The sequence below is a fragment of the Perognathus longimembris genome, chromosome 23, assembly GCF_023159225.1.
Source record: "Perognathus longimembris pacificus isolate PPM17 chromosome 23, ASM2315922v1, whole genome shotgun sequence".
Classification (NCBI taxonomy): domain Eukaryota; kingdom Metazoa; phylum Chordata; class Mammalia; order Rodentia; family Heteromyidae; genus Perognathus; species Perognathus longimembris.
In genome coordinates, this window is record NC_063183.1 from 246,463 (window position 1) to 766,720 (window position 520,258).

General features: G+C 51.8%; 40 protein-coding genes, 2 long non-coding RNA genes and 1 other non-coding gene across 89 annotated transcripts; 26 read left to right on the forward strand and 17 right to left on the reverse strand.

Annotated features, from left to right (window-relative positions):
• Positions 1-7,584: 7,584 nt before the first annotated feature.
• LOC125340562 (hemoglobin subunit zeta-like) lies at positions 7,585-9,323 on the forward strand. Its single transcript, XM_048332253.1, has 3 exons — positions 7,585-7,679; positions 8,780-8,984; positions 9,118-9,323. The coding sequence occupies exons 1-3, from the start codon at positions 7,585-7,587 to the stop codon at positions 9,244-9,246; spliced, it is 429 nt and encodes a 142-aa protein (XP_048188210.1). The 3' UTR covers positions 9,247-9,323.
• Positions 9,324-13,158: 3,835 nt separating this feature from the next.
• On the reverse strand, positions 13,159-38,866 carry Luc7l (LUC7 like). Of its 5 annotated transcripts, XM_048331866.1 has the most exons (11): positions 38,693-38,830; positions 37,783-37,853; positions 36,697-36,791; positions 34,057-34,155; positions 33,120-33,230; positions 31,211-31,354; positions 27,444-27,620; positions 26,943-27,031; positions 24,222-24,251; positions 23,396-23,569; positions 22,549-22,885 (listed from the first exon to the last, which is right to left on the reverse strand). In XM_048331866.1, exons 4-11 carry the CDS (start codon positions 34,150-34,152, stop codon positions 22,744-22,746), a joined length of 963 nt encoding a protein of 320 aa, XP_048187823.1. In that variant the 5' UTR covers positions 34,153-34,155; positions 36,697-36,791; positions 37,783-37,853; positions 38,693-38,830; the 3' UTR covers positions 22,549-22,743. The 5 variants fall into 5 exon arrangements, 4 of the variants coding, with proteins under 4 accessions (XP_048187823.1, XP_048187820.1, XP_048187821.1 ...); XR_007208752.1 differs by lacking the exons at positions 22,549-22,885; positions 37,783-37,853 and adding an exon at positions 13,159-13,169 and having other exon boundaries at positions 23,225-23,569; positions 38,693-38,866; XM_048331863.1 differs by lacking the exon at positions 37,783-37,853 and having other exon boundaries at positions 38,693-38,866.
• Positions 14,984-15,756, forward strand: LOC125340348 (hemoglobin subunit alpha). The gene is made up of 3 exons (XM_048331868.1): positions 14,984-15,138; positions 15,223-15,427; positions 15,539-15,756. Exons 1-3 carry the CDS (start codon positions 15,044-15,046, stop codon positions 15,665-15,667), a joined length of 429 nt encoding a protein of 142 aa, XP_048187825.1. The 5' UTR covers positions 14,984-15,043; the 3' UTR covers positions 15,668-15,756.
• Positions 19,205-19,769, forward strand: LOC125340349 (hemoglobin subunit theta-1-like). The gene is given in 4 exon segments (XM_048331869.1): positions 19,205-19,296; positions 19,378-19,451; positions 19,454-19,581; positions 19,676-19,769. Coding segments are annotated over 4 exon segments (372 nt in total). The 3' UTR covers positions 19,754-19,769.
• Positions 38,867-42,654: 3,788 nt separating the features above from the next.
• On the forward strand, positions 42,655-75,523 carry Fam234a (family with sequence similarity 234 member A). 3 transcript variants are annotated; one of them, XM_048332539.1, is made up of 13 exons: positions 42,656-42,870; positions 58,814-58,927; positions 61,775-62,066; positions 66,726-66,842; positions 67,108-67,299; positions 68,691-68,821; positions 69,256-69,388; positions 72,458-72,587; positions 72,926-73,066; positions 73,399-73,474; positions 73,678-73,833; positions 74,292-74,394; positions 74,489-75,523. In XM_048332539.1, the coding sequence occupies exons 3-13, from the start codon at positions 61,799-61,801 to the stop codon at positions 74,698-74,700; spliced, it is 1,659 nt and encodes a 552-aa protein (XP_048188496.1). In that variant the 5' UTR covers positions 42,656-42,870; positions 58,814-58,927; positions 61,775-61,798; the 3' UTR covers positions 74,701-75,523. The 3 variants fall into 3 exon arrangements, with proteins under 3 accessions (XP_048188498.1, XP_048188496.1, XP_048188497.1); XM_048332541.1 differs by lacking the exon at positions 61,775-62,066 and having other exon boundaries at positions 42,655-42,870; XM_048332540.1 differs by lacking the exons at positions 42,656-42,870; positions 58,814-58,927 and adding an exon at positions 61,465-61,500.
• Positions 75,524-75,840: 317 nt separating this feature from the next.
• Positions 75,841-84,641, reverse strand: Rgs11 (regulator of G protein signaling 11). 3 transcript variants are annotated; one of them, XM_048333267.1, is made up of 17 exons: positions 84,566-84,641; positions 84,344-84,440; positions 84,074-84,124; positions 83,797-83,903; positions 83,078-83,129; positions 82,921-82,979; positions 82,489-82,565; positions 82,229-82,310; positions 81,663-81,731; positions 80,542-80,571; positions 80,387-80,448; positions 80,176-80,289; positions 79,959-80,074; positions 79,724-79,811; positions 79,507-79,645; positions 77,039-77,121; positions 75,841-76,942 (listed from the first exon to the last, which is right to left on the reverse strand). In XM_048333267.1, exons 1-17 carry the CDS (start codon positions 84,632-84,634, stop codon positions 76,837-76,839), a joined length of 1,401 nt encoding a protein of 466 aa, XP_048189224.1. In that variant the 5' UTR covers positions 84,635-84,641; the 3' UTR covers positions 75,841-76,836. The 3 variants fall into 3 exon arrangements, 2 of the variants coding, with proteins under 2 accessions (XP_048189224.1, XP_048189225.1); XM_048333268.1 differs by lacking the exon at positions 83,797-83,903 and having other exon boundaries at positions 84,566-84,591; XR_007208902.1 differs by lacking the exons at positions 75,841-76,942; positions 77,039-77,121 and adding an exon at positions 78,679-79,174 and having other exon boundaries at positions 79,386-79,645.
• A 2,650-nt stretch (positions 84,642-87,291) lies between these two features.
• Positions 87,292-89,428, forward strand: Arhgdig (Rho GDP dissociation inhibitor gamma). The gene is made up of 6 exons (XM_048333269.1): positions 87,292-87,364; positions 88,060-88,239; positions 88,330-88,413; positions 88,789-88,865; positions 88,946-89,009; positions 89,090-89,428. Exons 1-6 carry the CDS (start codon positions 87,292-87,294, stop codon positions 89,287-89,289), a joined length of 678 nt encoding a protein of 225 aa, XP_048189226.1. The 3' UTR covers positions 89,290-89,428.
• Positions 89,429-89,582: 154 nt separating this feature from the next.
• On the forward strand, positions 89,583-92,999 carry Pdia2 (protein disulfide isomerase family A member 2). The gene is made up of 11 exons (XM_048333266.1): positions 89,583-89,781; positions 90,646-90,852; positions 90,936-91,069; positions 91,143-91,280; positions 91,359-91,475; positions 91,552-91,677; positions 91,756-91,953; positions 92,047-92,167; positions 92,239-92,420; positions 92,530-92,640; positions 92,739-92,999. Exons 1-11 carry the CDS (start codon positions 89,583-89,585, stop codon positions 92,781-92,783), a joined length of 1,578 nt encoding a protein of 525 aa, XP_048189223.1. The 3' UTR covers positions 92,784-92,999.
• Positions 93,000-93,161: 162 nt separating this feature from the next.
• Axin1 (axin 1) lies at positions 93,162-128,072 on the reverse strand. 2 transcript variants are annotated; one of them, XM_048333264.1, is made up of 11 exons: positions 128,015-128,072; positions 122,256-123,213; positions 110,218-110,358; positions 108,079-108,175; positions 106,131-106,268; positions 103,052-103,572; positions 102,239-102,409; positions 98,646-98,891; positions 96,613-96,720; positions 94,757-94,924; positions 93,162-93,949 (listed from the first exon to the last, which is right to left on the reverse strand). In XM_048333264.1, the coding sequence occupies exons 2-11, from the start codon at positions 123,131-123,133 to the stop codon at positions 93,823-93,825; spliced, it is 2,595 nt and encodes an 864-aa protein (XP_048189221.1). In that variant the 5' UTR covers positions 123,134-123,213; positions 128,015-128,072; the 3' UTR covers positions 93,162-93,822. The 2 variants fall into 2 exon arrangements, with proteins under 2 accessions (XP_048189221.1, XP_048189222.1); XM_048333265.1 differs by lacking the exon at positions 96,613-96,720.
• Positions 128,073-143,669: 15,597 nt separating this feature from the next.
• Mrpl28 (mitochondrial ribosomal protein L28) lies at positions 143,670-146,645 on the reverse strand. The gene is made up of 5 exons (XM_048333271.1): positions 146,294-146,645; positions 145,072-145,224; positions 144,655-144,789; positions 144,489-144,575; positions 143,670-144,041 (listed from the first exon to the last, which is right to left on the reverse strand). The coding sequence occupies exons 1-5, from the start codon at positions 146,579-146,581 to the stop codon at positions 143,934-143,936; spliced, it is 771 nt and encodes a 256-aa protein (XP_048189228.1). The 5' UTR covers positions 146,582-146,645; the 3' UTR covers positions 143,670-143,933.
• Positions 146,646-148,179: 1,534 nt separating this feature from the next.
• On the reverse strand, positions 148,180-156,673 carry Pgap6 (post-GPI attachment to proteins 6). The gene is made up of 13 exons (XM_048333270.1): positions 156,523-156,673; positions 153,601-153,778; positions 153,312-153,519; positions 153,032-153,159; positions 152,591-152,859; positions 152,195-152,514; positions 151,779-151,869; positions 151,574-151,697; positions 151,051-151,187; positions 150,219-150,397; positions 149,999-150,145; positions 148,903-149,019; positions 148,180-148,597 (listed from the first exon to the last, which is right to left on the reverse strand). The coding sequence occupies exons 1-13, from the start codon at positions 156,644-156,646 to the stop codon at positions 148,304-148,306; spliced, it is 2,316 nt and encodes a 771-aa protein (XP_048189227.1). The 5' UTR covers positions 156,647-156,673; the 3' UTR covers positions 148,180-148,303.
• Positions 156,674-166,812: 10,139 nt separating this feature from the next.
• LOC125340629 (calcyclin-binding protein-like) lies at positions 166,813-167,895 on the reverse strand. Its single transcript, XM_048332356.1, has 2 exons — positions 167,455-167,895; positions 166,813-167,242 (listed from the first exon to the last, which is right to left on the reverse strand). Exons 1-2 carry the CDS (start codon positions 167,878-167,880, stop codon positions 166,988-166,990), a joined length of 681 nt encoding a protein of 226 aa, XP_048188313.1. The 5' UTR covers positions 167,881-167,895; the 3' UTR covers positions 166,813-166,987.
• Positions 167,896-181,589: 13,694 nt separating this feature from the next.
• Nme4 (NME/NM23 nucleoside diphosphate kinase 4) lies at positions 181,590-184,732 on the forward strand. 2 transcript variants are annotated; one of them, XM_048332554.1, is made up of 5 exons: positions 181,590-181,702; positions 182,828-182,961; positions 183,188-183,289; positions 183,418-183,530; positions 184,325-184,732. In XM_048332554.1, the coding sequence occupies exons 1-5, from the start codon at positions 181,612-181,614 to the stop codon at positions 184,446-184,448; spliced, it is 564 nt and encodes a 187-aa protein (XP_048188511.1). In that variant the 5' UTR covers positions 181,590-181,611; the 3' UTR covers positions 184,449-184,732. The 2 variants fall into 2 exon arrangements, with proteins under 2 accessions (XP_048188511.1, XP_048188510.1); XM_048332553.1 differs by having other exon boundaries at positions 181,600-181,702; positions 182,723-182,961.
• A 546-nt stretch (positions 184,733-185,278) lies between these two features.
• On the forward strand, positions 185,279-193,222 carry Decr2 (2,4-dienoyl-CoA reductase 2). Of its 2 annotated transcripts, none has more exons than XM_048332556.1 (9): positions 185,279-185,431; positions 186,545-186,613; positions 187,430-187,481; positions 188,559-188,694; positions 190,574-190,698; positions 190,795-190,888; positions 191,064-191,168; positions 191,479-191,696; positions 192,957-193,222. In XM_048332556.1, the coding sequence occupies exons 1-8, from the start codon at positions 185,352-185,354 to the stop codon at positions 191,694-191,696; spliced, it is 879 nt and encodes a 292-aa protein (XP_048188513.1). In that variant the 5' UTR covers positions 185,279-185,351; the 3' UTR covers positions 192,957-193,222. The 2 variants fall into 2 exon arrangements, with proteins under 2 accessions (XP_048188513.1, XP_048188512.1); XM_048332555.1 differs by having other exon boundaries at positions 192,960-193,222.
• Positions 193,223-206,881: 13,659 nt separating this feature from the next.
• Rab11fip3 (RAB11 family interacting protein 3) lies at positions 206,882-261,826 on the forward strand. 5 transcript variants are annotated; one of them, XM_048333029.1, is made up of 16 exons: positions 206,882-207,463; positions 207,494-207,992; positions 220,032-220,125; positions 224,713-224,804; positions 235,264-235,475; positions 240,282-240,431; positions 244,046-244,180; positions 247,192-247,227; positions 252,153-252,246; positions 253,420-253,523; positions 256,351-256,491; positions 258,213-258,294; positions 259,214-259,351; positions 259,557-259,712; positions 259,868-260,008; positions 260,110-261,826. In XM_048333029.1, exons 1-16 carry the CDS (start codon positions 207,210-207,212, stop codon positions 260,221-260,223), a joined length of 2,442 nt encoding a protein of 813 aa, XP_048188986.1. In that variant the 5' UTR covers positions 206,882-207,209; the 3' UTR covers positions 260,224-261,826. The 5 variants fall into 5 exon arrangements, with proteins under 5 accessions (XP_048188986.1, XP_048188984.1, XP_048188987.1 ...); XM_048333027.1 differs by having other exon boundaries at positions 206,882-207,992; XM_048333030.1 differs by lacking the exon at positions 244,046-244,180 and having other exon boundaries at positions 206,885-207,992.
• A 1,511-nt stretch (positions 261,827-263,337) lies between these two features.
• Positions 263,338-278,231, reverse strand: LOC125341034. The gene is made up of 3 exons (XR_007208866.1): positions 278,220-278,231; positions 273,928-273,931; positions 263,338-263,479 (listed from the first exon to the last, which is right to left on the reverse strand). It is a non-coding gene; the product is annotated as an uncharacterized LOC125341034 (long non-coding RNA).
• On the forward strand, positions 265,101-291,448 carry Capn15 (calpain 15). 6 transcript variants are annotated; one of them, XM_048333026.1, is made up of 13 exons: positions 265,203-265,559; positions 277,499-277,790; positions 283,721-285,179; positions 285,660-285,868; positions 285,976-286,159; positions 286,227-286,450; positions 287,028-287,153; positions 287,497-287,649; positions 288,924-289,085; positions 289,172-289,404; positions 289,513-289,679; positions 289,781-289,959; positions 290,029-290,170. In XM_048333026.1, the coding sequence occupies exons 2-13, from the start codon at positions 277,612-277,614 to the stop codon at positions 290,036-290,038; spliced, it is 3,285 nt and encodes a 1,094-aa protein (XP_048188983.1). In that variant the 5' UTR covers positions 265,203-265,559; positions 277,499-277,611; the 3' UTR covers positions 290,039-290,170. The 6 variants fall into 6 exon arrangements, with proteins under 6 accessions (XP_048188978.1, XP_048188983.1, XP_048188979.1 ...); XM_048333022.1 differs by having other exon boundaries at positions 265,204-265,559; positions 290,025-291,448; XM_048333021.1 differs by lacking the exon at positions 265,203-265,559 and adding an exon at positions 265,101-265,177 and having other exon boundaries at positions 289,172-289,679; positions 290,025-291,448.
• Positions 291,449-297,879: 6,431 nt separating this feature from the next.
• Positions 297,880-303,244, forward strand: Prr35 (proline rich 35). Its single transcript, XM_048332206.1, has 3 exons — positions 297,880-298,128; positions 300,116-301,217; positions 302,423-303,244. The coding sequence occupies exons 2-3, from the start codon at positions 300,154-300,156 to the stop codon at positions 303,057-303,059; spliced, it is 1,701 nt and encodes a 566-aa protein (XP_048188163.1). The 5' UTR covers positions 297,880-298,128; positions 300,116-300,153; the 3' UTR covers positions 303,060-303,244.
• Positions 303,245-304,643: 1,399 nt separating this feature from the next.
• Positions 304,644-322,146, forward strand: Pigq (phosphatidylinositol glycan anchor biosynthesis class Q). 5 transcript variants are annotated; one of them, XM_048332309.1, is made up of 11 exons: positions 304,644-304,683; positions 312,042-312,740; positions 314,390-314,521; positions 314,671-314,791; positions 316,949-317,075; positions 317,312-317,465; positions 317,575-317,686; positions 318,286-318,366; positions 318,926-319,040; positions 320,106-320,167; positions 320,969-322,146. In XM_048332309.1, exons 2-11 carry the CDS (start codon positions 312,052-312,054, stop codon positions 321,119-321,121), a joined length of 1,746 nt encoding a protein of 581 aa, XP_048188266.1. In that variant the 5' UTR covers positions 304,644-304,683; positions 312,042-312,051; the 3' UTR covers positions 321,122-322,146. The 5 variants fall into 5 exon arrangements, with proteins under 5 accessions (XP_048188266.1, XP_048188265.1, XP_048188264.1 ...); XM_048332308.1 differs by lacking the exon at positions 304,644-304,683 and adding an exon at positions 307,845-307,927; XM_048332307.1 differs by lacking the exon at positions 304,644-304,683 and adding an exon at positions 309,736-309,823.
• Nhlrc4 (NHL repeat containing 4) lies at positions 305,957-307,480 on the forward strand. Its single transcript, XM_048332323.1, has 2 exons — positions 305,957-306,105; positions 306,896-307,480. The coding sequence occupies exons 1-2, from the start codon at positions 305,995-305,997 to the stop codon at positions 307,166-307,168; spliced, it is 384 nt and encodes a 127-aa protein (XP_048188280.1). The 5' UTR covers positions 305,957-305,994; the 3' UTR covers positions 307,169-307,480.
• A 2,190-nt stretch (positions 322,147-324,336) lies between the features above and the next one.
• Rab40c (RAB40C, member RAS oncogene family) lies at positions 324,337-348,263 on the forward strand. Its single transcript, XM_048332315.1, has 6 exons — positions 324,337-324,632; positions 337,097-337,157; positions 337,867-337,927; positions 344,246-344,323; positions 344,583-344,805; positions 346,319-348,263. Exons 1-6 carry the CDS (start codon positions 324,491-324,493, stop codon positions 346,597-346,599), a joined length of 846 nt encoding a protein of 281 aa, XP_048188272.1. The 5' UTR covers positions 324,337-324,490; the 3' UTR covers positions 346,600-348,263.
• A 1,401-nt stretch (positions 348,264-349,664) lies between these two features.
• On the forward strand, positions 349,665-352,882 carry Wfikkn1 (WAP, follistatin/kazal, immunoglobulin, kunitz and netrin domain containing 1). The gene is made up of 2 exons (XM_048332312.1): positions 349,665-350,421; positions 351,147-352,882. Exons 1-2 carry the CDS (start codon positions 350,233-350,235, stop codon positions 352,626-352,628), a joined length of 1,671 nt encoding a protein of 556 aa, XP_048188269.1. The 5' UTR covers positions 349,665-350,232; the 3' UTR covers positions 352,629-352,882.
• Positions 352,883-353,027: 145 nt separating this feature from the next.
• Mettl26 (methyltransferase like 26) lies at positions 353,028-354,698 on the reverse strand. Of its 2 annotated transcripts, none has more exons than XM_048332319.1 (6): positions 354,428-354,698; positions 353,983-354,145; positions 353,801-353,860; positions 353,508-353,575; positions 353,325-353,403; positions 353,028-353,250 (listed from the first exon to the last, which is right to left on the reverse strand). In XM_048332319.1, the coding sequence occupies exons 1-6, from the start codon at positions 354,619-354,621 to the stop codon at positions 353,203-353,205; spliced, it is 612 nt and encodes a 203-aa protein (XP_048188276.1). In that variant the 5' UTR covers positions 354,622-354,698; the 3' UTR covers positions 353,028-353,202. The 2 variants fall into 2 exon arrangements, with proteins under 2 accessions (XP_048188276.1, XP_048188277.1); XM_048332320.1 differs by having other exon boundaries at positions 354,333-354,613.
• A 219-nt stretch (positions 354,699-354,917) lies between these two features.
• Trnag-ccc lies at positions 354,918-354,988 on the reverse strand. Its single transcript has one exon. It is a non-coding gene; the product is annotated as a tRNA-Gly (tRNA).
• Positions 354,989-355,084: 96 nt separating this feature from the next.
• On the forward strand, positions 355,085-357,943 carry LOC125340605. Its single transcript, XR_007208785.1, has 3 exons — positions 355,085-355,147; positions 355,292-355,518; positions 357,287-357,943. It is a non-coding gene; the product is annotated as an uncharacterized LOC125340605 (long non-coding RNA).
• A 356-nt stretch (positions 357,944-358,299) lies between these two features.
• Positions 358,300-363,115, forward strand: Mcrip2 (MAPK regulated corepressor interacting protein 2). 2 transcript variants are annotated; one of them, XM_048332321.1, is made up of 5 exons: positions 358,303-358,439; positions 358,542-358,668; positions 362,085-362,212; positions 362,438-362,539; positions 362,774-363,115. In XM_048332321.1, exons 1-5 carry the CDS (start codon positions 358,388-358,390, stop codon positions 362,842-362,844), a joined length of 480 nt encoding a protein of 159 aa, XP_048188278.1. In that variant the 5' UTR covers positions 358,303-358,387; the 3' UTR covers positions 362,845-363,115. The 2 variants fall into 2 exon arrangements, with proteins under 2 accessions (XP_048188279.1, XP_048188278.1); XM_048332322.1 differs by lacking the exon at positions 362,438-362,539 and having other exon boundaries at positions 358,300-358,439.
• A 575-nt stretch (positions 363,116-363,690) lies between these two features.
• On the forward strand, positions 363,691-382,424 carry Wdr90 (WD repeat domain 90). Of its 5 annotated transcripts, XM_048332298.1 has the most exons (42): positions 363,693-363,844; positions 364,201-364,292; positions 364,388-364,564; positions 364,676-364,784; positions 364,947-365,108; positions 365,374-365,488; positions 365,582-365,646; positions 366,004-366,098; positions 366,169-366,387; positions 367,159-367,227; positions 367,872-367,982; positions 368,059-368,204; positions 368,281-368,338; positions 369,504-369,622; positions 369,703-369,864; positions 369,952-370,082; positions 370,150-370,266; positions 370,653-370,888; positions 371,082-371,221; positions 371,375-371,505; positions 371,937-372,067; positions 372,338-372,499; positions 372,649-372,777; positions 373,034-373,149; positions 373,225-373,265; positions 373,467-373,592; positions 373,821-373,991; positions 374,290-374,387; positions 374,995-375,097; positions 375,288-375,409; positions 375,509-375,668; positions 375,752-375,942; positions 376,289-376,457; positions 376,546-376,657; positions 376,919-377,090; positions 380,273-380,395; positions 380,560-380,734; positions 380,839-380,969; positions 381,055-381,198; positions 381,268-381,387; positions 381,507-381,591; positions 381,940-382,424. In XM_048332298.1, the coding sequence occupies exons 1-42, from the start codon at positions 363,835-363,837 to the stop codon at positions 382,095-382,097; spliced, it is 5,403 nt and encodes a 1,800-aa protein (XP_048188255.1). In that variant the 5' UTR covers positions 363,693-363,834; the 3' UTR covers positions 382,098-382,424. The 5 variants fall into 5 exon arrangements, with proteins under 5 accessions (XP_048188257.1, XP_048188253.1, XP_048188254.1 ...); XM_048332296.1 differs by having other exon boundaries at positions 363,692-363,844; positions 373,034-373,265; XM_048332297.1 differs by having other exon boundaries at positions 363,692-363,844; positions 365,591-365,646; positions 373,034-373,265.
• Positions 382,425-382,699: 275 nt separating this feature from the next.
• On the forward strand, positions 382,700-388,550 carry Rhot2 (ras homolog family member T2). Of its 3 annotated transcripts, XM_048332302.1 has the most exons (19): positions 382,700-382,816; positions 382,911-382,969; positions 383,108-383,189; positions 383,268-383,311; positions 384,053-384,106; positions 384,453-384,505; positions 384,589-384,697; positions 384,845-384,946; positions 385,052-385,150; positions 385,259-385,367; positions 385,454-385,574; positions 385,917-386,001; positions 386,081-386,223; positions 386,301-386,401; positions 386,476-386,606; positions 387,045-387,125; positions 387,259-387,381; positions 387,464-387,666; positions 387,919-388,171. In XM_048332302.1, exons 1-19 carry the CDS (start codon positions 382,780-382,782, stop codon positions 388,043-388,045), a joined length of 1,863 nt encoding a protein of 620 aa, XP_048188259.1. In that variant the 5' UTR covers positions 382,700-382,779; the 3' UTR covers positions 388,046-388,171. The 3 variants fall into 3 exon arrangements, with proteins under 3 accessions (XP_048188259.1, XP_048188260.1, XP_048188261.1); XM_048332303.1 differs by lacking the exons at positions 387,045-387,125; positions 387,259-387,381; positions 387,464-387,666 and having other exon boundaries at positions 382,710-382,816; positions 386,476-386,610; positions 388,037-388,550; XM_048332304.1 differs by lacking the exons at positions 382,700-382,816; positions 382,911-382,969; positions 383,108-383,189; ... (1 more) ...; positions 384,053-384,106; positions 384,453-384,505 and having other exon boundaries at positions 385,255-385,367.
• Positions 388,551-389,904: 1,354 nt separating this feature from the next.
• Rhbdl1 (rhomboid like 1) lies at positions 389,905-392,623 on the forward strand. Its single transcript, XM_048332314.1, has 8 exons — positions 389,905-390,082; positions 390,567-390,728; positions 390,936-391,160; positions 391,238-391,386; positions 391,533-391,645; positions 391,717-391,817; positions 391,896-391,956; positions 392,036-392,623. The coding sequence occupies exons 1-8, from the start codon at positions 390,044-390,046 to the stop codon at positions 392,305-392,307; spliced, it is 1,122 nt and encodes a 373-aa protein (XP_048188271.1). The 5' UTR covers positions 389,905-390,043; the 3' UTR covers positions 392,308-392,623.
• Positions 392,624-394,022: 1,399 nt separating this feature from the next.
• Positions 394,023-396,443, forward strand: Stub1 (STIP1 homology and U-box containing protein 1). Its single transcript, XM_048332316.1, has 7 exons — positions 394,023-394,282; positions 394,634-394,832; positions 394,918-395,083; positions 395,260-395,347; positions 395,522-395,578; positions 395,668-395,784; positions 396,056-396,443. The coding sequence occupies exons 1-7, from the start codon at positions 394,130-394,132 to the stop codon at positions 396,179-396,181; spliced, it is 906 nt and encodes a 301-aa protein (XP_048188273.1). The 5' UTR covers positions 394,023-394,129; the 3' UTR covers positions 396,182-396,443.
• On the reverse strand, positions 396,432-397,953 carry Jmjd8 (jumonji domain containing 8). The gene is made up of 9 exons (XM_048332317.1): positions 397,827-397,953; positions 397,664-397,759; positions 397,524-397,572; positions 397,358-397,454; positions 397,207-397,275; positions 396,998-397,117; positions 396,850-396,917; positions 396,643-396,777; positions 396,432-396,570 (listed from the first exon to the last, which is right to left on the reverse strand). Exons 1-9 carry the CDS (start codon positions 397,916-397,918, stop codon positions 396,490-396,492), a joined length of 807 nt encoding a protein of 268 aa, XP_048188274.1. The 5' UTR covers positions 397,919-397,953; the 3' UTR covers positions 396,432-396,489.
• A 699-nt stretch (positions 397,954-398,652) lies between these two features.
• Wdr24 (WD repeat domain 24) lies at positions 398,653-403,905 on the reverse strand. Its single transcript, XM_048332301.1, has 9 exons — positions 402,786-403,905; positions 401,716-401,893; positions 400,687-401,359; positions 400,094-400,212; positions 399,896-400,017; positions 399,708-399,812; positions 399,240-399,580; positions 398,945-399,129; positions 398,653-398,868 (listed from the first exon to the last, which is right to left on the reverse strand). Exons 1-9 carry the CDS (start codon positions 403,264-403,266, stop codon positions 398,700-398,702), a joined length of 2,373 nt encoding a protein of 790 aa, XP_048188258.1. The 5' UTR covers positions 403,267-403,905; the 3' UTR covers positions 398,653-398,699.
• Positions 403,906-406,667: 2,762 nt separating this feature from the next.
• Positions 406,668-416,569, reverse strand: Fbxl16 (F-box and leucine rich repeat protein 16). The gene is made up of 6 exons (XM_048332313.1): positions 416,406-416,569; positions 409,803-410,404; positions 407,870-408,378; positions 407,499-407,583; positions 407,197-407,260; positions 406,668-406,846 (listed from the first exon to the last, which is right to left on the reverse strand). The coding sequence occupies exons 2-6, from the start codon at positions 410,388-410,390 to the stop codon at positions 406,698-406,700; spliced, it is 1,395 nt and encodes a 464-aa protein (XP_048188270.1). The 5' UTR covers positions 410,391-410,404; positions 416,406-416,569; the 3' UTR covers positions 406,668-406,697.
• Positions 416,570-424,140: 7,571 nt separating this feature from the next.
• Metrn (meteorin, glial cell differentiation regulator) lies at positions 424,141-426,412 on the forward strand. The gene is made up of 4 exons (XM_048332750.1): positions 424,141-424,368; positions 424,551-424,951; positions 425,857-425,916; positions 425,999-426,412. The coding sequence occupies exons 1-4, from the start codon at positions 424,271-424,273 to the stop codon at positions 426,313-426,315; spliced, it is 876 nt and encodes a 291-aa protein (XP_048188707.1). The 5' UTR covers positions 424,141-424,270; the 3' UTR covers positions 426,316-426,412.
• A 2,800-nt stretch (positions 426,413-429,212) lies between these two features.
• On the forward strand, positions 429,213-430,942 carry Antkmt (adenine nucleotide translocase lysine methyltransferase). Its single transcript, XM_048332923.1, has 5 exons — positions 429,213-429,884; positions 430,013-430,117; positions 430,231-430,371; positions 430,468-430,518; positions 430,670-430,942. The coding sequence occupies exons 1-5, from the start codon at positions 429,723-429,725 to the stop codon at positions 430,910-430,912; spliced, it is 702 nt and encodes a 233-aa protein (XP_048188880.1). The 5' UTR covers positions 429,213-429,722; the 3' UTR covers positions 430,913-430,942.
• A 50-nt stretch (positions 430,943-430,992) lies between these two features.
• Positions 430,993-434,884, reverse strand: Ccdc78 (coiled-coil domain containing 78). The gene is made up of 11 exons (XM_048332922.1): positions 434,262-434,884; positions 434,042-434,154; positions 433,872-433,958; positions 433,406-433,735; positions 433,229-433,317; positions 433,036-433,114; positions 432,826-432,951; positions 432,483-432,658; positions 431,396-431,462; positions 431,225-431,325; positions 430,993-431,131 (listed from the first exon to the last, which is right to left on the reverse strand). Exons 1-11 carry the CDS (start codon positions 434,329-434,331, stop codon positions 431,020-431,022), a joined length of 1,350 nt encoding a protein of 449 aa, XP_048188879.1. The 5' UTR covers positions 434,332-434,884; the 3' UTR covers positions 430,993-431,019.
• A 1,362-nt stretch (positions 434,885-436,246) lies between these two features.
• Positions 436,247-438,649, forward strand: Haghl (hydroxyacylglutathione hydrolase like). Of its 10 annotated transcripts, none has more exons than XM_048332466.1 (8): positions 436,247-436,408; positions 436,725-436,789; positions 436,866-436,983; positions 437,060-437,168; positions 437,244-437,347; positions 437,460-437,561; positions 437,800-437,879; positions 438,176-438,649. In XM_048332466.1, the coding sequence occupies exons 1-8, from the start codon at positions 436,304-436,306 to the stop codon at positions 438,615-438,617; spliced, it is 1,125 nt and encodes a 374-aa protein (XP_048188423.1). In that variant the 5' UTR covers positions 436,247-436,303; the 3' UTR covers positions 438,618-438,649. The 10 variants fall into 10 exon arrangements, 8 of the variants coding, with proteins under 8 accessions (XP_048188423.1, XP_048188427.1, XP_048188421.1 ...); XM_048332470.1 differs by having other exon boundaries at positions 438,213-438,522; XR_007208809.1 differs by lacking the exon at positions 436,247-436,408 and adding an exon at positions 436,422-436,591 and having other exon boundaries at positions 436,636-436,789; positions 437,713-437,879; positions 438,213-438,266.
• A 25-nt stretch (positions 438,650-438,674) lies between these two features.
• Ciao3 (cytosolic iron-sulfur assembly component 3) lies at positions 438,675-445,973 on the reverse strand. Of its 2 annotated transcripts, none has more exons than XM_048332462.1 (11): positions 445,856-445,973; positions 444,795-444,890; positions 443,581-443,724; positions 443,159-443,291; positions 441,923-442,057; positions 441,510-441,628; positions 440,938-441,067; positions 440,468-440,540; positions 439,981-440,115; positions 439,484-439,641; positions 438,675-439,369 (listed from the first exon to the last, which is right to left on the reverse strand). In XM_048332462.1, exons 1-11 carry the CDS (start codon positions 445,919-445,921, stop codon positions 439,131-439,133), a joined length of 1,428 nt encoding a protein of 475 aa, XP_048188419.1. In that variant the 5' UTR covers positions 445,922-445,973; the 3' UTR covers positions 438,675-439,130. The 2 variants fall into 2 exon arrangements, with proteins under 2 accessions (XP_048188419.1, XP_048188420.1); XM_048332463.1 differs by having other exon boundaries at positions 439,107-439,304.
• Positions 445,974-464,645: 18,672 nt separating this feature from the next.
• On the forward strand, positions 464,646-470,027 carry Msln (mesothelin). Its single transcript, XM_048332461.1, has 16 exons — positions 464,646-464,736; positions 465,025-465,077; positions 465,435-465,475; positions 465,780-465,897; positions 466,310-466,395; positions 466,543-466,672; positions 466,764-466,957; positions 467,137-467,227; positions 467,312-467,411; positions 467,717-467,892; positions 468,063-468,218; positions 468,306-468,448; positions 468,671-468,798; positions 469,336-469,430; positions 469,568-469,754; positions 469,837-470,027. The coding sequence occupies exons 1-16, from the start codon at positions 464,646-464,648 to the stop codon at positions 469,923-469,925; spliced, it is 1,878 nt and encodes a 625-aa protein (XP_048188418.1). The 3' UTR covers positions 469,926-470,027.
• Positions 470,028-470,536: 509 nt separating this feature from the next.
• LOC125341051 (mesothelin-like protein) lies at positions 470,537-479,898 on the reverse strand. Its single transcript, XM_048333060.1, has 15 exons — positions 479,856-479,898; positions 478,948-479,068; positions 477,871-477,991; positions 474,918-475,003; positions 474,657-474,783; positions 474,265-474,455; positions 473,889-473,979; positions 473,560-473,701; positions 472,818-473,005; positions 472,533-472,688; positions 472,316-472,443; positions 471,632-471,762; positions 471,436-471,530; positions 470,962-471,220; positions 470,537-470,736 (listed from the first exon to the last, which is right to left on the reverse strand). Exons 1-15 carry the CDS (start codon positions 479,896-479,898, stop codon positions 470,537-470,539), a joined length of 2,079 nt encoding a protein of 692 aa, XP_048189017.1.
• A 2,888-nt stretch (positions 479,899-482,786) lies between these two features.
• On the reverse strand, positions 482,787-485,629 carry Rpusd1 (RNA pseudouridine synthase domain containing 1). 3 transcript variants are annotated; one of them, XM_048332962.1, is made up of 6 exons: positions 485,596-485,629; positions 484,970-485,159; positions 484,724-484,847; positions 484,418-484,520; positions 484,184-484,285; positions 482,787-483,884 (listed from the first exon to the last, which is right to left on the reverse strand). In XM_048332962.1, exons 2-6 carry the CDS (start codon positions 485,149-485,151, stop codon positions 483,475-483,477), a joined length of 921 nt encoding a protein of 306 aa, XP_048188919.1. In that variant the 5' UTR covers positions 485,152-485,159; positions 485,596-485,629; the 3' UTR covers positions 482,787-483,474. The 3 variants fall into 3 exon arrangements, with proteins under 3 accessions (XP_048188919.1, XP_048188920.1, XP_048188921.1); XM_048332963.1 differs by having other exon boundaries at positions 484,970-485,183; positions 485,596-485,616; XM_048332964.1 differs by lacking the exons at positions 482,787-483,884; positions 484,418-484,520; positions 485,596-485,629 and having other exon boundaries at positions 484,196-484,285; positions 484,970-485,270.
• Positions 485,630-485,915: 286 nt separating this feature from the next.
• On the forward strand, positions 485,916-495,623 carry Chtf18 (chromosome transmission fidelity factor 18). Its single transcript, XM_048332918.1, is given in 24 exon segments — positions 485,916-486,072; positions 486,160-486,248; positions 486,251-486,310; positions 486,640-486,781; positions 486,966-487,134; positions 487,476-487,568; positions 487,647-487,699; positions 487,830-487,971; positions 489,197-489,406; positions 489,835-489,932; positions 490,138-490,261; positions 490,349-490,500; positions 490,627-490,720; positions 491,204-491,302; positions 491,506-491,520; positions 491,522-491,637; positions 492,070-492,217; positions 493,246-493,470; positions 493,575-493,724; positions 493,812-493,942; positions 494,427-494,571; positions 494,654-494,785; positions 495,349-495,406; positions 495,483-495,623. Coding segments are annotated over 24 exon segments (2,916 nt in total). The 5' UTR covers positions 485,916-485,935; the 3' UTR covers positions 495,617-495,623.
• A 73-nt stretch (positions 495,624-495,696) lies between these two features.
• Gng13 (G protein subunit gamma 13) lies at positions 495,697-499,614 on the reverse strand. Of its 3 annotated transcripts, XM_048332915.1 has the most exons (4): positions 498,889-498,953; positions 497,317-497,439; positions 496,122-496,253; positions 495,697-495,827 (listed from the first exon to the last, which is right to left on the reverse strand). In XM_048332915.1, exons 3-4 carry the CDS (start codon positions 496,217-496,219, stop codon positions 495,722-495,724), a joined length of 204 nt encoding a protein of 67 aa, XP_048188872.1. In that variant the 5' UTR covers positions 496,220-496,253; positions 497,317-497,439; positions 498,889-498,953; the 3' UTR covers positions 495,697-495,721. The 3 variants fall into 3 exon arrangements, with proteins under 3 accessions (XP_048188872.1, XP_048188874.1, XP_048188873.1); XM_048332917.1 differs by lacking the exons at positions 497,317-497,439; positions 498,889-498,953 and adding an exon at positions 499,182-499,614; XM_048332916.1 differs by lacking the exon at positions 497,317-497,439 and having other exon boundaries at positions 498,889-498,939.
• Between the last annotated feature and the right edge of the window lie 20,644 nt (positions 499,615-520,258).

The window sequence follows — 520,258 nt, forward strand, 5'->3', positions numbered from 1 at the left end:
AGCTTACCTGTACCTTGTCAAGAACTGACCAAATACTTGCCAAAATTCTGCAATGACAAAACTCAGTAGATGTGATGAGTTTTAGCACAGATACATGGCTAGATGGACATACTAACAAATGACCTTTACACATACATACACACATGGAACACACATACACACTGTGCACATAGGTTTTACAGCATGCAGAAATGAACTTAAGCAGTAGACTCTTTCGGAATTCCAATAGTAAATGACTTTTTTCCCAATATTTTAAAACCACGTGGTCGGTTAGAATAACAATTTTGCTAGCAAACAACAATTTTCAGATTATAAAATGGAGAAACCATATTTTGATAAACCCCAGTGGGATGCCATGTTGAGGGGGGTGGCAGGAGGACACAAACACACTAACAGAGAACACGTGGCATGGCATAATGGTGCCTGAACTGATGCCTGTTAAACCCAATATTCACCACGTGGTAAATGCTAGAGAAAAAAACTTTTAGATATCTTTGCTGACAGAGCACATTGGTTGTCAAGCCTCAGTTTCGGAGGTCTGTGAAAAGAAGCAGCTTTGTGAGCAAGGCACACAATGATGGTATGACTTGGGAATTTTATAAAGTAAGCAAGTAAGCAGGCAGATGAGAGAGGGAGGGAGAAAAAGGAAGAGAAAGAGAGGAAAAGAGAAAGAGAGCCTGAATATAAGTGACTTCTAACCATTTACCATTGCAGTGGCAAAAACTGTATCTGAGTGAGTATTTCGAGCAGGCCTCATTGCACTGTCAAGAGGCGTGCTAGCAGTTTCCCGGCTTGGGTGTGACTGTGATGCAAAACCCAAAAAGCACGGGAGAGAGGCGCCTGGTGAGTGGATGAGCTTACCCGGCAGAAGCAGCAGGCAGAAGCGGCGGACGGAGCGGCAGAGAACCCGAGCAGCAGCAGTTTCACTCACCAGGGTAGACAAGTGGTGTGGAGGTGGAGGTGGATGTGGAGGCCAGCAATGGTATTAGTGAAAAGTGCCACGTGGCGACTCACAGCAGTTCGGTTCGTGGAAAAGGGCCGTCAGGACTGGGGATACTCCCAGAAAAAGAAAAATAGATGGGAATTCCGCCTGTCCTGACTCTTAAGCCCTTGCCGAGTCACGGCACCATATATGTTACGTTTTTAAAGTAGGTAGCTGGTAAAAGAGAACGCCACGCGGTATTCAGGCAGGAAAGAAAGTTTATTACCGAACTGCTGGCCTGTGGCCAAGATGATCCATGGCCTGAGAGAGGGGAGAGAGAGAGTGACCCCCACCCAGCCCTGCTTTATTTAGGGCAGGGGCACGGGGTGTGGCCAGGTGGATTAGGAGGTGACCTCAGGGAAAGGGGAGGTAACTGCCTCCAGGTCTGCAGGTTACCCAGGTAACTGGGTGGAGACTTAATGAGGTGGGGGCATCTGCATGTAGCCCTCAGGGAGAGGACCTAACACCTATGACCCAGACATACCACTCCTAGGCATCTATCCTAAACAGCAAAACCCAAGATATCAAAAAGACATTTGTACTTCGAAGTTTATCGCGGCACAATTCACAATAGCCAAAATATGGAAACAACCCAGATGCCCCTCCACAGACGAATGGATCCAAAAAATATGGTACTTATACACAATGGAATACTACATAGTGATTAGGAATGGTGAAATATTGTTATTTGCAGGGAAATGGTCAGAACTCGAACAAATAATGTTGAGTGAGACAAGCCTAGAATACAGAAAACAAAGGGGCATGATCTCCCTGATATATGACTGTTAACAAAGGGAGACGGAGAGACAGTAGAGATCAAGTCTGTGAATACTGTATATGTTCTTGATACATTGTATATTGCATATATATCTACTTGACCTAGGCAAGGGATAGAAAAACAGGTCGTAAGATATCACAAGAAATGTACACACTGCCCTACTATGTAACTGCACCCTTTTTGCACAACACCTTGTAAAAAAATTTATGTTCAATAAAAAATTTTAAAAAAAAGAAGGTCAGGGACAGTGCCCAGGCCCTGAGTTCAGCCCCCAGGACTGGCAAAAAATAAGAGTTTAGGGGGAGGGGGAATTAGGGAGGAGGCAATGGGGAAGAAAAATGAGAGAGGAGGTAACAAGTTTGACAAGAAATGTATTCACTACCTTACGTATGTAACAGTAACCCCTCTGTACATCACCTTGACAATAAAATTAAATTAAAAATAATAAAACAGGGCTGGGGATATGGCCTAGTGGCAAGAGAGCTTGCCTCGTATACATGAGGCCCTGGGTTCAATTCCCCAGCACCACATATACAGCAAACGGCCAGAAGTGGTGCTGTGGCTCAAGTGGCAGAGTGCTAGCCTTGAGCAAAAGAAGCCAGGGACAGTGCTCAGACCCTGAGTTCAAGGCCCAGGACTGGCCAATAAATAAATAAATAAATAAATAAATAAAACAAAAGCTTAGAGTTTCCACAGTTGACAGTTGCCCTATTCTAGACCTTGACCCATGGGCTCAAAATGTGCTTAGATCTTGGAATTTTGCCCAGAGACATGCGATTCAGGCTCCTTCTGTGACAGATACCAAGACTGGTATCGAACCCACACCACCAAACGATCAGGCTAATTCCTTCATCCACTAAACTTGTAAACACAAGCTGGGAGTCAGGGACTCATGCATATAATCCTAGCTACTCAGGAGGTGGAGTTCTGAGGGTTGAAGTTTGAAGCCAGCTCTGCCAACAAAGTCCATGACACTCTTTTTCCCAGTTACTCACCAAAAAGCTGGAAGTGGTGCTGTGGCTCAAGTGATAGAGTGCTACCCTTGAGCAAAAAAGCTCAGGACAGCACCCAGGCCCCGAGTTCAAGTTCTCCAACACACACACACACACACACACACACACACACATACACATGCACACACTGGTGTCTCATACCTGTAATCCTAGCTACTTGGGAGGCTGAAATCTGAGGACTGTGGTTCAAAAGGAGTACAGGCAGGAAAATCTGTGCATTTCTTATCTCCAATTAGCTACCAAAAACCAGAAGTAGATCTATGGCTCAAGTGGTGGAACATTAGCCTTATGCAAAAAGCTCAGGGACAGCACCCAAGCTCTGAGTTGAAGCCCCATGATTTAAAGGAAGGAGGGAAGGAGGGAAGAAGGGAGGGAGAGAAAGAGAAAAGAAGGAAAAAAAGAAAAGGAAGGGAAGGAGGGAGAGAAGGAGGAAGATAAATCATGAACACAGTTCATAACCTTCTTGAGCCTCCATTTCCTTATCTTTACAAATCCAATGACAAAAAAGTACAACTTCCCTCACAGAAAAGTCATGAGGGTCAAAGACCCAGCATGAAGAAGCTTGATGCTATGTTCAGAACTTAGAAAACACTTAATCAGTGTTGCTAACCTCACAGCACAAAAATGGCCCAGTATGCACTATTGCCAAATGTACAGTGAAGCAAAAAAATAAGTTGTGGTCCAGAAGTCTCTTTTCATCTTGGCTTCTAGGCACAACATTTTTATGTGTTTGTGCACACCCATGCACCAGTCCTGGGGCTTGAACTCAGGGCCTGAGCACTCTCCCTGGCTTCTTTTGCTCAAGGATAGCACTCTATCACTTGAGCCACAGAGCCACTTCTGGCCTTTTCTGTTTATGTGGTACTAGAGGAATTGAACCCAGGGCGTTATGCATCCTAGGCAAGCCCTCTACCACTAAGCCACCTTCGTAGCTGCCAGTCCTCACATTTTTGTTTGGATTTTTCTGCTAAAAACTGAAAAAAGTGCCCAATAACTTTTTCATACTAAAAATAAGCAGGCCAGGTGTCAGTGGTTCACACTGTAATCCTAGCTACTCAAGAGCCTAAGATTTGAGGATCATGGTTCACAGCCAGCCCAGGAAGGAAAGTCTGTGAAATTCTAATCTCCAATTAACTACTAGAAAACCAGAAGTGGAGCTTCTAGTACCACAATCAAAGCGGTAGAGTACTAGTCTTGAGCAAAGGAACTCAGGGACAGCACCCAAGTCCCAAATTCAAGCCCCACAACTGACCCTCCCCCAAACAATTAAAAATTCTTAGGAAAAGAACACAAAAGTGCAATGCCTATGTGCTTTGGATCATATAAAGTAATATTTATCGGGCTGGGAATATGGCCTAGTGGCAAGAATGCCTGCCTCGTATACATGAAGCCCTGGATTCAATTCCCCAGCACTACGTATATAGAAAATGGCCAGAAGTGGCGCTGTGGTTCCAAGTGGTAGAGTGCTAGCCTTGAGCAAAAAGAAGCCAGGGACAGTGCTCAGGCCTTGAGTTCAAGCCCCAGGACTGGCAAAAAAAATCATAATCATAATCATAATATTTATCAAAATGAATTCCAGGAAATGGAAACTGGTTTTTCCTTTGTTGTTGTTGTTTGTTTTCTTTTCTTTTTGTCTTGTTCATTCATTAATCTGTCTTTGGGAGGGTAAAGGGGAGCACAGAAATGGAGGGACAAAGAGTGAGCAAATGCAACAGTGATACCCACTAGGCACTATGTTGAAAATGAAGTATACAACTTGTGAGTGGGGAGGGGAGGGAAAAATTGGGAGAGAACAAGGGAAGGGGTGACATTGTCCAAAAAGAAATTTACTCTTTACCTAACTTATGTAACTATAATAACTTTATACATCACCTCGATAATAACAATTTAAAAATAAACTTTAAAAAGGAAGATGAAGTGGGGCTGGGAATGTGACTTAGCAGTAGAGTGCTTGCCTAGCATACATGAAACCCTGGGTTTGATTCCTCAGCACCATATAAACAGAAAAGGCCGGAAGTGGTGCTGTGGCTCAAGTGGTAGAGTGCTAGCCTTGAGCAAAAAGAAGCCAAGGACAGTGCTCAGGTCCTGAGTCCAAGCCCCAGCACTGGCCAAAAAAAGAGGAGGAGGAGGAAGAACAAGAACAAGGAGCAGCAGCAGCAGCAGAGGAGAACTGAAGCAGGGCACTGGTGGCTCACACCTATAATTCCAGCTACTCAGGAGGCTGAGATCTGAAGATTGTAGTTCAAAGCCAGCCCAAGCAAGAAAGTCCACCAGACTCTGATCTCCATTAGCCACCAAAACTCTGGAGGTGGAGCTGTGGCTCAAGTGGTAGAGTACTAGCCTTGAGCAAAGAGCTCAGGGACAGCACCCAGGATGGCATAAAACAAAAACCGAAAAAGAAAGAAAGAAAGAAAGAAAGAAAGAAAGAAAGAAAGAAAGAAAGAAAGAAAGAAAGAAAGAAAGAAAGAAGAAAGAAAGAAAGAGAGAGAGAAAGAAAGAGAGAGAGAAAGAAAGAAAGAAAGGGAGAAAGAGAGAAAGAGAGAAGGAAAAAAAGGAGAGAAGGAAAGAAAGAAAGAAAGAAAGAAAAAAAAAAGAAAGAAAGAAAGATTACCAATTAAGAAAATAAAGAATGCTTATCCAGGACTGGTGGCTCATACTTGTAACCCTAGCTACTCAGGAGGCTGACAATCAGAATCAAAATTTGAGGCCAGCCCAGGAAGGAAAGTCTGTGAAACTCCACCTCCAAATGACCAGCAAAACAAACAGGCTGGGGCTGGGAATATGGCCTAGTGGTAAAGTGCTCGCCTCATATACATGAAGCCCTGGGTTCGATTCCTCAGCACCACATATATAGAAAAAGCCAAAAGTGGTGCTGTGGCCCAAGTGGTAGAGTGCTAGCCTTGAGCAAAAAGAAGCCAGGGACAGTGCTCAGGCCTTGAGTTCAAGCCCCAGGACTGGCAAAAAGTAGGCTGGAGGCCTGGCTCAAGTGGTAGAGCACCAGCCAATCAAGCAAACTATTAGTAAGCTCAAGACCCTGAGTTCAAACTTTGGTTCTGGCAAAAAGAGAGCAAGAAGGGAAGCAGGGGGAGGGAGGCAACACAATTTAAAAATGGGAAAAATACTTAACCATACATTTCTCCAAGATATATGAATGGCAAAAAGCACATTCCAAGGGCAGGCTCATGTGGCTCACATCTGTAATCCTGGCTATTGAAGAGGCTGAGCTCTGAGGATTGCAGTTCAAAGCCAACCAGGGTAGGAAAGTCTGTGATACTCTCCAATTAACCATCAGAAAACAGGAACTGGCACTGTGGCTCATGTGGTCAAACTAGTTTTGAGCAAAGAGCTCAGAGACAGCACCCAGGCCCAGAGTTCAAGCTCCATAACTGGAAAAAATAAAAAGCACATGTTAAGTTCCACTTCCTTAATGTCCAGAGAGATGCAGTTTGAGGTAAAAATCCTGTATTATTAAACATCTGCAAAAAGAGCTAAAATGCAAAAATGCTGGCAAAGATGCTGATAGAAATGCAAAATAGTAAAACTACTGAAAAGTAATTTGATAATCCTTATAACAAAGTTAAATGTGCACTTACTTGTGTGTATGTGCACACACATGCATACATTTGTAAAGCTTAAACTCAGGGCCTCTTGTCTCACTTGACTTTTTTGTTCTTTTTTTTTTTTTTTTTTTTTTTGGCGAGTCCTGGGGCTTGGACTCAGGGCCTGAGCATTGTCCATGGCTTCTTTTTGCTCAAGGATAGCACTCTACCACTTGAGCCACAGCGCCACTTCTGGCCCTTTCTATATATGTGTTGCTGAGGAATCGAACCCTGGGCTTCATGTATATGAGGCAAGCACTCTTGCCACTAGGCCATATTCCCAGCCCCTCACTTGACTTTTTCTACCTCAAGGATAGTGCTCTACCATTTGAACCACACCTCCACTTCTGGCTTTTTAGTAGTTAATTGAAGATAAAGAGTCTCATAGACTTTTCTCCCCTGGCTTGCTTTAAACCAGGATCCTAAAATCTCAGCTTCTGGCAGGTGCTAGTGGCTCTCTCCTGTTATCCTGGCTACTCAGGAGGCTGATATCTGAGGATCAAGGTTCAAAGCCATCCTGGGCAATTAACCACTAGAAAACTGGAAGTGGAGCTGTGGCTCAAAGTGGTAGAATGGTAGCCTTAAGTGAAAAAGCTCAGGGACAGCGCCCAGGCCCTGAGTTCTAGCCTCACAACTGACAATATATATATAATAAAATTAAGGGACTATTTGTCTCATAAGACAATGGCTGGAAGGGCTGCTGCACCTCTAACCCTAGTTCAGGGTTGCAATAGCAATCCTAAATTTCTTTGGCTAACCTGCCACCCACTCCTTCTGGTCAAGGTGAACCTAGTGCTGGGTATGCAGGATCCTTGTTGTTTTTTTTTTTGGAAAAAACCCAAGAATCACAGAGTTAGACGAGTGGATGGCACAGGTAGCATGGACAGTGTAGACCTGGACGGTGATGACTTCATAGGATGGCTGGGCCCCTATCTGTCCTGGATTCTGTGTAGGACTACAGACAACGCCCCTCTAAGGTCAGGGAGGGGGCACCAGTGATAGCCTAAGGCCCCCAGCCCCACCAGGCCTAGATTGTTACTGTCTCTAGGTCTGATAACAAGACCCACCCCTGTTGCCCCCTCCCTTCTCCCAGCCAGTGGCCACAACTTGTCTGGGTCTCTGCTCTGTGTATATAAAAGGTCCTAGAAATGAATACCAGTAGGCCAGTCCTGAGTGCACTCAGCTCCAGCACAGCCACTCAACATCACCACGATGTCTCTGATTAAGAGTGAAAGGGCCATTGTCATGTCCATTTGGGACAAGATCTCCTTGCAGACTGATGCCATTGGCACAGAAACTCTGGAGAGGTAAGCACCAAAAACAGGATAGCCTGAGTAACTAGGTAAAAGACCAGGGAAGGGGTTGATTATGTGGATGGTGATGAGAGATGTGGGTGAGGAGGGTCAATCAGAAGGGTGCTATAGGGAGGGATAGTGAGGAAGTGATGAGAAGAGGTCTTATAGAAAAGAGGACAGTAAGAAATGGTAGAGAAAAAGCCTTGAGCCAGGCACCATTGGCTCATGCCTGTAATCCTAGCTACTCAGGAGGCTGAGACCTGAGGATCATAGTTCAAAGCCAGCCGGGGCAGGAAAGTCTCCATGAGACTTTTATCCCCAATTAACTACTCAAAAACTGGGAGTGATACTGTGGCTCAAGTGGCAGAGCGGTAGCCTTGAGCTGAAGCGCTCAGGGACAGCGCCCAGGCCCAAGTTCAAGCCCCACGACTGACAAAAAAAAAAAGCTAAAAGAAGGGGACAGTGAAGATTCATAGAGAGCAAGGAGGACCCCGCAGGAGTCAGTGTGTTTCAGGAGGAAGGGGGCATGAAGGCATGAAGCAAAACTGAGAATATCTCTCACTGTGTTCTTGGAGACAGGCCAGAGGTCTACACAGTTGAGGGGAGGCAAAGCCTTGCCACACTAGCGCTTGGGGTAATAGGAAAACTCAATGTCAATCATGTCTTTATTTAATTTTTATTATGCCAGTGCTGGGCTTGAACTCAAGGCCTTGGTGCTGTCCCTTCGTCTTTTCCTCAAGGCTGGCACTCTACCACTTGAGCCACACCTCCAACTCCTGATTTTTTACTGGCTCATTGGAGATAGTATTATGGATTTTTCTATATGTGCTGAATCAGAACCACGATATTGGGAGCTCAGCCTCCTGAGAAGCGCGGATTACAGGCATGAGCCCCCTGTGGTTGGCTTTCATTTAAAATGTTGTTCAACTTGTTTTGCATTCGTTTTCATTTTTTTAAGTACTGCTAAAGTATCCGTTTCCTGACAGCTGCGTGGGTTTTTTGTTTTTTGTTGGTTTTTTTTTACAGCCTTTATGTCGTCCCCATGTCCGAGTTGCATGCTGTCAGCGGCCACAGCTGACACCCTAACCTCACCGCCCTCTCTCCGCACTCAGGCTCTTCCAAAGCTTCCCGCAAACCAAGACCTACTTCCCCCACTTCGACCTGCACCCGGGGTCGCCGCAGCTGCGCGCGCATGGCGCCAAAGTGGTAGCCGCCGTGGGCGAGGCCGTCAAGAACATCGACCACATGCCGAGCGCCCTGACCAAGCTGAGTGAGCTGCACGCCTACATCCTTCGCGTAGACCCGGTCAACTTCAAGGTGGGCCAGAGGGGCTACGCGGGGGAGGGGCAGGTGGGGCGGGGCCTGGGTCTGGGGCGAGACCCGACGCGAGCCCGGCGGGCGGGAGCGGAGGGTGCGCAGCCCTGCGCTGAGGTCTGGTCTCGGTCCGCAGCTCCTGTCCCACTGCCTTCTGGTTACCCTGGCCGCGCACTTCCCTGCCGACTTCACGGCTGAGGTCCACGCCGCCTGGGACAAGTTCATGTCCATCCTGTCCTCCATCCTGACCGAGAAGTACCGCTGAAGGCCGGCCCGGCCGCTGGACGGGCTGCATCCCCTTCCCGCCCCCGGCAGGACCTTCCCGAATCCCCAATAAATGGTTGAGGAAGGAACAAAGTGGGTCGTGTGTTCTCAGTATTGGGGGAGAGGCCGAAGGGCGCGCTGGGCTGAGGGAACGAACGCCGCCACCCAGGGTCATCCAGAGCCGGGAGGACGCCTCGAGGGTCCTCGGCGGTTCTGCCCAAAACGCCAGGGCCGCGCTCCGAGGGACCGGGGCCTCCCGGGGCCAGCCCGTAGCTGCGGGTCCAGGCGCGCGTTGGTCGTGCCTCACCTTCCCCGCATTTCAAAACACCGCCGCTCTGCTCCGTCAGAGAGGTGTGCGTGTTCAAACCCGCCTCGAGCTTCGTACCACGGCTCCCAACCCGGCCGGCTTCGGGGCCCCGGGGACGGTTCCCGCGTTCCACCTAGGGCAGGCAGCAGCGGGTTCAGGGCCCCTACTTCTCCTGCCCGGCTGCCGGCAGAGCGGGGCTCGCAGAGGCCTGAGGTGACCGATGCCGAGGCCTCCACATCGGGTGGGACCCGCCACCGCCTGTCAGTGAGGCAGGACCCGGTCTCTACCTGTCAGAACACAGGTGTGGGGGCTGGGACTATGGCCTAGTGGTAGAGTGCTTGCCTCGCATACATGAAGCCCTGGGTTCGATTCCTCAGCACCACACATAAAGAAAAAAAGCCAGAAGTGGCGCTGTGGCTCAAGTGGTAGAGTGCTAGCCTTGAGCAAAAAGGAACCCAGGGACAGTGCTTAGGTTCTGAGTGCAAGCCCCAGCACACAGTTGTGGGCTCTGTGGGCTGGCCACGCCCTGGAGCGCATTCACGGGGCACAGATCTAGGATCCAATTGCCCACCACAAGTGCATTTCCACAAGGAGCTGCTGGGGGAAAGGGGTAGTCATGGTCTCCGGAGGCCGAAGCAGGGACGGAGAACGTTGATGGTGCTGGATGGATGGCGCCTAAGTGGCTGCCCAGCTCTCTGAACGTCCTGTTCCACAGGCGCTTCACTGGCAGGCACCCTAACACCAAGATCTATTTCAGGCACCTGGGTGCCTTCCCTGACAAGGGATAGCAGCCCGAGTTATGGACAGCACCAACTTGAGCCCACTAACTGACAAGCACACTGTGCTTTCATGATTCATGAGGAGGACCCTGCCAGTTTATTCAGTGAATCCTTTCCTGCCAGGGCAAAGTTCAGCCAAGGAGCATTCCTGACATAGATCCCTTCTCATCTTCCTTTTCGCAGTTTCTAATCCAGTGTTTCCAGGTGGTACTGGCCTCCCACCTGCAACTTGAGTTCACAGCAAAAATCAGCTGGCATAGAGCAAGTTAATGTGTGTGTGTGTGTGTGTGTGTGTGTGTGTGTGTGTGTGTGTGTACTGGGGCTTGAACTAAGGGCACGGGTGCTGTCCCTGAGCTTTTCTGCTCAAGGCCAACTCACTACCACTTGAGCCACACCTCCATTTCCAGTTTGGTTTTTTTTTTTTTAATGCTTAATTGGAGATAAAAGTTGCATGGTCTTTCCTGCCTGTGCTGACTTTGAACTGCAATCTTCAGATCTCAGTGACCTGAGTAGCTTATAGTCATGAGTCACTGGTGCCCAGCATGCACAAGTTCTTTACTGCTGTGGCTGTAGTGCTGATGGAGTGTAAGGACTAACCTGAGAACCTGAGTGACTAAATATAAGTTTTAGTGTTACAATTATAACAGCTTCTAAACCCTCATGATGACTCCATGCTAGAGGGCTGCACCCCCACCAGTGAGACTAGTTTCTTGTAGTTTAACATTTAAAAATATAGGGAGCCCTTCTTCCCCTTTGTACCTAGGTAGCAACCATGGTAACAGACAGTAAAAAAAAAAAAAAGATCATAGTCATAGACTATAGAAATAACCATAATAGTAGTAGAAATGCCATGGTAACTGTTGGGTTGGTTTACTTATGATTGAGTACTGGATTGTGTTAGCCCGCTCAAGCTTGCTTAGTGGTATTGGGAAAGCATGATGGCAATTGTTAAAATAAAGTTGGTACTAGATCAGCCTGACCGCAGAATTCTGCTTCTGTAAACAGCTTGCTTAAACCATTTGTGACTTGCTCTACCCCCTGCATTAACCCCCTGCATCAGTGCTACGTGACCACCTGTTGTCAGTTCCTGATATCGAGGCCAGTTCCCGTTATCAAAGCCAAAATAGGTTAACTGATAGGGTAGATAGCCAATAGAAATAGGGCAAGACTTGCTTGCTAAATGCCATCCAATCAAGTATCTGCCAAGTGGGAAATACCCTGCCCCTGTTGTAATCACAATAAAAACCCTACCTATCTGAGGGTCGGGGCTCTCAATCCAGATCCGCTGTGTTGGTGAAGGTTGAGAGTCCAGGCTTGAGCTTGCAATAAAGACTCTCATGCGTTCGCATCAGAATTGGCTCCTTGGTAGTCTTTGAGGACTGAAAATCTAGGCATAACAGGAAAAGAACTAGGCTGGGAATATGACCTAGTGGTAAAGTACTCATCTCATATACATGAGGCCCTGGGTTCGATTCCTCAGCTCCACATATATAGAGAAAAAGCTGGAAGTGGCACTGTGGCTCAAGTGGCAGAGTGCTAGCCTTGAGCAAAAAGAAACCAGGGACAGTGCTCAGGCCCTGAGTTCAAGCCCCAGGACTGGCAACAAAAACAAAACCAAACAAAAAGGAGAAGTACTGCTAAGCCCTCATCCCATATAGGTTTTGGTCTGTATGTATCAATAAATAAAAAATAAATAAATAAAAGTGTTTGTGCAATATTTTTGAGAGCCAGCAAGGTGATGTCATTGTTGCCTGGCAGAAAAGCTAAAGATTCTTTAGGAAACCTCATAGAATGCAAAAAAAAATGTCCTCCTGTGAGACAGTAGTGCAAATAAACAGAGGCAGTGTATCTTTGTTTTCAACTATAATCTGCCACCACACCATGCTATACTGTTAGCAAGTTCACATTTGCTCATTCATTTCCCCTCTAGACCCAACTCTGTCATAACCCACAGGCACAAATTCTCCTGCCTATTGTAGACAGGTGCAAAACAGAGACTCAGAAGCCAACTATATGGCCTGAGGCCAAAGTTTAGGGCTCAGGACTCCTCAAGACTCCTGTTCTCCTCTACCTCCTTTCCTCTGTGGGATGTGCTCTCTGCAGCAAAACTTGCCCTGGCCCTGGTTAGCCTCTTCCTCTGAGCCTCTGCACAATGTGGAAAGGGACCCTTGGTCAAGACCACAATTTTGCACACTGTGAGTTTTTAATCCAGTTCACACTAACAAATGGATGACCTTGGGCATGCCTGAGCTCTCTGAGTCTCACCTGTCAGGTAAAAACAAACAAACCACAAGTCAATAGGTCTTTGAATAATTTTTGTGATAATAATATAGGATAGATGACTTGGAGGCTCATGGCCATGTTCATACATCAGCCCCCACGTTTCAAGCTTCACAGGGTTCTGATCCAAAGTATTCTCTTATCTAGACCCTGTCTCCACACTCCCTGGCTGGTTCAGAAGCAAGCATTTCAGGTTCTTATCCTTTATGAACACAGAGAAAGAGAAAGTGGAACCAGGTACTGGTGATGCCCATAATCCTAACTTCTCAACTGCAGGTCAAAGCCACAAAGGCAGAAAAGTCTGTGAGACTCTTATCTCCAGTTAATCAGCAAAATGTTGGACTACAGATATGGGTCAACTGGTAGAGTGTCAGCTGTGAGCAAGAAAGCCAAGAGTGTGAGACCCTGAGTTCAAGTTCATGTACAGCATTAAAAGCAAAAACAAACCTACAACCAAATGAACAAAAAACTGAAATTTACCCATATTTTCACATAAAGCTCTTTTTTTTGTATGTCATCCCAAGTAGGGAGAGAGTCCCTGTGTCCTACTGCTCCACCCTAAAAAAGCCAAAGTGAAGCTTGAGACATTGTCCAGTGGCTTCCATCTGTGCTGAAGAATCATGTGCACATCTTCAATTACCAGTACCACATACTTGTGTTTTATTTAATTCACTTACTTTTGTGACACTAGGGAATGAATCCAGCACCATATCTATGATAGGCTATCATACTCAGTTATATACCTAGATCTTCTTGCACTATTTTTTTTTGTCTTTTCTTTTTTGGTACTGGGAATTGGACCCAGGAGGTTGCACTTGCTAGGCAAGTGCTTTGCCACTGAGCTACATCCCAGCCCTGCATTTTTTTTTTAATGATGGAATCTACTTACACAAACTTGTCTCCAAGTCCTGGGCTCAAGCAATTCTTCTACCTTCATCTCTACATCACCTAGACCTATAGGTGTGTATAATCACAACTAGCTCACAATTCTTCTCCTTACTCATATGTGGGAGCTCTTTACATGTTAAGATGGTAGTCAAGCTTGGAGAAGTTTACCAGCTAGGTCCCAGCTACTCAAAAGGCTGAGGAGAGCCCAGCAGATGGAGAACAACATGGACAATGCAAAAGAAAAGAAAGGGGAGGGGGAAGAAGAGTGTGGGAATAGAAAAGAAACAGAGTGGGATATGTGTGTGTATGTGTGTGTGTATATATATAGAGAGAGAGAGAAAGAGAGAGAGAGAGAGAAGGCATTGATGTAGTTTCCTTAAGACTAAAATTTCTCTTTAAAAGACTAAGGCAGGCACTGTTGGCATATGGATGAGGTAAACGAAGAATCCAGAAGGTGAGGCAGGAGGATCATGAGTCTTGGCCATCCTGGGCTACATGTCTAGACCATGTCTAAAAAATTTAGCTTGGTACCAGTGGCTCATACCTTTAATTAGCTACTTAGGAGGCTGAAATCTGAGGGTCCAATTACAAAGCTAGCCCAGGCTGGAGAGTCCATGTAACTTTTTTTTTTTTGGCCAGTCTTGGGGCATGGACTCAGGGCCTGAGGACTGTCCCTGGCTTCTTTTTGCTCAAGGCTAGCACTCTACCATTTGAGCCACAGTGCCACTTCTGGCTTTTTCTATACATGTGATGCTGAGGAATAGAACCCAGGGCTTCATGTATGCGAGGCAAGCACTCTACCACTAGGCCATATTCCCGGCCCTCCATGAGATTCTTATCTCCAATTAATTGCCAAAAAAGCTGGAAGTGGAGTGTTAGCCTTGAGCAATAAATCTGAAGGACAGTACCCAGTCTTTGAGTTCAAGACCCAGAACTTGTGCCTGCACACACACAGGGCAAATCTTCTCCAGAAAGCCTACTCAGGTTCTCAACATTAACCCAGGGTTCCCCAGCCCCTTCCTCCAAGCTCACTCAGGGCCTTTTCCAAGGTTGACAACTCTATGTGAACCTGTGTGAGCTGAACTTTTCCCACTTCTCAAGCCCAACTGCGGGCTCTAGAAAAACGCTCATGAGCTGTGGTGGAGGAGCCGCAAAGGGCCGACTCCACCGGTGGCTCGGCGTTGGGGGCGATGGTGTCAGGATGAAGGCCGCGGAGAGGGGAACAGGACGCTGCCCGGCGCCAGGTCCCTTTCAGGGTGGACTGGGAGCCCACAGGCACCTGGCAGAGCGGGCAGAGTCGGATGGGGCCGGGCGGGCGGAGCCCGGCAGGCAGAGGCGGACAGAGCCCGGCGCAGCGGCGGAGCCGGGCGCAGCGAGGGAGCCCGGCGGGCGCCCCCTGCAGGTCCCACCGGGCTGGCGCAGGCCGGAGTCGGCCAATCAGGGCGGCCGCGGCGGGCGTTTCCCTAGGAACCGGGGATAAAAGCTGGCGGCCGCGAGGGACCAGCACACTTCTGATTCTGACCTAGACTCAGAAAGGATCCACCATGGTGCTGTCTGCGACCGACAAGGCCAACGTCCATGCCGCCTGGGACAAGGTTGGCGGCCACGGTGCCGAGTACGGCGCGGAGGCCCTGGAGAGGTGAGGACCCCCGGCCGCCCTGCCCCGCCCGCACCGGCCGGCCCCGACTCCCCCCAACCCCTTGGCCCCCTCTTCTTCCGGCAGGATGTTCCTGGGCTTCCCCACAACCAAGACCTACTTCCCTCACTTCGACGTGAGCCACGGCTCTCCCCAAGTCAAGGCCCACGGGAAGAAAGTCGCCGAAGCGCTAGCCAACGCCTCGAGCCACCTGGACGACCTGCCCAACGCTCTGTCCGCCCTCAGCGACCTGCACGCCCACAAGCTGCGCGTGGACCCGGTCAACTTCAAGGTACGTACTCGAGCTGTACCCCGCGGGCCCCGGCGCGGAGTCCTGTCCCTGGTTCCAGGACGGGGACTGCCGCGGTGTCCACCGCCTTGACCGCCCACCTTCTCTCCGCAGCTTCTGAGCCACTGCCTGCTAGTGACCCTGGCCAACCACCACCCGGATGACTTCACCCCTGCGGTCCACGCCTCCCTGGACAAGTTCTTCGCCGCTGTGAGCACTGTGCTGACCTCCAAATACCGTTAAGCTGGAGCCCCGGCGGCCCTCCGGCCGGCCTTATCCCCTCCTCGCAACTTCACCTCTTGGTCTTATGAATAAAGTCTGAGTGGGCGGCAGCCTGTCTGTGTCTGAGTTCTGTGTATTTACGAAGGTGCCTGGCACCTCTGAAAGAAATGCACAAGGTTTCCTCAGCGGGACAAGGCAGGAAAAAGGAAAAGGCAGGCAGAAGGGGAGGAAAGGAAAATGAATCCGTGGCAGGGCTCCAAGCCTCACCTAACCTCCTGATACCACCTAACAATGCCTGGGGTTGATGGGTTCACTCCATCCTTTCAGCCTTTCTAGGACTTCAGAGTTTCAACAGGAATTTCCTGCAGTAGTGAATTCTCCCCAACATTCATGTCATCACACCTGCACACCTGGGAAGAATTGGCTCAGTTCTCCCAGGGCTCTTCCCAGAAATAGTATGAGGAAGCTCCCACTAGAACAGCACTCAATCTTCCCCACTTACCCCTCCTAGTGTTCCTAAAGCCACAAAATGCAGTGTGGCTCAGAGGAGCCTGAGACAGAACAGTGTGATGTCAGACCTCAGACAATTTCCTGAAGGTGCCATCCCCAGATGCCCACTAGTTGCACACTGTGGAGGTCTGACCACTTCACCAGTAGACCCAGCTCAACATTTACTTAGCTGCTGGTTCTTCCTTGGAGCTGGTTCCCTCCGAGTCTTGGGCATCAGAAGAGGCCTAGGGCTCCTGAGCTTGGCAGCAGCACAACCCCAGTCCTTCATAGGCATTGTTCTTCCTCCCATGCCCTGGGACCCAACAGTCATCCTTGGGAAATGACTATGGATAGCTCCCCAAGCTGGGTGTTTGTGGCTCACACCTGTAATCCTAGCTACTCAGAAGGCAGAGATCTAAGTATCATGGTTCAAAGTCAGCCTGAGCTTGAACTCAGAGCCTAGGTGCTGTCCCTGAGCCTTTTTGTTGTTGTTGTTTGTGGTGGTGGTGGTCCTGGGGCTTGAACTCTTGGCCTGGGCGCTGTCCCTGTGCTCTTCAGCTTAAGACTAGTGCTCTAAAACTTGAGTCACAGTGCCATTTCTGGTTTTCTGGTGGTTAATTGGTGATAAGAGTTTCATGGACTTTTTTTTTTTTTCCCCAGTCCTGGGGCTTGAACTTGGGGCCTGGGCTCTGTCCATGAGCCTCTCTGTGCTCAAGGCTAGTGCTCTACCATTTGAGCCATAGCACCACTTGCAGCTTTTTTTGTTTATATGGTACTGAGGAATCGAACACAGGGCTTCATGCTTGCTAGGCAAGCACTCTACCACTAAGCCACATTTCCAGCTCTCTCATAGACTTTCATGCCCAGGCTGGTTTAGAACTACAGTCCTCAATCACTGGGGCCTAGCTCCACAAGACTCTTATCTCTAATAAACCACCAAAATGCCAGAAGTGGAGCTGTGGCTCAAGTGGTAAAGTGCAAGCTTGAATACAAAGGCTTAGGGACAGTGACCATGCCCTGAGTTCAAGCCCCAGGACCAGACTTAAAAAAAAAAAAACACACAAAAAAACAAAGAAGGCTCTATGCAGCTATTTGTAGTACTACTAACACTACCTGAGCTACAGTGTGAGCTCTGGGTTGAGGCAGCCCTTGTTACTCCACTAGGAAGAGAAGGTGATAAAATACCCAGTGTACATCAGTGGGTGACTAGGGAAGACAAAGGGATTCATACACAAAAGGAAATATTATTCAGCCATGAACAGAATGAAGGTTTTCATAAAATATTGCTGGAAGTTGAGACATAACCTGATGGGAAGAAACCAAACACCAAAAGCTCTATTTTGTAGGAACCCACTTATGTGAAAAGAAAGAAGAGTATTGGTTGCCAGGGACTGGAGGAGGTTGGGGACTTCCTGCTAATGGGTTGGAGTCTCTGTATATGATGAAAAAATTCTGGCCTTGTGAATTTTAATATGAATAAAATGGAATTTATGTTAAGTGAATCTCTTAATTTAAAAACTATGTAGGTGATACATGGCAATTAGTGTATACAGATGTTTACTGTGATGTTGGAGATACATATTAGTTGCTCTACAAGTGTTAATTGTCCTGAATGGAATATCTACTGAGCCTGGCACTGAGAATCACAGCTTGAAGCCAGCCCAGATAGGAAAGACTATGAGACTCTTATCTCTACCAAACTACCAAAAGTCCCAAGTTCAAGCCCCAGGACAGACACACACACACACACACACACACACACACACACACACACACACACAATACCAGAAAGCAGAAACATGTTTTTTTTTTAAGAGTGGGGGAGATGATTAAGTGAGAGCTCTACATAGTGTGAGAAAATACAATCATTACATTCAATGTACATATATTATGTAAAAACAGAACTTGAGGGTAAGGATTGGAGGAAAAGTGGGGAGAATGATATTGATCAAGATGCACTGGACTCATAACCTGACATGGAACTGTAACCTTCTTGTATAACTACTAAATAGTAAAATAAATTAAAAATATTTTTCATATTTTTAACTTTATTAAGTAGCTGAACAAAGGGGTTTTCAGTTTATAGTACAATGGATCTTGAAAATGTTTTGATATAGCTTTACATCTTTACATATACACACAGTATATATTATTTTATTATATATAATATATACCTAATTTTGGGGTGGTATTGAGGTTTGAACTCAGGGCCTCAACAACTAGTTGCGAACTGCTAAGGCATGCCTCCAAGATGAATGTTCTTTATTTTTTCTTTTTGTCAATCTTGGGATTTGAACTCAGGGCCTGGGCATTGTCCCTGAGGTTTTTTTTGCTCAAGGCTATCTCTACCTCTTGAGTCACAGCTCCACTTCTGGCTTTTGAAAGGTCTCACAGACTTCCTGCCCAAGCTGGCTTCCAACCGCAATCCTTCTGAATGTAGAAGTGTAGTATCGAGGAAAGTAGGAGTGAGCCAGGGGCACCTGGGTTAGTCTTTTTTTTTGCTTTTGAATGTCCAGGGGATTTGAACTCAAAGCCTGATTTGAACCCCTGCTTGCCAAGCAGATACTACCACTGGAGCCACTCTGCCGGTCCTGATATGTTATATATGTCTTTCCCTACAATAAACTCATTTATGGGCTGGGAATGTGGCCTAGTGGTAGAGTGCTTCCCTCACATACATGAAGCCCTAGGTTCCATTCCTCATCTCCACATATATAGAAAAAGCCAGAAGTGGTGCTGTGGCTCAAGTGGTAGAGTGCTAGCCTTGAGCAAAATGAAGCCAAGGACAGTGCTCAGACCCTGAGTTCAAGCCCCAGTTGGCAAAAATAAAAAGAAACCCATTTATCTTCATTTTAAGCAATCTCTTCATTTAAGCAAATGGACTCAGGTGCCCGCACAGTTCAGGAGGCGGAATACAGTAGCAGTGCTGACATTGGTGACACTGTCTTCCACGAAGCCCGATGGCTGGTGCTCCTGGCTGGGGCGGCACCTGGTGGACAGTGGCCACCGGAGGCCTCTTTGCGCAGCGCGGCCCGGCACCAGGGCAGCAGTTCTCCCCGTGTGGCAGGGATGGCACTGCCCCGGGCAGACCGGGAGATGCTGCATGTGCTGTGGAAGAAGCTGGGTGACATCGGTGTCTATGCGGCCGAAGCCTTGGAAAGGTGAGGACGGCTGGGGAGGGTTGTCAGGTGCCCTTGAGGGCCGGCCACTCAGCTGGCCCTCCATCTTCCTTCCCCCTGCAGGACCTTCCTATCCTTCCCATCCACCAAGACCTACTTCCGGCATTTTGACCTGAGTCGAGGCTCCTTCCAGATTAAGGCCATGGCCGGAAGGTGGGGGATGCCCTCACCCTAGCGGTTCATAACCTGGACAACCTGCCTAACACACTATCTGCCCTGAGCGACCTGCACACGCGCAAGTTGAGCGTGGACCCTGCCTGTTTCCAGGTGAGCGGTGGGGCTCCTTGGGATGGAGTCCCACTAGGACTGAGAGTGGGGCCAGCGATATCATACAAGGTGGGGATTCCAACTCTCCCCTCAGCTCCTGGGCCACTGCCTGCTGGTGACCCTCCCCCGGCACTACCCTGGAGACCAGCCCTGCCCCTGCAGGCCTTGCTAGACAAGTTAACCTCCTGATTCTGGCGTTGGTCTCCAAGTACCACTGAACTGAGGATGGGTCCACGTGGTGGGGATGACTCCCAAGGCCCAGAGTTTGAGTAAAACTTTCTGCTGCAGCACTCTTCTTACCTGTGTCCTAGAGCAGGCCCTGAAGAAGACACCATGCTCCAGACCCACCATGGCTGGTACAGGGCATGCAACTAAAGATTCTGATTTCAGATCCCATGCCCAGGCCTTGTCTTATTGGGACTGGGTTGAGATTTAAGTCACAATTCATGCCACTGGCCTTGGCCATCCTGGGCTCAGAGCTGCTCCTTGGCTGGCTCTTACAGTTGGCCAGGTCTGGTTATACTGAAGTATCACCCTCTGGGATAGATGTGTAGGGGCTGTGGTTCTGGTTGTGTGTCTGTATGTTTGTGCACATGCAACAGCCTGAGACAATCAGGAACTATCCCTTCCCCATGCTGGCTGCCATACTTGCACATGGAAGTACAGTCATTGGAGAACAAGGAGATAGATCAGGACTACAGAAACTTGCCACCCCAAATCTCCAGCATGGGAAAGTATAGCTTCTTTTATTTTTCTGACTAGAACTATGGTCAATATAGAAAATTTAATCACTACTGTACTATCCCTTTCACTGTATCCCAGGATGAGACTGGTCCAGTACACCCATTACTCCTTCAAATCCCTCTTGGTACACAGTAAATTGTCATGTAAACCGAAGCATAGGCTAGATAGAGCACATATAAGGTATACACGCCACACACCGCAGAAGAGTACGGAAGCATTTTTGTACAGCCCTCAGGGTCCTGGTAGGCACATTTGGAGATATTTTGTCTAAGAAATGGAATTACATGGTGGTTGGGAGGGAAAGTTAAGAGGATTATAAATTCAAGGCTCAACTTGAACAAAGTTAGGGCCCTTTCTCAAAAATGAAATACTAAACAGCTGGCAATAGTGGTTAAGTGGTCCAGTTCTTGACTAGCATACAGAACCCCCCCCCCGAGTTCAATTTCCAGTACCAAAGTATCCCTCTCAAAGCAACATAGGAGTGATGTCACTATAGAGGAAAAACCTGGTGTGATGGTCATTTCCATGTGTCAACATGACTGAGCTAAGGGATGTCATGTGGCTGGTAAAGAATTATCTCTGGGATGCATGAGGTGATTTCTAAAGGAGAAACATCATTACTAGTAGACTGTGAGGATCGCCCTGCTTACACGCTGACACCATCTATCTAGAGGGCAGAAAGGTACAAGGACACAATTATTCTGTTTGAGCTAAAATATCCACCTCCTTTGCACTGAGTATTCTGGTTCTTGGGTCTTCAAACTAGAGCTGGGATAATTTCAACACTGAGTCATCTAGATTTGGAGCTTTCACTTTTAGACTAGAACTGTGTTACCAGCTCTCCTGGGTCTCTATTTTGTAGATGGCAGACTCTAAGACTTCATCAGTTGCAGGGCAGATGCCTCATAATATGTGTGTATTATTGGTTACTGTCTCTTTAGAGGACTCTAGTATCAAGAGAAAAATAATACAGCTAGAATGCTTGTAGTTCCAAATGTAGGGCAGTTTGAGCCGTGAAGCTTTCTTGACTTCAGGTATCCTGGCCATCCAGAGCAACATGGGAGACTAAAAAGAAAACATCTTGAATTATACCAAGATTTTTCTGTCTTTTTTTTGGTGCAAGTAGTCGGGGCTTAAACTTGGGGCCTCTTGTTCTTGCTTGGCTTTTTTTTTTTTTTTTTGGCCAGTCCTGGGCCTTGGACTCAGGGCCTGAGCACTGTCCCTGGCTTCTTCCCGCTCAAGGCTAGCACTCTGCCACTTGAGCCACAGCGCCGCTTCTGGCCGTTTTCTGTACATGTGGTGCTGGGGAATCGAACCTAGGGCCTCGTGTATCCGAGGCAGGCACTCTTGCCACTAGGCTATATCCCCAGCCCTTGCTTGGCTTTTTCCCCCTCAAGATTGGGGCTTTATCACTCGAGTCACACCACTACTTTGGCTTTCTAATTATTGGAGATAAGAGTCTCATGGACTTTCCTGTCCTGGCTAGCTTCAAATGGCATCCTCAGATCTCAGCCTTCTGAGAAGCTAAGATTACTGGTGTAAGCCACCACCAGCACCTGGCTCTATACCATGTTTTCTTCTTCTTTTGTCACATGCCAAGTTTCATACCTGGGTCAGGAACTTTAACCACAGCTCCTTTTGTCCTCTTGTACCTGTGCCCTACCAGGACTACCCTACACATACACTGGGTATCCAGTTTCTGTAAGTCAATCATCCCTCAAAGAAGGGGATGATGAGTCCCATATGAGCAGCAGCAGAAGCTAAGTAGGAAACATAATCAGCCCATCTACAACATACAGTCACACAATGTCCCAGGATGTCTGACCCAAAACTGCATCTCCTCTCACAAAGCCAGCCTGAGGGTTGGCTGCGAACATTGTTCACAGGCCTTTCTTTGGCCTCCTTTTATTTCCAAAGGAAGTGGGTGCAGTGTAGCCACCTCCCTTTCAAGCCAGAAAAATCAACCCTGTGCTCTGTATTATAGAGATAAACAGCTGAGATGTGGGGTATGAGCCAGGAGGGACACTAAGGGCCAAACATACCAGGCTCAGTTAAAGGGTATATGTTAGTACTCTGGCATACTGTCATCTGAAATGATGGCTGTCAGCCAGGTCTCTAAGGCAACAGCAAGCAGGTCCTGTAAATTGCCTCACAGAGAAGACAGAGAGAGAGAGAGAGAGAGAGAGAGAGAGAGAGAGACCCTAGTGCAACTGTAAGGAGGCAGCCCATTAGATCTATTTATTCCTATACAATATAACCCCAAAGACAGGAGCAACTCTGTACAACTTGAAGTCACAGCTAGTGCCAAACAATAGAAATTTTAAACTACAAAAGATGAGTTAGTAGTCAGCAAATATAGAGTAATTTTAGGCTGTGTTGAATGTCTTATCAGACTATTTACAGCTCCGGGGCTAGGGTTCAGATCTCGCCAGCCTCCTTCTCCTCTGACTTCTGAGAAGTAGTCTTCCCATTGGAGCTCTCCAGCCTCCAGTCAGAGTACCCTCGCTCACTCCGTCCGCATTCCCAGGACTTCTCTCTTGATGTGTGCTCCCTGGAGAACCTGGGAAAGGGGAACCAGAGGCTAAGAGGAGGATGCTGCCCCCTTCTGGATAGCTGCACAGCAACCAACATGAGGCTAAGAAAGGTCATGCTACCACCAGAGCTTAGGGGCCACTTACTACTTGGAATGGTAGGCAGCCACAGAAAAATGACATGCACAAAGATTTTTAATAAGAAAAAGAGAAAAGGAGAATGCAACAAAATTATGGATGTGGAACATAGAACACTAGGTAAGACTACAATGGGAAAAAAAGGCCAAAATGAACAACAGAGCCTGGTCAGAACACAAAGCCTTGGATTGGATGATCCGTGAACCAAGAGAATCCTGATTCAGTGCAACACCTCCTCCTGTTCCAAGCCCTGGGTGCCAGTTGCTTGAACAGGATCCCCACAAACTCAGCCTGTCCCCACTAGATGTGGCCCAAGGACCCACTGATATCCTCAGAAGACCTGGGAACACAAAGAGGAGCTCACTCCTGGCTGCAGCTACTGAGGGAGTCAGAGTAGTTACTTGTATTTTGCACTCATATCCCTGGAAGCCCGGCGGTGTCCCCGGCTGTGGCTTTGGGAACGGCTGCGATGGCGTCGGTGTCTGTCTCTGGACCGAGACCGGGAAGACTTCCGCCGTTCTCTAGAGGAAGATCTAGACCGTCTCCGACGTCTCTCCCGATCCCGGGAACGTGACCTGGGAAAATCAGAAGGTGATGGGGGCCAACCTCCATTAGAGACAAACACCACTAGGCTAACTCTCCAAGACCCTTCTTGAGCAGTTTCTGTACACAACATCACTAGCACTTCTCCCCTTCCTCTTACAAACTGCCACTATGTTTGTTCCTCTGAATGTTTTCTGAAAGCAGGATCCAGGCACTTCTAGTCAGCCTGCAGGCCTTTGAAGACTTCCCTTTCAAAATGATTGGGGGCCTGGGAATCCTTCTTTTGTGCTAAGCCCCAACCAGCATGTCCTTCACAAGCCAGATCAGATAAAAGTCATAAAGTGTTAAACATCTAGTATTAAGAAAAATGTTGCAGGGCACTGGTGGTTCACACCCATATTATCCTTGCTTTTCAGAAGGCTGAGATCTGAGGATCACAGTTTGAAGCCAGCTGGGACAGAGAAGTTTGTGAGATCTTCTCTCCAATTAAGCAGCAAAGGGCTACAAATGGAGGTATGGATTCAGTTGTAGAGTGCCAGCCACGAGTGAAAGCTAAGTAAGCACTCGGGCTCTGAATTCATGCCCTAGCAGGAGTACCAAAAAAGCAAACCAAAGCCAAATCAAAATAATGCTTTCAGAAAAAAAGACATTCAACTAAACATGGTGATAGATCTAGAAACTCACCTCCTGCGATCTCTGGTTCTTGAGCCAGACCTAAACAGGGGGAAAAAAAGATGAATGACACCCCTAAAGCATTCCAATTCACTGCCAACTTAGAGAGGCCCTAAACATAAGGTGGAGAACACTTAATACTTTCTAGATTCAAATATATTGTAGGAATAGCCAGTGCTCGTGTGAAAAAGGCCTCACTTGCTCTGTGGCTCACTAGCTTGCTCCCTTGCTTAAGCACTCACTCAGTGGTGCCTGAGCAGTCAGGGAAGGGATTAGCACCCAGTCATTAGACACAGCCACAGCTGCTACATGAGTAGGGGATATGTGCACAAGGTTAGATGTGCTGCAACAAACTTAACAAACTCCCATGTAGTAACAGAATACCCAAGGCTAGGTACAAGCCTACAGCCACCAGAGTTCTGAGAAACAGGCATACCACTAGGTATAAGTCAAATGTTTTTTTTTTGTTATACAACCAAACACATGCACACCAGAAAAAGGTCTCATATGATAGTCAACCTAAAAGCACCATACAGCTATCACATGGTCTCCCACAGGCACCTTACGATCCAAATATCAGGGATTGGAGGCATCGCTCAGTTGGTAGAGTACCAGGCCAAGAAGCAAAGTGTCAAGTATTGAGCCCTGTTTTTTTTTTTTTTTTGGGGGGGGGGGAATCTAAACATCAATGACAGGCTCAATCACAATAGCTGCCACCTCTATGCAAAAGTGTCAGCAGCATGTGTGTGTGTGTGTGTGTGTGTGTTTTCCTGGCCAGTCATAGGTTTGAATTCAGGAGCTAGGCACTGTCCCTGAGTTTGTACACTCAAAGCTAGTGCTCAACCACTTTGAACAGCACCATTTCCTGTTTTTTGGTGGCTAATTGGAGGTAGTCTCATGGATTTTCCTGTTGGGCTGGTTTCAAATTGTGATCCTTAGATCTCAGCTTCCTGAACCACCAGCGCCCTGTTTTTTTGTTTTTACAATATTCAAACCTTTGGGGCTGGGAATATGGTCTAGTGGTAGAGTGTTTGCTTCACATACATGAAGCCCTGAGTTTGATTCCCTAGCACCACATACATAGGAAAAGTCAGAAGTGGCACTGTAGCTTCTGGCTTAAAACCTAGAGTGCTAGACTTGAGCAAAAAGAAACCAGGAACACTGCTCAGGCCCTAAGTCCCGAGATCCACGACTGGCAACAACAACAACAAAAAAACCCTTTAACAGAGTCTACTATAATTAAAGTAACAAAGAAAATATGAAGTATGACAAGCCCTTGCCCTTTCTGAATTATGCACTGAGGAAACTCTTCTGGAAAGTACAGGTTTGTGAACTTTCAACTTCTCTACTTGATGCCTCTTAAAATAAAATCGATTATGGACAAAGCTAAATTCTATCCTTCACTGGGCTTCTCCATTCTTCTTGCTCCAGTTAAGTGGCGATTACAGGCCAGAAATGGTAAAGCCAGCTTCTTTCTTTCCTTCACGTACTTCTTTTTTTTTTTATTAATTAAATTTTGTTGACAAGGTGTTGTGCAAAAGAGGTACAACTACATAATAGGGCAGTGAGTACATTTCTTGTGATATCTTACACCCTCGTTTTTCTTTCCCTTTCCTAGATCAGGTAGGCAGATAATATATACAATACCCAGTGTACCAAAATCATATACAGTAGCCACGTGGCATACGCCAAAGAAAATTCACATAGGGGCTGGGAATATGGCCTAGTGGCAAGAGTGCTCGCCTCGCATACATGAAGACCTGGGTTCGATTCCCCAGCACCACATATACAGGGTTCCTCTTTCCCCGCAACCCCTCTAGCATTTGTTGTCGCCTGAGTTCAAAGTATATGCCATTCTAACTGGACTGAGGTGGTATCTCAGGGTTGTTTTTATTTGCATTTCCTTTACTGCCAGGGATGTTGAACATTTCCTCATATGTTTCCTTTGCCATTTTTATCTCTTCTCCTGTGAAGCTCCACATACTTCTTGTGGTCAACAAGCAAATATGATGCTTTACCCTAGACTCCCATGTGCCACTTGCCTGACTCAATTTGCCACCAACTTCGTCTAAATCCTCCCCACCATAACTGAGGTATTGCTGCTCCAACTCAGTGCCCTACACTCTGTTATTTCTGTTCTCAACAGCTACAAGATATCCTGGACTCAAATCCCAGCCCTCCTCTTTAAATGTTCAGTAGTCCCACCATCACAAAGTAAATAAATGTCAGAACCCATATAAAGCCTCTACCTACACAGTTCAAAGCCCTTTCCTGGGCTGAGAATATGGCCTAGTAGCAAGAGTGCTCGCCTTATATACATGAAAACCTGCGTTCGATTCCTCAGTACCACATATATAGAAAAGGCCAGAAGTGGCGCTGTGGCTCAAGTGGTAGAGTGCTAGCCTTGAGCAAAAAGCCAGGGATAGTGCTCAGGCCCTGAGTTCAAGCCCCATGACTGACAAAAAAAAAAAATAAAAAAAATAAAAATAAAAATAAAAAAGAAGACATCGGGTTGGCTGCCAGAAGATCAGTTTCCTTATTTTCCCAGCTGTCAAAGGAGCTGGTTCCTATGGGGAGGCGGAACCTTTCTTTCAGGCTGGCACATACTTAATTTCACTACACTGAATATATTCCAGCACTGCTTCAAGCAACACTGCAGTACATTTTACTGAGCATAAGTTGACTGTGGCCTGAGGACTACTGTTGTTGGCCTACTGACCCAGATGTGCTCACCTTCTGCTCAGCCGTTCCTCTCGTTCTCTCTCCTCTCTCCTCCTCAAGCGATCCTGATTTCTTTTTTCTTGCTTTTCAGCCACAGTTTTCTAAGTACATGAAAAATAAGAAAATAAAAATGAGAGAAGAGCCATGAAATGGTGGTTCATGCCTGTAATCCTAGCTACTCAGGAGGCTGAGATCTGAGAATCTCAGTTCAAAGTCAACCAGGGCAGGAAAGTCTGTAAGGCTCTTATCTCTAATTAACCATCAGGAAACTGGAAGTGGCACTGTGGTTCAAGTGGTAGAGCTTGAGCCAAAGAGCTCAGGGACAGATCCCATACCCAGCCCCACCACTGACCAAAAAAAAAAAAAAAGAACCTTGGAGACTTTTCTGCCCAGGGGGGCTTCAAACCATGATCCTCAGATCTCAGCCTCCTGAGTAGCTAGGTGTGAGTCACTGGCACCAGGACATAAGGCTCTTTATTCAGGCTTCTCCAGAAACAGGATATATTTACATACCCTCAACTGATCAAGCTTCTCTCGGATCTGAATGAATCCTAAATGTAATTTTCCCCCAAAATGGTCTGCTAGACGGCGGTCATTATCATGAAGACCAAGGTAGGCTGAACACACTTCACAGACACGGAGCTTTTGCTGCTGAAAACTGGATGCAGGCATAGAATTTCTGTATTCTTCCTGGAGAAAAGAGATATGAAGGTGAGATATTCAGAATCTACTATATTATTAGTGATGGAGTCCTTGCTTAGCATGCATGAAGTGCTGAGTTTGATTCCTTATACCACATAAACAGAAAAAGCTGAAGTGGTAGAGTGCTAGCCTTGAGCAAAACAAGTTCAGGAACAACGTGCCCAGAGTTCAAGCCCCAAGAATGGCAAAAACAACAACTTTGTTTCTGCTTATTTGAATCTCTCTTCCCCTAAGACAGAAAAAGTATATGAATTGAATGAAGAAATAGGAAAATTCCTGGCTAAAGCTAAACAGCTAGGAGCTGAAGGAAATGTGGATGAATCCCAGAAAATGAAATAATTGGACAACAGAGTGAGTTTTCAAAAAAGTATTTAAAAACTAGGTGCCTGTGGCTCACACTTGTAATCTTAGCTACTCAGGAGAGTGAGATCTGAGATTACAGTTGGAAGGCTGCCTAAGCAGGAAAGTCTGTGAGATACATCTTCAATTAACCATGAAAAGCTGTAAGCAGAGGTGTGACTCAACCAGTAGAGCACCACCAGCCTCAAGTGAAAAAGCTCAGAGACGGCAAGCAAGTGTGAATGAAGCCAGTAACCAAAACCAAAACAAACAAACAAAAAAAACCCCAACTAGACTTAAGGCCAGAAGTGGTGGTGGCACCATGCCTGTAATCCCAGCCCTTCAGAGGCAGAAGCAAGAGTGTCATGAGTTCAAGGCTGGAATTAGCTAGGTGACAAGGTCAATCTGGATTATAAAGTGACATCCTGTCATACAAAGAAAAAATGGATCACCTATTCGTTCCTTTTCTTTTTGTCCCATTCCTGGGGCTTGAACTCAGGGCCTGACCACTGTCCCTGGCTTCTTTTTGCTCAAGGCTAGCATTCTACCTCTTGAGCCACAGCGCCACTTCTGGCTTTTTCTATATATGTGCTGCTGAGGAATCAAACCCAGGGCTTCATATATGTGAGGCAAGCATGCTACCACTAGGCTATATCCCCAGCCCACCTCTGGCTTTTTCTATATATGTGGTGCTGAGGAATTGAACCAAGGGCCTCAGCTTCATGTATGCAAGGCAAGCACTCTACCACTAGGCTATATTCCCAGCCTCACCTATTCTTTCAAATGATAGTCATATAACCAGAAAGCAAGAAGCCTGAGGACTACTGAACACCGTGCCTGTTACTCAGAGCAGAAAGGATTTCTGAAGTGCTACAGTGCTGCAGAAACCCCACTGTTGTTGCATCCACCCACCCAATGACCTCACTTGGCCCACATCATCCAGACTTTGCTCCAGTGGTTTTTAAGAGTACTGCCTCCAAGGCACAGAACCTGGTAAATGGACAGGGAAATAGGACAGGATGATGGTACAGTGCTCTAAGCAGCCACACATCCCACACCCTCCTATTTCCTCAAGCATGCATATCCACAAGGATAAGACCACCATGTACAAATTTAAGCCATCAAAGGCTTGCAGGAGGGCTGGGAATGTGACTTAGTGGTAGAGTACTTGCCTACCATGCATGAAGCCCTGGGGTTAGATTCCTCAGCACCACATAAACAGAAAAAGCCAGAAGGCGCTGTGGCTCAAGTAGTAGAGTGCTAGCCTTGAGTATAAAGAAGCCAGGAACAGTGTTCAGCCCTGAGTGCAAGCCCCAGGGCGGGCAAAAATAAAAAAAAGGGGGGGGAAGGGTTTGCTGGAACATAGAAAGGTCAGAGTTTGGTGTACAGTCTCGTAAACATAACTCTATTATGTAGACTAACATATAGAATTACTGTTGGCAGGATTTAAATATGCACCCATTTCCCCAAAATAGATCTATGTTACAAACAAAAGCTGATCAGCAGCATTACTTACTTTTTAAATAGGATCTTGCATTTTTCCTCAGGTCTGTCTTCAAATTCAGCAGCTTTCTATAGCCTCTGGTTCATCTGAGATCACAAATGCTCGCCACCACACCCAGATTACTGACTGAGAGAGATCCTTACTAACTTTTTGTTAAAGCTAGCCTTGAGGGCTGGGGATATGGCCTTGTGGCAAGAGTGCTTGCCTTGTATACATGAGGCCCTGGGTTCAATTCCCCAGCACCACATATACAGAAAATGGCCAGAAGTGGCACTGTGGCTCAAGTGGCAGAGTGCTAGCCTTGAGCAAAAAGAAGCCAGGGACAGTGGTTTAGGCCCTGAGTCCAAACCTGGCCAAAAAAAAAAAGCTAGCCTTGAACCCTGAAACTCAATCTTCTTGACCTCTGTCTCCTGAGTACCTGGGATGACTGGTGTGAGCCACAATACCCAGACAATATTCGTGGTTTTACAAAGGTGTGATACAAGTGTGCAATCACATCTAAGCATCCATATACAAAAGCACTATATTTGTACACTTGTAAATTAAAGAATTTATAGAGGCGCTATGGCTCAAAGTGGTAGAGCACTACTAGCCTTGAGCTAAAGAGCTCAGGGACAGCGCCCAGGCCCAGAGTCCAAGCCCCATGACTGACCAAAAAAAAAAGAAAAGAAAAATCTAAGAATTTAGATAAAGAATATATTCTATCAGGATGCCACTGAAGTGGGACATTGGTCACTAGGGGTATGAGACACCCAGCTTCAACTTACTGATCTTCATTGCCAACTTCAATTCTAAAACTGCTGGGAAACCATGAATAGAACAGTCCTGAGAATTCTATTTCTCTCCCTGCTTGTGGCTGGTCTCTGTGGGCATGGCACTAATAACATTCACAAGCCCATGGCACCAGAATTAATCAACTGAACACCTACCATGTGTTATGTGTAGAGCCAGAGGCTACTACACCAATAAAACCCAAAACAAACAGGTCTACATCAGCCAGGTACATACAGTACACACATATATATCATCTCCTTTTCTCCAGCTTATCTTCCCACCCCCATTGTTCTAATAATCAACTCAGTCTATGTGTATGTGTGTGTGTGTGTGTGTGTGTAGGGGGGGTGGGGAGTGTCAGCTAAGGGGCTTTCTAGGATCATCCCATTTTACCTAGAGACCACCCCCAACCAAAAGTCACTCACATACTCATAACCCCATCTCTGGTGCATTTACCTTCATGAAATCAATAGTTGTGAAAGAAGGGATCTTAGAGGCAGTGAAACTACTCTGTAACATACTACTCTACAGGGGATGATGATAATAAGGGAGGCTGGATAGGGACAGTCAGAAATCTCTACCTTACTTTTGTTTAGTTCTTGCCAGTCCTGGAGCTTGAACTCAGGGCCCGGGGAACTGTCCCTGAGCTTCTTTGGCTCAAGGATAGCCACAGCACCACTTCCAGCCTTTTTTGTTTATGTGGTATTGGGAAATCAAACCCAGGGCTTCATGCATGTTAGGCAAGCACTCTACCACTAAGCCACATTCCCAGCCTTCTGCCTTACTTGTGTTCAGCAAACTGGTAACTGTTATAATTTTATTCAGAGCCCCAATCTGGCCTCAAGTGTCCCATCATTCTACTGTTCTACTTCAGCCTCCTTCCTGAGTGCTGAGATCACCAACAAGAGTCATGATACTAAGCCACTAACATTTCTCTTTCCTAAGACACTTTTCCACCAACCTCAGCTTCTTTTTTCTTTGCACGAACTTTCTCAACTTCCATAAGAATCTTCTGGGATTCATCCACATTCCCTTCAGCTCCTAGCTGTTCAGCTTTAGCCAGGAGTTTTCCTATTTCTTCATTCAATTCATGTACTTTTTCTGCCTGAGGGGAAGAGAGATTCAAGTAAGAAGAAACAAAGTTGTTGGGGTTTTTTTGGTTTGTTTTTGCCAGTCCTGGGGCTTGAACTATGAGCCTGGGCAGGTTCCTGAACTTCTTTGGCTCGAGGCTAGCACTTTACCACTTGAGCCACAGCGCCACTTCAGCCTTTTCTATGTGGTATTGAGGTATCAAACCCAGGGTTTCATGCATCCTAGGCAAGCACTCCATCACTGAGCCACATTCCCAGCCCCAGAAACCAAGTGTTGAATGCAAAGGAAATAACTATTTCTCTCAACACATTCCTATGGCTCAAATTCAAGGCTATGAGCTCATGGGATGGCTTCGAAACATGATCCTTATTAAGTCATATGTGCATTTTAAAAATCAGGAATTTGTCAGCCACCTGTGGAAATCTAAAAGTTGGAAAGTTTCAACCCAGTTTCAACTTTTATCTTAAATTAACCAGCAAAAAGGCTGTTAGTGCTGGGTAGTTTGTGCCTGTGATCCTAGCTACTCAGGAGGCTGACATCTGAGGATCACGGTTTGAAGCCAGCCTGGGCCAATAAGTCTTGTGAGACTCGTATCTACAATTACCTACTAAAAAGTGGAATTGGTGTTGTGGCTCAAAGTGGTAAAGTGCTAGGCTTGAGTGAAGGAGCTCAGAGACAGTACCCAGGCATGCCCTGAGTTCAAGCCCCATGACTGACAAAAATAAAAAGTGAAGATATAACTCAAATGTTAAGAGTGCCAGCCCTTAGCAAAAAAGACAAACAAGAGCTCACTCTGAGTTCAAGCCCCAGATTTTGGTCTAGGGCAAATGTGCATGCACATACACATGCATACACACACGCACGCATGTACACACACACATCATCCTACTGCCACCAGTCAGACTGACTATAACCTAAATCTATGTTTCAATAAAATCAGTAGCAATCTTGTTACAGCTAAAAAGGTACTAAGGATCCTTTATCACACTGGGTCATTTTTCTGGACAGTCTGTCTATGCCTTCTATAACAGTGCAGTCTCGTCAATGTAAGTAATAAAATGTATAAGTTTAAGTGCACAGACTCATGCTATAAGCTAAATACCTACTTACTGGAATTTACATTCCAGAAAATAGCATCTTTGGTCACATTAAAAACAACAAAAAGCCCAAGAAAAACTTCTTTAATACCAAGAAGAAACACAAGAAGAGCAAGGCAAATGAGCTAAAGCTCAGGAAAGTTTACCAACAGACCTACCTCCTTCATTTCACTTGGTAGATTTGCTATAGCCTGATTAATCTTCCCTACCAATTTTTTGTTTCCTGCTTTATTTAAGGATGTTAAAAGACACTGCCAAAAAAAAAAAATGTGGAAGAAATAGGTATTTTTTTTTAAACGACAGGCATCAACTCCTAGGGGCTGACATCCACTTGAACACAAATCACTTGATGGTAGGATTCTGTCCCCACAGGACTATCCAATAAAGAGAGACTCACACACCCAAAATCACCCTATTAATGCTGGTGGTCACCCAACGGGCAACTCAATATTCAGATAGTGATCTTTTTTTCGTAGCACTAAGAATGGAATTCTGAGTCTTGAGCACAGTTAGTAATCCCTCTACTACTGAGTGACACCACAGTCCTTCCCTCACTTTGTAGCTCAAGCTGGCCTTGAGGTCCCCATCTTTCCATCTTTGCTGTACAAACATTGGAATTATAGGTGTGTACCATGCCTGCCTTTAGATAGTAATATATGCCACCAAAGTTACCAGACATACCTTTGCAGAAACTTCTGCACTGATCTCCTCCTGTGTTTCTGCCAGTCGTTTCTTGGCAAGCTCAGTCCTCCGATCACACTCGGCAATGAAGGATTCCAAATGATCCATTGCCTAGCTCCAGGAAAAGAAAGAGCTATTACTAACAATGTATACAGCCCCAGAACTCTGGACCTGGGTGCTGTCCCTGGGCTCTTCAACTCAAGGCTAGTGTCAGTTTTCTGGTGGTTAATTGGAGAGAAGGGACTCACAGACTCCCCTGCCCAGTCTGGCTTTGAACTCTGATCCTCAGATATCAGCCTCCTGTTTAGCTAGGGTTATAGGTGTGAGCTTCAAGCACAATGTATTTTTTTTTTTTTTTGCCAAACCTGGGGCTTGAACTCAGGGCCTGGGCACTGTCCTTGAGCAGAAGCTCAAGGATAGCACTCTACCACTTGAGCCAGAGCACCACTTCCAGCCTTTTCTGTTTATGTGGTACGGAGAAATTGAATCATGTTGGCAAGCATTCTATCACTAAGCCACATTTCCAGTCCCCCAGCACATTTTTTTTTTAACTAGTCCTAGGGCTTGGACTCAGGGCCTAAGTTATCCTGGCTTCTTTTTTTGCCCAAGGCTAGCACTCTACCTCTTGAGCCACAGTGCCACTTCTGGCTTTTTCTGTTTATGTGGCCTTGAGTTTGGGCCCTAGTACCAGCAGATGAGTACAAATACACAAACATACACACACAAAAATAAAAAATCAAATTCAGGGTAGTATATGTTGAAAAACACGCAGATAAAAGATTTTATTTCTCACAGCCTAGTGCTCAGTCTGAGTGATGGGATTACAAATTTCCATTTTTTTATTTTGCTTTATAATTTATAAGCATTACATTATTCTTAGTAGTTCACTATTAGGTTTTTTTACAATAAGGATAAATCAACACCAAATATAACTTACATCCAACTCAAAAAACAGGTCTCTTTCTTTACTTGCAATTTCATAATCTGCACGGAGGGCCAAATCATGGATTTTGGTACATTCTCCTAAATCCATCCTCTGTGGAAAACAAACAAAAAGTTTACACATGAACTTAACCAATTTACTTTTTTTACTAACACTTTGAAACTGCCCAGGAATGAAGCACTCATGAGGCAGAGGCAGAAACATCTTAAGTTCCAGAGCAATCTGGCTTATATAGACTATCAAAAACTAAACAAGGAAGAAAATAAATTAGACTTTGGCAATCACAACACAGAACTTCGTGTATTAAAGGAAACAAAGCAGAACAGGTGGCTGATTCACAGCCCAATAAACACTCCAACTATCTCTTTACCTGACAATCTTGGACAATAATTGGACCAATTCCACTGACCAATTTGAGAAGGCTCTATTACTAAAAATGACATATTACCAGTAAGCTCTGTTTGAAGTACTGTGTATGTTAGTGTGAACAACAATTTACAACTTTTTCCTCTCCCTATTTTCTAACATATGGTCACATAGCCTCTCCTAGCCTTGAACTTTTTTTTTTTTTGCCAGTCCTGGAGCTTGAACTCAGGGCCTGAGCACTGTCCCTGGCTTCTTTTTTTGTTTTTGTTTTTGTTTTGGCCAGTCCTGGGCCTTGAACTCAGGGCCTGAGCACTGTCGCTGGCTTCTTTTGCTCAAGGCTAGCACTCTGCCACTTGAGCCACACCACCACTTCTGGCCATTTTCTATATATGTGGTGCTAAGGAATTGAACCTAGGACTTCATGTATACAAGACAAGCACTCTTTCCCCTAGGCCATATTCCCAGCCCCCCTGGCTTCTTTTTGCTCAAGGTTAGCACTCTACCACTTGAGCCACAGCGCCACTTCCGGCCTTTTCTATATATGTGGGGCTAAGGAATCAAACCTAGGGCTTCAAGTACACGAGGCAGGCACTCTACCACTAGGCCATATTCCCAGCCCTAACTACCTCTAACTCCCTAGTGCTGATATTATATGATGCACAACCAGGTCCAGATTTCAAGTGTTATATTGTGTGTGTGTGTGTGTGCGCACACATGCATGCATACGTGCGCCAATCCTGGGGCTTGAGCTCAGGGTCTGGGTACTGTCCCTGAAACTTTTTGCTCAAGACTAGCCCTCTACCATTTAAGCCAAAGCTCTACCTCCAGCTTTTTGGTGGCTAATTGGAGATAAAGTCTCACAGACTTTCTTGCCTTGGTTGGCTTCAAACCACCATCCTTGGAACTCAGCCTCCTGAGTAGCTAGGATTATAGATATAAGCCATTGGCAGCTAGCTTGAGTGTTAATGTCGTGAGTCCAAGCATCCACATAGGTACCTCCTGCTCTGGTCAGCTAAATAACATAGGAGCTCATATGCGAAGATTCAGTATCAAGTTACAGTATTAGACAAAAAAAGTGTGTGTCAAGCCAGGCACAGGTGGCTCACAGCTGTAATTGTATAGCTACTCAGGGGTAGGTTCAGACCAGATCAAGGTTTGATCTTCAACTAACCAAGAAAGAGCCAGAAGTGGAGCTGTTGCTCACTGGCATAGCACCAACCTTGAGTAAAAAAGTTAAGAGCCAGTAACAAGGCTTAGTTTAAGCCAGAGTTTGGTATTAAAAAAAAAAATAGGGGCTGGGGATATAGCCTAGTGGCAAGAGTGCCTGCCTCGGATACACGAGGCCCTAGGTTCGATTCCCCAGCACCACATATACAGAAAACGGCCAGAAGTGGCGCTGTGGCTCAAGTGGAAGAGTTGCTAGCCTTGAGCGGGAAGAAGCCAGGGACAGTGCTCAGGCCCTGAGTCCAAGGCCCAGGACTGGCCAAAAAAAAAAAAAAAAAAAAATAGAGCTCATTGTTGGGGAAGGGAGAGGACAGAAAGGAAAGGGGAAAAGAAAGAAGAGGTATGGGGAAGAGAGGAAGGGAAGGGAGTGGAGGGGAAAGGGAAAAGAAAAGAAATGAGAAAGAGAAGCCAAGTGCTTAGCTAGATGAAAAGCATACAATCACCTGAAATTAAACAAACCACCCAAATCTACAAAGGCTGACTTAAAGTACACTTTTCACTACACCAGGCTACCTGCACTACTTAATCATGAAGATCACACTATAAATGACTACCAATCTGATCAGCTTTACAGACTGCGCTTTATGAGTGAAAAAATGTTCTACAGCATAAAATTCTATCAAACTAACAGAATCTTTAATTTGAAAAGTAATAAAAAAAAAATTCTCCTGGCCTATGGGCTGGGAATATGGCCTAGTGGCAAGAGTGCTTGCCTCCCACACATGAAGCTCTCGGTTCGATTCCCCAGCACCACATATATGGAAAACGGCCAGAAGGGGCGCTATGGCTCAGGTGGCAGAGTGCTGGCCTTGAGTGGGAAGAAGCCAGGGACGGTGCTCAGGCCCTGAGTCCAAGGCCCAGGACTGGCCCCCCCCCCAAAAAAGAAAAGTAATAGGAAACTTCTGGTCTGAAGAACTGAGTTCGATCTGAAACACCTTCACTACCACACACAATATCCACACTTCAAGGATCTTATGAGAGCCAGCAAAATGCACCTACTATTCTACACATTGAGTATCCCAAGAGGTCCCCAAACATACTTACCGTCCCAGCCAGTATGTCATGGGGGCAGCAGTCCAGAAGGTGACTCTTGCAGACTCGGTCATCTGTAAACTTGACCCTCTGTCTGGTTTCATCTCCTGAAATTCATTTATGGTTTTAAATAAGACAGTATTATAATGTTAAACAAATTAGACTGCCTGGCACAAAAATTCACCTGGATGATTTGTAGACTATCACTTCTTTGCTCTCCCCATCATCTACGGAAAAGCTGATCTAAAGATAATTTACAACTGCACAGATCTTTTTTTTTTTTAAAGAATAAGTTTATCAAGAAGAACCACATTAATGAGATCTGACTCCATCACTGTGCCAAACAAGTTGAGTCAGAAGTAAAAGAATGAGCAAAAGAAGCCATTAGCCAAAATACACATGTGGGGATTGACATACTAAAACCCATGTAATCATAGTGCTATGAATCACCACATATGACTTATAAGTGGTAATTTACACCAACAAAAGCTACTTATTAATCAAATCTTTGTTACAGACAAATGCACAGGCAATGTCTTGCTCAAAATTACAAAAAGGAAAATGCCTTCAAGCTCTATCACTGACTGTTAAATAACCCATTTTTCCTACTGACCTTTCATCCCCGCCCTTAAAAAAGAAAGTTGGCACCGGAGTCACTTTTAACTAGACAATACAAAAAAAAAAAAAAAGGCAAGAAAGAACTAGGTTAGTCAATACACACTGTGAGCTCCAACACATACTGTACCCATCTGCATTCTTCAAGAACTCAGCTGCAGAATTTTATGCCCGCTGTTGAAAAGTTTTAAAGGAAAAGTTTTCTTGCCCACACCTGCAGTAAGGAAGTCAGGGGGAATGATACATAAAAGTAAAGGCAAAGTGGTATGTGACAAATTTTAAAGCTAATCTGTGTATAGGACACAGAGCTGTGTAATAGTCAAGGAGGGGTATATTTCAGGACTTGCAAGCATCCAGGATTAATGTAGTGTCTTTTTATTGAAAATGTTTCTTTTTTCTTTCTAAACTACACTTTAAAAGTTACTTGTGAAAAAAAGCAAACACTTTTTTGTTATAACAGCTTAGAAATTGGTTGTGACTCACGGCTCGATGAACATGAGGCTTTTCTGCAACTCCCTTGCAGATTGATGTAGGCAGGCAAAGATACACTGAACCTTTATAAATAAAATAGAGGGGCCACAATTGTTCAGTTTGTATGAAATAAAAATAGGGGAAGCAATTCAAAAGCAACTCATATACAAAGAAAGCTAAAAGCACTTATTCACCTACGAAATAAAGTGCAAAGAATCTGCACAGCCCTACGAATGTGCCAGTGTGAAATTACAACTTCATTACTTTAGTAGAAAAGAAAACACAAACCACAGCAGGTATAGTTTTCCAAGGATGCTATGGCTTTCTCCTGAGAAACCATCAGGACCTTGCGTTCCTCCCTGTGGTAACCTACCTAACCACTGCCAAGTGCTGGCTACAGAGGTTCTCCTGCGTGGCTGGGGGACGGGGGCTGGAAAAATGAATACTCGGCGGGAACCCTCGTTAGAGAAGGTCAACGCGCGGCTCCCTAGCAAAGGAACGAGCGCGCCCAGGACGTCGAGGCCCCATCTGCTCCCTCGAGCGTAGCTTCTTCCCTGAGGTCGCTGGGGGAGTTCCCCCACCTGACGGCGAACTGGTGACCCGGAGCCCAGGCCGGCTCCAGCCCTTCACCGTCCCCTTTCGCAGAGGGGCGCGGAGCCCCGGCGCCGACCCGGAGGACGTCGCAGGTGCCACACTGATGGCTTGGACTCCGGGGAAGGAGCCCGCCGTGGCCCTCCGGCCGCGGTGGCCCGGAAGGCGAAGCCGCTCACACAAAGACTCGGCGCCTGAGGGCGGCGGGCGCGGGAGGGCAGCACAGCGGTGCAGGCGCAGGCGCACATGGGCGCAGCCCCTGCCTCAGGCCGCTCGGAGGCCTCGTCTCACTCCCGCCCTTAGCCCCACGCCTGGCCGGCCGCCCACTCACCGTCCCGCGCGGTGCCCATGAGCTGGTCAAGCAGGGCTCTCATTTGCGCCTGGGCAGACATGGTGGCCAGCGGAAACTGCCACAACAGCTCCTCTCAGGTGGGCGACGGCAGCAGCGACGAAGGGAGCCTGGTGGCGTTGCCCCGAGCCCGCTCGGCTTTTTAGCCGTGGAGGGTGCCGGGAGGAAGTACGTGACGCAGACGCAGCGCCTGCCGGGAAATGTAGTTTGGGAGTGGAGCTCTGGCAGGCCGCAAGGTCATAACAAGTTGTCCCTGGAGCAGTTAAAACCCAGCTTTCATTAAAAGAAAAGTCTCGAGGGCTGGGAATATGGCCTAGTGGCAAGAGAGCTTGCCTCATATACATGAAGCCCTGGGCTCAATTCCCCAGTACCACATATGTGGAAAACGGCCAGAAGTGGCGCTGTGGTTCAAGTGGCAGAGCGCTACCCTTGAGCAAAAGGAAGCCAGGGATAGTGCTCAGACCCTGAGTCCAAGGCCCAGGACTGGCAAAAAAAAGAAAAGTCTGGAACTTTTCTTGCTAGCCGTGGAATTATGAGCTTTGTTTCATTTCCCCTGACTGGAGTTTTTGTTTTGTCTTTGTAATGGGGGGGGGGGGGGAATCCCCCATCCCTCCAAGAGTCCACCACTCAGAGACAGTCTCAAGTAAAAAGATGAATTTATTGGGGAAGTTCCGGATGGACCGGTCCCAGGTTTCAGAAACACATATAACGCACAGGAGAGTGGCACAGAGACTTACTTCCGGAGGATTTCCAAGAACCAACAAGCCAATTCAGCTCCAGTGGAGAGCTGAATTGGGACGCCATGGAGAGGACAGACACAAGGCTCAAACATGTGGCATTGCGTAATGGCGCCTGAGTTCGCCTGCCCCTAAATAGGCCAGGGGGCAGGGTCACAGGAAGCTCCCAGTTCCAAGCACTTGACAGACAGGTTCAATAACCTGTAAGTCATGTGCCGCCCCTGTCTCTTGGGGTTCAGCAACTCCCATTACCTGGGGATGGCACTTCCCTGGGGCTTCCCTTCCTATAGGAATCCAGGCATGCTCATCAAGAATTGGCGTTGCGGATTCGGCAGGGGCACTATTGTTTACCCTGAGAGGGAATCTTCCTGGGCCTCTGAACAGATGGGGTTGAGGTGATAGCGGAGTTGTAGTCAGCTTCTGCCCTCTTTCTCTGGACAGATCTGACCTCCATATTACAGTCTTGATTTTGTTAAACATCTGGGGAGATTTTTTTTCTTCTTCATCTTTTTTTTGGGGTGGTGGTGGGGGTGGAGAGTCTTTTCTCAGTTCCGGTTCCCTACGGAAATAGTATAGTGAGAGCAAAAGCAGCCGCCCTGAAGCCCTGTCTCTGCAACTGGAATCTGGAAAGATAAAACTTGGGCTTTTGTGACCTATTTGTTCCAGCTCAACTCACTGGGCCCCACAGCTGATTCTCAATATGCGTGTTTCTGGCTTTTAAGTCCTTTCTATAAATTGTAATGCTGCTGTGAAAAAGGTAGGGACAGACTGAGAAGGTCTCTCTTCCAGTTTTATCAAAAACTGTAAATACATTTTTTCCCATTTTATGTTTTATGCCTTTTTTTTCTTGGAGGCCAAATGGCATGACTCAGAACCAGGGCTTCTTTCCCAGGGGCCCCAATAATAAAATGAGGGTGCTAAAAGTGCCTTTCATGACTTTTGCAAGATCAAATAAAATTAAACTTAGGTCCTATGATTTACTCTCTAAGCTTATGATCTTCCATTTAGATGATAAAAGGAGACATGAAAGCAATTAATATGTTGCAATGGAGCTATGCATGTAAGTTGGGCATATTGCTGTTAATCAACAGAATTGGGTTTGTCTGGTTCTAACTGCACTGTCCACATTACCCTCATCTTTTACCTTAAGACAGGAAAATAAATTCCTAGGTAATCTCCCTACTTTAATTTTCAAGTTTCTCCCCCAAAGATACACACATATTTTCTCCACAATGCAGGACATCTGATCTCTTTAATGTAAACCTAATTGTAAAGTCCATCTCTGGAAGGCTCCATGTAGATGCCCCCACCTCATTAAGTCTCCACCCAGTTACCTGGGTAACCAGCAGACCTGGAGGCAGTTACCTCCCCTTTCCCTGAAGTCACATCCTAATTCACCTGGCCACACCCCCTGCCATGGATCATCTTGGCCACAAGCCCACACAGTTCAGGTCAGTAATAAACTTTCTCTCCTGCTTGAATACCGCATGGCATTCTCTTTTACCAGATACCTACTTTAAAAACCTAACACTAATTACATAATGTCTTTCCATTGTACTTAGAATAAAACTTGAACTCCTTTCTATAGATATTTAGTCTAAGAAACCTGGTTCCTTTGGGTCCATATCGCCTATGGATTTCACTTTGGATAAGGTCATTATATGCTACTTCTGCTATTAAAACATCTTTGTGACATAGAAATGGGAAGTTTAAAAAGAAAGGCATTCTAATACTAGGTGGCTCACGTCTGTAATCATAGCTGCTCCGGAGGATGAGAACAGAGGATCCAGGTTTTGAAGCCAGCATTGGAAGACAAATCCACGAGACTCATCTCCAGCAAAAAGCTGTAGCTCAAGTGGCAAAGCACCAGCCTTGAGCAAAAAAGCCAAGACTTAGCTGGGCACTAGTGTCTCACATCTGTAATCCTAGCCACTCAGTAGATTAAGATCTGAGGATCAAGGTGCAAAGCCAGCCCAGGAAGATAACTCCCAGAAACTCTTATTTACAATTAACCAACAAAATGCCAGAAGTGGAAACATGGCTCAAGTGGCAGAGCACCAAGTTCAAAGCCAGCCCAGACAGGAAAGCCCGTGAGGCTTTTTTTTTCCCTTGGTCGTGGAGCTTGAACTCTGGTCCTGGGCGCTGTCCCTGAGCTTCTTGGTCAAGTCTAGCGCTCTACCACTTGAGCCATAGCTCCATTTCCGGTTTTCTGGTGGTTCATTGGAGATGAGTCTCATGGACTTCGCTGCCTGGGCTGGTTTTGAACTACGATCCTCAGATCTCAGCTAGGAGAGTCACCGTGAGTCACCGGCGCCCGGCCTGTGAGACTCTTATGTCCAATTAATCAAAAAAGCTGGAACTGGAGCTGAGGCTCAAGTGGTAAGCGCTCTACCATTTGAGCTAAAAAAAAAACCTTCAGGGATAGAGCCGACGCTCTGAGTGCAAGCCCTAGAAATGGGGCGGGCGCGCGCGCACGTGTGCACGCACACTCCCACCCCCTTTAAAACACAGACCAACATTCGGAGAAGAGGAAATACTACGGCTAATAAGTGCTTGAAACGAAGCGCAACCTTGCAGTAGAAAATAAAGCCAAAGCGAGGCCAGGCCTATCCCACCGAAGTCGGGCTTCCGAGGTCTCCCAAGGAGGGCAGTCAGCGTTACCGTGCAGGTTTGGGGAAAAAAGGTGCAGCGCCTAAGCCGGAGCAGTGAGAGTGTTCAGACCTCTAAATGCGCAGTACTCTGGCAACTCTGCAAATTGCCTGAGCCGCAACCCCAATTCCAGGCTACCCCAAAACCCAGGCCCGCAGCTGGACTGAACGGCTTTGACAACACAGGCCAGAAGTGACGTAATGAAGGCGGAACCTGAGGACCGAGGAGTCCTTACGCGAGGGCGGGACGCGTTCCGGAGGCGGGGCCTGCGGCAGAGGCGGGGCCTCCTGAGGGGCTTGGCTAACCAGGGAAGGAGGCGAGGCCTGGGCGGAGGCGAGGCCTCCTGAGGGGCTCGGGCTAACGGGGGGCGGGGGAGGAGGCGGGTCATGCGGTGGAGGCGGGGCCTCCTGAGGGGCTCGGCTAACGCGGAGGAGGCGGGGTCACCAGAAGGGCTCGCCTAACCGGTGGGAGGAGGTGGGGCCTGCTAACCTGGAAGGAGGCGGGACCCGAGGTGGTCCCCCCCGAGGGCGTGGTCTGTGGCGGAGGCGGGGCCGTCTAAGGGGCTCGGCTAAGATGGGAGGGGGGCATGGCCTGTAGTGTATACTGCCGCGCCATTGCCGAATCTGCTCTCCAGGTCTCCAGGCCTTGGATCGCTGGCCCCAGGGGCCGCAGCTGAGCCAGCTTCTGTAGTTGACCATTTGATGAGGAGCCCCGAAAGTGCTGCACCCCCACCTGTCTCGCAGACGCGTGAGAGCCCGTCCGGAGCCGGCTGAGGTAATAGCCACACGCTCGGTCTCACCCGCGTGGGCTGGGTTGAGTCCGGCGTGGGGGGCGGGCGTCGTCCTCACGGCCTCGCGCGAGGTCACGGCGCAGTCAGCTGCCCGGGCCTGCGGGTCCTTGCGCCTCCAGGCGCGCTTTGGCCCTCGGACGCCGCGTCGGCTCTGGAGGCGCGGAGACAAGGGCCCAGTAAACCGTACGGCGTGCAGTGGAGGAAGTGCGGGGCCGGGTGGGACTGGGGACCAGCGTGGCCCCGGCTGTGGGTGGACGCCTGCGGGCTGTTGTGACGGTTCCCTGAGCCCAGGGAGCACGATGGGACCGCGGACAAGGATGAGGTCAGGATCTGGAAATGGTGGGGAGTTGTTTTAGTCCTCACCCGCTCATGGTGCTTCTCTACTCTGTGTTGGCTTTTTTTCTCGGGCTCATGCTCCCCTAGGCTCCTTGTATTATAATCTGTTGCTGTCATGAGTAAACACAGTATAATGGACTAAGACCCCTTTTGCTATTCAACAGTTTCTGTGGGTCAGGGCTTCAGTCTAGTTCACCTAGGTATGGGTGGCCCACCGATGCATCTAGCGGGCTTTTCCCTGGAGCCCACTACCCTCACCTGCTGCTGTTGTCCCTCACAGGGAACCTCTGAGAGACTGAAGAGGGCTGCATGCAGGGGTGAGAAACATTGTTCCTTTTATGATCTAGTTTTGGAAGTCCAACATTTGCATCCTCCACATTCTGTTCCTTAGGTTTACTAGATAAAAAAAAAAGGACATCACAGTCTGAAGGGAGACAGAAAGTTTGTGAAAGTATTTTAAACCATCATACCATTTTCTACTGTGGGGGGAAAATGCCTAGTTCCTGTAACTTCCCCTGAAGTTCTAGACCTAATATGTATTTGGGGCCTAATTCCTATGAATCTGATTAATCAACTAGGCCTGGGGAAGGAGCCTTACCCTGAATTCAGGAGCCAGTCACACTAGAACTACACTAAGCATGTGAGAAATCAGATTTCCCCAAAGAAAATCAAGGCGCTCTTAACTAGAGAGAAGGCATGGGTGTCAGGTAGATACAGTTGATCTGTGTACTTTTTTTTGCTAATCAGCAAAAGCTTCTGCAAGCTAGATTTTTTTTAATGGTTAAAGAACACATTAGTAAATGACTTCCAAAAGAAGTCATTCAGAGGACCCTATCAAGAAATTGAACATTTATTCAGACAAGTGAATGTTATGTTTGTTTTCTGCCAGGGTGACTATGGTTAATCCTTAGGGGGGGAAAGGCAGTAAAAAGTGTCTGGCTGGGTGTTGGTGGCTCATGCCTGTAATCATAAGGAAACTGAGATCTGAGGATCAAGGTTCAAAGCCAGCCTGGGCAGGAAAGTCTGGGAGAATCTTTTTTTTGGCCAGTCCTGGGCCTTGAACTCAGGGCCTGAGCACTGTCCCTGGCTTCCTTTTGCTCAAGGCTAGCACTCTGCCACTTGAGCAACAGCGCCACTTCTGACCGTTTTCTGTATATGTGGTGCTGGGGAATCGAACCCAGGGCCTCATGTATACAAGGCAAGCTCTCTTGCCACTAGGCCCTATCCCCAGCCCCAGTCTGGGAGAATCTTATTTCCAATTAACCACCAGAAAACTGGAAGTGGTACTGTGACTCCAAGTGGTAGAGCTCTAGCCTTGATTGTAAAGGCTCAGGGACAGGACCTAGGCTCTGAGTTCAAACCCTACAACCTGCCAAAAAAGAAAAGAAAAGAAGTGTCTGTTCTCAAATTCCTCACAGCCTGGTGGTAAGTCTCGCCAGACTCTGTGTTTCCTAAGCAGTGTGAACAACACATCAGGGAAGGTGTCCATGTGGACATCAGTCATGAGTGGGCTTTGTAGACAAGGAACAAGTAGAGAAAGGACAAGTGAAATGGAGAGTGGAGAACAGCAGTATGATTGGGGGAAGCAGGACTGAGACAAGTGGTAGGCTAGGAACTTGGAGAGAGGGTGACCCTGGAGAGGCAAATAGGATCAAAAGACCCAGAGTTTACCAAGGTGTTGGCTTTGTTCTGAAGTGGGGATGAATCATTCCAGAGTTGTAAACAAGGCAGTAACATGACCAGAAGATATTTCTGGAAGATTTGAGAGGACTTCATAAATCCTAGTAAGAAGGTTTAGCAATATGACTTAAAACAATGGTTATGGAAAGGAGGGGCTGGTTAGAAGAGATAAATGAGTTAGAATCTATAGGTTTCAAATTTATTCAAAATGTGTTTCTATACAAAACTCATAAACTGGGGTGGGAATATGGCCTAGTGGCAAGAGTGCTTGCCTCGTATATATGAAGCCCTAGGTTCGATTCCTCAGCACCACATATATAGAAAACGGCCAGAAGTGGCGCTGTGGCTCAAGTGGCAGAGCACTAGCCTTGAGCAAAAAGAAGTCAGTGCGCAGGCTCTGAGTTCAAGGCCCAGGACTGGCAAAAAAACAAAACAAACAAAACTCATAAACTTAGTATATCTCATTCTCATTCTTTTTTTTCCCCCCCAGTCCCGGGTCTGGGACTCAGGGCCTGAGCACTGTCCCTGAGCTTCTTTTTGCTCAAGGCAAGCGCTCTACCACTTGAGCCACAGCGCCACTTCTGGCCTTTTCTGTTTATGTGGTGCTGAGGAATCGAACCCAGGGCTTCATGCATGCAAGGCAAGCACTCTACCTCAAAGCTATATTCCCAGCCCTTATTCTCATTCTTATTTGTAAAATCCTTCATGAAACTTAGATGATAAAGATATTTTAAAAAGTGGAGATGGGGCTGGGAATGTGGCCTAGTGATAGAGTGCTTGCCTAGCATGCATGAATCCCTGGGTTCGATTCTTCAGTACCGCATAAACAGAAAAAGCCAGAAGTGGGGCTGTGGCTCAAGTGGTGGAGTGCTAGCCTTGAGCATAAAAAAAAAAAAAAAAAAAAGCCAAGGACAGTGCTGAGGCCTTAAATTCAGGACTGGCAAAAAAGGTAGCTTACATGTTAAGGCTCCAGCCATGAGCAACAAAGTCAGCAAGAGCATAAAGCCCTGATTTCAAGCCCATGTACTAGCATAAGAAAGAAAAGAAGAAAATAAAAGGGAAGGAAGGAAGGAAGGAAAGTAAAGGGAGAAGGAGAGCTAAGGAGAGTACTGAATATGTGGCTCAGATTGCTAGATTGCTGCCGGTCTAGTGAGCATAAGGCTTGAGTTGAAATGTCAAACAACACAAAAGCAATTGATGGGCTGGGAATATGGCCTAGTGGCAAGAGTGCTTGCCTTGTATATTTGAAGCCCTGGGTTTGATTCCTCAGCACCACATATATAGAAAAGGCCAGAAGTGGCGCTGTGGCTCAAGTGGCAGACTGCTAGCCTTGAGCAAAAAGAAGCCAGGGACAGTGCTCAGGCCCTGAGTTCGAGCCCAGGACTGCCAAAAAGAAAAAAAAGCAATTGACTTCTAACAAAATAAGAGACTTCACTAAGAAACTTACCACTGTGGTGGAATACTTTTAGGATAATTGCCCAGTTAGAAAGTTGGAGAGTCCATATGAAAAGAAAATGAAGCAACAAGGAGCTAGAGATGTGACTCAAGTGTTAGAGTCCTGAATTCAAATGGTAATATCACTCCCCAAAAAGTGGTCAAGTTAAAGTTATACTTTATCTTCTTAAGAGATTTTGCCTCCTCCCTCTAGTGTGAGGACACAATATGTTAGAATCACAGTAAGTAATATCTACCTTAGATTCAGGAAAGAAACTTATTTTATGGACAAACTTGTAAAATTTGCTTTGGGTAATAGCTGCTTATTTGAGTGCCAATCACTGTTCATCTTCAGCTTGTGTTGAGGAGATACCATCCTTGGTTACTTTAAAAGTTTCAGTTACATAAAGGAAAAGGAACTGTGTTGAGGTTTTTGTGCTGACTATACGTCCTGTGATACTTTTGGCTCTGTCAGGGAGCCATGACCTTAAAATTTGTCCTCATTTGAAAAATTATCATGAGCCTCTTCTTTGTCTTGAGATTATTGTTGGTGAAGGCAAGAAATAGTTATTCACTACAAACAACTGAACACTGTAGCTGTTATTGTCTGACATCTGCTTTGCTCAGCTGAAATATCCAGTGTTCCCTTGTTGGTTATTGTGGATGTCTCAAGTATCTTGTGTTCAATTGTTGTCAGAAGGCATGGACCAGCATTGGCAGTAACCCAGGCCACTTAATATAAAAGACATTCTTTGTGTGTGTGTGTGATGATCCTGGGACTTGAATTCAGGGCCTGGGTTCTATCCATGAGCTTTTTTGCTCTTGGCTAGTGCTCTGCCACTTAAGCCATAGCTCTACTTCCTGCTTTTTGGTAGTTAATTGCAGATAAGCATCTCATGGACGTAACTGACCTAGCTGGCTTTTGAACTGTGATCCTCAGATCTTAGCCTCCTAAGTAACTAGAATTACAGGAGTAAGTCACTATCACCCAGCACATGGTGCTATTTTTGTTAAGTCCACTGATAAAGCCATTTTTCTTTTGCTGATGTAGCTACTTAGTGAGGTTATTCTGTTGTCAGATTTTTCTGTATGTATCCCCACGATAGTTTCTCCATTTAGGAGTCAGTCTTCTTCTGGGGGCATAACTCAAGAGGTTGAGTTAACATGTAGGAGGCCCTGGATTCAATCCCCAATATGTGTTAGATGTGGTTGCTGTCTTTTATTTGTACTGGCCTGTTGATTTAAAATTTCTTTTGTTTTGTTTTGCTTTTTGTCATGGGGCTTGAGCTCCTGGCCTGGGCACTGTCCCTGACCTTCTTTTGTTCAAGGCTAGAGCTCTTTCACTTGAGTCACAATGCCACTTTTGGCTTTTTCTGAGGAGTTTATTGAAGATAAGAGTCTCATGGACTTTCCTGTGTGGACTTGTTTTGAACCAGGATTCCCAGATCTCAGTCTCCTGAGTAGCTAGATTCCAGATGAGAGCTACTAGTACCTGGCTAAACTATTTTTTCCTTTCTCTCTATTAATTTACAGGTTTAATTTTTCCTCTCATTTATTTTAATTTGCAAGTTCCTGTAGTTTGAAACTATATCTATTTTGTAACATCATTCTAGTATACTTCAGTACTATAAAAGGTACATGATTTCAGAGAAAAGTTAAAACTAACCAAAGCTAGTTTTTTGAAATATATAAATTGTGTTTTAGGGGGCTGGGGAGATAGCCTAGTGGCAAGAGTGCCTGCCTCGGATACACGAGGCCCTAGGTTCGATTCCCCAGCACCACATATACAGAAAAACGGCCAGAAGCGGCGCTGTGGCTCAAGTGGCGGAGTGCTAGCCTTGAGCGGGAAGAAGCCAGGGACAGTGCTCAGGCCCTGAGTCCAAGGCCCAGGACTGGCCAAAAAAAAAAAAAAAAAAATTGTGTTTTAGAGCAAAGTGTTGAAAGGTTTATATGGCTGGTCTCCTTTGTTCTTTGTTTGAAAACTCCCCTGAAAGAATATTTGCACAGCCAGACATTGGTGGCTCATGCCTATAATCCTAGCTACTCAAAAGGCTGAGATCTGAGGATCATGGTTCAAAGCCAGCCCATGCAAGAAATACTGTGAGACTCTATGTACTATTAATCAACAAAAAGTGGAAGTGGAGGTCAAGTGGTACAGCACCAGCCTCAAGTGAAAACAATGAGACAAGTCTAGACCCTGAATTCAAGCTCTAGGACCAATGCATGCATGTGCGCGCACACACGGAGAAAAGGAAAGGGGCTGGAATGTAGCAAGTGCAGTGCTCTGGATTTGATCACTAGTTGTCGGGATCTGACGGATCCCTTTCTCCCCGATCTCCCGGGGAAAATGCTTGAACCCCAAAATCTATGAAAGAGCACTCGGCCTTGCCTTCCGCTGGCAGAAGGCCAAGGCATACTCCTATGGAAATACTCTAAATTGAGGAAAGGTTGCTGAAGCCTCCCCTCCCCCCCCATCCCCTCACATGTCACCAGGAACGGAGGCGGAAGAAGGCATCTGGGAGACTCTGTGATGGTTGAATGAGTCTCAAAGGATATAATTTGGGAGGGGGGCTTATATAGCGGTAATGGGAAAGGAAAGGACTTGGGCCATTACCTAAGCCGAGCTGCCCATCAGGTGATGTCATGAAACCCCCTTTGTGGGCCGGACAACCCCACCATGGTGGCACGCACGTGTTCGCCCCCCAGGGGTGGGGGGCTTCTTTTCCCGTTGAGGCCGGAAGGTGGGAGGGGCTCCCTCCCACACTGTCCCAGGGCTGGGGGAAGGGCAGTGTCTGGCTCTTGGTGCCCTTCCCCCACCAAGGCCAAAACTGAGTCCCCAACAACTAGTACCAAAAAAGGAAAGACAAAAAATAAGTACAGTTAAAATAACAACAAAAAAAATCAAAAAGACTAAAAAAAAGCAAGGTCTCATTCACTATGGAGCAAAGATGGCCTTGAACTTCCTATGTAACCCAGGCTGACCTTGAGTTTTGCAAACATATACCACCATTATTAGCTCAAAGGAATGTTATAAATTTTAAGATTTTTGGAATCAAAAAACAAGAATTTAAAAACTGAGCAAGGATTTTCTATTAAAGCAACCTGAAATGATCTTTTCTTCAAAAGTAGTTTTTAGCTAGATGTGGTTGTGTACACCTGTGATCCCAGCACTCAGGAGGCAGAGGCAGGAGGATGGCAAGTTGGAGGACAGTCTGGACTGCATACACAGTGACAGGGTGTGCTCAGTGGTAGAGAGCTTGCCTGAAATGACTTAATCCCCATCACTGCAAAACACAAGTGTTGCTTTCACCAAACTTCTGTAGTTTAGATAAGACCCTCTACTTCCAAGATACCTTTGAAATGACTAGTTATTTGTTCTGACCATTTTCTCTCTGTCCTTCCTGGAGGTTTTATCCTTTTCCTGTAAAACAATTAGAATGAGAATTTTATTTCCTGTTCTCTCTGGCTCAGTAACTATTCTCAGAACCCTTGGAGAAAAGGTGGGTACCTTTTATTGAGATCCATAATTTTGATTGATTTGCACACTTTTATTGTTCTTCTGCATAATCAGTTTTCACTCTGGCACATAGCCTGTGTACTCCCTGAAGGACAGGTGTGCCAGTGCTGGTGGCCTTGAACTAAGTGGTGGCTGAGTGGTTTCCCGAGAGCTCCACAGTACCAGGGATAATCTGTTTGAAAACCGTATATATAGATATCACCCTTTACGTACCATTTTTACCTTAACCAACGTATATCACAGGGCTGGATGTAGCTTGGTGCGAGGCCACCTAAGTGCTCGTGGGGGTGGGTGAGACACCTCCAATGCTCTTGTTTAATTTTTTTTTTTGGCCAGTCCTAGGCCATGAACTCAGGGCCTGAGCACTGTCCCTGGCTTCTTTTTTGCTCAAGGATAGCACTTGGCCACTTGAGCCACAGCGCCACTTCTGGCCATTTTCTGTATATGTGGTGCTGAGGAATCGAACCCAGGGCCTCATGTATACGAGGCAAGCACTCTTGCCACTAGGCTATATTCCCAGCCCCAATGCTCTTGTTTAAATTTGGGTTTTTTGTTTTTTGCAGGGTCTTGCTCTGTCAAACTAAGTAGTTAAGGATGGCCTCAAACTCTTGAGCCTTCTGTCTCTGACTCCACATAGCTGCGTTAGAGGTGTAAAACATAATAAATGAGTTAGATGAGCAAATCTTTAATATTCTCTCTCTCCTTCCATCTTTCTCTCAATTTCTCTCTCTCTCTCTTTCTCTCTTTCTTTCTCTCATATTCTGTCAGTTGTGGGGCTACTCAGGACCTGGGCGCTGTCCCTAGCTCTTTTTTGTTCAAGGCTAGTGCTCTACCACTTTGAGCCACAGCACCACTTCCGGTTTTCTGGTGGTTCATTGGAGATTAGAGTTTCACAGACTTTTCTGCCTGAGCCAGCTTTGAACTGTGTTTCTCAGATCTCTGCCTCCTAAGAGAGCCACAGGGGTGAGCCACTAGCACCCAGCTAAACCCATCTCTAATTGTCCTTATTTGCAAGCTTAGTGAAAGTGAAATGGCTAGCTTTGGCTGTGCTGATCTTGAGACCTCCATTAACAACCCCATATTCTACTAGTTATGTAGAGTTCCTAGGAAGAAAGTCTTACCTATGAGGAGATTTATGATCAGCTATTTAGTTTTCCAAGCCTTTCCTCATTTGAGTTAAGCCGTCATGCACCCCTGTTTTGCAGTGGAGGATGCCTAGCAGTGAGAGTGTTGTCCTTTTAGCATTTAAGTCACCACCATGTGGCCTGGCCTATGTGACCCTTATTCCACCCTGGCATTTGCTTTGTACTCTTCTGGGCACCATAATAAATGAGTTATGCTGTATCTCTCCTCCCCACACACAGTGGAAAGGGAAGTCGTTGCAATGAGTAGTGTTCAGGAAGCCAGTAATTATTTTGAAATAGAGCATTTTAGGGGTCTGACTATTCTTTCAGTATGTCTTCAAGATACTACAAAACTCCACTGTTACTGATTTTCTCCCAAAAATATATAAAACAAGACAAAGAATTCTTCTCTTTGGAACAAGATAGCTTTGAAGAATTGACCAAGACTGCCTATGGGGAGATTGGCTCTTCCTCTTGAACTTGGTGTGAACCTCTAACCTCATTTCCCCTTGTTAAATGTTTTCTGTTTGGGTGCCAGTGGATCATGCCTATAATCCTAGCTACTCAGGAGGCTGAGATCTGAGAATCTCAGTTCAAAGCCAACCAGGGCAGGGAAGTCTGTGAGACTCTTATCTCCAGTTAACCACCAGAAAACTGGAAGTGACACTGTAGCTCAATTGGTAGAGCATTAGCCTTGACCAGAAGAGCTCAGGGACAGTGCCCAGGCCAAGAGTGCAAGCACCACAACCAACAATAACAACAAAAAACATTTTTTCTGTACCATTTTTTTTTAGTTTTAAGTTTTGTCTGGCTGAAAAAGATGTTGCAAAAGTAATAGAGAGCTGTCTTGAAACTTTTCTGCCCCTGCAGACATAATATCTCACATAAGATGCAGTTAACTGGAGGTAGACCTTACTCCTTCCAGTACTCTAGTGTTCACATGCACTTATTTGGGTGTATGTCTCAGTTTCCACCCTTTAGCACAGGTAGTTTCTGTGAGAAGCAGCACCACAGTTAAGTGTAGATATGCCCATGGGATAGAAGCTCTGTGCCACCTGCACAGTACACTCTCACCATTGGACGGAAGGGCTCTGTGCCACCCGTACTGCACACTCTCACCCTGGGTGGCAAAGTTTTTTCTCCGGTCCTGGAGCACACAGGTTCTCACTGCTGTGGCTCAAAGTGGTAGAATGCTAGCTTTGAGCAAAAAGAAGCTAGGGACAGCACTCAGGCACTGAGTTCAAGTTCCAGGATTGCCCCCCCCCCAAAAAAAAAGGTATTTCTGTTTTATTTTACTTTTTGTGGTTCTAGAGATGAAACCAGGGCCCTTGTGCATGGTAGGCAAGTGCTCTACCACTGAGCTACAAGCTACATCCCCAGCCCCTGCAAAGTATCTTTTAATTTTACTAGGACAAAAGTCTTGGAAGGCAGAATGGAACAATACTGACAACATTTTTATTTTACCCCAAATACCTCCTAAGGCTTCCTGTCCATTGGTCCTAATCTGTGGCCTCTGCCATAGGAAGTCCTCCAAACTTTTGAAGACATTACAGGTATAATTTAATATCTACCTTTGTGAATCATTTGTTATTGGTCCCAATATAGAATAACCCTGTAAGGTCAGCCTTTGCTCCCAGATGAGGACTGTGGCCTTTAAGTACAGCCTGCATGCAACCTGGTGAAATCTGGATGCCTGCATGACATATCTGGCAGAACAAGGAAACCCATGTCCGACATTTTCCTGTTTTTCTCCTTTCTGTTGATGGTGGTGTTGAGATGGAACCTGCAGCTGCTATATATTCTACTACTGAGTTGAGCCTCAGGCCCTTTCCTTTGAGTGTTTTCTCAGTTGCTCTGCCATTTGAGCCAATTTTCTAGTGCCTTTTTGGCTTAGTGGTTTTTCCTGGACTGTGGTTCTTCTATATGTGCTTACCCTGTCAACTCAGTGACAGGTGTGCATCACTATGTACAGCCACTGTGCTTTCCAGGTAGCTTGGGATGACAGGTGCATGCTACCATTGGTTAGCCATTGGTTAAAACGTAGGTTTGTGAGGGACACAGATGATAGAAGATCCAAAAGAAGTTGTGAGAAAGTAGTTCAGCCAGATGCTGCTGTTTCATGCTTCGAATCCTAGTTACTCAGGAGGTTGAAATCAGAGGATCATAGCTTGAAGCCAGCCTAGGCAGGAAGGTCCGAGAGGCTCTTATCTCCCAAGAAGCTACAAGTGGAGCTGTGGATTTGGTGGTAGAGCACTAGCCTTGAGCACAAAAGCTCATGGACAATGCCCAGGCCCTAAATTCAAGCCCCAGGACTGACACACAAAAAATAATCAATAAAGGGCTAGGATGTAGCTCAGTGGCAAAGCATTTACCTACTAAGTAAAATGCCCTGGGTTTTGATTCCTAGTACCAAAAAATAAATAAAAGAAAAAAATCATTAATAAAATCTTCTCTAAACCAATCCATAAATTCATATGGAACAGCAAAAAACCTAGAATAGCCAAAGCAATTCTAGGCAAAAAAAAAAAAGCAGTGCAGGAGGTATCACAATACCTCCCCAGCACCACATATACAGAAAACGGCCAGTAGTGGCGCTGTGGCTCAAGTGGCAGAGTGCTAGCCTTGAGCAAAAGGAAGCCAGGGACAGTGCTCAGCCTTGAGTCCAAGGCCCAGGATTGGCCAAAAAAAAAAAAAAAAACTAAGCCCCTCCAAGCCCAATAAACCTATTAGGAAATGGGCAAAAGAGCTAAAGAGAGACTTCACAAGAGAAGATATAAAAATGGCAAAGAAACACATAAGGAAATGTTCAACATCCCTGGTAGTAAAGGAAATGCAAATAAAAACAACCCTGAGATACCACCTCACCCCAGTTAGAATGGCCTATACCTTGAACTCAGGCAACAACAAATGCTGGAGGGGGTGCGGGGAAAGAGGAACCCTTCTGCATTGTTGGTGGGAGTGCAAATTAGTACAACCACTTTGGAGAACAGTATGGAGGTTTCTCAAAAAGCTCAATATAGACCTACCCTATGACCCAGCCATACCACTCCTAGGCATCTATCCTAAACAGCAAGTCCCAAGATATCAAAAAGACATTTGTACTTCCATGTTTATCGCGGCACAATTCACAATAGCCAAAATATGGAAACAACCCAGATGCCCCTCCACAGATGAATGGATCCAAAAAATATGGTACCTTTACACAATGGAATACTACATAGCAATTAGGAATGGTGAAATATTGTTATTTGCAGGGAAATGGTCAGAACTTGAACAATAACGTTGAGCGAGACAAGCCTAGAACACAGAAAACAAAGGGGCATGATCTCCCTGATATATGACTGTTAACAAAGGGAGACGGAGAGACAGTAGAGACCAGGTCTGTGAAACCAAAAACTGCTTGTCAAATAGTATTCCCCACAGGATTGGGGCAGTGACCCAACAGTATGTAACTAAAACCAAACAATTACTCAACATATAAAGGTCAAAAATTGACCTCTCAGGGGAATACAATAGCTCAAAAGCTATGTATGTACGTTCATATAAGACTACTGTCGACATATTGTCTAATATCGACATTACATTTAAAGCCCTAGGCGAACTTTCTTGGGCGTGGCCACGTGGCTACTATATATATTCTTGATACATTGTATATTGTATATATGTCTACCTGACCTAGAGAAGGGATAGAAAAACAGGGCGTAAGATATCACAAGAAATGTACACACTGCCCTACTATGTAACTGTACCCTTTTTGCACAACACCTTGTCAAAAAATTTGTGTTCAATTAATAAATAAATTAAATTAAAAAAAATAAAATCTTCTCTCCAATCAACATAATCTCCAAATAGATTTAAAATCTAAACCTTATTTGTGTGTGTGTGTGTTGTGATACTGAAGACTGAACCAGGGCCTTGTGCTTGCCCAGCAGGTGTTTTGCTACTTGAGCTGTGCTCTTACACCCTGCTCTCTTCTTCTTTCTTCCTTTCTATCTGTCTTTCTTTCTTTCTCTCCTCCTTTTTCACTAACATTAGTTGTGAAAGGGGTTTTTATTTTGACATGTCCATATATGTACACAGTGCTCCTTATTCAGACTCATCTCCTCTATTACTGTCACCCTCCTTTCCCATAATAATATCAAACAGGTTTTTCTTGGTCTATTTCCAAACATGTATATAAAGATGCTGCTTATTTATTTTTATTTTTTGCCAGTCCAGGGTCTTGAACTCAGGACCTGAGCACTGTCCCTGGCTTCTTTTTGCTCAAGGCTAGCACTCTACCACCTGAGCCACAGCGCCACTTCGGCTTTTTCTATATATGTGGTGCTGAGGAATCAAACCCAGGGCTTCATGTATATGCGGCGAGCACTTTGCCATATCCCAGCCATATTCCCAGCCCAAGATGTTCCTTATTTTGTTTGTTTGTTTTTTTAATAGGGTCTCAATATGTTACCCAAACTCAATATGTTACCCAAACTCCTGGGCTCAAGACATTTTCTGGCTTTGCCCACCCCCCCCCCCAGTACTGAGTATATATATATGCATCAACTAGTTGAATTGTTTTTGTTTTTGTTTTTGTTTTGTTTTTTGGTTGGTCATGGGGCTTGAACTCTGGGCCTGGGTTCTGTCTCTGAGCTCTTCAACTCAAGGCTAGTGCTCTACCACTTGAGCCACAGCACCACTTCTAGTTTTCTGGTGGTTAATTTGAGATAAGAGTCTCATGGAGGGCTGGGAATATGGCCTAGTGGCAAGAGTGCTTGCCTCCTACACATGAAGCTCTCGGTTCAATTCCCCAGCACCACATATATGGAAAATGGCCAGAAGGGGCGCTGTGGCTCAGGTGGCAGAGTGCTAGCCTTGAGAAGGAAGAAGCCAAGGACAGTGCTCAGGCCCTGAGTACAAGGCCCAGGACTGGCCAAAAAAAAAAAGAGTCTCATGGACTTTCCTGCTTGGACTGGATTTGAACCACAATCCTCAGATCTTAGCCTCCTGAGTAGTAGTTAGGATTATGGGCGTGAGCCACTGGCACCTGGCTAGTTGAGTTTTTTGTTTTTTATTTTTCCTTCTTAGCATTGTAGAAGCCTTCTCTTATTAGAACCAAAGATAATTTAATTTAAAAAAGCAATTAAATATGAGAATCATAGAAATATATTACTAGCCAAATGTAGTGGTGCATACCAATAGTCCCCCTCTCTCAAAAGGCTGAGGCAAGAGGCTTGTCCCAAAAACCACTAAGCCACATCTTAGCCCTGAACCATCTTTTCTTTTTTTGGCCAGTTCTGGAGCTTGGACCCAGGGCCTGAGCACTGTCCCTAGCTTCTTTTTGCTTAAGGCTAGCACTCTGCCACTTGAGCCACAGCGCCACTTCTGGCCATTTTCTGTGTATGTGGTGCTGGGGAATTGAACCCAGGGCTTCATGTATATGAGGCAAGCACTCTTGCCACTAGGCCATATCCCTAGCCTGAACCATCTTTAAATAGCAAAAAGTGAGTTAAGAAAAGTTTTAATAAAAATAATCATACAGGGGCTGAAAGTGTGGCTTAGTGGTAGAGTGCTTGCCTAGCATGCATGAAGCCCTGGGTTTAATTCTGTCCATTGGTCCTAATCTGTGGCCCCTCCCATAGGAAGTCTTTCAAAGTTTTGTTTGTTTTTTGTTGTTGTGTTTTTTTGCTAGTCCTGGGCCTTAATGTATGTGTGTGTATGTGGTACGTGAGTTTTCCTTGTTCTGCTGTATATGCCATGCATGCAGGCTGTACTTAAAGGCCACAGTCCTCATCTGGGAGCAAAGGCTGACCTTACAGGGTTATTCTATATTGGGACCAATAGTAAATGATTCACAAAGGTAGATATTAAATTATGCCTTTAATGTCTTCAAAAGTTTGAAGGAGGGCTGGGAATATGGCCAAGTGGCAAGAGTGCTTCGATTCCTCAGCACCACATATATAGAAAAGGCCAGAGGTGGCACTGTGGCTCAAGTGGCAGAGTGCTAGCCTTGAGCAAAAGGAAGCCAGGGACAGTGTTCAGACCCTGAGTTCAGGCCCCAAGACTAGCACAAAAAGAGCATACCATCATTTTAAAGATATGGCAACAATCAGTGGTGTGTTAATATAGGCTGGGAAGCAGGTTTTTCACACTCCTGCAGAGGCAGGTGAGGTCTCTCCAAGAATGTGTCCCAATAACTCTGCTGCTCAGGCCAAATGGTCCCAAACTGAACAATCCCAGATTCCAACCCAAACCACTGTCCACTGTCTCCACAGCCAGGGCAGAGTCTCCTTAGGGAACTGCTACAAGTACTACATACTGCCTCCCATCAGACTCATGATAGGGTCTTGCTGTAGTGGCTCATGCCTAGCAATACTCAGGAGACTACGATCTGAAGACAACCAAGGCAAACAAATCCAAGAGACTCTTACCTCCAATTAATCAGCAAAAAGCTGAAAGTGGAGCTGTGGCTCAAGTAGCAGAACACCAGCCTTGAGTGAAAAAGCCAAGGAACAGTGCCCAGGCTTGGAGTTCAAGCCTTTATAGCACTTGGCCACTGTTTTGTTTGTTTGGGTTTTTTTTTTTTTTGCTTTGCTTTTTTGGGGGGGGCTTGTCAGTTGAGGGCCTTGAACTCTAGCCCTGTCCTTTGAGTGGTTTCACTCAAGACTAGGACTGTACCACTTGATTCACAGCTCTTTTTCTGGCCTTTGTTCTTAGCTTTTGGTATCTACATAGTTTAGGGACTAAAAATGAATTCCTTTTAAGAAAAGTAGCAGTTTGCCAGGCATCTGTGGCTCACATCAATAATCCTAGCTACTTAGGAGCTTAAGATCTAAGGATTAAATTTCATAGCTAGCCTGGGCAGAGAAATCCTAGGAACTCTTATCTCAGCTAACCAGCAAAAAGCCAGAACTGGATAGGTGGCTCCAGTGGTAGTGTGAGCAAAAAATACCAAGCACTGTGGCCCTGAGTTCAAATGTAGCAATATTTACTAGCTTGCTGTCTACACTTTATCAGTTAAACTTTCTGGGAATTACCAGGAAGAGAAAACACAGAGTGTATTGTAGACAGCTTGATAAAAGGGGCCTCTGTGCTAGACACCAGGGGTTCACACCTGTAATCCTAGCTATTCAAGAGGCTGAGATCTAAGTTCATGAGACACTTATCTCCAATTAACCACCAAAAAGCTGAAAATAGAGCTGTGGCTCAAGTAGTAGAGCACTAGCCTTGAGCACAAAAGCTCAAGACCCTGAGTTCAAGCCCCAGAACCTACCTACAAAAAAACAAAACAAGTTGGGAGGGGAGTAGTCTGTCCTCCATCCACCCTTTTCTGTGCTTCAGGCTGGCAATGGGTTTTGGAAACCCCACTTCCAAGAGAAATCGAGTCATCCTCTGAAGGCTGATGTGGCATGAAAAGCAAGGGCAGACTCCTGGGCCATGCTTCTCTACCTGCCTGCTCCTGGGAGTCACCAGGAGAACTGTGATAGCTTCTGCTTCAGACCCCCGCAGAAAAGGGCTCTTTAGTTGGTCTGGGGTGTGGACTTGGTCCCAGTGTAGAGCCTAGGCTGAGATACATGGCTGTGGTACATTCACTGGCAGTCTGAGGTATGTTTACCAATGGCTTTCTTTTTCTTTTTTTTGCCAATCCTGGAACTTGAACTCAGGGCATGGGCATTGTCCCTGAGCTGCTTTTGCTCAAAGCTAGCACTCTACCACTTGAGCCACAGCACCACTTCTGACTTTTTCTGTGTATGTGATGCTGAGGAATTGAACCCAGGGCCTCATGCATGCTAGGCAAGCATTCTACCACTAGGCCACATTCCCAGCCCTATTAATGGCTTTCTGATCCCATAGATTCACCTGGGCTTATGAAGACACAGATCCCTTGTCCATGCCTAGTGACCAGTTGTGCCAGCAGCTGGTCAGGAGCTACTGTTGAACACGCTCTGCAAGTGTCTCCACCAGAAGGTAAGCCTAGGAAATGAGCTGAGAGGGTGGGTGGGGGATTTATTTCCCTACTTTGGAGACTTGGGAACAGTGTTCTTGCATGGTGCATGAACTTTAAGGATGGTTGCCTTTCTGCCTGTAAAGATACTCTGAAATTCTGACAGATGGGCATAGCCAAAACTCAGAGACCCTTGAGTAATAGTAACTTACAGATAGCAATGTAGAACATTAGTATTCTAGTTTCTCACTGATGCTTTAACTGTTTCAAGTGTCCTTTCTTTGGGGACATGGTGGCTAGATTTGCTGGTTAAAGAGCTCTCCTGTCCTCCAAGCACTGGCCCTTGCCCCTGAACTTTCATATGTAGTAGCTTCTGGCTTTTCCCCTGGTTACCTGTTCTAGATAGCCTCTGCCACACCTTGCCATTCCCATTTCAGGTGCTTGGGCTTAATGAGGTTCCTGGTATGACTCATTGTTTGATTTTCCTTGTGTTCATTTCATTACCTTGGATAGAAACACCTTTCCCAACCTTCAAGTAATTACAACTCATGCCTTAGCATTAAAGAGAGTTCACAAAGATTTGTTTTTAATTGTGGTAGAAGACATGTACCATGTGAAACATGCCTGTCATCACAACATATATGAGGATTGTGAGTTCTAGACCAGCCTGGGTCACATATGAGACTTTCTTAAAAACAACGAACATATATACATGTGTTTCCTGTTTGATTTTCTCCACCATATCTATCCACAGTCCAGGGGCAGGCAGGGCGTGGGCAAGAAGAGAGCATATTCTCTCCAGAGGACTAGAGGTTATCACATACTATATGTATTCCACATGACTGGTCACCTTCCCTTGCATGTGATGCTGGCTTAAACATGCTTTCTTTTCTTTTTTACCAGTAGTAAGAACAAACTAGTGTTTCAGTATCTTAGATATTGCTGGGTTTTTGGGGTTTTTTTTGCCAGTTGTGGAGGTTGGACTCAGGGCCTGAGCACTGTCCCTGGCTTCTTTTTGCTCAAGGCTAGCATTCTGCCATTTGAGCCACAGTGCCACTTCTGGCTTTTTCCACATATGTGGTGCTGAGGAATCCAGGTCTTCATGTGTATGAGGCAAGCACTCTACCTCTAGGCCATATTCCCAGCCTCTTAGATATTGTTATAAGTACTTCATATGAACACTGATTTATTTATTTTTTTCTTTTTCTTTTCTTTCTTTTTTTTCTTCTTTTTTTTTACCAGTCCTGGGCCTTGGACTCAGGGCCTGAGCACTGTCCCAGGCTTACTTTTGTTAAGTGCTCTGCCACTTTAGCCACAGTGCCACTTCTGGCTGTTTTCTATATATGTGGTGCTGGGGAATTGAACCCAGGGCTTCATGTATATGAGGCAAGCACTCTTGCCACTAGGCCATATTCCCAGCCCCTTGAACACTGATTTAATCCTTAAAAGTAGTCTTGTAGGGCTGGAAATGTGACCTAGTGGTAGAGTCCTTGCCTAGCATGCTTGAAGCCCTGGGTTCGATTCCTCAGCACCACATATACAGAAAAAGCCGGAAGTGGTGTTGTAGTTCAAGTGGTAGAGGGCTGGCCTTGAGCAAAAAGAAGCCAGGGACAGTGCTTAGGCTCTGAGTCCCCCAGGACTGGAAAAAAAAAAAAGTCTTCTAAAGTAGATGTTGTATCCCTTTTACTGATAAGGAAATAGAGGTACAATCAAATCAAATCATGTCCCAGGTCACACATGCTAAGGGTAAGACTGACTCCAGAGCCCATCTTCACTTAAGATTCCTTGATCTTAGAGTCCATGTGTGAGGTTTTTTGTTTTTGCCAGTCCTGGGGCTTGAACTCAGGGCCTCAGCACTGTCTCTGAGCTTCTTTTGCTCAAGGAGAACACTCTACCACTTGAGCCACAGCACCACTTCCAGCTTTTTCTGTTTATGTGGTACTGAGGAATGATACCCAGGGCTTCATACATGCTAGGCAAGCACTACCACTAAGCCACATTCCCAGCCCTACATGTATAAGAATGTTGGTTTTACCAAACTCTTTTTTGGGTATCCCTTTTTTCTTTTTTGCCAGTCCTGGGGCTTGAACTCAGGTCCTGAGCACGATCCCTGACTTCTTTTTGCTCAAGGCTAGCACTCTACCACTTGAGCAACAGCACCACTTCCGGCGTTTTCTATATATGTGGTGCTGAGGAATTGAACCCAGGGCTTCATGTATACGAGGCGAGCACTTTACCACTACGCCATGTTCCCAGCCCTTGGGTATCCTTTTGCTGAGAGGCTGGCCAGATGTGCCCAGCAGATGGCAGGCAGGGCTTAGTTAATGATTAATGTGTGTGTTTTGTTGCAGTCAGCTCCAGCTACTACATACGTGTGTGTGTGTGTGTGTGTGTGTGTGGTGAAGCAGGCAGGAAACCCCAGTATGCTAGGTGTAGAATATTTCCTGCTGGCTCTGTACAACCAATTTGCCTTTCCTTCTGTGTTCCTTGGAGACCTTAAGTAGAATCTGTTGATTCTGCCATCCTACATATTTACATAGTGTTTTATTTTCCTTGTAGTATTTAGTCATTGAGCACAAGTCTTCTCAGTTGTTAGGTAAGCGCTACTGTTTGGACTATATATCTTCAATCTTTTTGTCTTTATTTTGGTTTTGAGGTAAGGTTTTACTAACTTTACCCAGCTTGGCCTCAAACTCACAATCCTTCTTCCAGCACCTGAGTAGCTAGGATTACAGGTGTACACCACCAAGCCCAGCTTATAGATCTTTTATTTGGTGGGCTAATGGTTCGTAGCTGCACTAGAACTTGCTGTGTGCTACAGCTTTTTGCTGTGGGACAGCTGGCCTTAACGTAAACCTCTTGTTTTGCAGTGACCATTAGTTCACCCTTGGAATATGCACAGGATGACAGACAATAAGGATTTAGAAGCTGAGATTCACCCCTTGAAGAATGAAGGCAGAAAATCACAAGAAAATCTGAAAAACCAGTTGAAAAATGATGATCATTTAAAAAGCAAGCCTGTGCAGTCCAGGCTCTCCCGCTGCCGCGCAGTGGCATTTTTTCTTTCATTGTTCATCTGCCTCTTTGTGGTGTTTGTGGTCTCATTCCTTATCCCATGTCCAGACCAACCAGCAACATGGAGGATTGATTACAACGCTGCTGGTGAGCCTAAAAGGGTCTCTCCTCTCTGCCTGCTTCCAGGTGCTCTCCAGAGTCCAGAAGTGGATTTTGACAAGCATTACTTCATCACTCAGTCACTGGCAATTATGTATCCTGGGGTTTATAAAGGGAGCTGTTGATTTGTGGGGTACTGAGCATTACGCCACACACCCCCAGTCCTTAGGGAACTACTGAGCAGCCTGAATACTAGGGAAGCCCTGCTGTGGTTGGGTAAATAAGCAAGAGTGGCCTGTTGGCCACATTTCAAGGAAACAGATCAAATGGCTAAAGACTTAGAGATGGATCTGTAAGATGAAAAATATGCAGCTGATGTGCTCTAGCCAACAAAAAATTACACCAAAGGGCATCTTCCTTTCTCCTCCCCCAAATTGGCCCTTGTAAAAGAAAAGCAACTGAATTTGGCTTAATAGTCTCTTCTTCCTGGGAACAATGTGTTTCCCCAGTCAAGCTGTTGGTGAGTGTGAGAGATGTCAGCCTCAGAATGGATCTTTGTACAGACTTCCCTTCTCCGGTGGGATAAGGAAATTGCTTGTTGAAGCCTCCCTGGTAGTTCTGTTCAGAAGTTGGTGCTTAATTTTGAAGCAGATAGTAATACGTGTTCCTCTATTTCCTTGTGGATTTTCTGTGGTTATGTATTATTTGTTTGTTTAGTTATTTTCAGATAGGGTCACCCTTTTTTGCTTGTGTATGCTATCAAATTTTGATTCTTCTCTCTGTGCCTGCCAGTAGCTAGGGTTACAAGCATATGCCACCATGCCTGACTTATTTATTGAAATGGGATCTTACTACTTTTTTCTCCAGGCTAGCCTTGACTACATTCCTCCCAATTTCTGACCTATCCCTGCCTCAACCAGTAAGCATGGACCATCACACTTGGCTTTTATCCAGACTTTTAGTGTTCATCTTGCTTGATGGTGGTTAGTGTATATCTTGCTCATCTTTTATTTATTTATGTATTTATTTATTTTTTTGCCAGCCCTGGGGCTTGGACTCAGGGTCTGAGTGCTGTCTCTCGCTTCTTTTTGCTCAAGGCTAGCACTCTACCACTTGAGCCACAGCTCCACTTCTGTCTTTTTGTGGTTAATTGGAGATAAGAGTCTAACAGACTTTTCTGCTGGGGTAGGCTTTGAATTGGAATCCTCAGAGTTCAGCCTCCTGAGTAACTGGAATTACAGATATGAGCCACAGCACCTGGCTGGCAAGGTTATGGATCTTTAAATATGATTTCACCTGTAGGGTTTTTCTTTCTTTTTTTGCTAGTCCTGGGGCTTGGACTCAGGGCCTGAGCACTATCCCTGGCTTCTTTTTGCTCAAGGCTAGCACTCTACCACTTGAGCCACAGCGCCACTTCTGGCTTTTTTCTATATATGTGGTACTAAGGAATGGATCCCAGGGCCTCATGTATACAAGCAAGCACTTTACCACTAGGCCATATTCCCAGTCCCACCCATAGGGTTTTTTGTTTTGTTTTTTTTGGCCAGTCCTGGGGCTGAACTCAGGGCCTGAGCACTATCCCTGGCTTCTTTTTGCTAAAGGCTAGCACTCTTCCAACTTGAGCCACAGTGCCACTTCTGGCCTTTTCTATATATGTGATGCTGAGGAATGGAACCTAGGACTTCATGTATACGAGGCAAGCACTCTTGCCACTAGGCCATATTCCCAGGGTTTTTGTAGACACTGTTAGTTCAAAGAGATTTTTCTAATCCTTAAAAGGTATTTGAGGGCTGGGAATATGGCCTAGTGGCAAGAGTGCTTGCCTCACATACACGAAGCCCTGGGTTCGATTCCCCAGCACCACATATATAGAAAACGGCCAGAAGTGGCACTGTGGCTCAAGTGGCAGAGTGCTAGCCTTGAGCAAAAAGAAGCTAGGGACAGTGCTCAGGCCCTGAGTCCAAGCCACAGGACTGGCCCCCCCCCCCCCGCCCTCCCAAAAAGGTATTTGATTTTGTCAGATGCCTTTTTGTATGTCTACAATTATGTGGTATTCTGTTCACATGGCATATTAGTTGATTTCACATTTGTTGAACCAATGCTGGGTTCCTGTGATGAAAACCATTACATCAAGTTTAGAATCTTTTACACAGTACTGGGGATTAAATTTAGGGCCTTGTGCTTGCTGCTACTTGTAGAGCACATGCTGTATTACTTGAGCCAATCCCTTCCCCCCATCTTTTAATTTTACTCATGCTAACTCTTCCCAGGACTGCCTCAGATTGCAGTCCTTACTGCTAGCCTTTGTAGCAGGGATTACAGGCATGTACCTCTATAACCAGCTCATTTTCCCCCCTTACTGGGCTCAAATTCAGGGTCTTGAACTCCAGTTTGTCTTTTTCTGTTCACTGCTCAAAACACACCTCCATTTTCAGCTTTTTGCCAGTGAATTGGACATAAGAGTCTCACTGATTTGTCTGCCTAGTCTAGTTCTCTGATCCCCAGAGCTTAACCTTCTGTATAGCTAGGATTATAAAGCAGAAGCCACTGGTACCCAGCTTCCAGCTGATTTTTGATAGGGTCTTAATAACTTTTGCCTGGCATGACCTCAAACTGTGATCTGGGATTATAAGTATGAGCCACCATATCTAGCTCTGTTGTCCTTTTTCTGAATATTTTAAATCAAAGTTGGTTAAATCTGTGGATGCACACCCTGCAGATACAGAGGACCATCTGCCCCACATTTTCTTCTTCTTTTTTTTTTTTTTTTTTTTTGCCAGTCTTGGGGCTTGAACTCAGGGCCTGAGCACTATCCCTGGCTTCTTTTTACTCAAGACTAACACTCTACCACTTGAGCCACAGTGCCACTTCTGGCTTTTTTCTATATATGTGGTGCTGAGGAATGGAACCCAGGGCTTCATGTATATGAGGCAAGCACTCTTGCCACTAGGCCACATTCCCAGCCCCCACATTTTCTTTATCTATTCATCTACTAATATGCATGGTAATTCCTACTTTGGGGCCATTGTAAATAATGCTGCCATCTATAAGTAACTCTGAATCCTTGCTTTGAATCCTGGCAGATATGAACCTAAGGAGTGGAACTGCTGGAACACATGCTAGAACTCTTCTGAGAAACTGCCAGACATGTTTCACAGTGCTGCACCTTTTTACATTCCCACCATCAATGCACAAAACTTCCCAGACCAATATTTGTTTACTGCTTTTGTGTTTGTTTTCCTAACTAGAGAGTCATAACAGGTCTGAAATGATATCTTAGTATTTTTATTTACATTTCCCTAATTACTAGTGATGATGGACATATATTTGTGTCTTATTGGTCCTTTGCATCTCTTCTTAGGAGAAATAAGAAAATTCTTTATTTTTCAGCTGAATAGCTTATTTTGCTGTTTAGTTAGGAGAGTCTTAAAATATTCTAGGTAGTGATCCCTGACCTACATATGATTTTGTAAATACTTTTTCCTATGTCATGGGTTATCTTCGTAACTCCTTTTTTTTTTCCTTTTTTTCTTTGTCTGCCGTGGGGCTTGAACTCAGAGCCTGGACCCTATCCCTGAGCTCTTTTGCTCAAGGCTAGCACTCTACCACTTTCTAGTTTTTGAGTGGTTAGAGATAAGAGTCTCATGGACTTTTCTTTTGCCCAGGTTGGCTTTGAACCTCTATCCTCAGATCTCAGTCCCCTGAGTAGCTAGGACTACAAGCATGAAGCCACCAATACCACTTCTGAAGGTCAATTTCTTTTTACTTTTTTTTTTGGTGCTGGGGATTGAACCTAGCACCTCACACATGATAAGCAAGTTCTCTACCTCTTGAACTATGGCTCAGCTTTTTTTTTTTTTTTTTTTTTTTTTTTTTTGTGGGGGATGCTATTCCTAGGGCTTTGAACTCAGGGCCTGGGCACTATCGCTGAGCTTTTGTGCCAAAGACTAGTGCTATATCACTTAAGCCACAACTCTACTTGAGCCGTAGCTTCACTTCTGCCTTTTTGATGGTTAGAGATTAGAGTTTCATAGACTTTCCTGCCCACACTGGCTTGGAACCACAATCTTTAGATCTCAACCTCTGAGTACCTAGGTTTATAAGTGTGAGCTATTGGCATCCAGTTCTAACCCCTTTTTTGTTTGTTTGTTTTTTAGTCAAGCTCTTTATCTCTAGCCATACCACCTTGAATATGCCTGATCTTGTCTGCTCTCTGCAGTTGGTCATTTAAGTCCTAGAATGAAAGAAAGCAGAAAGCCCTTAGGGTATGGCTGCCCTACAGTGGCCTAGGACTCATCCCTTAGTAGAAGGTGTACAAAGGACCTTTTCATAGTACCAAAGTATCTGGCTTGTTCCTTGCTTGTTCTTTGGTAGTGTGGAGGTGGAGACATGAGGATCTGAGTTCACAACCAGCTTGGGCTACAGAGCAAGATCCTGTTGTGCACATGCATACCCATGTATACACGTGCGCACGCACACACACACACACACAGATGTCCTATCTTCATGCTCATGAAGAACTGCTGCATTTCTGAAGAGAAACTGTGGGAAACTTCTCTTCCTAGTGAGGTGGCTGCTACTCTTGTTGGGTGACTTCTCAGTGGCAGATTTCAGAGCATACCAAACTCCAGAATGAAAGTGAGTAGTGAATGACCTTCCCATAGATGGCCATGCCCTTTGCCATAGTCTGTGGGTTTCTTTTTTCAGTCCTCTACGACTTTCTGACCATGGAGGACATAAACAGGGACAAGATTCAAGATGTTCTCTTTCTTTATAAAAACACCAACAGCAGTAACAATTTCACCAGATCCTGTGCTGATGAAGGTAATTTTTATTTTATCTGAAAAGGGGACTTTTCATGGCAAAAGAAATCTCTGTTCTGGGTCCCCTCTCACTTCTGTGGTATTTGGGTCTGGCAGAGGCAAGACAGCAGGCTCTGCTCCCTCTCCCCACCCAAGGTCAACACTCCACTCCGTTGGTGAGGGTAAAAGAAATGGGTGCTGGCCTAGGGCGAGGCCAGTGAGGAAGATGTGAGCTGGCAGAGTGTGGCTAGGCTAGCCTGATCAGGCACTGTGGGTTTTCCTTCTAGGCTTTTCTACCCCCTGTGCCTTTGTGGCTGCTGTGTCAGGGGCCAATGGCAGGATGCTCTGGGAGAAGCCTGTGGCCCAAGATGTGGTCCTTGTGGAGTGTACTGTGTTGCAATCATCAGACAATGAGGCATCTTCCACCTGCATCTTTGTGGGAAGACTTGGTTCTCTTGTTGCAATTGACCTATTCACAGGTATGGTGCCAAGGGAAGGGTTCTTGTTGTGGAGGCATCAGCCCTCTTACCCTGGGAGACTTTCTGGGTAGGAGACCTCCAGGTGTGACTCCTGGGAATTTAGCATGTGACACCCATGTCTTACACTGCCCAGTTGGTATCTTTGGCATCTTTTAGTCAGGTAAGGCAATCAGCATCACTCACATGGGGCAACAAGTGAATAGGAGGCACTGCACTGCTAGACTGTCTCTGCTGTGCTTAGCTCTGGGGCCCTAGTCTCTTCCGAGCCTTAACAGGCCACATGTGAGAGCACAGGGGAGAACGGCATAGCAGGAGGTGACCTGGAGACAGACTCTGGCACTTCACCAAAGTCATAGGCGTTCTGTGCCTGGATTTGTACATTTTGGTATTTCCCTTACATGTTGTAAGTTTTTTGTTGTTGCTCTGATAATGTATGTATTAACCTAAGTATGTGTGGTGTTGGGGATCAAACCCAAGACCTTGTCCATGCTAGCAAGTATTCCATGCTAGCAAGTATTCTATCACTGAACTACATATCCAGACCAAAGGCTTAAAGGAAAATAAAGAAGAGGCTGGATGGGGCACCAGTGGCTCATGCCTATAATCCTAGCTACTCAGGAGGCTGAAATTTGAGGATCACGGTTCAAAGCCAGCCCAGTCAGGAAAAGCCATGAGACGCTTATCTCCAATTAACCACTTAAAAACCAGAATTAGAGGGCTGGGAATATGGCCTAGTGACAAGAGTGCTTGCCTCGTATACATGAAGCCCTGGGTTCAGTTCCTCAGCACCACATACATAGAAAACAGCCAGAAGTGGTGCTGTGGCTCAAGTGGCAGAGTGCTAGCCTTTAGCAAAAAGAAGCCAGGGACAGTGCTCAGGCCTTGAGTTCAAGACCCAGGACTGGCAAAAAAAGAGAGAGAGAGAGACTAGCAGCTACCATTTTATTGTGGTCACTCAGTCTCTTTTCACTAGGGCGTGTGGTATATGTCTATCTTTCCTCAATAAGGACCATTAGGCATGATTGATAGAGATCCTATTTCTGAACTGCAGCAGCTCTGGAATCTGGAGGATGCATTTCTGTTGTGGTTTTTTGTTTTGTTTTGTTTTGTTTTGCCAGTCCTGGGCCTTGAACTCAGGGCCTGAGTACTGTCCTTGGCTTCTTTTTGCTCTCAAGACTAGCACTCTACCTTTTGAGCCACAGCGCCACTTCTGGCCTTTTCTATATATGTGGCGCTGAGGAATTGAACCCAGGGCTTCACGTATATGAGGTAAGCACTCTTGTCACTAGGCCATATTCCCAGCCCTGGAGGATGCATTTCTACATGTGAGTCTGCCATGCAATTGCCAAAAGATTTAGGGCCACAAGCAATGATGATGTCCTTGGTTATAGGGGACATCCTGTGGAGCCACCCCAGCAACCTCAGCGAGAACACCTCTGTCCTGAGCCCTCTGCTCCAGGTGCCTGACGTTGATGGCGATGGCACTCCAGACCTACTGCTCCTCACAGAGGAGGGAAAGAAGGTGAGGATTAGCACAGCTCTCCCAAGTTGCCCAGGCCCACTTCCACACAGCCCTTCTCTGCCTCCTCATCTGCTTCCATCCAGAGAGGATTTGTGCCTGACTGCTTGTCAGGAGATTCACCCAGGGCTCTGTGTTCCTGAGGCCCACAGAGGCAGTACACTGAAGTGGCCATCTCTATAGGCAGCTGTGAGCCCTTCCAAATAGTGGCACAGAGGGCTTCCTATCTATGCCACTGTGGGGTTAACCCAGGGCCTCCTTATACCTCCTAAGCAGGGCGAGCTCCACAGATGCCCCCAGTCAGTCACTTATTTCAAGGCATTCTTGCCCCCAAACCAAGAGAATTTAACACATTTTCTTTTGGCAGCTACCTAAAATGTCCCTCTCCCCCCTGTGGATCCAGCTCTGTCTCTTCCTTGCTGCCTTTATCACTGCAGGTCAGTGGGGACATCTATTCACGCAACACCGGGCACCAGATTGGCCACCGAGGTGCTCTTGGTGTGGATGGAGACCACAGTGCCCTTCTCCACATCACCTGGACAGGTGCCCACTACATCCTCCTGCCCTGCGGTACGTTATCTGCCATACACCTGGGATAGACTTTCCTCTCACAACCTTGCTCTTCTTCTTTTATTAATTAAGTAGTTGTACAAAACCATTACAGTTCCTTAAGTTAGGTTATGAGGACAAGCCCTCTTGGTCAGTGTTACCCCTTCCTTCATTCTCCCCCTTTCCATCCTATCCTCAAGTTACATAGTTAATTTTTTATACAATGTATACACATAATGTGCCCCCTCACCCTTTGCCCACCTCCCAAAACGTGTCAGTTTTCTGGTATTTGTTTTGATATATAGGACATTAGTTGTTCAGAGGAGTTATACCTTTGGATACTTCCCCTGAGTATACTCTATCATTTTTTTTTTTGCCAGTCCTGGGGCTTGAACTCAGGGCCTGAGCACTGTCCCTGGCTTCTTTTTGCTCAAGGCTAGCACTCTACCACTTAAGCCACAATGCCACTTCTGGCTTTTTCTATATATGGTGTTGAGGAATTGAACCCAGGGATCATGTATATAAGGCGAGCACTCTACCACTAGGCCATATTCCCAGCCCCTACTCCGTCATTTTGTTTGTGTGTAAATGCACTGAGCTCTGTATCAAATGGTGCTGTTCTTAACTAACAGGCACTTTGGAGAAAGCTGTTTCTGAGGAAAGCTGCAGCTGCTCCCCAGGTTCCACAGCTTTTCTTTCTTTCTTTCTTTCTTTCTTTTTTTTTTTTTTTTGCCAGTCCTGGGGCTTGAACTCAGGGCCTGAGCACTGTCCCTGACTTCTTTTTGCTCAAGGTTAGCACTCTACCACTTGACTACAGCACCACTTCTAGCCATTTCTGTGTATGTGGTGCTGAGGAATCGAACCCAAGGCTTTATACATACTAGGCAAGCACTGTACTGCTAAGCCACATTCCCAGCCCTTCTATTCTTTTTATTTTGTTCATTTATTTAGTGCTCAGGGGCCTTGCACCCTTACTTGGCTTTCCTACTCAAGGCTGGTACTCTACCATAGGAACCACACCTGTACTTCTTCTTCTCCCTCCCACCCCACCCCCCGCCAGTCCTGGGGCTTGGACTCAGAGCCTGAGCACTGTCCCTGGCTTCTTTTTGCTCAAGGCTAGCACTCTGCCACTTGAGCCACAGCGCCACTTCTGGCCGTTTTCTATATATGTGGTGCTGAGGAATCGAACTTAGGCCTTCATGTAATCAAGGCAAGCACTCTTGCCACTAGGCCATATTCCCAGCCCCCCCCCTTTTTTTTTTTTGCCTGGGCTGGCTTTAAATTACAGTCCTCAGATCTCAGCCTCCTGAATAGCTAGGATTACAAGTATGAGTCACCAGCACACAGCCCCTGCTTGTGTTCTTTTTTTTTTTTTTTGCCAGTCCTGAGGCTTGCACTCAGGGCCTGAGCACTGTTCCTGACTTCTTTTTGCTCAAGGTTAGCACTCTACCACTTGAGCAACAGTGCCACTATCAGCTTTTTCTGTTTATATGGTACTGAGGAATTGAACCCAGGGCTTTATGCATGCTAGGCAAGCACTCTACCGCTAAGCCACATTTCCAGCCCCATGCCTTTTTTTTTTTTTTTTTTTTGCCAGTCCTGGGGCTTGAACTCAGGGCTTGAGCACTGTCCCTGGCTTCTTTTTGCTCAAGGCTAGCACTCTGCCATTTAAGCCACAGCGCCACTTCTGGCCTTTTCTATATATGTGCTGCTGAGGAATCGAACCCAGGGCTTCATGTATACAAGGCAAGCATTCTTGCCACCAGGCCATATTCCCTGGCCCCACATTTCTTTTTATTTCTTTTTATTTATTTATTTATTTTTTTTGCCAGTCCTGGGCCTTGGACTCCGGGCCTGAGCACTGTCCCTGGCTTCTTCCCGCTCAAGGCTAGCACTCCGCCACTTGAGCCACAGCGCCGCTTCTGGCCGTTTTCTGTATATGTGGTGCTGGGGAATCGAACCTAGGGCCTCGTGTATCCGAGGCAGGCACTCTTGCCACTAGGCTATATCCCCAGCCCCACATTTCTTTTTAAACAGTGGCTCCCTCTCTCATTTTCTCCTACTTACCTCTCCTACTCCCCTCCCCCCAAGTTGTAGAGTTCATTTCCAACATAGTGTCTATTGAGTATCATTGTTGTATTAGTTCATCCTTTGCTGCTGTATTCTTTTTATTTTTATTTTTATTTTTATTAATTGGACATAAATTTTTTACAAGGTGTTGTGCAAAGAGGGTGCAGTTACATAGTAGGGCAGTGTGTACATTTCTTGTGATATTTTACGACCTGTTTTTCTATCCCTTGTCTAGGTCAGGTTGACATATATGCAATATACAATGTATCAAGAACATATACAGTATTCACAGACTTGGTCTCTACTGTCTCTCCGTCTCCCTTTGTTAACAGTCATATATCAGGGAGATCATGCCCCTTTGTTTTCTGTGTTCTAGGCTTGTCTCACTCAACATTATTTGTTCAAGTTCTGACCATTTCCCTGCGAATAACAGTATTTCACCATTCCTAATCACTATGTAGTATTCCATTGTGTATAAGTACCATATTTTTTGGATCCATTCGTCTGTGGAGGGGCATCTGGGTTGTTTCCATAGTTTGGCTATTGTGAATTGTGCCGCGATAAACATGGAAGTACAAATGCCTTTTTGATATCTTGGATTTTGCTGTTTAGGATAGATGCCTAGGAGTGGTATGGCTGGATCATAGGGTAGGTCTATATTGAGCTTTTTGAGAAACCTCCATACTGGTCTCCAAAGTGGTTGTACTAACTTACACTCCCACCAACAATGGAGAAGGGTTCCTCTTTCCCCACAGCCCCTCCAGCATTTGTTGTTTCCTGAGTTCAGAGTATAGGCCATTCTAACTGGGGTGAGGTGGTATCTCAGGGTTGTTTTTATTTGCATTTCCTTTACTTGCTGCTGTATTCTTGAGAGTCAATTACTCACTGATGATCAGGGAGCCTGCGTGCCCAGAGTGAATGTGGCACTGGGTGTTCCTGAAAGTGGGACAGGTGGATGTGCCCGGTCCCAAGACCCTAGGAACAACTGTGATGACTTTGGCTCTTCTGTGTTTTGAATAGTGAATTCTCTCTGTGGCTGCTCTGTGAAGGGTCTTTATGAGAAGCTGACTGGGAGAGATGGCCCGTTTAAGAATGACCCCCTCTGGGAGAACATGCTCAATGCCTCTACCCACAGGAGGCTTCTGCCCAGGTTGGTCTGACACAAAGAACATCTTTCCTGTAAGCCATGGGCCTCAGTCCGGTATGATCTGTATGGAGCATGGGGCAGCCAGGTAGACTGAGAGGTGCTGGACCTTGCTGAACTCAGACCATCCTACCTCCAGCCATTGGAAAGGGGTAAATGAAAGCCAAGTAAGCTAAGGAGAGAGAGTCCCAGTGGGATTCTCATCCTCATCCCACTGCCAGCCAGGGTCTAGTTTATACTCTCAAGATAGGGAACTGAGGGATGTAGGGACCCACAGGAAGCAGCCCCAGATAGGAGTCTCATCCTAAAGTCCCTGTGCACTTTTCTCCTGGTGCCCTATCCAGCTCTGGAGAAGTCCGCTACCTGATGAACATCCGAGGGAAAGCTGGTCAGGATGTGCTCCTTGTGAACTCCGAGGCCTGTGTTCTGCTGGATGGGCAAGAATTGACCCCCAGGTGGACCCTCAGCTCAGCCCAGGTCCTGAGGTACAGAGCAGTTGTCACAGACCACATGGTGGGTTAGCCCTCTCCAAAATCCCCAGCCTACCTCCCTACTGGCACACTGAATGGCTGGAGAGATCCATGCACCTCTACCTGTGGCATCTCACCTGTCCTTGACACAGTCATACCTGCTGAGAGGCCAAAGAGACTCCTGGTTGGGGTGCTAGCTCCTTGTCCTGGGCTGGATGTGTGCTGCCCAACCCTGTCTAGATGCAGCCACAGAAAACCGAGTGTCCTACCTGTCCCAGGTATTTCCCTTATCTTAGAGCTCCTTACAGAGACCCCTGTGAGCTCTTGTTCTCTAACTCTCTTTCCAGAAAGCCCATCCTCGGCCACTACAAACCAGACACCTTAGCCGTGGTCATTGAAAACGGAACCAGCATCGATAGACAGGTGGGCTGGGCTTCCTCTAGAGTCTAACTTGTCCATGACTAAGGACAAACTGTGTGAAAGAAGACAGGATTCTGGCCCTGGTAGCGCTGCCTTCAGGAGTGGTGAGAAGGTTCTGGCTATCCTCAGAGAACAGCTGCCTGCAGTGTTGATTGCACAAGCTGAGGTTGGGACAAATGACCTTTCAGTGTCTCCTCCTTCCCCAGATGCTGTTTTTGGACCTCAGCACTGGGACTGTCCTATGGAGCCAGGCTCTCCCAAGCTTCCCTGGGGTCCCGCCATCTGCCAGCCTCCCAACCACAGACCACCGCTCAGCCTTCTTCTTCTGGGGCCTCCATGAGCTGATTGGCACCAGTGTAATGGTATGGGGGTACGCTCAACATCATTGCTGAAGCAAGGGGCAGAGCCCCAAGCTAGGGCCCTCCTGGAGGCTGTCAGTGAGTGGGTTACCACAGGCTAGTGTGGTCAGTGCAGGCTGAGAAGGAGTGTCCTGCAGAGGCCTTCTTGGGGCATGTGAGAGGGATCTTGAGAGACTCTGAAGGCCTGTGTTAGGGTAGGCACTGATGGATATCAGGAAGAACCAGATCCAGGTTGGAGGAAGGAGTTGGCAGGTGCATATGGAGTGCAAGGTATCAATTTGTGAGCCCCAGGCTGGACCAAGTAGATACAGAGCTCTTAGCGTGGTCACTCTGATAGCACCATCCATGGGGTGGGTGGCCTGAACATTGCCTAGGATGATGGCCTGAGTCCCAGGTCTGTCTTATTATGGGTACAGCCCAGGAACAGGAGGAATGAGACCTGTTGTTGGTTCCCACCCCAGGAGCCCAGAGACACTCGGCACAGCTTGTACATGTTCCACCCGACCCTGCCCAGTATCCTGCTGGAGCTGGCCAATGTGTCTACCAACATTGTTGCCTTTGATGGTGAGTATAGCCTCAGCCACAGGCCTGGGTCTCTCCCCTACCCCTGCTCTGCTATGTCTGGTACTAAGAGGTGCTCTTCACATGTCCCGCACAGTGGTCCTGTTTGAACCGAATCGCCATGCTGCCTATGTGCTCCTGACAGGCCCTGCAAGCTCAGATGAGCCGGGCCTGGTCTCCGTGACCAAGCACAAGGTTCGAGACCTTGTCCCCAGCAGCAGAGTGGTCCGCCTGGGCAAGGGCGGGTCAGACAGTGACCAGACCATCAAGGACCACTTCTCCAGGCTGCGATACCAAAGTGTGGCCTAGGTGGTGTCAGCTGGAGCACAGGGAAATTGTCCAATTTTCCTGCAGTTGCTCTGCTGACCCCTCACTCCTGATACTCGTGACAGTGTTTTCTGGGGAGCTGTGGCCTTATTAGCTGTATTCAGGGATAGGTGGGGGGTACCCCAGGCCTCCTGCCCAGTGCACCCTGACCTCCCTACAGTCTTGCCAGTAGCCATGTGTCTTGTCAAGGCCAAACTGCCTCCCTGTCTTCTCCCTGGATCACTAGGACAGAACTCATTCTCTGTGCCCTCCTTACCACTAGCCTCTCACCTCACTGGAGAAGCCACTGCTGTAGGACATGCTGCTTCCCCAGGCCTCAGCACGGATTCCCTTCCTCCTATTCCGGCTTAGTTTTCTTAGCTGCACCATCCCCACACCCAATCTCAAAGCTCCAGGGGTGGAGGGCCCTGGAGACATCCTGAGAACAGCAGCAGGAAAGAGAGGCTGTGCAGCCCTTCCCAGAGCAGGGGGAAGGTGTTGGGTGTGGAGGGAAAAGAATGATTGCAGCAATTACCTCTGACAGGTGGGCAGGGGCCTGCACTGGAGTGCACACATGCCATTAGGGGGACCACTGTGCCCTGGGGATAGTGGGCACTTCCCTACTCCACTCCTAGTGCTCACCTGATGCAGGACCCACTTCTGTGCCTTGTTGCTACTGAGGCCCAAGGGCACCTGTGTACCCTATGCAGAGCAGACCCCCCCCCCGACCAGAGCCCAAGCTTTGTAGCCAAAGTTGTCCCATGACTCTAGCCACCACAGAAAACAGCAGAATAAATGATTTGCACTGTCTGAAAAGCCTCAGTAATCAAGTGTGAGTCTGGTGCTTGTCCCCTGCCCTTATGTCCCTGGCAAGCAAAGTAGGTTTGCTGGAGTGATAGCCAGGAGGAGCTGGCCATACTATGGGCTGTGAGGTCACAAGGAAGAGGACCCTGCCTGGACCTGCCCAACAAGCATGGCCTGCTGTACTCACAGGGCCTCGGCAGGGTCTCTAGGATGAGGACTCCTGCCCCATGGGAAAGAGGGAAGCCCTGGAAAAATGGGGCTCCACTTGGGACAGGTGAAGTGCATTTTCTGGAGAGGAGCTGGAGTTAGCTGTGACTGCCACAGGGGCAAGTGGAGCATGTGAAGACTTCATGACAGATACTGGTTCCTTGGCCAGAGACCCTCCCACACAGCTTGGCTTCCCACTGTACCTGCACAGCCCGTTTACTGTGGAGGCAGAGCATAGATCATGCTCCTCAGCTCCCCTAGAGACAAAGTTCCCCAAGTCTGTAGATGGATCTAGCCTGAAAAGGTCCAGTTCCTCCATCAGCCCCATAGCCCAAGACTCCGTGAACCTCCCTGCCCTGGACCCAAGTCATCACCCTTACCTCCCCCACATTACATCACACACAACAGGCATGCGCTACATACATGCTTGCCCCACACGTATGCACACCACAGGCCTGGGATGCACTCAGAATGAATGAGGGTGCAGCAATTTTATTTCTGTGCAGAAGTGGGCGAAGGGGCTAGTGCTCTGGGTGGGATGGCGCTGAAGGGAGCTGGATTGGACCTTATTCTGATGCACAAGAGGAACAGGGGCACTTAACACTGGTGACATGAGTGACAATGGAGGCAGAAAGATTGGGCACCAGCTCTGCCACCCTGGTGGGAGCCTCATGGTTGGGAAAACATGCAGTCACGTGTCTATAGATCTAGTAAGAGAGGCCAGGGCTCTGCTTGGAAAGGATGCCATGTACAACTGGTAAGGGTGGTACTTCAGGAATGATCTGTTGAGAAGCCTCTCAGCCTAGCCTCGGTGGGATTAGGGTCACAGTGGGTGACTCGAGCTGTCCTGGACAGGTGCAAGCACACAGACAGTCATCTTATGATATGTGTTTGTGTGTCACTGGCTGACTTAATATTCTGGACATTGGATGAATACCCAGTGGTGAGCTGAAGGCCACAGGTTGCCAGGGGCTCCAAGGGGCCTCCACCTACCTTCCTTCTAGTGACAGGTCCTGCTCTGAGCTCAGCCTCCCTGGGAGTCACAGTTGGGATGTCTCTTCTGGGCAGAGGAGGGGTTGTTGGCTCAGCAATGATGAGCAGAGTGTGGCCAAAGGTGAGGAGAGCCATCTAGGCCTCCCCATCACCCCTGGAGGCTGCTGTGGACTCCCCAGAGACAGGAAGGAGGGCAGGGCTGAGGCTTGAGTGTCGAGGCTTTCGCATGAATGGGAACATCCTGTGGGTGGGAAGAGGTTGAGGTGGCGGGAGGACCCCACCCCCTACCTTCATGGGCCTTGCTGGCCAGCAGATACAAAGCACTGCCTGAGCTCACCGTCGCCTTGTCTCCGGTGGGATTACAGCGTCTATTAGTAGGTCCTTATACATGTTAGACTTCAGGAATCTTGGGTAGGAATCCTGCAAGAGAAAACACTGGGCTCCCAACATTCTACTCACCCTTCAGCCAGATTTGGCAAAAGCGTTGCTGGATCCTCTCCCTGCCTAGGCCCAGGTGACAGGGTGCTGGAGTTAGCTATCCCAGACTTGTACTACTAGCTACTCAGAAAGGCTGAGATCTGGAGGATCCAGATTGAAGCCAGCCCAGGCAAAGTCCATCAGAGTCCATCTCCCAGATAATCAGCAAGACTGGTTGCTGGTGGCTCACACCTATAATCTTAGCTACCTGGGAGGCTAAGATCTGAGGATCACAATTTGAACCACCAAAAAGTCAGAAGTGAAGCTGTGACTCAAGTAAGAGCACTAGCCTTGAGTACAAAAGCTCAGGAACAATGCTTAGTATCTGAGTTCAAGCCTCAGGACCAAAACATACACGATTCAAAGCCAGTCTGGGCAAACAAATCCTTGAGAGACACTGATCTTGTTAACTGGCAAAAAGCCCAAATAGGCAAAACTCAAGAGGTAGAATGCCAAGTGTGAGTGGGGAAAGCTCAGAACATGACTGATTTCAAGCCCCAGTGACACCCCACACACACGGCCAGAATATACCCCAAGTGGAAGAGCACTTGCTAAAGCAAGCCCTGAGTTAATCTCTTGTAACAATGTACAGCAATTCCCAAGCAGAAAAAGTAAACTGGTAGAGCTGTTCAAGACAAATCCCAAGTTGAATGCATCTAAAAAGAAGTAAATGTTTTCCAGTGGCTGCGATTCAGAGGGTAGTGCTGTGCTGCTCGGTAACAGAAGTTGCATCAGCACTCTCAAAAAACAGGTTTTCAAGCCAGGTACCATCTCTCATGCCTGTAATCCTAGCTACTCAGGAGGCTGAGATCTAAGGATCGAAGTTGGTTGTTTTGTTTTGTTTTCCAGTCCTGGGGCTTGAACTCAGGGCCTGGCTTCTTTTTGCTCAAGGCTAGCACTCTACCACTTGAGCCACAGAGCCACTTCCGGCTTTTTCTATATATGTGGTGCTGAGGAATCAAACCCAAGGCTTCATGTATACAAGGCAAGCACTTTACCACTAGGCCATATTCCCAGCCCCAGGATCAAAGTTTGGAGACAGCCAGGACAGGAAAGGCTGTGAGACCATCTCCAATAAACTACTCAGAAGAAAACAGAAATGACACTGTGGCTCAAGTGGTAGAGCACTAGCCTTGAGCACAAAGAAGCTCAGGGACAATACCCAAGCCCTGAGTCCAAGCCCTGCCCTAGGACCAGCAAAGAAAAAAAAATCAGAATTTCAAAGCTAGGTGCTGGTGGCTTATACCTGTAATCCTAGCTACTCAGGAGGATGAGATCTAAGGATCATGGTTTGAAGCCAGGCCGGGTTGGAAATTCTGAGAGACTCTTATCTCCAATGAACCACCAGAAAACCAAAAGCGGTGCTATAGCTTAAAGTGGTAGAGTACTAGCCTTGAACAAAAGAGCTCAGGCTCAGGGACAGCACCCAGGCCCTGAGTTCAAACCCCATGATTGGCAAAAAAAAAACAATAAAAATAAATAAAATAAATAAATAAATAAATGAAAAAAAGAAAAAAATTCAGCATGGGTGTATGGAAGTCCCAGGTCAAAGAGATTGAGAAAAATTTCTAACCTGAATCTGAATTGGAAATACCTGTGTACACTCTTGATAATCATATTTAGATGGTACTGGTTTGAACTCAGGGCATTCTATCACTTGAGTCATACCTCTGGATATTTTTTCCTGGTACATAGATTTGAAGTCAGGTACCTTGTGCTTGCTTGCCACTTGAGCCATGCCTCCAGCCAAACATTTTGCTGGAGGCTGCCCAGGGCAGCTTTGAATCGTGATCCTCCAGGTCTCAGCCTCCTGCATAGCTAGGTTGAAGGGCATGAACCACTGGTACCACACTGGCTCAAATCCTTGATAGAGGTGAAGGAAGAGATGACCTCTAGCCCCACTGGACAGAGGGCACAGGGGAGTGCAGTATGGAGGATGTCAGCCACAGACAAAGAGGTACAGCTGGAACTTGGACATGCTGCAGTCTGTCAAAACCTGGATTAAGGGGCTGGGAATATGGCCTAGTGGCAAGAGTGCTTGCTTGTACATGAAGCCCTGGGTTCGATTCCTTATCACCATACATAGAAAAGGCCAGAAGTAGCGCTGTGGCTCAAGTGGTAGAGTGCTAACCTTGAGCAAAAAAGAAGCCAGGGACAGTGCTCAGGTCCTGAGTTCAAGCCCCAGGACTGGCAAAAAAAAACCACACCTGGATTAAGTAGATGGCTCCACCCTCTCTGAAGTAAGTGTTCTTGACAAACAGACAAAAATTAAAACGGAAGATACATCTGAAGAGCTCTACCAAGTAGGGACCCAGAGGCTGTCCCCACCTTCTTCATTAGCATGTAGATGTGCAGCTGTGCATCATCCAGGACATAGCGGTGGGGCTGGCACAGCCCCTCCAGGGTCCGCTCCATCGTCCGGCTATCGATGTTGACCCAGCGGGCAGCTCCAGGGGCCAGAAACTGCCTGGGGATAGGATAGCACCAGTGGGTCCAGGCTGGCCATGCCTGACTGGTTACTGAAAAGTGCCCACTCCCCACTCACTGGTACACGGAGTCCACCAGGGCGGGGACCTGGGCTTGTCCTCCAAAACGCAGCTCCTCGCATGCCTCCCAGAAGCTGAGGTTTTCCGCTGGAGGCCAAGCACCAAATCAGGGGCCCACCCTGAGCAGCAGCCAGTCAGAGCCCCTGATGGCTGGGCAGAAGGGGTCATGCACAGGGGGCCATCCCAGGCAGAGTCCTCCCTCTTGGGCCTAGAGTTGAGACGGGGACTTCTTACCACTGAACTCCTTCTGGAGAAAGTCCATGAAGTAGGCCCTGCCCACAGGGTCACACAGGAGCTCCCAGAAGCTGAAGCCCCACCGCTCCACACGGAGTTTCGTGGGTGCAGCCACACTGGTGGAGGTAGAAGCAGGTGGGGACACTGACCCCCTCACTGGCCCCAGGATGGAGGTACTCCTCATTGCTGCCCACCCACCCACCCGCTAGGGGCTCACGTTGGAGCATTCATGGCCCAGTAGTCCACAGTATCTGTGATCCAAGGGTTGCTGGGCAGGCACCCTGACATGATCGGGTCATGTGAAGTGCGCTGGCTGCTGAACTTCAGGTACCTAGGGCATACCAGTGGCTAATGTGGACTGGCTTTGGGAGGCCAGTCTGGAGGAGGCTCCAGAAAGGGTCTGGGTTGAGGGCACCCCACACACTCACGCCTCAAGGCAGATAGAGGACTTCACCCGGGTCCTGCCAAGTGCTTTCCTGGTGCAATGGATCTACAACACCAGATCTGAGTTGAGACCTGGGACCTGGCCTGGCGAGGGTAGACAGAACCCTCTCTGCATGCCACTTCCACCCCTAGAACCTACCTCCCACTTGTAGAAATCCGGGCTCTGGGTCTAGGAAGGCACAGAGAGCCACAGTTACCAGGCAGGTCTGTGGGGACTAGAAATTTCACCCACCCAGCTCCCACAGGACTGAACCCTCACCCCACCAGGATGCACTGAGCATAGTCCCCATCCTTGACCCTCAGTGCCCTCTCCTCTAGGAGACCTCTGGAAGCCTTTAAGACTTTTAGGATGCTACACAAAGCCTTCAGGAGCTCAAGTTGCTTGGAAGTTCCCTAACTGATTAACCTGCTTTTTTTTTTCTTTAGCAATGGAGCTTGAACTTGGGGCCTTGTGCTTTCTAGGCAGGTGCTTTACAGCAGAGCCATACCCCCAGTCCAGATGTATGTATTTCTTTTTTTACATACATGTGAAATCCTACTCCTGGGCTCACACTGGAGAGCCCAGGTTGAACTCAAAACTCTTGAGCTCCTCCAGGCAGCCACTGATGTCTGGGTTGCCAAAGTGGAGAACAGGAGACTGGCTGCCTCAGGTCTCCATCCTCAACAACCAACACTGGGGACAGAGATGAAAATGGAGGCCACTGCTGACTTCCAATTTTCATCCCAGCTCTTTGGATACCTTCTTATGTATAAAAAAAAAGTTAGGATGCTGAAATTAGCAGTAAGAAATATGATCTTTTGTAGAAAGTGAGTTTGGGTAGACATGAAAACAAATGGTTTGGCTGCCATGTCAGCATCTACCTGTCTTGGTCCTTGCTCTGGTTTGAAGACCACCAGAAACCCTGGAGGGAAAGGACTGTGGCCAGGCAACTCAGACCATAGTCCTATTGGTCACCCTTCCATTTCCCTGTACTCTGACATTGTCCAGCCAAGGGAAGACTCCCTCCACCAGCTCCCAGGGCCATTCAACTTACTTGTACCCAGGGCAGCAGGTGGTGGTGAGAACAGTGAAGTGGAGGGCAGGGAGGGCGAGGGACTGAGATCAGGAGTGACTGCATTAGCACTTGCAGGGAGGGTGTCACAATGATGGACAGAAGAGTGGATAGACAGGCAGCTCAAACAGCCAACAGTCCCACAGTGGGTAGAGTGGGGTAAGGGTATGTTTGCTGCAGTGGGCTAGGGTAACTTGGCCATGATTACCATCTGCACATGGCTGGCTGTGCAGGTGCCCCTCTCTGGACCCTGCTCCAGAACACTCTGGGTCCCAGGCTGCAAAAGAAATATGAATGGAGCACTAGGCCCCCATCCAAGGATCCCAACACACTTCATCCTCTGCTGTGGGAAATGACACTCCAAGAAACACAGAAATGAAACCCTAACCTGGTCCTAAACTATCTTCTCGCTGCACTCTACCCTCTGGTGGACAGTAGAAGGCCTCAAGCCACTTGCCAGGACCTCAGCTTCCCAGACAGTGGCCCCTCCAGACCCGGTCTTTCCTGCTACAGCTGAGCCCAGTCCTCTCCCCACCCAGTGGGCCCTCAATTCCACATTGGCTCCCCATAGCCCTCCCTTTCTCCCCCTAGGAGGAAGCTTTCTGCTCTGTGGTCTGAGAGTGCAGTCTTCCCCAAATTGCCTCTAGGTTCTCAACTCAGAAGAAATGTTGACCCTGAAAGGTACTTCCTTCCCTATTGGAGGTTCTGAGACCTTTCTTGGGAAGCTTACTGATAGGGAACCTCCATCCCCTCACCACCACCTAAGGAGCTCACCGGGGGTCTGTTCACCAGCCAGTATGTCTGCTCTTGGCATGCAATGACCAGCCTGTCCCCCTTCCTGCGCTGCTTAGCTGCCCTGGAAGGAATAGGCCACGGTGAGGGAACACTGGAGCTCACCACAACACAAGCCAGGGCCTGAGCAGGCGCAGAGACTGGGAAGTGCTATTCATGATCTGGGGACGGCCAATGCCTAGCTGGGCACTTCTGGGCTTCCCAAGCAGTGCCAGCTGGTCATGGGCAGGGTGAGGTCTCACCGGAGCTGCTCTCGAGCCTGCATCACTACCAGATCCCATGTGTGGTTGAGCTTCTTGTGCAGCTGGTCATACTGCTCCTAGGGGACAGTAAGGCTCCAGTGGGTGCTCGCCCCCCCCCTTTGCATGTCCAGCTCTGGGTCAAAGACCCTCACCTCCCTAGAGTCTGCAGGGAGTGTGTGCTGTGTGTGAATTCTCTTTCCATCTGGAACTGAGGTCAACACACTCCTTGGAGCCCTGTGCAGGGACTGCCTCCCTCCCTGGTTCTAGACACCCTAAATTATCCCCTTACTGTGGGATGGGGGCTCCCCAGTGAGATTATGCAGAGAGTAGTATATGTGTGCATTACTTTGAGGCCTGGACTGTTTGTTCTGGGGCAAGATGGAAGACTTGTGCTCCTCTGGTGGGACTCAGCCTGAAGAGCATCCTACCTACCTTCTCATAGTCAGTTAAGGCCCCCTGTTTTTGGATGTTCTTCTTGGCCAGGTAGATGGCTGGAAGGACAGGGAACAAGCTTCAGAGGGGCAAGCTCTGCCTCTACTCCAGGCTGTCACCCTGGGGTCACCAGTGCCAGATGTTTGTCTTTACTTACCATAGTCCAGCTCAGCAGCTGGCCATACGGTGGTTGTCCAGAAGTATGGTGTCTGGTGTAGAACAGGGAGAAGGGTTTCCAAGACCTCCTGATAATTCCCTACTCAACACTCACAGCTCTCTCTTAAGGATTGGACTGGGTAGGGGTTATCTCCTCTTGGCCCCATCTCAGCTCAACTGACTCACCTCCCCAGGGAACCCGCAGAGAGTAAGTATTACGTGTGAATTATCTCTCCACCTGGAATTGTGGCCTACTCTCCTCTCTGGGCCTTGTGCAGAGGCTGCCTCCCTGATTCTTGGTACCCTAAGACTCCAGAGTGGGATGAGACAAGAATGTAGCCACAGCTTGGGGTGGTCTGGGTCCTGAGGCCATCCACAAAGATAGGAGGGGGTTCCAGTAAATTCATACACACATTGGGGTGCAGGGATCTTGTCCTCATCTGAACACAGGTGCATCCTTCATGGGGGCTCCCAAGGACCCCCAGGGAACCTGCAGAATCCTCCACAGATGCTATTTTTTAAGGGCATCCAATGTACTCCCATGGAAAACAGAAACCCCCACTCCTTAACTCTCCTTTCTCACTTCATGGACGCTTTCGGTCCAGGCCTGCTGGGGATGTTACCAACCCAGAGAGAGACACCACCACATTGGGCTCCAACCCAAACAAGCTACGCCCTCCAGAGTCGGCAGGTAAATCCCCTGCTCCCGCTGTACCTGACCTGGAACCTGTAGGGCGTCTCATCAGGCCGGAGCGCCAAGCTGCGGGCGTCGCGCAGTGGGTATATGTACCCGTGCTGTGCCAGGAGGGTGCCCAAGTGCCGGGCCTCTGCAGGAGACGGTGGGGCCGGTTTGAGAGCTCAGCCTAGCCTGCCCCGCCCCGGGTGCCCAGGTGCGGTGGGGGTGGGGGAGGGCTCTGCGGGAGCTGGGACAGGGCGAGCGCTCAGCCAAGCCTGCGCTCCCCCCTTCCTGCAACTCCTCCGCCACGCAGACCCTCACCCTCCTCGGAGATACAAAACTTCTGGACCAGCCACTCCGCGACATCCCGGCCTGGGAGAAAGACAATCAGAGACAGAGGAGAGAAAGGGCGAGAGAACCCCGCTGAGCGGGGATGGGCTCGGGTGGGCCCCGCCCCTCCCGGCGTTCGCCCTGCGTTCGCCCTGCGTTCGCCCTGCGTTCAGAGTTCGCCACGTCCCACTCGGCGCTAGCCACGCCCACTCAGCGTTCTGGCGCTCGCCCCGCCCTGTCCAGCGCTCGCCCCGTCCTCACCCGCCACGGCGTGGGGGATGACGGTGATGAACAGACGCTGGCTCCGCATCTTCACGCCCTGGTCCGGGTCCTGCATGCTCACGACCACGCGCTCCATCTGAGTAGAGTCGGGCACCCGGCCCAGGTTCTTGGGGCCAACGCGGGATCCACATGGCGCTCACCGCCGCCTCCTGCTCCCCACCCCGCGCGCCGTAGCCCTCGGGCCGGGCGGCCGCAACCCACCTTGCTGAGATCTGGCCTCTGCTCGCGGGGTCGGCCTCCCGGAGGTGTGCAGCAGAAGGCCGTGGCCATGGCGGATGTCCGAGTCGCCCCGCCCACGCCCGCCTGCTGGATTAACCTTGGCGGCCTTGGCAGCCTAGGGGCGGAGTCCACCCCCGCCCCCACAGAGCGGCCAGAGCCTCTGGGCATCTAGAGAAACGCAGCCCAATGAGGGGCTGAGTGGAGGCGGAGCACTGGACTACAGGGAGCTACGAAAGGAATTGCACACCTGCAGCCAGGAGAAGGCCACCATAGGCAAGGTCTCCAGCAAAGGCGGAGATCACAAAGGTTGAGGACTAGAAGGGGGTAGACCTTAGGAAAAGGGACCCAGTGGGCCAGGGGAACAGTGGTTTAGGACTGTGTGGAACCCCCAGGATGTGCAGAGACCAGCAATGATCTGGGCTGTGAGGTCAGGATGAATGCTGACTGCCCTGAGTGTGTCTCTGATCACATGGAGTACCACACATGAGCTGAGTGGTGTCATAGGTTGGTGTGATGCTGGTTACATTCTCCAGCTGGATCCTGGCCACTGCATGCTGTCAGTCCAGCAGTGAGCAAGTGTATGGATTGTTTGTTCACTGGCTCAGTACCAGTTTGGTTTGAAGCTGTTTGAAATGTATAATGTTGTTTGACCTGATGTTCCTGTCTTCTTTGGGCTCTGAGCAGAGGTTCCCTGCTGCTGGGGAGAGCATGGGGATTGGCTCACATCTTGTCAGTTGCATAGGGATCTGGTGGGCCAGAAGAATAGGCAGAGATGCTAGCCCATATGCTCTGGGACTATGGGAAGGGGCTCTGTTTGGGGTTAGTGATCTTAGCACTCCTCCACTCAGACTCACCAGTAGCCTCCAGGCTCAGGGACCCTGCCACAGTTCTTTTTGTCCCTCTGCTAACAGCGTGGTCATACCTACCTTGGTATTTCCCAGTTATCCCAGGGCCTTCAGACTCCAGTAGGAGAGTACTTCCTTTCCTCCTACCCACTCTGGGGTAGCCTTGGACTAAGAGCCTCTAAATATTGGCCCTCTGGTTCCATTCCTATTACTGTCAAGGCCAGGTCCAAGAGGAGCAGGACAGAGGGACTGGGAACTGGGTTCTTTTAAGGGGAGGATAACCTCCCCCTAAATTCCCCATCTCCCATCCCTCCAAGCCAGGTCAGGTGGCTCCACTCAGGAGCCATGACTAAGCATGGATGATAAAGCATCCATGGAGGCCACTGGCGGTGGGAACTTCCCCCACCTTGGGGTCAAGTAGATGACTACCTCTCCTACAGGAAAATGCAAGTACAGGTGGTTCTCCTGGGCACCCTGGACCCCTTTGCAGGGGACGCAGGAAAGATTATGAATAGATAGCAAATGGCACAATGCAGCCATTATGCCTCCTGCTCAGTGATGGGACAAACCATTTGATCTTTCCCTAACACTCAAAGTAGGACATATGTGGAGAAGGAAGAAACTGACCCTTAGGTGTCCCAAGAAATGGGCTTAGAGTATAAGTGTGTGAGAAAGAAGGGCCTCCCAATAGTGCTTTTTTTTTTTTTTTTTGCCAGTCCTGGGGCTTGAACTCAGGGCCTGAACACTGTCTCTGGCTTCTTTTTGCTCAAGGCTAACACTCTACCACTTGTGCCACAGCACCTCTTCCATTTGTTTTTTCTGTTTATGTGGTGCTGAGGAATTGAACCCAGGGCTTCCTGCATTCTATTGCTAAGCCATATTCCCAGCCTTACTTCTTTATTTTTATTTATTTATTTTTGCTGATCCTGGATGCTCCTTTAGCGCTGTACCACTTGAGCCACAGTGCCTCTTTCAGGTTTTTTTTTTCTGTGATTAATTGGAGATAAGCGTCTAGACAACTTTCTTGCACGGGCTAGCTTGGAACTGTGATCCCCAGGTCTCAGCCTCCTGAGTAGATAGGATTACAGGTGGCTACAAGTGCTTCTTTTACTCAGAGCCAGGTCTTAAGTCCAGCCTTCTCTGCCTGTTCATCCTGCTGACCAACACTACCCTCCATTCCCAGCTTCTCTCAGCATATTCTATTTTCTGCAGTTCCCTTCCGGGGCCTTTGGAACTGTTTTCTGTACCACGCCCCTCCACCACATGTTGACACAGGAAGACATCAGTATGCATTAAAGGATTCTTGTAGTCTGCATGGCCGGACTGCACCTCCGTGTTCCTCGGTATTAATGACAATAGATCTCAAAGGTTCTGTCAGCCACCTCCCCACACACGTGCAGCCGGCCCCAGTCGAGCTCTTTGCCCAGACAAGCAGGGGCTGGGTGGAGGGCTGCTAGGCCTCAGGTGTGGCCTGCTGATAATGAGAGCTCGGGGACCTGGGGGCGGCGCACCTGCTTGCACTTGGCGCCCTGGCCCCAAACCGGAACGCCCAGATGGACCCGGGTGGGGGGTGGGGGGTGGGGGGTGGGGGGGAGCAGGACCTTCCCGGCCGGGTAGCGGCGGGACAGCTACCGCAGTCGAGGCGAACGCGCCTGGGCGCGGCTGGGACGACCCGGAGCCGGCGCTGTGCGGGCGACACGCGCGTCTCTGAGGGCTGCGCGGGGTCCGCGGAGCGGCTGGGGGCGCGCGGCGCGGGCGCGGCGCTGGGCGCGGGGGGCGCTCCCGGCCGGGATGAGCTCACCACATTCGCGCTGGGGCTGAGCGGAGCGGGCGGGCGGCGGCTCCGCGGCGTCCTCGGCCACCATGCTGGGCCTGGACGCGTGTGAGCTGGGTGCGCAGCTGCTGGAGCTGCTCAGGCTGGCGCTATGCGCCCGAGGTGAGCGGCTGGGCCGGTCGGTGCCACGTGCGCTGGGGGTGGGGGGTGGCAGGGATGGTTGGGGGGTTTCCCCCCACAACTTTGGGGCCTCACAGGGACAGCGTGGATTCTGCCTGGGTTCTGGTCGTGGGTGGGGGCTTCGTTCAGGTCTACCCTCATGGAGAAAGGAGCCAAGAGTGGAGGAGTGTGGAGCTCAGGAGGCAGGGGTCTCCCTGTAAGTGGGGTTGGAGCTCCTTCAGGTGAGTGGCAGCTAGCTGAGGCAGGAAGGAGGCAGGCAGGGGCTCTGGAGACCCCTAACCCTGAGTTCTGTGGAAGGGGCCCTGGGGGACCTGAGGCCACCCTTTCTTGCTATAGTCCCCGGTTTCCCAGAGTCTCCATTCCTCTACCTTTGGCCTCAGTGTCAGGGAGCAGCCCTGGGTGGATGGCTGACCAAAAGCAAGCTGATGCTCCCAGGATGCCCTTTGGTCTCTTGGGAGCTTTCTGCCAGGGCTTGAGCCCAAAGAGGCCAGGCTTGAGCCACTGTGTGTCCTCCAAGCCCTCAGTGGTCCACTTGGCCACACTCTCCCAACCAGCTGCTTCTTTAGTTCCTTTGAGTAGTGGGAGACACAGCTGGCAAGATTAGAGGTTTCCCCTTGGTACTCAAAAGCCAGGGTCAGCTGTGTGACAGCTTGCTCACCAACTTCCTTGTCTCCCAGTCCTCCTGGCTGACAAGGAGGGTGGACCAACCCTGTCAGATGAGGTGCTGGATGAAGCTGTGCCAGAGTACCAGGCCCCGGGTAAAAAGAGCATGCTGGAGATCTGGGAGCTGGACCCAGAGGATGAAAGCCTGAACAAGTACAAGCAGGCACTGCTGGGGACTCTGCTGCCTGCCATGGGTATGGGCCTAGGTCCTGGGCTTGAAGGGCTGCAACCAGGGAAGTGGGAGGGACAGGACCAGGCACCCTGTAGACATTGTTTCTTCTCAGACTCCAGCCTGCCTAATGTGCAGGTGACCAGGCTGACACTGATCTCTGAGCATGCGCCGGGGCCCATCACCATGGATCTCACAGGTAACCCTTGCAGGTCACAAAACCTCTCCCCCTCCCCCAACAACTCCCCCTCGCCACACACATAGGTCCCGTTTGTGGGGCTTGATCTCTGGGCCTAGGCGCTGTCCCTGAGCTCTTCAGCTCAAGGCTAGTGCTCTACCACTTGAGCCACAGCACCACTTCTAGTTTTCTGGTGGTTCATTGGTGATAAGAGTCTGCCCATGCCGGCTTTAAAACACAATCCTCAGAGCTCCGCCTCCTGAGTAGCTAGGATTACAGGTGTGAGCCACCTGGGGCCTGGCAAAACCATCCTTTGAGTGGAGCCCTCTTGGGGCCCATGGGGTCTCTAGGGGCCCATCTTAGGAGCTCAGACCGTACCTTCTATTTCCCTAATAGGGGACCTGGTGGCACTGAAAAACCAAGTGTTTATCCTGAAGGAAGGTGTTGATTACAAGGTGAAGATCACCTTCAAGGTGAGGGCAGCTGTCAAGGGGGGTGGTCAGTCATGTCTCAGCCTCTTCAAGGAGCCTCTGAAGACTCTCCAATCCTCTAGGTCAATAAGGAGATTGTCAGCGGCCTTAAGTGTCTGCATCATACCTACCGCCGGGGTCTGCAAGGTGAGGGCAGCATGAAGGGCAGCCTAAGAGGGGAAGGGGAAGGGGGCTGCAGCAGCCCCTGACACCCTCCCCTCTTGCAGTGGATAAGACCATCTACATGGTGGGCAGCTATGGCCCCAGGGCCCAAGAATACGAGTTCGTGACACCGGTGGAGGAGGCGCCGAGGGGTGCACTGGTGCGGGGCCCCTATGTCATCAAGTCTCTCTTCACGGATGACGACAGGAAGGACCACTTGTCCTGGGAGTGGGGCCTCCAGATCTGCCAGGACTGGAAGGACTAAGCCCACTTGGGGACCATTAGTCCCCAACTGCTGCACAGGGACCCCCAGCATTCCTTAGTACCCCTGTCAGTGACTAGACTACCCCATACCCTCTGCTCTATTCTGCCCTGCCACCTGGTGCCCCGATAGCCCCATTAAACGTCACCTGCCTCACTGCCCTTGTGTTGCCTTTTTCTGCCTTCCCCCAACCCTTGGGATTTATCTTCCCTGAGACCCAGCCAGGTGCCACGTGGCAGTTGCTGCTTGGTCCCTAGTCTCCTTATCTACCCTAGCCTTCAGGGCCCAGCACCGCCATGGACAACCAGCTCCTGCCCATGCTGCTGCTGCTCCTGCTGGGGGCCTCAGGCTTCTGGGGACAGGGACAGGACTCTGAAGGTCCCTCAAGGGGGCTCTCTGAGGAGGAAGTTCACAAGGAGGATGGGGTCTTGGTTCTGAGCCACCACACCTTGAGCTTGGCCCTACAGGAGCACCCGGCCCTGCTGGTGGAATTCTGTAAGTGCTTGGGCCACAGGGCCTAGGGATTGCAGGGAGCACAGAAGGTGGGAGCACCCGAAGGCTCAAGCCCCCACAGCCTGGACCTGAGGACTGTCCTTATAGTCCCTGTCATCTAGACCCCAGGTTTCCTGGGAGGGCCCTGGAGTTGAGCCTGGCCTGTGAATAGGAGGTCACTTCAGTCTGAGTGGATAGGAGTGGTGATAATGCAGGTGGCACCCAAAGGACATAACCCATATACCCTGGCTCTGCCAGCTACAGCTGAATACTGATGTCACCACCTAGGAGCCACTTCTCCAATGGCTAGTGATGTGTCATTCAGGGTACAGGCTGTGGTATCTATGGCATGTACTTCTGCGGCTCTTTAAAGCAATTGTTAGCTCCACCAGGCAGTCACATGTGGTCTGGAACCCTGGAGAAAGGCTCTTGTCAAATCTCCCAAACCTTGCTATGAACCTTCTTTTTTTTGGGGGGTGTGTGTGTGTGACGGGTGGTGGTGGTCATGGGGCTTAAACTCAGGGCCTGGGCACTGTCCCTGAGCTCTTTTGCTCAATGCTAGTGCTCTACCACTTTGATCCATACTTCCACTTCCAATTTTTAGGTGGTTAATTGGAGCCCAGGCTTAGCTTTGAACTGTGTGATCCTCAGATCTCAGCCTCCTGAGTAGCTAGGATGACAGTAAGCCACAGGCAGCCAGCTAGCCTGGGAATTCTGAGAACTGCTGCTGCTGGCACTTAAGCTCTGTTGTAGTGGAGGCCTAGGAGGAGGGTGTGAAGAGAAAATCCTTCCTCCCCACTGGATGTGGTAGGAGGGGCTGCAGCTGGAACCTCAGAGGCCTGGTGAACTCATGGTCTCGTTCCCCAGATGCTCCATGGTGTGGCCACTGCCAGGCACTGGCCCCTGAATACATCAGAGCAGCTGCTCTTCTAGCAGCCGAGTCAGCCATGGCCACACTGGCCAAGGTGGACGGGCCTGCAGAGCCAGAACTGACCAAGGAGTTTGGTGTGACAGAGTATCCGACACTCAAATTCTTCCGTGATGGGAACCGCACACACCCTGAGGAGTACACAGGTGTGGGGCAAGCATGCATGGGGTGAGGGGAGCAGGGGTGGATGGAGCGGGGGTTGGCGCTGGACTGATGGGACTCTCCACAGGGCCCAGAGAGGCTGAGAGCATTGCTGAGTGGCTGAGACGGCGGGTGGGACCCAGTGCCACACGTCTGGAGGATGAGCAGGGTGCCCAAGCACTGATTGACGCCCAGGATGTGGTTGTAATCGGCTTTTTCCAGGTAAGGTAGGCATGGGGCCAAGTGTGGGAGCAGTTATGGTGGTACCCACCGGCCTCACGGGCTAGGCCCATAGGACTTGCAGGATGAGGATGTGGCCACTTTCCTGGCCTTGGCCCGGGATGCCCTGGACATGACCTTTGGCCTCACTGACCAGCCGAATCTTTTTGAGAAGTTTGGCCTCATCAAGGACACTGTGGTCCTCCTCAAGAAGGTGGGTGGGGACTGCAGTGGGGACTGAGGTGGGGGCTGGGTCAGAGCTGTGGCTCCCACTGATGCTCCTGGTGTCCAGTTCGACGAAGGGAGGGCCGACTTCCCAGTAGACAAGGAGCTTGGCCTGGACCTGGGGGACCTGTCTCGCTTCCTCGTCACACACAGCATGCACCTGGTCACAGAGTTCAACAGCCAGGTGAGGCTGCAGGTACATATGTGCTGGGGGCCTGGGGCGGGGCCCATGGGCTTCATGAGCCCCTCCACTCCTGCAGACATCTCCTAAGATCTTCGCTGCCAGGATCCTCAACCATTTGCTGCTATTTGTGAACCAGACACTGGCTCAGCACCGGGAACTCCTGGCAGGCTTTGGAGAGGCAGCTCCCCACTTCCGGGGACAGGTACTGTGGAGCTGGGAGGGGGGTGTGGGGGGGTGGATGGCAGAGCAGCAGGGCACCAGCTTGGATTCCTGTCTGCAGGTGCTCTTTGTGGTGGTGGATGTGGCTGTAGACAATGACTACGTGCTGCAGTACTTTGGCCTCAAGACTGAGGAGGCCCCGACCCTGCGCTTGGTCAATGTGGAGACTACCAGAAAGTACTCATGGGCAGGCAATGAGCCCATAACCTCAGCGTCTGTGGCTGCCTTCTGCCACGCTGTCCTCCATGGTGAAGTGAAGGTATGTTGGTCTCTGTGCATGCGTGGGGCAGGGATAGGTGGGAGCTGCAGGCCCTGATGCTGCGGACTCCAGCGAAGCCTGTTGCTTCCCCAGCCATACCTTCTAAGCCAGGAGGTGCCTCCTGACTGGGACCAGCAGCCCGTCAAGATCCTAGTGGGCAAGAATTTTGAGCAGGTGGCTTTTGATGAGACCAAGAATGTATTTGTCAAGTTCTGTGAGTGCTGAAGGCGGCAGGGGGAGGTGGGGAGAGGGGTTCCAGCTGACCACACCCTGACACTTCTCTAGATGCTCCATGGTGCAGCCACTGCAAGGAGATGGCCCCAGCCTGGGAGGCACTGGCTGAGAAGTACAAGGACCATGAAGACATCATCATTGCTGAGCTGGACGCTACAGCCAATGAACTGGAGGCTTTCACAGTGCACGGCTTTCCCACGCTCAAATTCTTTCCTGCAGGGCCCGATCAGAAGGTGAGAGGCTGGGCTAGGCAGGCACCGTTGCTCCTCTGGTGATGCTCCAGTCAGGCTGTGGCCTGGGAGTGATGAGGACATGACCTCAGGACCTCCTGTTCCTCCTCAGGTAATTGAATATACAAGCACCAGGGACCTGGAGACCTTTTCCAAGTTCCTAGACAGTGGGGGTGAGCTGCCTGTGGAGGAGCCCATGGAGGAGCCTGCGGCCCCCTTCCCGGTAGGTACTGTGTCCTAGGTTCCAAGCCCCTGGACAGGTCCTTGGCAGGGGAGAGTTGAGGGCAGGGCTCTGAGCTGGGCATCTGTGATCCTGTCTAGGAGCTAATGACCAACTCTACCATGGGGTCCAAGGAAGAGCTGTAGTCATGCCCTCCCACACTGACCGTTGTGCCCAGGGAGAAGTTGGTCTCTCTGGTGCTAGAGGGAGCTGTGTGCTGTGAATAAAGACTTTGTTCAACACTCTTGTGTGATTCCTGAACAAAGGTGGCTGCTGGTCTGTGTAGCCTGGTCCTGGTCCTGGTCCTTACCTGGCCCTCCCTTGGCTCCCTGGGGCCTGTTCCATGCTGACTGAGGTCCGGCCCCCAGGGGGTCAGGAAGGTGGACCATGTGGACGGTACAGTTCAGACTCCATGCTCTGCTCACTGGATGCCAGGATGTCTTGTTTTACCACTAGACCCAAGCATGACATGCCCCAGAGGGCCAGGCCCCAGCAACTGCAGACAAGCACAGCCCATAACCAAGGAAGGTTAAAAAACCTTTATTTCATAATTATCCAAGTACCTTTGAAAAGATAGTTGTACAAGTCATTGCATGAAAAATGGGCTTGAGGCAGCCCCTGCTGGCCCTGGCCTGAGAAATATACATTATTTACATGGACCCTTACATAGGAGGGACCCGACTGACCTGCTGAGCCAGTGGCTAGTGATAGGCAGAGGAAAGCCTATGGCACTCTACTGCCAGATTCACACAGTGGCAGAAAAGAAACAGCTGTGTTAAAGGCACTCAGTGACATGTACAATTTACAGGCCTCACGGGGCCCACTGTGCCCAGGCCTGGGCCCCATCAGGTCTATTAGGTGAGTCCCAGAGGGAAAGGTGGACCTTGCATGTGGGCAAAGGGTGAGGCATTCAGCAGTGGAGGGCTGCAGGGGTCTCTGGGGGCTTTCCTGCTGGGCAGGAAGCTATGATATTGCTATAGGGATGAGCGGCTTCCTCGTCAATGGCCAGAAAAGCCTGTGGGACCTCACTCAGAGGGACCCCAGTCCACCTGGACCTAGAAGACCAAGATGTGGGTAGCACACTTTCCCTGGGACACACCCCAGGCTCCTGAGTACAAGACTGTCCACATGGCTCTGAGGGAGATGCACAGTGATGGCGCACCTTCGGCTGTGGCTGCCTGCTGCTCAGTCCACTTTCTCCACCTTGCCAATAATTTTCTCTTCAAAGATGGGCAGGACAGCTTCATCTTCCCGTACTTCCTCAAACACTACCCCACAGTCAAACTCGTCACTCACTTTCTTGAAGTAGTATCTGGGGACAGAACCATGGGAAGTGGTGAGGGGCATCAATTCCAGAGGAGGGAGGGAGCCTCCCCACATATGCACATTCCTGCTCTTAGAGTAAGGTTTTGTCCGTTTGTGCCAGTGCAGTGACAACACATGGGAGGACACCAGGCCCATCTTGGGGCATGAGTTCATGGTCCACTGGCAAGTGCTACACACCCTGTGAGCCCTCTCCCTGCTGTGGGGTGGAGAGGGCAGCTGTGGGGCTTCCCATGGACTCTGACTTGGCCAGACTAGAGACCCTGTCCACCTCAGCTTTCTTCCAGCAGAAAAAGACTTGGGCCATTTTCGTGGTCTCTGTATAGACTGAAGAAATCACCCACATCCACTCTGGCCTGATTCAGCAGCCTCTGCCAGACTCTCAGGTCCCAACTCAGGACAGGTACTGCTTTCCTACAGTGCACCAGGAGTCCCCGGGGCCCAGCACAAGGGGGGAAAGGAGGTATCAGGGAAGGAGCCTGACTTTGCCAGCAGGTGGAAACTGCTGAGCCAAGACCAGCCCCAGGCGAAATCAGCACATGCAGGTATCGATCTGTTTGGGTATATTTCCCTAGCTCTGAAATGGAGCCTGATCTGGGTCTTTCCAGACCCCAAGCCACCTAGAGGTTTGAGTCCTTCAGGACCTGGGGTTTGAACGAAGCCTGTTTCTCACATGCCCCAGCCAGCCTGGAGCAGCAGACAACCCTGGCTGGGTTAAGAGGCAGATAGGACTGGACCGACAGGAAACTGCCTCCTTCTGCACCGGCATAACTTTGGTAAAGGCCCTTCCTCTCACCTGTAGCTCCCCTTCTTGGTCAGCAGCTCCTTGAACTGGCCGAGGGTGACTGCACGGCCCCTCACCAGGGTCCGGTAGGGAATGGGCTCACCGCAGAAGTAGTAGGCCACAACAATGCTGTCACATGCCTGGGCACTGCCACCACCTGCCTTCCTCTGCGATTTCATCCTGTGGCAGACAGAGTGGTAAACATCAGGCTAAGGCCAAGGTCCCAAAGGGTGCTTCCCATACCATGCCCTGGCTGCCACTACCAACAAAGCAGCCCAAGAGTGAGAACTTCACTCAGGTACATGGTGTCCTCAGGCACTGCCACCCACCATCATGGCTCTGAAGACCCTACTTTACCCAGTTACCAATCTGGTACCCAGTCCCATATAATGCTCACTAGGAAACATAAGTCTGATGTCCCTGGCCTTAGGTCTAGCTGATGAGGTGGGCACTCTCCACTCAGCCACTTCTCAGGAAGTCCAGCTCCTCACAATGGCCACCTCAGAACACTGGGCCCACCACTCTACTTTAGTACCCCATCTGCCTTTACTCTAGTAAAATTTAACCTCCTAAAACTTTTAAACAACTAAAGGGCAGGGAGTGGACAATGCAACTATGCAGGGATCTAGAAACTCAGCCCCACAGGCCAGGCAGGCCAGCCAGATCTCCAGAGTGAGCATGAGAAGCTGGAGCTTAGGGTTCAGCCTAACAATGCATCATGGCTCTGGGTTAGGGTGACACGCAGTGTCTCCTCTGCATCTCCCATCACCCTGGAACTACCCCAGGCTTCTTGGGTCCAGTCTTTGGGTATACTGTTCGTTTCAGAGTGAGCCTAGTACATAGGGGCACCTTCCCCGAGTCTGAGCAGAGCAAGCTGCCTTGGCACACGACTGTCCACTTCACACACTAGGCTCTCAGGTATCTGCTGGCTTGGACCATCCCTTGGAGGACCACCATGGCCACAAAAGAGAAGCACCAATCCGGGAGCTATTTCTTCAACAGACCAGGGGCCACCTGAAGAGCACCTCAGAGTGGAGGCACTGAGCACTTGGTATGCTGCTGGCTCATAGTTGGACCTTATAGACTCTGGACTAGGTGAGCAAGGCCTAAGGCCCAGGGGGATCCCATCCTCCTGCTTGAGCAGAAGCATAAGAAGAGAATGGTCAGCAATGACCACACTGCACATAGGGCCACATCAGGTAGAGGTGACAGAGTTCATTCCTGGCTAAGCAGACCTCATGACAGATCAATGCATCTCAAGCTACTGGCACCACGTCAAGAGAAATGTGCCTCAGGAGAGGCATTAAGTAGGGAAAGATGGGGGAAAACAATGGGAGGGGTGACATTGATCAAGATGCATTGTACTTATAACCTGACTTGTGGAACTGAAACCCCTTTGTACAGCTACTGATTAAATAAATTAAGGCTGGGAGCTGGTGTTTCACAAGCCTGTAATCCTAGCTACTCAGGAGGCTGAGATCTGAGAATTGAAGTTCAAAGTCATCCCAGGAAAATCTATGAAACCCTTATGTTCAATTAACAACCTGAAAACTGATAAAACAAAATAAAAATTTAAGAAAGATAATTCTGTATCAACTGTGGACTTGTGAGTCTATGCTGGCTAGTAAGCTTATAGGGCAGAGGGAAGGTGAAGGACAGGCCTACTGGTCAAACAGCACCACTATGGGCAGTCATCATCTCCTCTGATGGAGACAGGAAGAGAAGCTCAAACTTGGCAGGCCCTTCCCCTGCCTTGGTGCCTCTACAGACACAGTGCCAGTGCTAGAGTCCCAGGACAGCTCCACCTTGGAACCTGCCTCAGGGCCAGGCCAGGTGGTGGGACTGGGAGGACCCTGGGTCACACGTACTCTGTCTCGGAGAGCTCCAAGTCCGACACGGCTGGCACCACACTCAGCACTGGCGTGCACACTGGCCTGACACAGGTGCGTCCCCGCTGCATGACCGCCTGCACATACCTAGGGAACAACCCACGTCAGTGGGGAGGGGGCTGCAACCAGCACTGGGAGATACCAGGTGGCAGGCAAGGAGGGCAGGAACTAAAGTACCCACCCGGGGCTGGGGATATGGCCTAGTGGAGATATGCCTTGTATACATGAAGCCCTGGGTTTGATTCCCCAGCACCACATATACAGAAAACGGCCAGAAGTGGCACTGTGGCTCAAGTGGCAGAGTGCTAGCCTTGAGCAAAAAGAAGCCAGGGACAGTGCTTAGGCCCTGAGTCCAAGGCCCAGGACTGGCAAAAAAAAAAAAGCTAAAGTACCCACCCATCGAGAGCCACCACTGGTGTGAAGTGTGAGACACTTAAGCCTCTTGGAGACCTTATCACATAAGCATGATGTCACTCAGTTCAGGGCCCTGGAACACTCATAGGGGAACTGCTGATCTGGGTGCTGGGAGCTGCCCTTTTGTCCCCTGTTGAACATCTCCACACTGCAGAGCCCTGTCGGTAGCCTCTCCCTGGGGAGGCTCTTCCCATGCAGGTCCATGGTGGCACAAACCTCCCAAGGCCAGTGTGGACCCAGCTGAGGATGACAGCAGTGCTCCATGTGGACATCAGGGGCCTGTGATTGTGACTGAGGCCTGTCTATAGGGACTTCATCCTGCATGTGTTACTCCAAATGGTGTACTCTGACCTGCCTGGGATCAGCTTGATGCTTGTGGGCCCTGCACATCTCCACCCCAGGAGCCTGTAGCTAGCTGCTCATAAAAACTTCTGACATCAGACAAGACAAGCCAGTAACTGATTCCCACACACAGAGAGGCTGGAGGCACCAGCTGAAACCTTGCAGGAACCAGGCCCCCAGATATGGGACTAGAGTGGTTCTTGTAGCTCAGCTAGTATCAATGGCCAGAGGAAGAAAATCCCAACAATATCCATCATGTGGGGTGCAACCCTGCCAGAGCCACAGAATGCCCTGCTCCACAGCTGCAAAGCCTGTCAGGTCACAGGCCCAAGACATGTACCAATCTCAGCAGGAGTGTTTCCTGCACAGAGCAGGCAGAGTAAGAGCACAAGGTGGCATGGCCTTAGGGTTGAGATAGCTGTGACCTATTCTGGCCCCATAGCTGCTGCACACTCAAGAGGCCATGTAAGTCACAAGAACCTCTGATGACCAAGAGACACAAGCACACTTCCTGGGGCTAGAGACAGCCCATAGCAAGACAGACCAGGGATATACAGCTCCATGGGAAGCAACAACTTGGAGAAATGGGTTTGGATTCCAGGCCATACAAGACCAGGCTGGGTAAGAGGAGCCAGCAACTTCTGAGGGAAGAGTGGGAATTCTAGTGGGCCACAAAGTCCAGTGGAATGGCTGCAAGAGTGAGTTTCTCTGACAAAAAGAACAAAGAAACCATATTCTTGACTGGACAAAAAACTGTGCCACCCAAAAGAGGAGGGTCTCCCTGTGGCCTGAGCAATGCAATGTCCTCTTGAGGACAGAACAGGATTCAGCCGAGCAACAATGCAGTGAGTCCAACCACTCATACCCTGAAGGAAAGAGAAGGCAAGGAAGGAGAGGCTGTATTCCAGCGGAGTTCTGCACCTCTATGCCCTTCAGAGCTGCCCAGCGCCCTCTTGTGGCTGTGCTGTATGTGACTATCACTGAAGGAGGCCAAGATGCCTCAGGATGCCAGCCACAGCCCAGGTTGCCCAGCAGCTTTTGGCTATCTGTGTGCATGCCTGTCCCATCCCTGGCATGCTGGGAACTACACAGCTCCCTGGCATGAGCTGACTAAGGGCAGTGAGGACATTCACTGTTGTCCTCCCTCAACCCCTATCAATAGGGCCTTCTCAGTGGTTCTAGGTGGAAGAGGAGCCACCTATGCGGATCTCAGGGCTTGGGGCTACCTGTAAGGTAACCTCCTGCTTCGGACCCACCTCTGCTTGGAGGGCAGCTTGCTGGATCTCTTCTCTTCCTCCTCTAGACGCCTGCGGGCCTCCTCCAGCTGTGTCAGAGGGTTGGGGGCTGGGTTGGGGGGCATTGTGGGGTCTTGAATGAAGAGGTGAGAAGGCTGAACGGAGTTCCGCAGTTGAGCACTCACCCAGGGGTGCACAGCCCCAGGTCGCTCAATGGACAAGGGCCTGGAGCTCTCATGGGCCTGCTGCTTTCTGGTCCCAGAAGACCTTCAGGAGTAGGACAAGGCACAAGTGACCACAAATATCTGAATCTGACCACAGAAGGTGTATGAGCCTCCTCCAACTTCATGCACATGTCTCTTCCTCTTTCTCTATTTTTTGGTTGGTGGTGGGGCTTGAACTCTGGGCCTGGGCACTGTCCCTGAGCTCTTCAGTTCAAGGCTAGCACTCTACCACTTGAGTCACAGTGCCACTTCCGGTTTTCTGGTGGCTAAATGGAGATGAGTCTCACGGGGCTGGGAATGTGGCCTAGTGGCAAGAGTGCTTGCCTCGTATACATGAAGCCCTGGGTTCGATTCCCCAGCACCACATACGTAGAAAATGGCCAGAAGTGGTGTTGTGGCTCAAGTGGCAGAGTGCTAGCCTTAAGCAAAAAGAAGCCAGGGACAGTGCTCAGGCCCTGGGTCCAAGGCCCAGGACTGGCAAAAAAAAAAAAATCCCTGCCCTGGACTGGGATCCTCAGATCTCAGCCTTCTGAGTAGCTAGTATGACAGGCGTGAGCAGGCATGACAGGGTCGCGGCCCCCCCCCCCTTTTTTGGTACCAGTTCTGGGACTTGAATTCAAGGACTGAAGTCAGCAATATACGACCTGGTCAGTTTCAGTTCTGGCTTTTTAGTGATTAACTGAAGATGAGTCTCACAGACTTCCCTATCCAGGCTGGCTTCAAATCATAATTCACAGATCTCAGTCTCCTGAGTAACTAGGATTACAGGTATGAGCCACCTCTTATCTTCCAGGCCCGGCTTTTTGATAAATGTAGAAGAGTCTCAGATTTGTCTGCCCTGGTAACTGAGTTGCAATCCTGAGATCTCAGCTTCCTGAGTAGCTATGACTACAGGCATGGGCCATCAGCCCCTGGCTGTACTAAGGTTTTGGACTCAGGGACCTGAGCTCACTACACAATCTTCTTGAGCTATCATTCACATCCTTTTTTTTTATTGGGGGGGGGAGGGGATTTTTTTTTTTTTTTGCTAGTCCTGGGCCTTGAACTCAGGGCCTGAGCACTGTCCCTGGCTTCTTTCTGCTCAAGGCTAGCACTCTACCACTTGAGCCAAAGCACCACTTCTGGCTTTTCTGTGTATGTGGTGCTGAGGAATCAAACCCAGGGCTTCATGTATACGAGGCAAGCACTTTACCACTAGGCCATATTCCCAGCCCTGGGGGGGAGGGGAATTGAACTCAGGGCCTGAGCACTGTTCATGATTTCATTTTGCTCAGGGCTAGCACTCTACCAATTGAGCCACAGAGCCACTTCTAGATTTTTAAATAAATGTGGTGCTTAGGAATTGAACCCAGAGCTTCATGTATGTAAGGCAAGCACTCTATCATGAGGCCATAAAAGGCCTCACAGCCTTTTTTGCTTTCAATATATTTTGAACAAGGTTTCGTATTTTATACATGGGCCAGCTTCAACTGTGATCCTCTTATTTATTTACCCTTCTCGCATAGCTTAGATGACAGGTATATTTTACTGTGTCCTGTTTATTATTGGTTGAGATGTGATTTTGCAACTTTTTACCCAGGCTAGCTTTGAACCACAAATCTTGATGACTGTGTCCAAAGTAGCTAGGGCCAAGTACTATCTCAAAAATAAATAAATAAATAGATAGATAGATAAATAAATAAATAAAAGGACTTGCCAGTGGCTTACACCTGTAATTACAACTACTCAGGAGACTGAGATTGTAGAATTGTGGTTCAAAGTCAGCCTGGGCAAAAAAGTCCATGAGATTCTTAACTCCAACTAAACAGGAAAAACCTGGAAGTAAAGCTCAAGTGGTAGAGAGTTACCATTAACCTTGAGAACAAAAGCTCAGGGACAGTGCACAGGCTCTGAATCCAAGCCCAAGGAATGGCACTTAAAAACCAAAGTTTTTTAAGATTGATGGTTTTCCTTAATGGTAGAGTGCAAAGGCTCTGGCTCCATCCCCATGCCCAGCACAAGAAGTTAAAAAAACAAAACTGCATGTTCATGGTATAAAATCTAAAATATATAAGAAACTTAAAAATATAAACAATCCGGGGGGGGAAGGGAAAAGGGGAGGGGGGAGGGGGAATGAGGGACGAGGTAACAAACAGTACAAGAAATGTATCCAATGCCTAATGTATGAAACTGTAACCTCTCTGTAATTCAGTTTGATAATAAAAAAATATACATATATATAAATATGAACAAGCCAAAGTATCACAGCATAGAAACAGCCACTCAGTATATTGATATACTTCTTTAGCTGAGTAAAAACAGTTAAGAAAACAAATCATGGAAATACAAGTATACTTTCTTGGCCTTCCCACATAGTATTTCACAGCCTTTCCTGCATTATAAACTCTGAAACATGTCCTCTGCCCAACTTTCAACCTGTGAACGGAGCCAGTGATGACATTGCCCCAGAAGAGTGACAAGGTCAGTGGGCTCTTCTTTCCAGCAACACAAAAGCCCTGGGCCCTCATGGTACAACCCGTCTGAAGGCAGAGCCCCACTGCGATGTCTGTGAACACTCTCCCTCTGTCAATCACTAAACCGTTAGTTTTAGGGAAACAATCCATAGAGATCATTCCCTGAGTAAAATCTGTAACAAAAGCCAATTTGTTAAAACACACCTATGTAATCTCAGCAATTAGGAGGCTGATGCAGGATAGAGTTCAAGGCCAGCCTGGTCTACACAGCAAATTCCAGGTCAGCTTGAGCTAGAACGTATAGCTCTGTCTCACAAAAGGGAAAAGTAGCAGCCAGGCACTGCTGGCTCATGGCTAAATCCTAGCTACTAAGGAGGCTGAGATCTGAGAAGTGAGGTTCAAGGCCAAAAGTCTGTGAGACTCTTTTATCTCCAATTAATCACTTAAACATTGGAAGTAGAGCCTGTGATGCAAAATGGTAGAACACTAGCCTTGAGCAAAAAGAGCTCAGGGACAGCACCCTGAGTTCAACTCTCATGAGGACCGCCCCCCCCCCCCAAAAAAAAAAGGTTCAGGCAAAGGAGGAACATGGAACAGGACAGTTGAGGTGACATCCAGAAAGCCATCTTTTGTAGGTATGACCCTGGGGCCAGTGCTCTATGCCACCAGAGCAGCCACTGCCTCCTCAGGAAAGGGGAAAAGCAGGTATGAGGCAAACCTAAGGTTGGCTTACATAACTTCCAAGTGAAAGGATGCTCAGAAGGAAATACCTGATCCAGAAGCCAGAAATAACCTCCTAAGAGTGTCAGTGCTGAAAGCAAGAGGATGAGGACGAAGGCCTCCCCTGCATGCCCCATGTACTTTTGAGAGGAGCTCGCTGGGGGATGATACGACACTCTCCCACTCTGCAGGGGCAGGTTCTGGACAGAGCACTCACCCATGGCCGGCCTTTCGGTGTCTACTTATCTCCTTCTCCCCCTCGATGATCCACTGCATGATCTTCTGGTTCTTTTCCACATCGTCTGTGGAGCCTGGCACCTCAGAACTGCTGTTTTTCCCCAAGTCTGCCTTCTTGGCACTTCTTTTGGAGGACGCACCTGCCTTCCCACTGCAAGAGCAGGGCCTGGAGGTCATACTGGCCTTCCACACAGTCTCTTGAGCCCTTACAACCCAACAGAAGGGCCCACTGTGAAAGTCACTGCCTCCCAACATTCAAAAATGGGTTTGTTTTGTCCTCAATACATTGGAAGAAGCCAGGCACCAGTAGCTCACACCTGTAGTCCTAGCTTCTCATGAGGCTGAGATATGAGCATCTCAGTTCAAAGCCAGGCATGCAGGAAAGGACAAGAGACTCTTATCTCCAATAAAATAATCAGAAAAAGCCTGAAGTGGTGCTGTGTTAGAGTGTTAGCCTTGAGCAAAAAGAAGCTCAGGTATAGCACCTGGGCTTTCCAGAATTCAAGGCCCAAGAACAGGAAAAAAAAAATTACAAGACAAACCCTTAAAGATAAATATCTAGGCAGAGTTAGTGGCTGGGAACTAGTCTGACTGGGTCCGCTCTTCACCTTCCATCTCCCCAGACCCTGCTGGACACTCCTGGCTCCTGTGACTTTTACAGAAGGTGAAGCCTCCATAGGGACATGGCCTCCTGCTCTGGCCCACCTCCTGGTTGCCCTCATAACCATGGCACTGGCAGGAGGGCTCTGCCACCCCACTCATCAGGTGTGCAACAGAGCAGTAGAGAACTCACCTGAAGGTCAGGTCCCCAGCACTGGGGGTGGCACCTGTAGTCTCTGAGTAGCTGCGGGGCTTGGAGTGGGTGTGTGACTCTGGACCCCACGTGAAATTGCTCTGGACCCTGCGGGTGGCCTCAGCCTCCACCTGGTCCTTAGGCCTGGATGCACTGTGGTGAACATGGTGGTGGATATGCCTGTGGTGGTGCAGGCCAGTAGACTCCAACTTTGTTCCTGACTTGGATGCATGCTTCCCATGCCCTGGGGCCACACTCCCCAGCACTGCCATCTTAGCTGTGTGCCCACTGTCAGGGGAGCGGTGACCTGGCCCAGGAGACTGGCAGCCAGGTGTTCTCATGACTCGCTGCACATGCTCATCCAGAATGCTTTCAGGGTTCTCCTCATGGGCATCTCGCAACCCAGCACAGCCCATGTCCACATAGCGGGGAGGGCAATGGTGCCAGGCTGGAACAGAAGGCAGCTTATGACTTGTTCCTGGGGGCCCAGAAGGCAGCTCACCATCCTCTCCTTCCTCCTCCTGTGGGGACAGAGTGCACTATCAGAATTGGTCCTGTGTGCACACAGAAAACAGGTAGGAAGAGGACTGGTCCAGCAACTGTACTGTGGTCCTGGGGGTCACAGAAGGTATGTTCCTGCCTAGAGTGTGGCTGGACCACAGAAAGCACAGAATACTCCCAGGAGCAGTGGAGGACAGGCACACAGGGGATAGGGGCCTTGTGGCAGCTGTGACCACTGGAAAAGCTCTGTACAGATTTTACTTTGTCTCAGTAAAGTTTACTTTTCTTTCAACAGTTTTCTTTTCTTTTTTTGTGCTGGTCCTGGGTGCTGTTCCTGAACTTTTTGCTTAAGGCTAGCTCTCTACCACTTGAACCACAGTTCCACATGTGGCTTTTTGGTAGTTAATTAGAGGTAAGAGACTCACAGACTTCCCTGCCTGAGCAGGCCTCACACCACTATCCTCAGATAGCCTCCTGAGTAGCTAGGATTATAAGTGTGAGCCACCAGGGCCTGGCTCAGTTGTCTTATTTTAATATAAACATTTTTAAATATTGAATACTAAAATTCCTTGAAAATCCAAAAGTACCTAAATGCAATTAGAACCAGTATACCAGTCTCAGCAGAGTGCACAGACTAAGAACTCGTCTGTTGGTGCCCAGAGTCTGTGTGAGGGACAGAGAGAGGCCCCTCTGAGGGGCCTGTCGGTCACTTGCCCACAGGGCTTGGGGACTTGAAGATAGTTCTTAGTTGGAAGGTCTATGAAAACGTGTAAGTTTTGATGTTATCATCTTGAAGACAGAAATAAGGAAGGAGGAAACTCTAAATCCACAGGGCAACCTTGGGAGAGACATATGTAGGAACTAAATCACAGTATTTGTTCATTTACTTATTTTTAGTGCTAGAGATGGAACCCAGGACCTTGCACATACAAAGCAAGTGTTCTACCATTGAGCTATATCCCCAGCTCCAAGTACAGGGTTTTGAAATGTTTTGTGTCAATCATGTGGCTGATGGCTTTTCACTCTCTTCTTGGTTTTTCATTTCTCTTATTTTATAGTAAGTTAAAGTATGAGGGAGTGGGAATGTGGCTAAGCCATACAGTGCTTGCCTAGCATGCATGAAGCCCTGGGTTTGATTCCTTAGCACCACATAAACAGAAAAAACGGGAAGTGGTGCTGTGGCTCAAGTGATAGAATGCTAGCCTTGAGCAAAATGAAGCCAGGGGCAGTGCTCAGTCCCTGAGAGGGGAAAAAAAAAGTATGGGGTTAGTCCTTTGAAAAGGAGGGACTATAAGCTACCACACACACACACACACACACACACACACACACACACACACAACTACTACTACTACTACTACTACAGAATTGTATGCTGTGACAGCCTGGAGTCACATTGCCAGCTGTCCAGCAGATAATCTGCATCCAGGATGAGGCAGGAAGAGAAGGCCATGGTGAAGCCTGGGCAGCAGGTCCAGAAGCTGTCTCAGACCATCACACATGGATACCCATCTGAGCTGGAGGCCATCTGACCAATGTGAGAGAAATATAAGAGATGTTTCATTTTAACAATTGTGAAGTCAAAGAACACCACTCTCTGAGCCTTGGCACCAGACTCACTCCTGAGAACTGTTGGGCTGTCTCTAGAGACAGCACCAGAACCTGTCACCCTCCTTGCTGCTAGGGACAGAGCCACTCTATCTGGCGACCAGGTCTAGGGCTCAGATACCAGGAAGTCAGTTCTGCCTGTATTTGTCTCACCAAAGCATGAGACACACTACAGGGCAGAGGACACACTTTTAGTGGCCACACCACCCCATGGAATCCTTCCACAGTGGCAGAGGAGCCATGACATCTGAGAACTATGTGAAATTTCAATGAGCAGGGATAACTCTGAGGGAGGAGGTGGCCCAACATGGAACTTAAGAGTGGCGTGTGTGTGTGTGTGTGTGTGTGTGTGTGTGTGTGTGAGAGAGAGAGAGAGAGAGAGAAAGAGAGAGAGAGAGAGAGAGATATGGCTCCAGTGTACCTTAGATCCACTATTCACTCACAGAGGACAAGGCACAAAGATAGTTGCTTTATAAATAACCACACCTTCAAGTGCTGGGAACCTTAGGCCTCCTGGGAGGTAGCCACAGGTGTCTCCTGACCTCTAAGAAGGGGGCTGCTGAGGCAATCACTGGGGCTTAGGTAGCAGGAAAAGGACCAGGCCAGAGCCCAAATCTTAAGGGCAGAGGATGAGAAGTGACCCTGCATTGAGAGATACAGCAAACAACAGAGTGAGGACTTTTTTTTTGCCTGTCTTGGGGCTTGAACTCAGGGCCTAGGCACTGTCCCTGAGCTTCTTTTGGCTCAAGGCTGGCACTCTACCACTTGAGCCACAGCACCACTTTCAGCTTTTTCTGCAGTATATGGTACTGAGGAATTGCACCCAGGGCTTCATGTATGCTAGGTAAGAACTCTACCACTAAGCCACATTCCCAGCCCAAAAGATTTCTTCAAGTCACCCTAAACACAGGATGTTTTAGCCATAGGAAGGTGACAGTGTTGACTCCACCCTGGTGCTTGGCCCACTCACCATCCTAACACGCTTTAGCCGCTCCTCCAGTTTCTCCTCAGCTTCCCGGGTGCGCTGGACAGCCTCTAGGCGATGGATGAGCTCTTCAGCAAATTTCTGTGGCTCCACACGGATTTCCTTTGGCATTCGGTAAGTGCGCTGCAGTGAAGCAGGGATTAACAAGTTCACTCCACATCATGGACCTTGCCCTGCTCTGCTGAGTGTACTACTAGAACACTAAACATGGAGGATTCGTCTTAAAGATGTTTTCTCTTCCTCTGTCACATGGGCACCAGCTTCTCTACCACTCTTCCTCTTCTCCCAGAAGCATCCCAATAGAGATTAGTTTCCTTCTAGCTGATGGTCAGGGCCCAGTAGGCAGGGATATGATGCATACATGTTATGAATCTGAAAATGGGCAGCAGCCAGGGTCTCACCAAATGTGTCCTGCACCAAGGGACTCCCAACTTGTTCACAAAAACTTTTAAAAGAGCACCAAGACTACAGTCAGCATAGCACACATCCTCTTCAGGTTCTGAGGTGGTACAAGCCTACGTCACCTTCAGGACTTCATCCCCTGGCAGCAACCAGAGTGATGCCTCGTCCTGATGATGCCACTACATCCACATGTACGATGCAGAGTGGAGGGGATGGGGAGGTGTTTGGAGTTGGAGGATGTCAGGATAGACTGTTATAGGAATAAAATTGAGTATACAAGAAAAACTCTGAACTGGGCGCTGGTGGCTCACACCTGTAATCCTAGCTACTTAGGAGGCTGAGATCTGAGAATCAGGGTTCAAAGACAGCTCTTATCTCCAACTAACTACCAAAAGCCAGAAGTGGCTCAAGTGGTAAAGTGCTAGCTAGCCTATAGTGAAAAAAGCTAAGGGATAGCACCCAGACCATAACTAAGTTCAAGCCCCAGTACCAGGGCACGCGTGTGCACAAATGCACATGTGTGCTTACACACACACACAAAAGCAAATCAGGTAAACAGGTGCCAGTTGCTCATATCTATAATCCTAACTACTCAAAATGACACACACACACACACACACACAGTATCACTCATTTTGGGTAAGTGGACACCTAAATTAAGCCCTATCTGTGCCAAAGAATGATTGGAAGGTGACACATACTTCTCAGAGATAAGAATAACCAAGCATCCTTTCTTCTCAACTACATATACCACTGTCCCGCTCTGAAATTGTAGGTTCTACCAAAAAGCTAAGAGTCCTTAGTTGGGTGCCAGTGGCTTATACCTGAAATGCTAGCTACTCAAGAAACTAAGGTCTGAGGACTGAAGTTCAAAATCAGCCCTGACAGGAAAGACCAAGAGATTCTTATTTCAGGGGCTGGGGATATGGCCTAGTGGCAACAGTGCTTGCCTCGTATACATGAGGCCCTGGGTTCGATTCCCTAGCACCACATATACAGAAAATGGCCAGAAGTGGCGCTGTGGTTCAAGTGGCAGAGTGCTAGCCTTGAGCTCATATGGTGATAACCACTACTCAGCCACTAAAAGGGTGTTTTGGCCAGGTACTGGTGTTTCACATCTGTACTCCCAGCTACTCAGAAGGCTGAGATCTGAGAATCATAGCTCAAAGCCAGCCCAGGCAGAAAAGTCTGGAGGCACTTATCTCCAATGAACCACTGGAAGTATTGCTATGGCTCGAAAGTGGTAGAGTGCTAGACTTGAGCAAGAGAGCTCAGGGACAGTACCTAGTTCAAGCCCTACAACCGACAAAAAAAACAACAGAGGAATGTGTAGCTCTGTGGTAGCCTGGGGGGCTCTTTTGGACTAACTTCCACTGGCGTTTATCACACCACTCTGCTACTCCAGAATTACCCAGATCACAGGCTATGCCTCACCCACTAGTTGGTACCATGGTGGCCCACTCTGAGTGATGGGACCAATGTGTATTCGCAACAAGACAGTGAGAGGCTGTAGGGTAATACTAATACTCACAGGAATGTGAGGTAGAGGCACCCGCCCATTGACCTGGATGCTCTCCTGCACCTCCCTCCGGTGCTGCTTACGGATCCTGTATGGGGGGATTCCATCCCTGTGCAGAGGAAAGACATCAGGTTAGCTCCAACAGGAAATAAGGTCCAGTGGAGAATCAGAGTGGTTCCCAGCCCCACCATCAGTCAGCTGGTAATGCAGTGCCATAAATGTACATGGATGCACATGCACTTGCACAGCACACACATGCATACAATTCTTATGTGATAGCAAAGAACAGCCATGGAGTGTTTTTGCTACCTAGCATTTTATTGGATATTTTGGTAAAGTTCAGCTGTGCAAGCCTTATGTGTATAACCTAGGGTCAACCAACTGCAATGCAAGGCCTTCTGAAGGCCTGATAGCTAAGAATGAATTCTATATGTTTAAAGAGTGGGAAGGGGGCTGGGAATGTGGCTTCATGGTACAGTGCTTGCTTGCATGAAGCCCTGGGTTCAATTCCTCAGCACCACATATATAGAAAAGCTGAAAGTGGCACTGTGGCTGAAGTGGTAGAGTGCTAGCCTTGAGCAAAAGGAAGCCAGGGACAGTGCTCAGGCCCTGAATTCAAGCCCCAGGACTGGCAAAAAAAAAAGAGTAGGAAGATAGAATGTGTGACAGAGACTGCATGCAGTTGCAATGCCTAGAGTATTTATTTCCAGTTCTTGTGGTAATGCTAAGACCTCACTTTATTGCCAAGGCCAGGGACATAATGTTCAGACCAGAAACATCTATCAGGCTGCAAGAAGAATGGCAAGACAACTCCCAGAGGAGGACTGTACATGTGAGAGGTGACACATGGAACTCCAGTAACTTCAAAAGAGATATTGCCAAAAAAAAGCCAACTCTCCATTCCCATACTCTCAGAGTAGGACACTGCAAGTACAAGAGGCATGTCACAGGGACAGGGAATGGACAGGTCTATTCCCATGCACTTGGACTATATGACACTGGATAAGAATAAGCTCCTACTGCCATGACAGCAGGGGACATGAAGGCTCAATTGTATAGTCAGTGGCTTGGTCACTGAGCTGCAAGTCCTGGGTCATCCTTGAGCTACGAAGAAAACAGATTCAGCTTAGAACAGTCGCTTTAAAATTTGTCTCCTAGGGGCTGGGAATATGGCTTAGTGGCAAGAGTGCTTGCCTGGTATACATGAAGCCCTGGGTTCAATTCCTCAGCACCACATATATAGAAAAGGCCAGAAGTGGTGCTGTGACTCAAGTGGCAGAGTGCTAGCCATGAGCAAAAAGAAGCCAGGGACAGTGCTCAGGCCCTGAGTTCAAGCCCCAGGACTGGCCAACAACAATAAATAAATTAATTAATTAATTAAATTTGTCTCCTGAGTTTCTGGTCCTCCTCATCTGACACAAGATTCTATGCTGTAAAAAGGACAGGTACAGGGCTGGGAATGTGGCTTAGTGGTAGTGCTTGCCTAGCATTCATGAAGCACTGGGATTCATTCCTCAGTATGATTGATATAAACAGAAAAAGCCAAGAATGGTGCTGTGGCTCTAGTGGTAGAACACCAGCCTTGAGCAAAAGCAACTCAGGACAGTGCTCAGGCCCTAGTTCAAGCCCCAGGACTAGCAACAACAAATAAGGACAGGTACAGAATAGCAACCAGTATCCCAAGGGACTTTGCAGCCAAGCAGTCTTTCCAAGTCTGCCTTCCCTGTCCTGCCACCTGAGGCAGATGGCTCATCCAGCTGCTGACCTGTACCTACTATCAAACTGAAGCCCTGGACTATAAAAACTGTGAGGAAATGGAAGCCAGATCTTCTTGCTGGGTGGCTCTAGGGTCTGTCTAAGCTTTGCCCCTAGGTTCTCCTCTCTAAAGGGCTCCAGATAGCCTTGGCCTCAGAAAAACTTCAGTGCCTGGCCTGGGCTGTTGTTTGTGGTTTTGGTACTAGGGGTGGAATCCAATGCCTTACTGAGGTGCATAGCCAGCCTAGTTGAGTTCTGAATGACATAATCCACAGAGCAGCCTGCCTATTCTTCAGGTGCACTTGAGTTACAACCTAGGAGAACCAGAAGACAAAGCCCAGGCAGCGGAGTAGAAGCTGATCATGGAAGCATGTGACCAGGAAGAACAAGACTTACACGCTGCTGTCTGTAAGGGACAAGGTATCAGCATCACTGGACAAGCTCTGCTGCTCACTGTCATTGGTGCTGGTAGCCGGGGCCAGAGCATAACCAGAGTTGACATAGTAGGGGTTGACAGGCTCCCGCCAGGATCCATACCTGTGAACAAGGAAGGCACATGAGTGGCAGCAAAGCAACATCCTCTTGTATTTTGCCAGACCCAGGGCTTGAACTCAGGGCCTGGGTACTGTCCCTGGGCTTCTTTTGCTAAAGGTTAGCACTCTATTGCCTGGGCCACAGCACCATTTCTGTCTTTTTCTTCTTATATGGTACTAAGGAATCAAACCCAGGGCTTCATGCATTCTAGGCAAGCACTCTACCACTAAGCCACATTTGCAGCCCAACATCCTCTTATTTTAATCTGTATTTTTACACTTACCTGGATTTCAACGCAGAGCCATCTGTCTCATTCCCTGTCCCCCTGTCCTACCCAGTGGAATGGTTTAAAGCCCTAGATATATTTCCACATCTACCTTCTGCTGTTTGGAAGACATCTAAGTCTTCTTTTATAGCTATAGATTATCATTTGGGTTTGGTTTTTCCCACAGGTAAATAGAAACAGCTATCTTTCCTTAAAAAGCACCCTTAGAAGCTGTGTGCCAATGGCTCACACCTGTAATCCTAGCTACTCAGGAGGCTAAGATCTAAGGATCATGGTTTAAAGTCAGCCAGGGCAGAAAAGTCCCTGTGAAACTCATCTCCAATTAACCACCCAGAAACTGAAAGTGGTGTTGTGACTCAAGTGGTAGAGCACTAGCCTTGAATACAAAGATATTCATAGACTTGGCTCAGGCCCTGATGAAGCCCCACAACTAAAAAAAAAAAAAAAAAAAAAAAAAGTGAAAGTATGGAGAGGGGCTGGGAATGTGGCCTACTGGTAGAATTCTTGCCTAGCATGCATGAAGCCCTGGATTCGATTCCTCAGCACCACATATACAGAAAAGTCCAGAAGTGGCACTATGGCTCAAGTGGTAGAGTGCTATCCTTGAGCAAAAAGAAGCCAGGGTCAGTACTCAGGCCCTGAGTTCAAGCCCCAATACTGGCAAAAACAAAACAAAGAGATGGGCACATGCTAAATCTCCATCCTTCAGACTGTCAGTAAGCACCCCATGCAGGAGGATAGAGCCTTCCATGAAAACATGTCCATCCTGCCTTCCTTCTCACTCACAGGAAGGTGTGCCTTTCATGTGCATGGCAAAAATCTTCTCCACATGATCTAATGTGAAACAAACTCTACTGTGGACAGAAGTCCCAAGGTCAAAAGAGGAGGGACGAGGACTCACATGAGAGAAAAGAAAGGAGAGGGAAGCCACCATTTGCCTGCTTACCAACTGAACAGAGTCGCTGACTCTGGGGATGTAGTAACCTGAAAAACATACCACTTGACTGTGACAGAAGCATTCTGCCAATGACATGTAAGAGGAATATCAGAAGCTGGGTGCTGGTGGCTCCCACCTGTAATCCTAACTACTCAGGAGGCTGAGAACTGAAGATCACGGTTCAAAACCAACTCAGGCAGAAAAGTCCCTGTGAGACTCTTACCTCCAATTAACCACTCAAAAACCAGAAGTGGAGCTGTGGCTTAAAATGGTAGAGTGCTAGCCTTGAGCAAAAGAGCTCAAGGACAGTGCTCAGGCCCAGAGTTCAAGCCCCAAATGAATGAATGGAAATATGTTGGTATCAAAGGACCTGCTCAAGGGACAAATGAAAACCATCAAGGACCCTATGTGCTGTAGTGCTTCCCTGAGAGCAATGTATGTAGGATGTGCTTCTCCATGTTCCATGTATATGCATGTAAGTATACACAATGAATGCATGTCTGTATATTTAGCGTGTACACACATCTGTGCTGTTCACACAGGAACACAACCACAAAGAGAAATATACAGCATTGTGTGGCTCATTGAATTCCTCTTTCAGAATCTTTGCATTTTCATTTAAAATTTCTAGAAATAAAAAACAAAGGTAGCCAAGCACTGGTGGCTCACGCCTATAAGCCTAGCTACTCAGGAAGTGGAGTTCTGAGGATGGCAGTTCAAAGCCAACCTAGGCAGGGAAGTCCTTGAGACTCTTATCTCCAATTAACCATCAAAAAAGCTGAAAAAAGCTGTAGCTCAAATGGTAGACCACCAGCCTTAAGCAAAAAAGCTCAGGTAGAGGCTGAGAATATGGCCTACTGGTAGAGTGCTTGCCTTATATACATGAAGCTCTGGGTTCGATTCCTCAGCATCACATATATAGAAAAAGCCAGAAGTGGTGCTGTGGGTCAAGTGGTAGAGTGCTAGCCCTGAGCAAAAAGAAGCCAGGGACAGTGCTCAGGCAGAGCTCAGGCCCCAGGACTAGCAAAAAAAAAAGGCTCAGAGACAGCACCCAGGCACAGGGGCGCGGGAGCGCGTGCACGCATGCACACACACACACACACACACACACACACACACACACACACTAGGAGTCCACACAAATATGACCAAACAATTTTTTTTTAATTTTTATTAGCTTACATTAAATGGGGATTTCACTGTTACATGTTTACAATATGTTACAGCCAATCTCACCCACTACTATTCTATTAACTCTCCTATACCCTATTTCCCAAAGCAACTGCAATGGGTTCTATTGTTCTATTTTCACAGATGCAATCTACTTTAACAGTATTTATCCTCTTCCCAAATGGTTTTTGACAAAAGTGCAAAAGCAATTAATTCAATGAGGAAAAGAGACTTTTCAACAAATGGCTGTGAGCACTAAATACTGAATAATCCATAACTTTTATTTTTTATTTTTTGGCAGTCTTGGAGCTTGAACTCAGGGCTTGAGCACTGTCCCTGGCTTCTTTGTGCTCAAGGCTAGCACTCTGCCACTTGAGCCACAGTGCCACTTCTGGCCTTTTCTATATATGTGGTGCTGAGGAATCAAACCCAGGGCTTCATGTATACTAGGCAAGCACTCTTGCCACTAGGCCATATTCCCAGCCCCTAATCCTTAACTTTAAATGCCACTCTTGGCCACATCACGCATGAATTTACCTCTGGGCTCTCTTCTCTTAAGCTGACTGGACTAACCCTAGCTGCTGGCTCTCTATAGGGTGTTGTAGCAGCTTCTCTTCTAAGAATGGCCTGTGCTGTTCCCAGGGGCTGGAACAACTGATCACATGCACAGGCCAAAAAATAAACCTCAATCTATGACTCACACTTTCTATAAAACTGATCTCCACTGTTACTGGGCATTTTCAAACCTTATCTGCCACTAACACCTCCAAGACTCCAAAGCCCCATGCTACTGGGCTAACCAAATGATCTCTGTTCAGCACATATGCCTAGGCAGCCTACTTATGTCACTAGCACCCAGTACTCCTTTCTTCACAACTCCACCATATGCACAGACACCAGCTAGTGCTCATGCCTCTGTGAGAGTCAATGTACCTATAACAGTACACACCACTCACTCATAGTGCTTTAAATCCTCTCTACTCTTCATGTTCACTCCATCTAGGCTACCTGCACCTTGCTCCATTCTTTTCTCTGTTGGACAGTAAGTACTTTGGGTCTTCCCCTGTGATTTCTTCACACAAATCAACAAAAACAGTCATCCTAAAAATATTTGGCAAATTCATTCACACACTATCTTCACACTGTAAAGTTCACATACAGATTGCATACTACAATTTCTATTTACTTTTTTTCTTTTTTCTTTTTGTTAGTTCTGAGTCTTGAACTCAGCCTGGGCGCTGTCCCTGAGCTTCTTTTTACTCAAAGCTAGCACTCCACCACTTGAGCCACAGTGGCACATCCGGCTTTTTCTGGGCTGGCTTCAAACTGTGATTCTCAGATCTTAGCCTCCTCGGTAGCTAGGATTAGAGGTGTGATCCACTAATGCCTGCCTATAATTTTTACTTGTTTGTTTTTTCCAGTCCTAGGGCTTGAATCCAGGGCTAAGGTGCTATCCCTGAGCTTTTGTGCTCAAGGCTAGCGCTATACCACTTGAGCCACAGCTCACGCTCCAGCTTTTTGGTGGTTAATTGAAGATAAGAGTCTCAAGGACATTCCTGTTTGGGCTGGCTTCAAACCACAATCATCAGACCTCAGCATCCCAAGTAGGATTACAGGTGTGAGCCATGAACACCCTGAACATCCAGTAATTAAACACACCTGTAGGGCTGTGGTGTGGCTCAGAGTAGGACCCTAGTGCAGCTAGCTTAAAAGGCAGGAAGTGCAAAGAACATTGAAAGCACTGGGACTGCTGAGGGATTGCTTGATCACATACTTATCTCCTGAGGAGGCCTCCAAATGCAGTAAGCACCCTCTGAGAGCATGGGATCAACAGGAGGGGCTGTCTGGCACTCTAATTTCGGTGTATTGGGAGATGACTGCTTTAAGAAGCAGAGGCTCGGAGCTGGGAATATGGCCTAGTGGTAAAGTGCTTGCCTCGTACACATGAAGCCCTGGGTTCGATTCTCCAGTACCACATATATGGAAAATGACCAGAAGTGGCGCTATGGCTCAAGTGGCAGAGTGCTAGCCTTGAGCAAAAAGAAGCCAGGGTCAGTGCTCAGGCCCTGAGTCCAAGGCCCAGGACTGGCAAAAAAAAAAAAGAAGAAGAAGAAGCAGAGAAAGAAGCCAGGGACAGTGCTCAGGCCCTGAGGCAAGCTCCAAGGAGGGCCAAAAAAAAAAAAATTAAACCCTGCTGGTCCAAGACAGCCTTCAGCTTTCTGCAGTTGAGATGGCAGCAGTGAGTTCAGTGCTTAACTGGAATGAAAGCAACATGCAGAAGAGCCTTGTTGCTAAGAAAGCAGGTAAGCCAGAGGGACTAAGCCATTGCCCGTAGGTCATTGTGTCTGACCCCTTCCTTGAGCCTCACTGTACAGATTAGCTCCTGCCTAAGCATGACCAAATTCAGCTCTTTCCACCTCAAAGAATGAATCTGCATCCTGCCACAAGAACATACCCTGAAGAGAATGAGCACAGCTTCCCTCCCAGGTTCAACACCATCCTTCCCGCAGCCTCCACCATCCCTGAGACCCAAGGGACAGGAGCCCACCCCAACCACACTATACAGTCTTTGTATATATATGTATACAGTTGGGCTCTGCCCCAAGGATTAGGTAAGCAGACTCAGCCACATCTTCAGGTCTTACATTACAGCCTTGGATCCTGACAGACCAAGATAAGAAAACTTCTAAAAGCAGCTTACTAACATCCAATCACACATAGAAAATAGGAATAACAGTGTGTCACCACCATGTTATGTTCATTAAGTGTTCTGATGCTGTTCACTTATGGATGAGTGTCATTGGCATTTTGACACTGTCTACTTGTGAACACACTATCTGTACAAAGCATCATGGACAAAGCACCACCAATGCTCTGATGCTGTCCATTCATGAACAACAGCACTGTGGATGTTCAGACAGTCCACTTGTGGATGACAGTGCCATGGATGTCAGACACTGCTTTCAGTGATGACAGCGCTGTCAATGTCAGACACTGTCCATTTGTGGATGACAGTGCCACGGATGTCAGACACTGTGCTTTTTGTGATGACAGTGCTGTGGATGTCAGGCACTGTGCTTTTAGTGATGACAGTGCCGTGGATGTTAGACGCTGTCCATTTGTGGATGATAGCGCCATGGGTGTCAGACACTGTCCATTTGCAGATAACAGCACTGTGGATGTCAGAAACTGCTTTCAACGACGACAGTGCCGTGGATGTCAGACACTGTCCATTTGTGGTTGACAGTGCCGTGGATGTCAGATACTGTGCTTTCAGCGATGACAGCGCTGTAAATGTCAAACACTGTCCATTTGTGGATGACAGCACCGTTGGTGTCAGACGCTGTCCACTTGTGGATGACAGTGCCGTGGATGTCAGACACTGTGCTTTCAGTGATGATAGCGCAGGAGTACCAGACGCTGTCCATTTGTGGATGACAGCGCAGTAGATGTTAGAAACTGTGCTTCAGTGATGACAGTGCCATGGGTGTCCATTTGTGGATGACAATACCGTGAATATCACACTGTTCATTTGCAGATGACAGTACCGTGGGTGTCATACATTGTCCGCTTGTGGATGGCAGCGATGTGGGTGTCAGACACTGTCCATTTGTGGATGGCAGCGCCGTAGATGTCAGACACTGTGCTTTCAGCAATGACAATGCCGTGGATGTCAGACACTGTCCAGTTGAGGATGACATTGCCCTGGGTGTCAGACACTGTCCATTTGTGGATGACAGCACTGTGGATGTCAGACATTGTGCTTTCAACAATGACAGTGCCGTGGATGTCAGACACTGTCCATTTGTGGATGATAGTGCTATGGATGCACTGAGCCTGTCTACTCGCAGATGACAAAGCTCCTACAGTCAACAGCACACCTATAATTCTAGCTACTCAAAAGGCTGAGATCCAAGGACTATGGTTTGAAGCCAGCTAGGACACAAAAATCTACAAGACTACTACCTCTAATTAACCAGCAAAAATGTTACACTGAAAAAAAGCTGGGTGCTAATGGCTCACACCTGTAATCCTAGCTACTCAGGAGGCTAAGATCTGAAGATCACGGTTCAAAGTCAGCCTGGCAGAAAAGTACATGAGACTCTTATCTCCAATTAGCCACTGCCCTTACAGCTAAGTACTACCCAGTTGAAGTAGCTAGCCCACAATGCCCTTTTTGTATGTGTCGGTGCCAGTTCTAGAGCTTGAACTCAGGGCCTGGGTGCTTTTTAGTGGTTAACTGGAGGTAAGAATTTCATGGAATTTTCTGTCAGAGCAGGCTTTAAACTGCAATCCTCAGATCTCAGCCTACTGAGTAATTAGGATATAGGTGTGAGTCACCAGCACCAGGCTCCACATTCACTTTTAACATGGCAAAGATGGCTTATTACAAACAGAACAAACTAAAAAATAAACAGCAGAGCTGCTATTATGACCAAGAATTGAAAAGTGTGCTGCTGGGCTGACACCAGAGGGTGGGCCCGGCAGCTTTTAGGAGGCAAGCACTCTTGCCACTAGGCCATATCCCCAGTCCCCCCGGCAGCTTTTAGAATTAGAACTGAGCTATTTTTTCCCTGCAGCCAGCCTTCAAATTTAGAGTTTGGTTTTTTTTTTTAATTATTTCAATAGGTATTATTTTATATGATCAGAAACAAAGGCATTATGCCTTCAGATTCCTCTCCTAAGAGTTACAGCTATCTTTTTTTGTTGTATTCATTTATTTACTTATTTATTGCCAGTCCTGGGACTTGAACTCAGGGCCTGAGCACTGTCCCTGAGCTTCTTTTGCTCAAGGCTAGCACTCTACCACTTGAGCCACAGCGCCACTTCCAGTTTTCTGTTTATGTGGTACTAAGGAATTGAACCCAGGGCTTCATGCATGCTAGGCAAGCACTCTACCACTAAGCCACATTCCCAGCCCTTTTGTTTTATTTTTATGAGACGAGGTCTTACCATGAAGCTCAGGCTGGCTTAGAACTTCCTATGTAGCCCAGGCTGGACTTGAATTTGTGATCCTCCTGTCTCTGGCTCCTCCTGAGTGCTAGGATTATAGGCCTGTGCTACCATGCTTGGGCCGGTAGTGTCATCTTTTTATTTACTTTTGTTTTTATTCTTTTGTGTCAGTCCTGGGGCTTGAATTCAGGGTCTGGGTGCTGTCCCTGAGCATTTTTACTAAAAGCTAGCATTCTACCACTTGAGCCATAGCTCTATTTCCAGCTTTTTTGGTGATTAGCTGGAGATAAGAATCTCACAGACTTTCCTGCCCAAGCCGGCTTCAAACCATGATCCTCAAATCTCAGCCTCCTGAGTAGCTATGATTACAGGCATGAGCCACTGGCACCTAGGTATTTGTGAACCAGTACTGGAGCTTGAACTCAGGACCTTGTGCTCTCACTTAGCTCTTTTGTTCAAGGTTAGAACTCTACCACTTGAGCCACCTCTCCATTTCTAGCTTTTTGCTGGTTAATTGCTGATAAGAGCCCCACAGACTTTCTTCCCAAGCTGGCTTTAAACCTCTATCTTCAGATAACAGATCTGAGCTACCAGTGCCCTGCTATAGTATCATCTTTTTTTTTTTTTTTTGCCAGTCCTGGGCTTCAAGTATACCAGGCAAGCGCTCTTGCCACTAGGCCATATCCCCAGCTCCCTATAGTATCATCTTAACAATGTTTCTAACTGGAGCAGGCAAGTAGCTCACTGATAGAGCATTTGGTTACCATCCACAAAGCCCTGAATTCTATGCCCTGTACCACAATAAATAATGTTCCTTATGCTTTTAAGGTTTTTTGTTTTGTTTTGTTGTTGCTTTTTTTAATTTGCTTTGCCAGTCCTGAGGCTTGAACTCAGGGCCAGAGCACTGGTCCTGGCTTCTTTTTGCTCAAGGCTAGCACTCTACCACTTGAGGCACAGCTCCACTTCTGGCTTTTTCTGTTTATGTGGTGCTAGGGAATTGAACCCAGGGCTTCATGCATGCTAGGCAAGCACTCTACAGCTAAGCCACATTCACAGCCCCTTATTTTTTTTTAACAAGTCAAATATTTACTTTTCAAACATCTTCAGAAAGTTCTTCATATACAAACAAGTACAGGAGAGAGGAAAAAGCATTCAAATTCAAGCCAATTTATTTGCCCAGCAGCTCTATGAAACATAGGCGTCAAAATGCCAGAGGTGGCTCGCGCCCTGGCAACCAAGAAGCACAGCTGATATAGTTAGGTAGGGTGGCTGCGGAAAACACTGTGGGATGATAAGACAGCTGGGATCCTAGAGCGGCATGAAAGTAGTGGGCACTGAGAAAGTTATTCCAAAGAGGTCTCAATGTGCCCAAAATGTCCAACTAGGTTAGGTTTTAACCAGGCTTCCTTAACAGGTTTAAGTTTATGGTACATTCTTTCCTAAAAAAACTTGCTACCTAAGGGTGCCAGTAGTTCACCCCCAGGAGGCTGAGATGTGAAGGTTCAAAGCTAGCCCCAGAAAAACCCCAAATGCTTATCTCCAATTAGACAGCAAAACCATGGAAGTGGAGCTGTGTTTCAAGTAGTAGAGCACAAGGCTTGAATGGAAAAAACAAACAAAAGAATGAGGCTCTGAGTTCAAGGAAAAGAAATACATAAATATCATTTGGCCAACTACAATAAGCAAAAGGAACAAAAGATCAGCTCAAAATTGTCCACACTGAACTGTATCATTTAAACTAAATGTTCACTTACTGGTAGCAGAAACTTGAATTAATCCTGTTATGTCTTTTCTTTTTTCCTTGTTATTTATGAGGTAGGATCTTTCTTTATGTCAAGGCGGGAGGAGCTACAATTCTTGTACTTGTGCTTCCCAGTGTTGCTGAGAACAACAGGTGTGCCATCCCTAAGCCCAGCCCCTTTGCTTCCTTCATCTTGGGGATAACAGGTTGATACCACTGTGCCCAGCCACTGAGTGAGTGAGGTAGTCTCAGGAAGTTTTATGCCCTGGCTAGCCTGGAACCATGGAACCCAAACACTGACTCCCAAGTAGCTAGGACTACAGGCTTGAGTCACCATGCCTTGTCCAGCTCCTGATTTTTAATACCACCAGACTAAGCACTTGAGGATACTTTTCAGACAATGCTAAGTGCCCAGTTACAGCTCTAGGGAAATAACTGGAAAATGCAAGCGTTGCCAGGCACTGGTGGCTCATGCCTATCATTCTAGCTACTCAGAAGACTGAGATCCGAGGACTACAGTTCAAAACCAGCCCAGGCAGGAAAGTCCACAAGAGTCTTATTTCCAATTAACCACCAAAAAGCTGGAAGTAGAGCTATAACTCAAGTGTAGAGCATGAACCATGAGCAAAAAAAGCAAAGGGACAGCATCCTGATTCTAAGTTCAAGTTCCAGTACGCTCCACCCCCTAAAAAATAAAAAGAAAATGCAAGCAGGGGCTGGGAATGTGGCTTAGTGCTAGAGTGCTTGCTTACCATGCATGAAGCCATGGGTTTGATTCCTCAGTACCACATAAACAGAAAAAAACAGAAGTGGGGCTGTGACTCAAGTGGTGGAGTGCCATCCTTGAGCGAAAGAAGCTTAGGGACAGTGCCCAGGCCCGGAGTTCAATCCCCAGGACTGGCCAAAAAAAGGAAAAAAAAGAAAGAAAGAAAAGAAAAGTGCAAGCATTCTGCTTACAGTGCCACAGGTGCTAACCCAAAAGCTAAATAAATAGGCCTCCTGTCATCACATGGGATCACAGAGAAGAAAAAAGGAAGAAACAGGTTTCAATGCTGATCCTCCTTCAGCCACTCATAAGAACAAGCAATCCCTGGACTGCTGAGCACTTACTATACCACTAACCCAGTAGCTTGCTGGCGAGAGAAAACCTCAATCCTAGATCTTTAAACACAATCCCTACAATGTTTTTTGAGTGCTTGGACAATTCACCATACAACTACCCAATCACTGTTTCAGCTACCAGGAAGTATCTCCAGAAGACCATTATACAAAACAATCACAATTCTCAAGGCATTTGGATGTCTATTCCGCCTGTTATTAAGCCGAAAGGATTATGTCTCCAGGTAAATCCATCTTCTACGCAAAAAGATATGAATTTTAGTTCTCAAAGATAAAATTTAAACCACATTATGACTTCTAAGTGTGTGTGTGTGTGTGTTTTCTGGGGCTTGAACTCAGGGCTTGAACACTGTCCACTCTACTATTTAAGCCACAGCTCCACTGCTGGCTTTTTGGCAGTTAATTGGAGATAGTCTCATAGACTTCCCTGCTCAGGCTAGATTTGAACCTTGATCCTTAGATCTCAGTCTCTTGAGTAGCTAGGATTATAGGCATGATCCACCAGCACTCACTCAGCTATACTCTTATTTCTTTTTTTTTTTTTTTTTGCCAGTCCTGGGGCTTGAACTCAGGGCCTGGGCACTGACCCTGGCTTCTTTTTGCTCAAGGCTAGCACTCTGCCACCTGAGCCACAGCGCCACTTCTGGCCATTTTCTATATATGTGGTACTGGGGAATCGAACCCAGGGCTTCATGTATACGAGGCAAGCGCTCTTGCCACTAGGCCATATTCCCAGCCCCCTACTCTTATTCTTTTTTTTTTTGGCCAGTCCTGGGGCTTGGACTCAGGGCCTGAGCACTGTCCCTGGCTTCTTTTTGCTCAAGGCTAGCACTCTAGCACTTGAGCCACAGCGCCACTTCTGGCCATTTTCTGTATATGTGGTGCTGGGGAATTGAACCCAGGGCCTCATGTATATGAGGCAAGCACTCTTGCCACTAGGCCATATCCCCAGCCCCGCTACTCTTATTCTTAATGAGTCACAAAGCCACATATTTAGTCCATTCCTCTCCTCATCTGTACTGATCCTTGAACCCAGGGCCTCTCACTTTGTTTTTAGATAGGAACCTGCTAAGTTGCCTAGAGTAGTCTCAAACTTGCAGTCTTCATGCCATAGTCTCTCAAGTACCTGAGATTACAAGCAGGTGCCACAATACCCAACAAGCCTATTCTTGATAAAAGTATTCTCAACATTACAAATGTTGTTTTTTGTTTTTTTTTTGGTTGTTTTTTTTTTTTGCCAGTCCTGGGGCTTGAGACTCAGGGCCTGAGCACTGTCCCTGGCTTCTTTTTGCTCAAGGCTAGCACTCTGCCACTTCAGCCACAGCACCACTTCTGGCCCTTTTCTGTATATGTGGTGCTGGGGAATTGAACCCAGGGCTTCATGTATAAGAGGCAAGCACTCTTGCCACTAGGCCATATCCCCAGCTCCTACAAATGTTTTTTTTAAATCCAGCTGGAGGCATAGCTCTAGTGGTAGAGTTCAACTCCCAGTACCACAAAATAAATAAATAAACTAACATCAAAGGTAAAGTTATCATAAAAAGAAAGCAAAACCATAATCTAACCACAGGAACTTTACAGTACATTCAGTCTAGGTTGAAAGACAAGGCTACCTGTTACCAACACCTTTCCCTTGTTCCTTCTCCAGGTCTCAGAGCTGAGTATAGAAAATGGGACACCTTGTGCCAACTTACCTGAATTCTTTGCCTTCGCTGTACCGTCTACTTGAGGAGGTCCTTGGAGCAGCTGTCTCCAGGAGCAGCTTCTGGGTGAGCCTACTGGGAGGAGCAGAGTCTCTGCCATCGTCCTCATGTGCATCTTGGTCACATTTCCATTCCTCATCTTCATTCAATGTGGGCAGGTATCCAGATATACCCTTCCCTGTCCCTGATCCTGAGCTCTGGTCACTGCAGACCTTCGGGCTCTCTGAGCCTGTCCTTGTGTATTCCAAGTAAATGTCAGACTTGAGGAAGGATGGATAGGTATTCTCCTCCATGGTAGACTGGATTTCTGTCTGGGCCTGGTCAAACATGGCAGGATCAATGTGCTGCTTCATAACACAGTCCTTTATGAAGCTTTTGGTGGCTGGTTTAGCTTGCCGTGAGACGATACCACTACCATCCAGGATATACTTCCGGTAGATGGCTCTGGCCAATTTTAGCCTCTTTTCCTCATTTGCATCACAGGGCTCAAGCTTCCTAAAGCCACTACAGGCAAACCAGAAGTCCAGCAGGTCAGCACAGCCCTCCTGCTTCAGGAAAGTCCTGAATAGGCTGATTCCATCCTGGTCATCGAGTAAGGAGTGCAGTGACTCAGCCCACCTCAAGTACGGTGGGGTAGGGGAGGCGCTACCCTCAGGCTCATACCCCAGATCCAGATCTGAGCGCCTTGGGGTAGCTGTGGAGGTATCACCTTTAATGCTGACACCTTTCCCAGAGCAGAAACTGTGGCTGACAGGCCTCAGGTCTGTGGACACCAAGTCTCCCTCCTCACCAGGCACTGGGGGCCGGGGGGCATCTTCGGTGAAACTTGCTCCGAGGTCCAAGGGGAAACCCTGCTCCTGGATATTCATTTTGGGACTCTGCGTCAATGAACAATGAGCGCTGACCCTAATACATCAGAACTTACAGCTCCAAAGGGAATCAATCTGCCCTGTTGAAACCATTAAGAGGAAAAAGATTAGGAAAAGTGGTCCATGGATGCAACCAGAGGTTCTCTCAAGACACGCAGTGGAGCCCTCCCACTCTCTGCTTAGAGGAGACTCAGTTCAGATTTCCAACAGAGATACATTTTGGCCCCGTGATTTGTCTACATTGACAACTTACGAAAACTTACACAGAAAAACCCTCTCATACTGAGTGCACAGAACATAGTGGACACTTCTCCTTCAACTGTCCTTTGTGAGAACCCCAGAGATGAGGAGGCTAAGGACCACTTACCCTGGACAAATTGCTGAGTGAAATCATAGGGCAAGAAGGCTGGAGGAAGGAAGGGTGCTTCTAGCTCTAACCCCACCTGCCCTGGTGACACTCAAGAGGTGGCAGACAATCATACTACCAAGCACTAGGCAGATGGCTGCCTTCCAATTCCCATGTCTCTAGCTTTTCAGGTTACTGCATCACTTCATAGTTGGTACTCTGCAACAGGTGGGGGTACACAAGCAGGATGGCAGTATAACATTTTTTTCCTGTCCTGGGGCTTGGACTCAAGGCCTGAGCACTGTCCCTGGCTTCTTTTTGCTCAAGGCTAACACTCTACCACTTGAGCCACTCCTGGCTCTTTCTATTTATGTGGTGCTGAGGAATCGAACTCAGTGCTTCATGTATGTAAGGCAAGCACTCTACCACTAAGCCACATTCCCAGCCCTCAGCCAATCATGGGTCACCTCCAACATCAAAGATTCAATAAAAGAAGGACATGGCTCAAATGCACAGGAATTAGTACATCAATGTAGTGTACATGATGTGATTTCTCTACATCAATGTAGACAATCTGGGAAATGCAGAGGGTGTACTTGGCTGCTAACACCTCTTCTTGAAGTTAGATTCCTTTCAGATAGCAAATCGTAACTAAGTACCTAGAAATTCAGGTCAGAGAAATTACAGAAAAATGAAATAAAAATGTAATTATGTCTTTTAGCTAAAGAAGCATACAAGTGGGCTGGGAATGTGGCTTAATGGTAGAGTGCTTGTCTAGCATGCAGGAAGCCCTGGGTTCGACTCCTCAGTACCACATAAATAGAAAAAGCTAGGGGGCTGGGGATATGGCCTAGTGGCAAGAGCACTTGCCTCGTATACATGAAGACCTGGGTTCAATTCCCCAGCACCACATATATAGAAAATGGCCAGAAGTGGCAGAGTGCTACTTGAGCAAAAGGAAGCCAGGGACAGTGCTCAGACCTTGAGTCCAAGCCCCAGGAATGACCAAAAAAAAAAAAAAAAAAAGCCAGAAGTGGCACTGTGGCTCAAGTGGTAGAGCGCTAACCTTGAGCAAAAGAAGCCCAAAGACAGTGCCCAGGCCCTGAGTTTAAGCCCCAGGACTGGCCAAAAAAAAGCATACAATTTACATACTCATTTTAACTGTGAGATGAAAACCAAAACATCTACTCTCTTAGAAGTCAGAAAAGTACAGCTCTGTAAGTGTGCAGTGTTCAAGAGACCACACTGGATCACACTGATACTGTCCATGGCCTTTGTTCCTTCCTATTATAGTCTACATAAGTCCTCAGAGCCCATCAGTTTTGGCTGGGCCTCGCAACCTAGCCAAGTGGGAGACTAGAACACAGCATGCCATGATGCAAGTGGCCCACGCAAAAAGGAAGGGATATATATTATGTATATACAAACATATATTACATATAAGCACACATATATGTCAGGGTCAAACACCTGGAGCACTGAACAAAAGGTACAAAATAATTTCTAAAACCAACACAAATGGTGACCTTTTTTCAGCTATGCTATCAACCTAGGTTGCTGTGCACTGGCCTCCACAAAATCTATACCCAACTATGTTCCTGAACTGCACATACTTAACCTGTCAACAGCTGCTGATGGCTAAAGTGCAGATGCAGAGCAAGTCCACAATTATATCCCCAAATGACATTTCTGCAACTAATGACTTCTTAGGTAGGCTATAATCTCAGGCTCAGCAGGACCAGATTTTTACTTAAGGTCAAGGCCCACTTGGCCCTAGGCCTTCTGCTGCTCACAGACATCACAAGTCTCTTCAACTGCAGTCACTTTCTGGGAACCCTGTCAGCACACAGTGAGCACTTCAGGAGTCTGTAGCTCCACACCAGCAGTCCACCATATTCTTGTTCAGGGTTCCATTATAGGCACTGAAGACTTGACCTTGCCCTTACAGGGCAGTTCATTAGCCTTGAGGAAGAACCAAATCAGGGGCTGGGAATATGCCAAGAGTGCTTGCCTCGTATACATGAAGCCCTAGGTTCGATTCCTCAGCACCATATATATAGAAAAGGCCAGAAGAAGGCGCTATGGCTCAAGCAGCAGAGTGCTATCTTTGAACAAAAAGAAGCCAGGGACAGTGCTCAGGCCCTGAGTCAAAGCGCCAGGACTGGCAAAAAAGAACAAAATCAATGGAAACAGAAAAGCAGCTAAGCAGGCAGCATGTTCAAACAGGAGGCTAGTCATTGTCACTTTCACCCAAGGTGTTCATGTCTTCAATGTGAATTACTGCTGTGGGACCCCCTCAGCACCTCACCCATGGTTCTGAAACAAATGGGCACACAAATATTTAATATACAGACAAAAAAAAAGGTACTTGGGGCTGGGAATATGGCTTCATGGTAGAGTGCTTGCCTAACATGCAGGAAGCCCTGGTTTCAATTCCTCAGTACCACATAAACAGAAAAAGCCAGAAGTGGCACTGTGGCTCAAGTGGTAGAGTGCTAGCCTTGACTGAAGGAAGCTCAGGGACAGTACCCAGGCCTTGAGTTCAAGTCACAGGACTGGCAAAAAAAAAAAAAAAAAAAAAGGCACTTGTCCCATATGCCAAACATGAGCTCTTCACAGATGCCAAATTAACAGCAGTGAATCCAAGCTGCAGCCTTTGATTACAGAACTGCACCTATCTTCAACTCACACTTTAATAAGAGAATCAAGGGTCTGAGAATATGGCCTAGTGGTAAAGTGTTCGCCTTGTATACATGAAGCCCTGGGTTCGATTCCTCAATACCACATATATAGAAAAAGCCAGAAGTGGCACTGTGGCTCAAGTGATAGAGTGCTAGCCTTGAGCAAAAAGAAGCCAGGGACACTGGCCGAGGCCCTGCCCCAGGACTGGCAACAAAAACAAAACCAAACAAAATAAAGAGAATCAAGTCTATCGGATTCATTTTAAACTACTTTTTAGAACCCAGAGGAAATATGTCCTATTACTTACTCAATATCTATTTTTGGCTATCAACTGACAGAAGGGCTTCAGTGTCTGTGGAAGCACATGAACATCTCCACAAACTACTAAAGCACTCCAATTCCCTACATCTCTAGGCTCCCACAAAGAACAATTAGCATTTAGGGCACATACATATACATATCACACACAAAATAGCTACGTTAAGTGGGTGAATCTAATGCCCACAGCATCAATTCTGGCCCATGGCCTATAACCACAACCTATAAAGTGATTCCATAAAGGTATTATACAAGTCTGATACAGTATTTTAAATTGCCTTAGGCATACAGCTCTGAATCCTACGACCACAAGTTTGATGCTATATAGCTATGTGTATGTATTTATTTGGGGCTTCTGATTTACACTGAGTGTGGAGATAACAGCATAACTGACATTTCCCCAACCGTCTGTTGGTTAAGTTATTTAAGAGCCTGGGTTACTGCTTTCACATGTAATCCATATGCCCATCACATACATTTTCAATGACCAATAAAACACTCCCCCCTGCAAACAAGTCCACTAGCTTCTATGAAATCTATGACTAGTCAACATGTGCTGAAAATCAAACAGAAACATGGTTTTATGTATTGTCCCAGTCTTGTCCCTGGATGGAAGTTCTTAAAACTAAAACCAGGTATTGAGACAGGACCTGTAAGCCCAGAGAAGCAGCACCTGAGCAAGAAGGAGGGGTGTACAGAACAGTGAGAACTCTCCCTAAGTTATACTAAAATATGCACTGAGAAGAATCCCCAGAAGATGAGGTATCATCTCTCTGTCTACTGCCCTGCCAAAAGTGTGCACCTCTAGTTTTGTTGAGGGAGAGGGGCTAAATTCAAAATGTGTGTAAGGACAGAATGCAGAAAAGAGGAACCCCAAAAGAGCAGCAAGGGACCAACCTGAAGGGTATAGAAGACACCAGAACAATGGGTGTCCAGCAAGGGGAACCACAGCCTGAACGCAGAAAGAACCTTCCATGGATTCCACTCACTCATTCCAACTTCCAATTTCTAGGGGAGAGAAGGGGGAGAAAGGAGGGCCTCTGTACACACTTTCTGGCCCCAGTAGCTACACTGCGCTCACCTCTATCCTAAACACGTCTCAGACCCACGGACCACAGGAGGCAAACACACACAACCTACTTCTCCCTCGTTCCCATCCCCATTCACGAGCCCCAACGTCAAAGCCTCTGCCAGCCTAAATCCCTCCTATCACCCACTTCCTGGCACACCGGCCCTGAGAGCCCCTCAGCCCATACACCTTGCTAGCACACAACGCGGTCCCCCGGCCTCTCCACACACACTCCCGCGCCCCGCACGCCCCCACCGCGCGCAGCGCGCTCCACACACCTCCCCGAACACACTCCGCCCCACACTCCCCGGGCCAAAACAGCCCTCGCCGACACGCCTCGGGCCCGCAACCCGCGCGCCTGTCTTCCGGGTCCGTTTCCGCCGGCCTACCGCGGCCTACCCCGGCGGCCGCGAGCTGCGGGCCCTCCGCGCCCGAGGAGTGCGCCCGGCGGCCCCGCGCTACTCACCAGCGCGCGACGGCTGCGGGGTCGCGGACCCCGGCCCGGCTGCCGACGCAGCGCGGCCCATGCACTCAGCGGCGGCCGGGCTGGCGGGCCCCGGCGGGGGCGCGGCCCGGGGCGGCCCCCATCCCGGCGGGTGGCTCGGCGGCCGGAGGCCCGGAGGCGGCGCGGAGCAGACCGCAGAGCGCCTCCAAGGCCCGGCCGCCCACTCTCACCTCCCGCCCCACGGGGACGCAGCTCCGGCCCGACTGGAGTGGGCCCCTGCGGCAGAGGTAGCGACGGCCACGGCCGCTTCACCGAGCCCGCAGCCCTAACCCACCCGAGCGCCCCCGCCGGCGCAGCCCGGAAGTGCTGGGGCGGGACCTCGAGCGTGGGGAGGGGCCGCGGGCGGGAGCTCGGAGGACAAGGTAGGGAGCGCCGGGCGGGGCCGGGGGCGGGGCCTCGGGGCGGGGCCACCGCCGGGAGGCCGGCTTCGTTGTTGTGGAGGAGGTGAGCCCTCCGCCAACTAGCGCTGGAAGAGGGCCTGGCGGGAGCCGTAGCGGCCCCCGCCGAGGCTCCGAAAGAGTATCGAGAGGAGCAGCGGGAGAAAGGCACGGCTTGACAGCGATCACGGACTGAGGCCATCAGCCGCCCTAGGCCGGTGTTGTAGGCAGGCGGAGAGCCGGCTGCGCGCACCCTCCGGGTCGCAGTGTTTTTCTGTAGCATACACAACAGGGGACGACCCGGACGTCCGCAGTTCCCGACTCCCGAAGTCGGCGTCCACAGGCCCAGCCTGCGCCCTGCCGGCCTCCCGCCCCGGGCCCCGAAGGACTAGATGCTAGGCTCTCCAGCTGGCAGACGGTGACCCGCAGACTACATCACTTCTTGCCCGGATGTCTCGCGAGTTGTACTATCGGTGGGCACAGCCGGGCTGGTCAGAAGCTGAGCCCTTAACGCCTTCCGGTCCCTGGCCCCTTTACTTCCCCTTTCTTCGTACCCTCAGCTGCCCAGCACCTTCAGAAGGTAGACAAAGGCTCTGCCTTCTATCCCACTAGGCTAGACCAGCCTGAGTAGGATCCATGCTCTTGGGTCTGAGTCTGCAGAACAAAAAGTCCCCTGCAATCGGCACTCTAAGACAAAGGGGATGTACAGCCCTACCTAGCAGCAGCCCCTGCAACACCTGGTCAGCACCACCTGACAAAATCAGTACAGTTTAGGGGCCTTTCCCAGGCCTCAGCCCTGCTTCCATCATTCAGTCACCAAAAAGATGAGTCTACTTTCTGAAGGTGATGGGCAGCTGAGAGTACCAAGAAAGGGGCCAGGGACCGGAAGGCGCTAAGGGCCCATGAGCACCAGGAGCCTGAGGATGCTATCTGCCAATCTCACCGGAGCCAGGAACTTAAGTCTGTGCAGCAGTGTCTTCCTGGGACCTCACAAGTACTCTAGGAAGGCCTCATTTTGCAGACAGGAGGCTGCAGCTTGGGGCCATTTCCACTTACCTAGAGCCCCCAAGAGTTCAGCCAAGCCACACCTTAGCCCACAACCTTACCTGCCATTATGCTTTAAGCTTTCCAGAGCTCCCTAGTGATCACCTCCTTTCAATACTCTTCCTGTTGGTGTCTCATATCACCCTGCCCTGAATATATATGTGCATATATATACTTACCTCTCCATACTGTAATGATCCCCCAAGTCACCTCTGATGTCACTACTATGCCTTCTCTTAGACATTGCCACAGTCAAAGTCCAACCCTTTGTCCTTCATAGCTCCAAAGCATGCACAGAAATCCTGGCTTAGGACTCATGAGCCACCAGGCCACTTTCACCCAGCTGCCCACCAGTGGCACAGGCCTCTAGCCCTGCAGCCTACCTACAGAGACACTGTAAGTGCCTAGTGCCCAGTGTTGCTATGTGAAGGGAAGGTCCAGCATATACAAGGTCTTCTGGGGGATCTCAGCCTACTCAAGGGATCCTCTCAGTCCCATTACAATGCCTTGGATCAGGGAAAGAGCTATGAACAAAGCTGTAAAGCTAAACCAACACAAGGCCCACTGGACCCTGGTAGCAGGTGTCACACACCCACTTCCAGCCAGGACAGCCCCCAAGTCCCACAGGCTAGGCACTGGGGGCCCCTGAAGAACAGTTGGCAACAAATCCAGCATCAAAAGAGACAGTAGGGGGCTGGGGATATAGCCTAGTGGCAAGAGTGCCTGCCTCGGATACACGAGGCCCTAGGTTCGATTCCCCAGCACCACATATACAGAAAAAAACGGCCAGAAGCGGCGCTGTGGCTCAAGTGGCAGAGTGCTAGCCTTGAGCGGGAAGAAGCCAGGGACAGTGCTCAGGCCCTGAGTCCAAGGCCCAGGACTGGCCAAAAAAAAAAAAAAAAAAAGAGACAGTAGGGCTGGGAATATGGCCTAGTGGTAAAGTGCTCGCCTCATATACATGGAGCCCTGGATTCAATTCCTCAGCACCACATATATAGAAAAGGCCAGGAGTGGCGCTGTGGCTCAAGTGATAGAATGCTACCCTTGAGCAAAAAGAAGCCAGGGACAGTGCTCAGGCCCCGAGTTCAAGCCCCAGGACTGGCAAAACAAAACAAAAACAAAAGAGACAGTAGATGACCACTGGGTGGGCAACAGATAGCCCACATGGCAAAGCAGACCTCTATAGCTGGAGGCAGTCCCAGGTGGACTGGAACAACAGCAGGACCCCTAGGGTATTGGCTTTGTGCTACCACCCCACTCCCAAACCCAGACCCCAATGCTTGCCTTGGTTCTGTAGAGCTGCCGCTTCGGTCAAGCCAGGGTCTTGACATTGAATACATGTCCATCTTCCTCCTAGTCCATGGTGGTGTGCATCCCCAAGCCCTGGGACCAGAATAGGTCCCTTGGGCCTCCAGCTCCTCAAAGCCCTTGCCCTGCAGGGACAGAAAGTGAGTCAAAGTCTGGAGAAAATACAGCAGCCCTATTAAGGTGAGTTATGGTGTAGGTGCAGGGGAGGAGAGCCAAAGAGGCAGGATGGAGGGAGGGCCAGAAGAGGGACCTCAGGAGCTCTACTCGGGGCCTTAAGGAAGACTTTAAAGAGAAGCAGGCAGGAAAGGTAGCATTGGGGAACTGAGCGGTTTGCATCCTCTTTGGATACACAAAGACCTTTAAAATGCAAAAACCCTTTGGTGGAAACAGTTTGCCATTACCCCTGGATTCTCAATTCCATGACTTTTTTTTTTTTTTTTTTTTTGCCAGTCCTAAGCTTTGGACTCAGGGCCTGAGCACTGTCCCTTCTTTTTGCTCAAGGCTAGCACTCTGCCACTTGAGCCACAGCGCCACTTCTGGCCATTTTCTATATATGTGGTACTGGGGAATCGAACCCAGGCTTCATGTATGCGAGTCAAGCACTCTTGCCACTAGGCCATATTCCCAGCCTCAATTCCATGACATTTATTCAGGCTCTTTCCACGAGCCAGAGGAGACACTAAAGAAAACTTTTTTTTAATTTTTTTATTTTTTTGCCAGTCCTGGGCTTGAACTCAGGGCCTGAGCACTCTCCCTGCTCAAGGCTAGCACTCTGCCACTTGAGCCACAGCACCACTTCTGGCCTTTTTGTATAAATGTGGTCCTGGGGAATCAAACCTAGGGCTTCATGCATACAAGGCAAGCACTCTACCGCTAAGCCACATTCCCAGCCCTAAAGAAAACTTAAGAAAATGAGACTGGGGATATGGCCTAGTGGCAAGAGCGCTTGCCTCGTATACTTGAAGCCCTGGGTTCGATTCCCCAGCACCACATACACAGAAAATGGCCAGAAGTGGCGCTGTGACTCAAGTGGCAGAGTGCTAGCCTTGAGCAAAAAAAGAAGCCAGGGACGGTGTTCAGGCCCTGAGTCCAAGGCCCAGGACTGGCAAAAAAAAAAAAAAAAAAAGAAAAGAAAACTTAAGAACAGGAATGAAGCTATTTCTTCAAGGCAGGCATAAAAGGGATACTTTGAAATAAAATAAAATTAGGAACCTTAAGTGTGTTCATCTACTTAATGGACAAAGACCATGTTTTTTTTTGTTTGTTTTCTTGTGCACATACTGGGGCTTGAATTCAGAGCCTGGGAGTTGCAAATTTCACCTGTTGTTCAAGACTGGCACTATACCACTTGAGCCACTTCCAGCTTTTTCTGTGTATGTGGTTCTATTGAACCCAGAGCCAGAGCTTCATGCATTCTAGACAAGCACTCTACCACTAAGCCACCTTCCCAGCTCTCTAGAATGACTAATTTCTAGTGACAAAAAAAGAAAAAAAATCCGGGGCTGGGAATATGGCCTAGTGGCTCGTCTTGTATATATGAAGCCTTGGGTTTGATTCCTCAGCACCACATATATAGACAAGGCCAGAGGTGGTGCTGTGGCTCAAGTGGCAGAGTGCTAGCCTTGAGCAAAAAGAAGCCAGGGACAGTGCTCAGGCCCTGAGTCCAAGGACCAGGACGGGCAAAAAAAAAAAAAAAAAAAAAGAAAAGAAATATCCCCAAAACAGGCTAGGAATATGGCCTAGTGGCAAGAGTGCTTGCCTCATATACATGAAGCCCTAGGTTTGATTCCTCAGCACCACATATACAGAAAATGGCCAGAAGTGGCGCTGTGACTCAAGTGGCAGAGTGCTAGCCTTGAACAAAAAGAAGCCAGGGACAGTGCTCACTCAGGCCCTGAGTTCAAGCCCCAGGACTGGCAAAAAAAAAAAAAAATCCCCAAAAGTTGTGGGAGGTGGTGATAGATAGGCAAATGAGGACCCTGTACAAGGAAGGAAGACTTAGAGGTTTTAACTAGCTTATCTGCCAATCAACTTGCCAATAAACTAGGCAACCGTCTGGATCCAAAATGACTCAGAGGAAGGAGCAGGACAAAGGAGTTGGGTGGTCCAGTTCTGACAAATGAAGTCTAGACAGTCCCTACTGCCAGTGAGTTTGGGTTCTAGCCATGAACCTAGCACCAAGTAGCCCTCACCCCTGAGTCTTCTCTCTGTGTGTATATATCATGCTGGGCTTAAATTCAGGGCTTCTTGCTCTCACTTTGCTAGTGCTCTACCACTTCAGCCATACCTCCACTTCCAACTTTTTAGTGGTGTTAATTGGAGTCTCACAGATTTTTCTACCCAGGCTGGTTTCCACTTTCAATCCTCAAATCTCAACCTCCCAAGTAACTAGGATCACAGATGTGAGCCACAAGCCCCCAACCACCTGATTCTTTTTGTTGTTGTTGTTTGTTTGTTTTTTGGCCAGTCCTGGGCCTTGGACTCAGGGCCTGAGCACTGTCCCTGGCTTCTTCTCGCTCAAGGCTAGCACTCTGCCACTTGAGCCACAGCGCCGCTTCTGGCCGTTTTCTGTATATGTGGTGCTGGGGAATCGAACCCAGGGCCTCGTGTATCCGAGGCAGGCACTCTTGCCACTAGGCCATATCCCCAGCCCTGTTTGTTTGTTTTTGTTAGTCATGGGGCTTGAAATCTGGGCTTGGGCACTGTCCCTGAGCTTTTCAGCTCAAGGCTAGTGCTCTACCACTTGAGCCACAATGCCACTTCCAGTTTCCTGGTGGTTAATTAGAGACAAGAGTCTCATGGACTTTCCTGCCTAGGCTGACTTTGAACTGTGATCCTCAGATCTCAGCCTCCTGAGTAGCTAGGATTACATACAGGCTTGAGCCACCAGCACCCAGCCCTGATTCGTCTTTTTCCATCAGCTTTGAACTCAGGAAAGAAGGCAAGAGTTGTCTCTGCCCCATAGAGGACTAAGAGCCATGCATGAGATACAGCACTGAGAAGAAAAGCTAGAGGGCCATAAATGGGTGCCATTTTTTCTTCCCATGGGTCCTTGGTGAAAAGCATAATTATGAGTTCCATTTTCTTTCTTTTTATCTTCGTTGTTGTTGGTGATGGTGGTCATGGGGCTTAAACTTGAGGTCTGGGTGCTGTCCCTGAGCTCTTTTTGCTCAAGGCTGCTGCTCTACCCACTTTGAGCCACAGCTCCACTTCTGGATTTCTGGTGGTTAAATAGAGATAAGAGTTTCACAAGCCAAGGGCCAGTGGCTCACACCTGTAATCCTACTCAGGAAGTTGAGATCTGATGATTGTGGTCCAAAGCCAGCCCAGGCAGGGAAGTCCACAAGACTTGAGCTGAAGAGTGGAGACAGAACCCAGGCCCAGAGTTCAAGCCCCATGACTAACAACAACAAAAAAGTCTCACGGACTTTCCTGCCCAGCTGGCTTTGAACTGTGATCTTCAGATCTCAGCCTCCTGAGTAGCTAGGATTAGAGGTGTGAGCTACCAGCGTCCATCTTTTCTTTTCTTTCTTGTGCTAGTACTAGGACTTAAACTCAGGGCTTCACATTCTCATGCTGCTTTTTGTTGTTGTTGTTGTTGGTTGCGGGGCTTGAACTCAGGATCTAGGTGCTGTCCCTAAACTTTTTTTTTTTTTTTGACATTCCTGGGGCTTGGGACTCAGGGCCTGAGCACTGTCCCTGGCTTCTTTTTGCTTAAGGCTAGCACTCTACCTCTTAAGCAAGCACTCTACCACTAAGCCACATTCCTAGCCCCAGCCCTGAACTTTTATGCTTAAGGATAGCACTCTACCACTTTGAGCCATAGGTTAATTGGAGATAAGAGTCTTATGGACTTTCTTGCCCAGGCTGGCTTTGAACTGTAATCCTCAGATCTCAGCCTCCTGATTAGCTAGGATGAAAAGTGTGAGCTATTGGCGCCCTGCTCATGCTGCTCTTTTGATCATGACTGGCACTCAATCACTTCAGGCATGCTTCCAGTCCAGCTTTTTTTTTGCAGGTTAGTTAGAGATGGAGTCTCAAAGACTTTGCTGCCCAGGCTGGCTTCTAACTGCAACACTTAGATCTCAGCCTCCTAGTTAGGATTATAGGCATGAGCCACTAGCACCTGGCTCCATTTCACTTTTTATACTTCTAAAATGCTTTGCAGCAACATTCCTGTTATGATTACACAGAAGTCAAAGGTCTCTGTTGCAGATGCCATCTTTCCTGTCCACATCAGTGTACATTAACCTGTGAGAGCAAAACATGCAAGCAACAGTAAGGACACTTGGGCCCACCTGCTCCTGTGTTCCCTCTAAGCTTGGGTCTTTCTTGGGCCTGCACTCTGTACTGGCAGCCACCTTATCACTAATGTGCTCCTGGGCAGAGCCACTGTCCTAGTCCCTCTTACTAGGGGGCAGGTGTGTCTGCCAGGCTGGCCTGCTGCAAGACTCACTCTTGCTTTTGGGCTCTTCTGACAGCATGTGGCCATAATTGGCTACAAGCCCAAGTAGAGGGGTTGGGGGACAGGAGCAAGGCTTTGCCTTAAACAACATAGCTCAGTGTGGCTCCAGGGCCAGCTAGTGTTGACACTTGATGAACTGATGTAACTGACACCACAGCAGTGGGTTTGCACTCTTTTCCTAAGTGAGAAGGACTCACCCACAGAGGAATGGAGAGTAAACCAAGCTACTTACCTGGTACTGGCTCTCACACATGGCCCCCATGTGCCAGAGTGGAGGTGTGATTCAAGTGGTAGAGCACCAGCCTTAAGCAAAAATGCCAAAGGAGTTCAAGCCCCAGTGCTGGGGCTTGAACACACACACACACACACACACACACACACACACACACACACACACACACACAGTGGCCATTTCAGTCATTGCTTGTCACTGTTACTCTCTGTCCCGTGCCAGGTTTGTCCTTGCAGTTAGGCTCCAGAAGTACTCATACCCATGTTCTCGACTCATAGTAGACCTCACCGCAACCCCCTATGTCCCTGTTAGCCCCCAGGAGTCAAGAGCCAAAGCCCCCAAACCCAGCAGGAAATCTGTGACAATAGCAGATTGAGGCTGTGCCAGCTTTCTTTCTGGGTGGGCTCCCAGCAGCAAGCTCCCTCTCAGAGATCTCATCCAACTGCAAGGATATCCTCCTTCTATCCTGAGAAAAGTTCTCCACATTGTCTTCTCTTCCTCCCTTTTCCTTTCCTTTCCTTCTTTCCTTCCTTCCTTCCTTCCTTCCTTCCTTCCTTCCTTCCTCCCTTCCTTCCTTCCTTCTTTCCTTTCTCCCTCTCTTCCTCCCTGTCACCAAACCTAAGGCTTGAATTCAGGGCCTGGGTGCTGTCCCTGAGCTTTTTTGCTTAAGGCTAGTGGCTCTGCTACTTGAGTCGTAGCTCCACCTTCACCTTTTTGGTGGTTAATTGGAGATAACAGTCTCATAGACTTTTCTGCCCAGATTGGCTTTGAACCATGATCTCCAGATCACGGACTCCTAAATAGCTAGGATAATAGGCATGAGCTACCAGCACCCAGCCTGTCTTTATGAATTATTTCAATCCCAGAGAAAATGTACAGGGGTACATCTGCCTGCAAGGGCAGGCAGAAACCAGGAGACAGTCAAGTAGAAGCGCCCACAGGCAGATGTGGAAGGTATGAGGTTCAAATCAACACCCCACCCTGGTGGCCTAGGAAGGAGGGAAGAGCAGCCAGCACCAGTCTAGCACCTTCTTTCCTTGGTATCTCAGGGACTTCAGGCAGTGGCTGGGGCTGACCCAACACTAGCCTCCCTGGAGAGACTTGGGCGCCTATTCATATCTGGATGAGCCCTAGGATACTACTTAGAAAAGTTAGCATCCAGCCTCACTGCTTCAGAGGTCCATGTGCAACTCTGCATGGTCAGGCCCAGGTGTCAGGTTAGGGCCTTCTGCTGGCTGTGACCCAGGTTAGGTGTCTCAAAAGTGCCTTTGGAAGGCTTGGAATATAGCTTAGTGGTAGAGTGCTTGCCTTGCATGCATGAAGCCCTGGTTTCGATTCCTCAGTACCACATACACAGAAAAAGCTGGAAGTGGCACTGTGGCTCAGGCAGAGTACTAGCCTTGAGCAAAAGAAGATCAGGACAGTGTCCAGGCCCTGAGTTCAAGCCCCAGGACTGGCCAAAAAAAAAGTGCTACTGGGAGAGGCAAGGGCCTGCTGGTCACCCCACTCCAATCCCTGGGGTTGTGACACCCCAAAGGGTCTCAGAAGAAACAGTTGTGCTTCACTACACACTAGGCTACTTAATTCCAATGTGCACACCTCACAATCTTGGAGTCCTTGTCCTTCTGTTACTTAACCTAAATGGCTTTTCACCCTGGAAGGCTCTGTCCTGCTAAGATCCCAGTACTTCTGTATCATTTTTTCATTCCAACTAACTCAGCCCAGTGATTCTTCAAACCTGCAGTCCTGGTCCACAAGCCAGCAGCTACCACTCAAGCTGGTGGACAGAGGACATCCTGGCTGCCAAGGTATTTCCCAGCTGCCCACTCCCACAACCAACCTAGGCCTCTCCTTCTCCTGTGCCCTCTGCTGCTACCTGCCTTCTACACTGCCATCCCAGATGTCTCAGCTGCCTAGGAGCCCTGTGGTTGCTGTGGCCAAGTTCTAACTATGTGATTATGTATGCTGGGGTCCCTCTGGCCCCTTTGTTGCGGTAGAATCTGTGGTGGCAAACAAAAGTACACTGGATTAGCCACAGTGGATTAAAAGATTTGCCTCTCAGAGTTTCCCTAATAAGCTAACAATTGTATGGACAGCAGCTCTGAACCCCCAGGATGCACTTCCTAGGCCAACTGAAAGCTCAAGGCCTCTGTGGGCAGCAGGGGGCCTTGCAGCAAGGGTGTGCACAGCCCATTCTCATACCCAGCGCTGCCAAGGAAGAAGCATGTCTGCACTTTCAGCTCCCACAAAGCTTCTCTGGGCAGAACTTGAGGGACTAGAAACTAGAAAAAGGCAAAGACCCAAGTAGGGGGGCCTAGGCCTGTGTAGGACAACTTTCCGAAGGGTGTGAATGTTGCAGACCAAGCCTAGCCATCCCAACCCAGCCCAATGCATCTGCGCATGTCACACACAGCAGCAAGGATGTGGGCAACATGGAGGGTGGCCACGATGGGCAAGTGCTATACCAGTCTCCATAGTGCTGCTGTGCTCAATGTGCCCTGCCCACATGCATGCACACACATGAACATGCGCAAGTACACACACACACACACACACACGCGTGCATGTCCCCTTTGATCTCCAAAGGGAACTCCATTGACAACCTCTCAGTCGCAGCTGCCCGTGCGGGCTGCACTCTCAAGTCCCGAGTAATGGGATTTGGTGCTTCTGATCTGTCTGAACTCCCGTTATAGGTAGATTTTAAAATTTTTTCTTTTTTTTCTTTCTCAAAAGAAATGCTCCGCAAACTGTACTGACTTATTACCCAGCCTGGACACCCGGCCACGGGCAATTGGGGGATTGGGAGGGGGAGAAACAGTCTTTGATGGGCCTCTGTGTGAAATCCAATGTAGGAGACCTACCAGGCCAGTTTTCAGATCCTTGGCGCAGTGGGCTTCCTTCAGCCTCATGCTCATTCCTTTGTCTCCTCTCCTGACCCTTCCTTGGGTAATGCAGGGAGTGGGTACAGGGTGTGGGTGCAGGCGGGTGTCAGTATATATGTGATGGGGTGGGCTGAGGGCAGGGCTGTAACCACAAGAACAATGGACTGCAAGGACCACCTAAGTCCACCTGTCCACCTATCTGTCCATCCATCTGTCCACCCACCTGGCTTACCTCACCTGCCTGGCTCCACGTGTCTGCTCGTGCCCCACCGTCCTGCTGTCCGCCATGGTGGGCTTGGCTGTCCGTCCGAGCACTTTCAGCCACTCTAGGAAGCAGGTCCCTGCTCTTGGCCACTGTGTGGCTGGGAGGCAGAAGCGTGACTCTAGGCTGCAGCTCGGGTTCTTGCCGCCGATTGGCTGAGGCAGGGACCAGATGACAGGCCTGGAAACCCTATGGTAGCCATGGCAACCAGCCCCTTTAGACACCGCCACCCCCTAGCCACTCCTGACGGTTGAGGGAGCAGGCAGTGCTGCCAGTGGGCCCATGTCAGGGCCCCCTCAGAGGGGCAATCAGGTATGGATGCCTGGTACTCACTCCCAATCAGTTAAGCATTTTTGTGTATTTCATGCATGTCCAGTGTGAGGGGGTCTCTGTCCCTCTCATGACCTGTCCTAGGCTGTTCCATGCTCTGACTTCCTGACTGAGGGAGTAGCTGTGACCTTTACAGTCCCTGCTGACAGGACTTGAGGTCGGGCTTGCCCCAGGGGATGAAGGCCAGGCCCAGTTGGGTGAAAAATAATGAGTAGGGACAATGGCTGGAAAAGTAGGGAGAACTCTCCACAAGGTGGGTAGAGTCAACTTTTCAACTGACTTCAGATGGAGTCTATAGCTTTATCTCTAAACACACAACACTCTACCACACTTGTATTGGCGACTGCAAGCTGGACACATGGCTCTGCTCCCAGAAGCTCCTCTCCAGAACCTCCTGAGGCTCTGGTCATGGCATTGCTCTTGTGGCCCTTAGATATCTACTGGCAGGACTCTGGGGCCTGGCTCCTAGGTTGGGAGACAAGTTGGCCCTCAGCCACACACCTGACTTTGCACTTGTCCTTCCCCTGATTGCTGTGCCCTCTAGTGTATGGAGAACTCTTGACCCCCATAGCCTTCCAATGTCAGGCTCAGCAAAGCATTTCCAGAGACCAGGGATTCTCAACAGAACCACACATCATTACTCTTTGGACTGACCATCCTTGGCAGTGTAGGGAACTGAGAAGTCTTGGAGTCACAACCATCTCATTTCTGTGATAGCCAAGAAAAGCAGCAGCTGTTCAAGGGCCCTAGAGAGCTCTAGTTGGCTGAACCCTGATGAGGGGTATGGGTGTGGAATGTGGGTCTAGGATCTCCCATATACACTGGGCTAGCCCCAGGGAACCAGCTTTGGAATAGACTTGGCTATAGCTGGTTCAGGACTAGATACAGGTAGACCTGGGATGCTTGGCCAGCTCCCAGACATCTGTACAGACTTCACACTGGCCACATGAACTATCTTTCTTCATTACGGTGAGTACTTTGCCTTGAAGGCCTCCTGGCTATAACACTGGGAGCCACCACAGAGTTTCATCCAGAGGGAGGGTGGAGGAGGCAGCAGCCTGGTTTATCTGCAGCAGTCGGGGAAAAGGGGAACACAGGATGAACCTGGGCAGTTGCACCAGAGGAAGCCAGAATGGTGTGGGGCCTAGGCTGCAATGAGATCAATGAAACCAGGCTTTCAGCTTGAGGGTGACTTAGGAGGCAACGAGGGAGCTAGGGACCCCATACCAAGGGACCCCCTGTGCTAGGACCTCAGGTTCAAGTTGTGTGCAGGCTGTGGAGGTAGCAGAGGGGATTAAAGAACATGAAGCAGAGAGGACCCTGCACAGGTATGCTTGGCATAAAAGTGGGCCTCTGGCAACTCCTGATCTCCCAGCATCAAATGGGGGAAGGGCAGGGGCAAAGGTGTGCCCAGATAACTCCACAGGATTGCCTGCCTTCCCTCTCCCATGCTACAGCAACTGAACACCTGAGTGGGGCTCAGTAGACAGGTGTCATGGTGAGGATCAAGTGCAGAGCTCTGGCCTTGGCCCAGATTATCTTGTATACTCCCCACCACGGTCAAGAGAAGACCTACCCTACCTGGCTTGTCTCACAGCTAGGTACAGTGACAGGGTCACCTTTTCCTGTCCAGCCCCAAGAGATCCATATCCAGTGGCAATGGTTCTCCCTCATCTTTTTTTTTTTTTTGTGCTCCCACTGGGGCTCAAACTCAAGTCTGGGCACTGCCCTTTAGCTTTTTTGCTCAAGGCTGGCATTTTACCACTTGAGCCACAGCTCCACTTCCAACTTTTTTGTGGATAATTGGAGGTCTCACGAACTTTCCTGCCCAGGCTGGTTTTGAACCACAATCCTCAGATCTCAGCCTTATGAATATCTAGGATTATAGGTGTGAGCCACAGCATCCAAGTTCAGCTACAGCCTTCTTTTACCATTGAGACCTACTTCAGACTGTCATCACAATAACATATGGACTCAACAAATCCCTGGGACACAAAGGGGCTTCTCAACCCTGGTGACTCTGAGAGTGCCAGGACTACCCATTAGACCCAGCAAGGGCAGCAATGTTTTTTGTAGGTTTGGCTCAACAGCCCACACATGCTGCAGGTACAACTCCCCAATGCCCCCCAATTCCCCATGTGGTATGAACACATGAACATCCATCCACTTGCTTCCTGTGAGTATATACATTGTATCTCCTCCTCTACCCCAAGCTGACACTCTTCCAGACATCTTCAAGGACAGAACAAATTTGGCAGAAGTAGTGCTGTGAGCCTCTCTGACATGTGGACTACTGTGAGCCCATCATTCACTGAAGATCATCATGTTCTGAGTCGAGTGTGTGAGAAGGTGATAAAGCTGATGCCACCTCCCCTTGGGAAAGGGCTGAGTCTAGAGTCCTGTTGGGGCATGCTCAGGAAGAATGGAACAGTGTCAAGCTTCAAGGGAAGCAATTGACAATGACTTTCTAAGGTCAGTCATATCCTCTCACTGGCAGCCATACCAATGGTAACCCCGGCCACATCTCAATAACCCCAAACCTAGGAGCCAGAACCACAATCCTGAGTAAATGGAACAGGATGTAGATAAGACATTTGCTCAGACCACCAATGCCCACAGAGACAAGAGGCTCTTGTCTACAAACCTAAGAACCTCAGCCCACCTGGCCCCTGCCCTGCTTTTACTACATCTCATCCAAGCCAGGCCTGGACCTTTTAGGTCCCCAAAAAGCTGACACAAGGAACACTACAGGTCCTAGCCAGCCATAGTGGTACATACTTGCAATCACAGCATTTTTGGACGCTGAGACAGGATAGTTTTGATGCCATCCTGGCTGACCCTTTGATTTTTTTTGCCAGTCCTGGGGCTTGGACTCAGGGCCTGAGGACGGTCCCTGGCTTCTTTTTGCTCAAGGCTACCAGTCTGCCACTTGAGCCACAGTGCTACTTCTGGCCTTTTCTATATGTGGTGCTGAGGAATTGAACCCAGGGCTTCATGTATATGAGGCAAGCACTCTTGCCACTAGGTCATATTTCCAGCCCTGATCCTGTGATTTAAAAAAAAAAAAATCTTCCAGCTCCTATTTGACTAGCCTTGGCTTTAAAAAAAAGGTAAGGAGAGGGCTGGGAATGTGGTTTAGTGGTAGACTGCTTACCTAGGATGTGTGAAGCCCTGTGTTTGATTCCTTAGTACCATATAAACAGAAAAAAATGAAAGTGGTACTGTGGCTCAAGTGGTAAAGTGTTAGTCTTGAGCAAAAGAAGCTCAAGGACAGTGCCCAGGTCCTGAGTTCATGCCCTAGGACTGGCCAAAAAGAAAGAAAGGAGAGTCCAGTAAATGAGCTAGGGATATTCTGGATCTAACAGGGATTCAGGCCAAAGGCTGAAAAGATTGGCTTAAATTTAAAAGACTGAATGTGGACTGGGTGTTGGTGGATCACACCTGTAATATAGAAGTGGAACTGAGGATCAAGTAGTGCAGCATCAACCTTGAGCAAAAAAGGGACAGCCACAGGCCCTGAGTTCAAGCCCAAGTACTGGTGGGGGAAAAAATTAGAAGGGGGAATTGTGGGGCAGTCAGAAGACCCCAAATCCACTGGGCAATGGTGGTTCACTCATGTAATCTAGCTACTCAGGAGGCTGAGATCTGAGGATTGCAGTTCAAAGCCAGCCCAGGCAAGAAAGTTGGTGAGTGTCTTATCTCCAATTAAAAATCAGAAAACCAAAGTGGTGCTGTGCCTCAAAGTGATAGAGTGCTATCATTGAGCAACAGTTCAGGAACAGCACCCAGGTCTGGATTTCAAGCCCCACAACTGAAAAAAGAGAACACCCCAAAACTGACTGAAGCCAGAGGCCTAAGAAACACACCAATACTTTAGACAACTAGCAGAGCCCTATGGGCTATCAGAGCCAGACCAAGAGCTGGCTGTTATCTGTTTTGGATACAATTTTACAAGAATTGTTCATGTAGCAGAGGTCACTTGACATGGTATATAGATAGGAAGTACTGAGATCTTTGGGGCTATAAAGCCAACATGGCCTAGTAACTGTAGGTGTTTTCTTGGGCCCTGACTCTTACAAACCTGCTGGGACCTCTTGCCTGGCAGGGCAACCATGTGATCCCTCTGGACTTAGCCTAACCCAGGCTGGAGGCTGCTGCTTCCTCATAAGCTATGACTCTATGGACAGAATCCCCATCACCTCCTCCTCCCCCACATGCAGCTTGTTTTCCTAAGATCAGAATGGGCCCTCCTTCCCTTCCAGGAAAGGGCTGGGATACCAAAGCCAGGGCAAGGAAGGCCCTAGGAGCCTAGCTGGGTTACCAACGCAGGGGCAGGGAAGGCCTTAGGAGCCTGGCTCAGCTCCCCACCGCACAACACAGGTGGCAGGATGCACAGGTACAGTGAAAGGTGGGGGCGTGTGCAGAGGTCAGCAGTTTGAGCCCCTGAAAAAACCACTGGGCCCCCACTTCCCCACAGGTAATGGCTAATAAGGGCTTCTGGTTCTGAAAAGGACGCCACAGGGACCAACCCTTCCTAGGCCCAAGCCAAGCCTCAGCTACCCTTCTTGTTATGAACAACATTCTAGAACATACAGGGACGTATGTGTAATGGGAAGAAATGAGCCCATCCTGCTATACTTCAGATAACTAAATTAGTGGTACCCTTTCCAAGAGAAAAAGTAGAAACACCAAAAGGAGACCCAGGAGAAGTACACACAGAGCTGGGCTTAAGAGTTTACTCACTTCCAGACCCTATAAATGCTGCCAGCATTTGACCCACATAGACTGGGTCACTGCTCAGCTCCAGGCCTTCTGAAGTCCAGGGACAAATGTCTCTCAGGACCTCTGAGAAGACCATCCCAGGAGCTGTGTGGCCAGTACACAAGAACCCTTATAGCCACTCCAGGATATGGCTATAATGCTTAGAGGCCCAGAGAGGAGGCCTGAGCCTGGTGGTCAGGCACAGGTGGGGCTCTGTGGTCACTTCCCACCGGTTCTCTTCTGCACCACTGTGGGTTCCGATAGCACCTGCTGCTGAAGCTGTTCAACCAGCTCCTCCACATAGATCTTGAATAGGGGAACAGGGTCCTGAATAAGAAAGGGTCACAGTGAGGCTCATGCTTCCCTAGGGCACCTGGAGCTCTGGGAAAGGTGGGAACCAGCTGGTTGTTGTTAGAGGATTTGGAGGTTGATGCCCCAAGTCCTGAGCCTCTCAGGCTTAGTTACAGGGTCACATGAGGTTGCTTGTCAAACTGGAAGGCAGAGCCTATTCACAGGTGGCTCTTCTTCCCTTAAGGACACAGGAGTCACAGGCCTGCCTCTGGCTGCCCTGGGATCACACATATACTGAGCAGAGGAAGTGTAGGCAGCCAGATGCCACCAGAGGCCCCAGGCCTTCTAGGGAACAGAAACAAAAGGAAGATCTTGGAGAATGTTAGGTGCCACGTAAACGCTGTGGCCGTCACTGGCCCAGGCTCTTCCCTTCCCACCTGTTTGTCCACTGGCCTGGGAAGGCAGTGGCAGCTCAGTGCTCACCTTCTCCTCCAGGAGCCTCTGCTTCTCCACAGCCTCCTCCAGGGTTAGGCCAACCCACTCAGCCTCCGCCTCTGGGATGACAAAGCCCTGATCAGGCAAATGGAGAGCTCAGTGAGGTCCAGTGTCTAATGGGCATAGCAGCAGGGAGAACAGGGGAGGCCCTCACCTTGTACTTGTTGTAGATAGCTGCCCTTCGTTCAGGGTCATCTGGGTGTAGTTGGGGGTCCTGGCGGGCAAGCCTTAACAGCATTCCTCGCTTTAGATCCATCCCAAATTTGGAGCACAGATCCTCCTTTGGAGTCTGGTAAGAGGTTCACATGAGGCCAGGAGCTATGCCAGTAACCCACCCACCCCACCAACCAGCCCAGCTCTGTCCTAAACCAGACCAGAGCAAGCCAGAGGCAGGGTGGTTGGCTGTGCTCTCAGATCCCTTCTGTGGGCAGAAAAGACCCATTTGGGCTGCCCAGAGGGGCTATAGTTGCAGTTTTATATTGGCTACAGTAAACACCATGTACCCCAGTGTACTGCTGCTGAACCTCTCTTGAATCTGACCACCAGCCCCTGTTGTTTACTGCCCCCTTGCCTTGAGGATATAGAAGTCAAACCCATAGGCTTTGTCGATGAGATCCAAAGTCCGCATGGTCACAGTTACAGGGAACTTCTTGTCCAAGATCTCACTGTAGAGCTCACGCTGAAAGAGCTGGGGTTTCCAAACCTTCTTCACCCTTGTTGAGAGCTGAGGGTGCAATAGAGACCCAGTTAAGTGCTGCATCTCCTTATAGGGTAAATAGACCTGAAAGTACTTTCATGGTGGGGTTGGGCCACTGGATCCTGCTCACCTATGCTTCTCCCACAAGAGGCTCTACCTCACATCCACTGCTGAGATTCTAGGCCTGGGGTTGGACCTGGCTGCTCATCTAGAGGCTGGCTTCTCATTCCTTTGACCCAAGGCTGCTGATATGTGTTCCAGATGCTCAGAAGACTGTAACATAAAGAATCCAAGGGCCAAATGAAAAGAAAGATGAAAACTGGCAGACTTCACTCTCCTCCCACAGGACTTGATCAGGAGCAGAGACCTTGCAAAAGTATCTCTGCCTTCCTTATTTTTAATTCTTTTTTCGTTTGAATACTGGGGCTTGAACTCAGGACTTTGGGATCTTGTCTTTTTCACTCATGGCTGGTGCTCTACCACTTGGCTCACACTTCCACTTCAGGCTTTTTACAAGCTAATTGGAGGTAAGGGTCTCAAGGATGTCTGCCTAGGCTGATCTTCAGACTTGACTTCCAAACAGCTAGGATTATAGTTTCAGCTACCAATGCCCAGCTCCTGGGCTGGCTTCAAACTGTGTTTCTCAGATCTCAAGACTCCTGAGTGGCTAGGATCACAGGTGGTAGCACCCGGCAATCTCAGCCTTCTGAGTAGCTAGTCTGACCACCGGGGCCGGCTCTCCAGCTCATTTTTGCCTCAGCTGTTTTCCAGATAGGGTCTCAAATTTTTGATGGTGCAGGCCTCAAGTTCAATTCCTCTATTCTACCTAAGCATACCTGGATTGCAGTAGCAAACCACTATGCCCTGCTTGTTAGTTGAGATGGTGGCTCGCTAATTTCTCGCCAGGGCTCGCCTAGAACCCCGCATTCCTCCCAATTTCCGCTTCCCAGAGCAGCTGTGACACAAGTGTGCGCTACCACGTCGGCACTGCTCATTGGGCTTTGACTACAGTTTACAGGACCTGAGCTGCTCCAATGCTGGGCACGCCGCTCGGACGAAGCCCTGGGCGACGTTGACCCAAGCCGAGCGCACTCACCTTGTCATTGTTGGCGTATCGGTAGCCCAGGATCCAGCCCTCGCCGCCCCAGAGTCCCCGCTGCGACTCTAGGGGGTAGTGAAGGGGGATGGGTACGTCCTGCACGCGCTCCCGCTGCCCGTTCTTGGGGTTGATCTTGTACTTGGCCCCGTGGGGTCGGTAGTGGACGGCGGTGGGCACCCGCTCCTCCTCCAGGGAGCGCAGGAAGTGGGCGGGCAGGCGGGAACAGATGCCCTCCCGCAGCCGCAGTCGCGGCCACAGGCGGACCGGGAACCTGTGCAGGGGCATCGTGGGTTGCGGGGGCGCAGCCGGCGTTTCCCCAGGGCGGCCGGAAGCCAGCGGACTGCCTCCGCTTCCCGCGAAGGGCGCGGGTAGCCTCCGGAAACGGAAGTTTTCCCGAGAGCCACTTCCGCCCGCAGGCGACTGGCTGCAGCGCCTGTCAGTCAGCCATTAGGAACCTTGAAGAACGCCCCTTAGAGCCCGCAGAGGCTCAAGACACTATGGACAGGGCTGGGAATATGGCCTAGTGGCAAGAGTGCTTGTCTCCTATACATGAAGCCCTGGGTTCGATTCGCCAGCACCACATGTATAGAAAACGGCCAGAAGTGGCGCTATGGCTCAAGTGGCAGAGTGCTACAGCCTTGAGCAAAAAGAAGCCAGGAACAGTACTCAGGCCCTGAGTCCAAAAGGGGTGGGGGCGGGGGGAAAGATACTATGGACAAAGTGCAGCCCAGGCATTGAGCTGCTGGCTGGACCCCACCTCTCTCCCTACCTCAAAGGAGAGGGAGAGGGATTTGTAAAAACTCCTCTGAATGAGGCCGGTGGTCTATAATCCCAGTTACTCCAGAGGCTGATATTTGCAGGACCAAGGCTCGAAGCAGAAAAATCCTGGAGCCTTCATCTCAAATTAACCAGCAAAATGCAGAACTGGAAGCATGATGTGGTGGAGTACCAAAACTGAGCAAGCAAGCTGAAGCAGATTTCAAGCCCCAGTACCAGCACTCAACTCATCTGGCTTGAAAAACTAATGAAGTACATTCACCTATTTCATTAAAAAAAAATGTTAGTATCTTAGAACTTTTTACCCTTTGAAACACCACATATGTGTTTCTCAATTCAGAGGCTAGAAAGTGCTTTGGTGGCCAAGGAAACAAACCAGGACTGGACCTGGAAGACCATTGTGAGTCTCACTGCACCAAGTCCTCAGGAGTCTAGTCCCAGATCACTTCCAAGGACAGCAGTTCCTCAGCTGGCCCTTGGAGAGGAGGGGTGAAATAATGCTCCCATAAACAACCCAGCACTCCCAGGTGGGGTTGGAAAGACTAAGCCAGATCCCCTTGCCAGGCCTCAGGTAGTCAGGGTGAGGGAGAGCTACCATCTTAGCACCTAGGACCAACCAAACTACATTCTGGCCAAATACGGGCCTAGGACCTCTTGGGTGAGCAAGGGTACAGAGGTGGGGCAATGTGAGCCTAGAGTGTGGAACATACCCTCAACAGTTGAGCAGTCCCCTCCCCAGGAGGTTCTTTTTGGGATGTATATGGTTCCCATAAAGGAGAGAGATTGAGAGAGGCAAGGCCCTAAGTCACTCCCATGCCCTGGGCAGGCCAGCATTCAAGGACAACACCATCAGGGATGCCAGCTTCAGTGGGCTCAGCCCTTTCTTGCCCTGTAGGTCTCATGTCACAGCCTCACAAAGAAATAAAGCAAGAGGAGTTTTTCTCTACACCTCCAAGCATCCCCAGGACAACACAGTACAGGGCTCCACCCCATACATATTATTTGTAGCCTCCAGAGGCCAGTGTAGAAACAGCTGAGACCAGCAGAGGACGTCAACAACAGACACAGGGAGCTGGGCAGCTTGGAGAGGGCGGTCCTCTCTGCTGTAGACGGAAGCAGTCTCAGGACAATTTTATTCTGCTGGGAACCAATCTAGGTAGGGCTCCTCTTCCTTGTATTTGCTCCTGGCTAAAGTCCATCAGAGCAGCAGATGTCTCTGAGCTGCCCATGTTATGTCACTGTGTACAGTTCATCTTGATTATTCCTACAGATCTGATAGTGACAGGGGAACTTCTGTGAGCAGGCCCAGGGCTCAACTTGTTCCTCCTGTGGTGGCAGCAGCAAGGCTACACTTCCAGCCAGCAGGATATGCCAGATACTGTGTGTATAGTAATAGTTGTCATTAGTCATCATAGAGGTGTATATGGCGATGCCCATAGAGGCCATGGAGATGCCAGGCAAGAGGTAGAAGACCCAGCGCTGCCAGGTAGGGTAGCATTGGTGCCGATGCCCACAACGGTACACCTGGAGCAAACAGACACACAAGTGTTGGTGTAGGTTGGCTGCAGCTGCAGGTTCCAAATGTCTAGGGCCCCTGGATAGCCAGAACCATGAGGTAGGTTGCTTGCAGGGAGGAGCTCAAGGGCATATGGCCACATGTCCTCAGTCCTCAAACCCTGGCCTCAGGCACATAGCTGACCATAGCAGCCCTTAGCCAATGCCATACACCCCAGCCCTCTCAGCAGGACAAGGAATCTGGCTGGCACAAAGATCCTGACTCTCTTCTCCCAGAATCTGGGCACAAGCATCTATCTTTCTTAGCTCCTTACCCACATGGAGGACATGATCACAAAGGCAAAAAGGCAGGGCCCCATCAAGTTCCAGATGCCCCTGCGGTCCAGCTGTAAGGACATGGCCATGATCAGTGTGCCCAGGACAAACAGGATCTGGGAAAGACATGGTGACAACTGTGGGTCCACAGCTTAAGCCTGGGGTCCACAGACTCAGCAGGAGCAGGTGATCAGGCACCCTGAGCTACCCTTAGTACTTCTGCCTACTCCCTGTGGAGCTGCTGGCTAACTCTGCCCTTCTCTTTGGTGTTTTTTTTGTTTTTTTTTTGCCAGTCCTGGCTTGGACTCAGGGCCTGAGCACTTCTGTCTCTGGCTTCTTTTTGCTCAAGGCTAGCACTCTGCCACTTGAGCCACAGCGCCACTTGTGGCCATTTTCTATATATGTGGTGCTGGGGAATCGAACCCAGGGCTTCATGTATGTGAGGCAAGCACTCTTGCCACTAGGCCATATTCCCAGCCCTGCCCTTCTCTTTGGGCTGGATGAAAAGCCCCTGTATTGTTTATACACGAATACAGCCTTGATGCTTCTGGACCCCAAAGTTCTAGAGCCCTCCCCACACTGTGTCCTAACCAAGGCATGTTCCAGTGGTGGCCTGCAATGCAGAACAGATCCTGCAGAGACAGAGAAAACAGTTCACCAGTACCACAAAGCCATTTCCACTGGCCACCTTAAGTCCCTGTAGTGTTCACGGACCAGGCATCCCAGAGGCATAGCTGGGGTTTCTCAAGGAGACAGGAGAGGGCTCCAGAAAGAGGCTGGAGCCTTATAGAGCCTTACTCACTCTGCCTACCACCATCCTTTCGATATCCTCTTATTGCCAGCCTTATTCCTTCATAGTTACCAGTGGATTCTTCCAATGGCAGCAAGATACCATGTAGATTCTTTTTCCTTCCTTTTGAGGTACTGGGGTTTGAACTGAATTCCTTCAGCTACACTACCAGTCCAGAAGGGCTAGTCATTATATGAGACTCAAGCCTAGTACTCTATCCTCTCTCTCCCTGAAGTCTCATATGCTATATGTGGGGGCTTCTGTGTCCTTGGGGCTTGAGCTCAGAAACATGTGAGGTCACTCACATGTTTCAGAACCGTCTTCAGCCGGGCCATGCAGAGGATGGTGACCCAGGTGGATGCCCCAGAGCCCAGGAAGTCGCAGTATTGCAGCGTGTCATAGTTGAAGATGCAGAGTGTGGCCTCCCCTGGCTGGTCACAGGCATGGTAGAACTGCAAGAGGGGTAGTGAGCAGCAGCCTGCACCTCCCCACCCTAGGGTCCCTGAAGGTGTGGACCAGGCCTACCGTAGAGAAGAACATGGTGTACAAGTAGACGAAGGCTTCCACCAGGAAAGCACGGTGTACTGACACAGCAATGGGAGCCAGGAACATGAGGTTGCTGAGGGTGAGCAGGAGTGCAGCTGCCTTCTGCTGAGCCATAGTCTGTGCTGTGCTGTTATCCGTGCAGCTCCACCCACGCCAGCCTAGAGTCCATGAAATAGCCAGGGTGGTGAGGGGAGCAACTGGGACCAGGCTTGGTGGGGGGTGTGGATTTCTACACTATGGGGCCCTTTTCTCACCCAGAAGCAGACTGGGAAAGAAGTAACAGCTGTGGCACCTTCAGATGTAGACCACTGGAGGCAGACAGGTGTGACAGGTGTGGACAGGTGTGTGGTAGGCATGGGCAGGTGTGTCCAGGTGTGGGCAGGTAGGGACAAGTGTGGGCAGGTGTGTGGTAGGCATGGGCAGGTGTGTCCAGGTGTGGGCAGGTAGGGACAAGTGTGGGCAGGTAGAAACAGGTGTGGGCAGGTATGTAGCCACAGACAGGTGTAAACAGAGGGGGCAAAAGGGGAAAGTGTGAGCAAGTGTGTGTAGGCCTGGGCAGGTGTGGCCAATGTAGGCAGGCATGGGCAGGCAGTGGGCAGGGGAAGCCAACATCGGGGGTACCACTCAGGAGACACCTTGGGTTCCCTGTCTGAGTGGGTGGATTGTGGAGGGCCTGGGAAAGTGGGGGATGGGACAGCATTTGTCCTTGCTTTGCTCGGCAGGAAAACCCTCTCCAGTTCTGGTAGGGCCAGGACAGGACTATCAAAGGCAGCTGAGCTATCCCCTAGATATGCAGGGCAGCAGTACTTACCCGCCTTGCAGCTGCAGCCTGCATACACATAGCTGTGTCTGCGGAGTAGGAGGCACTGGCCATAAGTCCCACAATCATCCAAACAGGGCATCAGGCTCAAGGTGGTCTCCACTCGGGCCGTGGTCTGTTCACAGGCCCTGCAAGGAAAGGGCCACAAGAAGGCTGGCAGCTGGACTGCCATCAGGCTCAAGGTGGTCTCCACTCGGGCCGTGGCCTGTCCACAGTCCCTGCAAGGAAAAGGTCCACAAGAAGGCTGGCAGCTGGACTGCCAGCAGGTTCACACGCAAGACATGCCCCAAACCAAGCTCCCATGGACCTCACCCTTTTCCTCTGCCACCCACAACTGCAGGAGGGGAAGAGGGAGAGAGGGGGAATGACTCCTAACACATGAAAGGCAATGACCTCTTGCTGACACCAGGAGGCTGAGACACTCCCAAGCACCAGTCTCAGGCACCCCATCCATGATTCTGAATGCAAGGACTCACTAGGCTGCTTGGCCCCAGCCAGCCCTAGGTTTACATACCTAGGACTCTCTGGGCACACAAGCTGCAGGGAGAGGTACCAGTTGTCTGTCTCTGGATAGGGGATGGTGAGGCTGGCCGTGGTAGATAAAGTGTTCAGAGACAAAGGGTAGCCCTGGAAGAAGGCTGCATAGAGTAGGAAGGCTTGTCAGAGGTGGCCAGGACGTCTAGCCCTTCTCCCTGCCAGATGCCACCTGCCCATCATACCTGTGGTACAGTTCAGTGAAGCATTGAAACTGAGGAAGGGTGAAGCAGCATTCACACAAGCAGCTATCAGGGTGCTATTTGTAATCTCTGTCTAGAAGGGAGAATGGTGCAAGATTGGGCTCCTTCTACCCCTGAGAGAGGCAGCTCTGCTATTCACCCAGAATACCAGCTCAAGTGCCAGGTGCCATTTTCTGGTGGCTCATGTCTCACCCCAGCATTTCCCTTGATGCCTGCACACTCGCCTCAAACTATCTGCTATCAGGGACAGGGATGCCCCTGACAGACACCATCCATCCTCAGATTGACCCCTATGCTGGCCCACACCCACTGCTGTCACTCTGTTGCCTGAAAGTCCATCCTGCTGTAGACTCTGAGACTAGAGCTACTCATAGACAGGCTTGGTTTCAGGACAGTACCGTGTTAGTTCTCAGGATGATAGTGAGGGACCCTCCATTGTCCATGCCTGTGTCCAGGCGGAGCCGCATTATAGAGGGTGAGTCCGAGTGCAGTAGTACCACCACCCCCTCCAGGGGCTGGAAGCGCACAGACAGCACATTCATGTCCTCCCTCATGAGTGGATAGTTCAGGAGACAGAAGGGGTCACGGCACCCTCTGCCACATCTGCCCAGGTCCTGGTGATAAGGATGTGGGAACAATTGGCCTGCGGAGGTGTCGTTGCTCTGGTTTGCACTGTTTTGCACAAGGCGTTGTAAAGTCATACTCCATGGCCTGCAGGCTATCAAGAGGACAAGGGGCTTAGCTGGAGGAAGGCCTGGGAAGGGCCATTCCACCCATGCTCCCAGGTAGCCCACCTTTGAGTACAGCCTCAGCACTGAAGGCCACAGACAGTTGAGGCCCTGCCAGGCTCTCAGCTACCACTTGCAGCCATCGGCCCCATGGTGGCGAGGGCAACAGTACATGGCAGGAGGGGGTGGGGCCACTGCAGGTCAGCACCTTCTGGAAGTTTCTGGGCAGGGTGGCTGTGCCCAACGTGAGCTGCACAGGGCAGCCTGGGCTGTCTTTGGATGCACATTCCTGAAGTTCCAGCCGAAGTTCCTGGGTGTACTCAGGGATAAAGATCCTGAAGCAAGGAGATGTGGCCTTGTTCAGGTTCTGCACATTTTCCAATCTGATATGTGGCCCCATTTCCCAACAGGACCCCAAGGCTCCAGCCTCCTCACCCACACATTGAAGACAGAGGCCACCCCCTCCAAACCCCAGGGCTCACAGGCCTTCCCTTAATCCCCACTCACTTGAGGTAGGTAGGGCGGGAGAGGAGGGTCTTCAGCAGGGGCACATTGGGCTCCAGGATGGAGACCTCAACCACTCGCATGACCAGCATGTCAGGCTGGAAGATGTAGGCACAGGTGGGAACAAAGTCCTGGGAGAGAGGGTATGGGGGCAGGAGGGTCAGAGAAAATAAAACGAAGGACAATGGAGCTGCACTGACAGTGGGCTGGTGGAACTCAGAGAAAGTTAGTCAGCAGTACATCAGGGGCTCCTACCCCGACCCTTGGAGGAGAGCCCCCTCACCTTCACCTCAATCTTTTGGGAGGAGGGGGGCAAGTGGGCGGCCAAAAACCAATCCCCTGGGGCAGGGTGGGAGATGTTGATGGAAGTATTGCCCAGCAACATGGTGCTAAACAGGGTCCTGATGTGGAAGGACGGCTGCACGGAGGTGGTGTTGGAGAATCTGGTGCCCAGTGGGTTGATGACAGGAGGGGCCCCATAGCGGAAGTGCCTGGGGAAAAAGGACAGGTCAGAGCCAAGTGCAATGCCTCAGCCAAGCACAGGCTGTGGGAATGAAGGGCTAGGCACCTACACGGTAATCTCCATATCTGCACATGTGGGGCCACTCTCCTGGGACACATGTAGCAGCCAGCGCAGCCGAGCAGTGTCTGGGGGCACACGGAAGTGGAAGAGCCTGACGCTGCCATACCAGCTGTAGAAGGACAGCTTCTGTGGCGCCTGTGAGAAGTGCTCGGGTACCAGGCCAGCCTCTGTGGGAAGAAGGTACCATCAGCTTCCAGGATGTAACAGGGAAGAAGGATCCTACCTGCTCCTTCCCAGACTCCCCACAATACTCCACTTGGAGGCCCCACAGGGAAAGGACTCAGCTAAATCCTGGGGGGTTAGGACCCTTCTTGTGCAAACCATGGCCAAGGGTCCAGCTACCGTCTGATCCCTGGAGGCTGTGTAATTTTCCCTTCTGGTGAGGTAGCAATTTCTCTTCCTTCCATCCAGATGGCCATAGCCCACCCCCAGGGACCTGGTTTTCTCATGCCGTGCGCAGCTTTCCAATCAAGCTCCATGCCCCTAGTACCCAATCTTCAAAGAGGCACACAACAGAGCCAACCTGCTCTCCTCCTAGATGGCAGTCAAGCATCGGTTCTGGCCTATGTGAGCCCAGCAAATGCTCCATTTCTCCTCCCCTTCCCTGAGCCCAGCATTATGGCCACAAAGGCAGCCCAGCTGGACAGGTGGGGGCTCAGGCCCAGAGTCTGGCTGACTCTCTAGATTGTGACAATGGGACATAGCTAGATCTCTGCCTAGAAAGAGACCTTGATAGGAGAGAAGATGTCAATTCAGAAGCCTGGCTAGCCAAGGGGATCCCTGTGCTCCAAATGGATGAACCCTCCCACTGTCCCCAGGGCCCTCACCCAAGCATGGTGGTACAAGAACAAAGCAAGGGCCAAAGGAGACAAACTTCCTACCTAGTCATAGCCCCTGGTTTAGGACTCCAGGTATCCCAGGTCCTACAGCAGGTCAGAACCCCCTCCCCATCTCCAGGGACAGCTTAGGTCTTGTATCCTATGTGTCCTTGGATACTCTTCCTCTCTAGGCTTCAGACTCTCGGTGGGTAGGCCAAAGCGGACAACATGTCCCTGTGGAGCGCCTCCCTCCAAGGCTAATAAGTGGGGAAGAGCTTCAAGAGAAAGGACAGACTTTGGTCTCCTCTGTGCTGAGTGCTCTCCACCTAGAAGACTTCCACTGGCCCCCGGAAGAGTGGTGGCCCCAAGAGAGGGAGGGAGCCAGGTGAGCAGCTTGTTCTCCTGCCAGCCTCATGACTCCTCCCTCAGAAGCAACTAGAGAAAATATAGCATTGGGCTGGCAAGGCCAGAGTTGCTCAGAGCAGCCTGGCATTGTGGTGTGTGTGTGTGTGTGGGGGGGGGGTCTACCACAATGTATCCAAGGCTTTCAGGTTATCTTATCTGTTGGCCAGCAGGTCCCACCACCACACCCATTCAGCCTGTGGCCAGAATGTCAGGAGATGCTGTAGCCCCTCAGGATAATATGATAATGAGAGGGAGGGGACTAAAGTCCTAGGCAAGGTAGACCCCTACCACCCTCAGGACTGTGTTGGTCTTAAAGAAATAGCTACACAGATAGACACCCAGCTTCTGAGGGGCTGAACAGGGGAGATTACCCTTCAGTGTGCAGCTTGCTGCTAACAGGAAAGCCCTTCCACCCCCTTCAGTCCCTGAAGAACAGAATGAGGACTTCTGGAACTGTGATGTTTCAACAGGTTCACAAGAGATAAGAGCTACCTAAGACCTGGTACCAAATTTGTAGGGCTACACAGTCCCTACAGACCTCCCCTGAAGCTCTGCAGTCTAACTTCCCTGGCCAAGACTCTACAATCAAGCTGTTAGCATGATGAGCTGGGTCCCTTATGACATCAGGAAGGGTGGGGAGGGCCAGCCACAGAGTCTCCTTGACACACACCCCCTCCCAGAACTGGGGGGGAGGGGAAAATAAAGTTCCCAAGCCCACCCAGAGAACCCATGTGAGGACACACTGTCCCACACTCTCCAAACTCCTACAAACTGTCTATCCACAGGAAGGGCCACCACTGCCCCTGCTGGGGCCACAGAGCCACCTGTCCCGCGGCAGGCTTGGGAGAAGTGAGGGGTTGATCCAATCCACCAGATCCTCCTCTCCCAGGCCAGATATTCCATGAACACAACACCCACCAGTGACACGGAAAATAGGGTGGCAGTATCCAATGGAGCAATTGAACCGTGATGCTCCTCAGGGAAAACTGCCTTTCATTTCAAATAGTGCCAAGCTTGCAAACCACAAAGCACCACCTTCAAAGAAACAAGAACTCAGAGGAGCATCATTTTCGTATTGAGGGAGGGCTGCTCCCGGGAAGTGGGAGGACGTGCTCAGGGGCTACTGGGTGGTTGGGAAATGGGCCCGGAGCTGCAGCTCCAGCTCCGCAGGCTGCGGAGCAGGTCCCTTCCCTGCGCAGAACCAGGAGAATTCTCCCGGGTCTGGCAGGGCAGGCTGTGGACCCTCGGGGAACCATGGAGGCGGTGACTTCCCTTTCGACGGCGGGGCTGCCCTTTCCTCAGGTCCTTCGGGCAGCCGCAAGAAGGCAAGGTGCTGGGCGTGAGCCCCGCGCGGTGGGGCGGTGAGTAACGGCGCCCACAGGCCCCTCCGCCGGGATCTGGGGCGTCCTTCCCCGGCTGTACCTTCCTCCAGGCCCGACCGGAGTCCCGCCGACCCCGCCGCCCAGGTCCTCCGACGCACTTGCGTAACAGCCGGTCCCCTACAGGGCGCCCGGGGACGCGCGGGGAGACTCGGGGACGCGCGGGGTGGCGGGGGAGACGCGGAGACACCCTTCATCCCGCGGGGGGCGCAGCCCGGAGCGAACCGGGGCCCAGGGGAGTCTGAATCCGGCCGCGCCCCGGCGCTCCCCTCCTCCCCCCCGCCCCAGCCCGCTCTGGCTTCCGCTCACCGCTCGTCCAGCCGTCGCCCGCGGCGGCGGGCGGGCGCCGAGCCAGCAGCAACAGCAGTAGCAGCAGCGGCGGCACTGCCGCCGCCGCCGCCCGCGCCGCGCCGCAGGTACCAGCCTGGCCCATGGCTCCGCGCTCCGCCGGCGCTACCCCGCCCGCGTCCCGCGCCGCTCGCCCGTGCCGAGGCCCGCGCGGTCCCGGCGGCCGCAGCCGCTGTCCCGGATTCCCATGGCCCGGCCACTCCGGCCGCCGGTACCCCGGGCACTTCCGCCCGCGAGGCCCCGCCCCTCCGGGAGCCTAGTCTGCGCGCTCGGGTCGGGCGGGCGAGCCGGGTGCCGGCGGCAGCCGAGAGGCGCGCGGGGCCCCGTGTGGGCGGCCGCGGGTGGGGTGGCTGCAGATTTGTCGACGGCGCGGGGTCCGGGCGGCCCGGGGGTGGGGGGCCGCGGGGACTCCTCGGAGAGGGGTGGGACGGGACCGAGGGGTCGGTGGGGTAGACAGGAGACCAGAGGGCTTTCGGGACTCGCGGGCACAGGTCTAGAGCCACAGGTGACGAGGCGTCGAGCGGGGCACGAACGGGAACTGGAGCTCGCAAGGCACGGGGAGTCCTGGCCCCACTCTGCGCCGGAGACCGTGGCCGGGGCGCGTGCGGAGGGGCTCCGGGAGCGGGTCCACAGCCGCCCGCCGAGCCCGCGCGCCCAGCCGAGCCGGAGGCCGAGCCCCTCACTCCACACGGCTGCGTGCTTGCGGAGAGGAGAGTGCAGCTCACTCGCGTGGGAGTTCAGTGCGGGTGGTGGTGGCCCACCCCAGGCTGTGAATGCCAGCGTGATTCCAAATGGCCCAAACCAGAAGCCCTGAGGCCTCAGGGTTGCCACCGAGCCGGCAGAGGAGGCTTTCTCTTAAGTTTGACAACACACGGAGGGCATTGCAGACAAGACTGGGAAATCCTCCTAGGGGAAAAACTTCTGCAAAGCAAAACTGCATTAGTAAAGTGAGAAAGAAAAAAAAATTAGTCCACGAACTGAGGACTGTAGTATTTGCAGCCCATAACTAAAAGGGGTAATCTTTTTTTTTTTTTTTTTTTTTTTTGTCAGTCTTGGGCTTGAACCCCCTGACCTTTTGTGCTCAAGGTTAGCACTCTTCCTTGTTGAGCCACAGCACCACTTCTGGCTTTTGAGTGGTTGACTGGACATTAGAGTCTCATGGAGACTTTTCTGAACTGTCTAGCTTTGAACCACAGTCCTCAGATCTTAGACTCCTGAGTAGCTAGGATTACCGGTATGAGCCACCAGGTGCCCAGCAAAGGGCTATTCTTTAAGAGCCCCTACAAATCAGTACTGCTAACTTTTCTATAGAAAATCCTAGTAGTCTGGATGTTGAGGCAGGACTAAGAGGTCAAGGCTAGCCTGTATTAAAAGGAAAAAGAAACATAAAGTGACTTTTATTATTTTACCTAACAGATCAGTGAAGGTTTTAAAAGCTTGATGCTGGTCACTGGTGGCTCACACCTGTAATCCTAGCTATACTCAAGAAGCTGAGAGGAGCAAAGTTCAAAGCCAGTCTGGGTAGGAAAGTCCATGAAACTTTTATCTCCAGTTAACTATTATATGCCAGTGCCTGCAAACAGGACCTCTGACTCAGATAAACAGGGCATGGAGTTTGTATTAAGCTTTGGTGTCTGCCCTCTTCTATTCCCATAGGAGAGCACAGCACTGAGCCTTTGTTCAGCAGGGTTTTTAAAGGGAATAGCCATATGCAGATGGTGATGTGTGACCATAGACAGGTTTTCAGAAGTAGTGATTACAGATAACAGTCCTCAAGGCTACAAAATAACTACATCATAATTAATTACAAGGCAATAAACAAGTTGTCAAGGTTACATCAAGGCTAATGGCTACAAGACTAATGGCTGTTTACCTTTTGGGCTCTCTCATACCTTATCTGGTTTTTGTTCCTGCCATAAGTCTGTCTGTTTTGAGGACTTAGGTTTTTTGGTTTGTTTTTTTGCCAGTCCTGGGGCTTGAATTCAGGGCCTGAGCACTGTACCTGCCTTCTGTTTTTTTTTTTTTTAATATATTTTTTTTATTATCAAACTGAATTACAGAGAGGTTACAGTTTCATACATTAGGCATTGGATACATTTCTTGTACTGTTTGTTACCTCGTCACTCATTCCCCCTCCCCCCTCCTGCCTTCTTTTTGCTCAAGGCTAGCACTCTACCACTTGAGCCACAGTGCCACTTCCAGCTTTTTCTGTTTATGTGGTACTGAGGAATTGAACCCAGGGCTTCCTGCATGCTAGGCAAGCACTCTACTGCTAAGCTGCATTCCCAGCCACCTTCGAGGACTTACTTCTAAAGGCCTATCTCTGGAATTTTCTTGTAATGACTGGTCTGGAGTTTCCCTCACTAAAGGGTTCTGTCTTTGATATTTTGTCCTATTTCTGATATTCAATATTTTTATCCCGCCTCTGATTTCACATTCCCTACTTCTCCTTTGGTAAATATCAAATCATTGATAGGTTGGTCTTACATCTTTGAATAGAAGGGGTTGGGTGCATAGTGAGAATTGGTGTTTAGCACCATCAATTTGACTGCCTGTATGCACTCTTGACTATATCTTGTTATACAATTTAATATGCAGGGTCATATCAATAAGGCTAGGGACAGCATTATCAGGGGCTCTACCAGCCGGAGAGGATAGGGTAACCACCCATTAAGGGCTGGTAAAAAGAGTTTTGGGGGCCTCTAATTCATTTCTTTTTAGTTCTAATTTATCCTGCAATCCCTACTCCTACTAACAATGGATCCAAAAGGGAGGCAACTCTACAGGTCCTTTTTTTTTTCTTCCATGTTCTGATTAATCCAGCCTCTAGGTTGAAGTGAGCCTGTCCTTTACTGCAACATAGACTTGGGGAACAAGATACACTAGGATGCACATGGCTCCGCCTTTTTGTTTCTCCAGTACATCTGAGGCTATGAATTTTTTTGAGGTTTTGTCCATTGTATATTTGTTTGTTTTGGTGTATCAGGGATTGAACTCAGGGGCTTGTGATTACTGGGTTTGAGTTTGATTGGTCAGCTGACACTGTACCACTTGGTTCATGCTTCCAGTCTTACCTTTTCCTGGTTAATTGGAGATGGAATCTCAGGACCTTTTCTGCCTCAGGCTGACATAGAACCTCTGCCCCAATTCTGCAGATGTCAGCCTTCTGAGTAACTAACAGGTGTGAGTCACTGTGTTCCACTTCATCAGATGTCTTCATGATAGGTTTGGCATTTTTCTGTCATACTTTTGAAGCATCAAGGTGCAAGAGCAAATGACATCTATGTTGGGTACTCATCTCTAAGTCAACCAGTTTAAAGGAATGATTTCAGCTTGTTTCCTCTTTCAGATATTAGGGTACTTCATGACAGAAGGCCCCTGTGGTGTACCTGTGTTCCGGTAGAGGCACTAAAGTGGCTTCTTGCTGGAAAGTTCAGTGAAGCAAGAGAATAACTCCTCGAGATGCTGGAGTGGGTAAGCACATCTGGACATCTCTACACATGATGAGCTTTTCAATATTCATCCTCAAGATTTTAAGTACCTCTCAGAAATTTATAATAACAACAATAGGAATACATTTGTTTTTAATTAATATTCTTTTAAAGTTTTGAACAGAGGTATATTTCCCCAAATATAGTTATAAATTATTGATAGTTTTTTTATACATTTGAATATGGTATCCTTTTAAAAATTGTCTCTAAGTAGTGGTCCCAGTGAGTTGCCTTTGTTTTTTTTTAATTTAATTTATTTATTTGTTGGGATCTGGACGATCCCTTTCTCCCCCCATGGGGAGAATGGTAACCACAAACTCTATGAAAGAGCACTCAGCCTGGCCCTCCGCCAGCGGAAGGCCAAAGGCGTGCTCACATGGGCAAGCGCTAAGTTGAGGACGGGTTGCTGAAGCTTCCCCTCCCCCCAGTCCCCCCACATGTTACCGAGGGCGGAGGCGAAAAGGAAGGCATCAGGGACACGCTGCGGTGGTGGAATGCGTCTCAAAGACTTTAATATGGAAGGGCACTTATATAGAAGTAATGGCGGGAAAGAAAGGGGGCTGGCCAAAGGGTCAGTCATAGGCTAGGGGTCACGTTCATCAAGTGACATCACGAAACTTCCCTTTGTGGGCGGGACAACCCCATCATGGTGGCACGCACGTGTTCACCTCCCAAGGGGTGGAGGCCAGAAGGTGGGAGGGACTTCTATTGTCCCAAGGCTGGTGGAAGGGCAGTCTTTCCCAGGCCATAATAATCCCCAACATTTATTAATTGAACACAAATTTTTTTTGACAAAGTGTTGTGCAAAAAGGGTACAGTTACAGGCTGGGGATATGGCCTAATGGCAAGAGTGCCTGCCTCGTATACATGAGGCCCTGGGTTCGATTCCCCAGCACCACATATACAGAAAATGGCCAGAAGTGGTGCTGTGGCTCAAGTGGTAGAGTGCTAGCCTTGAGCAAGAAGAAGCCAGGGACAGTGCTCAGGCCCTGAGTCCAAGCCCGAGGACTGGCCAAAAAAAAGGGTACAGTTACATAGTAGGGCAGTGTGTACATTTCTTTTTTTTTTTTTTTTTTTTTTTTTTTTTTTGGCCAGTCCTAGGCCGTGAACTCAGGGCCTGAACACTGTCCCTGGCTTACTTTTTTGCTCAAGGCTAGCACTCTGCCACTTGAGCCACAGCGCCACCTCTGGCCATTCTCTGTATATGTGGTGCTGAGGAATCGAACCCAGGGCCTCATGTATACAAGGCAAGCACTCTTGCCACTAGGCCATACTCCCAGCCCCAAGTGTGTACATTTCTTATGATAGCTTACGCCCTGTTTTTCTTTCCCTTCTCTAGGTCAGGTAGACATATATACAATATACAATGTATCAAGAACATATACAGTAGCCACGTGGCCAGGCCCAAGAAAATTTGCCTAGGGCTTTAAATGTAATGTCGTATTAGACAATATGTCGACAGTAGTCTTATATGAACGTACATACATAGCTTTTGAGCTATTGTATTCCACTGAGAGGTCAATTTTTGACCTTTATATGTTGAGTAGTTGTTTGGTTTTAGTTACATACTGTTGGGTCGTTGCCCCAATCCTGTGGGAAATACTATTTGACAAGCAGTTTTTAGTTTCATAGACCTGGTCTCTACTGTCTCTCCATCTCCCTTTGTTAACAGTCATACATCAGGGAGATCATGCCCCTTTGTTTCTGTGTTCTAGGCTTGTCTCGCTCAACATGATTTGTTCAAGTTCTGACCATTTCCCTGCGAATAACAATATTTCACCATTCCTAATCACTATGTAGTATTCCATTGTGTATAAGTACCATATTTTTTGGATCCATTCATCTGTGTAGGGGCATCTGGGTTGTTTCCATATTTTGGCTATTGTGAATTGTGCCGCGATAAACATGGAAGTACAAATGTCTTTTTGATATCTTGGGACTTGCTGTTTAGGATAGATGCCTAGGAGTGGTATGGCTGGGTCATAGGGTAGGTCTATATTGAGCTTTTTGAGAAACCTCCGTACTGTTCTCCAAAGTGGTTGTACTAATTTGCACTCCCACCAACAATGGAGAAGGGTTCCTCTTTCCCCCCACCCCCTCCAGCATTTGTTGTTGCCTGAGTTCAGAGTATAGGCCATTCTAACTGGGGTGAGGTGGTATCTCAGGGTTGTTTTTATTTGCATTTCCTTTACTACCAGGGATGTTGAACATTTCCTCATATGTTTCTTTGCCATTTTTATTTCTTCTCTTGTGAAGTCTCTCTTTAGCTCCTTTGTGAATTTAGTTAAACTTGTTTGTGCAGGCCAGCCATGTAGTTTTGGAGGCCAGATAGTAGTCCCTATCATTTTTTATATCTGTGGTATACTGGGTACTGTTGCAGATGTTTACATAAGGAGATCTTCCAGTTTATATTTGGATGACATCACACAAGTCCCTTGACTTGGCAATACAGATAGACATAGAGAATAGTTCCGCACCAATGCACCAATTCTGACCCTATTTAAATTATAGCCAACTTGATTACATACCAGCTTTACTCATAAGCTCCATTTTAAAGACATTCTCATACCATTTGCTACTCAAGTTTTGTGGGGTTTGCCTTCCTTTCTTTCTTTTTCCATTTTGCAACAAACAAATTAGGACAATCCCTACTTTTCAAATCCTTTCTTAGCCAGGGGAAACCATTTTTTTTTTTTGTTTCCTCAATTTCTTTTCCAAGGCATTCTTTACTAACTTTCCTCATTTTTTACATTTCCTTGAGCTTCACAGCTTGAGTTTAAAACTGTCTGCATTTTTTCTATGGCTTGTAGAACCAGGTTATCTCAGAACTGCCTGGAGATAATTCACTGTGATTCCACCCACAGGCTGGTGGGGAGAGCAAAGACAAGACTGGGGCCAATCTAGTGGGACTGCTGCTCCTAAGCTCACATCCAGAAGTAAACAGGTTACTACATACCAGAGCCAACTATCATGAGGATGTCACTTTTTTTGTTTGTTTGTTTTTGTTGTTGTTGTTGTTTTTGGCCAGTTCTGGGCTTGGACTCAGGGCCTGAGCACTGTCCCTGGCTTCTTTTTGCTCTAGGCTAGCACTCTACCACTTGAGCCACAGCGCCAGCTCTGGCTGTTTTCTATATATGTGGTGCTGAGGAATCGAACCCAGGGCTTCATGTATACAAGGCAAGCACTCTTGCCACTAGGCCATATTCCCAGCCCCAGGATGTCACTTGTTTAGAGTGGATTTCTCCAATTTCCTGTGCCTCCAAGTGCCTAAGGCTGACCGGTGAAGTCCTTTTTATTTGTTTGTTTGTTTGTTTGGCCAGTCCTCAGGCTTGGACTCAGAGCCTGAGCACTGTCCCTGGCTTCTTTTTGCTCAAGGTTAACACTCTACCACTTGAGCCACAGCACCACTTCTGGCTTTCTGTTTATGTGATGCTGAGGAATCAAACCCAGGGCTTCATGCATGCAAGGCAAGCGCTCTACCTCTAAGCCATATTCCCAGCCCAGGTCCAATTTTTTTCAGTCAACCCTGAGGAGTAGGAAGGTTACCACAAAGTGTCCCACAAAAGTCTTAGTTTCAGCAGATCCAAAGCAGCCTTCCACCAGGAAGCAACCACAGGTGATGCAGCCAGGCAGGGTCCCATCAACTTTCTCCTTTCACCTTGAGAAAAGATGGGCCAGATCTGGGCTGGGCTGTAGTGGTATCTCCTAGTTGCTCCCATGGAATGTTCACATCTCCTGCTGAGTGTCCTGTAAACTTCTACTTAGACTGGTTAAAGAAGCTTAACCTAAAGCCTGACTTTAGTGAAGTCTCCTAATATTCTCCTAGTTTTAAGTACACTGGTTTTTACAAGCTGGCATCCCACTGGTTTTCAAGACTGCTTTAGGCAGTGGCGCTTGGATAATTCTGTCAGGGCAATAACTTTTGGTAACCAGATTTATTTATTTATTTATTTATTTATTTTGCCAATCCTGGGGCTTGAACTCAGGGCCTGAGAACTGTCCCTGGCTTCTTTTTGCTCAAGGCTAGCACTCTGCCACTTGAGCCACAGTGCCACTTCTGGCCATTTTCTATATATGTAGTGCGGAGGAATCAAACCCAGGGCTTACTGTATACAGGGCAAGCACTCTTGCCACTAGGCCATATTCCCATTGCCCCTGGTAACCAGATATTTTTAAATAAGGCTAGGATTTTCTAGGTAGATATAGAAGGCTTGGGCCTATAACCATCTATTATAAGTGCAGGCTCCACACTTGCACACTGGTTACCATTAGTTACCGTCCTCTTCCTTTATTCTGCCTCATTTGTCAAAAAATTGTTCTGGTCCCTTGATCTTAAAGGGGGAGTTCATAGGGGAAGATCATCTATCTTCTATAACTTCTTCAAGCTGACCTTACCTGGCCAGGAATCTATAACCTTAGCCTACTTTACCAAGGAGTTGCCAGGAACAGATGTTACTAGCTTTACTCTAAAATAAAATTACATACAACATTTAACTTTTAACAACTGCACAGACTTTTTCTGGGGCTACGTCAGTGTAGCCTTTTTAGGACTTGGTTTGAAAAAGCATTTTCCATACTGCAGGCCTTTAGACAGATCTCAATAAGGACACGATCTCGGGCCCCCAGGCTTCCTTTCCTGAGCACATGTGCCGGTTCAAAATTCATTATCAGGGCTTTGAGCAGATGCAAGGGGTTGGGATTTTTAACTATTCCCCAATTTGAAAACCTTAGTTTTTTTTTTTTTTTAACTACCCACTATCACAGATGACTGGCAAGTTCCTACCTATTTACTTAATAGACAGACATGGGCATTAGGAAGGCATGCTTACAAACAACTTTCTTATGACCTCCAGGCTCTGATTAACTTTTGAAGGGCCAAGTACAAGTGAATCCAGGATCTTACACCATCTCTGTCATCCAAGAAGTTAGATCTCTCACCATTTCTGTCATCCAAGCAGTGTCTTTCAGCTGTCTCCGGATGCTTCATCACTTTTGTCCCAGGAGTAACTTTTCTTTGCTGGGATAAAAGCACCTTTGGCATTTCCCTTAGTCACTGGACTTGAACTCAGGGTCTGAGCACTGTCCCTCAGCTCTCCAGCCTCAAGGCTAGTACTCTGCTGGTGGATCAGAGATGACAGTCCCACAGGACCTTTTTCTGCCCAGGCTGGCCTAGAACCACAGATCAATGAGTCTTTAAAGGCCATTTTACTCCAATTAAAAAGCAACAAGGTGGTCAACCCAGAAGTAGTTTTTAAGCATGGTCTTACCTGGAACTTATTAAGGGCCAAAGTTACATCTGACAAACTTGTAAGAATCATCTGTCCTCCTCTGTGGGCCTACCTGGCAACTGTTTCAAAAAAACCTATAAGGGGGCTGGGGATATAGCCTAGTGGCAAGAGTGCCTGCCTCAGATACACGAGGCCCTAGGTTCGATTCCCCAGCACCACATATGCAGAAAACGGCCAGAAGCGGCGCTGTGGCTCAAGTGGCAGAGTGCTAGCCTTGAGCGGGAAGAAGCCAGGGACAGTGCTCAGGCCCTGAGTCCAAGGCCCAGGACTGGCCAAAAAAAAAAAAAAAACCTATAAGGGGGCTGGGAATATGGCCTAGTGGCAAGAGTGCTTGCCTCGTATACATGAGGCCCTGGGTTCGATTCCTCAGCACCACATATACAGAAAATGGCCAAAAGTGGTGTTGTGGCTCAAGTGGCAGAGTGCTAGACTTAAGCAAAAAAGAAGCCAGGGACAGTGCTCAGGCCCTGAGTTCACGGCCCAGGACTGGCCAAAAAAACAAAACAAAAACAAAACAAAAAAAACATCTATAAGGCAAACTGGATTAGCAATTAATCATTTTGGTAGCCCCGATTTTCCCTTTTTTTTTTTCAATTTGAAACAAACATTTATAATAACTTTATTTCCAATTTTTTTTTTTTTTTTTTTTTTTTTTTTTTTTTTGGCCAGTCCTGGGGCTTGGACTCAGGGCCTGAGCACTGTCCCTGGCTTCTTCTTGCTCAAGGCTAGCACTCTGCCACTTGAGCCACAGCACCACTTCTGGCCATTTTCTTTATATGTGGTGCTGGGGAATCGAACTCAGGGCCTCATGTATACAAGGCAAGCACTCTTGCCACTAGGCCATATCCCCAGCCCTTATTTCCAATTTTTATATCAACAAATCTATTCCTGATTTTTAGTCTTTTACTAACCTCTGTTTTAACACTTTACACTTCAGCTTTTATTTGCATTTGAAGATCCCTTTGGAACCTTGAGGCACTAGGGCACTACCCATTGCCTTGGGGCCCCGCTTGTTTTAAAAGAGCCATTTTTTTTTTGTGTCTGTGTAGCCTGCATTAGCTTTTGGAAAATTTGAACTCCAATGACAGTTTTTCTTAATGTAAGAATTATAAGCACCAGCACTGTACCAAGAATCCAGACTTAGCATCTTTTTTTTTTTTCAAAATACACCCAAATTGGGCTGGGAATATGGCCTAGTGGCAAGAGTGCTTGCCTCCTACACATGAAGCTCTCGGTTCTATTCCCCAGCACCACATATATGGAAAATGGCCAGAAGGGGCGCTGTGGCTCAGGTGGCAGAGTGCTAGCCTTGAGCGGGAAGAAGCCAGGCCCTGAGTCCAAGGCCCAGGACTGGCCAAAAAAAAAAAAACAAAAAAACATCCAAATTGCAAAATAGCATAGAAATCAAATTTCGACATACAGATAAACTTTTTAACCCACTTTTTAAAACTTTTCCAATTTTTTTTTGAAAGCATCTTTGGAGAAGTGTTTAATAAGCTTATTTTATTTAAATCCTCCAGTAAGAAATGGAGAATTCACTGCCTTTAACGCTGTGTAAATATTATCTGCCCAATCTGTAGGTGCCAACATTCCTTTATTGGAAATATTAGTATTCCCTCAACACAGTTCCAAAAGGATTTAAAAGTCTCAGAATTCTGGGTCTCCTTTGGCTTGCTTCTCTCTTGATTCCACCCAGGCTTTATTAATGGTGCGCTTCATGTCATCATCTCCATCTTCATAAATTTTCTTTAGAACATTCATTAATCCCTCACTGGGATCTGCTTCGGTGTCATAAGAAGGCTTTTCCTTTTCTTTGCACTCCTTTTCAACTTGAGTCAAGTAATCCCATCGAACGTTTTCTGCTTTCTTTTTACATAAGATAAGAACTGTATCCGTCTTGACTTTTTTTTTTGGCCAGTCCTGGGGCTTGGACTCAGGGCCTGAGCACTGTCCCTAGCTTCTTTTTGCTCAAGGCTAGCACTCTGCCACTTGAGCCACAGCGCCACTTCTGGCCATTTTCTGTATATGTGGTGCTGGGGAATTGAACCCAGGGCCTCATGTATACGAGGCAAGCGCTCTTGCCACTAGGCCATATACCCAGCCCCCGTCTTGACTTTTCTTGAACTGCCTTCTACAGAGATGGGCTTCAAGAGATTGTTCACTATCATGGAGTTATTCTTCCCGTTTAGATTATTCACCAAAAGATCAAATGACCTGTCCATGAAATGCACCTGCACATTCTCATTGGGAACCTGGTGAACTCCAGTTAAGGTAATGTAGATTTTCACAAACTTATTTGACTGATCCCATCCGTAATTACTGATTTTCACTGTATATCCAGTTGTAATAGGAGCAACAACAGCAGCTGGCTTTTCATTGTCAACTTGTTTTTTCTGTGATTTCTGTTGCATCTTGTTCTTTATTTCTGTCTCAGTCTTAGACTTTTCAGTTGTAAGAGCATCGCGTACTCTTTTCCTAGTAGACTTTTCCAGTAATACTTCTTCTAGGTCTTTCTGCAGCTCCTCCAAAGCTGAAGCCATGGTGCGGGCAGGTCAGGCCAAAGGCCGAAACTGTGGTCGCACACGGGGACTAATGGTAAACGGCGGCCAGAGCGCGACCACCGCAAGCAGAGACCCCAACTGGCGCCAGACGCAGCGCTTGTGCACCTTTCGTACACCCCTTTTCCAATTTCTAATATATCCCAAGGGGCAGGTTGTTGTTTTTTCTTCTTAAATTCTGCTTCTCTTTATTTGCTTTGTTTTTGTTCCCAGTCCTGGAGCATGGACTCAGGGCCTGAGTACTATCCCTGGCTTCTTTTTGCTCAAGGCTAGCACTCTACCTCTTGAGCCACAGTGCTACTTCTGGCTTTTTTCTATATATGTGGTGCTGAGGAATCCAACCCAAGGCTTCATGTATATGAGGTGAACACTTTACCACTAGGCCATATTCCCAGCCCAAGGGGCAGTTTTAGAAATACCATCATCACATCACCTATTTTACTATCAGGTTTTCAGTGTCCATCTGCAAGGAAAAGATTCAGAACAAAGAAAGGCCTCCATTTGGGCATATACCCATCTGACTTCTTAGGGCTAGATGAACTGCTTTTGTGCCAGCTTACTTCTACCATGCATGGACTCCCCTATAGGGCCTGTCCCACCAGCTAAACTGCACCTTTGCTAGATCATACCTCATCCCTGAAGACAGGCACACAGGCCATCCTAAGTTTTTCTGTCCTTTCATCTTGATTTCTGAGAAACCCAAAGCAGCTTTTTAACAGTGATAAACCTTTATATAGAAACCAAATTTCTGACATTTAGTACCAAGTTTTAACAGTGGAGGAAAATTTCAAGTTCCCAATGCCTTTTGACAAGCCCAATAACTTAATTACAGCCTAAACAGTCTTCTCCATAAAGATACCAGATTTCCTGATGTTCAAACTAAAGAATCCTTAGATACCTTTTAACTATAGTTTCTCTTTAAAATAATGCAATAGTCCTTTGAGACTTTTGTTAATGCTCAAACCTTTTTGAAGTTTAAACTTAAACTCATCCATTTTTTACATTATGCTGGCAGTTTTTGATCTTGAACATGTTCCCACTCTCTCTCTCACACACACACACACATGCACTCATGCAAAAAGATCTTAAAGTGCACAAGAATGAACATTGGGCCATACATTTTTCAGTGGCAAGAGATATTTTTGCCAGTCTTACTCTTGCAGATGACCAAGATTTGAGATAAAACTTTTCTAACAAAACACTTTAGCTGGGCCTCACTTTTTCAGGGCTTGCTAGTTCTAGCAAGGCATTTTAGTACACCAAATATTTTTCTGGTGAAGATAACTGGATGGGGGTCCCCTGGAGCTAAACCCAGCCCACCCAGTACTTGACTATAGTCTGTAGCCCAATTTTGACCAGAGCATTTCATATATCAGCTGACCTTTTGAACACCTTCAGTTGGGGGAAGAAGGTGGTTACCTGTTTCTGATCTCTTAGCCCACCAGGTAGCCTGACTGTCTTTTGCCAATTTTAGCCAGGAGCACTTTACAATTTCAATTTACACTGAGACTAAGATTAGCCAACTGTCTGAACCAGGCCCTCAGCTCCCTGCACCCTCCCAACTGTCTTCTTACAGAAGGGGATATAGCAGGTCTGTGACAGGGCCCAGTTAAAGGCTAGAACTTTTGTTTCTCCAGAGATGTCCAGATAAACAACAAAAAATGGGACACCGGATCCACATTTAAAACTGGTACCAATTTTAAAAACAGAGCAAGACAAAACAAGGCAGAGAAACAGAGACTTGATTCCTGAATATTTTTAAGTAACTTCAAAAAGGTTTTCTTTGGATGGCATGTCCTGCATCAATGAGCTGGCTGTCAGAGTAATGGAAAGACCATGGGACCCATGAAAGTCTCAGAAGGATTCTCCCCTGTGAAGATTTCCATCCCTTGGCAGTCAGCCCACCTAGGTCACCATCAGTGGCTTCAAGGAACCCAGATGCCCTACTCAGCACTGGGAAGGATAGAGGCAAACTACTCAAACCAACAGGACAAACAAGAGCCCCCAGATGTATAGACAGAAGTAACTGTAAACAGAACAAGTACACACAAGTGGCCACAACCAGACTCTGTATCTAGACAATTCCTGTTACAGGGGTGTGAGGGATGTCTCCCTACACCATGGACTGGGGAGGTTAAGCCACGTCCAGCCCTCCACTGAGCCCTCCCAAGCCGGCCCCAGACTCACCTTCAGAGGGTTCTAGGGACTCCTGTGCACACTGGCTGCTGGGAGGGAGCCCAAGGAAGCATGCCTACCCTTCTTCAGGGCTGAGGAATGTCTCTCAACAGCCACCCCCTAAAAAGGGTCACCTCTTACTGCATTGGGTGCTCCCCACAGCCAAGGCCTGAGGTTGGAGTGACATCTCGCTGGGGCCTCCAAATATTATATCCCAGTACCTGCAAACAGGACCTCTGACTCAGGTAAACTGGACAAGGAGTTTGTATTAAGCCCTGGCATCTGCACTCATCTATTTCCATAGGAGAGCACAGCACGGAGCCTTTGTTCAGCAGGGTTTTTGAAGGGAACAGCCATATACAGATGGTGTTGTGTTACTACAGACAGATTTACAGAAGTGGCTAGTTAGTGATTACATATAACAGTCTTCAAGGCTGTTGGGGACACCTGTGCCTTTAAGAGGCCACAGCTGGCATTAGCCTGTCCCCTCCCCTTCCACTTTTAACAGGAAGAGAAGCCCCCGCCCCTGGGGGGCGAACACATGCCTGCCATCATGGCGGGGACTTCTACAGAGGCCTAGCCCTTGGAGGGCTGTAGTCCCCACCCATAGAGGAAGTTCGTGACATCACCATGACGGACATGGTCTTTAGCCTATGACTGGCCCTTTGGCCAGTCCCCCTCCTTTCCTGCCATTACTGTTATATAAATCCCCTCCCAATTAAATCCTGTGAGACCCGTTCAACCATCAGGCTGTCTCCCCAGAATTTTCTTCCTGCGTTGGACACGTGAGGGGGCTGACAGGGAAGGGGATTTTGGCATTTCTCCTCAACTCAGCAGAGTCCACAAAGATACGCCTTATTCCTTCTGCCAGTGGGAGGGGTAGGGCTGAGTGTCTTTCATAGTTTGGGTTCAGGCATTTCCCCCGGGAAATAGGGGAAAAGGGGGTCCAGAGCCCCCCCAACAAAGGCTATAAAATAACTACATCATAACTAATTACTACAAGGCAATAATAATAAGTTGTTAAGGTTATATCAAGACTAATGCTGTTTACCTTTTGGGCTCCCCCATACCTTATCTGGTTTTTGTATTCAAGATTCATTCCTATTGACCAACTGGGATTTACTGCTGTTGACCAAACCACATCTCAGATCCTCTCCTGTCAGTCAGTGCCTGCTATGACTCCTAACGGTCCATTTCTGGAGTTTTCTTATAATGGGTAGTCTCGAGTTTCCCTTACTAAGGTAGTCTGTCTTTGATATTTTGTCTTATTTCTGATGTTCAATATTTTTATCCTTCCTCTGATTTCATATTAACCACCCAAAAAGGTGGAAATGGAGCTGTGGCTCAAGAGCTAGCAAACAGTTCAGGGACAGCAGCCAGGTCCTGAGTTCAAGACCCAGGGTTGCGCCCCTGCCAAAAAAATTTTTTTTGCCAGTCCTGGAGCTTGAACTCAGGGCCTGAGCACTGTTCCTGGCTTCTTTTTGCTCAAGTCTAGCACTCTACCACTTGAGCCACAGTGCCCCTTTTGGCAAATATATATATATAGTGCTGAGGAATCTAACCCAGGGCTTCATATGAGGTGAGCACTTTACCACTAGACCATATTCCCAGCCCCCAAAAGAATATTTTTTGACCAAAATAAATACCAATAAAAGTTAAAAGCTTGACTAAAATAAGGTTACTGCTCTCACAGACATCTTGGTGCCTTGCTAGGTGGAGGGAGCTTTTCACCCAGCTCTGAAAAGCAAATTGCAAGTGTAAGGCTGTTTAGCCCCAGGAAAGTTTTGTACAGCTAAAGCTCACTCCAGATTTGTTAGGTCCTCTCCCTGAGGGCTCCATGTAGGTGCCCCCACCTCATTAAGTCTCTACCTAGTTACCTGGGTAACCTGCAGACCTGGAGGCAGTTACCTCCCCTTTCCCTGAGGTCACATCCTAATCCACCTGGCCATACCCCTTGCCCCTGCCCTAGATATAAGGCAGGGCTGGGTGGGGGTCGCTCTCTCTCTCTCCCTTCTCTCCGGCCATGGATCATCTTGGCCACAGGCCAGCAGTTCTGTAATAAACTTTCTCTCTTGCCTGAATACCACTTGGCGTTCTCCTTTACCGGCTACCTACTTTAAAAACCTAACATATATGGTGCCGTGACTCGGATGGGGCTTAAGAGTCAGGACAGGAGGAATTCCCATGTATTTTTCTTCTTTTTCTGGGTGTATCCCCAGTCCTGATGGCCCTTTTTCCACGAACCAAACTGCTGCCAGATGCCACATGGCACTTTTCACTAATATCATTGCTGACCTCCACATTCACATCCACACCACTTGTCTACCCTGGTGAGTGAAACTGCTGCTGCTCGGGTTCCCTGCTGCTGCTTCCGCGGCTTCTGCTGCTTCTGCCCAGTAAGCTCTCATCCACTCACCAGGTGCCTCCCTCCCATGTTTTTTGGGTTTTGCATCACAGTCACATCTGAGCCGGGACACTGCTAGCACGCCTCTTGACAGTGCAATGAGGCCTGCTCGAAATATTCAAACAGATACAGTTTTTGCCACGGCAATGGTAAATGGTCAGAAGTCACTTATATTCAGGCTCTCTTTCTCTTCCTTTTTCTCCCTCTTTCATCTGCCTGCTTACTTGCTTACTTTATAAAAACTCCAAGTCGTACCATCCTGATAACGTGCCTTGCTCACAAAGCTGCCTCTTTTCTTTTCTTTTCTTTTCTTTTTTTTTTTTTTTTTGGCCAGTCCTGGGTCTTGGACTCAGGGCCTGAGCACTGTCCCTGGCTTCTTCTTGCTCAAGGCTAGCACTCTGCCACTTGAGCCACAGCGCCACTTCTGGCCATTTTTGTTTGTTTGTTTGTTTTTTGGCCAGTCCTGGGCCTTGGACTCAGGGCCTGAGCACTGTCCCTGGCTTCTTCCCACTCAAGGCTAGCACTCTGCCACTTGAGCCATAGCGCCGCTTCTGGCCGTTTTCTGTATATGTGGTGCTGGGGAATCGAACCTAGGGCCTCGTGTATCCAAGGCAGGCACTCTTGCCACTAGGCTATATCCCCAGCCCACTTCTGGCCATTTTTTCTGTATATGTGGTGCTGGGGAATTGAACCCAGGGCCTCATGTATACGAGGCAAGCACTCTTGCTGCTAGGCTATATCCCCAGCCCCAAAGCTGCCTCTTTTCACAGACCTCCGATACTGAGGCTTGACCACCAATGTGCTTTGTCAGCAAAGATATCTAAAAGTTCTTTTCTCTAGCATTGACCACGTGGTAGATATTGGGTTTAAAAGGCATCAGCTCAGGCGCCATTATGCCATGCCACGTGTTCTCTATTAGTGTGTTTGTGTTCTCCTGCCACCCCCCTCAACATGGGCATCCCACTGGAGTTTATCAAAATATGATTTCTCCATTTTATAATGTGAAAATTGTTGTTTGCTAGCAAAATTGTTTTTCTAACCGACCACGTGGTTCTAAAGTACTGGACAAAAAATGTCATTTACTATTTGAATTCCGAAAGAGTCTACTGCTTAAATTCATTTTTGCATGCTATAAAACCTATGTGCACAGTGTGTATGTGTGTTCCATGTGTGTATGTATGTGTAAACATTTGTTAGTATGTCCATCTAGCTATATATCTGTGCTAAAACTCATCACATCTACTGAGTTTTGTCATTGCAGAATTTTGGCAAGTATTTGGTCAGTTCTGGAAATCAAAAAGGGCTTTTGTGGCAAATACTCCTTGGATTGCAGTTCGAAGCCAGCCAGGGCTGAAAATCTCTCTCAAACTCCATCTCCCAATTAATCAGCGAAGAGCCAGGCTGGAAGCATGGCTGAAGAGACTTATCTCTGAAGTAGAGTGGGGGTTCGCTACAATGAAACGGGGTCCCCCCCCAAGGGAGAGGATTCCTCGTTCCCCCGAGTCCACCACACAGTCTCCAGCTACAAGGTGACAAAAAGACAGTTTTATTGGGGAAGTAAAAAGTGAACTGACCGGCCTTGGTCGCAGCCCAGACTCGGGAGCTGGGACCGCCCGCACCTGTGCAGCCCAGACTGTGGAGCTGGGACCGCGCATCCGTGTGGCCTTCCAGCCTGGTTATAAGGCAAACATCACAGACAAACTTGTCACACGCAGGTGACAAATGAAGATACAACACTTACAGAGCATGCTAGGCCGCACACAGGTGGCCAATAGAGTTACAGTCTGTCTCATAATATCTATTTGAACTAACCTATCATTCTATGCCTACTCATAGCAGGTTCCCTTGAAGCTCCCAGGCCTCAGGTGGTCAATCTACATAACTTATCATAATAAAGAGGAGGACACAGGTTCTCTCCAAGCTCCCAGGCCTCAGGTAGAAAATCTACATAACTTAACGTAGTAAAGGGGAGCTTCCCTGAATAGGGTGGGGGAGGGCTTAGTGGAGATGGAGTTGGCTTCTGCTCTTATCTGAGCTGGAGTCAACCTGAAGTCCCTCCACAGTTAATGATGGCACTGGGCAGATCTGGCCTCCCTATTACAATCCCTTACCAGCCAAATTCTGGAAGTGGAGCTAAAGTGGTAGAGTACTAGCCTCGAGCAGAAGTGCTCAAGGACAGTTCCCAGGCCCTGAGTTCAAATCCTGTGAATGCCAACGAGGGCAAGCCATCCCAGCAACAAGCACCTAGACCCCTGGGACTCAGCCAGTTCCGGGAACAAGTATCATGGAGTGGATTAAGAGGAAAATGATCGCATTCAAAATGGAGTCACTTTGTCTCACCCTTTCAAGATTAATCAGAGCCGGGGGATCAAGAGATAGTAGCTTGGGGCTGGGGATATGGCCTAGTGGCAAGAGTGCTTGCCTCGTATACATGAGGCCCTGGGTTCGATTCCCCAGCACCACATATACAGAAAATGGCCAGAAGGGGCGCTGTGGCTCAAGTGGCAGAGTGCTATCCTTGAGCAAGAAGCCAGGGACAGTGCTCAGGCCCTAAGTCCAAGCCCCAGGACTGGCCAAAAAAGAAAAACAAGAGATAGTAGCTTGTCCATCTATGTCCATACCTGAGTATAAGAACTAGCCAAGTCATCCAATTTTTAGTTTTGTGCCCTAAACCCTTCCTTTTGCCTTAATATTTTTTTTGTCCAGCCCCTGCCTCATGACACTTCTTCCAGGCTTCATTCAAGGACTGGCATCTACCACCAAGGGACCCTGTTGCTCACCTTCTCCAGGAGAGGCCACATTTCTGCCTTTTACCCCTAATGCCGATGCCCCTTGCCAGCAGGAAGCAGCCAGAGAGAGTCTTCGCCCTTTTTCATAACTATTAAAAGGCTGGAGGGGCTGGGGATATGGCCTAGTGGCAAGAGTGCCTGCCTCATGAGGCCCTGGGTTCAATTCCCCAGCACCACATATACAGAAAATGGCCAGAAGTGGCGCTGTGGCTCAAGTGGCAGAGTGCTAGACTTGAGCAAAAAGAAGCCAGGGACAGTACTCAGGCCTTGATCCAAGCCCAGGACTGGCAAAAAAAAAAAAAGGCTGGAATGTTAGGTCCTCTCCCTGAGGGCTCCATGTAGATGCCCCCACCTCACTAAGTCTCCACCCAGTTACCTGGGTAACCTGCAGACCTGGAGGCAGTTACCTCCCCTTTCCCTGAGGTCACATCCTAATCCACCTGGCCACACCCCTTGCCCCTGCCCTAGATATAAGGCAGGGCTGGGTGGGGGTTGCTCTCTCCCTTCTCTCTGGCCATGGGTCATCTTGGCCACAGGCCAGCAGTTCGGTAATAAACTTTCTCTCCTGCCTGAATACCGTGTGGCATTCTCCTTTACCGGCTACCTACTTTTAAAACCTAACAGATTGTTTCCATACTTGGTTTACCTTGCATAATACTTTTGTTAAGGCTTGGTCTCCACCCCAAACATAGTTTTTGTCTTTAGAAACTTTGTGCAAGTTACATTCTGGGCTGCATGTTTTTGAGACTGGAGTCCACCTGTACTGGCTGGCTCTCCAATAAGGATTCCCAATTCAGCCTCTCAAGATGTGATGTCTGTTTCTTATGATCGAATTCCCATACAACACACCACCCCAAATGATGGGAAATTGAGATATGTGTCCACAGACTCTAGAGATGGGCAGGAGGAAATTAGGATGCCTCAAGTGTGCCTGTGGACTCTCCAAAAATAGCTAGAGCAGGCCTAAATTTTCCCCCTGCTATGTTTGCAGAAATGAGTGCACATACTCGGTATAGATGCCCTGAGATGTTAGTGACTAGCTGACATATCACAATGCAAACAGTGATGTGCTGTGGGTGTAGGACAAACAAGAAGTGCAACATGCTGAATGGGAATGGCCTACCAGATTCAGCAGTATCAGCTGTAAAAAAAAAAAAAAAAAAAAAAAAAAGGATGAGCAGGATTTGGTGTTTCAAAAGCTGGGTTTTTTTGTTTTGTTTTGTTTTGTTTTTAGAAAAGCAAGGCAGGGGCTGGGATGTAGCTCAGTGGCAAAGCGCTTGTTTAGCAAGTGCAGTGTTCTGGGTTCAACCCCCAGTATCAAGAAAGAAAAGATGAAAAAAAATTAAAGTTATAAAAGAAAAGCAAGGGCAAGAGAGTGATGTCACAGAATGTCCTAGAAGGAAGGGCTGGTCTTCAGGTTACACTAGCTGATCCTTGGGGGAGGGGAGCCAGGAGGCTGGAGATGGGGGGTTTTACCTGTTTGTACACTGGTGGATCCTAGGGGAAAGGGAACCAGGTGGTGGGTGAAGGTGGAGGCATATCTATACTCTGTGTGTGTGTGTGTGTGTGTGTGTGTGTGTGTGTTACTGGAATTTGAGCTCAGACTCAAACGCTTATACTTGCTAGGGAGATACTCTACAGCTTGAGCCACATAGGCAGCTCTGCAATTTTGGAAGACTATAATTGGTACAAGGTCACTGAGGGCCAGAGAAGGGCAAGTGGTAGGTGCTGGCCTGGAGGGACAGGAGCCAAGAGGGATCCTTTGTTCCCTGGAATTTGGGCCGGGTTCTCCACTCTGCAGCTGCTGGGCTCCCCAGTGAATCTGTTCAAAGAATTTGCCAACCTCTGTACAGTAAGGTTTATTAAAGTAGGTAGCCAATGACTGAGAACATGTGGTATTGAGGCAGGAGAGAAAAGTTTATTCCTGCACTGCTGGCCTGTGGCTGAGAGGATGCATGGCTGGAGAGAAGGGCTGAACCACTGCCAGGCCCTGCCTTTTCCAGGGCAGGGGCAGCAGGGGTGGCTAGGTGGATTCGGATTTGACCTCAGAAAAGGGTGAGATAACTGCTTCCAGCTGTGCCAGTTACCTAGGTAACTCAGGTACTGGGCCGAGACTTAAACAGGGTGGGGGGAATCTTCATAGAACCCTCCTAGAGGTGGACCTTACAAGTACCACCCTCTTTCCACTGAAGTGACCCTTTGTCATCTAGGGACCAAAGTCATGAACAACTGCACTGAGGATTCTCCCATTTGCTACTTCCAAAACCCCCATCCCCTCCCCACTATCCCTACTCCAACAGCTCTCCCCAGTCTCACTGGTGGAGACTGTTTCTGTGTCACTGGGGTGGAGGTTTTGAAGCCTCAGTCCTTACCAGGTGGGAAAGGAAGCCAAAGAATTCCAGAGCTCATCCCAGGGCTGCACATGTTAGTTAGGCTTGGCCCATGGATTTGGCGGGACTCACATGATAGGTTGGTTCAAAGAGTTGCTATGAGGCAGATTGTAATTCCATTGGCCACCTGCCTGTGACCTGGCATGCTCTGTAAATGGTGTAACCTCATTGGCCACCTGCCATGTGGCAGGCTTGACCATGTGGTGTTTGCCTTTATAACCTGACCCTGAGCGTGCAGTCCCAGTCAGTATACTTTTTTTTTTAACTTTTGTTTTTATTGTTATTATAAAGGTGATCTGCAAAGGGATTACAGTTTCATAAATCAGGTAGTATAAAGGTGATCTGCAGAGGGATTACAGTTTCATAAGTCAGGTAGTCTTTTTGGACAATGACACTGTTAGGTTTTTTAAAGTAGGTAGCCAGTAAAGGAGAACGCCATGCGGTATTCAGGCAGGAGAGAGAGTTTATTACCAAACTGCTGGCCTGTGGCCAAGATGATCCATGGCCAGAGAGAAGGGAGAGAGAGAGGACCCCCACCCAGCCCTGCCTTATATCTAGGGCAGGGGCAAGGGGTGTGGCCAGGTGGATTAGGATGTGACCTCAGGGAAAGGGGAGGTAACTGCCTCCAGGTCTGCAGGTTACCCAGGTAACTGGGTGGAGACTTAGTGAGGTGGGGGCATCTACATGGAGCCCTCAGGGAGAGGACCTAACATTCCATCCTTTTAATAGTTATGAAAAAGGGCGAAGAGGGCTGGGAATATGGCCTAGTGGCAAGAGAGCTGGGTTTGATTCCCCAGCACCACATATATAGAAAAAAATGGCCAGAAGTGGCGCTGTGGCTCAAGTGGCAGAGTGCTAGCCTTGAGCGAAAGGAAGCCAGGGACAGTGCTCAGGCCTTGAGTTCAAGGCCCAGGACTGGCAAAAAAAAAGAAAAGAAAAAGGGCGAAGACTCTCTCTGGCTGCTTCCTGCTGGCAAGGGACATCGGCATTAGGCATTAGGGGTAAAAGGCAGAAATGTGGCCTCTCCTGGAGAAGGCAAGCAGCAGGGTCCCTTGGTGGTAGATGCCAGTCCTTGAATGAAGCCTGGAAGAAGTGTCATGAGGCAGGGGCTGGACAAAAAAAATATTAAGGCAAAAGGAAGGGCTTAGGGCACAAAATTAAAAATTGGGTGACTTGGCTAGTTCTTATACTCAGGTATGGACATTAGATGGACAAGCTACTATCTCTTGATCCCCTGGCTCTGATTAATTTTGAAAGGGTGAGACAAAGTGACTCCATTTTGGATGCGATCATTTTCCTCTTAGTCCACTCCATGATACTTGTTCTTGGAACTGGCTGAGTCCCACTGAGTATACTTCTTACTTCCCCAATAAATCCAACTTTTTACTTGAGACTGTCTCTGAGTAGTGGACTCTTGGAGGGATGGGGGGATCCCCCCACCCTCAGACCCCATTACATTGTGGTCCCCTCCCTTGGGGGACCCCATTACACTAGCCTTAAGGAAAAAAGCTCAAAGACAAGCACCCATAGTCCTAGCTACTCTGTAGTGTGAGATCTGAAGATCTTGGTTTAAAGCCAGCCAGGGTCAGATAAGCCAGCTGGGACAGGAAAGTTTGAGAGACTCTTTTCGACAAGTAATCACCCCAAACCTGAGAAGCGTCATGTTATTCAGTATATTCTATGTGGAAAATCAACTATACAACCTGTGGACAGGGACAGAAGGGCGAAACAGGGAAAGCAAAAGAAGAGGTGATGTCCAAAAAGAATTGTACTTATTACCTGATTTATGAAATAATTACCCTCTGTAAACACCTTAATAATAATAAAATTATAAAGGGTATTTTTTTAAAAGTCAGAAGTAGATCTGTGGATCAAGTGGATCAAGTGGTAGAGCACCTGAGCATGTAGACTCAGCAGCTACTCAAGAGGTTAAGAGGGTGGACTGAACCCAGAAGTTGCAGTCTGGACTATACTGAAAGGAAAATTATCCCAGAAAACCACAGACCATAGACAAAGTCACGTAGTGCAGAAGAGTTTATTGTCAGCAGGGCCAGCAAGGCCAAGTTCCCATAGAGGAGTAAAGGAAAATGGTGCCAAAGCTCTCAGGGGGTCTTTATGCCTTCATGCAACTAAGGTGGGAGGTGCTCCACCTGCCCCTCAAGTATAATCAGCCAAGGGTGGAGTCACATTGCCAAAGGGCAGATCTTACATCTGGGCCGGGGTCATTCTATAAGCTTACATATACAACATAGCAACCTGTCCCCCCCACTTATTTTCTTTGTGTATGATCTCAGCCTCCTGAGTAGCTAGGATGACAGGCATGAGCCACAGGTGACTGGCTCTTGCTTAGCTCTTTTGCTCAAATTTGGCAGTCTGTCACTTAAACCACACCTCTGCTTCCAGCTTTTTTCATTAATTGGAGATAAATCTCTCCAATTTATCTGCTCAGGCTGGCATCATACCTCAGTTCTCAGCTTTATAAGTACTTAGGATTAGGGCTGGGAATATGGCCTAGTGGCAAGAGTGCTTGCCTCATTTGTATACATGAAGCCCTGGGTTCAAGTCTCCAGCACCACATATATGGAAAATGGGGGCTGGGAATATGGCCTAGTGGTAGAGTGCTTGTCTTGTATACATGAAGCCCTGTGTTCGATTCCTCAGCACCACATGCATAGAAAAAAGATGGAAGTGGCGGGCTGGGGATATGGTCTAGTGGCAAGAGTGCTTGCCTCGCATACATGAAGCCCTGGGTTTGATTCCCAAGCACCACATATATAGAAAACAGCCAGAGGTGGCGCTGTGGCTCACGTGGCAGAGTGCTAGCCTTGAGCAAAAAATAAGCCAGGGACAGTGCTCAGGCCCTGAGTTCAAGGCCCAGGACTGGCCAAAAAAAAAAAAAAAGAAAAGATGGAAGTGGCATTGTGGCTCAAGAGGTAGAGTGCTAGCCTTGAGCAAAAAGAAGCCAGGGACAGTGCTCAGGCCCTGAATCCACACCCCATGACTGGCAACAAAAACAAAACAAACATATATAGAAAACATCCATAAGTGGCACTGTGGCTCAAGTGGTAGAATGCTAGCCTTCAGCAAAAAGAAGCCAAGGACAGTGCTCAGGCCCTGAGTCCAAGGCCCAGGACTGGCAAAATAAATATTTAGTGCCTGGCTTTTTCTTTTTCCTTTTTTTTTTTTTTTTGCCTGTCTTGGGTCTGGGACTCAGGGTCTGAGCACTGTCCTAGGCTTTTTTTTGCTCAAGGCTACTACTCTACTTTTTGAGCACTTTAAGCTTTTTCTGTTTATGTGGTGCTGAGGAATCGAACCCAGGGTCTTCATGCATGCTAGGCAATCATTTTACCACTAAGCCGCATTCATTCCCAGCCCCTGCCCTCCCCCACTTTTTAAAATCAGTCATGGGGCTTGAACTGAGGATTTAGGCGCTGTTCCTGAGCTCTTTTTGCTGGTGCTCTACCACTTTGAGCCACAGCACCATTTCTGGTTTTCTGGTGGTTCATTGGAGGTAAGTCTCTCACAGATTTTCCTGCTCCGTGGCTTGGAACCACGGTTCTCGGATTTCAGCCTCTTGGGTAGCTAGGATTACAGGCGTGGGCCACCAGCACCCATCATATTTTTTCATTTTTAAGATGCATATTAATTGTGCGAAAGTTTCACCATGATGACTCACACATGCACACATTACAATTCCATCTATTGCTCTCTTTGTGTTGTGCCCATGCACCAGTCCTGGAGCTTGAACTCTGGGCCTGGGTGTACTGGTACAAAGACCAGTATAATCCACGCTGGGTCCGCTGTTCTTCCGATTCTTAACCCAAGTTGCCTGGAGGGTCGTCCTCAAGAGTTCGGGCGATGCTGGGCTGAGCCAGAGTGAGACGGGCTAGGTCGGGCCGCTGGGCAGCGCTGCCTTCCCCAGTACCCGCGCCAGCGCCCAGACCACGCCCGCGCCATGAAAGGTGTCCTCGGGCGCTCCGCGCTGCGGGGGCTGCTGCCCAGTCTGCGCGTCCCGGACTCGCGCTGGCTCATGCGCCCCAACTCAGGTGAATCGAGCCCGGAGGGAGGCGGGCGGAGGGCCTCCACGCGGCCTTTGCACTTATGCAGCGGCGGCAAGGCCTCCCAAGGCCAAGGGCCCCGAAGCAGAAAAAAAGCCTGGCGTCCCCACCAGAGGACCCGTGGCTCCCTGGTGGAGGACGCACTCCCAGCCTGGCATCCCACCCCAGGAGCCGCTGTCACCAGTGAGTCACTTCCAGGCCAAGCTGGGCCAGAGACCCAGCCCACCCCTCTGCGCCCCTCAACAAGCTGCTTCCAGAAGCCCAGGATTGGTGTTCCTGGCAAGCACCCTGGAGAGGGAAATAGCCTCTTCAAGTCACAAAGAGCTACTGGGCCACAGTGTGGCTCCTGAGAGAACAAGCCAGGAAATGTCTTTTCTCCTGGAGGGAGGCAATGGGAACCCATGTGGCCAATTTTCCCTCCACACCTGGCCTGACTGGATCCTAACTTGAAGTTTCCTTTATCTTCTTGGTGGGACATCTACAGCCTGGGCTCCACTCAAAGCAGATGACTTCTGAGAATAGCCTGGGGCTGCAAGAAGGGGCAGACACCTCTTGCCTTTCAAGAGTGTCCTCTCAGAAGGGGCTGGGTGCTGATTAGAGTCTAGCATGAAACCCCATAGCAGTTATGCTCCTGCCTGGAAGGTAGAAATCCTTCCCTCTTCAACCCCCACTTGGAAAAGGGACACTTCCTCTCCTTTGTTTCCTGATATTCTTTGCACCTCACCCAGATGATGGGCTTTGAGGTCCCCCTAATGCCACAGGTCTGAAGTTTACAGTGTCTGGGGTCCCCTGGAGAAGAGGAGTGGGGGGGGGGGGTGCGGAGGCAGTTTCTTTTCAGTGTGGCCTCTCCAGGCCTGGATGGTCACTTCGCTAGGCTGGCCTCTCGGGGAAAGCCAGCTGCACCTTCAGTAGATTCTGCAATGGCCTAGGAGGGGAGCAGGTCACATCACACAGGGTACAGTGCGAGGCCTAGGGCCTGCTCATGGACATTGCACTTATTCCTTCCAGAGCTGCTCTTCAGAGGCAGATACACAGAAGCAAAGTGTGCCCCATCCCTGCATGGGAACCATGAAAAGAGGACATGTGGCAGTCCTGACCCCTCCTCTTTTAAAGGAGGGTCCTCCTGGACCCAGGAACGAACCCTAGTTGCTCTGAAGCCAGATGGAATACAGCGGAGGCTGGTAGGGGCTGTGATCCAGCGCTTTGAGAGGCGTGGCTTCAAGCTGGTTGAGATGAAGATGCTACAGGTATCAGAGCCCTTGGTCTGTTGTGTCTCTGTTGTGTCTGAGGTTACTTCTTGGCCCTCCTGTCTCCTGGAGTCTCCTGGAGTTGGCACTTGGGGGGAGGGGCAAATGTTCTGTGGCTGGGGTGTCAGCTTGCATGAATGCTGTCTGCAAAAACCCTGAGGCTGGGAGCCTATGGGGGTGGGGTTCACCAGGAAGTCCTCTTGCTCCTACTTCCAATGTTATCCAGGCCCCAGAGAGCATCCTTGCTGAGCACTATCAGGACCTACAGAGGAAGCCCTTTTACCCAGCCCTCATAATCTACATGAGCTCTGGACCCATTGTGGCTATGGTACAGTGGGTTAGGAATGGTGAAGGGGTCATGGATGTGGTCCTCCTCTGAGCAGAGTGAAAAGGCCTGGATTTAGCCCCAGGAGCCTGGGAGTTGTTCATTTCTCAACCTTTAGCAATGTGCTGCAGGTCTGGGAAGGATACAATGTGGTGCAGGCCTCAAGGGCCATGATAGGACACACTGACTCGACTGAGGCTGCCTCTGGGACCATCCGAGGAGACTTCAGTATCCACATAAGCAGGTATGAGGGCCCATTGTGGGGTGATGGGAGCCAGAATTTGGGGTGGCATCCTGTTGCTAAGGCAATCCTGGAGTCCTGGGTGTCTTGCTGGGCTAAAAGTGAAGCCAGAAGAGATGTGATGGTTGAACACCACAGCTAATATTGGCCAGAACAAATTTTTCACAACCCTTTCCCATAAATAGGAGACAATAACACAAACCCTTTGCATTTGTGTGTATGTGTTGTCATTGTGATCAGAATACCATAGCAGAATCTTTGAGTATGGCATGAGACTGGTGGGGAAAGGAGACCCTTACAAGTTGGGATCACTTATGTAACTCCTTTGTACATCACCTTTATGATAAATTTTTGTTGTTGTTGTTGTTGTTTTTGCCAGTCCTGGGGCTTGGACTCAGGGCCTGAGCACGGTCCCTGGCTTCTCTTTGCTCAAGGCTAGCACTCTGCCACTTGAGCCACAGCGCCACTTCTGGCCATTTTCTGTATATGTGGTGCTGGGGAACTGAACCCAGGGCCTCATGTATACGAGGCAAGCACTCTTGCCACTAGGCCAGATCCCCAGCCCCTCACCTTTATAATAAATTTTTTAGAGTCTAGGTTGGCCTGAGGTTGTTGATTAAGAGGCCAAGCCAAGGCCCAGTGCAGTTTTTTAGCCCCCTTCCCCTTATCCTTCCCACTACACAATCGCTTGCTCCCCTAGACAGCTCAGCAGAGCGCAGAGAGCAGCTAGGGGATGGATGGTTATTGGGAATCCATTGCACACAAAGCCTGACACTCTCCTTCCTCATCTGTCATAGGAACATCATCCATGCCAGTAACTCCGTGGAAGGTGCTCAGAGAGAGATCCAGTTATGGTTCCAAAGCAGTGAGCTGGTGAACTGGGCAGAAGAGAGCTCCCACAGCAGCAGCTACCCAGCCTGAGGGTTCATGCTGCCCAGTCTGTTCCAGTGCTCACCAGGACCAACTACCTCTGCTAACCAGAACTCCAGCCCCACACCCTTCCTGTCTCTCCCAAACAATTTCCTTCGGTCCCACCTTAGCCCAGAGTAGTTTGAACCTCAACTTGATGTGCCTTTCTGTATACTAAACCAGAACAAGAGTGGAGCAGATCCTCCTGTATCAAAGTGCCAGATAACTTTCTGGGCATCTTAAAGGTGAACTCCTCCCCCAGGAAGAGATTAAAATTAACTGCTTTCAAGGAGTGAGCTCACCGTTACTAACGCTCCCTGAAACAGCAGCGACGCCTCGATGCAACTTGTCAACGGTAGAACTGAACCTTAGTTTTCCCAACCCAGGGATCCCTGACTCTGGTGACTATACAAACAAGGCAGGAGTCAGGGCCGCATGGAGGGGGGCATGTCCGGGAGGCAGGGACGTGCTCGCAGAACGCTCCAACCGACGCGGCGGGCCTTGCTGCCCTGCGAGCCTGGCCTCATTTCCAGAGCCAGGAGCGAACAGGGGTCTCGAGCGACCACCGCCGCGACCCGCTCAGGGAGAGGAATGAGAGTGCGCCTGCGCAGGGCGCGCGCGCCCCGCCCACCCACGATCCCAGCAGGCCGCGGGCCGCGGTGAGCTGGGCATCCCGGAAGCCTACCGGAAGGGAGCCCGTGGCTGAGGGGAGTGAGGGGAGGGAAGGAGACTCAGAGAAGGGCGGGGCCGGGCTCGGCGCCAGGGAGGGCAGCTCCAGGCGGGGGTGGGGCTTCGTTCCAGGAGGGTGGGCCAGACGCCAGGTAAGGCAGCTCCAGGCAGGGGCGTGGCTTATGTCCAGGAGGAAGGGGCGGGTACCGGGTGAAGTCCTAGTCGCCCTGACGGGCTCCGAGCGTCATGGCCTCGCCGCCACCGGACGTTGGAGCTGACGACTGTCTCCCCGAGTACCGCCATCTCTTTTGCCCGGACCTGCTCCAGTGAGTGCCGGGCGGGAAGCTGGGGCAGGCCGTGGGCAGGGCCTTGAGGCGATGACAGTCTCTCCCCCCCACCCCCCCGCACGTGGGGGCAGTTGCCACAGGTAGACCGGAGCCCTTCGTCGGTTTTTCTTTTTTTGCCGGTCCTGGGGCTTGAACTCTGGGCCTGGGCCCAGGTTCAAGGCTAGCGCTCTACCACCGGAGGCACAGCTCCACTTTGGGCTTTTTTTTGTGGTTAATTGGTGATAAGAGTCTCATTGACTTTCCTGCCCCAGCTGGTGTTCTCAGTTCTCAGCCTCCTGACTAGCTAGGATTACAGTTGTGAGCCACCTATGCTGGTCCTTGACTTAGAGAGTTGTAGGTTGAACTCCTTTTTCCTGAAAAATTAGGAAAAACAGGCTTTTGTTTTCACTTTTACAAAAAACGGCATTTTATTTTCTTACAGAGTCACCCTGGGTTCTGGTGCCCAGTTCAGTAGAACAAAGTCCTTCCTGGGCCACATGCTTGGCATTAGTTAATAGTGACTTTTGTAAATAGCTTTGTTTTTTATTTACTTTTGGCCTGTCCTGGGGCCTGTACTCAAGGCCTGGGCACTATCCCTGAGCTTCCTTTGCTCAAGGCTAGCACTCTACCTCTTGAGCCACAGTGCTACTTCTGGCTCTTTCTTTCTTTCTTTCTTTCTTTCTTTCTTTCTTTCTTTCTTTCTTTCTTTCTTTCTCTCTCTCTCTCTCTCTCTCTTTCTTTCTTTCTTTCTTTCTTTCTTTCTTTCTTTCTCTCTTTCTCTCTCTCTCTCTCTTTCTTTCTTTCTTTCAGTCCTGGGCCTTGAACTCTGGGCCTGAGCATTGTCCCTGGATTCTTTTTGCTCAAGGCTAGCCCTCTGCCACTGGAGCCATAGCGCCACTCCTGGCCATTTTCTACATATGTGGTGCTGAGGAATCGATCCCAGGGCTTCATTTATACGAGGCAAGTACTCTTGCCACTAGCCATATTCCCAGCCCCACTTAAGGCTTTTTCTATTTATGTGGTACCAAGGAATCAAACCCAGGGCTTTGTACATGCAAGGCAAGCACTCTACCACTAAGCCACATTCCTTGCCCCCTTTTTTTCTTGTTCTAGGGACAAAGTGGCCTTTATCACAGGTGGTGGCTCTGGGATTGGGTTCCGTATTGCTGAGATTTTCATGAGGTGAGTACTAGTTGGAAGTCCTTCCTGCCCTTCACCTCTCCTGCTTAAACCTTGCTGGTGCTTGGAGACTGGCCTCACACAGCTGGAGACAGGATGGCCTGTGTCAGAACCTTATACTGTGACTGACAATGTCTCTTGGGACACAAGTTCTGTGGCCAGGTCAGGGACACCAACTTGTCATCCAGTTCAGAGTTCAACTGAGTATGGGAAGAAAAGCCCTTCTCCAGTGCCCCCTCCCCCAGATGAGTCCCACCCACTAGAAGAGACTTTAGGGCTCATCCTGCCAGGTGGACTGGTCTTCTAAGCTGGTGACTTAGGACTTGTTAAGTTCTTAGCATAAGTCCATCTGAGCTCAGGGTCCTTCCACATGTTATATGATATAGCTCCCCTGGAACCTGTTATAATAGGTGGTAACCCCATTGTCACTGTGGGACTAAGTTTCTCAGGAGATGGTATTGGAGCACACCCTGCCTCAGAAATAAGATCTCTGCTAAGACCCACCCCAATGAGGGAGTTTGCAACTAGGGAACCTGCACAGGTGTCTGGACCTGGTGGTAGTGGCCTCTACCATAGGCATGGTATTTGGGGCAAAATATCCCAACTCAGAAACCCAGCAGCAGGCAACCATAACATCCATCTGAGGTCCCTGTAGAACTACTCAGTCCTGTTCAATCCCTATGCCCTCTGCCAGCCATGTTTTAGTAATACTTGATTCATACTTCTGCCTAAGAAACTGTTGGGGAAGTGCTGCAACTTGGAGGAGTGCACCTGTGTTCCTTGCCCTTACCCTCTCTGACCTGCCTTCTGGTTTTGCAGGCATGGCTGCCACACAGTCATCGCCAGCAGGAGCCTCCCAAGAGTGTCCATGGTGAGAGGGCCCCTTCTGTGGACTGTCCACAGGGGACTATGGAGGTCTTGAGCCTGGACTGTTGAGGGGGAGGTGGGGGGTCCTTAGGTTCAGGGAATGGTAACACCAAAACTTGCTCCCTCTCAAATGTGGAGTCTCTGACATGGCCCTCAGAGATACCCTTGGCTTCTCAAACTCCAGTTATTGGGTCCTGTGAGGGCCTCATGTTGGGAGGTAACATGATGACCTCGGGAGAGCTCCTCTGGGCTTACCAGAATGATCAGGGTCATCACCCCGCCCACTCAGGAGGATGACTTGACCTGGGAGGAGTGTCTCACCACACTACCACTGTCTTCAGCAGAGGACAGTGGCCAGCTGAGACTGCTGCTGCCCAGGGATGACAGAATGATGTGAAGGGAGGAAAATGGTGGAGGGCAGATGTCTTACCAAGGTTCATCAGGTGCATGGCCCAGTGACTGACCACTTTTAGGCTTAGTCTTCTCAGAGTGGTATGTAGCAGTAAACCTGGGGTCCCAGAGTAGGCCTTCCCTGGCCTCCAGCTGTTTGAGGCCCCAGGAAGCCCTAAGGCCAAAGCCTCAGACTCACTGATGTCTAGAGCACCACTCAGTCTGCCTTTCCCCAGGGCAGCATTCCTTTGATCTCCAAGTTCCAGAAATGAAGTAGTGCTCACTGAATCAAAGGTGTTTTCTTTTTCTTTCTTTTTCTTTTTTTTTTTCTTTTTTTGGCCAGTCCTAGGCTGTGAACTCAGGGCCTGAGCACTGTCCCTGGCTTCTTTTTTGCTCAAGGCTAGCACTCTGCCACTTGAGCCACAGCGCCACTTCTGGCCATTTTCTGTATATGTGGTGCTGAGGAATCGAACCCAGGGCCTCATGTATACGAGGCAAGCACTCTTGCCAGTAGGCCATATTCCCAGCCCCTCAAAGGTGTTTTCGTTAGTTTTTGGGGGGAGGTACAAGGGATGAACTCAGGGCCTTACAGACTTGCTAGGCAAGTGCTATACAGCTCGAGCAACACCTCCAGTCCCATCAAGTCCTGAAACTTGCTTTCTATGCGCCTCTCTTTCTGTTTGGTGTTTAGGCTGCTGAGAAGCTGGCTGCTGTTACTGGCCAGCAGTGCCTTCCTTTATCAATGGATGTCCGTTCTCCTCCAGCTGTAATGGCTGCTGTGAACCAGGCACTGAAGAAATTTGGCAAAATTGATATCCTCATTAACTGTGAGTCAATGTTGAATGAGGGTATAAACTTTAGAACAAGTTAGTAGTGCTATTTGGAAGCATTGGAACTCATCCTAGGATATGAAGCATATCAGAGAGCCTAGCTGCCTGCCCTGGGTTCAGCTACAACCCCTTCATCTATCTGAAACAAGACTTAGGCTCTAGGCCTCTGACCTGAAACTCATTTCTTTTTTTAGGTAAGGAGTAAGATCAGCTTCAGCTCAAGTAGATGCTCTGTGAACATGACTGACTCCAAATTTAGGAATGTCCATGTGTCCTGGAATTTCCACTTTAAAAAAAAAAGCCGTGGGGCTTGGCCTCAGGGCATGGTTCCTTAGCATTTTACTCAAGGCTGGCACTTTACCATTTAAGCCATACTTACACTTCTGGCTGGTTACTTAGAGATAAGAGTCTCTCATATTTATCTGCCAATGCTGACTTTGAACCATGATCCTCAGGTCTCAGCCTCCTGAGTAACTAGGATTATAGGTATGAGCCACCAGCACTCAGCTTGCACTGATTATTTTTAAGATAGGGTCTTACTTTTTGTCCAGATACATTCCTGGGCCACAATCCAAAACACACACACACACACACACACACCGCCAAGCATACATCAATCACCATGTCCAGCTTCTTTTACTAAGATGGCATGTCCTGGACTTTTCTGCCCAGGCTGTCCTAGAATAACAGTCCTTCCAATCTTAGCCCAAGTAGCTAGAATGACAGATGTGAGCTACTGGTGCCCAGCTCCTCTGCATGTCTTTGATCCTTCCTTCCTTCCTTCCTTCCTTCCTTCCTTCCTTCCTTCCTTCCTTCCTTCCTTCCTTCCTTCCTTCTTTCCTTCCTTCCTTCCTTCCTTCCTTCCTTCTTTCCTTCCTTCCTTCCTTCCTTCCTTCTTTTCTTCCTCTCTTTGCCTCTCCCCTCCCCTCCTCTTCCTTCCTCTCTCCTTCCTTCCCCTCTCCTCCCCTCTTTCCTCCGCTCCTCTCCCCTCCTTCCTTCCTTCCTTCCTTTCTTCAGTGTTGGGGATTGAACTCAGGGGCCTGCTTGTTCCACAAGTGCTCTATTGTAAGCTACTAATGGTCAGCTATAAAGGGTACCAGTCATGCATGGGATTTAGGGCTTATTCTAATTCAGTATGGCCTCATCTTATCTTGATAATATCTGCAAAAACCTATTTCCAAATAAGGTCACATTCATAGATAGCAAAGATTAGACTTCAACTTCTTTTCTTTTTTGGTTGTAGGGCTTGAACTCTGGGCATTGGTGCTGTTCTGAGCTCTTCAGCTCAAGGCTAGTGCTCTACCACTTGAGTCACAGCACCACTGGTCTTCTGGTGGTTGTCTTACAGTGGTTAAAAGTCTCACAGACTTTGCTGCCTGGGCTAGTGTTTGTTTGTTTTTTTTGTCCAGTCCTGGAATTTGAACTCAGAGCCTACGAACTGTCCCTGAGCAGCTTTTGCTCAAGGTTAGCACTCGGCCATTTGAGCCACAGCGCCACTTCCACGTTTTTCTGTGTATGTGGTACTGAGGAATTGAACCCAGGGCTTCATGCATGCTAGGCAAGCACTCTACTGCTAAGCCACATTCCTACCCACCCCCACCCGCCCGTAGCTTTGAACCTCAGCTCTCAGCTTCCTGAGTAGCTAGGGTTATGGGCATGAGCCACTGGCACCCAGCTGACTTCAACTTCTTTAGAGGATAACATAACATTTTGTCTTATTCCTGTCATTCAGGAAGTTGTCCAAGTGCCTCCAACTTGGTATAACCTGAGGGTCCCTACCCACCCAACATCAAGGTCCTCTTCCTCAGGACCTCAGCCCCCCTGGAGTCCCATCTTCCCAGGGCATCAGCACCACCTGCTGTGTCCCACTCTACAGGTGCAGCTGGAAACTTCCTGTGCTCTGCTGGTGCATTGTCCTTCAATGCCTTCAAGACTGTGGTTGACATCGACACCATTGGCACCTTCAATGTGTCCCGAGTACTCTATGAGAAGTTCTTCCGGGTAGGCAACCCTCTGGGTGCTGCCAGGTAGGTGTGTCCTTTTGAAAGTTACCTCTCTTGGGTGTCTGCTTACTGCCCCATCCTTTGCGTGCTGCAGGACCATGGAGGGGTGATTGTAAACATCACAGCAACCCTGTGTCTCCGGGGACAGATGCTGCAGGTTCATGCAGGCACTGCCAAGGCAGCTGTGGGTATGGACACACCCCATTAGCTTGGTCTGTCCTGACCATCCCTGGAGGCTGACAGTCTACTGGAGGCTGAGTCCAGCTGTGGGCAGCAGAAGGGCCTGGCCTTGGCCCTCAGCCCCCACTGGCCACTGAGCCGCCTCAGGAGGCAGAGCCTCCTACCTGTCTGTTTTCCATGTAGATGCTATGACACGGCATTTGGCTGTGGAGTGGGGTCCCAAGAATATCCGTGTCAACAGCCTGGCCCCTGGCCCCATCAGTGGCACAGAAGGACTCCGGAGACTGGGTAACGTTCTCAGGGAGTCCAGCAGCCATACGGGATCTGAAAAGTGCTGTCTTATTTCTGCCATTCAGGATTTTTGGTCTCTTACTCTGTGTGGCTTGGCCCACTTGGAAGGGTTCCTACACTCTTGACTGCCTATGGGGCATCCAGTCCTCTTGTACTGGTTCTCCATACCCAGCCACTGCTATTTGCCTCAATGATGTTAACAGTGCCCCACCATTTTCAGATGTGATTCAGAGAGAGCTGCCTGGGATGGTGGAGGGCCCTGTGGTTCTAGGGCTCACTGGGGCCTGAGCCTTCTGCTGTTTTCCAGGGGGCTCTCAGGGATGGGAGAGCACAAATGGTCTTATGAGCCCACTGCAGAGGCTGGGGAACAAGACGGAGATTGCCCACAGTGTGCTCTACCTGGCAAGTCCTCTGGCTTCCTATGTGACTGGGACTGTCCTCGTGGTTGATGGAGGGAGCTGGTTGACATTTCCAAATGACATCAAGAGGCTGGTGGAGTTTGAATCCTACTCTGCTAAACTCTAGGTGAGGTGGTGTTCCTGCTTTTGGGGGTCAGCCTTGCCAGTATCCTGCCAGTGTGGAACTGCAGGGCAGGTCTCTGCAGGTGTGCCTCTGCCCCATCCCAGTTTGGCCATAGGTGAGATGCTGCCCACTGGGTAGACAAGACAGTTCTCCAGGCTGTATGGTAGGTGGGCATGGTACCCTTGGTCTTTTCTAGTGACCTTGAACTCTGCTGTTGGAGGCAGGTGTTGGAGGAATACAACTCTGTGTGTGTGTGTGTGTGTGTGTGTGTGTGTATGTATGTGTGTGTTGGAATTGGAGCTTGAACTCGGAGCCAGGATGTTCTCTGTTCTCCCTTAGCTTTTTTTTTTGCCAGTCTTGGGCCTTGGACTCAGGGCCTGAGCACTGTCCCTGGCTTCTTTTTGCTCAAGGCTAGCACTCTGCCACTTGAGCCACAGCGCCACTTCTGGCCATTTTCTGTATATGTGGTGCTGGGGAATCAAACCCAGGGCCTCATGTATACGAGGCAAGCTCTCTTGCCACTAGGCCATATCCCCAGCCCTCCCTTAGCTTTTTTGTTCAAGGATGGCATTCTACTACTTGAACCACACCTCCATTTCTAGCTTTTTGCTGGTTTATTGGAGATAAGAGTCTCGTGGACTTTCTTTTTTTTTTTTTTTTGTACTGGGGATCGAACCCAGGATGTTGCACTTGTCTAGGCAAGCGCTTTGCCACTGAGCTACATCCTAGCACCTTCATGGACTTTCTTGTCCACAGTGATCCTCAGATTTTGGTCTCCTGAGTAGTAGGATTATAGATGTGAGTCACTGGTGCCTTGCGCAACTTTTTTTGTTTGTTAGTTTAAACAATGTCTCACTAGGTAGCCTAGGCTGATTTGAATTTGAGATCCTTCTGCTTCAGCCTTCCAAGTGCTGGAATTATAGGTATGAGTTACAACTATACCCGAGGCCTTTTATTTCCCCGTCCTACAGTAGCTACAGCCAAGCCAAGAACACTGAATCTACATTCTGCAACCCCTCAATCTAGCCCTTCTTCAAGGTTCCAAGCTGTTTCCACACTTCCTCTGTCCCATCCCAGGTGGGAGTGATAAAGCAATGAGCCCAGCTTGCAACTGGCCCATTCAGGTGTTTGAACACAGTTCCTAGGGTTTTGCCGGCAAGTGCATTTTTTAAAAAATAACTACTACTATAAAAATACATATGTGTTGGTCTTTGCAAAAGATTTTACAAGGAAGATGATTAAAAAGATTCACTATGTTCCCAGCAGGGCTGTAGACCACTCTCCAGATACTGCATCTGTCTCTGTGGAACCCTCTGATTGCCTAACCAGACCCAGAAATTCTCTGCTTGTTTCTCAAGAAGGCAAGATGAATCCTGCTTGGAGCTACTATGGGGGGGGGTGTCTCTCCCCATTGAATAAATCACAATGGAATTTTTTTCCACAGAAGATTAAAATATAAAATCACTTCTTGACTTATGTTTTGAATTTATGTAAAATATCAACTTCATTAAAAGTTCTAATTCAAATATATGTTTCAAAGAAGCATTCATTTGTAATTCCCTTTCTTATTTTTTGTCCTGAGGCTTGAACTCCGGGCCTAGGCACTGTCCCTGAGTTTCTGTTGCTCAAGGCTAGCACTCTACCATGTGAGCCACAGCACCACTTCCAGCTTTTTCTGTTTATATGGGACTAAGGAATTGATCCCAGGGCTTCAAGCATACTAGGCAAGCACTCTACCACTAAGCCACACTCCCATTTTTGTAATTTTTTTTTTTTTTGCCAGTCTTGGGGCTTGAACTCAGGGCCTGAGCACTGCCTCTGGCTTCTTCTTTTTTCTTTTTCTCTCGGGGCTAGCACTCTACCACTTGAGCCACAGTGCCACTTTTGGCTTTTTCTCTGTGGTACTGAGGAATTGAACACAGGACTTCAGCATGCTAGGCAAGCACTCTACCACTAGGCCACATTCCTAGCCATCACTTTTGTAATTCTTATACTTCATGCATATTTAACTCATGTCAAACACTAACTTCATATATTCAATATTCTCTTTTCTAATATAACACGTCGTTGCCTGTAAACATTTTTAGAGCCAAATAATGAGAGTAAAAGAATTCCTGGAAGATAATATAAGGAAATTTGCTAGAGAATTGCTTGGATTATGCAGTTTCTAAAATTAATAGAACCTTAACTAACAGGTTTTTTGTTTTCTTTTTATTCTTTTTTTTGCGCCAGTCCTGGGCCTTGGACTCAGGGCCTGAGCACTGTCCCTGGCTTCTTTTTGCACAAGACTAGCACTCTGCCAACTTGAGCCACAGCGCCACTTCTGGCCATTTGAACCCAGGTCCTCATGTATAGGCGGCAAGCACTCTTGCCACTAGGCCATATTCCCAGCCCCAACTAATAGGTTTTGAATTGGCTTTCTGTCACAATTGCTACATAATAAATAATATCAACAAAAAAAAGAAGAAAAAAGATTCACTGTGAAGTAGTGACTGTGCTGTGTTTCCTTCCTGTCTCTCAGTTTGGTTACTTTTTGTATCCTTTCTTCCACCTTTGCATGTAAAAGAAGGTAACTAGCACAGCTTCAGGATTTCAGCTTGGAGGTTCATGAGCATAGGGAAGTATGGCCCCTGTTGGAGGAAGCATCCTTTATCCACAGATGCCCCTCAGCCCTGTGGTTACTATAGTCTGTGAAACCCCACCTCCCTGATACTCTAAACCCAGAATGTGCTAAACTCTGCTTTCTTTTTTTTTTGGAAGGTTCATAAGGAGGTTTATTAGTGGGGCCATAGTTCCCACGGGAGGGGGAGCTACATGGCGTCTGCACCTTATCAAGGTGGCAGCTTCTCCTGAACTCTGCTTTCTAAGAAGGAACCAAGATTTGGGGTCTTGATGTAGTTGGAATACAATATTGCCCCCTTTGGCAAACATAGTATTGAGCTTATAGCTACTGAGCTGGCCTTAAGGTTCATTTCAATATGTGGCTCAAAATGTAAAGCAGGAGGAGCTGCAGCCCTCCTGTACAAATGTTACATGTGAGCATACTTACCTTCCAGAAGCAGCTCTGTGACTGATTGCCATCAGCCTTGAACCTGAGCATTTTCCCGGCCATCATTATCAGAACCATGTCCACAGTACACACATGGTGAGTAACTTTGTTCAGTCTCCCTGCACAGTCCAGATGAGGCATCTGAGAGGTCTTGATAAGAAGGTGGTTTCACCTAGATCTTGTCTGTAAGCTACATGGGGCACTGAATCACTGTGTCTCAGTACTCAGGCATGTGAAAGGCTTATGAAGATCTGGACTGTGAGCACATCTTCCTGATGATGGGCCTAGCCTGTGTGCAGTCTGATAAGAGCCATGACCCCTTCAGAGCTCTCAGTCGCTCACATGCCCTGCCTGCTCTTACACCTGAGCTCCACAGTGGCTTCATCAGATGCATTTCTTTGCAGTTTCCCTCCATCACCAGGATAAAAAACAAAACAACAACAAAAAAACAACACCCTAAGTCCCTGGAGCCATGGGTGAGAAGGGGGCTGTGTTAGTCTCTGTTCAGTCCCTCTTCAGGGTATGGGTAACCAGAGGAGGGACCTGAGCAGGAGGTGCCTCTAGTCCCCTAGCAGTGGGTCAAGACTCCTGCATGGTGAACATCTGGGTCTCTAGGAAGATGCTTCTCCTAGAGAAATTCCTTGTTTGCTTTTGGCCAGTTCTTTTCACCATTAGTGCTTGAAGTATTCTGACCTCAAGCCCCAGCAGACCCAAAAGGTCCTCATTCCCTGGGAATGGGAAGCTGCCTCCTTTTTTTTTTTTTTTTTTTTTGGCCAGTCACAGCACCACTTGTGGCTTTTTCTGTATATGTGGTGCTGAGGAATCAAACTTAGGGTTTCATGCATGCTAGACAAGCACTCTACCACTAAGCCACATTCCCAGTCCAAGGAGGCTGCTTTTTACTGCCCTTTGGATTTTGTAGGCATAGGGACTGGTGGTCAGACCCAGGCCCAGTCCAGGTGGGAGGCTACCTGGCAGAGGAAGCCCACCATCCGTTCTTGACTCCATCTGCTATTTACAGGTTCTAGAAGCTAGAATGTGTTGCTGTGAAATCTACCAACAAGGGAGGCAAATAGGGCTTGAGGAGCTTTAAAACACAGTTCCAAGCCAGGCACTAGTGGCTCACGCCTGTAATCCTAGCTAGTCAGGAAGCTGAGATCTGAGGATTGGGGTTCAAAGCCAACCTGGGCATGAAAGTCTTAGAGACTATCATCCAATTAACCACTAGAAAACTAGAAGTGGCTCTGTGCCTCAAAGTAGTAGAGCAGGTCAAGGTAGAGCCTTGAGCAAAAGAACTCAGGGACAGTGCCCAGGCCTACAGCTCAAACCTTATGACAGACAAAAACCAAACAACAACAACAACAAAAAAAAAACCCACCAAAACAAAAACAAAAACAAAAACAAAAAAACAGTTCCAAGCTAGGAGCTGGTGACTCAAGCCTCTAATCCTAGCTATTCAGGAGGCTGAGATTGAGAATCAAGGTTGGAAGCCATCTCAGGCAGGGAAGCTACTGAGACTCTTACCTTTAATAAACTACCAAAAAGCCATTCTCATTTCCTCATCAGAGAAGTCTCTTTGTAAGTCTTTAGCCCACTTGATGAGTGGGCTATTGGTTCTTTGCGGTTTTGTTTTGGAGGAAGGTAATTTTTTTAGTTCTGCATATATTTTAGATATGAGGCCTTTGTTCGTTGAATAGCCGGTAAAGATCTTCTCCCAGTCTGGAAATGGAACTGTGGCTCAAGTGGCAGAGCGCTAGCCTTTAGCGGCAAAGGCCAAGGGACAGCACCCAGGCCATGAATTCAAGCCCCAGTACTGGCACACAACAAAAAAAAGTTCTTAGGCAGATGTGGAGATCTAGAGGAAGAACTGCTCTCCGCCAGCGCCTGCTGTTCCTTACCCTTGGAGAATGACTTCAGGGAGTAGCCTGGGAGGGACAGAGGTGATAGGTTGGCACAATGAACAGGTTCTGCTTTGTTGGAGGCAGAGATGCACAGCTAAGATGGAAACATCATTCAGCAACAGGTCTGGTTAAGTAAAAGGCTCTGGACCCTCTGGTGAGCTGTCCTTCAGGACTCAGCAGTTGGTGGAACGGATATTGTACTGGAAACTCCTCAAAAGAATCTGCTTTTTGGTGAGGGAAGAGAGATAAAAGCTAATTTAGGAACTATACTTACGAAGGGGGTAAGTAGCTGTATATCAGGGAATATCTCCTCGGTGAATGAGAATGGATAATGTACTGGAAACTCCTCAAAAGAATCTGCTTTGTGGTGATAGAAGAGCCATGAGCCACAGCGCCACCTCTGGCCTTCTCTGTGTATGTGGTACTGAGAAATCAAGCCCAGGGCTTAATGCATGCAAGGCAAATACTCTACCACTAAGACATATTCCCAACCCCAAAATATTATTTCTAACAGTGTACTTTACTTGTGTGTGGGTGTATTTCTTATTTATTTATTTATTTATTTATTTACTAATGTATATTATTTTGTCTCTCCACTCTTCCCTTCTTGCTGGGCTCGGGTCGCCTCCCCTGGCACAGGGGGGTCAGGCTCTACTCTACTCTAATCGCTCCCTTTCTCACCCTCTCCCCTGGTCACCCAACCCGCAGGTAAGGCCAGAGTGGAGTGGGGGGGGCTCAGGAAAGACCTCAGGTGCACGCGGCCGTACAAGATTGCTTTTCCTCCTTCCTTACCCTTGAAGAAAGCCAGGCGTACGTGGATCTCGGAGACGCTTCAAGAGCAAATCTGATTTAATAAGGGAGTGGCTAGCAGTTGATATAGTAGGGGGTGACAACAAAAGGGGTGATTGACCAAGAGCTGGCGATAGGCTGGCGAGCTTGTCATAGGACCCCCTCATGAGCTAACGTCACTTGCTTAGCACCACCCCAGGGGCAAAGCCCGCGAGAATGGGGAGCACATGGGCTGGCGAGAAAGTTGGGGGGCTGGTCGCAAAGCCAGTTCTTCTGGTTCCAGACCCAGAGAATTGTGGTCTACTTCTGCATTCCCCCAGGGCTGGGGGAAGGGCGGCGTCTCAGGGGGGCCCTTCCCCCTCAAGGCCAAAACTGAACCCCAACACCTTCTGTTTTGTGTGTATTGCTCAGAATCAAACCAAACCAAGGTCTTTATGCAGGTTTGACAAGTACTACTACTGAGCTGCATCCCCAGCTCTAATGTTCCCTTGTTTTTCTTTCCCTATCTATATACATTAGTTGTATACAAGACGTGGGTTTTTTTTCCACTCATGATTTCTTACTTTTATTTTTCAAATGATTGAATTATAAAACCCATCTAGTATGCAGTAATTCATAATTTTAACATGCATCATCTATAGTAACATGACAGTTCCATACTGTGATGTGACATGTAATACTAGAGCAGACTTGTGTGTTTGGTCTTCATGTAAATAATGTTTTTTTGTTTTTTATTGTTATTTTTTTTGCCAGTCCTGGAGCTTGGACTCAGGGCCAGAGCACTGTCCCTGGCTTCTTTTTGCTCAAGGCTAGCACTCTACCACTTGAGGCACGCGCCACTTCTGGCTATTTTCTGTATATGTGGTGCTGGGGAATTGAACCCAGGGCTTCATGTATACTCATGTATATGAGGCAAGTACTCTTGCCACTAGGCCATATTCCCAGCCCCGTAAATAATGTTTTTAAATTGCCTAAATATCATTTTTTTTATTAAATTTTATTGACAAGGTGATGTATAGAGGGGTACAGTTACATAATAAGGTAGTGAGTACTTTTCTTGTCATATTTGTTACACCCTTATTTTTCTTTCCCTTCCCTGGTTCAGGTAAGCATATATACACTATCCAGTGTACCAAAATCATATATAGTAACCACATGGGGTGTGCCAAAGGAAATTCACCTAGTACATTAAACATAATGACAACAATAAAATCCTCCTGTTTCCTTCTCTTGGAGTTCATTTTGCTTAGCTTCACAAGATGTGTTTCTTTGTGATAATTTTATTCTTGCATACAATGTATTCCACCAACCTCACTCCTATCACCCTCTTTTATTCTTTGTTTTGTTTTTCTGTGCCAGTCCTAGGGCTTGAACTCAGGACCTATGCACTGTCCCTAAAACTCGAGATCCTCAAATCACAGCCTCCTGACTAGCTAGGATTATAGGCATGAGCCACCAGTGCCTGACTCAATTTTTTTTTTTTCAGTTGTGAGGCTTGAACTCCAGACCTAGGCGCTGTCCTTGAGCTCCCTTTGCTCAAACATAGTATTCTACCACTTTGAGCCACAGTGCCACTTCTGATTTTCTAGTGGTTAATTGGAAGGAAGGAAGAATCTGAAGGACTTTCCTGCCTGGTTTGGCTTTGAACCATGATCCTCAGATCTCAGCTTCCTGAGTAGCTAGGATTATAGGGTGTGAGCCACCAGCTCCTGGCCATGGCTCAATTAAAAAAAATACCTTTAAATAGTTGTACAAAGGGGCTTCAATTCAACAAATCAGTCAGCTTGTTTCTTGAGATAGGATTTTTTTGTGGGTGTGTGTAGGGGCTGGGATGGCCTAGAACTACCTTTGTCCCCTCCCTACTTTCTGTGTACCTGAGATTATAGTTATATACCACCCCCACTTGGCCTAGAATGCACATTACATGCTGTACTTATTTAATGAAAAGAGTAAATCCCAACTTATTTACTCTGCTGAGAGCCACACAGGTGATTTTTGAGATGCCACAGACTACAATGAACATCTGGATGTGATAATCTTTGTCTATACAGAAAGCAAAGAAAACCATAAAATTGCACTCCCCTAAAAAAAAAAAAAAACCCCAAAACCCAAAATCCTACAACACTGCAAATTTAGGAGAGTCCCCTTTGGCTGACTTTTGTTGCCATGGCAACCTGGAGCAGCCTGACTCTGGTATGATTGTGCTATCAGTCCTGGTGCCCATGGCCACTTTTTTTTGTTTGTTTTGATTTTTTTAAATTTAATTTATTTATTAATTGAACACAAATTTTTTTAACAACGTGTTGTGCAAAAAGGGTACAGTTACATAGTAGGGCAGTGTGTACATTTCTTGTGATATCTTACGCCCTGTTTTTCTTTCCCTTCTCTAGGTCAGGTAGACATATATACAATATACAATGTATCAAGAACATATACAGTAGCCACATGGCCAAGCCCAAGAAAATTTACCTAGGGCTTTAAATGTAATGTCGATATTAGACAATATGTCGACAGTAGTCTTATATGAACGTACATACATAGCTTTTGAGCTATTGTATTCCACTGAGAGGTCGATTTTTGACCTTTATGTGTTGAGTAGTTGTTTGGTTTTAGTTACATACTGTTGGGTCGCTGCCCCAATCCTGTGGGAAATACCAATGGCCACTTTCTACCTGCCAGAACTTCATTGGGTTTTCCCAGGCTCTGGTGTCCATCTTTCCTTCTCATCTTGGGAGAGCTGTGATACATGCCAGGCCTGGGCCAAGTCATTGACTTACAGGAGTCAGGCTGAGGGTAACCTCACTTGTTCCCCTACCAAGAAGGCACTGTGTGTATCAAGTACAGGGAACTCACAGTGCAGGTGCAGACCCTGAAGGTCAGGGGAGGTTTGCTGAAGTTCATCACCAGTCACAGTTTCCTGTTGTCTACTTGCCAGTGTTCACATGGGCTCAGTGACTGAGCAGAGGCAGGGAGTATGACATCAATCCTGGAGAGCCTGATCAGCTGTGGTATTTTGAGGCCAGCAGATATTCCTCTACTCTCTGTTCCGTACATCATTTTGTCCTTATCCAATGGGACAAGCCAAGCCAGCCGTGCAGCAGTCAAGCCCTGAAATATATGTGTAGGTAGGGGTGAGTGGCATGGCATCTTATATGTCTCTGGCTCTGTGCCAAGGCTCAGCATCCTACAGGTAGGTAGCAACGTCCTTCTGGAGCAGCAGACAGGTGGACTTTAGACTTTAGGTTAGGGATTCTCTGGCTGGGCAGGGCCTCTGGGGCATTTCCCTCAGCTCTGGGACAGAAGTAGCTACTGGGATGTTTCTTTTGTACATATCAGGTAGTTATCTTGGCTGCAGGCAAGAGCCCTGCCCTATAAATCTCTGGGGGAATGTTGGGGAAGACCCTAGGTCCTACACGGCTTGAGTCCTCTGAGCCTACAGAGACACTCTAGCTCTGCTGCTACCTGGGCAAGTGACGTCCTGGCCCTGTAGAGAGATACTGTTCCTTCTTTGGTCTCATGTTCCAATCCCAAGGAGAGATGTGGATTCGTCTTTGGGTCAAGCATCTGGCTCTAGTTCAGTGAACTCAACTTGTCAGGATAATATCTTGTTGATGGAAGATCATTCACTGAAGCTGTGCCTTGGAGAGGGCAGTTTCTGGAAAACTGTTCTCAGATCACCTTCTTTGGACCCTGGCTCATACCAAACAAAGTCACTATAGTAAATACACTTGTGTATGTCTGTCTCCTGGGTTCCTGTCCTCCTCTCTGGTGCTAGGCAACCTGGAACCCAACAAACAATTGGGAGATGTGAGACGGCACCTAAAGAATGAATGAGAGGGGCTGGGGATATGGCCTAGTGGCAAGAGTACTCAACTCATATACATGAAGCCCTCGGTTCAATTCCCCAGCACCACATATACAGAAAATGGCCAGAAGTGGCGCTGTGGCTCCAGTGGCAGAGTGCTAGCCTTGAGCAAAAAGAAGCCAGGGACAGTGCTCAGGCCCAGAGTCCAAGACCCAGGACTGGCCAAAAAAAAAAAAAAAAAAAAAAAAAAAAAACAAAAACAAACAAGAATGAATGAGAAACATTTGTCAGAAATAAAAAGAAATAGGAGGCTGGGGATATGGCCTAGTGGCAAGAGTGCTTGCCTCGTATACATGAGGCCCTGGGTTCGATTCCCCAGCACCACATATACACAAAATGGCCAGAAGTGGCGCTGTGGCTCAAGTGGCAGAGTGCTAGCCTTGAGCAAGAAGAAGCCAGGGACAGTGCTCAGGCCCTGAGTCCAAGCCCCAGGACTGGCCAAAAAAAAAAAAAAAAAAAAAAAAAAGTGAGCTGGAGATTGGATAACAGCCAAAGGAAAAAAGATCCTGCAATGACTTGACCTGCGATGATGGTGAATTTTTCACAGAGGGATTAATAAACTGTATAAATCTTCAAAAAAATATTAAAAAAAAAAAAAAAGAAATAGCTGGGTGCTGGTGACTCATGCCTGTAATCCTAGATACTCAGGAGGCTGAGATCTGAGGATCGAGACTCTAACCTTAAATTGACCAAAAAAAAGCTCAAGTGCTGGGAATGTGGCTTAGTGGTAGAGTGCTTGCCTAGCATGCACAAAGTCCTGAGTTCTTGATTCCTCAGTACCACATACACAGAAAAAGGCAGAAGTAGTGCTGTGGCTCAAGTGGTAGAGCACTAGCCTTGAGCAAAGAGAGGCTCAAGGACTGAGCTGAGAGTCTGAGTTCAAGCCCCGGACTGGCAAAGAGTAAATAAAAAAGCCTGAAGTGGAGCTGTGGCTCAAGTGGTAGAGCACCAGCCTCGAGCAAAAAAACCTTAGGAACAGTGCCCAGGCCCTGAGTTGAAACCCCAGGATTGCTGCCCCCCACAAAAAAATTTTTTTTAACTTATGGGCTGGGAATATGGCCTCGTGGTAGAGTGCTTGCCTTGTAGACATGAAGCCCTGGGTTTGATTCCCTCAGCACCACATATATTTTTATTTTTATTTTTTTATTATTAATTGAACATACATTTTTTACAAGGTGTTGTGCAAAGAGGGTGCAGTTACATAGTAGGGCAGTGTGTACATTTCTTGTGATATCTTACAACCTGTTTTTCCATCCCTTGTCTAGGTCAGGTAGACCCATATGCAATATACAATGTATCAAGCACATATACAGTGTTCACAGACTTGGTCTCTACTGTCTCTCCATCTCCCTTTGTTAACAGTCATATATCAGGGAGATCATGCCCCTTTGTTTTCTGTGTTCTAGGCTTGTCTCACTCAACATTATTTGTTCGAGTTCTGACCATTTCCCTGCGAATAACAATATTTCACCATTCCTAATTTCTATGTAGTATTCCATTGTGTATAAGTACCATATTTTTTGGATCCATTCGTCTGTGGAGGGGCATCTGGGTTGTTTCCATATTTTGGCTATTGTGAATTGTGCCGCGATAAACATGGAAGTACAAATGTCTTTTTTTTTTTTTTTTTGGCCAGTCCTGGGCCTTGGACTCAGGGCCTGAGCACTTTCCCTGGCTTCTTTTTTGCTCAAGGCTAGGACTCTGCCACTTGAGCCACAGCGCCGCTTCTGGCCATTTTCTGTATATGTGGTGCTGGGGAATCGAACCTAGGGCCTCGTGTATACGAGGCAGGCACTCTTGCCACTAGGCTATATCCCCAGCCCCACAAATGTCTTTTTGATATCTTGGGGTTTGCTGTTTAGGATAGATGCCTAGGAGTGGTATGGCTGGGTCATAGGGTAGGTCTATATTGAGCTTTTTGAGAAACCACCATACTGTTCTCCAAAGTGGTTGTACTAATTTGCACTCCCACCAACAATGGAGAAGGGTTCCTCTTTCCCCACAGCCCCTCCAGCATTTGTTGTTTCCTGAGTTCAGAGTATAGGCCATTCTAACTGGGGTGAGGTGGTATCTCAGGGTTGTTTTTATTTTCAGCACCACATATATAAAAAAGGCCAGAAGTGGTGCTGTGGCTCAAGTGGCAGAGTGCTAGCCTTGAGCAAAAAGAAGCCAGGGACAGTGCTCAGGCCCTGAGTTCAAGGCCCAGGACTGGCCAAAAAAAAAAAAAAAAGCCAGAAGTAGTGCTGTGGCCCAAGTGGTAGAATGCTAACCTTGAGCAAAAAGAAGCCAGAGACTGCTCAGGCTCTGAATCCAAGCCCTAGGACTGGCAATCAAACAAAACTTTGAAGCCTTCCACATGTGGTCACATGTGATTTGGACAAAGAAGAGGATGGTGACATGAACTAATGCTAGGACAGAAAGTGTAATACATGCTAAGAAGAGGAGACTCTGTATTGCATTAACATCTCTCCTGGAGGCCCCTGTGCCCATCCCAGGCTGTGTGGGGCCACAGGAGGTGTGGTGAGCGTGGAATGTGGGGTGCTGGAGATGCTCTGTCATTGCAGGGAGATAGGAAGTAGGTGCCAGTTTGCATTCAGTGTGAGATGTTAAAATAAGAAAATCATCAAAACCTGGGGCTGAGTCAGGAAGAATTAACTGTGCCTTACAAATTCATGCTCTATTTTTACTCTGAGAAATGTTCTTTACCAAATTTGAAAGCGAGAAAAAAAAATCCTTCCCACTGAATAAAATATCAGTCAATATGAGAAAATTTCTATGCTCCTGACTACATGAGGCTCCTGGGGTGTGTGATCTGTACTTAAAATTGGCTTCTTGCTCAGTTTACTTGTTGAATACCAAATCTAGTTTTCAAAACTATAAATATAAGTATTTAGTAGGCAGTGTTTGCTTATAGATGAGATAGAACTAATCTATGATAAGCTGTACTCTGTAGATACTTTGATGAGTTCTGACTTATGTCAGGGCCCCTGAATTCTTCACATGGTTAGTCTAATGAATGTACTTGTTACCTGCCAAAGACTTCCTCCTGCCCACCAAATCCCACCCTCTCACCTTCTGAGACACAACGGATCATAGTTTAAAGCCATCTTTGGCACAAAAGTCCATGAGACTCTAGCCCCAAAATAACCAACAAGGGGCTAGGAATATGGCCTAGTGGTAAAGTGCTCGCCTCGTATACATGAAGCCCTGGGTTTGATTCCTCAGCACCACATATATAGAAAAAAGCCAGAAGTGGCGCTGTGGCTCAAGAGGTAGAGTGCTAGCCTTGAGCAAAAAGAAGCCAGGGACAGTGCTCAGGCCCTGAGTCCACGCCCCAGGACTGGCAACAAAAACAAAACAAACAAACAAAATAACCAACAAAAAGCATTGTTGGAGGTGTGGCTCACATGGTAGAGTGAGGTCAAGCTCTGGTACTGTTAAAAAAGCAGGGCTGGGGGTGTGGCTCACGTGTAGAGGACCAGAAGAGCAAGCAAACAGAGTAAGTACAGAACCTTCAGTTTAAATCCAAGTAACAGCAAACAAAACCACCACAGACCATAAAATAAATAAATTGGATCAAACAGCTTCAACTTGGGCTGGGGATATAGCCTAGTGGCAAGAGTGCCTGCCTCGGATACACGAGGCCCTAGGTTTGATTCCCCAGCACCACATATACAGAAAACGGCCAGAAGCGGCGCTGTGGCTCAAGTGGCAGAGTGCTAGCCTTGAGCGGGAAGAAGCCAGGGACAGTGCTCAGGCCCTGAGTCCAAGGTCCAGGACTGGCCAAAAAAAAAAAAAAACAAAAAAAACAAAACAGCTTCAACTTACTGATTAGGTGCTCCCCCTTAGCCTTTTTGCTCAAAGTTGGAGTTCTAGCACTTAAGCTGAAGCTTCATTTCAGGTGTTTTTTTTTTTTTTGGTGGCTAATGGGTGTTAAGAGTCTCACAGACTTTCTTGCCAAGGCTGGTTATATGTGTGTGTTGTGGGGCTTGAACTCAAGCCTTGGGTGCTCTCCCTGTGCTTTTTTGCTCAAGGCTGGTGCTCTACTACTTTGAGCCACAGCGCAGCTTCCAGTTTTCTGGTGGTTAATTGGAAATAAGAGTCTCAAAGACTTTCCTGCCAAAGGTGGCTTTGAACTGCAATCCTTAGATCGCAGCCTTTCAGAGTAGCTAGGATTATAGGCGTGAGCCACCAGTGTCCAGCCAAATAAATTGCCCTTTTGAGCTCTTTGTATACAGACTTTTGAGGGGGCTTTTTTTTCTTTGCCAGTCATTGGGCTTGAACTTGGGGCCTTGGTGTGTCTCTGAGCTCTTTTCCTCAAGGCTAGCACTCTCCCACTTTGAACCACAGTGCCAATTCACCATGGCTGGTTTAGAACCATGATCCTCAGATATCAGCCTCCTAAACAGCTACCATTACAGACTAAAACTACCAGTGCCCTGGGGCAGGCTGGCCAGGAACTAGCGAGTCTCCTGCCCCAGCCTCAAAGTTGGGATTGTAGGTATGTACTATCATGCCTGGCTTTTTGATTTCAATCTTTCATGAATACTACTTTAACCGATTCAATATCAGGCACATACTCTTCACACAGTGGTTTTATTTGGGCACACAAACAGGCAAGAAATAAGTTTCCTAGCATTGGCACATGGCAGGAATACTTGTCCTTAAGAAAGCCAGTCTTGATGGTTGCTGGTGGCTCACACCTCTAACCCTAGCTACTCAGGAGGCTGAGATCGAGGTTCAAAGCCAGCCCAGGCAGAAAAGTCCTCTTGGGACTCTAATTTCCAATTAGCCACTCAAAAATCGGCAAGTGATGTAAAGGCTCAAGTGATACAGTGCTAGCCTTGAGCACAAAGAGGCTCAGGGACAGCACCCAAGTCCAGAGTTCAAGCCCCACAACCGATGAGAAAATAAAGGAAGAAAGAAGGAAAAAAAGCAGAGGTATTTTCATCATGTTCACTTGTCTACTTAGGAAGGTTGACAATGAGCTAGGTGCTGGTGGCTTACACTATAATACTAGCTACTCAGGAGGCTGAGATCTGAGGATAAAGGTTTGGAGCCGCCTTGCATTTGCGTGGAATTCCTCCCATTCCAGGCAAGTGAACGTGGGAAAGGGACTTGTGGATGAGGCCCAGTCCCTGTTTCCCTCAGGCTGACCTCTGCAAGGTTAAAGACTCGCTTTCTATGCTGCAGGGCCTTGCTCCTCTGCACCTACCTGGGATCCAAGCCTGCACACTTCTGGCCCCTTAGGGTTCGTTCTCAGCCATCAGCTTGTGAGAGCATAACATGGTAGACTCGGCAATCCCTCTGTGATATGGGTATGTTGGGTTTCCTGCTCGCTCCTGGCTGCAGTTTACTAGTCCACGTCATGCACGGGCTGAGGACGTGCCCACTCGCCGTATTGCAGGACGCAGAAACTCCCAACGTTCCGGCCAGTGCTGGGAAGGAACCTAGGAAGCAGCCACAGACCTCGGCCACAGCTGGTGCCGGCGCCGGCTATTATAGTAGCCTGGGGGGCGTGGCCTGCACGGCGCGCCGTGGTGACGTCAGACGCGGCGAAGGGCGGGCCCGCGCCTGCGACCCTCGTTCGGTCCCTCTGCACGGCTCCTCGGGTTTCGCCCTCGCCTGCTGGCCCTCGTCCCGCTGCTCGTTCTCCGGCCTTCTCATTCTTCGGGCCGCGCCGCTGCCATGGGCCCGCGCCCGCCACGCCGCCGGCCCGGGGGCCGCTGAAGCGTGGCGCAAAGATGGGCGAGGGCGGAGCAGGGCCCGAGCGCCAGCCCAAACAGTCTGGGCGCTCCGCGCGCGCCCGCCCGCGCCGCCGCGGGGATGCCCGCGCCCGTCGCCGCGCCCTGAGCGCCTTTGTCTGCCGCCCGCGCCGCCCGCGGTTCCCCTAGCTTGGCCGGCGCCGGAGCATGGAGCCGGGCCTGCCGGACTCCCCGTCGGGCCGCAACGAGCCGGCGCCTGGGGCCCAGCCTACGGCCTCAGACCTCGAGACGCTCACAGAGCCGCGCCGCTGGCTGGGGGAGCCCGCGGAGCCCAACGCACCGTCTAGCTGGCCCGAAGAGCGCGAGGAACTGGGCACCTGGCCCCGCGAGCCCACGGAGCCCGAGAAGCACGGGGAGCGCGAGGAGCCGTGCGCCTGGCCTCGAGAATCCCCGGAGCGCGAGGAGCCCGGCGCCTGGCCCCGAGAATCCCGGGAGCGCGAGGAGCCGGGTGCCTGGTCCCGAGATCCTGAGGAGGCCGAGGAGCCGGGCGCCTGGCCCCAAGAGCCCGCGGAGCCCGACGCGCCGTCCAGCTGGCTGGAGGACTCTGTTGAGCTGCGGCGCTGGCCCGAGGAGCCCGACTCACCCTACCCATTGGCCCACTGGCCGGAGCAGCCGAACGCACTGCGCTGTCGTCCGGAGGAATTGGACGCGCGGTGCAGCTGGCCCGAGGAGCCCGAGGACTGCGGGCCTGCGCGTGGCCTGTACTCCGGTGCCTCGGGCGCGATGTGCGTGCGGCTGCAGGCGCGCCGCGGGAGTGCCGGACTGCCCTCGAACGCGAGCCCGGCCTTGCCGCTGTCCAGCGAGCCGCCCGCGGTCCACGAGGACGGCGCTCGCCTCCGCGCGGTGTTTAACGCCTTGGACAGAGATGGGGACGGCTTCGTCCGCATTGAGGATTTCATCCAGTTCGCCACGGTCTACGGGGCAGAACAGGTAACGGGCTAGTTGTGAGTGGTGTGGCAGAGCCGTGTGCACCAGGAAGTCAGGTGTGGCCTTCCCAAAGTGCCACTCCTGCTGCATTTTTTCTTTCTAATTTATTTTGTTTATGTGGAACAGAAGAATTGAACCCAGGGCCTAATGCATACTAGGCAAGCACTCCACCACTAAGCCACATTCCCAGCCCCCTGCTTCATCTTTTCTAGACCAAGGGTGGGCACATCTCTGGTGTCCTGGTGATGGTACTCACCTACCTCAGAGGCCAGACTAGTAGTAGACCCCAGTTTTGAGCAGGGTTACCTTGCAGTGACTGCTTGGCATTTGTACTGCTAGATTTTGTAAGCGCTTCAGACAACCCTAGTAATTAAAAATGTACACTTCTGTACCTTTGATAAGCAAGAGAAGTCTAGCAGAACTCTGTCAGGGCCCCAATCCATAGACAGGCAGCAGAGGCACCCATCCTCTGCCAGCTGCTGGGGAAGCTGGCCCAAAGACCCAGTTCTTCCTATTGCCTTGAGTGAGCACTTACTAATTTAGATGGAGGTGACAGCAGGGCTTTGTGTCACTTCTAGTAACCCAGGAGACATCAGATATGTTTCAATGTCACTTTTAATAATGTACTTAAGATAAATAAAAATAAATTATTTAGCAGTAGGGGATCCCTGAAGTGCTGATCTGCTAATTTTCATTTGCTATTCGTTTCTCACACATACACACATTTGTTAAGTGGGTGTTCAAGTACATATGCATGTTTGAGCCAAGTGGATGTAAGAAAAGAGGTAAAATTAAGCTGGGCAAAGCCTGTGATTCCCAGTACCGAGGAGAATTGCAGGCTTGAGGCCAGCCTGGTCGACATAGGGAGCCCTTTTGTCAAAATAGAAAAAAGAAAGAAGAGAAATGAGGTAAAATGATAGAATGCCAGGACATTAAGAATTTTTACCAGGGACCTATGTGCCCTTTGAGTATTTAACACCACAGAGCAGTTGGGTTCTAAGCACTTAATGCTCCCTGGAATTTACATCCAGGAGGGTGTACGGGAGCTGGCGGCTTCCTAGACTGCAGCATTCAGGTGTGTGTTTGTTTTTGTAGGTCATGAGCTTGAACTGGGGCCTGGGAGCTGTCCCTAAGCTATTTCTCTTCAGGCTAGTGCTCTGTCTCTTTGATCCACATTGCCACTTCCAGTTTGCTGGTGATTAATTGGAGATAAGAATCTCATAGACTTTCTTGCCCAGGCTGGTTTTGAACCTTGTTCCTCAGATCTCAGCCTCTGGAGTAGTATTATAGGCATGAGCCACCAGTGTCCTCTGTTTAGCTTTTTTAGGAACTTCTCTGCCTGCCTTGGAGTTTAAACAACCTGTGCCTGCACACTGTACCTGAGCTATTTTTATTTTTAATTTTTATTTTTTGCCAGTCCTGGGGCCTCAGGACCTGAGCACTGTCCCTGGCTTCGTTTTGCTCAAGGCTAGCTAGCACTCTACCACTTCAGCTACAGCACCACTTCCAGCTTTTTCTATATATGTGGTGCTGAAAAATCGAACCTAGGGCTTCATGTATACAAGGCGACCACTTTACCAGTAGGCCATATTCCCAGTCTTTGCCATTCTGTCTTTTTAGTGGGGGAGTCTCTTGGATTTTTCTGCCCAGCCTGGTTTTGAACTATGATTTTTAGATCTCAGCCTCCTGAGTTGCTAGGATTATAGGCATTAGCCACTGGTGCTTGACTTGAGTGTCCTTGGTAGTCTTTTACTATGTGTTTTCAAACTTGAAAGTGCCTTCTTACCCTAGTCAGACTTGTCAGGCCAGTACTGCATTTGGTTTTCTTTACCATTACCTGATTCTGCTCATTATACTTCCATTGATCATTGCCCCTGTTTATATATAACAGAACTAGTCTCCTTTTATAGTTGAGGAGTTGGAAGCTTGGAAGGTTTTCCAAATGTCTTGCAGGTAGTTCTAAAACAGAAATCTAGGTTCTTGAACCTTCACCTATAGACAACCTGAGTTTAAGCCCAAGACTGCCAAAAAAAAAAATCTTGGGGCTGGGAATGTGGCCTAGTGGTAGAGTGCTTGCCTAGCATACATGAGTACAATTCCTCAACATCACATATAAGGAAAAAGCCAGAGGTGGCGCTGTGGCTCAAGTGATAGAATGCTAGCCTTGAGCTAAAGGAGCCAGGGACAGTGCCCAGGCCCTGAGTTCAAGCCCCAGGATTGCCCCCCCCCCAAAAAAAAGAGAAAAAAAATACATACATATATATATACACACATGTATATGTATATATATACTCACACACGTGTGTGTACATTTTTCATTTGAGAAATATCTTTTGTTATAACTCCAGTTGATTATGGTGGGAAAAACTTTTGGATTGCTATTTGGGCTAAGAGTTCTTGTAATTGCAAAGTAGAAATGGGTTAGACTTCTTTGCTCTTACAGCTTCTGGTGGAATTGCGGAGAAGCCTAGATGACTCAGGGCTTGGTGGGGATAGAGAGTTGGGGGATCTTGCCTGTCCTTTAACAGTTTAGGAAGAAGCTATGTTAGGTACCTGGGCTTGGACTAGCTTTCTGGGACTGTGGAAGAGAGCTTTTGATTTCTTTTGAGCTGTCTTAGTTACTATTTTAGAGTAGGTAATTTAAGGGATAATGAAAGGTTAATTGTTAAGCCAATGTAAGCTTTGGTAGTCTTTAATATGACTCAGGTTTATTGTTTTCCAGTTTCTTGTCAGAATACATATTAGAGGAGTAAAGGTGATAAATATTTGCTGACAGTGGAGTGTTGAGAGAAAAATGAAGCATTCTTCCCATGATAAGTATTTTGAAACTTTGCCAGTATTAGGGCTTGAATTTAGAGTCTCATGCTCTCAGCTTTTTTGCTTAAGTCTGGAGCTCTACTACTTGAGTCACACCTCTAGTTGGCATTTTGCTGGTTAATTAAACATGGAGTTCTGAAAACTTTTCTTCCTGGGTTTGTTTTAAATTTCAGTTCTCCAGATCTCACCTTCCATAGTAGCTAGGATTATAGACCTGAGGTACCAGCACCAGAAATATTTTGTGCTGGTTCTGGGACTTGAACTCAGGGCTTAGGTTTTTTTTTTTTTTTTGCCAGTTCTGGCGCTTGAACTCAGGGCCTGAACACTGTCCCTGGCTTCTTTTTGTTCAAGGCTAGCACTCTACCACTTGAGCCAGTGCCACTTCTGGTTATATATGTGGTACTGAGGAATCGAACCCAGGGATTCATGTATACGAGGCAAGCACTCTACCACTAGGCCATATTTCCAGCCCTGTTTAATTCTTTATTTTTGTGCAGTACTGGGGCTTGAAGTCAGAAGTCAGGGAATGGGCTCTGTCCCTGAACTTTTTCAGCTCAAGGTTAGTGCTGTACTACTTGAATAAATATAGCTTCACTTCCAGCTTTGTAGTGGTTAAATGGAGGTAAGAATTTCCCTTGGGGCTGGGAATGTGGCTTAGTGGTAGAGTGCTTGTCTAGCATGCATGAAGCCCTGGGTTCGATTCCTCAGAACCACATAAACAGAAAAAGCCAAAGTGGGGCTGTGTCTCAAAGTGGGGCTTGCCTTGATAAAGAAGCTCAGAAACAATGCCTAGGCCCTGAGTTTAAAGCCCCAGGACTGGCAAAAAAAAACAAACTCCCTGCCAATTTTGAGCTTTACCAATTAAGCTTCATTCTGGCTTTTTGGTGGTTAATTGGAGGAAAAAGTCTCAAGGACTTTGCTTTGAATCTTGATCCTTAGCTCTCAACCTCTTGAGTAGCTAGGATTACAGGCATAAGTAAGCCACTGCTCAGCTGATTTTTGTCTGATTTTTAAAAGATAGCATGTCTATTGTCTTTTACGTAACCTGTTTGTGAAGGTAGCCTTTTAAATTATTTAAATGGATTATCTGAATTTCTAGTAGGAGCAGCTCCCATTTATAATACAGTGTCCGTTCTTCGACAGTGACAGCATCATGGAGGTATGTGGTTCTAATTACCTTACCTGGTGGCAAATCGGGTGTAGTATAATATATGGCATTGTAATGTTTTCACAGGAATCTGCAGGTGAAAGGAGTGAAGATTTCTGGTCTTATCTTGTATGTATATATGTGTATGTTTGTGTGCCAGTCCTGGGGCTTGAACTCAGGGCCTTCAGTTCTCTCTTAGTTTTTTTTGTTTGTTTGTTTTTACTCAAGTGGTACTCTACCACTTGAGCCACAATTCCATTTCTGGCTTTTTGCTGGTTAATTGGTTAATAAGAGACTATTGGCTTTGTCTGCCCAGGCTGACTTTAAACCTTGATTCTTAGAGCTCAGCCTTCTAGAGTAACTAAAATTACAAGTGTGAGCCCCCAGTGCCTGGCTGGTCTTAGCTTTTTTGTTTTTTTTCCCTGTTGTGGGGCTTGAACTCTGGGCCTGGGTGCTGTCCCTGAGCTCTTCAGCCCAAGGCTAGCATTCTACCACTTTGAGCCACAGTGCCCCTACCGGTTTTCTGGTGGTTAATTGGAGATAAGAGTCTCATGGACTTTCCTGACTGGGCTGCTTTTGAACCGTGATCCTCAGATCTCAGCCTACCAAGTAGCTAGGATTACAGGCATGAACCACTGGTGCCAGGCATTGGTCTTACCTTCTTGAAACAGAAATTTGTAATTAGATATGCCCAGACAGTAGGCATGGACTTTGGGGTGGTTGGTGGTGGTGGTGAAGTTCAAGGTATCAGTGTCTCTAGAGAGTCTTCCTGGATGTGAGGCCTTACTTTAGGAAGACTGAGGCTTTGTAGTCACCACAGATCCATCACCACACAGCGAGAGATTGGAAATAAATTGAGTTTTGAGAAGGATTGGTCTCTTTTTTATTTTGCTTTTGAAAGCAGTCAGTTATAATTATAAGGCATGCCTTCATGTTTTGTTTTTTCAGTCATGTAAGCATTTACCTTGTAGTACCCACTGATCTGGTGCTTTGACTGCTCTCATTTGAGGCCTTTGGTGGGTATTGCCAGTTCTGCACACATCACTGAAGTCTGCTGTGGAAGGGAACACAGATATTTATAAGAATTCTCTGCTTTTCATTACTGCACTCTACTGTGAATTGGCGGTTCCTAGGGATATTGTTAGTCGCTTCTCTGTGTGTGTGCATGTGCACATGCAAGTGCAAGTACGCACGCGCGTACATGTGCTGGTACTGAGACTTGAATTGAGGGTCAAATAGTCTTGTTGGGCCTTTTCATTCATGGCTAGTGCTCTATCACTTGAGCCATGCCTCTAGTTCTGGCTTTTTGATAGTTAATTGTAGATAAGAGTCTTGTGGATTTTTCTGCCCAGGCTGGCTTTGCACTAAGATTGTCAGATCTGGGCATCCTGAGTAGCTAGAGTTATTGCTGTGAGCTGTAGGTGCCTGGCTTGTTTTATAGGTTTCACTGTAGAGGTCTTTCACCTGCTTTACCTAGGTGTTTGTTGTTGTTTTTTTAAATTCTATTGTGAGTGGGATTGTTTTCCTGATTTCTTTTCTTTTTTTTTTTTTTTGGCCAGTCCTGGGCCTTGGACTCACGGCCTGAGCACTGTCCCTCAAGGCTAGCACTCTGCCACTTGAGCCACAGCGCCCCTTCTGGCCATTTTTTTTTCTATATAGGTAGTGCTGGGGAATTGAAACCAGGGCTTCATGTATGCCACTAGGCCACATCCCCTGCCCTGTTTTCCTGATTTCTTTCTGAGCCTTTTCATTGTTGTATGTAGAAAATTTAGGGGCTGGAATATGGCCTAGTGGTAGCATGCTTGCCTTGCCTTGCATACATGAAGCCCTGGGTTTGATTCTTCAGCACCACATATGTAGAAAAAGCCAGAAGTGGCGCTGTGGCTCAAGTGGTAGAGGGCTAGCCTTGAGCAAAGAAGACGAAGACGAAGAAGCAGCAACTGCCAGTCACCAGGGACAGTGCTCAGGCCCTGAGTCCAAGGACTGGCAAAAAAGGGAAAAGAAAATTTACTGTCCCACCCCCACCCCCACCCCTGTCCCAGTCCTGAGGCTTGAACTCAGGGCCTGGGCACTGTTCCTGAGCTTCTTTTGCTCAAGGCTAACACTTTATCACCTGAGTCACAACCACACTTCCAGCTTTTTCTGTTTATGCAGTACTGAGGAGTCAAATTCAGGGCTTCATGCATGGTATGCAAGCAGTCTATCACTAAGCCACATCCTAGCCCCTTTACCATTTCTTTTGAGTAGGGATTTTATATCCTGCTATGTTGCCAAAAGTTTATTTATTTAAAATTTTTGTTTTTATTGGTCATGGGGCTTGTACTGAGGTTCTGGGAGCTATCCCTGAGCTATTTTGCTAGTGCTCTACTACTCTTGAGCCACAGCACCAATTCTGGATTTTTAGTGGTTCATTGGAGATAAGTCTCATGGACTTTCTTGCCAAGGCTGGCTTTTAACCACAGTCCTCAGATCTGACTAGTTAGGATTACAGGTGTGAGCCACCAGTGCCCAGCCAAAATTTTTGGTTTGGTTTGGTTTGGTTTTGTGTGTGTGTGCCGGTATGCCAGTCCTGGGATTTGAACTTAAAGCCTGGGCACTGTCTGTGAGCTTTTGTGCTCAAGGCAAGTATACTACTACGTAAGCCACAGCTCTACTTCTGGCTTTTTCATTGGAAATAAGCATCTCACAGGCTTTTCTGTCCAGGCTGGCTTTGAACCATGATCCTTAGATCTCAGCCTCCAGTGTAGCTAGGATTACAACCATTGGTACCCTGTGGATTGAAGTGTTTATTACATCTAGGGATTTTTTTGTGGAATTTTTGGTTTTCTTTTTAAATTAGAATAGCTGTTCAAAACAGTTTTCATTGTACATTCCAATACATGCATACAATGTATTCCAGGCAAACTCAGCCCCTCTACCACTCTCTCTTGCCTTCTTCCCTCCCTCCCTGTCTTTCCTTTCTTGCTCTCTCTCTCCCTCCCTTTCTCTCTTTTTCTCTTTCTCCCTCTGTCCCTTTGTTTCTTTATCTCTCTCCCTCCCTTCTCTCAATTTCTTCTTGTGCCAGTCCTGGGATTTGCACTTAGGGTCTGAGTGGTACTGTCCCTGAGGTTTTTTGCTCTGGGCTGGTGCTCTACCATTTGAGTTACAACTCTACTTACAGCTTTTTGGTGGTTAATTGGAGATAAGAATCTCATAGACTTTCCTGCCTGGGCTGGCTTTGAACTGGGATTCTCTTAGATCTCAGTCCTCTGAGTAGCTAGGATTATAGGCATGAGCCTCCAGCTCTTAGTGCCTGCTCAGAATTTTGTTTTCTTGGTCGTGGGGGTTGAACTCAGGGCCTGTGTGCTATCTCTGAGCTCTTTTGCTCTAGGCTAGCGCTCTAGCACTTTGAACCAACCACAGCTCTACTTCTGGTTTTCTGGTGGCTAATTGAAGATAAGATGCTTATATCTCAGCCTCTTGAGTAGCTAGGATTACAAATGTGAGCCACCAGCACCTGGCTTGATCAGAATTTCTAATGTCAGTTCATTGACATTCCAGGCAGTGTCCTTGTGGGAGGATAGAATGTGCAGGATGCCCATTTCCTGTATTTAAGACAGTGAGTAGGTAATTCAGTATTGCAGACTGCTACAAATGCTAGGAAGGAAAGAAGAGCCTGTTTTGAGGTTGGGGAATGGAACTTGGCCTACTTAATAAAGTTCCCTTTAGGGAAGCCCTTTTTTTTTCTTCTTTGAGGTGACTTTTGAGCAGACATTCTATAGCTAAGTAGCATTAATAAGGCCTAGGTGAGAAGAGAAGTAACCCTTGGAGGGGAACCTCACCTTTAGCAGACTGTATGGTACAGAAGTCTCCATGGAAGACCTATGGCCATGAGTCTAGAGTAAGCACAGCTGTGCCAGGACTGAGTCTGTTCCCAAAGCAATTGGAGTACACTAGAGTTTAAATAGAGAAGACAGTAAAAAGATTTAAGGTTTGAGGGCTGGGAATGTGGCTTAGTGGTAGAGTGCTTGCTTGGCATGTATGAACCCCTGGGTTTGATTCCTCAATACCACATAGAAAAAAATGGAAGTGGCATGGAGGCTCAAGTGGTAGAGCACTACTAGCCTTGAGCACAGAGAGTCTCTAAGACAGATCCCGGCCCTGAGTTCAAGTCCCAGGAACAGCAGAAAAAAAAAAAGATTTGGGGTTTGGAGAGATTTGGTTTGGACTGGAGGAGACAGAGGAGAAGCAGTAGCAGCAGCAGCATTATTTTGGGAATTTGTTAGTAATTCCAAGAGTGGCCAACGCTGCTGGATGGGAGAGAGTGGGAGGGGAGGCTCAGGGACAATTCCTAGACCTTGAGTTCAAGTGTGTGCACACATACCCACCAACAACAGCACAACATTATCTTTTGATTTTTTTGTTTGTTTTTTGCCAATCCTGGGCTTGGGACTCAGGCCCTGAGCACTGTCCCTGGCTTCTTTTTGTTCAACACTAGCACTCTACCTCTTGAGCCACAGTGTCATTTCTGGCCTTTTCTGTTTATGTGGTGCTGAGGAATCCAACCCAGGGCTTCACGCACACTAGGTAAGTACTCTACCACTAAGCCACACTCCCAGCCCTATCTTCTCTTTTTATAAAGACAGGCATGCTACAGAAACATTATCTGTCACATTCACTTGATTGCATCATTAGTAAATTACCTACTATATGGCCCAGTTAGCTCATAGATTAAGAAGCTGGAAAGTGCTTACAGTGTTTCTTCTGGACCACAGTAAATCTGTGTTTCTTTGTCCCAGAATAGCATTTCAAGATTTTATAGCAGTTTGCAGCAAATCTTTAATAAAAAGACAAACTGCTTTTTACAAACAGTAGGAAGCAGAGGGAGAAGCCTGTTTGCTGTCTTAAGCTCTGACTTCCCACCCAGCACCAGTGGTCTCAAGCCTAGGTGGCAACTTTCTGTTCCCTTTGCCTCTCCCATAGTAAGTGGTGGTGTGATGGGCTCAGCCAGCTGGCATCTTCATTTCCAAAAGAATTTTCTTTGGCTGAAAGAGAAGAGATCCCATTGCTTTGCTGCCTGTTGCCTGCTGTTATCTCTTACATGGTCAAGGGTGTGTCTTTCCTAGAGGAATTCAATAGAAACATATTCTTTAATGGATAGGAAGCTCACTTCCGAGGATGCTGTTTTAGGACTAGAGATTGGCCCGGGCAAGGGTAAAGAGGGTATCACTGTCAAGTCTGGTTGCATAGCTGGCACTGTTGGGTTTGGCATCTCTAATAAATTTGATGTGCCTTTTCATTCAACCTTTCTCCAAAACCAAGAGATAAAAGATCAACCCTGGGTCCATTTTCTTTCAGGTGTGTGTGCATGTGTGCATGCACATGCACCTGTGCACATGTGTACTGATACTGGGGCTTGTGTGTGAGTGGGCTGATACTAGGGCTTGAACTTGGAGCGTGGGCATTGTCTCTTCTTTTTGCTCAAGGCTGGTACTCTACCACTTGATTCACAGCTCCACTTGTGGCTTTTCTGGTGGTTAATTGGAGATAAGAGTCTTATGGAGGGCTGGGAATGTGGCCTTGTGGTAGAGTGCTTGCCCAGCATGCATGAAGCCCTGGGTTTCATTCCTCAGTACCACATGACTAGAAGTGGGGCTGTGGCTCAAGTGGTAGAGTGCTAGCTTGAGCAAAAGACTTTTTTTTTTTTTTTTTGTGGTTTACTCCATTGGGAAATAAGCAAGCACAAAGAGTCAGAGAGAGATGACTGTTTTTCTGTGTTGGTGGCAATGTTTCCCCAAGGTAGAGATGTAATCTGTTGAAGGTATTAGGTATCTGTTTGGGTTTCAGGGAAGGCTTTTGAGTGGCCTCTATGAGTAGGGGCTGGGCTTCACCTGCTGTTCTATCTGGTGGCCTTTAAACAAAGAATAGTCATGGTCGTCTTTTCTTCCCTGTTGTCACTCCCATGAGATTCAGAAGTTATCGCTGCAACTGCTTGTTTTCTTCCTTTACCCATATATTTACCCCTTGTATTTCCTCCTCTTTTTTCCTTCTTCTCCTCCTTTTTTTTTGGCCAGTCGAGGGGCTTGAACTTAGGGCCTGAGCACTGTCTCTGAACCTGTCTGTGCTAAAGGCTGGATGAGTCACAGCACCACTTCTGGCCTTTTCTGTTTATGTGGTACTGAGGAATAAAACCCAGGGCTTCATGCATGCTAGGAAAGCACTCTATTGCTAAGCTACATTCCTAGCCTTCATTTGTTTACAAAAGCCTTCCCCCCACCTTTCCCACCCTATAATGGGGTTTGAGCTAAGGGTCTTGAACTTTTGCTTAGCTTGGTTGCTTGTTTGACACTCTTCTACTGGAGCCACACCCCCAGCTCAGCTTTTTGATAATATTCTTTTTCTTTTGTGGTTGGTTGTGGGGCTTGAACTCAGGGCCTGAGCACTGTCTTTGAGCTCTTTTGCTCAAGGCTAGTGTTCTACCATTTTGAGCGATAGCTCTACTTCTGATTTTTGAGTGGTTAATTGAAGATAAGGGTCTCACGGATTTTCCTGCCTGGTCTGGCTTTGAACCCTGATCCTTAGATCTCAGCCTCCTGAGTAGCTAGAATTACAGACCTGAGCCACCAGCTCCCAGCCTTGGTGACCTTTTCTTATGTTGTACTAGTTGATATACTGGTTTTGAGATATTGACAATATATGATGTTAAACTACATTAAAACTAACTACAGCTGGGTGCTGGTGGCTCATGCCTGTAATCCTAGCTACTCAGGAGGCTGTGATCTGAAGATTGAGGTTCAAAGGCAGCTCAGGCAGGAAAGTCTGCAGGTGAGAGTTTTATCTCCAATTAACTACCACAAAACCTCAGGTGGCACTGTGGTTCAAAGTGGTAGAATGCTAGCCTTGAGCAAAAAAGGTCAGGGACAGGTTGTAGCCCCAGGACCAACAAAAGAGAAAACAAAACAAAAACTTAACTACAGCTTTGCTGCCTCTGCTGAGCAGCTGGCATACAGGACATAGCAGTAAGCCACCAGAATGCCTCATGGAGGCTCTGTCCAGCTTGACCCTATTGCCAGCAAGATGAGGGGAGGACATTAAAGAGACATACAGGTATGAGGCTAGCATGGCTCAAGGCAGTCAGATGGTATCTCGGGAGCAGGGGAAAAAAAGCCACTTTAGCTCAGCTCCTGCTCCCCTGAGTCAGGATTTTATTTCTTCTCCCTCCCCCCTCTTCCTCCTCCCCTCCCCCTCCTCCTCCTCCCCTCCCCCCTCCCCTCCCCCTCTTCCTCTTCCCCTCCCCCTCTTCCTCCTCCCCTCCCCCTCTTCCTCCTCCCCTCCCCTTCCTCCTCCTCCCCTCCCCCTTCCTCCCCTCCCCCCTCTTCCTCCTCCCCTCCCCCTCTTCCTCCTCCCTTCCCCCTCTTCCTTTTCCCCTCCCCTTCCTCCTCCCCTTCTTCCCCTCCCCCTTCCTCCCTCTCCCTCCCCCTCTTCTTTTTGCCAGTCCTGGTGCTTGAACTCAGAGCCTGAGCACTGTCCCTCACTTCTTTTTGCTCAAGGCTAGCACTCTACCACTTGAGCCACAGCACCACTATCGGCTTTTCCGTTTATGTGGTGCTGAGGAATCGAACCCTGAGCTTCATGCATGCTAGGCAAGCACTGTACCGCTAAGCCACATTCCCAGCCCTCAGGATGTTATTTCTGTGGCTCAAAGTCCTTACACTCAACGGCAGTTTCTTGCTGGGGCTCCCCTCTACTTTCTGGGTGAGGAGTGGTGGCAGGAGCTTCTGTGGCTGCCTCTGCCTCCTTGCTCAGAAGAATCAACATTATTTTAGCTTTGCACTATGTGAGCAACTGCGTCTCTTTGGTGAAAAGAGTCAATGCACTATGTTGAAAATGAACTGTACACCTTGTATATATGTAAGGATCAGAGGGAAAAACTGGGAGTGAGGGAAGGGTGACACTGTCTGACTTATATAACTGCAACCCCTCTGCAATTTACCTTTATAATAGCAATATATTTTTTAAAGATTAAAAAAAGTCAATGCAGTGGGTGCGTGTTCCATTGTGGAAAGACTTGGGTAACATATTTTTATTATACATTACAGGTAAAGGACTTAACACAGTACTTGGATCCAAGTGGGCTTGGTGTGATCACTTTCGAAGACTTTCACCAAGGGATCATGGCCATCAGAAATGGAGGTCAGCCATCCTTGTGCCCCATTGCCTCTCCCTGTGTCTGCTGCTCTATAGCCATCTACCTTCCTTCAGTCTCTGTCACTTCTTTTTTTTTTTTTTTTTGGCCAGTTCTGGAGTTTGAACTTAGGGCCTAGGTACTGTCCCTGAGAGTTTTTTGTTGTTGTTATTTGGCACTGTGTTTCTGTAGCAGCAGGAGCATCCCTGGATCTGTGTCTCAGTCTGATGCCATGGTTGAGGGGTGGGACAGCATTATAGGAGTCACCTCTTCCTGGAGTTGTTGTTATTTGGCACTGTGTTTCTGTAGCAGCAGGAGCATCCCTGGATCTGTGTCTCAGTCTGATGCCATGGTTGAGGGGTGGGACAGCATTATAGGAGTCACCTCTTCCTGGAGTTTAACTTGTGTGGAGCAGACTCATGCACTTGAAGGGTGGTCTGCAGTGGACCAGAGAATGGTAGGGGCTGTGGACATGGGGATTGAGAGAGATCTAGCCTGGACAGCAGGTGGTCCAGACCCTTGGGATTCTTGAGTAGGAGGTCTGTGGGGAGGCATCACTGGTGATGAGAACTAGTGGAGACATGTGAGAACTATAGATATGGAAGCTGGACCATGCAAGCTCTGGGGAGAGATCTAGAAGAACAGAATCCCTGCCCTTGGAGGCTGGTCTTCTAGTGGGAGACAGACTATAGTCAATAAGATGGGAGTTGGTGGAGTGCAAAGAAGTGGTAGTGTTCTTGCATGTGTGTGGGAAGCTGGGGGTCAGAAGATAGATGTGTGGATAGTCAAGGCACAGTTGATCTGAAGGTACAGTGAGAGGATTTGGGAGAGAGCAGGTCTGTGAATCTAGCCCAGCAGTGTGCTCTCGGGATGATTGATTGTGTGATAGGGAAGAGCCTAGCCTCAGTGCCAGCCTTCCAGGACCATTGCTCAGAGCCTCTGTTTTCTTTTGAGTAAGGTGCTGATGAACCTGCTGTAGATAGTGTATGTTCTCTTGCTGGTACTGAGGGAAGTGGCTTTACTTTTCTGTTTTTATAATCTTTTTTTTGGCCAGTCCTGGGCCTTGGACTCAGGGCCTGAGCACCATCCCTGGCTTCTTCCCGCTCAAGGCTAGCACTCTGCCACCTAAGCCACAGCGCCCCTTCTGGCTGTTTTCCATATACGTGGGTGCTGGGGAATCAAACCGAGAGCTTCATGTGTAGGAGGCAAGCACTCTTGCCACTAGGCCATATTCCCAGCCCCTGTTTTTATAATCTTGAGATTTTGATTTTGTTTACATTTCATTAAGAAGGAAGAGTGAGAAATAGAATGAAAGAAAGATGATTTTGAAATTATTTCATAGCACTTAGAAGAAAGTAAAGGAAGCATTTTCCTTTTTTGTTTGTTTGTTTGTGCTACTCCTGGGGCTTGAACTCAGGTCCTGGAGGACGTTTGCTATCCATGGGCTTTTTTTGCTCAAGGCTAATGTTCTACCACTTAAGCCTCAGCTCCACTTTCATCTTTTTGGTGGTTAACTGGAGATGAGAGTTTCAAAGACTTCCCTGTTCAGTCTGACTTTGGGCTGCCATCCTCACATCTCAGCCTCCTGAGTATCTAGGATTATAGGCATGAGCCACTAGCGCCCAGCCTGAACTGTATTTTCACTGAATTTTCTTTCAGGTCTCATCTGCAGTGTGCCAATGTAACTGCAAGCAGCCTGTCTTGCTTGTCAGACTTATTTGACATTAAGGAGGGGCATAGTAAGCAGCATAAAGTCTTGACCCAGTTTGCAGGAAAGTGCAAGGAGATTTTTTTTTTTCCTGTCAGGCATAGGCTCTATTTCAGGAATAGAATGAAACAGAGCTGTTACAAATAGGCCATGGCTATAGCTCACAGAGCTGAGGTACTCCTCAACTCTAAAAGGAAAAAATAAATGCACAAAAATTCCATTTAATAGAAAAGTGTTATAGTTCTTACAGAGAAGACTGATAAAGGATTCGTGCTTGCTTATTAGTTCCTATTAGGAATATGAACATACCAGTACGTTCATGTCTTCTCTCTGGGTGCCGTATGGAGCAGTGCTGTTAAATTGTTAGCCACTTTCACAGTCTGAGTAGCATATCTTTCAACACGCTTGACTGTGTTTTACAAGTTTTGGATTGAGCTTGTTTTGGAAACATAAAACCTGTAACATCTGACAGTGGAAAAAACTGATAGAGCAGTCTAGCCCTCTAAAAAACATGGGCTCAGTTTGACCACTCTGGGAAGAGTTCCTCCTTGGCTCCAGAATCCAGTACAAAAGGTCTGTCCATCCATGGCATTGCCTAGCCTCAATTAGAAGAAGCATATCCTAGACCAGACTCCTAAGGCAGGAACTACAGTCTGGGGGTAGAGTGGCAGTGGCACCTCTTCCTGATAGGCTGGCTGAGGCTGGCCTTGAGACTCCTTCACTCCTGGCCACTGTCCAGACCACCCAGATGTTCTGCCATACTCTCAGGAAAACCCCAGTTGTGTGAGAAACTCATGATCCTAATGCCATAGAGAAGAGTGGTATTGAATTATAACATGCATACATTTTTGAGTTTGTGCCCTTGTCAAATCATCCTGTTTAAGTTGAAAGAAATCTAGACATCAATCTAGGTATCATTGTGCCCTGGCTGCCCTGTGAACAAGGGTCTAAGTGTCTTCTCTCCAGTTACTCAGGTCTGGTGGAGAAATCCTTTGGAACCTGGTGTGGCACATGACAGGACAATGTTTTCCCCATGTGGTCCAGATCACAATAAGAATCTTCTCTGGCCTCTCGTGGCCCAGCTAGAGGAAGCCAGTAATGACATTTCCAAAGTGGTTTTCCCAGAAGTGTCTAGGGAAGGTCTCTATTTGACTTAATCTTCAAAAAAGTTGCTACTCTGCAGTTTCTTGTCAAGTTGAACACTTGTCTTACATACAACTTAATTGTTTCATTCTTATTTACCCAAGAGAAATAAAAAGATGTTCACACAAATACTTGTACATAAATCTTCATAGCAGTTTTATTCAAAACAACACTACAATCAACCTTATACCTACAGGAAAATAAACTGGTATATTCATACAATGCAATGTCACTCAAAAACCAAAATGAACTAATGACTCTCTCAAACAGCATGTATTAGCCTCAAGAAATATGGAGCTATACACAAGAATACATAGAAGCACAATCATTACAAATTTTGGCCAGGTGCCAGTGGCTCATGCCTGTAATCCTAGCTACTTAGGAGGCTGAGATTTGAAGATTGCAGTTCAAAGCCAGCTCTGGCAGAAAAGTCCCTGTGAGACTTATCTCCAGTTAACCACTCAAAAACCGGAAGTGGAGCTGTGACTGAAGTGGTAGAGCATTAGTCTTGAGCATGGAGAGGCTCAGGGACAGCACTCGGGCCCTGAGTTCAGGCCCCCTGGCCAACCAAAAAAAAAAAAAATTCTTTGTTAGGACATCCTAACTAATCTATATTGACAGAGGGGTTTAGGAGTTACCTAAACCAGAGGTGATAAAAAGGGTCTGACTGTCAAGGGCACAGGTATCATTGACAGGAGAGCAGTGCTCTGTATCTTGACTAATAGTGACTGCCTGGGTGCTTACCTTTGTCAAAACTCATCAGACTGTACACACAAAAACATATATTAAATTATACTCCAATAAGGTTAATTTTTTTAAGTAAAAAGAAAATTGCTACTCTGCTTTTTTTTAATGTGTGGATGTATCAGTAGTGACAACTTTAAGTCAAGACCACATGATCTCATTTTGCTTTTTTGCTTAAGCCAAATTTCCATTTCTGGATTTTTGCTGGTTTCTGGGAGATAAGACTCAGATTTGTCTGCCTGACCTGGCTATTACTACTTGTACTTTGGGGGCGGGCTGGGGGGAACAGTCCTGGGCCTTGAACTCAAGGCCTGGGCACTGTCCCTGAACTTTGCTGAAGGCTAGCACAGAGCTACTTCCAGCCTTTTCTGTTTATGGGGTACTACTGGGGAATCAAACCCCCGGCTTCATGCATGCTAGGCAAGCCCTCTACCACTAAAGCCACATTCTTAGCCCCCTACACATGCTTTTTAAATTAAGCATTTCATGTTAGATTACTTATGTTTAAGATATTCAATAAATAACTAATTCTGTAAGTAATGTATATTTCAAGTAATTGCATTAATAATGGGCCATTGGAAACACAAAGCCTCACTTGCATGTCACTGTGTGCCCCTTGCCACGTGCTCAAGGCTAGTACTCTGCCAACTTGAGCTACAGCGCCACTTCTGGATTTTTCTATGTAGGTGGTGCTGAGGAGTTGAACCTAGGGCTTCATGTATGTGAGGCAAGCACTCTTGCCACTAGGCCATATTCCCAGCCCCAAAGAAAGGTTTTGCATAATATAGTTACACTAAAAAGATGTTTGGAGACTTAGCTCAGCAATAGAGTGTCTGCCTGGAAGGCGTAAGCAATGGCCAGGCCTTCCCAACTTCTACAGAGACCAGCCTGAAAGTCTTTGTTCTCACCTACATCTACATGTTACACACCTACATCTTCATCTTCAACCTAACTAGGCAGCTCTAGGTAGCCTGCTGAACACTGCATCTTCTCTCTGCAGATCCTGATGGTCAGCTGTACAGTGTGGCGCCTGCCCAGGATGAGGACTCCACTGCCTGTGCTGACGAGTTTGATGACTTCGTCACCTATGAGGCAAGTGCTTTCCCTTAAGTCTGTGCTTCATCTTTTCCTTTTCTTCTGTAAGTCCTGCTTCCTGAGATGCTGTAGTTGAATCCACAAAGACAGTGTAAGGGAAGGATGCTCACCCTTCTGCTTGTGCATGTCACTGAAGGTCTGAGTTACAGGCTCTGGGCGTTGAGATATTTGACTGTGACAGATCAGTGGGTATCTGCTTCTGCTCCACAGGCTACTATTTCTAGAGGCTGGGCTGGGGACAGGGTCTAAGGCTGCTTGCTCATTGTTTTGTTAGGAGTTTTCCCTGGGGCCTGTTGAACAGAGGTTGGTGGACAGTTAGGGCACAGTGGTGATGTTGCTGTCACTGTCTGTCAGGTAAAAACAGACTAGAAGACCGAAGGTTCCCTTTCATGAACTTTTAAACTGTTTTGTCTTGGGGGACATTTGACTAATACTTGCTTCCTCCTCACAGATACAGCCAGAGTTATCATAGTGTGTCTTCTCTAATTTGGTTCCTTGTCACAACAATTAGGAAGAAAGACTCTGACTACACCCAGGAACCACTTGGCCAGATCTGGAATTTTCATTTTTCCCCTTCATGGGGTTTGAACTTGGGGCCTGGGCATTGTCCCTGAACTCTTGCCCATGGCTAGAGTTCTACTACTTTGAGCCACAACCCAGTTGGGGTTTTCTGGTGGTTAGTTGGAGATAAGAGCCTCACAGGCTTTCCTGCCCAGTCTGGCTTTGAACCATGATCATCAGATCTTAACTTCCTGAGTAGCTAGGATTATAGGTGTGAGCCACCAACACCTGGCTGGAATCTTTTCTTGCTCTCTCTCTTCCTTTTGTGCTAGTCCTGGGGCTTGAACTCAGGGCCTGAGCACTATCCTTGAGCTTTCTTTTGCTCAAGGCTAGCATTACTACTTGAGCCACAGTGCCACTTCTAGCCGTTTCTGGTTATGTGTTACTGAGGAATTGAACCCAGTACTTCATGCATGCTAGGCAAGCACTGTACCACTAAGCCACATTCTTAGCCCTCTTTTTTTTTTTTTTTTTGGCCAGTCCTGGGGCTTGAACTCAAGGCCTGGGCACTGTCCCTGAGCTTCTTTTGTTTAAAGTTAGCACTCTGCCACTTGAGCTTAGGAGAAGAGACCATATTACTAAGGAAAGACCCACAGTGCGTGCTAGAGGTTAGTGTAGGGCAGAGGGTGGTTGGTCTTCCTAAAAAAAGGATCCAAAAGCATAAGGCACAAGTGACTAATGTGGAGCTGACCCCAAGACTACCTCATCAAGATAGCGTAAAGATAACTCCATTGGAATTGCTTCAGGTCATGGATTCAATGGGAATGATCCCAGAAACACATTCAGAAGTGATAGCACCACTTCTGGCTTTTTCTGTGTATGTAGTACTGAGGAATTGAACTCAGGGCTTCATGCATGCTAGGCTAGCACTCTACCACTGATCCACATTCCAACCCAATTTTTTTTTCCTTGCCAGTCCTGGGGCTCTAACTCAGGGCCTGAGGACTGTCTCTGGCTTTTTTTGCTCAAGGCTAGCATTCTACTACTTGAGCCACACCACTTCCAGCCTTTTCTGTTTATGTGGTGCTGAGGAATGGAACCCCGGGCTTCATGCATGCTAGGCAAGCACTCTACTGCTAAGCCACATTCCTACCTCCTTTTTGATTTTTTTGACAAAATCCATGGCGCCTATATTGCAGCATTTGAGGCTGACACAAGGTCTCTTGAGCCTAAGAATTCCAGGTCAGCCTAGGCAATATAGTGAGACCTTGTCTCATATAACAAAATACATGGTATTTTACCCCAATCCCTTGAGGTGCTAGAAAAGGTAGAATTAATAGCTCTCAGCCTTGATCAATCCTCTGCTGCATGCTAAGGGTGTGGGGAGTAGAGATGGGCTATGAGCTAGTGGAGCTTTTGATTCCTTACTTAAGTCTTTGGAGCCTAGGCTTCTTTGTCATGTGAAGAGCTATACCTACTAGTGTTCATGTAGCTTCTGAGGCCCAGCATGTTGAAGCTCAAGGTTCCACTGCTATCATTCTTGCTTCATGTCCCTGCTCTTTGTGCCTACCCCAGGTGTTAGTTACTCCTAGTGTAGCCAGATTCACTTCCTGGCTGACAGACTGTCACTTCTGCTCATATAGACCCTAGCCACCTGGCAATGACAGATTATTCCTCAAAGTTCTGTTCCAGATTACCCAGTTGGGCCTTGTCTTGGGGCCTGCTTGGCTATACCTTAATGTACTTATCCTACATGTGACATAAGGGTTTTCAGAATGTGAATATGAGACAGGAATGTTTATCAGATTTTCAGATGTTTTGTGTGTGTGTCTTTTTTTTTTTTTTTTGCCAGTCCTAGGGCTTGGACTCAGGGCCTGAGCACTGTCCCTGGCTTCTTTTTGCTCAAGGCTAGCACTCTGCCACTTCTGGCCATTTTCTGTATATGTGGTGCTGGGGAATTGAACCCAGGGCTTCATGTATACGAGACAAGCACTCTTGCCACTAGGCCATATTTCCAGCCCTTACTTCCAGATTTTTGTGGTTAATTGGAGCTAAAAGTCTCATAGACTTTTCTACCTGGGCTGGCTTTGAACTGTAGTTCTCAGATCTCGGCCTCCTGAGTAGCTTGGGATTATAGGTATAAACCATGTGTTCCTGGCTCTGGTTTTTTTTTTTTTTTTTTTTAGACTAGAGGAAGGGGGCTGGGAATATGACCTAGTGGTAGAGTGCTTGCCTTGGATATATGAAGCCCTGGGTCCGATTCCTCAGCACCACATACACAGAAAAGCCAGACGTGGTGATGTGGCTCAAGTGATAGAGTGCTAGTTCTGAACAAAAGAAGCTCAGACACAGTGCCCAGGTCCTGAGTTCAAGCCCCAGGACTGGCAAAAAAAAAAAAAAATACACACACACACACACACACACACACACACAAACAACCTAGAGGAAGTCAGGTGCTGATGGCTCATGCCTGTAATCCTAACTACTCAGAAGGCTGAGATGTGAGGATTGCTGTTCAAAGTCAGCCCTGGCAGGGAAGTCTGTGAGACTCTTATTTCTAATTAACCACCAGAAAACTGGGAGCTGAAAGTAGTAGAGCAGTAGTCTTGAGTGAAAAGAGCTCAGCAACAATGCCCAGGTCCCGACTTCAAGCCCCACAACCGACCAAAAGAAAAAGAAAAAACATCTGTTTTTATTTATTTTTTTGACAGTCCTGGGGCTCGAACTCAAGGCCTGAACACTGGCCCTGAGCTTCCTTTTGCTCAAGGCTAGCACTCTACCATTTGAGCCACAGCGTTACTTCTGGCTTTTTCTATTTACGTGGTACTGAGGAATTGAACCCAGGGATTCATGCATGCTAGGCAAGCACTCTACCACTAAGCCACATTCCCAGCCCCCCTCTGTTTTTATTTTTGAGGAGAAAAAGACATTTCAAATTAACAAATAATGCCAGAGGGTCACCATATACCCACCATCCTACTTGCCTCCATTATGAGCATTTGTATTTGTAGATATAGGGTACCAACCAGTGACCCACAGTGGTGATACTGAACATTGACTGAAGTCCACAGCTTACTCAGCGAGCCCTCTGATATTGGGCATGTGTGTTCATGATGGCCTGAGAGATCATGATTTTCTGCCCAGGAGGTTCCCTGCACTCTGCCATTCATACTCTGCCTTCTCAGGCGCTCTGGCCTCTGGCCTCTTGCAGTTGATAATCTTTTTTTGAGTTTATGGTTCTGCCTCTCCATGGTGTCATTCTCACAGGATGTGCCTTTTCCAGACCAGCTTTCTTATTCAAATGCATTTGTTTCTTCTCAGTTTTCCATTTTAAGATTTTAGATATTATGTTTAGGGAAGTGGAACTAGATACTGTGGAACTTATAAAGAAATAGCTTTATAAAAAACAAAACAGGGACTGGGAATGTGGCTTAGTGGTAGAGTGCTTGCCTAGCATGCGTGCAGCCCTGGGTTCAGTTCCTCAATACCACATAAACAGAAAAGGCTGGAAGTGGCACTGTGGCTCAAGTGGTAGAGTGCTAGCCTCGAGCAAAAGAAGCTCAGGGACCGTGCCCAGGCCCTGAGTTCAAGCCCCACAACCGACAAAACAAAACAAAAAAACTTTCACATCATGCAATTTTAGAAGGTCTAGCAAGCATTCTTTTTTTTTTTTTTTCTTCTTTTTTGCCAGTCCTGGGGCTTGGACTGAGGGCCTGAGCACTGTCCCTGGCTTCTTTCTGCTCAAGGCTAGCACTCTACCACTTGAGCCACAGTGCCACTTCTGGCCGTTTTCTGTATATGTGGTGCTGGGGAATTGAACCCAGGGCTTCATGTATATGAGGTGAGCACTCTTGCCACTAGGCCATATCCCTAGCTAGGTCTAGCACTCTTATGAGTGGAGACTATCTGTTACATTAAGAAGCTTTTTGGAGCCTTTTCACCAATGATCTTGAGAGATAAATGGCCTTTTATTGTTTTTTTCTGAAATTTGGATCCTGTCACACCTATGTTTTCTAGCTGGGAACGCCAGTGTTTGAACCTCATGTCGTGGCAGGCATGCCTGTCAACAGGTACTGCTGAGCTTTACATCCTGCCAAGCCTCACAGCCAGAATTGTTGGGTTTTCACAGAGGCAAATTGCTAATGTTCCTCAAGTGGGAAGGGGAAGAGTTGAAGAACTGGGTTAATGTTTGCTGCTGGCACTTACAGGAATGATGGGGAGAATAAAGCTCACCATTTATTTAAGAATTCTAAGATTCTGGGCAGATACAGAGGTGATGAGGATAGAGCCTGTTTTTCAGGATTGCTGGGAGGGAGTGGGGAAGTCATAGAATGAACAGGCAGGACCAGAATGATAAGGCAGCTCAGGCTGTACTTTCTATGTGCCTCTGCTTCTCCCACTTCTGGGGTCTAGAGAAAAGACTGTCATAAAATGATGGGAAATGTGTCTTTTGTAACAAATGTTATTGGAGAGATGATAAAATATAAAACAAAGTTGCTCTGTTTGGAGCCCTCTCTGTTAAGGCCAGGAAGGACGCGTCCTGAACTTTGCCTCTCCTTCCCTGGCCACCACCAGCAGGAGGCCTAAGAGAGCATGTCAGGGAGCAAGTTAAATTTTCTCCCAGGCAGTGCTGTACCTTGGGATGGTCACATGGCTTTTACAGAAGCCCAGCATGACCAACAAGTAGGAAGGCAGTTAACAAATAGGAGGTAAGTCAGCCAGGAGAAGCCAGCAAGCTGGTCAGCTCAGAGATATAGGAGGGAGGCCGTCTCTAGCAGCAGAACATGCTTTGTGGAGCCTTTGTGCAGTCGGACCTGTGAGAGCGCTCACTTGGAATCTGAGGGTAAGAGGAGATGTGAGAGCACTTGTGCTTAGAATTGGTATCTCTGGAGGAGAAAGGTTCAGGGAAGAGAGAACTGTCATCTCCTATCTCTGGAGGAGAAAGGTTCAGGGAAGAGAGGACTGTCATCTCCAACAGTGAGGCCATTAGGTAGTGTTGGTCACCCTTGGCTTGAGCATGGGCGTTGTTCATCCATTGGTGATTTAAATGATGTGACCAAGTTTTCTAAAATGAATCTTGATTTTCAAGTGAGTTCATCTGAATGTTAATTAGTAAAGTTTTTTTTTGTTTTTTTTTTTTTTTTAACCAATTGGTAGCATAGATTCAGCTTCTGGGCAAAGCTGGGTTTTGGGTGGCTGGCAAATATAACCTGAAGGGTAAGGCTGAATACTATGTTTGAATCATAATGAGTGGACTATGGGTGAGTACTATGCTCCAAGGTGATTTGTACTTCTCTTGAAAGATCACAGGAAAACAAATTTTACTGACTTGCTGGCATTTATAAAGGATGCTGTGCTCAATAGCAGCCAGCCACAGACCAGCTCAGAAGAGGGGAGGCAGCATACCACTTCAGCCCATACCTTCTTGACAGGTTGGGATTTCTCTAGCAGAGCTTCTTCTGCCTTCTAACCAGTAAGTTATTCACTATGAGTGAACAACATGGAGATTTGTGGTTCTGAGTAGGGATTCTTTACTGCCCTATACTGATCAGGGAGTACCTGAGTGCTTTATAGCAGTGCTAGTGGATAGGACTTCGTGACCCTGTTTGTTTATAGTTTGGAGCAACTAAGGGGTGCAAATTGTATTCACCTCAGTGTGACTTGTGGTACTTAAGTCACTTGGGAGTAGATTAGGAGGGACCATTGGCCATCTTCTTAGAAATGAGGAGTTGAAGGTAGGGCAAACAGCTGTAGTCTGTCCCAGTTAGTCGTGTGGCTCAGATACCCTCCCTATTCCTTTTAGTGGGAGTTATATCAGTTCCACATTTGCCTCTTCTCCTGTTAGTGGAGTGTTAATTCCATCCTGAGTAGCCCTAAGCTCCAGGGCTGTTCCACCCACAAAGACACTACCTTTTACCACAGGTTGAGTGGGAGCTCTATGAGGGAGCAGATGTTATTGTAGAGTTCCTACCCTTCTTGGGAATAGAAGCACTCTGCTGGGCTATGTGAGCTGTGATTGAGGGAATGGAAAAGCTGTTTTTTTACTACAAAAGCCTGAGATGCTGCTGGAAACGCAGAGTCCATACAGCCAAGGGAAAGCAGTGAATGTCTACCAAAAGTAAGGTGGTTGACAATACTTTGGGGTTAAGGGTTTTTTTTGGTAGTGCTAAGTACTGAACTTGGGATCTTGCACATGCTTGGCAAGTGCTTTTCCACTGAGCTAAATCCCCAATATAAGGGGCCAAGTTTTTTGTTACCCTGCTCTGAGAAGACCTCACTGCTCTGCTGGTGAGGGTCTAGTACTTCGGCATTGTCTGCTCCCCTCATTCTAGAATTAAGTGCTGGGAGAGTCTCCCTGTGGCTGTTCTGTGCACTGGGGGCAGTGTTTCTTTTTGTAGGATTTTTTTGGGGGGGTGGGGGGAAGTAGTAGGGTTTGGCAGTATTAGGCAGGTAGGTCCTTGTATTTGTTAGACAAGTATTCTACCATTGAGCAATGCCACCAACCATTTTAGTGGTTTTTTGTTGTTGTTGTTGTTTTGTTTTGTTTTGTTTTTGTTGGTCATGGGGCTTGGACTTCTGGGCTTGGGTGCTGTCAGAGAGCTCTTCAGCTTAAGGCTATCACTCTACCACTTGAGCCTAAGTACCACTTCTGTTTTTTTCCTGGTGGTTAATTGGAGATAACAGTCTCATGGACTTAACCTGCCCGGGTTGGCTTTGAACCTTGTTCCTCAGATCTCAGCCTCCTGAGTAGCTGGGATTACAGGTGTAAGCCAACAGTGCCCAGCTGAATATGTTTTACAGTTATCTCTAGATGGGATTAACTCGAAATCCTCCTGTTAACATTTCTCTTATAGCTGAATGACAACTGCATACAGCTGTACTCAGCGTCTTGTGAGCCTTTGGTCGAGCCTGACCTCAAACCACAGTCCACTCAATCTCCATCTCCCAAGTAGCTAGAGATTACAGTGTGGGCCCCTGGCACTAGCACAAGCTGTATTTTTGCTTTTGAAACAGGGTTTTACTACTTCTGCCCAGGCTGGCCCTGAACTCAAGCTCTCCTTCAAAGGAGCTAAGATTACAAGTGTGTCCCTTCAGAAGTTTTTGGGTAACAACTGTAGAGTTAACTGATATTTTATGTTTATAGTCACTCTTTAGAAGTCTGTGGAGGCTTTTCTTATGCCTGCTGGTTGAGTTTGTAACTGCAACATATCTGTGGGAGTGTGCAGCTCTTGTCAGGGCTGTAAGCAGCCTCCTCTTACATAATATTAGAAGCCCCACATTGAGTATTGTGTCCTGCTCTTGGCTCCATCCTAACCCCACACAGATGCCTGATCTGCCTGTTTTTCTTGTCTTCTCTCTGGCTCAGTCTCCTACAAATAGGCCAGAGCTGGCCCATCTCATTCAGGAGAGAACACTACCCAGAGAGATAAAACTGGATCTGGACTTCTTGTGTTAACTTTCTAATTTCAGATTCTTTTACATTTATTTTTTATAAACAGAATATGTTTATTTTAAAGTGAAAGGAAAACTGTGAAAGAGACTAGTAAGGTTTTTCCATCTAGAGAGGAACCCCAAAGATGGGTCCCTAATTTCAGATTTTAAGTAGACGCTTTCTATGAGTTAGAAATTAGTTCTTATGAGTTTTATAGATTCTAGGGAGGATTTGAGTTTTCATTTGAAAATCTGAGTGACATGATCACATAATTGCAGTCCATGTTATTCCAACTTATCCTGACTTCTGACTTCTTCATGGCTGACAGGGATTTTGCACAGAGTTACATATATCTTGCTATATTGCTCTGAAAAGCACCTGCCTGTGTCATCCCCTCAATTACATGAGGTGGCTCTCTTGGGAGACTGGCCTTTATAGCTTCATTTGCAGATGAGGCTCTAGGATTGAGTCACATATCTTAGGTCATTTGGCTGGTGGGCAAGGATAGAGCTAGTCTCTCTTCAGCTATGCTCCACAGGTCTAAGACTCTTCAGGTGAATCTTGGAGACTCAGTGGGTGCAAGATGTCCTCATAGTCTGCATACCAGACTCAGGACAAAGGGCATATTTTTCCTGCTAGACTTGTGACTTTTCTGAAATCTTATTTGTTTGCAAATTGTTAACCATAGAATTTTATGAACGTGCAATATTGCCCACTTTTCCTAATCCTTAACTTCATTTTAATGAAAACTGAAATTATAAATGTTCTGTTCAATCATTCTTTAGTTCCACAACCTGCAATATTACTGTATAGCCTACAAGTATCTTTCTATGATGATGAACTAGACCCATTGTTAGGTGCTTCGTTCTTACATAAGAGTAAGAACAAAATGTTTGTTAGGAGGTCTGAGAATGTGGCTTAGTGGTAGATTCCTTGCCTAGCATGCATGAAATCCTGGGTTTGATTTCTCAGTACCACATAAACAGAAAAATCCAGAAGTGATGCTGTGACTCAAGTGGTAGAGTGTTAGCCTAGAGCAAAAAGAAGCCAGGGACAATGCTTAGGCCCTGAGTTCAAGCTGGAATTATAGGTGTATGCCACCATGCTCAGCTCCTTTTTTTCCTGGTCATGGATTTGAACTCAGGTCCTGAGTACCCTCCCCGATCTTCTTTTGCTCAAGGCTACTGTTCTATCACTTGAGCCACAGTGCCACTTCTAATCTTTTCTGAGTAGTTTATTGGCAATAAGAGTCTCACAGATTAGGGCTGGGAATATGGCTTAGTGGTAGAGTGCTTGCCTTGCACCACAAAAACAGAAAAAGCCAGGAGTGGCGCTGTAGCTCAGGTGGTAGAGTGCTAGTCTTGAGCAAAAAGAAGCCAGGGACAGTGCTCAGGCCCTGAGTCGAAACCCCAGAACTGGCAAAAAAACAAGTCTCACAGATTATATTGCCCAGGCTGGCTTGGAACTGCAATTCTCAGATCTCAGCCTCTTGAGTAGCTAGGATTACAGGTGTGAGCCACTGGCGCAAGGCTTCCACATGTTTTTGGTTTTGTTTTGTTAGTTTGGTCTTATACGTGTGCTTATTTTTCATTTTAAAATGGCTGGGAGCCATTGGCTCCTTCCTAGCTACTCAGGAGACTAAGATCTGAGGGTTACGGTTCAAAGCCAGCCTGGACAGGAAAGTCTGTGAGACTCTTATCTCCAATTAATGACCCCCAAAAAGCTGGAAGTAGAGCTGTGGCTCAAGTGGCAGAGCACTAGCCTTGAGCAAAAAAGCTCAGAGACAGCACCCAGGCCCTGAGTTCAAGCCCTAGGACTGGTACAAAGAAAAAAAAACAGTCATGAGTAGGGTATAGCTCAGTGAGAGAGCTTGTGTAGCATTCTTTTTTTTTTTTTTTTTGCCAATCCTGGGCCTTGGACTCAGGGCCTGAGCACTGTCCCTGGCTTCTTCCCGCTCAAGGCTAGCACTCTGCCACCTGAGCCACAGCGCCTCTTCTGGCCGTTTTCCATATATGTGGTGCTGGGGAATCGAACCAAGAGCTTCATGTGTTGGAGGCAAGCACTCTTGCCACTAGGCCATATTCCCAGCCCTTGTGTAGCATTCTTGACACTGTGGATTCAGTCTTCAACTCACAAACATAGACATAGACCCATATACACTCATTTTTAATTTATAAGCTCTTATCTCCATTTAGAAATGTAGGTTGAAAAAAATAAAAACAGAGAAAGAAAGTGGAGCTGTTGTGGTAGAGTGCTAGCCTTGAGCAAAAAGGGCAAATGAGAGCACAAGGCCCTGAGTTCAAGCCCTAGTACAAGCACAAAAAATATAATAAAAAAATAGAATTTCCTCTTTTTTTCTGGTGGTACTCAGGTTTTGAACTTGGCCTCACACTTGATGGGCAAGTGCTCTACCACCAGAGCCAGTACTCCCAGTTCCTGTAGTTGAAACTTCTGCTGGTACCATGTCCCCACTATAGTGTGGTCTCTGTGGATGACTGGACTTATTATTGGTGATCTCTCCAGGCCAACGAGGTGACCGATAGCGCATATATGGGCTCTGAGAGCACCTACAGCGAGTGTGAGACCTTTACAGACGAGGACACCAGCACCCTGGTACACCCTGAGCTGCAGCCTGAGGGGGATGCTGACAGTGCTGGCGGCTCAGCTGTGCCCTCTGAGTGCCTGGATACCACAGAGGAGCCTGACCATGGTGCGCTGCTGCTGCTCCCTGGCAGGTCTGTACTTGCAGTCCCTTCCATCCCCCCCCCACCCCCGTCCTGGAGCGATACCATCTGAGGGGTAGTGGGTGGGATCTGGACTACATTATGTCTGTCTTTCTTCTTATCCTCTTGTAGAGTTGTACCTGCGTGCAGAACTGAACCTGCCTGTGTAGTCTCTAGACAGGCACTTCACAAAAGAGAAGCTCAAAGGGAGCCATCAGCTGAGTGTCAGTGGCTCAAGCCTGTATTCCTAGTTCTTCAAGAGGCTAAGGTCTGAGGATTGAAGTTTCAAACTAGCCTGGGCAGGAAAGTCTGTGAGACTCTTATCTCTAACCACCAGAAATCCAGAAGTGGACCTGTGGCTCAAGAGGTAGAGTAGTACCCTTGAGCAAAAAAGGTTCAGGTCATGAGTTCAAGCCCCAGGACCAGCACCAAAAGAAAGAAGGAAAAAAGAAACATGCTGTCAACTAGGAAAAGGCCCTCAATCTTCAGGTACCTGGAAAATGCCAGTGAGAACTACTCTGCACAGAGCTATAGGCCCTGCAGAGAGTAAGCAATGAGGAAGCAGAACACATAAGTAGTTTCTTATCCAGCTGATATCCCCCTAGGAAGTGAATGCTCCTCTGGACATTGGACGACTCAGGTTTTAATGGTGCACTTGGGAAATGCCAGTAGGCATATGGAAATTATAAGACCAACATGAACTCAGTCTTCTGGGTTTTGTCAACATAGTTCTAAAGCTAGGACTAGAGGACATGATAACTCATGTTCATGTCTTTGTTGCACCCTGTCTAGATTACCTCTTGTCTATCTGTTGTGCCCTGGGTGTCTTTCACCCCCTGGTCTAAAGACAACAAGAACCATATTGAGAATAGCATGCTTGCTTCTGCTTTCTCTTATCCAGCTCTGCTGTTGAGATGTAGAAGCAGCACCAGTCTACACATAAGGAACCTGGCTGTGTGTATCAAAAAAACAAAAACAACTGTCTACGAGAGCAGGTTTTGGCAGGATTCACCCTACCCTAGTTTATTGGGTTATGTTAATTACAGATACTTTTCAGTACTCTGTAAGTCTCCTTTTTACTTAGTGGTGTCTATTTTTTTTTTACTTTTCTGTTATGCAGTTTATTTTTTTATTGGTAGTACTTTTGTATTCCATTGGAAAAAATTGTTTACATCTGAATCCCTTTAAAATACTGTTTCAGGCTGGGAAGGTGGCCTAGTGGTAGAGTGCTTGCCTAGCATGCATGAAGCCCTGGGTTTGATTCCTCAGTACCACATAAACAGAAAAGCCCAGAAATAGCAGTGTGGTAGAGTGCTATCCTTGAGCACAGAGACTTAGGGACAGTGCCCAGGCTGGCAAAAGATTAAAAAAAAAAATACTGTTTCAACCTCATTTTCACACAACTGTTTTTTCTGTGTGGTGTGAAATAGAGGCTGTTTTTTCCCACATGGATGTCTAATAGACTTGTTTTCCTGTGTTTGGGTGTCTGTAGGTTATGGTTGGTAGCAGGGGAGGGCCTGTTCTCTAGCCTCTGTCTATTCTTGGGTTCATATCACACTGTTTTTTTTTTTTACTTCAGCATTGCCATAGATCATGCTGGCATAAGTTCTCCAGACTTATTCTTTAAGATGGTATCTTTGGGCCCTGTGCATTTTTTTTCTATGCACATTTAAAGTGTTCTACAGAGGTCTTACTTACCATTTCAAATCAGGTAAGGAGTGGGGCTTAGGCTCAGGGACTGAGCACCGTCCCTGGCTTCTTTTTGCTCGAGGCTAGCACTCTACCACTTGAGCCGCAGCGCCACTTCTGGCTTTTTATATTTATGTGGTGCTGAGGAATCGAACCCAGGGCTTTCATGTATATGAGGAAAGCACTCTTGCCACTAGGCCGTATTCCCAGCCCAGGAGTACATTTCTTTTTAGAGAATGTTACCCCTCCATTTGCTTTTCCTCCCTCCTATCCCTGTACACAAGTTGTTGCATACTTCATTTTTCATGTTTGTTCACCTTTCCTTCCTCCATTTCTGTTCCCCACCCCCAAAAAAAGGGAAAAAAGAAAACATAAAGCAAAAACAACCATCACTGCAAAGAACAGTGACCAAAATAGAGCATGTTTCTATTTCCTGGAATTTTTTTTGCCAGCCCTGGGACTAGAACTCAGGGTTTAGGCACTGTCTCTGAGCTCCTTTTGCTCAAGGCCACAGCACCACTTTTGACCTTTTCTATTTATTACGGTACTGAGGAATCAAACTCTGGGCTTCATGCATGCAAGGCAAGCCATCTACCACTAAACCACATTCCCAGCCCCTGGAATTCATTTTGATAAATAGTATTTTAAATGTTCGGGGGAGTTTTGCCTTTGGGTCCCTCTCCTAAGGGTATCCTCCTGTAATATGAATGCTTAGAGTCCTGTATAAGTTATGTCCAATTGTATTTTAGATCTAGCCTCCATATAGGAGAGAAAACATGTACCCTTTGTCCCTTTGAGCTTGGCTTACCTCACTTAACATGGTTTTTTTCTAAGTCCATACATTTTTCTGCAGATGACATAATCCTTTTCTTTCTCATGGTTAAGTGAAACTCCATTATGTATATGTAGCATATTTTATTGATTCACTCATCTATTGTAGGGCATCTGGGTTGTTTCCATAACTTGACTATTACGAATAGTACAGCAATGAACATGGATATGCAAGTGTCTTTACCATATCTTGACTTGTAATGTTCTAAATAGATGCCCAGGAGTGATATGGCTGTGTTGTAGGGAAGATCTATGTTTAGGGGTTATTTTCATTGGTTGTGGGGATTGAACTCAGAGTCTAGGTGTTATCCCTGAGCTTTTTTGCTCAAGGCTAGGGCTCTACCTCTTTGAACCACAGGCCACATTTAGTTATTTTTTGTTTGTTTGTTTAATTTTTTTGCCAGTCCTGGGGACTTAACTCTGGGCCTGAGCATTGTCCCTGGCTTCTTTTTGCTCAGGGCTACCACTCTACCACTTGAGCCACAGCACCACTTTGGCTTTTTCTATTATGTGGTGCTGAGGAATTGAACCCAGGGCTTCATGTATACGAGGCAAGCACTCTACCACTAGGCCCGTCCCCCCCCCCCCCCACTTTTAGCTTTATTGTAGTTAATTGGAGATAAGAGTCTCACGAATTTTCTTGATTTTCTTGCCCAGGCTGGCTTCCAACTGTGAACCTCAGATCTCAGCCTACTTAGTAGCTAGGATTATAGGTGTGAGCCACCTGCGCCTGTATCTAAATTTAGTTTTTTGAGGAACCTCCAAACTGCTGTCCAGAGTGGTTGTGCTAGTTTACATTCCCTGTAGAGTTCCTTTTCCCCACATCCCAATATTTGTTACTCAAATTCATGATGTTAGCCAGTTTAACTGGGGTGAGATGGGATCTCAGAGTTGTTTTGATTTGCATTTTTTTTAAGGTCAGGGATATTGAGCATTTTCTCATGTTTCTTTGCAGTCCTACCCCTACCCCCCAACTCAGTGTGAGCTTTTGTGCTCAAGGCTAGCGCTCTTCTACTTTGGCATTTTTGTGGGTAATTGAAGAGTATCATGGACTTTTCTTTCCAGGTTGGCTTTGGATTTCTGAGTAGCTAGGATTGTAGGTGTGAGCCACTGGTGCCTAGTTTCTTTGCCATTCTTTATGTTTTTGTCTATCGTTGGGTTTGAACTCAGGGCCTAGGTGCTGTTTCTGAGCTTTTTCTCTCAAGGCTAGTGCTCTACCACTTTGAGCCACAGCAGCACTTCATTTTCTGGTATTTAATTAGAGATGAAAGTCTCATGGACTTTCCTGCCCAGGTTGGCTTTAAACTGTAATCCTCAGATCTCAGCCTCCAGAATAGCTAGGATTATAGGCATGAGCCACCAATGCTGGCTTTCTGTGAGATTTTGTTTTTTGTTGTTGTGGTGTTTTTTTTGTTTGTTTGTTTTTTGGGTTTTTTTTGTCCTAGGGCTTGAACTCAGGGCCTGGGCCCTGTCCCTTAGTCTTTTTGAGCTCAAGGCTAGCAGTCTACGACTTGAGCCACAGTGACACTTCTGGCTTTTTCTGAGTAGTTTATTGCATTGGAGATAAGAGTTTCACAGACTTTCCTGCCCGGCTGTCTTTGAACCATGATCCCTAGATCCCTTAGCCTCCTGAAAGATAGTATTATAGGTGTGAGCTACCAGTGGCCTGGCTTTTTGTGAGATTCTTATTTCTAGTTAACCACCAAAAACCTGAACGTGGAGCTGTGCTTCAAGTGATAGAGTGCTAGCCTTGAACACAAAAGCTTAGGGACAATCCCAGGCCTTGAACTCAAGTCCCATGACAGGCACTAAAAAAAAATGATATTAATTAAATAAATCTTGGACTTTGATTGACCTTGGGTAACTGAAACCACCAGAAAATAATCTTACTAGTATAGAGGAACTACTGTGACAGCAAATGATGTCTCATTTTACTTTTAAGCCAAGTGTTAGAAGATGTGTGTCACCCTAAACCAATAGGAATGGTCTCATGGTATGAAATTGAACTTGCAGCCTTGTTTCACACTGAATGGTCAAAGTGTTCAAACTTTTCTGACCCTGCTGGCTGCTTATTTCATTCCTTGGACCTTCCTTTTCTGAGAGGAATAACACTTTAAAATGGTGCAGTTTCTTGTGTTCAGGGCTAAGTACAATATTTTGTTAAAGTTGATTTCACTTCTTCCTGTTCTTTTTTTTTTTTTTTTTTTTTTAGCATGGCTTCTTGGGAAATAGGACCAAGGCCTGTGACTTGTGGCATAGTTCATACCTGACAAGGTCATTTCTTTGTGTCCTTTGCAGATCTCACGCTTGTGGCCAGGCTGTTGTTATGGTGATTGGCGGAGAAGAGCATTTTGAGGACTATGGCGAGGGCAGTGAGACAGAGCTGTCCCCAGAGACCATGTGCAATGGGGAACTGGACTGCACTGACCCTTCTTTTCTCACCCCCAGGTGACACTCTGCACTGTGCTTGGTCTTTCTCCCACTCTGTAGTTATCAGGAGTTAGCTGAGCTCACAAATTGGTAAGAGGAATCTTGCTTTATTCAATGACATGTAGTTAAACATACCACATTCAGGGATTTAAAGTTCATATGGGGTGAAGGTTAGCTTCAGTCCCTTTCATCCAGTCACATGCCCAGATCATTCCGGACCTCTGTACTTCCACTAAACCATGTAGCTCAGAGCTATGTTTGGAACTCAGTCTGTGGGGTTCTGAATGCTGGTCATGGATTGTTTGATGGTCTACAACTGACTTTGAGGGAGGCTTTAGAATCAGAAGTCAGTCTTCGGATTCATATTCCACACACACACACTCCCCAATCTTGGGGCTTGAACTCAAGGCCTGAGCACTATCCCTGAGCTTCTTTTGCTCAAGGCTAGTACTCTACCACTTGAGTCACAACACAACTTCTGGCTTTTTCTGTTTATTTGGTACCAAGGAATCAAAACAAAGGCTTCATGCATGCAAGGCAAGTATTCTACCACTAAGCCACATCTCCAGTCTCTCTTTTTTTAATTTAATATCTTTATTGTTATTATAAAGGTGATGTACAAAGGGGTTGTAGTTACATAAATCAAGTAAAGATTAGATTTGCTTTTGGACAATGTTACCCTTTACCTCCCTCCCTCCCAGTTTTGGATTCATATTCGTTGTTTTTTTTTTTGGTTGGTCATGGGGCTGTCCCTGAGCTCTTCAGCTCAAGGCTAGTGCTCTACCACTTGAGCCACAGCACCATTTCTGGTTTTCTGGTGGTTAGAGATAAGGGTCTCATGGACTTTCCTGTCTGGGCTGGCTTTGAAACCAATCCTCAGATCTCAACCTCCTGAGTAGCTAGGACTAGAGGCATGAGCCACCAGTGTCAGGCTGTACTCACATTCTTATAACTACCTGATATCTTCAAATTCTCTGGAAAGATCTGGGTTTAAATAGGCTAAATGAGCCGGGTTCTTGTGGCTCATGCCTGTAATCGTAGCTATTTAGGATTGTGATTCAAGCCAGATTTGTTATCTCTAATTAACCACCAAAAAGCCAGAAGTGGAGCTGTGGCTCAAGTGTCAAAATACTAGCTTTGAGTGAAAAAACTCAGGGACAGTTCAAGCGCTAGGGCTGGCACAAAAAATAAAAGTAAATAATATCTAGTCAACAAGACCCTCACTTTCTCTTAGGGATATGCCTGAGGAGATCATAGTAAAGTTCAGAGTCTACTTGGCTTCTATGCGGACTTGGGTGTGCTGTGCTCAAGCACCTGGGTAGCCAGCTGTCTTCAGTGTTCCACCCATTCCTGTCTCTTTGTAGAACCCAGATCTGGGTAAACAGGCCATCTGTGTTGGCCACTTCTCCCTTTTTCTCCTTGGCACTGAAATTCGCCACGTTTTTCAGCAGCAGAGTCTAAATATCGCTAAACCACAAGTTTCTTTGTTGTTTGTTGCCATAGCCTAGACCTATGGAGGCCAGTGTCAGAAAGGCCATCCCCCTGAGCTGAGCCAGGACTCCTCCTCTCACCTAGGTGCCTCCTCAGCGCTGCTGTTGGCCATGGGCCGGGCCCTCTAAGGCATCCCTGCATATTCACCCTTCTGGAGACCTTGGATGTGAAACAGTGGGCTCATCCCCAGAAATCAGCATTTCTGAGTCCATGTCTCTGTCCTGCTTTGGCACTCTTCCTGGTTGTGCAATTTATCTCTGTTTCTTGTCCAGTTTTTTAAATTGTTTTCTATCTAAAGTAGAACTTCTCTGCTATGTATTATGTTTTCCTTTCACCCTTCTTTAACTTCTAGATTAGTTTCCAACGTTCTATGGATCCCACTGCCTTGGGCATGCATTGTCTCTTAGACCTCAGTTTCTTTTTTTTTTTTTTGCCAGTCCTGGGGCTTTAAACCAGGGCCTGGGCACTGTCCCTGAACTTCTTTTGCCCAAGACTAGCACTCTTCCACTTGAGTCACAACACCACTTCTGGCTTTTTCTATTTATGTGGTACTGAGGAATAGAACCCAGGGCTTCATGCATGCTAGCCAAGCACTCTACTACTAAGCCACATTCTCAACCCTCTAGAGGTTGGTTTCTGAGAGCAGAAATATCACTGTCCACTAGTGCTCCCAAGGGCCCACCGGGAAGAAATCACAGGAGATCACTTAGCACCCTCCGAAGATAGAATTCTAAAAAAAAGAAGATAGAATTCTGAGTTGTTTTTTGTTTTTGTTTATCTTGTGTTCTGGGGCTTGAACTGAGGGTGTAGGTGCTGTACCCTAGCTCTTCTTTTTTGCCAGTCCTAAGGTTTGAAGTCAGGGCCTGGGCACTGTGCCTGAGCTTTTTTTGCTCAAGGCCAGCATTCTACCACTTGAGCCACAGCGCCACTTCTGGCCTTTTCTGTTTATGTGGTATTGAGGAATCAAACTCAGGGCTTCCTACATGCTAGGCAAGCACTCTACCACTAAGCCATGTTTCCAGACCAGCTTTTTTTCTTTTTCTTTTTTTGGCCAGTCCTGGGGCTTGGACTCAGGGCCTGAGCACTGTCCCTGGCTTCTTTTTGCTCAAGGCTAGCACTCTGCCACTTGAGCCACAGCGCCACTTCTGGCCGTTTTCTATATATGTGGTGCTGGGGAATCGAACCCAGGGTTTCATGTATAGGAGGTAAGCACTCTTGCCACTAGGCCATATCCCCAGCCCCAGACCAGCTTTTTTTCTTAAGGCTGGTGCTCTACCACTTGGGCTGCCACAGCCATACCTCTAGCTTCTCTAGCTTTTTGGTGGTTAATTGGAGGTAATAGGCATTCCTGCCTAGGTTTGGTTTTCAACTTCAGATCTCAGCCTCCTGAGTGGCCAGGATTGAGCCACCAGCACCCAACTAAATTCTGAGGGTTTTATTTTGTTTTTAACACAGATATGCTGATAATGCACCATCTAGATGTAGTTCTTGTTATTGACAGTTTCTGGGATAGTTATTAAAATACTACAGTAAATGAACGAGTTGTAGCATATACCAACACTTGTCAGGCTGAGGCAAGAGAATCAGGAGTTCAAGGCCAGCCAGAAGGACTAAGTAGTGAGAAGTGTCTCAAAGCAGTAATTTAAAAAAAGCATAGTGGAAGTGGTGTTGTGGCTCAAGTGGTAGAGCATTAGCTTTGAGCTGAAGGGCTCAGGGCCAGCGTTTAGGCCCAGAGTTCAAGCCCCATGACCAATCAAAAAAACAATTCAGAAAGCATAGTGAACTCCCTGGAGACACACTACACACTTTGCTGTTACATGGATATGCTATCACAGAAGAGAATGTGGTGTGCTCTGTTACCTTCTTGTTAAAGAGGTTTTTGTGCCATAGCAAGGCTGTTACATCTAGTGTGGGCATCATCCATGAGGGTACAGGTGTTGCAGAGCCCCTGCCGTGGGAAGTAGATATCACAGTCTCCTTGGAGGGATGTAGACCCCTAGCAGTCCAGAAGGGAGTACAAAAGCCTTCCACAGCTTGTTCTCTTCCAGCTTGCTTTTGTGTAGCACCCGTCCCATCCTCCTCGTGGCACAGATAGCCTGACAAACCCTTTCCTCTTCTGACCTTACGCTTTGTCTTTCTAGTTCTGACCCACTTGCTTCAAAGCTGCGCAACATCCTCACTGATGAGGCCTTTGAGTTTTACTGTAGCCAGTGCCACAAACAAATCAACCGCCTTGAGGACCTTTCTGCCCGCCTGAATGATCTTGAGATGAATAGGTAACCCTAGTGCATGGCCTTGCTTTATTCTAGGAGTGAGGGAGACTCTGGCTGTTGCCGCCTCCATGCTGGTCTGATCCAGGCTGCTCCTGCCCTGGTTGCCCAGATCAGTCTGAACTCCCAACCCAAAGAGGGTCCCAGACAGTGGAACTGTTCCTTCCAAGCCCCTTCCTGCATGACCTGAGCTGTGTTTGCTCCCCCCTACCCCTGCATGTGGTAAGAAGCAATCCAATGTGCAAGAAGATACACCTTGCATCTTAGTAAAATATCTCCTTAACTGAGTCACATGAGGCAGAAGTGGGAAATTTTAAAATTCTTTGAAATAGAATGAATGAAATAGAGTGAACAGCTTTCTGGAATGCTAGACTAATCAGGATTGTGTGTGCTCTGGGAGGCGTATGCTCTGTAAGATGACTGTAAACTGTTCATGGTATAGACCTGGTGTGGCTACTGGGCTCTCATGCTGTGCCTACTACTCCCCTCCTAGGTGCTGTGCCTGCTGTTCCTGCTGGCCAGTTCTTTTCTTTTTCTCTTCTTAATCTGGTACAGTTTGCATATCAGCCCTTTGTTCCCTCTGTCAGTCCCAAACCAGCATTCCAGGGAGCTCCATTTACTGGCTCTTTACAGTTTCACAAATTGGAGGGGTGAGGGTGGGGAGTATCTTTAGGTTGTTTACTTACATTGACCTATCCCAAGCATTTTGTTGGGTTGGTCCTGGTGAGTATGTGGCTGGAGAAGAAATGTGCCACATGTGGAACTTTTTGCAGTAGCTCCAGGTAAGCAGGCTGGTGCTGGGCACAGGTGCTGTGGGCTTCAGGCAGCAGTCCAAGATGGCTTCCCAGAGGAGGCTTTGAGCTAGCAGGCGAGTTTGTGCAGACTGTCCTGATGCAAGTGGGGTCTTGGCAACCACAATGAGAAGCCAGAAACATTCTTAAAGGGGTGTTCCTGGGAGGCTTGAGCAAATCTGGTGTGATTCCAAGGACTTACTTGCTTGCATCTTAAGGAAGCCAGTTTTCCCATTATATGTTCAGGTAGGCGTTTCCTGTGCTGTTCTGGGCAAGTGAGGAGCTATGTGCTCCTTCCATTTTGGAGCACAGCATATTATAAAAGAAAAACATGTCTCATCCCTTGTTCTCTCAAGATTTTTTTTTTTGCCAGTCCTGAGGCTTGGACTCAGGGCCTAAGCACTGTCCCTGGCTTCTTTTTGCCCAAGGCTAGCACTCTACCACTTCTTTTGTTCCAGCTTCTTTTGTTTATGTGGTGCTGAGGCCAGGGCTTCATGCATGCTAGGCAAGCACTCTACTGCTAAGCCACATTCCCAGCCCTCTCTCAAGATTTTGACATGGAAATGATCTCTTGCCATGCTGAGTACCTGCCTCCAGATGAGTCGCCTTGGGTGGTGGATGTGGCTTATTACAGCTAGTAAGCCCATTGGGGCCTTTTCACCCTAACAGGCTCTGCTCAAGTGGGCAGACTTTGAGGCCACATGCTGAGCAGAAGCATGAGTCATGTGTCTTGGTCTCCACAGATTTCACAGTAGCTCCATGGTCACACTGTATGTATGATAAAGGGTCTTAGTCCAGACCACCCCTAGAAGCTTTGGAGTCATGGATAGTGGCTATCTGGTGGGCTATAGGACACTAGATCGCTGTTGTCTTCAGGTACTTTAGAATCTCTGGAAAAAATTAATTTTATAGAAACTGAAGTCTTTTCTACCCAGTGATACACCTATCCAGAGGCTTACTGACATACACTCAACAGTCTGCCCTTACATACTGTTTAGGAAATGTGTTCAATATTAGAATGAATCAGACTTTCATTAAGATGTGTGGTACTCATAAGGATCCAGTCAGGAAGAAAGTCACAGAGTACTTGGACAGAGACAGTGTGGTATGAAGTCCAAGTATGCTGGAGTTGGAGTGCAAGATGTTGACTATGCAATAATGAAAACTCAAAGAAGTAAATAACAGCCACAACCCAAGGGCCAGGATCCAGAGCCCAGATGGAGCCACTGCCCACCCAGGCTCAGTTCTGCATCTGCAGAGCTGGAAAACCATGAGAAATGGAGTGGCAAAGACACCACGCCCTGCTGTGCTCTTTGGAATTGAGGATCTACCATGTAGAACTTGCTAGAAAGTTGTATTCAGGCTGTCGGGAAAGCTGTTCACTGGGAGGGATCCTCACAGTGTTCTTGTCCTAAGCTGATATGGACCAGAAGATCTGAGCCCAGTGGGCTAAAAGGTTGCGTCATCACTCTGATGCCATCTACTGGTAATATGTAACATTACAACAGAGAAAATAAGTCCCTGATGGCAAAGAACTTCCCCATAGCCAAGTAAAGGAGAATTTGACCCAAGCCCATGAGTATTGAACCTATGATTGGTGCAGCCTACACCTCTACAGGTAGAGTTGTCTACATGATCCTCAAAATAGATCAGGAGGCAAGTGAGGCATGGCTCCAGCTGCTACAAGCTGAGTCAAATAGTTCCTGTGTTCAGAGATACGAGTCTTCTTTGGGCCAAGGCTCCCAGTTCAGGGCAATGATACTCTGGGATCCAGAAACCAAGTGCATTTGGCCCTTGTCGCCACTATAGATGTCCAAATCAGGTGGACAGCATGTTTAATTTCCTGGACTGACTTCAGGAAGGGTTTCCTGAATCCCTGTCCAATGGTGTTTTATGAAGTAATAGGGCCCAGGTCAAAATAAGGACATTCTCCTCTCGTAGGCAGGCCTTTCTTTGATGACCAAGTATGGGACAGAATCATTTGTTATATGATAGTGGCTTTGGGCCCAGCCCTGAACTGCAGCTGGCTTGGTTTCATCTGAGAATTTTGGGGGTCGACATGTCCTCACTGTCTTGCTGAGAGTGTGTTCATTCTGTGCATGGAGCTTGCCTGGGACGTGACTGCATGCTTAAATCCCACTATCTTCTCAGCCTAAGCTTCCTGTTTCCTCCTGCTCTTCTTTCTATCCCTGACACGATTTTCCTGTTTGTTTGGTTTTTGCACAGCCCAGCCAAGCGGCTCTCCAGCAGGAAGGTGGCAAGGTAGGCAGAGCCTCGACTTTTTACTGAATGTTCTGGATGATATTGACAGCTATACTTTAAAAACAAAGCAAAACAAACATTTTAGCTGGGCATTGTGCCTCACACCTATAATCCTAGTTACTCAGGAGGCTGAGATCTGAGGATCACAGTTTGAAGCCAGTCTGGGCAGGAAAATCCATATAAGACTCTTTATCTCCAATTAACTGCCAGAAAAAGCCTAGAGAGGAGCTGTGGCTGAAGTGGTAGAGCACTAGCCTTGAGCACAAAAAGCTCAGGGACAACACCCAAGCCCTGAGTTCATGCCACAAAAGATAAGCATTTTAGAAGTATTTTTCTTCCAACTTGTTTTTAAAGCTTTTTTTTTTTTTTTTGCCAGTCCTGGGCCTTGAACTCATGGCCTGAGCACTGTCCCTACGCTTCTTTTGCTCAAGGCCAGCACTGTACCATTTTAGCCACAGTGCCACTTGTGGCCTTTTCTGTTTATGTGGTACTGAGGAATGGAACCCAGGGCTTCCTGCATGCTAAGCAAGCACTCTACCATTAAGCCACATTCCCAGGCCTTTAAAGTTTTTTTTTTAAAAAGTTACTTTTCATGGTTTGGGATAGAAACTAATTTCAGGGATTGGGCTATGGGAGGAATTTCCAGGGCAGTTTTTGGTGCCTCCTAGTGCTATACATTGCCTATGTGGGCTGCATTCCCGTGTCTGCTGTAGGCCAGTTGCACAAGGACCTAGTGAGAAACTGATCCTCTCAGAGCCCAGTCAGTCTTGGTTTCCTGCCCAGCCTGTTCCTGTATTGTCCCCATGCTTCTCCTGCTGAGGTGTAGTGAGGTCCTAAAGCTATTCATTTGAGTTTTGGTTGCTGTCCTGTTATGAAAGGTGAGGGGAACCAGTCTAACCAGTGAGTCTTTGAAGTCAGCATTCAAGACCTCTAAAATGCTGGTATGTTTCCCTAGCCATGGCTACTGCTGGCGTCAGTGATTGTCTTTATCAATTTCCAAGTCCCTATCTTGCCTCTACTGCCTGGCCTCTGTTGAGGTCACAAGATTTCCCCCCAGGAAACATTTTCTCCCATCCCTGCTCACCTCTTTGCAGGTTATCTCCCAACTTTGTGGCCATGGTCTTTGGCATTTCTCCCTAGCACCTGCAAGTCCTTTATATGTTTCAAGGTTGAATCATTGATTATCTGTCTGCCTCCTTTCACTTTTTGCCCTACTTATTCCTTCACATTTTTACCTGTTTTTGCACAGCACATCTTCTGTAGTTTCTTGAGTACAGAGGTGTATTAGGTGATAACTCCGGAGACTCTCTGAGTGTTTTTTTTTTTTTTTGCCAGTCCTGGGGCTTGAACTCAAGGCCTGGGTACTGTCCCTGAGCATGAAGCTCAAGGCTAGCATTCTACCACTTGAGCCATAGTGCCACATCTGGCTTCTGGTTATGTGGTACTAAGGAATCGAACTCTAGGCTTCCTGAATGCTAGCGAGCACTCTACCACTAAGCCACATTCCCAGCCCTCTTTTTTCTTTTTTCTAATGCTGGATTTTTAACTCAGACTCCTATGCTTGCTAATCAGCTAATCAGGTGCTTTACCACTTGGGCCATACTCCTAGCCCTTTTTTGCTTTAGTTACTTTTGGGTAGGTTCTCACATTTTTGCCTAGGTTGGTATTGGAAAATGATTCTCCTACTTCTCCTTCCTTCCTAATACCTAAGATTAGAGGCTGAGGTTTTCTTTTGTTGTTGCGGTGGAGATGTGACTTCTTTTTTTTTTTTCCTTTTCTGGTCCTAGGGCTTGAATCCAGGGCCTGGGCGCTGTCTTTGAGCTCTTTTTGCTCAAGGCTTGATTCCACATCTGGCTTTTGAAGGGTTAATTGGAGATAAGAGTGTGACAGACTTTTCTGCCCGGGACTGGCTTTAAACCTTGATCCTCAGATCTGAGTCTTTTGAGTAGCTAGGATTACAGGGGTGAGCCATTAGTGCCCAGTGGGGATGTCACTTTTTACTGGGCTGGCCTTGAACTTGGTCCTCCTAATCTCTGCCTCTGGCCTCTGAATTATCTGGGATTCTAGATACTCCTTGAATGCCCATCCATTGAGAGGGTTTTGCTTATGTCCTATGGTTGTCATAGAGTTATACTGCATTGCTTGCAGTCTGTGGTCTAGGTTTGTTGCTGTGAGGATGAGTTAGTATGTTCTAATTTTTGTTTCTTTGTGACTTTTTCTTGCTTTAGAAGCTTTTAGAATATTTTCTTTATCACTAAAGACCATAAATATAATCGTAAAGATAATGAGTCTTCTTTTGTCCATTCCTATGGTAAACAAAATGAAAAGTGGGTCTTTCCCCACAGAGCTGGCATCCCTGGTTTTGTTTTGTCCTATCTCCTCTTCATATCCTGCAGCTCCTTATGGCCTCAAGAACTTATATCTAGAGGGAACAGAGACCAGAGTCTTTACTCCATATTTATTCTCTGGTGATTTTTCTCACTCCTTTGAGGAAAGCACTGTGCTCTTAGTAATATGATGAAAGTCAGGTTCAGGATGATTTGACTTACTGTGCTGCTCACTATCATCAAAGCTTTTAGCCTCAAACGTGGTGACAGTTGGAACTGAGAAAGGTGAGAACCCAGCTCAGCCATCTCCTCCCAGCCTCTGTGATCCAGGAAGACCCTATAGCTGGCCATCAGGCTTTGTGTCTAAAGATACACTATGTTAAGGGGAGAGGAATTTCATGGCTCTGAAGATCTGGGTGGTAAAGAGCTTTGTCTTTTGACAAAGAGAGTCTTTTGACTCTCCCAAGAATTTCTTTTTCCCTTTACAGATACCTTTGGTATAAAGGCCCAACCTGTGGATATTCACAGTGAGATTTACAGAGCAGAAGCATATTTTACAGTGTACCTGTAGAAAATAAATGCATATAAATACATGTGCAGATTTTAATCTGCCAAAGGTTTGCCCTTAAGTATCTTCCTAGAATTCTTGGAAAACACAAAATTGCTGTTCCATAATTCACTTTGCACAAGTGTTCAACTCTTCGTATATGCATTGTGGCCAAGATGATGAGTTTGCAGTGCCAGCTGTGTCTCTGACCTACTTGTGTCTTTCCTTGACCTGACTGTTCCTTTACTGTTTGTAGAGATGGAACTGGCTCTTTCCCTGAGGCACCTGACACAGATCAGGTCCAGTTGGACCCCTAGCAAGGATATTGGTCCTACTCCATAGGCAAAAGATGGGTCTTAGGGTTCCAGCACCTCATTAAGCATCTGCTAGCCTTTACCTGCCTCCCACAATCCCTTTTCCTGTTGGCCTCCTTACTAGGGAAGGATAACTGAAGAATCCTCCCTTCCTAGTGGGTTAAAAGAAACAGCACTTATGCCACTCACCATGCTGGGTGCTTGGAGACAATATGCTCTCCCTGTCCCATGGTTGCTGGCATCTGGGGTAGGCAGCTACCTCCCTGAGATTGATTGTCCTGGGAGGTACAGAACAGTGATTGGCCAGAACAGTGTCCATCAGCACCCTTTTGAGAATCTGAGGAATCCAAAGCAGATACAGGGAACACTTGGTGCCCCTACTAAGTATGCATATATGGGTTTGTGGCTATAGGAGTGAAAAGCTCCTCCTTTCATTTTAATTCACTAATAAAATGAAATAGACATTTTCATATAATTATCACTAGCATTTAGTTGGGAAAAATTTTTTTTTGCCAGTGCTGGTGCTTGAACTCAGGGCCTGGGCACTGTCCCTGAGCCTCTTTTGCTCAAGGCTAGCACTTTACCCCTTGAGCCACAGTGCCACTTCTGGCTTTTTCTCCGTATGTGGTGCTGAGGAATTGAACCCAGCACTTCGTGCATGCTAGGCGAGCACTTTACTGCTAAACCACCTTCCCAGGCCGTCTCTGGGCTTTATCCTTAGCAAACTGTATAAACATCTTCTTGTTTAAACCTCATACTTGACAGCAGAAAGTTCCTTATTTTATAGAAGAGGAAGGCTTAGAGAGGGTTTGAGCTTTCTGAAGATTATAAGCTATGGGCATCAGACCATCAGGTTTGGAGCCTGGGTTAATATTGAAGATTCCAGGATATGAAAAGAATGCTGTTGGTCTGTCTACATACGTATATAAGGATTTTTTTCCTACTTACACTAAATTAGAGTTGTGATTGACATCATAACTAAGGGGATTAGTTTGGGCATTTAACCAAGACATGAGCAACTGAGAAGTAGTCCCTACCCAGTGGAGTACTCATAATTATGCAGGACCACAGGGTCAGGAGTCTATCCTGACCTGGGAGGATGAAAATCCTGTCCACTGATATTGTTGCTATAGAGAACACCTGTGTCTGGGCCTTGAGGTTCCACAGCTTCTCTAAGGACCCTTAACTGTCACAGCCACAGGGTGTACTTGTTAACAAAGTGGTTAATGCCTGTAATTCCAGCACTCAGGAAGCTGAGGTAGGAATAAGGTAGGAGCACTGTGAGTTTGAGGCCTCCCTGGGCTATATAACTAGACCCTCACTCAAAAAATTCCTTATAGGTGCCCTGTACAGGAGTCAAAATCCTGAATTCATGTTTGATGGGCCTCCTATCATGATGAGAAATGATGTATTTTATTGCACCCAAATACAAAGCACCTTTGTTCCATTAGCTGACGGGGAGGGAGGTCATTCTATCAGTTCAAAGAACACTGGGAGGACTCTGAGACCAGAGTGCAACCTGCTCACTTCCAGCTCCTTAGTAAAGGTAGCTGGCCTGGAGAACCCCCTTTGTTCAGTGCTCTGATCAGGAAACCCCATCCCCAGCTAGGAATAGAGAAGTGTCTTCCCTGTAATAATGCTAACCACCTTTCTGGGGGATTTGGAAGTACTAGTATTTGAAGAGCTTGTCATTTGGTTTTTCCCATTCTTTCCTCTGCTGTTGACTCTTTTCCATAGGTACTTGCACCAATCAGGGGCTCTGACCATGGAAGCCCTGGAAGACCCTCCCCCAGATCCCATGGAGGGCCTAGAGGAAGACATTGCTGATAAGGTAAGCTATGGGAAATGGAAGCTGAAGACCCTGTATGGTTGGAGTTTTGCTGGCATCTGAGGACCTGTGGTTTCTCTGAGGTGCTTGGCAGCTATTGGGGGCACTTGGCCTTGCCCTGACCCTGAGAAACAGTGTCAGGAAAGCTCAAGTAGCCATGGTATCATCAGTTGCTGGTTAGCTCTTCTGGGTCAGCCCTAGTAATCCTCAGCAAGTTCCATAGTGGGTTCAGTACATGGACAGAGCCAGCCAAAAGAAATGGGACTAAGCAGTAGGATCCATAGAATCTGGTGCCAGATTTCAGGCATGACCTGGGTGCTGGTGTGTACCTGTGAGTCAGTTCAGGGCAGCAGCATCAAGGGGATAATGGAGACTCAGCTGCCCTGGGCCAATGGAGGTGAGACGAGGGTACTTGGGAATTGGAGAACAGACTGTGCCATTTGGCTTGAAGTGGCCACAGAGTGACAACATCAGGAATGGGCTGTTTTCCCAGGGACTTAGCTCAAGTGAATCACAGCAGCCAGGCAGTGAGCCTCATTGTGGTCAGACCATTTCCCAGGGGCAATCTAAGCCTTGGAGAAGGTGGCGGCAGCCAACTTGCTTCCCTGTGTACCCACCACACCTCCTCTGAACTCCACCTTGCTCACGTGGGGCATGTGGGGCACATGTACCTCACCATCTCTCTGCTGCAGGCCCCTTCTCCATGGCATCTAGCACTATAGATTAGAGATAAGTCCTTTCTCTTCTTGCCTTCTTCTTATACAGGTATTTGTCTCTTGTTTTGAGAGTTCCTGAGGGAGGGAAGGACTAAAACTTGAGCTTTTTTGTCTTTTCTGTCCCCTAGGACCTAGGCCTTCTCTCTGTATTTTGCCTTGCAGAGTAGGGCTCTTATTAACGTAGGTGGCAGTGGTAACACACATTGGCCCATGTACCAGTCAGAAGGGTGTTCTTGGTCTCCACCTGCCTCTGAGTGCTATTGGCGTTCACCTTGTGCTGTTAGATGACAGTAACTGCAGTAAGTTTACAGAATAGTTGCTGAGGAATTGGACTCAGCTCAGCTGAGCAGGTGTAACAGTCTCCATTCTGTCTCCCAGATTTTTTTTTGGGGGGGGGGGCATGGATTCTTCTGCCTCTGGCCTCTGTACTTGTTTCTTAAGCCATCATCTCGTTATCGAGGTTGTCTTCTTGGAGAGAAGGGTGTCAGAGCTAGAGAAGGACAGCGTGGCTGCTGGGGAGCAACATGGCCGGTTGAGGCAGGAGAACCTCCAGCTAGTGCACAGGTGAGTAAAAGTCTTAACAGCCTTGCACACATTATGTGATATGCTCTCAAGTGATACCAGCCAAGCAAACAAAAAAAGTGAATGAGAGGCCCTGAGTTTAAACCCCAGTATGGCAAAAAATAGAAAAATAAAATAAAATGGGAAACGTAGGGGTTTGACTTATGTGTGCTGCATGCACCCCAAGTTTAAAACAGACTTGTGACATACATTATTTTTCTCATCATACTGTGAGTGCATCCAGAGCTTCTGTAAGTCAGTTTTCTGAAGTCAATCTTGGTGGACTGGCCTAGGTTCACCAACAACCAGCAGTAAACATTAGAGACCTCTCTGTTTTTGAGACCCCACCCAGAAGAAGCCATGATGCTGCTCCTTGGATGAGGCTTTTTGCTCTGAGACAGTCTCACCTGTACCATCTCACTCACCCTGGGAGTCAGATGCTGTCTCTGTTTAATAGATGAGGAAATGGGCATGGGGAGATCAGGTGAGTCCTTGCCCAGGGCTTCAAACATGACAGGTAGGGACTTTGGGGGAAAGGGCAGAGCCTTGTGTTAGAGAAACAAGTGAAGGTGGTGTTTTCAGGCATACAGCCCACCCTGATTTGCAGGGGTACAGCCTGCCCTGAGTACTTCAGCTTATGGGAGTGGTTTTGTAGCAGAAAACTATGACAATAGGTACAGTCTCATCACTGGGCAGGATCTGAGGAGGGCAAAAAGTACAGGTACTGTGTGTAGGGCTATGGCCCACTCCTGCTGTAGGTTCCTTGAAATGCTGCATCTTGGAGTTCTCACACAAGGCCTACTACATTTGCCCTCATGTTTCTTACTCAGGGAGATAATAGCTAGGTAGAGAGACATTAGGTCTTATGGAGGACCTGGGTACCATAAGGTACCACAGAGCAGGTGGAGGTCCAGGAGGCACTTGTAGAATCCACAGGCGGGATTCTGTCCTCTGAAGCCACATGAGGTCCTGGCTCTTACACTATGTCGCCTCAGGCCAGGATTCTGTCCCTTTGAGTCTCAGCTTCCTCATCCATGACCTTAGCTAGTGATACCAAGGGCTCTGAATGGTGCTGGGCATGGACAGCATGTACTGTTAGGCAGTGGCAGTATTAAGTGCCTGTCCTCAGCCTCAGCTGCCAAATGAGGGGGGCAGCATGTTACTGGAAGACCTTGAGTGTTCCTGTGGCACACTGAGTACATGTACATCTTGAAGAGTGTTGTGTCCTGTGCTGACTAGGTATTCTGATGATCTGATGGGCCTTTCCAGTCATGGTGTGTGTGTGTAAGTTCCATGATGCCACACTTCTTGGACACTGTGCTTGTTATCTTTTCCCTAGTGTTTCCCATTTCTGTACACAAGTCTCAGTTTGAGGCCAGCCTAGATGAAAATTTAGGACCCACTCCCTCATACTCATCTGAACAACAACAAAAAAGGTGGATATTGTGGCACACGTCTGTCATCTTAGCCATGATGGAGGCATAAATAGGAGGATTTTGGTCCAGGCCTGCCTAGCTATAAAAATTGAGATACTGGGGCTGGGGATATGGCCTAGTGGCAAGAGTGCCTGCCTCGGATACACGAGGCCCTGGGTTCGATTCCCCAGCACCACATATACAGAAAACGGCCAGAAGCGGCGCTGTGGCTCAAGTGGCAGAGTGCTAGCCTTGAGCGGGAAGAAGCCAGGGACAGTGCTCAGGCCCTGAGTCCAAGGCCCAGGACTGGCCCAAAAAAAAAAGAAAAAAAAAATTGAGATACTACCTGGGGAAAAAAAGCCAGGCTTAGGGACATGGCTCAAGTGGTAGAGTACCTACCTGCTTCTTAATTTTAGTTTTCTGAATTCAAACCCTAGTACCACAAAAAAGTGATTTTTTTCCCCCCTTTTTTTTATTTTCCTTTATCCTTTCCTCTTCCTCCCTTTCCCTTCCTCCCTCCTTTCTAGAGTTAATCCCTCTGGTCTTGTACATGTTATAAGAGTGCTTTATCCCTGAGCCACACCCATAACCCACAGCCTCCATAGTTTTATTTTTTACTTTTTCTTTTTGCCAGTCCTGGGGCTTGAACTTAGGGCCTGGGCACTGTCCCTGAGCCTGTCTGTACTTAAGGCTAGTGCTCTGCCACTTGAGCAACAGTACCACTTCTGGCTTTTTCTGAGTAGTTTGTTGGAAATAAGAGTCTCACAGACTCTCGTGCCTAGACTGGCTTTGAACCGTGATCATGAGGTTTCAGCCTCCTGAGTAGCTCCCTCATAGTGTTAGTTTTTTAAGATTTTTTTTTTTTTTGCCAGTCCTGGTGCTTGAACTCAGGGCCTGAACACTGTCCCTGGCTTCTTTGTGCTCAAGGCTAGCACTCTACCACTTGAGTCACAGCGCCCCTCTTGGCTGAGGTGCTGAGGAATTTAATCCAGGGCTTCGTGTATACAAGGCGAGCACTTTACCACTAGGCCATATTCCCAGCCCCAAGAATTGTTTTTTGTCTATTTTAGTGTGGTGCTACGGCTTCCCACATGCCTAGCAGCTAGTGCCAAATTCAACCTGGATATGGTATAGAAGCTTTGCCATAACTTTAACCATGCTATTGCTGAGACCAAGACTTGCCTCTGCATGCTGCTAGATAGGTGACTCACTGTCACAGTCATTTCCTGCAGAGTGCTGTGCTCTGTCGACCCCAGTGTTCTCTGGCCCCTTTCTGAGGCAGTATATGTATGGGCAACTCAGCTTATGTGTTGTGTGTGGCACATAGAGCAGCCGCCACTATCAGTGTGCAGGACCTGGGAACAGATACCACGTAGGCCTTGCAGGCATGCTCATATTCCCCACTTTGCCTTTAGAGCCAATGCCCTAGAGGAACAGCTGAAGGAGCAGGAGTTGAGAACCAGTGAGATGGTCCTGGAAGAGGCCCGGAAGCAGAAGGAGCTCTTGTGTAAGATGGAGCGTGAGAAGAGCATTGAGATTGAGAACCTGCAGGCCAGGTGGGTGAGGCTCAAGGCAGGTGAGAGAGGTCTTACACAACATGGAAGGTGGAACCACTAGGAAGAAGCTTAACTGTAGCAAAAGGGGAAACTTATAAAGATGAGAACCTTAATACTTTTCTAAAAGTCCCTGAACTGATGTTTGTCTTTCCATGCACCATATGGACCAGGCAGTAGTTTGTGCCCATAGTCTTAGCTGTTCACCTTATCCCAGGAGCTCAAGACTACCATGGGTAGTATAACTATATGCTAAATTTAAAAAAGAAAAAAAAAGGAATTTACAAAATTCCTTTTGTGTTCCCATGGAATTGATGCTGTGGATGTTTGGTACATTAATTGTCACACTGGAAGGGAAGCCAGATAACTGAAACATATACCTCATATGGGGATGGAGTGGTCAGGAGCAAAACAGGGTGTAAACTCAACAAACAAAGGCCTTAGTAGCATAGATGAGAAGTCAGTGGGTAGATCGGATGAAGGCTCAAGGCTACCTCTCAGAGCAGTTCCAAACAGTATGTACAGACTTTCCTTTAAGGAGTGTCATGGAGTCCTCTCTCGGGGACTGGACTTAACCAGGTGACCTAGGAGTCCTATGGGTGTCAAGTAAGTATGGTGAATAGGCCCTTGCTGTCAGTGAAAGTTCCCCAAACCTACCACCCCAATCTAACCACAAAGAAACCTGGACACTTAGTGTGAGGTACCTTCTTCAGAGTACATGGCCAGGGTACTCAGCACTGTCCAGGTCACAGGAAGGACAGTGGGAAATGCACAGACTGGGGAATAAAGGGGACCTGAGGTTGTTGCTAGATGGAGTATGTACTTTGTTTAATAGTTTTTCCCAGCTGAGTATGGCATATCACAGTGCTAAACAGTGGCAGCACAAGGGGAAGCTAGAACTGGGTAGAGCCTACAGGAACTCTATACTGTCTGCAACTTTCCTATAAACCTAAAGTCATTCCTAAACCCAAAGTGAATTTAAAATCTGTTCAGTATTAACAGAAAAGTTTGGGCCTAGAGCTGGGTGCTGGTGGCTCACACCTGTAATCCTAGCTACTCAAAAGGCTGAGATCTGAAGATTGTGTTTTCTCCACCCCCCCCCCTTTTTTTCTGTTGGTCATGGCACTGTCCCTGAGTTCTTCAGCTCAAGGCTCTCACCACTTGAACCACAGCACCACTTCTGGTTTTCTGATGGGTTATTGGAGATGAGTCTCATGGACTTTCCTGCCCCAACTGGCTTTGAGCTGAGATCCTCAGATCTCAGCCTCTTGATTAGGATTACATGTGTGAGCCATGTTGCCTGGCATTGAAGACTATGGATTGAAGCCAGCTCAGGCAGGAATGTCCATGAGGCTCTTACCTCTAATTAACCAGAAAAGGGCTGGAAGTGGGGCTGAAATGGTAGCCTGTTAGCCTTCAGCAGAAAAAGGCAAATAAGAGCAAGAGGCTCTGAGAGCTCTCTCTCTCCCCCCCTCCCCCCTCTTTCTCTCTTTCCCTCCTTCCTTTCCCCTCCTTCCCTCTCATCCCCACCACCACCACACACACACATACTCACTCAAAGCTTTCTGTAAAGCTTTGGCTTTCCTTGGGTGAGTTAGGGACTGGCCATAGCATATTGAGGTCACAGAGCAGCTGCTTCCAAGGGCTCCCCCAGATCTTGATCTCCCTTGCCCTGTGAGATACATTTTTGGAGATTAGGTCCTAGCCTCCTTCTTGTGCCCCAGGCTACAACAGCTGGATGAGGAGAACAGTGAGCTTCGGTCCTGCACACCCTGTCTGAAGGCCACCATCGAGCGCCTGGAGGAGGTGAGTCACTACCCATTAGCAATGTATTGGGGAAAGGCACCCCTGCTGTGGTGTCAAAGTTGGCAGCAGCTCTGCCAAACAGGAGTTTCTCCGCCCTCTGCTCTAAATTCCAGAGTGGCAGCAAGGATGTGAAGTCAGGCCCTTGAGCAGAACAGTTTGTCTTGCTAGTGGCACTGGGTCCTACTCAGCTTCCAGATTTCCCATAGCTCAGTCCACAGGGTCCAGAGACCTACACTGGGATCAGCTCTAGTTGTCTGAATTCACTAGAACATGCTCTCAACGGGCAGACTAGTGGCCCTGATTCTGGACACTTGCAGGCAAAGGCAGTATTGTGGGCTCCCTGCTCCAGTCATTTTCTGAGAGGTCTCCTCTCTCCATTCCCTTACAAGTGCCTTTTGAGATACCTCAAAACCAGGATGTTCTGAGGCCACCTGGGCTCCAGCTCCCGGGAATTGGAGGAGCCAGGCTAGAACTAACCACAGCTAGCAAGTGGCAGGTCTTGTGCAAAGGACGCTCCTTCTTCCCTTCCTCTGCTTAAAAAATAGTCTTTATGGTTTGGGAGTATGGCTTAGAGGTAGAGTGCTTGCCTTGCATGTATGAAACCCTGGGTTCGATTCCTCAGCACCACATATACAGAAAGAGCGCTATGGCCCAAGTAGTAGAGTGCCCTTGAGCAAAAAGAAGCCAGGGACAGTGCTCAGGCCTTGATTCAAGCCCCATGACTGGCAAAACAAAACAAAAAACAGCCCTTAGGGCCTATGTGTGCCTTGACCACAAGGCAGAACATCCCTGCTATGTTTGAGCCCACCATGTTTGTATCAATAGACTGGAAGATCAAACTCAGGGACAGACCACTGAATCAATCCGCGTACATGCATGAGGCAATGCCATGTGTCCACACTGGTGTCTGTTTTTGCAGGAGAAGCAGAAGTTGCTGGATGAGATTGAAGAATTGACACTACGGCTCAATGAAGAGCAAGAGAACAAGAGGAAGATGGGGGACAGGCTGAGCCATGAGAGGCACCAGTTCCAGAGAGACAAGGAAGCAACACAGGAGGTGAGCAGAGACACCTGCCCCTTTCCATGTCCCTGCCCTGTCAGTGCAGCCTCGTACCTAGGGAAGGCTTGAGGAGCCTTTATTCTTGGACACACAGTAGCTTTTGGCTACTGGGCAAGGTCAGTGGCATTCTGAAATGTGAGGTGATACTCTCCCAGGAGTGGGTGGCTGACTGGCAGATACCTGTCCTCTGGTTGCCTCATAGCTTATTGAGGACCTCCGCAAGCAGCTAGAGCATCTGCAGCTTCTCAGGCTGGAGACAGAGCAAAAACGGGGCCGTAGCAGTAGCCAGGGTCTACAGGAGTACAACAGCCGTGCCCGAGAGAGTGAGCTGGAGCAGGAAGTCCGAAGGCTCAAGCAGGTATGGCTTGACCCCTTGAGCTTACTCCTACAGAAGCTTCCAGACAGCTGGCATGGGAAGGGACCTGAGCTGAGGGTCTCCCTTGGCAGGTCCTTTTCCTAGACCAGCCACTTAGCAAGGATCCCAACCCAGTATGATGATGTTGTGTCCCCCAGGACAACCGCAACCTGAAGGAACAGAATGATGAGCTAAATGGACAGGTCATCACCCTCAGCATCCAGGGTGCCAAGAGCCTCTTCTCCACGGCCTTCTCTGAGTCCCTGGCTGCAGAGATCAGCTCAGTCTCCCGTGACGAGGTAATACACCCTATTGCCTACATCTGAGGTCTGTGCTCTAGGTCTTTGTTCTATTCTCTAACCCTTTGCTTTCCCCAATCTGACTGCTTGCTTTCACACAGCTCATGGAAGCAATCCAGAAGCAGGAAGAGATCAACTTCCGCCTACAGGACTACATTGACAGGATCATCGTGGCCATCATGGAGACCAACCCGTCCATCCTGGAGGTCAAGTAGAACAGCAAAGCCCTGGGCTGGTCCAGGACTCCATGAGTACACTGCACTGGCCCTGCCTCACCACTAGTAGCTAAGGCCACCAGGTCCCATAGCCAGCTGACCCTGGGGTACACCGGGCCCTCACATGGCTGGGCTAGGCAAGTGAAGATGGGCTGCTGAAGGTGGAGGGCGGTGAGAAGGCAGGAAGGGAAGCCCACATAGCAGACAAGGAGTGAGGCTGGGCCTGCTATTGGCTTTGACCTCAAGGGAGCCAGGGCCCCTCACCCTGTCACCCAGTCAACAATCACCTGTGTCTTCTCAGCAGTGATGGTCTCTTGAACCTGTGTGTAGACATGGGGACAGTTTCTCAGGCTGGGGTGAGCCACCCTGTGCCTCCTCTGTGGCAGACCCTCTTCCCACCGTGCAGCCCTATGGGAAGAGTCTGCAGCTTTCTACTCAGGCGTCCTGACAGGTGCCACCCACGCCTGGCATGTGAGCCCTGGAACCTCACGTGGGATGAGACAGTGTGGGTAGGACAGCAGGCAAGGCTGGTATGTGTGAAGTTGGGCTGGCAGCTGCTCAGGCTGTCATCAGGTGGCCTTCAGTTCACCTCTGGACCAGGGCCCCAAAGCCATGCAGTCACTCTGATGGTATAAACCTTGCTGCTGTACCCTCAGGTTCTGCCCCTCCCATGGGGGCGTAGGCCAGGAGACCATCAGGAACCTTTGCTATGAGCAGAGGACTTAAGATGGTATACAAAACTCACTTCCCGGATGGTGGACATACTAACCCCTCTGCCTCTAGTTGCAGGTGCTGCTTCTTTGCAGAGATGTGACTTTCTCTGGTAGCCTAGAGTTTAGTGTCCCCAGATAGTGCATAGTGTCCATCACTGCCCTGGGTGAGGTCCATACTTCTCAGACCAGAATTCAGGCCTCTGGAATCAGGTTTCCTTCTTGGTGTCTGACTTAAAGTCACTAAGGGTGTATTTTGTAGGAGGGCAGGCTGGAATACTGCACACAGACCAGGAACTGAGGAGCCCTTACCACCCTACACCTGCACTGCCCCAGGGCGGCATCACCCACACGCTGCTCAACCTGCCTGAGCCGGGGAACTAACTGGCTAGCAGCCTCTGAGTGCCCTTGGGTGGGCTGGAATTCTGCTGCAAAGACTGTCTGTCCACTGTGTGCGAGTGTGTGCACGCGCGCATGAGTGCACACAAGTGTGAGTGTACGCGTGCTTGTGCCCACACACGCTGCCCTGCATCCCTCTACCTTCCCCTGGCCCACCTTCTACACTACAGTTTAAGATGTTGCCTCGTATTGTACATTTTGGGGAAAGCTTTGGGTGTAAATCAGTGTAAACTTGAAGGAGAGATTTTTCTATCATGTAGAGTAGGTATTTTTTATAGATTGAAGGTTGATCAATTTTTTAATACTTCCCAGAGAGAAAACTATCTGTGTATACACATGAAAAATATATATATGTATATGTATAATATATAAATACCAGAGCCCTGCCTTTCTGTGCCCATGTCCTGGCCCTGTGGCCTGTTCTTGATGACTATCCTGCATTGCTGACCATAAACACAGATCTCCCTCCAGGACATACTGGGAAACACTAACCATTGCACCTTCTTCAGCTCATTGCACCTTCTTCAGCTCCTCAAGAAGGGGTTCTTCCTGCCTGGGAACAGTAGAGTGGGAGGCTAGCAGGGTTTTGTCTGATGTCCCAACCCAGTACCACGGGCCTGTGGCCTATCCCTGCTGATTGTACTATAGTGCTGACCATGAACAGGTCTTGAAGGGGCCCCTGGGGCAGGAGGGTGGGAGGCAGCCACCACACATTAAGGCTGTTACTGCACATGGAGGCCGGCTCCTTCCTCCACAGGGCTGTGAGTAGGATGGGGTGGCCATGAGCCAGCATGTCAGGACAGTGGTCAACGGAGCTTGAACCATAGGAGACAATTGGTTCTGTGGCTTGGTTAGAGTTGGCTCCCATGAGGGTCTCTGTGGGCCAGGCTGGGTCACTCATGGCACTCACTACTCCCTGGACAGGATCTAGATCCTGGAATTGTATGGCTCTGCTAAGGGGCACTCCTAAAGACCAAGCCCCTATTACCTCCCACAGTCCAGGGAGAGCCTCAGTGAACTTGAACTGAGGGCATTGAGGAGTAGCTGGGCAGAGGTATACATTACTATCACGAGGCTCAGGCCTGGTACTGTTGCCCTGTGGTCAGGGATAAAGAGGGTAACGCCATGCATCCTTTAGGAGATGCCAGAACAGAGGATACCACAGTGGTGATTTTAGGGACCTCACCAGATCTGCAAAATGTGCACCTGTGGTTCTCTCATCCTTCTCACACCAAGCTGCCTGCCTTGCTTGTCACTCAGACACATGGGTACACAGGTCCAGGGAGGCCGAGGACTCCCTGCTGCCCACTTGGCCCCAGTAGCTACTGAGAGCTGATGATGAGAGGGACACAGGCTGGCCTGCATCAAGGCCTTGGGAAAGAACAAGCCTTGGGTAGAAGTAAGAAAAATATTTGGGAGCATAGGTAAGACGGCTGTTTCTGCCTGCAGGACCATGATTTGCCCGTCCACCTAATTCAAACTGTCCATCAGCATCTTCTGGCACCTAGGCAAGGAATACTCCACTGTGGCCTAGCAGCTTCTTAGGCAGATTTTGTGTGTGCCAGTCCTGGGGCTTGGACTCAGGTGTCCTGGGTGCTGTCCCTGAGCATTTTCTGCTCAAGGCTAGTGCTTTACCACTTGAGCCACAGCTCTACTTTCAGCCTTTTTTGGTGATTAATTGGAAATAAAGAGTCTGAGACTTTCCTGCCCCAGCTGGCCTCAAACTGTGATCCTCAGATCTCAGCCTCCTGAGTAGCTAGCTAGGATTACAGGCATGAGCCACCAGTGTCTAGTACAGGCAGCTTTATAGTTTCTACACTTAAGTAGGTGATAGTGGTTTGCAGTCCACTGTTCTACCAGCAGAGACTGTTGAGGGTACTATTGGCCCTCTGGAGTCTCCAACCCAAGGAGAACAGTCCTTTGGGACATAGTGAGAGGAGCACATGATGAAAAATTGTTAGCAGAAAAGTTCCAGGAAGGGCTACTGGAGAGCTGCTTGTGAGTAGGCAGAAAAGTGCACCTGGAGGATGTTTCAGAGGAGACCTGCACCATCCAGCAGACCTTTCAGGAGAGGAACCCTTCAGCCTCTGGTGGTATAGTGGTCTGGCCTCAGAGCTTGTAAGTGCTTGACTGTCCTTTGTAGTAAGCTCCTAATGTTGCACAGAACTGGTACAATCTTCCCAGTCTATTCTGACACAAGAGCAATAATAGGGTTCACCTCAGCAAATTGAGCAGGAAGCCCGTGGCTAGATCCTGGGGCAGCATCAGGTTATTCTTTTTGACCCACACACATAGTTCCTATAGCAGGTAACCAAAACGTGGGCTTTGGACCAGATCTGCTGGCCTGTCTGTTATCCGTGCTACTCAGACTCACCTAGCTCAGTGATGGGATCTGGGTGGTGGTGGGTTTTTAAGTCATTATACAAAGGGGTTTCACTTCCACAAGCTAGATTATGAGTACAGTGGATCTTGATCATTGTCACCTCTTCCATCATTTCCTCCCATCTTTCTTTTTCTTTACTGCTGTTTCCCCAAAGCCCAGAAAGAGTGTTGGGCTCCATGGGCTCAATAAAGACTTGGCCACTCAACCACTGTCTCTGCCCCTGCAGGGTTGTGTCCTCAGGCCAGTACTACACTAACACAGAGCAAGGCTTAATGGCCTGGGAACCCGTCAGTTTTGTGGTCAGCCTGGTGTTGTCTCAGAGCATTGGAGATAGTCACAGTGACCAGAAATAACCTGGAAGCCTCTGGAACCTCACCTGTTTCCTCTAGTTCTCTCCTGAGTCAACCACCTCAACAGTTGTGAGACTTCTAGTCTCCCTTCTGAGTGGGTAGGCAGTCTTTCTTCCCCATGACAGGCCTTGCTTCTGGCTTCCTCTTTCCCTGTAGGGTGTGGCTTAGGGAATTGTCTGCTCTGCAGCAGCAGGAACCTCAGTTAGCAATAAACAGGCTCAAATCCAGCAGCTTCTCTGGCTGGAAGGCCATAGGTTCTTGTGCTCCTCTGCTGGCTGGTCTACTGGTCCCTAACCAGGAAGCTACACTAACCTTAATCTCACTGGTTCCCCCAGGAGGCACCCAGGCAAGGCTGGGAGGGAGGAGCACCTGAGGTCATAAGTGCCCTCACTCCATCCTCTCCTGCAGAGGCCACCTTTGGCCAGTGGCTGCACACAGGAGAGTAGTGTTGGTGTGCTTCGTGGCTCCCTGGTGTCCCCTTGGCTGCCCTGTTTGGGGCGGGGGGGGGGGGGGGGGCCTGGAGTAAGCATTGGGAACTAAGTATGAATGATCTCAAGGAAGCAAGGGCCTTGAAGGGATCCTGGGCCCAAGGGCTCTTGGGAACGTTCTGAGGGCCTGGAAGGGTGGCCTCCGGTTCCACAGCAGGTTCGGTGGGGGGGGGGGGGGGGCGGGGGCGGGTAAGAGGGTGGGCTGGAGGCCAGAGAATCCAAGCGCCTGAGTGACAGCCGTGATCCAGGCCCGACCCTTGCTAGTCCAGCGCCACGAAAAAGCGAGACCCGACGTCGCCGAAGACCCTGAGGACAGCAGAGTCCACAAGAGACATCGGCCGGCCGATCCGGTGGGGATAAGCCGACCCCAGACTGCGAACTTCAGGCCCAACCCAATGCAGCTTTTATCTGTGAACAACCAACAGCGCCTGCGCGAACCCGAATCCTTCCTCTCGTCCATGTCAATGAGGATAGAGGCCCTTCCTAGGGCATTCTGGGAACTGTAGTCTAGTCCATCCTTCCCCCCTCCCCCTATTCCCGCATTCCTTTCGTAAACCGGGGTCGGAGATCCGTGCCTGGGTGTCCTTAATAGCTCTAGAGGCGGGATTTCGGAGGAGGGTCTGGGTGAGTAAACGGGTCCAAAACCAGCACCGCCCAGAGACTGCAGCTCCCAGCGTGCTTTGCGTGGCTCAGCGTTCTCCTATGGGATCTGTAGTCTGAGCACCATACCCAGCGCCGCGTGCGCCCCCAACGCGCCTTAGCCGCGGGCCCCAGCTGGGCGCCACGCTACGAAAGCGGCGTAAGGCTGGTTGGGTCGGCGGGGCAGGGCAAGCTGGCAGTACGGAGGAGGCGTAAGACTGCGGGGGGCCGGGCTCTCCGCGGCTGAGGCACGGGAGGCCGTCGGAGCTGCGCGGACGGTCACCCTCCCCGTAGAAGTTGTGGGTCAGCCGACTGAGGGGCCGCGCCCGGCCGCGGGCGCTGAAGTAAGCGCCACCGGCTCGCGGAGGTGAGTCTACCTGGCAGAGGGGCGGCCCAGGACCCTGTCTAGAGGGCAGCGGGCCTGAGCTGCGGGAACTGGCCTCGGGGACAGAGGGCCCGGCTCACGGGACCCGGCCTTGGGGAGCTACTGGCCGTGCCGGCGGGTTCAGGCTGTGCGTGCTTGCGGGGCCTGGCTCTGTGGGCCGCCGGGGCCAGCCCGGGTGCCCCGGCACCAGCGGCCCTCGGCACCTGCCTGTCCTTGAGTGCCCTCCTCTCCCGGGCTATGCGCTGGCCCGCTGCATGAGGGCGTTTGTCGCGGGGGCCACAGTCCCGTAGCCCTGGGGCCGCTGCGGGAGGCGTCCGGCGTGCCGGGCCATCCCACTCTTCCCCCCTCTGGAGCCCCTCCAGCTTCCAGCAGTGCAGAGTTACAGAGTGGGGCCCTGTTTCTGCTGGCTGCAAAGGGTGTCCTCCGGAAGGCCCATCGTGTGGTCAAATGGCTCTGTCAGGGCTAGCTGTCAGGGTTCTCTCAGGATCTACAGCCAGTGCCCAGGGCCCAGAACCTGTAAGACCAGGCCTGAGTATTTGGGGTCCTGCAAGATTGGAGGACAGTGGGGAGAATCCCTACTCAGTTGGGAGCGGTGAGGTCTAAGCTGCTACCGAAGTGTGGGTCACAGGTGTGGAGTGTATCTTGTAGGTGCTACCTGCTCCCTGTCTATAGGATAGGGTAATTTAACCCAAGCAGCTCTGAGTGACTTTCTCTGCTGTGAAGACAAGCCAGAGATGGTGTTTCCCCAGTCCTGCTCCAGCTCGCCCCTGGAGCTAGGGTTCTGTAGTTTGGTTGGGAACCAGATCTTCAGGACAGCTCAGTCTCTTCATAGGGTTGCAGGTTGTGCTTCCTATGAGATCTTCCCTGATAAGGAGTGTCCTTTTTTGTCTCCTTTTCCGGCATCTGAGAGTTCATGGAAGTGCTTAAATGACAGGTGAACAGACAGGTGACCTCAAGCAAGGCGGGTTTAAACCTTGCTGGGACCAAGACTGCACAACTTCATAGGAATGTACCATCAGGACCTCTGCTGACCAGAGCCTCTGAGAGCAGGAAAAGCCTGCTCCCTGACCCTGCATCTGTTGGGAGGTCTCAACCTGCCCTGGAGGGAATCTGAGGTCCCTTTGTTGCTCCATCCAGGGAAGCCAGGATTTTCCTTGATTGTGACATTGCTGATGTTGACTGAAACTTCTGAGAATCAAACCTTAGATCAGTAATCTGGAAATCCTCTTCTTACAGATGAGGAAACTGAAGTTGAGGTACAACAGTTGCTAGCAGGAAAAGGGCAAATGGAGCTGGAGGTCTTTAACTCATAGGCTGCCTTCTGAACTCCTCCACTATCTCATTCATGGTAATTGGAAAGAAGGGTTTTGATGTCTTAAAAACCTTCAGAAACTACATGCTATTCGTGAGCTGGTCAGTGAAGAGCTCGAAGGCAGGCAGAGCAGCCCTTGGTCAAGCTGTGTGGTGCCTTATCTCAATGCACCATGTCGACTAGTGCTGAGAAGGTAAATGATAAGACTAAGTGGACAGAATTTGAGCTCTTTGAAAAACACATCTACAGGGCTGGGAATGTGGCATAGTGGCAGAGTGCTTGCCTAGCATGCATGAAGCCCTGGGTTCGATTCCTCAGTACCACATAAACAGAAAAGGCCAGAAGTGGTGCTGTGGCTCAAGTGGTAGAGCGCTAGCCTTGAGCACAGAGATGCTCAAGGACAGTGCCCAGGCCCTGAGTTCAAGCCCCAGGATTGGCAAAAAAAGAAAAGAAAAACACATCTGCAGAAATGCCACGGGCATTCCTATCCTGCCTGTGTTCATCCTGGATTTTGAGGCTTAAATGGCTTGTGAGACACACCTGGCTTTATTGGTCTCTTCATTGACTATTGAAGCTCCAGACTCAGACCCAGAGCTAGTGCACCAAATGCCCACAGGGCTTCCAAGGGCTTTTCTGTCTTGCCCTCTATACTGGACTACATACCTTCTTGCTGTTCTCTCTCTTGTTCCCACCCCACATCCATTGTGGCACATGAAGTGAGAATGTTCTGAAGGACAGTATGTTCATTTCTCACCTAAAGCTATAACTCCTCTCCTAGAGTGAATATAGGCTCTGCCATCTTCTTTCCCTGCCTAACCTCTTCCCATGGGACTTCAACTGCATAGATCCACTTGAGGCAAGCGCTTTTGCCACTAGGCCATATCCCCAGCCCTGCACAGATCCACTTGATCCCCATGCCTCCTCTGTCCTATAGGCTTAGGATGACTCTGATATGCTGGCTTCTCCTATAGGGTCTGCTAGTAGCACTCAAGCCTACATGACTCCCCTGCTCAAGACATGCAGACATTTGGAAGGCAGGCTGTTTCTCTTTCTCAGAAGGCCCTGATGCCCATCTCCTCCCAGCCCCACACTGAACAGGTTACCAGTGAGTATCTTCAGTTAGCTACTTGCTGCAGGCAGCTCTGGGTCAGTGGGGCTCTGAAATCAGAGAGTAATTCCTCCATTTAGTCTACAAAGGCAATACTGCCTGCCATCTCTGTAGGAACAGGAGACGGCCACACTTGAACTCAGCTTACTTCTGAGTGTGACCATTGAATATAACTGGGAGAAGATAGGAAGCTCTGGGTTGAGGGTGGGCTTAGAAACCTGCTCAGTTACAACCTTTGCCATTTGTGGAACACAGCATGGCTGGATGGAAACCTATGACATTAGCCCAGAGAGGGCTTCTAGGACAGGGCCTGCTGGGCTCTGTGATGTGGTGCTGCCAGGGCAAGCCTGCTGGGCCACTGGGTATGGGAGTGAGAGCTACAGGATACCAAGGTACCCTATCTCAGAACAGAAATCCAAGAGGGACAGGGTGGGACCCTCAAGATGAGCCAGGAGGCCCTGTCAACCCAAATATTCCTTTGCATTCTTCTGTACAAGCTGCTTCATGAGCAATATGGCTGTCTCTTGCACAGTGACTCATCTGGCACTAGATTGGGCTCACTTGAATCTCCATGTCATAAAAACAAGTGGAACAAATTCACTGACCTCACCCCAGGTGTCCTGGCAAATGCACAGTCACAGCTCTATTTAATACCTAATGTCCCCACTTCCCTATGGTGGAAGGCCACCATCCCCACCTTCCTGGCCAGCTAGGCTGGAGAATGTGCCTGGGAAGGACTTTGGACATTAGATAAACAAGTTGATAGCCACTGTGTGAAGTCAGGGTATAGCTGGTTCCTCAGGAAGAAAGGAAACATGCATTGCTGCAGAGGGCACACCCTGCACCTCCTCCACTCTTCTTGAAAAGTTGCCCTTTGGAGTTAAGACCACTCAGGCAGTTGAACCTCTTGGACTGTCTGCCCTTTGCTCAGTCCTGCCCATCTTCATGGGAAAGACTTGGAGCTTTGCAGCTTCTAAAGTGGTGGAGAGGCCCATGCTCAGTGAGCAAGGAAGTGAAGGAGGCCTGTTTTGGAGCCAGCACCCCATTCTTACAACTTCCTCCTTGCCTTTCTCTGGGGCCAGCAGAGGATTTGAGTACTACTATGATTCTTGCTCTTCTTGCAGCAGTCATCAGGCTGCCTAGACCAGAACTCCTCTCCCACCACTGCTTGGCAGACAAGAAAGATGGAAATGCCAAAAATGAAAGTACTTGTCTTATTACTATTTTCTCTGTTAAAAACAATGTTCCAGGGCCTTGCCTCATACACATGAAGCCCTGGATTCGATTCCCCAGCACCACATATATATATATATATAAAACGGAAGTGGCACTGTGGCTCCAGTGGTAGAGTTCTAGCCTTGAGCAATAAGGAAGCCAGGGACAGTACTCAGGCCCTGAGTTCAAGGCCCAGGACTGGCAAAAAAAATAATAAATAAGTTAAAAAAACAAACAAACAATGTTCCATTGAACATTGAACTTCTGAAATAAAAACATATCCTAAGTATGTTCCTATTTTCCTGGCAATAACATTTTGAAAAACAGTTGCCTTTCTGTGATGCATCGTTAAGGTGGTATGCAGTTCCAGAGACACAGGAGCATGGGCAGTGCCACACACACACCCCTTGCCCAGGAAGCAGCAGGACTGCATGGTACAGATCTCCCTCCAGACTTTCCTTGAGCCTATGAGGGCACCTATCTCCTCTCAGCATAGGAAGATACACTCAGTCCAGCTTCAAAGCTGCTATCGTTCCCCTATGAGTTGGTGTGTCTCAGAGCTGCTCTGAACAGGCCATCAGTTGGAACCCCGTTCTATTCTGAGGCCTGGCCTTGACTCCTAATTTCTATCTTTGTTTTTTTTTTTTTTTTGGCCAGTCCTGGGCCTTGGACTCAGGGCCTGAGCACTGTCCCTGGCTTCTTTTTGCTCAAGGCTAGCACTCTACCACTGAGCCACAGCGCCCCTTCTGGCCATTTTCTATATATGTGGTGCTGGGGAATTGAACCCAGGGCTTCATGTATACAAGGCAAGCACTCTTGCCACTAGGCCATATCCCGAGCCCCTTAATTTCTATCTTTGAGTGGTGGCTAAAAGATTGGGATTAAGGTCCTGGGAGTCTGGCTTAGTGGTAGAGTGCTTGCCTTGCATTCATGAAGCCCTCGGTTTGATTCCTCAGTACCTCATACATAGAAAAAGCCAGAAGTGGCACTGTGGCACAGGTGGTAGAGCGCTAGCCTTAAGCAAAAAGAGTTCAGGGACAGTTCCTAGGCCCTGAGTTCAAGCCCAGGACTGGGAGGTGGGGGTGGGGGGATTGGAAAGTGCTTGGCAAAAATGGAGAAATCTAAAATTCAAGACTAAGAGCCACCTTGTGTCTTGTTCTGGTTCCAGCTCCTGCTTGGAAAAAAAAGAGCAAAAGGATCCAGGTAGGGCACACTTCTTCTCAGGGAATTTATTTTTAGCAGAACCTCTGTGGTTTCACCTTACCTCTCCTGTTAGAGGGAAAGTGGTGGCTGCCAGCTGCTGGTAGCTCATACCTCTTAAGAGCCTCTCAGGAGGCTGAGTTCTGAGCAGCTCCACTTGGGGCCAGCACAGACAAATCCACAAGACTCTTGCCTCCAAATTACTAAAAGCCAGAAGTGCAGGTGTGGGCTCAAGGTTCAGAGTGCCATCTTTTTTTTTTTTTTTTTTTTTTTTTTGGCCAGTCTAGCACTCTGCCAATTGAGCCACAGCACCACTTCTGGCTGTTTTCTATATATGTGGTTCTAGGGAATCGAACCCAGGGCTTCTTCTATATGAGGCAAGTGCTCTTGCCACTAGGCCATATTCCCAGCCTCGAGTGCCATCTTTGAGTGAAAAATCCAAACAAGAATGTAAGGCCCTGAGTTCAAGCCCTAGTACCTAGTACTGTCCCCCCCAAAAAAAAAGAAAAAGAAAGAAAAAAAGGGGGGGCGGTGAGGACAGGAGACTTTTGTTTCTTAGATAGCTCCTGATTACCCCCCATGCAAGAGCCTCATGAACTTTCCTGCCTGGTCTGGCTTTGAACTGTGATCCTCAGATCTCAGCCTCCTGAGTAGCTGGGAGTACAAACCTGAGCCACTGGTGCCTGACTGATGCTTACTCTTGAATTTTAGATTTCTCCATTTTTGCCAGGCACTTCCCAATCACAATCTTTTAGCTACCACTTAAAGATGGAAATTAGGAATGAAGGCCAGGCCTCAGAACTGATGTAGTTTTTTTTGTTTTTTGTTTTTTTGGCCAGTCCTGGGCCTTGGACTCAGGGCCTGAGCACTGTCCCTGGCTTCTTCCCGCTCAAGGCTAGCACTCTGCCACTTGAGCCACAGCGCCGCTTCTGGCCGTTTTCTGTATATGTGGTGCTGGGGAATCGAACCTAGGGCCTCGTGTATCCGAGGCAGGCACTCTTGCCACTAGGCTATATCCCCAGCCCCTGATGTAGTTTTTATAGGGAAGGGTCCCTGGGTAACATGTGCTGAGGTGAGACATTGAACCCCACCCCCCAGAGATAGTCTGGTTGTAACCCTGTAGAAGTGAGCAGAGCCTGGCGCAAGTGGCCCATCCAGATTGATGATCAGAGGCCATATTTGGTATTCTTGGGCCAGAGTCTAGACCCTTGCAGGAGAAGTATATTCTCTTGGTGGATGCCATAGTGACCAGCCTGCTTGTAGGCCCCTTTCCAAGGCAATAGCCAAGCAAAGGCAGTTTACCATTTTTGCAGCCTCTGGTAAGCTTGTTACTTAGTGCCCTGGCTTATTTATAGCTTTATTTGGGCTGTAGCAGGGTTGTGGTTCTCTGACAAGAGAAACCCCTCCATCTGGATTGGTACCCCCCCCCCCCAATAGGTCCCTAGTTCACAGCCCTCTAGCCAGGCTGCTCTACTCTGCCAGCCTACTTCCTTTGACATTTCAGTAGCCTCTGAGAAAGCCATGTCACTGTGGTCCTATCCTTCAGGATGTGCTATGAGGGCAGATTTGGTATAGTTTTGCCTCCATAGGTACCCTTCTGCCACATGGGGTGTCTCCCCTGTACCCTACCAATGGCCCCAGATGGTGGTGGGTGCAGAGCTGGTGTGTATATAGTGTGCAGGGTCCCCACCCCCTGACCTGTTGTTAGGCCACAGGAGTCCTGGATGCTGTGGTGTGGGTGCCCCTGCCCTGTCTTCAGGGAATGCTGTTCTGCCAGTTCTTGTGGCAGATGGAGGTTTTGCTGAAGCCCTCCCTTGGGGGTGGGTCCTGGCCTGGTTTCTTGTAAGGGGACAGTGGGGAGGGTTTGCTTCCTGTTCTATGTCCTGCCTCACTCAGCAAAAGCTTCATTCCTCAGCTGTTTCCTCTGGAGAGGGCCTTGAAATCAGTTGTTCACAAGCTGGGATGGTGGACTTGCATCTGGGTTGGTGGCCTCCTGGTCTGATAGGTACAGTTCTGAGGTCTTATGGGTAAGCTATCAATGTCAGGCTGGGCTGAGACAGGACTACCATTGCTTTGCTGTCTTCCCTCATCCCAGTGGGAATGGTCCTGTGTTTGCTGCAGTTACAATGGTGTTGAAATGGCCCTTCATAAAACTGACCAAGAAAGACAGGAGGGAGGTGTTAGTTGGTGTGGGGAACTCTATTCTGTTCTTCCTGTGGGTGTAAGTTCTTTGCCTAGGACACTCCACAGGGAGACCCCAAGAGAACATGGTAGGGCCGTTCTCCTTTTCTGACCTTTGCTGAGCACTGTCTTCTTCCTGGACTATTGCAATGTGGGGTCCTTGGCTAGGGTAAAGGGCAGTCAGACCAAGGTGTCCCCACAGTGGATGCCCAGCCCTTTAATAGGCTCCTTCATTCATGAGCACCACAGTGCCCCTGCCTCCCCCATCTCTAGCCCTGAGTACCCTCTGAGAAGCACCCTGAGCCTGGTGCTGTGCCCCATGTGTGGAGAATCCCTGCTCAGGACAGAATGTTGGACCAGAGCCCAAGCCACACCCAGGATCCTCTGGCTGAGGAGGTGCCAAGGCCAGGTTGTCAGGGCCCCCACCAGGACCTAGTCTCTGACTGAGAGCACACCCTGCCTGGCCCCAGGTGCAAGCTCTGAGCTGGGTTTGTCCTGGGTAGATGCCCCTGATGTGAACAACACTCACTCAGGACATGCCCTATGCCATGGCTGCGGACAGGCCAGTGGCCCTGGTAATTAGCAACTTGTCTTGGCAGATCCCTACCTCTGAGCTTCCCTGAGAGTGGATTTAGGTCACTGCCCCATTTAAAACTGGAACAGTGGGCTGGGAATGTGGCCCAGTTGTAGAGTGCTTGCCTAGCATGCATGAAGCCCTGGGTTTGATTCCTCAGTACCACATACACAGAGGCCATAAGTGGTTCTGTGGCTCAAATAGTAGAGTGCTAACCTTGAGAGGAAAAAAAGAAGAAGAAGCCAGGGACAGTGCTCAAGCCCTGAGTTCAAGCTTCAGGACTGGCAAAAAATAAATAAATAAATAAATAAAATGGAACAGTATTTCCCAAATGAAAGCAAAGCAGGGTCTGGCCAGTGGTCTTGGGATAGAGCAGATACAGCCCCAAGGCTGAACACATGGGAGAATCCACCCAGCTTGCAAAGCATGCAGGCTGTCATGGCTGTGGTGCTCTTTGGCTTTTGTGAGGTGTTTGTCATGAAGCAGTTAGAGTAAGTGTCTGCAGCAGGGCCCTCTGAATGCCATAGGTCACTATATCCAACCCTCTGGAACAGCCTGGCCCAGAGCAGAGAGGAAAGGCATTGGCTGGATGCAGCAGCATGTAAACAAAGGAAGGAGAGGGTTGAGTCCTTCTGCAGGGGAGAATGCCCTCTGAAAAGAGGCCAGGCACCATGCTCTGCTCTGCAAGAGGCCCTCCTGCTCTGTTGGGAGGGCAGACCTGAAAACCTCACTCCTTGCCCAGGTTATTCAGATGTGGGACTGGACTGGAAACCTGGACTGACCCCATCCTGTTACCCCTGCCCTCCCAAGAGAGACTCATTTGTTCCCTGATAGGCCTTGGCTTCCTGTGGCCCCAGAGTCAGTATCTCAGGCCAGACCTAGCACAGGAAAAGGAGGAGGCCAGCTTGGGAGTGAGGGGGTCCTACTGGGCAGGTGGACCCCATCTCCACTCTGGCCTGCTAGAAGGGCAGTTGGGGCTACGGGAGCCATGCCCCCTAGCGGACACTCGGTATCCACCAGGACAGGATTCCTGTTTTCACCTTGAGTTTGGGCAAGGCTGTGTTGGTAGCAGTCCAGCTCAGAACCCCCTCTGCAAGCAGGTTCTGCCTTGAAGGCACTAGGCTTGCTCCCACTCACCCTCACTTGCTCAGGTTTGGCTGTTGGAAAATACTAGGTGAAATAACCATAGGCATGGTACAGTGGCTCATGCCTGCAGTCCTCGCGATTCAGGAGGCTGAGATCTGAGGGTGGTAGTTTGAAGTTGGCCCAGATAGAAAATTCCTTGACTGTATCTAATTAACCAGCAAGATGCAGGAATGGAAATGTGGCTGAAGTGATGGAGCACCAGCTATGAGTAAAAAGGCTGATTGAGAACACAAGGCCCTGAATTCAAGCCCTAGCCCCAGCACACAAAAAAAGAAAAAGAAATGACCTGGTCCATGTCCCATGAGAAGCTCAGCAGTGCCGGAGGTTGTTCTGACTGGTATTCTGGCTGACCCTGGGGACGTGGGACTGACAGCTCAGGGGTGTGCTTGCTGTGCACCAGTCTGGAACTCTCCCAGGGACAGCAACTGTGCACATTGAAGTCCATTGCTGTGCTTGCTTAAATACCACCCAGTACAGAAGCCATCAGCACATGCGGCTGCTGAATCCCACATGAGATGCCATGTCCAGTCCAAAGATCTTACTGGCCTGGTGTGTACTTGTAGAACAGTCAGGAGACTGAGGCAGGAGGATTGAGAGTTTGAGGAGCAATACTCTATCTGAGGGAGGAAAAAAACTGACTCAATATCTCAGTAGTATCCTTTGTGTTGATTTCATACTGACAGAGCAACATTGTAGCTATATTGGGTTACACAAAGTATATCAAAATTCTCTTGTGCTGGGCCTGGAGGCTCATGCCGGTAATCCTAGCCACACAGGAGGCTTAGATCTGTGGACTGCAGTTCAAAGCCAGCCCAAGCAAGAAAGTCCATGAGATTCTTATCTCCAATCAATCATCAGAATACCAGAAGATGTGCTGTGGCTCAAAGTGGTAGAGTGCTAGCCTTGAGCAAAAAGCTCAAGGGATAGTGCCCAGTTCCCAAGTTAAAGCCCCATGACTGACAATAAATATATACATATATATGCATATATACACACATATATATGCATATACGTACACACACACATGCATGCACGCAAGGATGTACCTGTGCCTGGCTTCACCTGTTCTTTTTAGCCACCTTTACCTGGCTTTAGGTAACCTGAATCTGTACCATGTTATCTGGCCTAGGTTCCAGCCCTTCCTTAAAGGACCAAACTAGGAGCCCTTGTAGCTCTCTGGGATGCATGATCTCTGAAAGTAGCCACAAATAAGCATGACCATTTTTTTTTTCTTTTTTGCCAGTTCTGGGGCTTGGACTCAGGGCCTGAGCACTGTCCCTGGCTTCTTTTTGCTCAAGGCTAACACTCTGCCACTTGAGCCACAGCGCCACTTCTGGCCATTTTCTGTTTATGTGGTACTGGGGAATTGAACCCAGGGCTTCATGTATACGAGGTAAGCACTCTTTGCCACTAGGCCATATCCCCAGCCCCATGACTATATTTAAAAAAAAACAAAAAACTTTTTAGGCACTACAATTTTAATTTTAAAATTTTCACCTTTTGATTTTTTTTTCTAGCCATTTAATAATGTAAAAGCTCAGGCTGGAATATGTAGCTCAGTGGTAGAGCACTGCCTACCAGTTTCTGAGTTCGATCGGTAGTACCAAAAGAAAAGAAAAATTACAAAAGCTGTTCTGATTGGCACAAGTTCATGCCTGTAATCCTACTCAGGAGGCTGAGATCTGAGGATCGAGGTTCAAAGCCAGCCCGGGCAGGAAAGTCCATGAGACTCTCTTCTCCAGTTAACCACACACATATGCACAAAAGAAGATGGAAGTGGAATTGTGGCTCAAGAGGTACCATGCTAGCCTTGAGGGAAAGAAAAGGTCAGTGCCCAGGACCAGCACAAGAAAAGTTTTTCTGGCTTGGTTACTGACCTGGCCTTGTCTGTACCCCTCAAGTGGTACTGGTATCCTTGCTGCAAACTGCAGCATGTGGTGGGTGCCCAGAGCAGCCATGGCCTTTCAGAGTTGCTAAGCCAGCTGCAGCCAGTTCCTTGGGAGAAGTCACCCCTCGAACTCTTGAGTAAACAAACCATCCATTAGGTGAATGCACTGTTAGACAGGGCACCTAGCTGGTTCTAACTGGAACCAGGTGGCAAGAAATTACAGCACCCACTGGGCCTTGTGGACTATATGTTGGAGAAAGGCTCAGATTTGTGCTACTGATCCTCTCAGGTATCAGGCACCAACTGTCCAGACTGCTGGGAAGGGAAAGCCCTGCTCCTAGGGCTGTCCCTATGCCTGCCTATGCACCAAGGACACATCTCGTCCCTTTTTCTCGCCTACCTTTCCCAACTCCATCTTGACACCAGTGTTACTGTCCCAGGTATTTATTCACAAGTCAGAGAAAGGGCCGATGGTGTGACACCAGGTGGAGGGCAGCCCAGATGCCCACTTTGGCCCACCGCCCTGTAAGGAAACCCTAGTGACCCAGGAACCCCATCCCTCATTGTCAGGTCCTCCTGAGCCAGAGCTAAGGCCCTCAATACTTGTGTTTTGGTCATTCCTCATAGTCAGCTTTCGTAAAATGGTCTCTTCTGTGACACAAGCAGTCCACCTGCTGTGGACTCCCACAGAGATGATCCAAGCCCTGGAGGGGGACCAGGAGGCATGGCCCTTGTCCTCACCATGGATAGCCTCAGGTTCTTTGTGTGTCCCGGGGTCTGGATCCTGACCAGGGACTGTGTGTGATTCACATGGTCAGCTGTGCTATCCTGAAGGCACAACTTATCCCAAGACACCCTGGTTTTCTTCTCACCTTCTAGGGCTCCAAGTATCTCTGAGCCTGGACCAGACTGACACTTCTCCCTTAATTTTCCTTTCTCTGGCTAAATTCTTCCTTGATCCTTTCTTCTATAACAAGACCAAACTGATATGTAGGGGGTTGATGGACTTTAGGGTCATGGTGGGGCAATGTCCTGAGACCCCAAGCTGCTACAAGCCCAGGGCCTATAGCTACTATGGAGGAGGCTGGCTTTCAGCTTCCAACTTCTACCCCATGGTGGAATCTGTCCCTCGGGTCAGTCTTGGGACCCCACCCCTGACTTGCTCCCTTTGTCCACCCCAGATAGCTTGGCATGCTTGGAGACCGTCCCAGGGCCCCAGAGCGTGGTCTGTGTGAATCACACTGTTTCTTCTCTCTATTCTCTCTCTGTTTATTTTTGTTGTTGTGTCACTGACCAGCCAGCAGCCTGTCTCCAGTGTGGGCACTCCTCTCTCCATGCTCCCGTTGTTGGTGTGCAGTTGGCCAGAGGGGACCAGGCCTGGCTCTCAGCGTGGCCACTGTCCGTGGGGCCATGGGGAGTTCCCCCTCCTCCCTGGCCGCCGAAACCGAGTCGGACCATGGCTTTCCCCGGGGTCCCCCCTACTCGGGGCCCCCAGCAGCAGCTGGCTGGTGTAGGAGTGGCCCCGGGGGGCCTGTCTGGGGAAGTGCCCTGGTCACCAGACAGCACACACGGCCCCCCCGGGCCCGAAGGTAAGAAGGTGGGGAAGGGCTGTGTCAGAGGGGTCATGGGCAGGAGGTCTCTTTTCAGGATATTTGTTCTTGGCAGATGTGCTTGCTCAGAACCCAAATACTGGAATCTCACATCTGTCATGCTAGCTACTGAGGAGGCTGAGAACTGAGGATCACTGTTTGAAGCCAACTTGGGCAGAAAAGTTTGTGAGACTCTTACTTCCAACTAACCACCAAAAAGCTGGAAATGGAGGTGTGCCTCAAATGGTAGAGTGCCAGCCTTGAATGAAAAAGCCAAGGAAGAGTGAGGCCCTGAGTTTGAGCCCCAGTACTGGTGCATGTGTGTGCACATATTGTTTCTCAAGCCACTTTGGCAATTCACTCCTTACCTAAGGTACAGTAGAGCTGGGAAACCGATTGTCTCTACTATTGACTAAGCAAATCCGGGACCCTGTCCTTTTTCTTTGATGCTTTGTATAGCCCACCCTTGGGCAGTGCTTCCCATGGCCTGTGGTGCTCTGTGAAAGCTTTTAGGCCAAGAGCCACCAACCTTGGCCCCTATGGTCAGTACACACCCAAGAGTATTGGTGTGCTTTCCACAGGTCTTCAGGCTGCTGCTCCCTGGCTGTTTCCTCTGCTCTAGCATGGCTGCCTGCAGGCCATCCTGGGGCTGTGTTTCCCCTGCTCCAGCATGGCTGTCTGTAGGGTGTCATGGGGCTATGTTTCCCCTGCTCCAGCATGGCTGTTTGTCTGCAGGGTGTCATGGGGCTGGTTTCCTCTGCTCCACCATGGCTGCCTGCAGGGCATCATGGAGCTACATTTGCTTTGGGGAGCTGCCATGGCAGACCTGTACCTGTCATGTCCCTCCAAACTGTTGTGCAGCCTTAGCTGCCTGCTGGAAAGAGGCCTGGTATTCTCCAGGCCCTCAAGCTTGCGCCTCAAGGCAGATTCTGCAGAGGTAGCTCTACTTTCTGCAGTGCCCAGGCTTGGATTCCACAAGTAACATATCCTCCCTCTTCCCCTCACATGTGGTTCATAGCTGTGACTCCCATAGACAATCCACCCATCCCCTTGCCATCTTCTGGGCTTGGGGAAGGAACAGGCACGGAGGCATCTAGTGGGAGATGGGCCTCCTGGAGGAACTTTAAGCTCCTGGCAGGGAAGGCACTGGAGGAGGTCACAGTCCTTAGGAAAGTTCAGAAACTGAATTACTTCAGTAGACGGGAGCCATTGGGTGTTCACAGCTATGCCAGGGACCCAGGAGAGGCAGCTATTGGTGGAATAGGACACTACATGTGTGAATGTGTATGTGTGTGTGCACGTGCAAGAGAGAATGAGTCAGACAGAAGAGGGAATATTAAAAATTAGTCTTTAGTTATTCTCACTGATACCACAAATCTCCAAGGAATGCCTCTATGTCATGTGTGTGTGTGTGTGTGTGTGTGTGTGTGTGTGTGTGTTACTAGAGTTTGAACTTTGCCTTCCATATATAGGCAAGCACTCTGCCACTGACTCACTCCCAGCCCTTTTTGCTTTTTTATTTGGGGGATAGGTCTTGGGTTTATGCTTGTCTAGCTGGGATGAAAGGCATAAACTGCCACACCCAATTTTTATTGATTGAGATCAAATTTCACAAACTTTTCACTCAGGCTGGCCTTGAGCCATGATCTTAACAATTTTAGCCTCCTGAGTTGCTCAGGTTATAGGCATTAGCCACCTTGCCAAGCTCCATGTCTTTTGTAAACAGCTTTGTTGAGATATGGCTTTATATAATGTTAGACTCACCTCTTATAAGTGCAGTCATTTTCAATTAGTTCCTAACTGTACAAACATCACGAACCAGTTTACAGCATCTCTGCACCCCAAAGAGATTTTATCAGTTTGCTGTGATCCACACCCTCGCCCCAGAATCCTGTAACCTGCTTCTCATCTGTAGGTTTGCGTTCCCTAAAAATTTCTCACAAGAGGAGTCGCAGTGCATAGCCTGTGTGTGGCTTTCACTAGGCATGAACACATGAGATCCTGCTCACTGCCCAGAGCACTGCAGGTGCAGGAGGTGCATCTCCATGGTGGACCGATGAGTGCCAACGTCCTCCAGAGGCACCCATTTACAGCATGTGGATGAAGCTAGGCCACCTTCACTTGTCTCTTCACAGACACTTGTAAATAATTCTTTGAATGTTCATGTTAAATGTTCACTTGGACCTATGTTTTCATTGTCTTATATGGGTCCCTGAACTAGAATTGCTGGGGTTTGTGGTGAGTTACATAACATTCAGAAAAGCTGTCGTACTGCCTTCCCAGCAGCTGTGTCACTTTTAGTTTCACTGACAATGTCAAAGTGGTTCTGTGCCGTCCCAGATGCTGCTTCTAATCACCTGTCTTTCTGTATTCTACTGTCCTAGAGGGTGTGTGGTTTCCCTAATGACTGATAGTGTTGAGTATCTTTCATGTTTTTGTCTACCTATATATGTCTTCTTATTTCCATTCATGTATGTCCTGAGGAAAAATTGTTAGGAGTAGACTTGTTGGCCTAAGCTGTGGCTGACAACAGCCAAGCACTGTCATGTTGGCAGGAGGCACCCAGCAGCAAGCAACGCCTCATGCTTGTCACATGGGTGAATGGTTCTCCCTTTCTTTTTTACTGTGTTCATATGTACAAATGGAACTTGGAGACTTTTAACTCCTGAGCTGTGTCATCAAGTCCTTGAGAGAGAGGCAGTGAGGGAGGGGAAGGCACAGGAACAACCCTCCTCACTCCCCTCTGCCTCATGCCAGGCCACACCCCTGTGCTGATGTAACTGTAGGCTTGGACTTCAGGATACTTACTGCCTGTGCCTGGGCATTGGGCAACCAAGGCAAATTGGAGGTCGGAGAGCATCAATGCAGACTTGGGTATGGCAGGCTGTGGGAAAGCAGGCAATGATGTACTGTGGGAACCCTGCAAGACCGCTCTCCCACATGTGCATGCATACCCCTGTGAGGGCTGTAGGGCACAGGCCCCTCCCTCCCATGACCCCCACATAGGGGTCGCAAACCACCCCACCCAGTCTCAGCTCACTGGGGTCCTCATGACAGGAACCGTGTCTGATGCCCCTGCATCTGGGTGGTTAATTAGTGAGCAGTTGGTTCTCCTACTGACTGCCCAGGGACAGGAAGGAGAACATATCCCACCCAGAAGATATTCCATCCGCTGACCAGGGTGGACTAGGGCCAGCCCAGGAGAGTGGCTTGGTGCCTTCCTTACCCCAAGGTGACCTTGGAGGAAGACATACCCTCCACCAGGAAGAAGACTTAAGGTGTAGTCTGCGGGGGGGGGGGGGGGGAGGGGCAGCTGCTGACCTGAACCCAGCACCCCTCTAGAACTGGTCAGACATGAGGCTACACAGCTGGACAGGAGCATCTGTCTCTTGGTATGCTTGCCAGACTGACTGCTAGAGAAGCCCAGTCTCAGATGAAAGGGCTTCAACCAAGGTCCTGTGGGGGGCACCACTTACCTCACTTGGCTTGTCTTGAGGGGGGAAAATGTCTCCCAAGGCTATTGCAGCACACAGGGACCTCCAGGTCCTCCATAGGTGCTCTGGTGGGCTTTGCTGTGCAGGCCAGGAGCTCATGCCCACCCTGTGAATTGGGGCTGAGTATTTGCACACCAGGATGCAAGGGCAGAGTGATGCTCCCTGCAGACCTCTCTGCAATGCCTTTATTCACTCACAAGCTATGCTTTGTGAGGCAGAATGGATTGCTTCTGTATCCTGCACTGCAGGTGCCTCAGGGCCAAGCCCCTGTGCTTCATGACTTAGGAACATTTTGTGTTAAGAATTGTAAAGAATTTTTACATTTTGTTTCTTTATTTCTAGTACTAGGGATCAAAACCAGTGTATCACACATGCTAGGTGGGCACTCTGCCTGGAACAACACCCTAGCTCTGGTTTGAAAATCTAAAGGTTGATTTGAGCTTTCAGTTCTAGACACAAGCTTTACTTACAGGAGTTGGTGTTATTTTGGCCTTGCCTTCAGATGCATTGGAAATTTCAGGTCTCTGGGTCCTGTCACATCCCCCCACCCCAAACCCCACTGATGTCCCTGAGTCCCTTGCACCTCCAGCAAGGTACAGAAGCCTCTGAGGCTCATGGCTCAAAGCTGGCCAGGCAGATGCTGTCAGAATCCCTGGTACTGACCAGACTCCTCTGGCAGCAGAAAGGCCATCGAGTGCCATCCAGTTTGTCTTATTTATCAGGTACTGTTTTGTTTGAAACCTTCCCACTCCACACAGAATTATTCCAGCTTCCACGCCTGTTGTGCCTTGCCTCCCCTCCTCCCAGGTGCTGGCTGGCACCATGCTTTGGTTCAGCTGGGCCCAGGGGCCACACTAACTAGTTCCTGGGGTGAATAGGGACTTGCGCTCTCTCCTTTCCGGTGGGGTGAGTGTGTCTGTGTGTGTGTTTGTTTGTTTTTGTCAGTCATGGGACTTGAACTTGGGGCCTGGGCGCTGTCCTTGAGCTCTTTTTGCTGAAGGCTAGTGCTCTACCACTTTGAGCCACAAGCGCCACTTCAGGTTTTCTGGTTGTTGACTGGAGATGAGTCCCGCAGACTTTCCTGCCTGGACTGGCTTTGAACTGCAGTCCTCAGCTCTCAGCCTTCTTCTGAGTAGTTCAAATGGCAGGTGTGAACCACCAGCATCTGGCTTTCTTAGTGTCTTTGAAGCTCCTCCTAGGTCTGTGCAAACGAGGTAGTTCATGTCCTGGGAGAGGCTCCTACCTAGGAAACTACCTGGGGCCCAGGTCTGCCCTCTGGAGACTCCTCCTGGAGAGTGGGCTACCCTCTGGGGTGCTCAACTTGGCTGGGCTGCCAAGGAGTCCACTATGGGTGCTCATATGTGTTGGTGGAGGTTTCTGTAGGGCATGGACTATGCTGGGACCTTTGACCAAGAGGGAGTCTCTGTATGGGGGAAGGGAGAAGAGTCTTGGGGCCTTTCTGGGTATAAAACCCCAAGTCAGACCTGACTGCTGGTTCAGGCTCTGAGCCCAGCCTAGGGCAGCTACCAGACTGCTGCTCCAAAGCCCCCTTTGTCTCTTTGGGCCTTCCCCAAGGTAAGAAAGGCTGCCTGCCCTTCCTGTCCACACGCAACCCACACAAGGATGGGAGCACCCACTCAGAGAAACAATTGTGGTACTTGGTTGAATTTTTTTTTCACAGATTCTTCTGAAGAGGCAAGTTTTCTTTCTTCTTGAACCAAAAGGGCTAGAGGCACATGCTTTGTACCTCGATGTAAAAAGCAATTGATTTTTCCACAAAGTAGAGTGGCAGGAGTTGGTTTGAGATGAGGAATTTGGAAATGCCTTGGTGGCTCAGGTCTTTACCCTACTGCTGGCCATAGGCCCACCCCCCCTCTCCATCTACCTGGGCAGCCTGGGCCCAGCCTGAGGCAAGCTTCCTTCCTAGGCCAGGAAGCCCCCACCCACCAGCCCTGAAGACTGCATTCCACATCCAGTTCCAGAGCCTGGGAGGACAGGTGTGGCATGTCCCAGGACGGTACCAGGTGTGAGGCCTTCTGGCCCCAACCCTGGGAAGCCTCCACACAGCTCTCCAATGAGTGCTCTGGGCCAGGAGATGGGGATGCCAAGCCTGTGAGGGACATACCAAGCTCAGGCACTTGTGCCACCCCAGGACTGGGGCCCACGGGCCCTCCCCACCCCATGGACAAAGGTGTCATTGTGCCAGGGAAACTCTCAGAGGCTTTAGACCCTCTGTCTCTGGCAGCAGTGCCCCTGCCCTTCTGAGCTCTAGAACTCAGCCTGACCCAAGTTGGCCACATTCCTCTGGCTCTGCAGCTATGAACAGGTGCTTTCCCCAGGCTAGACTGTCCTCTGGAAGAGTGATGTCCTGTGACTCACAGGACTTGGTAACCATAGGCCTCTTAGCACCCTGCTGACCAGAACCTTTTCTTACAGCCACACACACTCGACTGGGTCTATGGCCACAATCGGGGAATGGTCCTGTGCGCGCTGCACCTTCTTGAACCCAGCTGGCCAGCGCCAATGCTCCATCTGCGAGGCCCCCCGGCACAAGCCTGACCTTGACCAGATCCTTCGGCTCAGCGTAGAGGAACAGAAATGGCCCTGTGCTCGCTGCACATTCCGGAACTTCTTAGGCAAGGAGGCCTGCGAGGTGTGCGGCTTCACCCCAGAACCCATGCCTGGGGCCTCCCTACTGCCCATTATCAATGGGGTCTTACCGAAGCCTCCCACTGTCCTGGTTGAGCCAAAGGGAAGCTGCAAAGAAGAGGCAGACCTGGTACAGACTGTGGGGCTGGTGGCCCTGGAGCCTGCCAGGGAGTGCCTCGAGAACGTGGGGAAAGAGCAGGAGCATGAGGAGGAGGGGTTCGAGCTGAGGAGTGGATGGGCTTGCCAGCGCTGCACCCTGCACAACACACCAGTGGCCAGCTCCTGTTCTGCCTGTGGGGGGCCCCGGAAATTGTCACTACCTCGGATCCCCCCAGAGGCCCTGGTCGTCCCTGAGGTTGTGGCCCCTGCAGGCTTCCATATTGCTCCAGCCCCTCCCCAGGCTGACCTCCCTGGGAGAGGTACAGAGGCTGACCCTCCCTCTACCAGCCAAGGTCCCACTTCCACTGACCAGGAGCCCCCTAAGGTACTATCCTTCAGCCCCTTCTCACCCACCCTGCAGAACAATCCCGTGCCCCGAAGCCGCAGGGAGGTCCCCCCACAGCTGCAGCCCCCTGTGCCTGAGGTTGCTCAGCCCTCGCCCTCTGCCAGCTCCAAGGGGCCCTCCATTACCCAGGGCTCAGGCCGGGTAGTTGCTGGGGCCTCCCGCCTGACAGAGCTGCTGTCAGGCAAGCGGCTGAGTGTGCTTGAAGAAGAGGGCCCAGAGCGTGGCCCTGCCCCCTGTGAGGCCTGCAGTGACATCATTGATCTGGCTGGAGACACAGTGCGCTACACACCAGCCAGCCCCTCCAGCCCTGACTTTACCACCTGGTCATGTGCCAAGTGCACGCTCAGGAACCCCACCGCAGCCCCTAGGTGCTCAGTATGTGGCTGTTCCAAGCTGCATGGCTTCCAGGAGCACGGCGAGCCCCTCACGCACTGCCCGGACTGCGGCTCTGACAAGTCTAGCCCCTGTGGTGGCTGTTGTGGACGCGCCCCACCAGTGCACAAGGCCTCCCGTCTCCTGCCTGAGCGCCAGGGCCAGTGGGTCTGCCCTGCCTGCACCCTGATCAACACGCCCCCGGCCAAGCACTGTGTGGCCTGCCACACCCCCCAGGTCCTGGTGACCCAGCGCAGGGGCACTGCACCCCTGAGACGCAGGGAGAGCATGCATGTGGAGAAGCGGAGGCAGACAGATGAGGGTGAGGCCAAAGCACTCTGGGAGAACATCGTGGCCTTCTGCCGGGAGGTGAGTGGCCTCATCCCCTATTCTGAGAGCTAGACTGGTCCTGAACTTAGGGGTCACACTTAGCCTCCTGACTGCTGATCCCTGCTGGTGAGCAATCTGTATGACATCCACCCCACTGTGTACATTGATCCACATGCCTAAAAGGGGGCCTGGGGGAGATGGGGACATAGTAGGGCATCCTGGGGCAGCACAGAGACCCTGCTAGAGCTGCAGGCCAGGACGCCTTCAGGCTCTGTCTCTTTGAGCCATGGATCCCAGAGGAGCTGGGACAGTGGCCAGCCTGCCACCAGCCCGCAATGTCCTAGTTGGCTGCATCACCCCCCCCCATGCCCACTCAAGACCACCCTCCACATAGGGCCAGGCAGCTGAACACCAGCGGCTGTCCTGGGACTCTCCTGGGAGGGCGAGTCTTGCAGAGTGGGATCGTTCTGAACCTGAGGCCACCCTGCCCAGTCTGAGTGCCTGGCTGTGGTCCTGCAGAACAGCGTGAGCTTTGTGGATGACAGCTTCCCCCCTGGGCCTGCGTCTGTGGGCTTCCCAGTGGGCGACAGTGTCCAGCAGCGTGTGAAGCAGTGGCTGCGGCCCCGTGAGATCAACTGCTCTGTCTTCAGGGACCACAGCACCCCGTGGTCAGTCTTTCACACCCTCCGGCCTTCAGACATCCTCCAGGGCCTGTTAGGGAACTGCTGGTGAGGTTCCATTCTCCTCCCAGGGTTGGGTGGGCTCAGGGGAAGACAGGAGGCCAGGCTAGCAGTCCAGTTGCAGGCACCTGGTAAGGCTGCCTGCCTCCATTCAGGTTCCTGAGTGCACTGGCAGTGCTGGCCGAGCGGCCTGATTTGGTTGAGCGGGTGATGGTCACGCGTAGCCTGTGTGCAGAGGGAGCCTACCAGGTACGCCTATGCAAGGATGGCACGTGGACCACAGTGTTGGTGGACGACATGCTACCATGTGACGAGGCTGGCTTCCTCCTCTTCTCCCAGGTGGGCCAGCCAGGTGTGGGGTGGGGTGTGTGTGTGGGACAGCCTATGACTCTGACCTTCCCTCCAGGCACAGCGGAAGCAGCTGTGGGTGGCTCTCATCGAGAAGGCGCTGGCCAAGCTGCACGGCTCCTACTTTGCCCTCCAGGCAGGGCGCGCCATTGAAGGCCTGGCCACACTCACCGGCGCCCCCTGCGAGAGCCTGGCGCTGCAGGTCAGCTCCACTAACCCCCGCGAGGAGCCCGTTGACACTGACCTCATCTGGGCCAAAATGCTGAGTTCTAAGGAGGCTGGGTAAGAGGGGCGGGCTCTGCCACTGTCTGCGGCATTGGGAGGAAAGGCGAGGCGGAGCGGTGGGAGAAGCGGGGGGCAGCGCCCTCTGACTGCGCCTGTGTCTCACAAAATGCTCCAGTGCAGGCTGGCCATAACCAAGAGGTCTGGCCAGAACTCAGCCCCAATTGGGGCCGAGGCTGTCCCCACCTTAGGAAGGCCACATCCTATCCCAGAGCTCCTGGTCTGATCAAGAAACGGTCAGGATGAGCACGTGCAAGGGCCCTGAGAAGTGGAGGGTGTGTTCTGAAACCTGCCACACCCTGGCCAGCTTAATGTGCCTCCACCTGAGGCCTGTAAGAAAGTCCAGACCCAAGGATGGACTTGAGGCTTGAGAGAAGAGGCCCGGGGTACCAAGACCTCTGCCCTCAGCTGACCCAGGCCCTGAGCCTGTCCCACAGGCTTCCTGGGGTCAGTCTGCCCTGGTCCAGGCCTCCTGAGCTTGGAGAACACATCCTGAGGGCATGTTCCCCACAGACAGGAAGGAGCCTCTCCCATGCTCTCTACCCACCCATCAGCAAGGGTTACTCTGCCTGCACAGGTTCCTCATGGGTGCCTCCTGTGGGGGAGGCAACATGAAGGTGGATGATGCTGCCTATGAGAGTCTGGGCCTGCGCCCTCGCCATGCTTACTCCATCTTGGATGTCCGTGATGTCCAGGGCTCCAGGTAGGGGTCCAGTTGCAGGTAGCCAAGCATGTGGACATGGGTGGGAACTTTGGAGTATACTCGTGGCCCCAGCCCTGTGGTCCTTATGGGTAGGAGCTATGGGGTGCACTTGTGCAGCCCTCAGCCCCATGGTCTGCATGGGTGGGAGCCATGGCGTGCACTCATGGTCCTCTAGCCCCGTGGTCTTCATGGCAGGAGCTGTGGGGTAGAGTCATGGCCCTCCAGCCCCATGGTCTGCATGGGTGGAAGCTGTGGAGTGAAGTTGTGGCCCCCCCCATCCCCATGGTCTGCATAGATGGAAGATGTGGGGTGCAATTGTGGCCCTCAGCCCTGCTGTCCACAGGCTCCTGCGGCTCCGGAACCCCTGGGGCCGTTTCTCCTGGAATGGCAGCTGGTCAGATGAGTGGCCACACTGGCCAGGGCACCTGAGAGCTGAACTCATGCCACATGGCAGCAGTGAGGGTGTCTTCTGGATGGAGTACAGTGATTTCATCAGGTACTAGACACCCTTACCCATTCTTTGACCCTTCTCTCCTGCTTACCTGGTCAGGAAGCAGGCTGGGCTAGCCTCAGAGCCCAGGTCTGCAGAGTAAATGGGGCTTACAACTGTGAGTCCTCTTGGCCCTGTACCTCTTGGTGTTGTACAGGGGGTACATGTTAGTCAGTTTTCCATCCCTTAGAGAAGCAGTTTAAAAGATAACCAGGCTCCCATGGCTCAAACCTACAATCCCAGATATACCAGCAGCTGGATCTGGTGGAGTGGGAGTTAAAGCCAGCTCAGGCAGAAAAGCTCACGAGACACCATAAAAAAAAACAAAAAAGAGGGACTGGGGATATAGCCTAGTGGCAAGAGTGCTTGCCTCATATACATGAAGACCTGGGTTCGATTCCCCAGTACCACATATACCGAGAACAGCCAGAAGTGGCGCTGTGGCTCAAGTGGCAGAGTGCTAGCCTTGAGCAAAAAGAAGCCAGGGACAGTGCTCAGGCCCTGAGTCCAAGGCCCAGGACTGGCAAAAAGAAAAAGAAAGAGGGCTGGGAATATAGCCTAGTGGCAGGAGTGCTTGCCTCGTATACATAAAGCCCTAGGTTTGATTCCTCAGCATATATAGAAAAAGCCAGAAGTAGCACTGTGGCTCAAGTGGCAGAGTGCTGGCCTTGAGCAAAAAGAAGCCAGGGACAGTGCTCAGGCCCTGAGTCCAAGCCCCAAGAATGGCCAAAAAAAAGAAGGAAAAAAAGCAAGGCTGTAGGCCCTGCATTCAAACCTAGAACCACCAAAATAATACATGAATAAAAGGAGAGAAAATTTCTTGGGTTTCAGGAGGTTTGTGGTTTCTCAGTCCATGATTGGCTGCCTCTACTGCTGTGGGCTTATAGTAAAGAAGAAATGACGGCCTTCAGGCCTGGCCAAGCAGAGTTGCCCACTTACAGCATGGAAGCTATGAGGCAGAGACAGGAAAGGACCAGGGCAAGGTATATCCACTCAACATAAACTCATTCATGGGTTAATCCATTGAGAATGCTAACACTCTTATGACCAAGCCATTTCTCAATACTGCCACAAGCAGGAGACAATCCCTGAACACCTGAGCCCTTAGTGGACACTTACACCACAGAAGAGAGGCAGCCAAGTCAGAAGCGCCTTCCCCCCCCCAACATGCTGAGGGCTCCCAGGGAAGGGCATGACCAGAGAGAGGATGGTAGGCAAAGGATCTGCGGTGCCCTGTCCCAAGCTGTGACCCTCCTCAGTGGCCTTGTCCTTGCCCCCAGGTACTTTGATTCCGTGGACATCTGCAAGATACACTCAGACTGGCAGGAGGTGCGGGTGCAGGGAAGCTTCCCCAGCACAGCCAGTGGGCCTGTAGGAGTGACCGCACTCACCGTGCTGGAGCGAGCCTCGCTGGAGTTTGCGCTCTTCCAGGAGGGTAGCAGGTGGGCAGGCAGACAGGTGTTCCCCCAGGCCAGGGGCCCATGGCCATGGCCACACAAAGCCCCCCACCTCTGTCTCTGGCCCACAGGCGCTCAGACACAGTGGACAGCCACCTGCTGGACCTCTGCATCCTGGTATTCCGAGCCACCTTTGGCAGTGGCGGCCGCCTGAGCCTGGGCCGCCTCTTGGCCCACAGCAAACGCGCAGTCAAAAAGTTTGTGAACTGTGACATCATGCTGGAGCCTGGCGAGTATGCCGTAGTGTGCTGTGCCTTCAACCACTGGAGCCCTGCCCCAGCAGGGCCACCCACTGCAGCTCAGGGTAATAGCCCCAGCCAGACCTCAGGTCCCTGCCCACCTCCCCATCCTCAGAGCCCCACGACCCACCTGCAGGAGAGCTGCTGGTCCCTTCATCCACACCCTCCCACAGCCTCTAGTCCTTCGGCAGGAGTGCCCCACGCTGCCCCTGAGCCACCTGGCCACGTGCTCGCCGTGTACAGCTCCAGGCTAGTCATGGTGGAACCAGTAGAAGCACAGCCAACCACACTGGCAGATGCCATCATCCTGCTTACAGAGAGCCGGGGGGAGCGCCATGAGGTAGGTTCAGTTGCCTATAAAGTGGAGGACGGTCCCAGTCCACTGGAGGGCAGCAGGCAGACACCAGTGTTGACCAGGCCGTCTACCCTGTGCCTGTGCAGGGCCGGGAGGGCATGACCTGCTACTACCTGACGCATGGCTGGGCAGGCCTGATTGTGGTGGTGGAGAACCGGCACCCCAAGTCTTACCTGCACGTGCAGTGTGACTGCACAGACAGCTTCAATGTGGTGTCCACGCGTGGCAGCCTGCGCACCCAGGACAGCGTGCCTCCCCTGCACAGGTGGGTGCCCGACCCCGAACCAGCCCCTTGCCTCCCACCTGGTCCCAACCAGCCCTCTCCCCCAGGCAGGTTCTGGTGATACTGTCCCAGCTGGAGGGCAACGCTGGATTCTCCATCACCCACCGCCTGGCACACCGCAAGGCGGCCCAGGCCCTCCTCAGTGACTGGACAGCCTCCAGGGGCACCCACTGCCCCCCCCTCACTCCTGAGGTTGCTGGCCTACATGGGCCCCGGCCGTTGTGACCGCCACATCCTGGGATGGGCTGTGTGCATACCACCCCCTCCCCCCCTCCATGTGCACTTTATGAGGGAGACCCCAAAGGAGGATGCTTGAACCAGAATCTCAGGACCCCACCCAGGGAGCTGATATCTGCAGAGCACAGCTTCCCTGGGCCTTCCCTCCCCCCTTCCTCTCCCCTCCCTCCCCATTCCTCTTATCCCACCCTGGGCATCTCAGTTCCCTGGCCAGGCTTCCCAGCCACCAAGCAGAATACCTCGAGCCAGATGGGCTGCATGCCCTCCCCTTCCACCTTCCAGCCCTGGAGACAGCTTCAGGCATCAGAGCCAGGCTGGGCTGCCCCTCCCTGTGAGCATGGCAGCCAGGATCTCTGTTCACAGAACCAAATCGGGGCCCAAGCTAAGACCTAGCAAGAGCTGAAACTTCCCTTTGTGGGGCTCAAGGTCCATGGCTTCTTGCCTCTGTTTACCCAAGCCCAGCTCCCTGCCCTCACAAGGTGAGCGGGTTCCCTGGAGCCCTGTCACATGAGCAGCACATTCCAGGAGCAGGTACCTGATGGCCATAGGCCAACACTTGGGGACAGAAGGCCTCCTCCAGCTGCCTCTCCTGTGACACTATGCAACTCCTGGAATGCCTGCCAGGACTGAAGCCATGACCAGGTTGGGGGCTGGGGGCCAGGCCCAGCCCTGCTGCCTAGAGAGGTGCTTTGTCCTTAGCGCCTCTGACCATGGTCAAGTGGGCTAAGATTCAGTAGAGCCCTGAGCCAATCCAATCCTATGACCTTGGCCATCCACAGAGAAGGACCCCCCACCCCAGGCACAGCAGGGTCCCAAGGCACAAGCAGGCTCAGCAGCTCCCCTTGCCTATCCCAGCAAGAAGACCAGGAAGCTGAGCTGCCCACCTGCCCAGTGTCCCCCAGCTGCTTGTTGAGGCCAAAGTCCTTGTCTGCCACATGGGCACCTGAGTCCAGCTTCCTGAGCCTCCTGCCCTGCTGTCACTGTCCTGTACCCCCAGCCTGCCCACAGCCCTCCCTATGGGGGCTCGCAGTATTTTTACACCTAGAGAAACTTCCCTTTCCCCACTGGGCCCCCTTTTACTCCGAGCTGTGAATATTTTTAACACTGTAAATACAGCCAGCTCTTCGGACACAGAGACTATTTTATCAGCTGCCAGCCCCTTCCCTGTTCTGATGACTCCATGGGCGGTTTCCACTCAGGCTCCAAGGACCAAATAAAAGCATTTTGTTTTGTAGGGAGTCTCTTGTCTGTCTTCACCCCTCTAGGGCCCGTGAGAAGGTAGCTGTTGCAAGAACCAACAGGAGTCTCCCCAGTAGAGTGTGCTGTGGGGCTGCTACTACTACAGCACAGTGACCCTGTGGTCACTCTTGCCCAAGACCAGCCTCAGATAGCTGGGGGCGGGGGGGGGGGGGGCGGGGGAGGAAAGGTGTGTGCAAGCCGACCCTCTCCAGGAAGAACCAAGTGCTCAGGTCAGGCAGAGACTATGGCCAGACCCTGAAGCTAGACAGAACAGGATGTATGTGTGGCTTCTCCCTGCCTGCATTTGGGGCCCTGTCTGAACCCATCCGTCAGCAGACAGGAGCAGATGGAGCTGGAGTGTGTTGGGGGGGCAGCATGGGACCTCAGTCCCTGCTCTCACTCTGCTTCTCTTGCCTCATCCCCTCCCAGACCCGGTCCAGACTGGACCCCATTTTATGTCACAGGTAATGCTGAGCCACTTGGCCCATCTGGCTGCCAGCCCAGGCCCCTTCAGGGGCTGGAGGGTGCCCCAGGGTGGGCGGAGGCTGGGGGTGCAGGGCCAGCCACAGCATACAGTGGAGGAGGCCTGTCACAGGCCAACCCATCGAATGTGAAAGCAATTAAAGCCACCAGCAGTGTTCGCTCCAGGCGGGCCTCAGGCAGCGGGGCAGCTGCCACAACGTATCTCACCTCAGCGCCCACAGCTCCTGCCCTGCCCCTCTGCGGCTGCGCACCAGGCTGGACCTTCTCTTCTGGGGTGGGGGCTAGGTCCCTTCCCTCTGTGCATTTGGCATGAGCTGGCTCCCTCCACCCCTGGCACTAGGGCAGTTCAGATCCAGCACATATTCCCACCCCACCCCCCACCCCCGTATTCTTTTCTTTGGTCCCTCACCCCACCTCACTCAGCACCCACCTCTTTGGCCTCCACAGCCTCCAATCTCAGGATGTCCCAGACACCCAAGTTCTACCCTTTTGGGCCCACTCCCTTTGGGGCCCAACACAAAGGGGTCTGGGCAAGGGTGCACCCACAGAGGGGCTGGGGACTCACAGGCAAGCCCCAGGCTGGTGCTGGGCAGGAAGCCGGAGCTCCTCAAGTGGCCACTGAGGGCTTGATGCAGGTCCAGATGGGAGCAGCTAGCAGTGTGTAAGGAGGGTGAGGTGGCCAGGCTGGCCTGAGCCCATGGAGTTAACACATCTCTGCATCAGCAGGCTGTGTGGGGCAGCTTGGTCATCACTGGAGTGCAGCTGGGGCCTGACCCAGCTGGCAGGTGAGTGGGCCAGCCTGAGTTGGGGGGGTCCCAAAGCCCAAGTAAGCAATAGATGAGTCCTGGAATGGGAAGTGGCACAGGGTGCAGATGCCTCCCCTTTGGTTGTGTCCCACCTCTAGGGCTCCTCACAGCCTCCTAGCTGCCCACTTCCCATCTCATCTACCAAGAGTTAAAAACCTATCCCTGGCTGTCTCTGAAAAATGGCCCTGTTGACCCCATGCCCCCACAGCCCCCTCTCCTGGCCTCTCACTTGGTGCTTCCAGCTTCATCGGCCTTCCTGAGGCGGGTGGTGGCCTGTTCTCACTTGTGAGGCATCCCTGTCAGAAGTACTTAGTGTACAAATTAGCTGCAGCCCTCCTGCCTCCCTGCACACAGCTCTGGGCACTGGGATGATAGGACTGCAGCTCCTGGGCCCTCTTCTGCCTGCCTGGGGCACAGGGCCATTCAGTATGGACGCCTGGCCACTGCCCATGTCCAAGCAAGAAGGCTCAGCCTTTGCTGGCCTTTGCTGGGGTCTTCCTGGGGCCCCCATGTTGAGATTGACAGGGGTGACCACAATGATGGAGGGGGGGTTATTTCAAGGACCAGCACCTTGGATCTACAAGGTGGCAGTCCAAGTCTGGGGGACAGTGGAGGGCCTGTACCAAGGGGCCAGCTTACAGGCCCCTTCTGCCTCACCCGCCAGCCTCCTGCCACTCAGGCGGTGAAAATTATCTGTGACAGGCTCAGGAAGGCCGGCCCCGGGGGCTGCAGAGCAATGCACACAGCTTCTCTCCCCAACATATGGCTGCTGTCGGCCCCAGGCACTGTTCAACCAGTGCCAGACTCAGAAACTGGGTGGGGGCTCAACTCGCCTGAGCCTCTTATCCCACCCGCCTGGCTGGCTGCTCTCTCTGAATCAAGAGGCCTCTGCTACCATGCTTCCATGATAAGGTGCTTGCCCCCACCATAATACCTTTTGGCCTTTTCTCCATCCCAGTTACCCACTATCCTTAGGGGAAGCCCCACATCCACACCAGGCTGGCTGGTGATTGGGCATGTCCAGGAGGGACCATTCAGACAGATCCCAGGAGGATTTTCTGGGCCCGTGTATGTGGCCCCCCATGGGGGGGGCATACCTTTGCCTAGCCCTCCTGAACCCAAGCTCTCCCTGCCCACTCAGACCCAACCCTGCCACTCCATTCATGTCCTGTCTATACCTGCTATGGTTTCCTAGTGCCATGGGGTCCATAGCATATGGTATGTGCAGGATCCTGAGGCATGGCCCTGCCCCCTCCAGCCAAGCTCTGGGCCTGTCCTCCTCCCTCCAACCTGGAACCTCTGAGGCCACCTTGAATGGGCAAGGAAGCAAAGCTCCAAGGGGGTCCCTGACCTGTGGGGTCAGGATTCTTGTTTGTACTCTGAGCGCTGCCACATATCCTGTGCTGTCAGTGAAGGGTAAACAAGTATAGCCCACTGTTCTGCATGGTACTGACCACCCCAGGAGCCCCAGAGTTTCTGCCACTGCACAGACAGCCCTGCTATGGTCTTCAGGCCCTGCTTAATGTCTCCAACCCCACCCATCCCTCTGCCCACTAGGGTTGGCAGGCCAACTTAGCCCACACTTGTCCCCTGGCTGCAACACTAAGGGGATGAGACAGTGCTGAGACTGGTTCTTCGTCCAGCCTCTGAGCCCACAGTACACACAGCCCCAACACTAATGGAGTTGACAGTCCAACAGCCATGGGCAGATGGAGCAAAACAGGTTAATGGCTGAGAAGAGCCTCTGGCTGGGGGTAAGGCCTGCACCAGGAAATGACATTGGGCCTCTGTCTAGGATCCCACTGGAAATAGGAGCAACCTGAGGCTGGGCTTTCTCCACCACCATTCCTTTTATTCCGTCAATCCCGGGGCTTGAACTCAGGGCCTACATGCTGTCCCTGAGCTTCTTTTGCTCAGGGCTAGCACTCTACCACTTGAGCCACAGCTCCACTTCTGGCTTTTTTATTTTGGGGGAGTTTAGTGGAGATAAAAGTCTGATAGATTTTCCTGCCTGTGCTGGCTTTGAACTACAATCCTCAGAGCTCAGTCTCCTTAGTAGCTAGGATGACAGGCGCCCAGCTTCTCCACTCCTGAGAGGACAGCTCAGTGGCTCAGAGAGCATGAGCTGGGGTCCCATAGCAGGATAGAAGGCCAAGCACCACAGACCTGGGGTCCCATCATTGGTCACCAAGGTCACCCTGTGTGTGAAGAGGGCAGGCCCCAGTGGCAAGAAGGGACGAATGATAGTGAGGGACTGGATATGCCTGGGAGCCCCTCAGGCTACACGAAGACTGTCACCTGGGATGGGCTCACCAGACCCCTCAGGCAAGTCTAGGTAGGGCCCGCTCAGCCCCACCCTGTGCATACCCCTCCTAGAATCACCAAATGTGACCAGGTCATGTCTCCTGGGTCCTTCTTGGGCACTGCCTCTTCCTTCCCGTCACCCAACCTTTTGCAAAGGCCCATCGGTTGTGAGGGTGAGTGGCCCCCAGCTCCTCCTGCTTTTCCCACGTGAGATACTGTGAAGTCCTGGCCTTTTCCTCTTTTCTGTGTCTCCACAGAGGTGGCCTGGGGCAGCAACCCTCCAGCTTCTGGCTATAGACCCCATACCTGAAACACTATATCATACATCTCTAGGTGTCTTCCTCTAACCACGAGCTCCTTACTCACCCAAGGTGTCTTTGAGTTTACATTGTGCATGTTGAGATGAGGGCTTCCTTAGAACCAGGGCTTCTCTGGTGTTTTTGTTTTTGTTTTTCCTGGCCATACAGCTTGGACTCTGGGCCTGGGCACTGTTCCCTGAGCTCTTCAGCTCAAGGCTAGCACTCTACCACTTGAGGCACAGCACCACTTCCTAGGGTTTCTCTGAATGATGGCTATGGTCTTGGGTCTGCCCATCCCCTGTGCTCTCAGATCTAGGATTTCCCAGACTCTTGTGGAGGAGCTAGGGGGAGGGGGATACAGCTGTCCTGAGGCTCAGAAGCCAAAGGCCTAGAGTCTCCAAATCCTATTGTCTCGGGGTAACCTGGGCCCCCAGCTGCTTTGCCAAGAGCCCAGGAAGAGGGCCCTATCGCCTGGTCCCAGTGTTTCATGGGGCTGTTGGCGTGATAGTCGCCCAAGCTGTCTCCCAGCCCTGGGCAGGCTGAATGGTCAGCTGGTCAGCCAGGCCTGGCCAGGCAGGCAGAGAGGAAGCTGGCATGGTGTGAGGACACAGCATACCTCACAAGCCCTGGCTCCACTTGTGGACGATTCCCAGGTTAGAGTGGGATTTTCTGCCAGGGAAAGTGACACTGGAGCAGGAGAGCTAGAACCATGGGACTGTGCCACCACCACCCCAGTAGCCCCTGGGTACAGATAAGGAGACCAGTCTGCCTTTTTCAGGGCCAAAGAAGTGCTGGGCTTTGTGCTCAGTGCTCCCCCTGGCCGCCCTAGCTGAAGCCTGAAATCAAAAGTCACTAGAGGGTCCTCCCTTATTTTACAACACTGCTTCCCACCTGCACTGGGGGGCCCCCTCTCCCAGGCCTGGAGCTGAGCCCACAGGGAGTCTCCAAGGTCAGGTGGTCCTCAGTGCCTCCTCTGATTGTGCAGACCCTAAGTCTGAAATGCCACATGATACATCTCTGGGTTAAAGTGTTGTCCCTTAATCACAGGCCAGTGCTCAGAAGAGACCATTGTCTGGCCCTGCCCCATAAGGCCTGTGTCCACCTCTGGGACTGACCTAACTGGTCAGGTGAATTTCCTCCACACCTGGCTGAGAAAGTGGGGCCTGAGACTTAAGTGTTGGCCATGAGGGGCTGATGGAAGGAGGCTGTGGGGTCTATGGTGTGCCTGGGGACCTAAACCCTTCAGGGCCATCTCATCACCCTGTTTGTCCCCCAAGATGGGCACCGAAACTCTTCAAAAAGTGGGCAGAGGGGGCTGGGAATATGGCCTAGTGGCAAGAGTGCTTGTCTCGTATACATGAAGCCCTGGGTTCGATTCCTCAGCACCATATATATAGAAAAGGCCAGAAGTGATACTGTGGCTCAAGTGCCAGAGTGCTAGCCTTGAGCAAAAAGAAGCCAGGGACAGTGCTGAGTTCAAGGCCCAGGACTGGCAAAAAAAAAAAAAAAAAAAGTGGGCAAAGGTATGGGTGGGGACTGTGGTCCTGAGACACTTCTGGGGAGAGTGGGGCCCACGTGGGTATGACACCGGGATGCAGGGGGTCCCCATGGGGGTGTGACACCTGGATGGGGGAGGCATGGGTGTATGACACAGGGACAGGTGTGGCAGGGGTGTGACACGGGGATGGGGCATTGTGGGGATGTAACACGGGGCCGGAGGGAGCGGGGAGTGTGACACAGGGATGGGGGCCGCGGGGGTGTAACATGGGGATGGGGGCATGGGGGGTGTGACACGGGGATGGGGGGTACGGGGTGTGACATGGGAATGAGGGAGCATGGGGGTGTGACACAGGGACGGGGTCATGGGGTGTGACACGGGGATGGGGTGTCGCAGGGGTTGACACGGGGATGGGGTCGTGGTGATGGGAGTTGTGGGGGGGTGACACGGGGGTGGGGGGCTGCGCCGGTGTGACACAGGGATGGGAGTGCGGGGGTGTGACAAGGGGATGGGGCGTCGCAGGGACTGACACGGAGATAGGGGTCGTGGGGGTGACATGGGGACGGAGGCTGGGGGGGGTGACAGGAGATGGGGGTCGTGGGGGGGTGACACGAGGATGGGAGGGCTGCGGGGTGGAGGAACCACACAGGCGCCCGTGGGTGGGAGGAGCAGTGAGAACGCGGGGCACCGGACTCCCAGCCGCGGCCCGGCTCGGCCCCTCCCGCCGGCGCCCGCGGCCCGGTCTTGGGCGCGCCCCGAGGCCCCGGGCTCGGCCCTGGTGGGCCAGGGCGCTGACGGATGCGCGCGGACGGCGTGCGGCTCTGCAGGGGCCCAGGAGACGCAAACTTCGCGCACCCCGGCGGCAGCCCGCGGGCGCCGGGCGGGGCCGCGCAGGGAGCCCCTCACTCCGAGCACCTGCGCTCCGCGGGCGGCGGCTGGCGGCATCTCCAGCCCGGCGCCTGGCAGCAACCGTCCCAGCGCGTCGGGGAAGCGCGGGAGGCGGCGGGAGGCGACCCCGGCGTCCCGGCTGGGTCGGAGGTCGCGGCGCCCCAGAGCCCGGAGCCCGCGCCGTGGCGCACGCGCGCCTCGCCGTCGACTTCGGTGGGCGCCCGCGAGTCGGCGTCGGGGAACGCGGGCGGCGGCTGGGAGAGGGGCCGCGCGCGCCACCGGTCCCGCGCGCCGCGTCCCCGACTCAGTTTCCCTGGTGGGCTCGGCAGGAAGTTCGCCCCTCCGCGCAGTCGGGCGCAGATTTGGCGGGCGCCGCGGGCTCGGCTCGGCAGACGCGGTAAGGACGAGAGGCGCTTCCTGCAAAGTTGGGGACCGTGCGGAAAGGGCGAGGCCGGGCCCCCTCAGCTCGGGGTTGGGAAGGGCGCTGGGAACCGAGCTGCTGCCCGTCAGTGTGGCGGGACAGGGCGGCGGGACCGGACAGCGGGGCGGCGGGGCAGCGGGGCGGCGGGATGGGAGGACGCGGTCCTGTCCTTCGGAGGCTATCCAGACACCGGACACCGGGTGGCCAGGACTCCCGGCGCGCTTCCAGCCACCGGTCCTCGTCCTCCGCAGCCCGGGGCACGCACCGGGGCGCTCACCGAGGCACCTTTGTGTCGCGTGGCCGGTGTGGGGCCGCTTTGCCTCTGTGTGCGCGGTGCAGAGTAGGTGCCCGGGGCTTCCTGGGGCCAGCGGCAGCAGAGATGGCTTCCAGACAAGCACCCCTGGCCGGGTGCTTGGTCTGCAGGGGGAGCACAGGAAGAGCCCCCTCCCTGAGAGTCTAGGGCCTGAAGCAGCCCCCAGACCCGGCATGGAGGTGGAGGGGGCGGCACTACTTAGCACAGCTGTGTGGCTCCCAGGGCCGGGTGATCAATGGCCCCGGCACAGCCGCCTCTGTCGCCTGAGCACGCTTGCCTATCTGTCATTACACCCTGTGGTGGGGCCGGGCCAGCAGGGAGAAGGGGCTAAGCTGTGCCCCAAGTCCAAACTGGCACTGGCACTGCAGCCCTCTGGGAACCCCAGGGCCTACCGGGCTGTCATTTGCTCACATCACCTCCCAGCCTGGCTTGGCCTTGTGGGCTTTGGAGCAGGCAGCACAGTCCACCCCTCAGCCACTCTCTTCAACAGGGTGTCTTGCCCTGCTCTACCCGTGAAGTGATGGATCCACCCATGGCTGTGTGTGTCCTTGGGTGTGTGTGTGGTATGTCTGTGCACTTGCATACAAACACTGTGGTGTGCTCATGTGAACATGCAGTTTTGTCCACTTTGAGGCAGGGGCAGGTGAGCCCTCTGCACACGGTGGCCCATTCTGTTCTCAGTGGGCTCAGCCATGCAGGGGCTGTTCCTCCAGGCACAGAGCAAGACTACTCAGGAGCCTTGTATGCTTGTGCACACATACCCAAAGCTTGTATGCAGTCACACACACATACCCCACACAGACCGAGTGATAAGGCAGTGGACAGCCCAGGTGGCAGCCCAGATGGAGTGAGGAGCAGCTTCTGAGCCAGTGTGCAAGGCATGGGGAGAAGAGGGTCTTGGCTGAGCGTGGCCACTGCAGGCTCGGTTGCTGACCTGCCTCAAGCCACCCAGATGGAGCTAGGCTGAGCAGGTGGCTGCACCACAGGGCCCTGCTGTGACGTCCATCCCCCCCAGCCTGGCTTGGCCCTGTGTGGCTGACCTCCCTCAGCCACCAGCATGCCCACCTGACACTGTACATACAGGCTCAGAGGTGTGTGTGTGTGTGTGTGTGTGTGTGTGTGTGTGTGTGTGTGTGTGTGTGTACAGAGAGCATTACCAGAAACTCAAACCTCTTGCTTTTTCACCTCAGTGGCTTTGCCTCGGCCTCCAGCAGGGGCAGGCAGCTCAGCAAGAGCAGGGTCTCTGGAGAGACACAAGACCAGTCTTTTACCAAATGTTCACCATGTAGCAGCCTGGCACAAAGTGGGGGGGGGGAGCTAAGTGGAGAAGAATTAGTCTAGAAATTGTCCTGTGGGGCCCAGCCTGGCTGATGGGCTGGGCCACTTGGTAACACACAGGACTGCCTAGAGCATACTTGCACTAAGAACTCATCTGATGTCAGGGTCAGCTCTGACCAAGTATCCTGTATTTTCCACTTGCCAGGCTGGGGCTTGAGAAGGTCAAGAATGAGGCATCTGCAGTGCAAGGCCATGGGGCATGGGGTGAAGTGTGCAGAAGTGCCCCGGGCTCTTATTCCTGGGGCCAGAGCCCTGATGCTGGGGAGTGGGGAGCAGAAGGGCCTGATGCTGACTATGGCTCCTCCTCTACAGGTGGTCATGGTGCCTGAGCCTGCCTGCTAGCAGCTGCCATGTCTCGAGAGGCAGGCTCCTGCCGTCTGGGTGCCGGGATGAGGGTGCGTTCCCGAAAGCCCAAGAAGCCGCACTACATCCCGCGGCCTTGGGGCAAGCCCTACAACTACAAGTGCTTCCAGTGCCCCTTCACATGCCTGGAGAAGTCTCACCTCTACAACCATATGAAGTATAGCCTCTGCAAGGACTCTCTCTCCCTGCTGCTGGACTCCCCGGACTGGGCATGCCGCCGGGCACCTCCCTCACCCAGGCCCCGGGCACCCACTCCTGAGGGCCCCAGGGGTCTCCCAGATCCAGACAGCCAGCCTACTGTGTCCAGCCTTGTGGCTACTGACAACTTCCCCCAGCGCCACTGTGGTGGGGACCCCAAGGCTGGGGCTGAGGGGCCCGCAGAGTCACTGCCCCCTCTGGCTAGGCATGTCCGGAAGGGTCCAGGCCTTGGTAGTGGGCTCCTGGCAGAGTCATGGAAGCCAGACCTGGGTGGCAGCCTGAGGAGCTCAGCTTCAGGGGCCATGACTTCGGCAGGACCGGAGAGCTGTGTCCCCTGCTACCCGCCCCCTGGCCTCAGAGAGTGCCCTGAGGCCCAGAGCCTCCACTTGTCCCTGCTGGGCATCAACTATCCCTTCAGCCCCAGCCTCTTCTCCTACCTGGGGCCCTCCCTAGCTACTGCTGCTCACATGCCATTCCTAGCCTCAGCCAGCTCCCTGCTGCCTCCCACTGCAGCCTTCCCAGCCCCACAGACACCTGAGCGCCCAGCCCTTGCCCCTCACCTGTTCTACCCCCTGCTGCTGGAGCACAGCCTGGGGATGCCTGCAGGCAGGGCTGCCACTTCCAAGCCCTCTGCATCCCCTAAGGGGCTCCCCAGAATGCTGGGTCCCAGGCCACTGAAGGTGCCTGTTCCCACGCTGGGGAGGTTCTGGCCCCATGACAGTCCTAGGGGCCCAGTGCAGGAAGGAGGACTGGAACCACCTGCTCCAAGAGACCCCCAAAGGAAACTGGCCCCAGGAAGCAGGCCAGAGTACCCCAAGACCTCCAGCCTGGCAAAGTTCGGGTGCCAGAGCAGGTGTGTGTCCTGGGCTGCAGGTTGAGGGTGAAGGGATTGGGAGAGGGCTAGGCAAGAGACAACTCAGTATTGAAATGGCTGACTGGGAATATGGGTTCAAGGCCACAGACCTAACATAAGAAGCCATCCTTTTAAAAAATTATTATTTATTGTTAAAGTAACGTACAGAGGGGTTACAGTTTCATATATATAAGGCAGTGAGTACATTTCTTATCCAACTTGTTACCTCCTCCCTCATTTTTCCCCCACATCCCCCTCATCCTTTTTCTTTTCCTCCAATACTGGGGTTAGAATTCAGATTCATGTGCTTTCTAGACAGGCATTCTACCACTTAAGTCTTGCCCCTAGCCCTTTTTGCTTTATGTGTGTGTGTGTGTGTGTGTGTGTGTGTGTGTGTGTGTGTGTGTGTGTGTGTGTGTGTGTTGGTCCTGGGCACTGTCCCTGAGCTTCTTTTGCTCAATGTTAACACTTTACCACTTGAGCCACAGCTTTTTGGTGGTTAATTGGGTATAAGAGGATCATGCACTTTTCTGCCCAGCCTGGCTTTGAACCCAGATCCTCAGATCTTAGCTTTCTAAGTAGTTAGGATTTCAGGTGTAAGTCACCAGTACCCAGCTTTACTTTTTTTTTTTTTTTTGGCCAGTCCTGGGGCTGCACTCAGTGCCTGAGCACTGTCCCTGGCCTCTTTTTGCTCAAGGCTAGCACTCTGCCAACTTGAGCCACAGCTCCACTTCTGGTCTTTTCTATATATGTGGTGCTGAGGAATTGAACCTAGGGCTTCATGTATATGAGGCAAGCACTCTTGCCACTAGACCATAGTCCCAGCCGCCCTTTACTTATTTTTGAGTAGGACCTCATGTTTATGCCCCCCAGCCAGCCTAGACCAAACCCTCCTGTTTATGCTTACAATTCAGCTGGGATGACAGACGGTCCACCGTTGAGGCTGGGTTTCACAAACTTTTTGCTTGGGCTGGCTTCAAACTATTTCCACTTCCCAAGTAGCTAGAGTTACAGTTGTGAGCCACCATGTCAGGCTCAGAGGGCTTCTTGTTTGTCTTTGTGGGTCTTGGTCTAGACTGGAGCATTATTCTTTTTCCCTGGGCATAGATGTCACACCGGGAAGAGGACAATGAGGCAGGGAGTGGGAGGGCAGGGCATTGAACGGGACAGTGCAACCTCCTGACCAGCTCTTATCCCCTCCCCAGCCGTCCAGCTGGTTCTTCCCTGACGCTCTGGCCTGAGGACGAGGAGACAGATGACCTGGAGGTCCCAGGTTCTCAGGTCCTCCTCCCTCAGCAGCCCCATGGCCCTGTGCTGGGAAGTCCAGGGCCTGTGAGTGAAGACCTGACCCAGGCCCTGGGCGACTATGCCAGAGTGGAGCAGTGCATGGGGCAGCTGACTCCAGCGGGAGTCTTGGCCCCCTGGCCTCTTCGGGAGCATCTGGGCAAGATCCGCCGTGAGCTGCTCACCATCCATCAGGTGCTGGAGCAGGCTGCTCGGCCTCCAGATACGCCCCTCGACCTCTCTGTGAAGCGGGTGCCCACCAAAGAACTAGAGACATCTATGGGCTGGGGACTACCTGAGCCTGGTCCTGTGTTGGTCCGGGGGACCCCAGAACCCCCCAGCATGCTGGGCCCCACAGCCACTGAGCCTTTCTCTGGCCATACCACCAAGTGTGAAGCTGATTCCAGCGTCCCACCCCCTGGCCTCCTTCTTCAGGCCCCTGAGGACACTGCTGTTCCTGGCAGTGGCTGGGGCACCCGCCTCAGGGCTGGGGCCTCCCAGACTCATCAAGATGCCCCTGGTGTGCAGAGGCCCCCAGTTGCTGATGCCTGCCTGTAGCCCCCTTAGCTCACTGTTCTTGTTCCTTGTCCTGGGCCACATGTCCCAGGTCTATCCGGTCTCTGTGTGCATGTGGATGGCTCCCTTAACCTGTGCAGAGCCTTTTGCCTCTGGATCACAGGAATAGTGAAGTCACAATTATTTATTGATCACAGTTGTGGACATTAAAATACAAGCTACCTTCACAAGCCCTGCCTGGGTCTCCTTCCATCGCATCCTTGTGCAGGCGCCTACACACTCCTGAGAAAACATCCCCAGTCTGGGCATCCTGTTAGGCAGTGGCCAGCCTCCCCACTACCCTGGCATTTCTCATGCTGACACCCTTATGGTAGACTGTGCCCTCCCTGAGAGGTATGTAGGGGGGCTACTGGGCAGGAGACCCTAGGAGGAGTAGCACGGAGGCATGTTTGTTTAGGGCACAGTGGGTGGGTGAGCAGGAACCCTGAACCTCCTCAGGCCCAAACTCACCCAGGCAGCCCTCATGTCACTTTTGCCTGTGGTTGTGAATGCCTCCTGTGTTCTGTGGCTCAGAGCTGCTCAGCGTGAGTGGCCTCCCCTGGGTCCCTGCCAGCCCCTGCAGCCACGATAGGCATCAGTGGCCTTCACAGCTCGCTGCTTCTTTCCTAGTACAGCCTGACTTGGCCTTGAGGGTAGGGGCAGGCAAGCAGGGAAGGGTGCCTGTGGCCACAGCTAATCACTTCTCTCCCTGGGGAGCCAGGCCACACCCTCCATGCCCACCAGGAATGTCCCTGAAGTGCAAGCTTTGTTTTTCCCATGTGGGCTAGGGCCAGTCTAAACTGGGCCTTCAGCTGCCCCATTAACCTCTCAGCCTGGCGATAGCATCAGGTACCCTGCTGCGAGGCGTTAAGGGCAGTCTAGGGTTGGGGTGCTGGGTCTTAGACTGGGGCTGATAGGAGCCAGCTGGGTGCCCTCTACCTGGAGCCTTTGTATGGGGGCTTCTGGGGATTGTGGGTAGTATGAGGAGGTGGTATCCTGAGTCTGAAGCAAATCTAGCACCCCAAGTACACCTGGACCCCAGGGCTGACCTAGAACCCCCAAGTATACTGGACCCTGGGCAGACCTAGAACCCCCAAGTACACCTGCACCCCAGGAAGACCTAGAACCCCAAGTATACCTGGACCCTGGGACTGACCTAGAACTCCCAAGTCCACCTGGACCCCCAGGAAGACCTAGAATCCCCAAGTCCACCGGGACCCCAGGGCAGATCTAGAGCCCCCAGGTGCATTGGATCTCGAGGTACTGGACCCTCTTGCTGGAATCTTGTTAGGGGTGATAGGATGATGGCTTAGCCAGCAGACCACCTTCCTGGTGGCCTAGACATCAAGCCCTGTTTGGGTTGGTGGAAGGGCTGCCTCTAGTGGAGGCAGGCCTGTGGACCTCCTGGAGAGGGCCGGGTGGGGCTGAGGCCTCCATCCTGCAGGAGCAACAGGGAAAGAGAAGACCTGTGCCAAGGCCTTGGCCAGGCCCTGGACTGCACTCAAGTTCCAGAGCTGCCCTGCCCAGACTGCCCCTCCCCCAGGACCTGCCTGATGGCTCCTCCTACTCAGGCCAGTCTCTAACAACAGAGGCCTGAGCCAGAACTGGACCAGGCGCCCAGTCTCAGGTAGGAAATCCCAGGCCTCCCCAGAGGGGGCAGTGGAAGAGGCCCATGAAAGGACCCCCATTACCTACCTGTAGGGCTCAGAGATCTCCCTGACCTGAGTGGGCAGAGGGCTCTGTGGGGGTGATGAGGAGTTTGGGCCATTACCAGAGAGTGAGTTTGAGAAATGCTGCATATCTGTCACCTCCTCAAAAACTTTGACCTGGGCTGGGGATATGGCCTAGTGGCAAGAGTGCTTGCCTCGTATACATGAGGCCCTGGGTTCGATTCCTCAGCACCACATATACAGAAAATGGCCAGAAGTGGCGCTGTGGCTCAAGTGGCAGAGTGCTAGCCTTGAGCAAAAAAAAAAAAGAAGCCAGGGACAGTGCTCAGGCCCTGAGTTCACGGCCTAGGACTGGCCAAAAAAAAAAAAACCAAAACAAACAAAAACTTTGACCTTATCCTTCATCCTTCTGGGGTAGGTCAGGTTGCCTAGATTCCTGCTCCAGGCACCTTGACACCTGGGGGTGGTTGCTAGGTCTAGGGACCAACTAGAGACATTCAGTACCTAGAGGAACTGAGCTTGAATCCAGCTCAGCCTCCTTCCCAGCCTCAATCCCCTCCCAGCCTCCCAGTCTCCCAGCCTCAGTCCCCTCCCAGCCTCAGCCCCTCATCTCTGTGACAGGAGGACACCAACATTGTCCACCAGAAAGGGCTCCAGGACTGCCCAAACACCATCTGAACACAGTGTCCCCAGTTGTATTGCAGTTGCAGAAAGGCTGAGACAGACTTGTGCCCACCTGCCTGCCTTCTGGCCTCCTGAGCTTCCTGTCCTGGCTGGCTGACCACAGGGCCTGTGACTTGTGCTGGATCCACCTGGAGACCCTACTGGGTCCCAGAAGCCCCCCTACTTGGGCAGATCCCGTTGCCCTTGGGGGCTGCAGGGGAGCCTCAGAGCCTACACTGCTTCCTGCATGACCTGCTCTTCTTGACAGTAGGGTCTGTGCCCTTCGTTCATGTGCTGGACCTGGAGGGACACTCCATTTTCCACTTGCTCTGATGCATGTGGGGAGCTGGGGCCTTTGTTCCTGAGGATGTGGTGGTGATGGCCTCAGAGTAGGTGGTGCTCAGTGACCTCATCCATGGAGCTGTCCACGTGCTGCAGCACACTGGCCATGACCCACAAGGCTGCTGGGCGACCGTGGGCCCATTCCTGTCCCCCAGAGTGCTAGCTGTAGATGCCCTTGGCCACTTCCTGGTCATGGACTATGTGCGTGGGTCTGTGCACAGCTTCACATTAGGCCACACTGGATAGCCACTGGCACCCCTGTGATGCTGGGTCTGGAAGGCCCCTGCTGGGTAGGCCCGGGACCTGATGGGGGACTCACTGTGAGTGAAGAGTTTGGGAATGTGTGGTTACTTGGCAGTGCCCACCAGCCCTGGGCTCCCTATGTTATGCCTAGATTTCCGATCCCCAAAGACCACCAAGGAGACGATTCCGATGCAAACGCATGAGAGTCTTTATTGCAAGCTCGAACCTGGACTCTCAACCGTCACTAATGCAGTGGATCTGGATTGAGAACCCCGACCCTCAGATAGACAGGGTTTTTTTTTTTTTTATTGTGATTACAACAGGGGCAGGGTATTTCCAACTTGGCAGATACTTGATTGAATGGCATTTAGCAAGCAAGTCTTGTCCTATTTCTATTGGCTATCTACCCTATCAGTTAACTATTTTGGCTTTGATATCAGGAACTGACAACAGGAGGTCACGTAGCACTGATGCAGGGGGTTAATGCAGGGGGCAGAGCAAGTCACAAATGGGTTAAGCAAGCCATTTACAGAAGCAGAATTTTGTGGTCAGACTGACCTAGTACTAACTTTAACAAGTGCTACCATGTTTTCCCATTACCACTAAGCAAGCATGAATGGGCTAAAACAATCCAGTACTCAATCATAAGTAAACCAATTCAATAGTTATCATGGCATTTCTACTACTATTATGGTTATTTCTATAATCTATGACTATAATAATTTTTTGCTGTCCATTACCGTGGTTGCTACCTAGGTACAGAGGGGAAGAAGGGCTCCCTATATTTTTAAATGTCTAACTATAAAACTAGTCTCACGGGCGGGGGTGCAGCCCTCTAGCATGGAGTCATCAAGAGGGTTTAGAAGCTGTTATAGTTTTAACACTAAAACGTGTATTTAGTCACTCAGATTCTCAGGTTAGCCCTCACACCTAGGGGCACTGATAGGACATATTTTTGGCCACCCAGCAGGTGTGTGCCTTGACCCAGAAGGCAATGTAATTGTGGCTGACCAACAAAGGCATCAGTTGACTCTGCTTCCCCAAGTTGGGCTCCCCATCTGCCTGTTGTCAGAGGGGCTAGAGAGGCTCTTGGGTGTGGCCTGTTTGCTTCAGGGACAGCTGGTGGTGGCCGATGCAGTAGACAACTGCATCAAGGTTTATCAGTACCTGGGGACTGATGGGAAACCCCAATGAGCACAGCATGCCTAGCCAGCCCCTTTGACCACCCTGGGAGCTGCCTCCAGGACTGCTGGGTTTACCTCCTCCTCTGCGACTCTACTGTGCCTGACCCTTGCTAGACTTGTATTTTTCTCTTGGCAAGTGCTCCAAGCTTCCAGAAACCATGAATCAGCTGCCTCCTGAGCCTCCCCAGCAAGCCTACAGAGCTGGGTCCTTTCCACCCCTCTATACAGTGTGCCCCTTACCCTGTACTCAAGTCCACGGGCCCAAGTCTCAAGAGGGCTGGGGCTTGGGACCAGCATTGGAATTCTTGCCTAGAAATTCTTGGTGTGAGCTGGGGATATGGCCTAGTGGCAAGAGCGCTTGCCTTGTATACTTGAAGCCCTGGGTTCGATTCCCCAGCACCACATATACAGAAAATGGCCAGAAGTGGCGCTGTGGCTCAAGTGGCAGAGTGCTAGCCTTGAGCAAAAAGAAGCCAGGGACAGCGCTCAGGCCCTGAGTCCAAAGCCCAGGACTGGCAAAAAAAAAAAAAGAAAAGAAAGAAAAGAAAAGAAATTCTTGGTGTGATGGACAACCTGGAAGCAGGTAGGGTCTCCTGACAGGCACCTCAGTCCCAGCCTCTTAATCAGACATAGGCAGGCAGGGAGGGTGGAGGCAAGGAGGGTGTGAACTGGGCTGGGCAGCTTGGAGCATGGGTGTGGCCCCTTAGTGCCTAGCCTCACAGTCACCCACAGTTTAGAGCCTCCAGCAGCTTCTCTGGACCAAGTGGAGGTAAGGGGAAGGCACAACAGAGAGGTAGCTGGGGGCCGCGGGAGAGACTAGCTAGGTTTAGAATCTCAATGTTCTCTTCCCCATTCGAAACAGTTCTGAACTCCTGGGTGGGGTGCTGGGAGAGCTCCAGGCAGGTGGATCAGATCCTGTTCTGGGCAGTCTTCCACTGAGGCCAGACATCTGCTGCTTAAAATGAGTAATACCATGGCCTTTCTGCCCATGTTTGAAAGGAAATGAGGCCTCAAAAGGGAAGTGAGGTGTGTGTGAGGGAGTGTTATTTAAGTATGGGCCCCAATAAAGGGGCTTTATGAAGACAGGGCAGCTGGGCACTGGTGACTCTCTCCTGTAATCCTAACCACTCAGGAGGCTGAGATCTGAAGATTGTAGTTCAAAGTCAGCTTGGGCCGGAAAGTTCATGAGACTCTTATCTCCAGTGAACCACCAGAAAACCAGAAGTGGTGCTGTGCTCAAAGTGCTAGCCTTGAGTGAAAGAGCTCTGGGACAGCTGCCCAGGCTCTGAGTTCAAGTTCCACAACCAACAACAACAAAAAAGAGCAGTGACCTGGCCCTATAGGCTGTGAAGTAGTGCTTGGCCTGTCAACTGAACTTTGGGAGTCTGTGGTTTAACTGTTATACCTACTAGGGTTCTCTCAGTATGACCTGGCATTGATGGATGGGGGTTAAACAGACATATGTAGTAATGTTGTAGGTGTTCAATAAATGGTTTCTGTGTTGTTGAGGACTCTGGACACCCGTGGGAGTGTTTCGGAGACATTGGACACCTAGGCAGGCCTATTAACTCTCCTGGCAATCTTTTTTGTTTGTTTGTTTGTTTGGTTTTGTTTTGGTTGCCAGTCCTGGGGCTTGAACTCATGGCGGGCCTGAGCACTGTTAGCATTTCCCTAGCCTCAGGTCCTCAGCTCCTCCCACTAGCCCCCAGATCTACCCATATGTAATGAGCCACTCCTACTCACTACCTACCTACTTCCACTTTACCCCCAGAGAGAGAAGCTGCCACCTGGATAAGGTGCACCCTCTCCCGTGGGATTATGGCCCCACTAATAAACCTCCTATGAACCTTCTTCTGTGATTATCTCCGTATGGTCCTCTGGGATGACCGGGAAATATCCTTTCAAGCACTGTCCCTGGCTTCTTTTTGCTCAAGGCTAGCACTCTGCCACTTGAGCCACTGCGCCACTTACAGCTTTTTCTCTCTATATATGTGTTGCTGAGGAACCGAACCCAGGGCTTCATGTATACAAGTCGAGCACTTTACCACTAGGCCATATTCCAAGCCCCTGGCAATTTTTTTTTTTCCTTGTCAGTCATTGGGCCTGAACTCAGGGTCTGGGTGCTGTCCCTGACTTTCTTTGCTCAAAGTTAGCACTGTACCACAGCTCCCAGTGGTTCATTGGAGATTAGAGTCTCTCATGGCCTTTCCTGCTGGGACTGGCTTGGAACCATGATCCTCAGATCTCAGCCTCTTGGATAGCTCCAGTGGCAGGCATGTTCCACCAGCGGGGATCCCAGGCAGCTAGGCAGGGGAACCAGGCAGCGAGGCGGGGGTCTGGGCCAGCGGGGCTAGGGGTCCTGGGGGCGAGGCGGGGGTCCCGGGCCGGTAGGGTAGGGTCTGGGCTGGGCTGGGCTGCGCCGGCCTGGCGGCGGTGAGGCCGCGGCGCGCGCGGAACCCTGGGGCGCGGTTTGGGCGCCGCACGGGCGCCTTTGGGCGCCGGACCGTCGCGCGGCAACACGGGGCAGGCGGGCGGAAATGGGATTGGGGACCCGCGGCACCGGCGAAGTGGCCGTGGCCTCGAGCGCCGCCGTCCCGTCCCGCCTGACCGAGTTCCGGGCCCCGCCCGTTCCCGCCACTTGGGGCGCGGCCCGGGGCAGCAGCTGGTGAGCGCTGGGTAGGGCGGGAGGCCGCGGCTGGACGGGGAGCCCGGCTGCTGGGCTGGGGCCGAGGTCCGGCCTCCCTGCCTCCTCGACGCCATCGCTCCGGCCCCAGAACCAGGGCTCCCCGCGATCGGGAGGACCGGCAACGGGCCGGAACCAGATTCGCCTCCATTCTTCCAGAGGAGGGGAGCGCGCTGACTGGGGTGGGGTGGGGAGGAGAGAGGGGAGGGGAAAGGGAGAAGGAGAGAATGGATGCGTTTAAACCGACAGCGTGGGGGTAAAGGGGAGCAGTGAGACTTCACGGAGAACAGCTGCAGCCGTGGGATGTCCTTGGTGAGCTCCAGCTGAACTTCCTTGCCATCTCTGCATGCAGGGAAGGGTGAGGCTGCACTGCTTTCTAAGGTGGAAGCTGTCCCAGAGTCACTTGACCAGGCTTGACTAGACGGGCTGTTTAAGGGAGAGCGATCTGGTTTCTAGTACAGAGCTTTAGTTCTTTCTTTTCTTCTCTTTTCTTTCTTTTTACTCCTTGAACCACACCTCCTGCCTTGGTCCTTTTAATCATCTTTAAAGATGTTCACATTGCCCAAGTTTCTTCCTCCTTGCTCAAGTTTTGCACCTTGTTTGCTATCGATCGCCTGCACTTTCATCTTTTTTCAGGCTGCTGGATCCCCTGCAGCCTGCAAGCAAGCACACTCCTTTGCACTTCAGTGGCTCCTGAGGCTGAGATGCAAGTGAGGATGGGAATTTGCCCATAACTTGAGTTTCCTTAGTACCCCAAGATCAGAATATTGACCTTTGCCCTCCACTCTCTTCCCTTATAGGTGAGGAGCTTCTTGTTACTTTGGCTTTTTGTTTTGTTTTGTTTTACCAGTACTGGGGCTTGAATTCAGGGCCTGAGCACTGTCCCGGGCTTCTTTTTTTTTTTTTTCTTTCAAGGCTAGCACTCTACTACTTGAGCCACAGCACCACTTCTGGCTTTTTCTATATATGTGGTGCTGAGGAATCGAACCCAGGGCTTCGTGTATATGAGGTGAGCACTTTACCATATTCCCAGCTCCAAGTTTGGCTTTTGTTTTGTTTTGTTTTTTTTGCCAGTCCTGGGCCTTGAACTCATGGGCTGAGCACTGTCCCTTGCTTCTTTTTGCTAAAGGCTAGCACTCTGCCACTTGAGCCACAGCGCCACTTCTGGCTGTTTTCTATATATGTGGTGCTGAGGAATCGAACCCAGGGCTTCATGTGTACGAGGCAAGCACTCTTGCCACTAGACCATATTCCCAGCCTCAAGTTTGGCTTTTAAAGTAAACTGTTTGCAGGTATGTTGCATTAACTTTACCCATGTACACATACCAGATTACCACTCCACAATCTTTTGCTTACTGTTGGACCAAGGGTGTTTCTCTTCCCCAGCAACAGCCCTGAGCTGTCCGGCAAAGTGTTTCCCAGAGGGGCCATGGTGTATCATTGTATTGGGCTGAGTGGTACTGACAGGCTGAGACTGAAAGGCTTAGACTATGCTGACTGATCTCTTTTGGCAGTTTTGTGGTCAGCCACACTGGCCAATTGCCAAATTGGTATCAATGTCCTGGTGCCCACTGTCTAGTCTTCTGGAGGCAGGCCACACAGACAGAGTAGGAAGAGAAATTGGCTTTTGATGCTGCCTAGGGGCTTTGACCAGGACTGGGGTCCTGCTTGAGTTTCCATGTGGCCATCTATCAGTTGTCTGCCCCTGCTTGGTTATGGTGGGGACGGGGTGTTTGGGACTCCTAGAGGTGGCCTTTTCACATAGAGCTCATCATTTTGAAAGACCTCTTTTCCAAACTGACCTTGAGAGGCCTGGACACTCCAGCCTGATATGGCCTATACGTAGGAAGATGGAAACTCTGCATCCCCATCCACTGGTGTGGATGGCATCTGTCAGGGCATGCCACCTTGCTGTGGTTCAGTCTGCTTGTCTCAGAATGGGAGTGCCTCAGAATGGCTTGCCATGGCATGTAGTACTGCTGTGTTGTGGGAGTTGTGCTCAGTCTGGTTTTGGGGAGCTGCCCATATGAGATGGAAGGCCATGGTCCACTGCTTTTGCTACCAAACCCACAACTGTGCTACATACTTTCCAGCCACGAGGGTTAGACCATGTCCACTAGACTGCCATATCCTATGCCCTTGGTGCTGCCAGCCACCCAGCAGCAGCACTTCTCAGTGAACTCTGTCCTTTTCCTTCCAGGTTTTCCAGTATGGTGCTCAAGGCCTTCTTCCCTACATGCTGTGCCTCAGCAGACAGTGGGCTGCTGGTGGGACGGTGGGTTCCAGAACAAAGCAGTGCAGTGGTCCTGGCCGTAGTGCACTTTCCCTTTATCCCCATCCAGGTTAAGCAGCTCCTGGCCCAGGTGCAGCGCACCAGCCAGGTGGATGTGACTGTGCTGGGTACCTGGTGTCACCACCAGCAGGAGCCCGAGGAAGGCCTGGGCCACTTCCTGGAGGGCCTGAGTGCCATCTTCACCCACGAGCCCTGGTTGCAGCTATGTCGGGAGAAGGGCAGCAGGATCTGGAGCTTCAAGGCTATGCACTATCAGGTGCCTGCCGTGCCAGGCACCCCCAGTGAGGACCATGTCATGCTCATTTTCTACGACCAGCGAAAGGTTCTGCTGTCCTGGCTGCATCCCCCTGCGGTCCTGCCTGATCCCCAGGCTGGAGATGCCACAGTCGGTGCTGGGGGTCTGGCTGCCATCTTTGACACCGTGGCACAAAGCGAGGTGCTCTTCTGTGGCGACCAGTACGATGAAGGCCCCGTGCGGCTGAGCCATTGGCAGTCTGAGGGCATGGAAGCCAGCATCCTTGTGGAGTTGGCAAAGTGGGCCTCAGGGCCTGTCTGTCTACTGCTGGCCTCTCTGCTGTCACTGGTTTCTGCTGCCAGTGCTTGCCGGTAGGTGCCTTGGGGCTGGGGCAGGGTACAGTAGAGAGTCAGGCCCCTGAGAATCTTAGGTTCACCTCCTAGTGTGGCCAGAGACCCATGAGGACCCTTTCTGAGGCTCCCACTATACCCTGGACCCTGTCTGTCTTCCCACCCTTAGCATTCTACAGGTCCCAGCCCTGGATGTCACCGATGCGGTTATAGATAATGGTTCTTGAGTCTTATTCCTGGCTGGGGTAGATCAGTTTTTTCAGCAGCTTCTTGGTTGTATGAGGCCCATTGCCTAGGGGTACAGGTTGAACTACAGGTGGCTCAGGTCTCTAAAATAAATTAATATTGCTCCCAAATGGTTATTGTCTGCCCTGTCTAGGAGTTGTCTGCCTTCTGAGATCACAGGGAAGAGAAGCTGTCCATTTCCCCCGTGCCCTGACCTGTGTCCCATCAGGCCTCAGTCACCGCAAGGCTCACCCGCAAAAGAGGTGCTTCTCAGCTGGGTGCCAGTGGCTTTCACCTGTAATCCTAGCTACTCAGACTGAGATCTGAGGATTTCCGTTCAAAGCCAGCCTGGACAGAATTTCCAATTAACCACTCACAAACTGGAAATGATGTTGTGGCTCAAAGTGGTAGAGTGCTAGCCTTGAGCAAAATAATTCAGAGATAGCACCCAGGACCTGAGTTCAAGCCCCATGGCTGACAAAGGAAAAAAGGCAAAGGATTTGTGAAAGTCCCCAATGCCCAGGGAGAGCTGGGCAGCGAGTGCCCAGTTGTTGGCTGGTTGGTGTTCAAGCAAGGTGTCACTGCCACTGCAGGAGTGGATCCTCTTGCCTCCTGTGCCCTTTTGTGCCTTCCTTAAGCAGTTCCAGGATGCTTTGGGGCCCTGGACTGTGCTGTAGTCGAAGAGCACTGCACTAGGGAGGGGTAGGGGGAAGAAGGGGTCTGTGCAGCTGATGAGAGGTCATTTTCTGCTTGGTTAGCAATTAGGATGAGGAGGCACCTCTTCCCTCCTAACATTCTAAGCATGGTTAGTTGACACTCTGCACTGTGGGGAGCCCTTAGTTCCCTTTGGATCCAAAGGGTCCTGAATGGCAGATACGGGCTTCTGGCTGACTTTGCCTTTCAGGAAGACCTGTGTACGTGCTGATCTCCTTGCTTCTCGCCCACACAAGTGTGGCAGTGTTTCTACCAGCACTCTTCGTTCCTGCTTAGTGTGCAGGCATCTGAAAGGATCTCGATGCCTTCTTTGTCCATGAGAATTTCAGTCTTGTTGGAGAGCCAGGCCAGCCCAAGGACCCTTGCCAAGCCTCTGGGCTGCCATCTGGCAGGCAGAGCAAGTCCTGAGTGGATGGGAGGTGACCTGCTCTGGCTCTGTCTGTGTTGATACTCAGCTTTGCCTGCTCAGTGGGCTGTGTGCTCCTGGTTCTCTCAGGAGGAAGGGTGGCCATGCAACAAGGGGGTGCTCAGGGTGCAGTCTGCTTCTGCCCTATGCTTGACTGGGCCATGTTGGTCTTGCCCACCTGCCTCTACCCTGCTTGAGTTCTAGAGTTGGTCACAGGACTCAGGTTCAGCTGAGTTAACCCTTCTTCTCTCTGGGATAAGAGGGATGGCAGAACCCAAGGAACTGAAGATAGAACATGCCAGTGTCAATACTGTGCCTCCCCCAGGTTATGGAGACTGTGGCCCCTGCCCTTCATTGGGAGCAAGCTGTCTACCTGCGAGCAGGTCCGGCACAGACTGGAGCAGCTCACACTTGTGTTCAGCACTGAGAAGGCCCAGAGCCCTGCCCAGTTGATGAGGTACGGGCTGCCCCAGGTGGAGGTGGGATGGCCCTGCCCCAGCCCTTCCCAGTTCCGCTCTGCACCAAAGCACCCCACTTGCCAGCCTTCTGAGGCGGCCCTCAACTGTGCAGTCACCTCACACATACTGTTGCTGGCTGTCCTTTCAGGAAGGCCAACACATTAGTCTCAGTGCTCCTAGATGTGGTCCTTGGCCTCCTGTTGCTCTCTTGGCTCCACGGCAACAACCGCATCGGGCAGCTGGCTGAAGCCCTCGTGCCTGTGGCTGATGTGAGTAGATGAAGTGGAGCCTTGCTTCCAGGGGGAGGAATATTTGGGCAATAGCCCTGTAGGAGGCCAAAGTGGCTCTTCGCTGTCCTCATCCTAGAGACAGCTCAGAGAAATGTCCTGGGGTGGGGGTGGGGAACTGGGAATATGGCCTACTGGTAGAGTGCTTGCTTTGTATACATGAAGCCTTGGGTTAATTCCTCAGCACCACATATATAGAAAAAGCCAAAAGTGATGTTGTGGCTCAAGTGGTAGAGTACTAGCCATGAGCAAAAAAGCCAGGGACAGTGCTCAGGCCCTGAGTTCAAGTACCAGGACTGGCAAAAAAAAAAAAAAAAAGAAATGTCCTGGGGGACACAGACTTGTATCGTGTAGAGCAGCAGTGTCAAGTATTCACCATGTCCTCCCAAAGATGGTCCCTGCGGGGTAGGGTTGAGGATCTTCACTGCCTCCTATTCTTGGTGACCTCTGTAATTTTCCACCAGCCCCAGAGGTGTCTATAGGGCCAACTACTCCAAGGCTCATTCCATATTTCCTACACTGACAGCCAGAGGCACAAGCTTGTTTTGTACCTGACTTTGCCTACATGGTCCATGCGACATCCATGCGACATGTCTGGGCTGGAGGTGGGCCCTGCCTTCCTCATCCGCCTGCTAAAGTTCCCTTCTTAGTCAGAGTCAAGTTCTCTCTTCCTAGGATCCCAAACCCTTAATTTCCCTTTAGGAGATTGCCTTCCTACATGGAGTTTTCTTTTTGGCCTTTTGGCCCACAGGCTTCTTCTTCTTTTTTTCCTGTTAATTTATCTTAATGTCCAGCTTTTTGGTGAGTCTCACAGACTTTCCTGCCAGGGCTGGCTTTGAACTGTCCTCAGATCTCAGCCTTCTGAGTAGCTAAGATTACAGGCGTGAGCCACTGGTGCCTGGCTACGTGAAGGCCTCTGTGGACCTGCTTGTGGCCAGGCCTGGACTCTGGGGTCAGGAGTGGATGCCTCTTGTTTTATCATGGGCTTTGGGGAAGCAGGGAAGCCAGCCTAGGAGAAAGGAGGCTGTGGGAGAGGCTAAGAGCTTGGCTGCTTCTGTATTCTTCCTCTTGGCCAACTTTGTCTTAGATCTCTTTTTTACAGAATTGCTCAAAAACATAAATATTTAATTTTGAAATGAAGTTTCTTCCTGCTACCAGGCTTTTTTATCCTTTAAATATTAAATGAGCTCTATTTATAAACAATGTTTTCTTCCTGGCCTTGCAAGGCTGTGATATGGGTGAGGCTGGGAAAGGGGTACGGGAAGGGGTAGGATGGTGCACAGAGATGTTTCTGTGGCCTCACCTTCTCTTAGGGCTCCCTCCACCCCATCACCACGTGACCTGCACAGCAGCTCTTCCCTGGGTGCCTAGAACCTTGGTGTTGAGGCCCTTGTGCTGTCTCTTGCCCACACTTGATTTTGTCCTAGGCCGTTTGTTGTCCAGTATTCTCCTGCTGCCTGGGCCTTTGATGGGCCTAAAACCCCATGGGATGACCCTAAGTCATTTCCCTAGGGCAGCCCAGGCCTCCGATGGTGGGCTTCCATCTTTGGCAGAAGATTTCCTTGGCTCACAGGTTCTCCTACAGGGCCTGAGGTGAGCCATGGTGTCTCCAGCCTGGGCTATGTCCAGACATGAATGGGCCCTTGTGGGTCCAGGGTTTGAAGTGGTAAAATGGAGAAAACTGAATACTTTTTTTTTTTTTGGCTAGTCCTGGGCCTTGGACTCAGGGCCTGAGCACTGTCCCTGGCTTCTTTTTGCTCAAGGCTAGCACTCTGCCACCTGAGCCACAGCGCCCCTTCTGGCTGTTTTCCATATATGTGGTGCTGGGGAATCGAACCAAGAGTTTCATGTGTAGGAGGCAAGCACGCTTGCCACTAGGCCATATTCCCAGCCCCTGAATACTCTTAAGGTGGAGATAGGGGCCCATTAGGAACACAAGCCCAGAAGACCAGGGACAACTGTCAGATGTTCAGGTTGTATACTTGGGCTGCAGAAGGCATCTGTGAAGACAGTTTGCATGGCCAGACAAGTTTGGAAAGTTATGCACATCTGCGTTGGGAGACAGTGGTATGAACCTGGGAGGAAGGAGATATTGATTGCCTTTGCCCTGCCCATGTCCCTTCCCTTGTGTTCTTGCAGCATGTAGCTGAGGAGCTCCAGCATCTACTGCAGTGGCTGATGGGTGCTCCTGCTGGGCTCAAGATGAACCGGGCCCTGGACCAGGTGCTAGGCCGCTTCTTCCTGTACCACATCCACCTGTGGATCAGTGAGTGCCCAGTGTAGGGGTGAGGCAGCCCAGCCAGACTGGCAAGGAGGGCAGGGAGACTAGTCAGGTCTATCCCTTCTGCTCCATTGTCCTAGTCTGCTGTGTGTGAAACCTGCTGGGCCAGGCACAGTCTGTGCACTGAGTTTCCTGAAGTCTCAGGCCTCCCTCCTCACCAAGGAGCCTGGGGTGCCACGCCCTCCCAGGGTACCCTTTCAGGGCTAACTCTTGTCCTGCAGGCTACATCCACCTCATGTCCCCCTTCATTGAGCGCATCCTGTGGCATGTGGGTCTCTCCGCCTGCCTGGGACTGACAGTCGCCCTGTCCATCCTATCAGACATCATTGCCCTTCTCACCTTCCACATCTACTGCTTCTACGTCTATGGTGCCAGGTGAAAGTAAAGTCTCAGAGCCTGGGTGTGCAATGGCTGGAGGGTGGGTGGGTGAAGAGCAGCATAGTTCAGGGTCCTGGCTGCCACTCACAGTGTCTGTGTCCTGCAGGCTGTACTGCTTAAAGATCTATGGCCTGTCCTCTCTTTGGCGCTTGTTCCGGGGAAAGAAGTGGAATGTTCTGCGCCAGCGGGTGGATTCTTGCTCCTATGACCTGGACCAGGTACCTGCAGGGCTCCAAGAGTGCCTCTGGCTGATACCACAGTCTTGAGTACCACCAGGGGGCATCCTACTTCTATTGCACAGTTGCCCTGAGGGAAGTGCCATCAGACCTACAGACTTTCCCCAGATGGGAACAGACTCTGCCCTTCCCCTCCATTGGGCCTGTGGCACAGGGCTTGGCCCCTTCCCCACCTGCTGGGCCTCTGACACAGGTCTTCCCTCCACTTCACTGGGCCTGTGGCACAGGGCTTGCTCTCCTTCCACTGGGCCTGTGGTACAGGGCTTGTTCCATTCACTTACCCATGCCTGTCAGGGCCACTTTGTCTGATATTGTGTGGTGTGTGGCCATGCACTCTGTGGCGAGTCTCCTCTTAAGCCCCCAGGTCCACGGTGCATGTGGGCACACCTCTGTGGCACTGCTCAGCACCACTCAAGAGTGGGCTATCCTGAGCTTGCTCAGGAGGCCCAAAGATCCCAGCTGCAGTTACAGGATTGGTTGGAGAAGGAGTGGGCAGGAGTGTGTGGGGAGCAATGCTGGAAGGGACCACCCCTGGCCAGGATTTTGTGGTGCTAGGTGTGCTTTCCCCCTCTCCCCTACAGCTCTTCATTGGGACCTTGCTTTTCACCATCCTGGTCTTCTTGCTGCCCACCACCGCCCTGTACTACCTGGTATTCACCCTGGTGAGTTGGTGCCTCACTCTCTGGGGCCTATGTACTTGGAATTGTCACTGCAGGCTCCACCCATGAGCTGGGCAACAGTGGGCAAGCCATCTACCCCCTGTAGGCCATGGCTGCTGTGGACCCTCTGGAACTGAGACAGTTGAGGGTCCTGCCGTGGAGAGAGTACCTCCCTCTGCTCTGGGCTTGTGGCTGGATGCAGAGGAAAGCAGGACCCAGGGTGGTACATGGAGGGAGCCCTCCCCAAGTGCTTGCTGGGCTGTGAATGGCACCCAGATGGCCTGTCAGTGTGGGATTGTGCGATGCAGCTTCTGTTCTGGTATGGGGCCTGAACTGCCACTGGCTCCTCCCCAGGGCAGGGCTTCAACTTCCGCCTTGCCTGCTGGTACCTGGGCATTAGGTTCCCAGTCCATGGACTCTGTTGTCCTCATGGTTTGATCCACACTTCATCCATACTTTGTCCTTGAGCCCCTGAGCCACCCTTTGTCATGGCTTAGGACATGATCAGTAAGGCTCTATATGCAGGCCCAACCCAGTGACCCTGAATGTCACCCTTCTGCAGCTCAGGCTCCTGGTAGTCACTGTACAGGGCCTGATTCACCTGCTCGTGGACCTCATCAACTCGCTGCCTTTGTACTCTCTCGGCCTTCGGCTTTGCCGGCCCTACCGGCTGGCAGGTAAGTGCTGTGTGCTCTGTGGATGGCCCTTAGACGTCAGGTAGACACACCCATGGGCCCTGACAAAATCTGGCTACTGTGGCTTCTAGCACTTCAGTAGTGCAGGTCCTCCCAGTTCTGAGCATCTACCAATTACTGTTGTAGCCAGTGAAGTTGAGCAGGGGTTCCCCTGAGACTGAGGCTGAGACATAAAGACACATGAGGGTCTTGCTCTTTGTTTTATCATAATTAATAAAATTATTTTTGTGCTGGTACTGGGGCGTGAACTCTGGGTCTCACTCTTCTGCTTAAATTTTTCATTCAAGGCTGGTCCCTATCACTTGAGCCACATCACTTTCCTTCTGGCGTGTGTGTGTGTGTGTGTGTGTGTGTGTGTGTGTGTGTGTGTGGGTGCATGTGTTCTAGGGCTTGAACTCAGGGCCTGGGTACTGTCCCTGAGCTTTTGTGCTCAAGGCTAGCACTCTGCCACTTAAACTACAGCGCCACTTCTGGCCTTTTCTGTATATATGGTACTAAGGAATAGAATCCAGGGCTTCATTCATCCTTGGCAATACTCTATCTATCACTAAGCCACAGTCCCAGTCCCAACTCCTGTTCTTTTTAAGAACCTTCTACCTTGGGACTTCCTAAACTTAAGAGCCCAAACTACAGGTCAGGGTCATCATAGGTCCCCAAGTTGATTGTACACATTAAGTTGGTAGATGCTGAGTAGTCAGCAAGGGCAGCTGCCACCCAAGTGCTCTGGGTGCTGTTGGAAAATCCACCTACTTTTTAGAACACAGCACAGCCTGTACCCACCTTATGCCCCTTAGCCCTTTCTGGCAGGGCACTCTTCCGTCTCCTGTACTTGTCTATAGGGCCAGATCAAAGTGGGAAGCAGGCGAGGCATGTGTGCCCAGACAGGCCTAGGTTCCTCTAGGTGCTCCCCAAGTGCTGCTCATGAGGCCTTTCGCATCAGAGGAGCCCACAGCACATAGAAGAACCCGTGGGCACTGTCTGTGAAGCTTTATGCACTGGGGATAGAGGCTGGCACCCTAGCTCTTAAGCACCTTGCTCTCTTTGCAGCTGGAGTGAAGTTCCAAGTCCTGGAGCAGGAGGCGGGCAGGCCTCTCCGTCTCCTGATGCAGGTAAGGACTCCCCATGCCCCTCACTGCTCTGCAAGGCTGGGATCTTCCTCCTACCATGCTTTGCCATATTGTCAGACAGCTGGGAGTCAGCTGTTGTGGTGTTGTGGGGCCTGAGTGTTACCATGCCAGCCCGGGGTTAAGTGTCAGCAAAAAGGTCCAGCAGAAGTAAGGGTTAGGTTCCATAACGTTAGCCAGCAGCTCCCCCCGCCCCCCCTCCTTGGCTTAGAGTACCATGACCCATTGTGCCTGAGCCCCCCTGGCAGCATATGTGTGCCCATCATGAATGGAGGCTCTCTAGCCCTGAGTCAGATACACACTGGGCTGCTACTTGGCTCCATTTTTCATCTTAGGTCCAAAAGAAACCAAACTAACTTAAATATGCTGGTATTTCCTGTTACCTAGACAACAGTCTTGGGCGCCTGGTCCCTGTGAGCAGGGGTAGGCAGGGGTGTAGCCACCTTAAGTCGCTTCTTGGGTGGAATCCTGCCCCAGTGTGGTATCTCCCAGAGGCTGAGGCATTTGCATGGTCTCAGCTGAGTGGATCCTGGGTGGATGGATCTATTCCAGCACCTCTCCCTTGGGGCCATGGTGCTCTCCAGTTCCTAAGGGTCAGCCTAGCTGTGCCACAGGGAAGGTCATGCCTTGTCCTGGCTGGTCCTGTTCCACAGTTGCCTAGCCCAGAATCCTCCCAACCCCCCAAGGGCCAGCCATGCCCTGAGTGCCAGCACCCAAGTCCTCTCTGTGTAGACATGGATGTACCCCTGACCACTCACCCCACTCACCATTGCCCTGTCCTTCCAGATAAACCCCTTGCCCTACAGCCGTGTGGTGCACACCTACCGCCTGCCCAGTTGTGGCTGCCATCCCAAGCACTCTTGGGGCTCTCTGTGCCGCAAGCTGTTCTTTGGAGAGCTTATCTACCCCTGGAGGCAGAGAGGAGAAAAGCAGGACTGAGTGGCCCAACCACAACTCACAAGGCACAGTGCACAGCTGTCATCTCTTTCTGCCCATGGCACCTATCTTGGGGATAGTGCAGGACCCACACAGGGGCCAACCAGAAACTCCTTGTTCTCTGGAGTATGAGTGGGCCCTTTTCTTGAATCCCTACTCTGGCTCCTGGGGCTTGTCTGAAGGCCCTGACAGCCTGTACTCTAACCCTCTAATACCACCTGCCTGGTGACCTGCTTTCTGGTCTGTGGCCACATTTAGCCTGATGCCCTGCAGCCTCCAGACCTGGCAAGAAGTGTCTAGACCCTGTGGGGTGTGCTGGCTGGTCTCACTGGCTACTCCCATGGCCCCACTGTCACTGGTCAGGTGAGGCTGAGAATGCATGCCTTGGCTCTGAGGCCTTCCAGATGCCTTGGTGGAATACCGCCATCTGAGGAATTGAAGCAGTTGCTGACCCCAACCCTGGTAGACCAGACCCTCATATCCTGAACCTTGCTGGGCCTGTTGGTGCTCGCCTGAGTTTGCTTTGTGAAGAGCTGCTGATAGACTATTGGTTATCTTTTTGCTTGAAGCCAGGCCTTGTGAGGTAGCCCAGACTACCTATTTGGGAAATGGATGCCTGCCCACCTGGCTGGCCCATTCCTGCCCTGTCCCCCAGGGACAGCTCCTTTGGCAAGATCTTCCATCTCCTGTCACTGGCTCTTTGTGGAAGAAGACATGTGCTTCTGCAGCCCAAAGTGTTAGTGGCCCTGGAGAGGTAATCATGGCTGGGGCGCCCAGCTGGTCACCGGATCCCATGTGAGGAGAGAAACCTGAGGGTGCCAAATGGTGTGGAAGTGTCTGCTATAGGCAGAGAAAAGCAATGAGTCCTGTTCATCATCCAGGGGTACTCAGGACTGTTTACTTCCCATACTCCTTTGCCACAGACTTCAGCAACCCTAAGCTCCTAGGAGACAGCATTGATGGGGATGGGTCCTGATCCTGACTTTTGCCCTGGTGACAATAAAACCTGCTATGAGCTTGGAGCACCAGCTTGGCCTTTCCCATCGAGTGTGTACTTTGGGTCTAGGGAGGCCCATGATACATGGACTGGGTGGGTATAGGGACCTTCTAGAGGACTTAGATGTGTTCTGACTGGCATGACTGTGTCCTGTTTGGTCTGTAGCAGATCTGGGTGGGTATGCTGGCCTTGGGTTCTTGATGTCCTGGCACAGGGGCTGTACGTGGCATAGGGGCTGACTTCTGGGCCAGGGATGTTCCTTGGGGAGATAGGGTGTTAACTACTGCTGGCTCTGATAGCATGTGAGACAGTCCCTGGACTAACCTCAGTATCCTGAAATGTCTAGGGGCTACTGAGCCTTCTGCCTCCTGTCCAGACTATGGAGAGGGTTGGACATTAAAGAGGCCATGAGCAGTATCTTGGTCTGGATTTTCATCAAGTGTAAATCAGACTTGCAGACTGCTAAAGGGATCCCCATGGGACTATGTCCACCAGTACTGGCCAAGAATGACCTCTATCATCTATGTTACTAGGGGCTACCCTACCATTCAGGTGGGCCCCACAGTTGCATTTGGGCCCCAAGTTCAGAAGCCTCTGATTGGGGCTTCCCAGCAACTAGATGCTGAGGCTCAACTGTACATGATAGCCACACATCCTGTCTGCATGTGTCCTTCTGTGCCTGGCTACTCCTGCTGCTTCACCTCTCCTGATTCCCTGCCCCTTTTCCCAGCCCACTGTTTTATGTAGCCCTGTCATGAGACTTGCCTGAGAGCTAATGGGCTGGACATCAGAGCTGGCTGGAAGAATGCTAGCCACTCCAGCCACTTGCTGTCAACCAAAGATGCCATCTGCAGAGGAGTACCCATCTGGGTCTGTCGGGTGGTTCTCGTGGTAAGATGCAGCTCATGGATATGTGTAAAGGAAATGGCTATTCCTGGCAGACAATATGGCCAAAAGAAAGGCACAGACACAAACTTACAAGTTCACTTAGGGATTATGAGTGAGCAGAGTGACCCAGCCTGGAGGACTGACTCAGCATGATTTTGGCCATTTGGACCCCAAGCCCCGTTTTGTCCCGGCCCAGTCTCCTGAATGTGTCCGCCCAGGCTGTCTTCCGACAAATTCCCACACTCCGACTCCTGAGTAGCTAGGATTACAGGCGTGAGCTACCGGCGTCCGGCTTAGACAGTTTTTGTTCATTAGCTGACCAGCGGCAGGCTCTCGGGTGGCCCCTAAGTCCGCCAGGTGTGCGGTGCCAGCGCGGCTCCGAGCCTCTCCCGGGAGCGCCAGCGCCCGGGAGACGCAGCTTGGGGCGGGGCTAGACTGCCACGGGCCGCGCGTAGCAGCCGCGCGGCCCTCAGGCGGAAGGCCCGCCTTCCTGGCTCGTCACGGAGAAACCCTGCCTCCGCCTGGCGGGCGCGCCCACCAGCCAGCCTCGCCACGCCCTCGGGGAAGCGCGCCCCAGTTGGAGCGGGGGGGGGGCCTGGGTCGCTTTGCTCCTCCGCGTTTCTATGGGAACAGCCGGCTCGGCTTGCTGGCATCTCGGTTCTTGTGGATCCGCCCTCCTCGAGCAGCCGCGGCCACTGTCCGACCGCTGGTACACGGCGGGCACAAGTGCCCACATCCTAGAGCTTCAGGCTCCTGATTGGCGAGCGTTAGGGAAGGGGGCGAGGAATAGCTGCCTGTGATCGGCGTGCGGCATGCCCAATGAGTGGGTAGCGGCGGGCAAAGGTGCGGGCGAGAGGAGGGAGAAGGCGAGAGGTGGTGAGGGATAGTGGGCAGGGTTACGGTAGCTCCGGTTCTCTAATGGACATGTAGAACAACCAATGGTTCCAGGAAAATGGTTGCAGGCGGCCAATAGCTACGTCGATGAGGTAGGGACGTTCCTAGTGTTCGTAATGCTGAGTGGAAACGGTGGGGGGGCGGGGGTGGCACGTATTTGACAGGCGGGCGAACGGGCTAACAGCCTTGGGAGACGGAGAGGATGTTGGCCAATAGGGATGGCCCGAGGGGGTAGGGCGGTCACGGGGCGGGGCCACCCGAGGCTCCGCTGCGCCCAGTGTGTGGGAAACGCCGGGGCTGGGCGGCTGTGACGGCCAGGCTGCCGGGCCAATGGCCGATGGAGAGCCGGCTATAGGCGGCCAATGACTACGCCGTATCCGGGGCGGAGGCGGGGCTATACGGCGCCAGCCAGCGGGCGGGGGCGGTCGGCGCGGCCGCAGGGAGGTGAGGCAGGCGGGCGGGCTCGGTGGGGGCGGCGGCCCGTAGACGGCGCCCGTGGACGCGGCCCGGAATCGGGCCCCTCGCACTGCTCTCCGGCCTCGGTCCGCTGGTCGGGCGGCAGCGCCGCGGGCCGCAGAGCGGCGGGCGGGAGGATGGGTACCCAGGGCAGCCCGGTGAAGAGCTACGACTACCTGCTCAAGTTCCTGCTGGTGGGAGACAGCGACGTGGGCAAGGGCGAGATCCTGGAGAGCCTGCAGGACGGCGCGGCCGAGTCCCCGTACGCCTACAGCAACGGTAGGCTGGCGGGGGCGGGCGCGGCGGGGGCGGCCCGGGCCCTAGCCCTGGGCGGCCTCGGGTCCAGCGCCTAGGCGCCCGCCGTCCTAGCCCCGGCGAGCGAGGGGAGGGCCGCCCGCGAGCGCGCTCGAGCCGGGGCAGCGGGGCCCGGCCGGCTCAGCGTTCTCAGGCGGCAACGCCGGTTCCCCGCGGGACCAGAGCGGGGCCGCGGCCCACACCGGCCCACAGGGAGGGCCCTCGCCGGCCCGCCGCCCCTGGGCTGGCTCCAGGTGGCCGGTTGGTTCCGGAGAAAATAACCCGTAGCGACGTTGTTATTCTTTTTCAACTTCCGGGTGCATGGATAAAATACACAAGCTTGCATCACCAGCCTTGCCTGAACTTGCCTCTTCCTTTGGATGTTTAAGGTCAAAACGCAGTTAACAGTGGTTGGCTCGGCTCTAGGTGGAACTGTGTGTCACTAGAAGATGTTAGGGTTGTTGAATGTGGAGGCCCTTACATGCTGTGGAAATGCTGCCTCACCTGAGTAATTTTACTTCTCCTATCCGTGTCCCCTACCTCCTTCTTGCCTTGTTCTTTGCTCTGATCCAGTCTGACTGCTCTGAGCATTTTGCTCCTTGGTACATGGCTTGCTTGTGGGAAGCTGAATGTGGGCAGGGCACCCTCCCACCTTCGGTTTTAGGACCTGCCAAGGTCTTGGTCCTCCTTGGAAGCGCCTTGTTTACCTGGGCCCAGGTGGAGGACCCATCCTCCCAAGAAGCTAACCTCCCAGTTAGTCTCAGCCCAGAGCATATGTCTCCAAGCTCCCCAGAAGAACCATAGGTTTGTTTTGGGGTGTGAGGGTGTCTCACACTTCAGTTGTCTGCACAAGCCAGGCCATCTTGAGAGCACTTGACTGCACATCCCAGGGGAGGAACCTGGGCACAGACAGGCTGGCAGGTGGTTTTTCCAGGGGTAGCTTCACCTCCTAGTGATGATGTCCTGGACTCCCTGGAGGCAGATGGAGGTATGTGGGAGGGGCTTGGAATTGTAAGGGTTTTGTGTTTTCTTGGGATGTTAACTTGGTCTTCTGAGGGTCAGGTCAGAAGCTAGCCTCTCCAGCTAGCTCCACCAAATGCATGCTCACACATAGCTGATGTATTCTTTCTCTGACTCCATTAGCCCACTGTGCATTGCCACACTTCACATCAAACATGGAGACCTGCCTCAGGTAGCAGAGATGAGAGATTTGGGGTGGGCAGGGGCCATCTGTCAGAAATGCTGTGGGTAGCTGTTTCCTAGACTGCTTTCCACCTTCCACGACTCCCTTGCAGATTCTTCCTTGCAGGAAGGTGTCCTGTGGCACTGCAGAGATGGGAGTCCCCTGACAAAGGCAGCACACCTGTGTGTAGGGTTAGAATGTGTGTAGAGGTTGAGATGGGCCCAGCATGAGGAATGGGGCTTCTGGTTAAGGCAGCAGCTCACCACCTAGGTAGTGTTCTTCACAGGGTGAAATTGTAGGTGTGAGAACACTTGGGCTGAGCCTCCTCTGAGAGATTGCTATGGGTTTGCAAGCTCTAAGGTGGCTGGTTCTTCATCTTCAGCAACATGTGAGTGATAATTTTTAATACTCAGGATTCTCTTCAGGGTTCTCTCTCTTTCCTTCCTTTCTTCCCTCCCTCCCTCTCTCTGTCTTCCTCCCTCCCCTCCCTTGTCTCCCTCTCTTGCTTCTTCCTTCCCTCCCTCTGCCTCTCTCCTCTCTCCACTTTTCTCTCTTTTTTGGCCTTGAACTCAGAGCCTGGATACTGTTCCATCTTTTTTCAGTCAAGGCTGGTTCTCTACCACTCCACATCACAGCTCCACTTTTGGCAGCTTTATGGTGGTTAATTGGAAATAAGAGCTTTGTGGACATTCTTTGCCTGGGCTGACTTCATTTGAACCTTGATCCTCAGATCCCAACCCAAAGTAGCTAGGATTGCAGGCGTGTGCCATCAGAACTCAGCTGGTTCTCTTACAAAGGTTAGGTGAATATTCCTTTTCTTTTCTTTTGGCCATTCTGGGCCTTGGACTCAGGGCCTGAGCACTGTCCCTGGCTTCTTTTTACTCAAGGCTAGCACTCTGCCGCTTGAGCCACAGCACCACTCCTGACCATTTTCTGTATATGTGGTGCTGGGGAATTGAACCCAGGGCTTCATGTATAAGAGGCAAGTGCTTTTGCCACCAGGCCATATCCCCAGCCCCATCCTTATCTCATTAATAAAGCCCTCAGTGTATGTATTTCCAGTTTTTTGTTTTCAGCCACAACTTGTAGGGCTCCTTATCACATACAGGGAGGTCCCTACGTGGTGAGGGGCATGTTGCTCCAGAATGGCCCAGACTTTCCTGATCATAGCTAGGTTATTTATCTGCCTTAAAATCTTGTGTAGCTTGTCTAGGTGTGTGAGTAACTTTGCTGTCTCCAATTTCACAAACAATATGAGTCATCAAAACTGCCTTTTTTATTATTATTATTAGCACTGGAATCTGAAGCACTGGCAATATGATACTGTGACACAGGCCCAGCATTTCTGGGAGCCATTCATGTCTGATGACACTGATGTGCACCAACCAAAGTTTTAGATCTCTGTAGGGCTGGAAACCTTTCTCCTGGGGACTTCCACAACAGCAGTGCTTTCAGGGGTGTGATGTACACTTTGAGTGAGACAGGATGCATAAAACTTGGGCTGGGAATATAGCCTAATGGTAAAGTGCTTGCTTCATATACATGAAGCCCTGGGTCCAATTCCTCAGCACCACATATATAGAAAAAGCCAGAAATGGTACTGTGGCTCAAGTGGTAGAATGCTAGCCTTGAGCAAGAAGAAGCCAAGGACAGTGCTCAGGCCCTGAGTCCCAAGCCTCAGGACTGGCAAAAACCAAAACAAAGGATGCATAAAACTTCCACCTGGGTGTCCACAAAGGATTCTGCTAGAGCAAAACCTTCATGGGTTCTGCATTATAAGACCTGGTGAGGGGGGGCGGGGACTGTGTGTCCTGTGAACAGTTTCTACTCATAGGCATACTGCTGGTGGATCTGGCTGTGTGTTGTGGCCTTGGGGTGGTGGTCCATGTTGGCCCCTCAGTAACATATTGGGTGCACACCCTGGCACCCAGGGAACACCCTGCCACAGCACATAGACCTGTTTCCCTTTATACATGGGCACCAAATGACCTCTTACCTCTACAAAGCTTGTTTTTTTTTTAAATTAAATTAAATTTTATTGGCAAGGTGATGTACAGAGGGGTTACAGTTACATAATAAGATAGTGAGTACATTTCTTGTCATACTTGTTATACCCTCCCTCATTTTTCTCTCACCTTCTCTCCCTCCCAGCCTGCTAGTTGTACAGTTCTTTTCCAACATATTATCTTATGAGTATCTCTATTTCATTGGTTCACCCTTTATTCTTTGTCTCACCATTCTGATGTTCCCATTCCCTTCCCTAATTTAGATAACATATATACAATACCCAGTGTACCAAAATTATATACAGTAACAACAGAGGATAAGCCATAGGAGATTAGTATATATTAAAAATAAGAACAACAACAAAGTCCTCTTGTTTCCATATCTTGAAGTTCATTTTGCTTAGCCTCATCTTATGTGATCATATGTACATAGCTGTTGAGCTGTTGTTATCCTCTGCTAAGTCCTAGACATTTTTATTTATTTATTTATTTATTTATTTATTTATTTATGTGGGGGTTTTTTTTTGGGGGGGGGGGCAGTCCTGGGGCTTGGACTCAGAACCTGAGCACTGTCCCTGGCTTCTTTTTGCTCAAGGCTAGCACTCTGCCACCTGAGCCACAGCGCCACTTCTGGCCATTTTCTGTATATGTGGTGCTGGGGAATTGAACCCAGGGCCTCATGTATAGGAGGCAAGCACTCTTGCCACTAGGCCATATCCCCAGCCCCTATCCTAGACATTTTTATGTTTATTTAGTAATTGTTTGGTTTTTAGAGACATGATGTAAAGTCACTGGCCAAAACATGTAGAAGTACTATTTGAAAAGATGTTTGTTATTTTACAGAGACGTTCTCTGCTTTTTAATTTTTTCCCCCCTAACATCCACATATTAAGGAGACCATGCACCTTTGTTCTCTGTGTTCTAGGCTTGTCTCGCTCAACATTATTTGTTCAAGATCTGTCCATTTCCCTGCGAATGCCATTATTTTATCATTTCTGATTGCTGTGCAGAATTCCATTGTGTACAGGTACCACATTTTTTGGATCCATTCATCTGTAGTGGGGCATCTGGGTTGTTTCCATATGTTAGCTATTGTGAATTGTACAGCGATAAACATGGAGGTGTAGTTGTCCTTGTGTCTACAAAGCTTCATTTTTTTGTTTTTTGTTTTTTGCCAGTCCTGGGCCTTGAACTCAGGGCCTGAGAACTGTCCCTGGCTTCTTTTTTGCTCAAGGCTAGCACTCTGCCACTTGAGCCACAGTGCTACTTCTGGAGTTTTCTATATATGTGGTGCTGAGGAATTGAACCCAGGGCTTCATGTATACGAGGCAAGCACTCTTGCCACTAGGCCATATTCCCAGCCCTCTACAAAGCTTCTTCTTTTTTTTTTTTTTTTGGCCAGTTCTGGGGCTTGGACTCAGGGCCTGAGCACTGTCCCTGGCTTCTTCCCGCTCAAGGCTAGCACTCTGCCACTTGAGCCACAGAGCGCCACTTCCTGTATATGTGGTGCTGGGGAATCGAACCCAGGGCCTCATGTATATGAGGCAGGCACTCTTGCCACTAGGCCATATCCCCAGCCTCTACAAAGCTTCTTGAAAGCTAAAGCCTCTACAAAAATCTGTCATGGGAAAAAAAAAATCTGTTGTGGTTTTTATGCCCATCACCTGTAAGATTCAAGTTGTTAGTAAGATGAGTGCATGGGTATTGCTTCATTTCTTTCTACTCCTTTGGGAATCAGTGTTATGGAAACTACTGAATGATACCTCTGATCTTTGAGCCCAGGGATTCTGAAGAGAGGTACATGATTATGGACAAAACAGAACAGACATGGAGCTTGGATGAATGAGTGTAATGGTTACGGAGATGTCTGTGAGACCACATGATGCTATACCCTGAGTGTGAGGATACTGTGTATCTGCTCCTGGCGTACTGTGAACCCTTGGTGATACCTTCCTCTGTGTTATATTTTCCTGTATCAGAACATGTATGATCCATGTATGTCTCATTCATTTTGTAAGGTTTCCACACAGGAAACAACTAAATGTAATTTTTTTTTTAGTGGTACTAGGGTTTGAACTTAGGGTCTAATGCTTGGTAGGCAGGCACTTTACCAATTGAGCCGTGTCCTTAGCCCTCTTTTGCCTGGGTCAGCCTGGACCATGATCTTCTATTTATGCTTTCTGTTTAGCAGAGATGATAGGCATACAGCACTGTGCCCAGCTTTTGTGTGTGTGTGTGTGTGTGTGTGTGTGTGTGTGTGTGTGTGTGTGTGTGTTTGTGCTGGACCTGGGGTTTGAACTCAGGGCCTGAATTCTGTCCCTGAGCTGCTGTTGCTCAAAGCTATCACTCTCCACTTTTGATTTTTTTTTTTTTTGGTCGTTTATTGGAGATAAAAGTCTCACAGATTTTCCTTCCTAGGCTAGCTTTGAACCACCATTCTCAGACCTCAGTCTCCTGAGTAGCTAGGATTACTGGAAAGAGCCTAGTACCCAGCTCCAGCTTTTTGTTTGGTTTTAATTGGTTGAGATGAAGTCTCTTAAGCTTTTTATCCAGGCTAGCCTTGAGCTTTGGTCCTCTTGATATCATCCTCCTGAGGAGCTGGGATTACAGGTGTAAGCCACCAGTGCCTGGCTCTGCTGCTCTACCTTTTGTTGTTGTTCGTGGGGCACTGTCCCTTCTTTCTCTTAAGGCTAGTAGGGCTTTACCACTTTGAACCACAGCTTCATTTCCAGTTTTCTGGTGGTTCATTGGAGATAAGGGTCTCGCAGACTTTCCTGTCCAGGCTGGCTTCATGATCCTCATCTCAGCCTCCTGAGTAGCTACAGTTATAGGTGTGAGCCACCAGTGCCCAGCTCCTTGGGCTTTTCTAAACCTGAGCTGATTTCTAACTTCAGTCCTCAGATCTCAGCCTACTGTATAGCTGTGATTATAGGCCATGAGCCATTATTGCCTGGCTTGACCGGTGGTTCATAAACATGGGAGCTGCTAGAGGTCACTGAGATACTGGATACTCCTCCGGTGGGAGGACCACCTGTCAGCTCGTTCCAGCAGAGCGTGTCTTACTATGAGGGGGTTGAGAGAGGCTGTCCTGGCTAGTCAAAAGCAGTGTTGTTTGGGACTAAAGGAGGTGTGGCGGGAGAAGGGGTAGTAGGAATTGAACTCAGATCTGGTGCTTCCTTGGCAAGTGGTATACCAATTGGGCCACACCTCCAGCCTCTTTATTTATTTATTTATTTATTTATTTATTTATTTATTTATTTATTTATTTTTGGCCAGTCCTGGGGCTTGGACTCAAGGCCTGAGCACTGTCCCTGGCTTCTTTTTGCTCAAGGCTAGCACTCTGCCACTTGAGTCACAGCGCCACTTCTGGCCATTTTCTGTAATGTGGTGCTGGGGAATCGAACCCAGGGCCTCATGTATATGAAGCAGGCACTCTTGCCACTAGGCCATATCCCCAGCCCCTCCAGCCTCTTTTTGCATTGGTTATTTTTAAGGTAGGACTAGCTTCATAAACAGACTGACCTGAGCTGCAGGGGTGCTACTCCACCTAGTCATTTGTTGAGATAGAGTACTTAGGATTACAGACTTGAGCTAGCGCCTCCCTGAACAAGAATATATATATATATATATATATATATATATATATATATATTTTTTTTTTTTTTTTTTTTTTTTTTTTGGCCAGTCCTGGGGCTTGGACTCAGGGCCTGAGCACTGTCCCTGGCTTCTTTTTGCTCAAGGCTAGCACTCTGCCACTTGAGCCACAGCGCCACCTCTGGCCTTTTCTATATATGTGGTGCTGGGGAATTGAACCCAGGGCTTCATGTATATGAGGCACTCTTGCCACTAGACCATATTCCCAGCCCCCTGAACAAGAATTCTTTTTTTTTTTTTATTAATTGGACATAAATTTTTTTACAAGGTGTTGTGCAAAGAGGGTGCAGTTACATAGTAGGGCAGTGTGTACATTTCTTATGATATCTTACAACCTGTTTTTCTATCCCTTGTCTAGGTCAGGTTGACATATATGCAATATACAATGTATCAAGAACATATACAGTATTCACAGACTTGGTCTCTACTGTCTCTTCGTCTCCCTTTGTTAACAGTCATATATCAGGGAGATCATGCCCCTTTGTTTTCTGTGTTCTAGGCTTGTCTCACTCAACATTATTTGTTCGAGTTCCGACCATTTCCCTGCAAATAACAATATTTCACCATTCCTAATCGCTATGTAGTATTCCATTGTGTATAAGTACCATATTTTTTGGATCCATTCGTCTGTGGAGGGGCATCTGGGTTGTTTCCATATTTTAGCTATTGTGAATTGTGCCGCGATAAACATGGTAGTACAAATGCCTTTTTGATATCTTGGATTTTGCTGTTTAGGATAGATGCCTAGGAGTGGTATGGCTGGGTCATAGGGTAGGTCTATATTGAGCTTTTTGAGAAACCTCCATACTGTTCTCCAAAGTGGTTGTACTAATTGAACAAGAATTCTTAATTGCCAACTGAACTTCTGTCTGGTCTCTTTTTGAGCAGGTTCCACTGTAGCATGGGACCAGCTGGCTTGTCTCTCTTTCTCTGTACTTTGCCCTTTCTGCTGTTCCCAGCAGAGCAAGGCCCAGAGCTAAACAAGGGGAGCAAGTTAGCAAAGTCGCATAGGGCTTGTCTGTATGGAGTGCGGTTTCTCCAGTTAACCTTACTATTATCTGCCCCATCTGAGAAGGGGACAGGTAGTTAGGATAGTTATCCATGTTTAGTTCAACTTAGACTGGTTGTGCTGCTTATAAGGTTGGACTAGCATGGCCTTTCCTAAAATTTCAATACACAGTTCTGAAAGAATGATAGTTAATTGTAAGTGCTTTCTTTGGTCTTTAGCGTTGTCATAAGCTCTACCAGATGACACAATGAATGCTTAAGTAGCAGGCATGCTGAATGACCAACCACCTTTGGCGGGGGTATGTAGTCACAGTTGGGATTATTGTGTTGTGCATATACAATATCATCTTTTCCATTGCAATGATTGCTTTTGGTGTGGATGATGAACTAAATTTAATAGTGTTTCAGGAAGGAAGCTACATCAGGGAGCCAAGAAGTGGGAGGGAAAGACACAAAGGAGAGGAGCTGGCCTTTGGCAGGTCCTTTTGCCTCCCGTTCTGTTGGAAGATTTTGGACTGGGAAGGTATAAAATTGCTAGTTTCTGTAAAGCTGGGTCTGGAACCTGCAACTAGTGCCTTAGAACAGAAAAGAGTGAAGTTGCCCCTACACCCTCTCATGGGCAGTATCTAGAATGGATGTCAGGCCACCGGGAGATATTGTGGGATCCCCGGAGTTAAATCAGCCAGGGCATGGTCCTCTCTGCCATATAGAACACAGGGAAAGCTAGGTACTGGTGGCTTATACTTGTAATTGTAGCTACTCAGGAGGCTGAGATCTGAGAATTATGGTTCAAAGCCAGCCTAGGCAGGAAAGGCCATGAGAGTCTTGTCTCCAGTTAAGCACCAAAAAAGCCAGAAGTGGAGCTGTGACTGAAGTGGTAGTATGCTAGTCTGGAGCAAAAGAAATTCAGGGAAGGTACCCCGTCACAGAGTTCAGCCCCAGGGACTAGCACAAACAGAAGTGGAGATGTGTCTCAAGTAGTAGAGTGCCAGCCTTGAACAGAAAAGCCATGCAAGAACTTTAATCCCCGAGTTCAAGCACGTGTGTGTGTGCATACACATGTGCATGCGCGCATGTGCGTGCACACACACACAGGCCGGGTGCCAGGGGATCATTCCTGAAAATCCTGGCTACTCAGAAGGATAAGTTCTAAAAGATAGTGGTTCAGGTCCAGACCAAACAGAACAGTTTGCTACATTCTCATCTCCAAAATAACCAGAAAAAAGTTGAGCTAGGGTTAGGGTTAGAGTTAGTTAGAGAGCCAAACAATAGTGTTATCTCCTCAAACCAAAACCAAGCCAACATAAAAAATGACTCATCAAGCTTGGATACCTTGTCTCTACCTCAGTTCTAGGAATCTTTTGTGTGTGTGTGTATGGTTGTGTTATTGGGGTTTGAGCTCAGGCCTTTCCTTGCTAAGCATTCACTCTTACCACATGAACCATACATCCAGTCCTATTTGCTTTTAGTTAGTTTTCAGGTAGAGTCTCATGGTTCTTGGTTGTACAGGCTAGCGTAGACTCTGATCTTACTATCCAGGCCTCCCACATGGTTGTGATTACATACTATGTCCACCCTCTTCACAGGGTGCCCATTATGTTGATTTCTGCTAGGTTGCTGGAGCTCATTGTATTCACCACACATCCCATTTTTGAAGTTGAGGTTTTGTTTGAACTAAAGATCACACTTACAAGCCAGGCTTCCATGTAGTACCCTAGAGTCCCCCCACTTCTGTAGTGAAACATCCTGACTGTGAATCTGTGATAGCAGTAGTATTAGCCTTAAATCTCTCCAGGTACTAGACTCGCACCTGTTGCCCTGGACCTCAGTGGTACTATTTGTGGCCAAGTAGTCACAAGGTATGCTTTGAACACCTTTCCTGGGACTTCTTCAGGAACGTTCTTTCTGCTGCTTTGTTCTGGTAGGGATTTTTGTTTGTTTTGTTTTTTGCCAGTTCTGGGACTTGAACTCAGGACCTGAACACTGTCCCTGAACTTCTTTTTGCTCAACTAGCACTCTACCACTTGAACCACAGTGCCACTTTTGGCCTTTTTTGTTTATGTGGTACTGAGGAATTGAATCTAGGGCTTCGTGCATGCTAGGCAAGCACTCTACTGCTAAGCCACATTGCCAGCCTCTCCAATAGATTTTTGTGTGTGGTCCCTGGGCTCTTTTGCTCAAGGCTAGCACATAACCACTTGAGTCACAGCTCCACTTCTGGCTTCCTGGTGGTTAATGGAGATAAGAGTCTGATGAACTTTCCTGCCTGGGCTGACTGAACCACAATTCTTAGATCTTAGCCTCCTGAGTAGCTAGGATTATAGACGTGAGCCACCAGCTCCCAACTGTTATGGTAGATTTTGGTAGTTCATTGGGTCGTCAGAGGAGAGAGACAGACAGACAGAGAGACTGTATGTGTACCTTTCTGCTGGGTATTTCTTGGTTTATCATTTTCTTCTGTGTCTTGTTTGTAGCTCTTGTATTCTTTGTGTCAGGAGTAGCTAAACTGGGTGCTCACAGGAACTCAGGGCATCAAGGTGTCTGGGCTGGATCTCTCTGACCCTTGATTGGAGAAGGATCCCTTTCAAACTCAGTTCCCTGTTGGCTACCTTCAGGTCCTGGCCATGTGGCTATTCCCGTAGGGTAACTTAACCTCACAAGCCAGAAAGACAGAGTTCAGTCTCATGTGTTAGAGTCTTAGAAGACATTGCTCAGAAACACTCCAGGTCCCTCCCAGGGACCTCCAGGTCCCTTGAGGGATGTGAGTCCCAGGAAGCAAACCCTGAACCCATCTTATTGTAACGCCTGCCTCTCTACTCAGGATTGCCTACAGCAGGCTGTACCAGGTGCCTGTGGATGCCTCCTCCATGCCCATGCTTTGAGCCAAGTAGTATCGGCAGAGGCACGTTCTGTGGCCTTACCTTGAAATTGAAACGTGAAGGCTGGTCCTGACATCCTTTGCAGGAGGATTATTTGCCCTTTATCTCCAGAGGGGCCTTCTCTGATCTGAGCTGCTGGCAACCTTCTGCCTGTTTCCACCTGTTGGTGGAAGGTCAAGATATTTATCCTTTGCGCTCTCCATTTCTGGACATTCAACCAGAGTGTTTTTCCCTGCCTAAGGGGCAATACACCAAAAAACAGAAGCTATCTTACATGATGCTTAGTCTTCTTTGGACATGAGCCAGAGGTGGACTGTGGAGAGGAATCTGGACACTGCATGGAGGAGATCAACAGCTGGTATTAGAGGACACTGAGGCAGTCGTCCTCACCTGCTGCACCTTTTGTCTGCGCCCACCCAAGGGAGGCTTCTAGGTTCCAGGAAAATACAAGAGGAACTTGAGGAGGAGAATGTCCCTTTCTCCTGGACATTAACTGGGCATTTCAGTGTCAGTAGCTCTTTCAAAATACTGCAAAGGATGCACATTAGCATTTTCGGTTTCTTTTTGTTTTAATGTGCTAGGGATTAAAACTAGAGCCTTGAACATGCTTGGCAAGTGTTTTACTCACTGAACTACATCCTAAGACCATTCTGTTTTAATCTAGTAAATTAATTCGTTATTTTTTGTTCATTATTACAATCGTGTGTGTGTGTGTGTGTGTGTGTGTGTGTGTGTGTGTGTGTGTGTGTGTGAGTTGTGGGGCTTGAATTCAGGGCATGGGTGCTTCCCCTAAGCTTTTTGCTCAAGGTTAGCGCTCGGCCACTTAAGCCACAACTCCATTTCTGGCTTTTTGGTAGCTTGTTGGATATGAGACTCATGGATTTTCCTTCATGGGCTAGCTTTGAACCTTGACCTTCACATCTCAGCCTCCAGAATAGCTAAGATTATAAGCATGTGCCCTCCTTACTCTCCCAAAGACAGATAAGCAAACAAGAAAAAAGCAAAAACAACAAAGAAAGCCTTGTTTCCATTTTCTGGAGTTCATTTTGTTAAATATTATTTATATGTTTAGAGGCATATAGGTATTGCACCTTTGTGATCTTCCCCTAAGAGTATCCTCCTTTGGTCTCAATTGTGTGTGAATGCCTAGAGTCCTGTATTGCTCTGCTTTTTTAAACTCCCCTTGATAATGTCTCAAATGCATTCTAGTTGTATCTGGGAGCTATGGTGAATCCATTATCTTTTTTTTTTGGCCAGTCCTGGGGCTTGAACTCAAGACCTGAGCACTGTCCCTGGCTTCTTTTTGCTCAAGGATAATGCTCTAGCACTTGAGCCAAAGTGCTACTTCCAGTCTTTTCTATTTATGTGGTGCTGAGGAATCGAACCTAGGCCAGAAGCACTTTACGGCTAAGCCACATTTCCAGCCCCCCATTATTCTCTGAGAGTTAAACTCTGAAGTTAAGTTAGAGTTGAGCTATCTTCCTCCAGGTGTGCTGGGCTCAGAAGAGGGTGTGGCTAATACCATCTTAACTTGGGCTCCTGCCCTGAGGCTGCTGAATGGAGTGGGCGGGGTGGGGCGGGGCTGGACCAGTCTGTGATAATGCATAGCCTAGAGCTGCTAGAGCTTTGCTCTGATCTCAGTCACTTCTGGGAGTGTGGGGAGCACAGCCCTTGGGCATCCAGTTGCTGAGGATGCTTGCACCCTCTACTTCCTCACAGGGATTGACTACAAGACGACAACCATATTACTGGATGGCCGGCGTGTCAAGCTGGAGCTCTGGTGAGTCAGTGATGAGATGGAGATGTGGAAGCCCAGTGAGGAAACAGGAAGGCTTGTATTTGCCCAGGCCCTGCTCAAGTAGGGAATGTGTTTTGCTCCATAATGGAAAGAGCAAAAAGTACAGAATATTTTCTTTTGATACAGCCTGCTCCTTTTTGTCCTTAAAGCCTTGCTTTCACAGTGGCCATCCCCCTCCACCCCGCCCTTTTCATCCTGTCCCAGGCTTCACATTAAGTAACATGGATGAAGTGGCCCAAATTTGTAATCTGAGTACTCAGGATACTGAAGGAGGAGGATTCAAAATTTGGGTCCAGCTTGGGCTGTATAGGGAGACCCTGCCTTAGAAAAATAAAGAGAAGAAAAAAGAGCTTCTAAGTGAGGATACGGGTGTCCACATGTTGGGGTTCTCCACAGTGTCCTGGCTCCTGGGACCATGTAGGGGACTTGCTTAAAAAGGAATGAGGACTGGCACTCTCAATTGCCTGTCTGTTTGGTGGCCTTGTGCTGGTTGGGTATGGTCCTCATAGTCAGCATTATCCTGGTATAACCATCAATTCCTGCTGTGGCTCGCCTCCCTTGGCCTCTCCAGGATGTTCAGAGGTAGCTATGAAGAAGAGAGAACAGAACTGAGCCTCTCACATGGTACTACATATGCACTCTGGAAGGTCCCGCAGCTGCAGTCCCTCCTGACCCTCTCCATGTGTTTCAGGGACACGTCGGGCCAAGGGAGGTTCTGTACCATCTTCAGGTCCTACTCCAGGGGCGCCCAGGTAGGTCCAGCAGCACTCTGTTGTTTTTCAAATTGATGCTTCTCTTGATTCTTCTTGAACATGAGCTTCTGTCCTATCTAATTCTCCAAGTACTTATTTCTCTGTAGCTTGACACCAGAGCCCATTCTGGGTGAGAAGACCCATCCCCCAGTGGCCAGCTCTGGGTTTGGGAGCCTTGCCTTGCACAGGGGCACTGGAGTCCACAATGCACTGGCTTCCACTGTTCTTGTACAGGCCATTGCTATCATTGCTGCTGTAGCCACTGGCAGTCTCAGAGGTGGTGTACCCTGACCCTAGTGTGGCTTACAGCAGCAGCCCTGAGATGTCTCAAATGCAGCTCATCTATCTGCTTTACTAGAAGGCAAAGGTGGCTTTCCTGTGTCTGCCCAGGACCCTCATGGATGCACTTAGGAGCCTTGTGACTTGCTTTAGAGGAGGACAGGACTGTTATCACATGTCAGTAAAACTGGGTTTTTAGACCCCAGGCCCAAAGATTCCACATTTGATCCAGCTGCTCACACCCATATGCCAACTAAAGAGGCATATAGTGAAGGGCAGAGAAAGGAGGTTTACTACATGGCAGCCATGGGAATATAGCTTCAGTACATCTTCACTTGTCAGAGTAGCATACATTGGCCTCAGGTTGAATAGGAAGAATTAGGTGTATATTAAAACAGTCCTTATCCAAGTATGGCTTAGTTGATCATTATTTCAGCTTTGTCTCTAGTGGTATTCTGGAGAAGTTGTATAGCTTCACCATTGGAACAGAAAAGGAACACATTGCTTGGTGGGTGATCTCCTGGGCTTTTGACTCTCTTCTCCTCTTCTTCCTCATTCTCCTTCTGCCAGTACTTCTTACCACTCCATATCTGACACCAGAGGTGAGGATGAGTTAAGGAGAAAGCCAGAAGATAAAACCCAGGTAGTCCACAGACAATAGGGCTTGGAGAGGAGCCTAGGACAAAAGGTGTAAAGCCAGGTACTGGCGGCTCACACCTGTAATACTAGCTACTCAGGAAGCTGAGAGCTGAGGATCATGGTTCAAAGCTAGTCTAGGTAAGAACGTCACTGGACCCTTCCCCCCTCCTCCTCCCCCTTCCCCCCTCCTCCTCCCCCTTCCCCCCCCCTCCTCCTCCCGGTTGGTCTTAGGGCTTAAATTCAGGCCCTGCGCTCTTTTGCTCAAGGCTAGCACTCTACCACTTCAAGCCACAGCTCCATTTCCAGTTTTCTGGTAATTTATTAGAGATGAGTCTCATGGCCTTTCCTGCCTAGGCTGGCTTTGAATTGTGATCCTCAGATCTCATCCTCCTAGGTAGCTAGGATTACAGGCAGAGCACTGGCTCCCAGCCCATGAGACTCATCTCTAATTAACCACTAGAAAATCAGAAGTGGCGGGGCTGGGGATATGGCCTAGTGGCAAGAGTGCTTGCCTCGTATACCTGAGGCCCTGGGTTCAATTCCCCAGCACCACATATACAGAAAACGGCCAGAGGCCAGAGGTGGCTCAAGTGGCAGAGTGCTAGCCTTGAGCAAAAAGAAGCCAGGGACAGTGCTCAGGCCCTGAGTTCAAGCCCCAGGACTGGCCAAAAAAAGAAAATCAGAAGTGGCATTGTGGCTCAAAGTGGTGGAGCACTACCCTTGCACAAAAGAGCTCAGGGATAGTGCCCAGGCCCTGAGTTTAAGCCATATAACTGACACCTGACCCCCTACCCTCCCGCCAAAAAAATGTGTGTTCCACAGGCCCCATCTGTCTTTTTGGGAAAGAACTATAAACATCTTTTATTACTACAAAGGTGTTTCACTCCCTTCCTTTTTTTTTTTTTTTTTTGGCCAGTCCTGGGGCTTGGGACTCAGGGCCTGAGCACTGTACCTGGCTGCTTTTTGCTCAAGGCTAGTACTTTACTACTTGAGCCCACAGGGCCACTTCTGGCTTTTTCTATATATGTGGTGCTGATGAATAGAACCCTGGGCTTCATGTATGCGAGGCAAGCATTCTACCACTAGGCCATATTCCCAGCCCATACCTTATATTTTCTTAGCAACATTTTCTCATTCTTCTGCAGTGTTTTTTGTTTGTTTTGTTTTTGCTTTGGGTTTTGGTGTTCGTTTTTTTTGTTGTTGTTTTTGCCAGTCTTGGGGCTTGGACTCAGGGCCTGAGCACTGTCCCTGGCTTCTTTTTGCTCAAGGCTAGCACTCTACCTCTTGAGCCACAGTGCCACTTATGGCTTTTTCTGTTTATGTGATGCTGAGGAATCAAACCCAGGGCTTTGTGTATGCTAGGTAGCTAGTAGCTAGTAGCACACTACTGCTAAGCCACATTCCCAAGCCTGCAGTATGTATTTTTTTTTTAAAGTGGTTATTCTGAGAGCATCCTTTGCAATCACTTCAGTGTTTGTGTTTTGTTAACTTCAAGTTCTGAGCTGATGTTTCCTGACTACAAGAAGCAACGTAAGGACCCCAAGAGCATATCTGCAGATCTTGGGCTTGGGTCAGGGTACAGGTTCTTTCAGGGTGGCCTCTGTCCCTAACTTGTCTTTGTGGGCCCTCTACCATCCCATACACATCCTGCCTGGTAACTTATAAACACCCATTCTACCGAATTGCTCCTCTGCATCCCCTGGTGATGGGAACAAACAGGGCTGAGCCCAGTGCCAGAGCCTCATGCCTATAATCCTAGCTACTCAGAAAATTGAGATCAGAGGATCAAAGTTCAGAGCCAACCTAATAAAACTCATTATTTACACATAACCCATGAAAGCCAGTAGTAGAGGTGTGGCTCAAATGAAAGAGCCCAGCCTTGAACAGAAAAGCCAAGCTAGAGTGTGAGACCTTGAGGTCAAGCCCCAGTACTGGCAGTAAATAAATACTCCTAGCTACTTGGAAGGCTGAGATCTGAAGATATGGTTCAAAGCCAGCCTGGGCACAAATGTCCATGAGACTCTTGCCTCCAGTTAACCACCAAAAAGCCAGAAGCGGAGTTGTGGTTCAAGTGGTAGAGCACTAGCCTTGTACACAAAGGCTCAGAGACAGTGCCTAGGCCCTGAGTTCAAGCCCCAGAACTGGCATCCAGGGGGAAAAAGTGACATGAATGATGGTGGTTACTGGAGAAACAGCTATCACCATCAGCAAGAAAGAAAAACACCCAGGCCTTTCTTGTCTGCAGTCTGTCTGTGTAAAATAAACTTTCTGTGGAATGTGTTGTATGTGTTTTTATTTTTTAAATGTCATCCTGCGGGCTAGGAATATGGCCTAGTGGCAAGAGTGCTTGCCTTGTATACATGAAGCCCTGGGTTCAATTCCTCAACGCCACATATTAGAAAAGGCCAGAGGCGGCACTGTGGCTCAAGTGGCAGAGTGCTAGCCTTGAGCAAAAAGAAGCCAGGAGGGGCTGGGGATATAGCCTAGTGGCAAGAGTGCCTGCCTCGGATACACGAGGCCCTAGGTTCGATTCCCCAGCACCACATATACAGAAAACGGCCAGAAGTGGCGCTGTGGCTCAAGTGGCAGAGTGCTAGCCTTGAGCGGGAAGAAGCCAGGGACAGTGCTCAGGCCCTGAGTCCAAGGCCCAGGACTGGCCAAAAAAAAAGAAGCCAGGACAGTGCTTAGGCCCTGAGTCCAAGCCAGGACTGGCAAAAAGACAGAACAAAACAAAACATAAGTGTCATCATGCACATAACGCTTGGGACCTTTGTTTCTCATCTCACAACTCACTATGAACCATCCTGTGGTCATCAACTGCACTCACAAAGTATACTTTGCATCTGTTGTTTTCTGTGATGCTGTAGATGGAACCTGGATCTCATTTGTGCTAGGAAAGTGCTCTGTCACTAAGCTACATCCACAGCTCCCTTCTTAACCTTTATAATCCACACGATAAATTTACCTTGACTTCCTCCACTGATTCCTGCTGAGGATGGAGCCTCCCACATGGTAAGCAAACAGTGCTTTACTGTTCCAAACTGGGTGAACCTCAGGAGGATGATTGGCACTCCCTCAAGTGTTCCTCAGGAGCAGATAGCTGTGCATAGGGCCTGCTGGATGCTTTGGGTGGCTCTGTCCCCACACTCCTCTTCCCCCGTTTTTCCTCACTGCTCCTGGTAGCAGTGAGAGCTATGTCCTGTGTTAAGCACTTGGGCTCATTCCTAAGTGTACATTATTGTAAAGCTTGCCATCTTTTTTTGTCAAGTTCAAGTTGGTCAGCTCTTAGAGGATTGGCCTCAGGTTGGGTTCACCACCTAGAGAGGCTTCCTTTCCCCCAAGTTGCTGTTATGAGCCAGGCCTCTTGGCCAAAGAGCAAGGACCATAGATCTGGGGTTCAGATAATTTCAACCTTTTTTGTATGTCAGTTTAGGAGCATGAACTCAGGGCCTGGGTGCTGTCCCTGAGCTTTTGTGCTCAGCACTCTATCATTTGAGCTAGAGCTCTACTTCCAGCTTTATGGTGGCTAATTGGAAATAAGAGTCTCACAGTTTTTCTGCCCAGGCTGGCTTTAAACTGTGATCCTCAGATCTCAGCCTCCTTGAGTTAGCTAGGATTACAGGGGAGCACCACTGGTACCCGGCTAGTTTTAACCTTTGTATTACCAGACCCAGGGGGTTAACTTTGGCTGGCTGTGTTTAGGAGACCAGCTTTTTTTTTTTTTTTTTTTTTGGCCAGTCCTGGGCCTTGGACTCAGGGCCTGAGCACTGTCCCTGGCTTCTTCCCGCTCAAGGTTAGCACTCTGCCACTTGAGCCACAGCGCCGCTTCTGGCCGTTTTCTGTATATGTGGTGCTGGGGAATCGAACCTAGGGCCTCGTGTATCCGAGGCAGGCACTCTTGCCACTAGGCTATATCCCCAGCCCAGACCACCAGCTTTAAGACTCCTAATTTCCTGACTTCCCTCATACTCAGCTGTGAGAGGATTTGTGGGACCTAGTCTTGTCTTGCTCACTGGGTGGACTCTGATCCCTCAGCTGCCTTTCAAGTAGTAAGATGAGAGACAGACACAATGTTGGGTTTAACACTGTCTAATGGCAGTGCTCTCGGTGTGTTGTCTGCTGGAGAGTGCATGGCAGTGTCACTCTAAGATTTTTAGGGCACATGGAGATAGCCCAGAGCTGAGCTCTTGAGTAATTAGTCTATAACGGATGTGGCAGGAAAAACCCCATAGCAAGTCCTGCTCAGGCCAGCTGGCAGGGCCTCACAAAAACTGCTCCTGGAGTGACTTGACATCCTGAAGTCCAAGTTTGGGGCCAGAAATCTCAGGGATGCCTCTGCAGTTCTGCCCTGGAAGGTGGGGGGGGGGGGGGGGGGGAGGAGTGTCGGGCGGCGAGTTCACTGACTGTCAAGACACTTGGCTTCTGTCCTACACCACCACTTCTGTACCCCTCACAGCCAGCCCTGTATGCAGACCTGGGTATGTGTTGCTTAGCTGTGTCATCTTTGAGCAATTTCAGAGTAATGACTGATGTCCTGGGGAATAAAATTGAAAAGTTAGTTCTGCCCCAGCCAAATCCTCAGGGAAGGGAGAGGAGCAGCATTTGTGGGCTGGAATAGTTCACTCACTCACTCACTTCTCCTTCCCACTGATCATTAGTGGCAGGCACATCTTTTTTTTTTTTTTTTTTTTTTTTTTTTTTTGGCCAGTCCTGGGCCTTGAACTCAGGGCCTGAGCACTGTCCCTGGCTTCTTTTTGCTCAAGGCTAGCACTCTGCCACTTGAGCCACAGCGCCACTTCTGGCCATTTTCTGTATATGTGGTGCTGGGGAATTGAACCCAGGGCCTCATGTATAGGAGGCAAGCACTCTTGCCACTAGGCCATATCCCCAGCCCCAGGCATATTTCTTTCTTTTTTTTTTTGGCCAGTCCTGGGGCTTGGACTCAGAGCCTGAGCACTGTCCCTGGCTTCTTTTTGCTCAAGGCTAGCACTCTGCCACTTGAGCCACAGTGCCACTTCTGGCCATTTTCTATATATGTGGTGCTGGGGAATTGAACCCAGGGCTTCATGTATACGAGGCAAGCATTCTTACCACTAGGCCATATTCCTATCCCCATACACATTTTTTTTGTTCGCCACTTCTGGCCATTTTCTATATATGTGGTGCTGGGGGATTGAACCCAGGGCTTCATGTATCGAAGGCAAGCACTCTTGCCACTAGGCCATATTCCCAGCCCCCCCCCCCCCATACACATTTTTTACTTGCCTTTAATTTCTTACTTCATGGAGTCTTCTGGGCCAAGTTTTCAGCCCTGCCCATGAACTGAGGTCTGTTGTGTCCAGCAAGTTCCTACCAAGGACCTTGCCTGTGGTGACTTCTGTGTACATCTCTTACTCGCAGGGGATCCTCCTGGTGTACGACATCACTAACCGTTGGTCCTTTGATGGAATTGACAGATGGATCAAGGAGATTGATGAGGTAGGTGTGGGTCTGGGTCCCTCCAAGGTAAGGCACGAGACCCCGCTACATTTGGCAACCTGGGCATAGGCTTGCCTGTGCCCCCTTGGCAGTGTATGAGGCTCAGCAGGTGAATAGTCAGACTGCCATCCAGCATGGCTCACCCAGACCTCCCTGAGTCTATGCCATCCCAGGATGCACAGTGAAGACCCTACTACTGTTGTTGATGTGTGGGGAGGGGGCTGGATTATCTCTGCTGAATTCTGCACCTCACCCCAAGCATGCACCTGGGGTCCCCCGGATCCTGGTTGGAAACCGACTGCACCTGGCCTTCAAGCGCCAAGTCCCAACAGAGCAGGCTCGTGCCTATGCAGAGAAGAACTGCATGACCTTCTTTGAAGTCAGTCCCCTCTGCAACTTCAACGTCATCGAGTCCTTTACTGAACTGTCCCGCATTGTGCTCATGAGGCATGGCATGGAGAAGATCTGGAGGCCCAATCGAGGTGAGGCTGGGGTTCATTTTGAGCAGTGGGGCATAGCTCTGTGGGACATAGTAGAAAACTGGAGGGATGCTGGGGATAATAAAAGCAGAAATGGCTCCTGAAGAGCAGCAGGCACTATGGGTCCTGCCAGGCCTTAAGCTGTAAGGGATGAGCAGGTTACCTTTGCTCTCCACGGAACAGGAAGAGCCAGAATTGCATGCATTTGTGATATGGTCTTTTTGTTGTTCTGAAGACAGGATTTTAGGCTGGTGGCCACAGAAGCCTTACATGACACTGTACCATATCCTATGCAGGTTCTTAATCAGAAGCCCCCTCACTGTCAGGGAAATGTGTTTGTAACTTTGTGGTTCTTCCAAGTACCAGCACATATGCACACAAAAAGAACTCCTATTATCCTACCTATGCAGGGGACTGAGACATGAGGATTGAGGTTCAAAACTACCCTGGGCAGTAAAGTCCATGATACTCTTATTTCCAATTAACCACCAAAAGCCACAAAGTAGAGCTATGGCTCAAGTGGTAGAGTGTCAGCCTTGAGCAAAAAGAGTTCAGTGATAGCACCCAGGTCCTGAGTTGAAGCCACAGTACTGGCACTTGGCACACATATGCACCCATAGGATGAACAATGTTTTTTTTTGTTTTTTGTTTTTTTTTTTTTGCCAGTCCTGGGCCTTGGACTCAGGGCCTGAGCACTGTCCCTGGCTTCTTCCCGCTCAAGGCTAGCACTCTGCCACTTGAGCCACAGCGCCGCTTCTGGCCGTTTTCCGTATATGTGGTGCTGGGGAATCGAACCTAGGGCCTCGTGTATCCGAGGCTGGCAGTCTTGCCGCTAGGCTATATCCCCAGCCCACAGGATGAACAATGTTTAAGCCCTTCTCAGGAGCCCTGGCCTGCCACGTCCACAAGGGGCACATACTACACTCTGCAGACCATACATAGCCATGCACAGCAGGCTAGATACAGAAAAGACTGCAGACGTGACTCCAAAGCTAATGAGTACCCCACCTCCCAAATCTCCTGGGGCATTCAGTCTCTCAACAGCACTTCGCAGTTTGTTCCACTCTAGGAAAAAAGGCAGGAGGGGGCAGGGAATATGGTCTAGTGGCAAGAATGCTTGCCTCTTATACCTGAAGTCCTGGGTTTTATTCCTCAGCACCACATATATACAGAAAGGCCAGAAGTGGTGCTGTGGCTCAAGTGGCAGAGTGCTAGCCTTGAGCAAAAAGAAGCCAGGGACAGTGCTCAGGCCCTTAGTCCAAGCCCCAGGACTGCCAAAAAAAAAAAAAAAAAAAGGGTAGGAGAATCCCTAGGAGTGTCCCTAGCCACTGGACACTCAAAAGAGGCAGAATAGCAGAATAACTGGGCATCCAGGTCCCCTAGGAGCCCCATTCCAGGGAAGCCACCCAGGGTTTGGAGTGCTCCCAGCCAGAATTTCATGGTTCTTGTCTGGTAGTGAGAGATCTGTACACCCTTAGCATCTCTCCATTCAGGGCTGTCTAACCTCCCCTCATAGTTTTCAGCTTGCAAGACCTCTGCTGCCGTGCCATCGTTTCCTGCACCCCCGTTCACCTCATTGACAAGCTTCCACTTCCAGTCACCATCAAGAGCCACCTCAAGTCCTTCTCAATGGCCAATGGCATGAATGCTGTCATGATGCATGGCCGCTCCTACTCCCTGGCTAGTGGGGCTGGGAGCAGTGCCAACAAAGGCAACAGTCTGAAGAGGTCCAAGTCCATCCGCCCGCCTCAGAGCCCACCCCAGAACTGCTCTCGGAGCAACTGCAAGATATCCTAGCGAGACTGGTGGGCACCACCTGTGCAGACTCTGGGAGCTCGTGCTAGGGCACTCCTGGTTGAGTGCTGGAAGACTTGGCTACACAGCCCTGCCTAGGAGGCATCAGGCTTCCCCACACCTGTGTCAGGTGAAAGAGGCAGTCCCACAGGAGAAGGCATATGCTCCGTACAGTGGGGAGAGGGGCTGCTGGTGCTACAGGGGCCCAGGTCTGAACTAACCCTGGACTCCAGGGCTACCTGGGCTGGGGCCAGGAGGAAGCCTGGCTCCCTTATTTATATGGAGAACATTTCACCTGTTTTGTCTATTTTTAAAGAGCTGTCAGGAAAACCTGAATGCAGCCATGTGGTGAGCTTGCCCTCGCACAGCCACATCCACTGTGGGGGATGCTTGGGGTCAGGGAAGACAGGGATTGAAGCAGTGAAGGAAGGGGTCAGCACCCAAAGGTGGATGTTGTTTGGATTGGAATACATTTCACCTGGGGTGCTCAGAGCCCCTGGAAAATGGAGGAGCCAGACACTAGTGGCAGCAGTCTCAGCCCAGCTTCCATTTCTGACCAAGGTGGTAAGTGTGCTGGGCACAGGTAAGATGGTAACTCCTGCTAGCCCTCTCTGGATGCCATCCCTATGCACCAGAGCTCCAGCAACTCCTAGGAGAAGAGAAGGGTAAGGGTGTGCCCAGGAGCCTCACTTCTGCCTCTCCCTGGTGCCCCCTTTATGCCCCAAAGCTTCTGGTGATGTTTACTATATACAAACTTAGCCCACCATTTCCAGATTGAGCATGCAGAGCCATCTGCAGACCTTAAATACTTGATGGGCCACTGCCCGCTGGCCTCCAGTAGCCTCTGGTTCTAAGGCCTGGAGCCCTTCTCTCCAACCACCTGCTCTCAGCAGATAGTGCTCCCAACCTTGACTGTCCCCACAGCTGCTTTTTGCTGGCTGTGACCCTTCTGCCTATGAGGGTTACGTGTCATTGGAACCTTTTTGAGCTGTTTAGTGACACCACCCAAAGTAGCAGCCTCAGCCACACTATGGGCCACAGGGTTAAATACCACGTCCCTCCTCAAGGACCACCAGTCCAGCCCTATGCCAGAGTTCAGCAAGCAGGGCCCACCTGTGCCCATCTTGAAGCCATGTACTGATCCTCCACAGATCCCCATCTGCCTGGGATAGCCCCACAGTGGGAATGTCATCACCATGACCTCTTCACCTGGCCTGGTAATGCAGCCCTTAGTCACACTGGTGCTCAACTCTACCTCCTGCCCTTGGGCCCCCAGCCACAGCAGGAGCTGCAGCCCTCATTAGGGACTTCTTCATGCAGATTTCCAGAAATTGTCCTACCATGCGTGTTAGCAGGGCACCAGTCAACATGAAGCACCTCGGCCTGCGGTTGTGGGAGATGAGTCATGCCACTGGAGGGAAGGCCGTGGAACTGCCTGAAACTGCTTAGAAACCAGTGGTTTCTAAGTCCCTGACATTGAGATGGCTTCACTCCTAGTCCACCTGTCCTGTTGCTGCCAATAGATCCCTTTTCTCTGGAATCATGAACAGAATCACTCAGACTTTGTTTCGAGGACCTGGACAGGCATGCCTGTGCGTCAACACTACTCTCGCTGCTGTGGACTCTATTCCTGGATTCTTTCTACAGTAAATGTACTTCAGCTGTGACCTCTCTGGTTTGTATAAATCAGCCTCAGACTTCATCTGGCCGTGATTTGTTGTGTGATGGTGCATGCACTCTGCCATAGGAGCCACCACTGCTTTGTTCCTGCTTTACTGGTCCCTGGGTCTTGTTCATTCTGCTCTGTGGCTGGCTGGGCTGGCCTGCAGCCATGAGTTAGATTCACGTTCCCCACTGAGGACTGAAGGGGCTGAGGTGGATGAGACTGGTTATAAGCCACACTCCTTTCCTAGGAGATTGGGCCTGGTTGGGCCATGCAGTCAGCCCACCTCATTCTGATCCCCCAGCCCCTACAGTTTGTCACAGCCTTACAGACATGGGTCCTGAGGTTGGCATCTAGAACAGGAAAGCATTTGTAGAGTGTGGGGGCTCTGTATTGCTCAGGTAAGAGTGTGTTTGATGCCTCAAAGGTCAGAGCTGAGTGAGATAGGGACATTCAGCCTCACACCCCAGGGAACAGGACACATTGCGTTCTGGCACTCTAGCCACTAACAGTGAGCACTGCCCAGGCCCCATCCATCCTTTCATTGTTACTGGTTCACTCACCTACAGCCCTCTTAAAAGGCAGGAGACACTAGTGCCTGGCAGCCAATCTTGGTTCCATTCTGGCCAGACCAGGCTCTTGTTACCTCAAGAGGTCAGAGGAAGGGTCACTCAGACATTTTCCATCCTGTTTGAGAGAAAAACACTCCCCTGGGACCTCTGAAGGCACAGAATGGTTTGGAAGGGCAGATTCCAGGCAGCCTTTTGTCCTGCCACTAGCTTTGATCATTTGATCTCTGCTGAAAGCTCCCTCTCTGCCCTCCCCCACAGGGGAGGGGCCTCTGGTCCAGCTGGAGATGGATACTGACCCTCATGATGGGCCCAGGAAGACAGGGAAGGACTCCTGGGTAACTTTGTCCCAAAGAATTCTAGGGGCCATGCTTCTTTCAAAATGTACCTAGACACTCTTAGACTTGGCCATCTTCTGGGACCTTCTTGCTTGCCACATTTGAGTGTTGGGCAACATGGCAAGTGAACACAGTGAGCTATCTGTGTGTATGTGTCTGTCTTCCTTATCTGTCTCAGTCCTGGGGCTTAAACTCAGTCTGGGTGCTGTCCCCAAGCTTTTGTGCCAAAGGTTAGCACTCTCACCTAAGCCACAGCTAACTTGCAGGGTTTGGGTTTTGTTTTTTTTTTGGGGGGGGGTTGTTGTTTTTGACAGGGGTGGTTTAATTGGAGATAAAGAGTCTCACAGATTTGCCTGCTCAGGCCAGCTTAGAACCACAGTCCTCAGGTCTCAGTCACCTGACTAGGATTACAGGCATGAGCCATGGCATCTAACTTGCTGAACCATCTTTTTCTATCCTGTTCCTCTTAATTTATTTTTTGGGGGGGGACTCAGTTGGGACTGCTTTCGGTGTCTATCACATTGCATGAGAGATCCTGGGTTAGGGGACAAAAGCTGAGACCAGCCAGCCCTGCCTCCCTTTGTGGAGGTGGATCTTCAAGGAGACTTTGATCTTTGCCTAGCTCCAGCTTGTGGAGGGAGGGGCTCGAGTTACAGCATTCCCCCCAATACCCCCCACTGGCCAGAGCTGGCCCTTCTCCGCCCCTTGGTGACCTTTGTGGCCAGTAGCTCTGAGCTTCAGGGCCTCTGGCCCCTCCCCAACCCTCCTTTCTCTCCCACTGGTGCTGACCAGGGCCTGGAAGTCACCCCACCCCCAGTGGTTGGGAGAGGGGCCAGGCTGGGGAGAGTTAGGCAGCTGCATGGATAAGCTCTGAGAGCTCTGTGGCCCTAGAGCCTACGGTTTGGGGGTACTAGGAGGGAGCATCTGCTGTGGACTCCAGATTTGGGGGTGGGGAAACAGCCATCAGAGAGGGAGGAGCATCCAAGGCAGGGGCAGCAGTCCTACAGGGAGTCCCAGCTCTGTGGTGTCTGAGGGGTCAGCAGCCATATCCCCCATCCCCTGCCCCATGGTCCCCATGCCCTCCCTCCAGCTGCTCCTGCCTCTGCTGCTCATCATCGGCATCATAGGGCTGACCTCAGGGGCTGGCCTGCTGCCAGAGCCTGGGAGCCACCCTGGTGTGTGCCCCAACCATCTCAGCCCCCACCTGTGGGTAGACGCCCAGAGCACCTGTGAGCGTGAGTGCACCAGGGACCAGGTGAGCACTGGGATCCTAGGGAAGCTTGAGCCTCACCCCCAGGCCTTCCCTGGTGGGGGGAGGGGACCCCAGCCTCCATACTTCGACCAAGGTTTGGGGCCATGCCCTGTACAAAGGGTACAAGGGATACTATCATTAACTATCTGAAGAACAAGAGCCCTCTTCACTCTCCTGGGTTGCCTAATCTCACTAAAACCTACCCCTTCCCTGCCTGGGCACCACTTATTCTCAGGGGACAAGTAAGCCCCTGACCCACCCTTGTACATGGTACCCCCCAGACCTTCCCTAAAGCCATGACCCTCCCCTTCCTCCTGGACTGGGGGGGGGACAACAAACTCTAGAGGTAAGTACATGTAATGCCACCTGTAATAGCAGTGTAGTTGAAGGCCTTCAGTCAGATGTCCTTCCTGCCTTTGAGCCCTAGCCTTGGCACACTACCCATTCTCTGGAAATGATTACTAGACCTGTTTGGATATAAGAATTTAGTAAGGGTGAATAGGGGTGGTCTTGTAGCTCATATTGAACAGGAAGTCCTGTTTTCTGGGCCCAGGAAGAAGCTGCCATTGACTGCAGCCACAGGGCAGGGTCTCACCTCTGCCCCATCTGTACACCTGGTGTAAGGGCATGGCCAGGTGGGGGTGCTGGGAGGCAAAGGCGAGTGGCCAGGTCCCTGGGGAGTGCTGGGAGGGAGTCAGGATGTCTGCTGAGCTGTCCCCACCCCCCAGGACTGTGTGGCCTCTGAGAAGTGTTGCACCAATGTGTGTGGGCTACAGAGCTGTGTGGCAGCCCGTTTTCCTGATGGTGGCTTGACTGCACCTGCAACAGAGGCAGCCTCCTGCGAGGGCTTCCAGTGCCCACAGCAGGGAGCTGATTGCGACATCTGGGGTGGGCAGCCTGTATGCCGCTGCCGTGACCGCTGCGAGAAGGACCCTAGTTTTACCTGTGCATCAGATGGCCTCACCTACTACAACCGCTGCTACATGGATGCTGAAGCCTGCCTCCACGGCCTCCACCTGCATGTTGTACCCTGCAAGCATGTCCTCAGCTGGCCACCCAGCAGCCCAGGGCCACCTGAAACCACTGCCCGTCCAACACCTGAGGCTGTCCCCATGCCACCTGCCCTGTACAGCAGCCCCTTACCACAGGTGGTGCATGTGGGGGGCACAGCCAGCCTCCTCTGTGATGTCAGTGGCCAGCCACCCCCCACTGTGACCTGGGAGAAGCAAAGCCACCAGCGAGAGAACCTCATCATGCGCCCTGACCAGATGTATGGAAATGTGGTTGTCACCAGCATAGGGCAGCTGGTGCTCTACAATGCCCAGCCGGAGGATGCCGGCCTATACACATGTACTGCACGCAATGCTGCTGGCCTGCTGCGGGCCGACTTTCCCCTCTCTGTGGTACAGCGTGCACTGGCCAGGAACAGGGCCCCAGGCGTCCCAGCCCTGGCCCAGTGCCTTCCTGACACACAGGCCTGCGCCAGTCTCACTGTTCCTCACCACATCCTCTGGCACTTTGACCCACAGAGGGGTAGTTGCATGACTTTCCCAGTCCTTGAATGTGATGGAGCCGTGCAGGGCTTTGAGACATATGAGGCATGCCAACAGGCCTGTGCCCGTGGCCCTGGAGACACCTGCCTTTTACCAGCTGTGCAGGGTCCCTGTCAGGGCTGGGAACCACGCTGGGCCTACAGTCCACTGCTGCAGCAGTGTCACCCCTTCATGTACAGTGGATGCGAGGGCAATGGCAACAACTTTGAGAGCCGTGAGAGCTGTGAAGATGCCTGCCCTGTGCCCCGCACACCACCTTGCCGAGCCTGTCGCCTCCGGAGCAAGCTGGCATTGAGCCTGTGCCGCAGTGACTTTGCCATTGTGGGGCGGCTCACAGAGGTGCTGGAGGAGCCTGAGGCTGCAGGTGGCATCGCCCGCGTGGCCCTCGATGATGTGCTTAAGGACGACAAAATGGGTCTTAAGTTCTTGGGCACCAAGTATCTGGAGGTGACCCTGAATGGCATGGACTGGTCCTGTCCCTGTCCTAATGTGACGGCTGGTGATGGGCCACTGGTTATCATGGGTGAGGTACATGATGGTGTGGCTGTACTAGATGCTGGCAGCTATGTCCGTGCTGCCAGTGAGAAGCGTATCAAGAAGATCATGGAGCTGCTGGAGAAGAGGGCCTGTGATCTACTCAATCGATTCCAAGACTAGCCTTGCCTGCCAGCCTTACTCTTTTCTTTCTTCCTACTGAATAAAAACATGCCCCTAACCCTTGGAACTTGTGGCCTGCTGATGCTGGTTAGGGGACACTCACTCTTCCATATGCTTCCACACCTAGCCAGCTAGGGTCTTGTTGCCAGTTGGGGCTTTGGCCCCATCTGAGGTTACCAAGCCCAGTTCATGGCTAGATTCATCCGTGGACCCACAGCAGTCTCTCCAAGAACACAGACAGGCCAAATCCACTCTGCCTTAGAGCAACTATCCCTGGGTTGTCCCTGCCCCATTAACAAGGCCAGGATATTTTCAAGCCCTGACTCTATAAGCCATGCTCCTCCTGTTCATCCACTCCCATAAGGTGTGCCAGAAAACTGTGTAGTTGGATGTCTATAGTGGGGTAGCAGGAAATGCTTTATTCAAAGGTCCACTGGGCCCAGGATCTGGCAGCCCTATGGCCATTGGCCAAGAGCCCAGTGAGGCTGGTTATTCCCAAGGCCAGGGAAGCAAAGCCTGGGGTCTAGTTACACCCAACAAAGCCTTCAGCAGAGCTGCAGGATGAAGGAGAGGGTTACTCTTTCCGGAAAATCAGGCACTTGTTGTTGGCTGGCATGTCCACCTGAAGGAAGGTTTTGCTGGAGTTGCCCTTGGTCCTGGGAGGTTAACCCCCCACCCCCAGTCCACCCTGCCTACCATCTTTTCCAGAAGCAAGCCATTTGACCAGCCCAGCTCCTCCAAGATAGCTGTGTCCCGCAGACCCCACTGAGGGTTCCTGCAGGGGAGGGGGAGGGGAGCTATGCTTAGAAGCAGGGGGGTTGGGTGGAGCCCTCACCCCACCTTCCCTCTGATCCAGGCCCCCTCCCACCCAGCTCTGACCTGCTTCTGAGAGCCTGGTCAAAGTCCACATTGCTCTGAGGAAAGATCTTGCCGTTGACTGCAAAGGGCTGTGGGGACAGTGAGCATGGCCTATAAGTCCCGTGTCATGGGACTATTCTCCAGTGGATCACAGAACCAATTTTCAGACTGGGTTTCCAAGAAGGAAAGGTTACCCCTTCCTGCCCCCAAGGGGGAAGGCAAGGACCAGCTGATGACCTTTGGATTACAGAGACTAGCTAGTGAGGATGCCTGCCTGGGACTGTGAAGGGGCCCTGAAATGAGGGATAACTCACCCCATAGGTGATGAGCAGAGCACTGGGTTTGAGCAGGTGTCCGGCTGCTCTGAAAAGCCCCTGGGGAGAGGGAGGGAGGGCACAGTCACCAACTTCAGGCAACAAAAACTCTAAGCTGAACCTCAGAGACTGGCCTGCCTCATTCCTGGGCAGGTGAGCGATTGCCTCTACCCATCACTCACCTTGGTGCAGCTCAGGGGACTGATGTGAATCATGTTGATGCAGAGCAGCAGGTCCAGCGACTGCGGCAGGATCCCACCCCAGTGCTCCCACTCCCAGGTCACATCCAGGTACAGTGGGGCTTTGACGTTGGATAGGCCCTGGGCTCGAGTGATGGCTGCAATGCTGTTGAGGGCAGCGCAGGGGGGGGGGGGGCTGAGAGGCCCGGGGCGGGGGCGGGGGGGCAGAGAGCAAGCAGAGGACGGGTCCTGGGGCTGCCAACCCTGCAGCTCATTGCTTCCACGACCCTGGCCCCACACCCCAGGCCCGGGCCCACCCTCTGGGCTAAGGCTGTCCCGGTCTGTCTCCTTGCCTTGCCACCTGCCTGGGCCCGGGAAGCCGCAGGAGACGACCGGGCAGCGACCCTGACTGAGCAAGGGCGGTTCTCCCAGCGCCGTGCCGCCGCACCTGTCCAGGCAGCGCTGGTCCACTTCTGACGGCTGCCATTCGGCGTGCGGGAAGGCCTGCGCGAAGTGCGCGGCGTGCTGGCCGGAGCCTGAGGCCACCTCGAGCACTCGCGCCGGCCGGGCCGGGTCCACGTACTGCCGGAGCACGCGCAGGATGGGCTCCTTGTTGCGCTCGGCGGCCGCCGACACCTGCATCGCGGCTGTCCCGAGCCCGGACCGGACCGCGGCGGGCGACACTAGCCGGGAGCCGCCCCGACGCGGAGCAGGACAGGATATGTGGGCTTCTCCACAGCGCGGGGCACGTTGGGAAATGTGGGCCTTCCCGGTGCGGGGTACGTCGGGAGCCGTGGGCCTACGCAGGAGCAACCTCACGCGCCATTCCTTCCTTCAAAGTGCTCCCAGCCTCTGGAGGGGCAGCCGGGCGCAGGAATCCTGAACAGAAAATCCCAGCCCACCATAGGTCGCCAGTGTAGGGAAAACGAAAAGGGAACTGCGCCGCCCGGGAATCGAACCCGGGTCGCAAGAATGGGAATCTTGCATGATACCACTACACCAGCGGCGCTGCTGAGCGCTAACCTCTTTCAGAAGCTTAGGAGGTTGGCTGTGACGCAAGCCCGCTGGCGGGAGGTTCCTGCGCATGCGCTGCCGGCCGCGGGGCCTCAGCCCGGGTCCAGGAGTGGCGAGCGCGGAACTGAGGACAGCCGTGGTAACGGCAGCAAGAGTGAGTGAGCACTGGAAAACCGGCGGGGCGGAATGGGGCTCGGGGTGACTCGGGCGGGGCCTGGTTGGCGTAACCGGTGTCGGGGCCCGCGGGGACCCCGGGCGTCCCACTGGCGGTTCAGGGACCGCATCTGGTGATGTGCAGGGTTTCTCCGTGTCACCAGAGGGCAGCGCCCGCTCGGACGAATCCACGGCTGGGGAGTACGAGGGTCCGGTGACCAATTAAATGAAGCCCGTCGCCATGCTATGAGCGCCCAGGAGTGCTTCACTCGTGCTCAGAGGGGCCGTGGTCTGTAGTTCATCATGCCGACTTTGGCCTGGGTTTGTAGGTGAGGACATGTGCAAGGATGGACGTCAACCGGGAGGGCCACGGTGAGTGTGATCAGACCAGGGAGGACCAGTGACATGAAGAATGTCATAGGGCAGCCTCTACAGGCAGCCCCCATGAAAACAGCCCGTCTGGATCCAGGGGTGCCCAGGAGGCTTCCATTCCCTCTGCAGCCTTTTCGAGTGGACACTGATGTCTGGTGCTCAAAGTGCCCCAATCGCTTGGGTCCTGTAGCAGGCTTTCCTATGTCACCTTCCTCGGCCTCTTCCTGGCCTCCTCCAGGTTTCTCAGCTGAAACATGGTCTAGACTTCATCTCACAGGGAGCCTCAGATGGCAGCCTGTGATGACCAGTGCACTTCTTGACACACAGGCTTCTTGGATCTCCGCACCCAAGATCCATCTTCCTGCTTTCCCCTTATTGTAGGGAGGAGTGCTCTAAGGAACTATCTACAGTGACCAGCAAAGAGCATTGTGTTTCAAGGTACTTGACCTCTGGTTGATGCCAGCTGCAGTGTTCATCATTCTTGATTGGACACTAGGTAGATCAACACTTGCCCACAGCATGAGCCAAGTGTCTGGCAGAGAAACAGTGAGATGTGGCCTGCCTAAAAAGCTTTGCTATATTGAGCTCACTGGAGCACATCTAGCAAGCACCTCAGTGTCACATGCTAGCAGTGATCCAGGACCCCTATGGGAGGTCATCTCCTAAGGGTACCTAGGCTTCACATTATTTAGGTTGGAATATTGTTAGGGCCTGCAGTGCTCACTCCTGGAGCTGAATTTGCTCCTAGACAACCTTGGGTTTTTTGTTTTTGATGACAAGGTAACTATGTAGCCCAAACAAACTTACAATCCTCCTGCCTTTGTTTCAGGTACTAGGATTGCAGGTATGTGCCCAGCTCTCTCACTCTCTCTCTCTCTCTCTCTCTCTCTCTCTCTGTGTGTGTGTGTGTGTGTGTGTGTGTGTGTGTGTGTGTGTGTGTTGATTAGACTCAGAGCTTCTTTCATGCTAGGCAGTCACTCTACCACTGAGTCATACTCAGTTTGGGCACCCCCCTCTACACACACTTGATTTAGATAAGACTGGGTAGAAGGTGTTTGACAGGCAGAGGGCACCTTTCCAAATGAACTTATCCACAAGACCAAATCACCAGTGCCCAACACACCACTTGTCACTCTTTCCCATCAGCTCCTTCTTCCACAGGCCCTCAGAGGCTGGCCCTTGGGGAATATGTGCACTCAAACTACACACAGGTCCCCAGCAGCCCATCCTACAAGCATATGGGAATGATTGAGCAGCATGCTCAAGGCCACCAGGGAAGACCAGGACAGGCCACTCACAGCACAGATGACTCAGGACTATGCTGGCCTTGGAAGACATGCTGCTTCCTCTGGTGTTGGTGGGGGTGGGACAAGCAGTGTGTGGGTCAGATTGGCCAATAGCTCTTCCTGAGGGACATGCTCAGGCTTTGACTCCCTGGGCGCAGAATGGACTGAGGCTTGGGCAGGCTCTTTCCACATTGCTCACCAGCCCTATCTGCCTCTCAGGGTCACAGGCCTAGGTCTTTGGACAGCTGGAGAGGGAAGGCTCTTGTCCTGCAGCCCTGCTCAGGGCAGTACAGAACCAAGGGGGCAAACAGCTTCTGTCCCCAAGGGCAGAAACTTCCCTGGGGTCTCCCAAATAACCATGCAGTAGGGAGTCTGGGAGAAAAGGCAGATGGGTGAGAAGGGTCACCTGCCTACCCCCACCAGGAGCCATCCCTCCCATTTTCCTTGCCATACATACATCTCACTCTTTTTTCTTTTTTAAGATCTGGCCGGAAGACATACCTATCCCAGCTAGCCCAACCCAGCCCAACCTCTCAGCCTCAGGTAGGAACCAGAGCAGATGCCTCAGCAGCACGTCCTTGAGGTGTTTCCAGGCTTGAAGCCACCAACTCGGAACTCAGCATTTGTTTCTTGCTGGTAGGGGTTGGAGTGTCCTGAAGGATGGAGGCCAGCAGCAGACCTCAGGCCATGCCCATTGTTGCTGTGGTTTTCATCCTGCCTGATTGGCTGTCCCAGAGGAAGGCCTGGGGTGCCTGGCAGGGGCTTTCTGCTTAGGGCCTGAGAAGCAACGTAGGACCTCTCAGGAAAGAACCCTGTGGCAGAGTTAGTAGTGGTGGGTTCTCCCAGCACATTTGCTGTTCTCTTCTACTTCTTGCTTGGTTCTCCAGCCTTCAACTTCCCTTCAGGAAAGCTTTGAAGCGCCCTCACTCCCCACACCCAGGGCGTCACCACAGCCCCTAACCATCCCATTTCTCTTCTTGGACCCCATTCTAAGGATGGGGGTGAGCTCCATACTAGGACACATTTTTCCAGGCACTTGGCTGGGGAGCCTTTAATATGAGTGGAGACACCCTTGCTTCCCTAATTGCAGAGCTGCGAGCACAAAGCCCAGCCCCTCTGCGCTGAGACTCCCTCAGCACCCCAACATCCTCCCCGGGCCCCACGACCTGGGGCCGGGCTCCAGCAAAGGTCAAGGACGCTGTAGGGACGCAGCCTAGAGCTGGGGAGAAACTGAGGGTCGCAGGCTAGCGACCCTCCTCTCCCCACCCCCTTCTCCCGCAATCCGGACCTGGTCGAACCCGCTGGTCCTGGGGCTAAGAGGAGAGGGAGTTGGGTGCCGGTGCCCCGCCCCAGCCGGGAGTCCGGAGTCTAGGTTGGGTTCTGGACTGGCGCGCTGGGGGGCGGAGGGGTGGTGGTGTTCGGGGTGCGCGGCCCCTTTAAGGACAGGGGGCGTGTGCGCGCCGCCCCGCCCTCCGCCCCTCTGCCGTGCTTAAAGGGGCCGCGTCCGCCGCGCCGTGCCGCGGAACTGGGCCGGCGTCGGGCGCCGGTTCTGGCGGGGCCGGCGGCGGGTGAGACGCCGCACCATGTACACTATCACCAAGGGGCCCAGCAAGCTGGTGGCGCAGCGGCGCTCAGGTGCGCAGGGGCTTCGGGTGCGGGCAGGCCGCGAGGCCTCGGGGCCGGAGGGCGGGCGGGCTGCGGGGGCCGCCCTAACCCTTACCCCGGCCCGGCCCTCAGGTCCCCCGCAGCAGCAGGTGGAGAGCCGACTCGGCGAGCTCCTGAAATGCCGGCAGCCGGCGCCGCAAACCGCGCCGCCGCGCGTTCAGCCCCCGACGCCGCAGCCCGGGCCCTGGCCGCTGACGAGGTGAGCGCGGCCCCCGGGACGTGACCTTGGGGAAGGTTGGTGGGGGATCGGGCGCGCGGGGCAGCCTACGGGCGTCCTTCGGCTCACCTGGCCGCCCGGAGCCCGCCAGGCACGAGCGGCCATCTCGTGGTCACCCCAGGGCCGCCAGGGTCCGGGACGCCGTGTGCGACCTTGGGCTGCGCGCCTGGACCCTGCCGGAGAGGCCGGGTGGAGCGTTGCCCGCTCCCGGCGCCCAAGGTCCCCGGCTCTGCCCTTGCAGGAGAAGCGCACGTGTTTCTCTGTGGCCTTGCCAAGTCCCTGCTCTCTTTTCCCCTTCACCCAGGCACCCTGGGGCGCAGGAGCCCTTTCTTCCAGCTGTGCCCAAGGCCTGCGGGAGCCGGCGGCGTCCTGCTGCCTTTAACCTGCTCTCTGCCCGGTGCCCCCAGGGGGCTCAGCCCTGGCCCTCCAGGGACCAAGACCTGGAGTTTAGTCTCCTTCCCCAGGGCTAAAACTTTTCATTTCTTTGGCTCCGTTTGCTGGGTTTCTTGGGCTTGTGGACTTTGATCCTGCCTCCTGCAGGACCCAGGCTCTGCATGGCATTGGTGTGTGAGTGGAGTCCTGGCTCCCTGGCGGTGTGGGTGCCCCATCCAAGGAAGCACAGTAGGGAGGGGCTTTCCAAGTGAAGGCCTAATGGCCTCCAGGATAGCTAGGAGTTGGAGTAGCTGCAGGAGGACCACCTCCAGCCAGCCACTGGCTGCCTTTCAGCTAGTAGGCCTCCAGATGCCACAGGTGTACACAGATTTGGGAGGAACCCTGATATTCTGGTAGCCTGGGGTCTTCCCGCTGGAGGGTCATGTTGATATGCTGGGGCTTGATCCTCTAGGAGCATGTACTGGTCACAGGGGTGCCTCCGGGAGGGAGTAAACAGGGAAACATTCTGCTAACCTCAGCCTATGTTCTCTGTGTCCTACTCTCTGAGGAGGATGCTGAGAACAGGAGGGAGGATTGTACCCCCAGGTGGCCAGTCCCCAGGCAAGGAGCACGGGCTTGAGCGTCCAGAGTCACTCACATCTTACCTGGCAACACCAAATTCTTCTCAAAGGCTCCGTTGATAGCATTGTGACAGACTTGGGAGTGGATTTGAGGAGGAAAAAGATACTCTCCTCAGAGGCTGAGAGGTGCAAGGGTCCTGGGGGTCATCCCCAGTCCAGTGCCTAAAGCCTGCAGGAAGCTGCTGTGGGTATAGGTGCCTGAAGCTCTTCATCAGGCAGCCAGGTAGGGCATGTTGGACTTGAGGAGGCTTGGCCACCGTGTCCTGTGGGGCAGTACAGAATGTGTCCCCTACAGTGAGGTCTCTGTCTCTGGATTGGGAGCTTCTGGCAGCCATAGGACCTGTGTGGGCCCTGCAAAACCACCCACCTGGTCCTTCTGTCACCTTCCTTGCTTTTTCTCTGTAATACTTCCCACCTCTCTCTTCCTCTCTCACTCTCTTTCTCCCCCACACCCCAATCAGCTGAGGGAGGAGTAAATGTGTACCTGGAGGTTCCTGTTGGTCTTTCTGCTGGCACATGGCAGATTCCCAAAGTTCCTGACCCTTAAATGAACAAGCTCCTCTTCTGGCCACTTGGGTCTGGGTGCTACCCATGATGTGAACAGAGTAACTGGGTCTGCACCTCTGATACATTCTTCTTTCAGTGGGAGAGAGACAGAAGGGAGAGAGAGACAAGCAGATAAAATGGGGACAGGTGATCCCCTGTCCCCAGAGCCAGACAGGGTGAGGGGATAGTGCTTGGACCACCAGAGCAGGGTAAGAGGAGGCCACCTGCGAGGGAGCAGGGTCTGCGACCAGCAGGGCTGGGTCAGGGAAGCTGGTACTAGGGATATGGCCTTTGATTTCAGAACTACTGCTAAAGCCTGATGAGACACAGGCAGATCACTGCCCACAGTCCAGGTTCTAAGCTGAAAAATGGGTGGCCAGTCACTTTTTGGGTGGGGTGGGGGGTAGGGTTGCCTGAGAGCTGGAGCTGGCTTACAGGCAGTGTTCTGGGAGTACAGGGTATAGGTCGACTACAGGGTACAGTGTACAGGGTACAGGTACACTGTGGGGCTGGTGCCCTTTCTCCCACAGACCTCTGCCTTACATAACTGCAGTCTTTCAGTGGGAGAGAGTGGGGCAGGGGTAGGGCAGGGCCACGCCTGCTGGGTTCCCAGTTCAGCTCTAGGACCACTTCCCGAACGCTTGCAATTCACAGCTCCTGGCTGTAGTTTCTTTCTTTTTTCAAAGTTGATGTCCACCTTCAGGCTTTGCTGGAGCTGAAGCCTTCATGGGTGAGGGTGGTTGAAAGCAAAGTGTGGGGTGGGATTAGCTTTCATGTCCTCTGGCTTATGGGAAACTCAGAGAGAGCTGGTTTGGGAGAAGCCGCAGGCCCTGTGGTCCTGACATGCAGGTCTAAAGTTATCTGCAGCCATCAGACCCTGCCAGCCGCAGGGCTGGCAGGACCCTGTGCCCCTCAAGACCCTCCTCTTTATTTTAGTGCCCTTCTCACCTGAGGAGGAACCCAGAGCGGCGAGGGGCACCTGAGCCCAGGAAGGCGAGCCGGCTGGGACCGCGAGTGCCTGGCGGAGTGGCAGGTGCAGCCTAGGACTCCGGCTCCCACCTCCTGCTGTAGGTGCGGCCCCATTCCCTCTACAGCCCCGTCTGGGGCTTAATGAGTTCAGGGCCAGTTACCACTGGCCAGGGGCCCTAGCCTTGCCCTGGGCCTGACTGGCTGGGAGTGGCCCAGCCACCCATCTGGATATAAATGCAGTACAGCACCACCGGGGTCATCTAACTTCCCTTGTCCTGTCTGTTGCTGTGGGAGTGGGCAAGGGCCATGGCTTTGTCCTCCCCACTTGGGGACTGCCCTTCCTGCATTTGGTGTTCATCCCTGGAGGAGCTGGGTGCAGCTGGGAGAGGGAAGAGCAAAGGCTGCTTGCTCTTGTTTGGTCAGTTTTCCCATACTGGGGTTTCATCAAGGTAGAAGTACATCTGTGGAGAACTGGGAGCTTAGGGGTGGGGTTGGAACAGAGATTTGGTGGTGGTGAGATCATAACTCAGGCACTGGAGGCCTGGCTAGTGGGGAATAGGGCAGTGTGGAGGGTACTGGACATGGACCTGCCAGTAGTCTGGGATGCAGATATGGAGTCCCTCTCTGGCCTGGAGTTACTTGCCTCCCTTGAGCTGGGTACTGCGCGTGAGCTGAGCTTCTGAGCTCAGGGCTACAGCAGAGAGGCCTTGGCCAGCAGCTTCTGGGGGCAGCTGCCCTGTGGCCTGAGGGGATGCACACACTTGGTTTGATCTAGAGCAAGCAGGCATGGCCCAAGGTTACTCTTGAGCTGTGCCAGGCAGCTCTTGATTGGCAGGCACCAATCATGTCTGTCTCCTCCCCCTCCCACAGTCCAGGGCCAAGGTTAGTGTTCAATCGAGTGAATGGTCGGCGGCCCCTTGCCACTTCCCCATCCTTGGAGGTACCCCAGGAGACCTACACATTAGCACATGAGGAGAATGTCCGCTTTGTATCCGAAGGTAAGAAGGGGCTGTAGGGTGTGGCTCAGGCTGCTGGGAAGGGTCCTTGATTCCCTTTATCACTGTAGGCTGAATTTCAGCAGCCCCAGGGCTGGGTTTTCTTCCTTGGTTCTCTGCCCACTTATGTCTTCTGCTCCCTGTGCTGGGCTGGATTCCAGGGTGGCCACCACGTCCTGGGGCGGGACAGGGTGCCAGGGGCCTGGCTCAGCTGCCCATCCCCCACAGCATGGCAGCAGGTGGAACAACAGCTGGATGGTGGCCCGGCTGGTGAGAGTGGGCCAAGGCCTGTGCAGTATGTGGAAAGGACCCCTGATCCCCGGCTACAGAGTGAGCCCCCCATACCTGCCCTGCACCCTCATGGAGCCTCCAGTCCCTCTCACCCTGACCTGGGCCCTCCCAGGTTCCACCCCCAGGGGCTTGGGGAGGGGATTCTTAATCCTGACCCTTTTCCTGTGCTTGCTGAGCTTGGAGTATAGGTGAAGGGAGTGTGGTCAGCTTGAGGGCAAACACTGACCAGTTTAGAAGGCAGCATCACTACCCAGTCTTCTGCTCCACCTGCAGACTTTGTGCCCATTGACCTGGATGAATGGTGGGCACAGCAGTTCCTGGCTAGAATCACCAACTGTTCATAGCAGTTGCCCTGGATGGAATGCTGCCATGGCAGACCCTTTGCCAGAAGAGAACCAGGGTGTCCATCCACTGTGTGGCCTGGCTGGATGCCAGCCACACCTGAAGTGCCAGCATTGGAACTTTTGCACCTATTGTTCCTTTGGCTCAGTTGTCTCAAGTTGCCAAGATCATGGGCTGAACCTGTCTGACCTCAATCCTGCTCACTGTGTGCAGGGACCAGCTCTGGGGCTGGCAGGGAGGAGTATGCCAGACTAATAAAGTTGAGAAACTGTCTTTGGAGTGGCCTTGACATGGAGTGTGTGTGTGGGGGGGGTCCCTAATGTTCAGTTTTCACCTTCAGCCCCAGGCTATTGCCTCTGATACCCCTGGGCTAGCTAGGGTTCACAGCCCTACCCAACTCCCTATTTGGCCTAGCAACCCCCTTGAGTGAGGATTGCAGCCCTCAGCCATCCACTTTGAATGGAAGTGTCTAAACGAATCTCCCTTTCCTCCATTGGCATGACTCAGACATTACAGAGCTGGTCCTGGAAGGGGATCGGGCCCAGAACTGAGACATGGTCTCGGAATACTAAGTTCTGCTCTATAGCGCCGCCAGGCCTAGTTGCAGGACACTTGGCAGAGATGTCTCACAGGCCTTGGGGTGCCTGGTGAACTTGTGGGGTGAATATGACTTGTTGCTCGGGAACCTGGCTCAATAGGGATAGGGATGGGCGGAGGTGACGCATGTCTTCCAGGGAGGCCTGGAGGGTCCTGGAGTCCGGACCGCCCGCGAGCCGCGCCCGTAGGCGGGGAAGAGCCTTTGGGCCTGCCTGGGACCCCCGGGAAGAGCCTTGGGGCCTGTCTGGGGTCCCCTCGGTCACATGGGCCCGCCTGGGCGCCGCCATGACGGCGGAAGTGACGCGCTGTTGCCAGGAGACGGTTGCTAGGCGCCGCTCTGCGTGCCGTGCGTGGCGCGCGCGGCAGTCCCCGCGGGAAGCTCGAGCAGCGGCGCCATGGCGCGAGGTGAGGACCGGAGCGTGCCGGTTCCTGGGTTTCAGGGCCTCTCCACTCACGAGGTCAAAGCCATCTCCCGGCCGGGGCTTCTCCTGGGAGCCGACCTTCGCCCCGGGCCGCTGCGGGCCCAGCCCTGCGGAGGCCCGTCCGCCTTCAGTGTTCGCGGAGAGACCCAAGTTGATCCGGCCCAGCTGAAGCAGGGATCCCCGGAGCGCTCGGGCGGGGTCCCCGCGGCCCGTCTGGGACGGGGTCTGCCCAGCTCGCCGGGGGGAAGGGTCCCGGGGCGGGGAGGGGAGGTTCCTGAGGTGGGGCACTCCCTTGGGATCCCAGGGCCCAGAGCTCAGCCGCGAGGCTTCCCTCCCCAGCGTGGCAGCACCCGTTCCTCAACATCTTCAGACACTTCCGAGTGGACGAGTGGAAGCGGTCCAGCAAGGAGGGCGATGTGGCTGTGGTGACGGTACTGGCCAGGGCCTTCCTTCCCCTTCCTCCTGCCCCACCGGCTCTTTGGCTTTCCGGCGCTCCGCGCTGGCTTCAGCAATTCTCTTTCCCTAGGACAAAGTCCTGAAGAGCACTGTGTACCGCATCCAGGGCTCTGTCTCTGCCAGCAATTACATCCAGCTCCCCAGAACCAGTTCGCAGTCCCTGGGGCTGACAGGGCGATACTTGTATGTGCTCTTCCGGCCTCTGCCCACCAAGCACTTCGTCATTCACTTGGATGTGTTTACTGAGGTGCAGATTGCCATGTGTTAAGTTCACAGTTCACTGCTGCCCCTCTAACCCGTGTGCTAGAGTTCACAGATCACCAGGGCCCCCTCCTAACTGCCTCTCTCTACCACACAGGACGGCCAGGTCATCCGTGTGTCTTTCTCTAACCTCTTTAAAGAGTTCAAGTCCTCTGCCACATGGCTTCAGTTCCCCTTCATTTTCCAGGCCAGGACATCGGATAGAGGTGATGTGGGGAGGGATGGGTAGCCTGATGCCTAGGGCCAGATGGTGCAGGCCCAGCTGGGCTTGTGTGTGGCCTGAAAGACAGCTAGGAGGGTACAGGCTCACAGTAGAATCTGCAGAGTGTGGGTGCTAACCTTGGGCACTTGTCACACAAACATGACAGGTGTCGCTCCTCCTGGTACCCGCTGGACTTGCCTGCAGCTGGACCTCTGTGACATCCTGCTGGTCTACCTGAGCCGGCGCTATGGCCACCTCAAGAGTGTTAGGCTGTGTGCTAGCCTACTAGTCAGGAATCTCTACACCAGTGATCTGTGCTTCGACCCTGGTGAGGGCCACACCGTGTGCCTCAGTCTGCACATCACTCCCTGTGTGTCTATTCCCTCTATGACCCTAGGTCCATGCCTAGGCGTCATACTGTTTTTGACACTAAACTCTGGCTTGATGCAGCTTGAAAACCAGTGCTTGTCAGCTTTAGAAGGCAGCCCAGGATATGGGTGGGGGAGGGGAAGCTGGGCTAGTGAGCTGCCAACACACTGGTGGGTGTCCCACCTGTGGCTGGGAGAGGAAGCTAGACAGACTTTCCTCCCTAGCTGTCACCATCACTGAGGCCCGGCGGGCAAAGCTTTCTGTGACTCCCATACCTCGAGAAATGGCCTTCCCAGTGCCAAAGGGAGAGAGCTGGCATGATCACTATGTCCACATCCGGTGAGCAGCTCTGCCATTTCTGAGAAGATTCTGGGTGTTAGGAGGGCCTTTTGGTCCCCAGATGCTGATTCTCTCTGTTTGCCATCTGCTGAGGTTTCCAAGTGGCCTTCTGAAGACTTCTGGAAAGATTCAGAAGGACAGTTCCCCTCCTGAGGCAGGTGAGCCACTGGGACCAACGGGACACATACAGCTTGGTGTATACGTGGAAGCCTTAAAGGGGACCCAGCGTGTGGTGACAGCAGCTGGCCATCATGTGCCCAGGGCAGCCTGTGGACCGGCACAGGGTCTAGCTGGCAGGTCACCTTGAGCTCCCAGGACTGCTGTGGATGTTTGTGTAAAGGCACTAGAAGGCCCAAGGTTTCTAGCTGGAAGAGTTGGTGTCCAGGGAAGAGTGTTAAGCTGCTGTGGTGTGGCTTCTTGAGTGGATGGGTTGGGAGCCACCTGTTCCACCTGCTCGTCCCTCACCAGGAACTCTCCTGTTCAGCTCAGTTACTGGGTTCTGGGTTCTGTTGCAGTCTTCCTGGGATCTGCACCTCAGCTTGTTTATCCAATGGCCTTCAGCAAACTCGTGCAGGATAGCATGTCACCTGTGGCCCAGATACCCACAGCTGTGAGTTTCCCTGGGGCAGGGCTGGGGAATAGTGGCTCTAGGGTGCTGATAGGCACTTGTTCCCTCACAGCCCTGCCAGGCACCCTCGGTACCCAGGCTCCTTCCAGAGGTCAGCCTGTCCAACAAGCACCTGAAGGAGTACAGTGTAGGTGATCTATGTACACATGGCAGAGATTCTTCAACCTGGGTACAGGCTACTGATGTGCACACGGTGGTCTGTGGTGGCCATGTACTTGCTCACAAGTCAGCTGGGGTGCCTGTGGCTCTTCAGAATGCTGGCTCCTATAAGGTGAGCTCCTACCCCAGAATGGATGGGCATAGGTGGGATGGGTTAGGGGCTGCCCACCAAAGCTGCAGTCAAGGAAGCTGGGCCTCCCTTTTTGTGTAGCCTCCTGACAGGAAATAGCAAGAGGCAGCTTTGAGGAAGAATTCCTCTTCTTTTTTGGTGGTGGTTCCTGGGATTTAAACTCAGGGCTTTGTTGCCATTATCATTTGTGTGATGTCCCCAGCCCCTCCCCCCTTTTTTTCCCATGTTGGGGATGGAACCCTGGGCCTCTAGAATGCTAGGTAAACACTCTAGTCTTTTTTTTTTTTTTGGCCAGTCCTGGGCCTTGAACTCAGGGCCTGAGCACTGTCCCTGGCTTCTTTTTGCTCAAGGCTAGCACTCTGCCACTTGAGCCACAGCGCCACTTCTGGCCGTTTTCTGTATATGTGGTGCTGGGGAATCGAACCCAGGGCCTCATGTATACAAGGCAAGCACTCTTGCCACTAGGCCATATCCCCAGCCCCTAGGTAAACACTCTATATCCCCATCCCCAAGTGACTTTTTCTTTTTTTTTTTTTTTTTCTGCCACTTGAGCCACAGCGCCACTTCTGGCCGTTTTCTGTATATGTGGTGCTGGGGAATCGAACCCAGGGCCTCGTGTATCCGAGGCAGGCACTCTTGCCACTAGGCTATATCCCCAGCCCAAGTGACTTTTTCTTGAAGACCCAATTTGAAGGTGGCAGTGTCAGGGGATGGTGTGCCATCTAGCGATCTCACTGTGTTTTCTTGTTTCAGCACTTCCTCCCGGACCCAATACTGAGGCTCAAGGGGGTCATTGGTTTTGGTGGCCACAGCACCAAATGGGTGAGGGTCCCAAAGCTGTCTCACTGTGTTGAGTGCTCAAGGGAACACATTCCCCGCCCCTTCAGTCCCTTCACCCCCTGCAGACTGTTGTCCTCAGGTGCCCCATCCTGCCCCCTGCAGACTATTGTTCTGTCTTTAGGTGCCCCATCCTGCCCACATTTGCTCACTAATGATGGTGCTTCTACTTACCTGGCAAAGCCTGATAGGCAGTGACTGGGTTCAGGTGCTTCGGAAGGTAGAGCACTCCGGCTTGTGTCATTGCACTTCATCGAGTGTAGTCTTATGTGCTCCAGACCAGCCCTGTGGAATACATTGTGGTATATGAGTTGGGCCTTGCAGAGAAGTGCCCCAATTAGGAAGTGGCAGGCTGAGTCTTGAGGGGTTTTGATGAGTGCCTTGGCTTTTTGGTACACAGATCCCTGATGAGTGTCTTGTATTGGAAGCAAGGCTTGGAGGATGTACATGTATCTTATTCATTCTACACATACATCCTATCTGCTCATGCTTATGACATGGGAGGGTGTGCTTGTATCCTGCCCTTGGTGGCCATGTGGCCAAGTGTGTGCCAGGACACCGCTGCTAACCTCTAGGCATCTAAGCTGGGCCTGGGGTATTGCTGACTTGACCCCTGGCCCTCGTGCTAGGCTCTGTGGACCAAGGATGGAGCAGCTGTTGTTTACCCTTGTCATGCCATCATTGTTGTCCTGAGTGTTGACACTGGGGAGCAGCGCTTCTTTCTTGGCCACACAGATAAGGTGGGTGCTGCCCAGGCTTGGCAGGAAGGGGTGTGCTCTTGGAGCCATGAGCCCTCACCATATTGTGCCTCCCCAGGTCTCTGCCCTGGCACTAGACAGGAGTAACTCACTGCTGGCATCGGCCCAGGCCCAGCCACCCAGCATGGTGCGCCTCTGGGACTTCCAGACAGGGGCGTGTCTGTCCCTGTTCCAGAGCCCAATGCATACAGTCTGTTCCCTCAGGTGGGTGCAGGCCTCCACTCAGAGGGTGGGGTGCAGGGGGTTCAAGTGCTACTGACTTCCTCTTCCCTCTCCTCAGCTTCTCTGGCAGTGGGACTCTTCTCTGCAGTGTGGGCAAGGATCGCCACGGGAGGACGGTAATGGCCCTGGCCTGGAGAGGCAGAGTAGCTGCATGGCAGCATGTGGGGAGTGCAGCCAGAGTGTCTTGTCTGTCTGTCTGTCTGTCTTTCTTCCTTTCCTTTCCTTTCCTTCCTTCTTTTCTTTCTTTTTCTTTTTTGCCAGTCCTGGGGCTTGAACTCCGGGCCCAAACACTGTCCCTGGCTTCTTTTTGCTCAAGGCTAGCACTTTGCCACTTGAGCCACAGCGCCACTTCCAGCTTTTTCTATATATGTGGTGCTGAGGAATTGAACCCAAGGTTTCATATATACAAGGCATGCACTCTACCACTAGGTCATATTCCCAGCCCTAGAGTGTCTTTTCTTAAACATCAGTTTTCACTTACTAAAGTAATACGGTCTTTGTTTTATTTAACAAACAAACAAACAACTGAAGCCAGGCTTAGTAATGTGTGCAGTAGTGCTAGTACTTAGAATGCTGAGGCAGGAGGATTGCTTGAACCAAGGAGTTTGAGTCCAACCTGGGCTGCATAGCCATTATCTCCTACCAAATGAAAAATGCCATCTTAGGAAATGACATTTCCTTTCTCCTCCTTCCTGAAGCCTCCAGAAATGTTTGTCTCAGGCTGTGCGCTCTAAGGGTTTTGCATTGAGTGTATGTGTGCCTACCCATGAGAAGATCCCCTAAATGATCTCATGTTCTACACCTTGGCTCCTAACTTCTATGTGATGGATATTCCTTTAGGTCAGTATTTAGATGACTGGCTTGCCCTCCTTGATCCTGTCTTATTTGTAAGACATAACACAGCACCTCTGAAGCCAGCCTAGAGTGACTAGTGTTTCACTGCAAGGTGCCTCTGGCTTTTTCTGCTTTTTGGTTGTGGGTCTGGGGGCTTGAACTCAGGGCCTGGGTGCTGTCCCTGAGCTTTTTTGCTCTAGGCTAGTACTCTACCACTTGGACCACAGCTCTACTTGCAACTTTTTGTTGGTTAATTGGAGATAGAGTCTCATGGACTTTCCTGTCCAGGTCAGCTCTGTAGCTAGGATTATAGGCATGAGCCACTGGCACCTGGCTAGAGGCTGATTTATGTATGAGTGAAAAGCTGCTCTCTAGTGGGGCTCAAGGTTGGGCAGGGGTTCATTGGGCAGGTGTCTATGTCCAGAGTTGAATGTGGGCTTGTTGCAGGTGGTGGTGGTTTGGAGCACAGACCAAGTAGATGCTGGTGGTGAAGTGGGTGTTGTTGCTAAGGTGCACACTGACTTTGACATCCAGACCTTCCGGATTGCCTATTTTGATGAAACCAGGTGATGTGGCTCTCCCACTGTACCAGGGCAGGGACCATATCTTGGTCCCCTCTGCTCACTAGTGGATGCTTCCTCTGCAGGATGGCATCCTGTGGGCGAGGCAGCGTGCGCCTCTGGCGACTGCGTGGTGGGTCACTGCGCTCCTGCCCTGTGGATCTGGGGGAGCACTGCGTGCTGGAGCTCACTGACCTTGCCTTTGCACAGAGCCCAGACAGCTGCCAGGTGCCCTCCTCTTGCACACTGTGAGAGCCCTACCTTTGCCCCTACCCACCACCTAGCCCACCTTGCACCTTTGGGACCCTGCTTCATCTATCTCCTCTTTGGGACAGTTACGTATGCAGCCGTAGTGGTCACATCCTGGAGATTGACCACCAGTGCATGGCTGTGCTGTGCACCCGCCGCCTGCTGCCCACACGGACCTCTGGTGGCCCCCTTCCCCAAAAGCAGAGCCCTGGCTTAGGTAAGTGGGCATCTGCATTCTGGGGGAGGTGGCTTTGCCCCAAGGTTATGACACCCAGGCTCCCCAGGCTCCGGCATTGCCATAAGCAGCCTCAGTGTCTCCTCGACTGCATGTGCTGTGGGCTCTGAGGATGGCTACCTGCGAGTCTGGCCCCTGGACTTCTCTTCAGTGCTCTTGGAGGCAGGTGAGGCTGTGGGCATCCAACCCAACTAGGAGAGCAGACCCTTCACAGTGATGGGGGAAAGCCAAGTCTTCTGGCTCTGATTTGGGCAGTGCTGTCCCTGGGCCAGGGCCCTGTCCCATGGAGCCAAGGAGTGTGTCCTAAATCTGTGAATACGGATTCTAGGACTGCTGCAGGCTGGCCTCACAGAAGGGCATTAGGGGTGGCGGACAGTAGGGAAGGTTTCAGAGGCTGACCTAGAAGTAATGGTCTTGAGGAAGCTGCCTCTTCCAGCCTATTGGGATCTAGGGGACTTGGCATCAAGGAAAAGGGGTTCCTTGTCTCAGGACGCCAGAGCCTGAGCAGTGTGCCTCCAAGGCCCTGGGCGTTGCTGACTGCCTTTCCCATAGAGCACGATGGCCCTGTCAGCGCTGTCTGTATGAGCCCTGATGGCCTGCGCGTGCTCTCCACCACCTTCTTGGGCCACCTGGGCTTCTTAGACATCCCATCCCAGGAGTACATGGTGCTAGTACGCTCCCACATGGCCTCAGTACTGGCCTTCTCCATGGAACGGAGCCGGGGACAGCTGGCCACCGTGTCCCTAGACCACACTCTACGCATCTGGGACCTGGCTACCCTACGGCAGGTAAGTTGTGAAGAGGGCCTATATAGCAGGTAGGGGACAGGCTACCCCAAAAGGATGGTGGGCAGGCGAGCCACAGAGCCCTAAGTCTTTCCATCACATGCCTAGAACCCTTGTGTTGAGGCCACCTGGAACATGCTTGTTCCTTGGGTTCTTATGGCTCCTTCCCATCCCTCATCCTGGCCCTCCTTGTCAGCTTTATGACTTCCAGTCATCTGAGGAGGCCCCGTGTGCTGTTGCTTTCCATCCTATCTGGCCGACCTTCTTCTGTGGCTTTAGCAGTGGAGCCGTGCGCTCCTTCAGCCTGGAGAATGCCAGGGTTCTGGTGGAACACACGTGAGTGCCCAGCCAGCCACCAGCCTTGTGGGAGCCTGGCCCAATGGGAATCCTGCAGAGGAACCTGAGGTGGTCTGTGGGACTCACAGATTTGGGGAGGGCCATCTTTGAGAGGACAGCACTGCCCAGTGGGTGTCCTTATATGTGGTGCAGGCGTCATCGAGGGGCCATCACCAGCCTAATCGTCAGCCCTGATGGTAGCTTCCTGTTCAGCTCTTGTTCTCGGGGCTCCCTGATCCAATACGACTGTGCTGTCCCCCAATGCCGCATCCTCCGTGTAGCAGGTCAGGTCCCCCAAGTCAATTAGGCTGGTCCCAAGGTGCTGGGGAGGACAACACCATATGTTTGCCTCCCACCCAGGGTGGGTTTGGTTTGAGAGTTCAGCCTCACAAAGCCAAAAATTAGCAAGGGGTTGTGCCTGCCCTGCCCTGCCCTGCCCAGAGAGAAGGTTGGTAGCCTGGGCAAAGGTCAGATCTAACCAGAGGGTATCTGCTCTGCACTGTGCCTCCATAACGTAGGATTGCTGAGCACTTACTTAGTGACCCTGGCCCACAATAACCTCCCTCTCTCCTGCTGGTCCCTGGGCATTCATACTCAACCCTATGGCGGCTGTGGAGTGTGCTGCATGCCCTGATGTTTCCTGAAGGTAGACACTAGTCCAGATGGTGCCACTTTCCTTCCCACCTGCTGACCTACCTGTCCTATGCTCTTACAGCCAATGTCGTATGTCAGGATGCCCGCCCAAACCCCAACACTTTGGCTGTCAGTGGGGACAGCCGCTTGCTGGCCTTTGTGGGGCCCTCCAAGTGCATGGTGACAGTGATGGAGTCAGCCTCCCTGGGCGAGGTACACGTGGGGCCTTGTGGGTCAGGGGCTGTCCCTGGCTGAGTGAAGAGTGTGAGTGGTCCTTGGATCAGGGGAGGCCTTGGTCAGTCAGGAGCAGGCCCCAGGTCCTGTCACCTTATAGATGCAGAGAATTCAGTATCTAAAGTGGGACACCAAGGATGCCCTTCCTGTGGGAAAGATGGTACCATGTGGGATCCCTCGAGACTGCCCTTCTAGCTCTGAAGTCTGTTTCCTCAATAGTTTGAGGCTAGTGGCCACTTGTATTCCCAGCTGCTGCGAGTTGATGTCAGCACACTAGACCTCACCGGCAGCCACCTGGGCTTGGCTGTGGCCATCTGCTTTGACCCTGCATCCCCAGATCACTTACTGGTGTCCATGTCATCCAATAAAATTGTAGCACTGGATACTACATCAGGACGCACTGTCCGGGAGGTGAGCCCTGGGTCTGCAGCCACCTGACCTTCCTTGTCCTTTGTTCTGGCAGTCCCTCCAGTCAAGCAGGGATTATGGCCACAGTGAGGGGTGGAGGTTCCCAGGGTACCAAGAGGAGCCATTTTCCAGGAATGTTCTGTCTGTTATAGTTGTCCAGTGTCCGCCCCGTGGCTTGTTCCTCTCTGGCTCTCAGTGAAAATTCTCGCTTCCTGCTGATGGCCACTGGCCGGGCTATCAAAGTGTGGGATTACTTAACACCCACTGACCCTGGGTACCAGGTATGGATTGTCAGCGTCCCCAGACAAGGAAGGTGGAGGAGGGGGGAGAATTATTATTCTGGGGCAAGGAGGGAAGGGACTAGGGTATAGAGGATGACATCCCCCTCCTCCCAGGGCTTGCTGAAGCCCAAAACCACACAGGGGTCTCTGGCCCCAACCTGGTAGGTGTGATGCTCACCACCAGGCTTAGGTGCTGAGAACCCAACAGCATTCCTGGCCACACACAGTGTCCTGGAGGAACACTCACTGTTTGCAGGTGTACATTGGGCACTCGGAGCCGGTACAGGCTGTGGCTTTCACCCCTGACCAGCAGCAGGTCCTCAGTGTGGGGGACGCCATCTTCCTCTGGGATGTCCTGGCTGCCCCTGAGAGGCAAGTGTCTGTCCTTGACCATATTTACCTTAGCCTCCCTCTAGTCCTCCCCCCAACACCCTGTCTCTTTCTTAGTGACAGAAGCCAGCCCAGACCCCCCTCAGCCCATGAAGCAGGTGAGTGGTCTGTGCCTGATTGAAGGGGCAGGCTTCAAGTGCTGACAGGCATGGAGGTTGTATTGGGTGGTCCTTTGACCATACTGGGCAGTATGATGCCATTTCCATAGTCTACCACGGCCTGAGTATCCATCACACACAAGCTGCCCCCCTTGATCAACTCTGCGATTCCCAGCACAGTGTGGCTCTTTCTATCCCCAGGCCTGGACATGGGACACCTGAAGGACCCAGTGGCCAGTGGGTTTCCCCGGCAAGAGGTGCCTGTGCCATCTCAAACATCTCCACCTCTGCTGGGCATCTGTGCCACACCCCTCAAGGACAGTTCTGGTGAGGGGCAGTGGTCTTGGGCAAGTGGGTGTGGGTTCAGCATGCCCGTGTGTGCTGACGGGGGCATCAGAGATGTAGGCGTGTGCTGTCAGGAGCCTCCGCAGATGACTGGTGAGCCCCCTGGAGGCCCAGGAAGAGGAGGGGGCAGAACTGTTACTGGGAATGGAGAAGGTAATAGCAGGAAGGGCAGGCAGCATGGGTTCCTTGTCTCTTTCTCACTGCTTCCAGGTACCTTCACTTCTGATGAGGAAGGACAGTGTGAGGAAAGCCACGGCACCAAGGGGTTTGCCCAGGCTCCACGTCCATCTGTGCTTGTTGGAGGAGCTGGAGATGGGGCCCAGGGGACTGTCTGGGGCTACAGGGGACTCCTTGTGTCTCCCCAACACCACAACCAGCCTAGTAAGCAGGTGGACATGGGCAGGAACCTGTCTGTGGGTGTCTTAGAGGTTTAAGGTTGCCTAAGGGTGTCCCTGGCTATTCCTGTCCATCTGGTGTTTCCCCTTGGAAGGTTAGATGAGGCCCCAGATTCCTGCAGCAGGTAGGGTGCAACGCTCATTTCATTGTCCTAGACAGTGGAAGAGAGAGAGAGAGAGAGAGAGAGAGAGAGAGAGAGAGAGAGAGAGAGAGAGAATGTGTGGTGAAGGTCTCTGAGGATTGTGGATAGTTCGATGTCCTGTGGTCTTTCCTTTCCCTTCAGGTGCCCAGAACATCAGAAAAGGAAGGGCTTGGCCCACCATCCGCCCAGATTCTTATAAGCATTTCACAGCTCGCTACAAGACCTCTAAACCCGCCAAGGTTGGCCGCACCCCAGCCCTGTAGAGTGGTCTCTGAGAGTTTCTTCCCTGTGAACATGGGGTCTCAGGCATTCTTTGGTTCTTGGGGGCTTTTTCTGGAGGAGTTACCTTCCCTTCTGTACCCACACTGTCTGTCCTGATGCACAGACTGGACCTTGTGGCATCTTGCTCACCCCCAGCTGCTGTCCTCCTCGTCCCTCTCACCCCCCACCCTGCTGCTGTCTTCCTCATCCCTCTCCCCTCCCTAGCTGCTGTCCTCCTCGTCCTTCTCACCTCCCCCAGCTGCTGTCCTCCTCGTCCCTCTCACCTCCCAGCTGCCATCCTCCTCATCCCTCTCACTTCCCCAGCTGTTATCCTCTTTGTCCTTATCACCTCCCCCAGCTTCTTCCCCTTTTTGGCCTGCTCACCTCCCCAGCTGCTACCTTCCTTCGGCCTCCCCACCCTGTAGGCACAGTGAGCACCTGTGGTTTCCGTGCTTGCCACCTGCCTGTCTGCATCCCAGCACCTGGTTTGGCCAGCCTGTGTGTACCCCAAAGCTGGTCTCATGTGGGTTTGGGGACCCAGGCTGCTGTGCCAGGTACCACTGTCCTGGATTTGTTTCCTTGTAGAATGTCTTCTTCCCTCCTACTGGTGGTGAGCAGCTGCACCTGAAGGCTGTTGTCGGTTACAATGGGAATGGACGAGCCAACATGGTCTGGAGACCAGAAACGGGTAAGTATGGCTGTCCTAGCAGAGGAGCCTAGGGCTGGGCCCAGCTCCACCCACCATCAGATCGGGGCTTCAGGAGTTGGTTATGCTGGCACCTGTCTTCTCCATAATGCCTTTATTGCTCCAACTCACATTTCTACAAACCCGTGGCTGTTGTCAGTAACAAGAATGTTGGCACCCTCTCTGTCTGCAGGTTTCTTTGCCTACACATGTGGCCGCCTGGTGGTTGTGGAGGATCTGCACTCAGGTGCCCAGCAGCACTGGCTTGGCCACCCTGAGGAGATCTCCACGTTGGCTCTCAGTCATGATGCCCAGGTACCTGCCCTGCTTGTCCCTATTCACACCAAGATATAGAGCCAGGGCAGCCCCAGCCACATTGCCCCTTACCTGCTAACTACCTGCTCTTGCTGCCAGGTTCTGGCTTCTGCCTCTTGCTGTGGCAGTGGAGCATCCTGCTGCCAGATCCGCATCTGGGACATACCCAGGGGCTCTTGCCAGAAGCTCCTTTCTCACCACGACAGTGCTGTGCAGGCCCTGGCCTTCTCCCCAGATGATGAGCTCCTTGTGACATTAGGTAGGTGGGCAGAGGGCAGGGCTTCCTGGGAGCCTGGGTGGGTTAGACTGTACCTGATATGTGTGCCTGACATGTGTTCCCAGGGGATTACAGTGACCGAACCCTCGCCCTGTGGAGCACAGACACCTATGAGCTGCTGTCATCCACCCACCTCTCAGAGCCAGTGCATGGCGTGGCCTTCAGCCCTTGGGACACTGGCGAGCTCACCTGTGTGGGCACGGGTGCTGTCACCTTCTGGCTCCTGCAGCAGCATGGGGCAGACAGCAGCCTCCAGGTGCCAGGCTGCCACCTTGGGTGTTGAAGTTCATGGGCCACTTTAGCGGTTTAATTAAATTAATTAATTTATTTATTTTTGCCAGTCCTGGGCCTTGAACTCAGGTCCTGAGCACAGTCCCTGGCTTCCTTTTGCTCAAGGCTAGCTAGCACTCTGCCACTTGAGCCACAGCACCACTTCTGGCCATTTTCTATATATGTGGTGCTGGGGAATCGAACCCAGGGCTTCATGTATATGAGGCAAGCTCTCTTGCCACTAGGCCATATTCCCAGCCCACTTTAGCGATTTAATCCAGCAAGAATTCCAAGACATCGCTGACCCCTGTGCCATGCTTCTACCCTGCCAGGTGTACCGACATCCGGTTCCTGAGGAAGTGGGGGTGGCCGAGCTGACCTCACTCTGCTATGGGGCTGCCCCACTGCTCTACTGTGGCTCTTGCTCTGGCCAGGTTTGCGTCTGGGACACCAGCACTGGCCGCTGTTTCCTGGCTTGGGAGGCAGATGATGGTGAAATTGGTAGGTGTCTGACAACTCTTATAGCCCTGGGCAGTGTGGGGACGAGGGGACCTGGCTGTTCCTAGAAGCTGGGTTCTTTGCCTCCTAGGAGTACTGCTGTGCTCCGGGTCCAGGCTGGTTAGTGGCAGCAACACTAGACGACTACGCCTATGGGCTGTCGGGGCTGTGCCGGAGCTGAGGCGTAAAGGCTCAGGCGCCAGGTGAGTTGCCAGTGGTCTCTGCCCTGCACCTTCCCCTCAGGTTTTGGCTGCAGGGGGACTTGGTCTGTAATGGTCTGCACATGTCTGCAGTCCTCTGTTTCCTGAAGCCAGAATATAAGGAAAAGCCCAAAGCCCCCAGACTCCTCAGGCTCTTCCTATCTCTGCCTAGAAGGGTCGAGCTGGGCCCAAGAGGCACATACCTGTGCCCCACCACCTGGCTCTTGGCTTTACTTTGGGACAGCTTCCCTTTCTATCATGTAGGTCCAGTTCAGTGTTCATGGAACATGAGCTGACCCTGGATGGGGCTGTTGTGAGTGCGAGCTTCGACAGCAGCATGGACATTGGCGTGGCGGGCAGCACAGCTGGCACACTCTGGTACATCAGCTGGGCCAAGGGCACCAGCACCCGCCTCGTCAGCGGCCACAGGGGCAAGGTGAGGCCAGGGCTGCAGAGAAGACATCTGGTACCCTCCCTGGTCCTCCCACAGGTTACAGGTGGCTGTCAGGAGTCCCATAGTGGGGCCTCTTGAGCTGGCATGTCCATATAAGGTAGGAACGTGATGGGCCCTGCATGGCTCTAGGATCTGTCTTTGCTTCTTTCAGTTTTCTTCTTGTAACTTGTTGAAGACTCCAGTGTCCAACTCCACTCCACCCCCTGGCTGGCTCTGCTGGCACTGTCTAGTGGGGTTGAACCCTCGTGTCTTGAGAAGCTAGAGGCCAGATTCTGGTTGGGTTCTGCACAAATCTGGTCAGGTACTTCTCGGACCTCATTGGGTGTAGTCAGGCACCTCTGTCAGGTTCTGTGATCAGATATGGGCAGGTTCTGGTCAGGGTTGGGTTGAGTTCTGGTTGGGCCTGATTGGGTCTGGTTAGGACTAGAGCAGTTCCGATCTAGTCTGGGCTGGGTCACATTCTGCTCAGATCTAGAAAGGCTATGGTTGGATCTGGTTGTATGTGTTCAGGCCAGGTCAAGGCCAGTACATTCTGTCACCCCAAGAATGACAGGCTCATTCCCTCCTACTGGGAAGAGTAGGAGGGATTTCTGGCCTCTGGGCCCTTGGCAAGAGAGCCCCTACCAGCACATCTCAGGAAGTGTTCTGGTTCTGGGTTTTTCTATAGATGCCTCCACAAACTTCAGGGGAGAACATGGCCTCATTAGCTGGTTTCCCAGGTGCAGCTGGGATGGGCTAGAGCCACAGGCTAGGTGCAACTTTTGCTCCTTGGTTCAGAGCACTGAGCTGGCTCTGCAGCCATCGTTCTTCATTTAGTGCCAGTGTACTTTTCTGAGGGCCTGTTTTTTTTTTTGCTCTCATTTTTTTTGCGATTTCAGTTCAACCAATCAGTTTTATAAATACAATATGAGTTGGGTTTTTTTTTTGGTTTGTTTTTGTTTTTGCCAGTCCTTGAACTCAGGGCCTAATCACGGTCCCTGGCCTCTTTGCTCAAGGCTAGCACTCTACCACTTGAGTCATAGCACCACTTCTGGCCTTTTCTATATATGTGGTGCTGAGGGATCGAACCCTGGGCTTCATGTATACGAGGCAAGCACTCTACCACCAGGCCATATTCCCAGCCTACAATATGAGCTTTTTAATTAGTCTTTTTGGTGGTACTGGGTTTGAACTCATAATTTTAAGCTTGAGCCATACCTCCATCCCAGCAAAAATCAGGGCTTTTGAGAACATACTTTTAGGGGCTGGGGATATAGCCTAGTGGCAAGAGTGCCTGCCTCAGATACACGAGGCCCTAGGTTCGATTCCCCAGCACCACATATACAGAAAACGGCCAGAAGCGGCGCTGTGGCTCAAGTGGCAGAGTGCTAGCCTTGAGCGGGAAGAAGCCAGGGACAGTGCTCAGGCCCTGAGTCCAAGGCCCAGCACTGGCCAAAAAAAAAAAAAAAGAGAACATACTTTTAGGAACACCACTGGGTCCCTTTATATAGCTTATCATTTCTCTAGGTGCTTACAAAATCTCATCTTCAGCTACCATTAAAAAAAAAAAAATCTAGGGCTGGGGATATGGCCTAGTGGCAAGAGTGCCTGCCTCATATACATGAGGCCCTGGGTTCGATTCCCCAGCACCACATATACAGAAAATGGCCAGAAGTGGCGCTGGGGCTCAAGTGGCAGAGTGCTAGCCTTGAGCAAAAGCCAGGGACAGTGCTCAGGCCCTGAGTCCAAGCCCCAGGACTGGCCAAAAAAATCTAGTATGGCACTGTGGCTTCAGTGGTAGATTGTTAGCCTTGAGTAAAGGAAGCTCAGGGACAGAGTCCAGGACTGGCCAAAAAAAAAAGGATTATGGGCTGGGAATGTGGCTTAGTGGTAGAGTGCTTGCCTAGCATGCATAAAGCCCTGGGTTCATTTCCTCAGTACCACATAAACAGAAAGGCCAGAAGTGACAGTGGCACTGTGGCTCAAATGGTAGAGTGCTAGCCTTGAGCAAAGGAAGCTCAGGGACACTGCCCAGGCCCTAAATCCAAGCTCTAGGATTGGCAAAAAAAAAAGAAAGAGAAAAAGCAATCTACATCTGCTTATCCGAAGATAATGACAGTTTGAGATGGGAGATGGGTGAGTTGTTTTCCTGTGTTGATAGTATAATTTACAGATCATATTCTTCATTCAGCGAACAGGTTTTTTTTCTCCAGTAGAGCCATGCAGTCATCTCTAGAGTCACTTTCAGAGCATTTCCACTACCCTAAGAGGAAACCCATATCCATTAGCAGTCACTCACTAGCTCCCCACACACGCTGATGGGCTTCCTATCAGAATGTTCTTGTTCTGGACAGCCCCATCCGAATGGGTCATGCAACATATGACCTTGTATCTGGATTCCCTCCCCGACCATCACATTAACAGGCTCTTCTAGGCTGTAGCAAGTGTCAGTACTTCTGCTGTACCTGCAGACCATGTGTTACACTGACCACTAGGATGTGGAAATCTGGGTCCTGAGTCCTTGAGCAGCTCAGCACCTCTCAGTATGTAGGCTCAGAGGCCATGGTCTGATTCACTGCTGAGCTAAGCTGGAATCAGCCCTAGGGCCTTGGTATGCTGGGCCAATAGACTGCTCTAAAGCTGCCCCAGCCCTGAATTGTTTTCTGAGGTGGAGCATCTCATGAGTTCAGGTGTACTAGGTGTAATGCAGTGCCAGGTGTTTCATTGAACTTCCTTGGTACAAGGCATCTGTACCTTCTTTCTCCAAAACTTCCAATTCTCAGTGTTCCCATGTGATGACATGGCTGCTTTTTTCTTCACCTGCATTCAACCTTGGGGAAAAACCAAGGCCAAGGTTATGTGACCAAAAAAATAGCGGAAGGTAGGTGGGGGGCTGGGGTGTTGGTGTGTGATTCCTGTGGTGCTCCTCTGTCTGCAGCTCCACTGGAGGGGCAAGATCACATTACTGTGACTTTGATTCTGTTTGCACTTTGTGTGGCATCCCAAGTCCCACCAGCTAGTGGGCTGCTAGGGAAGGGAGCAGGTGTGCCTTAGGACACCCCAGCCAGAAAGTCTTGTACTTCACGCCATGATAGCCTAGTCAGGAGGGCTTGGGCAGGAGACAGGCGCTGCTGGGGTCAGAAAGGCCCAGTTGGGCAACCCTCAGGCTCAGCTGGGCCCCACAGGTCAATGAGGTGGTCTTCAGCCCCAGTGAGTCCCACTGTGCCACGTGTGGTGAGGATGGAAGTGTGAGAGTGTGGTCCTTGGCCAGAATGGAGCTGGTGATCCAGTTCCAGGTGCTGAACCAGGTATGTGATAAATGCTGGGGGAACTAGGGTACATGCTTGGGACCAGCAAGCCCCTGAGGAGTGTTCCCAGTTTCTGGAGGCCTTGGCCTCATTCTTGAGGCTGGTGCTCCTGTCTTTTCCCGGCAACCCTGGGGAATGCCGGTGTTTCCTCACCTGGTCTGCAGAGCTGCCTCTGCCTTGCATGGAGCCCCCCATCCTGTGGACGCCCAGAGCAGCAAAAGGTGGTGGCTGGCTACAGTGATGGCACACTGCGTGTCTTCAGCATCTCCCAGACTGCCATGGAACTCAAGATGCACCCTCACCAGACTGCTCTGACAGCCATTGCTTTCTCCACTGATGGTGAGCTGGGTGGTGCTGGCTGGCCTGCTGTACCCCTCTATCCCACACCACACCTAGACAGGGTGCTGGCTCACAGGATGTGGGTGTGGTTCTGCTTGGTCCAGGTCAGACCATCCTCTCTGGAGATAAGGATGGCCTTGTGGTTGTGAGCCGCCCCTGCACAGGGATGAGCTTGCGTATGCTAACTGACCACCAAGGTGCCCCAATATCTACCATCCAGAGTACAAGCAAAGAGGTAAAGCAGCCTCACCACTGCATGCACCCTGGGGAGATGGTAAGGCAGGGTGGGTAGGAGGTACCTGTAACCCTTACCTCCCTAGTATGGAGCGCTAGGGGTAGAGGGCACAGACCTGTGGCTGGCTGCCAGTGGGGACCAGCGAGTGAGCATCTGGGTTTCCGACTGGAGCAGGGACCACTGTGAGCTCCTGGACTGGTTGAGTTTCCCAGCCCCTGTCACATTGGAGGTAAGAAATTGAGTGGAAGGTGGGTGGGATGGGACTTGGGCAACCAGCTCAACATACTGTACCCTGCAGACCCCAGGCATTCCACCACCCTCCCTTGCTGCCTTCTGCCCCTGGGACCAGGCACTGCTGATATGTGTGGGCCTCGGTGCACACAAAGAAGTACTCTTCTATAGCCTCCGCCAGAAGCAGGTTTGTGTGCCACCTGCTTGGTGCTGCGGAACAGCTGTGCAATAGCAGGGCTGTTGGACTGTGGGAGCCTGGACTGGGCCCTGAGTAGGAGCCCCTGGCCTCACATTTGCTGCCCATAGGTGGTGGTGAAAACACCGCTTCCCTTCTTCGCCATGTCCCTGAGCCTGTCGGTGGGTACTCGCCTTATGGCCATCGGCTTTGCTGGTGAGTTCTGGTGGACACAGACTTTGGCTGTCTAAAGTAGGGGGCAAGTGGGATCCCCTGCTGCTCCCCTCTACACTTCAGCCTGTTGTCTATGATTGTTTGGAGACACCTGCTCTTAAGAGAGGTGAGGTGTCTAGTGTAGTGCCTACACAGGGGTGAGTGGAGAACAGCAGTAACACCAAGTAGGACATGCAGCAGAGCTGCATGAGCCCAAGCAGGCTTTTGTGGCCTTCCACTGCAGTGGGTCCTGATACGTGGGGACAGAGAACCCTGACCCCTCAGCAGGGAGGGTTGACGATCTTTTGGCATGCTGTCTGGCCCTCCCAACCCTGTGTCATCTGCCTACAGAATGCATGGTGCGACTTTTGGACTGTGTATCAGGGACCACCCAGGACTTTGCTGGCCACGATGACTCGGTACACCTGTGCAGGTTCACCCCGTCTGCCAAGCTGCTCTTCACTGCTGCCCACAATGAGGTCCTGGTATGGGAGGTCATGAGCCACTGAGATTCAGCAGCCCACTCGATGGTCCTGCTGTGCACCAGGCTGTAGAAGGTGGCATGCGTGCTTACAAGCCACTACTTCCTGTAAATCAAGACTATGCTGAATTTAAGGGACCTAACAAGACAAAAAGGCTGAGGATATGGCTCAGTAGTAGATCATTTTATCCTTTTTTTTTTTCTTTTGGTACTGGGGTTTGAACCCAGAACTGTGCACTTGCTAGACTAGTGCTTTGCCACTGAGCTACATCCCCCCCCCGCAGGGTTTCTTTTATCTCTGACCTGAGTTTTTTAAAGTTTCTATTTTGCATCTTAAATAAACGTTGGCATCTGTTGCATGGCTCCATCATTGCGTATTGCCCCGTGAGTCGCATCTCTGCTGGCCACTCCTGAGCTTAGTCTGGCCCACCCCCAGCCCTGTTGTTGCCAAGGGCTCTGACAGTGGCCACGACTTCCCCCGGCCTGAGGCGGGGCTGGTGCGGTGGCCAGTGCCACCTGTGGTTCTGCGTGCGCCCATGTGGTGGCGCCGCCGCGCAGCTTGGCCGCTCTGGCCCGGCCGAGCCAGCTCTCTGGTGCGGCCGCAGGGGCGGGGCCGGAAGTGCCGGCTGAGGCACGGAAGTGCGGGCACCGGGAGCGGGCGGGGTCGGGGTCGGGGTCGGAGGGGCGTCACTTTGTTGCGTGCGGCAATCATGAGGCGGGACGTGCGCATCCTGTTGCTGGGCGAGGGTAGGCGCCGGGGCATGGAGGGTGGCGGGAGGGTGGGGTGTCGCGGGGCTCGGTGACCTCGGCTGCCGCCTGACCGCCCATCCCGCCCGCGCAGCCCAGGTGGGGAAGACATCGCTGATCCTGTCGCTGGTGGGCGAAGAGTTCCCCGAAGAGGTGCGGGGGAAGGGGGCCAGAGAGAGGGTTTGAGGGTGGGAGCGGGAGGGGGTGGAAGAGAGCGGGGGAGGCCCTGGCGTGGGTGGACACGGGCCAGGGACGGCGGAGCCGCGGTCAGGCCTTCCCGGCTCCTTGCAGGTCCCGGCCCGCGCCGAGGAGATCACTATCCCCGCCGATGTCACCCCGGAGAAGGTGCCCACGCACATCGTGGATTACTCAGGTAGTGCTCTGTACCTGGGGGGGTCTTCGGGCCCGCGGGGCCTGGCTGCAGCTCGCATGAGCTCTCTCTCTTCCCTAGAAACTGAACAGACGGAGGAGGAGCTCCAGGATGAGATCCACAAGGTGCGATGCCTCTTGTGCGCCTATGGGGTGCTGAGCCGGCGTCGGGGCCGTACATTGACCACCATCTGGGCCTAATCCGCTTCATCCACTGGGAAGCTGAATTAAGGCAATTGACTGGCCTTGACCCTTTGGCTCAGAAGGTTGTTGGGGCTTCCAGGACATTTCCCAGGGATGTGCATGCCCATCACAGCCCTCAAACACCACAGTGCCCTCCACTTCGCTCTGTGAACCAGTCCACACTCCAGGCCCCCAGGCCCCAGTGGGTACTATCTTGACCAAGGGCTTACCTTGTCAGAACCTGTGTGCCTGGACTTGGCCCTAAAGCCTCCATTATGTCCTAGAGGCATCTGTTTCTACTCAGGCCACAGCTGCCCAGGGAAGGCCCCTACCATTGGCACTTTACCTTGATCTCACCACTCTGGGTGCTTGTAGTGAGGTGAAAGTAAGGGTCTGAGACCAAGATGGGGTCCTTAGTACAGCTTGCTGATTCCCGGTATGATTGTGTCTGCCCTGACCACTCTGGCCCTGGGGGCCCACTGACCAGAGCCATGGTACTGAGCCCTTGTATCACTGCATTGGGAGTGGGCAGGGAAGGGGCTTGTCCAGACAAGGGTAGGCATCTCAGGCCTCAGCTGCACTGTGTCCTGCCTGTGAGTACCTGGGACACACTACAGTGCCCTGGGATATACACAATGAATACCCAGCCTTGGCTTACTCTGTGCCTTGCTACTCTTCCTGCAGGCAAATGTGGTGTGTGTGGTGTATGATGTGTCTGAGGAAGCCACCATTGAGAAGGTGAGGAGGAGGGAGCCCTCTCCATCCCAGGGCCCTGCCTGTCTTCAATGCAGACTGGTCCTTAGTGCTGGTGGACCCTCACCCACCTGTGACTGGCCCTTCAGGAAGCCCCAGACCTCTCAGCTGGGGAGGTGAGGAGTCTCCTGGGGCTTCGCCTGCTGTTGGGATCATACAGACAAGGCCCTGCATACCCTCTGTTTTCTCCCTCCAGCTCCATCCCCAGTGGCCACAAGTTTGGTCCTCAGTTTGCCTTGACCTCCCCTTCTCTCCTCCCTGATGGAGGCTCTGTGGGGGACCTGTGGCCTGGTTGGGCAGCCTCCTATCACAGCCAGCCTTTTCTTTTTAGATCCGAACCAAGTGGATCCCACTGGTGAATGGAAGGACTGAGGGGGGGCCCAGGTGAAAAGCAGAGCCTTTGTGGGGATGGAGGAGGTTAGGTCCACCAGCTGGGCCTCCTTTCTGACCGTGGACCTCTCTCCAAGGTTGCCTATTATTCTGGTGGGCAACAAGTCTGACCTGCGACCTGGGAGCACCATGGAGGCCGTGCTGCCCATCATGAGTCAGTTTCCTGAGATAGAGACGTGTGTGGAGGTGAGTGGGCAGGCAGGGAGGAGATTCGAGAGTGGATGGTGCTCTGTCAAGGACAGGAACACGCTACAGTTTCCTGTGGGTTAGGCATGAGGATCATGCCCATGTCTTTCCTGGGTTCCTCCCCATGCTGGTCCCATGTCCTCCTAGTGTTCAGCCAAGCAGCTGAGGAACATCTCAGAGCTGTTCTACTACGCTCAGAAGGCTGTTCTGCACCCCACAGCCCCTCTCTATGACCCAGAAGCCAAGCAGGTGAGCAGTGGGTCATGTTTCCACACTGGCTCCCCTCATGATGCCCATGTGGGGTGGGACAGGGAATGGTGGAGGCTGCCTGGTGCTGAGCTGCCACCCCTGCAGCTGCGGCCCGCGTGCATCCAGGCCCTCACACGCATCTTCAGACTGTCGGACCAGGACCTGGACCATGCACTTAGCGACGAGGAGCTCAATGCCTTCCAGGTGTGCCTGCCCCCGAGGTGCTGCCCTTAGGCGCTGACCACCCTCAATGGTGAGACCTAGTGGTCTGGGGCAGCTGGCTGACCAGAGGCAACTCCCTCTTGGAGGCAGAAGTCTTGCTTCGGCCACCCTCTGGCCCCACAGGCCCTGGAGGACGTGAAGAGGGTGGTGTGCAAGAACGTGGAAGGCGGTGTGCAGGATGACCGGCTGACCCTGGAGGGTGAGGCCAGAGGCGCTGTCCGGGCTCCCGTGTGTGGGTCATGGGCTGATCATGCTGGGTGCCAGCTCTGCTCTGCCCTGCCACAGGTTTCCTCTTCTTGAACACACTGTTCATCCAGCGTGGCCGGCATGAGACCACGTGGACCATCCTGCGGCGTTTTGGTTACAGTGACACGCTTGAGCTGACAGCTGATTATCTCTTCCCGCCGTGAGTGGCAGACAACATGAGGCGTATGGTTGTGGGGCTCACCCTCATAGGCGTCTTCATGGGCATTGTCCTGCTCGGCAGGCCTCTGGGACTGAGCCTCCTAACCTGGGTCTGCCTGCAACCCCCTTCACCTGCAAAGCAATGGGCTGGGTGGTGGGTGGTCGGTGGGCCCACCTAGGGCTCCTATGATTGAGGGACCTCAGCCAGGCCATGCATACTCCAGAGCCAGGGCCCCACTGGCCCTCCTTGCCTGGCCCCCGTGTTGGGATGGGAGGGCTTGACCACACAGGGCCAGCAGAGTGACCACAGGACGTGTGCCAGATGGCTGTGGCGTCTCCACAGGCTCCATGTGCCCCCTGGGTGCAGCACTGAACTCAACCACTGTGGCTACCAGTTTGTGCAGCGGGTGTTTGAGAAACATGACAAGGTAAGTGCTGCGATGCCACCACCCTCACCAGCCACCCACCACTGTCTCCCTGTCACCCATCGTGACTTTGTGCCTGCAGGACCGGGATGGTGCCCTTTCACCTGTGGAGCTACAGAGCCTCTACAGTGTATTCCCCATGGCCCCCTGGGTCCCTGAGCTCCCACATACTGTCCGTACGGAGGCTGGCCGGCTGCCCTTGCATGGGTACCTCTGCCAGTGGACGTAAGCATACCCCACACCTCCCTCCCACGCCCGTCATCCTCGCCACCCTCCACATTGTGCATCCTCCCCCTCCCCAGCCTGGTGACCTACCTGGATGTCCAGAGCTGTCTGGCACACCTTGGCTACCTGGGCTACCCCACCCTCTGTGAGCAGGACTCCCAGGCTCAGGCCATCACAGGTGGGCACTCACCCTCACAGGCCTTGGGTTACCACCCCTTCTTGAAGACGCCTCACCTCAGTTCATTCTTACAGTCACCCGGAGGAAGAGGCTAGACCAGGAGAAGGGGCAGACGCAGCGCAGTGTCCTCATGTGCAAGGTGCTGGGCGCCCGAGGTGTGGGCAAGTCTGCCTTCTTGCAAGCCTTTCTTGGCCACAGCCTGAGTGTGAGCATCTACAGAGCCCCAGCCTCAGCCTGGGGATGTGAGGAGGGAGCAGGGGGGCTCTGTGGGCACGGGGGGGACATGGTGAGGGAGCAGGGGGCTCTGTGGTCATGGGGAGACAGGAGGAGGGAGCAGGGGGCTCTGTGAGCACAGGGGGACCTGAGGGAGCACAGGGGCTCTGTGGGCACAGGGGGATGTGAGGAGGGAACGGGGGGCGCTGGGCACGGGGGGGGAGGGGGACATGAGGGAGCACTGGGGCTTGGCATAGGGGGACATGAGGAGGGAGCATGGGGCTTTGTGGGCACGGGGGAGGGGGGGAAATGAGGCAGGAGCAGGGGGGCTCTGTGGGCATGGCAGGACATGAGGAGGAAGAACAGGGGCTCTGTGGGCATGGGGGTTCTTGAGAGAGCATAGCAGGACCGTCTTCCTCCTTGGTGTTAGGAAGCCAGTGAGTTCTCTGCAGAGCCTCCAGTCCATGTCATTGACACAGTGCAGGTCAACGGGCAGGAGAAGTACCTGATTGTGAGTACTGGAGGTCCATACCCCTGTTCCCAGAGGGCAGACTTTGGGTACCCCATGCTCTCATGCCCCAACAGGGTGGCCCTTGGGGGGGCTCTGCTCCTGGGCATGCCCCTGAGACCACCATGTGTTGCAGCTCTGTGAAGTGAGTACAGACAGCTTGCTGGCCACCTCTCTGGACACCACCTGTGATGTTGCCTGCTTGATGTTTGATGGCAGTGACCTCAGGTCCTTTGCACACTGTGCCACTGTCTACAAGGCAAGGCAGGGCCTGGGCCACGGGGGAGCCCAGCTGTGGTCATTCTGAGGAGCTGGGTCCTCATGCTCCTCTGTCCCGGCAGCACCATTACATGGATGGCCAGACGCCCTGCCTCTTCGTCTCCTCCAAGGCTGACTTGCCTGAAGGTGTTGCCCCACCAGGCCTGTCCCCAGCTGAGTTCTGCCGCAGGCATCGGCTGCCTCCTCCTGCCCTGTTTTCCTGCGCTGGTCCAGCCCAACCCAGCACTGACATCTTCACCAGGCTAGCCACCATGGCCACCTTCCCGTGGGTACCACACCACAACCATGGGCAAGGGTGTGGTCTGCCCACATGGGAGGGCGGTCAGGCAGTGCCTGCCATTGGGTGTGCCAGGGTCAGGATGAACTGGGGCAGCAGGAGGGCTACTTGGCCCAGAAAGTTGGGTACCACCCTGTAGTCTGGCCCAGAAAGCTGGGCACCCCTCTGTAGCCTGGCTTAGGTACTGTGGAGGGGCGTGCATATTCAGACACACACCCTAAGCACCCCTGTCCCCCACAGGCACCTGGTCCACACGGAGTTGCACCCCGCCCCCTTCTGGCTCAAGGGGGTGCTGGTGGCCGTTGGGGCTGCAGTGGCCACGGTCTTCAGCATCTCACTGTACAGGATCCTGGTGAAGAGCCGATGATTTCCCTTGACCCTCCTCCCTGGACCTGGGCCTTTCTCCCTGCAGAGGCCCTGCATTGGCTGTGGGCTTTCCACTTTGTAATGTTGACCACAAGACCTTCAAGGCACTGGTGTGGGGTGCTGTCCTGGGGACTTCTTTTTTGTCTAACTTGTACTTCCAACAAACAGCTGCCTCCAGGCCAGGAACTGTTTCTGTCCTGGCTCCTGTGGGGATGCCCTGTGTGGGAGCCATGGCCGCTGGCCTGGCCTTGCCTTTGGGATATTGTGTGTTGAGGGCTGGGGGTCATAGGTGAGCAAGACCTGTAGACCCCAGACCTGTAATTCTCAGGGCTCCACCTCTCCAAGTTTGTCTGGCCAGGGAGTGAGCAGGGACCACAGGCTGTGCTGAAGGAGGGTCTGGCTAGCTCTGCAGCCTCCATCTGCCCATTTCAGCACCTTGTCCACTTGCACTCACTGCAGAACACTCAAGACTTGGCTTCCCAATTAAACTTCACTTGCCTTCCCTCTGTCACACCTTGGTTTCTGAGGACTGCTTTTCTTGAGTCTAAAATGCCCTTTGGGGGCTGGGAATATGGCCTAGTGGCAAGAGTGCTTGACACGTATACATGAAGCCCTGGGTTCAATTCCCCAGCACCACATATATAGAAAACGGCCAGAAGTGGCACTGTGGCTCAAGTGGCAGAGTGCTAGCCTTGAGCAAAAAGAAGCCAGGGACAGTGCTCAGGCCCTGAGTCCAAGGCCCAGGACCGGCAAAAAATAATAATGATAATAAATAAAATGGCCTTTTGTCTTGGTGTGGGTTGGAAATGACTCCTGGTGCTCTTGTTGTTGCTCCTCCCTCCCTGGGAGGGCCTGGCATCTTCTGCACACACCTGTATCCTGAGGCTGGCTGGAGGTGATGGTTCATTCTCTGGGAAAGCAGCTGCATCCACCGCTTTTGGTCCTCGTGATGCCCTTTAGGACTGGGGTTACCCTAGCACCATCACTCCCTAAGCCTCAGTGCCAGGCCACATGCTTGACTATATATACCAAGAACCTGGGCTTCTCTGGCCCAAAGGGAGGGAGTAGAGTCCTTCCAGCTGGAAGAAAGGCTGGTTTGCATTGGGGCCCCCAGCTAAGCTCATCGTTTAGTCTCCTCCCTCCAGGGCCACTCAGGAGTCCACCAGCACAGCCCCATGGAGGGCCTAGGATTGGACCCTGAAGTCACCCCAAGTAAACTCCCAGTCCCATTTGCCCTTGGTCCACAGATCTTCAGCCCCTTTTGAGGCAGAGTGTGGTGGTATTTCTAGCTGGATATATGCCCCTGTGGTCAGCAGCCAGAGTGGTGGCAGCTGCATCTACAACAGCAGTTTTGAGAGGTCCTTGGGGAGGTTGCCATGGTTACATATGGTCGCTGTCATCTCCAATGCTGGGTCTCCTCCAAGTGGCAGCCCTGCTCTTAGTGGCCTGTATTCTGCCATCTGTGGGTCTGCCCCGGTGCTAGTGGGGCCAGCCATAACACCTCTGGGAGTGGAGGACCCAACTACCCACCTCCACCTCAGGCCCGGTGCTGGAGGATGGGTCAGTTTGAGCAGCCGTCTGGGGTCTTCCCCATCTCTGCTAATGGGGGTCTGGGTTCCTTGCTGAAGGTCCTGCTGGGGCGCACATGGCCGCAGCCGGCCGGGGGTGACGCCTGAGCTGCCAGGTCTTCGAGGAAGCTTCACGGAAGGGTTTTAGGAGCCGCCCCCTGACTGTTTCCCTGCACATCCCCGGGAGCCTCTGCCACCGGGGCGGGGCCTGGGGCTCGGGGCTGAGCGCTCGGGGCGCGTGCAAGGCTGCGCCTGCGCGCGGGGCGGGTGTCTCCGTGACGCGGCTGGAGCCAGGCGCGCTCCGGGCGGAGCTGAGCGGGCGGGCCGGGGCGGAGCGGAGGTCCGCAGAGCAGCCCCTCCCGGCCTCGGCCGACCCCGGCCCCGGCCCGCAGCCCCTCCGGCCTCGGCCGACCGGCCCCCGGCCCGGCTCTATGGACAGGAGCTCTTTGCTGCAGCTCATCCAGGAGCAGGTGTGTGGGGGACCCAGGGGTCGACGCCAGCCCGCGCACGTCCGCGCCCATGCAGGGCTGGGGGTCTGGGGGCGGGGGGCCGGGCTCCCCGACGCCTTCCGGGCTGTGGCCTCGCTGTCTCCTCCGCGCACGACCTTGACCCCAGAAGGGGGCAGCCCGCGCTTGCAGAGGAGCGGGCCAGAGGGAGGGAGGGCGGTGTCCTCACACGTGTGCCCTCCCTTTCCTGAGCAGGCGGGGCGCAGAAGCCTTGGAGAGCCAGTGTGTGTGTGTGTGTTGGGGGTGGTGGTGGTGCTGGTGGTGGACCGAGCCCAGGACCCCTGCAGCTTGCCCTGGCTGGATCTGGAAACAAGCCAGTCCTGGTTGGTGGGAGGGTCCCTGAGGCTACCCTGCTGCGCCTTCCCCTCCATCCCCCGAACCTGGCTCAGCCCTGTGGTCCCAGAGCCCGCCCCTCCTCAGGACATGGCCTGTGGCTCCTCCACTCCAGCAGCTAGACCCTGAAAATACAGGCTTCATCGAGGCAGACACCTTTGCTGGTCTGGTGCATAGCCATGAGCTGCCCCTGGACCCAGCCAAGTTGGACATGCTGGTGGCCCTGGCTCAGAGCAACGACCGGGGCCAGGTCTGCTACCAGGAGCTGGTAGACCTGGTCAGTATCACGGTGTATGGACAGCGAGGGTGGGGTCCAGGTCTGCACAGTACCCTGGCTAGAGCAGGGTGGGCAGGGGCCATTTTGACTGGGAAGGGCTGTGGATCGGGGCAGAGCCTCGGACCCTGGGGCAGCCCATGAGGACAGGGGCACTGCTGGAGTGAGCCATCATCCAGCTCAGACCCCTGCCCCCCCCCCCCCCCCCAGATCAGCAGTAAGCGCTCCAGCAGCTTCAAGCGGGCCATCGCTAATGGACAGCGAGCTCTGCCCCAGGATGGCCTGCTGGACGAGCCGGGCCTGGGCGTCTACAAGCGGTTTGTTCGCTACGTGGCCTATGAGATCCTGCCCTGTGAGGTGGACCGCCGCTGGTACTTCTACCGGCACCGCAGCTGCCCACCCCCTGTGTTCATGGCCTCTGTCACCCTTGCCCAGGTGGGCCTACCCACCCACTTCCCTGGGGGCTTCCCACCTCCTGGGCCTTGACCTGCCCCTAACACTCCTATCCCCAGATCATCGTGTTCCTGTGCTATGGAGCGCGCCTCAACAAGTGGGTGCTACAGACCTACCACCCTGAGTATATGAAGAGCCCCCTGGTGTACCACCCTGGGCACCGTGCTCGGGCCTGGCGCTTCCTCACCTACATGTTCATGCATGTTGGGTGAGTGGGCCCACCCCAGATCCTTGCCCCTAACCTCACCAGGCACAGCCCGGAGCGGGGCTGCAGAGGCCTGAGGTGAGGGTCTGGGAACAGTGGGCCACACAGCTGGTCCCACCCTTCATGCCTGTTTGCCCCATTATGATCAGGCTGGAGCAGCTGGGGTTCAATGCCCTACTACAGCTGATGATTGGTGTGCCCTTGGAGATGGTGCATGGCCTGCTCCGAATCAGCCTGCTCTACTTGGCCGGTGTGCTGGCAGGTGAGATGGGGGAGGCACCCCTGGCCTCCTCAATGGCCAACTGTACCTCACCCTTCCTTTTGCCCACACAGGCTCCCTGACGGTCTCCATCACTGACATGCGGGCCCCCGTGGTGGGGGGCTCTGGCGGGGTCTATGCCTTGTGCTCAGCACACTTGGCCAACGTTGTCATGGTAATGGGGCTACCATGGTGGGATGTGGGAAGGGGCCCACCTGACATGGCTCACCACCTCTCTGCACACTCCCATCAGAACTGGGCTGGGATGAGATGTCCCTACAAGCTGCTGAGGATGGTGCTGGCTCTGGTGTGCAGTGAGTAGGGGGCCAGGTGGGGGGTTTGGGGGGCCCCACCTGTAGACAGGGCACCTCCCACCTGTTGCTCCCTCTGCAGTGAGCTCCGAGGTGGGCCGGGCTGTGTGGCTGCGCTTCTCCCCACCACTGCCCGCCTCGGGCCCACAGCCCAGCTTCATGGCACACCTGGCTGGTGCAGTGGTGGGGGTGAGCATGGGCCTCACCATCCTGCGCAGCTACGAGGAGCGCCTGCAGGACCAGTGCGGCTGGTGGGTGGTGCTGCTGGCCTATGGCACCTTCCTGCTCTTCGCCATTTTCTGGAATATCTTTGCCTACGACCTGCTGGGTGCCCACATTCCCCCACCACCTTGACCTGACCCCCTGGGCCACACGGGCTGAGGTCTGGCATGCAGCGGGCTGGCCAGCAGGTGGGCCTGCATGTCTGCCCTTTGTGAGTGGACACCTCAGGGCAGCTTCTCCCAGCAGGGACAGGTGGGCCCTATGGTCTTTGTAGTTGAAGTCAGGCTTTGCTGCTGCAGCCCTGGCTGCTCCCTCCCAGGTCTTGGGGGGGGGGGGTGCCAGACCACAATGGAGTGGACATCCCTGGAAAGGGCCCCGCAGGAAACCTTTGTCCCCAGGACTTGCAGTCTGAGCCTTTTTGGAGAATGAATAAATATTTTACATGACACTGGCTGTCCTGGGGCTTTGTAGGCTCGTCTCACTGCCCTGCCCACCCACGAGTGCCCCCGCCAGGACAGGACTTCTTCCCCTGGCATACACCTACACATGGTCGGAGGTGCTGAAGCCATTCCATCCAGGCCAGGGGCTCATGTCCATGCAGGAGTTGGGGACACATTGAGAGGCACTGTGGCCTTCCTGGTCTGTCTGAGCACAGCAGGTGTTTGAGCTCAGAGACAGCCTTCCATGTAGCTGGCCTGCTGTCCCCAGAGCCCTGTGGTCTGATGTCTCATGACAGATGAACAAAGCTTGGGAGCAGCTGAGTTCATTCGCCTGGGTTCATTTCTTAGCAGGTCTAGTGTGGCCTTGCTAGGGCTGAGTTCCAGCATCAAGTTTGGACACAGCTTCTGACCAACATCCTAAGCCCATAGTGTTGGCTCCACAAGAAGAGGGATCCACAGGCCTGAGGCATAAACTAGGAGAATTACAGGGACCTTGAGGCCCAGGGGCACTGGTCACTTCACCCTGCCTGGGGTTCTGGATGTCTTCCCAGTCTACTAGCAATTCGAGTGCCTTGGCTCAAGGCTGCAGCATGCTTTTGCACCTAACTGCTACCACAGGTAGAGTTGAGGGTGTCCTGCAGGACCCTGCCCACTGCCTCACTGGACTTGAAGGCTGCCAACTCCGTGCTCCAGCAGTCAGAGCAACTGCAGGCAGTGCTGGGGCAGCTCCTGGATCAATTTTCTGAATCTCCTAAGAGGTGTAGACCGCCTGCCCCTCCCACCCCCCATCTCACCTGAGAGGCTCTGGTGGCCATTGCGGAGCCTACATCCAGCAGGAGACAAAAGGTGGCAGCTAAGCACAGCACTACCAGCCCTGGGTGCTGGCAGCCAGCAACCAGTGGGCAATGGGGGCTGCATGACGCCCCGTGCCAGACAGATTGGGGGCCCGCCCAGCGACAGCCCACACCACCGGGTCAAACAGGAGGGCTCGCCTGTCCCGCCCCCGCCTAGATGCCCTCATTACTGGTCCCTTCCACCCTGCTGCCCAGCCCGTGGCTAGTGTCCCAGCCGCCTCTACTCCCCAGTAGGGAGTCCCACTTTCCCCAGGGGGCCGGGCCCGGTGCTCGTGGCGGGGGCGGGGCCAGAGGTGCGATTGCTCGCGGTATGGCGGGGCTGAGCTTAGGGCCAGAGGTATGACTGCTCGCGGCGGGGCGGGGCCGAATGTGGCAGGGGCGGGGCCAGGCGCGGGACTGCCCGCGGTGGGGCGGGGCCGAGGTCTGGTTCCCCCACGGGGTGGGACCCGCCGAGAGCAGGCCGCGTCCGCGTCACGGCGAAGCGCCCCTGGGCTCTTCGGAGGCGCTGCCCCGCCCGCGCTCACGTGTCTCCCCGCCCCACGCCGGAAGTTCCGGTGGCGGATCGCGGGACCCGGCCGAGCTGATCACGGCGCGGGCTGCGGAAGCACAGCGGCCAGGCGGGGACCCCGGAGTGGATCCCGAGCCGTGCCGCGCGGTGCCATGAAGGGCAAGGAGGAGAAGGAGGGCGGCACGCGGCTGGGCGCCGGCAGCCCCGAGAAGACCCCCAGCGCGCAGGAGCTCAAGGAACAGGGCAACCGGCTCTTCGTGGGCCGCAAGTACCCGGAGGCGGCGGCCTGCTACGGCCGCGCCATCGTGAGTGCGCGGGGCAGGGCCCAGACTCACCGTCCCCGCGGCGTCCCGCGCCAAGGAGACGGTGGCGAGCTTGTTCCACGGGGCCCTGGGGAGTGGCGAGTGGGATGCTTGAGGTCGGCCGGGCTGGGTGCCGCTCGGGGCCTCCAGCCCAAAGCTGGGAAATTTACCTTTACAATACTACCTGGAGTCAGAGGGAGGGCTCAGCCAGAACTTAGGGGCCCTGACAACGGAGAAACCTACTTCATCCATTCCAGCCGCAGGTCCCACCAGGGACATCTGGGGTTGACAGTTTGGTTGGTTAGATGGGCAAGCGGAGCCTACGTCCTCATGCTGCCTGGCCTTGGTCCCCAGACCCGGAACCCCCTGGTGGCTGTGTACTACACCAACCGGGCCCTGTGCTACCTGAAGATGCAGCAGCCTGAACAGGCCCTAGCTGACTGCCGGCGGGCTCTGGAGCTGGATGGGCAATCTGTGAAGGCGCACTTCTTTCTGGGACAATGCCAGCTGGAGATGGAGAGCTACGATGAGGCCATCGCCAATCTGCAGCGAGGTGGGCTAATGAGTGCTTGGGTATGGGACACCTGGGGCCACGAGGATGTACTGGCTGGTGTGACCTGAAGTCTCCACTTCTCCAGCCTACAGCCTGGCCAAGGAGCAGAGGCTCAACTTTGGGGATGACATCCCTAGTGCTTTGCGCATCGCTAAGAAGAAGCGCTGGAACAGCATTGAGGAGCGGCGCATCCACCAGGAGAGCGAACTGCACTCTTACCTCACAAGGCTCATCACAGCAGAGCGTGAAAGGTGGGCCCCTTCCCTGCCAGGCTAACCTCGATCAGGTTGACACAGTCACCAGCACAGGTATTTATTTAAGGCCAACATTGGCACCTAGGAACTTGAGGGGGAATAGGTTTGAGGTAGGGTGGGCTCTTGGTATCTTTTGGTCAGAGCCATCTGACTGGCTCCTGGTCAACCCCCAGGGAGCTGGAAGAGTGTCAGCGGAAACACGAGGGTGAGGAGGACGATAGCCATGTCCGGGCCCAGCAGGCCTGCATCGAGGCCAAGCACGTGAGGGTGCCCCCGGCCTGTGGGTCTGTGTGTGCATGTATGTGTGGCATGAAGGTGTTCCAGCCCATAGTGGATCTGTGGGCCCATGTGTGACACAGGGGTGTCCCAGCTCACGTTGTGTGTCTGTGCAGAGTAGACTTAAGTGGTCCACATGTGGTGCTCAACTCTTTGTAGGACAAATTCATGGCAGACATGGATGAGCTCTTCTCTCAGGTGGATGAGAAGAGAAAGGTAAGCAGCTGTTCCCTGAAGCCTTTCTGTAGCAGGTACTGGCACAGTGTTTCCTTCCTGGTCCCTGACACTGTCCCCATGTGCTACAGAAGCGAGATATCCCTGATTACCTGTGTGGCAAGATCAGCTTTGAGCTGATGCGGGAGCCCTGTATCACACCAAGTGGTATCACCTATGACCGTAAAGACATCGAAGAGCACCTGCAGGTAAGGTCCCATGGGAGCTGGGCGCAGGTGGCTCACACCTGTAATCCTAGCTGGGCAGGAAAGTCACCATGAGACTCTTAACCACTCAAAAACTGGAAGTGGAGCTGTGGCTCAAAGTATAGAGTGCTAGCCTTGAGCAAAAGAGCTCAGGAACAGTGCCCAGGCCCTGACTTCAAGCCCCACAACTGATGAAAGGGGGGGGGGGGAATCCCACGGGAGAGACAAGATGCAGACCTACCTATTGAGCACTCTGACCCTGTTGTCACTGCAGCGTGTGGGCCACTTTGACCCTGTGACCCGGAGCCCTCTGACCCAGGAACAGCTCATCCCCAACTTGGCCATGAAGGAAGTCATCGATGCATTCATCTCTGAGAACGGTTGGGTAGAGGACTACTGAGACCCCCTTTGCCCTGTTGTGCCTCACATCCTGACCCAGGAGGGTGCTGGGACAGAAGTCCCAGTCCTTGTACAAAGTTTGTGTCCCTGGGTTTGTCCCAGTCAGCTCTGCTGGTGGGCTCTGGACTGCTTCCCCTCTCAATATATACCCTTGCTAGGCTTGATCCTCCCATCCCCTTTCTGGGCCAGAAAAGCTGGTGAGGGTGGGTTGGGCTAAGGCTTCTGCTGCTGCCACTGTCCTGTAATAAAATCTGTAAGCACTATGTGGGCACATGCTGGTGTAACAGGTGGGCCAGCTGTCTGCTCTGGCTAACCAAGGAAAGTAGAGATGAAGACACTGGTGTCAAGGTTGAGCGTGGCATGCCACCAGCGGTCAGGGAAATACAGCACCTGGTGGGGAGGGCACAAGGATTAGTTGGAGGCTTTTTGGCCTGGCTCAGCTCCCTCTTGCCACCCGCTCACCTCACCAGCCCGGACTGTGCACTCCAGGGGCTGTGCAAATGGTGCCAGGGCTGGGTATATGTCCTGGAGCCAGGCTAGTGTGGTTTTGTTGGGATGGAACTTGGGTGTTTTCTCAGGTGGGTAGAGGAACCAGCGCTGGAAACAGGAGTATAAGGTCACTCTTCTGTGGTGTGGTTAATAAGCCCTAAGTTCCAACTTTGTACTGACCTTTCGGCCGTAGATCACCTCTGAGAACCCAGGCCCGTGCCAGTGGAAGGGCACCCCAGAACCAGCTCCTGTTGGGTGATGTGGGCAGCTGGTAACCAAACTTAAAATCTCTACTACCCTAGCCAAACATCTGGTCTGGACCACCCACCTGCAATTCCAAAGCTGTAAGCAGGAGTGGTTCCTAGCAGACGAAATGGAGGTGGGGTGTAGTGCCGAAAAAGTGATTCCCACTCGGTGAAGTTGTTGTCCCCAAAGAAGTACAGGGTGTCTGCCAGCAGAGAATACAGAGGAGCAGGGGTCCTAGCACCTGAGGGCTCCTGAGTCCCAAGGTCCCACTGCTGCTCAGGTGTGGCTCACCATTGCCTAGGGAGGCGGGGTTCTGGGGGTGTAGCAGCTGCTTCACATACTCCTGGAAGGGCAGGTCCACTGCGGGAAGGAGACCTGTCAGGAAAGGCTGGTCCTGCCTTCAGGATGCAGGCAGGCAAGCCTCAGAGGTGCGGCAGCTCACCTTTCTGGTAGGAGTATGTGTTGGCAGTGCTCAGCCGAACCACGTTGTCCCCGAATGAGGCCAGCAGTCTTTCACGGGAGCACAAGGCCCGGAACCTCTGCGGAGGTCAGGAGGGGGCTTAGCGGCCCAGCAGCGCTGCTTGCCCGCCATGGGGAGGGGCACTCACCGAATTGTCCGTGGTCCCCTTCAAGATGACCGGCCTCAGGAAGGCGTAGCTGTGAGGGAAGGGGTAGAGTTGCGCCCAGGTTCTATGGGCCGGGCGGCAGGGGGGTGGGAGGGGGGACGGACTGGGACGGGGACACGTACTGCTGCACGAACTCAGCGTTGGTGAGGTCTGCCCGCCTCTCCACGGTACAGCGCTCTTCCTCCGGAGCCAGGGCCGCCCAGGGCCCTTCCCAGCGCCTGCGGGCACACAACAAGTCAGCGCCGCGCCTGCTCGCCCGCCGCCTCCCTGCCGCCTGTTGCTCACCAGCCACCGTCGCCCGCGTCCCCAGCCCCGGGCCAAGCCGGGGCCGCCGGCGCCCACAGAACAAGCACCCAGAGAAGCGCCCTGCACGCCATGAGCTCGCCGCGCAGCACGCCGGGAGCCCTGCTGCCGCCAGCTTGGCCTCTATTGGTCGACTACGCTTGGCCTCTATTGGTCGACTGCTCTGTAGTCGTGACAATTGCTGGGCGTTCACGTGACCCCCGGAAGCCACCGCTCTGGTCCAGCCCTTGGAGGGGGCATTTCCGGAAGGCAGAGCGAAGACAGTCCAGAGTCACAACGGGCAACTGCCGGTTACCCAGGCTGTGCCACCCGCCAGAAGAGCGCGCCCCCGAACGCCTGAGGCAAGAGTTTGGTGACGAGACTTATTTTTATTAAATTTTATTGATAAGGTGATGTACAGAGAGGGTATAGTTACATAAGAAAGCAGTGAGTACATTTCTTGTCATATTTGTTACACCCTCCTTCATTTTTCTTTCCCTTTCCCAGTTCAGACAAGCATATATATATACTATCCAGTGTACCAGAATCATATATAGTGACCACAGGGGGTAACTTTGTTTTATTGGGTTCACAGGTTCTTGCCCTCTTTCATCCAGGTACAAGAGATGACCCCGAGGGCTGGGAATATGGCCTAGTGGTAGAGTGCTTGCCTCTTATACATGAAGCCCTAGGTTCGATTCCTCAGCACCACATATATAGAAAAGGCCAGAAGTGGTGCTGTGGCTCAAGTGGCAGAGTGCTAGCCTTGAGCAAAAAGAAGCCAGGGACAGTGCTCAGGCCCTGAGTTCAAGCCCCAGGAGTGGCAAAAACAAAAAACAAAACAAGAGATGACCCCGAAGCTGCCTCCATTCCGGGTCAGGAGTACTCGCAGAGGTGGCCACAGCCTGCGGGGCAGTGGGAGCTGCCCTCCAGCCACTTCATGATGTGCTGTAGGTGTCCTCCATGGCTGCAGCCTTGACACCACACGAAGAGACCCTTCACCACGTGGTGGCAGACAGCGCACATGCTGGCGGAGCGGTGGCACCTGGGGGTGGGAGGGCTGCTCAGCCAGGGTGTTCAGGGCTGCCCGAGGCCCTCGCTTCTCCCCCCTGCGGGCCCACCTGTCGCAGACCCAGCCCCGGCTGCTCATGGGACGCTTGCAGTGGCTGCAGTTGACATGCAGGGTGGTGGAGGCCTGGTTGAGGCAGCTGACTGCTCGGCTGGTGCTCAGCTTTACCACCTGGTTGGACACATTCCAGAGGCAGAAACGCTGCAGCAGGTCAATGTAGGATGTATACCAGTGCTCCTGTGGAGGGGAGGGGGGTCCCAGAGAGGTTAGGGCTACCAACCATAGGGAGAGGAGGTCAGGGTCAAGCACTGTGGCAGGCACGGGCCCAGGGGGTCCTCCTTACATACCTGTGTCTGCTCGTCGATGTCCTTCCGCACCCTCTCCCCCAGCACTATGAGGACGGACACAGCCATCTGCACATCACCCTGCTCCGCATAGAAGCGCAGCATGTCGCACACCAGCACACTGAAGAAGTCTGCTGGTAAACGGCTGTCAGAGAGTGTGTGTGAGACGGAGAGCAGGGAGAAGGAAGAGTCCACGGGTGCCAGGGAGGCTGCATCTGCCTCACTGCCACTCACATGTGGTGAGTCAGCCTTTTCCTGCAGGTGCTCAGGCCCGGACGGTGTGTCTACGATCTCGTGGCGCAGTGGGAAGGCCTCCTGTGGCAGCACATACTCTGGCTCTTCAGCTGAGGGCGAGGGGCCAGGAAAGGTGGACTTGAGCATAGGGCAACCAACACCCCACCCCTATTCCCTAACTCACACCACACCACTGTGCTGAGCCTCTGCCTCTCAGTTGTTCCAGTTCCCACTTACGGTGCACATGTTCTGGGTCCAGAGGATACAGCTCTTCCTCCTCACCCTCCACATCACCCAGCAGGTAGTCAGCAGGTACGTCACTCCCCTCAGTTTCCTCATTATCTGTGCAGTGGGGAGGGAGGGCATTCAAGGGTGGCTCACACTAGTCTTACTTCCATCAATGCCCCACCCACCCTCTACCCTACCTTCATTGGTGATGAGGGTAGCTGAGGAATCAAGCAGAACTGTGTCACTCCGTGTGTCCCCTTTGCTTCGGTCCAGCCGTGTCTCACTGCCTAGCCCTGAGGCCATATCCTTCAGGTTGAAACTAAGGGCAGGAAAGGCTCATTGATGGATAGCCCCCAGCATTCCACCTCTGGGGAGTGCCAGGCACAGGCATCTACCTGTTCATGAGTGGCAGGCCACAGGAACTGCCTTTGCCCACACTGTGGTTGAGGTTGGCAGAGGGCACCAGACCAGGACTACAGTAGATGATCCGCAGCATGGTCCATGTCTGCGCCACCTAGGGTCAGTCATCCCAGTCAGGTCCCATTCTGTCTTGTCAGCACCACACAGCAACTGTCAGTAGCCCTGGGGACCCAATGCCCTGGCCCAACCCCAGGAAGTAAAGTGCAGCCTATGGGAAAGACAACAATCCCAGCCTCCAGCCAGTCAGAGAGAGTGCAGAGGAAACATAACTGGGAGGCAACTTCAACACCAAGACTGAGACAGGATAGAGCGATAACTCTATGACCACCCCCCCTCCTCTGAGGACAGCCCATGGGCTTGGCTCTCTCCTGTCCTGCATAATCTTCACACCTTGTTAGTGGGGCAAAAACTGGTGGTCTGGCTGCCAGAGTCAAAGCCTGACCTCAGTGGTGGGCAGATCCTGTCAGAGCAGCCAGCCTCTACCCCAAGGCCATGGCTCCAGCCAGCCTCCACTCCAAAGTCATGGCTGGCTCCTGGTTTCCCCCTCTCCCGGTCCTGTCCCACACACCTGGTTGCGGCCAAGCTCCCGAGCCACCTTTGCATTGTGGTCACAGAGCTCGGCCAGTGGGCGGCCAGCCAGAGCATAACGCTCAGCTGTGTCCACAAACCAGCTCATGCTGCCACCACCAGGTTCCATCTCAAAGACACTGAGAGCACTGGAGGCAAGGCCTGAAAAGGGCTCAGCAGGGTCCAGCTTGCGCTTGAAGAAGATGGGATGGCGCCGGTCACCAGCATAGGGCTTGCGCCCCGATTCAGCAGCCACCAGGCTCTCCTTGGCAGCAAAGGCCAGGTCCCCAAAGAGGCCATAGCATAGGCCCTCGGGATTGGCGCGCTCAACAGGCTGGCTGGCATCACGGAACAGGTGCTGGCAGAGCGTGCTGTCCTTGGAGCCGGAGAGCAGAAAGGAAGGGTCATGTGGGTGACGCCAGACGATGCCTGTGGTGACGTCTCGGTGCTCTTCAAACATAGCAGCTGGCACAAAGGGCCGGCGCACATCCCACACATAGATGTTGTGATCCACCATCATGGAGCAAGTGGCTAGATGATGTCGGCACTCAGGCCGCCACTTGACACGGGCCACCGAGGCGATGGTCTGCACACAGTGCATTTCCTTGGCACGGTGGGTGGTCATGTCCCAGACCTTCACCATCTTGTCACGCCCACCTGTGGCTAGCCAGCCCCTGTGGGAAAGCCCACCCACCCTCAGTGACTTCTGGGGGGGAGGCCCCAGCCCTACCTCAGTGACTGTTCCTGGGCAGAGGGTGTGTGTGTGTGGGGGGGGGGGGAGGCCTCAGCCCTACCTAAGTGACCTCTCCTGGGGGAAAGGAGGCCCTAGTCCTACCTCAGTGACTATTCCCCGGGGGGGGGGGGGCGCGGGGAAGGTACCAGTCCCACCTCAGTGACCTCTCCTGGGGGGAAGGAGGCCCCAGCCCCACCTCAGTGACCTCTTCTGGAGGGAGGGAGAGAAAAGACCTCCGCCCTACCACTCCCCACCTTCACAGGTCTTGTTTCGAGCCTTACCCTTGCCCCCACACACCTGTCCTCGGGGTGCCAGTCACAGCAGAAGACAGGCCCATTGTGGGCGGTGAACATCCTCTCACATCGGTCAGGACGGCGGATGTCCCAGAGCTGCACATTGCCATTCTCAAAGGTGGAGGCAAAGGTGAAGTAGTCCCGAATACTGAACTGCACATCCCGTACACTCTCAGACTGGCCTGTTGGCAGGGCATTAATGGAACCATAAGTGAGGAGGGCTGGGGGAGCCCTCGGGGTGACTACAATTTCACATGCCTGCCTTTGGTCAGGCTAGGAGATTCTGAGGATAGAGAGAATACTGCCAAATCTGTCTAGGATGAGTGATGCCTGGGCATCAAGTGTGTGGTTTTCTCATACACTTCTAGTTCTCAAATTTCCCTGGATTCTGCTCTTACTGCAGGAATAGTATACTTGGCTATCTTGCATATGTTCCCCTGGCAGCTGAGGCTTGTCAGAGACCTAAAGGTGGCTTAAGAGGACACACCAGCCTCTGCCCATGCCTAGTCCAGCTTTGTTCTAGAGCTGCCTGGTCAGCCCCTGAAAACTGTAGGGCTCCACGACCAGGCCCACCTTAGAGGACCACCACAGCTACAGAGCAGTGTCCAGACTGGAGCAGGCAGATCTGTCTCAAGTCCTGAAATTCTCCAAGGCCCCAAGGCTCTGCTACCTTTCACTTGGTCTCAACAAAGTGGCGCAGGACTAAGCTGGGCCTTCTAGGAAAGCAGCCTCGAGGGAGCTAGCCAGTGTACTCTACCCGCTTCAGCATCCCTGGACTGAGAACTGAGGTGCTGGTGGTAGGCTTCCTCCAATGAAGTAGCATCACACAATAAGTCTGTTCAGCCACTTAGATGGACTGAGACTTTGAAGCTCTTCCTTCTCAGTCCACATCCAGCCTCCATACTTCTCTCTCTCCTACCATCAGTGCCCAGGCCTGCATCTACCCATTGGCTGATCACTCCCACCCGCTCTTCCAGTGCCGGCTGCCTCTAAAGTGCATCTGAGAACCTGCCTGGGCAGGTCAGGGCACCTACAGAGACTCCAAAGTGGCCGAGCCGCCTCTGTAGCCCTCACCCGAGAAAGTGCTGACAGAATCCTTCCTGCGGAGGTCAAAGCATTTCATAAAGCCATCCTGGGAACCACTGAGAAGCACGTGGGCCTCGGTGGGGTGGAAGCAGACTTTGTTCACAGTGCGCTTGTGTTCTGTGAACAGCTGGTCCTGCTTGTTTCGAGATGGCCGACCCAGGTTCCATGTGACCACCACACCATTGGTGGCTGCCGTGGCCAGCAAGTTCTCATCCATCTGGTGCCAGACTACATCAGCACAGCTCAGATTAAGCGAGGGCTTGCGTCCCACGCGAAGGTTCAGCTTCTCCACAAACTGCTCCTCTTCGATGGCATAAATCTTGAAGATGCTACGGCCTGCCACAACCACTTGGGCCGCATCTCGGCATACACTGATAGCATTTGCCGGCGCATCCAGGTGGCAGTGCATGGTGCGGCCCGTCAGAGCACTGCCGCCGAGGGCTGTTGTCACCCGAGACATCTTCTCCATGGCTGCTGCACTGGCGATGGTGGCAGGCGTCAACGAAGTGGGCTGGCCTGGTCAGCCGGGGTGTTCCTCAGTCCAGACCTCTTACTTAGGTTGGGCTCCCCAGACTGCATGGGCCTGACTGCACTGGTCAGTCTGGATGACCAGGCCAGGGGGTCCATCAGTCTGACAGCCTTACAGGGAAGTTCAGACTCACCGGAGACCTTTTCGTGCTGCGCCTTCTCCGGTTAATCCAAGCCCCGGTCATCCCTGCATCCCTACATCCGTTCAGCCCACGCGTTCTGCCCGGGAACTTCCAGGGTCAACTAGGCTCGAGGAGAAACAGAAACGGGGCTGGCAGAAGCCAAGAGAGCCCTGCAGGCCCGAGGTGTGCGAGGAGCTCGAGAAGCCGGCGGGACACCGACCGCACTGGGTCAGCGCGAGCTACGGAACTGGAACCGGAACCAGAGGGGCGCGGGTTTCGCCGCCGGAAAGCGGCCTGCGTCCATCCCGCCCGCTCCGGAAGTAGCCCTCGTATTCCCGCCTCGCCGGAAGCGGACGACTCTGGCCCTCGCTGTGAAGGTTCCGGGCCAGGCATCTGCGCCGGTGGAGTCGGAGGGGAGGACCCGGATGGGGCCTGAGAGTCTCCATCCGGTGGCGCCGAGGCGGTTATTCGCGGCGTGCGCGTGCGCGAGCGCGTGCGGCCGGCCGATGCGACCTACCCACTGCAGCCACGCCTCCAGCTCCGGAGCGGGGGTGGGGGGGGGTGTTTGCTTTGGAAACTTGAAGTCTTATTTTACATTTTTATTTTTTTCTTTATTGCAAAGTAGTTTTTAAAGTAAGTTTGTTGTCATAAAGGTGATGTACAGAGAGATTACAAGTACACGAGCTAGGTAACGAGTACATTCCTTTCTCAGTGTCTTCTGTTCTTTCAGGTAGAGTATGTTTCCTTTTGGTCAATGCCATCCATTTCCTCGCTCTCAGTTTTCCCCTCCAATTCCTACCCTATTCTGGGTTATTGCTGGTTAATTGGAGATTGGAGTCTTGGGTGTGTCGGCCAGAGATAGCTCCAAACTGCAGTCCTCAACGCTCAGCCGCCTGAGTAGCCAGCATGATACCATAGGCATGAGCCACAGGCGCCCTGAGCCTGGCTGAATCTATATAATATTAGTGCTTGTTCTTCACCTCGGGTTCTTCAGCCTCATTTCCATCAAGCATACGTGGGGCCTCTGGACCATCTTCAGATCTGAGTCACAAACAGCCTATGATCTTAAGGATCTCTTGCTCCAACAAGTCTGACTCCTGGCCTCGCCTGTCCTTGTGTCGCATACTGGGTAGTTTCCATCCCTGCTCCACAGCCCACCCTGCCCTTCCCCCTGTGTGCAGCTGAGGATGCTTTCCCCTGAGCCTTCTCTGTGCAAAAGGTGTCTTCTTCCCCCCCCCCCCAAACTCAGCTCAAATGCTACCATCCCAGAGAGGCCTCCATGTCTCCTTTGTTAAGAGGTGTGAACTCCACCAGGCCAGGACTGTGTCAGACCTGGCTCAGCCAATTAAGTCATGGCTCTCAGGTTCCCTTTTTGTAGTCCTGGTCTGCTAAGTGTGTTTTGTGATCTTCTAGGACATCCTTGTCCTCAGTTTAGTCTCAGTTATCTGCCTTTTTGGAGGAGTGATATGCCAGGGACTATATCTCTCCCCCTTAAGCAATTGAGGTGGAGACTTCTGTGTCGGTCACTTTTGAGAATCCAGCCTCTACGTTTGTTGAAAAGAATAACTGATGAATTGAAAGTTCACAAAATCTATAGTCCTGGGCCACCCATAAACAGAAGCATGCATGGTCAGGTCATCCATAAACAATCCATACTCTTGTTTTTACAACTTTTTTTTAATATATATTTTTATAAACACGTGATAAAATAGCACAAGAAACACTTACCAAATATAAGGTTATATCTTCCGCATATACAGGAGAATGAGGTTGTTATGTACAATAAGAAAATGATTTTAGGGGTTGGTTGGTTTTATTTTTTCCTCTCTCCCCTTAAATTTTCCTCCGATAGTCATTGGAAATATCACAGCTTCAGTTGCATTAATACTTTGGGCAAATAGACAGTTGCCCCCTCCGTGTCATGGGACTATAGGAGAAGGGGCTAAAGAAACTGGTTCCTCACCACTTCAGCCTGGAGCCTGCCCTGCTTGCTCTTCACAGGCAGGAACTCTTTCTTTGCTTCAACAGCATTCAGTCTCTCTTTCTGTCTGTCTGTCTGTCTCTCTCTGTCTCTCTGGTTCCTCTCTTCCAACCAGATAGGGGTGTCCCAAGATTGGTTGTGGTCATGGTATCTCCTGGGGCTCAGGGTTGGGATGGAAGGGGTCCCAGCCCCTTCCTCAGCATTGCCACAATGTGCTGGCATCTCCCAAGACTTGTGGATGGTCAGAGCCCATTTGAGCAGGTGGGGATTTGGGGAGCTGGGGAGGGTTAAGAAGGGAATGTAGAATGGAGCATTCCTTCCTCCTGGGGTGGAGGGTGTTGGGGACTGGAAGATCAGTGCTGACCTGAACCTTGTCCAGGCCTCTTCTGCAGATCCCACCTGAGATCTAACCAGGTTGAAGGACATACATTGCTGAGAGGCCTGGGCCCTGCTGGTGCTGGGGACCAGGTGTAGCGTTTGGCTACTTCCAAAGCCTGGCAGCCTTAAGGGTATCTCAGGCTTGTCTTCCCATAGATGCCTGCTCCACCATGCATGGGGGTAGACAGGGCCTGCTGGATGAAGGTTGATTATTCCATGGCCACCATCATCCCAGTGCTGTCCCTGCCTGGCCAGGGCCCAGTGCTTCATAGGCCAGTGTGGGGAGAGGACAAGGATTGGCCTACATACACGGTGTTGAGGATGGGTCAGGTTTGGGAAGGGACATAGAGCTGGACTCCTCAGTGGACCATGGCTTTGGCAGTGGCCTGTGTTGCCCCAAGCCTTGGTGGGACTCCAAGCATGATGCAGCAGATGATGCAGGTGGCCCTTGGGGCTCTTTAAGACTGACCCCAGGAGACCCAGACCCCATCCTCCAGGGCCCTGCCCGGGATGGGGGGGGGACAGCAGGAGGCAGAGAGCAAGGTGTGATAGGGAGACAGTGAGGGCCGCTGCGCCCAAAGCACTGTCCCCCAAGGACCTTACCCCCCCGCTGTGCCGAAGGTGGGGTGAGTGATGGCGGTGGCTATGGTGTGGTGGAAGGCGGGCGTGCAGTGCGGGCACAAGGGCATGCACAAAGTCCCCGAGTGTGCGTGCGTGCGTGGGGCTGGCCCCGCCACCCCCTGCCCCAAATAGGGCCTGGAGAGGTGCAGAGAGACGAGGGAGGCAAGGGGTGGGGCATTCCTGGGCTCGCCCCGCCTCCCACACAAGGCCCTGCATGGGGGGCCAGCAGGGTTGGAAGAGAGGCTGGACGGCGCCCCATGTTCCAGGGTACTACTCGATAACCAGGCAGCGGGGCAAGTGTTGGGAGAAGTACTTGAAGAGCTCAGGTGTGGCCCCAGGGCAGTTGGTCAGCTCCAGTTCCTCCAGCTCCTGCAGCTGTACCAGGCCCGACAGCCCAGTGGTGGTCAGCAGTGGGCAGCCTGCAGCAGGTGGGGACAGAGGAGCTGTTCAGTGTCAAGCCTTGGAGGGTGGGGTATGAGGGGCTGGCATGGAGCCTGCTGGTGTTTGGATGTACTCTGGATCCCAGAGCATGCACAGGGTCTGCTGGTGTGTGGGTGGGAGCCAGGGGCAGGCACAGGGCCTGCCCATGTGCATGCAGGACTGGCCCAGACACACTGAAGCTTAGCCTTCCTCTAACTCACACCTGGGACATGGCAAGCCATCAACATCACCATGTGAATCTGCATCAGGGACCCACCCAACCAGGCCGAGATCATCAGATGTGGTGAGTGTGTGAGAAAATGGTCAGGAGGCGCACTTTGAGTCTCACCTGCTAGAGACAAGAGACGCAAACTCCTCATAGCCAATAGGTGCTTCAGCCCGAAATCCTGCACCTGGGGGGGGGCGGGGCGGTGGCGGAAATGAGTGGGCTGTTTTTACCTGCCCAGGATCTGGGGCTGCTGGAGGGGTAGGAGGCGGGGTGCTCAAGTTACAATTAGGCTGCTGGGTGCCAAGGCATCCCAGACCCCTGAGGAGTCTGCCTGGGAGCAGATCAGGGAGTGTGGGAGCTGTTTCCACATCCTCCACTGTGGGGCTTAGTCCTGGATCCCCAGGGGTGTGGAGGTCCCATACCTGGCAGCACCATCGCAGGTAGAGGCTTCGGAGGGATGACATGGTGGATAAGTAGCTGAGGCCGGTGTCCGTGATGCGAACACACCTGTGGTTGCACCAGAGGAGAACTGCCCAACTTCCTATCACCTTGCCCCTTGCTTGAGGCCTCCCTTTCCTTTCCCAGAGAGCCACCAGAGCCCACCCCTCTTCACCCACAGTAACCAGGCCCTCCAGGCAGCCCCACTCCCTCCCGAAGATGGGGTTTAGCCACCCAGCTACTCAAGGAGTTCTGCATTGGATGGAGGTATCATGCCCAGAGCTCGTAGGCTCAGCACCACCCACCCCTGCCCCTAGCTCTGGCTGCCCCATTCCTGCTGCCTCAGTGTACATACCTGTCCAGCACGAGCTCCTCCAGGCGATGCAGGTCACAGGCCACGTACTCCAGCGCCATGTCAGTGATGCGAGGGCACCAGGAGAGGTCCAGGCTGCGCAGCTTGCGCAGGTTCTCAGCGACAAGCTCCACGCCGTCGTCGGTGACCTTGGAGCAACCCGAGAGGCTGAGGGAGGTGAGGTTGGGCAGACTGTGCACCACGTTGACCACACCGTGGTTGGTGATCTCCCAGCAGGAGAGCAGGCGCAGCGTGTGTGTGCTGTGGCCCTGGCGGGCTGTGAAGTAGGCAAGCGCTGTGTCTGTCACGTGATAAGCCTGCAGGCTCAGCTCAGCTAGGTTGGGCAGCAGCTGCGAGATGGCTGCGATGGCGTCGTCCGCCACGTTGATGCAGTCGCTCACGCTCAGTGAGGTGATGCGCGCACTGAGGCTGGACCACAGGCCTGCCTCGGTAAAGTCGTTGCAGCCTGACAGCTCCAGGCGCACAACACCCTGCATCTGCTCCAGCATCACCTGTGGGCAGGTGAATGTCAGGGGTCTGCCCAGGTTAACTCATTCCCACCCCATGCCCTCCTGCAGAGTGCGGTAAGGATTGCCTTGGGTGGGGGCAGTCAGTGAGGGCATGAAGTGGGGGCCTTTTGGGTGGAGAATTGTGCAAGCATGCATCAAACTGAACTCTGACAAGTGCACTTACAGTGTTACACTTCAACAAAACTCCAGGAGGCACAAGAGGCCTAGAAATGAGGCCTGGCCACAGGAGTGGGTAGTCAGAGCAGCTGGTTTGAATGTTAGGATTATAGCTCAAAGCCAGGTATCTGTGGCTCATGCTTATCATCTTAGCTATTCATAAGGCTGAAATATGAGGATCGTGGTTTGGAGCTGGCCAACAGAGTGAAAACTGGGAGACCTCCAAATATCCAATAGAAAGCCAAACACAGAAGTGTGACTCAAGTGATAAGAGTATCATCTGTATCATCCAAAAGCAGAAAAGCTGAATGAGTCTGAGGCCCTGAGTCCAAGTCCCAATACAAAGTCTCTCTCTCACACACACACAGAACTTCAAGGCTGGCACTCTACTGCTTTAACTATTCTTTCATTTCTGGCTTTTTGCTGGTTAATTGTAGATAAGAGAGTCTGGAGGATTTGCCTGGTCTAGCTTTGATTTGATCTTCAGATCTCAGCCACTTAAGTAGCAAGGCTATAGGTTTGAGCTACTCCATGTATAATTCCTGCCTTGAAATATTTTTTTGCCAGTCCTGGGCTTAAACTTGAGGCCTGGGCACTGTCCCTGAGTTTCTTTTGCTCAAGGCTAGTGCTCTACTACTTGAGCGAAAGCTCTACTTTCAGCTATTTCTGTTTATGTGGTACTGAGGAATTTAACCCAGGGCTTCATGCATGCTAGGTAAGCACTCTACTGCTAAGCCACACTCCCAGCCCAAGGATTATTTTTTTTTTTGCCAGTGGTGGGGCTTGAACTCTGGGCCTGGGCACTGTACCTGAGCTCTCAGCTCAAGGCTAGCGCTCTAGCATTTGAGTCACAACGCCATTTCCGGTTTTCAGGTGGTTAACTGGAGATAAGAGTCTCACGGACTTTCCTGCCCAGGCTGCCTTTGAACCTCAATCCTCAGATTTCAGTCTCCTGAGTAGCTAGGATTACAGGCATGAACCATGTGTGCCTGGCCTGCCATGAAAATTTCAGTCATCTTTGAACAAGAATTTTAACTTTGTGTTAGGTGTATTAAACTATGTAGCCAGTCTTGTTGCCCTCATCCCCAGCTACTGTTTCTCCTTTGTGCTGCCCTTTGCTACTTGCTACTCTGTTCTTCATTTGTCTGAACTGGGCCTTACTCCCTCCCCCACTCACAGGGCTGCTGCTCTGCTGCGTGCTTGCCCCGGCCCCTCCAGCCCTGTCCCTCTTGGCCAGTTTGGAGACACACCTCTAGGCCAGCGTCAGTGATGGTGGAGCGCTTGAGGCTCATGGCCTTGACCCCCTTCTTGGAGAGCGCATAGTTATCGATGAACTCACAGATGTCCAGGTCAGAGACACCCACCAGGCAGAAGCCCTCAAAGCCTCGAGCGGCAAAGCCCTGCAGGTTCACAAACTCCTTCTCGCCTCCAGGCAACACATTGTACAGCTCCTTGGCATGCAGCACGGGTGTGAGGCCTGCCCAGAATTTGGGCTGGTAAAGCACACGCCGCCAGGCCTTGCACACTTGAGCTAGCACACACTTCTCACATGCTGAGAAGTACCAGAAGAGGCCATTGAGGATCTTCTCATCTGTGGCCAGTGGCAGCCGCTCTGCTGGGGGGCCCCCAGCCAGAGCAACCCGGGACAGCGGGGCAGCCAGGCTGGGAGGTGGAAGGCTAGGTGGGGGTGGTGGCTGGCAGGGGCGGTTCTTGGCAGCTGGTGTGCCCTTGGTTATGCTGGCTGCACCTAGGCCATTGGGCTGGCCGGGCAGCTTCACCAGACCATTTCGAGGCAAGCATGGAGGCTTGGGGTCGCTGTCGACACCTGGGCTGGACATCTTCCTGGAACTTTCTGCAGACAGGTGGGGAGAGGGAAGTGAGTCTGTGGGTCTCTGGAGGACTGAGGGGAGCTGTGTGCCCCCAGCCCCATGTCTGTCCCAGAGACACAGACAGGATCAAGTGCATGCCTCTCCCTCCCGACTGTACAGCCACAGAGAATCCATGGTCATGTGCACAGTGCCTCCAGTGTGAGGGACCCTGTTCCATGCTTAGACACCATGCCTACAGAAACCAAGTCCCAACTTCACTGTTCCTCTGACACACACTCTTGGTGCCACCCTGCCAGGCAGCAGCTAAAAGCAGTTCCTGGCCTCTCCCCTGACCCTCTGGAGGTCTCTGATACTCTTGTCTGAGAGTCACATGGCCGCTTCTTAGGATTGCAGCACCCACAGAGGTTGAAGACTTACCCTAAAAAAAGGTGCCATGGGTGCTGCTGTCTTTAGCCCTCCACCAGCACAAGGCAGCACAGTGTGAACTGAACCTACCATTCAGAAAAAGAAATAGAGGCAGAGGCCAGGTGCATTGCTTATCAGATCATGGACAGCTACATGGTAGAGCTGAAGGTCAGCCTAGCTTTGGCTGAGAACCTAGAAGGTTCTCCTCAGGCTGGGGTTACCTGCCCACAGTGTAGGTCTGATACCACTCCCTAGTCTGCTTCCTTTTGTCAGCCCCAAGGGCTGCGAGTGGATGGCAGATTGCACAATGTGCACACAGAACGGGCAGAAAGAGTAGTGGGTCCCCTACGGTGCCTGCACCATCTGTTTCCCTTTCCAGTTAGATTTCCTTGTTTCCACCTCTACACAGCATGCAGGAAGGAGGCAGGGCACCCGAGGGAGAGGGTCTCACCTTCACAGGCTCAAGCCCCACATTGTGGACCCCACAAGGGCTCTGGTTTGAATGTGTGGCCTTGGATAGCCACTTCCCTCCTCGGAGCCTTCTTCCTTCTGCGGGAGAGCTGGTCACAGTGGCCTGACTCACAGCCTGGCTTGGAGAGTGACCTGGAGGTTCCTTGTGTCCCCAGAGTAAAGCAGAATCTGCTTTCCCGGGTCTGTGGGAAACTCCAGGTGAGTGGGACCCTACACTCAGGTCCCTCATCTCCTACCCCGGAGTCTCAGAGGAGCTCCCTCCCTTCCTCTGGCTGATGGACTGTGGCCTCACGAAGCCACCAAGGCAGTGTCTTAAAAGGCTCCCAAGGTCTTCCTCTTTTTTTTTTTTTTTGCCAGTCCTGGGGCTTGAACTCAGGGCCTGAGCACTGTCCCTGGCTTCCTTTTTGCTCAAGGCTAGCACTCTACCACTTGAGCCATAGCGCCACTTCCGGCCTTTTCTATATATGTGGTGCTGAGGATTTGAACCCAGGGCTTTGTGTATATGAGGCAAGCACTCTTGCCACTAGGCCATATTCTCAGCCCCCAAGGTCTTCCTAGTCCCTGGCATAGGCACTGGAGTAGGCAGACCCTCAGAAGAGAGGGGCTTATATGTCCTTTGAAGTTGAGGCTCCCTTCTGAGCTGCAGGGCTCCAGAAGCTGGCTGCCTGACCTCAGAGGAAGGGGACAGGAGCCACCAGGAGAGAGGAATAGGGGGCCCTGCTCTCCCCAACACCATACCCCAGTGGCTCAAGCCCTGGACAGGTAGTCATTGCCAGCACACTTCCCAGAGGAGTGTGTGCAGACCAGGGCTGGGGCCCCAGCAGATCACAGCTTTGTGGCTGTCAGACCTCCTTTGGGTCCAAAGGTCTTTCTGCCCTGGCAGCTGCAAGCCCTCTTGCCACTGGCCCTCAGTACTCTCTCCCTTTCTCCCCTCCCACACCTTGGCTGCACCTCTGCTGTGCTCAGTGCCTGCTGGTAGAAGCAGGCCCTGGCTGGCATGGCATCCACAGCACTTGCTGAATTCCCTTTGGGAAAGCCATCCATTTCAGCCTCATAACAGACAGCCCTTGTGGGGTGTAACTTGTTATACTGCTTTTCAGATAAGGAGCTTGAGGCTCATGGGGAGTTTGCTTGTATTCCATCACAGAGGAGGCTGAAGCCAGGGCTGCCCCTGCTCCCTGAGTGCCAGAGCTGGGAAAAAAGGGAACAGCGGGGCTGCCTGAAGGGATTGGATAGGCCTGCAACTGCCCCCACTTCTCTCAGCCTCACACTTCTAGGAGGTGCTGGGGAGAGGCGACCCCAGCCACAACACCCCACCCTGATCAGTCCACAGAGTAGAGTACACAGAGGTCGGCCAGGACGTCCCATCCCCGTATCCACAGAGCAGACCCTCCATTCCTCACGCCCAGTCCAGCCAGGACGCCCCCATGCGTCGGGCTTCTGCCGCCTGGCGCAGCACCATGGACAGCGGCACGCTGAGGGCCGCGGGGCTGGCGGCACCGCGGACAGCGGCACGGGGCGGGGCGCGGTGTCAAACCAGCTCAGCGGGGAGGGGAGGGGCCTCCGAGGCGGGGGAGAGGGGAGCAGAGAAGCCCGGAGAAGCCACCCGCTCCGCCAGGATCCCGAGGAGGCGGCGGAGGCGGTGCCAGGGGAGAAATAATCCAAGAGCAGTGCCGATTTAGGCTGAAAGCGCTCCCAGCCGCGGGGTGCACGTGGCAGGCCCAAGCAGGGGAGGGGGTTGCACGTGGATGCCCAGGGCCTCCGTGGGCCTCCACTCCCGTACTGGAGCTCCGTCTGTATGCGCCTGGGATCTGGTCCCTACCTTTCAGACCTCCGCGAGCCAGGCTGAGAGAAGTTCCCAGCGGCCCTCCATCCGAGCCCCACGTGAGCCCGCAGGGCTCCCGCACTTGGTGTCCAGGGTGCTATTCACATTCCTGAGCCGCCAGAAAATCCCCGCAACGCGGCTCAAAAGTAAAACAGAGGTTGGCCCAAGAACCGAGGCTTTTGGAGAAAGTTTAGTCCCCCCCCCCCCCCGTAAGAGACCAGGGTCGCTTAGAGATCCGTTTGCGACACCAGGATGGTTTCTAGGCTGATGGGCAACATATGGCTGTGCTGGACCACAAGAGGCTGTTGTTTCTGCTCCTTGAATCCCTGGGGCCCTGAGACCAGCATCACAACCTTACCCCTCACCCTGACCCCATGTTCAGCTGTCCCTGATCCCTCATCCTTCCTCTCCTGCCCTTCTCTGTCTAGGAACATGCTGGTCCCTGGCTTTCTCCACCCCTTCCTGCCCTTAATCCTGCAACTGCCCCCATTCTTCAGCTGCTCCACTCTTCAGTGAATGCCACCTGCTTGCCTACAACCCCCTGCCCTGCCTGCAGCTGGAAAGCCAGCACCCAGGACAACAGCACCTCATGGGTTAACACTTTATGTCTCCTGGCCTGGGAATCCCTTAAGAACAGATGCCACGATGAATACATGGCCTCTGACTACTGCTGAGTGAATGGATGACAAACAGCAGGCCCAAGAAACCTGAGGACATGCCACATTTTAGAGGTGTTTGGTCAACGGGAGAGGTGTAGCTCAAAAGCTTGGTCTCAGCGTGGTAGTGGCCAGGGTTCCTAGGAGAGGGAGGCAATAAGCTTTGGACTAGGTTAGTGCCAGAGTCACTGGAAAGACTTTCTAGACACTGTTTGAGCAGATGCTGGGGACAAAGACACCTTGCATCTCTCTCTTTGGCTAAGTTCCCCTTCTGCAGGGCTAATTAAGCAAGCTGGCTGCTCATTTCCTACAGTCTGGCCTGACCCTAGAGGAAGGCAAGAAGAGGGAGGGCTGCCCTCCTCTCAGCATCAGCTCACCACTGGCCCTTCATGCACTGGCAGACTGGGAGTAAGGAAAGCAAGGTGTAAAGAGTGATGTTCCATGTTGCACAAAACCACGACTGGACCCAAGTCTCCCAGGCTATCATATTCTCAGTGCCCTGAGCAGAGTGGGCCTGCTCCTGGCCAAGTGCATGGATTTGCTTCTCCCTCTGTCTTCCTTTGGGTCACCAGGCTCCCTGTACCCTGTTGTGTTCTGGCTAGGGGTTTCTGTCCACTGGCCTCACCCAACAGGGTCTCTGCCATATACCCCTGCTCTCCTGCCACAGGCTGCCAGCTAGATCCCCTACCCCTCTGCCATCAGTGTGAGAGCTCTCTCCCTATTTCTGACACCCCTATCTTCGCATCAGAACAGGATGAAGCCCACCTTGACCTTTGTACACGCTACACCAACCAGCTCCTCCTGCCTGCTGAGGGCCTTGGAGCTGGGCAGGGAATGGGCAACCAGAAGCACTCCATGTGCAGTGTCACTCCAGGGATGGGATTAGGGGTATACTTACAGGCTGACGTGCTCTGACAACCCTATGACTAAGACACGTTCACATCCTGGCCACTCTGCACGTGTCAAAAGCAGCGCAATCCTCCCACCCCTAGCCAGAGATACTTTCTGGGTGGACTTGGAGCTTTGGGATGGGAGACTCTTAGCCCAGGGCGCTTGTGGGATTTGAGGGAGACTGAAGCTGACGTTCCAACAGGCTGAGGTCCCATGGCCAAGCCCAGCACAGCCCAGGGACACGGCTGCAGCTCCGGAGGTGGGCACAGGGCACTAGCTCATCTTGACCCTACTGCTCTGTTCAACCCCAGCTCTCAAGGCCTAGCCTGGGTACCACTGCTTTGGGCAGCTTCCAAGTGAGGGACTGTGACCTGCACATGCCCTGTGCAACAGGTCTAGCTATGGGCTCCTCCTGACCACTAACTGGGAAGGCTCTCACCCTGATGAGTCGGCCCACTGAACCAGCCTGTGGAGGCACAGCAGTGGGTGCCTGAAGGTGAGGAGCTGAGGGCTGCAGGTGACCCCTTCCTCTGCCTCTGAGATGCATGCTTTTCTGCTGTTGGCTTCCCTTTCATCAGAGAGGGACAGGATGACTTCAGGTCTCCAGAAATGGGTGAGGGGGAGGAGAAGTTTGTAGTCTGAGTCCAAGACAAGCAGTGGTTGGGGAGCCAAATAGTGAGGGGGGACAGGAAATGGGGCAGTTGAATCCTGAGGTCCCCATGTGCCACCCATGTTTACAGCTGGGCTTTGAATTCCCCTCCTCTCCAGAGAGCTCCTGGTCCAGCCTTGTGGTCACCACTGGCCAAGACAGCCAGGCTCCACCAGGCCTCTGCCCTGGCCTGGGAAGTCCCAAACCCAGAAGCCCAGCCAGGCCTCTGAGGCAAGGAGATGATGAGATGCCCAGCATCTTATCAAGGGAGAAGGCTGGGAGACAAGGCTCGGGGTCCAGAGGGCGCCTGAGGCCTGAGCTGACTCTAGTGGGCCCAGGACAAGGTAGGTGGGGAGGAGGAGCCCAGGGGGAAGGCAGATGAAGTGACATCAGTCATCTGCTCCTGGATGGCCAGGCAGTTCCCTCAGAGCCCAGAAAGGGAGAGCAGAAAGGTCTCCAATAGTCAGGACTTCTCTCCTGGGATGCCCAGTGGCGGCCACCCTCACCCACCGGAACTCCCAGGAGGCCTAGAGTCCCGCACAGCAGGCCTCAGGTAACCCCCCCCCCCCCCAATTCCGAGGTCCACTCAGCCATGGGCAGAACCACACCTGCCAGTCTACTCCTCCGCCTCCCGTGGCGGTGTCTCTGTTCAGGCCTATGTCCAGAAGGTGTGCAGGGAAGGCGCGCCAGCCCCAGGCCCCGTACACACAAGGACAAGGACCCTCCTGCTTTTCGATTGTATCTAACACCTGTCACGTCCACCCAGACGTTCCCAGCGGTGGCCCATGAGGGGAGCCCAGGGATCAGGCCGCTGGGGTGGCATTGGGGTCTGCAGTTGCGCATGCCAGGCTCCGGAGGCGCCCACCCACAGGCCTGATGCCGCTGCGGGTGGCGAGCGGGCCTGGATCAGACAGGTCACCGAGGCGAGGTGCTGCGGGGGCGCTGGCACGCTGCAGGCCCAGGCGTGGGATGGGCCGGGAAGAGGCTGTGGTTACGTAAGGCTTCCCGGGCGGCGGCGGCCCTAGCCCCCGCCCCGCCTCCTCCCCATTGTGGCCACGCCGGGGACCGTGGCTCTGTTTCCTTCTCTCCCCTACCCCCCTGCAGCCCGTCGCGCATGCACACCTTACCTGGGCCCGGGCTCCTGGCTCATGCCCCGCGGTCCGCCGGGCGCCCTCGCGTCATGGGGAGCCCCGCATGGGCGCCGCGGAGCGCGGAGGCGGTTCCAGTCCAGGAGCTAGACTGGCGAGCAGGGCCCGGCCGCGCCCCGCACCGAGCTCCCGGGCCTGGCCGGGCCCCCTCCGCCAAGCCCCAAGCGGAGCTCCCCGGTGGGAGAGGATCTGCTTCCCGGAGCCTCCCACCGGGGAGGCCGAGCCCAGATAAATAAGGCCCCTTTGCAGGGAGCGGAGCGGGCGCCTCCTCCCTCCCCGCACCCTCCTCCCCGCGCTCCTCCCCCGCGCTCCTCCCCGGGCTCCTTAGCGGCCCGTGCCGGCGCCGCGCGCTCCTCGCTCGCCCCTAAGCACCGCGCCCTCGCGCGCTCCCGGCGTCGGAACCAATCCGGGCTCGAAAGCCGGGCGGGGACGCCGCGGCACCAACCCCGCCCACCCCCGCCCTCCGCGCGGCGGGCGCGCCCCCGCGCCTTCGCTTCATCCCGGAGCCCGCACAATAACCCAGGCCAGGCCAGGCCAGGCCAGGCGTCAGGGAGGACGCGTGCCCAGGAGCGGCTCAGCGCGTGTGCAGCGGGCAGAGGACACCCGGGCCCCCGGTGCCAGCAGAGGCCGAAGGGAAAGGTGTCCGGCTCGCCCTTGCCCCTTGCTGTCCTCACCTCAGCTGAGGAAGGGGAGGTCTGGTAGAGGAGGCGGATGGTCGGACCTCACATCCTCCAGGACCCTTCCGTCGAGTTTGGGCCAGACCTGCTGGCCTTCCCATTCCTTGAGCATGCATGGCCAGCCAGTGCTCTAGACAACCTCCGTGCCCATATGATCATGCAGACACAAGACTAAAGAGACCCTCATTCTCTCACAGAACCATGGGAACACATGGCTAGAGACCCTTCCAAGGGCCGAGATGGAAGTATAAAAGGGTGCAGAGATGAGCTCAGGAGGGCAGCGCCACCTGATGTCACCAATGAGTTCAAAACCCAGGGGCGGCAGAAGTGGTTTGGGGAGAACGCAAGGGTCCTGAGGTCTTAAGGAACTCGCCAAGTTTCTTGTGGAATGGATTGAAGCCAGAGCATGGCAGCCACTGTGGCCCTGGGTAGATTGGTGTGGAGAACCTGTAAGCACAATTAGAGCAGAGAGGCAGAGGCTAGTAGTGCCAATCTGGGGCCTCCTGGGAGCAGAGGTGAAGAAAGCTGACCAGGGTCTGATGATGGGGTATGGACTGCAGGGCCAAGTATCTAATAGTATGAGAACAGCTGGTGCCAGCTCCCAAGCCCACACTGGCCTGTGGTGAGACCTGGGTAGTGAGACCAGGCTGGCGGGCCCTGGGCTGGTTTTGGCGACATGGAGTGCCGTTTTTGCTGTGGGGGTGCTGGGCCCAGCCTGTCCCAGCCAGGGTACATGCATCCCTGTGTGCCTGAGACTGGAATTTTATCTTACTAGGATGTGGCTTAGCATGAGACAGAATGTAACTACAACATTGAAGTCATGGAAGGTCTTTCTGACCTTCCAATGACCTTGTGGCAGTGGGTGTGGACAGTGAGTGACAGACAGGTTACAGCTCACATTTCAGGCAGCCTCAGCTAGAGTTGTGCTTGAGTTGGGAGAACGGTGCCCTGGCCCTGGGGGGAAAAGCACAAGCGAGGGAATAAGGTGGGCATGGGCCAAGGTTAGGAAATTTGGAACCCAAGAAGCAGCTGTGTCTTTGTGGAGTCAGAACAAGGTCAGAACAAGGACAGTACTTCGGGAGAAGGATGTTACAGAATGGTTTCAGAAGTCCTAGTCTTCCTCCTCACCTGCTTTCTCCACCTGCCGACCTCCCCAGGCCAGGTATCTTCGTCTCTCCTCTCCCTGCTTTTACCTATCACCCCACTTTCCTTCCCCCACTTATTCCCCAGGGTGCAAAGAGTTATTTTGTGATTCAGGCAGGATCCCATCTCTCCTTAGGCCCTGCCAATTCTTTGTGGCAAAGCCCCAAGCATCTGGCATTAGTTTAGTATCTGGTCCATAGCCTCAGCCTATACCTATCCCTGATTCTCAAAGCCCCTGGCACACTGGGCTGTAAGGTGCCACATCCCTCACCTGTAACAGTCTTACTGAACATTACTCATCAGCAGCACCCTACACCCTGTTCTTGCTCCACAGTGCCTTGCAAATGTGGCCCAAAGCATTTCTTCCCCAAACACCTGTCCTCCTCAGCCTGTGTCCACTCACTGTGCAACAATGGTGTTGAGTGGCATGTAGCTGAATGCACTGCGGAGGGCCACACTGGGCTTCCTTTCTTACCACAGTGCTCAGCACAGCACCATGGTACACGGGTGAGGTTGCCAGCAGCCGGTCATGGGCCAGGTGGAGGACCAGCTTCGCCTCAGAAAGAGCCTCTGGAGAGCAGTTGATGCCCCTAGAGAAGCAGCTCAGGTATGTTTTCAGTTTTCTCTGGGGGAATGTGTGGGTACTGCTCAGCTTCCATTCACTTCCCTATCAATCTGGGAGGCGGCGGGGGGGGGGGGAGGACAGATGTAGGGCGGCCTGTGAGGGCACAGGGAGCATCTCTCACCTAGAAGACCCCCGAGTGCAGGTACCCCTCCACCTGCATCACCCCTCACCTCTAGCGCTCTTGCCTTGACTGCTCCTCACTGCCACACAGTCACTTGCTGCCCCTCATCTGGAGCACTTCTCACCCCCTCTACTCACTTGGAGGACCAGCCCTTCAATGAGAGTACTCCTCTGTGTGGACTGTCTTTCACTTGGAGCACTGCCTCACCAGGAGCACCTGTCTATCACTTGGAACACCACTTTCCTTGATGCCTCAGCACAGAGGTGTCACCCTGGTGTAGTCATCTGGGCTCTGTCAGGTCACAGGACAAGAAGTAGGCCGAGGACCAGAGGCTGCTGGCAGGTCTGGTCCTGAGATGATGGAGGGCTAAGGGGGAACATGGTCACATCAGGGAGCAAAGATCACCCCATTTGGCTTCCTGGATCTGGAGCCCTGGTTCCACATCTGAGTCTTGTCACAGGAGACCTCAGATTTGCGTTCTGAGGGACGCAGGACCTAGGCCATATATGTTCTGGGGGACACAGGACCTCAGGCATGTCCTGGGAGGCTCTGGAGCAGATATGTGCCTCAGAGCCACGTGCCTTGGTGGAATTCTTAAGTGGGGCCCCTTAGGTATTTCCTCTCACTGAGTCCATCCTGGGAAATGGGTCTGGGTCCTATGGGGGCCTCCCTTCAAGACCAAAGTGGTTCATCCTGGGACCAGATGGGCACTCTATTCCCCTCCACCCTGCCCCTGCCCAGAGGCAGAGGCCTGGGGAGAAACAAGTGGGACACCATGTTGTGAGTGTTTGGCTACTTTGATCATCCCATAGCCAGAATGGGTACCCACTGCCATGAGTAGGCCGTGCCTGTGACGCCCTAGGAGCCATAGATAGGACGGCGGGGCGCTCTGCTGCCCTTAGCCCTTGCTTCAGCCTGCCCTGCCCTGTCAAGGCTGAGGATGACTCAGGGCCCAGCTGTCACCGCGGCAACAAGCATAGCCTAGTGATGGCAGTCTGGTCTCCTAGCAACGGCCGTCTCCTAGCAATAGATATTTTCCCAGCCCTGGCTGCAGCAGCAGCAGCAGCAGTAGCAGCAGCAGCGGCGGCAGTTATTTTTAGCTCAGCTGCAAATCAATTGGCAGCTGCATTTTGGGCTCCTTGGGAGATACAAGGTGTGGGGGTGAGCTTCTTAGGCAAAGAGACAAAAGGGCACAGGGCCAAAGGTTAGCAAGGCCAGATTCCCAAGACAGAAGAGCAGGGGGCTGGGAATATGGCCTAGTGGCAAGAGTGCTTCACTCGTATACATGAAGCCCTGGGTTCGATTCCCCAGCACCACATATATAGAAAATGGCCAGAAGTGGCGCTGTGACTCAAGTGGCAGAGTGCTAGCCTTGAGCAAAAAGAAGCCAGGGACAGTGCTCAGGCCCTGAGTCCAAGGCCCAGGACTGGCAACAAAAAACAAAACAAATAAACCAAGACAGAAGAGCAGTGGAAGGGACCCAGAGGAAGTGCAGGCCACGTAGAAGTCACAGCTACAACCATGTCCTGGACATGGCCCCTGGGAGCCCCTGCCCGAGGCCTCTACAGGCTAGGTCAGGAGGGGTGACCCAGTGCTGGCAGTGGACACCGCTGGAATGTATTACCGAATGGCCTGGTGGCTCCTGTGCCTGAGCTATGGGACCTGTCTTTCTTGTCTCAGAGTTCAGTCAGAGTAGCAGGTGTGGCCAGTGCTAGGTGCCACAGGTTCACAGGACACAGGAGGGATGGCCACAGGCCACCCACATTACTGCTCACCCTGAGATTCATGTAGGGAGATCATGGACAAGCATGAGCCCTCACCCCTGTCTCTGAGCATTCTCACAGTTTCCTCAGGAACTGTTTTCATTGAGCCCAAACTCAGCCTTGACCCTTCAGCCTGGCCTGCCCACTCCCCACCATCTACTTTTTGTCATCTAGATTTACTCAAAGTTCCACTGTCCTGGGGCTTTTAGCACCACATCTTCCATTAACTCTCCTGGCTCTTGGTGGTGTCTCCTGGGAGTTCCAGTTAGCCTAGCCTCTACCTTGGACAGGAGTGCTTCTTGTCTGCTCCAGCACCACATGCTGCCCATCAGGATGGCCTTAGTGTAACTAGCTGCCTCCCTGCTGCTATCTCCCCTGAGTTGCCTGTCCCAGCACTGCTAAGGACCCAACATCACAGATGTAGCACTTCATCCTGCTAGAATCTGTGCTGCAGGTGAAAGTGAGCAGCCCAAGGGTATACCCTCCAACAATGCCGGAGGCCTCCATAGCCCCACCCCAGCACCCCATGGGGGAACCTCCAGGGCTCACCTAAGGCCCTTCTAGGGAAGTCGGGACATTAACTCTATCTCAGAATGGGTTCTCAAGCCGGCTAGCCCTTTCTGGGTCACAGAGCTTTGGGATGCTCTGTTTCCACTTAGTCCATGTCAGGCAGCAGTCTTGGGATAGGGGGGCAGGGACAACCATTCTGGTCTCTGCTCTTTCCCAGAGGGAGCTGGAACCTTCCACACACCATGTCTCATCATTCTGAGCGCATCCTGAAGGCAGTTCTTCTTTTTCTTACTGGAGTCTCTTCTGCTACTCTTGTTCTGACTCAGGTGGGATGGAGAGGGGCCCCTTTTGAGGGCATCATGGCATTGGAAAGCCTAGAGCTAGTTGTACTTGAGGAGATCCCCCAAACTGACCTTAGCCATGGAGAAACTTGAGATTTGGGGTGTCATTCATCTGAAAGTTCACTCATTTATTTTCCAAGTATTTGGATCCTGTACTTACAGAAACTGAGGCTGAACATGGCCATCTGGGTCCCCTGCCCATAGGTATTGGAACTCCAACAGGCTACACCCAGGGACATCCCTGGGCAGACATGCAGAAGCTGTAAGAAGTGGCATCTGTCCAAATCTTGTGGTGACACTGTCATTGTTGGGCTGCTTGGCATCAAGGAGACAGTGTGTGTGTCTTCCAGGAACCCTAACACTCCAGACCTCTGCCCCTTCTCTGGGAGAGGGCAGGCATGGGACATCTGGGCCTGAGGCTGTAGCTCAGGGGATGACTCCTCATACCACCACCAGAGGGCGCCTAGAACCCACTTCTGCTCAGAGGCCTGGACTCCGGTGGCCACTACCCTACTGACCACCAAGTGGCTGGTCCTGCAGCCCCCTAGGCCAGGAAAGCTGTGGTAACTGACCTGGGTGCCCCACTATCCTGTGAGTGCCTTGAATGCATTCTATTTTTCCACCAGGCTCTAATGCTCTTCCTATTTATTTATTTATTGTCAGTAATGATGCTTAAACTCAGAGCTGAAGTGCTGTCAGTGAGGGTTCTTTTTTTTTTTTTCCTCAAGGCTAGCACTCTACCTCTTGAGGCAAGCACTCTTGCCACTAGGCCATATTCCCAGCACTCTACCTTTTTTTTTTTTTTTTTTTTTTCTTTTGCCAGTCCTGGACCTTGGACTCAGGGCCTGAGCGCTGTCCCTGGCTTCTTTTTGCTCAAGGCTAGCACTCTGCCACTTGAGCCACAGCGCCACTTCTGGCCATTTTCTATGTATGTGGTGCTGGGGAATCGAACCCAGGGCTTCATGTATACGAGATAAGTGCTTTTGCCACTAGGCTATATTCCCAGCCCCAGCACTCTACCTTTTGAGCCACAGTGCTACTTCTGGCTTTTCTGTTTATGTGGTACTGAGGAATTGAACCCAGGGCTTCATGCATGCTAGGCAAGCACAATACCACTAGGCCATATTCCCAGCCTCTCCCTGAGCTTTTTGCTCAAGGCTAGTGCTCTACCACTTTGAGTCACAGCTCCACTTTATGCTTTCTGGTGGTTAATTGGAGATGAGAGCCTCACAGATTTTCCTGCCCTGCCTGGCTTTTGTTTTACTTCCTGTCTCTATGGATTTCATTGCTCTAGGGTCCTCCTGGAAGTAATCACATAGTCTTTGTCATTTGTGAATGGCCCAGTTTCATTTAGCTGTGTCTCAAGAATTGTACACATACAGGATGTTCAGCACATCTCTTATCCCCAGTGAGTTCATTGCTTTCTATGTTAACTAACACATTGTATGGGTAGACCACCCTTTATAATCCCTCCATCTGCCCTAGGACCCTGGGTTGCCTTTCACTTCCTGGTTATTTTGATTTTACTGCAAGAGCTATTGGAGCCACTTTGGGATCTGGAGGTAGACTGGCAGGGGATCCAATTGCTCTCTCATGTTAATTAAGGCTGGCATTGGTCTCTAATAGCCCACGCCCAGGACAGAATGCTGGCTTCAAGGAAGAGCTGGAGAGCAGTAGGTGGAGCTAACACTTAGGGGCTGCAGAGTCTGTGCTGGCTCTTGCAGGTGACTAGCCTCCTGGCAGGGTAGGATTCTTGTCCTCGAGGCCTGTAACCTCCTTCAGGGCTGGGTAAGAGTTCTGTCCTCTGCGCTTTCCTGTCTGGAGTCCTCACCCCATGCTCCCCTCAAGTCAAAGTCTGTTTGAGGCTACTGCTGTTGGCAAGCCCATTACTCTTTGGGCTGCACACTGACCTCAGGGCGCCTTTGAGATTCATACTGTCTGGATTTATAGGGGGCCCGTGGCTCCCCTGTCAGCTCCTCCGAGGAACCCCACCCTACACAGTATTCACTCGACCCCGTGTTGTGTTGGGTGGGACTGAGAAAGGATGTTGCAGAAGGCAGGGCAGCCAGCCCTGGCTTCTCCCTTCAGAGCTGGTCAGCCGGTGTTCCTCAAACCCAAGGCCTGTCCACCTCCAGGACACTCAACATCCTCTGGGAAGAAGAGTACTTACTCCTTTATCCGTGGGGTACCATCTCTGCTTGGGGAGATGACCCGGGCAGGATGTTGGTTAGGAAGTCAGTCCCTCCTTCAGATGTCTTCTAAGGTAAGCACCTCCCTCCCCTAGGTTCCGGGGACTGAGGGGCCGGGGAGGGGGGGAGGGGGGTGCTTCCGCCCTTCCCCGCCGAGCCCGGCTCCACCAGAGCTTTGCTGGGGACGGAGGCTGGACCGGGAGGAGCCGCTGGGGCCCAGAGTCTCCCCGCCCCTCGAGCATGTCCCACCCCTCGTGGCCGCTGCCATTGGCAGAAAGTTCCGGGCGCGATGGCCATTGGCTGGGGGCGTGGCCCCGCCCTCTACACTGGCGCTGGCGGGGTCGGAGCTGAGCGGTCTGGCGGAGGGGACGCGTGGGGCCCGGCGGCGGCGCCCCGGGCTGCTCCCGCCGCCCCGCCCCGCTCCGGGGCAGCGCCGGGAGAGCCCAGAACCCAGGCGCGGGCGCGTTCCTGCGCCATGCTGGCCGGGGCGCTGCTCCGAGTCCTCTGTTGCAGCCTCCTGGTCGTGTCCGCGCGCGCCGGCTACTCGGAAGACCGCTGCAACTGGAGGGGCAGGTGAGGGCCTCCGGGGAGGCCGAGGGGCAGGTGCGAGCCTCCGGGAGGCTGGGCTGTGGGTTGGAGGAACGGGGTGCCCGCGCCCAGGGAGCGCGGGCCTCCGCGTCCTGCACGGCGGCGGCAGAGGGGAAGGGGCTGAGGCCCCGGCCGGCTGCCGCCTCAGCGCCTCGTCCTATCTCCAGCGGACTGACCCAGGAGCCTGGCAGCGTGGGGCACCTGGCCCTGGCCTGCACCGAGGGCGCCATCGAGTGGATGTATCCCGCCGGGGCGCTCCACCTGACCCTGGGCAGCCCCGAACTAGGCGCGCGGCCCACTATCGCCTGCCTGCGCTCCTCGAGGCCCTTCGCAGGGGCCCAGGTCTTCGCAGAACTGCCCGGAGGCACCTTGGAGCTGCTGCTGGCCGAGGGCCCGGGCCGGGCCGGGGGTCGGTGCGTGCGCTGGGGTCCTGGTGAGGGCCGGGCCCTTTTCCTGCAGGCGACCCCACACCCAGACATCAGCCGCCGCGTAGCTGCCTTCCGCTTTGAGCTTCGCGAGGACAAGCATCCGGAGCTGCCCCCGCAGGCCCAGGGCCTTGGTGTGGATGGTGAGTGATGGACTGACCAGGGCCTCGTCTGCACGACTGTGAGTGCATGCACGATAAAAATGAGTGAACGAGAGGAAATGGGCCTTGTCACTCCACTGCATGGAGGTCCATCTGGTCTGTCAGAGTCTGCCCTCAGTGGGGAATGTAGCTCACACAGGTCAGAGGGTGGTGGGCTGAGAAGCCCTTGCCCTGCTCCCTCCTCCCCAGAATTCCTCTTGGAGAAAGAGCATGCATCAGGACAAATATGACAAATGCAGAAGGGGTAGGCCAGGCAGGGCAACCTTGGGGCTCTGGTCCCCGAATGGTTGGGGGAGGGGATGGCAGGAGCAGAATCAAAACTTGTGGCTAAAGCTGTCCAGGGCTCCCTGACCTAGTGGTGACCTCACTCCCCTCCCCCAGCCCAGACAACAAAAGTCCAGTGTGCCTCATCACTATGGCAACACAGGGTTGCCTGGCCTCCCTGCAGGGCAGCTGGCCCAGCTCTTTGCTCTCCTGAATTTTGCAGCCTGACCCTGCAGGGCTGTCACTGTACTTGCCTTGGGCTGGGGACCCCAGGCCAGGGCCAGCCAGACCCTCTGCCACCCTGCTGGGCTGTGGTTCTGTGGTCTAGGAGGCAGCTCTGGGAGATCACAGAGGAGTTCCTTGTTCTAGAGTGAGGTGTTAAGATGGGCATGCAAGAGTGCACCAGGACACTCGAGCTCAGTCCTGCAGTCATGTAGCTCACCAGGAAGGTGCCTGTCAGAGTGCCCTGACCTAAGGGCGCCTTCAGGCTGTACATACATGCGGTATGGCTCTTTGGAGAAGGGGCTGGCTTCTAGTTCTCCTTCCAGTTCCTGCTGAGAGGAGGCATGGGCTAGTTCCTGGGTGAGGGCAGAGACTGGTTTATGTCCTGCCTTGCTTGCCAGGTGCCTGCAGGCCCTGCAGCGACTCGGAGCTCCTCCTGGCAGCATGCACCAGTGACTTTGGTGAGTGTCCCTGCTGCAGAGGGAGCTTGGGACCTGCCTCTTCCTCCATGTCCTCACCATTGGCCAACATGTCTTCTTGCAGTGATCAATGGGACCATCTATGGGGTCACCCATAACACAGAGTCGCAGGAGTCTGTCATCACTGTGGTAGCCACCCGCATTCTCCGCCAGATGCTGCCACTGTTCCAGGTGGGGGGCTCTGAGGGCCAAGGGCAGGCCTCCATCCACACCCTCCTGCAGTGTGGTGTCCGTCCTGGCCCAGGAACCTTCCTCTTCATGGGCTGGAGCCGCTTTGGCGAGGCCTGGTTGGGCTGTGCCCCCCGCTCCCAGGAGTTCAGCCGTGCCTATGCCACTGCCCACGCTGCCCACACTCACCCCTGTGAGGTGAAACTGGACTGAGGGAACTGGGGAAGACCAGTTGCACCTTCTCCTGGGGGAGGGGTGCCAAGGAAAGGTGACATGAGGGTGGGGGGATGGAGGGCCCCAGATGGCATCATAGGACCCATCACTTCTGAGCTGATGGGAGTCACCAATAAGAATATTGCTCATACTAGCTACTGTATGTAGACTTAGTTTCTTGGGTCAAGCCCAGGCTTGGACCTGCCTCACTTCATTTAATCTTTTCTCTCTCTTCTGCCCCTCCCATGCCTCTTAGCCTGGACTCTCGCCTGCTGCTCTGGCTGGCTCTTGTTGGCCTCCATTTCTAGGGTTTTCCTAGGGCTCAGAGTGGCAGTGGAAAAGGTGCCAACATTTCCAAGGCCTGGGGTGATTGTGGTCCCTTACGTGGACTGGGGAGAGACAGGCGAATACCACAGGCAATGAGCTGGCCTTGGGAGGGAAGGGGATTGCAGTCTGGCAGAGCGCCAATTTCCTCTGTGGTCATTGTGAGCCCAGAGTCATCCTTGGCCGGGTCTCACCCTTGAGGAAGAATGGGCCCCTCTGACCAGAGGCCCTTTCGACGTGCTGAGCATCCAGACGTGGCAAGGGTGTGGGGTCTCCACCGCAGAATCTTGCTTGTCTGTTTCCATTGGGAGGGGTGTACAATGGGGTCTCTAAGGACTGTTTCCCGCCACTGGCCCCATTGTCACTGTCCCTGCCTTTCTCCTGGGCCTCTCAGCTACATAAAGGGCTTGTGGGGCTCCGCACAGACAAACTGGAGGCTCTGGATGAGATGTGTGTTGAGGCTTCAGCTCTGACTGGGCAGATTCCTTCCACTTCAGCCCCTAAGCTCCTGGGCAGGAGTCTCAGCTCCAGTGCCATAGGATCCTGGGCTGCCCCAGAAATGCCTGGCTGGTTTTCTTTCTTCCTCCTTCTCCTCTTTTATCCCTCCCCGTCCTCCAATACTGGGGTTTGAAGTCAGCCTCATGCTTGCAGCCATGCTTCTAGGAGAAAAGGCTTTCCATCCTTACCTGCCTGCCCTCACTGGGAAAGGAGCCAAGAATACAAGTGGAGGCTAGAAGCCCTGGCAGGCTAAACAGAGCCCTCATCTCCCAGGTCAGAAATAAGCAGGGAGATGGCAAGGACAAAGATGACAAACAGGGTTCTGTGCTCCAAATTGAGCTGATGATGGCTGATGGGCACTCTAGGTCACTCCAGTGGCTCTCCTGAAATGTCCATGGCACAGGCTGTCAGGAGGGAAGAGCCATATTCTTTTACTTGGATTGTGTCTGATGAAGCTGAGTGGAGAGGACCCTCTAGATGGCACCCTTTCTTCTCGCCATCTGGCTCTCCTTAGGCTTCTTGCTTTCTCGCTCTCTCTCTCTCTCTCTCTCATTTTTTTTTTTTTTTTTTGCTAGTCCTGGGCCTTGGACTCAGGGCCTGAGCACTGTCCCTGGCTTCCTTTTGCTCAAGGCTAGCCCTCTGCCACTTGAGCCACAGTGCCACTTCTGGCCATTTTCCATATATGTGGTACTGGGGAATTGAACCCAGGGCTTCATGTATACCAGGCAAGCACTCTTGCCACTAGGCCATATTCCCAGCCCTCTTGCTTTCTCTTATCAGCTACACTTCCAGCCATTGGAGGCTGGGACTCAGGACTCAGACCCTCACTTTTTCATCTCCAGTCTGGACCATATCTTGGATGCCAGACCCTACTATCCCTGGCTCCAGCACCCTGTACCCCAGCATCACGACGACTAGAGGAGGAGGGAGCTCTGTATTCCCCCACTCCTCACTTATCTTGGAGAGATGGTCCAGACAGGTCTCCAAGGCTTTCCCACCAGAGCTGAGCAGCATCCTCGCTTTTGGTACCTGCCCAGATTATCTAGCCAGCTCCCCACAACCTGCCCTCAGAGCTGTTCCCACTGCCTGTCCTCAAGGCCACACTGCTGATGGCTGCAGACCACTCCCAGACCACCTATACACAACACACTGGGCAGCTACATGGCCTCTGCTCACTTGCTCCACCAAGGGCCTGATCCCCCTTCACACACACCCTCCCAGAGGAAGTTCCTGCTTGCAGCCTATGCTGTGCTCAGGACAGGCTGCAGATAGCAGGGTCAAAAGAACCCCATGTACCCCAGAACATCTCTAGAAGGGTGGGGACATGGGAGGGGAGACAGCAAGGCAAGTGTGGGCAAGCATGTGGCTTGGAGTTAAGTGAGCTGGGTTGGGGGCCTTCAGTGGGCCAGACATACCTCTAGCGGTGTGCAGACACACACAGGCACACCAAATTGTTGAAGGTCCAAAGGCTTAAGAGCCCTTGGTCTGAGTATGAGTTGGATTAAGTTGCTGAGAACCTCTCAAGTACTCTGGGTATTAGGAATCATCCTGAGTAGCAAAGACAAGAATATGTGTGTGTAAGCACTCCTGCTTGGAGTTTGGTGTCACCTTGTTCCAGGAGGGTACTACAACCCCATAAGCGACTGGACACTGAGCTGGGCGGGATAGGCCACCTCCTCCCTAAAATGAAGGCTCTCCAGTTGCCGATCATGCTAGTTAGGCTGGGACCAGTGTGCCAGCAGCCAAGGGAGGCACTGCACCAGGGGAAGGGGTGTTGATCTTGAATACCAACTGGTGTCTGACCCTGTTGGGCTCCTCACCAGGGGCCATGGGTGGCTGAAGAGGATTAGGCCAGAGCTGTGGGCACAGCCCCTTCTCCATACAGACAGGCCAGACATTCATGGAAGCTAGGTCTCAGCAGGGATGAGATGTCAGGCCCAGCCAGGCCCAGGGCTTTGTCCAGAGTTACTCTTCCCTTTTGTTTTCCATGGCTTTCAGGCTGTTTTACACACACACACACACACACACACACACACACACACACACACACACACAAAATACCAGTTGCCAGAGGCCAAGAACGTAACATCTGGACTCCAGAGCAACATCTGTCTCTCCCCATTCTTTCCTTGTCATCCCTCCCACGAACCCCCTTGAACTCCTAGGCATCCACTCCCCCTAATTATCCTTGCTAGGAGAGGAAAATGCAGGAAGTCTCTGTGGGACCTGACCTGGGCTTGGCTGGCTTTCCAAGGAGTCCTGGCCAGCGAGCCCGAGACGCAGTCACACGGGGCAGTCACACGGGCCTGGTGGCTGCGAGGCCCTGACCAAACCCGGGCCTTTTACCTCGGTGTGTGGTCTCCGGTGCCCTGCGAGGCTCCGGAGTCTCGGCCCCACGCCGGCATCCAGACGCAGAGTGCGACGTGGCGGACGGAACCGGGAGGGGCGGGCCCGGCGGAGCTGAACGGGTGACGGACCGGCCGCTTCCGGTATCCCCGGGCTTCCTGCCCGGCCGGCTGTGGGACCGGCGCAGGCTCCTGCGACCTGGGAAGGCCCGGCGACCTGGAGACGCGGGCCCGGCGGCCATGGAGCACGAAGACCCCACCGAGGTGTTCTCGGAGCTGCGCGCACGGCGGCTGCGGGCGCCGGAGCTGCTGCAGCTGGCGGCAGGCTCGGGGCTGGCAGCTTACGCCGTGTGGGCGCTGCTGCTGCAGCCAGGCTTCCGCCGCGTGCCGCTCCGGCTGCAGGTGCGGGGCTTGCGGGACCCGGGCCCGGGGGCCTGGCGGGAGCGGCACGCCGAGGAGTTCTGGCGCGGCCGCGGGGGAAGCCCGTGGCAGCCTGAGCCCAGCGTGTGCACCTCCTTTTCCTCTCCCAGGTGCCCTACATCGGCGCGAGCGCGCAACAGGTGGAGCATGTGCTGTCGCTGCTGCGAGGCCGCCCCGGAAAAATGGTGGATCTGGGCTCTGGCGACGGCAGAATTGTAAGTGTGTGTGTGTGCGTGTGTGTGCGCGCGTGCGCGCGCATTCATCCGCGTGTTTTCAAGTCTCCCCCCCCCCCCCCGCCAGTGCCACTCCACACTCGTGACTCCCACAGGTGCTGGCGGCACACCGCTGCGGTCTCCGACCGGCCGTGGGCTATGAACTGAACCCGTGGCTGGTGGGGCTTGCACGGCTGCACGCCTGGAGGGCTGGCTGTGCCAGCGGCGTCCGTTACTGCCGCGAGGATCTCTGGAAGGTAACTTAGGGAGTCCTAGGTCCCTCAGGCCCAGGTCGCAGTTACCTCATGCCCTTTACAGCCCAGCCCTCATCTCTGCTCCTGCGTCTTCCACAGGTGAGCCTAAAGGACTGCTACAATGTGTCTGTGTTCCTGGCCCCCAGTGTGGTAGGTTCGGGTTTGCTGCTCTGCTAGGAGGTTGGGCCACATTCAGTGTTGGTGGTCCCGGGCCTGGGCCTAGGTGCTAGGACAGGATGGGCTGGGTGGGCAACTGTGGCTGCTTGCCCCTCCTTCTCCTACTCCCTGTTCTTTTCTGCAGCTTCCCCTGCTGGAGGACAAGCTTCAGGCAGAGTTGCCCTCAGGGGCTCGTGTGGTATCTGGGCGCTTCCCCCTCCCTACTTGGCAGCCTGTGGCAGTGCTGGGTGAGGGCCAGGACCGTGTCTGGGCCTATGACATCCCTAGTGCTGGGCCTGCTGTGCCCTCTTGGGGGGCCCCCATCCAGGCCACCACAGGGTTGGGTTCTACCTCAGTCCCTGGGACCCCCATTGTACAGGCTGGCTGACTGGACACAATAAAGACTCTGCAGATCCCACTCCAATTTTTGTTTGGTAGAGGAGGGATAACTCCATGGGGTGGGGTGGGAGTGCTGGCTGCTTCTTGGAAAACAGGCTACCGGCTGCGTGTCCTTGGAAGCTGGGGCCTGGTTGGAGATATGGCCTGTACATTCCAGGGGTCCTTGGAACCCACCAACTTCCTCAACTTCAGGATTTCCTGCCTATACCTTCCAGGAGAGACTGGGTTAAAGTCATCTGCTTGGCTGTGGGCTGTCTTCCCTCTTCCCTGGGCCAAGATCCTCAGGTTACACTGGGCCCACCTGCCTAGATGCTGGTCTACATACTCCTGTAGCTCAGCAAGCTGCTCTTCAGCCACCGTGGCTCGGACCAGCAGCTGGGCCTGCTGATGTTCCAACTCTGCCTGGTAGCAGAGTAAGCCATGAGCCAGGCCATGGTGTGAGATGGGTCCCCTGCCAGGCCTTGCCAACTACCTGGGTGTTCCTGGAGAAGTCCTGGAGCTTCTGGTGGATCTTGGCCCAGGACACAGTGGCCAGGTCCCTGGGATGGAGACAAAGGAGTGGTCACCTGCTGGGGTCCCGCCAAGGCTCAGTAGGTTCTTGTTTCCCAGAACTCTGGGAGGTGCTTCCCTAGGAGCCCTGCTAACTGTACAGGTGGGAAGGAGGTCAGAGCCAAGGGCTGGCCTGCTCACAGTATATCAGCTCCCACTTTACTCTCAGTGGTCCCACACGTCTTGGGTGAAATAGCCTCCATATCTGGGTTTTTCTGACCCATTCAAGTTTGGAACTTCTTCTAGCAAGTTCCTCTGAACCCACAAGCTGCTTAACAAGAGTAGCCTCTCCACTATTCTGTTTGTTTGTTTTTTTTTTTTTTTTGGCCAGTCCTAGGCCGTGAACTCAGGGCCTGAGCACTGTCCCTGGCCTCTTTTTTTCTCAAGGCTAGCACTCTGCCACTTGAGCCACAGCGCCACTTCTGGCCATTTTCTGTATGTGTGGTGCTGAGGAATCGAACCCAGGGCCTCATGTATACGAGGCAAGCACTCTTGCCACTAGGCCATATCCCCAGCCCTCTCCACTATTCTGATTATTCGTGTCTCCTAAATACCCCGAGGCAGGGTAGGGATGCCACTGTAATAAACAAATGCCAGGCAGCTTCAGTGTTCTGTGCTTTTCTTGTTCTTCCATTCAGGCCTCCCGCCCCCATCCCACACCCCACTCACAGTGGCTGTGACGTCCCTTGGGAGCCTTCACCAGATCCCTTCTCTGGGCACAGAAGCAAGGTTCCAAGGCTGTTGCACTGTAAGACATGATAGGCACCCCCTCAACCAGCTGCTCAGAGGCCCTGTGGCTGAGCCCTGGAGTTCTGTCCCAGGGCAGTGTTGGGCAGCTGTGCTTGCTCACCTTATCTTCCCTCAGGTGGCCAAGCTCTGCAGCATGGGTCTCCCCTGGGGTCTCAAGTACTTTGCTGGGATCTGTCGGTGCCTGGAGCTGCACACTAAGCCACACTCCAGGTCATGTAGGGCTATCCCACCGGAGGTACCCAAGCCAGGATGGGGCCTACCTGCAGGTGGCCAGCAGCAGCTCATGCCTATGACTTAAATCTGCCAGGCGCTTGCGATAGGCCCTGGCGGCCTGTGCCAGCTGTTGCTCACGGCTGCGGTGTGCTGTTCTGATGTCCTCCAGAGTAGCTTCCAGGAATGTCCGAAGGGAAACCTGGCCTGAACCACAGGCGTGTTCCTGGGGGAAGTGGGGTGGGGCTGGGCAGGTAAGGCTTGCTTGTTTCAGCCCCACCTCTTCCCCTACTGCAGCAGGCTGGGTAGTCTCCTTGTAATGGTGCCCAACAGCTAATCTGGGGGCTCCCTAGGGTTCAGAATCTGCCCAACCATCAGAGGACAGTTGCTTACCACTGCCTGCTGTGCACAGCGCTGCAGCCGCACAGCGTACTCTTCCGTCAGCCTTTTTAGCCGCAGCTGCAGCCGGGCATTGTCAGCCTCAGCCTGACAGAGCTGGCCCTGGCAGGTGGATAGTGCCTGGGAATTCAGGAGCCTTTGCTGAATTTTTAGGGCCCCCCACCAGCCAGATCTCTTGCATGTGTACGGTAGGCAGGGTCTCACCATAGCTTGTGTGACCAGTCGCTTCCTGGCTACCCTGGCTTCTTCTTGGGTTCTCAGCAGCTGCCGGCCCAGTGCTTCCCTGCTGGCAGTGTGAGGCTTAGTCAGGCCAGGGGGAGGGACCCAGAATGGCCGTTCCAGACTCTGAATGCTGTCCTGCTGGGTTCTCCCAGTCCCAGGTGAGGTAGGCACTCACACTCGTTTCTCCAGGGCCTGCTGCGGGGCCCTGTGAGGCTCCAGCGCCCACGTCCCATCTTCCTGCAGGCGTTCCTGGACCCCCGGCAGCTGCAGGGTATACAAGGGCTGGCTGTACAGACCCCAACCCCCAGCCTCCCCCAGGAATGGAAGCCCCGATAGGGGGCTGTATGCTCACGTTACTCCCTAGTTTCACTTGCTCTTGCTCAGGAATCAGGGTGTCCTTGGGCTGTGTCATTATGGACAGAAAGACACGATTGAGGAGCAGGGAGCAGGTTTCTGCCTTGCTGTGCCCCATGGTGTTCACTGGCACCCCTAACCCAGCCCTCCATGTGTTCATGGTGACCTGGGGTCTCTGGTGCTTCCGGGGTTCAGGTCCCTGAGCTTTGTGGCTGAATTCTGGTGCCAGTACTTGGCAGTGCCCCAGGCCAGCTTCTGCTGTTGCTCTGTGGCTGGCATAATCTCCATGCAGCTCCAGCTCCAGCACCCGACTCTCTAGCTGAAGGACCTGTAAGCAACAGGGGCACCTGCCTACTGGGCCCCATAGAGTGGCACACACAAGGCACAGCATACACAGGACAAGTGGAAGCCCACACGTGTCCTATGCATGTGAGGCCCATGGCACTTGGCTAGGGTGTGCTCACCTCCCTCCTCAACTGGAAGACTTCAGCCTCATGCTGCTCCTGCAGGTGGTGCATTATGGTCTGAAGGTCAATGAACTCTTTGGAGATCTGTGGGTGGCCAGGGTGAGAGGTGCTGCCTCTGGGACCCAGCTTCCCTGTCCTGCTGGGAGCCTCTGGGACTCTCCACCTACCTGCAGCCGCTGCTCCTCACTCAGCTCCAGAGCGGGTGAAAGCTCTGCCTGCAGGCTCCCGGCCCATGCTGGGGCACCCCCAGGATCGCCTACCATCCCGTTCTCAGTCCCTGGTACCTGAGGAGGCCACAGTACCCTGTGCCCAGGTGGGTCCAAGACCTAGGCTCTAGGCCCCCCTGCTAAGCTGAGGCAGCCCTTCCCTGGTCAGGAGAGGATCCAGGGACCTGTACCTCTCCTGACCTCAGGGAAGGAGCTGGAGCCAGGGTGGTGAGGAGACTCACTTTTTCCATGGCTCTAGGTAGGGCTCCTCTCCTAGGGCCAGGGGCTGCCCTACACACCACAAGGAGCTGGAATGCTTCCTGTGCCCATGGTTGCCTTGCCTCCTGCAGGGTGGTGACTGTTGACAGTGGTGCCTGGTTGCCAAGGCCTCTGTTGGTCTTCAAGCCTACTCACCCCGCCCACAAGGGCAAGGCAGCCCAGGGCTGGGAAGTGGTTGGGGAAATGGGGAGCACTCTCAGCAGTGTCCATATGTGAAGACCCTCTCTCCTTGCTGCCATTTGCTCCTGGGGAAATGCAGATCCACACCCCCCTGGGTGTTTATTCAGGTTGATAGGAAAGCATGAGTGCATGAGAATGCCCAGTTCCGACCTGCAGCTGCTGGTATTGATGTCCTACTTGATCTCCATATGGATCCACTCACAATTTCTGTGCACTCTGTGCCATGTGGATCTACTCACAGCCATCCGCCTTCCGGGCACCCCGTGTAATCCACTCATAGTCGCCTGTGCATCCTACCTTTGGTGTACCTTGTGTTGACCTATCTTCCTGCACCCAGCCTGAGAACAGGGCTGCCTCTGAAGAGCGTAGAGGATAAAATTATGACCATTATGCCCCTAACAGCTATTTTGCTTCTGTACCTTTTTGCTTGCTAACCCATGGGGAAGTGGAAAAATACCAGCAGTCTTCCTATAGCTACTCTTTTTTTTTTTTTTTGGCCAGTCCTGGGGCTTGGACTCTGGGCCTGAGCACTGTCCCTGGCTTCTTTTTGCTCAAGGCTAGCACTCTGCCACTTGAGCCACAGCGCCACTTCTGGCCATTTTCTGTATATGTGGTGCTGGGGAATCGAACCCAGGGCCTCATGTATATGAGGCAGGCACTCTTGCCACTAGGCCATATCCCCAGCCCCCTATAGCTACTCTTGAACCCCCCACACCCCTCTGTGAACAATGTACATACCCGAATCTGAGCACTGGAGATAACGGCCATCTGGCCCGGGACGTGATTAATTGTCTGCGCCCGGAGCCCACTCAAGGTTGGACATGACTAAGTGCCCGTTCTCAGACCCCGGCCCGGATCTGGGCACAAGAGTCAAGAACCATCTGGCTCCAGGAATGTGGCTATGTGACCACTCCTGGAGGCCCACCCGATTCTGTACCCCAAGGTTCAGGCCGTCTGGCGCCATACGTTCGGTGGGAAAACCCAGGCCAATCCTGAGGCGACCAGTAAACTAGGGCAAACTTCAACCAATCATGTACTTGTAACCAGGGGTATTCCCCAACTTCCCTGTACTTGTCTATAAAAGCTCTGCCGGAATTGTGCTGGGGCCTCTCAGCATCATTGGCAACGAGTGTGTGGGGTCGGGTTCGAACTCCTAATAAACGACCCTTGCGGTTTGGCTTTGACTCTGGACTCATGGCTGTCTTTGGGGGCCTTGAAATCTGGGCATTACACCTCCCTTGTGTGTTGGGACAGGGCAGCTGGCATCCCTTGTGTAGTGGGCGGGGCTCTGGGCGTCCGGTGTGGAGGGGGCGGGGCTCTGGGCGTCCTTTGTGGAGGGGGCGCGAGCCATGGAGTGGTCTGAGGCTCTGAGCATGCGCCACCGCACCCAGCACTCCACGCAGCGCCTGCGCGCTGTCTCAGCTGTGAAGGCTCCCACCTGGATGCGTGGGTAGCAGCTGGCTCAGCGCAGGCTCCAGGGGTCCAGGCTCCAGGAGTCGGGGACCTGTGACTGCCTTGGTCCTCCGTCCTCCGGGCCTCCTACCTAGCCTAGCTTCAGCACCTGTGCAGTGAAGGGGGCAGCCGGGAAGCCGGCTGGGGTCCGCAGGGCTGCAGGCGGGGCCTCCGGAGGAAGGCGGGGCGGGGCCGGGCCGGGACAGGAGCGGGAGGCGGGCGGGCCGGGAGCTGCCCCGGGCCCTTCTAGGGTGGGGCTGGCGGGGGCGGCTTGCGCCTTTCGGAGGACGCTCTGTGCTCGAGCCCTGCGACATGAAGGTCAAGGTCATCCCAGTGCTGGAGGACAACTACATGTACCTGGTCATCGAGGAGCGCACACGGGAAGCCGTGGCCGTGGACGCCGCCGTGCCCAAGCGGGTGAGGGCCGCTGCCGGCGCCCACCAGCCGCCCTCCTCCCCGGGACCATCTGCAGCGCTTATCGGGGAGTGGGGGAGACGTGGCCCCTGTCCCACTGGTCGTTGGAGCTTAGGGTTCCATGAGGTTCGCTGGACGTTAGGGTCGTTTTTTGTGTCTGCTTTCTGATGCCCGTCTCTGCATTCGGTGGGCACTCAGTAGATGCCTCCCCGCCCCCTGAGGCCCCGTAGCTGGTCTGCCGGAAGCTGGGCATACTGGACACGTGGGACGGGAGGGGCAGCCCATTCAGCTCCCTGTCACCGGGACTCCATCCTTTCAGCTGCTGGAGATCGTGAGCCGGGAGGGGGTGTCTCTGACCACCGTGCTGACCACACACCACCACTGGTGAGCGCCACCAGGTTGGGCGGCCTGGGCACTGCCTCCCCCACCCCAGATGTGACCTGCCTCCCACGGTCCACAGGGACCACGCCCGGGGAAACGCGGAGCTGGCTCGGCTACAGCCTGGGTTGGCAGTGATGGGAGCAGACGAGCGCATCTGCGCGCTCACCCGCAGGCTGGCACACGGCGAGGAACTGCTGGTGAGCCTGCGGCTGAGGGCCCAGGAGGAGCCTGGGCTGCTTGCTCCCTCACCAGTCGGCTTGCCCTGTGCTGCAGTTTGGAGCCATACATATGCGCTGCCTTCTGACACCGGGCCACACCTCCGGCCACATGAGCTACTTCCTGTGGGAGGATGAAAGCCCAGACCCGCCAGCCCTCTTCTCTGGTACCTGCAAGCTGGAACCTGCCACCCCCTTCCTGTGCACACAGCCTACTTTCTCTGACCCATCTTTCTCCGCAGGGGATGCACTGTCGGTGGCTGGCTGTGGCTGGCGCCTGGAGGGCACTGCTCAACAAATGTACCAAAGCCTGGCAGATATCTTGGGTAACCTGCCCCCCCAGACGGTGAGTGGGGCCCAGGTCCTCAGTGATGAGCTTCTGCACACAGTAGTGTGTCGTGGACCCAGGCCAGGCCCATCTAGGTGTCACTGTGCCCACGGGCACCTACTTTCTGCAGAAGGTGTTTTGTGGCCATGAGCACACGCTGAGCAACCTTGAGTTTGCACAGAAAGTGGAGCCCTGTAATGACCACGTGAGAGCCAAGCTGTCCTGGGCACAGGTATGGCCATTCCTCATCCCTTCCTTCCCTGGGAGGGTGTTGTGGGGGCACTGTCCTGGTCTGACCTCGGGGGCTTAGGGGCAGAGCCCCAGGGGTTGGCATGATTGCCTCCAGTGGCTGCAGTTGACTGGGCCTGGGACTTGCTGCCCAGCTTTGGATTCCCAGGTGGCCTGTCACGCTGCATGTGGCTGGGCTGTCAGAGGCGCCCCGTGGTGACATGGGCCTGTGATCATTGCAGAAGAGGGATGAGGATGACATGCCTACAGTGCCTTCCACCCTGGGCGAGGAGCTCCTGTACAACCCTTTCCTGAGAGTTCAGTGAGTACAGCTGTGGGCAGAGGCTCCCCACAGGTGGGGCCTGTGCCAGCTCCCCTAGGGCATCCTTGGAGGCACAGAAGCTGCTTGAATACCGTCCTGGGGCTCCCTGTAGAGCAGGCTGGCAGGGGCTGGCGTCCTGCCGTCCTCAGAGCCTCTGTGGCAGTCATTTGGGTAGTTAGGAGGGTATCTGGGGGCTGGTTATTGTGCTGAATGTCCCTGGCATCAGGAAACACGGCTTGTTAACTGTCCTCTTGTCATCTATTGCCCTGCCTATCCCCACTCTCATGGGCATCCAGCCAGACCAGCGATTCCCCAGCCTGCCTTCCCTCACAGGGAGGAGTCCATACATCAGTTCACAGGCCAGACAGCCCCGGCCTGGGTCCTAGAGGTGCTCTGCAGGGAGCGGGCAAAGTTCCAGCATGCTTCCGAGCCACTGCAGCCTCAGGCCAGGGCCCTCCTGGCTCTGCAGTGGGGCCTTCTGAGCACACCCCAGCAGAAGTAAGCCCAAAGGGCACCCCTTGCCTCCAGGATCCTCCCATTCCATTACTTGGGGACAACACACTCTCTCTGCAAGGCTGGCCTCAGGACTTCCAGGCTCTGCCTGGTTGGCTGCTCAGCCCAGCTGGCCTTGGAGGCTCACAGGACCTTGGAGGATCACAGCCTAGGAGGCTCACAGTGCGGGTCCAACTGGGCCTGCATGTCCAGATTCAGCCAGCATGCAGGGGCTCTGTACTGTGAATAAAGCTCTGAAAGCCTTGTTCAGTACCGAACACTAGGAATAGGTGTTTCCAGAAGTGCCGAACAACATCTCTTTATTAGGACAAGACTGGGTCAGGTGAGGTGGGCCTGGTGAGGGCCAGCTGTGTAGGTAAGACTACAGTCAGGTCCCAGGCCCGAATTTTCCTAACACACACCTGGTTTCCAGGACCTTAGGCACTCCTCCCTGTCAGCCCCATGTGGAACAGTCCAGTCCTGCCATACACCTGCACTAGCTCAGCCCTGGAGAGCAGGAATGAGGTTCACCAGGAGTGGGTCACCTCGGCCAGGAATAGGGGTGTCTGTGCCCCTGCGCCTTAGCTCTGGCCAGAGAAGGAGGTTCTGGAATCTCTCTTTGGCTGCCCCATCCCAGCAGGGCCAGTCTAGATGCACAGGCTATGTTTGCTGGCCATCCCTGTGCACGTTCCTGCAGCTCACTCTGAGTTTTGGAGAAGGCCCTGGGGTTTAGGATGTGAGGCCTTACTAGGTGGGCTCCTACCACCGGATGCTGAGGCCTGAACTAGGCTTCTCCACCGCATGGTACTGGGTGTGCAACAGGCGGCTTGCCAGCTCCGAGCCCTCACCCTGCAGCCAGTGCTGGTACAACTCCTGGACTTCAGGTATATCCTCTGGTGTGCTTGTCTTGACCATGCTGTACTTTCTCTCCACCTGCAGGAGAAGCTGCTTGCTGGGTGTGTCCATGGCCTTGAGCTGGCCCCCACCATTCAAGCAGCCTGGGGAAGAACAGAGCAGGGGTGGGGTAGTGAGTGTCAGGTGGGGACTCCAAACACTGCCCACCCCCACTCTGCATCAGTGGAAAGCTGTTTATCTGGTGCCCAGGCAGTTACCTGAGGGGCAGGCCATGACCTCCACATACTGGTAGGGGCAGCGGCCCCGTTTCAGCTTCTGCACAAGGTTCTGGATGTTGCGAAAACCGTAGGCAATGGCAAAGTGCAGCAGCACCTGGCCCTCCCTTTCCAGGGCCACCTCCTGGAAGTCCTTGTTCCTGGGGGCACAGGTTTGGCTTGGGTACATCTTCCCAACACCCTGGGAAGGCCTGTTGGGGTCTCTGTCCTGCTCCTAGGCAGCTTGCTCCCGTGGTTCAGTCTGGCAGAACCTCACCCAACTTTTGGTTTCCTTTATGGTATGATGGGAACCCCATCATTCGTGAGGATGGAGATGAAGCAGGGTGAAGGCCGGCCTGGCCTCTCGGGGGGGGGGGTGGGGGGTTGTCACACAGCTTGTGGTAGGCAGCTGTGGGCCTGTGAGGAGGCTGCGCATGCCCAGAGCTCCAGGGTCCTCCAGGTCCTTGGAGCTGCTCCAGTGCACTGCACATGGCACTTACCTCAAGGGTCTGTAGGTAACCTCATCCACGTGGATCCCGAAGAGCTCCCGGGCTGCGTACCGGAACACGTGCTCCAGGTACCCTCCAGACCCCCCGCCCCGGTGGCTGGTGGGCTCGTCACTCGTGCTGCTGGTCCTGGGGGAAGGGTATATCAGTGCACCTGCTGACTTTGTACCACGAGCCTCAGATTTTAGCCTCCTGAGCCACTGGCACCTGGCTGAGCCTTTCCTTTTCCATGTGGAAGCAAGTCACAGATGCGGAACTGCCTCCCATCATGCCCCGGGGCCCTGGTGTGGCAGAATACCCACCCATACTGCCAAGGTCCTGGAAGCTACAAGGCTGGGCTTGGCTGACATCCTGAATGCAGCCCCTCCTCTAGCCCAAGACAGGCTTGGAGGATACAGAGACAGGCAGGGACAGGGAGCTCCCCCCACCCCAAGGCAGCTGGAAGCCAAAGTGAAGGTTCCAGGTGACTCCACTGACTCACAGGCCATCCAGAGGGGCTGGCTTCAGCTCTGAGAGTGAGACCCCCTCTTCTTCCAGCATCTGGAAGACTTCCCCTGAAGCAGAACCACAGCACACAGCTCAGCACAGAGCCCTCCCCAGCCAGGGCAGTCCACACATCCACCCAATCCACCCAGCTTGTGGCTCGGGGACTCTGGGAGAACAGCCTCACCCCTGCTGGGGGTGTGAGAAGGCAAGCCCGGCCGGGCCTTCTGAGTTCACTGTGCTGTCCTGTGTTTGAGAGGCATAGGACGCTCAATTCAGAAGTGGGGTGAAGACTTGAACCCCAAACCTGCCTGCCCCTCCCCAGACTCACTGTGGAGCCAACAAGGAGACACCACTGGGGCCATGGGACACTAGGAGGCATCCATGGAGCAGGCTCACCACCGTCACCCCCAGTCTGCTGGCCCCAGCAGCGCACCTGCAGTAGGTGGACATGCGTAAAGACCTCACCTGTGGTGAGCACGCAGTCCACATCACGAGCCTGGTACTGCTGGCTGAGGAAGTCGGGTCTAGATGCTTCCAGTTTTTTGTCGTAGCAGGGCATCACTGTGACGTGATAGACCCTGTCGGGGGTCAGGTGCTGCGGGAACAAGGAAGTGGAGTCTCACTGACTCCGCCTGGAAGGCCTGCCTGTGACAGGGGAGGCAGCACCCATGGCTGACCAAGGTGAGGACCAGCGAGGTCAGCTGTGAGACCAAACCTTCCAGAAGGTTCTGTGCATGTGAGGCACCTCAGGTGGAGCTAGGTATTATTTACCCAGAAGCCTGTGGGGGGGACCTGACACTGGACTGGCCTTGGCCTCCTGCCACCTCTAAGCAAGTGACAAGCACTTCCATCTCAGAACTGGCCCCTGCTGACACTAGGCAACACTGGCTAAACAGAAGTTAAAGAGGACCCAAGACTGTCCACAGCCGTGCCATGGAGCTCTCTGGGAAGCTGAGCCTCTGGAGGGCACCATGGCCAAGACAAGGGCCCCAGGGAGCACTGGCCCGGCCACCCCAGCTCCAGTCCCATGCTGCTACCTGTTGCTGGGTGAAGAAGTCCTTGACCAGGGAGCCCATGACCTGCTGTGGGGACCGCACCGTGCTGAGGTAGGGCAGGACGAAGCTGCCGTGGGTCTTCTCAGCATAGCAGATCCAGCCTGAGCCAGAGGAACAAATAGGTGTTGGGGACACAGGGAAGCTGGGGGTGGCTCTTACGCAGTTTGGAGTGACATGACATTCTGGGGGTGGACCAGCTCATGAGAGAAAGTACTGTGGCACCAAAGAACATTCTTCTGTGTCACCACTGTCACCAGGCATGCAGCACCCAGGCAGCACCAGCAGGACTGGGTGACTGTGGGCGACCCCCAGGCACCTCCGCCTCTCCAGTTCCTGCTTCCCACGTGAACTTTTCTTGAACTCCACTCCCACCCACCACACAGCCCGGAGCACACCTGGGCAGGCGGAAGCTAGCACAGGCAAGGCCTCTTTGGAGTCAGCCTGGCCTCGGAATCGCCGCACAAACTCTCTCTGGCTCTCCAGGAGGCTGAAGTTCCTGGAGAAGGCGGTGTCGAATACATAGTGCACCCCTGGAAGGCAGTGGAAAGAGAAGGGCTTTAGGCCTGGCCATGGCAGGAGCCAGTAGCGCAGAGGACTGGGCCCAAGCCAGCTACCATGGGACACACTGTTCCCACAGGAGCATGCCAGTCAGAGTGGGACTCAGGTTCTGTTCCCAGCAGTTCCCAGAAGATATTGTGCTGCCTGGCACAGCATGAGCCTCTCAAATGGCCAGGTGACCCCACTTTCCAGCACTCACCCCACATGGCTCCCCAGCACCCTTGTGAAGATGTTTCTTTCCCACAGCCCCTTCATGGTATGGGCAGTGCCTACCTTACACAGCTACCTCCAGGTTCCCAAAGCCCCACAGGCAAAAACCTGAGCCCACCCACCTGACCCTGTCACTATGAGACACCTTGCACTTGTGCCCACCATCTCACCCATCAGTTACTGCTCCCACAGGCTATGCGGAGAGGAGTCCCTGTCCCCAGTACCAAAACTTGTGTACCATAGTAATGCTCACTGTCACCATCAGAATCAAGCTGGGTCCCCTGGGATGCTGAGGACTGCAGCCGTCCCCTGGTGCAAGTGTTCTGTGGTCGGGCTGTGAACGCCATACCAGCTCCTTTTTATTAGGGCAGGCTGCCTGTTGCTCTGAACTGGAACCCATTTAGCAGGAGTCGCCTCTCAGAACCCCACACCCTCATGCAGCCCAGCACCCGTCACAGAGGCCAACCAACGCTGACCTAAGCCAGAGTTCATCACAACTGCCTTCAAAACAGGAGATGAGGTCTGTGGTGGGGAGGGCATGGCTCACATGGCAGAGTGCCTGTCTAGCAAGCATGAGGTCCTGAGTTCAAACTCCACTATAAAAAATAAAGCCAACCCCTCCCCCCCCCAAAAAAAAATGGAAGGAGAATCCTAGGTGAGGAAAAATACAAAATCAGAATTCAGATGGCTTCTCAAAGGCCCTACCCATAACCATCCAAGTGAAACTTAGGCTGACATTAGACTTGGAGCGCATTTCTGCTGTCTCGTTCAAAGTGAGTGATGGGTGACAGTGGGAGGAAGAGGCCCGGAACCCAATGCCCTTTTGTTCTGTAGCTGTGACACACTCAGCATTCTGTGCCTACCTATTTTTTTAAAGAATGAAGTTAATTTCCTGGCAGTGTCTGTGGGATTCAGCTGAAACCTCACAGCCAGGGACGCGGTAGACTGAGGCGAGATGGATACCACCACCAGCTGCTGCTGACTAGGCGCTGCTGTCTGCAAAGCAAGGGACCAAGGCCACTGGCTCTGCAAACTCAGGTGCAGGTTCCCAGTGGCCATCCTGCCATGGCTTGGTACTACCAGCTGTAGACAGAACTCCATTAGTCTGTCACATCGAGGTACACTCAGAACCCGAAGTGGAGGGTCCAGTGCTAAGGGTGGAGAAGGCGGACAGTGAAGCCGCTTAGCACCTTGGTGCTTAGCCTCCTTGGAGGCCCAGGAGTCACCTCGAACAGGGTGGGTGGCCTGGGTCGAGGTAGCTGCGGGGGCAATCTCCACTACTTACCTTATTAGCATCTAGAACTTTCCACAGCTCCTCGTGGCTCTGCTGGGTGATGAGGACTGTCTCTGCTGAGGTGACACAGCCACTGCACGCCAGGCAGTCATTGAGTGAGACCTTGGCTTTCTCTAGCTTCTGGGTTCCCCCGTCCTGCAGAGGGGCAGAGTCTGGAGTGGAAAGTCCTGTGCAGGGCTTGAGCCCAAGGGCTTGGCTTCAGCAAGACCTTTATAAACAGACAGCGTGGGGGCTATCTGGCTGTGTGCCACTTCATTTCCATTTCTGTTTCTGTGGTGCTAGGGATCATACTCAGGACCTCACGTGTGCTAGGCATGCTATATTATTATCACTGAGCTAAGTCCCTAGCCTAGCTACTCAATTTTTTTTCCGGGGGGGGGGGACAGTAAGAGAGTTCAAATTCAGGGCCTTGTACTTGCTAGGCAGGTGCTTATCACAATTGAGCCATGTCTCCAGCCCCTACTCAATTTTTTAAAATTTCATATTATGTAAATGTTAAATATACATCCTAGATGTTCATATCGATGTAACATTCATTAGCATATCTGAATCATGTGAACAGGGATGGTTCATATTGTCATTGCAGAAACACTAGACTTGTTCATCAAAGGTCCTGGCGGGGAGGGGCTGGGAATATGGCCTAGTGCCTAGTGGCAAGAGTGCTTGACTCATATACATGAAGCCCTGGGTTCGATTCCCCAGCACCACCTATATAAAAAACAGCCAGAAGTTCAGGCCCCAGAACTGGCACAAAAGTAGAATGAAAACCATCAAGTCTCCCTGAGATGGCTTGATTTGCTCTTTATCCTGCAGATCCTACACCCTGAGCTTCTCACTTCCTCCCTGTCAGAGGATTCCCAGGCCAGGCTCCTGGTGCTAGGCTGGCATTTCCCAGCATAGGAGATCACAGGATCTCAGTGTCTTCCAAGCAGAAGACAGTTGGGATGAGTTTTAACACTGTCACATCTAGATCTTACAATTACTTAATTAGAGAAGAAGTAGGTGTTCATGGGCCAGAATATAACATCTAGGACTGAGGCAGGCAGGCCTCTGCTCAGCCTGGGTGCCCTACCCCACCCCCCACCCATGGTTAGTGAATGATACCAGTGAGAAGGGACTGGTAGGGTGAGGCTTAAGAAGTCTCAAGGTTACCACACTTGTCAGAAAATGAGGTAGTGGAAGTGTTTCAGGTCCTCCCAGCTTACAGGATTCACTTGGAAGTAACTTCCGTCATCTTCTATGTGGATCTTGGCCACGCCACTTCCTGGCTTCTTATCTACCTTCACCGGCTTGATGCAGTCCTATACCAGGAAGAGACCCCAGGCCAGGGCCTGTGAGGGGAGGAAGCTGGGCTTCAAGTATACTGCTTTCTGACCAAATAGCATGAGGCTGTAGCCCAAGTTCCACACTCCAGGATGAAGACAGGACTACCATCCTCCTGCCACTGAAGCCACTAGGCTATGGCTGCTACCTCTGCTTGGCACCAGCCATGGTCACTCACTGATGTCCTGGTCAGCTTGAAGGCCAGTCTACAAACTGCCTGTCTGCTAAAATACTGCCCACTCTGGCCTTCATCTTAAGTGCAGACAGCAGCACCGTCACCCACCCTTTGTCCAGGGTGTTGATGGTGACAAGTGCTTGGCATGAATGGCCTCCTTGGAATCATGGAGGTCCCCACCTCCACAGGTGGAAGTTTGTGTCCTTCTCTTTCTGTAGATTCTCCCTTCTCATCACTCTGAGAACCATGGTGGCCAGTGTCTCCTGCAGCTGACAGCAAGCTCTGGGGAGTGATGGCCAGGTCACAGTCCCTGCACTGCCGACCATGCCTTCTCTCACTGGCCATGGGATTTGTGGCTCTGGGTACAGACAGTCTTAGGCAGGCCGGGCTGAGACTAGAGAGGTGGCCCAGTCTCGCGTAGGGGCCAGTTCGGTGTCCCTCCAGGGGGCTCAGCTACCGTTGTGTTCCCAGGACGCCATCCCACTTGTCCCTGCGAGTCCCTGTCCGTGCAGATGAGCAGATGTAGCTCCGGTGCCCGTGCCCCTGGGAGGCCCGGGGGCCTGTCTGTGAACCCCAAGCCCTCCACGGCTCCCGGGGCCCTGCCGGGCACCTTAGGGCACAGCGCCCGGGCTCAGTTCCCCAGGAAGGAGGAAGGACGCTGGACTGCCTGAAGCCCCGGGCCAGGGCGGATCTCCTTCTGGAAGAAGGAAAGAGCGGGAGAGGTTGCCCTTGCTGCCCGACTCCGCGCGGCTGCCCCGGCCGGCCCACCTGAGACGGCCCGATGAAGTCATCTAGGTCTGTCAGCTGCAGCGCCCCGCTGAAGGGCGACGCCATGTCGGCCGCACCGCCGCCCGGCGCAGCTGTCGCCAAATGGCGCTAAACGACGGGACTCTTCCGCCACACTGCCGGAAAGCGGACCACTGTCGGAAAGCTGCCCGCGGCCTGGAGGCGGGAGCGCGCGCCCTCTGCTGGCGGGCCAGGGCACGACGGCTCAGGCGCCCTGCTCAGCACATGCGCGTTTAGTCCCGCGGCCGGGAGGCAGGAGTGCGCGCCCTCCGCTGGCAGCCCGGGGCACCGCGGCTCTTGCGCAGGCACCCGCGAGTGTTCGGGATCCCAAGGCCTCAGGCATCAGTTTTCCCTCTCCTTTCCTGGACTTCGCGAGGAGCAAACAGCACAGACGAAACACGAGCCAGCATCAGGGTCAGGGGCCCTCGGAGTCATCAGGCAGCGGAGGAAGCCTCACTTTGGTCACCCACTCAATCCAAGGCTTCCCGGGGCCCGGTGTGGCCGGAGGGTCCACCCGGAGCCTTTGCGGCACTGCCGGTGCAGCCCCGGATCCTGGGGCGGCTAGGGCCCAGTGGGACCGACGCCCTGGCCCAGTGAGGTAGGTGGAGGCAGAGGAGGCAAGTTACAGGTGTGGCAGATTCCTGGGCCTGGTGGTTCAGCTGATGCTGGCAGCCCACCCAGGCCTCCCGGGCTCGGCCGCTGTCGCCGCGGGGGAGGGGGGGGGGAGAGCAACCGAATTGCTGAACCGCGTCAGGTGCACACGTGTGTGTGTTTGTGTATGTGTGTAACTTGGCATTGAACCCAGGGCCTCATACGTGCTAGGCCAGTGCTTTACCACTTCTGCTAGGCCCCCATTCTTTTTCGGTTTTGTCTTTGTGATAAGGTCTCCCAAACTTTCCCTGTGCTGGCCTCCAAGTTACGATCCCTGTTCCTCCACCTCCTGCTGAGGTGGCACTACAGGCATGTACCTGGCCAAGTACAGGTTTAAAGACCAGAGTTTGTCGAGACCTTCCAGAGACCTGTCGGTGTGGATTCTGGCTCATCTGTAGGCCTGGCCTGGCTTTGGTTATCCACTTTGTCTCAGGTCCAGTGCCTGGTCACCTGGGCTGTGCTCCCTGTAATAATCTGAGGGGGTGGGAAGTCCCGCCCCACGGTGGCGTTGTTGCCACGCCCCACTGCTGAGCATAAAAGGGGATACTGCCCCACTTTGAGGGGACCGGAACTGCCACCCCCTGACTACAGGCAGGCGGGAGCAGTAAGAGGGGGAACTTCGGAAAAGAAGGGGGAGACTCGAAGAGAGCAAGGTGCCAAGAGGTGCCTCGTGGAGCTGAGCAGTGCCCTAGTTCCCCTCTGGCCTGAGGGGAGCCCAGGCCTTCGGACAGGAGAGTCCTGAGCCTGGGGCCTGTGGTGTGGAAAGGCTCAAAGTCAGGCCTGCGTAGCGGAGAGGCCCGAGCCGCCAGGCCCTAAGACAGGAGAGGCCCGAGTCTGGACCAGCAGGGCGCGGAAAGGCCGGAGCCCTGGACAGGTGGTAGTGAGGAAGAGGCCAGAGTCTGGGCCTGCAGAGAACGGAGGCTGGAGCCGCGAGCTCTGGGCCTGCAGAGAGTAGAGGTCTGCGGGGCCGAGGCCGGAGGAGCGGAGAGACCTATGGAGAACAGAGGCCTGTGGAGCACAAGAAGCTTGCAGAGAGGCCTATGGAAAGGAAGAAAGGAAAGAAACTCACCCCCTTGGAGGCTGCATCTGCTCCTAGTTCTGGGGTAGCCCGGGGCAAGGCAGTTGCAGACGGACTAATAAAACTTATTTGTCACCTTTAACTGTGCCTTGGTGGATTTTCTCACTCTCCAGGTTGCAACACTCCCCTCCCCTCTCCCTGGGGCTGGCCCTTTCCCCTACCAGCTTACCTCCTCTCGACCTCCTGCCTCCTCTTGCCTGGTTTACTTCCCCAGCCCTGCCATGCCCCACAGGTCTGTTACTGAAGCTCCAGCAGCAAGCAAGCTAGGCCCGGCATACCTTACCTTGGTGGCACCTGAGCAGTGGCTGAGATATGGTGCCTGAAATTTGAACACTCATTATTAGTAAAATGACACAGTGAAGTGTAGTAGCATTTTAATTTATAATCCCAGCTACTTGGAGGTTGGAGACCAGAGGATCTCAGTTCAAAGTCAGCCTGGGCCAAAAGTCAGAGAGACTGCAGCTCAGAGAGCAAGCTGGGTATGGTAGTCACATGTGTAATCCCAGTTGCATTAAAGGTATGGGTAGGAGGAGAGAGGTGCAAGGCTCATCCAGGCAAAAACTCAAGGCTGGGCCTTGGTGGCTCACTCCTGTAATCCAAGCTACTCAGGAGGCTGCAATCTTGAGGATTGCAGTTCAAAACCAGCCTGGGCAGAAGATCCCCAAGACTTATTTCCAATTAACCAACAAAAAGCCAGTAATGGAGCTGTGGCTCAAGTGGTAGAGTGCCTGCTGAGAATGAGAGGCCTGAGTTCACACCTTAGTACTGGGACCAATAAAATGGAGAAGCTGTACACCCCAAAAAACCACATAGTGATGCAGGTTAACAGATAGGTGGTGTGAGTATGTGTACCTCCAAGAAAGCAACCAAGGAGAGTGGAACTAGAAACCTGCAGCTTACCCTCTGTTCTCGGTGAGTGCTAGATGCCCAGGCTCCTGACCTTTCATCCCCAAAGGACTCTGTGTGTGTGTATAGTGTGGTGTGTGGTATGTGTGGTGCATATGTGTGGTTATGTGTGTGTATGTGTGTGGTGTGATGTGTGTAGTTTGTGTGTATGTATGTGTATGTGTAGTTTGTGTGTATGTATGTGTGTGGTGTGTATGTATGTGTGGTGTCTGTCTGTATGTGTATGGGGTATATATGTGTGGTTGTATTTGTGATATGTGTGTATGTATGTGTGGTGTGTGCATGTGTGTGCATACATGCACGTGTTGCTGAGTTGAACCCAGGACCTCCTGCCTTCTGGGCAATGACTCTGAGCCAGGTCAGAAAATTCTGACACCCTAACTTCCCCCCAATCCCCACACACACCAAGAGCAAGTTCTCTGCTGCTCTGGGCCCAGACCCCTCGAGGGTCTTTCATTAACTCATTTCCCTGCAGGCTTTGCTCCCGTGCCAACCCCTTGCCTCAGGTCCCCTGGCTTCTATTTGCAAATTGTTTCATCATCATCATTAGTGTGTATTTACCTCACGCTTCCCGTGTGTGTGTCCCTAGGCTTGTCTCTGGAAAGATCACACTGCACTTGCACACATCAGGGAGGGGAGGGCGAACTGGAGGCTAGCTGGGGATGCTGCGCTGTGCTCGCTGACCTTGGGCGTGCTCTGTGGCCTCCGTGCACCCCCTGTGCACCTCCTTTCTTTGTGCCCATAGCCCCCACCCTGCTGTTGGGTGGAAGAACCAGCACCCTGGTACCCGCCACCGCCCCTTCCCCATGCTGGCCACAGCCTCACAGGCACTATTCCGAGGCTTCTGTAACAAGGGGTCTCGTCTGGGTTTGTAGAACCACAGAAATTGATCCGCACAGTTCGGAGACCAGAAATCTGAGGTTTGAGTGTGCCCAAGGTGCACCCCTGCACAGACTGGGGGCCTCTGTCCCACCTCTCTCCTGCACAGGCTGGGGGGGGGGGATTGTTCTGTCTTTCCCCTGCATAGGTGTAGGGGGCTCTGTTCCGCCTCTCCCCTGCACAGGCTGGGGGGGGGGGTTGTTCTGTCTCTTGCCTGCACAGGTGTGGGGGGCTCTGCCCTGCCCCTCCCCTACACAGGCTTGTGGTGGTGTTCTGTCTCTTGCCTGCACAGGTGTGGGGGGCTCTGCCCTGCCTCTCCCCTACACAAATGTGGTGGGGGCTCTGTCCTGCCTCTCCCTTGCACAGACTGGGGGTTGTCCTGCCTCTCCCCTGCACAGGTGTGGTGGAGGGCTCTGTCCTGCCTCTTGCCTGCACAGGTGTGGGGGGCTCTGCCCTGCCTCTCCCCTGCACAGGTGTGGTAGGGGGCTCTGTCCTGCCTCTTCCCTGCACAGGCTGGGGGGTTGTCCTGTCTCTCCCCTGCACAGGTGTGGGGGGCTCTGTCCTGCCTCTCCCCTGCAGGTGTCTCTACCCATGCTGAGCTTGTGGCAGTATAGCTCCAGCCCACCTCTCCCACCAGAATACCCTGGGCCAAGACCATCTCTTCTTGAGTCTGTGAGTGGCACTGGCTGGAGACCCTCTGTCTGGGGAAGGCCACACTTGGCTTCTGAGTGATGCTCACCTTGGCTACTTGGCCCCCACCCCAGATTTCCATGGGCCTGGAGGGCAGATGCCAGAGAAGGTGGGTGCACAGGAGGCGTGGGGTGGGCCCATGGTGGTGAGAACCAGGTGGGGTGTAGAGGGAGGCCACTGGGCATCCGCCCAAGAGCCATAGCAGGCGGGATTTTGTCAGGGTAGTGGCCCTGTGCCGAGGTCACCCTTGAGACCATCATGGCTGCCAGATGGGCCTGTGGGGGCAGCAGCAGTGAAGTGGTCACTGTGTGGCTGTGGCATGGTCCCAGTCAGTGCCTTTGTGGTGCACTGCCCTGGGCAGCCTCATGCCGAGCTGAAGGTGAAGCTGTCTTTGCCCACTGCTTTTTCTGTGTGTTTTGTGAGCCTGCTCAATTGTGTTACCTTATTATTCTTGTTATTTTTGAAATAGTGTTTTGCTGTATGGCCCAGGCTGGCACAGAATTTCTGACTTGCGTGCCAGGATTCCAGGCATATATCATAATACCTGGCTGTTTCGTTGGTGTATTCATGAAGGCAGCTGCTGTGGTTTAAATTGTGAGTGTGCCCGTGCAACGGCATGGCTACCAGCCTGTGTGTGCACCTGCCAAGGCAATGGTGTGGCCGCCGGCCTGTTCGTGCGTGTACCCATGTGTGCCAGCATGCCCTCGTGCAGCGGGATGGACTCAGCCCACAGTGGTGGCCTGCGGACATGTTGTACTTGTTGAAGGAATTAGTGCCAGCAATGAGCGCATCATTAGTGGCATAATCAACACTACATCTTCCCTCTGGGGCTCCCACATCTTGTCAACAGGTGGAGGCTCGGCAACAGCCCCGGGGGGCCTGGCACAGGCCACAATTAGCCGATAATGAGCAGGCTGGTCGCTTGCACATGGGCTGCAGGGAGCTAGCCCTGGCCTCCAGTCTGCCACCCAGGCTGCGCTGCGGGGTGCTGGCCTTGACTTCCGGGCTGCCCCCAGGCTGGGTGCCATTTAGGGGCAATGGTGTACAGAGCCTGGGATGTGCATTGTCCCACAGTCTTGATGGGGATGTGTGTTTCTGGTGGAGGTTCTCCATAGCTGGTGTCCTGCCTGGATGCCATTCCTTGGACGCTGTGGAAAGTGTGGTGGGCCTGGGCCTCTTCTACTGCAGGAGCTGGAAGAGGACACAGCTGGTTCCTCCTGGGACTGCTGTCCCCCACATGTGGAGTCTTTTCCATCTCCCTCAGACACTCAGGGGCCAGACAACTCAGAGCACCAGGCAGTACTGGCAGAAGGGCTGGGGTGCAGGGCTGGGGCACAGGGCCAGGGTGCAGAGTGGGCGAGCAGGACAAGCTTCTTGGAATACTGACCACTTCATGTGGGGTGCACCAAGGTGGTCAGGAGGCCTTGGAGGGGGCCATGCCATGTAGGTGGGCATGGCCCGGTACCTGGGCACAAATGAGAATGCCCCGTGCAGCCCCACAAGGGTGTATGCAAGCCATGTGTGTGGAGTAGGGCACATGGGGAGGGAAAGCGTGGAGAGCCCCAGGCTGTCCCCTCCATCTGCCTTTCATGTCTGTGATGCCCCACAGCCTCTCCTGGATTCTAGGGTCCCCACTGCTTCCCAGCTCCCAAGGTTGGGACCCAGGGCTCAGAGACTTCCCTGCCTCAGTGGTAGCAGGGGAGCTGTGAGTAGGGCACCTGGGATCCAGGTGCTCTATCTTGCTCTTCCTGTTAGTCCAGGCATGTCCCCCTGGTCCACAGCCCCTGCCCTGGGGCCCTAGAGGACAGGAGAAGGTAGGGGGGTATACCAGACCAGCAGCACCCCTGAAGTGGACAGATGACCCAGCCTGGGGACACCATAGTCATGGGAACTAACTGCCACTGCTGAGGGAAAGAGGCCCCTTTAACGTTGACCCCTGGCCTGCAGGCCTCCCCGTCTCTCCACTGGGGTGGGAGGTGGCATTTAGAGAGATCAGAGCCAGCTAAGTGCTGCCCCTGCTGCCCAAGGACCGGGGCATAATTGGATTAGCAAGGAGGCAGAATCAATGTTTATCCAAGTTCTCAGCATGTCTGCAGGCAGCCTTGCAAGCAGCAGATCTACTCATGTGAAAAACCAAAGAATAAAGGTGGGTATGTGTGAGCAATGAAGGATCTCAGGTTGTTTTGGTTCCTCAGACAGTGAAAAGGCCATCTGTGGCCTGCTGGGCTGGCAGCCACAGGGGTGGGGGGCCATAGGAAGCCAGGGGATCTGGAAACCAACAAGGAAGATCACCTGCGGGTGGCAGCTGGGGACCCTGGGGCTGTTTGCCAGCTTTATACACATCCCAGCAGCTCACCGTGTATGTGCATACGTGCATGCATGCATGCCAGAACTGGGGTTTGAATTAAAGGCCTTGTGCTCTTCCCTGGCTTTTGTGCTCTTGGCTGGTGTTCTACCACTTAAGCTACAACTCCCTCCCTCCCTCCCTCCCCCTCCCTCCCTCCCTCCCTCCCTCCCTCCCTCCCTCCCTCCCTCCCTCCCTCCCTCCCTCCTTTTTCTTTCTTTCAACAGTGTCTCCACAGGTAGCTCAAGCTGGCCTTGAACTCTTCCTGCTTCTGTGTCTTGAGGGCTGGGACTGCTGCTCATTGTTCCACCATTTCTTTTCTTTCCTTTTTTTTTTTTTTTTGCCAGTCCTGGGGCTTGAACTCAGGGCCTGAGCACTGTCCCTGGCTTCTCTTTGCTCAAGGCTAGCACTCTACCTCTTGAGCCATAGCACCCTTTTGGATGTTTCTGTTTATGAGGTGCTGAGGAATCAAACCCAGGGCTTCCTAAATGCTAGGCAAGCACTTTACCACTAAGCCACATTCCCAGCTTCTCCATCTCTTTTTTTTTGGCCAGTCCTGGGCCTTGGACTCAGGGCCTGAGCACTGTCCCTGGCTTCTTCCCGCTCAAGGCTAGCACTCTGCCACTTGAGCCACAGCGCCGCTTCTGGCCGTTTTCTGTATATGTGGTGCTGGGGAATCGAACCTAGGGCCTCGTGTATCCGAGGCAGGCACTCTTGCCACTAGGCTATATCCCCAGCCCTCTCCATCTCTTTAGAGTATCGATTCCCTCTCTTGAGTTCTTTACATAGGATGGTTTCCTGTCTGTAACCCTGCAGCTTTGAGGCTTTCCATGAGTTACCTTGAGTTACCTTGGCTTTCTGTTGGTTTGCTATTTTCCTTGTAGATTTGCAGTTCTGAGCTTTTTGCTGCCCGCTGAACCATCAATAAAACCTTTTATTCTGGTGGTAACTTTGGCAGCCAGCTTCTGTTTGGGGTTTTGTGATTTTGTGTGTGTGTGTGTGTGTGTGTGTGTGTGTGTGTGTGTGTGTGTGTGTGTGTGTCTTAGGGTTTGAACTCAGGGCCTAGGCTCTGTGCTTGAGCTTCTTTTGTTCAACCATTTGAGCCACCATGTCACCTCCAGCTCTTTGATAGTTAATTGGAGATAAGAGTCTCATGGGCTTTCCTGCCAAGGCTAGCTTCAAACCACGATCCTCATATCTCAGTCCCCTGAGTCACTATGATTACAGGTATGAGCCATTGGCACCTGGCTTTATTTTCTATTAAAAAAAACAACAACACCCCAGTGCTGGGACTGTGGCTTAGTACTAGTAGAGTGCTTGCCTAGCATGCGTGAAACCCTGAGTTCAATTCCTCAGTACCACATAAACAGAAAAAAAAAAAAAGACAACAACCCCGGTTTCATGTACCACATGTTAGAAAAATGGAGGAGAATGAAAAAGGAATAGGTCAGACTTGATCATCAACAGGTGAGGACTGTTTATGAGGAACGGTGAGGAGCACAGACCTTCCCAGGGGTTTGGAGGTGGTGCTAGGGGGTAAATTTGGAACCAGGCTTATAAGGAGTCTGAGCAAGGAGGCAGAGGTTATTGAAAATGCCATTAGGTCTAGGAAGTTGATGACTTTTCACTTGGGCCCACAAAGGACGGTTTACAGCTGGGCCTAGGTGAATTGCCCTGCCTGCTTATCAAGATAGGTTCCCATATACCTGAGGTTTTATCTGGTGCCTGTATGTGCCTGGGGCAATAGGGTGGGGGGGGGTCAGTCCTTCACCACACACATCTTTAATGTAAGTGATGTGAGTCTTGCTTTATTATTATTGGTTTTTTTTTTTTTTTTTTGGGCCAGTCCTGGGCCTTGGACTCAGGGCCGGAGCACCATCCCTGGCTTCTTCCTGCTCAAGGCTAGCACTCTGCCACCTGAGCTACAGCGCCCCTTCTGGCCATTTTCCATATATGTGGTGCTGGGGAATTGAACCAAGAGCTTCATGTGTAGGAGGCAAGCACTCTTGCCACTAGGCCATATTCCCAGCCCCTTATTGTTGTTTGTTGTTGAAGACTAGATTGGAACTCTAGATGCCGGGCTTCGCTCTACCCCCATCCACGTGGGGGTCCTGGGCTTCTCTGCCTCTTCCGTGTGTGGTCCTCTGCCGCTCTCTCACATCCCCCTGGCCAGTAGGGAATCAACTGCGGGAGCGGACGCCATGGGTAGCCTCAGTTGGCACATGGTCGGGAGACGCCCCATACCCGCCAAGGAAGACACGGGCGCCAAGGAAGACACAGGCACGTGGGTGTCCCGGAGAACTCTCAAAGGATGTTCTGGTTTATTCAAGGGAGGGGCTAACAGTTATACACCCAGAGGCACACGAAGGAGAGGGGCTATTAACGATTGGCTAATGGACTGTCCATCACGATGATGTCACGGGACTTCCTCTATGGGCGGAGACCACAGCCCCCCAAGGACCAGGTCTCTGGGGTCTCCACCATTACACATGTGGCTGAGCCGAGAGGCGGGGGCTGCTTTGCTTCTTTTCCAGTTGAAGCCAGAAGGTGGGAGTGGCTACCTTCCACACTGCCCCAGGGTGGGAGGGAAGGCAGCATCTCAGGACCGCCCTCTCCCCCTCAAAGCCAAGCTGAATCCCCACTACTAGATATGACCCTTTCACTTATGGGCAGGTGCTCTACCACCCAAACCATGCCTCCAACCCCTTGTATTTGTTTTCTGTGCTGAGCCAGTTCTCCCACCATCCTCCCAATAGCCCTGCTTTCTTGGGAGGAGCCCTTCCTCCTCAGGCTGCCCCATGCACACAGGGGTTATTTGTGAGGTATCTATCCCATCTTTGGCTGTATTTTGTCTTTTTTTTTTTTTTTTTTGCCAGTCCTGGCCTTGGACTCAGGGCCTGAGCACTGTCCCTGGCTTCTTTTTGCTCAAGGCTAGCACTCTGCCACTTGAGCCACAGCACCACTTTTGGCCATTTTTCTATATATGTGGTGCTGGGGAATCGAACCCAGGGCTTCAGGTATACAAGGCAAGCGCTCTTGCCACTAGGCCATATTCCCAGCCCCTGTATTTTTTCTTTTGATCTGCTATATTGACTTTTCTCTCTAGATGATGATATACCTTTTTTTTTTTTTTTAACTGATCCTGTGGCTTGAACTCAGGGCCTGGGCTCTGTCTCTGAGCCATTTTGTGCTCAAGGCTAGCACTCTACCACTTGAGTCACAGTGCCACTTCTGGCCTTTTCTGAGTAGTTAATTGGAGATAAGAGTCTCATGGACTTTTCCTGCCTGGGCTGGCTTCAAACCCTGATCCTCAGATCTCAACCTCCTGAGTAACTAGGATTACAGGCATGAGCCACCAGCACCTGGCAATGATAGTCTTTTTAACTTTTGAATAAATATGTTGATCTTAAATGGAGTCACTTTAAATGTGCCCTTTCAAAATTAAACAGAGCTGGGAGATCAAGAGGAATAGTTGCTTGTTCACCTAATGTACATGTTCCAACTGGACAGGATCAGAGGAATAATGTCCATACCTGTCCACTTTCCATCTGGATAGGAACTTGCATTCTTGCCTTTGTTACTTACCATCTGTATATATTAGCCTCTGACTGGTTACTCCCAACCAGTCCACTACTCAATTGCCCCCAAATACCCCTCCTTCCTTGTAATGGGCCACAATTGGGTTTATGTTCCAAATGGAACTTTTCTGGCTTGTGGCCAGGGTGTGTTCTCCCAGGTCGGTCATGTTAACTGGTCCTGTGAACTTGTCAGCCCTTTGCCTGACCTTTTCAAAAGTCTCTTTTAACAGGATAACATCCCTCACCCAGGACGCCACCTGGGAACTTACAGTTCAAGCCCAACCTCTTACTACAGGCAACTGGAGGCTTCACTTACACTGCTCTGACCAGCGCAGATCTGGATCCTGAAGACCCCAGCCCTAGTGACTCCTTGATGTGCCCAAGCTGCAAGAGGTAGCCAGAGGAGACCATGACACCCATTGGCTCTTATAACCATTCTCCTGGAAATGATGAGGACTTTTACCAACCAAACTGTCAAATACTTCTTGGACGGTACCAGGCTAAATGACAAATTAGAGACCCCTGACTACTTTGCCCCTTTACAGCAGGAAGTAGCTCCAGAAGAAACAACCTCTGCTCGTACTCCCGGCCTGGTACCCCTCCTCTGTTATTTATTTATTTTTTTTGGCCAGTCCTGGGGCTTGGACTCAGGGCCTGAGCACTGTCCCTGGCTTCTTCCCGCTCAAGGCTAGCACTCTACCACTTGAGCCACAGCGCGGGCCATTTTCTGTATATGTGGTGCTAGGGAATTGAACACAGGGCCTCATGTATACGAGGCAAGCGCTCTTGCCACTAGGCCATATCCCCAGCCCCCCTCCTCTGTTATTAATAAACAAAAAATGGGGGAATGTTAACATTTCCCTAGCCTCAGGTCCTCAGCTCCTCCCATTAGCCCCAGATCTACTCATACCTGATGAGCCACTCCTACCCACTATTAAGACCTACTTTCCCTTTACCCCCAGAGAGAGAAGCTGCCACCTGGATAAGGTACAGACGCCATGTAGCTCCCTCTCCTGTGAGAGCTATGGCCCCACTAATAAACCTCCTTATGAACCTTCAAAAAATAAATATGTTGAGTTCTTTAAGAAACAGTCTCCTAGAATTTCATAATTGAGTGTATTTTGATTTTGGTGTGGGGAATCCACCTCCCTGCAGCTGCACTATTCTGAGATACTTTATGTTGCTGGTTTGGTTTCTAGATATTTTTTGTTTTGCTTTGTTTTTTGCCAGTCTTGGGGCTTGAACTCAGGGCCTGAACACTGTCCCTGGCTTCTTTTTGCTCAAGGCTAGCTAGCACTCTACCACTTCAGCTACAGCACCACTTCCAGCTTTTTCTATATATGAGGGGCTGAGGAATTGAATCCAGGGCTTCATGTATAGGAGGCGAGCACTTTACCACTAGGCCATATTCCCAGGCCTGGAGTCTAGATACTTTGAGGGTTTCACTACTATTAGGAATTATGTATTGCTAGGCATCAGTGACACACACCTGCAATCCTAGCTACTCAGGAGGCTGAAATCTGAGGATAACGGTTCAAAGCCAGCCTGGGCAGAAAAGTCTCTGTGAGACTCTTATCTCCAATTAACCACCAGAAAACCAGAAATGGTGCTGTGGCTCAAAGTGGTAGAACACTAGCCTTGAGCAAAAGAGCTAGACATAGTGCCTAGACCCTGAGTTCAAGCCCCACAATTGACAGGAGAGAGAGGGGGGGGATTTTCCAAGCTAAGCATGAAGGCACATGCCTGCAGTCCCAGCTACTTAAGGAGGCAGAGGAAGGAGGTCCTTGAGTTCAAGGCCAGACAGGCAGGTAATGACTAGATCTTATCTTGTCTGGTGAGAAAGGGTTAGAAAGACTCTATCCTCAGTAAGGAAGGAAATAAATACAAAAAGTCTAGAGGCATGGAAATCACCAGAATTGGGGGGAAGGGGACAGAAAGAATGTAGTATGTAAGGAAATGCTTATTTATTATAGAAAATATACAAAACATAAAAATCTGCCAACTTTAATAATTTTAATAGCTCAATAGCATTAGATTCTTTCACAGAGTTATGTAATAATTATCACCATTATTTCTAGCAAAATGTCATCATTCTAAGTGGAAACTCCATATCCACTGAACATTTATCCTCTGTCCTCTGCCTCAGCCTCTAGAAGCTTCTGTTAAGTTTTGCATCTCTGCTTCTCCAACTGAGAGTAGCAATGTTTTTGAGATTTGTCCACATTGTGGTGCTTAAAAATCCAGTTCTTCCTTCTGTCATTGCTGCCCTGAGTGCTTCCAGCTTTACTGAGATGTAGTCCGCACAACCCTTTCGTTTAAAGCATTCATTCCAATATAGGGGCTGCCTGGATGTTTCTACATCAGTAGTTTTGACTTTGAGAATTATTTTTTATTTGTATGTGTGTGTGTGATACTAGGCCTCACACTTGCTAGGTAAGCACTTTCCCTGAGGTACATCCCAAGTCTGAATGAAAAATTAAAAATAAATATTGTTATTACAAAGGTGATATACGGAGGGGTTCCTGTTACATAAGGCAGGTAAAGAGTACAATGTCACCCTTCCCTCGCTCTCCCCTGGTTTTTCCCTCCCATCCCCACCTAGAAGTTATATAGTTCATTTTCCACATGGTGTCCCATGAGTTCCACTGCTGCATTTATTTACCCTTTGAAGAAAGATTTTTTAAACTAATATATTTTTAAAGGTGCCACATAGTAGCTATACATATATGGAGTGCAGTGTGGCACTTTAACATTTCTATACAATGTATTATGATAGGCTGAGGCATTTGGCAGTCTCCTCCTATGCTGGCTTAGCAACCCTCCTGCCCTAGCACCACAAGTAGCTGGGACTACAGTTGTGTGTACTAATGCACCCTATTTGCATCCAATGAACTTTTTACAAATCAGAACTTACTGATTTATAGTGTAGAAACCAGGGCCTTGTATATAACAAACAAGTGCTCTATAGTTCTCTGCTACCACCAACCTGCAGCCTTCCCTCCTTGTAGACAGTGGGAACCAACATCGCCTGAGCACCACCACCACCACCACCACCACTGAGAAATGTTTCCTCTGCGGTTTGGTTAGAAATATCATATTTCTGCTGTCATTTCATCTTTGTTCCATTAATTATTCAGATGGTGAATTCTGAGTATGTGGGACTTTCCTAGGTATGTTGTTGATATTAATACCTGTGTCTGTCCTGGTCAGATCACATTCTGTAACTTCAGTTACCACACAGCCCCTGCTGCCTGTCTCAGTGAGACTGCAGTGTACAGTTGAGAACAGTCAGTTCTGTAGCCACAGGCTGAGACATTCTGTACCTGTCCACCCAGTCAGAATCATGGGGCCCTGCTCAGGCCACAACCCATGCCCCAAGGTGTTGTCCAGGCTGCCTTGAACTCATGATCCTCAGACTCCAAGTGATAGGATTTCACCAAATCCAGATAGGTTTCTGTATTCTCTCTGTGTTTTTTTTGGGGGGGGGGAGGGAGGGAGTGTGTGTGTGCACTCAGGGGTGTGCATGCGCACACATACTAGAGCTTAAATTAAGGGCCTGGATGCTCTCCCTTAGCTTTTTCACTCAAGGCTGATGCTTTACTGCTTGGCACACACCTCTATTTCTGGCTTTTTGCTGGTTCATTGAAGATCAGAGTCTCATAGACTTTCCTGCCTGGACTGGCTTTGAACTGGGATCCTCAGATCTGAGCTTCCTAGGATTGAAGGCTGGAGTGACCAGCATTCTACTGTTTTTTTTTTTTTTTAATTTTCCCTCCAATTATTCTATCAGTACCTGATTTTGATGTGCAATATTTTTTTTCAAATTTTTATTATCAAACTGATGTACAGAGAGGTTACAGTTTCATACGTTAGGAATATTTTTTATGGCTATGGATATTGAATGTTTCGTGTATGCAGTAGCCATTTGTATTTCTCCTTCTAAGATTGTGTTCAGTTCACATGTTCATTTACTAGTTGGGTTATTTGTTCTTTTGCCATTTAATTTCTTGAGCGTTTTGTATATTATGGATTTAATCTTTTATCTATTGAATATCTGGCAAAGGTATTCTCTTCTTCTGTGTGCTTTTTCTTGGTTCTGATAATTTTTTCTCCTCCTATGCTGAAGCTTTTTAAGTTTATGTCCCATCTATCAATTCTTACTCCCATTCTCTGGGGAACTGGAATCCTGTTCAGAGAATATTTACCTCTGCTGGAGTGGGAAGCATGGCTCAGTTGGCAGAGCTCTAGCCTCAGAGTGAAAGCTTCAGGTACTGAGTTCGAGTTTCAGTCTCAGACAAAAAAAAGAAAGAAAATATTTACCTCTGCTCATAATTTCCAGGGTTTTTCCTATAACAGATTTAAAGCTTTTGATCTTGTTTGGAGTTCTATGGTATGTTGATTTTTGCACAGGGTAATATATGGGGTCCAGGTTCCATTTTCTACAAGTGAATAGCCAGTTTCCCAGGGCCATTTGTGGGAGAGTGGGTCTTTTTCTGGAGTATATGTTGTTGACATCTTTCTAAAGTATTAGCTGGTTGTGCCTGTGTGGTTTTAGTTCTGTTCGTTTGGTCTTCATGTCTGTGTTTGTGCCAGTACCAGCCTGTTTTTGCTACTATGGCTCTGTAGTATAATTTGAAGTCTGGTTTTGTAATAACTTCAGCATTTACTTAGAGTTGCATTTGCTATTTGGGGTCTTTTATTTTTTGAATTCTGTTGAGGGACAAGAGTGAGATTTTGATGGGAATTGTGCTGTGGTTCCAACTTGGTGTTGATGCATGATTCTTTTATAGTCTGTTGTTGAATTTTGTTTGCAAAATTGAGAATTTTTGCATCAATGTTTAGCCAGGAGATTGGTCTACCATGCTCATTTTTTTGTTCTGTCTCTGTCTGGTTGGAGAGTAAGTGTAATACTTGCTTCATAGAATAAATCCAGGAGCATTTGTTCCCTTCCTATGTCTTAGAAAAGTGAGGAATATCCGTGTTAGTTCTTTGCTGGTCTGACAGAATTTTGGGATGAGTGTGTGTGTGTGTGTGTGTGTGTGTGTGTGTGTGTTTCTTTTCTCTCTCCTTCCTTCCTTCCTTCCTTCCTTCCTTCCTTCCTTCCTTCCTTCCTTCCTTCTTTCCTTCTTTCCTTCCTTTCTTTCTTTTTTAGTTGGGAGAGTCTATTACTGTGTCAGTCCTATTGGCTGTTATTGTTCTATTTAAATGGTTTAGACCTTCTTGGTACAATATTGGAAGGTCAAATGTGTCTAAAAATATATCCATTTCTTCTCTATTTTCCAGCTGGCAAATAGGTTTTCAAAGTATTCTCTTAAGAGATTTCTTTGGTATTTGCTGTGATATTCCCTTTTTAACCTCTGATTTTATTAATGTGAGTCTATTCTCCCCTATTGGTTAAATTAGCTATATATTTATCAAATGTATGTATATATTTATTTTGGTGGTGTTATTGGGGCTTGAATTCAGGGTCTGGGTACCATCCTTGAGCTTTTTCACTCAAAGCTAGCTCTTTACCCCTGGAGCCATGGCTCTGATTCCAGCTTTTTGGTGGTTAGTTGGAGATAAGAGTCTCACAGCCTATCCTGCCCAGGCTGGCTTCGAACTGCATTTCTCAGTTGAGTATCTAGGATTGCAGGTGTGAACCACTGGCTCCTGCTGGCCTCAATGTCTTGATCCTTCTTCCTCTGCCTCCCAACTGCTGGAGTTACACATATGTGCCACCAGGCCTTTCCTGTCACCGATTTTGATGATCGGAAACAAAAATGTAGGACCTCAACTAAGAAGAAGAGTCCCCCAAATTCTTTCTTATTCTTCTGAGGAGAGACCTATATTACAGCATATGTGGGCAGTTACCATCTTTGATATGTCATCAGTAAAAAGTGTGGACATTTCCCCCTGTTTTTGTTGCACATAACCTGCCCAGCATTTTTGAGTTGTGGGTGGAAAGGGCTTTTCTTTAAAGGACTTGTCTCTCTGTGGGTTTTGTAAGCTGATTCTTCTACCTGGCAGCCCAATTCTGTTCGCTCGGTTGCTCTGTTCTGTTTACTGTGGTCGGACTCACTGTTTATCATAGGAAACCACTCCAGAAGCAGTCGGACGGGCTCCAGGCCCCTGTGCAGTGTTTTGGTTTTGTTGCTAGGGATGGAGCCACAGCTGCCTGGCCCCTTGTGCAGGTGTTGACAGCAGGGGCAGTCCATGGTGGGAATCAGCAGTATTGGGGGTGGGGGTGGGAGGGGAAGTGGGGACTCCAACATCCACGTCACACCACACAGGCGCTGGGCCAAGGCGGAGCAGGGTGCTGTGCTGTAGAAGCTGGTCTTGACTTACCAGTAGACATCTGTGTGGAGGGTGGTGCCAAGCTTCCCGGCCTGGCTTGGGATTCGCCTCCTGCAACCCTTGCCTGTCCCCCACCCCATGTCAGGAGCACCCTACCCTAGGACCCCCACTCTTGCCTGGTGCCTAGCCTGGGCTCCTCTGCTTCCTCAGTCCCCGACCTAAGAAAGGTCAGAGTAAACAGAGCCTGGGCTCCAGCTGCCCACCCACACACCCACAGAGGCCAAGGCCAATGCGCCTCCGGGCTGTCCACCCCCCCCCCCCCCCAAGTGGTGCCTGTCAGCGCAGGGACCCCACCCACACATTCCTGTGGCCGCACCCTCCCAGTTGCCCAGCCAAGCTTCACTTGTTTCCCTTGGCAGCCCTGGGGGCCCCCACCCCCGCCCAACACACCATTGTCCAGGTGAGGAAAGTGAGGCAGGGTGTGCTCATGTGAGTCTACCACCCTGGCTTGTCAGTGTCACCATGAGAGGGTCCATGGCTGTGGGTATCCCTGGAAGAACAGGGCCTCCCCCCACCTACTCAGGCTGCCCCGCTTGGACCATCTGTCTTTGCTAAGAATTCATGACTTACAGTAACCCTGTGCTCATCCCCATGCAGCATACTTCAGGCCTCTGCCTACCTCTCCCCCTCCCCCATGCCTGCCTCTCATGCCTGCCTCCCTTGACTGCATGTGGCAGCTCTTCCCACTCTCCACCCCTCTCAGGCCTGGAAGTAATGCCTAGATCCTGGAAATTGTGAGCAGAGGCTGTGCTTCCATTGGAGGACCAGAGGCTGCCTGGGCAATGCTTTTTTCTAGGGGCCAGAATGTGGCTCAAGGAACCCAGGGTAAAGGTCATTTATATGAACTGGATCTGAGCAGATATGAGCTATATGGGTCTGATCACTGTAGGTAGAATCACCCTGTGCTCTGTGCACTGCCTCACAGGAGGCCTGAGGTGCCCATGGACAGGAGTCCAGCTCAGGGCAGGACACGGGGCACTACATGGGGGCTCCCAAGCATTCCAGGCTCTGAGGTGTGCTCTGTGGGTGGGCAGGCCTGGGGAAGGACCTGGGATGGAGCAGAGGTGAGGTGTGGACTGGCCTGTGTCACTGTGGTCCCCATGCTGCACAGGGGGATAGTGAGAACCCCTTTCCTCTGGGTCACCAGGAACATTTTCTTGTCCCTGCCCTGTGCGCGCTGTGTCTGGCCACAGGCATCTTTGGGGCCTCAGGGACCCACCCCCCTCACCAAGGCCTAGCTTTGGCAGGAATGTGGCTCGACTTCATTTCCCCTCTCTTGTGGGCCAGGCCTGTGGGCTACAGGCCACAGAAGGTGGGTGCAACAGGTAGGCCAGGAGAATGGAGCCTTTGTCCCATGGATGGTCATCTGCCCTGCTGGGGCAGCCTGTTGACTGGAGTGGGTGGGGTGACTTGCTGTCCCCTGAGACAGCCACTTCAGCATCACACTCCAGGGGGAGCTTGCAGCCCCACAGACACAGCTGGGAAACAGGCAGCCTGGCGGTCCCCCTAGCATCTCAGACAGGCCCAGGCTGGAGCAAGTGCTCCGCAGGTGTGCAGTGAAGAGCTAGCTAGGTGGTCAGAAGGATACCAGTCATGGAGGGTGTGGGAGGAGGAGAGGACCCGTCCTGCTGCCTCTCCTGTGCTGCCCTCCACCCCTGAGCACCTGCTCTTGTTCATGTCACATGCCCATTATCACCTGGAGGACAGACCCTACTGGCCAAATCCCTGCCTGGACTTCTAGGCTGGGCAGGAGGCAAAGGGCAAAGTTCCCAGGGACCACAACAGCTTGCAGGAAGGTCAGGCTCCCAGGAACTCCATGCAAATGGGGAAACTGAGGTCTACCTGATTAGATGCAGCCCTGGGCTCTCATGGCCCTGCCCTTCAGGGAGCAGGGATGGGCTTAGCTGCCTGGGGCCTCACAGCTGGGGGCTGGGCTGGCTTGAGCCCAGCACCCCACCCCCTGAGGGAGGACTGACTTCCGTGGTGCTAGCCTCTGCCTGGAGAGCAGCAGAGCAGCATAGAAGCTCCTGCAGGCATCTGGGAGGTCGGACTGGAGCCTCCGGGCAAGAAGCCCCTCACTGCCTGGACTGCCACTTCACTGCAAGGGGCTGCCCCTCACTGCCTCGGCTGCCTCTCACTACCTGGGCTGCCCCTCACTGCTTGGGCTGCCCCCTCACTGCCTGGGCTGCCCCTCACTTCCTGGGCTGCCCCCTCACTGCGGAGGGCTGCCCTACACTGCCTGGGCAGCCCTGCAGGGTGGGGTGGGAGGGGGTTAGACGGGGACCTCAGAGCCACTGTCCTCCACAGACCATGGCCTTATCTGCAGCCCGACACCTTCTGGGGCCCTGCAGGACCCCTGTTCAGGGCAGCCTGCTGCTGCTGCTGCTGCCACTGGGCCTTGGTAAGTAGGAGCAGCTGACTAGAGAAGCCAGGGAGAGCTGGACACTGGAGAGGGGGGTGCTGAGCACAGTTGGGTCTTGAGAATTGGTGGTGTCTGAACACCTGAGGAAGATGTGGGGTCTGGGCTCCCTGCATGGGCTGAGCCCTGGTCCTTGGTTCCCTGCCTCCACACCTAGCAGGGTGTCACTGGACTGGGGCTAGGCAGGGTGGGGAAGGCTTTGTCCCTTTCTCAGGGTCAGGCGCACCTCCAAAGTCCCTCCACCCCCAGCCTCTTGCCTGTGCTCCGCAGGCTGGACACAACCCCTGAAGGCTACAGTGACACCGGTGAGGCCTGGAAGACAGGTGAGGCAAGGAGGCGGGGAGAGGGAGGGGTGAGGAAGGAGACTAGGTCTGGGTAGAGGTGGGGGTCCCTGACTGGCCCACAGTGGGAGACAGGGCTATGTTTTCTCTTCCACAAGCACCAATACCTATCAGTGCAGTGTGTCTGGTGTTAAAGGGACCCATTGGTAAAGGTGTAGCTGGGCTCTAAAAGTAGCTGGGTCAAGCAGAAGTTAAGCCCAGAGATCCAAATATAGGTTCCAGCAAGCAGCAGGGCTCCAAGTACCCAGGCTCTGGGTGTCTGGGCCTTGAAGCAGCTAAGCCCAAAATGTAGCTGAGAAACACCAACCGGAGCAAGCATCAGCAAAACCTTGTTCCCAGGAGCCCGTCCTCCCGGTAGCTGGCATGCGTGACCCTGTCAGGTACAGCCAGGGCCCCTCAGGCTTTCGGGTGCTAGGAGCCTCCTGGGCTGGGCAGCCAGGTGCTGGCTGCACAGGCTCCTGGGCTTTTGCCTTCCTGTGTCCGCCTTGCCTGCCCCTTGGTTCGGTGGATCCTTGGGTTCTGACTGGGCTGGGGACTGGGGAGGAGTGGCCACCCCTTTCCCTTCAACTGTTACCTGGCCCAGGGAGACTTGCAGGAGCCCTGGGGTCCTAAAGGGAGGGAGTGCTGTGGAACTGGGGTACTGGGAAGGCCAGAACTGGGTACAAACTCTGGGCCTGCCCCCAGCCTGGCCCCAGGCCTCTCTAGCCTCTTCTGTGTGGAGGTGTCTCACTGGAGTGCCAGGCGTGTCCTGGAGCTGGTTGTGACCACGAGGCAGAAGAACATTACGCTCCATGTGGATCAGGTGGGTCTCCCGGTGGCCTTGGTTGTGTGGGGAGGCAGTGAGGGATGGCCGCACAGCTGTCCACCTCTCTCCCCACTCAAGGTCTTCCTGGCTGGTGGCCCATCAGAGATGCTCTGGCCACCTAAACTGACCATAAGGGTGTGCAGCCCACATGTGCCCAGCTGTGTGGGACACCTGAGGTGGCCTGGTTGCTACCCCCAGAAGAGCTGGGGCTACCCTTCAAGGCTCTGTCCCTAAAACACAGTCTGCAGTGGCATGGTGCAGGGAGGGGCCATGGCTTGGGGGTGGGCACAGGACAGCCAGCTGGGCTCCTATGTGCTGGGTCCTTGCCTGCTGGACCAGGAGCCCCCAGCCCATCCTTGTGGGTCATGGCCCAGAACATTCCAAGCTGGCCATCCTGGTCTCCTGGCAGCTGCGCTGTCTGGCAAGCCGTCTCTCTGGGCACCTCACCCTTCAGGACCTGGATACCCTCCCAGTGGATATGCTGCCCTTCCTCAAGTAGGTTTTATGCCAGGAGCTGGAGAGCACCCTCCATGTGCCCTGGCTTGGTGCCCAGGGGGGCTGGGTGGCTCAGCTGGAGTGGGGTCATGGTGGGGGGGGAGTGAGCTGCGGGTGCAGCCGTCCCCTGCATCTCTTTCTCCTCAGCCCTGCCTTGTTCCCTGGGCCTCAGGCCTGTGCTGGCTTCTTGTCCCGAGTCTCCAAGGCCAACATTCACATGCTCCCACCAGGGGCTCCTGAGCGCCAGCGACTGCTCCCCGTAGCCCTGGCCTGCCGGGTACATGGCGGGGGGTCAGGGGGCATGGGAGCAGGGCAGAGAGGGGAGTTGGGCCGGCAAAGGCAGGTGCTGAGGCCAAATGTGTGTTCAGGGTGTGCGGGGCTTTCGGGTGAGTGAGGCTGACGTGCAGGCCCTGGGGAGCCTGGCTTGTGACCTGCCCGGGCGCTTTGTGACCAAGGCAGCGGCCTCCCTTCTCCCCCGGCTGGCCAGCTGCCCAGGGCCCCTGGGCTGGGACCAGCAGGAGGCAGCAAGGATGGCTCTGAAGGCTGGAGGACCCCCTTATGGGTGAGTGAGGGGTGTTTGAGTCCTCTGGGGATATTCCTGGGCTGCAGTGCTTGTGGATAACCATGTGGGCATCATGGCTACCCTGGGCTGCGCCCCTCCACAGCCAGGAGCAGTGTCTGGCTCTGACTCTCTCCTGATCTGCATCTGGGTCCTTGATATGGTCCCCTCTACCCAAATAGCCCCCCATCGAGGTGGTCTGTCTCCACCCTGGATGCTCTGCAGGGCCTGCTGGCTGTGCTGGACATGTCCATCATTCACAGCATCCCCCAGGTGAGAGCCTTGCTCCGCCCCTGGCTGTGACACACAGAACCATGAAACTCACAAGGCTCACCTGTCCCCCTGCTCTGTCCTCAGGGGGTTGTGGCCTCATGGCTACAGCGCATCTCTGGGCCCCAATCATGGCGGAAGTCTGAGCCCACTGACCTGCTGCCAAGGTTCCGGCGAGACACAGAAAGTGAGCTCCGTACCTTGTTCCCCAGGCCTTGGGCACCAGGGCTGGGCACAAGGGGGGCAGGGCTCAGGGGGACAGTGCATGGGGGACAGGATGTGGGGCAGGACATGGAGGGAAGGATAGGACACAGGGTCGAGACATTAGTGCTGTGGATGGCCTGAGATCTTCCCTGCCTTCTCAGCTAACCAGGTCACACCCGCACAGACTGGGTGGATTTACCCCATTTGGCCAGTGGATAAACTGAGGCCCAGGGCCTGATGGTGGTTGTGGGAGGGGAGAGAGATTGCAGCAGCAGGCCTCCCTTGCAGAGGCCTGTCCCCCGGAGAAGAAGGTGGAGGTCGTGGATGAAAGCCTCTTCTGGTATGAGGAGTGGGAGCTGGAGGCCTGCGTGGATGGCACCATGCTGGCTGAACAGATGGACAATGTGAACAGGATCCCCTTCACCTACCAGCAGCTCAGCATTTTCAAGCGCAAGTTGGACAAGGTAGCTTGCCACAGGTCCCCCCTGCCTGGATGTGGGGTCCCCTGGCTGGATGTAGGCTCCCCCTGCCTGGACGTGGGCCATACGTGGCCAGACCTGGGGACTCCTTGCCCAGATGCAGTGCCCCCAGCTCACTGGGGTGGCTCTGGCCTTCAGGGTCCCTTCCTTTCCAGACCTATCCACAAGGGTACCCCGAGGCCCTGGTCCGGAAGCTCGGCCTCCTTTTCCGCTATGTCCTCCCAGAGGACATCAGCAAGTGGAACGTGACCTCCCTGGACATGGTGAAGGACTTGTTCCGGGCCAGCAGCGGGCAGAGCACCAACGTGCAGGTAAGGCACATGGCGGGCATCTGCTACAAGCTCTGAGGGCTGGTTCACCTCCCCCTGCCCTAGGACACCATGGGGGCTCCTCCACAGGTGACCGCCCTGGTTGCCCGCTACCTGCTGGGGAGGGATGATTTGGATAAGGACACGCTGGACTTCCTGGCTGGTGTCCGCCCCACTTACCTGTGTGTCCTCAGTGCCGAGCAGCTGGAGTCCCTGCCCCTCAGTGTCCTATGGTGGGTGCTCTCAGTGTCTGTGTCCTGTGGTGCCTGCCCCTCAGTGCCTGTGCCCTGTGATGCCTGCCCCTCAGTGTCTGTGTCCCCTCAGTGTCTATGCCTGCGTCCTGTGGTGCCCGACCCTCAGTGTCCATGCCTGTGTCCTGTGATGCCCACCCCTCAGTGTCCGTGTGTGTGGTGGGTGCCTGCCCCACTCCTTGCTCAGTCCCCTAATGCCCCCAGGACAGTCATGCCCAAGGATCTGGATGCATGCAGCCCACAGCAGCTGGGCCTTCTCTATCCCAAGGCCCAGTTGGCCTTCCAGAATGTGAGCGGGCTGGAGTACTTTGGGAAGATCAAGGCCTTCCTAGGTGAGCCAAGGCACACACAGTCAGGCGGCACCAAAGCCAGGTCCCTGCCTTATGTGGCTGCCTGCTGTGGGTCTGAGGAAGTGCCTGTGTGTCCTCTGCCCCAAAGCATGAGGTTGGCTGGTCTAACCCTGGTGAGCTGCTGCTCCTGCCAGCCATTCCCAGCCCTCAGGCCCAGGTCTGGGAATTCCTCTGTAAAGAAGGCGGCCTGTGGGGCTGGGAAGGTGGCTTAGGAGTAGAGTGCTTGCCTAGCATGCATGAAGCCCTGGGTTCGATTCCTCAGCACCACGTATACAGAAAAAGTCAGAAGTAGTGCTGTGGCTCAAGTGGTAGAATGCTAGCCTTGAACAAAAGAAGCTCAGGAACAGTGTCCAAGTCCTGAGTTCAAGCCCCAGGACTGGCAAAAAGAAAAAAAAGAAAGAAAAAGCAAGCAAGCAAGAAAGAGAGCTGCCTGGGTGTGGTGGAGGGGCGGGGGGTGGGGTGGGGTGGGGGAAGATGGGTGTGGCAAGGTCTCAAGCCTGGGGCTTTGCTCCTGTGCAGGTGGGGCTTCCACAGAGGACCTGCAGGCCCTTGGCCGACAGAACATCAGCATGGACTTGGCCACATTCAAGCAGCTGCCCGTGGAGTCAGTGGTGGTAGGAGGGAAGGGGGCCAGGGAGGAAGGGTGGTCATTGATCCAGGAGCCTCTGGCCCAAGGAAGGTGCAGCCAGGACCAGAGTGGCTAAGGTTTGAACACAGTGGAGAGGCTGACCGCTGCCTGCCTCTTGGGCAGCGGCTGACCGTGGATGATGTGAAGATGCTTCTGGGCCTGCATGTGGCAGAGCTGAAGGGGGAGGAGAACAATAGCCCCGTGCGGGACTGGATCTTCCAGCAGCACCAGGAAGACCTGGACCAGCTGGGGCTTGGGCTACAGGGCGGCGTCCCCAATGGCTACTTGATCCTGGACCTCAGCTTCCGAGGTGGGCTGGGGCAGCCAGGGGCTGGGGCCGGGGCTGGGGTGCCTGGAGGCTGGAACGTCTGAGTCTCCCCTTCCATGCACAGAGGCTTTCTCCCGGGGAGCTCCATGTCCTACACCTGGACCTGTGCTTGCCTGGCTCTCTGCTCTGCTCTTGGTCTTCACTCTGAGCTGAAATCTTGCTTCTGAGTGCCCAGCCCCAGCCCACTGTGGAGCCCTGCCTGGCTGAAGGTAGCCCAGTGGCATTGGGGCTCAATAAACAGCAATGTGTCACTGTGCCCATGTGCGCTGTTGTGTTGTCAGGCTAGCCAAGAGGGCCTGAGTTCAAGGCTTCCTGTGACCCCACACGCAGCATCCTGAGTTCCTGTGGCCAGAAAAAGGGGGTGCAGGGCCTTTAGGCAGATAGAGACGGTCCAAGGCCTTCCTGGCATGATGGCCACTGTTCCTGAGCCCCCAGGTTTGGGTGTAGGAGACCTGGGAGGTCTCTGTGCCCCTTCTGGGCCCTAGCAAAGACACAGGCGGCAGAATAGCCCCACACTTTATTCAGATCTTCCCAACAAGGCAGTGACAGTAAAGTGCTGGTTGGACCCACTGTCCTAGCAGCCAAAGGGCCTTCTGTTCCCTGCTGGCCTGGATGTGTAGCTGGGCAAATTCCCTCTCCTTGTAGACCCAGGTTCTGGGAGCCGAGGTGTGTGGGGACTCCCTTGCAGGGCTCCCAGGATGAGGGGCACAGTGGGTCCCCTGGCCCTAGGCTCATGCTAGGCCTGGGCAGGCATCCAGTGTTGACTAGCAGCTTTGTTTCTCTTGCTTGTGGTGTTCCTGAGCCTGGTCATTCTGGGACAGGGATGCCTGCAGTGGCTGGGGCCCTGATGCCCGTTGCTCAGTCCCCCCTGAGCTCAGAGGTGCCCAGCACAGCAGCAGCCACAGGAGGCTGGAGGGCAAGACCACCACAAGCAGCGGGTACCTCTGGTGGACTGGCAGGCTGCCTGTGGGCAGAACAAAGGAGAACACCCATCAGGCCTGGGGCACATGCAGGGTCACTAGGCCTCTGTCTGTGGCACTCCTCTCCTGGCTCAGTCTGGGTACCCTCCCTGCAGCTCCATGCAGGAGCATCTGCGGTATCCATAGGAGAAATCAGAGGGCAGGATCAAGAGTAGCCAGGCATGAACAGACAGGCGGGGCCAAGGAAGGGGAGGGGGGATGGCCCAAACCTGAGGCCGGAGCTCCCACATTGCTGTCTGGCAGGCCTGAGCTGTGGGCCAGGTGCAGTGCTAGGTGCGTGGCCCAGGAGGGTTCACTGGTCGCCAGGGCAGGGGTGGGGCTGCTGAGGTTGGTGTCCAGTCCCAGCTCCTGCAGGGCTGACCTGTTGAGGCTACGCAGCCAGGAGCTGATGGTTGGGTGGCTGCGGGCCTTCTGCAGGTCCCCCACGTTCTGGCCCAGCAGCGTGGTCACATTGCCGACACTCAGGCTCTGTGAGGGAGGGGGGCATGGGGGTGTGTGGGGGAGGGCCAGGGACCCATGGGCTACTCTCTGGGGCTGGGGCGGGGGACACACTGCAAAGGCAGTGTTCCCCCGGCTCCCAGCACTGGGCATGGTGCAGAAGGCAAGGCGGAGTTGGCCTGGAGGAGGGGCCACCCACACCCTGGGGTTCGCAGTCTGGCCCACCCCTCCCCAGCCGCCCTTACCTGGAGCACGCTGGGGTTGAGGTTGGTGAAGGTATCGATGTCCATGGAGACATTGGCCTGGGCCAGGTGTCGCAGCTCATCCACAGAGGCGCCACCTGGGGGGTGGGGTGAGAGTGGGCAGGGATGGGAATGAGAGCAGACAGAGGTGGGGTGGGAGCATGCAGGACAGGTTCTGAGCGGGGGGTGCTATACTCACCAAGGTAGGGGCGTATGTAGGGGTAGTACTCGTCTGTGCTCCGGGTGCTGCTGAAGGCCTCCCGGGCCTTGGCAAAGAGCACGTTTTTCCGGCTTTGAGGGCAGGAGGAGATGTCCAGAGCCCCAGCCAGCCTTGGGTGGGGTGAGGCTGATCAGGATGAGAGTTGCTTGGCCATGGCCCTCTCTCCCCAACCCTCTCACCCTCTATACCAGGGTTCCATGGTCTCTCCCCAAAACTCGTGTCCACCTAAACCCTCAGAGTGAGACTTCATTTGGAAACAGGACGCTGGCAGATGAAATCAGATCAGAAGACTTTAGGCTAGATCTGGTTGGCTCTAAGCCAATCGCTGGTGACTGTAGAAGACGGGAATCTGGATGCAGATACGCAGGGAGGAGTTGTGCAGTGGGACAGAGGGATGGTGCCTCCTGCCTCACCAGAGCCTGCTGGCTGCTACGGCAGGTGGCAGGGTGTGAAGGGCCGGCTGCAGCCACAAAGGGGACCTGTCCTGGTGGTCTTGGCTTTGCACTTCTGGCTTTCAGAAGTTCTAGAGAATAAACACCACCCCATCATGATACTTTGTGATGGTGGCCAGGGGCCATCCACCCAGCTCTCTGCTGGCCTGGCCCAAACAGGACTTCCTGCCAATCGTAGTATTCTCTGTTGACCCCCAGTGGGCAGGCTCACCGGAACTCCGAGGGCCGGATAGCCTGGATTTGCCGGGGACTCATCCAGCAGAGGCGGGAGCCCCCGATGGCCACCAGCAGGGCGCCAGTGACCGTGCCATTGTGGTCCAGGAACTTCTGTAGGACTGCCTGGAGGGGTGGGGCTATGGGTCAGCTAGGCCAAGTGAACCAGGGCCCTGTGGCTGTCCCCTGCAGCTGTTTCCCCCTGCCACCCTCACCTCTGTCTGGTTCTCCAGAGCCACGTCAGAGGCCAGGAGAGCCATGACTGTGTCTCTGGACGTGATGTTCCACTGGCTTATCTCGGCGTGGGAGTAGAGGTAGACCAGCGAGGTGATGAGACGCAGCTGGTCCTCAGGAATGCCGCCTGGGTAGATCTGAGGCCGGTAGGCAGGTGGGGGAAGGGTTTGGAGCTGGAGTGCCCCCCCGCTCCCACTTCCATTTCCCCCTCTGCCCTCCCACCTTTGTCTCCACCTCCACCCTGCACAGACTAGCCACATGCACACCTGGGTCAGCTTGGCCTTGATGACACGCTGGCACTCAGCAGGCAGTGGGTGCTGCAGCAGAGGGTTCAGGTTGGCCCTGAGCACCGGGCGGCCCAGACAGGCCTCCAGCTGCATGCAGTCATAATGCACCAGGAAGAGGTCATCCTGCAGTGTAGCTGCAGTGATGTTGCCCCGAATACAGGATCTCCCTGCGGGGGGGGGGGGGGGTGCCGATGACTGGGCTGGCTGGCCCAGACCCCAGCTGACCATGGGTGGGGGGGGGGGGGCTCTAGGCCTTCAGTCATACCTCTAGCCTGCCATCTGCTGGTTATTTCTAGGACAAAAAGCCTTGCTGCCCACCCTGGCTCCACCTGCCAGTTGTAGGCTTCCTGTAGCTACTGTGGTCATAGGGAGTGCTACCACGCCCAGCTTCCCTCCAGTGATGGAGTCTCAAGGACTTTACTTCCTGGGCTGGCTTGAGCTGAGATCCTTTGCATCTTAGCCTCCTGTTCATAGCTTGGGGTGGCTGGCATGGGCCATTACACCCAGCTCTGGGCTGAGAAGGAAGTCTTGCCTGTTTTTCTGCCCAGGTTGGCCAGAAATTGTGAGCCACCCAACTAGGGTACCATTCCCAACCCTAACTTCTACTTTGGACCCCAGCCAGACCCATGCTTCCGATGCTTAATCTTTGACCAGGAATTTGGCCCAGAACAGATGGGGTTAGTGAGCTCAGAGCTGGGAAGTCGATGATGGCCACACTAACCTGTGCCCCGCTTGGGTCTTGAGGACATGGAGGGAGACATGGACTCCAGGAAGTTGGTGACAAAACGCCTGACATCACTCTGTCTAAGCCTCCCTGCCCGGCAGGTGGCTACCATGCTCCGGAAGAAGTCCAGGGCCACAGCCTGGCAGGGTGGACATAGCCATTCTAGGTCTCAGGGAAGAATGGCCCTGTCCCTCCTCCTGCCCCTCCCCCCGCCCCAAGCCCTTCACACTATGACAGGAGGGCCCAGGGCCCCCAACAGAGGCTCAGTGTGGACATGGACAGGCTGCTGCTGGCCATGGCCAGCCCCACCCTGGGCATTGTCCTACCTCCTGCACCTGCTCCCACAGGTGGGGGATGACATAGGTGGCTAGGGGTCCCAGGGCCTTCAACCCCTCCAGGTTCCAGGAGCTAGGAGGCCTGACAGGAAGGGGACACTGCATTGGTTCTCATTCACCACCTGCCTCTCCCTGAGCAGGGGTGTGTGGGGGGGGGGGGAAACCCTGTGGGAGGGTCCCCAGGGCATGGGGTCTGTCATGTGTAGACACAAGAGGGTGGGGCAGAGTCTCTGACCATGCGCCCAGAATCTGGAAGGCCAGGGCAGGGCTGAGGATTATGGACCTCCAAGCCCAGGATTTTGCTACCTCATCTCAAGGAGGGGCTTGCCCTCGGCCCCTGTGCCTGGTCCTTGTAACCTTCACCTACCCAAGCACAGTCCTCCCACTGGCCAGTAGGGTGTTGAGAGCGGCCTTCTGTGCGATGGTCAGCCGAGGGCAGCGCAGCAGGTTCTGTAGCACACTGGGGTCTGCAGTCACGATACTGGCTGCATCCATGTCACATACCAGGGCCCCGAGAAGCCCAAGGTCTGAGGCGCTGAGCTGCAGGTGGGGCCCACCCTGCAGGGATCTCTGGTCAGTGAGGAGCAGGAAGCCTGGCCCTGTGCTCACCCTGCAAGGACTGCAGGTCACTGAGGAGCAGGAAGCACCGCCCTGTGCCCACCCCCTTCCTGCCCTGAGGGGACTGAGGGGTGAGGGCAGGGTCAGTGAGGAGCTGGAAGCCCCATCCTGTGCCCACCCTTCCCCACTGGAGACGCCTACCAAGCAGGTCCAGGCTGTGTGCTGCAGGGCGGCCCTCTGGTCTGGCAGGTTGGCCAGCAGCTCTGTGTCCCCCTGTGTAGCACGATGGGTGAAGGCCCAGCAGTCAGCTGCCCTCACCTGGCTCAGGCTGCAGGCAAGTGGTAGGAAGTCAGGAAGAAAAGGCTGGGCTGCCCACCCCACATGGCTGGGGACCAGAAGAGGCAGCTTGACTGTGGCTGCTGGGCATCCTCGGGGAGAGGTGGCCAGGGGCAAGGTACTCACTTATAGAAGAGCAGGAGGTCAGGTGGATGTAAGGCAAAGTCGTCCTGGAGGCCGAGTCTCCCAGCAAGGTTGGCCAGGCAACTGAGCTGGGCAGGGTAGGCAGCAGGTCACTCCATCTGGTCTGGACTGGCCCTGGGGGACACTGCCCAGCCCCTCCCCACTCAGCAGAGTGCACACTTTAGCAAAAAATTGGGGTTGTGTATGAGAAACCACCACAGCACAGGGAAAAATCAAGAGTGATGGAAGAAACAAGGCTGGGTGGGAATAGCAAACGCTCTAATAAATATAAACAGGCTAACTTTGCTGCTGAAGACAGAGAATTTTAGACTTCAAATAGATTAGCAACTCAGATCTGTGGCAAGTAGAAAGTACACCTAAAATAAGACAGTTCAGAGCTGGGAGCCAGAGGCTCACTCCTGTAATCCTATCTGCTCAGGAGGCTGAGATCTGAGGATCGTGGTTCAAAGCCAACTCAGGCAGATAAATGCAAGAAACTCTTCTCTGTCTCTGTCTCTCTGTCTCTCTCTCTCTCTCCATCCTGGGGCTTGAACTCAGGGCCTGAGCACTGTCCCTGGCCTCTACCACTTGAGCCACAGTGCCACTTCTGGCTTTTTCTATACATGTTGCTGAGGAATCGATCCCAGGGCTTCATGTACACGAGGCAAGTATTCTACCGCTAGGCCATATTCCCAGCCCGAGACTTTTATCTCCAATTAGCCATCAAAAAGCCAGAAGTGGAGGCGTGTCTCAAATGGAAGAGCATTAGACTTGAGCAAAAAAGCTAAGCAAGAGCTCAAGGCTCTGAGTTCAAGCCCTGGTATGCACATATACTAAAAAAAAAAAACCCACAATGCTGTCAAATATTAAAATCAGTTCAGCAGCTTTGCCAAGTTGATTGCTGTGGCCATTCCTCCTGGTAGGTACTGGTGATTCTGGTAATCTGTTTTCCCAAGGTGAGTTCCCAGACTATTTCTCTCAGCTATTACATTTGTGTGCACAGCTATACCCTTCACTGATGGATTTTTAGCATATGCATTTCTGACATTAATAAGTTGTGTCTTCTCTCCATGTCTCCCCTCTGTGGCCTGGCTAGGAGCTCAGTGATCTTTTCAAAGAAGCAGTTTTTGTTTTTGTGGATTTCTTGTTAAAAAAAAAAAGTATCAGCCAGTAAATCCAGCGTGGTGGTATGTGCTACACAGGATGTCATGGGTAGGAGGTTTGTGGGCTGAGTCTGGCCTGAACAAAAGTGGGCCTAACTGAAATAGCCAAAAGGTGGAGGAGTAGGGCATGGATCAAGTGGTAGAGGTCCTGCCTACCACACACAAAGCTCTGAATTCAAATTCCAGTACTGCCCAAACAAAATTTATCATTTAATTTTCATCTATCTCTCATTGGTTTCAAGTTAGATTCCACAGTGGTCTGAAAGCAGTGTAATTTTTATTTGTGTTTTTTGGCAGTACTGGGGTTTGAAATCAGGCCCTAATGCTTGCTAGGAAGATAACTACTCTACCACTGAGCCAGGTCTCCTGCCCTGTGGTGTATTGGTTATTTTTAATTTAATTTAATTTTTTACACTAGTTTGAACTCAGAATCTCACAATTGCAAGGTGGACACTCTACCATTTGAACTATGCCTCCAGCCCCTTTCGGGAATTGGTTATTTTTGTGTGTGTGCGGATCCTGGAGCTTGAACTCAGGGCTGGGACTGTGCTCAAGGCTAATCCTCTACCACTTAAGCCACAGCTCTACTTCTGACTTTTTCAGTGGTTAACTGGAAATAAGAGTCTTGGGGACTTTCTTGCCCCACTGGCCTTGAACCGTAATCCCTAGATCTCAGCCTCCTGAGTAGCTAGGATTATAGGCATGAGCCACTGGCCCCTCTTAAGAGGGACAGAGGGGCTGGGAATATGGCCTAGTGGCAAGAGTGCTTGCCTCTTACACATGAAGCTCTCGGTTCGATTCCCCAGCACCACATATATGGAAAACGGCCAGAAGGGGCGCTGTGGCTCAGGTGGCAGAGTGCTAGCCTTGAGCCGGAAGAAGCCAGGGATGGTGCTCAGGCCCTGAGTCCAAGGCCCAGGACTGGCCAAAAAAAAAAAAAAAAAAAAAAAAGAGGGACAGAGATCCCTGGTCAGTGTGGGGCCAGGAGAGCTACTTTCAGACCTAGTCCAGGGAGAGGCCAGTGGACTTCAGAACTCCTTCTTCAGCTCTGGGGATGGAGGATCTGCCCCAAGGGGTGCCCTGAACCCCATGGGGACTGGGAAGGGGCCAGGGTAGGAAGGTAGAGAAAATACTCAGACTGCCAGGGACACAGAACACAATTTGGGAACTCCAGAGGATCCCCTCCACACACACACAGTGGAGCAGATTTTTGGAGCCACAGACTTTCAGAGGCTGCATTCCTGTGGATTTTTGTTTGTTTTTGACAGTACTGGGGTTTGAACTTAACCCAGTGTTTGCTAGATAGGGGATTTGCCACTTGGTCCATGCCCCCACCCACATTTTTAAAGTTATTTTTTCTGGAAAAGTTTAGCCTGAAATATAACTGGACTAGATCACTATCCTCCAACTTACCACCTTCTGTGTAGCTTGGGTTACAAGCATGTGCAACCATATCTGATCCTGGATGTTTTTGAAACTGGCAAATCTGTCCAGCCTAAGCTGATCAGCTTGGTTCAACCCGGAACCCTAGTCCCACTTGAGTGGTCACCTCATTAACTGATTATCCCTGCGGTGAGCACCACTCCTAGGGAAGGCCCATGGCCAACCCCAGGCTTCGAGACATTCCTCTGCATGCCCGAGTCCTCCCCGGCCAGACCCTGCCATGGTCTGCCCCAGTCTTGTCCCATCCTTTGCTAGGACCTTGGGCACCCATGCAGGCTACCTCTATCTGCAGGCTTCCCAGGGACCTTGGCTTCCCCTTCATGCCCTCACTTTCCCTCCACAGAACTTACCTGCCAGGCTTTGAGGGGCACCCTCTTTGAGGCCAGGTTCCTGATCAGTGCAGAGAGCTGCTCCCGGGGTAGCTGGCTGGCTGGCTGGCACCAGAAGTCTTGCAGGAGGACAGAATTGGCCCTAGACAGAACAGGGAGGCACTAAGGATTGGCAAGAACCTGGAGCAGCCGCTCTGAGGAATGCCTAGTCTACTGCATGTGGAATTAAGGTCAGGCAGGAAATACCTTTTCATAGGTAAGACTCTTACATCCATCCATCCATCTATCCACCCACTCACCCATCCATCCATTCATCCCTCCATTCTACTATTTCTTCCCTCCAAGAGCTCCAGATGAAGTGGGTTCTTAGTTGGGTGGGGTTTAAATGTGGCCACAAGACAGGCCATCTCCCAGAGCCTTCCTTAGGTATGACTCCAATGAAATGCACACATAGCAGTGTGTGTGTGTGTGTGTGTGTGTGTGTGTGTGTGTGTGTGTGTTCTGTGTGGGGTGACATTAGCCTGGGTTTGGCTGGTCCTACCTGGAACCCTGATCCCTGATCCTTCAGGACCAACCACTTCACTAGATGACCAGGTCATAGTGACTACTAGTCCTAGGGAACAGGAGGAAGACTGGTGAGCCCAGGCGGGAGACCCCTGGAAGACAGGAGACCCCTGGATTCTAGGAAATGACATGTGGGCAAGAGCTAACAAGACTTGGGAAGAGGTGAGGATTTTGAGATTCACAGCTGCCACCAGTAATGGGATTCAAGGGCCCCAAGAGGAGTCTTGGGGGAACCTTTGCCAAAGTCATGGGCCTTTGATAGTCAAGACTGCTTTTACTTCTGTTTCCCACTGGACAATGACCAGGGACTTTGGGAAACTGGACCTTGAATGGGTGGCTTAGGATGAGGTCAAGCCAGGCCCCTGAGACCAGAGCCGAGGATACAGGAATCCCACCTGGAAGACCCTGGACATGGTCTCTCCTTAGGGAACCTCAACAGCAGCTCTCTCCCCAGAACTCTTCCTCTTCTACCCGCCCCCCTTTTCTGCACAAATCAGCCACCCAAAACACTTAATTTGATTTGTGTGTACTTGCCTGGCCCATGGGTCAGTTCCCTGGGCATCCAGCCCTCCCTGGGGGGAGCTGTTGGCCTGGGGGCTGGAGCTGTGGGCGATGAGGGACAAGAGGAGGGCAAGGCCTGGCCTGACCAGAGCACCTGGAAGAGAGTGGAGCGTGGGCTGTCTGGGGTCTGTGCAGGGCTCCCCGTGTCCCCATGTCCAGGTGGGCCTGGAGTTGGTCTGGGAGGATCACTTGAGCTCATGCACACATGCTCAGGTCTAAATGTGATGTGTGTCACATGGCATGTACACATGTCCATCACATGTGCTGGCACACACATGCTGGCCAAACCTCTACAGGATAGTTCTGTGTCTTCCCAGTGTGGACCCTGAGACCCTAGAGCAGAGGGACAGGAGGCCAGCCCCTCCTTCTGAGCCATTTAGCCTCTGCCGTGGGAGCGACAGGGACACGCAGCAGCCCTGGAGGGGAGGCGTCTGCGGGGCAGACCACTTAGCAAAGTTTCTTCTCCTGTAGTGCAAGGATGCCAGGAGATCCATTACTGTGGCAAGAGCTGGCCACCGCCCAGGGGGCAGTGTCACAGCCCCCCAGGCTGCTAGGGCTGGGTGTCTCTCTCGGGACCTGCATTAAGAGAGAATTGAGGCCACCCTAGCACCTGGCCTGACTCCAGCAACACCCAGTTGTCCAGGCCAGTGGTGACCCCTTCTAGTCATGGCCCTGGCTTGTCCCTGACTTGTTGCTAGGACCCTAAGCAAGGCCTGCACTGCTTGCGCCACACCAGCTGGGGTCCCTTCGCTTAGTGCAGGCCGTTGAGTTTGAGCTTGTGAGGACAGGAAGCTGGGGCACTAAGCACCCCGCCTCTGCCACGGTGGGCACATCAGCCCACAGCAGAACCCCCAGAGGGCCCGGGGGAACCATCCTCTCACCCGCTCTGGGACCTGTGGTGGAATGGCAGCGGGTACTGGTCATTGTGCCGAGGCGTCCCAGGGCAGCCAGGCACAGGTGGTTGTGGGTCCAGGACCAGCTGGAGAGGAGAGCAGTGGGGTGATACAGGTTGGCCTTGAGGCACAGTGTTGCGGAGGATGCCTGCCCTGCCTAGGGGAGGAAATAGACCCACACACAATGTCAGAAAGAAAGGAGTGGTGGGGAGCAGAGCTCTGGAACATAGCCTTCCTTATCACTAGCAGGGCCCCAGGGATGCACAGCTGCAGTGGTTCCAATTAGTGCATGTCACAAACAGCAAGTTCCACACATCCCCTGCCCATGGTAAGCCAGGCCCTGGCTATGCCTGCCCCACTCCAGGCCTCAGGCACCAGCTCTGCATTGAGACCCAGTTCAAGCGACAGAAAGAGGCCTGGGCATGCTGCTGGACAGTGGGGTGCCCCTGGCCCCTGTGAGTCCTGCACGTACCATCTGATGGGGGCCTGGGTAGCCTGTGAGAAAGACAGAGTTACTGCCCAGTACAGAGTATAAAATGGAAGCTTCCCAGGGTCCAGACATGTAGCCCAGAGCCCCTAGTTCAGCGGCTAGCCCTGCCCAGTAGCTGCCCCTCACCTGAGCAGGAACAATGTCTGTGGTGGAGAAGATGCTCAGGCCTCACCAACAGATGTGGCTGCTTCTGGCCAAATGGCCGCTGGATGCAGGCAGCTGTAGGCCAGGTGCTCCAGACACTGGTGATCTCAGCCTCTGGAGACATCAGTTCCTGCCGCTGAGCTTTGGGGTGCAGGGACGCCGTGTCTGCTAACCTACATGCCCAGTTTGGTGGACAGCACTCTATTGATCTGCTCTGGCACTTGCTCCTGCCCTGGTGCCTGCCAGCTGGACCTGTGTGGAGGGTGTGGAGGTGACACTCCTGTCAGCCCCAGGGAGCCCCATGCACAGCAGGCACCTGGTCCCCAGTCCTGGGGGAGCACAAAGCTGAGCTCAGGGTTGGCTGGCATCCAGTGCCAGCCCTGCCTGAGCCCCCTGGAGGGTTGTGGCAAGCCTGTGTTTGCCATAGATGTTGTGTCTGTGTGTAAGTGTGCGTTCAGTCTTGTCCTCTTGTATCTCAGTCTGCTTGGTCAATGTGACCTTGACTTTGCGTAATGCATGCTTGGGTGTCCATTGCGTGTCCTCCGTGAGCACCAGTGGCATGGCTGCCCTTTGCATCTTGGGCAGTGATATGACATGTGTCTGGGCCTCGGGGACACACCTGGGGACTGACCCAGCCCTGAAGGCTTTAGCCATGTCCTTAGCAGCCCTAGGAGCCATCATTGGGGCTCCTCAGGCTGATCTTAGTGGTGGTAGTGGGGTGTGTGTGTGTGTGTGTGTGTGTGTGTGTGTGTGTGTATCTGTGTGTGTGTAAAACCAGCAGGAAGGCAGACTGGAAGAGGAACTTTTTTTTTTGGCCAGTCCTGGGGCTTGGACACAGGGCCTGAGCACTGTCCCTGGCTTCTTTTTTTGCTCAAGTTAGCACTCTGCCACTTGAGCCACAGCGCCACTTCTGGCCATTTTCTGTATATGTGGTGCTGGGGAATCGAACCCAGGGCTTCATGTTTACAAGGCAAGCACACTTGCCACTAGGCCATATCCCCAGCCCGAGGAGGAGGAACTTCTTGACCCTCCAGTGGTTGGAGCTTCTCCTAGCTAAGGTGGGAAGAGCACTGGGTGTCCCAGGCTGAACCTGAACCCTGGCCCTGCCTGTGGACTCACTGCAGTTGCTACCTAGATGGGGCTCTGTTGGGCCTGCAGTGTGGACTCAGAAATGTGGACTCTGCAGTGTGGACTCAGCTGCAAGAGTCAACACCACCCGCACCCCAGGGATTTGGTTGCCCCTTATGCCAGCTTCAGGGGCCCAGGCTGTGTGTGTGGTTAGCAGCTAGTGGCCCTCTGCCTTTCCAACAGGCCTTTGCAGAGCCCGGAACACTGTTGAGGGCTCTAGGGACAGAGTGGTGAGGACAGGCAGCTGGAGAAGACCCAAGCACGGCTTCCCAGCAGCAGGGAATGCCTGGCCGGGGCCTTGGGGAGTCTCGGGGCAGCGCTGCCTGCCTGCGGGCCCAGGGGAGGTGTGAGCCCCCACGGGTCCTGTAGAAGCTGCCTGAACCAGCTTGGAGGGCATCTCAGGATGAGGTCAGGGAGACGGCCAGTGGTCAGCAGTGCCCCCATGTGGTGGCAGCAGACATGGCAACAGCAAGGAGGGAGCAGGGTCCCAGTAGCTGGGCTGGAGTTCTGGGAGGTGGGTTCTTCTGTTGAGCTTCTGGAAACATCTTTCCTGAGAGCTGCTGTGGTCGAGGAGGGCTGGGGACCCCACAGGGAGGAGGCTCCCAAGGTCTCCCGATGGCAGCTGAAGATATGGGAGTGAACCAGGCCATCGCTGGTGAGAAGGTCCAGAGGTGAGGAAGGCTGGTCTCAGATCCTCTCTCCCCTCTTGGCAGATGAAGAAACAGGCACAGAAAGTGCAAAGGTTGGCTCAGGACCCCGTGTCCCTCGCCCCCGTGGGATCTTTCCTGAGACTGGGCAGGCAGCTGGAGATGGGGTGGGGAGGGTGGACTGGGCAGGGACCAGAACACAGCAGTGTCATTCTCCTTAAGCATTCTGGGATGCTGAGGCCAGGCCATCTGTGGACCCAGGCTGCAGACCGACACCAGGAAGAGTGGCCTTATCAGGACCGTGGCTTCAGGTGGCTGGATGTCACTGCTTTTGACTAGGAGGGCTGGGGTATCCTCTGAGCAGATCCTGCCTCCCACAACAGCCCAGCCTCCTTACCACCAAACCAGCACTGTAAGGTGCTCACTGCAGTCTTGGTTGCAGGGCGAGCAAGGGTCTGGGGCATTCCAGCTCCTTAATCAGGTACACTCATGAACACTGTAAGGGTTGGCCACTAAACATTTATTTGTAATCCTAGACTCTGGCTGTACCAGCATGGCATGGCTGTATTGTGGGGGATGGAGGAGCTGAGGCCCAGGGACTCCCAGGCTGGCCCTTGAAGGCAGATAGATAGGATGAGCTGTGGCTGGGAGCCCATGCAGCAGAAGCAACATCACATAAGGCTTGGAGGCACGGGTGCAAATGGAAGGTGTCCTGACCCCTCCACCCCTGGCCAAGCACAGGACACAGGCAGAGGAGGGTGAGGCCCTAGAAGAGTCCGGCAAAGGCAAAGGCACAAGGCAAGCAGGGGACAGGCTAGAGGACCCAGCCAAATTGAGAATTAGAAGATCTGAGTGGAGCAAAACATTTCAGAATGCAGACCTGGCTGGGCCGGGGGCCAAGGCCCAGGTGAGGAGGCCAGCATGGCTCTTCCAGGTCTCTGTGTGGGCCCAGGAGGAGCTGCATATGGAGCAAAGGCTTCCCAGGTCTTGGCTCCTCCTTCCCTCCAGCGCTGTGGCCTCAAGCAAGTGTAGAAGATGGAGACCCCTGGGATGACCTTCTGTTCCAGGGGAGGATTCTGGGCTTCCCTTGGGGAATGCTTCCAGAAAGGCCCCACCAGGCCTCGGCCTCCTAGTCAGAGTAGCCATCCTATAGCAGTCACGGCTGTCTTAGCTGCTGTGTCTAGCAGCCCCACGGCTCTCAGTTGTCTGGCTCCATTGTCCACTCTGAGAGCCACTGCAGGCAGGAGGCTCGCTGTGCCTGCGTCTCAGGAGGGGGACGGCCAGGCTCAGGCAGGGGTACAGAGGAGCTGCAGGGCCCAGGCTCCTCAGCCATGGGGTCAGGGTCTGGGGCAGCCCGTAGGGCCTGCACGAGCTGGTCAAGTGGCTGCACCAGGGTGCGGGGGCTCCAGCAGGCGTCAAGGACAGGCAGGAAGGGGTCTGGTGTGCAGGCCTCCACACACTCTGCTGGGGTGGGGATCCTCAGGTAGAAGGCATGCAGCATCATGCGGAAGGGCTGGTCTTCCTGGCCGGTGGCCTGCCCGTAGGTCAAGTCGCCCACGATGGGGTGGCCGAGGGCGCTGCAGTGCACACGAAGCTGGTGAGTCCGTCCTGCAGGTTGGGGAAGGGAGGGTTAGGAATGGACAGGGCCCCACTGAGCTGATGCCATATCTGGTTCTGCTGTAGAACCTCACGGTAGTCCCTAGGGACCACACCCTCCCCATTCCTTTACAGATGAGGTGCTAGGCTCTGAGATCAGGACAAGCAACCACTGCTTGTGCAAGCAGAGCCAAGCTGGAGACCCCAGGGGAATGTAGACTTAGCCACTGGCTCTGCCTAGATGGTCAAGTGGCCACAGGCAGGCCACACTGCTTCCACCTCAGGGTCATTCCCTGGGTGACTGGGCACACCTGTGAGAGGCTTCAGCAGCACCTTGGACACAGGGTCACCAGCATACAATCCGTGTTCCAGGACCACCAGCTCTGTGAGGCTTGGCTTTGGGTTCTCACAACCTGGAGGCAGAGATGAGTGTGGTAGTCAGCTGGGCCAGCCCTGCAACTTCAGTCAACTGCAGCCCACACCTGCCTGGGCTGGCCTGTCCATGCTGGAGGTATGCACACTGCCCCTGCCCCCAGTCTCCATACCCTGTGTGCCCCCAATGCACATGGTGTGGGTCCGACCCTCGGTGCTGTTCTTGCCAATGGCGTAACTGATGGTCATCCGGCTCTCCTGGACATGACCCCGGACCTGCCGGACAGGAGCACCCCAGGCAACTCACAGGACCAGCCTACCTCCACCGAGAAGCTGGACCAGCCTGCCTCTGCCGGAAAGCCTGCCCTATGTCCAGGTGACCAAATGGGACCAGGGACTCAGGTTTGAAGTCTGCTGAAGTGGGTAGGGAGTTTTGAACTCTATCCCCTTCCCTCCCCTCCAGGACCACCCAGGCTCACCAGAGCCAAGTAGGCTTTGGTGACCCTCCGCTCCTTGAAGCATCTGTAAGCACTGCCTGCTGCTGCCTTGTTCAGAGCCACACACAGAGCACCACTGGTGGAGAAGTCCAGCTGGTGGCAGAATCTGGACAGGGAGAGAATTAGTGGTGTCTAACTCTGTTGTATTTCGGCAAGCACCTTCTGGGGCAAGTCCAGCCTCCATGTTGCTTCCCTTGGATGACTGCAGCCAAGGGGCTACCTGTGTACCTGAACCCATAGCAGGTGTCAGGGTCAGCCAGCTCGGGGAAGCGGTGCCTGAGCTGCTTCTGCAGGGTCAGGGTTTCCCTCCAGGTCTTGCTGTCAATGCGCAGGTCCCAGTGTTTGTTCACCACCAGGAAGTCGCTGCTCCGATACACAATGGATAGGTTCTCCACGCTACCTGGCTCCATGTCGGGACCTACCACGCAGGTAGGAGTGAGGCCTGGGGAAGGGTCATGCCTCGCACCGGGGCCAGGGCAAGGGCTGGGGTGGATCGACCAAGGTCTGCGTTCAAGAGTGATCTCAAGCCCCAGACACGGGAGGAGTAGCTCGGCAGTCCACTTCACCCCTGCCCCTGCTGCCCAGCACCCCCCCCCCCCGCCCCGCTGCCCACCTCCCTGCCCCGCTGCCCACCTCCCTATCTCCCCACCTCCACGCCTCCCCGCCCCATACAAGTCCCGGCCCGGTTACGGAGCGAGCACCAGGACTGCGGCGTCCCCACGGATTCTGGGCCTTCTACAGGCCCTGAGTCCCCGCCCCCTGGAGAGCTGAACGGCCGCTGCTTCCCACGCCCCGGCTTCTTCTTCCCAACACCGCCGCCTTGCCCCGGCTCCAGCCCCGAGTACCCCGCGTACCACTCACGGGCAGACATCTTACACCGTGCCACTTCCAGGCTCAGCCTGCGCGCGCAGCCCCGCCTCCGGCCCGCCCACGCCCCGCCCTACCGGGGACAGACGGCCGTGACTGCCAATGGTGAGCGCTGCCATCCCGCGACTCCGACCTCTGAGAGGGGATTGGATGCCGTACGGCAGCCTGCGCGCGCAGCTCCGCCCGCGTTGGCTAATGGCGGACGTCGCCGGGCACGCCGGCCACTGATTGGCGGCCGGGGACGCTCCAGGGGGCGGGGCGCGGCGGCAGCGCGGGAGGTTCGGGCGCGCGGCCGGGCGGTGGAACCGGGTTCTGGGTCCCGGCGAGATGGAGGACTATGAGGAGGAGCCGCAGGACCTCGAGGACGACTTCCACAGCCAATTCGAGGCCGAGCTCGAGGTGCTAGCCGAGCTGGAAGGTGGGCGGTGGCCCTGCCCGGAGCCGGCCGGAGCCCCGGTCTGCCCGTATGGCGGCCGTGACCCCTTTTCCGCGGGGACGCCGGCCCCGGGATCCTGCGCGGGCCAGCAGCCCTACGCGAGTCCGCAGCCCAGCGCAGGTCCTGCCCACCCCAGTTTCCAGGAGGCCAGGGCTAGGGGCTCCTCTGCCTCCCGTTCTTGTCCCGCAGGGCCTCCAGGGACCTCCGTGCTCCGGCTGCGAAGCGGGAGGTGGATGATGTCGAGACGGCCGGATCCCCACTCCCCAGTATGTGCGGCCGCTGGGTGTGCGGGAGGGTGAGGCGGGGGGGGGGGTGTCCGGGGAAGGGGGATTGGGGGACGCTGAGGTACGAAGTGTGTATGGGGGGGAGGGGTGTGAGGAAAGGGTGAGTCAGAGTATGCAAGAGGAGTGAGGGTGTGGGGGAGTGAGGCAGGAGGGTAGGGGTGAGGTGGGGGTGTTAGGGAGGGATGAAGGAGAGGGTGAGACTGGGGTGTGTGGGAAGGGTGAGGTGGGGGTTGTGCAAGAAGGGTAGGAGCCTGAGGGGGGGGTCTGAGGCACAGTAGGGAGGGGGACACTTTCCCTGCGTGTTTCTGCAGCCCTCAAGGTCAAACGTCCCAGATTGGAGGTGGTGAAGCAACTGAACTTTGATCCAGAGAGAGAGGAGCCACTTGACTCCCCACCTGGGGACATCACTCCCCCACTGAGTCCTGAGGTTCCCCAGGAGCTGTGGGGTGCTGGGTGTGTGGCTTAGGGACTGCAGACTCCCTTATCTGTCCCAGAAGGCCTTGGAAAGATACCAGGCCCTGAAGGAGGCCTCGGAAGTGGGGTTCTATGAGCAGCCTGGTAGCTGAGGTGGGCCCTGCACTCTGTTGAAGGAGTTGTGAGGGTGCAACCCCAAGCTGGAGCCCCTGCCCCTTCCCAGGCCTCCAGACGCCAGTGCTGACCTGGGCCTCTCACGTGCCCTGCCGGGTCCCCGCAATCCTGTCTTGAGGCGGCCTCCTGTCTTGGAGGATTACATCAACGTGACATCCACAGGCGGTGACCGAGCCTTTCTGGTCTTACGAGCAGACCCTACCGGCACTGGGGTACAGGTGGGTGCTATCTAGGAAGGTGCTTCCAGAAAGGGATCTCCAGTGTGTCTCATGGTCCTAGGAGGTCTTCTGCGGACTGGGCAGCAGATCATATTTGCTGCTTTTGCCAGCAGTGGCCTGGCCTTTCCCTGCATGAGGTGATTTGCAGGCCACATGTGTGGCTGGAGGGAGGTGGAAGGATTCTCCTCTCTGCCTTCTCCTTTTCTCCTCTCAAGACCTTAGAGCTCTCATCCTTTGGTCACCATCTGAGGAGACAGGGTCTCATCTGTCTCCCTTGGTCTGCTAACTTCTGAGGGGGTGGGCACTGTGTCCAGAGACAGTGATGACTTCTCCCCACCTAGAGCTCCTTCTCGAGTGTCCAGTGGAGAGGTCATGGCCAGCTGAACCTGCTGGGTGTGTCCTTCACCTCCCTGAAGGAGCAAGTTGACAGTGAGGTGGGGGCCTGCATTTTGAGGGGTAGGGAGGGACTATGTGTTGGAGCTGTCTGACCCCAATCTGTTCTTTTTGTATAGCGGCGGCGGCAGCTGCTTGAGGAGACCCAGCAGCTCTCAGAATCTTTGCACAGGTGACTCATGGCTCTTCTGTTCCTGGATCCAGTGTTAGTTCCTGTACCAACTCTGTGGGTTGTATGGTCAGCATGGTCCCTGTCAGGGGTCATAGCTGGGGCTTGTTAGCTCAGGATACACGCTCTCCAGCCTTAGGTCTGAAGAGGAGGAGGCCCAGCCTGTGGGGGCCCCTGAGGAAGAAGAGCTGGCTGACAGCCGAGACACCCCCCAACACTGCCTGTGGGTAGATGAGTTTGCACCCCAACGCTACACAGAGCTGCTCAGTGATGATGTGAGGTCTTATTCTTGCTCATATATGACTGATGACTGGCTTTCTCTGCTAGCTGTTGTTTGTGTTGCAGCCACTGGATGGGGTGGGGCCTCTGGTTTACACATGGAATTGTAGATGGGGAAATTGAGTCAGCATAGGGTTGGCTTATTGCTCGGTTACCTATGAGCTAGGTTAGGAGCCTGAGTACCCCAGCCTGTCCCCCTCATAACCACTGAAGCTGGGGTTCCCTGGCTAGGCAGGGAGTTGGGTTCGAGTCTGTGATGATACAGGCCCTAGGGAAACCCACTCTTTTTTTTTTTTTTTGTCAGTCACAGGGGCTTGAGCTCTGGGCCTGGGTGCTGTCCCTGAGCTCTGCTCTTCTGCTCAAGAATAGCACTCTACCACCTTGAGCCACAATGCTACTTCCAGTTTTCTGGTGGTTCGTTGGAGATAAGAGTATCATGGACTTTCTGCCTGGGCTGGCTTTGAACCACGATCCTCAGATCTCAGCCTCCTGAGTAGCTAGGATTACAGGCGTGAGGCAGTGGTGCCCAATGAGACCCACTCTTATTCACTGGCAGGGCCTTCCTCCTGAGCCTATATCACTGTCTGTGGTGGGTTTTGTTGCTCATTGTCCTTGTCTGTGGCAAGTGTGGTGGCTCAGGGTTGCTGTCTGTGGCAGTTTTGCTTTTTTTTTCCCCCTTGCAGTCCCGGGCTTGAAGTCAGGGCCTGGGACTGTCCTTGAGATTCTTTTGCTCAAGGCTAGTTCTTTACCACTTGAGCCACAGTGCCACTTCTGGCTTTTCCTGTTTATGTGATATGGGGGATTTAGCCCAGGCTTCATGCAGTATGGCAGATCTTGCCTGTCCCCATCTGTGGTGGGTATGTGTGTCCCTGTGGCAGGTCTGGAGGCTCAGGGTTCCTGTCTGTGGCAGGTCTTGCATGTCCTTGTCTGTAGTGGGTCTTGCATATTTCTGTGGCAGGTCTGGTGGCTCAGGGTCCCTTTGTGTGGTGGGTCTTGCATATCCCTGTCTGTGGCGGGTCTTGTGTATCCCTGTCTGTGGCAGGTCTAGTGGCTTAGGGTCACTGTCTGTGGGGGCTCTTGTGTGTCACTGTGGCAGGTATTGCACGTTCTTATCTGTGGCGGGACTGGTGGCTCAGGCTTCCTATCTGCGGCAAGTCTGGGGCTGAAGGATGAGAGGGTGGGTAGGGGACCTTCTGCTAGGTCATGCCTCCCTTCCTGCAGTTCACCAACCGCTGCCTCCTCAAGTGGCTGAAACTCTGGGACCTGGTAGTGTTTGGCCAAGAGAGGCCTGTCCGGAAGCCCAGGCCCAGTATGGAGCCAGGCCAGACAGGGAAAGAGGCCACGGTCCCCGGCAAGTGGAAAAGCCATGAGCAGGTGCTGGAGGAGATGCTGGAGGCCGAGCTGGACCCCAGCCGGAGACCCCGGCAGAAGGTGGGTCCCACATTGCTGCCCTGCTGCGGACTCCCTGAGCCTGAAGCTCTGTCTCTGGCAGTGGATGCCATTGCAGTCTTAGGGGTTCATGAGACACCTTTAGTTCTAGAGGCCACATAGGCATGTTGACACCAAAGCCGGTATGAAGAGCCAACATGGCCTTTCTCTGGTTGTGTTTGGACTTGAATCTGTTCTAGTAATTTAGATAAGCAATGCTCATTGGAGGGTTGTGTCCCTTGCCAGCATGATGCTGGGGTCATTTGTGTGGGTGCTAGCAAGAACTCAGTTCTTGCAGGGTTCTCTGGTTCTGAGTACTGTGCTCTTGTTTGATTGGCTCCCAGCTTGCACAATGGTTTCCAGTCTCTGGCTGTCCTGTGGGAGCTTCCCAGAGGCCAGGGGCACAGACCCATTATCGTCCTTACCTGCAGGTGGCACTGCTGTGTGGGCCCCCAGGGCTGGGGAAGACCACACTGGCCCATGTGGTTGCCCGGCATGCAGGTTACTGTGTGGTGGAGATGAACGCCAGGTAAGTAGCCTATCTTCTCTTGTGGATGGGTGGGGCTAGGCCCTGGATGGGCTCACTCCTTCCTTGGGGCTTGCTGGGGTTGGTGGCAGCTGCCATGTCTAGTGGGAGGTGCAATGTGGTGTAGCTTGGGCATGGAGACTGTTCTGGGTTTCATGGGGAGAGGCTCCGTTTCAGGAACCCCTCTCCTGGCCTCCACATTGTGCAGTGATGACCGTAGTCCTGAGGCCTTCCTGACACGCATCGAGGCAGCCACGCAGATGGAGTCGGTGCTGGGTTCAGGGGGGCGGCCCAACTGCCTGGTCATTGATGAGATTGATGGGGCCCCCACAGTGAGTCTCCTAGTTGCTTGGGGTGGGAGGGTGGCAGGGGGACACTGGAGCCAAAAACTCACTCTTCCCCCCTGCATCTCCCCAAAGGCTGCCATCAACGTTCTCCTGAGCATCCTGAACCGCAGGGGACCACAGGAAGTGGAGCCAGGGACCCTGGCAGTGCCCACAGGTGGAGGACGGCGGCGCCGGGCAGATGGAGGCCTTCTGACAAGGCCCATTATCTGCATCTGCAATGACCAGTGAGTGGGGCATGGGATGTGGGGCTCAGGGCCTCAGGGCGTGGGGTCTGGGGTAGCCTCCCCAGCAGATGTCGCATGGCTGGCCAGTGCTTGCCTGTGGTATGGCCAGTGCTGCCCCTCCCATAGATTTACACCATCTCTGCGGCAGCTGAAGCAGCAGGCCTTTCTGCTCCACATCCCCCCGACTCTTCCCTCCAGGCTGGTGCAGCGGCTTCAGGAGGTCAGCAGGGTCGCTGTGGGTGGGGGCATGGGGTCCTAGCCTCACCACCCCACCCCTCTTTCCTCTTCATTGAAATGTTCCTAACCTAGACCAGGACCAGCTTGGCCTGTAGTGGTAGGTGGTCAGGCAGGGGTGAGGTTATTCCCTGTGGCCCTGTTTCCTGTGAGCCCCTGTTCCTTGTGGCCCTGTTTACTGTGGGCCCCTCCTTCCTGTGGGCCCCTGTTCTCTGTGGTCCCATTTCTATGGGCCCATTTTCTGTGGCCCTTGTTTCCTATGGGGCCCTGCTCCTTATGGCCCCTTTTTCCTGTGGGCCCCTGTTCCTTGTGGCACCATTTCCTGTGGCCCCTGTCCCCTGTGGCCCCACTTCCTGTGAAGCCCCTGTTCCCTCAGAGTTCCCTGTTCCCTGTGGGCCCTCAGAGTGGCTTGGGCAGGTGGTCTGGTTGTGGCCCCTTGGAGCAGTGGTGGACCACCTCTCTCCCCTAGATCTCCTTGCGGCAGGGCATGCGGTCGGATCCAGGCGCGCTGGCAGCCCTCTGTGAGAAGACAGACAATGATATCCGTGCCTGCATTAATACCCTGCAGGTGGGCTGGTGGGCAGGTGGCCTGGGTGGGTGGGTAGCCTGGCCAGGTGGCGGGGGGGAGGGGGGGATGACATGTGGGTGGCCTAGGTGGGCAGGTAGTGTAGGTGGTCAGGTAGGAAGGTGGTTTGGGGGTGGGTGGCAGGGTGGCTTAGGGAGGTGGGGCAGGTCAGGGTGTTTGCCTCTCATTCTGCCACCGGTGTCCAGTTCCTATATGGGCGGGGGCCGCCGGGAGCTGAGCATGCAGGACGTGCAGACCACCCGTGTTGGCCTCAAGGACCAGCGTAAGGGACTCTTCTCTGTATGGCAGAATGTCTTCCAGCTGCCCCGAGCTCAGAGGTAGGAACAGCTGGTCAGGTCTGGTGCTGGGAGCCAGGAATGCCCACCTGTCCTGAGCTGGGGACACCACAATGTTATGAGCTGGGGGTGCCCACAATGTTGTGAGCTGGGGACGACCACCCGAGCATTACCTTCACCAACACACCTAGTGACCATGAGGCCTGGAGCCTCTGGCCAGCCTTCGGGGTTTCTCTGAGCCTCCTAGGTCTGTGGGATGCTTTGTTCCCAAGCTGGTCCCTGAGGGTGCCCTTCCCTGACCCTCCCTCCCCCGCCTCAGCTCAGTTCTGAGCCTTCTGCCAGGCCTGGGGGCCTAAGCCGGTACCTCTGGGTGGCCCTTGCCAGTGGTGGTATTGCCCAGGATGGATCCCCTAGGATAGGTGGGGTGCCCTGCCTCTCACTGGACTCCACCTGCCTTCCATTTCTACACTGCAGGCGACTCGTGGGCCAGGACCAGCCCCTGCTGGCCTCGTCGCTTCTATTCAGTCAGGGAGATATGAGCTCCCTGCCGCTGGCCTCTCAGCGTTTCTACCACATCCTGCGAGTCACCACCTCTGCAGGCGAGCATGAGAAGGTGGTCCAGGTACCTGCTGTCCATTAAAAACCCTTCCCGGGGCTGGGGATATAGCCTAGTGGCAAGAGTGCTTGCCTCGGATACACGAGGCCCTAGGTTCGATTCCCCAGCACCACATATACAGAAAACGGCCAGAAGCGGCGCTGTGGCTCAAGTGGCAGAGTGCTAGCCTTGAGCGGGAAGAAGCCAGGGACAGTGCTCAGGCCCTGAGTCCAAGGCCCAGGACTGGCCAAAAAAAAAAAAAAAAAACAAAAACAAAAAAAAAAAAAACCCTTCCCGCTCCTCTGGCCCTCCGGAATGGCAGGAGTGCATGGCCAGCAGAGGTGCTTTGCAGTTGGGAGTGAGGGAGCAGGGGCAGGGCTAGGAGACAGGCTGGTGGAAGGGACAAGACTGGAGATGGGCATGTGTGTGTGTGCATGTGTCTGTGTCTGATAGCCAGTCATTGGTGGTTTGTTGGGGACCAGAGATGCTGGTTGTGGGTCTTCTGCTCTGGCCTATGCTGGGAGAGGGATCCTGGGGACTGAGGGAGTTCACTTTTATTTAGATGTGGGTACTCAAGGTAGAGAGCAGGTGAAGAGTTGTGGCCTGAGTGGGTGGCAGACGCCACCCAGGAAGTCCCCCCCAGGAAGTCCTACCCGAGCTGCCTCCAGTGAGTGCTAAGCAGCTTGGGATTAGCGGCTGGAAATCTATGACCCATCTGAAAATCCACGGGGATGACGGGGCGGTGGGGTGGCCTTGGGGGTGGGGGTAGGACTCTCATGGAGCAGGCCAGGACAAGGAAGGACAGTGGGATTGCAGGGGACGGGGAGGGTAAAGCAAGGAGCAGTGGGCCGGCCATGGTGATGAGGCACTGTGCTGCTGTCTTAGGTTGGGGCTGGGGTCTTTGTCAGTCAAGTGTGTACTCCTTGGCCTGTGGTGACTCCTTAGTGTTGGGAGCTGACTCCTGCACCCGGTTTTGCAGGGTGCCCAGGAGGTGGTGTCTGCCATGGGTGGGCAGGGGGCCAGGTGTGGGCGTTCAGGGATCCCACTGCCCACAGGGCCTGTTTGACAACTTCCTGCTGCTCCGGCTGCGGGACTCCAGCCTTGGTACTGTGTGCTTGGCCCTGGACTGGCTGGCCTTTGATGACCTGGTGGAGGGGGCCGCCTACCAAGGCCAGAACTTCCAGCTTCTGCGCTACCTGCCCTTCCTCCCTGCGGCCTTCCACGTGCTCTTTGCCTCCAGCCACGTGCCACGCATCGCCTTCCCCAGCAGTCAGCAGGAGGTGAGCCCATACCCACCTGCACCCTGGCCCAGCCCTGGGGGCTCTCCCCAGCTTGGCTCTGGCTCACTCTCTTGAAGTGCCATAACGGCAACCCTCTGCCCCAGGCCCAGAGTCGCATGAGCCACACAAGGAACCTGATCCAGACACTGGTGTCTGGCATTGCACCAGCCATCCGCAGCTGGGCTACATCGCAGGCCCTCGTCCTGGACACCCTCTGCCTGCTCCTGGACGTCCTCGCCCCCAAGCTGCGCCCCGTGAGTGCCGGGCACCGCAGAGGCGAGGGGCTTCTGGCTGCTAGATCTGTCCTTGCTCAGCTTCCCCTCTGCCCACCTTGTACCTAGGTGAGCACACAGCTGTACAGTGCCCGAGAGAAGAAACAGTTGTCTAGCCTGGTGGGCACCATGCTAGCCTACAGTCTCACCTACCGCCAGGAGCGCACACCAGATGGACAGTACCTCTACAGGCTGGAGCCGTGAGTCCCCAGAGCTCACGGTGGGGAGGTGTGGAACCATGTGTCCCAGGGAGGTGTCCACGGTGGGCAAGGCCAGCGCAGCCCATCGCCAAATGTGTGGTGGGGGCAGTGCCTTGAGAGCCTTGCAGAGATGTCCAGCCTTGGTGTCTCCCTTGAGCTGGTAACTGGCCCTGTGCATGACCAGCTTCCTTCGTTCTGCAAGGTGTGGCTGCCACAGCTTTTGTCCTGCTGCTCAAGAGAGGCCCAGCCTGGCCCTGCCAATCTCTTGTTTCCTCTCTCAACTGGGGCCGCTTCTGGGGTCACCCTACTTAGAGCCAGGGGCACTAGCTGTAGGCTAGTGTGCATGCCAGGGGCACTGAGCTGCCATGAGTCTGAGGTATGGCAGTGACAGGATCTTACCTTACCTTAGCTCACTGGTGTCCTAGGCAGGTCCCCGGCTCTGACCGGTGACCAGTGCCCTGGTGTCCTTTGGCCACTTGAGCAGGAATGTGGAGGAGGTTTGCCGCTTCCCTCAGCTGCCTGCCCGCAAGCCCCTTACCTACCAGGCCAAGCAGCTCATTGCCCGGGAGATTGAGGTGGAGAAGATGCGGCGGGCAGAGGCTTTGGCCTGGGCCAGGGACAGCCCCCAGGTGAGCTGGCCCCAGGGCTCTGAGGTGGACCCCACAGTGGTCTGGCCCCGTCTAGCCAATCCTCATCATGCTGTCCCTGCAGGTGGACAGGGATTCCCCAGGTCCTGCCAACCTGCGAGGGAACAGTGGGGAAAAGGGGGAGAGGCGGCCTGCCCCGTGCAATCACAAGCAGCGGCTGGAGCACATCATGAAGAGGGTGGACCCGGAGGCTCAGGTGTGGGATCGGGCTAGGGCGGGGCAAACTGCAGGGGCAGTGCTAGGGTGGCCTGGCCCATTGTGGGGGGAGGCTGAGCCAGCCACAGGACACATGAGGCATGGGGTGGGCACTGTGGAATCAATGTGGGGCTGGCTCAGTCCTCACAATCCCCTCCATCAAGCTTGGGCTGCTAGGTAGTGAGCTGGGAGCAGTTCCCTAGCCTTGTCATGTTACTCAGAGGTGCTCTCATAGCTTCTGCCCTGGGAAGGGCCCCAAGACCCTTATCTCTCCTGACCCTGTCGGCCACAACGTAACCACCCCCACCCCCTCTGGCCCTGGCCCTGACCCCGACCCAACCTCAGGGCCCTACCCTGCCATCCCAATCTGACTCCTACTCCCACCCCACCACCTGGCCCTGGCCCCACCCTACCACCCCAATCCCACCACCCCAACTCTGACCCCTGCCATTCCTGGCCCTGACCCAACCCCATGGCCCCACCCCTGCCACCCCAACCCCCGACACCCCAGACCCCGACCCTGCCAGCCCAATCCCACTGGCCTGATGCCCTCTTCCCCACCAGCTCGAGAGGGACTTCTTTGGACGCGTTTTGGTCAGGAGAGCTGAGACCCAGAGCACAGGTGTGTGGTGGTCAGGGGGACATGGGACTTGGTGGGCAGGAAGGTTATCAAGGGTGACATCATGTGGTCCCCACAGAGGCCAAGGCTGCAGAGGACACTGCTACGTGGTGCATGGGCACAGCCGTGGGCAGGAGTGAGGTGTGGTTCCGCTTCAATGAGGGGGTCTCCAACGCTGTGCGGCGCAGCCTGTACATCAGGGACCTGCTGTAACCTCCCTGCCTGGTGCTCAGGTGCTGTCCCCATGGGGAATGTATGGAAGCACAGACATTTGGAAAAGTATTTATAAACATGTAGCTGACACTGCTCTCATCAGGCTCACAGGATGGCACACTTGGCCTTCTCCACCCAGGGGTTGTTCTTCATTAGGTCGGGGTTCAGGAAGGGGTCCTTGGGAATCCCATCCTCAATCCACTTGAGGAGCCTGTGGGTGGGGTGGAGACAAATGTGGGCATGAGGAGTGCTGCCCCTCCCATGGCCCCTGCCTGTCTGGTGTCCTGGCTCCATGAGGAGTGTGGCCCCTCTTATGGCTCCCCGCCCACCCCGAGGTCCCTGCTCATGAGTGCAGCCCCTCCTGTGGCCCCTGGCCAGCCCCTTGGTCCCAGCTTGTGAGGGGTATGGTCCCTCCCATGGCACTTGCTGGCCCCATGGTCCCGGCTCATGCAAATGAACAGCCTGGGGGCAGGCAAATGAGGGCACTGGGTGGGTGGGCACTCACTCAGGGATGGACTTAGACGACATCTCCCTCTTGAAGGCCAGCTGGTACTTGAGGCTCTCCACCTCTTTCTTCATCTGTGGGACATCCCACTCCTCCATGGGGTCGGGGGCTTCGGAAGTAGCCAGCCTGGAGCTGAAGGGCAGGGAGGATGCAACAGCTAGGCTTTTCACCTGTAGTCACTGCCCAGGTCCTGAGTCTCCCCCGCAGGGGGTCCCACCCATTGTAGGGACAACCCTACAGTGTAGGGACTGTCTCTCCTGCCAGCTTAGGCTGAGGTCCACAGAGGTAATGCCGGGCGCAGGACCCAGACAGTCCCAGAAAGCCTCGTTAACCTGGTTCTGTGTGCTTTCCCTCCCCAAAGGAGCTAATTAACTGCAGGGCAAACTTTCCATCCCGGCTCTGCACCCCCCATCCACCCTCCTCTCTGCCTGTGCAGCCCAGGTGCCCACACCAACCTCCACCCATGCTGTCCTGCAAGCCCGTGGTCCAGGGCCACTGGGAGGCTGTGCACAGGTGGGATGCAGCAGGCAGGACTTCATCCCGGGGCTGGGAGGATTTGGCTGCCATTTGCATCTCTGGCAGAGTGGGTTGTGTGCTGGTGAGAGCTCTCAGGACATGCGCCAGGTAGGAGCAGTGAGGGTGGGTTGCCCATTACCCTTCCCATCTCCAGGGTATCAGCAGTCCCTTTTTGCCCCACCCCAGCTGCCTCCTGTTTTGGGGTACCAGCATTAGTCTGGGCAGAGCAAAGCATCCAGGGGTGCTGTGGTTGCAGCACTCTGGGGCCTTAAATCCTGGTTTGGGAGAAGGGGGCTGGTCATGGGGGTGCCTAGTCCGCTGGCAAGGTCGGGCCAGTGGGGGGTTGAGAGGGATGGCAGGCAGCGTTCCTCTCCCAGACTCCCGGAGCCCCTGGCTCTTCTGCCCAGCACACCCACACCCATGAGGGCACAGGGTTTGCGTGGGGCTCATGGGCTGGGCATCATGGCCCTCCAGCCCTACCTGTGCCTGGTGCAGCAGGAGCCCTGCAGATGCCCTGGCGCAGCGGTGACAGCTGAGCACGGAGCACTGTGGGCCGGCAACACCAGCTCCCATGCCTCTGTTCCGGGTTGTCCCACCTCCCACAGCACCTGCCTTGGCCTCAGAAGTTAGGATTGGGTGGCCTGGGTCTCCCCTCATGTGAACTGCTGGCTGAACTTACTTTAGAAGATGACAGCGAGAGCAAGAGATGGAGAGGGACTGGTAGCCAGAGAGGTGATGAGCAGGGTGAGCTGGGCTGGTGAGGCTGACTGAGCTGAGCAGGCGCCCCGCCCACTGCTGCCACCTGGGGCCAGGCACCGCCTTGGTAAGGCGGGGCTGACCCGAGGAGCTGCTCCTCCCCAGCCCTGCAGTGCCCTCTCCTGGGATGCAGTGGAGCCCTGCAGCTGGTGGCTGCCTGGGCTACCGTTGGGGGACAGCAGTGGATTCTGCAGGTTCTTGCACCCAGATCTGAAGGCCTCTTGACCAGTGTTCGACCCCCAGAAGTGGGTTGGCAGCTCACTGGGGGCTTGGCTACTGAAGACACTGGCCAGGCTTGCCTAGAGAGGCTGGGACAGGAGCCTCCCTCCTTGTGTGTGTGTGGAGGTGCTGGGGCGTGAACCTCCCGGAGGGGAAGAGGAGAGGGGCTGGGATGGGAGCCTTCCCTGCCAGGGGCCTGGGCCTCTCAGAAGTTGCTCCCTGTGCTGACCACTTTCCAGGCAATGGCTTCAAAGCAACTGCACCCTGAAGGAGTCAATTTGACTGAACTGGGGGGGCCTCATACAATGCATACCTGTGGGTGCTGTAGGGCCTGCCACTTTGGGAGTGGGCTGTGCTTTGTCAGGCTTTGCCTTCCACTTCCCAGCATAGCTCTGTAGAGCACCTCACCAGCTCTGGGCAGGGGGTGCCCCAGGGACTGCAGTGATGCACATGCCAGGCTGCTGCCTGGGTAGGGGCTCCCAGGTAGCAACAGCAGTGGGGCGGGGGGAGGCTGCCACATATAACACAGAAGAAGGATCTTGGCTGTTGCTTGCGGTGGGGGGGGGGGGTACACTAGCCATTTGGCCACTACCTGGATATTACAAGTGAAGAACAGAGGGCTGGGCCTGGGTCCCCCACTGGCGGGGGAGGTGGTCAGTGGACAGATAGAACCCCAGGTCCCTGGAGTCACTTGGCAGGCCTCCCTGCTGTGGTCTAGTGAAATGGGGTCACCTGTGCCTCAGCTGGATCAGGAGGTACCTCTAGAACTGGGGCATGTGAGGAAATGAGGGATTAAATTTTTTTTTTTTAAACTCTGGATTTGGGTTTGTGGAAGCTTAAGGCCAGCAGAAGCAAGGCTGATTCTGGGCAGATGGCTACCCCTCAGGGTGGGGGAGGACTGTGCTCACCCCTCCTGCTTAGGTCCCATGTGCTCTTTGGCATGCACCCTGACACATGTCATGTGGGGGCACCATGGGATGGAGCGAACTCTGGAATTGGAGCATAAGCCAGGATGTGTGTACTTTCTGAGACATGGGAATGTCTGGTTGAGCACCAGTGGGAAAGCTGTAGGCCTCCAAGCCCAGGGACCCTATCATTGCTTAGAGTGGTGAGCCATGGGTCCACAATACCTTGATTTGTTTTCTAACCAAATGTGAAAGTGGGACTCTTGTTTTCATGGGATTTATTGGGCCCACAAAAAACCAAGATGCTAATAGCAAGGGGGTGTAAGTACTGGAGTGGCCCCAGGTCTGTCCAGGTCCCTGGGGGTGTGCACCATGTATGCCAGGCCAGGCCCTCTGAGGGGGTTTTCTCATGGGGTAGGGCAGGTGTGATGGGGTTGTTCACTGTTGAGGGCAGGCTGGGGTGGGTGTGGGTGTGTGGGTGCTTACTATGCAGGGCAGTCTGGTACTGACCCTTTTGGAGGCTGCAGGATGGGGAGGGGAAGGGAGATGTGAGGATTCTACCTCATGTGCCACTTTGGTGGCCTTATGCAGCCCCTGGGGAGCCCTAGCCACACTGCTTTGTGGCCCAGGTAAGTGTGGTGTCCCCATCTGACCAAGTGAGTACCTTCAAGGTGCCTTTTGCTCCTCGAGTGAGACCTGGTCATGGCCGAGATGGACCCTGTAGCCCCCTTGTGTTCCTCTTCCTGTCAGGTTTCTAAGGCAGAAGTCACTAGGTCCACCCTGGGCTTCTGGAATTGGTCAGTATGCTTTGGCCATCATGTCAGATGGAAAACTTTCCGACTGCTGACTCACTCAGGTGCCAGCTGCTGTCCCAGGGGCTTCTTAGGAAATTAGGGCACAAATTGGGCCGCCAGGTGAACACACAGGCTCCTTCCGCTGGCCTAGAAATGGCCTCCCTGGGATGGAGCACTCCAGTGGGCATGCAGGCACCCAGCGGGGCCTGCAGAAGCACGAGGCTGGGGGCATTGGTTGGGCTGGCGTGGCCATCAGTCAGGTCATCCTCGATGTCCAGAAATAGCCTGGAGAAGTCCAAGGGCAAGGTAGTGTGGCAGCTAGAGCAGCACGGACAGGGCAGGGTGGGGGGCGGGGACCCTCCTATGCCCCGTGGAGTGGATGGACAGGCAGAGGCCAGGCCCGTCTGTCGGGGGTCGCAGCCTCGTGTTCCACCCGCCGGGTCGGGAGGGCTGCTGGGCGAGCTGTGCCCTAACGGAGGACGGCCTTTCGGGCCGGCTCGTGAAGACCCGCTCCCACTGAGTTCAAGCGAGCGTGTCCGCTCTGCCCCGCGGAGACCTGGGGCCCTCGTGGCGGAACAGGCTTTGCGCCTCGCCTGGCCCGTTTGCCTGTGCCCTCTGCGTGTGGCCCGCGGTTGCTCCCCAGAGCCAGAGTTGACCCCCGGCCCCCGGTGCTCCTCCGCTCCCGACCTTGCTCGTCATCTCCACGCTGAAGACTGGATGGCGGCTTCTCGGAGGCAACTTCCGTCCGGAGCCGGAAGGGGTGGGGGGCAGTTCCTGCGCGGCGGGAGGCACTGCCGGGAGGGAGCGTGGCCAGGGAGTGCACGGGGGGTCTGGCCTGTGGGCCTAGCGAGCGCCGGTGGTGATCCCGAGGCCTCACGCTTGCTTGCTAGGCTGGTGCTCCACCCGAGCCCGGCCGGCTTGGTCCTCGTGCAAAGGAATGCTCATGCGGGACGTGGCAGGCACTGGTGCAAAGCACTGTGCTCACGCGGGGCGTCGCACGGCGGGCTGTCATGCAAAGGAAGGCCCCCTCTTGGGCCGGTCTGAGGTCCTCCAAGGTGGCGGAAACCTGGCGTCGTCTGTCTGTCCCCACGGTGCCCTAGGGAGCAGCAGCCCGTCCTGGGTAGCTTCGGGAGGGGGGCGGAGCGGTCCTTCACCATGGCTGCGAGGGGTCAGTCGCTTGGCCCTGGCCGCCTGCATGGCAGCGTGTTTTAAGGAAGATGGGCATAAAAGGAGTGTTCACAATAAAGGACTACTAACATAAACCTGTAACAAAATTTAGCCGTGCTGGCCTTGTGGCTGGAGGAGAGGCAGGCCCTCCAGTTTGGTGGGAATTGAGAGAGGTGTAAACCAGTCCTGTATGTCATGTCAGCAGAGGCTACCACGTTGGGAATGTGGCTGCTCTCTTTTCACCTGGCCCAGTGGGAGGTCCAGTGAGTTAGCCTGGCCTGTGGCTGAAGCTTCAGTGTGAGTAGCTTGTCTTGGCTTTGGCTTGCTCTGCAGAAGCTTGGTCTACAAGCATCTCTGATTTTTGCTTATCAGGAGAGGACTGAAATGATCTGTGTGTTCCATTTTTAGTTCCTTATTTTCTCAGCCCTTTGCTGTGCATGGAGCCAGTCCACTCACCGCCCCTAGGGCAGCTCTGCTGCCAGCGGCCTGGGGTCAGGTCTTAGTTTGGGCCTGTTCTCTGTGTCTCTTGATGTTGCCACTAGGCGGAGCCACAGGCCCATGATTAAAATACTTAGTGTTTTGTGCTTTCACGTGCATGAGTTTAGTGGTGCCAGCCTTCCTGGTTCCTGGGCTCCACATTGGCTAGAGACAGTGCTCAGAGCCTCTGCTCTGTGGCCACTGTCTGTGGACTTGAGTTGTGGCTATGGCTCAGCATCTGGAGTTGGTGGGGGTTGGAGGATACCACAGCCAGTGTCTGGGTCCGGACCCTGGGCTCCTGTAAACACTGCTGGGCTGTGGCTTCTTACCTCTTTCTGGTCTTTGGGCAGGCTCATTACTGGGCTCAGGTTTCCTTCTAGCCTTCCTGCCTAGTCTTCGCCTCCTTACCAGCTAACATCCAGGGCCACTGCCCTCTCCCCACCAACTCAACTGCCTTAGAATCCCCTCTGAAGGTGTCACCAATGACCTTGGGGAGTCTCCATGGTGATGAAGATGGTGGTGGTGGTGAGGGTGGCAGGACTGGTGATAACACTGATGATGGTTGTGGTGAAGGCAGTGATGGTGATGATCATGGTGGTGATCATAGTGATAGTGATGATTGTAAGGTCCTCCCCTGGAAGGCTCCATGCTGATGCCCCCACCTCAATAAGTCTCCACTCAGTTACCTGGGTAACCAGCAGACCTGGAGGCAGTTACCACCCCTTCCCCTGAGGTCACATCCTAACCCACCTGGCCACACCCCCTGCCCCTGCAGGGCTGGGTGGGGGTCGTCCCTTCTCTCCCTTCTCTCCCTTCTCTCCCTTCTCTCTGGCCATGGATCACCTCAGCCACAGGCCAGCAGTTCGGTAATAAACTTTCTCTCCTGCCTCAGTATCGTGTGGCATTCTTTACCGGCTACCTACTTTAGAAACCTAACAATGATGATGATGGTAGTCATGGTGATGTTCCTCACCATCTTGGCTGCCAGGCCCAGGGGTGTTGCTGACTTCCAGGACACAGCCCAAGGATGTCACACGGCACCCCCCTCTGTGCAGGATTGAGGGATACGCGTGGTGCTGTGATCATAGCATTTGTTTCATGCTCCCTGGAATCATTCCTCTATGTTTTGAGTCATTGTCTTTAAGCTAGAAAGTAGCCATGTGTGGAATATGCTGGTAGATCCCGCAGGAAGCAGTCTTGAACAACACGATGTGGAGGGTGGTGTTGAGGTGCTTCAGGGTGCTCCTGGGTTGTTGCTGGTGCTGTGCTTGCTGTACCTGAGCCCAGGCCTGGCTGGTGGCTGCTGACTTGTGCCTGCTTGGGAAGTGAGGATTCCAAGGTGTTATCGTTCACGATCATTTTATTATTACTCACAGGAATTGTTTCTATTCATGATTACCTGTGTAGGGGGAGGAGGGAAGTGTTCTGCATTGCATAGGCAGGTCTTTGTGGCCATGCCATTCAGGATGCAGTTGGCTGGATGGTTTCCCTCCAGGGCTACTTTGCAGCCTTTGTTCATGCAGGCCTCTGGAGCTCTGGCCTGGCTCTTGTGTCCAACCTCCCCTTCCTCAGCTTGGTGCTTCATCAAGGCCCAATGTGGCTTCTCCTTCCCTCCCTCCCCCCTGGGCTTCTGTGGGGCCACCACACCCTCATTGGCTCTTCCCTCCTTGGCCTGGGCGTGCCTCCCAGGAGAGGTAGGCAAATGGTGTTGGCTCAGGCAGTGTTAGGGGTAGGCTGCAGCAGTGGAGGTTACTGAGGGTCATATGGGGCCTCACTGGGACTGTATGGACCAGGAACCAGGACCCTCCCTGACCCAATGTGGCAGCTCTGAAATGGGCTCTTAGTCCTTCCTTAGAGAGGTCTATTCCTGAAGGGGGAATTTGAGTGGAACACTCACTCTGTCAGGGAGCCTTCTGTCCCTGCAGGAGATAGAAAGGCCACTGAACACTTTCTTCTCGGTGTCCTGTAGTCTGTCCTCCCCGTCTCCTTTCTCCCCATCCTGTAGTCTGTCCTTCCTGCCTCCTTTCCCCAACTACCTCAGCTCTAGGGTTTGGTTTTGGTGGTTCTAGTTTTTCATTGTTTTTTAGGACAGGGTCTCCCACAGGGAAAGAGATAAGACATTTTCTCCTTAAGCCAGGCTGTCACTGAGTGGTTTTTGTTATATCAGCTGGAGACATGGTGTGCTGAGCTAGGGAATGGTGAATCCAGAGGCCAAAGTGGTGGCTGTGGTGGGATTTGGTAAGGGGAGCCAGTGGAGCTTGAACTCTGCCTGGACTCAGTTCCTGAGTTTGTTTTTGTTCAAGGCTGGTGCTCTACCTCTTGAGCCACAGTGCCACTGCCAACATTTTTTTTAAATTTATTTGTTTATTAATTGAACACAAATTTTTTGACAAGGTATTGTGCAAAATGGGTACAGTAGTAGGGCAGTGTGTACATTTCTTGTGATATCTTACGTCCTGTTTTTCTATCTCTTCTCTAGGTCAGGTAGACATATATACAATATACAATGAATGTATCAAGAACATATACAGTAGCCATGTGGCCACGCCCAAGAAAGTTCGCCTAGGGCTTTAAATGTAATGTCCATATTAGACCATATGTCGACAGTAGTCTTATATGAACGTACATACATAGCTTTTGAGCTATTGTATTCCCCTGAGAGGTCAATTTTTGACCTTTATATGTTGAGTAATTGTTTGGTTTTAGTTACATACTGTTGGGTCACTGCCCCAATCCTGTGGGGAATACTATTTGACAAGCAGTTTTTGTTTCACAGACTTGGTCTCTACTGTCTCTCCGTCTCCCTTTGTTAACAGTCATATATCAGGGAGATCATGCCCCTTTGTTTTCTGTGTTCTAGGCTTGTCTCGCTCAACATTATTTGTTCGAGTTCTGACCATTTCCCTGCGAATAACAATATTTCACCATTCCTAATCGCTATGTAGTATTCCATTGTGTATAAGTACCATATTTTTTGGATCCATTCGTCTGTGGAGGGGCATCTGGGTTGTTTCCATATTTTGGCTATTGTGAATTGTGCCACGATAAACATGGAAGTACAAATGTCTTTTTGATATCTTGGGGTTTGCTGTTTAGGACAGATGCCTAGGAGTGGTATGGCTGGGTCATAGGGTAGGTCTATATTGAGCTTTTTGAGAAACCTCCATACTGTTCTCCAAAGTGGTTGTACTAATTTGCACTCCCACCAACAATGGAGAAGGGTTCCTCTTTCCCCGCACCCCCTCCAGCATTTGTTGTTGCCTGAGTTCAGAGTATAGGCCATTCTAACTGGGGTGAGGTGGTATCTCAGGGTTGTTTTTATTTGCATTTCCTTTACCACCAGGGATGTTGAGCATTTCCTCATGTGTTTCTTTGCCATTTTTATATCTTCTCTTGTGAAGTCTCTCTTTAGCTCCTTTGCCCATTTCCTAATAGGTTTATTGGGCTTGGAGGGGCTTAGTTTTTTGAGTTCTCTGTAGATGACAGATATCAGGTCTTTGTCTGTTGCTGTGCTGGTAAATATCCTTTCCCATATCATTGGCTGTCTTTCTATTTTGGTGGCTATGTCCTTAGCTGTGCAGGAACTTTTTAATTTGTAGTAGTCCCATTTGTCGAGTCTCTCCCCTATTTGTTGTGCCCCTGGGACTATATTCAGGAAGTTCCTTCCTGTGCCTATAAGTTCTAGCATCTTTCCTACTCTGTCCTTCAGTAGTTTCAAGGATTCAGGTCTGATATTGAGGTCCTTGATCCATTTTGAGTTGATCTTGGTGCATGGTGATAGGCTTGGGTCTACTTTGAGTTTTCTGCATATGGCTGCCCAGTTCTCCCAGCACCAGTAGTTGAAGAGGCTATGTTTATTCCATTGTATGTCTTTAGCTTCTTTGTCGAATATCAGTTGGCTGTAAGAGTGCAGTTTTATTTCTGGGTCTTCAATTCTAATCCATTGGTCTTCTGATCTGTTTTTATACCAATACCATGCTGTTTTTGTTATGATGGCCTTGTAGTAGAGCTTGAAGTCTGGTATTGTGATACCTCCTGCACTGCTTTTTTTGCCTAGATTTGCTTTGGCTATTCTAGGTTTTTTGCTGTTCCATATGAATTTATGGATTGTTTTCTCTATTTCAGTGAAGAATGTGGCTGGGATTTTGATAGGTATTGCATTGAATTTGTATAACAATTTGGGCAATGTGGCCATTTTCACTATATTGATTCTGCCTACCCATGAGCATGGGAAGTCTTTCCATCTCCTGTGTCTTCTTTGATTTCCCTTATTAGATTTTTGTAGTTTTCATTAAATAGGTCTGTCACGTCCTTGGTTAAGTTGATCCCTAGGTACTTTATTCTTTTTTTGGCTACTGTAAATGGAATTGTTTACATAATTTCCTTTTCTGTTTGTATATTGCTGGTGTACAGAAAAGCTGCTGACTTTTGTAGATTGATTTTTGTATCCTGTTACTTTGCCAAATTGGTTTATTAGGTGTAGGAGTTTGGGTACTGAGTTTTTTGGGTCCTTCAGATATAAGATCATGTCATCTGCAAATAGGGATAACTTGATTTCTTCCTTGCCGATGTGGATCCCTTTGATGTCCTTCTCTTGCCTTATTTCTATGGCTAGGGATTCCAGCACTATGTTGAAAAGAAGTGGGGAGAGTGGACATCCTGTCTTGTTCCTGAGTTTAGGGGGAATGATTTAAGTTTCTCTCCATTTAATATGATATTAGCAGTTGGTCTGTTGTATTTGGCTTTTATTGTTTTGAGGAATGTTCCATCTATTCCTGTTCTCTCCAAAGCTTTTAATAGGTATGGATGTTGTATTTTGTCAAAGGCTTTTTGGGCATCGACTGAGATAACAATGTAATTCTTAATTTTAGATCTGTTTATGTGGTGAGTTACGTTGATTGATTTACAGATGTTGAACCATCCTTGTGACTGTGGGATGAAGCCTACTTGGTCATGATGTATGATTTTCTTGATCAGTTTCTGGATCCTGTTAGCTAATATTTTATTGAGGAGCTTTGCATCTGTGTTCATTAGTGATATTGGTCTGTAGTTCTCTTTTTTTGTTGGGTCTTTGCCTGGCTTGGGAATGAGTATGATATTAGCTTTGTAGAATGAGTTTGGGATTTCTCCCTCTGTTTCTATTTTGCGGAAGAGTTTGAGGAGTATTGGTATTAGCTCCTCACTAAAGGTTTTGTAGAATTCGTTGGTGAATCCATCTGGGCCTGGGCTTTTCTTTGTTGGGAGGTTCTTGATTACCTCCTGTATCTCACTGTATTTTATTGGTTTATTTAGTTGATTTATTTCTTCTTGGTTCAGTTTGGGCAGTTTGTACTTCTCTAAGAATTGATCCATTTCTGTAAAATTATTGCTTTTTGCTGAGTAGAGGTTTTGGAAATAGCTCCTTATGATTGTTTGAATATCATGTGTACTTGTTGTAATTTTTCCAGTAGAGTCCTTGATTTTACGTATATGGGTCTCTTCTCTTCTTTTTTTTTTTGTAAGTCTTGCAAGGGGTCTGTCAATTTTGTTTATTTTCTCAAAGAACCAGCTTTTAGTCTTATTTATTTGTTGAATGGTCTTTCTATTTTCAATCAGATTTATCTCTTCTTTAATCTTTGTGATCTCTCCCCTCCTAGTCGTTTTAGATTCTGTCATTTCTTGTTTCTCCAGTTGTTTTAGTTTCATCGTGAGGTTATTCACCTGCTCTGCTTCCATTCTTTTAATGTGAGTGCTGAGGGCAATGATCTTGCCCCTCAGTACTGCCTTCGCTGTGTCCCATAGGTTTCTTTGTGATGTGTTTGCATTGTCATTGTGGCTTATGAATTCGTTGATTTCATCTTTAATTTGGTCTGTGGCCCAAGTGTTGGATAGCAGTGTGGGGTTTAGCCTCCAGGAGTGTGTATAGCCTCTGTGGTATCCTTTGTTGTTGAGGGTTACCTTTAATCCACTGTGATCAGATATAATACATGGGATGACGTCAATACTTTTGTATTTGCTGAGGTTCTTTGTGTGGGCTATGACGTGGTCTATTTTGGAATATGATCCATGGGCTGCTGAAAAGAAGGTGTATTGGGTCTCTGTAGGGTGGAAGATTCTGTATAGGTCTGTCAGATCCATTTGGGAAATGGTGTTACTTAGGTCCTCAGCTCCCTTGCTAATCCTCTGGGTGTTGGATCTGTCTCTTGGAGAGAGTGGGGTATGAAGTTCACCCACTATGATTGTGTTTGCGTCTGTCTTGTTCTGTAATTCTGTGAGAATTTGCTTGACATATGTAGGGCCTCTTTTGTTCGGTGAGTATACATTTATCACCGTGATGTCTTGATTCTGGATTTTTCCTTGTATTAATATGTAGTGTCCTTCTTTATCTTTTTGAGTTGATTTTAATGAAAAGTCCAGCTTGTCTGAGATCAGGACGGCTATACCTGCCGTTTTGGTAGGTGCATTTGCTTGGTAGATCTTGCTCCATCCTTTCATTCGGAGCCTGTTTTTGTCCCTTGCTGTAAGGTGGGTCTCTTGTAGACAGCAGATGTCAACTTTTTGTTTGCGAATCCATTCTGCCAGTCTGCTCCTCTTTATCGGAGAGTTTAAACCATTAATATTTAAAGAGATCAAGGATAAGGGTGTTTTTTCTCCTTCCGTTTTCTTGTTGGGCTGTTTTTTCCTCTTTTTTTTTTCTTCTTGTCTTTAGTGAGCTGTTCTTTCTGTCCAACATTTTTGAGTAGTTTATTGGCAATGAGTTTCACAGACTTTTCCTGCCCAGGCTGATCCCCAGATCTCGATCTCATGAGTAGCTAGGATTGTAGGGGTGAGCTCCAGTCACCCAGCTTGAGGGGCCTCATTTTGAAGGGAGTGTTCTGTAACTAGGTAGAGGTAGATTCTGTGGACACTGCAAACATCACACATGGCTCTGGCTTGTGGACTCTGAGGTGGCGAGTTTCATATTACACATGCTTTATAATGAAAAGAAGAGGGGGACTGGGCCAGGGCTAGAGAGGGGTCCCTCTTCCCTCTCATAGCCCTACTCTCCACTGGTGACCCAGGCTCTTCCCACCCCTCCCTACACAGGGTGGGACCCACCCAGGGCTGGCCCTGTGACCCTAACCTCAGAGGTTGTGGTGTTCCCATTTCCTCCTACCTAGGATGGGCTCTGGTAGGAGGATCCTGGGGTCCCCCCCATCCCTGCAGGGGGCCTGGCACCACCCTCCCCTGCCTCCTCCCTGGTGCCCCGGGCCCCAAAGCCAATCTGTGCCTCAGTTTTGGTGACAGTTTGCTGAAAGAGCAGGGGCTCCAGGAGACCCCTTGGCTCCCACCCCCCCCCACAGGTGGGCTGGAATTTTTCAAGACTGCTTAACATCTTCCTGGCAGAGACCCTGGGGATTCTAAATCTCACTCACAGTCTCTAAATTTTCATTAGCAGCTTTCATCCAGAGATGATGGATTAGATTTTATTGTTGGAAAAAAGCCAGATAAAATCAGATGCCTCCTTCAGTCCCCACCTGTCCCACCCCTGTGCCTCCACTCCTGCCTGCTACTCCCACCCCCCACTCCCCCTCCTTTCCTTACTCCCTGGCTTCTGGGTTCTGCCCACCTGGCCTTTGTGTTGTTTGGGTTTGCTCTGCTTCCAGTTTGGGAGGGTGACCTTGTGTGTGAATTCTACAGCTCTGATGGGTCGTGTTTGCCCCTCTCCCCTCCTGTTCCTTCCTCTGGGGAAATGGAAGGGAGAATTTGGGAGCCCTGGGCTTGGACAGGCTGGCTTAGGCTGCCCTGTGGTTTGGTTTGGGGCGGTGGGGGAGGACCACAAGGTTGCTCTGCCCTGACTGAAGGGCTGAACCCTGAGTTGCTGTCAGCATTTCTCCTGGGAGTGCTGATGTCCATAGGTCAGGTTCCCATGGGGCCTTGTGAGTGCTTCCAGCTGCCCTGCCCCCACCTTGTATACTTCCCAGTAAACGATGGATCTGGGGCGAAGGAGGCACCCCCCCCCCATGTTCTGGGATGGAGCAGTGTCTGCTTTTCTTTCTGTGGTGTTGTGTCAGGATTTTCAGGCTTCTAAAAGCTCTTGACAGAAATCTGCAAGGTTCCCATGCCACCGCAGAGCTTGTGAGGCAGAGAGCTTCACACATCTTTTATTGGCACCGGATTTGAACTCAGGGCCTCACACGTGTAAACAAGGACTTTACCACTTGAGCTGCAATCTCAGCCCCTTTTGCTTTACTTTTCAGGTAGGGTCTTTGGCACTCCCATCATTCTCTCGGGTTCAGATGGGCTCTCGAGAGCTAGGATGTGGCTCAGTGACAAAGTGCCTTCCTAGCAAGTGCAATGTCCTGGGCTCAATCCCCAGTATCAAAAAAGAAAAGGAAAAAACTGGGTGGTTCTTGAGAACTTCTTGCTTAGGATGGCTTCAAACAATGATCTGGTCTCTGCCTCCCAGGTAGCTTGGATTACAGGCATGAGCCGCCATGCTGGTTTTCTTTTAGGTTTTGAGTGTGGCTGCTAGGCATGTAAAGTCACTCCTGTGGCTGGCTATAGCCACCTTCTGCAGCACGCATGTGTAGCTTGCACAAATGCACGCCTGGGGACACACAGGCACACAGGAAGCCTGGCACAGGCACCATCTCCAGCTTGCTTCTGGCTGCATGGTCTCCCCGGGACAGGTTTCAGGACGAGAGGACATGGAAATAACTGACTTTTAAATTAAAAAGTATCATGTCCATTTTACACAACAGCAAGCCACAATGTCCTCTGGGGGAAGAACTGCCCAGCCTGGTGGGGACTGTGCTAGACATGCGAGTTTGTGATTGAGTGTGCATCTGCACATGGGCAGGTGTGTGTACAGGTGTGGTGTACATGTGTGTACATGTGGTATGTGTATGCAGGTGCACATGTATACACATGAGGTGTGGGCATGTTTGCATGCAGGTATGGGTGTGCATGAGGTGTGTGCACATGTTTATGCAAGTGCAGGTGCATATGTGTGCATGAGGTATGTACATGTGTTCATGCAGGTGCACATGTGTGCACATGAGGAATGGGTACATGTGCATGCAGATGCATGTGTGTGCACGAGGTGTGCACGTATGCATGAAGGTGTGGGTGCACGTGTGGGCATGTGTGTGTGCGGGTACACATGTGTGCATGAGGTATGGGAATTGTGCATGCAGGTATGGGTGCATGTGTGTGTGCATGAGGTATGAGCATGTGTACATGCAGTACAGGTGCTTGTGTGTGTGCATGTGTGAGGAGCTCTTGGAAACCTAGCTCTGCCCTCATCTTACACAAGCCAGGTGCTTAGCAACATTTCTTCCGTGGGCGGGTCCTCAGGCCTGGTGTCTGCAGTGGCTTTGGGCATCTCCTGGTTCTTGTTATGCATAGTGCATCACTGGTTTGGGTCCCTTGCTCATGGGCTATGTGGAGCACCCTACATTTCCACAGCCCTCCATGCTCTCCACTTCCCAGAGGGGGGCCGGGGGTAGTCAGACTCTTGGATTTCTGGGCCCCAGGGCAGGGCTTGGCCTTCCTCTGCTGTGGGATCCTAGTCCTGCCTGGAGCAGTGGCCATTTCTACCTCTGCAGGGCCTTCTGAGGATCTGTGGCTGGGAGACGGAGGCCAGTGAAGGGCTGGAGCTTGACAGGGTGGCTGGGCCCCTGGACACCATGTGACATGTGGCAGAGATGTGGATCTGGCCGTGTGACCCCAGCAGGGCCTGGCTGCCTTCACCCAGTGTCAGTCTTGTGGGACTCCTGCAGGGTGTGGGGGGGGGGAAATCAAAGGCTGAGCACAGCACAGAAGGGGAGAGAGGATGTGGGGCCGGAGGAGGAAGATGAAAGGGCACAAGTTGGGGGCACTGCCAGCAGCCTCTGATCCCAGTGGGATCCTCCAAGGGGCGGGGGCTGAGGGCTTCCTGTGTAGCTTCACAGCCAGTCACTTGCTGTGCTTGATGAGTGAAATTCCGTGAGTGGCCCAGGCTTGGGGTATGCCCAGTGCTGTGGCCCTGCCCTGTGGCAGAATGTCCTGAGTGTGGTGGTCTTTGGTTCCTACACACTGGAGCAGGTGCTGGAGTTCGGCTCCTGGGCTTGCAGGAGTATTTTTCTATGGTGCTCGCTTGCCAGCGGGTGGGTGCCCCATGTGAGGAAACTCACCTTCCAAACGTGGGGGCCAGACTGCCTGGGGTGTAATAAGATAATACTTGATCAAGAACCCAGCTTCAGGGCTGGGGATATAGCCTAGTGGCAAGAGTGCCTGCCTCGGATACACGAGGCCCTAGGTTCGATTCCCCAGCACCACATATACAGAAAACGGCCAGAAGCGGCGCTATGGCTCAAGTGGCAGAGTGCTAGCCTTGAGCGGGAAGAAGCCAGGGACAGTGCTCAGGCCCTGAGTCCAAGGCCCAGGACTGGCCAAAAAAAAAAAAAAAAAAAGAACCCAGCTTCAGGTGGCTGGAGTCACTAAGCTTCAAGCACCTAATAGAAGAGATTTACCTCTTGGTCTGGAGGTGAGGCCAGAATTGGGTTGGGCAGATCCTGGGAGGGGTCCAGCGGCCTTTCCCTCCCTGCTCCTCCCTGCTCCATGTCCCTCTAGCCTCTCCTCTCCTGCCTCTGCACTTGCTGAATGAGATGGGGGGAGGGGGGTATCGCAGTACAAAACACCAGCTCTTCCCTGTGTGGCCTCACATACTGATGTTTGGGTGGGTGTGAGTTCTGGACAGGAGGCTGCAAGCTGAAGGCGGGAATGGCACAGAGCCGGTGGCTCTGGCCTCTGTCCCCTTCCCACTGGGCTGCTGCTGCCCAGGCCCCAGGAGCCTGGCCTGAGGGGCTGCTGACTCAGCACCTTCCACCCAGTAGGATGCTTCCTGGGGAAACCACAGCTTTATTTTTATTCAGTTCCAGCCACTGTGTGGTTTTTGGAGATGGCCTTTAAGATTTGATTTTGATTTTTATCTCAAAGAGGATGCTGAAAAGCCACAGGTCCGGCTCCAGAGAAAACACACAAAGAGGATGGGAAGTGAGTTTGGATCATTGTGGACTGAGAGTAGACAGGCCCTGGGGGGATATGGGGCCCTGGAGAGGGGTCATGGGGGAGGGGCACCAGGCCTCAGGTAGCCAAACCTACTTTTGCAGCCCAACCCACCTGGCCTTGCTCAGGGCTGCCTGGGCCTTGGGGGAGGGGGGGGGGCGGGCACCAGGCCCGCCCAAATGGATGTCAATGGTGGTCTGTGCAGGCAGCCCTGGAGAGGAAGGCCCTGGTCACTGGTTATGTGTGGCCTGTCCTGTGTAGCTGTGTGTGCATGCGTGTGTGCCTATGTGTGTGCATGCGTATGCACACGTGGTTCTACCTGGACAAGCCCTGAAGCTTCTGTCTAGCCCCTGACCTTCCACCACACCTCGTTCCCTGCCCTCTGCACTCTCCTCTCGGGAGAAACTTTTCTGGACCCAGCACCAATGCAAACTTTTAAAAAAGACAACTGCACCCTCAGCAGCCGTCAGTTTCCACACATGCACTTCCTGGGAGCAAAGCCACAAGGCCACGCTGGGGAGCTGATCCCAGCAGCATCAACAATGACATCAGCGACCTTGCTGCCCCCTGGGCCCCACTGTGCTCTATCCTGGGCCCAGGATGGTCCCCCACAGGGCAGGGGCGTGGCACTGTGCAATCCACTACAGGGCCAGGCTGCACTGTCTGTTCCCCAAGCCTGGGCACTTGAGGGAGGGGCAGGGCAGGGCAGGCCGCCCTGGGGAACCTGCTTCCACCCAAGTCTGAATGTCAGGCCTTGCCTTCCTCTTCTGGCAACTGGGGCCATAATACCGATCTTCAACAAAAGCATCTTCACAAAATGGTTGTTTGTGTAAGGGCAGAGGCTGATGTGTGGTTGGGCATGGGAAGCTGGAGCATGTCAGCTGCTTGATGGATCCTGGTCAGCATGTGTGTCACCATGTGTGAGCATATGGGTGAGTGGGTATGTGAACGTGCATCACTGTGTGTGAGCATGGTGTATGGCAATGTGAGCATGGATGTGAGCATTTGTGTATGTTGATGTGAGATACATAGCATGTGTGTCACTATTTGTCAACACGTGAGCATGGGTGTGTCTGTCACCCTGTTGAATGTGTGTGAGCATGTGTGTCACGATATTTGTCACTGTGTATGACATGGGTGTGTGTCATGATTGTTAGGTTTTTAAAGTAGGTAGCCGGTAAAGGAGAACGCCACATGGTATTCAGGCAGGAGAGAAAGTTTATTACCGGACTGCTCCCCGGTGGCCGAGATGATCCATGGCCGGAGAGAAGGGAGAGAGAGAGAGAGAGCGCAACCCCCACCCAGCCCTGCCCTATATCTAGGGCAGGGGCAAGGGGTGTGGCCAGGTGGATTAGGATGTGACCTCAGGGAAAGGGGAGGTAACTGCCTCCAGGTCTGCAGGTTACCCAGGTAACTGGGTGGAGACTTAATGAGGTGGGGGCATCTACATGGAGCCCTCAGGGAGAGGACATAACAATGATGTCTGAGTGTGTGAGCATGGGCGTGTGTCATGGTATCTGAGTGTGTTAGCACCAGTGTGTGTAAGACAGTAATGGGGGAGATGTGTCCTGAGGCTGCTGGCCCTGGCCCCCAGGGACTGCCAGGGTGAGCACGGTGGCCCAGGCTCCCCTGAGATCATTTGCCCCTGATGAGGCTTAGGAGACATTAGGTGAGCCGGGTGCTGGTGATCATGCCTGTAACCCCTTAACTACTCAAGAGGCTGCGGTCCCAGGATTGCAACTTGAACCCAGTCCAGGCAGGAAAGTCCTTGAAGACTCATCCCCAAGTTGCAAAACACTGGAAAGGTGCTGTTACAGTGGCAGAATGCCACCCTGAGGAGGAAAAAAGTTCAGGGACAGTGCCCAGGCCCTGAGTTCAAGCCCCAGTACCAGCACAAGTAGAAAACAGCATATTAGATGCTTCTTGGCCATTGAGATGTCCTTGCTGTCTGTCCAGGTGAGCCTGCCTAGTGGTCCTTCCACACGCTGGCCCAGGCCAGGCCTTGTTCAGGACACTGCTGGTCATGCCTCTGGCAATGTGGTGCTGTGGCAGCCATCCTAGTGGTCAGAGGAGAGGGTGTTTCCTATGCAGGCAGGCCAAAGGTGGCCATGGAGCCTCTCTACCAGTTTCTCCAAGCAGGCCTTCACTGTCCAGGAGCCCCACTTCCTCCGGATTAGCATGTGAAAGAGCCGCATTTGCATCTGACAGGCAGAGGTGGTTTCTCATCCACCTCCTCCCCCCCCCCCCCATCCCTGACTGAAGGGGAAGCGGAGCCCTGTCTGCTCCCGCACCGGCAGGCCCAGGCGGCACATGCAGGCACCGTGCCTGTTTTTAGGGTCTGTGTTCCCCTTCTGGGGTACCACAGAACCACAATGTCAGTGCTTCAAGCAATAGAAACGAACCATCTCCCTCCTGTGGGGGGTCTAAGTGTGAAATCTGGGGTCCTGTTCCCAAGGCCATGTTCTGAGGGTGCTGACTGGAGTTTGGGGTGAGAAGCCTTAGCTTTCTGGGACCCAATGGCACCAGGCTTGCCCCCTTCCCCCTCTCCCCTCTCCCTGCACACCAGTAACTAGTAAGAACTGGCCACTGGTAGCAGAGAAAAAGCCTTTGTGTAGCTCAGCCTTGCTGGGAGCTGGGGGACAGGCTCAAGAGACCTTGAGGTTGTCCTCAGGGAAGTGGCAGAGGTTTTAGTTTTTTCTTTTTTTGCCAGCACTGTCCCTGGCTTCTTTTTTTTTTTTTTTTTTACTCAAGGCTAGCACTCTGCCACTTGAGCCACAGCGCCGCTTCTGGCCATTTTTTATATATGTGGTACTGGGGAATTGAACCCAGGGCTTCATGTATACAAAGCAAGCACTCTTGCCACTAGGCCATATTCCCAGCCCCGAGGTTAGGTTTAAAGGAGAACAGCTGGGAGCAGGGGGAAGAGGGCAGGGGGCAGGGGTGCACGTAACTGTGGTCCTGGTCAGAGCTGTGCTGTTGGCAAGAAGCAGGCCCTGTGGGCAGGCCACGTGGCTATGGATTTGGAGGTAGAGGTGTGCTCACTGGGCCTGTCCTTCTGGAAGCTCTTAAAGCTCTTTTGGAGCTGCATGGTTCCCAAGATGGTGGGCTTAGGGTGTGTGCATGTTACATGAAGGAAAATAGGGCTGAGGGTGGCAGGACACACCTTTAATCTCAGTGTTTGGGAGGCAGTGGCAGGAGCACTGGGAGTGTTAGCATTTCCCTAGCCTCAGGTCCTCAGCTCCTCCCATAGCCCCCAGATCCACCCATACTTGAGCCACTCCTACTCACTACCTAACCACTTCGCCTTTATCCCCAAAGAGAGAAGCTGCCACCTGGATAAGGTGCAGACGCCATGTAGCTCCCTCTCCCATGGGAACTATGGCCCCACTAATAAACCTCCTTATGAACCTTCTTCTCCTGTCTGTGATTATCTCCGCATGGTCCTCTGGGATGGCCGGGACCTATGCTTTCAGGGAGTATGCAGGGTGCCCACACCAGGCTTCCCAGGAGTGGCTGGCTGTTACACCCTCATCCCAGGCTTTGGCCCACGTGGAGGTGGCCATAGGCCTTTTCTCTGAGATGTGTCAGTGCAGTGAATTCTACCAGTGCATGTTGCTGACTGACACTGAACTCCGGGACAAGCCCCACCCAGTCATGTACATTAGCACTTCTGCTATCTGGTCTTTGGGTTTATCTGTGAAATACCTTGTATGTGTGGTCTTCCCTCCCCTCTTGGAACTTGGGCTACTCATCTGTGCTCTGGGAGGTCCATGGCCTCCTGCAGAGCACATGGGTGTACAGTGCACATGTAGGTGTACAGAGCACATGTTGTACCACACATGGGTATACAGAGCACGCCGGTGTACAGAGCACATGGGTGTATGGTGCACACCAGTCTGTGGTATTTGTCCATGGGCTGGGTGCTCTCTCAATACATGGCTGATGTCAGTTCAAACAAAGAACCAGGTGAGGGGACAGTGCACCTGGACTACTTGTGGGTAGGGACAGTGCATCTGGACTTGCTGCAGAGGAGGAACTGTGCACTTGGACTTGCCACAGAGGAGGGACAGTGCACCTGGGCCTGCCGCAGGGAAGGGACAGTGTACTGTACACCTGTACTGGCCACAGGGGAGGGATGGTACATGTACTAGCTGCGAGGGACAGCGCACCTGGACTGGCTGCAGGGGAGGAGATGGAGCATTGGGACTGGCCACACACTCGGTCTCACCGTGAACTTGAACTCTGCGCCCTCAGCCAGCATGGCCAAGGCGGGTGAGTGGTTGGTGGAGCTCGTTGGTGTCTCAGAAGCAGCTGTCAGGTGGCCCGCGGAGGGGTGGCTTCTGGAAATACCATAGTCCAAGGCTTCTGGAAACACCCCTCCTGCCTGGCCCAGGGAACTGGAAACGCCCCTTCCACCCTCCCTCAAGCTCATGAGTCACCACGGGGTTGCCGCGCAGGAGGACAGGCCTGTGCAGGTGCTTCTGCGTTCAGATCCGGTTGCTGGTCTGGTGGGCGCTTCCTTCCTGCGCCTGTGTGCTGCCATGGACGCCTGGGGTGGCAGGTCCGGCAGTGACACCCCCTCCCCCTTACCAGGATCCTGGCCCCCAGAGGCCACTCAGCTCTGCTGCCATGTGGCTGGGCCCAGGCCCGTCAGCTGCCCGGTGGCGGCTCAGGCCTCTGCTGTGCCTCGGTGGCCAAAAGTGAGGTGTCCCCTCGACCTCTGGGGGTCGCGGCCGGCTCTTGTTCTGGGGATGGTGTGGCAGGCGGGTTCACCCCATGTTACTGGTGCCAAAGGATGAAACTCAGTATGGTATTGGGGTGCAGGAGAGCTGGGGACCACTGTTCCCACCTGCTGGACCTGTCCTGGTGCATTGCAGGCCCCCCTAGAGCCACCATCTGGGAGCAGCCAGGGCTCTGGCTGGAGAAAGGCAAATTCCTCTTCTCTAAGGAGGTCATATTCCTCGCCCCACATAGAGCCTGGGTGCCAGGGCCCATCTGCCCCTCCTCTCCTGCAGCTCTACCCCTCTGGCCTTTAGGGTGCAGCTGGGCAGGGGCTAGCCTGGCCAGGGATGGGGGGCGGGTAATGCTGAGAGTGTCAGCCTGAAGCTGCTTTAGGTCAAACACTACCACCTAGAGGCCCTCTGATCTTTTTTTGCTTGGGTGTTTTTCTGGTAGTTTTGCATTTTTTGCCCAGTGCTAGTCTGCTACCTATGGCCTTTCCCATTATGGTGGAAACTGCAGGCACATGCTATCACTCTAGTCTTACTGAGACAAGGTTTTACCAACATTTTTTTCTCTGCCAGTCTTGGGGCGTGGACTCAGGGCCTGAGCACTGTCCCTGGCTTCTTTTGCTCAAGGCTAGCCTTCTACCACCTGAGCCACAGTACCACTTCTGGCTTTTTCTATATATGTGATGCTGAGGAATTGAGCCTAGGGCTTCATGTATGCGAGGCAAGCACTCTACCACTTGGCCATATCCCTAGCCCCTTACCAACTTTTTGCCTTAGCTGGCCTCTGACCTTGATCTTCCCAATCTCTGACTCCCTAGTGCCTGAAGTGACAGGAATGAGCCACTGCATTCAGCCTTCGTACTTGTTAAGTTTTATTTAGTGAGGTCTCCCTGAGTTGCCTCAGGCTGACCTGGAACTCTTGATCATGCTCTGCCTCCTGGGCAGCTTGGCTTACAGTCCGGGCCACCTGCTGCAGGGGCCTCTTGAAGAACCTGACACTGAACTTGAGGCTACCCTAATCCAAGGCCCTTGGTGACATCTGCTAAGGGCTCATACCTGTTGTAGGCTCATACCTCAAGGTTCTGGGTGGATTTGGGGGACACCTGCTCAACCCTCATATGATCCTGCATCCCCAAGATGGGGCAGAACAGAGAGCTGAGCAGACAAGCCCAGGGAGGAAGTGCTGGTGGGCCTGATTGCTGCTCTGGGGGAGGGGTGGCTGAGTTCACCTCCACCCTGACCCTGCTGGGCAGGGACAAACCAGCACTGCCCAAGCAGGACATGGGTGGGGACACAGCCAGCCCTGGCCCCTGCTAGTGGCCCTTCAACTGTGAGGGGAAGAGGGAGGGAACCACTTCATGTGGACCGCCCCCCCCCCCCCTCCAGCCCAATAAGGCATTCTCCCCTTCTCCCTCTCTGGCTCCCTGTGGCTCAGACAGCTGGCTTCTTAAATATTAATCACAGTCATTGAGATGCAAATACCCAGCTGCATGGCTGGGACCAGGGCCCCAGGCAACCCAGGTGCAGCCGGCCAGAGCCAGGAGGGACTGGCAACCTCCCCTGAGGACAGTGCACTGGCCAGGCCTAGTGACCAGCGGTGGCTTTCCCCAGCAGGTAGAAGTCCTGGTACCAAAGGGTGTTCTGGGCTTCAGCCTATGAATGCTATGGTCTTAGTGCTTTTGTTCAGGCTTTTCATGTGTGTGTGTGTGTGTGTGTGTGTGTGTGTGTGTGTGTGTTATGGGGGCTTGAAGGGCATGGCTTGCTAAGTGCTCTACCACTGAGGAATGCCTGCACCCCTTTCTGTTATTTCAAGATGGGGTCTTGCTTTATGGCTTGGCTAGGTCTGGACTGTGATCTTCCACTTTTGCTTCTTGTGGAGCTGGGATGATGGATGTACATTGACTCTCAGCCCTTGGCTGAGATGGGGTATCTCATGAGTGTTCTGCCTGGGCTGGTCTTGAACTACTATCCTCCATGGGCTCACCTCCCAAGTAGTTAGGATTATAGGTGTATGCCACCATGCCTGTCAAGTTAGTGTTTTCTTCCTTCTCCTTCAGGTGCTGGAGGTAGATCCATGGCTCCAGGCATGCTAGGCAGCCTCTGCCACTGAGCTACCCCCAAACCCTTGAATCATTCCTGAAGCCCCACTTCATTCTTTTGTATGTAGATCTAGTTTCTCCAGCAACATTCACTGGTTTCAGAGCCCTTGTCAAAATCTACCTGGCTGTGCTGGCTGATGGCTGGTCAGGGCTGACTCCACTGCCCAGCCTCTGCAGGTGTTTTCTCCTTTTAAGGTAAAGTTCATTGTGTAGCCTGGGGGTGGTCTTGAACTCATGATCCTCCTATCTCAGCCTTCTGACTGCTGGGACTATAGGCATGCACCACCATGCCTGGCTTAAGTCTATCTGTGCAATACCAGAGTTCCAATCACTGGCTTTATGAGAAGCTTTGGAACTAGGAAGTATGTGATCTCCAGTTCTGTCCTCTTTCAAGATGGCTTGCTATGGCAATCCCACGTGAGTTTGAGACTCAAAAGGTTGTAGGCAGCCCAGCCTTGCATCCTACCTTTACTCTGGCTGTGATGTGTTGCTGTAGAATTTTGTGGTTTTCACAAAACCTTAGATTTCCTCCTTGTTTTGGTGCTGTAACCCAGCTGCCCTGTTTCCCAGATTCTGAGCAGTGAGAAACCTTTGGACGAGCAGCAGTTATGGAGACAGTGGCTCTGCCTCCCCTGCAGTGTGGCCTCCACATGGGCTTGGCCAGGTTCACCTATGTGCCGCTGCTGTCCCAGAACCCCCTGCCCACTTGTTGGCCTGATGTTATGGATGGTGACAGTGCTGCTGGGTGTCAGCACGGAGGAGCTGTCTGACTTGCTGTCTGAATTTTACACCTTCCTGTTTCCAGTGAGGCAACTGTGGGAGAGGTGAGGGGGGGAAGAATGCACCACTCAAGCTTATTGAGGTTGGTGGGGCGCAATGGACATGCTGTGGTCCTTTATCAGGTTGTTTGGCTCGCAAATGCATGCTCTGTGCCAACCCTGCCACTGCATAGAGCGGGGGCAGAGGAAGACCCCATAGGCACAGGCAGCTGTGGCCCTGGTGCGAGCGGGTGGGAGTTGGGGCACTGTGAAGAGGTTCATGAAGGCAGGGAAGGCAGAGTGGGTGTGATGGCGCTGTGCTTGTCAGGGGGTGTCAGGGGTGCTGTTAAATCCTGTGATGTCCTCAGTGAGTGCATGATGGAGCTGTACTTGTCAGAAGGCAGAGGCCTGGGGGGAGGCTGTGATGCCCTGAGTGGATTTCTGGGACAGGTACACTTGCCACCCTTGGACCCTGTCCATCCTCTGTGGTGAGGGGCTCCCCCCAAAGCATTGGGATCTCCAGAGTGAGCCCATCAGTATCTGGTTATCCCACTGGTTGGGGCCATGGGACTTACCTTGCTAGAGAGGGGCAGGCATGCATGTGGGCCTGTCCTGGCTACCTGAGGCCTCACTGTGTGCCTATGACATCAGGTGGTGGGTCCCCACCCCAGGGGACACCCGATGTCTATCATGGGCCTGTCACACA

Coding starts and splice junctions, on each gene's coding strand:
- Pdia2 (XM_048333266.1), top strand. CDS start 89,583: ATGGACAACCAGCTCCTGCCCATGCTGCTGCTGCTCCTGCTGGGGGCC. Junction 89,782..90,645: donor GGCCCTGCTGGTGGAATTCT/GTAAGTGCTTGG, acceptor CTCGTTCCCCAG/ATGCTCCATGGTGTGGCCAC. Junction 91,476..91,551: donor TCACAGAGTTCAACAGCCAG/GTGAGGCTGCAG, acceptor CCACTCCTGCAG/ACATCTCCTAAGATCTTCGC.
- Jmjd8 (XM_048332317.1), bottom strand. CDS start 397,918: ATGGCGTGCAGGGCGCTTCTCTGGGTGCTTGTTCTGTGGGCGCCGGCG. Junction 397,118..397,206: donor CCCCGCCTCCCTAGGCAATG/GTGAGCCACACC, acceptor CTCTGCTGGCAG/ACACCCTGTACTTCTTTGGG. Junction 396,918..396,997: donor TTACAGCTTTGGAATTGCAG/GTGGGTGGTCCA, acceptor ATCACCCAACAG/GAGCTGGTTCTGGGGTGCCC.
- Rpusd1 (XM_048332962.1), bottom strand. CDS start 485,151: ATGGAGCCAGGTAGCGTGGAGAACCTATCCATTGTGTATCGGAGCAGC. Junction 484,848..484,969: donor GACACCTGCTATGGGTTCAG/GTACACAGGTAG, acceptor CTCCCTGTCCAG/ATTCTGCCACCAGCTGGACT. Junction 483,885..484,183: donor GCTGCTGAAGCCTCTCACAG/GTGTGCCCAGTC, acceptor CCCAACCTGCAG/GACGGACTCACCAGCTTCGT.
- Wfikkn1 (XM_048332312.1), top strand. CDS start 350,233: ATGGTCCCCATGCCCTCCCTCCAGCTGCTCCTGCCTCTGCTGCTCATC. Junction 350,422..351,146: donor GTGAGTGCACCAGGGACCAG/GTGAGCACTGGG, acceptor CCCACCCCCCAG/GACTGTGTGGCCTCTGAGAA.
- Haghl (XM_048332464.1), top strand. CDS start 436,304: ATGAAGGTCAAGGTCATCCCAGTGCTGGAGGACAACTACATGTACCTG. Junction 437,348..437,459: donor GTAACCTGCCCCCCCAGACG/GTGAGTGGGGCC, acceptor TACTTTCTGCAG/AAGGTGTTTTGTGGCCATGA. Junction 437,880..438,175: donor AACCCTTTCCTGAGAGTTCA/GTGAGTACAGCT, acceptor ATGGGCATCCAG/CCAGACCAGCGATTCCCCAG.
- Pigq (XM_048332309.1), top strand. CDS start 312,052: ATGGTGCTCAAGGCCTTCTTCCCTACATGCTGTGCCTCAGCAGACAGT. Junction 314,522..314,670: donor AGCCCTGCCCAGTTGATGAG/GTACGGGCTGCC, acceptor CTGTCCTTTCAG/GAAGGCCAACACATTAGTCT. Junction 317,076..317,311: donor CCACATCCACCTGTGGATCA/GTGAGTGCCCAG, acceptor CTTGTCCTGCAG/GCTACATCCACCTCATGTCC.
- Rab40c (XM_048332315.1), top strand. CDS start 324,491: ATGGGTACCCAGGGCAGCCCGGTGAAGAGCTACGACTACCTGCTCAAG. Junction 337,928..344,245: donor CCTACTCCAGGGGCGCCCAG/GTAGGTCCAGCA, acceptor TCTTACTCGCAG/GGGATCCTCCTGGTGTACGA. Junction 344,324..344,582: donor GGATCAAGGAGATTGATGAG/GTAGGTGTGGGT, acceptor CCTCACCCCAAG/CATGCACCTGGGGTCCCCCG.
- Fam234a (XM_048332539.1), top strand. CDS start 61,799: ATGCACAGGATGACAGACAATAAGGATTTAGAAGCTGAGATTCACCCC. Junction 67,300..68,690: donor TGCAATTGACCTATTCACAG/GTATGGTGCCAA, acceptor CCTTGGTTATAG/GGGACATCCTGTGGAGCCAC. Junction 73,834..74,291: donor TGATTGGCACCAGTGTAATG/GTATGGGGGTAC, acceptor TTCCCACCCCAG/GAGCCCAGAGACACTCGGCA.
- Nhlrc4 (XM_048332323.1), top strand. CDS start 305,995: ATGCTGGGTCTGGAAGGCCCCTGCTGGGTAGGCCCGGGACCTGATGGG. Junction 306,106..306,895: donor GCAGTGCCCACCAGCCCTGG/GCTCCCTATGTT, acceptor TTCTCAGGTTAG/CCCTCACACCTAGGGGCACT.
- Rgs11 (XM_048333267.1), bottom strand. CDS start 84,634: ATGGCCACGGCCTTCTGCTGCACACCTCCGGGAGGCCGACCCCGCGAG. Junction 83,130..83,796: donor AGACGCCCTACAGGTTCCAG/GTCAGGTACAGC, acceptor GTTCTACACCAG/ACACCATACTTCTGGACAAC. Junction 79,646..79,723: donor CTGGTGGACTCCGTGTACCA/GTGAGTGGGGAG, acceptor TCCTATCCCCAG/GCAGTTTCTGGCCCCTGGAG.
- Ciao3 (XM_048332462.1), bottom strand. CDS start 445,921: ATGGCGTCGCCCTTCAGCGGGGCGCTGCAGCTGACAGACCTAGATGAC. Junction 443,292..443,580: donor AAGTTCTAGATGCTAATAAG/GTAAGTAGTGGA, acceptor CTTGCTTTGCAG/ACAGCAGCGCCTAGTCAGCA. Junction 440,116..440,467: donor CCAGCCCCTCTGGATGGCCT/GTGAGTCAGTGG, acceptor CCCTTCCCCCAG/GACCAGCAGCACGAGTGACG.
- LOC125341051 (XM_048333060.1), bottom strand. CDS start 479,898: ATGACCAGTACCCGCTGCCATTCCACCACAGGTCCCAGAGCGG. Junction 473,980..474,264: donor AGTGGGAGGACTGTGCTTGG/GTAGGTGAAGGT, acceptor CCTTCCTGTCAG/GCCTCCTAGCTCCTGGAACC. Junction 470,737..470,961: donor TGTGGGAGCTCCGGCCTCAG/GTTTGGGCCATC, acceptor TTCTGCCCACAG/GCAGCCTGCCAGTCCACCAG.
- LOC125340562 (XM_048332253.1), top strand. CDS start 7,585: ATGTCTCTGATTAAGAGTGAAAGGGCCATTGTCATGTCCATTTGGGAC. Junction 7,680..8,779: donor GGCACAGAAACTCTGGAGAG/GTAAGCACCAAA, acceptor CTCCGCACTCAG/GCTCTTCCAAAGCTTCCCGC. Junction 8,985..9,117: donor TAGACCCGGTCAACTTCAAG/GTGGGCCAGAGG, acceptor CTCGGTCCGCAG/CTCCTGTCCCACTGCCTTCT.
- Metrn (XM_048332750.1), top strand. CDS start 424,271: ATGCTGGCCGGGGCGCTGCTCCGAGTCCTCTGTTGCAGCCTCCTGGTC. Junction 424,369..424,550: donor CGCTGCAACTGGAGGGGCAG/GTGAGGGCCTCC, acceptor TCCTATCTCCAG/CGGACTGACCCAGGAGCCTG. Junction 424,952..425,856: donor CCAGGGCCTTGGTGTGGATG/GTGAGTGATGGA, acceptor CTTGCTTGCCAG/GTGCCTGCAGGCCCTGCAGC.
- Capn15 (XM_048333021.1), top strand. CDS start 277,612: ATGGGGAGTTCCCCCTCCTCCCTGGCCGCCGAAACCGAGTCGGACCAT. Junction 285,180..285,659: donor TCGTGGCCTTCTGCCGGGAG/GTGAGTGGCCTC, acceptor GTGGTCCTGCAG/AACAGCGTGAGCTTTGTGGA. Junction 286,160..286,226: donor GCTTCCTCCTCTTCTCCCAG/GTGGGCCAGCCA, acceptor CCTTCCCTCCAG/GCACAGCGGAAGCAGCTGTG.
- Mrpl28 (XM_048333271.1), bottom strand. CDS start 146,581: ATGCCCCTGCACAGGTTCCCGGTCCGCCTGTGGCCGCGACTGCGGCTG. Junction 144,790..145,071: donor TTGACTTCTATATCCTCAAG/GCAAGGGGGCAG, acceptor ACCTCTTACCAG/ACTCCAAAGGAGGATCTGTG. Junction 144,042..144,488: donor AGAGGCTCCTGGAGGAGAAG/GTGAGCACTGAG, acceptor TTTCTTATTCAG/GACCCTGTTCCCCTATTCAA.
- Decr2 (XM_048332556.1), top strand. CDS start 185,352: ATGGCCTCGCCGCCACCGGACGTTGGAGCTGACGACTGTCTCCCCGAG. Junction 185,432..186,544: donor TTTTGCCCGGACCTGCTCCA/GTGAGTGCCGGG, acceptor TTCTTGTTCTAG/GGACAAAGTGGCCTTTATCA. Junction 191,169..191,478: donor AGAAGGACTCCGGAGACTGG/GTAACGTTCTCA, acceptor GCTGTTTTCCAG/GGGGCTCTCAGGGATGGGAG.
- Fbxl16 (XM_048332313.1), bottom strand. CDS start 410,390: ATGTCCAGCCCAGGTGTCGACAGCGACCCCAAGCCTCCATGCTTGCCT. Junction 407,584..407,869: donor GAGGAGCTCGTGCTGGACAG/GTATGTACACTG, acceptor GTGCAACCACAG/GTGTGTTCGCATCACGGACA. Junction 407,261..407,498: donor ACCTGCGATGGTGCTGCCAG/GTATGGGACCTC, acceptor GCCCCCCCCCAG/GTGCAGGATTTCGGGCTGAA.
- Rab11fip3 (XM_048333027.1), top strand. CDS start 207,210: ATGGAGCCGGGCCTGCCGGACTCCCCGTCGGGCCGCAACGAGCCGGCG. Junction 220,126..224,712: donor CATGGCCATCAGAAATGGAG/GTCAGCCATCCT, acceptor TTCTCTCTGCAG/ATCCTGATGGTCAGCTGTAC. Junction 260,009..260,109: donor GCTCAGTCTCCCGTGACGAG/GTAATACACCCT, acceptor GCTTTCACACAG/CTCATGGAAGCAATCCAGAA.
- Gng13 (XM_048332917.1), bottom strand. CDS start 496,219: ATGGAGGAGTGGGATGTCCCACAGATGAAGAAAGAGGTGGAGAGCCTC. Junction 495,828..496,121: donor TCGTCTAAGTCCATCCCTGA/GTGAGTGCCCAC, acceptor CCCCACCCACAG/GCTCCTCAAGTGGATTGAGG.
- Wdr24 (XM_048332301.1), bottom strand. CDS start 403,266: ATGGAGAAGATGTCTCGGGTGACAACAGCCCTCGGCGGCAGTGCTCTG. Junction 399,581..399,707: donor GGACCCAGAACATGTGCACC/GTAAGTGGGAAC, acceptor CCTCGCCCTCAG/CTGAAGAGCCAGAGTATGTG. Junction 399,130..399,239: donor ACATCGACGAGCAGACACAG/GTATGTAAGGAG, acceptor TCCCCTCCACAG/GAGCACTGGTATACATCCTA.
- LOC125340348 (XM_048331868.1), top strand. CDS start 15,044: ATGGTGCTGTCTGCGACCGACAAGGCCAACGTCCATGCCGCCTGGGAC. Junction 15,139..15,222: donor GGCGCGGAGGCCCTGGAGAG/GTGAGGACCCCC, acceptor TTCTTCCGGCAG/GATGTTCCTGGGCTTCCCCA. Junction 15,428..15,538: donor TGGACCCGGTCAACTTCAAG/GTACGTACTCGA, acceptor TTCTCTCCGCAG/CTTCTGAGCCACTGCCTGCT.
- Pgap6 (XM_048333270.1), bottom strand. CDS start 156,646: ATGGGCCAGGCTGGTACCTGCGGCGCGGCGCGGGCGGCGGCGGCGGCA. Junction 153,779..156,522: donor GGGCGACGGCTGGACGAGCG/GTGAGCGGAAGC, acceptor TTCTTCCCACAG/AGGCTGGCCTGGTACCCGAG. Junction 152,860..153,031: donor TCCCGCCCTACCTACCTCAA/GTGAGTGGGGAT, acceptor TCCTTGCTTCAG/GATCTTTATCCCTGAGTACA.
- Luc7l (XM_048331863.1), bottom strand. CDS start 38,753: ATGTCTGCCCAGGCGCAAATGAGAGCCCTGCTTGACCAGCTCATGGGC. Junction 36,792..38,692: donor CATGGGCACCGCGCGGGACG/GTGAGTGGGCGG, acceptor AATGAATTTCAG/GAGATGAAACCAGACAGAGG. Junction 23,570..24,221: donor AGAACCAGAGATCGCAGGAG/GTGAGTTTCTAG, acceptor TGATTTTCCCAG/GTCACGTTCCCGGGATCGGG.
- Rhot2 (XM_048332302.1), top strand. CDS start 382,780: ATGAGGCGGGACGTGCGCATCCTGTTGCTGGGCGAGG. Junction 384,698..384,844: donor AGATAGAGACGTGTGTGGAG/GTGAGTGGGCAG, acceptor ATGTCCTCCTAG/TGTTCAGCCAAGCAGCTGAG. Junction 385,368..385,453: donor TGACCGGCTGACCCTGGAGG/GTGAGGCCAGAG, acceptor GCCCTGCCACAG/GTTTCCTCTTCTTGAACACA.
- Nme4 (XM_048332553.1), top strand. CDS start 181,612: ATGAAAGGTGTCCTCGGGCGCTCCGCGCTGCGGGGGCTGCTGCCCAGT. Junction 183,290..183,417: donor CTGGACCCATTGTGGCTATG/GTACAGTGGGTT, acceptor AATGTGCTGCAG/GTCTGGGAAGGATACAATGT. Junction 183,531..184,324: donor TTCAGTATCCACATAAGCAG/GTATGAGGGCCC, acceptor CATCTGTCATAG/GAACATCATCCATGCCAGTA.
- Rhbdl1 (XM_048332314.1), top strand. CDS start 390,044: ATGGACAGGAGCTCTTTGCTGCAGCTCATCCAGGAGCAG. Junction 391,646..391,716: donor CTTGGCCGGTGTGCTGGCAG/GTGAGATGGGGG, acceptor TTGCCCACACAG/GCTCCCTGACGGTCTCCATC. Junction 391,957..392,035: donor GGTGCTGGCTCTGGTGTGCA/GTGAGTAGGGGG, acceptor CTCCCTCTGCAG/TGAGCTCCGAGGTGGGCCGG.
- Antkmt (XM_048332923.1), top strand. CDS start 429,723: ATGGAGCACGAAGACCCCACCGAGGTGTTCTCGGAGCTGCGCGCACGG. Junction 429,885..430,012: donor GCGTGCCGCTCCGGCTGCAG/GTGCGGGGCTTG, acceptor TTCCTCTCCCAG/GTGCCCTACATCGGCGCGAG. Junction 430,372..430,467: donor GCCGCGAGGATCTCTGGAAG/GTAACTTAGGGA, acceptor CGTCTTCCACAG/GTGAGCCTAAAGGACTGCTA.
- LOC125340629 (XM_048332356.1), bottom strand. CDS start 167,880: ATGGCTTCAGCTTTGGAGGAGCTGCAGAAAGACCTAGAAGAAGTATTA. Junction 167,243..167,454: donor TAGAAGGCAGTTCAAGAAAA/GTCAAGACGGGG, acceptor CCAAAAAAAAAA/GTCAAGACGGATACAGTTCT.
- Stub1 (XM_048332316.1), top strand. CDS start 394,130: ATGAAGGGCAAGGAGGAGAAGGAGGGCGGCACGCGGCTGGGCGCCGGC. Junction 395,084..395,259: donor ATCACAGCAGAGCGTGAAAG/GTGGGCCCCTTC, acceptor GTCAACCCCCAG/GGAGCTGGAAGAGTGTCAGC. Junction 395,785..396,055: donor ACATCGAAGAGCACCTGCAG/GTAAGGTCCCAT, acceptor TTGTCACTGCAG/CGTGTGGGCCACTTTGACCC.
- Arhgdig (XM_048333269.1), top strand. CDS start 87,292: ATGCTGGGCCTGGACGCGTGTGAGCTGGGTGCGCAGCTGCTGGAGCTG. Junction 88,414..88,788: donor CATCACCATGGATCTCACAG/GTAACCCTTGCA, acceptor TTTCCCTAATAG/GGGACCTGGTGGCACTGAAA. Junction 89,010..89,089: donor CTACCGCCGGGGTCTGCAAG/GTGAGGGCAGCA, acceptor CCCCTCTTGCAG/TGGATAAGACCATCTACATG.
- Msln (XM_048332461.1), top strand. CDS start 464,646: ATGGCCTTATCTGCAGCCCGACACCTTCTGGGGCCCTGCAGGACCCCT. Junction 467,412..467,716: donor GTTCCGGCGAGACACAGAAA/GTGAGCTCCGTA, acceptor CCTCCCTTGCAG/AGGCCTGTCCCCCGGAGAAG. Junction 467,893..468,062: donor TCAAGCGCAAGTTGGACAAG/GTAGCTTGCCAC, acceptor CTTCCTTTCCAG/ACCTATCCACAAGGGTACCC.
- Axin1 (XM_048333264.1), bottom strand. CDS start 123,133: ATGAATATCCAGGAGCAGGGTTTCCCCTTGGACCTCGGAGCAAGTTTC. Junction 102,410..103,051: donor GCTGGGGACCTGACCTTCAG/GTGAGTTCTCTA, acceptor CTGCTCTTGCAG/TGGGAAGGCAGGTGCGTCCT. Junction 96,721..98,645: donor AAGCTGCCCTCCAAGCAGAG/GTGGGTCCGAAG, acceptor GTTGTTCCCTAG/GTATGTGCAGGCGGTCATGC.
- Wdr90 (XM_048332296.1), top strand. Junction 365,489..365,581: donor GATCACTATGTCCACATCCG/GTGAGCAGCTCT, acceptor CCATCTGCTGAG/GTTTCCAAGTGGCCTTCTGA. Junction 373,266..373,466: donor CCCCTCAGCCCATGAAGCAG/GTGAGTGGTCTG, acceptor TTCTATCCCCAG/GCCTGGACATGGGACACCTG.
- Mcrip2 (XM_048332321.1), top strand. CDS start 358,388: ATGTACACTATCACCAAGGGGCCCAGCAAGCTGGTGGCGCAGCGGCGC. Junction 362,213..362,437: donor TGTCCGCTTTGTATCCGAAG/GTAAGAAGGGGC, acceptor CATCCCCCACAG/CATGGCAGCAGGTGGAACAA. Junction 362,540..362,773: donor CCCTGATCCCCGGCTACAGA/GTGAGCCCCCCA, acceptor CTCCACCTGCAG/ACTTTGTGCCCATTGACCTG.
- Prr35 (XM_048332206.1), top strand. CDS start 300,154: ATGTCTCGAGAGGCAGGCTCCTGCCGTCTGGGTGCCGGGATGAGGGTG. Junction 301,218..302,422: donor AAGTTCGGGTGCCAGAGCAG/GTGTGTGTCCTG, acceptor TCCCCTCCCCAG/CCGTCCAGCTGGTTCTTCCC.
- Ccdc78 (XM_048332922.1), bottom strand. CDS start 434,331: ATGGAAAAAGTGAGTCTCCTCACCACCCTGGCTCCAGCTCCTTCCCTG. Junction 432,659..432,825: donor GCTGTGCACAGCAGGCAGTG/GTAAGCAACTGT, acceptor CACTTCCCCCAG/GAACACGCCTGTGGTTCAGG. Junction 431,132..431,224: donor GTAGACCAGCATCTAGGCAG/GTGGGCCCAGTG, acceptor CTCTCCTGGAAG/GTATAGGCAGGAAATCCTGA.
- Mettl26 (XM_048332319.1), bottom strand. CDS start 354,621: ATGCAGGTGTCGGCGGCCGCCGAGCGCAACAAGGAGCCCATCCTGCGC. Junction 353,576..353,800: donor CTCTGCTCATCACCTATGGG/GTGAGTTATCCC, acceptor CTGTCCCCACAG/CCCTTTGCAGTCAACGGCAA. Junction 353,404..353,507: donor GACCAGGCTCTCAGAAGCAG/GTCAGAGCTGGG, acceptor CCTCCCCTGCAG/GAACCCTCAGTGGGGTCTGC.